Raw genomic sequence first — 576,716 nt, 5'->3', positions numbered from 1 at the left:
AAAGACAAAAATTATAAAATCATCTATAACCAAAATAAACAGTTAAGGGATAGGCATGAAGGTGTAAACTATAACATAAAGAACACAAAACATGGAGGAGAGGGGGTAAAAAAATGCAGAGTTTTAGAATGTGTTTGAACTTACACAACTATCAGTTTAACACAAGTAGATATAGTTACACATTGACATATATGAAATTTATAATAACCAAAAATCAAAAGCCTGAAATAGATACACAAAAATTAAAGAGAAAGGAACATAAACATAACATTAAAATCATCAAATCACAATAGAAGAGACTAAAAGAAGAAGAAAAGAACAGAGAAGAGCTACAAAATCCACCAGAAAACAAGTAACAAAATGGCAATAAGTACAAACCTATGAAAAATCACTTTAAATCTCAATAGACTAAATATTCCAATAAAAAAGACATAGGGTGGCTGATTGGATTAAACAAACAAACAACCAAAAAAAAAAAAAAACAAGGCCCATCTACATGCTGCCTACAAAAGATTCACCTCAGAACTAAAGACATACAGAGAATAAAAGTGAGGGAAAGAAAAAGATCTTTCATACGAATAAAAACAAAAAGAAAGTTGGGGTAGCAATACTCATATCAGACAAAGTGGACTTTAAAACCAAGTCTATAATAAAAGACAAAGATGGGTATGAAATAATGATATAATCCAAGAAGAGGATATAACATTCTTAAACATATATGCACATAATATGGGATCACCTAAATATATAAAGCAAATATTAACAGACATAAAGAGAGAAATTGACAGTAATACAATAATATTGGGTTGACCAAAAATTTCGTTTGGGTTTTTCCATAACATCCGAATGGACTTTTTGGCCAACCCAAGAGTACAGGACTTTAATATCCAACTAACATCAATGGACAGATAATCCAGACAAAATCAATATGGAAACAGTGGCCTTAAATGACACATTACACCAGATGGACTTAATAAATATCTACAGGAAATTCCTTCTAAAAGCAGCAGAATATGCTTTCTTCTCAAGTTCACATGGAACTTTCTCCAGGATACATCACATGCTAGGCTACAAAACAAATACCAATAAATTTTAAAAGATTGAAATTATATCAAGCTTCTTTTCTGACAGCACTATGAGGCTAGAAATTAACTACAAGGGGAGAAAAGACTGCAAAAATAAACATGCAGAAGCTAAACAATATGCTACCAAATAACCAATGAATCACTGAAGAAATCAAAGAAGAAATTAAAATATAATTAGGAACAAATGAAAACACAACAATCCAAAATCTATGGGATACAGCAAAAGCAGTTCTAAGAGGGAAGTATATAATGATAAAAGCCTATCTCATGGGAAAAGAAAATAGTAAATAAACACCCTAACCTTACATCTAAAGGAACTAGAAAAAGAAGAACAAACAAAACCCAAAGTTAGTAGAAGGAAAGAAATTATAAAGGTCAGAGCAGAAATAAATAAAATAGAAACTAAAAAACATCTGAAAGATCAATGAAACTAAGAGCTGCTTCTTTAAAAAGATAAATAAAGATTTTTTAAAACAAGAAAGAGGATCCAAATAAACAAAATCAGAAATGAAAGAGAAGTTGCAATGGATATAATAGAAATAAAATCATAAAAGAATACTACTAACAGATATACTCCAACAAATTAGACAACCTAGAAGAAATGGATAAATTCCTAGAAGCATACAGTTTTACATGGCTGAATCAGGAAGAAATAGATAATCTGAACATATTGATTACAAGTGCTGAAATTGAATCAGTATTCAAAAAACTGCCCTCCTAAAAAAGGTCCAAGACCAGACAACTTCACAGTGGAATTCCACCAAACATTTAAAGAAGAATTATTACCTATCCTTCTTAAACTATTCCAAAAAATTGAAGAGGAGAGAACACTCCCAAACTCAGTCTAAGAGTTACTACCATTACACTGATACTAAAACCAGACAAAGACAATACAAAAAAAGAAAATTACAGGCCAAAGTACCTGAAGAACATAGATGTAAAAATCCTCAGCAAAATATTAGCAAACATAACAATACATAAATAGTATTGTTGCATCCCAGGGATGCAAGAATGGTTCCATACCTGCAAATCAATCAGTGTGACACACCACATTAACTAAGCAAAGGATAAAAATCACATGATCATCTCAATAGATGCAAAAAATAATTTGACAAAATTGAACATCCATTCATGATAAAAACTCTCAACAAAGTATAGAAGGAATATATCTCAATATAATAAAGGTCATTTATGACAAACCCACAGCAAATATCATACTCAATGATGAAAAGCTCGTGTTCTTGGGTTGGAGGAATTAATAGTATTAAAAATTGTATATTATCCAAAGCAATCTATGGGCTTAATGCAATCCCTATCAAAATACTCATAACATTTTCCACAGAACTAGAACAAATAATCCTAAAATTTGTTTGGATAAAGACCCAGAATAACCAATGCAATCATGGAAACAAAAAGAACAAAGCTGGATGTATCACATCACTGACTTCAGGCTATACTACAAAGCTACAGTAATCAAAACAGCATGGTACTGGCACAATAAAACAGAAACATAGATCAATGGGACAAAAGAGATAGCCCAGAAATGAACCCACACACATGGTCAATTAATCTATGACAAAGGAGGCAAGAATATACAATGAGAAGACAGTCTCCTCAATAAGTGGTGTTGGCAAAACTGGTCAGCTACGTGAAAAAAAATGTAATTAGAACATTTTCTCACACCACATACAAAAATAAACTCAAAATAGATTAAAGACCTAAATGGAAGACCTGAAACCATAAAACTCCTAGAAAAAACATAGGCAGTACATGCTTTTCCATCAGTCTTAGCAATATTTTTTGGATATGTCTCCTCAGGCAAGGGAAACAAAAGCAGAAATAAAGAAGTGTGACCTAATCAAACTTAGAAGATTTTGCACAGTGAAAGAAATCATCAACCAAATGAAAAGGCAACCTACTGAATAGGAGAGGATATTTGCAAATGTTAAGGAGCTAATATCCAAAATATATAAAGATCTCCTTACAACTCAATATCCAAACAAACCAAGCAATCCACTTAATAAATGGGCAGAAAATTGAATAGGCAAAGAAGACATACAAATGGCCAACAGGCACATGAAAATATGCTCTACATCACTAATCACCAGGAAAATGCAAAACAAAACCACAACGAGATATCACTTCAAATCTGTCAGAATGGCTATCACCAAAAAGACAAGAAATAACAAGTGTTGGTAAGTATATAGTGAAAAAGGAACCCTAGGTCACTATTGGTGAATATGCAAATTGGTACAGCCACTATGGAAACTATTATGGAGTTTCCTCAAAAACTGAAAACTAGAACTACCATACAATCCAGCAGTTCAATTCCTGGTACATAACTGATGAAACCAGAAACATTAATTTTACTAGCATTTACAATAGCCAAGATATGGAAGCAATGTAAGTGTTCATCAACAGACGTATTGATAAAGAAGATGTGGTGTATATATACATATACAGTTGAATACTACTCAGCCATAAAAAAGAATGAAATTTTGCCATTTGCAACAACATGAATGGATCTGGAGGATGTTTGTATATTTTGGAAATTAATTCTTTGTTGGTTGCATCATTTGCAAATAGTTTCTCCCAATCTGTAGGTTGTTTTTTCATTTTGTTTATGGTCTCCTTTGCCTTGCAAAAGCTTTTAAGTTTAATTAGGTTCCATTTGTTTATTTTTGTTTTTATTTCCATTACTCTGGAAGATGGATCAAAAAAATTCTGCTCCGATTTATGTCAAAGAGTGTTTTGTCTATATTTTCCTTTAGGAGTATTATATTATCCGGTCTTACATTTAGGTGTTTAATCCATTTTGAGTTTATTTTATATATGGTGTTAGATAATGTTCTAATATCATTCTTTTACATGTAGCTGTCCAGTTTTTCCAGCACCACTTACTGAAGAGAATGTCTTTTCTCCGTTGTATATTCTTGCCTCCTTTGTCAAAGATTAATTTACCATAGGTGTGTGGGTTTATTTCTGGGCTCTTCTTCATGGTACTGGCAGCATGCTGTTTTGACTACTGTAACTGTGTAGTATTGTCTGAAGTCTGGGAGGGTTATGCCTCCAGCTTTGTTCTTTTTCCTCAGGATTGCTTTGGCAATTCTGCATCTTTTGTGGTTCTATATGAGTTTTAGAATTATTCTATTTCTGTGGAAAATGTCATGGGTAATTTGATAGGGATCACATTAAATCTATAGATTCCTTTGTGTAGTATGGCCATTTTAACTATATTAATTGTTTCAATCCAAGAGCATGGGATATCTTTCCATTTCTTTGAATCATCTTTAATTTCCTTTATCTGTGTTTTATAGTTCTCAGCATATAAGTCTTTTGTCTCCTGGGTCCAGCTTATTCCTAGGTATTTTTTTAATGAGATTTTAAAAGATATTTTTTTTTACTTTCTCTTTCTGATATTTCATTGTTAGTGTAAAAAAATACAACAGTTTTCTGTATGTAAATCTTGTATCCTGCTACGTTGCTGATGTAATTTTTTAAAATAAGTAAAAACTAAATTTTAAAAACACAATGTTTTGTCTTCTTCTGAGTTGCTTCCTTTCAGTTCTTTCCAAATGATAGAATCTGAAATAATAGCCTGTTTTCCCCCTACTTTGGATGGAACTCTTGGAAAGAAGTGAGAAGGAACTATATACTGTGTAGTAGGAGATGTAAACATGAAAAAATGTTACAAGCTTTTTTTAGTTTTTACATTTGTGTACCATATTAAACTAAAATAATTTTTTAAGAAAATGTTTGGAAATTGAGAAATAATTGAAATATATGGTTTGTAATAGCTGTTTTAAATAAGGTGTGTTTATATGTTTTCTGGTTAAGTATAACACATAAAGCTCTTATTTAAAAGTTACATGCTGTTGGCTTGACCCAGTGTAAGTCATCTAGCAACAAAGCAAGATCTGACTGCAAAGTGGCTGAAATCTTACCATTCCTCAGGGAGAAAAAATATACACACTTCTCTTGATTGGAGATTAACCAGTTTGACTCCCTCACTATTACATCAAACACATTTCAGTGGATCTTCTGCAGTGAGCTATAAGACATCAAATTGTTCACATAAAACTTTGAATAATAAACCCAGGGTGGGGCTAGAAGACCTAAAATTTCCAGCGGTGACATTTTGTGCTTTCTTGATTCCACAATTTTGTCTTTACTGTGATGTTTTCATGATGTAGATCATGATTCCCCATTGGTGATCCTGTATTTTTGGCATGCACAGCTCCCAGCTCCCAAGTTACCATGGCTACCAGTCCCCAGTCCATAGTATACCCTACTAATATCCTAAAACACTTAGATGTGTTATGTGCTTAAATAGAGGGATAAAGTTTGGAGATTATCCTATTGTAGGAGTATTCCAGACTTCTCTCCATGGAAATAATTTTCTTGATAACAGTAGTTATAAAACAAGCATGTTTCATGCAACAGTCAATTCAAATACCATCATAAATGAGCCAACTCAATGATATGCATAAGAACTTCACGAAATGTAAAATCCCCAAAACAGCTTTAAAAAGTAAAAACAGTAAAATAGAATTTTTCATTTATCTTTGGGAGGGTAGAAATGTATGGCAGAACAAATCTGAGAGGAGTATTTCTTTAGCACAAACTGGGGACATATGAGTTGAGTCTAATAAATGAGAGTTAATATAGCTATTTATAGCTACTGCCACTTGAAAAGGGGAGCTAATTTTTAAGTCTCCAGCTAGAATTTGGGAATATAAAATTTATTATTTCCCCAAGATATTTATAGCTAAACAAATAATTAAATGTGGCAAAGAGAATAGAGTCTAAGTTAATACAGTTGCTGAGTTGAATGTTCAGTTAGGTCGAAATACCAGAGAAGATACTCTTAAATTTTAGACACAGAATGATTTCCTTGGAAAATATTACAGCTATGTAAGTAAATCATAGGTAAAGCTTTGTGACTCTTTTTGTTTGTGAATTGTGGTGAGCCGACTCTAAAATGGCTCCCCATAATCCCTGCCTCTGGGATTCATGCCCTTGTGTAATCCTCTCCCCTTAACCGTGAATGGGGCCAGGGACTTGTTTCACAAACATCCCTTTGTTACATAAGATTCAAACTTCAGACTAGTTAAAGCAAACTAGAAGATGTGAAAATTTATATGCTTCACACACAGGAAATTATCAGCTCTGTGGTAAAATAATTGTCTTTGGAAATATTTAGGTTATTATTATAATTATTATTCTGCCTTGCAAAATAATTTTTCAATAACTTTAGAAAGTGAAAACAGGTTAACTGAGGTCAAAAATGTTATCAGGATAACACCATGACAACATCTATAAAAGAACATTATTAAAATGTATTTTGGTGTTAATGTAAAAAATTAAAATAGGAACAGACTGTTAAGCTCACAAACATGGTGAAGTATCCCCTGTTTTTAGGATTTTATATAAGGAAATATTAAAATTAGTTTTATGAGTCCAAAGAAACATCATTTTTTGTTAGAGTCTCATTTTTGTATAATTCCCTGAAAGAACACCATCTGCCAAGGTCTGTCCTCGAAGATAATATCATAGCCTCGGGAATAAACTAGCTTCATCTGGTATTTTTTTCCCAGTGGACTTTGGCACAAGTTGCAATAATTTTTTTCACCTATAAGCTATCTTTATTTTAAAGTTAGATGTCAGATCACTGAATTGTTAGATACTTATATTTACACAATAATGAAGCAACTGATACTTTTATTAGTGGAACTGGAAGTGACCTGGAGATTACATGGCGACCTGGCATCCTGGGAACTTATGAGCCTCCTTCGTGGAGGATATTTGAGTTTTCCCTGCTCAACCTACCATTGTTGTTCTATAATCGAGTATTAAACTGGGAGACGAACTTTGCACGTTTAAATCGCTGACTCTTAAAAGTTAAATGGGAATAAGAAGCTCTTAAATGTTGGAGTCAGAGAATAATGGAACTGAAGGGGACTTTGGAAATCAACCAGTTTGACTTCTTCACTTTACAAATGAATAAACTGAGAAATTTAATGATTTCAAGACATGTGATTCATTCTAAGTGAAAAATATGACCAGAGAAGTTATGTGCACTGTTCAAGGTTGCAAAGCTTGTCAACATAAATGTCCAACAACAGAGGAATGGATAGAGAAGATGTGGTACATATATGCAATGGAATAGTACTCAGCCATAAAAAGGAATGAAATTGTGCCATTTGCAGAGATGTGGATGGACCTAGAGACTGCCGTACAGAGTGAAGTAAGTCAGAAAGAGAAAAATATTATAAAATATTGCTTATATGTAGAATCTAGAAAAATGATACAGATGAACTTATTTGCAAAGCAGAAATAGAGACACAGATGTAGAGAACAAACAGGGGGGAAGGGGGATAAGATGAATTGGGGGATTGGGGTTGACATATATACACTACTATGTGTAAAATATATACTTAATGAGAACCTACTGTGCAGCACAGGGAACTCTACTCAATGCTCTGAGGTGACCTAAATAGGAAGGAAATCCAAATATGAGGAGATATATGTATACTATAGCTAATTCACTTTGCTGTACAGCAGAAACTAACACAACATTGTAAAGCAACTATACTCCAATAAAAATTAATTTTAAAAAAAAGATTTCAAAGCTTGTATGTCAGGAAGCTACAATTCCTACTCAAATCTAGCTGACTCTAAAACTAATAGTCTGCTCATGACGCTATTCTGCCTTTCATAACAAACATCAAAAGCAAGAATCTGACTCACAGGGATGCAAGAACAGAGAGCTCTTTAGAAGAGATAAAAGAAACCCTGAAATAATATAAGATGGGCCTTCACAGAGCAGATAGGGAAAGGCTTTGTCAAAGTGCAATTTTCAAAATGTTAAAAATACAATTTCATTCAAATATATGGTAACCACGTGTCGAAGATTTGTTTAACTCATTGATGATGGAACCAGCAGGATGGTAAAACTGGTTCAAAGAGCATTTGCAGAACAGGGGTTTATACAGTCAGTCAGGAAAGTAGTGATGAAACAAATTAGATAAAATTAGATTTTTAAATACTGGTTGATGTTTGTAACACAATAAAACTATAATCTCTAGGTTTAATTTTTTGTACTAAATAATACAATTAGTTTCTACTGGTAAAAATCATTTATAACTTATTAGTCATCTAACTATATAGAGTTCAGGCCCTAGTCAATACTAAATAGTAAATCAAAGTTGTTTTTTTGTTCTCTAAAGAATTAGGTAATCCTTTGGTAAACCTATTAGAGAACACTCCAAAATGACATTGAAATGACATGCTGTCATCCTTTTGCCTTATTTCCAAGTTTTGATACCTTTTCACAGCAGCCTTCTTTGCCCAGAGATGAGAGATTGCTGAAGAGAGGAATACAGAATATCTATGGACCAGAAAGAACAGTCTATTCCGCAAACCCAGAGAAAAGTGTAACTGCTTGGAGAAAGCGCAACGTCTCATCAGAGTTTCAAAGTATGCCAACTCAGTGTTCTTGGGTAAGAAATAGCTTGGTTCAGTTTCCCTTTCCGCACATGGCAAAAAAATTGAGACCAAAAGCCTGAACCAATCAAGCTAACCAGTTGCTAGCTTTTACTTAGAAACAGCTCATCTGATCCAATTACATCAACCTACACACTACCCAGCCAGCCCCCTCAGGAAGGCATAATTCAGTAAAAGCAGTTCTACAGAAAACCGACAATAGTTCTAGGAATCTTTTTTTTTTTTTTTTTTTGGCGGTACACGGATCTCTCACTGTTGTGGCCTCTCCCGTTGCGGAGCACAGGCTCCGGATGCACAGGCTCAGTGGCCATGGCTCACGGGCTTAGCAGCTCCGTGGCATGTGGGATCTTCCCGGACCGGGACACGAACCCGTGTCCCCTGCATCGGCAGGCGGACTCTCAACCACTGTGCCACCAGAGAAGCCCTGGGAATCTATTTTTTGATGGAAATATAATCCATGGGAAAATGTTAGGTTTCTACATATATGCATGTATATAGCATACCCTTCCAGTATTCCTCAGAGTATAGCTACCTGGCAACTATGGCCTTAAGGTTGTACTGCTTGATCAGCACTTGAGAGAGAGTTCCTTTTTGACACCATTTAGGTATATAGCAAAGTATACTAATAATGAACCATACGGGAATGGAGTTGACCTCCTCATAAAAGCTGGGAACTAAACAAGAATGTGGACATAAATTTAGAGAACACTATGCTACCTCTTCCCAGAGATGATCCCCAGAACCAACCTCATGCACATCCATAAACCTACTCTAAAAGTAATTTTGTGAACAGTGGAATAGTCATTGGACATTAGCACCTGGTAAAAAGGAGGTCTGGGCATCTTAATCCTGTTCTGAGGGCAAATGGCTCTTTTAGTTTCCATCTTGCTTCTTGCTTCAAAATCTGTTCTTATACTTAAGAGTCTCTGAGCTTTTGACTTTGACTCTGATTCCTAAATGGGACTTTTGAATTTGCTGGCAGATTTGACTTACAAGGTTTAAAACCATAAAGCTTGAAGGAATGAAAAGCAATATTTTTCCTTTACTTCAGCTGAGACAAGGTTGGAACTTTTCGAATGCAACATAAACTGTAAAGTAAAACCATACCAAAGAATATTTATAAGTGTAGTCAATTTCTGATGTAGCTTTAAATAAGCTACAAATAATATTGTACATAGGAGTTAAAATTCTTTGTCCTTTTTCTTATGTTTATCTGGGGAACCCTGTCTGGAAAAATAAAACAAATCACCTTTTCTCCATAGAGTATTTCTCCCTTCACCACTTCCTTTTCTACCTCCTATTCCTCCCTTAGCATGGGGTTTCAAAGAGGTCTCAGTGACCATTTACCTTTCTTCCCTCCATTTCAAAGTTAATGTGTTCAAAGGAAGTCATCAGATTTATTACTCTCATTATTGTCCACACTGCATCTTAGAGGAAAAACAAAAGTAAGTTCCAACTCCACAGACATGTAACTGTCTATTCAACTGCTATCCAAAACTAACATAACTCTCTATATTACCAGTGGAATTGAGCCCAATAATAGTAATTACTTCTGAAATGCAGACTGACAGAAATCTATTTTAGCTTCTCAATGACTTCTTATTTTCTATGAGTGTGCCATTCTCTCTGTCAACTAAGAAAGATTAATATCCATTTCTAAAAGTATACAAAATAATGGCTAAGGATTTTGAAGAACTGAGATCACTCACTGATCAAGATCCATTAGTGCCCTAGTAAACTCTGAACATTGATTGGCAGTAAATACAGTAGCAAGCTTGAAACTTGATAGAATAGGACACAGACCAACCACAGGTAGTCATACAAGACCTGAATTTGAGAGCAGCATAATGCAGAGTAATTTAAGGGACAAAGTTATGTTCCCAGCTCATACACTCAATTTTTTAAAAATCCACATGTAGTCTCTTTTCCTCCTGGAATTTTTTGTTTTTTCCCTTAGGAGAAGATGGACTTACCCTAGAGATTTAATGTATCCAATTTGTTCTGCATATATTAGTTTAATTCAAACTGGTCTCCTTATTTCTTTAACAAAATTGAGGAAAAAATTAACAGAGAAATATGATAAATTATTTAAGAAGAGCTGATATGTTTACATGATCTTTCTTCTGAATGGGACAATTGTAAACTAATTAAAAATTTTAATTAAAAATGTGCAATTTATCTTAAAGGAAACAGAGCCTGCCCTGTTCATGATTAATTTAGAATATTTGCAATATATAGAAACATTTAAAAATTTTTTTGAGGAAACAATGAATTCTTGCTCTTGTCTTCTTTCTTGTTATACTGGCCAATGCTCTGCTTCTTCCCTGGCATTTCATCCAGTCACTGTTGTCACACAATGGAGGATCTGCCACCTGGAGAATCCTCGGAGAACCTCTAAGCTAGGATTACTACTGTTTGGTTCCTCTCACACCAACATCCTTAGAGAGTCCTAGACCACATATTCCTCCCTAAAATCTTGCCTTTTTTATTTTATTTATTTTATTTTTTTTTTTGCGGTACATGGGCCTCTCACTGTTGTGGCCTCTCCCATTGCGGAGCACAGGCTCCGGACGCGCAGGCTCAGCAGCCATGGCTCATGGGCCCAGCCGCTCCGCGGCATGTGGGATCTTCCCAGACCGGGGCACGAACCCGTGTCCCCTGCATCGGCAGGCGGACTCTTAACCACTGCGCCACCAGGGAAGCCCAATCTTGCCTTTTTTATTGCTTGAGTTTTTAAAAGCTCTGGATATCATTTATTAAGTTTATGAAGTTTCAGACTCCTCAATTTCTAATATCTTTTCTTGCTACAGCAAGGTCTAATTCTGTTTTTAATAATGTCCCATTTCTCTGTAAGCTTCTCTCTCTTTTTCACGCAGTCTCAGATGAGGGCTTTTTCATGTTGTTTTATTTTTAACTTCAACTTGCCCCATACAGAGCAACACCTTTACTAGCTCTGAATATCTTCCTCCATTTTTCTTTATCTTTCCCATAATTCTTGTGTAATCACTTTTTGGTGATTCCTCAGCTCAAGTAGAAGGAATATTGTATTGAAAGGACCCTGGAGTATCTCACAGAATTGAAGGAAGAATTTAACACTCAAGACTCAGTGAGTTGGGCTTCCCTGGTGGCGCAGTGGTTGAGAGTCCGCCTGCCGATGCAGGGGACACGGGTTCGTGCCCCGGTCTGGGAAGATCCCACATGCCGCGGAGCGGCTGGGCCCGTGAGCCATGGCCGCTGAGCCTGCACGTCCAGAGCCTGTGCTCTGCAATGGGAGAGGCCACAGCAGTGAGAGGCCCGCGTACCACAAAAAAAAAAAAAAAAAAAAAAGACTCAGTGAGTTAAGGAACCAGTGCAGCTGAAGGTATCACAGCACCTGGAGTTCATGAACTTTCTTTCAATTATCATGTTTCAGGTCAAATAGAAAAATGAGTCACTGTGTAACTGAAAAGTATATTGGGAGAAAACAGGCTAAAACATGGAATTTACAACATGATCCCAGTTTTGAAAAAGAAATAAGGTATAGTGTTATCATAAGTGGACGGCATATAGAATAATGATTTCCTTCATTACATTTATCTTTTCTTTTCTTTTTATTTATTTTTGCTGTGTTGGGTCTTCGTTTCTGTGTGAGGGCTTTCTCTAGTTGTGGCGAGCGGGGGCCACTCTTCATCACGTTGCGCAGGCCTCTCACTAGCACGGTCTCTCTTGTTGCGGAGCACAGGCTCCAGACGCGCAGGCTCAGTAGTTGTGGCTCACGGGCTTTGTTGCTCCGCGGCATGTGGGATCTCCCCAGACCAGGTCTCGAACCCGTGTCCCCTGCATTAGCAGGCAGATTCTCAATGACTGCGCCACCAGGGAAGCCCCCATTTATCTATTCTTAAATGAATATGTATTACTTTTATAATTTTAGAAGTTTCAAAGAAAAACATCTCTCTGTCATAAGATTATGAAAAAAATGACCTCTTTGAACTCCTTGTTCATCATAACCATCCATTGTGTTTCTTAACAGTGGCTGGTGATGACCCAATGTTCTCCTTGGACAGAGAGGAAAGCTTCTTCCACTCGCACCTCTGCAGGGTGTTGACTCAGCAGCTTTTGCATTGCCTGAAATTGGAATAAACTTCACCGCCCAGGAAAGGCCCAGTCTCTTTTATCTGCTCTGTTCTCCTGCTGCAGAAAGAAGTGACTCCTTTAATGTTCTGTTTCCACCTATTATTCTGCTACCCTTTCCATGTAGTTCCCACAGGAACTCAGTTCTAGAAGACGTCATTATTTCTCTAACAGTGTTTTGTTGGATCATGAGGACAGGGGGTGTTATTCCCTTTTATTGGACAGGAAAGGGAATTATGACTGTCTCAACAGGAAAATAAAATTTTAAGGTAGGTAATATTGGTTAGAGAACAGCATAAAGAAGAAACAGCACACGGTTTTGAATGTAATTCAAATACAATGCTAGGGATAAGACATTCTCAGTCTGTACTAAGAGAAAAAGCAGGATGTAGACAGTATATACAAGATGATTCCATTTGTGAAAATATATTTATATTACTATTTTTGATTTGGGTAACTATAAATTCTTTTTTTTTGAAGTTCAGTGTTTCCTGGTTTGTTGGGTTTTGGATGTTTTTTATTTTCTTTTTTTTCCTTAAATAAACTTATGGTATTTGAAACATTAGAAATGTAAAAAGATAACTGCAGGTGGGTTACATATTGACTATTGACAGGAAGAGACCATGTACACACAAATACCCTGCTGTATTTTCCCAATTTAGCAGCCAAGATTTCAGAAATCATGGAAGTGAAGTAACTTCATAGAGCAAGAACAAATGCAACTGACCTTGGCCTGGCTTTTCCCTCACCCCTGAGTTCCCTACAGGGTATGCAGCTGGCCTGAGGCATTTTTTGGCCAGATAGAATCCTGACAGAGCTGGGGAAAAAAATAAAAAGAGTTAAATTTTTGCTGGGTCACCGCCACACTTGTTGTGACTCTGATCATTACTTTGATCCTAAGACATGGTTCAGAAATCCATTTTCCCCAGTAACACTGAAACTGAGTCCAGCAGCTCCCTTAAGTTCATTGTGGCCATTTATAAATATATATAATATATTTAAACCTGCCATTATCCCAGTCAATCTAAGTGTTCCATTAACCTCAGAGTAAGTGCACAGTACAGTCCTAGATAAAAGAGGGTGGGGGCCAGTGACTTTGCCATATACCCCTCCATAAAACCTGCCCTTGCCTCAGCTTTTAGGGGTTTTAAACTCTGGGTAATCTTCACTACCCACAGTAAAAGCCCAGGATTCCCTTTACCTAGCATGTTTCCTGATCTAACTATTTTTTCCAGCGTTTCATTCCCTCTGTGTTCTTCTAAACTTTCAAGAGGCTTCAGCTGGATTTTTAAAACTTTGGCATGTCCCTGGAAGATAGAGCAGTCATTGCCTTACTGTACAGTCAGCTGACAATGAGGATAAGTGGATGGTAGTGATTGGTTAGGGACAGGAGATGAAAATATGGCTGCCTGTCCAATACAGAATAAAAGTCCTGAAATAATCCATAGTGGTTAAAGAAACACCATGAAAGTTGTTGTGGGCCGCAGAAATGATGCCACCTAAAGTGTGTTACAACTTCTTATTTTGGAAAATTTTTTGAAGTGAACAATATGATCCCCCTAATGTAAAATAGTGAATAATTATTACCATTTTGTCCATCTGTGCTTTCTATTTTTCCTTAAATAAACCCCTATTTCTTCCACCATTTTGAAAATCTAAAAGGTAAAATCATACCTTCAAAAATGAACTTGATATTAACCCCGTCATTAATTAACACTGGTTATTTCTAAATAATCTTATTAAATATATGGATATCTTCACAGTATTTGGAGGGTACACCCTCTATCAGCAAATGCACAACACCATCCATACTAGACTCTGTGGAGACTGTAGCAAAGAATGAAGCCATGACTCTGCTATGTGCTCATATAAAATATCTTGCTTTTCCTCATTTTAAAAAATTCCCATGGCTTCAGTAAACTTTACTACTAAACAGAAAGCCCCTCCTCCTTTTTTATTTCTCTTTCCTAAAGCAGCAAGATCTACACCCTACCCCCTTTTCAAGTATTCAATTCTTTCTGATATTCTTCAGTAGTTCCCTGCAGTTACAGCTGTTTTTCTGTTTTTTTTTTTTTATTATTTTTGGCTTTTCTTTCTTATAATTTTTTAACATCATTATTGGAGTATAATTGTTTTACACTGTTGTGTTAGTTTTTGCTGTATAACAAAGTGAATCAGCTATACGTATACATATATCCCCATAACCCTCCCTCTTGCATCTCCCTCCCACTCTCCCTATCCCACCACTCTAGGTGGTCACAAAGCACCGAGCTGATCTCCCTGTGTTATGCAGCTGCTTCCCACTAGCTATCTACTTTACATTTGGTAGTGTATATTTGTCCATGCCACTCTCACTTCATCCCAGCTCACACTTCACCCTTCCCATGTCCTCAAGTCCATTCTCTACATCTTCATGTTTATTCCTGACCTGCCCCCTGGATCTTCAGAACCTTTTTTTTTTTTTTAGATTCCATATATATGCGTTAGCGTATGGTATTTCTTTTGCTCTTCCTGACTTACTTCACTCTGTATGACAGACTCTAGGTCCATCAACCTCACTACAAATAACACAATTTCCTTTCTTTTCATGGCTGAGTAATATTCCATTGCATATATGTGCCACATCTTCTTTATCCATTCATCTGTTGATGGACACTTAGATAGCTTCCATGTCCAGGCTATTGTAAATAGTGCTTCAATGAACACTGTGATACATGACTCTTTATGAATTATGGTTTTCTCAGGGTATATGTCCAGCAGTAAGATTGCTGGGTCCTATGGTAGTTCTATTTTTAGTTTTTTTAAGGAACCTCCATACTATTCTCCATAGTGGCTGTATCAATTTACATTCCCACCAAGAGTACAAGAGGGTTCCCTTTTCTCCACACCCTCTCCAGCATTTATTGTTTGCAGATTTTTTGATGATGGCCATTCTGACCGGTGTGAGGTGATACCTCATTGTAGTTTTGATTTGTATTTCTATAATGATTAGTGATGTTGAGCATCCTTTCATATGTTTGTTGGTAATCTATATATCTTCTCTGGAGAAATGTCTATTTAGGTCTTCTGCCCATTTTTGGATTTGGTTGTTTGTTTTTTCGATATTAAGCTGCATGAGCTGCTTGTATATTTTGAACATTAACCCTTTGTCAATTGCTCCATTTGCAAATATTTTCTCCTATTCCAAGGGTTGTCTTTTTGCCTTGTGTATGGTTTCCTTTGCTGTGCAAAAGCTTTTAAGTTTCTTTAGGTCTCATTTGTTTATTTTTGTTTTTATTTCCATTTCTCTGAGATGTGGGTCAAAAAGGTTCTTGCTGTGATTTATGTCATGGAGTGTTCTGCCTATGTTTTCCTCCAAGAGTTTTATAGTGTGTGGCCTTACATTTAGGTCTTTAATCCATTTTGAGTTTATTTTTGTGTATGGTGTTAAGGAGTGTTCTAATATCATTCTTTTACATGTAGCTGTCCAGTTTTCCCAACACCACTTATTGAAGAGGCTGTCTTTTCTCCATTGTATATCCTTGCCTCCTTTATCAAAAATAAAGTGACCATAAGTGCATGGGTTTATCTCTGGGCTTTCTATCCTGTTCCATTGATCTATATTTCTGTTTTTGTGCCAGTACCATACTCTCTTGATTACTGTAGCTTTGTAGTATAGTCTGCAGTCAGGGAGCCTGATTCCTCCCACTCCATTTTTCTTTCTCAAGATTGTTTTGGCTATTCTGGGTCTTTTGTGTTTCCATACAAATGTATGGAATTGTAAAAATATTGTTCTACTTCTGTGAAAAATGTCATTTGTAGTTTGATAGGGATTGCATTGATTCTGTAGATTGCTTTGGGTAGTATAGTCATTTTCACAATGTTGATTCTTCCAATCCAAGATCATAGTATATCTCCCCATCTGTTTGTATCATCTTTAATTTTCTTTATCACTGTCTTATAGTTTTCTGCATACAGATCTTTTTTCCCCTTAGGTAGGTTTATCCCTAGGTATTTTATTCTTTTTGTTACAATGGTAAATTGAAGTGTTTCCTTAATTTCTCTTTCAGGTTTTTCATCATTACTGTATAGGAATACAAGAGACATCTGTGTATTAATTTTGTATCCTGCTACATTACCAAATTCATTGATTAGCTCTAGTAGTTTTCTGGTAGCACCTTTAGGATTCTCTATGTATGGTATCATGTCATCTGCAAACAGTGACAGTTTTACTTCTTCTTTTCCAATTTGAATTCTTTTTATTTCTTTTTCTTCTCTGATTGCTGTGGTTAAAACATCCCAAACTATGTTCAATAATAGTTGTGAGAGTGGGCAACCTTGTCTTGTTCCTGATCTTAGTGGAAATGGTTTCAGATTTTCACCTTTGAGGACAATGTTGTCTGTCGGTTTGTCATATATGGCCTTTACTATGTTGAGGTAACTTCCCTCTATGCCTACTTTCTGGAGAGTTTTTATCATAAATGGGTATTGATATTTGTTGAAAACTTCATCTTCATCTATTGAGATGATCATATGATTTTTATCCTTCAGTTTGAAATATGGTGTATCACATTGATTGATTTGCATATATTGAAAAATTATTGCATTCCTGGGATAAACCCCACTTGATCATGGTGTATGATCCTTTTAATGTACTGTTGGATTCCATTTGCTAGTATTTTGTTGAGGATTTTTGTATCTATGTTCATCAGTGATACTTGCCTGTAGCTTTCTCTTTTTTTTTGACATCTTTTTCTGGTTTTGGTATCAGGGTGATGGTGGCCTCATAGAATGAGTTTGGGAGTATTCCTCCTTCTGCTATATTTTGAGAAAGTTTGAGAGGGATAGGTGTTAGCTCTTCTCCAAATGTTTGATAGAATTCACCTGTGAAGCCATCCGGTCCTGGACTTTTGTTTGTTGGAAGATTTTTAATCACAGTTTCAATTTCAGTGCTTGTGATTCATCTGTTCATATTTTCTATTTCTTCCTGAGTCAGTATTGGAAGTTTGTACTTTTCTAAGAATTTGTCCATTTCTTCCAGGTTGTCCATTTTATTGGCATATAGTTGCTTGTAGTAATCTCTCATGATCCTTTGTATTTCTGCAGTGTCTGTTGTTACTTCTCCTTTTTCATTTCTAATTCTATTGATTTGAGTCTTCTCCCTTTTTTTCTTGATGAGTCTGGCTAATGGATTATCAATTTTGTTTGTCTTCTCAAAGAACCAGCTTTTAGTTTTATTGATCTTTGCTATCCTTTCCTTCACTTATTTTTCACTTATTTCTGCTCTGACATTTATGATTTCTTTCCTTCTGCTAATTGGTGTTTTTTTGTTCTACTTTCCCTAATTGCTTTAGGTGTAAGGTTAGGTTGTTTATTTGAGATTTTTCCTGGTTCTTGAGGTAGGATTGTAATGCTCTAAATTTACCTTTTAGAACTGCTTTTGCTGAATCCCATAGGTTTTGTGCAGTTGTGTTTTCATTGTCATTTTTTTCTAGTTTTTTTTTTAATTTCCTCTTTGATTTCTTCAGTGATCTCCTTGTTATTTAGTAATGCTATGTTTAGCCTCCATGTGTTTGTGTATTTTGCAGTTTTTTTCCTGTAATTGATATCTAGTCTCATAGCATTGTGGTCAGAAAAGTTAATTGTTACAATTTCAATTTTCTTAAATTTATCAAGGCTTGATTTGTGACCCAAGATATTATCTATCTTGGAGAATGTTCCATGAGCACTTGAGAAGAAAGTGTATTCTGTTGTTTTTCGATGGAATGTCCTATAAATATCAATTATAAGTCCATTTTGTTTAATGTGTCATTTAAAGCTTGTGTTTCCTTATTTATTTTCATTTTGGTTTGTCTCTCCATTGGTGAAAGTGGGGTGTTAAAGTCCCCTACTGTGATTGTGTTACTATCGATTTCCCCTTTTATGGCTGTTAGCATTTGTCTTATGTATGGAGGTGCTCCTATGTTGGGTGCATAAATATTTACAATTGTTATCTCTTCTTCTTGGGTTGATCCCTTGATCATTATGTAGTGTTCTTCTCTGTCTCTTGTAAGAGTCTTTATTTTAAAGTCTATCTTTTCTGATATGAGAAATGCTACTCTAGCTTTCTTTTGATTTCCATTTGCATGGAATATCATTTTCCATCCCCTCACTTTCAATCTGTATGTGTCCCTAGGTCTCAAGTGGGTCTCTTGTAGACAGCATATATAGAGTTATCTTTTTTTTTTTTTTTCCATTCAGCCAGTCTATGTCTTCTGGTTGGAGCACATAATCCATTAACATTTAAGGTAATTATCAATATGTATGTTCCTGTTACCATTTTCTTCATCGTTTTGGGTTTGTTATTGTAGGTCTTTTCTTTCTCTTGTATTTCCTGCCTAGAGAATTTCCTTTAGCAATTGTTGTAAAGCTGGTTTGGTGGTGCTGAATTCTCTTGACTTTTGCTCGTCTGTAAAGGTTTTAAGTTCTCCATCAAATCTGAATGAGATCCATGCTAGGTAGATTAATCTTGGTTCTAGGTTCTTCCCTTTCATCACTTTAAATATGTCCTGCCACTCCCTTCTGGATTGCAGAGTTTCAGCTGAAAGGTCAGCTGTTAACCTTATGGAGATTCCCTTGTATGTCATTTGTTGCTTTTTTCTTGCTGTTTTTAATATTTTTTCTTTGGATTTAATTTTTGATGGTTTGATTAATATGTGTCTTGGCATGTTTCTCCTTGGATTTATCCTGTATTGGACTCTCTGCACTTCCTGGACTTGACTGACTATTTCCTCTCCCATATTAGGGAATTTTTCAGCTATGATTTCTTCAAATATTTTCTCATTTCCTTTGTTTTTCTCTTCTTCTTCTGGAATGCTTATAATTCGAATTTGTTGTGTTTAATGTCCCAGAGGTCTCTGAGACTGTCTTCAATTCTTTTCGTTCTTTTTTCTTTATTCTGCTCTGTGGTAGTTATTTCCACTATTTTATTTGCCAGGTCACTTATCTGTTCTTCTGCCTCGGTTATTCTTCTATTGATTCCTTCTAGAGAATTTTTAATTTCATTTATTGTGTTGTTCTTCATTGTTTGTTTGCTCTTTAGTTCTTCTAGGTCCTTGTTAGACATTTCTTGTATTTTCTCCATTCTATTTCCAAGGTTTTGGATCATCTTTACTATCATTACTCTGAATTATTTTTCAGGTAGACTGCCTATTTCCTCTTCATTTGTTTGGTTCTGGGGGGGGTTACCTTGCTCCTTCATATACTGTACATTTCTCTGTCTTCTCAGTTTGTTCAACTTACTGTGTTTTGGGGTCTCCTTTTCACAGGCTGCAGGTTTGCAGTTCCTGTTGTTTTTGGTGTCTGCCCTCAGTGGTTAAGTTTAGTTCAATGTGTTGTGTAGGCTTCCTGGTGGAGGAGACTGGTGCCTGCGTTCTGATGGATGAGGCTGGATCTTGTCTTTCCATTGGGCAGGACCATGTCCAGTGGTATGTTTTGTGGTGTCTGTGACAACTTGGTGTGTCAGCCTCTCTACCAGTGGGTGGGGTTGTGTTCCTGTCTTGCTAGTTGTTTGGCCTGCGGTGTCCAGCACTGGAGCTTGCTGGTCATTGAGTGGAGCTGGGTCTTAGCGTTGAGACAGAGATCTCTTGGAGAGCTCTCGCTGATTAATATTATGCAGAGCCAGGAGGTCTCTGGTTGTCCAATGTCCTGAACTTGGCTTTTCCATGGCAGAGGCTCAGGCCTGACACCCGGCTGAAGCACCAAGACCCTATCAGCCACACAGCTTGGGCTTCTCTGTCTGAGTTTTTAAATCCACTCTTTCTCTAATTTGCTGCCTTCTCACGGTCCCATTTCAGGGTTCTATTATCATCCAAGGTGTGTAGGGTGATCTTTAGGACACAAACACCAGCTCTGACACATTCAAACTGGGTGACCTTGGAAGAGTATTTCTAAGTCTCAGTTATCTTATCTGTAAATGGAGAATCATAGCTTCCTTATAGATTTGCTGCTAGTGTTAGAGGGTCTCCTGCAGAGGCAGCGGGTGGCTATGGTTCACCACAGGGACAAGGACACTAGCAGTAGAAATTCTCTGTTTGTCTTTCTTTCTTCCTTTCTTTCTTTCTTTCCTTCTTCCTTTCTTTCCTTCCTTCTTTCTTTCTTTCTTTCTTTCTTTCTTTCTTTCTTTCTTTCTTTCTTTCTTTCTTTCTTTCTTTCTTTCTTTCTTTTTCTAGCTTCCACATGCCCCTTTACATGGTCCCATTCTTTCTCTATGTGGAACCAATGTTCCTTATTGGATTCTGAAGACACATCGGATGGCAGTGACTGACCAGAAGTGTGAAGGGGAAGCATGCCTGCTTCCTCTATACAGAAAATGTCTTACTTTCATTATCTGATGTTAGAATGGAAGGTAAGGAGAGAAATCACCAAATCAACAATACATTTCCCAAAAGCTATGCTACTGAAAATATTTTTATAGATGATTCATATGGGAAAAGCCAGAACACCAATAGTAAGAATGTATCATGCCAAACGTATGGACACCAAGGGGTGAAAACGGGGATGGGTTATGGTGCTAGGGTGAATTGGGACATTGGGATTGATGCATATACACTAATATGTATGAAATAGATAACTAATAAAAACCTGCTGTATTAAAAAGATAAAGATGTTGTTCCAAAAAAAATGTAACATACCATTTAGAAAAAGAGATACTTTCATACCTCCTTAAGTGAAGACACATAATGAATAAATTTATTTCATTTTTATTATCTATATTTTCTAGTTATCCTCAAATAAACGTATATTACAGATGATTTTAACACTTTAATGGTGAAACATTACCTCTGAAACAGAACACATCACATCTGCTTATGATAGCAATCACAAATAAATTGTCTGTTGAATAGATCATCATCGGCAAGCATTTGTTAACCTCAGATTGCTGGCACGACCTGGGTGTCTGGCAGTAGGGTCTGGGAATTCCATGTCCTAAGCTCTTCTAGACATCCCTTTCCTTGGCTTTCAAAATTTCCAGGTCAAGTAACCCCTGCCACCACAGTGAAACTCCAGACTTCCTTTTTCTATATCTTCTCATCCTATAACATAACCAAACTCTCTCTTCCTGGTTTCCCATTTTCTCCTGGGTTTCTTCTACCATTTCCAGACAGATCCACTATAATTTTTAAATGTCTGTGTGTCCCTTTAGCTGAGACTCAGTGCTGTCTGCCTCATGTAAGGTCAGCACTGTTTGATCCTAGGATAAAATAAATGGAAGTGCCTACTTTGGAATAGAAACAGAATTGCTCACCCTATGTTTTCTTCAAGGAAAAAAGTCTTAATATGATTAAATTTGTTTATAGCAGAACATAAAGGAAAAGAGTACCACATTAGTAGATAATGCTAAACAGATGTCTTGAAATTCATTCATAGTTCACTGATTAGAGGAAAAAGCAGAACACAAACTATAGTCATCAAAAAAGTGATTTCATGTTTTGTAAAAGGAAATATTAACAATACTATCTAATTTATGTGGAAGTGAATTAAGTTATTCTTTATGCTCATCTCTGTTTCCTAACTTCTTCAAACCAAATTGAATTATTTTACAATTTTTAATATATTAAAGGAAATAATATTGCCTGTGGCATTCCAGATTACCATATGGGGAGGAGACCACATATTCTCCTATTCTTACTGTGTGCTCCATTTTATTTAGGCAACAAATGAATTTAACTGAAAACAGGCAGCTGCACAGAGCTGGCAAAAATGCAGTAATTCCTGCCCTGGCTTTTTCCTCAGGCCTGGCTTCTCTGTGGGACTTCTGGTCACTCTGATCAGCATTAAGAAATAGCCAAGTTTTATTATCAAGAAGAGAAGAGATAACAAATGTTGGCGAGAATGTGAAGAAAAGGAAACCCTTGTACACTGTTGATAGGAGTTTAAATTGATGTAGGTACTATGGAAAACCATATGGATGGTCCTCAAAAGACTAAAAATAGAACTACCATATGGTCCAGAAATCTCACTTCTGGGTACATATTCAAAGAAAACAAAAGCGCTCCCATATTCATTGCAGTATTATTCACAATAGCCAAGATATGAAAAAAAAAACCTAAGTGTCTGTTGATGCATGAATGGTTAAAGACATAAACAGATAAAGATTTCAGCCATTAAAAAAGAAAGAAATTCTGCCATTTGTGACAACAAATTTTGGATAAAATTGAAGAGCATTATGTTAAGCAAAATAAGTCAAGTGTAAAAACATATACTGTATAGTACCATTTATAAGAGGAATCTGGAAGAAAAAAAAATTGTAGAACCCATGAAAACAGAGAGTAGAATGGTGATTGCCAAGGTCTGGAGAGGTGGATGGATTGGGGAGATGTTGATTGAAGGGTATAAACTTTCAGTTATATGATGAATAAATTTTGAGGATTTAACGTACCACATGTGGTTATAATACTGTATACTTGAAATTTGCTAGGAGACCAGATTGTAAGCATTCTCACCAGAAAAAAAAAAAAAAAGTGGGGAGAGGGGGTAACTATGTGAGGCAATGGATGTCTTAATTACCTTGATTGACATGATCATTCACAATGCATACATATATCAGATCATCACTTTGCACACTTTAAATATACAATTGTTCCTCAGTATCCCCAGGGGAACTGGTTTCAAGACCTGCCAGTGATACCAAATCCTGGGTATGCTCGAGTCCCACAGTGGGCCTCCATATTCAATGATGCAGAACTGTGTGCCAAACTATGTATTTATTGAAAAAACTCCACGTATAAATAGACCTGTGTCCAGTTCAAACCCTTGTTGTTCAAGAGTCAACCATATACACGTTTATTTCTCAACCATACCTCAATAAAGCTGGGGACAGGGGGGAGAAAACAGCCAAATTCTTGGTGTGCCACTGTCTTTCACATACAGGCATAAATCACCATTCACACTAAAAAATAATGACCCATGCATTTTTTAAATTAATTAGCAGACTTCGTTTATAAAACAGCCTTAGGTTTACAGAAAAATTGAAAACAAATTGTTCCCCAGTCCTTGAATTTTTGTTTAAAGAAATATTCAAGCACATCGGCTTCTGCAAGATAATTGAAACTATATGTTCACATAAAAAGGTGCATAACAGCATGATTCATTAAAGCCAAAAAGTGGAAACAACACAAACATCTGTCGATTGATGAATGGAAGAACAAAAGATGGTATATCCATAAAATGGAACATTATTCAGCCATAAAAGGATAAAGTTTTGATACATGCTATCACATGTATAAGTGTTGGAAACATCATGCTAAGTGAAAGAAACCAGACAAAGAAGACCACATTTTATATGATTCCATTTATATAAAAGGTCCAGGAGAGGCAAATCCATAGAGATGGAAAGGAGATTAGGTTGCCAGGTTTGGGGGAGAAGGGAATGGACTGTGACAGCTATTAGGTACAGGGCTCCTTTCTGGAGTGATGAAAATGTTCTGAAATTAGATCGTGGAGGTGGTTGCACAACTTTGTGAACACATTAAACCCCACTGAAATGTACACATTAAAAAAATTAGGTTTTCTGTCCGCCTGCCGATGCAGAGGACACGGGTTCGTGCCCCGGTCCGGGAAGATCCCACATGCTGCAGAGCGGCTAGGCCCGTGAGCCATGGCCGCTGAGCCTGCGCATCCGGAGCCTGTGCTCCGCAACAGGAGAGGCCACAACAGTGAGAGGCCTGCCTACGGCAAAAAAAAAAAAAAAAAAAAATAGATTCTCTGTTTATTGAATTAGAGCCCAACCAGTGATGTCACATCCTTACTGGGGTTGAAGGGAGAAAGCAAAGTCCATGGCTTGGAGTCTCTGAGGAGTGTCCCCATCTCCAGCTCTATAGCACCAGACAGGGTCCAGCTCTCTCCCAGGCACGCTGCTCTGATCTTGTAGACTTTACACCAGGGTGGTTCTGAATTTCAGTTTAAGATTAAGACCGCTGTCACAAATTTATTGAAAACCAAATAATCTGTATGAATGAGTGTCTCTGTTCCAAGGAGCTGCTTCTTCCCCACTCCTGGTATCTCCCTGCACCTGAACCAGTGCTTGGAAGGGAGGAGAGGTTTGGGGCTGTGCCATGTCCTCCACGATGCCTCACTCTCTTGCCGCTGAAGCTCAGCTTTTCCTTGAGTTTTTGCCACACTTTTGTGTACTGTTAGCTGGATTTTTAAACTTAACTTCCCTCTTTAGATGAGCCCATTTCTTTTCTGTATCACATGCAGAACTGACACAGTTTGCTGGATCTTCTAATGAATGGTAGCGATTCATTAGAAGCAGGGAGGAAACTACCAAGTTTAGTTTAAAAAATCTGTAGCTGATTAATCTTGGTTAAAGTAGAGCATAAGAGATAAGCATTACATTAATAGAGCACTTCTAAAATCACACCACAAAAAAATATCTTTATCGTTTGTCATATAGGGAAAAAAACAAGACACAAACAATATGTACAGTGTGATCCCATTTTTGTACAGAGTTATCTATCTTACTATTGCTGATTAGTGCCATAGTGAATTATTTTCTTCTTTTTAACATCTATTTTCCACTCTTTATAAATTTCACATATATGTCTCATATAATTCTTAATATTCAAAAGTAAAATGGTACCAGCCATATTTCTCAGACATTTATAATGACTCTAATCTGATCGTCCCAGACAGTCATTTACTAGGCTGAGAGAAGATATACAATCCTTCCTCGGTACTTTCAGGTAGGAGGGAGGCAGGGAGAGGCTAAAAGCCACACAGGTGGGCTCTGCCCTCCAAGAGCTCATGTTCTGAGAAATTGACGCTCTACCTCAGAGTTGGGGCTGACATCTTAGCAGGCTCTCTGCTGCCTGTCCTTTGATTCAGTCCTTCTTTTATTAAGCAACATTTATTGAATGGCCACTCGTGAGGACATTGTCCCCATCTTCAAGAAGTCCACGTAAACATTTACTTTTTTGCCCACTTTTCATGCTAGAACAAGACATGGCTTGTTCTTCTGGGGCTCCCTGTGCCAGACTCATCTTGCTATTCATTTATGTGCTGCCATTAGATCCTGACCAAGCTGCCAAATCTGGACCTGTTTTTTTTTTTTTTTTTTTTTTGCAGTACACGGGCCTCTCACCGTTGTGGCCTCTCCCGTTGTGGAGCACAGGATCCGGACTCGCAGGCTCAGCGGCCATGGCTCACGGGCCCAGCTGCTCCACGGCATGTGGGATCTTCCCAGACCGGGGTATGAACCCGTGCCCCCTGCATCAGAAGGTGGACTCTCAACCACTGTGCCACCAGGGAAGCCCGATAAGCAAATATTTTTGACTCACATCCCCTACCTGTCCACACAGGATTCCTAACGTCCCCCCAGCTACTTCCACAGCCCTCAAAAGCAGGGCTGACCTCAGGTGTATTCAGGAATATGTCTGCATCCATTCTCCCTGTCTAGTGTCTTCCACTGTCCATCAGATGCTGGGGGAACCTCTATACTGTGTGTACCCTTAGTGTCCTCTGAGGAGACTCCAGGCTACTAAAAATATGTTGTTTAGACCAACTGGTATAAATTTAAGTTTTAAAACTACACTGAAGAAGATTTAATATTAGAAAAAATTTATAGTGACACTTTTGTAAACTGAAAAGTTGTTTAGTATTAAAAAAATAATATTCCAACCACAGTTTTAAAACTTGCTCAAGCTGAATTGTATAGGAGGTTTGCTCAAAGCGAGGTTCACTCAGGGTTAAAACAGCAAAAGAGCAACTACAGAGAGCTGTGTACCTGATAATACTGTAGACCTGCCCTGAGACATGCTTAGGGGCTGCAGAATAAATAAGAGACTTGAGTGATGTTCTTTAAATGTGTCCCTTTAGAATATAATCCACATCTGCCAAGGAACAGTTTTATGCGTGCATTTAGTATTTATGCATTTTCTCTACTTGCAGGAGAAACCAGTGGAAACTAAAATGACAAGGGTCAATTATTCATCTCTCTCCTTCCCACAACATAAAAATATAATCCCAAAATGACATTTTCCCACGCAGATTTGTTTCATAGACATCCAGCAACTTACACATACATACACAATCCCAAACCTAAATTGTTTCTTCACTTGTGACATTTCATTTCCTTATTCCTCTAGAAAATAGTATTGAACTTTCCCAGGAAAATAAAATATACTTCCAACCTGAAAGTTTAAATCTTCAAGACTATGCAATCCCTTTGACATAAAAATGAAATTCAAGAAAATTCAAGACCCTTCTAGGCTGTGTTGTTCCTAGAATAACATATCACACAAGTTTCTCAGTATCTTCAATATTACAAAGCAACTCTAAAACTGATGTGAATTTGAACATGAACTAGTTACATATGTGTGTGCCTATCAATTATGAAAAATGACTAAAAGTTAACTATTTTAATCACACCATATATAAAAGTGTTGGTGCAAGACCACCAAACTATGAATTACAAAACAAGTGATCAGCTTTATAGCCCTTAGCTAACTACACACCTTCAGCCTATCAAGAGTTGAAGTAGGAGGTAAGAAAAGATTTTGTGAGAACTTTCCCTACCCATGGAAGGAATGGAGTTCTCCTTTCCCTGGAGCCCAGTGAAGAATGGCTTCTAGAATTAAATATGTCTGCTATGAGTTTGGTAAACATGGTATTGGTATCCTACTCATGACTGAGGAATCTGAAGAGTGAGATGCTAGTTGGGTTGACATATAGCAGTGCAGTCTCTGGAAACATTTTGAGAGTAAGTGAACTCCCATTTATGAAGCGTCAAAGTTGCAGATTTCCTATGGACTGTGTAAGAGAATGAGAGAGAACAGTGATAGCTCAAAAAAAAAATGGTTCTGAAGAACCTAGAGGCAGGACAGGAATAAAGACACAGATGTAGAGAATGGACTTGAGGACACGGGGAGGGGGAAGGGTAAGCTGGGATGAAGTGAGAGAGTGGCATGGACATACATACACTACCAAATGTAAAATAGATAGCTAGTGGGAAGCAGCTGCATAGCACAGGGAGATCAGCTCGGTGCTTTGTGACCACCTAGAGGGGTGGGATAGGGAGGGTGGGAGGGAGGGGACGCAAGAGGGAGGGGATATGGGGATACAAGTATACGTATAGCTGATTCAGTTTGTTATAGAGCAGAAACTAACACAACATTGTAAAGCAATTATACTGCGATAAAGATGTTTACAAAAAAAAGACTGCATCTTAGAAGTTCTGCTATTTCAGTATTCTAGTTAATAGATATACATAGACATATATGTGTGTGTGTGTGTATATATATATATATATATATATATATATATATATATATATATATATACCCCTCCAGTCCTCAGATCTTTTCTAAGACATCTTTCCTTTTGGAATCCATCACAAATAATTGAGGCTTCAAACTTCCTCTAACCCCTGGTTGACTGACTCTCTGAGGCTGAAATTAATATTGGATAGGATTGGATTGGATTGGATTGGATTGGATTGGATGGAATTGGGTTGGATTGAAAGACAGTAACTCCACCCCCCCACCACCCCAGACAGAATTAACTGGCTCTTGCTATCCTCACCTACCCCACCATAAGAATGGACATTCCCCAACAGTCCCAGAATCGTGTTTTTCTCTATGTATTTCCCAATCCTTTCTTGTCTCTTTACACTGCAGTGGTTGGCTGCCTCCTGCCCTAGAGTTTGCCTGGAGATAAACTACGGCACTAGGAGTTTGCTCTGGTTAATGAATCAGTCTCAAAAAATTTCTGACAAGAACTTTCTTCTGTTTGATACTTTCCTAGCCTGTTGCTTCAGAGATGGAAGGTAGACCATGCACTCCTCCCTGACAACCTGTGTTTCCTCAGCTCTTTGATTTCCCAAGACTTTCAAGAAACATTTTCAATGAAAGACTTCTATTTTTACAATCATTTTCCCTCCTGTAGCAAGAACTAACTCCTCTATGATGTTCATTTCCCATGGATGTTCCTTTGCCATTTCCTCAGTGTTAGTTGAGTTTGGGTTCCTTTTTGTCTGTTTTTCATTTCTACTTGCCTCATTAGGTAATCCCATTCCTTTACTATCAAATATGGGATTAACACTTTGACAGATGGAAGAATCATCTTCTCTCTCTTTCCCATTGTTTTATGTATTAGTTAAGCTTTATTTGCTGCAAGCTATAAATGTCTCTTTATATATTAAGAGAAAAGAGAGATTATATTAGTAGGCTACAGAGTAATCCCTAAAATTGAAAAGGAATTGAACTACAAGACTGAGGAAGGGAAAGAATATGGGCTGCTCTGGGCTCTCAGCAGCAGTCGTTGGGTGTATCTACCCAAGCTCCCCCAGTACTCATTGGGTGGTAGTAACTCTATGCACAGAGATTTTTATCATAAAGTTATCTTCAATAGAAGAGGGGGGAGAGGAAAGGATCAAATTGTGCAACGGTAACCCCTACTGTTTAAGTAAATTATTGTAAATACACAACAGCGAACTTCTGTGTGGCCATTTTCAATGACATTTATGAAAACTCTGTAAAAACATGGGAAATGCTGATTGTAAACTATGAAGTGAAATGCAATTTACAAAATGTAAAAACATATGCCTAAGGTGCAGAACTGTGTAATAAAGCTATCATTTGTGATAAAATGGAGAAAGTATACACATAATATTTTTGTGACTATATTTAAAAATATCTGTTGAAGGATACACAAAAAATTAATGAGTAGTTATCTATTGGGGTTAGAGGTGGAACTGAGCAAATATAGTAAAGGGTTGGCCAAAAGCTTCATTCAGTTTTCCCATAAGATGGCTCTAGTGGCATTTAGTTGTCATTAACTTCATTCGAAACAACTTTGTGACAGCTGTCATAACAGCGTGCATTTAAAAAAAAACTTATCAAAATTGCTGAATTTTTGTGTAGTCATTTTAATATTTAAGATGGAAGAAAAAGCAACATTTCCCATAGATTATGCTTTATTATTTCAAGAAAGGTAAAAACGCAACAGAAATGTAAAAAAAAAAAAAAAAAAAAAGATTTGTGCAGTATATAAAGAAGGTGCTGTGACTGATTGAACGTGTCAAAAGTGGTTTGCAAAGTTTCATGCTAGAGATTTCTCGCTGGACAATGCTCCACAGTCGGGTAGAGCAGCTGAAGTTGATAGCAGTGAAATCGAGACATTGAGAACAATCAGCATTATACCATGTGAGAGATAGCCATAGCTGACATACTCAAAATATCCAAGTCAAGCACTGAAAATCATTTGCACCAGCTTGGTTATGTTCATCACTTTGATGTTTGGGTTCCACATAAGTTAAGCGAAAAAATCCTCCTTGACCGTATATCCCCATGTGATTCTCTACTTAAATGTAACAAAAACATTCTGTTTATTTATTTATCTTTAATTTATTTATTTATTGCGGTACACGGGCCTCTCACTGTTGTGGCCTCTCCCATTGTGGGGCACAGGCTCCGGACGCGCAGGCTCAGCGGCCATGGCTCATGGGCCTAGCCGCTCCACGGCATGTGGGATCTTCCCGGACCGGGGCACGAACCCGTGTCCCCTGCATCGGCAGGCGGACCCTCAACCACTGTGCCACCAGGGAAGCCCAACATTCTGTTTTTTAAACAAACTGTGATGGGCAATGAAAAGTGGGTACCGTACCATAATGCGAAATGGAAGAGATCGTGGTGTAAGCAAAATGAACCACCACCAACCACACCAAAGGCCGGTCTTCATCCAGAGAAGGTGATGTTGTATATATGGTGGGATTGGAAGGGAGTCCTCTATTATGAGCTCCTTCCGGAAAACCAAACGATTAATTCCAATAAGTACTGCTCCCAATTAGACCAACTGAAAGCAGCACTCAATGAAAAGCATCCGGAATTAGTTAACAGAAAACGCATAATCTTCCATCAGGATAACACAAGACTGCATGTTTCTTTGATGACTAAGCAAAAAATTTTACAGCTTGGCTGGGAAGTTCTGATTCATCCGTCATATTCACCAGACATTGCACCTTCGGATTTCCATTTATTTACGTCTTTACAAAATTCTCTTAATGGAAAAAAATTTCAATTCCTTGGAAGATTGTAAAAGACACCTGGAACAGTTCTTTGCTCAAAATGATAAAAAGTTTTGGGAAGATGGAATTATGAAGTTGCCTGAAAAATGGCAGAAGGTAGTGGAACAAAACGATGGATATGTTTTTCAATAAAGTTCTTGGTGAAAATGAAAAATGTGTCTTTTATTTTTACTTTAAAACTGAAGGAACTTTTTGGCCAACCCAATACCTCAATGGGCAAAAGATTTTATTATATATCTTTTCATACTTTTTGAACCGTATGACTGCATTACTTATTCAAAATATTAAATATATATATGTGTGTATATATATATGGAAGGCAATATACAGAGATGGTTGAGTCGATGGTTTATTCTCTTCTTTCAAAATGTGTCATCCAAATTTCCTCTAAAGAAAAAAATGTCTCTTTTACAATTAAAAGAGGAAGCCAAACAATTTGTCCATTTTTTAAAAACTAACTTCTTGTCAGACAAACTAGAGTCAATAAAATTCTAAGAAAGGAAAAGGAAAGTATCATTTGTGGAATTTCAAAGAAGTATCAATAACTATGCCAAGGACTTAACCAGTTTTTCCCTTGGGCAACCAAGCCAGATCATCAGGAAGGACTCTAAAGAGAATAGTTTCCATGAGGAATACTGTTTCATATAGTGCTAAAGATCGTGCTCCTCAAACTTGGATATATACACCAGTCGTTTGGCAACCTGGTGAAAATGCAGATTTCAATTCAAAAGATCTGGGTGGGGCCTGGGATTCTGCATTTCCAACAAGCTTTCAGGTGATATGGGTGCGGCTGACCAGCAGACCATGCTTTTGAGTAGCAAAGGTCTACTGTCAATACTGTTATAACTGTTATAAATACTTCTAATGAAGCCCAGAGTCCCCACTTGGCAGGGTAAGACTGTACCTCAGAGTGGCTCACAGGCCAGTTAGCCTGGCAGAAATGATTAACAATATAGTATTATTTATTTTGCCTAGTTAAATTTTAAATTTTAGAGAAAAGTAAAGTTAGAAATAAATAAGAGATATCAAACAAAAAGATGTCTTTCTTATGGCCCTTGAAACACCTTCTCACCATTTGGTAAAAGTTGACTGCTTTGGAAAAGTAAGTACCCTGCTGTCCTCCACCATCCCAGCCTGGCCTAGGTCTTTAACAGCACTTAGTTGAAGAAGATAATCCTTGCTCTTCTGGGATTAGGAGTCCTCCTCAGCCAGAGATGGGGCCAATGAGACATTTGGTTTCTAGTCTTAGCTCATCCATTTAGGAGCAGTATTCCTTTGGGCAAGTCATTTCAGTCTCCAGCATCCAGACTCCTCATTTATAAAGTGTGGCTGATGAGCTCCTTCTGAGAATATCTAGCCTAGGACATCTGAGGCTGATTCAAACAACTGGGCAAGCTGCAGATGACTGCCATGTTTGTACTTTGTCCTCAGAGCCTTGGGGAGCTATGGAAGGTTTAAAAATAGGAGAATAATACAATGCTATGCAGGGGGACTAACACAAGAGGATAAGAAACCCCACAGTTTGCCTAACAATCGGCCAAATGATGTTTAACTATGTGCAGCTGCCAAAGTTAAGGCAAATTTCAATTACTGTCACCAGCAGAAGGGAGTCATTCCAAAAGGCAAGGCCAGACCTCTATTTACTCTTCAAACATATAGTTGGGTTTAGCAAACAAAACTGTTATTACAGGCTATTATGGAATGTCAGTTATTACAAGTGTTTAAATTTTTATAGATCTGCTTGAATTTTATTACATAAGCATTTCACATCTGTGACTAAAACTCAGGCTTTTCATATGCTACGGCCTGTGATCAAAGCATAAAATGTGATTCTGATTAACATTTCCCTCTTGAAATTAATAATCACTGCTATTATTTATTAAGTAATCCCTTCTGTGCTAGGTGTATTACATGCCTTGTCTCAATTTACTGTCATAGCAACTTTAATGAGATAAATATAACTATACCCATTTTATAAATAAGAAAGCAGACTCAGGAGGTGAATTAACTGGGCAGGGGATATACAGTTGACTGACCTAGATTTTGAACTCTGCTCTATCTGACTTCTTGGCTCTTAAACTCTAGCTCACGTAAAGCAGAAACAAAGGACAGGTGTAAATTTTCCAGTTGTCCATCTTCAGAAATCACTCAGTATTCTTTTTTTTTTAACATCTTTATTGGAGTATAATTGCTTTACAATGGTTTGTTAGTTTCTGCTTTATAACAAAGTGAATCAGCTATACATATACATATATCCCCAAATCTCCTCCCCCTTGCGTCTCCCTCCCACACTCCCTCATCTTTTAACCATCACACATGCACATGAAGATGTAAACTCAATCTGTAAGCAGCCATGAGTGTATCGCATACTTGGTGAGAAGAGTCATGTTATGAGTGACACGCTAGGTACTTTTAGAGTATTTGTAAAAGAATGAATAATCTTGAATACAGCCCTTGTTTTGTATTATCAGTTTTATACTACTCTTTGGATGCATATAGTTAATGTTTCAGTATGTATCCAAACAAATATGTTTGCTTTCACATACATATATATATATATATATATATATATATATATATATATACATATGTATACATGTATATGTGTATACATGTATACATGTATATGTGTGTGTATATATATATATAGTAGATATTGGATATCTATGAATTCACTTATTTCCTGTATGTGCTCAATTTGAGTATCAAATGCTTATGGACAGATCTTTTCTAACTGTTTGTTTTTTAAAAACAAAGTAACAGACAGATATATACATCTATGATTATATTTCTTGGTACCATAGTGACATCTTGTGGGAAAAGCATGCTGAGTTGCATCTGTATGTTTCTGAATGTTTCAAAACTACTTTTTCTCTTTATGAAGTAGACATTGTCATCAGACTCCATTTGAGATGTTGACCATTGAAATATACTTTGGTGCTATACAAATTTAAGATAACAGAGTTTTATATCCATTTCCAATATGTTGAAAAATAATAAATTATTTCTGAATCATAAGTAGTCTAAATTGATAGAGTCATGAGATGTGATCCTGATAGTAATACTGCATGAGTTTTATGCCAGTAGACATTTAGAACAGTTATCTTGTTTCTGTTTTTAGAATGTAAATGAAACAGTTTCTTCTGGGAATGATTTAAAATAATTTAAAAGCAGATAGATAGTATTAAATTTTCTCCATGATAAAATCCTTGTCCTCCCCCCCCCCCCGGATATCTTTTAAAAGATTCCAAAAATCAAGGCTTACTAGCAGAAGATGGTTTACTAAGTACAAAACAAATAAATAATTATTTCTTGAGTGCTAACTAGGTACAAGGCATTATGGATGCTTGCTTTCTTTTTCCTCCTAAAACCTACTGCTTTGATCAGCTGGCTACAGCATGTTTGTTAATGAGGCTGAGGGATGATATTATTCACACGGGGATGGGTTTTCTTGTTTTGCTTCTTGGGAAATACAGTCGAACCTTGGTGAGAAGGATTGATTCCAGGGCGCACACACACACACACACACACACCCTTCCTCCACGGATACCAAAATCAAGTCCCTTATATAATATGACATAGGACAGTTGACCCTCCATATCTGCAAGTTCAACCAACTGCAGCTCAAAATCCATAGATGGGGAACTTGCAGATACAGAGGGCTGAGTGTAGTATGACATCATGGAATGACAATGGCCTTTTAAATCAAACAAACACTGAGTGTTCTTCTTTTCTATTTCTTAAGCCAGGTCCTAGGTACACACACATTTGTTTCATTATTCTCTATACCTTATTTATTCATTGTGTGTGTATTATTTTACTAGTGTTTTTTAATACTATGAGATATTTTTTAAAGCTGTTACCTTAACCTGGTAAAACAAAGCAAATATTCTATCTTTTTTGTTATGTTTGATCTATATAATATGTCAAAACAGATGTGGTTACTGATTGTAAAGTAGTTATTACCAGATAAATTCATTTTATTTTCAACTACTTTATTATTTACTTACTATTTATCACCACTAGAGGGCATCTGAGAACCAAGCTAAGTACAACACAATGCTGTGAGTAAAACAAGCCTCTATTAAAATAAGACTACATCTTCCATCAAAAAAAGCTAAATGTTTTTTCTTGGCCTAGATATTCAAAAATTGCTTGATGATGGTTTTATAATAAAGTTATAAATATGCATACACTTCTTACTAAAATCTTAAATTAAAACACTTCCTTTTCTTTTCAATACAATGCAACAGTTAATTCTGTAATAAGAATTAAATTTGCAAATACCAAGTATAATAATGGCAATAATGCATCAAATTGTATTTTCAATTACACCTGCCTACATTTTAAAAGTTGGTACCCAGTTATAAACAAACTATTGAATATCTGGAAAAGAATGCAGAATTAGCTATGCAAGACTGGTCTCAATTATTATTATAAATCCCCAGCATGTAATCATTTTTAGCATATTTCACCCAATGTTTTAAGTACCTCCTGTGGGTCAGGCATTGTCAGTGTTCTGGATTCACTGTCAAGGAGCTTGTCTAGTAGAAGAGATAGACAAGTAGACAGATGAGGAGATGGACTATAATAATCAGTGTGCTGATAGGGCATGTACAGCACAAACAGACCAAGGAGGGACAGCTCCAGCCCTTCCAGGTAGTTTTCTTTTCCTGGTTGGTGCCTAGCTCACACTACAGAGATCTAGGCTAAAGGATAAGGGCTGACATGCAAGTGTGGTTTCAAATCCTGTTCCACACTCTTACTAACTCTATGACCCAAGCTCTCGAAGCTCTGATTTTTCCCTCAATAATGCAGTAATATTACTGACACAGCCTACCATAGAGGTCTGCTGGGAGGACCAAAGATAATGCCTATAATGTACTTGATACCACAGTTGGCACACAATTTTTCTGAACTATCATTAGAACAGACTCCATAGTCCCAAGTTGGGGGTGACCAATATGACACAGAGAGCACATGCTTTCACTGTGTCATGATAGATGAAATCTGGTGGAGGAGAATATTAGGATCCTCTGGATCAAGAGGAGGGTTGATGGTTACACACAAGAACTAGGCTCCAAGCTCTTGGCCACTCTAACCAATATATTTTTGTTCTTTGCCCCTCATGGCTGAGTTTCTTGCTTGTTTCCTTCCTTCCTCCTTTCCTTTCTTCCTCTCTTCCTTCCTTCTTTCCTTCCTTCTTCCCTCCCTCCCTCTCTCTCTCCCTTCCTTTCTTTCTTTCTTTCTTTCTTTCTTTCTTTCTTTCTTTCTTTCTTTCTTTTCTTTCTTTCTTTCCTTCTTTTTTTTCTGTTATTGTCATTGTTACAGAGTATCAGGGTGGAGTGGAATAATCACTTTTTTCTGTTGAACATGGCATTCAAGAATGAAATATGGGGCTTCTCTGGTGGCGCAGCGGTTGAGAATCTGCCTGCCAATGCAGGGAACACGGGTTCAAGCCCTGGTCTGGGAAGATCCCATATGCCGCGGAGCAACTAGGCCCATGAGCCACAACTACTGAGCCTGCTCGTCTGGAGCCTGTGCTCCACAACAAGAGAGGCCACGACAGTGAGAAGCCCACGCACCGTGATGAAGAGTGGCCCCCACTCGCCGCAACTAGAGAAAGCCCATGCACAGAAACGAAGACCCAACACAGCCAAAAATAAATAAATAATTTTTTTTTAAAAAAAAAAAAAGCAAGGATGTTTAAAAAAAAAAAGAATGAAATATGTTCATTTTGTCTGCATACTGGTTTGGGTATTTAATACATGAGTCTCAAGCACAATATCATACTCAGTTTTGATTTCCTAAAAAATCTATTTATTTAGAGGGTTGAACTGGATGAGATTCACAAATCATATTGTGTTTTTATTTTCTTAATCTTTTTTTATTACATTTACTCAGAACTGGAAAGGCAACAACAAAACCAAAACCAGATGGGAAAAACTAAGCCAAAGGAAAACCAAATCCTGATTACTGACAATGATTTAGATCATATTTTATCAATCTGTGATTTAACAATAATGAGTACGTATTTTGATAAGGGTATAATATCTCGGACCAAGCTTCTCTCTCTAACATCATCGATATTTGTATCATGACAGAGGATGAAATAATCCAGCAAACTGAGGTGGAGAGTTTATAGCTATTTTCCTCTCAGCTGTAAAATGGTCTGCTTTAGTAGATCAGTATCATGTGTACCCTGCCTACCAAGAGAGTCACAAAACAGATTCCTCCCTCAGAATCTCCTAGAGGGAAAGAACCTACAAGAAGGTCTCACCTTCTTTTGTCCTATATTTGGGAAGCAGTAAAAAAAAAAAAAAAAAAAAAAAAAATCTGGAGTGATTTTTGACCTCAACTGGTGTGTGGATGAGAAGCTGACCTTGTTTTAAGTGGAATCCAAGTGAAAAGTGATAGAAGACACCGAAATTATGATGTCTTTCCTCTGTCCCCATGGTAACTATCATCTCAGCGACTATTTTTTCAGATTAAAGACAAAGTGTTCTTGACACTCTTCTCCAGATCAAATAGATTTGTTTTCAGCTGATATATTCCAAGTTGACCAAACAGCTTCTTTGATAAAATAAACTACCCACAAAGAGATCCTGGTTGAGCACAAAAGAGAATGAAAGCTGGGCTGGGAAGAAAGAAGGAGAGAGTGTTATTTGATGATCTATTCTGTTGTTTATTTTTTTCCCTGTAAATATAATTGCAGCTAGAGCTATGTCTCTGTCTCAATGAATAAACTAGCTTTTCACAGGCAGTTTTATTTTAGTCCTCTACATCAGGAATTCGTTTCTGGCAAGAGTTGAGCACACCAGCTCCAGCTGAAACAGGCTGCAGAGAAAGCAGTCCAGAGCTCTCTCTGACTGTGACAGTGATTGAACCTCTCTGGGTGGAAATGCCACACAAATGCAGCATGATTTCTAGTCCTCCAGGAGATATAGGAGAGTACCGTGGAACAAGTGACCTCGTGCCACTGTCTAGGAGGGAAAAATACAGGCAGCGACTGTGTCCTAAACACACTGCTTTGGGAGCCTTGCTTTGCTCTATAAAAGCAAGGGGGCAAAGCTTCACCTAGAAAATGTTGACAGTAGTAGTCATCAAGCTGGCACCTCTGTGGTTTACTCTGTGTCTCAACACTCCTTTAAATATTTCTTTTACCCCCATCATTCTTTAGAAGTTAGTCTGGTTTCTGAGATTATCCAACTTTTCCCTATGATCAACACAGTGCAGCTTCAGAAATTTAGGATTCCTTTCTTTAACCAAAGAATGCTTCTTTACCAGTCTACTTAATTGGCTGGCTGAGATTTAAGAGAAAACAAGTGCTAAACTTCAATAAACAGTCATCCTACCTTTGTTCCGACAGCCCTCCCTGTACCCCAGTGCTCACCTAACAACCCAAGGCTCAATACTCCTGCCTTCTTCCCTACACACTCTTAGTTGAAATAGCATGACTTTCTTTTAGTGTGGCTCATCAAACATGATTGAATGCCTTCTCCATGCCAGGGAAGGCATTAGGCACCTCAGGGATACAGAGATAATAGAGGCAGCCCCTGGCATTGACTGGTGTTCTGTACTGAATGTCCCTTTATAGAGTAGGGGGACTTAATTTGGGAGCTTAAGGATGGGCTTTGAGGGGGTGGAGTGGATGCAGAATGCCTGCGTCTCCTGAAATTTGTGTGTGTGTGTGTACGCCCATGAGCGCCTATAAGCATTTTTCTGGGCAGAAGGCCTATATATTTCATAGTGTGTAGGAAAAGGTTACCACAAAATACCAGATATGTTCCTTGCCCTCTGGAGTAAAAGGAAGGGAACCAGAATAGTGATGAGCAGGAGACTGGGCAGGGTCAAGAGATGGAATGAAATGTACGGCAGCGTTATTATTTAAATACATAATATCAAACTACGAATAGTCAATCTACTTCTTTCCCCTTCCTCTCCCCATCATTTTCTCAGTGCTGTCAACTGTTTTAAACAAAATTAAGTAAAACATCTGATGAAAACAAAATTCCATTTTTATATAAAAAATATTTTAAAGGCCTATAATTAAAAACATGTGTTATACTTATGTCTCACAGCTTTTAAAAATAAGGTTCGTAATGCCATTATGGGTTATCCTATTTCTGAAAAAGATGTTCCAAATAGCATTTCCCCCAAAATGAGCACTTCCTCTTCATCAAATCAACTCACACAATTATGGCAAAATGAATGCTACATACAGCATCAAACCTGTAAATAATCAAAAATCATATAATTCCATTATTGGATCAGATTTAGGACAGAAATAATATAGTAATTAAAACCTTAACTCCTTCAGGAAAAAAAAGGGTGAATCAAGACTTACTTCTATTCTGAGGATGTTTTTCTAGTTTCATTTCAAGTGGCAAAGTTGGATGGTAACGTGCCTTTTTCTTTTGAGCCAAAGCAGTGTTTTAGTTGGACTGGCCTGCAGGCGAGAGGCTAGACTCTGGGAGTTTCACTGGGTTTGCACGTGGCAGTGTTCCCAGTGTCATGGGGTGCTCTAGCTGGACCTGCTGACTGTGACTCAAGATCCTTTTGTCCAGAACACTTCCTGGAAGGTGAAACTGAGACAACACAAAGGTAGAACTGCCTCCTCCTACTCCAGCGCATTGCTGCATCCTATTTCTTTGCCCAGTGTCCTTCCTGGCCACATGTTTGCTCACTACCTGAGGGGGAGAGAGAGCACCCTCGAGGAGTCAAGCTTTGAGATAAGGTTTAAAGGATGAGTGACCCCCTGAGCAGGTGGCCCCTCAGGCTGAATTCTCATCACTGTCGCCCTCTCCAGTTCCACTTCTTGAGGGACCAAATATTTCCTTACCATATTCTGTTTAGGACCCGAGGGAAGGCCACGGCAGCCTCCTGGGGCCCCTTGGTCTGCCGCTTATCCTTCTTTCCCTCCTGGACATCTAGACTGATCCCTCCCATGCCTACGATCCTAGATCTCCTACAACAACACCTCAAAAGCAAACCTCCGGCATCCTGTCTTCTTTCCTCTTACTGCCTGCCTTGTGCTTCCTCACTCTTGCTTTTCTTTCCATTGCTCTTTAGCCGTCCCCGAGGCTTTCCCCTGTGTCTGCAGAGTCTTCATTTCATTGGAAATAAAAGCCTCTAAGGCCCTCAAACAGTGCACAAGACGTCTTCTCCCCCTTCATTCTTTGAATACTGTGAAGCCTGGTTTATGCCTCGTCCCACTACTACCCTGGACATTTCAAGTTGCTTCACTTCCTCCCTTTGTTGCCCAAACGCTGTGGTTTGTCTTTTCAACCATCCTCCCAGCACATTCATCGTTCCAGCCACCTAGCTTATCCACTGTGGCCACTCTGCAAACCCTCAATCTTGGATCAGCCCTACCATCTGTCATCTCTTTTATTACATCTGCTGAATATGGCTGGAGAAAATCACCCAATTGTTCAGGTTAGCACCATTATGAAAACAAGTCTCCAGCCATAGTTTCTTCAAACTTAACCACTCTTCTCAAGTTTTCTTCTCCTAGGTTAAATTAACCTCCTAATACACTAAGAAAAATCAAAACTATGTGTTTTTTATGCCCTCAACTATTTGTAGCCACATCGTGAGAACATCTCATTAATCTCTCTACTCCTATAAGTTCTAAGAAAGGTGTGCCCCTTGTGCTGGAGGCTAACCCTCTTCCCTGTACTCTGATCTCTTACTCCTCAGAGACTGTTCCATTACTTATCCCCACCACCCACCCCCTTGCCTATAGCTATAACCACTCTCTTTCAATTGGCTTTTATGTCAACTCATGACTGTATTCTCTTTTCCAGTTCTGTGAGGGAAAACCTCACAATTCTTATTGGTTCTATGGTTCTTATGGTTCTCCCTCTAGCTGCCATCATTTCCATGTTTTCCAAGTAGAGCTTCCTGAAAGAGTGATGAATATTTTATCACCTCTACATCCTAACTTCCCTTCACTCCTTAACCTGTTACAAACCACATCGGGCCCGGGAACCACACTGACACTGTTCTCATTGAGATCATCAATTATCTCCTCATTGCTAAGTAGAGAGGGGTTTTCTCATCTCATCTAATTTCTCTATGCATTATGACACTGTGAACCACACTCACTTACTTCCTTGGCTTCCTTGATATCACTCTCTCTTTATTTGATACCCATTCTTTGGCCAGTCTTTCTCGACTTCCATCATGGACTATTTTTTTACTCATGCCTTAGATGTTGGTATTCCCAAGTCAGTACCTTCCAACCTTTGCTACCTCATAATGTACATGGATAATGAAACTATTTCTACAATATTCTGGGATAAATTGGATACTATATGGAAGTATCTAAATGGTATTGATGAAAAAAGTAATTGTCTTCTCTTTATATTGTATAATTTGTAATAAGAAAAAAGAATTAGAAAAGATATTAAATACTGAATTTTTTGAAGTTCCAATTTTTTTAAATTTTTTATTCTTGAAATGGCTACTCACAATTTCTTGTCAAGGCTTTATAGTGGTAATTTCTTCATACTTTTGATAAGTTACCATCAACAAGAAACTTTGTTCACTCATGTAGATGATAAAAATATTTTCTTAATTTTGATAACTATTCAAATGTTTACAGCAGTTGACATCATATTTCCAGAATCTAATAGTTCTTCCATTTCTTTCCTTGACAAATGTAATGTTAAAATTTCTTGTGAAAATATGAACGAATTTCTTATCTGATTGACTGAACTTTTTCATATCAAGGATTTCAAAATGGTGACAATCCTTATCTGAAGTACTTGCAGTATTACATATACTTTGGGTACCACCCTGGCCACAAACTAACAGACCTATCCATTGTATGTGAAGTCAGAGATTTGGGGCCACCACCTGGAGCTGCACCTACCACCCTGTCTAGCCTTCCTATGACCCTCCTACCTTCCATCTCGCTCAGTTGTCCACATTTAGGGCTTCTTGGGTACCTAGACCATCAATTCCTCCAGAAATGCCATAGTTGGCTACCTCCACTCTAAAATAGACATTGAGGTGGTAGATTATATCCTTGACAATATTCTGATTTTTTCAGCAATGAAAGTTACAGAAAACCCTCATCATGCTAGAAAACTTCAAGACTGAAACATAAGTTACAAGAATGCTATGTTCAAGCATCCCACTGAGGATCCCCCAAAATGGCTGCCACATCTAGAGGCAACCTGCCCAGGGACTCTGAATACTGTTAATCCCACTCAGCTTCCCTAATGTGAGGGGATCAGTATCTCATGGAAAATCAGTACCATATTACACCAGGCAGAAAACTCTGCCACTGGACTGTCTTTAGCTCTCTTTCCACTATATATATTCTTCCAGAAAGAGGACATTTTCTTCTCTGACTGCAAAAGCCACTCATATGGTAACAATTCCTGACCTGCATGTCTGTCTTCTGAACTGTACCTGTGCCAGGAATATCCTTCTATGTGTCCCCCTTCATTTTCTTACTGGGATTACTCCTAGCTGTCTTTCCAGACTCAAATCATCCGCCATCTCCTCTGGTAAACCTTTCCTCATCATTCTAATCACAGTTGCCTCTGCTAGAAGCACACATTATACTCTGTCCTGTCACATACTTATTATTATATCATTTGCTTTCTTGAATGTTCTAAAGAAAATTATAAAGATATACATACCTGGCACATACTTCTTAGCACCAAGAACTCATAGCATAGTGTTTGGCCAGACATCTGTGTACTACAGAGAATGATAGGACTCTCTTGACTACAAGCATGAGGACAGGTTTATTTGATAACTGCATGCTGTGTGCTCATCGCAAGACCCCTCACAGCCAGGAGATGAACCAGCCTCATGGCCTGGTGCTCTTAACCCAGGTAGTCCATTAATCCCCACCTTGTGCCATCCTCTAAATTAGGCCATTGTCCCCATCCAAGTCAATCCCTCTATAATTTTTTGTTCTCCTACACAGAAGTCACGTTCCAATAAGTAAGATAATAGTCATATAGCCCAAGGAATTTATGCTATTCGTGACGAGACAGACAGTTACTGTGGGTGTCATCAAGTCAGTGGACAAGAAGGGAGCTGGAGCAGGCAAGGCCACCAAGTCTGCCCAGAAAGCTCAGAAAGCTAAATGAATATTATCCCCAATACCTGCCACCCCAGTCTTGATCAGTGGTGGAAGAACCGTCTCAGTTTTTCTGAACTGGCCATTTAAGTTTAATAGTGAAAACTGGTTAGTGATAACAATGCATGTAAAACATTTAGAAGGAAAGGAGAATGCTTTGTGAACCATTTGTTTTGTGTGTGACAGTTTTAAGCTATTAGTTTATAAAATCAGTACTTTTTAATGACAACAACATGACCAAAAATCTGTCACAGAATTTGAGGCTCACTGAAAAAAATGTTAATAAAAAAACCTCTGAATGCCTCTGGGTCTGTTAAGGACATGCCGTTATCATAATCTCGATACTGATCTTATCAAATGGTTTAGAACTATGGCCGTCCCCTGCCTCTGCTTGGCCAGACATTACCAGAAAACACTTCTACCTCAGAGCTCTGACCAGTCTCACTTTGCCATTTAAACTCAGAACAGAACAGAACTTGGTATATGCATTCAATATCCATTTGACCTTTCTCTTTTTGGCTTCAGCCCTTTTCATTTGCTAACCAAAGTAGCACTTAATAAATGCTTGTTGATTGAGTTCCCTTGCTAGACGAGGTGAAGTGTAGGCTTTGCCTGAAGAAGGCTCAGAGGAGAGAGTCTGGAACCATTCTTTGAGCCAGAAAAGATAGGAATAAAAAGTAGGTTTGGATATAGAAATTAGATCAGTTCACAACATTTGGGATTTGCAGTGCCTGTAAAACAACCACACAAGCAAAGAGGCTGGTCTAAGCCTCGAGAAATGATGCCAAGGACAGCTGACATTTCCCAGGTCACCATGGCATAATCTCCGTGGATAATAACCACTTCACCTACTGTGAACTTTAATCATGAATTAAGAAAAAAAAAAAAAACCCTGCATTTAGAGTTATCCAATGCTAGAAGGGACCATTTCCTGCTGTGGGTTGCTACGGAGGTTGGGTGATTGTTGGCTCAGAAGGATGCAAAAAGTAATCTTACAGAGGTAAAGATTGACTTCAAAAATTGTATAATTCTGTAATCATATTATCCAGTAACAATAAGCTGTATTTTTGGCTTATCTTAGAACCACCTGTAAAAAATAAACAGAAGCCTCAATTAAAAACAGTTGGGAGACTAGAAGCGAGAGCTCTCCCAGAGCCCAACAGGAAGAAGAAAGATTCCTCTTTGCTGACAAGGACTCAACCAATGAAAAGCCATGGACTCTCTGCTAACTACAGCCCTCCCCAGCTTCCTTTTCCCCTCTATAAAAACATTCTACTTCCCTTGCCATATGGGGGCTTGCACATGGCTTGCCATGTTTGCAGACCCCAAATTGCAATTCTTTGCTGATCCCAAAGAAACCCATTTTTGGCTGGAGAAATAACAGGTAATCTTTTAATTTTAGGTCAACACACCTCATACTCTCAGGGTTCTAACTAGGAAACAAATGTAAAGTTTCCAAAATTGTGGCTTGATTTAATCCTGACATCACATGCACTGACATTCAGGGCAAAGTAATTGGAATGGAGTGCAGGGAGATTTACAACAATTTCATGAAATTGTTCAAAAGACTTTCTTGAGCATTAATCCATTGTTTCAAGACAATAATTTGATGACTTAAGAATAAGTAAACCAGAAGCATATGGATTAAATTTTCCTTGAAGTACACTTGAGTTCCAAAGTAAGGAAAAAGGCATTTGGCAAAATCCAATCTGCCTTTGCCAAACCTAAAGTGTTTGAAAAATAATTTCAGAGGTTTTGCCAAACCCCAAATGCCACTGTGTTCTTCCATCCCACCCAGATCTCCAAAAGTGCAAAGCTAATATATCTACTCAGCATTCTAAATGAGTGTGGGCATTTTGGTAAGAAACCAGACTGCTTCATTTAGAGCCTCCAATGAGATTCCTTAACATTTTTAGAAAGAAATCATTTGATTGAACGATCTTTTGCTTCCCATCCATGCTCTGACCTCTAAAATCTCCACCTAAGATTTTTTCAAAATTGTCCAATAAGTGTACTGTGAAATTATTTTTAGTCTTTAGCAAAGGGAATTTTTGAGCAGAAGAATTATTTTTAACTAAATTTTACCAGAAGCGTAGCAATATCTTCCTATTAAAATTGTGTGTGTGTGTGTGTGCTTCTCTTTCTATATGTTCATAGTGTTGACAAAGTGAACATTCAGTTTTTATTTAAATCATCTCTGAACTAAAATTAAATTTTGCAATTGAAGCTGCCAATGGGGAATTCCCAGGGGCCTGAATCAGGTCATGATTGAACCAGTAAACAAAACCTTTGAGAAATCACCAGCTTGTATTTGGAATGTGGGTGGTAAAGGCAAGTCTTTCACCCTGCAAATGACTCTGTTTTTGAACAGCAACCTTAGCTATGTTGAATTTCCACCCATAAGGGGTATTTTTTTCTGGAAGATTGCCAGTAAATGTCTATGTAATGCACTCTGCCTTTGCAAAATGACATTTGCTCACCTAACAATGAAGAATAAATTTGGCACAGCTCAGAGGGCTTTCAGTTCCCGGGGAAGCTATTCACAGGCTTTTTATTCTGGGGCTAAAACAGTTGATATTCTTTTTTGTTTTCTTGAATCTTATTTACTTTTAATTGTAATAATTCCTGAAATTGTTATAGGTACTTCATATTACCATGTCTCAAATATTTGTTGAAATTTAGATGAGAAAATCCAGAGACGTTTTGATTATTTGGAAATATCTTATATGGTTTTTAAATCATTTTTAGTTGAAATAATTCATTTTCACCAGAATTTGATTGCTTAGAACACATTTGACTCAAGAAAGGAGCATATTTCTAATGTCTTTAAACTCAGCTATGAAATGACTGTTCTTTACCTTGGACTTATACCCTGAAGCCCTTCAAGAATGGCTTGCTTGTTAGGTGTTAGCTTGCTATAAAAATAGTTATTTCTATAAGAATAGTTCCCTATATGTTGTCCAATCTTGTGTTATAAGAACTAGCCTTGGACTTCCGGGTAAGATGGCGGAAGAGTAAGACGCGGAGATCACCTTCCTCCCCACGGATACACCAGAAATACAGCTACACGTGGAACAACTCCTACAGAACACCTACTGAACGCTGGCAGAAGACCCCAGACCTCCCAAAAGGCAAGAAACTCCCCACATACCTGGGTAGGGCAAAGCGGAGAGATTCCCGCACAGAGGATCGGTGCCGAGCGGCACTCACCAGCCCGAGAGGCTTGTCTGCTCGCCCGCCGGGGCGGGCGGCGCTGGAAGCTGAGGCTCGGGCTTCGGTCAGAGCGCAGGGAGAGGACTGGGGCTGGCGGCGAGAACTCAGCCTGAAGGGGGCTAATGTGCCACAGCTAGCCGGAAGGGAGTCCGGGAAAACTCTGGAGCTGCCGAAGAGGCAAGAGACTTTTTCTTCCCTCTTGGTTTCCTGGTGCGCGAGGAGAGGGAATTAAGAGCGCTGCTTAAAGGGGTTCCACAGACGGGCGCGAGTCGCGGCTGAAAGCACGGAGCCCAGAGACGGGCGTGGGACGCTGGGGCTGCTGCTGCCGCCGCCAAGAAGCCTGTGTGCGAGCGCAGGTCACTGTCCACACCGCCCTTCCGGGAGCCTGTGCAGCCCGCCACTGCCGGGGTCCCGGGATCCAGGGGCGGCTTCCCTGGGAGAACGCACGGCGCGCCTCGGGCTGGTGCAACGTCACGCCAGCCTCTGCCGCTGCAGGCTCGCCCCGCACTCCGTGCCCCTCCCTCCCGCCCGGCCTGAGTGAGCCAGAGTCCCCGAAGAGGCTGCTCCTTTAACCCTGTCCTGTCTGAGCGAAGAACAGATGCCCTCCGGCGACCTACACGCAGAGGCGGGGCCAAATCCAAAGCTGAGACCCAGGAGCTGTGAGAACAAAGAAGAGAAAGGGAAACCTCTCCCAGCAGCCTCAGAAGCAGCGGATTAAAGCTCCACGATCAACTTGATTCATGGAATACATGAATAGACAACAAATCATCCCAAATTGAGGAGCCAGGAGTCAGTGCTGTGCCTCTGAGGTGGGAGAGCCAACCTCAGGACACTGGTCCACAAGAGACCTCCCAGCTCCACATAATATCAAACGGCGAAAATCTTCCAGAAATCTCCATCTCAACACCAGCAACCAGCTTCACTCAGCGACCAGCAAGCTACAGTGCTGGACACCCTATGCCAAACAACTAGCAAGACAGGAACACAACGCCACCCATTAGCAGAGAGGTGGCCTAAAATCATAAAAAGTCGGCAGACACCCCAAAACACACCACCAGACGTGGACCTGCCCACCAGAAAGACAATATCCAGCCTCATCCACCAGAACACAGGCACTAGTCCCCTCCACCAGGAAGCCTAAACAACCCACTAAACCAACCTTAGCCACTGGGGACAGACACCAAAAACAATGGGAACTACAAACCTGCAGCCTGTAAAAAGGAGACCCCAAACACAGTAACATAAGCAAAATGAGAAGACAGAAAAACACACAGCAGGAGAAGGAGCAAGATAAAAACCCACCAGACCTAACAAATGAAGAGGTAATAGGCAGTCTACCTGAAAAAGAATTCAGAATAATGATGGTAAAGATGATCCAAGATTCTATTTCCCAGATCCAAAATATTGGAAATACAATAGACAAAATGCAAGAAACAGTTAACAAGGACCTAGAAGAACTAAAGATGAATCAAGCATCGATTAAAAACACAATAAATGAAATAAAAAATACTCTAGATGGGATCAATAGCAGAATAACTGAGGCAGAAGAACGGATAAGTGAGGTGGAAGATAAAATAGTGGAAATAACGGCCGCAGAGCAAAATAAAGAAAAAAGAATGAAAAGAATAGAGGACAGTCTCAGAGACCTCTGGGACAACGTTAAACACACCAACATTCGAATTATAGGTGTTCCAGAAGAAGAAGAGAAAAAGAAAGGGACTGAGAAAATATTTGAAGAGATTATAGTTGAAAACTTCCCTAATATGGGAAAGGAAATAGTTAATCAAGTCCAGGAGGCACAGAGAGTCCCATACAGAATAAATCCAAGGAGAAATACGCCAAGACCCATATTAATCAAACTGCTCAAAAATTAAACACAAAGAAATCATATTAAAAGCAGCAAGGCAAAAAGAACAAGTTACACACAAGGGAATCCCCATCAGGATAACAGCTGATCTCTCAGCAGAAACTCTACAAGCCAGAAGGGAGTGGTACGACATAATTAAAGTGATGAAGGAGAAAAACCTGCAACCAAGACTACTCTACCCAGCAAGGAACTCATTCAGATTTGATGGAGAAATTAAAACGTTTACAGACAAGCAAAAGCTGAGAGAGTTCAGCACCACCAAACCAGCTTTACAACAAATGCTAAAGGAACTTCTCTAGGCAAGAAGCACAACAGAAGGGAAAGACCTACAATAACGAACCCAAAACAATTAAGGAAATGGGAATAGGAACATACATATCGATAATTACCTTAAATGTAAATGGACTAAATGCTCCCACCAAAAGACATAGATTGGCTGAATGGATACAAAAACAAGACCCATACATATGCTGTCTACAAGAGACCCACTTCAGACCTAGAGACACATACAGACTGAAAGTAAGGGAATGGAAAAAGATATTCCATGCAAATGGAAACCAAAAGAAAGCTGGAGTAGCAATTCTCATATCAGACAAAATAGACTTTAAAATAAAGACTACTAGAAGACACAAAGAAGGACACTATATAATGATCAAGGGATCGATCCAAGAAGAAGATATAACAATTGTAAATATTTATGTACCAAACATAGGAGCACCTCAATACATAAGGAAAATACTAACAGCCATAAAAGGAGAAATCGACAGTAACACAATCATAGTAGGGGACTTTAACACCCCACTTTCACCAATGGACAGATCATCCAAAATGAAAATAAACAAGTAAACACAAGCTTTAAATGATACATTAAACAAGATGGACTTAATTGATATTTATAGGACATTCCATCGAAAAACAACAGAATACACATTTTTCTCAAGTGCTCATGGAACATTCTCCAAGATAGATCATATCTTGGGGCACAAATCAAGCGTTTGTAAATTTAAGAAAATTGAAATTGTATGAAGTATCTTTTCCGACCACAATGCTATGAGACTGGATATCAATTACAGGAAAAGAGCTGTAAAAAATACAAACACATGGAGACTAAACAATACACTACTTAATAACGAAGTGATCACTGAAGAAATCAAAGAGGAAATTTAAAAATACCTAGAAACAAATGACAATGGAGACACGACGACCCAAAACCTATGGGATGCAGCAAAAACAGTTCTAAGAGGGAAGTTTATAGCAATACAATCCCACCTTAAGAAACAGGAAACATCTCGAATAAACAACCTAACCTTGCACCTAAAGCAATTAGAGAAAGAAGAACAAAAACATCCCAAAGTTAGCAGAAGGAAAGAAATCATAAAAATCAGATCAGAAATAAATGAAAAAGAAATGAAGGAAACGATAGCAAAGATCAATAAAACTAAAAGCTGGTTCTTTGAGAAGATAAACAAAATTGATAAACCATTAGCCAGACTCATCAAGAAAAAAAGGGAGAAGACTCAAATCAATAGAATTAGAAATGAAAAAGGAGAAGTAACAACTGACACTGCAGAAATACAAAAGATCATGAGAGATTACTATAAGCAACTCTATGCCAATAAAATGGACAACCTGGAAGAAATGGACAAATTCTTAGAAATGCACAACCTGCCAAGACTGAATCAGGAAGAAATAGAACATATGAACAGACCAATCACAAGCACTGAAATTGAAACTGTGATAAAAAAATCTTCCAACAAACAAAAGCCCAGGACCAGATGGCTTCACAGGCGAATTCTATCAAGCATTTAGAGAAGAGCTAACACCTATCATTCTCAAACTCTTCCAAAATATAGCAGAGGGAGGAACACTCCCAAACTCATTCTATGAGGCCACCATCACCTTGATACCAAAACCAGACAAGGATGTCACAAAGAAAGAAAACTACAGGCCAATATCACTGATGAACATAGATGCAAAAATCCTCAACAAAATACTAGCAAACAGAATCCAACAGCACATTAAAAGGATCATACACCATGATCAAGTGGGGTTTATTCCAGGAATGCAAGGATTCTTCAATATACGCAAATCAATCAACGTGATACACCATATTAACAAATTGAAGGAGAAAAACCATATGATCATCTCAATAGATGCAGAGAAAGCTTTCAACAAAATTCAACACCCATTTATGATAAAAACCCTGCAGAAAGTAGGCATAGAGGGAACGTTCCTCAACATAATAAAGGCCATATATGACAAACCCACAGCCAGCATTGTCCTCAATGGTGAAAAACTGAAACCATTTCCACTAAGATCAGGAACAAGACAAGGTTACCCACTCTCCCCACTCTTATTCAACATAGTTTTGGAAGTGTTAGCCACAGCAATCAGAGAAGAAAAGGAAATAAAAGGAATCCAAATCGGAAAAGAAGAAGTAAAGCTGTCACTGTTTGCAGATGACATGATACTATACATAGAGAATCCTAAAGATGCTACCAGAAAACTACTAGAGCTAATCAATGAATTTGGTAAAGTTGCAGGATACAAAATTAATGCACAGAAATCTCTGGAATTCCTATATACTAATGATGAAAAATCTGAAAGTGAAATCAAGGAAACACTCCCATTTACCATTGCAACAAAAAGAATAAAATATCTAGGAATAAACCTACCTAAGGAGACAAAAGACCTTTATGCAGAAAATTATAAGACACTGATGAAAGAAATTAAAGATGATACAAATAGATGGAGAGATGTACCATGTTCTTGGATTGGAAGAATCAACATTGTGAAAATGACTCTACTACCCAAAGCAATCTACAGATTCAATGCAATCCCTATGAAACTACCACTGGCATTTTTCACAGAACTAGAACAAAAAATTTCACAATTTGTATGGAAACACAAAAGACCCCGAATAGCCAAAGCAATCTTGAGAACGAAAAATGGAGCTGGAGGAATCAGGCTCCCTGACTTCAGACTATACTACAAAGCTACAGTAATCAAGACAGTATGGTACGGGCACAAAAACAGAAAGATAGATCAATGGAACAGGATAGAAAGCCCAGAGATAAACCCACGCACATATGGTCAACTTATCTTTGATAAAGGGGGCAGGAATGTACAGTGGAGAAAGGACAGTCTCTTCAATAAGTGGTGCTGGGAAAACTGGATAGGGACATGTAAAAGTATGAGATTAGATCATTCCCTAACACCATACACAAAAATAAGCTCAAAATGGATTAAAGACCTAAATGTAAGGCCAGACACTATCAAACTCTTAGAGGAAAACATAGGCAGAACACTCTATGGCATAAATCACAGCAAGATCCTTTTTGACCCACCTCCTAGAGAAATGGAAATAAAGACAAAAATAAACACATGGGACCTGATGAAACTTAAAAGCTTTTGCACAGCAAAGGAAACCATAAACAACACCAAAAGACAACCCTCAGAATGCGAGAAAATATTTTCAAATGAAGCAGCTGACAAAGGATTAATCTCCAAAATTTATAAGCAGCTCATGCAGCTCAATAACAAAAAAACAAACAACCCAATCCAAAAATGGGCAGAAGACCTAAATAGAAATTTCTCCACAGAAGATACACAGACCACCAACAAACACATGAAAGGATGCTCAACATCTTTACTCATTAGAGAAATGCAAATCAAAAGTACAATGAGATATCATCTCACACCAGTCAGAATGGCCATCATCAAAAAATCTAGAAACAATAAATGCTGGAGAGGGTGTGGAAAAAAGGGAACACTCTTGCACTGCTGGTGGGAATGTGAATTGGTACAGCCACTATGGAGAACGGTATGGAGGTTCCTTAAAAAACTACAAATAGAACTACCATATGACCCAGCAATCCCACTACTGGGCATATACCCTGAGAAAACCATAATTCAAAAAGAGACATGTACCAAAATGTTCATAGCAGCCCTATTTACAATAGCCCAGTGATGGAAACAACCTAAGTGTCCATCATCGGATGAATGGGTAAAGAAGATGTGGCACATATATACAATGGAATATTACTCAGCCATAAAAAGCAATGAAATTGAGCTATTTGTAATGAGGTGGATGGACCTAGAGTCTGTCATACAGAGTGAAGTAAGTCAGAAAGAGAAAGACAAATACTGTATGCTGACACATATATATGGAATTTAAGGGAAAAAAACGTCATGAAGAACATAGGGGTAAGACAGGAATAAAGACACAAACCTACTAGAGAATGGACTTGAGGATATGGGGAGGGGGAAAGGTAAGCTGTGACAAAGCGAAAGAGTGGCATGGACATATATACAGTACCAAACGTAAGGTAGATAGCTAGTGGGAAGCAGCTGCATAGCACAGGGAGATCAGCTCGGTGCTTTGTGACTGCTTGGAGGTGTGGGATAGGGAGGGTGGGAGGGAGATGTAAAAGGGAGGTGATATGGGAACATATGTATATGTATAACTGATTAAATTTGTTATAAAGCAAAATAAAAAAAAATGTTATAAGAACTAGCCTTGCAGAAAATATGACCCCAAGGGCAATTGCTTCTGTTCCCCAGATGCTGTTATAGAGTAAAAACAAGGGATTAGCAACAAGGCCCTGGAATGCTCTCTTACAGAGATCATTTGGTTGCAAGGAAGATGAAACTATTCAAACTAGCTCAAATATTTATAAATAGAGCAATTGAAAGGATAGAGTAGAATATCATAGACCTCAAATGCAGAAAATATACTGAGTCCTCCTGAAAACTCAGGTCCTCATGTAGATACTTCTCCCCTCTCTGAGGAGGCAAATAATCTCAGCTCCATTTATTCTTCTTGTCTCCACAGACCAGCTTTTTTATATTGGCTTGTCATAACTGAATATAGTCATAGGTCCTGAAACGACATGATGATTCCAGGGTTTACCACCTTCAGAATACCAGTCCTCAGAGACCAGACTCCTAGCAACCAGGGAGCAGGGCAGAAGAGGAAATGCTTAGAAAGGCCCTGGTAGCCTACACAGCCCACAAACTGGGGTGTATATTACCATTTCCCATTATGTTTAAAATCCCTATTGTACTGGGTCCACATGATATTCTACTCAGAGGGTAAGTAGAGTCATATTCCTTTATTGCCCCAAACTTTATTAAAACAAGCCTAAGTTTCAACCTCTAGATTGGCAGATACACTAGTTACCTATTGCCACATAACAAATTCCTCTAAAATTTAGTGATTTTTAAGAATTATGAACACGTATTTTTTCACAGCTTCTCTGGACCTGGAATCTGAGAGTTGCTTAGCTGCATGATTCTGCCTCAGGGCCTCTCATGAGGTTGCAGTCGAGATGCTGGTCAGAGCTGCAGTCATCTGACGGCTTGACTGGAGCTAGAGGATCTGCTTCAAGGTGGCTCATTCACATGGTTGTTAGCAGCATGCTCAGTCTAGTTCCTTGCTGATTGTTGGCAGGTAGGCTCAATTCCTCACCATATGGACTTCTCTGTAAGGTTGCTTGAGTGTCCTTATGACTCAAAAAACTAGTGATCCAAGAGAGAGCAAGGAGAAGGCCACAATGCCTATTACAATATAGTCTCAATAGTCGTGCATCTTCACTTCCACCAGTCTATTCATGAGAAGCAAATCCTCTTGGGATTGGGTTCCACCTATTGCATGGAGTGGACCTTTCTGGAGCAGAAATATTGGATGAGGGACAAAGAGGATGAGGAAGCTTATGAGAGGCCCATAAGCTTGGAGAATTTATAACATATTTTAAAACAACCATATCAGAAGATCCATATTTATCCTCTTGTGCTTGCCCTTGTCCTCTGTTCCACATAGTACCCCAAAAGAACACAATATAAACATGAGATTCAGGAAAGGTCTAGTGAAAACTGGGAAGAATTCTGGCATCTCCTTGGCTACTATGATGGTTATCTCTGCTCTCCAAGGCTTTGCAGAACCTCTGTTGAATGTTAGACTGGAACTACTCAGCCATGAACAGCATCATCTCATTGCCCCAGGTCTCCACACAGCCATCTTCAGAGAAAGTAATAGCTATATCCCCACTCTCTGTGTTAATTATGACCCGTTGGGCCTCTTTTAAGCTTCCTCATCCTCTTTGTCCCTCATCCAGTATTTCTCCTCCAGGAAGGCCCACTGTGTCCGTGCTCAGATTCCTCAGATTGTACAAGTGCCCTCTGCTCCCCCATGGAACCCTCAGCCACTATCTATTTGTGAAGTTCCTAGGATTTCTAGGGGAAAATAAGATTCCTTTTCAATATTAAAGTGTGTAAGGAGTCTCTCTCTCTCACACACACACACACATACACACACACATACAAAAGGGCAGTTTCACACAAAACTTCTGCTGGGCTAGGTAATAATTTGTTCTTTGGATAAAAATAATAAATCTTCTTTTGTTTAAGTGACAGGTGATTAGGACTGTTAATTTGTGTTTTTGGAAAATCCCACATAGACTACAGAGAAAAAAAGGGACCTAAATCTTTTTCAGTCAGGCAAGAGTTAGATTAAAAAATCCCATGGTTTCAGAGACTCTTCTGAGGGCCATGAATTGATACAAGACATTCCCCTTATTTCAGTGATGAAGCTTTAGTATTAAAATTTACTGACTACCCTCAGCTTACCAGTTTTTGGAATCAATTTTACAGCCACCACTCAAAAGCTTAAGTCACAGGATTAATTTTGGGCTGGGAAGGGATTTAGGATACATCTGCTTTACTTATTTCATTTTAAATATGATATTAACTACACTGGTCATTAAGCTATTGCTATCTGTCATGCACATTAACTCATGACTCTGTGTCATGATGAATTATTACAGTGTGAATGTACTTTATATTGTGGCTAACGTGTAAAATGATCAACTGTCTTGATTTGCCCAGAACTGAGAGATTTCCCAAGACGTGGGACCTTCATTGCTAAAGTCAGGAACATTAAAGGCAAAGCAGGAGATTTAGTCACCCTATTAACATGTTGTATTTGTTACCAACTGCTGCATAACAAATTACCCAAAACTTAGTGGCTTAAAACAATGGATATTTATTTATCTCTCAGTTTCTGAGGGTTAGGAATTTAGGAGCAGCTTACCTAGGTGGTTCTGGCTCTGAGTTTCTCATGATATTATTGTCAAATTGAGGACCAGCACTGCAGCCATCTGAAGGCTCAACTGGAGCAGTAGGATTTACTCTGAAGATGGCTCACTACTATGACTGTTGGCTGGAGACCACAGTTCCTCACTATATGGGCCTCTCCCCAGAGCAAATGATCCAAAAGAGAGAGGCAGAAGCCAAGAAATTGTTTTTTAATGATCTAGCCTTGGAGTTGACATACCATCACTTGTCACATATTCTATTCGTTATACTGACCCATCCTGCTACAACATGGGAGGAGATAGCAACAGTAATGACCCAAGGGACATCAGAGCTCAAGAAGGATAAAGAAGTTGTCTGTACGAGAGGAATGTGGCGTCAGAGATGGGAGGTTGGTTACATACAGGGGATAAGGATCAATTAAGTAAGCATATTTAGGATAATGGGAGCCAGGATTCTCAGTGTTGTAAAAGTGAGTTACAAATATGGAAAAGAAGAGAATGAGACAGAATGCTATGGTGTTAGATTGAAATTGGAGATATCACTGTGAACTCATTGTTTTCAATAATATAGATATGTAAATAAATGTAGATGTAATATAAATGGAATTTTTATAAATTCCTTAGATCTGTCCACTAAGAGAGTATAGGAGCAGCAGGACCCAATGGCAATGAGCACACCTAGCATAAATAATACCCCTAGAATAAAGGCTATCGTATCATAAACACCATAAACATTTAAAATGAAACAGGGCTCCATGGACAAATGACTGATTCCAGGACTGCAGCAAGGAAAGTATAAGATGATCCTGGATATCTTCCTATGCCAGAAAGTAAAGAAATGCTCCAAGAGTGATGTGGATATGTCAAAAGTACACAAAAGTCAGCTTTAAAGTGTTCCCATTGGCCAAATATGGTCTCTTTTTGCATCCAAATAAATGATAGCAATGAATTTTAGTCTACAAAAGAAGATAGAAAACTATACTGACAGACAGATAGGCAGACATGGAAAGTTTGTTGAGAAACAAGATATTTCCTTGTTTCAAAGTAACTCTCCAAGAAGTTCTTATTAATTTCAAGGAAGGGGGGGTGGTAGGGCATGCTGGGAGCGGGGGCAGGGGGGAGTAAATTTACAGTAGAGAAGCCTAGCAGACATCACCTTGCTCAAGTAATGAGCATCACCAATAATGGGACAAGTCAAAATCATGTGCCATCTGATAAAATGCAAAGATAATAATCCAACATCATTTCTGTGATATTCCTGCCAATCTAATCTTAACTTAATCATGAAAAATGTCTGCCATATCCAGAATGGAAGATATTATTTTTTAAATAAATTTAATTTGATTTTAAAAAGTGACCTGTAAATCTTTGGAAATGTCAAAGTCATGGAAGTCAAGAAAAGACTGAAGGGCTGCTCCAGACTGAAGGAGACTAAGGAGATGTAATGACTAAATGTGATTCTGGACTAGACTGGACTTTTGGATAATTTGTGACACTAGAAGGGGTCCTGAGGATTAGATGGTAATCCAACTTAGCTTTCTATTTTATCTTTTTATTGAAGTACAGTTGGTTTTCAGTATTATATTAGTTTCAGTTGTACAATATAGTGATTCAAAGTTTTTATAGATTATACCCCATTTAAAGTTATTATAAAATACTGGCTACATTCCCTGTGCTGGGCAATATATCCTGGTAGCTTATTTATCAAGTTAATTTTTTGATTCTCCGTATTGTGTTTTGAGTTGGAAAATGCCCCTTTTTTAAAAAAATACACAATACAATATTTGGAGATGAGGCATCCAATCAACAATTTACTCTCAAATGGGTCAGTACATAAAAGTTCTTTGTATTGTTCTTGAATTATTTCTGTAAATTAAGATTCTTTTAAAGTGAACTACTTTTTAAAAGTAAAACATTTCCTCCAAAATTTTTGTTTCACCTCCTTTATGGCTGATTTCTTTACCATTATGCCAACACATTATTTCAACTTTTGGTATTCTTAGGCTGTTTGGGGGTACAATTATTTATTTATTCATTCATTTGTTAAACAAACAATTACTGGTCACCCATCATGTCCCAAGTAACTTGCTAGGCGTTGAGAATTTAACTATGAACAAGATCCAGCATCTGCCTCTAAGGAGCTTTAGACTGATGGGGAGACAGACAAATAAGCAGATAACCATCATATGTAATGTGACTTGTACTATGTTTGGGGAAATACCAGGTGGCAGAGGAGAACAGAGGACAGGTACCTTAGGATGTATTCTGGGAAAACTTTCTAAAGGGAGGGATTTGACATCCCATGAGAGTGCATTTCTGAGACCTGAAGGAAAACTAAGAATGACCCAGGAGGAATATACAGCAGGTGTGTCCAGGCACAGGAAACAGCATACAGAGAGGAGCTGGAGGGGAAAGTAGGAGCATAGCCTACTGTAGGTACTGCAAGGAGCTGAGAATAACTGAAGCAGAGAATATGCAAAAGAGGGTCAGGACATGAGCCTGGGAAGGAGGGAGCCCAGAGGATGACCTTTTGGAAATGCCTAAAGCACCATCAGAACCTGCCACCCAGATTATTACTACTAGCTCCAGTAGTCTAGTCACAAAGCTTGCTGCACCCACAGCACTACCCACACACCTTCCCAGAATGTGACTCTGAGAAGAGCATGGTTTAGCCAGCTCAGGACTGTTTGATATTAGCAAAGAGAAGCACACCATTTGCAACAAATTCCTTGACATTGTTAAGTTTCTTAGCCAAGTTTAGAGAAGTGTTTGTTGAAAAGAGTTATTGGCATACTTGTTTGCATATAATCTTTCATCCCTGGATGGAAAGATATTTACAAAAGTTGTCTGGCAAAATAGAATTGGATACTTTTTACTCTTCCTAAGATACTTGCTCTATTCTAAATAGCCCCTCACAGTGCATTTCTCCTTGGCAACCTTGTGGTTCCCTGAATGCACGCATCCATTTACCCCAGCGGTTGCTCTTGCACTGTGGCCTGTTTTCACTTTGGTGGCAGACTTCAGTTCCCTGCTGCTCATCCAACAACACATGTACTAATTCCAGAACTCCTGAGCAAAGAATTCCTCAAGAGTAACCATGATATTTATTGTTAGTGTAAAAGATGTTTGCCGAATAGAAAGATTACTTCATCTTGTTATAGTTGTTAGAGATGAGAAAGAGACAATACTTGGTGAATTGATCCCTCCATCTGGTTAGGGTAGGATTATTCCCTGTGACAGATTGGCTGTGGTCAACTATACAAACTAAATGAAGTGAAGCCCAGACCATCTGTGCATGAAGCCATTTTTGAGTTGTTAGTATGGACCCCTGGATAAGCACTTGCACCGGGCAGTGAGGTTGGGAGCACCTGGTGTTCTTATAGTGCATCCATCCAGCAGCTGTGGTCAGTTGCTAACTAGATCCAAGACCAGAGTATAAACAGAATGTCCTGGGTTTCTTCCAGCTCAGTTTAAAACATGTCAGTAGTTTGTTTCTGGCTTCTTCTTGTTACTATTTAAGCTATAGAGTGTATATATGGGTCTTTGCAACTCTGTTACTTAAGTTTTAAGAATAAAAGAACAAAGCATAAAGCAAATAATAGCAATATTAGCTACCTCTTTACTGAGAATTTACTACCTATCAAGTTTTTGCCTGATGATTACATCATTTCTAATTTTCCTAACAAGTCGGTAAAAACAGTTATTATCCCCACTTTATAGTTAAATTCAGAGAGGTTAAGTAGCTAGTCTGAGATCACAGAGCTAGTCATCTGATTACAAACAGTGTTTAAATTTAAGGCTGCCTAGCTTTAAACTCATGGTCTTTTCACTATTCCATTACAACTCAAAGATATCATTTGGTAGTTCTCCTTTGTTTATTTTGTATTTTTTTAAATAAATATTATTGAGCAATTATTCTGTGATAGTCTCTGGTCTAAGATACAAAAAAATTTTAAACATGGCTGCTCTATCTAAGGATCACACAAACTGAATGATGGTGGTACACATGCAAACAATAAATGAAATGATATAAAACCTGATGAAGTCCATGAAAGTTGTGCATAGTACATTCAGAAATGAGAGATCTATTCTCAGTGAAGTGACCAGAGAATACTTCCAAAGGGAGCATTTGAGGTGGATCTTAACTATGTTCAGATGGTAAAAAGAAGGACATTCTGGGAGAGAGGCAGAGCAAAGGTGTACAGGCAGGAAAAAGCAAATGTTTTCCATCCAGGAAAGAGTAAGCCCATTGATGTGGCTGGGATGTAGAAGATTCCTTGTCCAGCACTATCTGGCTTACCTACCACCCTGTGCTTCTCCATGCCCATCACAAATGCATTCTACTGGTGAGCACTGTGACCAACTGTCGAGACAAATCTGCTGATAAACTTGGAAAACATGAATGAGTTGAGAAACACATTATGTAGAGTGGATGCAGGACATGAGAAATGAGAAGGAAGGAGGCTACTGTCAAATTGCTCTCTTGGTCTTCCCCTTGTATTTCTTTCCCTAACAGCCAGCTGAACCCTGAAAAAGGTTTTTGAAATCAAACTAAGAGGTTTTCTATGAATTCATATTAACTGATACCAAATGAGCGCTTGCTCATGCTTGCATTGCTGTCAGTCATCACTCACTGACTCCGAGTCTTATCCCCTCAACTGCTATACCAAACCATTTCCATGAGCATGAACTGCATCCCCAGGAGTTGGCCACTGTTCACATGAGCTGCTGGGACTTCTTGTCACTCCCCCTCTAAATTCTTCCGTACTTACACTCTCCTTTCCATATAAAACTCCTTTTATCTTTCTCACATCAACTTTTCCTTCTCTCTTGTCTTAGAGAAAAGGATTCATTCACAGTCATTGTTCCCAAAACCAAACCCACCATTTTTATTATTTTCTCCATTTTTTTTTCTAGCTCTTCTGGACCCTTCTTTCTTTAATTGTTCTAATTCTTCTTTGGTCTCCAATCTCTCCCTACTTCCTCTCATTCTAAAAACATGCTTAGATCTCATTTATAATTTTTTTAATTAATTACAAAACTTCCCTGCACCCTGTTATTCCTTCTATCAGCCGTCATGTTTCACTGTCCTCTCTCTGCCAAAAGTCTAAAAATAAAACTGGTCAAACCAGATTTTCCACTTCCTCGCTCTTTGAAGCTCTTATAATTTGGCTTACATTCCCCCCTCACTTCACTTAGGTCGTTCTCTTGAAATTCTCTAGTGGCCATCAAATCCAGGAGCCTTACCTCATCAATTTCCTTAACTGCCCCTCTGAAAATCTGGTCATGCTAAACTGGGAAGGGCCCTTCCATCAGCTATTTATACCCTAAGTTACAGCACTGTTTTCTCATTGCCTAAGACAGAAACCGAAATCTCTCATTTCCTGTGCTCCTTGAACCACCATCCTCTTGAATCCTCCATTCTCTCCATTTTCAATGACATTGCAGTTATTTAATACTCATTACTTCACTTGGATTATTGCAGCTGCCTCCTAATTGCACTCTTGCACTCTCTGTTTCTTGTCTTGGCCTCTAACAATCCATTATTTTAAAGTCTACTGAAAATATAGATATAGATAGATATGTATAAGATAGATATAGATATAATGATGTTGCATCCCTTCATTAAATCATTTACAGATTACCTATGGCCTTCATGAACTCTTAAACATGACATATCATGCTCTGGCCTGTGACACCCAGTTCAGTCCAGCCTCATTTATACTCCCCTCCCCCACTTTGTATACCATACCCCATATCATAATTTACAGTTCTCTGAAAGTGTCATGCTCACTCATATCTTCAAGCTTTTACAGGTTCTACACTCTCTGCCTAAATTGCTCTTTCTAATCTCTTTCAACTGAGTGAGATTCACACTTGTTTCGTAAGAGTCAATTCAGATGTTATCTCCTCTACAACATCTAACTTGATCCCCACTCTGCCCTGTCCCAGAGCCTCAAACAGAAGGTGCCAGTCCTATGTAATCCCATGAATCTCACCGGTTGTCTCTATCCTGGTAATCATCACCCTGAATTCTGATCACCTGTAAAGGCTGCAGTTAATGGCATAAGTATTGTAATTGGTAAGAATACTACAAATTCATTTGAAAAGAGATTTGGTGATAGTTTTGAAATAATGGTCCATAACAGATACTGGATAGAAAAATTAAGGCATTCCATGTACCCAATCTGAGCTTTCTTGGGGAAGAGGCATGGCTGGAGGAGTGATCATATTCGTATCCATACTCTCGACTGTCTTCTCAGGTGGAGCAAAGAAGGTCCCTAATCTAACATCTAGACTCTATGAAATGAGTACATACTTCATGTAATAATGGATGATCCTGTGTGGGTTATTTTGAGCTGTGACTTCTTGCTACACTTTTAGTTCATTTTCAAAGTGCTGAGATTCTTGCAACAAATTCCTCTGACAAATTAGGCATCTAATTCCTAAGCACCACTGAATAGAAATGGTGTTATATCTATACACATGGTGACTACTGGCTGGATGAGTTAAAACTGGTGCTTCTTATTCCAGCAGATAAAGAAATTGGTGAGACCACCTGGGTGTGACCTTCTGTTGCTTTTGTTGCAACAAATTTAATGTTTCTTTTGTGTCCCCCAACATAGCTAGCATGGTAATGAATATAAGGAGAGGCTTAATAAATGCTTGGTGTTTGATTGACTTAAAATACCACCTAAAGCAGAAAATACATTTTGGAAGCAGATTATACACTGTAGGGAAAGGGAAAACAAAAATGCCTCAGGTTTTAAATCTGGATCACCATGAAAAGAATGTTGAAGAGATAGAAATATCAGGTAGGGTAGTGGTTTTCAGGAACACAAATGATGAGCTTTGGCTATAGGAATATTATATTTGTGGTTCCAATAAGATCTCCAGGTAAAGGTAAAAAATATGTATATTTTTATTTTATATATGTATAATATATATATATAGAGGAACATATGTATACATACATTCTCCATGAAAATTTTTATTTTTTAAAGTTATTCAAACAAATGGATTTTTAGCAGTAATATGAGAACTGTACTCCCAAAAAAGTAAATATACAGCAGACATTTCCAAATAGAAAAGTTAGATTACTGAAAACCTCAAGGTTGAAGAAGACAAAAGATGATGGAAAAGAGGGTTAAAGAAACAAAGAAACAAAATCACAACTTTTTGTCAAAGTGATTTATAGACATACAAATATGAAAACATTTATTCAAATAAATTAATATAGACTGCACATTGAATAAAACAATCAATTACACTATTTTATATAACAAATTTTATATAACAATGGAAACATCAAAATTAATTATTATTTATCATTTCAGTTACAAGGAAATGTTTTTGAATTTTAAATTTAATTTTATTTATTTTTTTATACATCAGGTTCTTATTAGTCATCCATTTTATACACATCAGTGTATACATGTCAATCCCAATCGTCCAATTCATCACACCACTATCACCACCCCACCGCCGCTTTCCCCCCTTGGTGTCCATATGTTTGTTCTCTACATCTGTGTCTCAATTTCTGCCCTGCAAACTGGTTCATCTGTACCATTTTTCTAGGTTCCACATATATGCGTTAATATATGATATTTGATTTTTTCTTTCTGATATACTTCCCTCTGTATGACAGTCTCTAGATCCATCCACATGTCTACAAATGACCCAATTTTGTTCCTTTTTAGGGCTGAGCAATATTCCATTGTATATATGTACCACATATTCTTTATGCATTCATCTGTCAATCGGCATTTAGTTTGCTTCCATGACCTGGCTATTGTAAATAGTGCTGCAATGAACATTGGGGTGAATGTGTCATTTTGAATTATGGTTTTCTCTGGGTATATGCACAGTAGTCACATTGCTGAGTCATATGGTAATCCTATTTTTAGTTTTTAAAGGAACCTCTATACTGTTCTCCATAGTGGCTGTATCAATTTACATTCCCACCAACAGTGCAAGAGGGTTCCCTTTTCTCCACACCCTCTCTAGCATTTGTTGTTTGTAGATTTTCTGATGATTCCCATTCTAACTGGTGTGAAGTGATACCTCATTGTAGTTTGGATTTGCATTTCTCTAATAATTAGTGATGTTGAGCAGATTTTCAGGTGCTTCTTGGACATCTGTGTGTCTTCTTTGGAGATATGTCTATTTGGATGTTCTGCGCATTTTTTGATTGTGTTTTTTTTTTTTTTTTTTTTTTTTTTTTTACTATTAAGCTGCAGGAGCTGTTCATATAATTTGGAGATTAATCCTTTGTCTGTTGATACGTTTGAAAATATTTTCTCCCATTCTGAGGGCTGTCTTTTCATCTTGTTTATGTTTTCCTTTGCTGTGCAAAAGCTAAGTTTCATTAGGTCCCATTTGTTTATTTTTGTTTTTATTTCCATTACTCTAGGAGGTGGATCAAAAAAAGATCTTCCTGTGATTTATGTCAAAGAGTGTTCTTCCTATGTATTCCTTTAAGAGTTTTATGGTGTCCAGTCTTACATTTAGGTCTCTAAACCATTTTGAGTTTATTTTTGTGTATGGTGTTAGGGAGTGTTCTAATTTCATTCTTTTACACGTAGCTGTCCAGTTTTCCCAGCACAACTTATTGAAGAGACTGTCTTTTCTCCATTGTATATCCTTGCCTCCTTTGTCATAGATTAGTTGACCATAGGTGTGTGGGTTTATCTCTGGGCTTTCTATCTTGTTACATTGATCTATGTTTCTGGTTTTGTGCCAGTACCATATTGTCTTGATTACTGTAGCTTTGTAGAACAGTCTGAAGTCAGGGAGTCTGATTCCTCCAGCTCCATTTTTTTCCCTCAAGACTGCTTTGGCTATTCGGGGTCTTTTTTGTCTCCAAACAAATTTTAAGATTATTTGTTCTAGTTCTGTAAAAAATACCATTGGTAATTTGATAGGGATTGCATTGAATCTGTAGATTGCTTTGGGTAGTAGAGTCATTTTCACAATATTGATTCTTCCAATCCAAGAACATGGTATATCTCTCCATCTGTTGGTATCATCTTTAATTTCTTTCATCAGTGTCTTACAGTTTTCTGCATACAGGTCTTTTGTCTCCCTAGGTAGGTTTATTCCTAGGTATTCTATTCTTTTTGTTACAATGGTAAATGAGAGTGTTTCCTAAATTTCTCTTTCAGATTTTTCATCATTAGTGTATAGGAATGCAAGGGATTTCTGTGCACTAATTTTGTATCCTGAAACTTTACCAAATTCATTGATTAGCTCTAGTAGTTTTCTGGTGGCATCTTTAGGATTCTTTACATACAGTATCATGTCATCTGCAAACAGTGGCAGTTTTACTTCTTCTTCTCCAATTTGTATTCCTTTTATTTCTTTTTCTTCTCAGTTTGCCGTGGCTAGGACTTCCAAAACTATGTTGAGTAATAGTGGTGAGAGTGAACATCCTTGTCTTGTTCCTGATTTTAGAGGAAATGCTTTCAGTTTTTCACCATTGAGAATGATGTTTGCTGTGGGTTTGCCATATATGGCCTTTATTATGTTGAGGTAGTTTCCCTCTATGCCCACTTTCTGGAGAGTTTTTAGCATAAAGCGTGTTGAATTTTGTCAAAAGCTCTTTCTGCATCTATTGAGATGATCATATGGTTTTTATTCTTCAATTTGTTAATATGGTGTATCACAGTTATTGATTTGCACGTATTGAAGAATTCTTGAATCCTTGGGATAAATCCCACTTGATCATGGTGTATGATCCTTTTAATGTGTTGTTGGATTCTGTTTGCTAGTATTCTGGTGAGGATTTTTGCATCTATATTCATCAGTGATATTGGTCTGTAACTTTCCCTTTTTTGTAGTATCTTTGTCTGGTTTTGATATTAGGGTGATGGTGGCCTCATAGAATGAGGTTGGGAATGTTCCTTCCTCTGAAATTTTTTGGAAGAGTTTGAGAAGAATGGGTGTTAGCTCCTCTCTAAATGTTTGATAGAATTCACCTGTGAAGCCATCAGATACTGGACTTTTGTTTATTGGAAGATTCTTTATCATGTTTTCAATTTCATTACTTGTGATTGGTCTGTTCATACTTTCTATTTCTTCCTGGTTCAGTCTTGAAAGGTTATATCTTTCGAAGGATTTGTCCATTTCTTCCACGTTGTCCATTTTATTGGCATAGAGTTGCTTGTAGTAGTCTCTTAGGATGCTTTGTACTTCTCCGGTGTCTGTTGTAACTTCTCCTTTTTCATTTCTAATTTTATTGATTTGAGTCTTCTCCCTCATTTTTCTGTTGAGTCTGGCTAATGGTTTATCAATTTTGTTTATCTTCTCAAAGAACCAGCTTTTAGTTTTATTGATCTTTGCTATTGTTTTCTTGTTTCTATTTCATTTATTTCTGTTCTGATCTTTATGATTTCTTTCCTCCTGCTAACTTTGGGTTTTGTTTGTTCTTCTTTCTCTAGTTCTTTTAGGTGTAAGGTTAGATTGTTTATTTGAGATGTTTCTTGTTTCCTGTGATAGGCTTGTATAGCTATAAAATTCCTTCTTAGAACTGCTTTTGCTGAACCCCATATGTTTTGGATCATCATGTTTTCATTGTTATTTGTCTCTAGGTATTTTTTGATTTCCTCTTTGATTTCTTCAGTGATTTCTTGGTTATTTAGTAACATATTTCTTAGCCTCCATGTGTTTGTGTTTTTTACATTTTTTTCCCTGTAGTTGATTTCTAATCTCATAGCATTGTGGTCAGAAAAGATGCTTGATATGATTCAATTTTCTTAAATTTACTGAGGCTTGATTTGTGACCCAAGATATGATCTATCCTGGAGAATGTTCCATGGGCACTTGAGAAGAAAGTGTAATCTGCTGTTTTTGGATGGAATGTCTTATAAATATCAATTCAATCTGTCTGGTCTATTGTGTCATTTAAAGCTTGTGTTTCCTTATTAATTTTCTGTTTGGATGATCTGTCCATTGGTGTAAGTGCGGTGTTAAAGTTCCCCACTATTATTGTGTTACTGTCAATTTCCTCTTTTATAGCTGTTAGCAGTTGACTTATGTAGTGAGGTGCTCCTATGTTGGGTGCATATATATTTATAATTGTATATATAACATATATACAATATAATTGTATATATATTTATAATTGTATATATAATATATATACAACATAATTGTATATATATTTATAATTTATAATCTTCTTCCTGGATCAATCCCTTGATCATTATGTACTGTCTTTCCTTGTCTCTTGTAACATTCTTTATTTTAAAGTCTATTTTATCTGATATGAGTATTGCTACTCCAGCTTTCTTTTGATTTCCATTTGCATGGAATATTTTTTTCCATCCCCTCACTTTCAGTCTGTATGTGTCCCTAGGTCTGAAGTGGGTCTCTTGTAGACAGCATATATATGGGTCTTGTTTTTGTATCCTTTCAGCAAGCCTGTGTCTTTTGGTTGGAACTTTTAATCCATTCATGTTTAAGGTAATTATCGATGTGTATATTCCTATTACCATTTTCTTAATTGTTTTGGGTTTTTTTTGTAGGTCTTTTTCTTCTCTTGTGTTTCCCACTTAGAGAAGTTCCTTTAGCATTTGTTGTAGAGCTGGTTGGGTGGTGCTGAATTCTCTTAGCTTTTGCTTGTCTGTAAAGCTTTTGATTTTTCCATCGACTCTGAATGAGATCTTTTCTGGGTAGAGTAATCTTGGTTGTAGGTTTTTCCCTTTTATCACTTTAAATATGTCATGCCACTCCCTTCTGGCTTGTAGAGTTTCTGCTGAGAAATCAGCTGTTAACCTTATGGGAGTTCCCTTTTATGTTACTTGTCATTCTTCTCTTGCTGCTTTCAATAATTTTTCTTTGCCTTTAATTTTTGCCAATTTGATACTATGTGTCTCCGTGTGGTTCTTCTTGGGTTTATCCTGTATGGGACTCTCTGTGCTTCCTGGACTTGGGTGTCTATTTCCTTTCCCATGTTAGGGACGTTTTTGACTACAATCTCTTCAAATATTTTCTCGGGTCCTTTCTCTCTCTCTTCTCCTTATGGGACCCCTAAAATGTGAACGTTGTTGCATTTAATGTTGTGCCAGAGGTCTCTTAGGCTGTCTTCATTTCTTTTCATTCTTTTTTCTTTATTCTTTTACACAGCAGTGAATTCCACCATTCTGTCTTCCAGATCACTTATCCGTTCTTCTGCCTCAGTTCTTCTGCTATTGATTCCTTCTAGTGTAGTTTTCATTTCAGTTATTGTATTGTTCATCTCTCTTTGTTCTTTAATTCATCTAGATCTTTGTTAAACATTTCTTGCATCTTCTCCATCTTTGCCTCCTTTCTTTTTCCATCATCCTGGATCATCTTCACTATCATTATTCTAAATTCTTTTTCTGGAAGGTTGCCTATCTCCACTTCATTTAATTGTTTTTCTGTAGTTTTATCTTGTTCCTTCATCTGGTAAATAGCCCTCTGTCTTTTCACCTTGTCTATCTTTCTGTGTATGTCATTTTTGTTCCACAGGCTTCAGGATTGTAGTACTTCTTGTTTCTGCTGTCTGCCCTCTGGTGGATGAGGCTATCTAAGAGGCTTGTGAAAGTTCCCTGATGGGAGGACCTGGTGGTGGGTAGAGCTGGTTGTTGCTCTGGTGGGCAGAGCTCAGTAAAACTTTAATCCACTTATCTGCTGATGGCTGGGGATGGGTTCCATCCCTGTTTGTTTTTGGCCTGGGGCAACCGAACACTGGAGCCTACTGAGGTTCTTTGGTGGGGCTAATGGAGGACTCTGGGAGGGCTCACGTCAAGGTTTACTTCCCAGAATCTCTACCCCCAGTGTCCTTGTCCACACGGTGAGATGCAGCCATCCTCTGCCTCTGCAGAAAACCCTCCAACACTAGCAGGTAGGTCTGGTTCAGTCTTCTATGGGGTCACTGCTCCTTCCCCTGGGTCCCAATGCTCACACTACTTTGTGTGTGTCCTCCAAGAGTGGAATCTCTGTTTCCCCCAGTTCTGTCAGAGTCCTGCAATCAAATCCCACTTCCCACTAGCTAAGTCTGTTTCTCTAGGAATTCCTCCTCCCATTGCCAGACCCCCAGGTTGGGAAGCCTGACGTGTGGCTCAGAACCTTCACTCCAGTGGGTGGGCTTCTGTGGTATAAGTGTTCTGCAGCTTGTGAGTCACCCACCCAGCAGTTATGGGATTTGATTTTATTGTGATTGCACCCCTTCAACCATCTCATTGTGGCTTCTCCTTTGTCTTTGGATGTGGGGTATCTTTTTTTGGTGAGTTCCAGTGTCTTCCTGTCAATGATTGTTCAGCAGTTAGTTGTGATTCCAGTGTTCTCGCAAGAGGGAATGAGAGCATGTCCTTCTACTCTGCCATCTTGACCCTCATCCTCACCAGGAAATTTTATAAACTTCTCCTCTACAATGTCAATAAGATGCTTGTCATTTCTTTGCTTTTTGTAACGAATAATATGCCTAAAGGCATTTTTCCTATCTCTGGTTCTCTATGCAAAAGTTTATTGTCTATCTAATATCATGGCCACCTTGATTGCTGCTTCCTCAATTTCAGCTTTTCAATATAATCCCCTATAGAATTAAATCATACCTTGATTTAATGGCTGTGAAATTTCCAAGGCTGCTGAAAAGGTATACTGACTTAAAAGTAATATGCTGTAACTTCAACAAGGAAGACTTCTTAGAAAAGACTGTTGCCACCCTCAAAAGTCATTGATCAGCCATGGTTAATCACTAAGAATGGTGATATTTAACAGACTGAACTGAACTCTTCTGGGGAACTACAGAAATGTTCATGGGTCAGAACTCAATTCTGGTTTCAGATTTACATCAGTAGCACTCAATTTTGAGTTCTGTAAATTCATAAGAAAATATACTTTCAGAGAGCAAATTGGTTCAAACATATCTCAGGATTTTATCACATAGTCAGAAACTCCAGTGTAACCCAAGCATTCATAAACTTGGTCTGAAAAGTCTGAAAAGAGATCTCCTTAAACTCTTTCAGATTTTCTTGAAAGTAAGTTATACTGTTTGGTAATTCAGAAATATCCAGAGGATTGTAAAATAATGTAATAGTATGTTTTTCATTCTTCAAATTTGTAAGTAACTTCTGAACTTGTAACATTATATTTATCAAATAATTGTACATTAGTTCAAAATCCACGTTTCTTCAGGGGAGAAATGGAATTATCAAATGGAAATTTAGTCAACTGAGATTTTCACAAATCTGCATGACCAATGTGTGTTTGAGTACATGCACTTTCACAAATGAATTATCACTGCTCTTTTGTTCAAATGTAGCACATTAAGATATTTTATCAGTTAGTATTTTTTTGTTTGTAAATAAAAGAAAATGCAAATTACAATAATTTTTAAAATATAGAGAATTCATTATGTCACATAAATGGAGTATAACAAGGCTCCAGATTTGGTAAATTCTAGGCTTGATAACATTATCAAGGTCTTGAATTCTTCCCATTTGCCACTCTGCCATCCTCAGAGAACTGGCTTTGTCTTCAGTCAAGATCAGACAAAATAGTTGACACATTTCCAGGAATAGGAAAGCCTGTTTCTTCCTAAGGATTTCTTTTTATGTAAGGAAACCTTTTTCAAAAAAACGAACTACAACAACAAAAAACAACAACAAAATAAAACCAATAACACTCCCTTTTATATTTCACTTGTCAAAATTATATCACATTGCTAGGACAAACACGGGCAAGTGACTGGCTTGGGCTAATTAGGATTTATCGCTGAGTTGGGGCTAGGATCACCTTCCCTCAGCAAAAGTCTTAATTTCATTAATAAAAACAAAAAGTGAAAAAAATTGTATGTCAGCTACAAGTGTCTTGAGCCAATTAAGATCGAAGTTGATACTTTCAGAGCAGCTTGCTTAATTTCCTTGACATTATTTATTTAGTAATGCTTATTGATGGTTACCTTGTACCATACTCTCTACTAACCATTTGACTTACCAATATGACTGCATTAAAATAAACCAAGTCCTTATACTCTGATTCAGCTACCTCCAGTTATACCATTAACTCCTTATGGTAATTGCAGAAATAGGAGGGAAAGTTACAATCTTGATTCTTTCCTTTCTCCCATCGGGTGTGGGGGGGGTAAGTCTCACAGGCAGCAATCACAGTAAAACCTGTGAGAATGATGCCAAGAAACCTAAAAAGAGAACTCTTCTCTGAAGAAAAATTATCAAAACCTCTTTTAGTTTCCTTCTTTGTAGTTTCCCTATCTGTGGCAAGTGAAATGTTTTTTTTTATGTTTCAATCAGAAGCTTCTAATTTCTTACCAGGTGGTTAGGTTGGGCTAATTCATGTGAGCTGGCAAATCTTGTAAGACTGTTTTCGCCAAAGACCTCATACAAATCACAACATTGGTTTAGATGGACAGCACTTGACTGTAGGCTCCATGAGCCATGCCTTTGGAACAGGGAAGAGAGCCTAGGGGAAGCCTACATCTACTGGCATTCTTCTGAAAGTAGAAAGGAAACATCCAAATCTTGCATAGCACTTTCTTGCAATTAGAAACACTAAACGCTTCTGTAACTCCCATAATTAGACTTGGCGTTTTTCTTTTTCTCCTAAGATGTCAGAATCATGGAATCCCTGAGATCATCTGGAAAACACAGTATACAAATATATATATATATGACAAATGTTTTAATCTTCAAAATAAACATATTACATGTAAGCAATTCTAGAAGGAAAAACACACAAGCTGGCTCCAACTTTCCCAAACATCTGACAGTCTAACTAAGAATAAACACTGGTAGATAATGCATTATAAAAAGATATTAATACTTCTGAGGAAATTCACAATTTACCAACATAATTTAGAAAATACCATTAAAACACTGTCTTCTACTAATACAGTAGAAATCTCTGGAACTATAAAAAAGAACAAGAGGACTTCCCTGATGGCACAGTGGTTAAGAATCTGCTTCCTGGATGGGTTTGAGCAGCCCTGGTCCGGGAAGATCCCACAGGCTGTGGAGCAACTAAGCCTGTGCAGCACAACTACTGAGCCTGCACTCTAGAGCTCGCAAGCCACAAGAACTGAGCCCGCACATTGCAACTACTGAAGCCCAGGCACCTAGAGCTCGTGCTCCACAACAAGAGAAGCCACTGCAATGAGAAGCCTACGCACCACAGCGAAGAGTAGCCCCTGCTCGCCACAACTAGAGAAAGCCCACATGCAGCAATGAAGACCCCAACGCAGACAAAAATACATTAATTAATTATTTTTTTAAAAAAAGAACAAGAAAGCTCTTTATGTCCTTGATATAAAATGTTCTCTGAAATATATAGCTAAATGGAGAGGGGAGTAAAAGGATCAGCACATTGTATATATTAGACCACCTTTTATGTAAAAAATGTGGAATAAAAATAATCTGTATTTATCATTTCCTCATATAAGCATAAAGAACTCTGAATGTATAAAATGAAACTATGAGCAGAGGTAGAGTAGAAATATGGCAGAAGAACAAGAAAAAAGAGACATTTTATGATACAATTTGTTATACTTTGTTGGAGTTTGTGTCATGTTAATAAACTACCTATTCAGAAAAAGTGGATTAGAAAATTCTTAGACTTCACCTTCCACAAAAATGGAGCAAATGTACATTTTGCTATTCCTTTCATTAAGTACAGCTAAAAACTCTGGATATTATATGCAAAATACAGGAATACCTTGGAGATATTATGGGTTCAGTTTCCAGACCACAGCAACAAAGTAAATATTGCAATAAAGTGAGTCACACTAATTTTTTGCCCAGTGAATATAAAAGTTATATTTATACTATACTGTAGTCTATTAAGTGTGCAATAACATTGTCTAAACAGTGTACATACCTTAATTTAACAACGAACTTTATTGCAAAAAAATGCTATCAGCTGAGCCTTCAGCAAGTTGTAATATTTCTGCTGGTGGTGGGTCTTTCCTTGATGTTGAGGGCTGCTGACTAATCACGGTGGTGTTTGCTGAAGGCTAGAGTGGCTGTGGCAGTTTCTAAAACTAAGACAGCAATGAAGTTTGCTGCAATGATTGACTCTTCCTTTCATGATCAATGTCTCTGGAGCATACAGTGCTGCTTGATAGCATTTTTCCCACAGTAGAATTTCTTTCAAAAATGGAGTAAATTTTCACAACCACTGCTTTATCAACTTAAGTTTATGTTATATTGTACATGTTTTGTTATTATTTCAGCCATCTTCAGCATCTCACCAGGATTAGATTCTGTGTCAAGAAAACACTTTCTTTGTGCATCTATAACAAGCAACTCCACATTCATTAAAGTTGTAACATGAGAATGGAGGAATACAGTCACACTTTTAGAATCCAGTTCTAATTCTAGTTCTCTTCTTATTTCCACAACGTTTGCAGATACTTCCTTAACTGAATTCTTGAGCCGCTCAAAGTCATGCACGACTACTGATTTATTTCTGGGCCTTCTGTTGTTGCACTGATCTGTCTGTTTTTATGCCAGTACTATACAGTTTTGATAACTATAGCTTTGTAATATAGTATGAAATCAAGAAATGTGATGCTTCCAGCTTGTTCATCTTTCTCAAGATTGCTTTGGCTATTGGGTTGTCTTCTGATTATCTGTCTTTTCTAGAATTCCCTCTTCACTATCCAGTTGCTGCAGTTTCTTAAATTCTTTCTTCTAGAACTTCAGTCTACAAGGAGTATCTATGGGTTTTAATAAATACTTTTAGTAACACCATTAGGCACTGTCTGCACCCCTAGGTTAAAAGTTACAAAAACAGGAAACTCACCATGGTAGTTTCCTTTCCCTTTGTCCAAGTGCTGATTTCCCTCTTCCTTATGGTCACTCTCCAGTAATTTCAGGTACATTTTTGTCTGTTTATTTGTTTTATTTTGTTTTGTTTTTGCACTGAGTTTATAGTTGGTATCTTCAGGATACTCAATATGATAGAGGTGTATTTAGCTATCCTGGCAGTGGAGTTTTAAAGAATATTCTTTTAGGAATACAGTTTACTTAAAATTTTAGTATTTTTGATATCAAAGTGCTAAAATACATTTAAATGAGAGATAAGACTTAATGTGTATCTACTATTATCCAAAATCAAAGTCTTTTTTTTTCCCTTCAAGACTTTGCTTGGACTTTTAGAATGAAAGATTATAGGATAGTTTCATAGTTTATCCTTTTCTGTACCTTATTAAATGCGATTTTCATTACTTGGTTTTATTCAGTGACTATTTTGCATGGGCATAGTTTTTGGCCATGGATATACATTGAAGGCTAAATTAGAATATCTACCCTTAAGAAGCTCTATTTAATAAAGGAGACCAAATACATCAACAAGTATTATAACAGAGGTATTAACTGCTATATCATAGATAGTTCCAAAGTGCTTTGGGAACACATGGAAAGGTAAAATTAGCTTTGCTTGTAGAGTAGGTGTGGAGGGACCAAGGAAAACACCATAGGTAAGATAAGATTTATAAACTGAGCCGTGAAAGTTTATAAGAGCTCACAGGTAGTTCAGACAGCGAGATAGATATATATATATATATATGTATATATGCACATGCATACATACTGAGGGTCAAAAGCCATGAAGGCCAAAGGCCTTTTAATGATGCTGTGCACACTATGTAGCTATAAATTTAATTAATTTGATACCATAATTGACATTTCAGGAGAGAATGTGATTTCATTAGGGAAGGCAATGATTTCTTTAATTCATTTTGAAAAATGTTTAATTTTGAAATATTATAGATTTATAGGAAGCTGCAAAGATAGTACAAAGAGTTTCTGTGTATTCTTCACCCATCTTCTCCCAATGGTCACATCACACATAATTATAGTACAGTATAAAAACCAGGAATTTAATATTGGTATAATGTATGTGTATAGCTCAATGCCATTTTAACACAAATATAGATTTGTGTAGCCACCAGAGGATCAAGATAACAGAATCATTACTTCACCACGAAGACTTCCCTCATGCAACCCCTTTATTGTCACATGCACCCACCCCCTCCAACTGTCCCTAACCGTTGAAATCCACTAATCTCTTTTCCATCTTTATAATTTTTTCATCTTGAGAATGTTATAGAAGTAGAATCACCTTATGTGACCTTATGAGACTGGCTTTTTTCACTCAGCACAATGCCCTTGAGATCCAACCAAATTGTTGCAAGTACCTATATTTATTGCTGTATGTTTCTCTGTCAACATTACTGTAGCTGAATTCCTAAATGTTGATAAGTTGGGTTTTCATTTTCATTAAATTCAATATATATTTTTATGTCCCTTTAGACTTCTTTCTGAACCCACGGATTATCTTGATTCCAAGTGTTTGTAGGTTTTCCTGTAACCTTTCCGTTACTGATATTGATTTAATTCCATTGCATTCAGAGAACACACTCTGTACGATTCCAATTCTTTTAAAATTTGTTGAGGTATCTTTTATGACTCAGGATAGGGTCTGTTTTGGTAGATGGTCCATGGGTGCTTGAAAAGAATATTTGTTCTTCTGTTGTTGAGTACAGTGTTCAATAAACGTCTCTTAGCTCCTGTTAGCTGATATCTTTGTTGAGTTCTTATCTAGTCTTGTTGATTTCTGTCTAATTGTTCCATCAATTACTGAGGGAGAGGGATTAAATTCTCTAACTATAAGTGTGATTTGTCTATATCTCCTTTCATATCTATCAGTTGTTTTAAAAAATTGAAATATAGGTGATTTACAGTGTTGTGTTAATTTCAGGTGTACAGCAAAGTGATTCAGATATATCTATGTATATATGTGTATATATATTCTGTTTCAGATTCTTTTCCATTATAAGTGGGGAGGGGCATGCTGGGCAGGAACAGAATGGAGAGGAGGAGAGGACAGGAATAGATCTAGACATTTTCATACTAAGATGAAGGAAGTCAGACAGAGAAAAACAAACATCATATGACATTACTTATATGTGGAGTCTAAAAAAATTGATACAAATGAACTTCTTTACAAAACAGAAACAGACTCACAGACATAGAAAACAAACTTACGGTTACCAAAGGGAAAAGTGGGAGTGGGGGGGGAATAAGTTAGGTTTTTGGGGTTAACAGATACATACGACTATATATAAAATAGATAAATAACAAAGGCCTACTGCATAGCACAAGGAACTATAGTCAATATTTTGTAATAACCTGTAATGGAAAATAATCTAAAAATGAATAGCTATAGATATAGTTAGATCTACAGAGAGAACAGAATCACTTTTCTGCACACCTGAACTAACACAATACTGTAAATCAACTATACTTTAGTTTAAAAAATACATATTAAAGAGAGGGTGGGTGAGAGGGACAGACATGGTAGTGTTGGACTAACCTATTGACACTATGCCATTGTAATATCATTTTATATTTGAGGCAAATGGGAGAAGGATGGGATAGAGCCCTGCGTAGGAAAACACTTCAAAGCCTATAGGCCTTAAAATAGAACTTTATTTTCGTAGCATGTTGGGAATTTTAGTTAGCAGTATGTGGGATCTAGTTCCTTGATCAGGGATCCAACCAGACCCCCTACACTGGGAGCCTGAGCCTTAGCTGCTGGACCACCAAGGAAGACCCTCAGGACTAATTCCTAACAAGCACTTCCACCACCAAGGAGCGCCAAGGTCCTTTACTTCGCCAGGCGCTTAGCTGCACCGCAAAGCCTACGGGCCTCCATCTGGGGGGTCGTTCTTGCTGTCTCTTGCCATGTCGCCGTGTCCTTCAGGGACACATTCTTCATGTTAAAGCCCACGTTGTCACCGGGCAGGGCCTCAGGCAGGGCCTCCTGGTGCATCTCCACAGACCTGACCTCAGTGGTGACATTGCTGGAGGAAAGATGACCACCATGCGTGTTTCAGGAAGCTGCTCTCCACACGGCCCATGAGCACAGTGCCAATACCAGTGCAGTAAGAGAAGGGCAGGCAGTCACAACAATTCTAGACCCACCCAATGAGAACTGGCTTCCTGGGAGGTCCCTTGGTTCTTGGGATCAAAGACCAAAGTCACCTGCAGCACTGGTAGGAAGTGCTGAATCCGATGACTGGCTATTTATGCTGTGTATCAGATAAACTGGAAATGCTGGGGGCTTTGGTACTTTATCCCAGCTCACAAGTCAGGATCTGAACCCTGGCAAATCACACACGAGAGCTCATTCAACTCCATCATTCCTATAGAAGCCCTGTCACCTCACCTCCAATCTTGTACAAGTCTTGCAGAGGCAGCCTCAGGGGCTTGATGAACGGGAAAGTGGGAGGGAGGGTGGAGTCCAGAGCTTCCAGCAGAGTCACCCTGGTGGTGCTGCCCTCCTTTCGCTCAACCTTCCAGCCTTTGAACCAAGGCATCTGTGGGGATGGGGATGCAGAGCAAAGAGAGGTGAGCCTGGGGCGTGGCTACCTGGGTGCCCACCCCAGGACCAGGACCAGGACCCACACCAGCTGCCCACCCGCCCGGCTACCCACAGACCCAGCCCGCACTCACATTGGTGCTGGGCTCCAGCATGTGGCTGTGCCAGCCCTAGATGGTCACAAAGACCGCTGAGGCCTATCTTCTTGATGTAGGTGCTCACTTCCTTCGTGATCTCCTGGAAGCGCGCGGAGCTGTAGGTGGGCTCGGTGGAGTCCATCTTGTTGTCGGGCACAATCAGCCGCTTCATGCCCAAGGTGAAGGCCAGAAGCCCATGCTTGAGGGTCTGCCACTGCTTGGAGATGCCCGCCTAGAACTCGCCCAGCAGCCAGCCACAATGAACACTGCGCAGTCAGCCTGCAGGACACAGACATCACGGGGTCAAGGGTTTAGTTAGGGGAGGGAGCCCCGGACCGGCTGGGAAGATGCTAGAGCTTCGGGCAGGCCCAGGCCCCTTGGTAAAGCTCCGGGAACATAGGGAATGGCTTGGGACACTCTCCAGAAGGGGACAAATTCGTGGATCCCTTGGTTGCTGCTGTGCACAGAGGTCCCATCTTCCAGTTAAACTCTCACCCAGTCCCACACATGAGGTTTTAGTTCCTTCCTCCCGGACCCCAAGTGACCTACTTGTCTGGGTGTCAGAAAACCTGGTCCCTGCCCCAGCCTGAAAGGGGGATGGTGTCTGAGCCTCCTCATTAGGGTCTGTCCTCCTCCAGTTCTTTCAGAATTGATGATTGGTGTGGGGTGAGGAAAACCTTCTAAGGCTTATGATACTGATCTTCCCCAAGTCCCAGAAATAAAGCCTAAGTTTCCTCCCGTTCCGAACCTCTCCTCCCTCCCTCCACTGCCCCTTCCCCCATAGGGATGCCCCTGGGAACATGGGCTGCTTTACTTGGGTGGTGCCCATGATCATGTTCTTGATGAAGTCCCTGTGGTCCGGGGCATCAATGATGGTGATGTAGTACTTGCTGGTCTCAAAATTCCACAGGGAGATGTTGATGGCGTTGCCACTGCTCTCTCTCTCTCTGCCTTCTCTGCCTTCAGTTTGTCCCGCACCCAGGTGTACTTGAAGGAGCACTTACCCGTGTACAGAGGGATGGCAGTGAGTAGAGCAGCATCGATGGTGAGCAGAGGGGTCTAGCCTGGCGACTTCAACAGTTCCTTAGACCCGACAGCGCACCCTGCTGTCCATGCTCTGCCACCAGACCCACCCAGGAGCTGGACATCCTTCCTCCAGCTCCCCGCCAGTCCTAGACACAGGCACCGCGGGTGCCTTACCTCCACTGCCTCCTGCTCAAACTTCTCAATGGTCCTCTTGTCGATCCCTCCACACTTGTAGATGAGATGCCTGGTGGTGGTGGTGGAGTTGCCAGAGTCCACATGGCTGATGATAGTGATATGGCTCTTCTCTTTGCCCATGGTGGCGGGTTCCTTCCTTCAGTCACTGTTAAACTGGAGCACGGGGTGGGTGAGGCCAAAGCATTCCACGCAGACCCCCTGTCTCTTCTCCTCCCCTCCACCTTGCTCATGCCAAGCACCCAACTCCCCACTGTCCAGAGCCTAGGACAGGGTAGTGTCAACTGAAAAGCAAAACCAACTTGCCAGGCTCACACCCCGGTAAGGGTCAGGATCCCAGGGGCATAGCTGGTACTTCCAAGTACATAGTCCTGGCCCAACCATCTTTCTCCTGTGTGGGCTTTCCCCAGAACATGTGGGGGCTTAGCCATCCCCCATTCCTCCCATCCCCCCACCCCACCCACACTCCTGACCCACTTTTTGCACAAGAAGCCCTGACATTCCATACTTTCAGCTTTTCCCCTGCCCCCTGCAAGTCCCTACCTCTAGGGAAGAATGAATGAAGTCGACCCAGCAAGAACTGTGGCAGTTGAGATGATAGTTAACATCAAGATGTCTTGCTTCCTGCTTTTATAAACCTAACACTGGACCTTCCTTCTGATTCCACCCACATCTAACGCCCAGAGCCAAAACTGATTTAGGAAATACCATTCGCTACCCTCAAGCCCAATTTCACAGACTTCTTCCTTGATGGATTGGATATTTGGATGAAGAGAGGGTGGGTGACCAATGTTGACAGCAGCACTATTTACAGTAGACAAGGATATGGAAGCAACCTAAACAGATGAATGGATAAAGAAGATGTGAGATGCATATAGTGATGTATAGAGAGAGAGAGAGAGAGAGAGAGAGGGATTGAGATCTACACAATGGACTATTACTCAAACATAAAAAAGAATGATATAATCTCATTGGCAGCAACATGGATGGACCTAGAGATTATCATACTAATTGAAGTAAGGAAGACAGAGTAGGACAAAAATCATATGACATCACTTATATACGGAACCTAAAAAGGTGATACAAATGAGCATATTTACAAAACAGAAACAGACTCACAGACATAGAAGACAAACTTATGGCTTCCAAAAGGGAAAGGAGATGGGGAGGAAGGGATAAATTAGGAGTTTGGGATTAAGAGATACACCCTATTGTATATAAAATAGATAAACAATAAGGATTTACTGCTGAGCACAGAGAATTAAAGTAAATATCTTGTAATAACTTACAATGGAAAAGAATCCGAAAAAGAATCACTTTGCAGCACACCTGAAACTAACACAACACTGTAAATCACCTATACTTCAATTAAAAAAAAACTCATAGATGTGAAAGGAGATATAAAGTCATAGTTACAATTAGAGACTTTAAACTCCCTCCCTCAGTAATTGATGGAACAATTAGAAATCAACAAGACTAGAGAAGAACTCAACAAAGATATCAGCTAACAGGAGCTAAGAGACCTTTATTGAACACTGTACCCAACAACAGAAGAACAAATATTCTTTTCAAGCACCCATGGACCATCTACCAAAACAGACCCTATCCTGAGTCATAAAAGATACCTCAACAAATTTTAAAAGAATTGGAATCATACAGAGATTGTTTTCAGAATACAATGGAATTAAATCAATATCAGTAACGGAAAGGTTACAGGAAAACCTACAAACACTTGGAATCAAAATAACCCATGGATTCAGAAAGAAGTCTAAAGGGACATAAAAATATATATTGAATTTAATGAAAATGAGAGCCCAACTTATCCACATTTAGGAATGCAGCTAGAGTAATGTTGACAGAAAAACACAGCAATAAATATAGATACTTGCAACAACTTGGTTAGATCTCAAGGGCATTGTGCTGGGTGAAAAAAGCCAGTCTCATAAGGTCACATAAGGTGATTCTACTTCTATAACATTCTCAAGATGAAAAAATTATAAAGATGGAAAAGAGATTAGTGGATTTCAACGGTTAGGGACAGTTGGAGGGGGTGGGTGCATGTGATAATAAAGGGGTTGCATGAGGGAAGTCTTCGTGGTGAAGTAATGATTCTGTTATCTTGATCCTCTGGTGGCTACACAAATCTATACTTGTGTTAAAATGGCATTGAGCTATACACATACATTATACCAATATTAAATTCCTGGTTTTTATACTGTACTATAATTATGTGTGATGTGACCATTGGGAGAAGATGGGTGAAGAATACACAGAAACTCTTTGTACTATCTTTGCAGCTTCCTATAAATCTATAATATTTCAAAATTAAACATTTTTCAAAATGAATTAAAGAAATCATTGCCTTCCCTAATGAAATCACATTCTCTCCTGAAATGTCAATTATGGTATCAAATTAATTAAATTTATAGCTACATAGTGTGCACAGCATCATTAAAAGGCTTTTGACCTTCATTGCTTTGGACCCTCAGTATGTATGCATGTGCATATATACATATGTATATATATCTATCTCACTGTCTGAACTACCTGTGAGCTCTTATAAACTTTCACGTCTCAGTTTATAAATCTTATCTTACCTATGGTGTTTTCCTTGGTCCCTCCACACCTACTCTACAAGCAAAGCTAATTTTACCTTTCCATGTGTTCCCAAAGCACTTTGGAACTATCTATGATATAGCAGTTAATACCTCTGTTATAATACTTGTTGATGTATTTGGTCTCCTTTATTAAATAGAGCTTCTTAAGGGTAGATATTCTAATTTACTCTTCAATGTATATCCATAGCCAAAAACTATGCCCATGCAAAATAGTCACTGAATAAAACCAAGTAATGAAAATCGCATTTAATAAGGTACAGAAAAGGATAAACTATGAAACTATTCTCTAATCTTTCATTCTAAAAGTCCAAGCAAAGTCTTGAAGGGAAAAAAAAAAAAGACTTTGATTTTGGATAATAGTAGACACACATTAAGTCTTTTTTTTTTAATATAAAAACTTTTTTAAAATTTATTTTTATTTATTTATTTGTTTTGCTTTATAACGAATTTAATCAGTTATACATGTACATATGTTCCCATATCCCCTCCCTTTGGCGTCTCCCTCCCACCCTCCCTATCCCACCCCTCCAGGTGGTCACAAAGCACCGAGCTGATCTCCCTGTGCTATGCGGCTGCTTCCCACTAGCTATCTACCTTACGTTTGGTAGTGTATATATGTACAAGCCGCTCTTTCACTTTGTCACAGCTTACCCTTCCCCCTCCCCATATCCTCAACTCCATTCTCTAGTAGGGCTGTGTCTTTATTCCTGTCTTACCGCTATGTTCTTCATGACAATTTTTTTCTTAAATTCCATATATATGTGTCAGCATACAGTATTTGTCTTTCTCTTTCTGACTTACTTCACTCTGTATGACAGGCTCTAGGTCCATCCACCTCATTATAAATAGCTCAATTTCGTTTCTTTTTATGGCTGAGTAATATTCCATTGTATATATGTGCCACATCTTCTTTACCCATTCATCCGATGATGGACACTTAGGTTGTTTCCATCTCCGGGCTATTGTAAATAGGGCTGCTATGAACATTTTGGTACATGTCTCTTTTTGAATTATGGTTTTCTCAGGGTATATGCCCAGTAGTGGGATTGCTGGGTCATATGGTAGTTCTATTTGTAGTTTTTTAAGGAACCTCCATACCATTCTCCATAGTGGCTGTACCAATTCACATTCCCACCAGCAGTGCAAGAGTGTTCCCTTTTTTCAACACCCTCTCCAGCATTTATTGTTTCTAGATTTTTTGATGATGGCCATTCTGACTGGTGTGAGATGATATCTCATTGTAGTTTTGATTTGCATTTCTCTAATGAGTAAAGATGTTGAGCATCCTTTCATGTGTTTGTTGGCAGTCTGTATATCTTCTTTGGAGAAATGTCTATTTAGGTCTTCTGCCCATTTTTGGATTGGGTTGTTTGTTTTTTTGTTATTGAGCTGCATGAGCTGCTTATAAATTTTGGAGATTAATCCTTTGTCAGTTGCTTCATTTGCAAATATTTTCGCCCATTCTGAGGGTTGTCTTTCGGTCTTGTTTATGGTTTCCTTTGCTGTGCAAAAGCTTTTAAGTTTCATTAGGTCCCATGTGTTTATTTTTGTCTTTATTTCCATTTCTCTAGGAGGTGGGTCAAAAAGGATCTTGCTGTGATTTCTGTCATAGAGTGTTCTGCCTATGTTTTCCTCTAAGAGTTTGATAGTGTCTGGCCTTACATTTAGGTCTTTAATCCATTTTGAGCTTATTTTTGTGTATGGTGTTAGGGAATGATCTAATCTCATACTTTTACATGTCCCTATCCAGTTTTCCCAGCACCACTTATTGAAGAGACTGTCCTTTCTCCACTGTACATTCCTGCCTCCTTTATCAAAGATAAGTTGACCATATGTGCGTGGGTTTATCTCTGGGCTTTCTATCCTGTTCCATTGATCTATCTTTCTGTTTTTGTGCCAGTACCATACTGTCTTGATTACTGTAGCTTTGTAGTATAGTCTGAAGTCAGGGAGCCTGATTCCTCCAGCTCCGTTGTTCGTTCTCAAGATTGCTTTGGCTATTCGGGGTCTTTTGTGTTTCCATACAAATTGTGAATTTTTTTGTTCTAGTTCTGTGAAAAATGCCAGTGGTAGTTTGATAGGGATTGCATTGAATCTGTAGATTGCTTTGGGTAGTAGAGTCGTTTTCAAAATGTTGATTCTTCGAATCCAAGAACATGGTACATCTCTCCATCTATTTGTATCATCTTTAATTTCTTTCATCAGTGTCTTATAATTTTCTGCCTACAGGTCTTTTGTCTTCTTCGGTAGGTTTATTCCTAGATATTTTATTCTTTTTGTTGCAATGGTAAATGGGAGTGTTTCCTTGATTTCACTTTCAGATTTTTCATCATTAGTATATAGGAATGCCAGAGATTTCTGTGCATTAATTTTGTATCCTGCTACTTTACCAAATTCATTGATTCGCTCTAGTAGTTTTCTGGTAGCATCTTTAGGATTCTCTATGTATAGTATCATGTCATCTGCAAACAGTGACAGCTTTACTTCTTCTTTTCCGATTTGGATTCCTTTTATTTCCTTTTCTTCTCTGATTGCTGTGGCTAAAACTTCCAAAACTATGTTGAATAAGAGTGGTGAGAGTGGGCAGCCTTGTCTTGTTCCTGATCTTAGTGGAAATGGTTTCAGTTTTTCACCATTGAGGACAATGCTGGCTGTGGGTTTGTCATATATGGCCTTTATTATGTTGAGGAAAGTTCCCTCTATGCCTACTTTCTGCAGGGTTTTTATCATAAATGGGTGTTGAATTTTGTCGAAAGCTTTCTCTGCATCTATTGAGATGATCATATGGTTTTTCTCCTTCAATTTGTTAATATGGTGTATCACGTTGATTGCTTTGCGTATATTGAAGAATCCTTGCATTCCTGGAATAAACCCCACTTGATCATGGTGTATGATCCTTTTAATGTGCTGTTGGATTCTGTTTGCTAGTATTTTGTTGAGGATTTTTGCATCTATGTTCATCAGTGATATTGGCCTGTAGTTTTCTTTCTTTGTGACATCCTTGTCTGGTTTTGGTATCAAGGTGATGGTGGCCTCGTAGAATGAGTTTGGGAGTGTTCCGCCCTCTGCTATATTTTGGAAGAGTTTGAGAAGGATAGGTGTTAGCTCTTCTCTAAATGCTTGATAGAATTCTCCTGTGAAGCCATCTGGTCCTGGGCTTTTGTTTGTTGGAAGATTTTTAATCACAGTTTCAATTTCAGTGCTTGTGATTGGTCTGTTCATATTTTCTATTTCTTCCTGATTCAGTCTTGGAAGGTTGTGCATTTCTAAGAATTTGTCCATTTCTTCCAGGTTGTCCATTTTATTGGCATAGAGTTGCTTATAGTAATCTGTCATGATCTTTTGTATTTCTGCAGTGTCAGTTGTTACTTCTCCTTTTTCATTTCTAATTCTATTGATTTGAGTCTACTCCCTTTTTTTCTCGATGAGTCTGGCTAATGGTTTATCAATTTTGTTTATCTTCTCAAAGAACCAGCTTTTAGTTTTATTCATCTTTGCTATCGTTTCCTTCATTTCTTTTTCATTTATTTCTGATCTGATTTTTATGATTTCTTTCCTTCTGCTAACTTTGGGATGTTTTTGTTCTTCTTTCTCTAATTGCTTTAGGTGCAAGGTTAGGTTGTTTATTCGAGATGTTTCCTGTTTCTTAAGGTGGGATTGTATTGCTACAAACTTCCCTCTTAGAACTGCTTTTGCTGCATCCCATAGGTTTTGGGTCGTCGTGTCTCCATTGTCATTTGTTTCTAGGTATTTCTTAATTTCCTCTTTGATTTCTTCAGTGATCACTTCGTTATTAAGTAGTGTATTGTTTAGCCTCCATGTGTTTGTATTTTTTACAGCTCTTTTCCTGTAATTGATATCTAGTCTCATAGCATTGTGGTCGGAAAAGATACTTGATACAATTTCAATTTTCTTAAATTTACCAAGGCTTGATTTGTGACCCAAGATATGATCTATCCTGGAGAATGTTCCATGAGCACTTGAGAAGAATGTGTATTCTGTTGTTTTTGAATGGAATGTCCTATAAATATCAATTAAGTCCATCTTGTTTAATGTATCATTTAAAGCTTGTGTTTCCTTATTTATTTTCATTTTGGATGAACTGTCCATTGGCGAAAGTGGGGTGTTAAAGTCCCCTACTATGATTGTGTTACTGTCGATTTCTCCTTTTATGGCTGTTAGTATTTGCCGTATGTATTGAGGTGCTCCTCTGTTTGGTGCATAAATATTTACAATTGTTATATCTTCTTCTTGGATCGATCCCTTGATCATTATATAGTGTCCTTCTTTGTGTCTTCTAGTAGTCTTTATTTTAAAGTCTATTTTGTCTGATATGAGAATTGCTACTCCAGCTTTCTTTTGGTTTCCATTTGCATGGAATATCTTTTTCCATTCCCTTACTTTCAGTCTGTATATGTCTCTAGGTCTGAAGTGGGTCTCTTGTAGACAGCATATATATGGGTCTTGATTTGTATCCATTCAGCCAATCTATATCTTTTGGTGGGAGCATTTAGTCCATTTATATTTAAGGTAATTATCGATATGTATGTTCCTATTCCCATTTCCTTAATTGTTTTGGGTTCGTTATTGTAGGTCTTTCCCTTCTGTTGTGTTTCTTGCCTAGAGAAGTTCCTTTAGCATTTGTTGTAAAGCTGGTTTGGTGGTGCTGAACTCTCTCAGCTTTTGCTTGTCTGTAAACGTTTTAATTTCTCCGTCAAATCTGAATGAGATCCTTGCTGGGTAGAGTAATCTTGGTTGCAGGTTTTTCTCCTTCATCACTTTAATTATGTCGTACGACTCCCTTCTGGCTTGTAGAGTTTCTGCTGAGAAATCAGCTGTTATTCTGATGGGGATTCCCTTGTGTGTAACTTGTTCTTTTTGCCTTGCTGCTTTTAATATGATTTCTTTGTGTTTAATTTTTGAGCAGTTTGATTAATATGGGTCTTGGCGTATTTCTCCTTGGATTTATTCTGTATGGGACTCTCTGTGCCTCCTGGACTTGATTAACTATTTCCTTTCCTATATTAGGGAAGTTTTCAACTATAATCTCTTCAAATATTTTCTCAGTCCCTTTCTTTTTCTCTTCTTCTTCTGGAACCCCTATAATTCGAATGTTGGTGCGTTTAATGTTGTCCCAGAGGTCTCTGAGACTGTCCTCTGTTCTTTTCATTCTTTTTTCTTTATTTTGCTCTGCAGCCGTTATTTCCACTATTTTATCTTCCACCTCACTTATCCGTTCTTCTGCCTCAGTTATTCTGCTATTGATCCCATCTAGAGTATTTTTTATTTCATTTATTGTGTTTTTAATCAATGCTTGATTCATCTTTAGTTCTTCTAGGTCCTTGTTAACTTTTTCTTGCATGTTGTCTATTCTATTTCCAAGATTTTGGATCTGGGAAATAGAATCTTGGATCATCTTTACCATCATTATTCTGAATTCTTTTTCAGGTAGACTGCCTATTACTTCTTCATTTGTTAGGTCTGGTGGGTTTTTATCTTGCTCCTTCTCCTGCTGTGTGTTTTTCTGTCTTCTCATTTTGCTTATGTTACTGTGTTTGGGGTCTCCTTTTTGCAGGCTGCAGGTTCGTAGTTCCTGTTGTTTTTGGTGTCTGTCCCCAGTGGCTAAGGTTGGTTTAGTGGGTTGTGTAGGCTTCCTGGTGGAGGGGACTAGTGCCTGTGTTCTGGTGGATGTGGCTGGATCTTGTTTTTCTGGTGGGCAGGTCCACGTCTGGTGGTTTGTTTTGGGGTGTCTGCCGACTTTTTATGATTTTAGGCCACCTCTCTGCTAATGGGTGGTGTTGTGTTCCTGTCTTGCTAGTTGTTTGGCATAGGGTGTCCAGCACTGTAGCTTGCTGGTCGTTGAGTGAAGCTGGGTGCTGGTGTTGAGATGGAGATCTCTGGAAGATTTTCTCCGTTTGATATTATGTGGAGCTGGGAGGTCTCTTGTGGACCAGTGTCCTGAAGTTGGCTCTCCCACCTCAGATGCACAGCACTGACTCCTGGCTCCTCAATTTGGGATGATTTGTTGTCTATTCATGTATTCCACAGATGCAGGGTACATCAAGTTGATTGTGGAGCTTTAATCCGCTGCTTCTGAGGCTGCTGGGAGAGGTTTCCCTTTCTCTTCTTTGTTCTCACAGCTCCTGGGTCTCAGCTTTGGATTTGGCCCCGCCTCTGCGTGTAGGTCGCCGGAGGGCGTCTGTTCTTCGCTCAGACGGGACAGGGTTAAAGGAGCAGCCTCTTCGGGGACTCTGGCTCTCTCAGGCCGGGCGGGAGGGAGGGGCACGGAGTGCGGGGCGAGTCTGCAGCGGCAGAGGCCGGCGTGACGTTGCACCAGCCCGAGGCGCGCCGTGCGTTCTCCCAGGGAAGCCGCCCCTGGATCCCGGGACCCCGGCAGTGGCGGGCTGCACAGGCTCCCGGAAGGGCGGTGTGGACAGTGACCTGCGCTCGCACACAGGCTTCTTGGCGGCGGCAGCAGCAGCCCCAGCGTCCCACGCCCGTCACTGGGCTCCGCGCTTTCAGTCGCGACTCGCGCCCGTCTGTGGAGCCCCCTTAAGCAGCGCTCTTAATGCCCTCTCCTCGCGCACCAGGAAACCAAGAGGGAAGAAAAAGTCTCTTGCCTCTTCGGCAGCTCCAGAGTTTTCCCGGACTCCTTCCCGGCTAGCTGTGGCACATTAGCCCCCTTTAGGCTGAGTTCTCGCCGCCAGCCCCAGTCCTCTCCCTGCGCTCTGACCGAAGCCCGAGCCTCAGCTTCCAGCGCTGCTCGCCCCGGCGGGCGAGCAGACAAGCCTCTCGGGCTGGTGAGTGCCGCTCGGCACCGCTCCTCTGTGTGGGAATCTCTCCGCTTTGCCCTACCCAGGTATGTGGGGAGTTTCTTGCCTTTTGGGAGGTCTGGGGTCTTCTGCCAGCGTTCAGTAGGTGTTCTGTAGGAGCTGTTCCACGTGTAGCTGTATTTCTGGTGTATCCGTGAGGAGGAAGGTGATCTCCGCGTCTTACTCTTCCGCCATCTTACCCGGAAGTCTGCATTTCTCTAATGATTAGTGATGTTCAGCATTCTTTCATGTGTTTGTTGACAATCTGTATATCTTCTTTGGAGAAATGTCTATTTAGGTCTTCTGCCCATTTTTGGATTAGGTTGTTTGTATTTTTTTTTTTTTTTTTTTTGATATTAAGCTGCATGAGATGCTTGTATATTTTGGAGACTAATCCTTTGTCAGTTGCTTCATTTGCAAATATTTTCACCCATTCTGAAGGTGGTCTTTTCCTCTTGTTTATGGTTTCCTTTGCTGTGCAAAAGTTTTTAAGTTTCATTAGGTCCCATTTGTTTATTTTTGTTTTTATTTCCATTTCTCTAGTAGGTGGGTCAAAAAGGATCTTGCTGTGATTTATGTCATAGAGTGTTCTGCCTATGTTTTCCTCTAAGAGTCTGATAGTGTCTGGCCTTACCTTTACGTGTTTAATCCATTAAGAGTTTGTTTTTGTGTATGGTGTTAGGAAGTGTTCTAATTTCATTCTTTTACATGTAGCTGTCCAGTTTTCCCAGCAACACTTCTTGAAGAGGCTGTCTTTTATCCACTGTGTATTCCTGCCTCCTTTGTCAAAGATAAGATGACCATATGTGCATGGGTTTTTCTCTGGGTTTTCTATCCTGGTCCACCGATCTATATTTCTGTTTTTTGTTCCAGTACCATACTATCTTGATTACTGTATCTTTGTCATATAGTCTGAAGTCAGGGAGCCTGACTCCTCCAGCTCTGTTTTTCTTTCTCAAGATTGCTTTTGATATTTGGGGTCTTTTGTGTTTCCGTACAAATTGTGAAATTTTTTGTTCTAGCTCTGTGAAAAATGCCATTGGTAGTTTGATAAGGATTGCACTGAATCCATAAATTGCTTTGGGTAGTATCGTCATTTCACAATGTTGCGTCTTCCAATCCAAGAACATGGTATATCTCTCCATCTGTTTGTATCATCTTTAATTTCTTTCATCAGTGTCTTATAGTTTTCTGCATACAGGTCTTTTGTCTCCTTAGCTAGGTTTATTCCTAGGTATTTTATTCTTTTTGTTGCAATGGTAAATGGGAGTGTTCCCTTAATTTCTCTTTCAGGGATTTCATCATTAGTGTATAGGAATGCAAGAGATTTCTATGCATTACTTTTGTATCCTGCTACTTTACCAAATTCACTGATTATCTCTAGTAGTTTTCTGGTGGCATCTTTAGGATTCCTTGTGTATAGTATCATGTCATCAGCAAACAGTGACAATTTTACTTCTTGTTCTCTGATTAGGATTCCTTTTTTTTTTTTTTCTTTTCCGATTGCTGTGGCTAAAACTTCCAAAACTCTGTGGAATAATAGTTGTGAGGGTGGGCAATCTTGTCTTTCTCCTGATCTTAGAGAAATGGTTTCAGTTTTTCACCTTTGAGAATTATGTTAGCTGTGGGTTTGTCATATATAGCATTTATTATGTTGAGGTAGGTTCCCTCTATGCCTATTTTCTGGAGAGTTTTTATCATAAATGGGTGTTGAATTCTTTTGAAAGATTTTTCTGCTGCATTTGAGATTATCATACGGTTTTTTTCCTTCAGTTTGTTAATATCGTGTATCACATTGATTGATTTCCATATATTGAAGAACTCTTGCACTTCTGGGATAAACCCCACTTGATCATGGTGTATGATCCTTTTAATGTGCTGCTTGATTCCGTTTGCTAATATTTTGTTGAGGATTTTTGCATCTACGTTCATCAGTGATATTGGTCTGTAGTTATCTTTTTTGTGTGTAACATCTTTGTCTGGTTTTGGTACAAGGCTGATGGTGGCCTCATAGAATGTTTGGGAGTGTTCCTCCCTCTGCTGTATTTTGGAAGAGTTTGAGAAGGATAGGTGTTAGCTCTTCTCTAAATGTTTGAGAGAATTCATCTGTGAAGATATCTGGTCCTGGGCTTTTGTTTGTTGAAAGTTTTTTTTATACAGTAAGTTCTTATTAGTCATCCATTTTATACACATCACTATATACATGTGAATCCCAATCTGTTGGAAGATTTTTTTAATTTTTTTTTTTTTTTTTTTTTTTTTTGCGGTACATGGGCCTCTCACTGCTGTGGCCTCTCCCGTTGTGGAGCACAGGCTCTGGACGCGCAGACTCAGCAGCCATGGCTCACGGGCCTAGCTGCTCTGCAGCATGTGGGATCTTCCCGGACCGGGGCACAAACCCGTGTCCTCTGCATCGGCACGTGGACTCCCAGCCACTGCACCACCAGGGAAACCCTGTTGGAAGATTTTTAATTGCAGTTTCAATTTCAGTGCTTTTGATTCATCTGTTCATATTTTCTAGTTCTTCCTGGTGCAGTCTTGGAAGTTTGTACCTTTCTAAGAATTTATTCATTTCTTCCAGGTTGTCCATTTTATTGGCATATAGTTGCTTGTAGTAATCCCTTATGATCCTTTGTATTTCTCTTGTGTCAGTTCTTACTTCTCCTTTTTCATTTCTAATTCTATTGATTTGAGTCTTCTCCCTATTTTTCTTGATGAGTCTGGCTAATGGTTTATCAATTTTGTTTATCTTCTCAAAGAACCAGGTTTTAGTTTTATTGATCTTTGCTATCATTTCCTTCCTTCATTTCTTTTTCATTTATTTCTAATTTGTATTTTATGAATTCTTTCCTTCTGTTAGCTCTAGGGTTTTGCTTGTTCTTCTTACTCTAATTCCTTTAGGTGTAAGATTAGATTGTTTATTTGAGTTTTTTCTTGTTTCTTGAGGTAGGATTGTATTTCTATAAGCCTCCATCTTAGAACTGCTTTTGCTGCATTCCATCGGTTTTGGGTCATCCTGTTTTCATTGTCATTTATTTCTAGGTATATTTTGATTTTCTCTTTGATTTCTTCAGTGATCTCTTGGTTATTTAGTAATGTTATGTTTAGCCTCCATGTGTTTGTATTTTTTACATTTTTTTCCTGTAATTGTTGTCAAGTTTCATAGCACTGTGGTCAGAAAAGATGCTTGATATGATTTCAATTTCCTTAAATTTACCAAAGCTTGATTTGTGACACAAGATATGATCTATCCTGGAGAATGTTCCATGAACACTTGAGAAGAAAGTGTATTCTGTTGTTTTTGGTTGGATTGTCCTATAAATATTAATTAATTCTATCTGTTGTAATGTGTCTTTTCAAGCTAGTGTTTCCTTATTTATTTTCATTTGGGATGATCTGTCCTTTGGTGAATGTGGGGTGTTAAAATCCCCTACTATTATTGTGTTACTGTCAATTTCCCCTTTTATGGCTGTTAGCATTTTCCTTTTGTATAGAGGTGGTCCTATGTTGGGTGCATAAATATTTACAACTGTTATATATTCTTCTTGGATTGACCCCTTGATCATTATGTAGTGTGCTTCTTTGCCTCTTGTAATAGTCTATATTTTAAAGTTTATTTTGTCTGATATGAGAATTGCTACTCCAGCTTTCTTTTGTTTTCCATTTGTATGGAATATCTTTTTCCATCCCCTCACTTTCAGTCTGCATGTGTCCCTAGGTCTGAAGTGGGTCTCTTATAGACAGCATATATATGGGTCTTGTTTCTGTATCTATTCAGACATTCTGTGTCTTTTGTTGGAACATTTAATCCATTTACATTTAAGGTAATTATTGATATGTATGCTCCTATTACCATTTTCTTCATTTTGGGGGGTTTGTTATTGTAAGTCTTTACCTTCTCTTGTGTTTCCTGCCTAGAGAAGTTCCCCTAGCGTTTGTTGTAAAGCTGGTTTGATGGTGCTGAATTCTCTTGACTTTTGCTTATCTGTAAAGGTTTTAATTTCTCCTTCAAATCTGAATGAGATCCTTGCTGGTTAGAGTAGCCTTGGTTGTAGGTTTTCCCCTTTCATCACTTTAAATATGTCCTGCCAATCCCTTCTGGCTTGAAGACTTTCTGCTGAAAGATCAGCTGTTAACCTTATGGGGATTCCCTTGTATGTTATTTGTTGCTTTTCTCTTGCTGCTTTTAATATTTTTTCTTTGCATTTATAGTTTGATTAATATGTGTCTTGGAATATTTCTCCTTGGATTTATCCTGTATGGGACTTTCTGTGCTTCCTGTACTTGGTTGACTATTTCCTTTCCCATGTTAAGGATGTTTTCAACTATAATCTCTTCAAATATTTTCTCAGTCCCTTTCTTTTTCTCTTCTTTTTCTGGGACCCTTATAATTCAAATGTTGGCGTGTTTAATGTTTTCCCAGAGGTCTCTGAGTTTGTCATCAATTCTTTTTATTCTTTTTTCTTTATTCTGCTCTGTGGCAGTTTTTTCCACTATTTTATCTTCCAGGTCACTTATCCAGTCTTCTGCCTCAGTTATTCTGCTATTGGTTCCTTCTGTAGTATTTTTAATTTCATTTATTGTGTTGTTCATCATTGTTTGTTTGCTCTTTAGTTCATGTAGATCCTTGTTAAATGTTTCTTGTATTTTCTCCATTCTATTTCTGAGATTTTGGATCATCTTTACTATCATTACTCTGAACTCTTTTTCAGGTAGACTGCTTATTTCCTCTTCATTTGTTTGGTCTGATGCGTTTTTACCTTGTTCCTTCATCTGCTGCATATTTCTTGGTCTTCTCAGTTTATTTAACTTACTGTGTTTGGGGTCTCTTTTTCACAGGCTGCAGGTTCATAGTTCCCATTATTTATGGTGTCTGCCCCCAGTGGGTCAGGTTGGTTTAGTGGCTTGTATAGGCTTCCTGGTGAATGGGTCTGGTGCCTGTGTTCTTGTGGGTGGGGCTGTATCTTGTCCTTCTGGTGAGCAGGGCCATGTCTGGTGGTGTTTTTGGAATGTGTGTGAACTTCGTATAACTTTAGACAGCCTCTCTGCTAATGCATAGGGTTGTGTTCCTCTCATGCTAGTTGTTTGGCCTGTGACGTCCACACTGGAGCTTCCTGGCCATTGGGTGGAGGTGGGTCTTAGTGTTGAGACGAAGCTCTCCAGGAGATCTATCACCAACTGATATTACATGGGGCCAGGCGGTTTCTTGTAGTCCAATGTCCTGGACTCAGCCCTCCCACCTCAGAGGGTCAGGCCGAACACCTTGCCAGAGCACCAAGACCCTGCCAGCCATATGGTTCAGAAGAAAAGGAAGAGAGAAAAACAAAACAAAACAAACAAAAAAACAACGAACAGAGAGAACCCTAGGACAAGTGGTAAAAGCAAACCTATACAGACAAAATCACTCAAAGAAGCATACACATATACACTGATAAGAGGAAAAGATTATATATATATATATATATATATATATATATATATATATATATATATATATATATATATATAAAGAAGAGAGCAACCAAACCAATAAACAAATCCACCAATGATAATAAGCTCTAAATACTATACTAAGATAAACATAAAACCAGAAACAAATTAGACGAAGAAAGTAAACCTGAAGTCTACAGTTGCTCCCATAGTCCACCACCCCAATTTTGGGAATATTCATTGTCTATTCAGGTATTCTTCAGATGCAGGGTTTATCAAGTTGACTGTGGGGATTTAATACACTGCTCCTGAGGCTGCACAGAGAAATTTCCCTTTCTCTTCTTTGTTCACACAGCTCCTGGGGTTCAGCTTTGGTTTTGGCCCCACCTCTGCATGTAGGCTGCCCTCAGGCATCTGTTCCCTGCCCAGACAAGAAGGGGTTAAAGCAGCGGCTGATTAGGGCTCTCTTGCTCACTCAGGCCAGGGGGAGGGAGGGGTACAGTAGTCATAATTGTAACACAGGGTGAGCCTGAGGAAGCAGAGGCTGGCATGATGTTGCAACAGCCTGTGGTGCGCCTTGTGTTCTCCTGGGGTCGTTATGCTTGGATCATGGGACCCTGGCAGTGGAGTGCTACACAGCCTCCCCGGACAGTGTGGATAGTGACCTGTGCTTGCACATAAGATTCTTGGTGGCAGTGGCAGAAGCGTTCGTGGTTCATCCCTGTCTCTAGGGTCTGAGTTAATAGCCACATCTCGTGCCCATTTCTGGAGCTTACTTAGGTGGTGCTCTGCCTTCTGTGGGCACACTGGGAAGGAATTCCCTCTCCTCATGCACCCTGAAACAAAGGTCTCTTGCCTCTCCAGCAAGTCCAGACTTTTTCACAGACTCCATCCCGGCTAGCTGTGGCGCACCAGCCCCCTCAGGCTGTCTTCACGCAGCCAACCCCAGTCCTCTTCCTGCAATCTGACCTCTGAAACCCGAGCTTCAGCTCCCAGCCCCCACCCACCCCAGCGTGTGAGCAGACAAGACTCTCAGGCTGGTGAGTGCTGGTTGGCACTGATCCTTTGTGTGGAAATCTCTCCACTTTGCCCTCTGCACCCCTGTTGCTGTGCTCTCCTTTGTGACTCCAAATCTTCCCCTCCGTCCATCCCCTGTGCCCAACAGTGAAGGGGCTCCCTAATGTGTGGAAACTTTTCCTCCTTCACAGCTCCCTACAAGAGGTACGGGTCCCTTCCCTATTCTTTTTTCTCTGTTTTTTTCTTTTTTCTTTTGCCCTACCCAGCTACATGGGGATTTTCTTGCTTTTTGGGAAGTCTGAGGTCTTCTGCCAGCATTCAGTAGGTATTCTGTAGGATTCGTTCCACGTGTAGATGTATTGTTGATATATTTATGGGGAGGAAGGTGATCTCCACTTCTAACTCCTCTGCCATCTTGAAGGTCTTCAGAGTCACTGTTGACCTTGGCCAGTGGTGAAGTTGAAGACATACTGCTGAAGGCCAAAGATTAAGTGACCCAAAGCCTATTCCATATTTTCAACCCTGTGTCTCTTCTAGTCTTTTGAGAATTCTGGGAGTAGCTTCCTCTTTTCCTAGTAACCTTTAGCTCCAAGCACCTTCTTGAGTTGAATTCCGTCTTTTCACTGTCCTGTGCACACTTTCACACTGAACCAAACTTCAAGTTCTCCATAAATTCTGACCTTGCTTTACCTACTCCAAGGCAGTGCCAAAGCTCTGTCAAGGTGGGATGTTTCCTCTCTGTGGTAAGCAATAAACTCAGCTTTGTCTTGTCAACAGATCATGTTAGTGATATTTGGGGACCCAGAACTTGACCAGACTAACCCAGCCATAGAACTGAGACCCTTTCCTTCATTCACATGTACACATTACTAATTCACAGCATTTGTGTAAATAGCTGACATCACTAGGTTGTGTTTTAGATTGTAATGTTGCTCAGACCCCATAGACCTCAAAAGCCTCTTATATCCCGCTTATCCTGAACTTTTGCAGACAAGCTTCTCCCTTTGTACTCAATTTGACTACCAAAAACAAGGCAATGTAAGTCTCCGACCCCTCCCTACCAGCACAACCACTAACACCTGTCTCAGAATCTACCTTTGCAAACCCAGGGACCATTTTTAATTAAGAGCCTTGCCAAATAACAGTTCTCCATCCTTTGAGCAGCCCTGATAATCTCTCAGGGATCTTGAAATTTCTGTCCTGAGCTTCCTTACAAGAGAAAAGAATAGCATGGATATTTATTTTCCCATTCAGATCTACCAAATTCAGTGGAGGCCCTTAAGCAAAAGTGGCTACAAATCATTTTAGGTTTAAATTATGAGTTTGATATATTGTTTTCTGTTATACCACTCAGTATAATTGCTCTAATGGATGTGTGCACAAGCTCAAAAGAGAAGTTATCCAAGGCATCCTGTGAAAGTCTGGTAAAGCTTCTAGAGGAACTGAGATGTGAAAGCTGAATTGGGCATTTGTAGCAGAGGCAAGAACACTCAAAGGAATAGAGATTGAAATAATAATAATCACTAAAATTGCTGAGCACTTCAAGTGTCAGCCCTGTTCTAAGCATTTCATTTTCACTCTTTTAAACAAACCATTGAATTCTCTCAACCACCATGGGTGTCAGTATAATTTTATCATCCTCATTTTACAGATGGGAAAATTGAGGCACAAAGGCATTTTGTAAATAGTTCAAGGTCGCACACACATTTCTAGAGTCTAGGATTCAAACCCAGGAGATAAGAGCACACTGAATCACATTGCAAATTTTCCTCCAACTGAAAAAACAAGATGAGATTAAAAGAAATGAGAGATCTCGCTAAGGGGTTGGAGCATTAATAACAAGAGAAATAAAGAAGGGAGATGATGTTGTATAGCATTATCTTCAATCTTTGGGATTTTGTCATTTACAGACTTCTTCAATTTTTCCTTGTGACTCTTTTCAATTATTTTAGAAAAAGAAAAGTGCACAGTTAAGGATTGTTAATTCGTGCTTGCATGGGGAAAGGATTCCTGTCACAAGTTGAGACCAGGCAGAGACCCGCATAGTATAGGAAAATGATTGAGAGCTCAGTGTTGAGACAGAGCAGGCTCTGGGACTATTGGCAAACTGCAACTCTCTGGCCTGCAGTTTCTTCACAAAAAAGTAATGGATGGAACTCAACGGTCTCTAAAATCCTATCAAGTTCCATATCCCTATTGCCTCCCACCAACTTGCACTTGGACCCCTGTGCTTGCCTGCTGTCAGCTGAGTTTCCCATGTTTGTATGTTCTTATTCCTCCTCTCCTTCCTCTTTCTCCCATCTTCTATCTCTCACTGTTCTGGTACCATCTGTTGTTTTCATACATCCTGATAGCTCAAGAATGAGTTTTTACATGGGAAGTTTCTCCTATATGAGATTAGGCTCTTCACAGGAAAGATACACTTTAACAAAAAAATTATGAATGTAGTCTTCCATCATGGTCATGTTTTGTCCTTCAATCTCAATTTTTCTTCTTTGTAGTGGTTATGGTATTAGGAATAAATATACATATTTATTATGGCAAAGTTAGAAATTATACATAAGCAAAATATTTTTGCATATATCTTTCTAGACTCATATACATTATTTATCTTTTATTTTCAAATCCCAATTCCTGAGAAATTTGTTAAAACTCCTATGTTAATTGTAAGCAGAGTTTCTTCTGAGAAGTTACAAGAAGAGTTGAGAAAGCAAAGAAACTGGTAGAAGAAATACGTCAAATCTTGGATAAAATTGTTTCCAAAGAAAATGGATCAAATTCTGGTCTTAGAAACTCCTGCCTCACTTTATTCCATATTCATTATAGTCTTGTAAAAAACTAAAACTGTGCAGTACTTATGCATGAATACCCTGTACCACTTTTAAGAAATGCAAAGCACAGATACGATCTCATTGCCTTTCATCAAAACCTCACAGAGTGAAGTAAGTCAGAAAGAGAAAGACAAATACTGTATGCTAACACATATATATGGAATCTAAGAAAAAAAATGTTATGAAGAACCTAGGGGTAAGACAGTAATAAAGACACAGACCTACTTGAGAATGGACTTGAGGATATGGGGAGGGGGAAGGGTAAGCTGTGACAAAGCGAGAGAGAGACATGGATATATATATAGTACCAAACGTAAGGTAGATAGATAGTGGGAAGCAGCCGCATAGCACAAGGAGATCAGCTAGGTGCTTTGTGACCGCCTGGAGGGGTGGGATGGGGAGGGTGGGAGGGAGGGAGATGCATGAGGGAAGGGATGGGGAAACAGATGTATATGTATGACTGATTCACTTTGTTATAAAGCAGAAACTAACACACCATTGTAAAGCAATTATACTCCAATAAAGATGTTAAAAAAAAATTTAAAAACCTCACAGAATCCCTGTATGAAAGTGCTGTTCTCCCCACGTCAGAGGTGTGTTACAAAGCTAAAAGTTACCAAACCTGTTCATGGTCTGCCATTTTATGCAATTTGGGATTAGAAATAATCTAAAATTCTATTCTCTCTACTGTTATCTTGCTATTGTTAACATAACCCTAAGTCTATAGTATCTCTCTTTTGAAGGAAATGAATTCCAAGAAACTGCAGGACAAGAAACAGATCTCAATATCATTCTAATTTTATTCGTGTCTTGGGGAATACAAGTGAGCTATCAATGTAACTATCAGTAAAACATCCCTAGGTCCTTAGATGAGAGGTGTTAAATAAACACATTTTTAACTGAGTCTGAAAAATGTGTTTACTTATGAACTTCCTACACTATTCTGACTGCTTTCCCAGAAGCAGGCTCCCTTCATCACCACAGGGCTTCCTAGGGAGCCTGCGTACTCTTGTTCTTCAGCATTCTCAACACGTGACCCACTCTTTGAGAGGGCTGTTCGTTTGTGCTGTGATGCATCATCAATTTTCCCACTGCAAAGGCTGCCCCTGCTCTCATCTGACTCAGAGCCTGTCAAACAACCCCTGACCTAGAAGTCTTCATGTGGCCCTATATCCAACATCTTTCTTTTTTTCTTTTTTTTTACATCTTTTTTGGAGTATAATTGTGTTACAATGGTGTGTTAGTTTCTGCTTTATAACAAAGTGAATAAGTTATACATGTACATATGTTCCCATATCTCTTCCCTCTTGCGTCTCCCGCCCTCCCACCCTCTCTATCCCACCCCTCTAGGTGGTCACAAAGCACTGAGCTGATCTCCCTGTGCCATGTGGCTGCTTCCCACTAGCTATCTATTTTAAGTTTGGTAGTGTATATATGTCCATGCCACTCTCTCGCTTTGTCACAGCTTACCCTTCCCCCTCCCCATATCCTCAAGTCCATTCTCTAGTTGGTCTGTGTCTTTATTCCTGTCTTACCCCTAGGTTCTTCATGACTTTTTTTTTCCTTTAAATTCCATTTATATGTGTTAGCATACGGTATTTGTCTTTCTCTTTCTGACTTACTTCACTCTGTATGACAGACTCTAGGTCCATCCACCTAATTACAAATAGCTCAATTTCGTTTCTTTTTATGGCTGAGTAATATTCCATTGTATATATGTGCCACATCTTCTTTATCCATTCATCCGATGATGGACACTTAGGTTGTTTCCATCTCCTGGCTATTGTAAATAGAGCTGCAATGGAAATTTTCATACATGACTCTTTTTGAGTTATGGTTTTCTCAGGGTATATGCCTAGTAGTGGGATTGCTGGGTCATATGGTAGTTCTATTTGTAGTTTTTTAAGGAACCTCCATACTGTTCTCCATAGTGGCTGTACCAGTTCACATTCCCAGCAGCAGTGCAAGAGTGTTCCCTTTTCTCCCCACCCTCTCCAGCATTTATTGTTTGTAGGTTTTTTGATGATGGCCATTCTGACCGGTGTGAGATGATATCTCATTGTAGTTTCAATTTTCATTTCTCTAATGATTAATGATGTTGAGCATTCTTTCATATGTTTGTTGGCAGTCTGTATATCTTCTTTGGAGAAATGTCTATTTAGGTCTTCTGCCCATTTTTGGATTGGTTTGTTTGTTTTTTTGCTATTGAGCTGCATGGCTGCTTGTAAATTTTGGAGATTAATCCCTTGTCAGTTGCTTCATTTGAAAATATTTTCTCCCATTCTGAGGGTTGTCTTTCGGTCTTGTTTATGGTTTCCTTTGCTGTGCAAAAGCTTTGAAGTTTAATTAGGTCCCATTTGTTTATTTTTGTTTTTATTTCCATTTCTCTAGGAGGTGGGTCAAAAAGGATCTTGCTGTGATTTATGTCATAGAGTGTTCTGCCTTTGCTGTTATGATTTCTTTGACTTTCTGTCTTGCCTTCTCCCCCTGTGCTCTTTCTTTAGACCCAAACTTTATCACTTCTGTCTCTGTTTTATCCTACTGTAATCATATCAAGAAATTACCCTTCTTCTCACTTGTTAAAAGGAGCAAATTAAAGTCTCTTGTACTTGTTTTATATCCCCAACCTCTCCCAACCTCCCAAACAGAAAGAAAAAAAAAAAAGCAATTGTATAAAGCTCCCTGACCGCAGAAACAGTGAATAAGGTTTTATTCAGCTTTACATCCCCAGAAGCTCTTATTACAGTGACATGCAAGCAGTAATTTATGTTTAATTAGCTCTTGGATTGCATTTGAAGGCCTCGGTTTGGCCAGATAACAAAGTTCACAATAAACATCACAGTATAGATTATAATCTGGTCTCTATAATTCTACTCTTTTCTTATTTATAATCATCATTTACATGTAATGCACCATTTTCTGGACTCCATTGTTGAAAATGAACTTTTGACCCTAAGAGATAAAAGGATTTAATGTTCATTTAGGTAGCCAAAATCTCCTACCAGTTAGATGCTCACAACCTCTTTCACATCAAAAAGCTCAGAATCACCACATATCCACAATACTAAGTCATACTTTTCACAATTTAGCATTTCTAAAATTGTGATGAATTTTATAATTGATGCATACATTTACTGTGGTAGTGCTGATTTTTCCCTTCAACCATTAGTGATGTTTCTTACAAATACAAGGTAAAATTTGGATTTCAGTGCTTCAAAATAGCACTTTTGAAAGAATGCTACTTTTTTTCATTTTTTACTCTACCCAATGAATATTTTTCTCAGCAGGAAGTTCATGAATTTTTAGTTCTTGATTAATTTACCCTGAAGTATGCAAGTAAGTGTCACCTCATCATAAAGTAACCAATGACACATCTTCCATTTAGTGCCATCAACTGTTTTCTGCATTTTCTACTCTTCCAAAGTGTGTTATGAACTGATATATGTTGTTAGGACACTTGCCAGATTGTGCTCCTTCTATAGCTACATTTGACATTTAATTTAGGGGTTGAGCAAATGGCAGCTGCTACAGGCTGTGACTACCTGTAGCACTGAAACTAATTTAGATAGAATCAGTAGCTTTTGCTTTTTATTTCCCAAAGAATTATCAAAATTACAGGGATTATAGAATTAAATTAAGGTATTAAAACCCTGTTTCAGCCTCTCACTGATATGAAATAGGTGTCATGGTGCCCAGAATATTAAATTTAAAAATAGTATATTAAAGACTTTTTCTTTCATATTTAGATAGTTACATATTAAAAGACAGATATTATCCTCCTTCATAAGGAAATACACAAATCATTAAGAAAAGTTTGAATACTTTTTAAAAGAAAAGAATGAGAAACACAACAAATAACTCATCAAAGAAATATAAAGGACCAATACGTATGGAAAAAGAAAAGTACAATATCACTATTAATTGAAAGCCATTTACCATAGCTACCATTTTTTTTTTCACTGGTCAAGTTTTCTAATAACTTAAAAAAATAGCTTTATTGAGATAAATGTCACCATTTTAAAGTTCACAATACAGTGGTTTCAATATATTCACAGAATTGTGCAATTATCACCACTGTCTAATTTTAGTGCATGTTCATTTTTCCCGAAAGAAACCACAAGTCCATTAACAGTCAGTCTCCATTCCTTGTTCCCCCAAGCTCCTGGTAATCACTAATCTACTTTCTGTCTCTATGGATTTGCCTATTTTGGATATTTCACATAAATGGAATTACACAACATGAGGTCTTTTGTGAATGCTTTCACTAAGCATTGTGTTTTCAAGGTTCATACATATTCTAGCATGTAGCAATACTTCATTCTTTTTATCGTTCCAGTGATGTTTTGACAATGTTTTGGTGAAATTAAACTCTCCAACATTATTGTTGGGACAATATATTGATTTTTTTTAAAAAGTCCTTCCTGGGGAACAATTTGGCAATCTATATTTAAAAACCTTTTAAAAAATATAAAACTTTTCACCCTGGAATTCCACTTTCAAGAAATCACTCCAAAGAAACAATCATAGATGTGCACATAAATTGGCCACATTGATATTGTTTGCAGCTCTGTACTTGATTAGGAAATACTGGGAGCAACATGATGCTCAGCAGTATTGAATATGTTTGATAAATCATGATGTGGCAATATTGTGGGATATTCTGCAGCATTTGAAATGATGATGGGGACTGTGCTGTAGGAAATTGTCCTGGAGCTATGGGGTTGTCATCTTGTGGATTACAACCCCTTTTCTAATTAAATCAGATCAGTTATGTTTTTTTCAAAATGTAATGTAAACCTGACTATATAATAAAAGGGTTATGCTGCTTTAAAAATTAATTTTAAAACAAGCCTTATAGATGAATATTTTAAATTGCAGAGATTAGTGATATAAAGTTGAGTGGCAAAAGCAATTTAACACACACTATGTACAGTTGGATTCCATTTTTTGTAAAAAAATAAGTATATGTGCATGTGTGTATTAAAGATATATGATATATATGTATGTTTTTACTTTTTGCCTCTGTGTTTTCTGTAACATTTATGGCTACTTATATGATAAGAAAAAAAAAGTCAACTTTTTCTTTACTCTGTAATTCAGACACATAGCACACAATGCTTCTTCTTCATCGTCTGTTTTTCTTTTTCTTTTAATATTTCTTTTGTGTACCATAAAGAAGCTTCTTAGTTTATTTGCTCCCATCAATTGAGCTACAATATCACTTCTATTTTGAATCAACTGGCTGCACTTCAGTTTCTCCTTCTTGTTCTGGCTAATCATAAAATATTATTCAGTCAGGTTCATAGATAAAAGAATTTCCCCCTAATTCCATTAAATAGTTTGTACACACACCCTAAAGGGAACCTTGGTCCCCACAACCCAGGCTTGTGCCCTGATATTGCCAAGATTTTTTCAGTCTCTTTAAAAGTACAAAGAGGTTAAACCAGATTCTAAAACAAGGCAAATTCAGGCAGTTCTTAGTTTATGTAGATAACCAGACTACTCTCTGTATCTACAAGAACATGGAACATCTAATTTTTTCCAGTAATGAAAAATTCACTCAATGAGCTGATCTTAGCAAATACTTTGATGTTTGACTATTTGAACTCTAGACATACGTCTTTTTTTCTTTTATAAATTATAGGTATATGAGCAAACTTTCACTATTCATCCTTAGTACAACATGTGCTAAAAAAATTAACTCTTTACGGCTTCAAACCAAGCAACACACACCATTAATTAAATTGCAAGTTAATGACAATTACTGAAAACAAATTCTAAAGCAGCAAGACAACAACCTCCTCTTCCGGGGGCCCTGTAGATGCTCTTGTAGATCTCAAAATTGCATGCATACGATTTGTAATTAAAAGGCAAATAAAGTAAATCTAATCTGTTCATCCTTATGAAGGTTGTCCAAAGCAAATGTTCTCCAGTTGACCTTTAGTAGACAAAACCACAGGCACAACAGTTAAAACCAAAGAATGCCATTGGTGATGGGAGTCAAAGACTTCAAAGGAAGATTTGGCCAATAAACACTGGTAGGTATGACATTTAATCCATAGTGTGATTATTTGGGGAATGACTTCTTTCTTTTTCCAATTTCATTCATTTAAAAATATGGAGCCTGGTTTACTTTCCACTGTGAATTCATAATATCCTCACTGTACACTCTGCTGCTAATGGCACCAGATTATTGTTTAAAAAGAATCCTTCATACAGTTTGAGTTTTATAAGTTTACAAATGCAGAAAAAAATATGTGTTTCAATATAAAGATTATTTTAAAGAGGTCCTGGCTACTATTTATACAGTTTTCTCTGTGAAATTACAGTTTTTTGGTAGATCCCTTATTGCAGTTAATAATATGTTTTACCTATGTAATAAGTTACCAAAAGCAGATACACAATTATATAATTTATACAAGATTATGTAAATGGAAAATTCAATAACATTCAAAGAAGTTGTTTTCATGAACTATATTTTATTCACATTTGCTTTTATGAGATAATGTAGATGGTGAAAACTTAGTGGAGTTACTGGCAAATAGTAAATACCCAACATTGATGTTATCATTATTATGACTATTACTAGACTATTATTTATGAATGCTATGAGCCAAACATTTCATGCTGGCACAAAGGCAAGCAACAAATTCTGCTGACATTGAACTTACCAGTTATCAAGGAGATAGATGTTTATTTAGAATTACACAAACAAATCTAAATTTACTACGTTCCTGTGAAGTAGAGGCATACAGTGCTATGAGAATGTAAAATAAAAGGCCTGAGCTGTTCTGGAGGGTCAGGGGAGGCCTCCCAGAAGTAGTCGTGCTTAAGGTGACATCAGAACAAAGACCAAACAAACAAAGAGAACAAAGGAACAAGATGGTGAGAAAAGGGGCTCCCAGCAAAAAGAAAAGCATATTTGAGACAGTGAAGGTCAGTGCGATTGGATCAAAAACGCAGAAGAAAAATACATGGATTCAATACATATTTAGATAGTAAAATCCACATGAGGAAGTCATGCACTAGACATAGAGAAAGAAAGAAAACAACTTGTCAAGTGATGACTCCTATAACCTGGCAGACATCACCCTTGACCAAACGATTAAAATTATCATCAGAAATGAATGAATTGAATGAGAAGAGACCATTATCCCTTCTGTGAAATTCCTATGCAACAGTGTTGGGAAAAATGGATATTCACATACAAAAGAAAGAATTTGGATACTTAACCATGTATCATATACAAAAAAAGACTCAAAATGGATTGAAGACTTAAACATAAGACCCAAACTATAAAACTCCTAGGAGAAAACAGAGAAAAAGCTTCAAGACATTAGATTTGACATTAGATTTTGGATATGACACCAAAAGCACAAACAGCAAAAGAAAAAATCAACAAACGTGACTTCATCAAACTTAAAAACGTCTGTACAACAAAGGAAAGAATCAGTAGAGTGAAATGTCAACCTATAGAATGGGAGAAAATACTTGCAAATCATATACCTGATAAGCATTTTTATCCAGAATATATAAGGAACTCTTACAACTCAACAACATAAAACCAAATAATCCAAATGACTTGAATAATATAACTTCTCCAAAGAAGTCATACAAATGGCCAACAAGTATATCAAAAGATGCTCAACATCACTAATCATAAGAGAAATGCAAATCAATAACACATGAGATATAACCTCACATCTATTAGAATGGCCACTATCAAAAATATAAGAAATAAGTAGTATTGAAGAGGATGTGAGAAATTGGAACTTTTGGGCACTGTTTTGGGGAATGCAAAATGGTGCAGCCATTATAAAAAATAGTAAGAAGGTTCCCCTCAAAATTAAAAATAGAATAATGATATAATCCAGCAGTCCCACTTCTGGGAGTATACTGAAAATAATTCAAAGCAGGATCTTGAAGAGACATTTGCACACCCATGTTCATTGCAGGCTTATTCACAATAGCCAAGAGGTCGAAGCGACCAAATGTCTATCAATGGATAACTGGAATATTATGTAGTCTCAAAAAAGAAGGAAATTCTGTCACATGCCACAATATGAATGAACCTCAAGGACATTATGCTAAGTGAAATAAACCAGTCACAAAAGGACAAACATACGGAATGATTCCACTAATACGAAGTATCTAAAGTAGTCAAAATAATAGAAACAGAAAGTAGAAACGTGGTTGACAAGGGCTGCAGAGAGGAGGGGAAGGGGAATTAGTGTTTAACAAGTATAGTGTTTCAGTTTTACAAGATGAAAAAATTCTACAGGTCTGTTGCACAACCATATGAATATACTTAACCCTACTGAACCACTTAAAAATGATTAAGATGGTAAAATTTGCTATATTATTTTACCACAATAAAAAAATAACTAACGTCTTCAAAAAATCAATGTTATGAAATATGAAGAAAGACTCAAAAAATAGTTCAGATTAAAGGAGACTAAAGAGAAATGACAACTGAATACAATACTGATATATGATCTTGGATTATTTTTTATAAAGGACATTATTAAGGCCTTAGAGGAAATCTGAATAAAGTCTGTGGATTAGGTAATATTGTATCAATGGTAATTTCCTGATTTTGATAATACTCTGCTTTAATGTGGAAGAATTCCTGTGATTTTAGCAAATAATGACCTAGGTATTTAGGGGGGAATTGTATACAACTTACTCTTAAAGGGCACAGAAAAAAGAAGTGTCTTTGTGTATGTGTGTGTACAAAGAAAGAGAGCAAATGTAGTAACCTGCTAACGTTTGAAGAATGTGAGTGATAGTTATCCAAGAATGTTTTTGTAGTATTCCTAATTTTTTAGCTTGTCCAACCAGATTTCATTCACCAAAGTGGGGAATATTGTATAAAGGGTTTCCACTCTGCCCCTGCCCAGTACTGGTGCTGGGGCTTTCCATTCTTACTTTCACTGATGATTTGGTGTGTTTGAGGACCCTGGACTTTTGTAAAGGGGGAAGAAGAATCAAACAACCAATGCATTTCTTCTTGGCAATACACAGTGCTTGCTCAAGGAGAGACACTGTTCTGTAGGCTTTGTCTGGGTTCCATGCTTTGATTTGGCTTTCAGGCGCCTCACTGGTACTGTTCATCAGTGAGTTAGGCAACATCCTGATCATGAGTTCTCCATCTGATGCCCTACCATGCACCCAATTATAAGTGGATTAAATGAGATCTATCTGCCTGGACCACATCTGAGGTCATATCCTGTTCTCCTCCTCCATTCCACCTGCAAATTGGGTATCCTTTTCTACCTCTGCAGGTGCTGGATATATAATGATGTCCTTCTGCCTCTAATCTTGATCCAATTTTATTATATATACAATCTATATCCTGTTTCCTCCAATGAAAATCTTTATTCTTGATTTTTCTAAAAACATATATGGAGATCAGAGAATTTCTAGGCTACAGATAAAATTTTGAATGATGCCAGCTTTATAGTTGATAATTGAAGCTTTTGTTTTGGATGAGTCTTCCACGGAAAAGAGCAGAGTGAGAAGACTAGAAAACCTTGAGGATTTCCTAATGTTTAGCATATTAAATATTTAAGTGCTTATTAAATTATAGACATTATATATATTTTAATATTAAAATTGAAGTCTTCTTTAGGACATTTTACAGTCCTTTCCAACCTGGAGATGCTATGATTTCCTGAGTTACTTTCAGATTACCTGAAAATTACTTTCATCCTTGAGGAGAAAGAATTAATCAAAAAAATTAAGCATAGTGATTAGTTCAGCTGACTTAATGACTTATTTTGATTATTATACAGTTGACAGTTGCTATAAACCTCACTAAATCACAGCACAGTAAAACTCATGCTGTGATAGTGGCAAAATTAATGGCATTAATTGGGGAACAGGGGATAACCTCATTTTTCTCATCATTAAACAATTCTTATTGGAAAGGAAACCAGAAATGCAGAATATTATAAAGGAGAAAATAAAAATCATCCATAATTCCCCAGCCAGAAATAACCTATCAACATTATTAGCCATTGCTCTTAATGATTTATTCTAAAGAAATACTTATACTATCAAGTACAATAATGAAAAAAGATAAATATATGACACATATTGATATAACATCTATATGCTTATTATGGTATCATCATAATGAAAAATTGAAAACTACCCCATGTATAGGGGTAAATAAATCATGTACTACCTATGTAAATGACTATTATGTTAGAAAATGTGGGACACTTGCTTGAGTTAGGGCTTCATCACAATCAACTACAGGTAAAAACTTAATTGTGATGGCACTTGGCAATGCATGCCATGGATTACTAGCACAGTATATCCTTTCATATTGACAAGTAATTGAGCCCTGCATTCAAGACCAAGGACATGACTGAGCCAATCCCCAAATTCTATCTTTGTGAGATTATGAGGAACCACTTTTGAGTAGTACAGAATCAGCCTGAGTCAAAGCAAGAAAAAAACAACAGTAGGTATTTAAACAGATATTATATACATATATAAAAGTATAAATATATATATATATACTTTTTACTATTTACAATTTTTTATTACTTTCTGCTTTATAACAAAGTGAATCAGTCATACATATACATCTGTTCCCACATCCCTTCCCTCTTGCGTCTCCCTCCCTCCCACCCTCCCTATCCCACCCATCCAGGCGGTCACAAAGCACCTAGCTGATCTCCCTGTGCTATGCGGCTGCTTCCCACTATCTATCTACCTTACGTTTGGTAGTGTATATATGTCCATGCCTCTCTCTTGCTTTGTCACAGCTTACCCTTCCCCCTCCCCATATCCTCAAGTCCATTCTCAATTAGGTCTGTGTCTTTATTCCTGTTTTACCCCTAGGTTCTTCATGACATTTTTTTTTCTTAAATTCCATACATATGTGTTAGCATACAGTATTTGTCTTTCTCTTTCTGACTTACTTCACTCTGTATGACAGACTCTAGGTCTATCCACCTCATTACAAATAGCTCAGTTTTGTTTCTTTATATGGCTGAGTAATATCCCATTGTATATGTGTGCCACATCTTCTTTATCCATTCATCCGATGATGAACACTTAGGTTGTTTCCATCTCTGGGCTATTGTGAATAGAGCTGCAATGAACATTTTGGTACATGTCTCTTTTTGAATTATGGTTTTCTCAGGGTATATGCCTAGTAGTGGGATTGCTGGGTCATATGGTAGTTCTATTTGTAGTTTTTTAAGGAAGCTCCATACTGTTCTCCATAGTGGCTGTACCAATTCACATTCCCACCAGCAGTGCAAGAGTGTTCCTTTTCTCCACACCCTCTCCAGCATTTATTGTTTTTAGATTTCTTGATGATGGCCATTCTGACTGGTGTGAGATGATATCTCATTGTAGTTTTGATTTGCATTTCTCTAATGATTAGTGATGTTGAGCATTCTTTCATGTGTTTGTTGGCAGTCTGTATATCTTCTTTGGAGAAATGTCTATTTAAGTTTTCTGCCCATTTTTGGATTGGGTTGTTTGTTTTTTTGCTATTGAGCTGCATGAGCTGCTTATAAATTTTGGAGATTAATCCTTTGTCAGTTGCTTCATTTGCAAATATTTTCGCCCATTCTGAGGGTTGTCTTTTGGTCTTGTTTATGGTTTCCTTTGCTGTGCAAAAGCTTTGGAGTTTCATTAGGTCCCATTTGTTTATTTTTGTCTTTATTTCCATTTCTCTAGGAGGTGGGTCCAAAAGGATCTTGCTGTGATTTATGTCATAGCGTGTTCTGCCTATGTTTTCCTCTAAGAGTTTGATAGTTTCTGGCTTTACATTTAGGTCTTTAATCCATTTTGAGCTTATTTTTGTGTATGGTGTTAGGGAATGATCTAATCTCATACTTTTACATGTCCCTGTCCAGTTTTCCCAGCACCACTTACTGAAGAGGCTGTCCTTTCTCCACTGTACATTCCTGCCTCCTTTATCAAAGATAAGGTGACCATATGTCCGTGGGTTTATCTCTGGGCTTTCTATCCTGTTCCATTGATCTATCTTTCTGTTTTTGTGCCAGTACCATACTGTCTTGATTACTGTAGCTTTGTAGTATAGTCTGAAGTCAGGGAGCCTGATTCCTCCAGCTCCGTTGTTCGTTCTCAAGATTGCTTTGGCTATTCGGGGTCTTTTGTTTTTCCAAACAAATTTTGAAATTTTTTGTTCTAGTTCTGTGAAAAATGCCAGTGGTAGTTTGATAGGGATTGCATTGAATCTGTAGATTGCTTTGGGTAGTAGAGTCATTTTCACAATATTGATTCTTCCAATCCAGGAGCATGGTATATCTCTCCATCTATTTGTATCATCTTTAATTTCTTTCATCAGTGTCTTATAATTTTCTGCATACAGGTCTTTTGTCTCCTTAGGTAGGTTTATTCCTAGATATTTTATTCTTTTGTTGCAATGGTAAATGGGAGTGTTTTCTTGATTTCACTTTCAGGTTTTTCATCATTAGTGTACAGAAATGCCAGAGATTTCTGTGCATTAATTTTGTATCCTGCTACTTTGCCATATTCATTAATTAGCTCTAGTAGTTTTCGGGTAGCATCTTTAGGATTCTCTATGTATAGTATCATGTCATCTGCAAACAGTGGCGGCTTTACTTCTTCTTTTCCAATTTGGATTCCTTTTATTTCCATTTCTTCTCTGATTGCTGTGGCTATAACTTCCAAAACTATGTTGAATAAGAGTGGTGAGAGTGGGCAGCCTTCTCTTCTTCCTGATTGTAGTGGAAATGGTTTCAGTTTTTCACTATTGAGGACAATGCTGGCTGTGGGTTTGTCATATATGGCCTTTATTATGTTGAGGAAAGTTCCCTCTATGCCTACTTTCTGCAGGGTTTTTATCATAAATGGGTGTTGAATTTTGTCGAAAGCTTTCTCTGCATCTATTGAGATGATCATATGGTTTTTCTCCTTCAATTTGTTAATGTGCTATATCACATTAATTGATTTGCATATATTGAAGAATCCTTGCATTCCTGGAATAAACCCCACTTGATCATGGTGTATGATCCTTTTAATGTGCTGTTGGATTCTGTTTGCTAGTATTTTGTTGAGGATTTTTGCATCTATGTTCATCAGTGATATTGGCCTGTAGTTTTCTTTCTTTGTGACATCCTTGTCTGGTTTTGGTATCAAGGTGATGGTGGCCTCGTAGAATGAGTTTGGGAGTGCTCCTCCCTCTGCTATATTTTGGAAGAGTTTGAGAAGGGTAGGTGTTAGCTCTTCCCTAAATGTTTGATAGAATTCGCCTTTGAAGCCATCTGGTCCTGGGCTTTTGTTTGTTGGAAGATTTTTAATCACAGTTTCAATTTCAGTGCTTGTGATTGGTCTATTCATATTTTCTATTTCTTCCTGATTCTGTCTTGTCAGGTTGTGCATTTCTAAGAATTTGTCCATTTCTTCCAGGTTGTCCATTTTATTGGCATAGTGTTTCTTATAGTAATCTCTCATGATCTTTTGTATTTTTGCAGTGTCAGTTGTTACTCCTCCTTTTTCATTTCTCATGCTATAGATTTGAGTCTTCTCCCTTTTTTTTTTTTTTTTTTTTTTCAGTACGTGGGCCTCTCACTGTTGTGGCTTCTCCCGTTGCGGAGCACAGGCTCCAGACACGCAGGCTCAGCGGCCATGGCTCACGGGCCCAGCCGCTCCGTGGCATGTGGGATCTTCCCGGACTGGGGCACAAACCCGCATCCCCTGCATCGGCAGGTGGACTCTCAACCACTGCGCCACCAGGGAAGCCCCTTCCTTTTTTTCTTGATGAGTCTGGCTATCAATTTTGTTTATCTTCTCAAAGAACCAGCTTTTAGTTTTGTTGATCTTTGCTATCCTTTCCTTCATTTCTTTTTCATTTATTTCTGGTCTGATCTTTATGATTTCTTTCCTTCTGCTAACTTTGGGGTTTTTTTGTTCTTCTTTCTCTAATTGCTTTAGGTGCAGCGTCAGGTTGTTTACTCGAGACGTTTCCTGTTTCTTTTTTTTTTTTTTTTTTTTTTTTTTTTGTGGTACGCGGGCCTCTCACTGTTGTGGCCTCTCCCGTTGCGGAGCACAGGCTCCGGATGCACAGGCTCAGCAGCCATGGCTCACGGGCCCAGCCGCTCCGTGGCATATGGGATCCTCCCAGACCGGGGCACGAACCCGTATCCCCTGCATCGGCAGGCGGACTCTCAACCACTGTGCCACCAGGGAGGCCCCCTGTTTCTTAAAGTGGGATTGTATTGCTATAAACTTCCCCCTTAGAACTGCTTTTGCTGCATCCCATAGGTTTTGGGTCGTCGTGTCTCCATTGTCATTTGTTTCTAGGTATTTTTTTATTTCCTCTTTGATTTCTTCAGTGATCACTTCATTATTGAGTAGTGTATTGTTTAGCCTCCATGTTTTTTGTATTTTTTACAGATCTTTTCCTGTAATTGATGTCTAGTCTCATAGTATTGTGGTCGCAAAAGATACTTGATACAATTTCCATTTTCTTAAATTTACCAAGGCTTGATTTGTGACCCAAGATATGATCTATCCCGGAGAATGTTCCATGAGCACTTGAGAAAAATGTGTATTCTATTGTTTTTGGATGGAATATCCTATAAATATCAATTAAGTCCATCTTGTTTAATGTATCATTTAAAGCTTGTGTTTCCTTATTTATTTTCATTTTGGATGATCTGTCCATTGGTGAAATTGGGGTGTTGAAGTCCCCTTCTATGAGTGTTTTACTGTTGATTTCCCCTTTTATGGCTGTTAGTAGTTGCCTTATGTATAGAGGTGCTCCTATGTTGGGTGCATAAATATTTACAGTTGTTATATCTTCTTCTTGGATTGATCCCTTTATCATTATGTAGTGTCCTTCTTTGTCTCTTCTAATAGTCTTTATTTTTATTTTTATTTATTTATTTTTTTTGCAGTACACGGGCCTCTCACTGCTGTGGCCTATCCCGTTGCAGAGCACAGGCTCTGGATGCACAGGCTCAGCAGCCATGGCCCACGGTCCCAGCCGCTCCTCGGCATGTGGGATCTTCCCGGACCGGGGCACGAACCCATGTCCCCTGCATCGGCAGGCAGACTCGCAACCACTGCGCCACCAGGGAAGCCCTCTAATAGTCTTTATTTTAAAGTCTATTTTGTCTGATATAAGAATTGCTACTCCAGCTTTCTTTTGTTTTCCATTTGCATGGTATATCTTTTTCCATCCCCTTATTTTCAATCTGTATGTGTCTCTAGGTCTGAAGTGGGTCTCTTGTAGACAGCATATATATGGGTCTTGTTTTTGTATCCATTCAGCCAATCTATGTCTTTTGGTGGGAGCATTTAGTCCATTTACATTTAAGGTAATTATTGATATGTATGTTCCTATTCCCATTTCCTTAATTGTTTTGGGTTCGTTATTGTAGGTATTTTCCTTCTGTTGTGCTTCTTGCCTAGAGAAGTTCCTTTAGCATTTGTTGTAAAGCTGGTTTGGTGGTGCTGAACTCTCTCAGCTTTTGCTTGTCTGTAAAGGTTTAAATTTCTCCGTCAAATCTGAATGAGATCCTTGCTGGGTAGAGTAATCTTGGTTGCAGGTTTTTCTCCTTCATCACTTTAATTATGTCCTGCCACTCCCTTCTGGCTTGTAGAGTTTCTGCTGAGAGATCAGCTGTTAACCTTATGGGGATTCCCTTGTGTGTTATTTTTGCCTTGCTGCTTTTAATATGATTTCTTTGTGTTTAATTTTTGACAGTTTGATTAATATGTGTCTTTGTGTATTTCTCCTTGGATTTATTCTGTATGGGACTCTCTGTGCCTCCTGGACTTGAATAACTATTTCCTTTCCTATATTAGGGAAGTTTTCAACTATAATCTCTTCAAATATTTTCTCAGTCCCTTTCTTTTTCTCTTCTTCCTCTGGAGCCCCTATAATTCGAATGTTGGTGTGTTTAATGTTTTCCCAGAGGTCTCTGAGACTGTCCTCTGTTCTTTTCATTCTTTTTTCTTTATTGTGCTCTGCAGCAGTTATTTCCACTATTTTATCTTCCACCTCACTTATCCGTTCTTCTGCCTCAGTTATTCTGCTATTGTTCCCATCTAGAGTATTTTTCATTTCATTTATTGTGTTTTTAATCGATGCTTGATTCATCTTCAGTTCTTCTAGGTCCTTGTTAACTGTTTCTTGAATTTTGTCAATTCTATTTCCAAGATTTTGGATCTTGGAAATAGAATCTTGGATCATCTTTACTATCATTATTCTGAATTCTTTTTCAGGTAGACTGCCTATTTCCTCTTCATTTGTTAGGTCTCGTGGGTTTTTATCTTGCTCTTTCACCTGCTGTGTGTTTTTCTGTCTTCTCATTTTGCTTATGTTACTGTGTTTGGGGTCTCCTTTTTGCAGGCTGCAGATTCGTAGTTCCCGTTGTTTTTGGTGTCTCTCCCCAGTGGCTAAGGTTGTTTCAGTAGGTTGTGTAGGCTTCCTGGTGGGGGGGACTAGTGCCTGTGTTCTGGTGGTGAGGCTCGATCTTGTCTTTCTGGTGGACAGGTCCACGCCTGGTGGTGTGTTTTGGGGTGCCTGTGGCCTTATTATATTTTTAGGCAGCCTCTCTGCTAATGGGTGGTGTTGTGTTCCTGTCTTGTTAGTTGCTTGGCATAGGGTGACCAGCAGTGTAGCTTGCTGGTCATTGACTGAAGCTGGGTGCTGGTATTGAGATGGAGATCTCTGGGTGATTTTTCGCTGCTTGATATTATGTGGAGCTGGGAGGTCTCTTGTGGACCCGTGTCCTGAAGTTGTCTCTCCCACTTCAGAGGCACAGCACTGACTCCTGCCTGCAGCACCAAGAGCCTTTCATCTACCCGGCTCAGAATAAAAGGGAGAAAAAGTAGAAAGAAGGAATTAGTAGAAGAAAGAAAGAGAGAGATAGAGAAAGGAAGAAGGAAAGAAAGGAAGGAAGGAAGGAAGGAAGGAAGGAAGGAAGAAGGAAAGAAAGGAGGGAGGGAGGGAGGGAGGAAGGACCGAAAGAAAGAAAGATAGAAAGCAGGGAGGGAGGGAGGAACGAAAGAAAAAGAGTGAAAGGAAGAAGGGAGGGAGGGAGTGAGGAAGGAAAGATTGAAAGAAAGGATGAAAGAAAAAAGAAAGAAAGAAAGAAGGAAACAAAGACAGGAGGGAGGGAGGGAGGGAGGAAAGAAAGAGAGAAAAAAGAAAGGAGGGGCGGAGGGAGGGAGGGGGGAAGGGAAGGTAGGAAAAAAAGAAAGAGTGAAGATAAAGTAAAATAGAATAAAGTATAAAATATAGTAGCATTATTAAAATTAAAAAGTAATTATTGAAAAAAAAAAGGACAGATAGAACCCTGGGACATATGGTGGAAGCAAAGCTATACAGAGAAAATCTCACACAGAAGCATACACATACACATTCACAAAAAGAGAACAGGGGGAAAAAAATCTTAAATCTTGCTCTCAAAGTCCACCTCCTCTATTTGGGATAATTCGTTGTAAAAAGAGGAAAAGGGGAAAAAGCCTGAAATCTTGCTCTCAAAGTCCACCTCCTTAATTTGGGATAATTCGTTGTAAAAAGAGGAAAAGGGGAAAAAATCTTAAATCTTGTCCTCAAAGTCCACCTCCTCAATTTGGGATGATTCACTGTCCATTTATGCACTCCACAGACGCAGGGCACATCAAGCGGACCGTGGAGCTTTAATCCGCTGCCACCGAGGCTGCACAGAGAGATTTCCCTGTCTTTTCCCTGCTCTCACAGCTCCCGGGTCTCAGCCTTGGACCTGGCCCCGCCTCAGCGCGTAGGTCAACGGAGGGCGTCCGTTCTTCGCTCAGACATGACGGGTTTAAAGGAGCCGCTGATTCGGGGGCTCTGGTTCACTCAGGCCGAGGGGAGGGAGGGGCATGCAGTGCGGGGCGGGCCTGCGGCAGCAGAGGCCGGCATGATGTTGCGCCAGCCCGAGGTGCTCCGTGCGCTTTCCCGGGGAAGCTGTCCCTGGGTCCCGGGACCCCGGCAGTGGCGGGCTGCACAGGCTCCCCGGAAGCGGGGGTGGACAGTGACCTGCGCTCGCACACAGGCCTTGTGGCGGCGGCAGCAACAGCCCCAGCGTCCCACGCCCGTCTCCGGGGTCCGCGCCTTTACCGCGGCTCGCGCCCGTCTCTGGAGCTTCTTTAAGCAGCGCTCTTAATGCCCTCTCCTCGCGCTGCAGGAAACAAAAGGGAAGAAAGTGTCTCTTGCCTCTTCGGCAGCTCCAGACTTTTTCACGGACTCCCTCCGGGCTAGCCGTGGTGCACTAACCCCTTCAGGCTCTCTTCCTGCCGCCAGCCCCAGTCCTCTCCCTGCGCTCCGACTGAAACCTGATACCCGAGCCTCAGCTCCCAGCCCCGCCCGCCCTGGCGGCCGAGCAGACAAGTCTCTAGGGCTGGTGTGTGCCTGAGGGCACCGATCCTCTGTGCCGGAATCTCTCCGCTTTGCCCTCCGCACCCCTGTTGCTGCGCTGAAGCTTTCCCCCTCCGCCACCCGCAGTCTCCGCCCGCGAAGGGACTTCTACTGTGTGGAAACCTTTCCTCCTTCACGGCTCCCTCCCACTGGTGCAGGTCCCGTCCTTATCCTTTTGTCTCTGTTTATTCTTTTTTTCTTTTGCCCTACCCAGGTATGTGGGGAGTTTCTTGTCTTTTGGGGGGTCTGAGGTCTTCTCTCAGCGTTCAGTAGGTGTTCTGTAGGAGTTGTTCCACGTGTAGATGAATTTCTGATGTATCTGTGGGGAGGAAGGTGATCTCCGCGTCTTACTCTTCCGCCATCTTCCTCCGTCCCCAATGGGGGCATTATTTACTATTTACTATTAAAGTATATATATATATACCTTCTTACTATATATATATATATACTTATATATATATAAGTATAGCTGCTTTACAATATTGTGTTACCTGTTGTATTTCAGGTGTACAGCACAGCGATTCTGTTATATATATATATATATATATATATATATATATATACACACACACACACACATATATGTATATATATATATATTCTTTTTCAGATTATTTTCCTTTATATGTTATTACAAAATATTGAGTAGAGTTCCCTGTGCTATACAGTAGGTCCTTGTTGTTTATCTATTTTATATATATATTAGTGTGTATACATTAATCCCAAAGTCCTAATTTATCCCTCTCCCACCCCTTTCCCCTTTGGTAACCATAAGTTTGTTTTCTATGTCTGTGGGTCTATTTCTGTTTTGTAAATAAGTCCATTTGCATCTTCTTTTTTTAAGATTCCACATATAAGTGATATCATATGATATTTGTCTTTGTCTGGCTTACTTCACTTAGTATGATCCTCTGTAGGTCCATTCATGTTGCTGCAAATGGCATTACTTCATTCTTTTTTATGGCTGAGTAATATTCCATTGTATATATGTACCACATCTTCTTTATCCATTCATTCTTTGTCCATCCATTTTAACAGAGACATTTTATTCAAAGGAATTGATTAAATTGTTATTGGATAATTGAAAATGTGAAAGGAGGACACTAAGGTAACATATAGCTAGCAATTTCAGGAAGCTCTGTCACCTCAGTGGCAAGGGTTACAAACAGAAAAGGTTGATGTAATTGGCACCTGAGGCTTGGAGGAAATGCCCTGCAGAGCTGCCACTCAGGTCCCTTAGAAGATAATTCTACCCAGCTGTGATGGTAACTCTGCAGCTTGGAGGGGCCTGTAAAGTGGGAACATTATTTTTATTGTTTTATAAAGTTCTTGTGTGAATTAAATGAGGTTACACATGTGAAGCTCTTAGCTATTATTATTGGTGGAGGTAATGTAGGCCAATAGTTAAGCACAGGAACCTTAAGTCAGACCATCTGGGTTCAAATAGCATGTCTAAGAAATACTAGCTGTTTGCATAGAAAGTCTCTTTGCTTTCTTGTTATCATAATGACTGTAAAATGTGTTGGAATTTATTAAATATTACTAGAATATCAAACTGGGCAATTTTTGATAAGATGGGTTTAAATTTTCAAAACAATCCTATAATGTAAGTAGTATTCTTTTCTCGATTTCACAGATACAAAAACTGAGGTATAGTGAGGTCAACTAATTTTCCCAAGGCTACATAGCTCATCAGTGATAGAACTTGTATTGAACCAGGATTCTCCATAATATTTACCACCATATAATACATTATATATTTTTACTTATTTCCCCCTGCCCACTAGAATATATGTGTCATGAGAACAACAATTATTAGTTTATTTTTTAGTTTGTTTGTTCACTACTTTGTTCAGCCCTTTGAACATGGCATGGTACATAATAGGCACTGAATAAATATTTGTTGAGTGGATATAAACCCCGCAGGGAGTACAAAAAAGAACAACTATATATATACATATATATTATCTCACTTTGTAATGGCCACAATGTTGAGAAATAGTAGGATACGTATTATTTTGCCTGCATTTATCATAGAAAAAATATTTAAACAGGTGAAATTAATTCTTTAAGTTACATACTTAGAGGACCCTCGGACGTTGGATAAGCAGCTCATAGTTGTATTCTGTACTTTAAGTTTGAGACAGAGGTCAAAAGAGAGAAGCAGGGAAAGTGTTAAAAGGAGGAGACAGGCTCACGATAAAATCTTTGTGAGATCATGGTACTCTGTGGGCCAGAGTTTGAAGCCTCAAAGGCTGACTGCTGTGGAGCAGGAATAATGAGGTATGTCACTACTACAGTTGTAGCAGACTGAAGATGTCAACATAGCTTTCTCACTGATCTGAAAATTCTTAAAGATATAGTTTCAACTCTAAGTCAAAATTACTTAGTCAAATTTTCTCCGGCTCATTCCAGAAATCATGAATAAAAACTTAATTTGAAAACCATGGGAACAAAATAAAAATGAATCTACCTCAAGTTTCCCAGAGAGCAACATGAGTTATAATCACTAGTTAAACATTCAAAGACTTCAAAGCAGCATTTAGAGAAATAATTGGTTAAACCAAACCTGGCCATTGTACTTGGAACTTCACAGGGTTTTGTAAATCTCAATTAATTAGTGTTTATAAGCTACCATGAGATCATTGGATAAATAGTAGATAACAATAATTAAGCGTTATTATATGAAATGTGTTATTACGTTTAAGCTCTCATGAGAATTGTTAAAATGAAAAAGAATGCCAAATGGTAAAGCCCATAAAAATAATTTTTAAATGTGTATAGCTTCTTTAGTCTGAGCCCTGAAAGATGTTTGAAATTGGTTACCCTCCATGAAATGTTGAAATGTTTTTATGGATGGTGAAATAGAAGCACAGAGATACAGAGGACAGCTAGAAATAAAGCAGCATTTTCCATGATATCAGTCTTTACATGAATCTGGAGCAAAGACTACAGAATCATAATTAAGGCAAGACCTACTTACCAAACAAGACAATAAGGAAACAAGCTTGTAGCTGTTGTAGGATCTAGCAATAAGCATATGTTTTCTTTGCAAAAATTAGTAGGCTCTTGTTCTTAAAATAGCCGCTTCTACTGCTAAAGTCCGAGTCCCTGTGAGTTTTCACCTAAGTTGGAAACAAATGTCAGTGTCAGCATGTTTGTTTATGAGCTGAGGCTTGAAAGCTTTTCCAGTTTTGCAAAATTGAATGCAATCTTCTCAGCGTAGCTCTAAGATGGTTTATAGAGTGAATAGGGAGGGTACAGCTGCCACACTATTGTCCAGTTCCTCAAACAATCCTTGTTACACATAAGCTCTTCTCCCTGCATCACTTAGGAAATAGAGAAACTCCTCTATTTTCAAAAAGTTGAAATACCAAGAAGCATATGAGAGTTTAGCTTTTGTTAGTCCATGGTGATTTATACAAATGATGGACAACACTGTGTTCCAGGAGGGATCAGGAATCTTTTGCTCCTAGCTGAAAGTCGGTGAGTTGAAAGTTTATCAATAAAGGAAGCACTGAGCAACAGGTGAGCATATTTATCAGGATCCTCTGCCAATGCTTTTCCCTTGGGCCCTTCCAGGTGAGTCACTTGATGTGCTCATAGGTCAGCCGCTACCCAGGTGCCAGAATGAGCAGCGTTGCTTTAGGAACCAAAGAACTCTCTGGCTGTACCAGAATGAAAATAAGAATCCAAGGATGAGAGTGAGATGATCAACTTTTTAAAAAACTTCTGGCACTGTTGTTATTCCCTCCTGCTGGTCTGAAAACAAAAACTGATCTGATTTACACAAGAATTGGCATAGACTACCATTAGCTACTAAAATGTAAGATATTTCAGAAATATTTTGGAAAGACTGATAAATAAAAGATGAAATAACCAAGATTAGTATAAAATGTCCACTCCTTTTTTAAAGTTATATTCATAGATATTTTGAAAATATTTAAAAACATTGAAACCAACACATATGCTATTTATCATTAAATATAAATTTATAGACATTGTCCAATCTCTACAGACAACAGGGGGTCAGTGTATTTCTTCCCCAACTGATTTTGAAAATAGTGTTTATTTTAAACATGTGTAGCATTTTTTAATTCTCCAGTGCCCCTTTTTCTTAACACCAAAAACATTGTCCCATCTTCACAGTAAAAAGCCACAAGACTATTTTTAGTACTAGGTTATTTTTGAGAAGCCTCTTAATTATGTGGTTAAAAAACCTTTATGGCGTACGGAATATTTCTAAGTTATGGTCATTTTTTTTTCTTGGTCAGACCTCAAGATATATGATACAGGGATTTGCTTCCCTAAAACTGTATACCTACAATTTATCTTGGTTATCTTATTTAATAAGGTTCTCCATAAAATCTAACTCATTTTTCTTACAATCTAACATTGTAAGCCCTCTGCAAGGATTGGAGTTTGTTTTCTCTTCAGTCCAATCTAATACTGGTGTTCTTAATTATTTTCTTCACAAAACTTCTATCAATGATTTTTGCAGTTTTTATTTTTAACTTCCAAATTTTTTGAGGGGTTATCTTGATGCTTCTCATGCTTGTTAGAGAACTTTATAAAGCAAGAAAACTTAATGATGAAATTATACAATAATCAATCGCTAAATTTGAATAAATGTTTCTTCATAATTAGGCTTTGGAAATTCTAGGATTTGGGGAAGATCAATCCACTGGGTTCCTTCTTTGTCTCCAGGAGCAGACAAAATACAAGTCAGGTGTACACACTAAGCTTTTTGACCAGACTGTTTGACCTCTATTATTGCCTTTGTTCTCCTGATCCTGTGCTTCCTCTGTCACCAGACTTGCATGAAGCTACCCTTTAAAAAAAAGCTGCTTTCTTTGCCTGGTTCTGCCCTTTCCCCTGTGTCATTTTGACCCAACTCTCTGCCATCTCACCTAGATATCCCAGAAGAATATTTATGGGAAAGTGAGATCAATGCAATGGTATTTTTTTTAACAACCTTATTGGAGTATAATTGCTTTACAATGTTGTGTTAGTTTCTGCTGTACAACAAAGTGAATCAGCTATACGTATACATATATCCCCATATCCCCTCCTTCCTGCATCTCCCTCCCACCCTCCCTATCCCACCCCTCTAGGTGGTCACAAAGCCCCCAGCTGATCTCCCTGTGCTATGCGGCTGCTTCCCACTAACTATCTATTTTACATTTGGTAGTGTATATATGTCAGTGCTCCTCTCTCACTTCGTGCCAGCTTACCCTTCCCCCTCCCTGTGTCCTCAAGTCAATTCTCTACGTCTGCATCTTTATTCCTATCCTGCCCCGAGGTTCCTCAGACCGTTTTTTTTTTTGTTTTTTTTTTGTTTTTTTTTTAGGTTCCATATATCTGTATTAGCATAGGGTATTTGTTTTTCTCTTTCTGACTTACTTCACTCTGTATGACAGACTCTAGGTCCATCCACCTCACTACAAATAATTCAATTTCATTTATCTTTATGGCTGAGTAATATTCCATTGTATATGTGTGCCACATCTTCTTTATCCACTCATCTGTCGATGAACACTTAGGTTGCTTCCGTGTCCTGGCTATTGTAAATAGTGCTGCAATGAACATTGTGGTACATGACTCTTTTTGAATTATGGTTTTCTCAGGGTATATGCCCAGTAGTGGGATTGCTGGGTCATATGGTAGTTCTATTTTTAGTTTTTTAAGGAACCTCCATACTGTTCTCCATAGTGGCTGTATCAATTTACATTCCTACCAACAGTGCAAGAGGGTTCCCTTTTCTCCACACCCTCTCCAGAATTTATTGTTTGTAGATTTTTTGCAATAGTATTTTTCAAAGCACATTGTACTATTTTTTAAAAGGGGCTTTTTTTTTTTTTCTGGTGGTGTTTTTTTCAAGTTTATTTTGAAATGATACCAACAGTAAAACTTGAAATTATAATTTTTTTTACAGACTGTTATTTCCAATAAGTAAAAAAAGTTACAACAAAATTTTTGTACATTTTTGCATTTTGTTTTTACAATGCTGTACTATAGTTAAAATGCCCTCTTGTTGTTGTTTGAAACCACTTGCAAAATATTCCAGATTTCTTCATAGGTCATAAAGTGCAGCAAATTTCTTTTACTTTGAAATGGTAATTTTATGTGCCTATCTACGTCCCTTCCATAGAGAAGAATTTTTTAAGTGGTTAATGTGTTCTCTTATCTGAAGATCAGCAAAAGGGACAAAATAGATTAGAAGATTTAGTTTAGCTACTTATCAGCTCCATGAATTTTAGCAAATCAATCTCTCTGAGCCTCTAAAATAGGAAAAACAATATCTCTCATAGTACTCATGATAACGGAGTGGACATCTATCATCAAATTCCCAGCAACCCTTTTGCCCTCAGGGAACTGAACCTTTCTACCCCATGTAGTTCTGATAAATGGTTAATTCCCAGAGCCCCACCAATCTCCAGACCACAAGTTTATTAAGTGACAACAACCTGGCCAATCAGAATACCTCAACCTTCTCTCCACTGTGACTGATCCCAGAGAGGGGCACATGACCTACAAAGGGCCGACTGGAGTCCTTCTTTGAGCTTTGCTCTATGAAGACACAAAGGGAATCTCTCCTCTAGGATAACAAATGCAAAGAAACATGTGAAGCTAAAGTTAGGTGACTTTGAGTTAGCAGAGAGAAAAGCTGACCTGAGAGTTATACAGTTAGACCCTTTAGTCCTGCCATGTTTAAAGTCAGATCTACCCTTGAGGTTTTCAAGTAAGCCCTTACCCTCCAAAAGAGATCCCCTTTTAAATGCTTTACTAGTTCAAAATGCTTTTTATCACTTGCAACTGAAAAAGTTGAGACTAATATAAAGGATTAAGTGAGACAAAATATGCAAATATAAAGATGTGTACCAACGTTAAGGTATAACTACTGTTCAAGGATGACAGCCCCCCAAATTATCATGAGGAGAAATTCATGTCAGAGAAATATAGTCAGGACAGTACCATGTGGGGGTCACTTGGTAAATATGAACATCCTCATTACATGGTCTGCAATCATATCCCATAACCAAAAATAAGGGGGGAACTTCCCTCCTAGAGATCACTCTGAATTTCTGGCGATAGCATATGGATAAAGAAAATTCAAACTGAGCTCTGATGAACCATACCACTTGATGAAAATTTCAAAATCTGCCCAAACAAGCAATCACTTAGAAAAATCCAAAAAGACTGTCTACCATAGAATTTCTCCTATTCCCTTAAATAATGTTGTATAAATATTGTTTTAGTCTTCAATGTGAATATTCGAAGAACACAGATTGCTATGATATTTTGTAACTTTGTTTCTTCTATGACTATGATGGCTTTCTTCCTCCTCCCAAGTATTAAATTGGGTTGTTAACTTAAAAGGCAAAAATTAGTGACTATATTTGTCCCTGTTGTAATAGAGGATAAACAAACAGTTGTGGTTAGTGCGTAGGCATTTAAGATGTTCAGAATGCAGATTGTGGTTTAGAGATCTATCTCAAAAATGGGATTCCCAGAATAGGAGTCTATTTGGAAATGAACACAGTGCACAGGTAGAGCAAAGACATCAAGGAAAATAAAGTCTGGAAGGCTCACTCAATTCCATTACAAGTACAATGCTACACAGTAAAATACACAGTGATGTTAAATAACCCTTCTCCTCTGACATGTGGGTTGAACAATTTTCTGACACATCAGAAAATAAATAGGACAAATCTGTTTTCGTTCTGTGTGTTTTCCTCTTTACCTAATGGAAAAGGGTCTGCAATTTTGCACCAAGGTCCTATGTATGAAACACAGATGACAGTGTTGGTGAAATAACAAGAATGCCATGTCTAATTTAGCTCAAGTTAATGAATATTTGAACACACACCCACTATGTGACAGGAATGGGGTGAGAGAGTAGCCATACAAACTGATTAATATTCTACTCCCAAAGAGAAAATCAACTGTGGAAGCCCAATGTATAAGATGTACGAAAGAGAAATTTCTCTACTTGGCTATATGGAGGAAGAGGGTTTGATACCACTTCTTCTGACTCCTAATCAAGTGCTCTTTCCACTGTAGTATGGGTTTAATATTTCACATGTCTACATTTATCTATTCCTTCCCTGTTAAGATCAGGTCAACAAACAGAATGTTGTATATTAAGTACCCCCATGAAGCCCGTATAAGATGTAAAACTAGCCTAGAGGAGAAATTGAGTAATTCTCCCTGGGGATAGCTGGGAAGTTTTCTGAGGAAGTAATATCTGGGCAGGGTTTTGAAAAAATTATTTTTCCTTGGTTGGTGTATTAGGTTTCTCCAGGGAAAAAGAACCAGTAGGTCATACATGGAAACTTATCATAGGAATTGGCTCACTTGATTAGGAGACTGAGAAGTCCCACAATCTGCCATCTGCAAGCTGGAAAATCGGAGAGCCTGTGGTGTAATTCAGTCTGAGGTTAAAGACCTGAGAAGGGGAAGGAGGAGGGAAAGAGAGGGAGCAATGGTATAAGTTTCAACAGAGCCCAAAGATTCGAGAACCAGGAGCACAAAAGTCCAAGGGGTAGGAGAAGATGAACGCCCCAGCTCAAACGGAGAGAACAAGTTTACCCTTCCCCCAATGTTTTGTTCTATTAGGGCCCTCAGTGGATTGAATGATGTTCACCCACATTGGCAAGGGCCATCTGCTTTTCTTAGTTCACCAATTCAAATGTTCATCTCTTCTGGAAATACCCTCATAAACAAACCTATAAATAATGTCTTACCAGCTATCTGGGCATCCTTTAGCCAAGTCAAGTTGACATAAAATTAACCACCACAGATGGAGAGGGACGTTCCAGGAAGAGGAGTCCAGGAAGAGGTAAGAAAATCATGATGAGCTTAGTGTACACTTTGATAATACTAGAGAGTAAAATACTAATTCCAAAGGAGTTGGAAGAGAAATCCCCTTAGATTATTTATTCTAATTAGAGAAATGTCCAATCGGAGCCATAAATGAATTAATTATACTCCAAAACCACTGAGCTGTACAAGTTTCTATGGTTCTGGGATCAAAAGGATATTGTTCTGATAATGACACGGCAGCAGCTATACACATAAAATAAAAATCTAGTTCTGTGCTGTGCCAGCCCAACTTTGTTCCATCAGAGCCATTCTCTCCAACAGTATTTGCATAGTGCTATAGTCATATTTGTACATTAGGGATAGAAATGGGTGAAACCCATTTTGTGTGTTTTTTTAAAAAAATTAATTAGTTAACTAATTTATTGATTTATGGCTGTGTTGGGTCTTTGTTGCTGTGCGTGGGCTTTCTCTAGTTGTGGCGAGCAGGGGCTACTCTTTATTGCAGTGTGCAGGCTTCTCATTGTGGTGGCTTCTCTTGTTGCAGAGCAAGGGCTCTAGGCATGTGGGCTTCAGTAGTTGTGGCACGCAGGCTCAGTAGTTGTGGCACACGGGCTTAGTTGCTCTGAGGCATGTGGGATCTTCCCGGACCAGGGATTGAACCCGTGGCCTGGGCATTGGCAGGCAGATTCTTAACCACTGTGCCACCAGGGAAGTCCCCCATTTTGTGTTTTTTAGTTCCTCATCCCAACCTCAACCTCACACTATCATCCTGTTTAATTTAGAGAGGGTCTTGTTAGGAAGTAGGCCTCTTGCTATATATAGGTCAGAAAATCAATTTCGCTATCAAATAAAGGCAAATGTATGTCAGGCATTGTACTGTCCTTAAAGGCAAACTGAGCTTCACTCCCTCTTCCAGCTCCAGTGAAGGTGCTAACCAAAACTGAATGAGAAAATCAAAACACAAAGAAGTTGGGGCCAGGAGTCTCTATGGGCTGCAGAATTTATCCTTCATAACTGGAAGCTGAAAGTTAGCCAGAGTTCCAGCTCACCCATAATGTTTAGTCATACTTTGGCTAGAAGTTTGAGTAAAGATTTTTCAGTCCTTCCATTCTATTTTTAGATCTGGTGATGTGTCACCAAAATGTAATCACAATGTTCTTTTTGCATTATTTTAAATCTCTCTAGGCTTTAACCTCCACAAACAGATCTCTGAAAAATTAGTGAAAATACAGACTTTCAGCAGATACTCTAGGAAACAAGGCTTTTGAATTGCCATGTTGAAATCAAATTACATGTAGAAGAATATTGCAATTATTTTATACCTTTAATTTCTCACCCACAAATGTGAACACATGGTATGTTGACATGCTCTTGTATATTCTTTCTTTCTGTCTAGGAAGAAGCAAGACAAGTTTAGTATCCATTCATGCATTAAAAAAACATTTATTGAGCAAGTGTTATGTGCCAAGTATTGGACAAATACAAAGAAAACACAGACAAGATTTTTTTCTTGGGATAGAAGAGACAGTCAACAAAATAAGCAAACACTTCCAGCCAAGTGTGTAGCAATATGTTACAAACTTTGTGAAAGAGATTAGAATAAGGCACAGTTGTAATAAGACATTGACCATGGGTCTCTGAAAAGGAGTCATAAGGAAAAGTAGCTGTTTGCTAAGTGGCCATGGAAGGGTGGCAAGGTTGGCAAGGGATTAGGGAAGGGACTCCAGGCAGAGGTGACAGCAGGAGCAAAGGCAAAGAGGCATGACTTGGCTTAGTTCACTGTTTCTCAAACTTGCATAGTATTTAGAACTCATAAAATTTCTATTGTACCCTAAAGTCAAATTAAGTTGTTTTCTTAAGTGGAGACATAACACTAAGTATAAACCTTAATGTTTATAGATACTATATAATTATAAAACCAAAACAAATGGACAAATTAATTATAAAGAAAAATACAAAAGTAATACTGTTCCAAATAACAATATCAATTGAATGGTATAAGTGATATTTTTTACTGGGATAGTATTGTCTTGATTGCTGTGAATCTTTCGAGGCTGACATGACTATATACTACTTTGTGCAAAATGATGATTCAGTTCTTTTAACACTTTTTTTTTTACTAGAACCATTGCCAGATCTTTATTCATACAGCAAGCTGTGACATCACTTGTTCTTCAGTAGTAATGAATGTGTCACTAAAAATATTAAGTCTACCTCTCTTCTTTATTCATTAATTCATGACAATGAGACAATTTTGTGGTCGTATTCACTTAGAAAGTGATCACTCTAGACCCTTATTGCTCAAAATGTGGTCCAAAGTGTAACAACACTGGCATTGTCTAGGAGCTTGTTAGAACTGCCTTGGGCCACACAGGACTTACTGAATCAGAGACAGCCCCTTTACAGGATCTCCAGGTGATTCCTGGACACACTAAAGTTTGAAAAGCACTACTCTAGATGATTCAAAATATGCTTATATTGTTTTTGAAGATAATTGTCAGAATTAAAACACGAAAGAGAAAACTTCTCATAGAGACCTCTTGACCTCCTGATGGTCTCTCTCGCTAGCCCATTAGTGGAATTTAAAGAAATCCAGCTTGACTGAAGCATAATTCCAGGGGCAAAAGATATGGCAACCAATAAGGCTGGAGAGATAACAAAGACTGGTGTGGCAAACTAAGGAGTTTGGACTCTATCTGTTAATCAATGAGGAGCCACTGAAGGATTTTAAGCCCTGGAGAGAATAATGAGATTTGCACTTTTAGAAAGATTACTCTGGCTGAAATCATGGATTAGAGGACGGCTGACTGGAGCCATGGAGACAAGCTAAGGGCTTATTTTAATTGTCCAGGCAAGGAGGGCTGACCTAGGGTTGAAACTGGGGCTCCAGAGGAGGGGGTGGGTACCACAGATAGCAAGGAAGTAGCTTGGTGACTGATTGCATGTCAAGTTTCTTTCTCAGCCAACTAAGGCAGGAAAAGCAATTCCAAGGGCAGGTTTAGGAAAAAAGATTAAGCATAACAAAGTGTACATATTGGGCTTGTGGAAACTTTGGAATACCCGCTGTGGAGATGTCCAGTGGGCAGCTGTGACAAAGGTCTGCCTGGGCATGTAGATTTGGGAGGAGTGAAGGCAACTGCAAACAGAATCATCAGGGAATAACTTATGGAGAAGATGTGGAATTTTAAATTATTGCCTTGCTTCGCCATATAATCTATATATTAAAATAGATTCTTGGTGTTTATGAAATATCTACTTTAGTTTGATCCTCGACCAAAATTATGATTCTTTCTATATTGTCACAGTTAAGGGTCTTGCCTCATACATTAACAGGAATAGATGTCTTTTTAAAGAAATGATTCAGCTACTAATTGTTTTTCTCATTTTTGAAGGTGCCCTGAAACGGCTTAGAAGAGAACTGTAATTTTTGTTTCTTACTTGAGAAAAAAACTGTAATGTTAGGTAACACTTTTTCCTACTTTAGAGAAGGCTAATCAGTAGCTGTCTTCATTGTACAAAGTAGCAGTCTCCTTTGTGCAATACATAAATCAGCCACTACTTACTCTCTGGAAGGGCAGAAAGAAACTATTATCAGAAATAAAATCTCACCAACAGATGCACATGGTTTCTAAGAATGATGCACAACCGTCTTACACTTTTTCTGTTGTCACCCTCAGTCACCGAAGAGTCCCCCTGAGCCGCAAGGATATCCTGGAAATCCCTCCTCTCTGTTCTCCCATCCTTGTCAAATGCACTCTTTCAATATGTTTATTCCCTCTTCCACTGTCCTCATCCTCAGCATGAAAGGAAAAGTCAGATCATTCAGGTCCTGAGTCATCTGTCTACCTTCTGAGTGAAGCACCTACAAGGCAAGATACCAACATACCTGTTTCATGCTGATACTGACCTTAAACCTAATCCAGGGAGTCACTGTGGAAACAAAGGTCCTCCCTTCCCTGTCTTATCTAAGTTTTCTTCCCAAGAGAAGGGATGGGTCAGGAAAAGAAACTCATCCTGTCACCTAGCTACATCTGTCTTTCCTGCCTAGTCCCATTTTTTTCTGTGCGTTCTTGGCCTCTCCTCCAGAACAAGTGGAACCCAGCTGGATGGTATGGCAGATGTATCAGTGGTAAATGTTTATAAAGAGTCTTCTGCTTCCCCACAGAGTAAGCTGTGAGCACCTGGAGGGTGGCCCTGTTCGTGTTTAAGGAATAACTTAAGACACCTAAAGTGTTACCTTGGATAACTATGCTGCGTCTACTCCTCACCCAGAGCATTTTCTCATGTTGCCTCCATCTTTCTCCTAAGTTAGAGAACTGTTCTGTATTGAAGAAATTGGATGAACCACATGACTCCTGCCTGTTCCATTTCCCAAGATTTCACCCAAAACCTGTCAACCCCAGACTCATCTACACTGATGTTTTTGATGAGCTGATTTCCCTTCCAGGGTGGGTACTCACACTATACACATTCCCCCAAACTGACACTTCTCTATGGTTTTAAAAATAGGCACAATGCAGCATAAGAGTTTAGACACAGATGAACACTTGTAAAATAACCTCATGAATTATGATTGCAAGTCAGATTAGTTTACATGAAATACCCACAATTCAATCAGATATCTTTTTAAGAGTTGTAAGCCCCCAAAATATAAGAAAATGTATTCCATTAAGAATCCCATTAAGTTAATTTTTGCATTTACATGTTTTTAATAGACTCTCCCCCAGACTGCTCAGGCTGCCATAACAAAATACCATAGATTAGGTGACTTAAAAAAGAGAAGTTTACTTTCTCACAGCTCATGGAAGCTGGAAAGCCCAAGATCAAAGTTCCCGCAGGGTTTGGTTTCTTGTGAGACCTCTGTTTTTGGCTCAGATGGCTGCCTTCTTCCTGTGTCTTCATATGGTGAAAAGAAATGTGTCTTCCTCTTTTTTAAGGACACCAGTTCTATAGAGTTGACCTATTTAACCTTTTTAAAGACTATCTCTGATACACTCAGATTGGAAGCTAGGCTTCAACGTATGAATTTGGAGGTGACAGAATTCAGTCCATAACAGAGTCCTAAAATGCAAATTCAATTTAAGTGATCACTCTGGATAGGCAGTGAAGACGTTTTTGAATGGATACAAAAAATGAAGTAGTGTGGAACTTTTCGTAAATGGGAAATGTTTCTTACTAATGTATCATGGAATCTATTTTGTGGGTTGGAATGAGCAATTGTTTAAAAAAATAAAATATATACTTATATATGTAATATACCTGTATCATATGAAATATATTCATTTCTTTTTATATGAGTTGAGTCAAAAATATGGAAAACCCCTGATATAGTGTGAATAATTTCAATTCAGGTTCATGGCTCATGACCACCTACTTGAGTTATGGAAGAATGACACAGTAACTATGAAAAAGATTATCCAGAGTCCCATTCTAGTCCTGAACAAGAATCTAGTCAGCATCATAGCTGAACTATCTGATCTAAATAAGCTCAGTCAACTGAGATGATAACAGTGTTCCTAAGTGGTAAATGTATCTTTTAACCCCAAGGAAATTTTAAATTTAGTACATTGAGAAAGATTTAAAAGAATCAAAACTATAGTATTATATTTTCAGGTAAAAAGTAGTTTGATATTTTATATACTTGTAATATTTACGAAATTTGGTTTTTAAAAATAACTTCAACTTAGAAACTTCAATTGACTTGCAGAATTAATTTGAAATTTTACAAAAATTCATGAAAATACTAGAATACTTAAAGAGAACTTATGATTGGCCATTTTATAAGTTTAAGGTACTAAATTTATTCAACTGTTCAGATTCAGAAAGATTTTGTCTAGGTAGAAGATTGAAGATCTAAACAGGGAAATTGTTTAAAAGTTGGTCCATTAAATTGATGTTAATGATGACATTCTCCAACTTAAAGAAAATACTTAAAGAAAATACATGATAAAAAATATCATCAAATATCCCGTTGTTCCAAAAAGGTAAGCATCTGCTTGTCATTTCACTTACCTTTTCTCCCAAGGCAAAGCTATGTCCTCCACTCCATTTTCTGAGACTCCTCTTCCATCTTGACACCTACTAGGAATCATTCTAAATCAGCTGTTCTCAAATTTTAGCCAGCATCAATATTACCTGGAGAGTTTGTTAAAATACAGATGCCAGGTCCCACCTGGAGTTTTGGATTTCAGAGAAGGAGGGTGGAGTCCCCAAATTTGCACTTCTAACCAGTTCCCAGGTAATGTTGATGTTGTTTGTCTTAGGTCCCCAGTATTTCATTCATTAATTTAGTCAAAAAATATTTACTGATCACACACTCTGTCAGACAGTGCATTTTGTGTAGCATTCTCTTTCCCTGTGGCAGTCCTCTCCTAGAAGCCCCCAGTGACAAATTTAGGGGCTTAGGGATTTTGGAATGTTTCTCTTCAACAGTCTTATTCCACTAATTTGATTAGCAAACAGTTTCTTCTGTACAGTGTGAAGGGAAACCTCATATAATCTAGGCTCAGTTATTTCAAATTCTGAATTAGTGAAGTGATGATTGATGAGCTTGTTTTCTGCCCTCCAAAATGGTACTTTGTGGTTACATGGGCCACTTAAGACTGAGTTTGGAACGTTGGTTAGATCCTGTTTTGCTTTTTTCTTAAGCTACAGAGAGCATTTTTGGAACAATGGGATATTTGATGATATTTTTTATCATGTATTTTCTTTAAGTTTTAATTATGTTGGAGAATGTCATTTTTCTTTGGTGATATATGTGTCAAGATGTCTAATATTTACTTTAAACGTTTCAGAAAATATATATACATATATTACATATGTACATATTATATTGTTATATCTATATCTAAACATCTATTATATACTGTAGATAAAACATGTTTCATATTTAGATATTATAGATAGATAAATAGATTATATATATTATAACTTTGTGCATAATAGATACCTACATGCTCTCTACCTATATTCAAAAAATGTCCACATTTTGCCATATTTTTTTCTCTCTCCTAATTTTACATGTATACAGATGGTTTGAGCATCTCAACCAACTATGTATATATACACAGTGTTACTTTTTTCAACTTTTTGTATGTTTGAAAATTTTTATAATACAAAGTTTAGGTGGAAAAGCAAGTTTAGAAAAGTTACAATAATTCATCAGATATTTGTCTCTCATACCAACGAGATTTTCACTATATGGTAAATGTTGTTCTACTTGACACCATAATGTAACACAGTTCAGAGAGCTTCACAAATCTTTGAAGCATTCTTCAAAAGATCACAGAGGAAAGGATTAGAAAGGCTAAATGTGCTGCAGCATTATGTGAAATTGAGAACAGTTAGACTACTTTTATTTATCAAGTAAACTAAAGCTAATCTCTGTAAGTCATGTCTGTCTCAATAAAAGTTTAATAAACTGGCAGCAGGAGGGGAAAAAAAGAATTCTCTAATAAATGTAAAAATAAGAACTCACCCCTTCTGAAAAAATAACTTTTTGTCATTATTACATATAATTTTGTAAAATTTTCTAATTTCATTATCAGATACAATTCAGACTGACAGAATGTAAATGAATGTACATTTTCAGGGTTAATAGCTTGAATTTTATTTCTCATAAAGGAAGTTGCCACTGTGACCACGGGTTGCAGATTTGGTCTTTTTTCCATCTGAAATGCTCAAACTATGGAGACAGTGGGTCTGTTCTTTTTCAATTATCCTTCTTATCACACTCATTAGGGTGCTTCACTCTGATTGAGTTATGACTTTTCCTTGCTGCGTGTGGACTCATTTATTTGAGTTAGTTCCCTTAAGCTTCCTCTGGGCTTGTTATTTTCTTCTTCACTTTTTTCAGCACCTTAGCTAGGGCCTGTTACAGTGGGCTGGGGGGCAGCAGTGGGAGCACAGACACGCTGGTGGCCAGGAAGCACGGATAATGAGCTCCATGTTGCCTTTCATGCTGAGAGAGCCCTCCAAGCCAAATGGGAGGACCCTTCCTCTGTGTCCCTACAGATCTGTTCAGGCGCCTCTACCAGAAAAGGCAAGAAACTAATTTTAGAAGACGATCAGGGGTTCAAAACCTTTGTTAGGTGTCCTCTGTGGGCTGCTAGCATATGAAGTACAAGAGATACTAAGAATAAGACATGGTCTAAAAGTTTAGAGTCTAAAAACAGAGGATGTAAGTGTGGAGGAAGAGCTATACAAAAATGATCACAAATGCGTATGTGGTGTCTTAACAGAAATGTTCATCGTCTTGTGGTCTTGGAGTCAGAGACAGCTCTGTTTAGCCTGGAGGGTTGATTTGTTGTTTGTGGGTTTTCTGCCTCAGTGTCCTCATCTTCATTATAAAATTCTTACCTCTCAAGTTAGGGTGAGGAGTGATAGGCCAAGTGAGCTCAGGGGCACTGTAGCTGCTCAGTCAAAACTTCCTTCCTTCCGACGTGCCCGGTGGTCTCTGTGGAATCCACAGTGTGAGAGCTAAGGAGGTTCAAAACGTCCTCTTCTGAACAGCAGTAAGTTTTCAACTATACATGGGCAAAATGTCAAATACACTCTACCCATAGTTAATTCTTATTGAAAGTGTGGAGGAGATTCCCCATCCTAATTCTGAGGCACAGCAGTATCTCAGGTATAGAGCTAAAAGGAACCTAAGTGAAACAGCAAATGTAAAGAGGTTAGGACAGTGACTGGCACATTGCAAGTGCTTAATAAATAATAGCCATTATCATTATTAAAAATAATAATTATTATTTATTAATTATATTATATAGGACTTCCCTGGTGGCACAGTGGTTAAGAATCTGCCTGCCAATGCAGGGAACACGGGTTCAAGCCCTGGTCTGGGAGGATCCCACATGCCACAGAGCAACTGGTCTCGTGTGCCACAATTGCTGAGCCTGCGCTCTAGAGTCCACGAGCCACAACTACTGAGCCCATGTGCCACAGCTACTGAGGCTCACGCACCTGGAGCCTGTGCTCCACAACAAGAGAAGCCACTGCAATGAGAAGCCCACGCACCGCAACTAAGAGTAGCCCCCACTCACTGCAACTAGAGAAAGCCTGCACGCAGCAACGAAGACTCAACACAGCCAAAAATAAATAAATAAATATTTTAAAAATTATATAAATTTATATAAAAATATAAGATAATTTTATATTTTGGGAAGACAGAAAGCCTGAAAGGTGAAACTCCCTAAATCACATAGCTAATAAATGGCCTTTGTGCAACGATTTAATTAATGTCTTTACTATAGTTCACTAGACTGAAAGTTTATAGCAAGAATAAGGTGAGTTTTTGCTTACCCCTGTATTCTCAGCATCTGCAGAAGCACAGGCGTATAACTGATGCCTAAAACTCTTTGTTGAGTGCATTTGGTTCTTTTAAGCATGGCCTTTGGAACTAGATAGACTTGGGTTGAAATCCCAACTCCAGTACCTTCTATCTATTTAACCACTTTCAATCATAATTTCCTCACCTCTTAAAAATGAGGCTTGCAGTCCTTAAACAGACTTGTGGAGAAGCTTAGATGACGTGATAAACATAGCACTCTGCGATATATGAAAGCACTCTGTGCATCAAACCCAGCACATGGAGGTGCGCAGGACATTTTAGTCCCCTTAGGTTTTGCTTTCTTTACAGCTTTGTCAATTTTTGTCAGCAAACATCATGGTTTGCCACAAGGGGGCAATACTAAATGGAAATTGAAATCTATATCTAAAACAAAACAAACAAAACAAAATACCAAAAAACTTTCCTCAGTTAAATCAATTTCTCCCTCCCTCTCTCTCTCTCTCTGTTTCTTCTCCCTCGTAAAGGTAGTTAGTCCATGATGCTTTCATACTTAGAATTCTGTTCTGTTCCTTCAGCCTGTTCTTCAGAAATCTGTCATCATAATAAAATCTTAGCTCTAGAAGGTACTTTAGAAGTCATAGTGTCACATGGGACAAATTCTACCGTCTGCAGTTATTCCTGCTCCCTTAGTTGGTGGTCTTGACTTGCTGCTTCCACTAATTGATTCTTATGTCTTCTTTGCTTCTCTAATTAATAATGAAATTATTTAAGTGAAATAAGCCAGACACAAAAGGCAAATATTGTGTGATTTTGCTTGTATGAGGTACTTAGAGAAGTCAGATTCATAGAGACAGAAAATAAAATGGTGCTGACCAGGGGCTGGGGAAAGAGGGGTATGGGAAGTTGTTGTTGAAGGGGAATAGAGTTTCAGTTGGAGAAGTTAAAAAAGTTCTGGAGTTGGATGGTGGTGCTAGTTGCACAACAAAATATTTAATGACACTGAAATGTACACTTAAAAATGGTTAAAATGGTAAATTTTATGTTATATATTTTATCACAACAAAAAAATTGTTACAAAAATTGAATCATGTGTTTTGCTCATTTGGATTCAATGTTGTATTTCTAGATGTGACATAAAGTTGAAATAGAATGATACAAAACCCATGTTCAAGGAGTATCTTTGAGAAAAGAGAAAGATAACACCCAGGGTGAAATGCAAACAGGGACAGTGACACGGCCTTCTCACCATGGAAGGGTACTGAAGGGTAAGTTTAGTCTCCTTAGGTACATTCGCCTTCTGTTTTGTCATCTCTTACCAGGCCTGAATTTAGCCTCAGAATATCTGAGTCTAGGAGGCCTACGTCTACAAAACTAATTGAAAAATAATAATAATCCAACAGTGACACTTACTGAGTACAAATTAAGCGCCAGGCTTAAGTGCCAGACATGATATAGGTCAAGAAAAATGTTTTATTCAGGTTTACAAACATATATTAGTTTACTGACCTCACCTCACTATTTTGCTCTTTAAAATAAACAAAGCCCCGCACACCCCATTTCAGAATTAAACAAGCAAACAGACATTTCTCTGTGCCAGTAACCATGCCAAAGAGTGTGTCAGCCAATAGTATTTGTGAAGCTCACCATGCAGCTGACAGGGCCACATACTATGAAGCAGAAATTTTTGGAGAGGTTACATTTCAATCCATTAAAATTTCCTATGAAAAAGAACTTGCAAGTATGGACACTCTTTTTTTTTAGAAAGGCTATTCTTTTAGAAAGAATCTAGTTCCATTATTATGGTAGGGAAATAAAGCATGAAAACAACAGTTCAAAACTGACCATAAATCCACCTTAAAGCAAAACCATTTCTGGTGTCTCTTGAGTGTCTGGGTTAATGTGGCATAAGAGAAAGCCTGACTAGCAGGTATAATTAAAGTATGATTCACAGGAATAAGTCATGAGTAACTCTGAAAGGACCTACAAGAGAGAAAGTCCATTATAACATACTAAACTTTAGAGTCTAATGATGGAGGGTAGGAGGAAATATCCTAACCCCATGTAAATGCAGTGATAGGTCTGAGTGGAAACATACTGATAACGGCATCAGTGATTATTGGTCCAACGTCTGTGTAAGGCTCTGTAACATAGCATATTCTGCCTCATGTAATATACAGATACTCATTCTCTGTTTTTTTATTCCGAGAACTGCTTGAGGTCAGGCACAATGCTTTGATTTATCTTTCCATATAAATTGCTTCTCTGCCCAGATCCTAATAATGTATACAGTAGGCATAAAACATGCAATTACATACACGAATGGGTAAATGATAATTTATATCTTAGAATCTAGAATAAATCTGTCTTGACATATAAAACTTTTAAAGAAAAAATGAAAATTGAAATCCAACTTACTAAATGAAACTTATCAAAGGATGTTGCATTTTTAAATAATTAATCACAGGACTTCCATTTAATGAAAAACAGGAAGAGATTGTTATATTTTATCCTGTTTCATATCTCAGCAATTGGTATTGGATTTAGTTGCTTGTAACAGCAACGTGGCAAAAGTTGAAAGGGAACTACTTGTTTGGCCTGACTAATTTTTTGTCTTTCAGGCTGTGTGATGAATAGATGTAAAATCACCTTAGGTGAAAAACTGTACCACTGCAGCTTCTACCACTCCATCAACTAACGAATAAAATTATTGCCCTCCACCCCACCCCACCTTCCCAAATGAGGCGTATTTAACTGACAGACACAAGACAGACACTAAAAGTGAAGAGGACTCTAGTGGTAATCGGCCATTCTGCCAATATTTTGAGGTCTAATGATGTAAATATGGATGGAAGGTTAAAGTCCAACTTCCCTGGCTCAGAAGAAAATAAAATGAAAGCTATCAAATATACTGTTTACATCATCTTATCAGTCTTGGTTTAAGGTTTCCATGCTATTTTTAATGTTCATGTGTACTTAAAAAAAAAAACCTAAAAGTCTTGACAGATTCTGAAACTTAATTGGGAAAAATGTAAAGCACTTTAATGGAATTTTTCCCATGATCTGTAGAAGAGTTTTTTTAACAGATGGTTCAAAAGGACGAAGCAATGAAAACATAGAAATTAAAAGCAGATCCTTAAGAAAAATAACTGAGTTCTCAGAAATCCTATAGATGATGGCAGGACTAGATGTAAAGCAGCAGTTTCTTTTGCTGTCAAGGTTTTGAGAGAACAGAAATTTATTTGGTGATCCTCTACCAGAGGGATAACTGCCTCTTGGTATGAAGTAACTATTCATTTGGAACTTCAGCCAACTTCAACAGTTTGAAAACTCCATGCTTTTGGGGCAATTCCATCAAGGTGACGATCAAAAGTAGTATTGTGATACAAATAGTTATTCTTCTACAAGAGGAACACCTATGTCCGAGGTGCTTGTTTGGGGAATAAAAACGACCTAAAATCTTCCCACCTTCACAGCAACTAAGAAAAATAACAACAACAAACAGCCTTAGGCCTATGTAGCTTTTCGTTTTGAATATAAAAAACCTGACTTTCTAGGATCAATGCAGTGAACGGTGGGTAAAAGTAAAACTTTTCAACCTGGAATATATATGCATTCAGTGCAGACTCGCGAAGCAAAATCTAAACTAACGCTCGAAAGTAGCATCTTCCAACCAGGCTTCAAACTTTAGAGAAAGTTAACGTTGGCTTCTGTCCCAGAGAATTCCAGGGAGTGGGTGGTGAGGCAGGGGTAGGGAGGCATGTTGGGAGTTGGAGATCATTTTGTGGGGTGGCGGACCCCGAAGTGTCACCGCGGGCTAGGGGGAGCGGCCGCCCAGCAGGGGCAGAGTTAATCCCCGGGCGCAGGCAGGAGCGCTGTCGCGCGGCAACTGAGCGGCTCCCGGGAGCTAAGTGCGGACGGGCGGGGGCAGGAGGGTAAACGGGAGGAGGGGCGGGGCGGCGCGGGCTGGGAGCGCCGCGGCGGGAGGAGGGTCTCCGAGCCCGGCAGGGTCTGCGTGCGCTCTGAGCCTGCGTCCAGCGAGGGGGAGGGTTTCCCCGGCCCGGCCGGAGAGGCGGCTGGGCGCTTCTGACTCCCAGCGCAAACGACTGTCAAGGGAGCAGGAGAGCGGAGCTGCCGGAAGTGTCTGCGCGCCGCGAGAGAACTTTCCTGCTCCGGCCGCGGCCCTGAGCCTCCGCGGCCTCCGTGCTCCCGGCGACGATGCGTCCGGGTGACAACGACCTGAGCGGACCCGCGCCTCGGCCCGCCTCGCGTGTGTGCGCTCGCCTCGCCTCCGGGGAAGAAGCCTGAGCCCGGAGGCGTCCGCGCGCCGCGGAGCCCCGCACAGGCGGCGCGGCGCGCGGGACCCATTTCCCCGGCGCGTCCCCTTGCGTCCCGGCTAGTTCCCCGCGATCGCGCGTCCCCGGAGCCGGCCGCGGTCGCCGGCTGTCCCCGCCCTGACCGCCGGCCCGGACGTGTCCTCGGCGGCCGCTGGCAGTGCCTGTGCCATGGGGCTGCCGACTCTGGAGTTCAGCGACTCCTACTTGGACAGCCCGGATTTCAGGGAGCGCCTGCAGTGTCACGAGATTGAGCTGGAGCGAACCAACAAGTTCATCAAAGAGCTCATTAAGGACGGCTCTCTGCTCATCGGGGCGCTGAGGAGTAAGTTCCCCCGGCGGGGAATGGGTGGAGAGGGCGCGGGGATCTGGAGAGTCCCCCCGGGGTGTGGGTCTGAGGGGTGGGTTGGGGGAAGAGAAGCTTCTTTTGTTTGAATGGGTTTGTGGACAAAAGCTGAAAGAGCTCCCCTGCTGGTGACCAACAAAGTTTGTTCGTAGGTGTTCTTGACTTATTTACTCCCAAGTCTACAGAGAAGGGAAAGGTCTCTCTCTACTAGACCCCGGAGTATATCCTGAGGAACGTTGTTCAAAGTCATCTTTTTGTATAACGCTCCTGGAAAAATGTTGGGGACTATTGGTCTTTTTTGTAACTTTACTGTGCCTAGTTTGAACACTTTAAAAAAAAGTCCTTAAGGAGGGATTCGAGAGTTTATCGTAAGGATAAAAATGAAGCTAGTTTTAGTGATATTCAGAGAAAATGATTAATTTCTTACGTACCTCAGTGGCACTTCATTGGGCACAATCAGTCATTGAATTGGCCTTTTAAAAACATATATAGATTTGTAGCTTTGCGATTTAGTAAGATGAAGACAGAGCGGCACCAGTGGATCTTATCTCTTTACAAGATTTTTGTGCGTCTTAATTTTTGGTTTGCATTGTAACTGGTGTTGGTCCAGTCACTGGGGAGGAGAGTTCAGTGGCTAAAGACCAATCAGAACTTCTGACGATCTATAGAAAGTAAAGACTGCCTTTAGGAGATTCTCCCACCTCCTTTCCCACACACCTCCTGTTCAGATTTTCTGCGTCCCCTGGATCTTCATTTTCAATTACTAGGACCTATGAGAGTCTTAGTAAAAGAAACTCTAGAGTTTCTCTTACAGAGAATTGACTGACTAAATGATAAGGCTTAATTTGTTTAGTTACCTTCCCCAGGACCTGTTTGCACTTTAATAAAAGTTTCTGAAAGCCTCTGTAACGAACCCCTGGAAATTCTGGCCTCCCATAGGTGAGCAAGATATTTTTGTTAAGGTGGAGAGGCCTTTGGGTGATCCATCTAGCAATTCCCAGGACATAGGTAGGGGAAGCATCATTGATATGTCAAGTGCAAGGTCAGTAACAACATGATGGACATGTGCATGTGTCTGAAACTAAAACAACGTTAGCATCTGATCTCTATTTGGAAGTATGTATTAGTACTAAGGTTGAATCTTAGCAAAATGTCTTGAAATTAGTGTGCTCCCAAATGCTTTTTATTTTACCATCCCAAATGTGAAAACATCTACTTATCACTTGTGTTACTTAACAGGGTAAAGGAAATAATGTTCTATGTCTACATTCACTTAATTTCTGAATTTGAGGCTACTGATAATGATAGTATTTACTGATTTGTGAAAACTACTAGTTTATCTGCAGTTCTGTTTATTTCATGTATACACAAATGTGAACTCTCCTTCTTTCTGATTTGCAAATCCCACTTGAGGTCTCTGGACTAGCCTCTGCGTCTTAGGGAGCATGATGCCTTTTCAAAAAGAGTTTCCCCATCTCAGTGTTGAATGCCAGGCTGACTCTTGCTGGAGCTACCATATGGTCTACAAATGACATTTTCCTCTTGCTCTGCTGGAGATCAGTTCTGTTGCTTCAAAAGTTGAAAACACATAGCTGTGATAAAACCTCCGAAATGTGCATCGTTTTACTAGTAATGTTATGAACTCTACTACGATTGAATCTAACCTTGCAAAAATCAGGTGATTCCCATATTTATAGGTTTGTTCTTCCATTCATAAGTGAAGAAGTCTGGAGAGTGTAAGTTCCTTGAACATACAGACCCTGCCTCATGAACTTGAACTTGTACGCTTAAATATACAACCTGTCTTTCTAGGATTCTTAGGTTTGTGATGAGAGTACATTACGTTAACTAACATTTGATTATTACTTCTCTTGTAGTAGAAAGAAAACGTTTTATTCCTTGTTAAACGGATTCCCAACATTAGCTTCCAAATGGGAAAGATCTGGAGCTGAGAAACCCTTGAAGTCACGTGATGGTGCTGCTTTCTTCCCACCAAGTGACCTTCTGTCCCCGGGGGAGGATGCTCTGAGGCTAGGCTGCAGCTGCTAAATGCCTGCTCTCTGAAGCTGCTCCTGTAGGAGGATCGGAGTGTGTCTAAAGGACTTGAAGCCAGCTTAATTCTATCCCGAAGATCCACCAAGGAGCCCTCCTTCCTCCAGTCCTGCCCCTTCTGACTGTTTTTCCTTTCTGCCCTAGGAAGCCTTCACTTTCCCTAACCTTAAACTATGCCTTTCCTTTCTCCATACGTGCTGTTTCGATAAGTGTATCCATTATCCATTTCAGATTTATTTGTAGCACTTTGCTTTCATTTTCATTTATAGTTAATGGTTTCTTAATAAGACTTTCCTGAGCTGACAATCATCAGTGCATTTCTAAGCATCTTATATTATTTCCAACCTAGTTAATAACTTTTCTGGTGAAAGTCTTGGCATGCTCTCTTGGGTAATACATGCTTTACTGTTCCAGTAGGAGTCACATATGCTCCTTAATCTTTTGTTCAGGATGTGCATTTCTTTTGTAGAGTATTTTGAAGGATACTTATAAATGAGGACCTTTACTTTGAATTTTAAATTTTTAAATTTTAAATAACAATAACTTTGAATTTTAAATAATATATGTAAGATACCATATTTTTTTTTTTTTTTTTTTTTTTTTTTTTTTTTTTTTTTTTTTTTTTTTGCGGTGCGCGGGCCTCTCACTGCTGTGGCCTCTCCCGTTGTGGAGCACAGGCTCTGGATGCACAGGCTCAGTGGCCATGGCTCACGGGCCCAGCCGCTCCGCGGCATGTGGGATCTTCCCAGACCGGGGCACGAACCCGTATCCCCTGCATCGGCAGGCGGACTCTCAACCACTGCACCACCAGGGAAACCCAATACTTAACCATATTTTTAAGATGAATTATTGCATTTCACATTCATATCCACTCTGAGAAAACGGGTGACAGTTAACTAAGTGAGTTAACATAGTGACTTAACGTAGACCTGAGTTTAAGTTCTGGTGCTGTCAAATGCTCTGTGATAATTAGCAAATAACTTAAGCTCTGGGTCCTGCCTTTCCTGTAAAATGAGGGAGCATCTATAAAAATCTTACCACTAGGATTATTTGTTCATTTTGTTACATGCCATATAGACATTTGGTGAGTGGTATTTGAGAATATATGATACAGGTGAATTGGGTTCTAGTTCATGCTGTATGACTCACAATCTCCACCCTTTTTATCAAATGTTACTCTATGAACTTTGTTCCTTTAACAGGTGCCAGTCTTAAAATTTGGGTTGTGAAGTTATAGGCTAGTTTTGCTTATTAATTTTCTTTTTTATAGATTATATCCAAAGAAACATTTCAAAATGGCTTTCTCATATAATTCCCCCCTTTACTCTCTCTTTTTATACTTTTGAATTCAAAGAACCATCGTTGAGTAGAGCTTTGTCTTTACAAGAATAGACAGACCCTCCCTTCCAAGAAAAGAAGAGAAAAATAGGGGGAAAAAATGGCAGAAATGGAATTTTACTCATTGAGTCAAATTGATGGAATTGATTGGGTGGAGGGAGCCTAAGCAAGTCCACATTCTTTCCTCCCGCCTGCCCAGCAGCATCTTGGCCATCCCTCCTTTCTTATCACTGTCCACTTCCTCTCATTACCTCAAGGTGGAATTGGCCAGGTGTTTCCTCTACCTTTAGGAGAGTGTTTCTCAACCTTGTATGGCTGGTCTTCTTTCAAAGAAAAAAAAAGTTAGTGGACTCTAATATAATTTTATTAATTATGATAGTTAAAAATATACCTGCATGAAACTATAATTCTTATGCTTATTCATGCAATCTTAAAAGCAAATCAGTTTACACATTAAATATAAATAATACTGTGAAACCAATTCAAAACTTTTAAACTACATTTAACCAATGGATGATGTTATTTTGCTGAAATGACATTTTCTCTCATATAAAGACTGTTGATAATATCTTGTGTGTGTTGATGATTCATTTTCTCATTGTTTTCCTGATTGAAAGTACAGTTCTTCAGAATCAGCATGTCCTGATGATGGCCTTGTCTCTCATAAACTTTATTTCTTGGTTGTGTTGCCTCTGTTCTTAAAGCAGTTGTTCCTGACACTAGCGATCCATGACACAAATAAGAAGGGCACCTATTTGAGTGGTAGAAGTTGGTCACTCATAAATTGATGTAAAACATGCAGTTAATTAAGACATTAGCAAGAGGAAGCACACAGTTTATTTTATTCAAGTATAGTTGGTTTGCAATGTTCTGTTACTTTCTGCTGTACAGCAAAGTGATTCAGTCATATGTATACATTCTTTTTCATATTCTTTTCCATTATGTTTTATCACAGGATACTGAATATAGTTCCCTGTGCTATACAGTAGAACCTTGTTGTTTATTCATTCTCTATATAGTAGTTTGCATCTGCTAATCCCAAATTCCTAATCCACCCCCCCACCCCCCACCCCCAGCAACCACAAGTCTGTTCTCTGTGTCTGTGAGTCTGTTTCATAGATAAGTTCATTTGGGAAGCACATAGTTTCTTAAAGGTGTCTACCCTCTGTGGCCACAGACCTCAGTTGGAAGTATATTGTCATGGTGCACTTGTGATCTGGGGATAAAGTAGTTGTTTAGTATGAAAGATAACCCTAAATGCCAAGGCCACATTGAACTATCTTGGAAAGGGTGAGGTACTCCTGCCTTCCATTTGCTGTGTTTCACTTTAAGCCAGTCTCTATTTTGTGTGTGTTCAGGGTCCACTTTGCTACCCGTTTTTGATGGCACAGGGAAGGAGTTAAATAAAAGGGAGGCACAATGACAAGTTTAAGGAACTTGAAAGACTTTCTTATGTAGTTATTGCACTATTTACTTGGTCATCCTTCAGCTTTTAGTGAGAACTACTATTGTTTTAGGCTATTTTTGGTATTTTAATTTGCACCTAGGTTTTATTTGGTTTACTGGAACTCACTGTAGATTCTTGTTTACCCTGCAAGAGCTACTTCACCGTTGCTTATTCCACTAATGTTGTTTTGCTTCTTTAGCTGGGCAGCCTAGTCAAAGGTGTGGATGTGTAGTTACTTCCACTATTCATTTGGTTCTTATAGTTATTCATTAGAATTTGAGTTAAATGAGCAGAAATAATTGTATCTTTCAAATGAACTGTAATTAATTTAGGAACTGGTAGATGAGGAATGTGGTGCTTTAAGGTTCTTCTTCAGAGACATGTATGAGTAAGAGCAGTTAGACTTGTGTTAATTTAAATGGGAGCCTTGGCGCCCATCAAAGTGGAATTAAATTGGGCTGGCTGAGTACTACCGTCTACCTCTCTCTGATTGTCTACATGAGCTTAATTGGTGCCCTTTAACAGTATCTTTATTTCCATTAGATTTCCTTTTTCCACAGACAGTAATTGAGGGGTTGTCCTGTTAGAAAGGAGTGGGTTGCTGGGAGAACAGAACATGTTTTCTGTCTCTTGGAGGAGAATGGCTTAGCAATAACCACCTTTTACACTGCTTCCTATGACAGTTATGATCAAGATACTCTGAGCATGCAGAAAACTCAGGTAACCACGAAACTTTGAAGTCACTGAAAAGCTGCTTTAACAAACATGCTTTCAATTATTAACATTTCTTAGAGCACAATGTTAATCGTGTTCACGATGATGCTTAAGAAGCATTTCTCCAATTATATAAGAAAAAAATAATAAAGCTTACATTCAGTATTGCTTTGGTGCCAAGTGTAATTTTATTCAAGTAATGTATATGTAGAGTGGTAAATCTTTTCTCTGGATTTATAAAGAGAAATATTAAAGTTTTCAGCCTATTAAGCCGCATTCAGTAAATATTATGCACCAATGAAATGTTTATTATGGACAGATGAGAAAGGGTGAAGGAAAGTGGGTTAATTAGTCTTGAATCTATTTCCTGAATATTGTTTCTTGCCAGAGCTGTGGTTGCCACCTGTTCTGGCCCCAGCCATCCCCGCTGTCTTGTCTGGATGGTCATTTCTGCTCATTTCAGCATCTTGGCAGGTGCCAGCTTCACCATGGCTGCACCTGCTGCCCACCCGGTTCAGTTTGCAGCTCTGCCAGTCTTTCTTTTTCCTCCAGCCTGCTGAATCTCTGCCCAGCATCTAATCCTCTTCAGAGTGTATCTCAAGTGGATCTGGCCTTACCAACCAAGGACTTGCTACCTGCTTCTTGCTGACTTTCATCCTGAAAATGAAAACCAGTTGCCGAGCACCTGGCTCTCTAGTTCAAGGAGTCTGTGCTTCATCTTTTGCAGCTGCCATATTCTGAGTTTCATGGCTGGGTTTCGTATAAGTGTAGTGACTTCCATAATATTTGTTAATCTTAATGGCCCTTGGGGCAGGATGATAGCAAGACAGACAATGGAAATGTGGTTATTTTAATGGTTTTGTTTTTGGCCAGGTGGATTTAAACTTGGCCTGGATATTTCTGGTACTGTGGAGCCTTCTCTGTAGGATTACAGCTAACCGGAGTGTTTGGTTCATCAGAATATGCCATTGTTCATATCTGCAGTTTTCTGATTTTATAGTCAAGAATCCAGTTATAATGCTGAAGAAAGTGTTACAGCAAAACACGCATGTACAATACTCTGTGTAAGGAAAGTGATTTGTTTTAGAAAAAGTGAATTGTGGAATAGTAAGGTACCATACAGTAGCTGATAATCTGTCAGTTTTTCCAACCTTTTTCATTGCAGAGGAGTGTATGCATAAAAGAAGAAAAAATAAGCCCTACTTTTCTAGAATTTTGAACCTTTCATTTGAGAGTAATTTGTCTAATTGTAATTTTTACATGGAACATGATGGGAAAAGGCTAGGATAAGACTAATAGTTAACTCTTTGTTGATTATTTTATATTAAGTATTACAGATTTTTCACTTCCAATTTTTAGATTTTGTGGTAAAAGTCTCTATGCCTAATAGTATTTTTAAAATGCCAAAACATGATGTTTTTTATGTTGTTGGTTTATCTGATTTTGGTGATTATCAGGTATAATGGCGAGCATATTGTATTTTGTGAAGGATGAGGAACCATCCTGGGATGATTCTCAATGTTGGGCGGTATGAAAATATTGGGAAGAAATGCACAATTGACATAACCTTGCTACATTGATAGTACTTTCCCTGAAACTTGACTTTACTCAGGGAAAGTAAACTTGACTTTGCTTTGGGCAGACACAAAATGACCCCTTTCATTTGGAAGTCAGACACATTTCTCAGTAGTGGAATTGCTGTATTTCCTCATGCAAATCTAAAAAGCCATACTGCTTGCTAGTTTATGAAAGACATGCCAAAAGTATTCCCTCATGTGTACACATATACTGGAGTTTATCCAAATGAAAGACCCAGCTTCATTTCTCTCTTTAGTACACAGGAAGAGTGATGATTTAATTTAGAAAACTGATACGTGTTTGTGATACGTGAAATGAGTATTCTGTATAATGTATTTATCCCCTTTCAAATGGAAACTGTGTAAATTGATTTTACTTTGCTTTGAGAATTTTCTCTTTTTCATTTATTTAATTTTTTATTCCTTAAAATGTCTGAATGAAAGATACGGCCCCAAACAAAACAAAACAAAACAAATACAAAAGGAGTGGTGGGAGAGATTAGCAAGGAGACGCAGATCAAAGTGAGTTGTGAAAGCAATTAAAATATTGTGGTTTTGGAACTTGTTTCAGACTTTTTTGTGCCGTCTATGAAAAAATTATTATGTGACACTGAGAATCAAAGGAATAAGAGATTCCAGTTGTTTTAAAAGTTGGTTGCAGAAAATATGAGGGACAATTAAAAATTGTCAACATAAGAGATAATAGGTGTGAATTTTTAAGGGGTACACCATTTGGAGAAGATTTGAGAAAGTTGTGTACTCCTGAAAAAATGATGTCAACATAGATGATAGGAAGGGACTTTCGCAGGCTTGTACTGACTGCATAGCAATCCTGGTTTTCCTCACGTGACCCTTTTTTAACGTTATTACTTCCTCTGGATCCCAGCTGCATCATGGCCCCTCTTTCTCAGTATGCACTGTTGTTGAATCCCTCTTCCGTATTTCCTCCGTCCTTCTCTTAAATGTTGGTAGTGTGCAAGGATTCCTTCTGAGTCCTTTTACTGTTTGCTTTCCTTATGTGATAACATCTGCTGCCAGGGCATCAGCTCTGACCTCCTTTTCCTGAGCTCTGCGTCTGATTTTCACCAGCCTGCTACCTATCACCACCTGGATGTGCTGCGGGCCCCTCAGACTCAGTATGTCAAGACAAAGTTCTTCCTCCTGCAGCTTGTTCTCTTTGTGTTCTCATTTGTTCAGTTATATCCTCATCCACCTGGTCATCTTAGAGAGAAACAGCTGAGTCTTTCTAATGCTTCCAGTTTCCTTCTACTCCAGTTTTTAAACCCCATTTTTTTTTTTTTTTTTTTTTTTTTGCGGTACGTGGGCCTCTCATTGTTGTGGCCTCTCCCGTTGCGGAGCACAGGCCCCGGACGCGCAGGCTCAGCGGCCACGGCTCGTCACGGGCCCAGCCGCTCCGCGGCATGTGGGATCTTCCCGGACTGGGGCACGAACCCGTGTCCCCTGCATCGGCAGGCGGACTCTCAACCACTGCGCCACCAGGGAAGCCCTAAACCCCATTTTTAAGCTGGTGTTTTTTTCATTCCACCCAGATCCTAACATTTGGTTAGTCCTGCAATTCTGTGCTCACAGTATCTTAAATGTGATGTTCTCTGCTTGCCTTAATACTCCTTCAGTGTGTGTATCTCTGTGTGTATGTATATATGTATGTATGTATGTAGATAGGAAATAATTTTTTTTTGTAGCTTAAAATGACAGAAATTTATTCTCTCACAGTTCTGGAGGCCAAAATCCAAAGTCAAGGTGTCGGCAGGGCCATGCTCCCTCTGAAGGCCCTAAGGGAAGATCTTTTTTGCCTCTACTAGCTTGTGGTATTGTCAGCAGTCTAAGACAGTCCTTTGACTTGTAGCTGTTTTACTCCTGTCTATGCCTCTGCAGTCACAGAGAGTACTCACTGTGTGTCTCTGTTTATTAGATTTTACTTAGTCTTTTGAATATAAACTTCTAGGTTCCAAGGTTATCTGTATTCTAATCTGACTGCATTGTGGATACTCAGTAATTGTGAACATGAACCAGTTTACATTTTACTAAGAACATTATATGGAGGAGGATTTTCATTATCTGTGGAGTGAAGGAGCCAGGGAATGGGGACTGCAAGTTTGGTCTTTAATATTTCTCCCACCAGGCTTCAAATGTAACTGCTCTGGCCTGGTTGTACTGACTTAGGACTGGGTAATTCAGGGGACAGCAGAGAGCATCAGGAGGTAGAACTTCATTCTAGTCCTGCTGCTGCCACTAACTAGTGGCATGGGTACAAGCCATTTGTCCTAGACCCTATTTTCATAAACAGTGGGAGTAGCATTTGCTGTATATTCGTTGTAGGGTTTTCATGTGGGCCAATGGACAAAATGCATAATAAAATAATTTAAAAATGGAACATTATTTTCATTTGCTTTAGGCAGGATCTTTGTAATCCAGATAACTTCAGCTTTTTTTCAAGGCTTAACTTTAACAGGTTCTTGTCAGTGTTATTATCATACTCCACAGACAAGATGATTGAGGTGGAAATGCTTTAATAGAATGCTAAAGCATGGGTTTGTTTGTCCCCCAAATTAAGTCTGTTTGGTAGGAAGTGATTAGGAGATGTGGCATGGTTTTGATTTAGCTTTTTACTTTTAAACAGATAAATAATTATCTATTATGATCTGGGAACCAAGGGACAAGGAAGCGTTGGGCTGCCATTTAGGGATAATCCTGAACCGGCAGTGTAGATTTTGAGACTTTATTGATGTATCTGCCGGTACTTTGATTCTACTGGCTTAGGTCAGTGGTCTATAAAACTTGTTGAAAGTGACGGTCGTAACTTGGACTTGTCAGAAGTGAAATAAATACTTGGGTAATTTCACATAATATAACAGGCCAAAATGCAGATGGGAGATCTTTTTTCCACATTGATTTCTGCATTGAAGGCAGACAGTGGCTTAGAAGAGTGCTTTCTGAGGTGTTTCTTATGCTGCACAGATGTTTTGTAAATGTCATGTTTGTGGTGAGATCATCCTAGTGATTATTAGTGAGAAAAGAAAATGATAAGACTGGTAGGGTGTTGCTGGAGGATCTGGGAGCAGGGAGTTATGGGAAAAAAAGAACATTGAATTAGGTATTGAAGAGGAAATTCAGTTGGCTCAGTGAGAAAATTGAATTGAACCTGTAAGCTGGTTGATCCAGGAAAGGTGGTGTGATTGAATTGTTGTCAGAATTGCCAGGAGAGTATATCTAGGTGGTATCCTAAAGTTAAAATAGATTATTTAAAAAAAAATTTTTTTCTTAAGCGATCTGTGAGCTTAAGGGAAGCTCTACCCTGGGGCTGGGGCAAGTAGGGAATGATGAACAGGAAGTCTGGACTTTAGGGACAGTTTGGAAAGTAAAGCAAGGGCTGAAAAAGCTCAGTCTCAGGGGATAAAGAAAGAAAATAGATATCCTGAATAAGCCTGAACAAGGGATAGTAGTAGCAAGTGAGTAAGAACTTTCAGATTTGTCAGGTTTAAACTGTTGGATGAATGTTTTGTTTTTTTTTTTCTCCCATAATTGCCTTGGCGCCTCAGACTGCTCTAATGGAAACTAGAATTCAGTGAGTATTTGTGACTGGCTGAGCGTGATGTTTTGTCACACCTACTGATGAGGGGAGGAGAGAGGAGAAGCAAGATGTCAGTTGCAAGATACTCTTCCCACTTTAAGTCCTTAAGTTACAGCTTAGGCTGACTTGTTTCTTGTTTGAGATTGTGTTTTGCATTTCTGTCAGAACATATGTTACTTTAAGGTAATCCCAATTTATCCAAATAATCTGAACATTAAATCTGGTTTAAAGAAACAGAGGGGTCGATCTTCAGCTAAGTTTAGTGTTATTCACACATGCGCAGTGCTGATAATGTTTAATCTTTAATCATTAGAACATTTTAATGTTAAGTAGGTTCATTGAAGATTTAACCTTAACAGCTGTCAACCTGGTGTAGTAGAAAGAGCCTGGGCTTCAGAATCAGAGCAATGCTTTTCAATCCCAGTGCTGTCCCTTATTAGCTACATGGCTGTGAGCAAGTCACTTGGCTTCTTTTGTGCTTTTCCTTGTCTATAATATGGAAGTAATATTTATTTCATATGCATATTTGCAGCATTAAATAAGATAACACATGTAAAGTGTTTAGCACAATGTATGATACTTGATATTAAATATTAATTTTCTCATCTATCTAATTTCTAGCTAATGTTGAGACCAAATTATGAACAACAACTGCCACCATATTTTATTCAAAAAAGAATGTGAGGTGGCTTTTCTAAGCAAAATCTTTACCTTGCCAGGACAGATGTACAATATATGTTGAGAGAGCACTGGATTTAATGTTGATGTGAGAGAGCTGTGGACGTGGGCCATGTGTCATTACTTGGTACCATGCACGTAACTTGCAGCAGGAGTAAGCCATTGCTTCCATGGAATGGTATAGCTAGCTTTTTAAGGACTTTTCCACATCAGAGATTTTGTGATTTTGTAAAAAACATGGTGCTCATCATGCTGATTTGATTATTTGCCTGTTTTTCTCTCTAGAAAGTCAGCTCTGAAAGAGTTAGTACCAGGTCTTTGGGATTTGGAGCTGGACATATGATACATTTTTTGTCAATGCCCATTACATGACTGAACTTATAGGTAGGAAGTTGTGTCAAACTAATGTTTAGAGATGCAGAAATCCCCAGGTTGTCACTCCATTTAATATTGAAACCAATTCCAAAACTTTCTATATGAAGGTAAATATCTTAGTGAAAAAACCGGTAGCACAGGATGTAGATTTACCAGAATGAGATTGATTAGAGCAGGCTTATTCAAGGAATTAATATGTGTATTAAAAAATGAATTTTCTCTTCAGCAGTGATGGTAATATGTTAGGCTAAAGTACAAGAGATGTTTCTAAGAAAGTGTAATTGCACAGACAATTTATGTTGTTTCCTATTTGTAACAAAGCATTGCATGTGTTATTTTCCAGATGCCATTTCAAAGTGTTGATTTTAATTGTATGGAAATGCCTTCTTTTAAAAATGTCATTCACTTTTTAAATAGCATTATTGAGGTATAGTTCACTGCCATAAAATTCATCCTTTTAAAAATGTACAATCCATTGGTTTTTCTTATGTTTACAGAGTTGTGCAACTATCACCATTGTCTAATTTTATTAAATTTTTTTTCAGCTTTATTGAGGTATAATTGACAAGATGTACATACTAGTGATTTGATATATGTGTACATTGTGAAAGAATTCCAAAGGATTCCTGTCAGCTAGTTAACTTATCCATCATCTTGCATATTTATTTATTTTTTATTTTTTGGTGAGACCATTTAAGTTCAACTCTCTTAGCAAATTTCAGTTGTATAATACAGTGTTACCAACTATAGTCACTATGTTTTATGTTATATTTTCCTACTTTATTCATCTAATAGCTAAAAGTTTGTATCCTTTCTCCAACCTCTCCGTATTTCTCCTACCCTCTAGCCCCTGGCAACCACCAATTTACTTTCTGCTTCTATGAGTTTGATTTTTTTTTGTTTTCTTAACGTATAAGTGATACCATGCAGTATTTGCCTTTCTCTGTTTGGCTTATTCCACTTAACATAATGCTCTCTCCGTTCATCCATGTTGTCGCAAATGGCAAGATTTCCTTCTTTCCCATGGCTGATAATATTCCATTGTGTGTATGTATATTCTTTGTCCATTCATCCATTGATGGACAACTAGGCTTTTTCTTATCTTGGTGACTGTAAATAATGCTGCAGTGGAAATGGGAGTGCAGATATCTCTTTGATATCTTGTTTTCGTTTCCTTTGTATATATACCCGGAAGTGGGATTGCTAGATCATATGGTAGTTCTATTTTTAATTTTTTGAGGAACCTCCATAGTGGCTTAACCAATTTACATTCCCACCAAGAGTGCCCAAGGGTTCCCTTTTCTCCACATTCTCACCAATACTTGTTATCTCTCCTCTTTTTTTTTCCCAGTACGCGGGCCTCTCACTCTTGTGGCCTCTCCCGTTGCGGAGCACAGGCTCCAGATGCTCAGGCTCAGGCGGCCATGGCTCACGGGCCCAGCCGCTCCACGGCATGTGGAATCTTCCCGGACCGGGGCACGAACCCATGTTCCCTGCATCGGCAGGCGGACTCTCAACCACTGCGCCACCGGGGAAGCCCCCTATCTCTCCTCTTTTTGATGATAGCCATTCTAACAGGTGTGAGGTGGTTTTGATTTGCATTTCCCCAGTGATCAGTGATGTTGAGCACCTTTTCATGTACCTCTTGGCCACTTGTACATCTTCTTTGGAAAAATGTCTATTCAGCTTCTCTGCTCATTTTTAAGTCAGATTTTTATTTTTATCTTTTTGTGCTATTGAGTTGCATGAGTTTGTTTTTTATATATATTTTGGAACTACTATGTAATTTTAGGATAGTTTCATTGCCCTAAAAGAAACCCCACACCCATTAGCTGTCACTCCTTATTCTCTCTCTTCCCTAGCCCCTGGCAACTGTTACTACTATACTATCTGTTTCTGTGATTTGTCTGCTCTGGACTTTTTGTGTAAATGGAATTATACAATCTGTGGCCTTTTGTGACTGACTTCTTTCACTTAGTATGTTTTCAAGGTTCACCTGTATTTTAGCATGTATTGGTACTTTATTCCTTTTCATTGCCAAGTATTCAGTTGTGTGAATATACCACCACATTTTGTTTATTCATTGAGTTGGATAAACAAATGAGTTTAACTCCAATGACTTGATGGACATTTTGGTTGTTTCCTTTTTTTTTTTTTTTTTTTTTTTTTTTGCTATTATGAGTAATGCTATAAACATTCATGTACCTGTTTTTGTGTGGACATATGTTTTTATCCCCTTGGATATATCCCTTGGTGTGGAATTTTTGGGTCATATGGTAACTCTGTGTTGGAACTTCCCATTATGAATAGAAATTTAATAGGTTTATAAGCATATATGTTACATTCTTATGATGGAAAGCACTTTGAGAGCTAAATGTATATTTAAAACAAAGTTATAACTTCCCATAACAAATTCAGATATGGCCCTTATGTTTTATTAGAGAAAACAGAACGATTTGGTGGATATTTAAGGAGGAAACATTCCATGTTCTTTTAATTTTCATTATAGATGGATAAGTATTTAAAAATCTCATAATGTAAATACAGGATAATAACAATTTTTACATATGTGCAAAGGGTGGCAAGAAGAGTAGAGAGGAGAAAGCAAGGAGAAAATATAAAGAACATAATGTCATGGCCAGAAGAGGTGTGGAGAAGAAAGAGGAAATGGAACGTTTACTCACATATTCATTCAGCATATTTGTTTAGCACTTGCTGTATGTCTGATACTGCTCTAGGCCCTGGAAATATGGAACAGACAGAGTCCCAGCTTTTCTGGGCTCACATTTATCGAGGGCATGCTGCTGATATCGTGTGGTGTGTGGGTTATTACTGCTTGGTGTTAGGACTTAGTGGGTACCATGTGTACCCTTTGTTTCCTCTAGACACCCTTTCTCTGTTTCACAGAGTGACTTGCACATGCCTCCATTATAGCAGTCAACACAGCATAAGGATCTCATCTAAGAATCTGGATGTCCATTCTTCATCCAGTCAGAACTATTCAGGAAACACTTAGTGGTCACCTACCACACTTCAGGCACTCGATACTGTATTAGATATTGAGTGAGTGTGTGTGTGTGTGTGTGCACGTGCGTGTGTGTGTGTGTGTGCTTGTATGCTGAGTGGCCCTAGTAAGTCACTCTCCTTCTTAAGCCATGGTTTCCTCATTTTTATAATGGGGATAATAATAATAATCCTTACTTTTTTTCATGAGGATTAAGTATCTTGTGAGATATACCTAGCATAGTGCCTGGCACACAGAAATCAGCAAATGGTTGATATTATCATCACATTATAACATTTAGCAGAAAAAATGAAGTAATCTCAATATAAAAAATGTTTAAAATGGGAAACATTTTCAGTGCCTTTCTATGATGATAAACTGTTTTTCATTTAGCCTTCCATGTCCACATGAACACACTTAAAAATATACAGTAATAACATATATACCATTTATATATAAATTAATACCATTATATCAGATATTTTCCTTGCTTCTGCATATTTTTATTCTTAGCATATTTATGGCTAAAAGTCCTCAGGTGAAGGTGATACTTATGCGTAAGTAATTTAAAGCAGTCTACATATGAAATGTAAGTGAAACCAGAGTGGGTTCCATTTTGAGTAAAGAAACATCTGCAGTTTGCCGCAGTTCACCCAAAGGAAATTGGATCATGTATCAGCTATGTGATTGAATAAGACTTTCATCTTTTAAAGAATTTTTCCTGCCTCAAATCTGCATTCATCTGTTGTTCTGAAATGAAGCCTGTGATATATACATTGTGACACGAGTTTGGGGAGCCCCAACGTATTCTGTCATTGGAGCACAGCTGTGGCATCCGCTGAACTTAACCAGAAATCAGAAATAACTATTTTTAAAGCTTCTTCAGGCTCGGACATTTAGATTGCTTCTTTTTCTTAACGTGGACAACTTAGTTCTTGTATGTTTCTTTTCGGGTCCTAAATTATTAGTTTATTTGAATTATACATTACTTCATCTTTTATTTTTTATTTATTTTTTATTTTTATTTTTTGCGGTACGCGGGCCTCTCACTGTTGTGGCCTCTGCCATTGCGGAGCACAGGCTCCGGACGCGCAGGCTCAGTGGCCATGGCTCACGGGCCCAGCCACTCCGTGGCATGTGGGATCTTCCCGGACCGGGGCACGAACCCATGTCCCCTGCATCGGCAGGCGGACTCCCAACCACTGCGCCACCAGGGAAGCCCCTACTTCATCTTTTATATGTTATAAACGCTGTACATTTTAAAGGAGTTACTTATTAAATTAGTTAGAGGGAGAAACTCATTCCTTAGGGCATCTTTTGGCTTTAGATGGTCTTTCTGACCGCTTGTTAAATTTACCCCTCCTGCTCCAGCCCCTCTCAAGTTGTACATGTGCACACATTCCAATCCAGTTTCCTCTAAACTGTGGTCTCTGTCTCTTTCTTTATGTCTAGTACTCTCCCTGGTACATATTGGTGGCCAGGTGACTATTGAATGAATACCTGGTTATGTTGAACTTGTGGAAATTTAACACTGATATATTCTGAAGCTTAGAACTCTAGTGACCACTTGTCAAATCCAAAGGACACTGTGGTTGTCATTTTTACTGGACTGTGGTATATTTGACCCTGCCAGCCACTCCTTGCTTCCTGAAGCTGCTTCTCCCTTGGCTTCTGTGGAGCCATATTCTCTTACAAACCTTCATCAGCTTGCTAACTTTTTCTGCTTAGTCTTTCAGAGTTCCCTTAACTCTTCCTTCCTCTTGAATGTAGATGTTCATATTATACAACAAGAACTTCTTCTCAATAGACGTAAATTGGTGATGGATATATAACCGAAACCAAATGGTTTGTATCTATAAGATAAAAGGGGGAAGAAGGTGAGGAGGCCTGTAGATAAGTGAGCACTAGACACAGGACAGTTGATTAGCTGAAGGATAAATACAGCTGTTAACCTCTACCAGGGGTCAGAGAAATGCAAATGAATATGAGTAAGGTATCCATTTTCTATCAAATTAGCCAAAATATTTTTTAAAATGCCTTATGCTAATTAGGGTGTACTAAGACTCTTTCATTATGCTGTTGATAGCAGTGTAAATTAGTAATGTGTTTCAAGAACCTTAAAGGATTTGTACCCACAGCTACAGTGATCCCAATTATGGTACTTTTCCTGTAGTGGGTAATATTGATTTCCCATACAGTGTCTGGGCCCTTTCTTTCTATAAGAACCTTGAGTTTGTTCTGGAACACAATCCTCGCTCCAGATCAGGGATAAATCCTGATTTGTTGAGTCACTCATGGTAACCCATTTCCCCTTGCCCATGACCCACTTCTAACCAATTTGATGTAAGGTACATCAGCTGTGTTTCTCTCAAGTTTCAGTGACTCACAGCGCCCCCATGAGTTTGTTGTGGTACTGCATGCAGTTGGGGAAACATGGTCCCAACCTATGACAATAATGAAAATTTACTTACAATAGAAAATAATTAGCAGTAACAACTAATTCCGTATACTTTGACAGTAATGACTTAATGGCCAATTAAACAGAACCCTTAGGATATAAATCTAAGAGAAAAACAAGGTACAGAAATGTGTACTCCTTTTGTCATTGTATGAGGGAAAAATAGGCTTGCTATAAAACTTAGTACAAAAAAGAAATGCCTGTATGTAAACATACTAGGGTGGTGATATGAGAGAGGTTCCCCAGCCCTTTCTTCCCTGCCTCCCGTAGTGGGGAAAAGGAAGTTAGTGAGAACCTAGTGGGAGGTGTTGGAGAGTCGCCACCCCCTTCCTTAGGGCTTTGCAGCTGTGATTCCAGGTGTGCGCACTGTTTTCCAGTGGGGTGGGAGGGGACGTAGAGTGGGAGGCCACGAGCTCTCAAGCTCCAGCCAATTTCTGAGAGTTGATGAGGTAGAAGCTGAGATAAATACTGTCTTTCTATTCTTTACTCTTTAACTACATTTCTTTCCAACCCATTAACAATTCCCTGTAAATAATTTGCCAGCAATTTCTTTAATTTATAGGCCTAACATCCTTTCCCTACCTGCTTTCCCACCCTCCCATTGCTGGCTATTTAAGTTGCTTTCTCTTCGTTTATCCAGTTGTCTTTGAGCAGTTTCTCTTTTTATTCCTTTAAAAATAGCATACTGAGGCTATCATAAAATACACATACCCAGGCCTGGGTTGTTTTGTTTGGTAGAGGTAAGCACACTGTTTTCATGGACAAATAATTGTACCTGGAGTTCTGTTAAAATATAACTAGCATTAATAACAATAAGGGTTCTCCTGGAAAACAGATTTAGCTTTTTTGTTTTTGTTTTTGCGGTACGCGGGCCTCTCACTGTTGTGGCCTTTCCCATTGCGGAACACAGCTCCGGACGCGCAGGCTCAGCGGCCATGGCTCACGGGCCCAGTGGCTCCGCGGCATGCGGGATCTTCCCGGACCGGAGCACGAACCCGTGTCCCCTGCATCAGCAGGCAGACTCTCAACCACTGCACCACCAGGGAAGCCCAGATTTAGCTTTTAAAGATGTTGAGAATATATTTCTGGTAATGGTTTAAGCAACAGAACCCATGGTGAGTTTCATTTCTTTTGTAATGTTTTATAAACTATAAGAAGCAAATCCAGTCCTGTGAAAATCCCTTGGAGGAAAATGTGACCTTATCATTTCTGAGGTAACAAATATTGGGGCATATGGGTCAAGGTTAAAAAGAGAAAGCTTGATAATTAAATCCATTCATTTATCAGGTAACTATTAATTACCTACTGTGAACAAGCATTGTTCTAGGAACATAGTATTTTAAAGTAAATCCAAATTATCATTTATAGGATAACAATAAAATGATAATTTGGTTCTCTTTAGTATCTGCTAAAAATTCTTGGAAATTTTAAAGCATTTAGTTGAGAAGAATTTGGAATAATAAAACATAAACTATTTATTGGCTATACTTTTGGGATTTCTTTAGGGAATCTGCAAAAATTTGTTCCTTTGGAAGTATTACCGTAAGTGGTCTGCTGTATTCATTGCCTTTCTGCGCCAAGCTTAAATTTGAGCAAATTTGTTGCATTCTATTAACTTTAGTAATCCATGTGTTTGTATTTTTAATGTGATTTGAATTTTGTTGTATTTATTAGTCATCCTTTCTAATAAAGTTATGCCACAGTTGTCTTATCTATTCTTTTTTTTTTTAATGAAAAAGAAAAAAATAATCTAAGGCAGGAATTTTGGCTAATCGGCTCTGTCTGGCCGCTCTGAACAGGTATGGTTTTGTAATATGGTATCAGTATCCTGTGCATTCTGTTATTTAAATCATGAGTAACCATAGTGTGCAGAATGATGCAAAGATTTCTGAAATCCTGTTTTTGTGGAAATAGACGCAATCTTTTTAGCAGAGGTTTTAAATGACCTGGAGAGACTATGAAATGACTTGCTTAAAGAGGATTAAAATGTATTTACCTGTGACGTCAGTTCTTAAATGCTGCAACGTGAAAAGGTTTTTGTTAATGGCATTTTATTTTCCCAAATCTGCTAAAGTTTATAAAAACACTTCAAAGGATGAACAGAGAATTGAATTTTATGTCCACTTATATGAAAACTTACAAATTATTTGTATGTGTTTTCATGTGTGTGATATTTGAGATAATTTTACTGCCATCTGAAGCTGCCATTCCCACTTACCCCTACTTCCAAAGTTGCTGAGGTCCTTTATCTTTCTTCTACCAGTGGGAATGGGAATTCAAAATTCCAACATGAAAGGAATTTTCTGGAGCAGATGTGACAGCCAGCCCTCTAACATCTTGAGATGGTTCTTGGGCCCGATAAAGAGATAGTCATCAGTCAGAGAAGAGAGGAGACACCTTCTAGCCTTCTCAGATTCTTTTTTCTTGGTTAGATTGAACTACATGAGACAGACCTACACAATTCTTATTTAATTTTGACTTTGGATCCCAAGTTAATTATGTCCTTGTGCAGTCTTGTTAAACTCTTATCTCCAGTTGGAGAATAGGGAAAACTAACTTTCCTCTTTTTGTCCTTAAATGTGTAGGGCTGGGACAAGACTTCAAACATGGTGGAAGTGGTAAAATCTGCTTTTGAGGAGACTCCCCCTCCCCATTCCACTTCCTGCTCTACTTAACTTGCTGCTTGGGAACATGTTTATCTAAAGGCGGTAACGAGAATAAACAGTGCAGTTCCTTATGGCTCTAGATTTATTAGATAATCATCTCTTTTTCACTACTACAGGCCGTATTAAAAAGTTTTCTTATTTTTAAAAAATTAAAACCATAATTGAAAAGGATAATAAAATACCAACACAAGGAAAGCTAAATGTCAATAGGATTCACCTGCTATCTACCAGGGACAATGCAACTATACCAGCCATTAGGGGTCTTATAAGAATTAGGAAGCAGTGATTTCTGTTCCTGAAAAGCTTACAACCTAAACAGAACACAGATATGTGAAAAGAACCAAAGTGGATGGGTTTTGGTGGATGAGAGGTCACTAGAGGAATTGCAGTCAGCATGTCTTGGAGAGGGTGATGTGCACAGGTTGGACTAGTATGGAGAGAGAGTCTAGCCACGTAGGGCAGCACAGTGATGGCACTGAAGTAGAGAGGCAGGGCTGACAAATTGATTTCTTGTATTAACTAAAGCAGTTAATAAATAAGAAATGGAAAGAGAACTGGGAAACGCATACTGTGAATGTCTTTGAAAGGTAGCCAAGCTAAGAGAGTCCACTAGATGTAAGCTCCATGGGGACCTTGCCTACCCGGTATTTTTTTTTAATTTTATTTTATGTTATTTATTTATTTATTTGTTTATTTATTTTTATGTCTTTATTGGAGTATAATTGCTTTACAATGGTATGTTAGTGTCTGCTGTGCAACAAAGTGAATCAGCTATAAGTATACATATATCCCCATATCCTCTCCCTTTTGAGTCTCCCTCCCACCCTCCCTATCCCACCCTGTATTTTGATTCACTGCAATTTCTGTTTCGTGAACTGAGCTGGGTTCTTGGGTGGTGTGGAATTAGATGTTGAACACAGGCCCTGACCAGCAAAGCAGAATTTTAGTTAAAACTTGTTTGTGGTGCATTGCAAAGGATGTTTTAAAGCTTAGATAATTAAGAAACCAGAATTTAATTATATATAAGTAAGTGAAAAAAGTTGATGGATCCTGGGTCAAAGAAATGCTATAGGTAATTAATGAAGATGATGAAATTGAGTACTTAATAAATAAACTGGTAGACGTTTTCTAGTTAGTGAATTTACTAACTGTTGTTTTTTTTTTTTTTTTTTGGAGGAAGTGATCATAATTTATTTATTTATTTATTTTTTATACAGCAGGTTCTTATTAGTTATCTATTTTATACATATTAGTGTATATCTGTCAATCTCAATCTCCCAATTCATCCCACCACCATCACCGTCCCCCCCCACCACTTTCCCCCCTTGGTGTCCATACGTTTGTTCTCTACATCTGTGTCTATTTCTGCCTTGCAAACCGGTTCATCTGTACCATTTTTCTAGATTCCACATATATGTGTTAATATACGGTATTTGTTTTTCTCTTTCTGACTTCACTCTGTATGACGGTCTCTAGGTCCATCCACGTCTCTACAAATGACCCAATTTCATTCCTTTTTCTGGCCGATTAATATTCCATTGTATATATGTACCACATCTTCTTTATCCATTCATCTGTCGATGGACACTTAGGTTGCTTCCATGACTTGGCTATTGTAAATAGTGCTGCAATGAACATTGGGGTGCATGTGTCTTTTTGAATTATGGTTTTCTCTGGGTATATGCCCAGAAGTGGGATTGCTAGGTCGTATGGTAATTCTATTTTTAGCTTTTTAAGGGACCTCCATACTGTTCTCCATAGTGACTGTATCAATTTACATTCCCACGAACAGTGCAAGAGGGTTCCCTTTTCTCCACACCCTCTCCAGCATTTGTTGTTTGTAGATTTTCTGATAATGCCCATTCTAACTGGTGCTAACTGTTGATTTCTGAAGCATCAGTTCTTTCTCATGACTTACTCCTATGACATGAAATAGAACCATATTTTTATGGTTTTATGTCCTTTGGGGTTAAAGTGTGTTTCACTGGGGGAAGATAACTGTCTCAAGGTTATTTTGAGAATGAATGTGTTGAATGGAGAGCAACAAGAAATATTAAATAAGCAAAGAGAGAGGGACAATGGGTATCAGTGCAGAGCCCCTGAACTGAAGGAGGGCTAGGGAGGAAAATTCCAGGATGAGCTCTCGAGGTACTTCAAGTTCAGGATTAAGTATTCATGGGGGATTTCAGCAGCTTAGACATCTGTTGAATAACAAATATCACTAAACATTTATCATCTCAGTATGATTCTAGGTTATGTAGAGGACAAGTTCAAAAAAGGAAATCATGGAGAAGCAGTCCTGGTTTTGTTTCTCGCAAGCAGGGAAGGAAACATAATTCATGCTTGATGTGGATTTAGTATTTACTCTTCACAGAGCTGCCTTGAGTGCTACCCTGGCACTCAACTTCACTCACGTAGGATATTATATATTCAAATGTTCCATTAGCTTTCAGACTGTGGATTGTGATCCTAGAGGGTTCTTGAAATGGATTTGGTGAGTTGAAATAGTATTAGGAGAAAAAATAGAATAAATAAGATATCACAGTGTATTGAATGTATTAAGGGAAAATATTGTTTAATGAAACTTGTTTCTGTTTTATAAATATGTGTGAATGAGTAGACAATGTTGGATTGTAAAACAGTTCTTACTCTGAGTCAGGGTCAAAAATGTAAAAAAAAGAAATCAGTGTTTTTTCAAGAACTGTAAAACAAAATGAGTATGTCATTTGATGAATTAGGTTGTGTCTGTCTAAGATGTATGTGGTGAAGCCTGATTAAGTTTTCTTTGGGCAAGTGAGTGGGCAGGTGCATGGAGAAGAGAAATTCTCTGGTGCCACGGAGATGTTTTGAGGTCACGGGGTTATTTGGCAAGTGGCACATCGCATGGGTCCTGTGAGGCAACTGACATGAAGTTCAAGAAAGAGAATTTATCTACTTCTTGAAAGCAGATATTTTCTACGTGAACTCCTATACTTCCGAAAGAAACAATGTCTTTTTATTTTGTTCTATTGAGAATATTTCAGAGTTTTGGAGGAGCATAACTTGGTTGTTAGAAAAAGGAGGATTTAACTAAGTGAGCGAGTTTGAAACAGAGCATAGGGCATCTTATAAGATTAGCTGAGGATAATAAATAAATTAGACAAAGTTTCAATATATCAAGAGTAAAAAAATTAAAGTTACATATAGGTAGGACATTTAATAATGGATTTCAAAAAGGAAAATACAAATGAGTCTCTGAAGAATAAGAATTTGATGAAACTGGAATCATCTACTATGTGGTGCATAGTAATTTCTCTCTTAGGGATATGTTTATATATTGAGTGCACAAATTATCAAAAAAATGTGAATTAAATTGAATCCTATGTTGAGTAAACTGTCATGTAAATTAATTTCTTGTGCAAGTAATGGTTCAGTATTTTATTTGAAATAACTTATTTAAATATGCATTGCAATTGATAGATCCTATGTTACTTGATTGAAGCTTTAAATTATTTAATGAATGGTGTTTGTGAATGAGGAAGTTAGGGGAAGTTGTGATGCTTCACTGCACATTTTTTACTTATGTGACTTACTGAATACTGTGATTCCTTAATAGATTGAAAGGAAAGAAAGAAAACCAATATTACTGAAAAAGTATTGGAAAAATCCTCAAAATTAAATGAAAAACTAAGAATAAGTACATGGTGCTGGGTAAACTTAAAAAATGTCAGGGCACAGCTAAATGAACTCAGATTTCTTGCTTCCATTGGATATTGTCCCTTTGTTTTTGCTGAAATACCAGCCATGTTAAATATTGTCAGAAAACAATTGAATAGGACTTCCCTGGTGGCACAGTGGTTAAGAATCAGCCTGCCAATGCAGGGGACATGGGTTTGATCCCTGGTCCGGGAAGATCCCACATGCCACGGAGCAATAAAGCCCGTGCGCTACAACTACTGAGCCTGTTCTCTAGAGCCCGTCAGCCACAACTGCTGAGCCCACATGCCACAACTACTGAAGCCTGCACACCTAGAGTCCGTGCTCCGCAACAAGAGAAGCCACCGCAATGAGAAGCCCCCACACCGCAACGAAGAGTAGCCCCTGCTCACTGCAACTAGAGAAAGCCTGCGTGCAGCAACGAAGACCCAGTGCAGCCAATAAATAATAAATAAATAAATGTTCCTTTAAAAAAAAAGAAAACAATTGAATATTCAATGATAGTTTCAAGTTAGGTAGATTTTATTGCAGATTAAGGCCATGACTGCAGAATATGGCCACTTAGATGTCAGTTGGGAGTTTTGGCCGTGATAATTAATTAACATCGGTCTGCCTGGCAACAGAGGAAAAGTCTAGGCAGACAAACAGATTGATTCAGAGTAACTTAAGTGGTCAAGTCCAGTAGAAGCCGTAGCTGGCCGCCTCTGGGCATCATATTAACATTTTCCTTAGCTTCTGTGTCTGCCTGCACTCTGCAGCAGGCTGGAGGTCAGGTCTGTGCTGCAAACATAGCCATTTGCTCCAGCTTCTGGTATTTGCTCACAGGGAGCCTCACCCATATCTCTGCCTCCCTCTCTCCTCTCCTCCTTTCTCTTCTTTCTCTGTGTGTGTGTGTGTCACGCACATGTGCACATGTGTGGGCAGGCTCAGACTAACAGACGATGAAACTGGCAGCGAAGGGACACTCTTGGCTCTACCAGCTCTGCCTGTCATTCAGATATTGCACATCCTAAATCTGTTATTTTACAAAGAAGAAAAATGAAGCCATCTCTTACACTCAGTAGAGACAGGTGCTTGAGAAAAGAAAAAGAAGCAGAGAAAGCCGGTCAGCAAAGTTTTTTATTACTTCTGCATCCCAGACACTATTTTAGGCCATAGTTTCACCCCAACCCTTGCCTCCTATGATGCATTGGCTGGTGCAATGTCTGCTGTCAGATGAGTCATCACGCCCCAGTTGGCTTGGTGCTGTAGTCAGCATTTATAGCCTTGGAATCGTTGCTTTGGAGCAAGATAATTGTTCCTCATCTGTCTCTCTGTGGGGAAGTGGTCTCCATGCTCCGGTTGTGATGGACCCTATAGCATAGTTTTCCTAAACTGGAATCTGCAGGTGCTGGGGACCTACCCCAGGGGTCACACCATGGTTGCTGACCATAAAGTAAGATGATCTGGTATATGTGAGTCTGGGAAATCTAAACAAATCACCCCTTAATTCAGTTCACCAGCCTGTTACTGAGTGCACAGCAAGTAGATGATCTGATAAAATTAAATGGATTATTTTGCTTAAAAGGTAAAGTGAGTGGAAAGTTTAGTTTGGCCTTAAGGGATTCCATATTTAAATTGTTAATGTGTAACAGTTGTTAATAATGTTGGGAAAAAATTTGGAAGATAATTCATATAAATAATTGTTCTGATGTTGGGAATATAGTTATTTTGGGGTATTTTCCCATTTTTCTTTAATGTTTCAGTATTGCTTATGTAACAATAGTAATAGTTTTTAATAATAATATAACTGGTTTTGTTCTTGTGAGGAAAAGAAACCCAAGTTGAAAATTACACATTTATAAATGTAAAAACATGCCTAGATTCTTGATCTTGAAGAATTTTTGAAAAAACAAACAAAAAATCCAAAAAACTTAAAATGTGGACTTTTTATGTCAATTTTATCTGACCATTGTTTGGGGTAACATTGTTTATTTTTTGAATATCTAATATTCATTGAGCACATATTACTTTTAACAATTTAAAATATAAATATGGACGGTCTTCTAACAAGGATTTTGTTAGTTTTTTTTTTTAGTGATTTTTACTATAGACATTTCAAACACACTCAAAATTAGAGAGACTATTATAATCAACAACCATATACTTATCATTCAGTTTCTATACACATTTTTAAAAAGCTATTTACAAAAAACTGAACACATAATAATAGAGTTCCCATATTACTCACCCTTTCCCAACATCTACGCACATATGCAGTTGCCCCTATTATTAACATCTTGCATTAGTGTGGTACTTTTATTAGAATGAATGGACAAGTATTGATATTATTATTACCTAAGGACCATAGTTTACATTAGCATTCACTCTTTATGTTGTATGGGTCTAAGGATTTTGACAAATGCATAATGTCATTTATTCACCATTATAGTATCAGGCAGAGTAGTTTCACAGGTCTAAAATATACCCTGTGCATCTCTTAATAAAACCCTCTCTTCTTTTCTCCCAAACCCCTGGCAACCACTGATCTTTTTACTGCCTCTGTAGTTTTGCCTCGTCTAGAATGTTATATATAGCCTTTTCAGATTGGCTTCTTTCACTTAGCAATATGCCTTAAGGTCCTTCCATGTTTTCCTGTGGCTTGATAGCTCCTTTCTTTTTATTGCTAAATAATTAGACCATTGTATGAATTTGCTACAGTTTGTTTATCCATTTACCTACCTAAGGACATCTTGGTTGCTCCTAAGTTTTGACAGTTATAATAAAACTGCTGTAAACACATGTGTGCAGGTTTTTGTGTGGACATAAGTTTTCATCTCCTTTGGGTAAATATCAAGGAGTGTAATTGCTGGATTGTATGTTAAGAGTACATTTAGTTACGTAAGAAACTGCCAAACTATCAGTATCTTCCAAAGTTGCTGAACCACTTTGCATTCTCACCAGTAATGAATAAGTGAGTGTTCCTATTGCTTCACATTCTTTCCAGCACCTCCTGTTGTCAATGTTTTGGATTTTGGTCATTCTGATAGTTATGTAGTGGCATCTTGTTGTAAGTTACAGTTTCCTGTGACATATAATGTGGAGGTTTTTTTTTTTTTTTCCTCATGTGTTTGTTGGCCACCTGTGTATCTTCTTTGGTGAGGTGTCGGGATCTTTGGCCCATTTTTTTAAGTGGGTTGTTTGTTTTCTTGTGTTGAGATTTAAGAGTTCTTTGTATATTTTAGATACAAGTTCTTTATCACATATGTGTTTTGCGAATATTTTCTCCTAGTCTGTGGCTTATCTTTTTATTCTCCTAACAGTGTCTTTCACAGAGCAGAGTTTTTAATTTTAATGAAGTTCAACTTATCAATTTTTTTCATGGATTGTGCTTTTGGTGTTGGATCTAAAACATCATTGCCAAAGCCAAAGTCATCCACATTTTCTCCTGTGTTATCTTCTAGGAGTTTTGTAGTTTTACATCTAGATCTAGGATGCATTTTGAGTTAATTTTTGCAAAGTGTGTAAGATCTATGTCTAGATTCCTTTTTTTTTTTTTTTTTTTTGGTGTATGGATGTCCAGTTGTTTGAGCCTCATTTGTTGAAAAGACTGTTCTTTTTCCATTGAATTTCCTTTGCTACTTTGTCAAATATCATTTGAGTTTACTTTTGTGGATCTATTCTGGGCTCTCTGTACTGTTCCATTGATCTGTCTTTTGCTAAGGCCACAGTCTCGATTAATGTAGCTTTATACTAAGTCTTGAAGTTGGCTTGTTTCAGTCCTCTGGCTTTGTTTTTCTCTTGTGAAACTTTGTTGGTTATTCTGGGTCTGTTGCCTTTCCATATAAACTTTAGAATCCGTTAGACAAAGTTACTTGCTGAGATTTTTGTTTAGGATTGTATTGATTCTATAGACCAAGTTGGGAAGAATTGACATCTTGATGATATTGAGCCTTCCTATCCATGAACATGGAATATGTCTCCATTTATTAAGATCTTCTTTGATGTCTTTCATCAGAGTATTGTGGTTTTCTTCATTTAGATCTTGTACATATTTTGTTAGATTTAAAGCTCAATATTTCACTTTTTGGGGCTAATGTAAATATTATTATTTTTTTATTTTTATTTTTTTAAATATTTATTTATTTATTTATTTATATTTACTTTTGGCTGTGTTGGGTCTTCGTTTCTATGTGAGGGCTTTCTGTAGTTGCGGCAAGCGGGGGCCACTCTTCATCGCCGTGCGAGGGCCTCTCACTATTGCGGCCTCTCTTGCTGCGGAGCACAGGCTCCAGACGCACAGGCTCAGTAGTTGTGGCTCATGGGCCCAGTTGCTCTGCGGCATGTGGGATCTTCCCAGACCAGGGCTCGAACCCGTGTCCCCTGCATTGGCAGGCAGATTCTCAAGCACTGCGCCACCAGGGAAGCCCTAAATATTATTTTTAATTTTAAATTCTAATTGTTCTTTGCCGGTATATGGGAAAACCACTGATTTTTATATATTAACCTTGTATCCTGCAATTTTGCTATAATTTCTTATTAGTTGTAAGAGTCTTTTTGTTGATTATTTGGGATATTCTACATAGATAATCATGTCACCCAGTTTTATTTCTTTTCTATCTGTATACTTTTCATTTCCTTTCCTTGTATTATTGCATTAGCTAGGATTCCTAACATGATATTCAAGAATGGTGAGAGGGAACATCCTTGCCTTCTTTCCAATCTTGGGGGAAAGCCTTTAAGTTTCTCACCTAAGTATGATTTTAGCAGTAGGTTTCTTTTAGATTTTTTTTTTTTAAATCAAGTTGAGGGAGTTCCCCTCTATTCCTAATTTACTGAGAGTTTTTATTATGAACGTGTGTTGGACTTCATCACATGCTTTTTCCACATCTATTGATATGATCATATGATTTTTTTTTCTTTCAGAGTGTTGATGTAATGGATTACATTAATTGACTTTCAAATATTGAACCAGTCTTATATACCTAGGATAAATCCCAAGTGGTTGTTTTATAATTGTTGGATTCAATTTTCTAATATTTTGTTGAGGATTTTTGCATCTATATCCACGAGATAAGTAGTTTTCCTTTCTTGTTATATCTTTGTCTAGTTTTGGTTTTATGGTAGTGTTGGACTCATGGAATGACTCGGGAAGTATTCTTTCAGCTTCTGTTTTCTGGAAGAACTTGTAGAGAATTGTTATTATTTCTTTCTTAAATGTTTAGTAGAATATACCAGTGAAACCACCTAGGCATGGTGCTTTTTTTTTGGTATATTTTAAATTATTGATTCACTTTCTTTTGTATCTATAGGTCTATTCAGATAATCTGTTTCTCCTTGTGTGAGTTTTTGTAATTTGTGTCTTTCAAGCAATTGGTGAACCTCATCTAAATTATCAAATTTGTAGGTATAGAGTTGTTCATACAATATTATTCTTTAATTATCCTTTTAATGTCCATGTTATTAATAGTGATGACCCTGATTTTATTTCTAATATAGTAATTTGTGTCATCTCTCTCTCTCTCTTCCTCTCTCTCTCTCTCTCTCTCAGTTAGCCTGGCTCGAGGTTTAGTAGTTTTATTGGTCCTTTAAGAAAAGAAACAGCTTTTCCTTTTATTGATTTTTGTTTTCTCTCTATTGCTATACTGTTTCTAATTTTATTGGGTTCTGTTATAATATTTATTATTTTGTGTTTTCTGCTTGCTTTAGGCTTCTATTGCTCTTCATATCTCTAGTTTCCTAAGGTGTAAGCTTATATTATTGATTTCAGATCTTCTTTTTCTCTAATTGTGTTCAATGCTATAAATTTCCCTCAAAGCATTGCTTTCCACAGTTTTTAATAAGTTATTTCATTTTCATTTAGTTGAAAATATTAAAAAAATTCCTCTTGTGACTTCTGAGACTCATGTGTTATTTAGAAATGTGTTGTTTAATCTCCAAATATTTGGGGATTTTATATGATTCCATTTGCTCTCCTCTCTTACATACCATTATATTTCTTTTTATTATTTTTAAAGTGTTTGCTCTGGAATCTGCAATATATTTACATTTACAACTAATGCAGGTCCACTTTCAAATAATACTATACCACATCACTCACAGTGCAGTCACCTGTATTCTGGGTATTCCCAATTCCTTCCTCCTCTCCTTTATAACATTGCTGTCATTCATTTTACTTCTCTGTATGCTGTAATTAATGAATACATTATCACCTAATGGATAAAAAATCGTTATCTATTAGGTGAATTAAGAACAAAAAGGAAAAAATAAATTACATTTATTTCTTCTGTTTCTTTTATGTAGGACTAAAGGACTAACACTTTTTGCAAGGCAGGTCAACTGATGACACAATTCCTCACTTTTTGTTTGAGAAAGTCTTTATTTCTGTTTCACTTTTGAAAGATAATTTCACTGGATACAGAATTTTAGGTTAGTGATCTTTTTCTACTAATATTAAATGTTAAAGGTAAAATTAATTATTAACATTAAATATTAAAAGTAACATTAAATTACCTTTTTCATTCAGTTCATTTTGCAGTAAACAAACACTATGAGTATGCAGACAGTAGACTAGCTGGATTTTAAATAAATAATAGTTAACTGGGTAGGGAGCACTATATTTTTATCAGCATGACATACATAAGTGCTTAATTGTCAATTTCCTTTTATTTTCATTTGTAAATGAAATCTTGTCTGTGTATTGTTTATACTGCCATTCTTCCACATAACAGTATAGTATCCAAAAATAGAAATTGTGGAAATATAGTAAAGGTGGGACTGCTTCTTGTCCATTCGTTCACTTACCCTGAGAGGGACCACATGATGAAATTGTAGCCTTCCAATATGCCCACGTGTTTGCTACTTTAAAATTTTTTTGCCAGTGTTTCACTTCTGAGTGTGTCCTATATGTAAATGTGTATCTATTGCTTGTTTAGTATATATCCTAGTGGATGTTACAGATTTAAGTAATTCTCTTTAAACTATTATATGCATGTTTCATTTTCAGAAGAAGGTAAAAGTGTACCATTGAGTCTTCCATTATAAAGTGTAAGCAGAAGCATAATATATAAATGAGTAGGAGGCATCAAATATTTGAGAGCCAGCTGCTTGTTATGAGATTGAAGTAAAAATGAAATGTTAAGGCACAACAGACAAGTTAGGTAAGCATAAATAGAAAATTAAGGGATGTCATTATCCAGGGTTAATTGCTGGGTTATAGAAGTAGTGGGAGCTATGAGTTGAGGAGGTGGATACATCACTTTGGCAGCAGAGCTGGTCCCTATAGACAAATTTAGAGGCCCTAAATCAGGGAAACTCACCACAGTATCAAAGTGCTAAAATTAGAATCCAAAGTGCTAAGAACTAAGTTCCCTTTCCCAAGTTTCTTTCTCCAAGTTTTCTAAACAGTTTGTCCAGATTGTTGACCAAATGATTGATTAATTATTTACAATTTAATAGAACAGAGAATTAACTGCAGGCTGAATTAAGGGGTAGAAAATAAAAGATTTCTTACATTACAGGTTAAAGTGATGTACTCTGTAGATCATAGAGTAGTGAGCAAGCTTTCTGGTTCTGCCCACTTGAGAAATTATCTCCCAAGCCTGATGGTTAAGGCAAGGGAATTGAAATACAACCCCTTAAAGTTCCTGGCTCTGTTCTCTATTAAATGTGGAGATACTGATGATGCTGATGGGTTAAGTTGATTAAATGACATGGTGGAGGTAAAGTAATTAAGTCAGTGTCACACAGCAAGTACTCATTAAATGTTCACTACTATTCAACAGTAGTAATAAAACCCAAACTCAGGTGTGTGCCACATAATTGTTTTGGGTAAAAGATATCTTTTTTGTGTGTGCATTTTTAGTGAACGTAAGCTAGTAAGTGCAATGTCAGCTACTGTTTTGTTTAGAACTACTGTGTCATGCAGATGAAAAAAGGCCCAAAACTTTTTTTACTCTTAAGGAAAATGGAATTTATTTGTGAAAGAAAGCATTATTATTTGGAGAGCTCTATTTCTATGTCTGTAATTTACATGGACCTCTACCAAAAAGTCATTGTAGAACCTCACCAGGGAAGCCCTGCGAATTTCAGCTCCTTCAGTGGATGATTGAGCTGCTGCCATCTCCATTGTTGTGGAGATGATTGGAATTACTTTCTCTTAAGTGGCTGAGCTCAGCTGGGTGAACTTCTCCGTGGTGCTTTTGTTTAGGATTATATCTATGCCAGCTGGGCTTCATTTGGCATTCATCTGACCTTGCTCAATTTGAAATCATCATTCCATCGGGGAGGTGAGGTGGTCCTAGAGGGGCTGAAAGTTGAGGAATGCTGCAGAATTGTTTTGTCAGTTTAGGGGCATGATTTAAGTGCACGTTGGTTATAATTCCTCTGTTCTTCACAGGGATCAGTGAGAATGAGTTCCTGCCTGCTGTCATGTGTTTGAAGAGCCATAGATGAAAGAAAGGAAGGCTAAGAGAAATTTATTATTGTTTTATTCTGAAAAGTTTCTCTTTCTGTTTTTGAAATAAATAGCTTGATTTGAAACAGTTTTGTGCAGCAAACCTTGAAAACCATTAACATTTATTGTACTGGTTGATATATGCTAGTAATTGCTAAAATATACCTGGGCTTAGTTGATAAATTTTGTTCCCTTCTGGGAAAACCACATGCATTGATACCTCTGTCAACAAGCCTGCTATAAAGGCTGCACCTGGGTTTCCATCTGCATTAGAGGTAGGGGTGGAGCAACCCATATTGGGTGGTGATTGGACAGAGACATGGAAGACCATGGGTAAGAGTGCAGAGCTTTCTGATTTAGTCACGGATTCAGTGGCTAGAAGCACTTTTGTTGAGAGGGATAAGGATGACTTAGGAGAGAAACAGTGACATTGAAGAACACAGGGTTGCCCTCTTTTCCCTCTCCCCTCTGTGGGAGTAGTTGTCAGTTGTAGCACTTACAACATGCATTGCAATTGTTTACTTTTGTTTTCCTCATCTAAGCTCTATAGAAGTAGAAAACTGTCTTTAACAGTGTGTTTGGCACATAGTAAGTCTAAATACATTTTGGATAAGTGAAATTATATGAGCAACTTTCTTTATATTTTTCCTACCTCCAGTAATAGAGTCAGAAAATAAAGTGTTGGGGGTTTCTCTTAGTTAGCCAAACCATTTAATTGTATGCTAACTGTAACAAAAAATAGACCTGTATTTACGTCATTAATATAGTGCCCAAAGGGTGTTTGGTAACTTTTAGATGACATGACAAACTTACTGAGTAAGGGTAAACCCTGAATCTTGGCATTCAACAGATATTAGTAAATATATATCCACATTTCAAGAGGCAAAAGGAAACCTGTGCATCAAGAAGTTGAAAATTAAAGCACAAGAAAATCATGGCTACCACCAGTTTGGAGATTGTGCCCCTGTTGTGAATTTGGTCTGGTTTTGGAGAATATGCCCGATGCTCATGTAGTCAAGGGAAGGATTAGACTGAAGTTACATTTCTAGCCCTATGAAGAGAGTCTGCTATGCCTTGTCGTCATCCTCTAGACATGCTTCATGTCAGTTTACTCATCACTGAGGGAAAATGAAGTGTCTATGCACCTCAGTTTTATACATAAATGAAGCTAACTTTCAAAAAGTAGTAATTTAAATGACATTTCGAAAATAGTTTACTTGCGTTCCTATTTAGCACGGGGTCTACTAGGTGAATCTCTTGATGCCGGGTGTGAGCGCACGAACATCGTATGACACTGGTTTCTGCTGATGTACAGCAGAGGTTGCCGGGGAGGTTACTGGGACTCTTGGCCCCCAGCTTCCGAGCCCACGATAGTTCCTCTATTCAGTTGTTTACACCTTCCTTTTCTTTTTGTCTGGAGTCATCTCTCTTGCCAGGTGTGCCTTGGCCTGGACCCGCTCACACTGCAGAAAAAAAGTTCAGTTTTCACTTTTTAATGACATACTACACATGTAAAAAGGTACTTTAGAGAGTAAGGGCCTGGAGTTTTTTCAAGTGCATTTCATTGAGGTTTACTTTCCCCTTCCTCTCATTATACAATGAATGGAGGTAGCTTTTACCTTTATGAGAATTGTATTTATTAAATATTATTAACAGTTAAATATCAAGGCAGGGTTTATAAAGTCTGTATAGTCCCTGATTAGTAAGTTTGTCATCTAAATTTCAAATAAGATTAATGTGACCGAATACATGGGGTGGTAATTTTCTACTTCAGGAAGGTCTGATATACTGTGGATTGTGTAGCTGCATTTTCCACCTGGGTGTCATGATTTCCTTTATCAAGTGCACAGCAGGGAGAGAAGCTCGAAACTGAGTCATGGGTTTGCTCTCTGCAGTACATCTTTCTGCTCGCTGCTGAGCATTTGCAGCTGAATTCTCTTTAGGAGAAGATCAGCTGTCTTGCATTTGACCTCAGAGGTACTTGTGGCTGTTAAACCTTGTGTATTAATGCTGCTGAATGTGTGAGTGAGTGCAGAGATATCCTCTGACCAAGAATGGCCTCTTTAGGCTGGAATTTAATTACAGCTGGAAAGCCAGTGCTGCTTTCTCACAAGGAGATTTTTAAGAAACACTGAAGATGCACGTCAAAGCTTGAATTCCTTTCCTCTCAAGGACTATCAGAATGGCGTATGTCTTTGATTAAACCTCATGCAAATGCTGACATAGGCAATGTCAAATAAATTGGAAATTTTGAATTGCAATTTTTTCCTTGAAGTGGGTTGCTTAAATAATAGTTTATTTTTACTTTCTTTTTCTGTATAATTTTGTGCAGTCTTTCAATATTTTTTCATCTTTCAGTATAATGGCTTTTTTAATACTCTTTAAAATAATGAGTGATGCTTTGACTTACAATATAACCTAGATTTACATCTTTGTGTACTTTTAAAGGTTTGAAGTCAAGACTAAAGAATTTTATTCTAGTGATTCTAAATAACTGGGAAGATCTCTTCATTTTTCTGGATGTCCAACTCTGGTCAATGGAAGGTGCTGTTTCTGAGAAATGGGTTCTTGAACTTGGTGAGACTGGCTTTTGTGGGCCACTTTGAGGGCACTGGGAGCAGGTATGGGTGGGAGTTGTCTGTTTGGGCCACTGGGTCCATAGAGCTGGCTTTTGCTGAGTCTCTAAATAAATCGCTGGCGAGAAGAGAATCTTCATGTAGCCAGCTGCCCAGTTCAGTTAGTAGTTATGTGAATGCCCGGTTCTACTTGGTGAATATTGTATTTCATCAGATCTTTGTTCAGAAGTTGCTTACTCAGAGAGACTCTTCCCTTACCATCTTAAAGTTGAATAACTTCCTTGTCTCACCCAGCCCCCCCCCACCTTTCTCTGACCTCCCATGTAGCAGTTATCACCAGCTAACACACTGTGCATTTTATTTCATGTTATCTTTCCATCAGAAGGTAAGTTCCATGAGGGCAGGGCGTTTTATCTCTTGTTTACTGCTGAATCCCAGTAGCTGAGACAGTGCTCAATAAATGTTGAATGGATGATGATTGAATAGCTTTCATTGGTTAGAAGCAGGTAGAGTCTATAATCTTTTTACCAGGAGGTATATTGCCTCAGACCAAATTTAGCCAAAACTGTGGGCCTTTAATCACAAGTAAGAGCAAACAGCCACATTTGGCTGGGGAAATTCCTCATATAGGTCCCTCAGTTACAATGGTCGACTTCTTGGGTGAGACTTTTTCTCTAAATCAGATGCTAGGACATTCTTGGGACAAGATCGGTAGGTCCTGTGATCAGCTTAAGTGGCCAGAATCTCTGATGTGGAGACAAGCCAAGAGGCTCTAGATGTGGAGAGCTGGGCCTGTGGCATAGTGAGTGTTTTATTTCTTATTCATAAGATGAGGAGCTTTTACTCCTCTGCAAATCAGACACTTACCTGAAGCAGCAATGTTACCAATGGAAAAATAATCTCTAATCTTTTTTATGGTGGCCCTAAAATCTTGAGAGATACTTTATATATGAATTATCTAACATCAAAATGTTGATTCACTTAGGACACTTATTATGTTAATTAGCTGACCCCCAAATGTTGTCAGATTAACTTATTCACAAACTTCATTTTACTGATAATGAAATATTTAATTTCACCACAAATCCAATGTAACACATACACACGTAAGCTTGGGATTTAGCATGCACTCAGTTTATACAAATCAAGTGTAAAAATAGCAGTTAAGAGCTCTGATTCTGTAGTCTGACTGCTGGATTCAGATTTAGGTTCACACTCTTACTATCCAGGTGACTTATGGCAAGTTACTTAATATATCCAAGCCTCAGTTTCCTTATCTATGACATGGAGTGAAAGCACTTAACTCATAAGGTTGTCATGAGGAGTATGTAAGATTTCTTATAAAGTCCTTGGCAAAGTGCTTAGCACATAGCAAGTCCTCAGTAAATGTTAGCTTAAATTTATTCACTTATTAAAGGTGTTTTGTGTCTACAGCACTATAGAGTAAATCCAAATTCTAAGTACATACTTTGGCTATGAATGGATTGGTGAGTGGGATCCCATAGACTGAGATTAAGAAAAAAAATCCCTAAGAGATCAAGCTCTCCTTATATGTTTAAAATGAACTTTATTTACAAAAATTAGATGCACACACAGTGGTTTCCAGAAAACCCCTTAAGTAGTAAAGAAACTATTGCAGCAAAAGCAAAGGTTTTTGTATTGTTCTTTTTTTTAAAATGATCTTTGTCATTAAACCAAAGGATTTAATGCAATCTGGAATGCTTTATTTAGCTATCGGGTTTTTAACTGCTGCTGAGACTAAGAGGAAGGTGAAAAGGGAAAATGGGGCTGAATTTCCGGTTTTAAAGGAGCAGGCCTGAATACATTTGAAGGTCATAAAATATGTGGATATAATTTCCATCTCCTCTGGCTCTGCCCTCCTCTCTCTCCATGGTCCCTTCCCCCACCCTCTCTCTTCCCTAGGTCTCACACACACACTTGATCACAAAAGCATTTACTTTAGAACATATCAAATTCCATGAATTTTTTTGTACTATCATATAAGTGTAACAGCTATTATGTAAATATTAGCTGGATTATGCAGTAAAGTTTTTGTTTAATAAGGTAATGCTTGAGGGCAGAGAAATTGTAAGATGACACCTTAATTCTCAATATTTAAAAGCATCACTGAGGCCAATTTCATGAACATGAAACTCGTGGAGTGTAGTGAGGCCTGTGGATTTATCTTGAGTCTGGCATTTGTCCTCAAGTAAGTTCTAATTTTAAAAACACAATAGTAAATATTATATCCTATTCAATTTTGACTATGATGGAAGTATCCTACAGAACTTTTTTATTGTGCTCTAAACAAAAAAGCTTAAATTTCAAAAAGGTATTTATTAAATAGTATATAACTTGTTCATAGAAGATAAAAAATTTCCTAATAGTGTAGACATAGAATTGTCTGCTGAAATGAGTTTTATTGATTCAACAATTTTTTTTTATATGCTGCCAAAAGGGGATCTGTGGAGAAAATGTACTTTTGCTTTAATTATCTCTCCCTCTATCTCTGTCTTTCCTGGTAATGTGTGTTGGAAGAAATGTTCAGAAAGTGCTTGGCCCTAAATTCAAAAAAAAAAAAACAAAACAGTAAATAATGCAGTATGATGTCAACTTAATGCCAGGGAACAGTAGTGTTTCCTAGAGTTTTGCTGCTCAAAGTGTGGTCCATGGACCAGCAGCATCCCGACAGCTTCTATTTAATGTACTGAGCTCATCAGGACCTTCGGTAAGCCTACGAAATCAAGATCTGTGTTTGACAAGGTGATCCAAATGCACATGAAAGTTTGAGAAGCACTTAGACCAGGGGTCCCCAACATCTGGGCTGTGGACCACTACCAGGCTGTGGCCTGTTAAGAACCAGGCTGCACAGCAGGAGGTGAGCGGCCAGTGATCGAGTGAAGCTTCATCTGCCGCTCCCCATTGCTCCCCATCGCTCACATTACCTCCTGAACTATCCCCCCCCCACCCCCATCTGTGGAATAATTGTCATCCACGAAACTGGTCCCTGGTGCCAAAAAGGTTGGGGACCGCTGACTTAGACTATATAAGAGAGTATAGTCAGGACAGTAAATAGTTCTCAAGCAGATGTTCAGTACAAAAGGGTAGTTTGATTTTGCATACCTTTTTTTTTTTAATTAAGTTTTGGCTGTATTGGGTCTTTTTTTTTTTTTTTTTTTTTTTTCGGTACGCGGGCCTCTCACTGTTGTGGCCTCTGCCGTTGCGGAGCACAGGCTTTGGACGCGCAGGCTCAGCGACCATGGCTCACGGGCCCAGCCGCTCCGCGGCATGTGGGATCTTCCCAGACCGGGGCACGAACCCGCGTCCCCTGCATCGGCAGGCAGACTCTCAACCACTGCGCCACCAGGGAAGCCCTGCATTGGGTCTTTGTTGCTGCGTGTGGGCTTCTCACTGCGGTGGGCTCTCTTGCTGCGGAGCACGGGCTCTAGGCGTGCGGGCTCAGCAGTTGTGGCTCGCGGGCTCTAGAGCACAGGCTCACCGGCTGTGGTGCACAGGCCCAGTTGCTCCGCGGCATGTGGGATCCTCCCAGACCAGGGCCCAAACCCGCATCCCCTGCACTGACAGGCGGACCCTCAACCACTGCACCACCAGGGAAGTCTCTGATTTTGCATCCTTTTGATGGATCTGTGAAACCTGAATATATTATGAGTTTGCTTTTTCTCACACAGAAGAGTTTCTGCAATAATGAGACATATGTATTTCTGAAAAATCTTACCATCTTCGGATATTGCACACACACACACATACACACCCCTGCAAATATCAGGACTTACTGGGAATAAATAGAGTTAAGGGCACATAATTAAAAACCTCTGCCACTTTAACTAGAGCATCAAAAAAACCAAAGTGTTCTGACAAAAATACCAGCAGAATTACACTGACATTTGTACCCAGCACCAGTAGATCCCATGCAGCCTTAAACTCTGAGGCTCCTGCTTCCTTCAGAAAAATCTGCTCCAGGGCTTCCCTGGTGGCGCAGTGGTTGAGAGTCTGCCTGCCGATGCAGGAGACACGGGTTCGTGCCTCGGTCCGGGAAGATCCCACATGCCGCGGAGAGGCTGGGCCCATGAGCCTGCGCGTCCGGAGCCTGTGCTCCGCAACGGGAGCGGCCACAACAGTGAGAGGCCCGCATACCTAAAAAAAAAAATGTGCTCCATAACGTTGACTTCCTTAATTTTTGTTTTTAATATAAGCACTCAGAATCTGCATGTGCAGCTTCACCAAACAGCTTAATTCTGTGAGAAGTACAGTGGATATTGAATCAACCAAATCCACCTGTTTTTGAGCCGAAGGAAAGCTCTTCTGCAGGATTTTTAGCTTTTCTCTTAAAGTCCTTCTATATAGGTAAAACACTTTTTAATTGTGAAAAGGCCTGTCCCTGATGTCTTCAAAATGTCATTATGTTGGAAAAAAAAATCACACTCAAACCAGTGTGACTTTTATGTCATGCCTTATCTATTAATCATGAATAACTTAATTTACATTACAGAAAGACATTATAGCAGAATCGACTGAAGTTTTCCATTTTCTAATTTTTGCAGGTTCCAGTGTGATATGAAACCACATAGAAACTTTTCATTTAATGTATTGAGTTCATCAGTATAAAGAGGTAGTTGGCTCACAGAAGTGGGATAGAAATACACATTAATGACAGTGTGAAATAATTTAAAAAAAAACAAAACAAAACACTGGATGTGAAACTTTCCTCTTGACCATTCGGGCTCCATATCCTCACTGTGAGGTGAAGAGTTAGGCCTGACAAAACAATCACTAGCTTCCCATCTTGCTCTGATTTTCTCTTGTAAATACTTTCTTAAAAATAATTCCTTTCAATTGTGTGTTTGGGGTTTAATGCTAAGCCGTTGCCAGATCAATGAGCTCCTGCCCCTTCTCCTACTTTCGTCTCTCTTAGTGAGTGGAATCCCCCTTTTTGTCTCTGGCCTTTTCAGAGGCTTGCTAAACTCTGGAAGACGAAATGCCAAAAATGACTCTAATGCAAAGTTATGTTACTGTCATTTTTTCTTTCATTCCTTATTCAGGGAGAAATCTGCAGGGAATCCAGTCTTTTAGGGGCTTTTAAGGGTTGGAAATAAGAAAGAACTGGGTAAAGAGGAAATGGGTAAAGAAAACTCAGTGATAGGACAGTATCTTACACCATTTAAGTGTTGTTTCATATATTATTGAGTCTTTCTTTACATAGGTAATGTGGAAAGGCCATACATACAGTGTTCAGAAATCAAAAAAGTAAAGGAAAACGGTAGAAAGAGAAGGTTAGTTCTCAGAGTTGGGACATATTTTTCTAAAAAGTCATGGCCTACCATTTCTCCTGGAAACCGTGTAGAGTAGGACAATGGGAGAGGACATATTGCAGTTAACCCAAGGTTTGATTTTGTTTTTGAAACCCGTGGCCTCAGTGGATTTGAGCAAGGAATAGGGATAGAGAACTCTCATTTTGTGGAGCTTTGTGAGCTTTCTTCGTTCTTCTACTTCTCCATTTTCCACAGTCACCTCATAATTTCCTTCTTGTGGATCCATGCCGAGGGCTTCCCGATTATCACTTGAAGATGGCTCTGGTGAGAGGGAAAACTGGGTGGAAATCCCCTGAGCTGCCTTCCTGGAATAAACCTGGGTTGAGAAATCATGGGGCCCTGGGCACACAGATGATGGCTGGTAGATAAACTGTGGAGTTGCTACTACCATTTTATCAAATGTGATAGACTGAGATTGGGTTGTACAGAAAGAGTCACAGCCTGGGAAGGGATCTTTGAGTGTGTGTGTTTTTCTAGCAATTCTTTTCTTCTTGCTCTCTCAGTTAATATTAAAACAAAAACAAGAACAAACAAACAAAACAAACAGCAAAAATTTGTGTAGTACCTTTTGTAGGAAATAGGGTGATTTTAAATACTTAGATCTGGAGAGAACATAATTTCTCTAAAAGGATCTGGATTTTTATTGCTATATCTAAACAGTTTGTCTCTTTTCTATAAAAATGTTATGTCGGTTTGGCATACATAAACATTTTTCTTTTCTGTTAAAAAAGGAAAAAGGGGAAGGAGAAGCACACTTGTTCTGGTGTTCCTTCTACCTTTGATTAAGCCTTTACACATAACTTCCTGACTCCACAAAACACCAGGGATAGAGTAGCAAACTCAACAACACTTAGAGGAAGCACTCAGCTGAATCCAGAAACTGGGACATCCTACAATTTAGTCAAGAGTCAGTGTCTTGGGAAAAGAAGGAAAAAATGAACAGGGAACTATTCTATATAAAAAGGGATTTAAGAAATTTAAGTGAATGCAATGAGTAGATTTTGCTAGGATCCTTATTTGTAAGCAAGTAGGAAACAAATCTTAAAGTAATTGGAGAAATTTGAATGTGGACTAGCTTTCTATGATATTAAAGAATCATTATTAATTTTGTTATAAATGAGAATAACCTTATGGTTATGCAAGAGCCCCCCGCCTCCCCTGTACCCAGATGCTCACAAACGAGGCAAGTCCTTTAACCTCCCCAGGGTCGGTTTCTACATCTGTGAAATGGAGGTGATTATTGTGGAGGCTTTTGTAGGGTTGATGTGAAGATAGAATGAGATGGTATTAGCACCATCTGGCCAGGGATTCTTATGCTTGGTTGCTGTTATTGCTGTCATTATTACTATTACTATATGTTTCATCTATCATTTTAATTCTAACCTGAGCTTGTTCTTTAAAACTTTTGTGTGCTTCCCTATTAGTGAACGTATTGGTGTCCTATCATTCAGTACCTTGACAGTTGTCCTAAGTGGCCTGTTCCACTAGGCTTAGACATCTTGGCCTATCATGGTTTTGTTCACTATTTACTGTTAGCACCTAGTTCTATACCAGGCCCAGTGACTGGCCCTGAGTAGATGTTTAATTATTTGTTGAATGAATAAGCTCTACTTTCTGTAAAACTTATAGCAGAAAAATTAATCTTTATTGAAACACTTATTATTAGTACTAAATGGTAATGGACTTATACTGACCAACCTGCTGGGTGAGGATTTAAAAGGGGCCCATACTCTAGCACTGTAGTGGACACTGGTGTCTGGATCCTCACGTTAGTGTTTCAGTCATTCACTTTTTACCCATTCAGGTCCCTTTTCCTTCTTCTTCCTCAGAAAGTACTCCTGTGACCATTTCTTTCTAATTAGATTATAAACTCTTTAAAGGTGACAGAGAAATCATATTAGACTCGCTTCTAGTGTCTTGCACCTAGTAGGCAGATGCTAGATGTCAAAAGAGGACTCTGTTTCTGTACTGGAATTGTTCTTGGATATCTTGATGGGGAGTTAGGAGAATATTTGCTGTAAAAAATGATTTTACGTGCTTAGAGAAATTGTTCAGTTGTAGAGATATTGGGGTAGCCTGTAATTTATAGCTGTCAAATATTGATTTGATTATAATTACAGTGCTTCAGAGGCAATTGTTTACCTATGTTTTCTCTCTTCATCTTGAATATTAATAATTGGAGGTGAGTGGGAAAGAGGCGTTTCTTTAATGTAGACTGGCATAAAGTGTAGAAAGAGCTGAAAGCCATTGAAATAACAAGAAGAGGCTAGATGCTGATACTTCAGAGATGCAGTCTGTTCAGGACCTCACAGTACTGTGACTAGTGAGGGAAATGTTTAAGTCTGAATATAACAGGTAAGTGTCAACTTTGTTCTAGGTTGTTTTTTTTTTTTTTTTTTTTTTTTTTTTTTTTTTTTTTTTTGCGGTACGTGGATCTCTCACTGCTGTGGCCTCTCCCGTTGTGGAGCACAGGCTCCGGACGCGCAGGCTCAGCGGCCATGGCTCACGGGCCCAGCCGCTCTGCGGCATGTGGGATCTTCCTGGACCGGGGCACGAACCCGTGTCCCCTGCATCGGCAGGCGGACTCTCAACCACTGCGCCACCAGGGAAGCCCCTGTTCTAGGTTTAAAAGAGTATCCATGTAAAGGATCTGACATTAGCTTAAAGATATAAAACTAGTGTAACTCAGTAATTCTAATGGATTTTTTTTTCTTTTCATTTTGTGGTTCAATCAGAACATTGCTTATGGGCATTTTATCTTTCTTTTGTATAAGGAGAGGTTTTAATTTTTATCCATGAGAGTAATATGTGTGAAGCTGGTAAACAATATGTTCCCCTACATAAAGTGATAAAGTATGTTACAAAATTACTGCTGCTACTACTAACTACCAAAGATAAATACAGAGTGGAAATATTATGTTACAAGTAAAGTGAACATGCAGAAATCTGTATTATTACGTTTCAAGTTTGGATATTTTGTTTTCTTTTTAAGAAGAAGCAGAGGAGAAAAAAAAAAAAAAACAAACTCTGCCTGTTGCATTTCATGCCAAGGTCAGTTCCTCATATTTTGTCTGACTGTTTAGTTTAATAACACTCAAGCATAGAGGCAATCAGGAAGATACTTTCCTTGGTAAATCTATAGTTATAAAGAAAGCATGTACTTCAGAATTTAAGAAAAAAGTTGCTTGTAATACCCAGACCTAGTTTGAGATATTTTTGAAAAGTGCTGATACTTTTCCAGAATTCCAGGATTAAGACAAGGAAACACAAAATAGAAATATATAGATTTGGCAGTGGCTTATTCCTCCCTTAGGTTGAATTGTCTTAGACTCCTCTTTTAAAAAAGAGGTAGATTGTATTAGTTGTATAATTTGAGATTTGTTAACTGGTTATCCTTTGTCTGTGAGTTTTAGCAAAGTGATTAAAAAGTGGGGAACTGTTGACCTACGGTAAATAAAATGCTCTTGAATTTTACATCTATTTCAGGATACATTCACCTTCTTAAACAATCTTGGTTTAACATGAAGAACTCTAGGTTTGAAAGTTTGAAATCCTGAGAAATATTTTTTCTATGATTCTGAAAAATAATTCAAATTGCATTTTTTGCTGAGAAGGATAAAATAGATATATCATGATTGTTTTCTTCCTAATTGAGTTTCATTTGTGTGATTGATGCTAATAAAAATATTCTAACTTAATTCAGTTTATTAAAGCACTAAGGATATTTTGCACAGTGAAGTATGGTATGTAAGTCTTTTAACCTCTTTCTGGAATTTTAAAATAAAAATTCAAAAAGCATACATAATTTACAATCTGCGTGTATGTATGCGTTGACTCCCCTGGCCCCCTTCATCTAATATGCCCCTCTTTTCTTGTTCCATCTTGTAAACATGAGTTGCTTGTGGCTTGTGTATGGAAAATGCTGCCAGGAAGTAGGGTGAGCAAAACTTCTTTTCCCATGACCTTTACTCTAATGTTGTTCCAAGGGTTCCCTACTTAGAAATGCCTTGATAACCACACTCATTCCTGACACACCCCACCCCCGACACACACAAAACTGCTGAGTGCCATCTGACCCATAGTCCAGCTGCAGATTTTTACAACACGAGTAGGGAAGGCTTTTACCTAGAGCAGTAAATATCTGTGAAAACATTTTGTGTGTTATATATTGCATGTGTATAGAAAATTAAAAAAAGAATAAGTTACTTGGTATAATCCTGGAAGCTACAGGTTGACTAGTGTCTGTCTGTTTTTTCCCTCTAATTTTGGACTCACTAAAGCTAGTTTGTATGTGTGTGCCTGTACATCCTTTAGTATTATTTCTGGAAGTTTTGCTGCTGACAATGAAATCTAGTTGCTAACACATACTTTAGATTACCTTGTTCCGTGACATTTATCATGAATATATAAGTTTTTAAAAGACCAGGTTATGCTGGTCACAGTCCATTCCACCCTGCACCTCGTGATGAAGTGTGATATATGATGCATTTCTTCCTTTGGAATAGAGGGGAGAGAAACATATTTGTTTGAAAAACACCAGTTTTCTAAACTTCCCGCTAACACAGTGAAATAAGCAATAGCATTCTTTTATTATATATAGAAAATTGAGACCGCATAGAAAAGGTTAAGTAATTTGCTCAAGATAACAAAAAGCTAGTCAGTCATGGAACTAGGATTTAAAACTGTTTGATGCTAAAGTACTATTCTTTGCCATTTGATGATAATACTGTTCAAGCTGCAAACATTATCCAGGAGCTTTATGGTCTACAGGCAAGTGAATGGAGGGTGGGCAGGAAAAAAACCTAGAAGACAGAATTTATATATGGAATGGTCCGGAAAGTGAAAGTGTCTGAGACCAGAAAGTGCAAGAGAAAGAGCTGGGTAATATCTGCTCCTGGTAGCTGCCCATCTGCTTCTTCCAGTGTCAGACTTTGCTGCTCCAGGAAAGATTCCTGCAACCCTAACACTGACCCTGACCCTGACCCTGAGCCTAACCCTAGCCCTGACCCTAACCCTGAGCCTGAGCCTGACCCAGATTTGGGAACTTACTGTATTATTTAAAAACAATATATATGTAGAGTAAATGGAATACTTGTGGTGATACGTTATTTCCACTGTCCTATGGAGACAGAAGCTGTCAGGGTTCTGTATACAGTGTAGTTTTTCCTGGAACGATGACATGAGGTCTCATTCAACCTCCCTGGGCTTAGGTGGAAAGCAGGCGGGTTTATTTGATGGACTACGGGCCACTTTGTGGAGTACACGTTATAAGACAGGGAAGAAGGAGCCTTGTTTTTATAGATAGTGAGATGTGATGCCTTCTCAAAAGCTGCAGGGCGTGAGGGTTAAATGTGTGTGAGAGGAGTGTGGGATACGGGAAACTCCACAGTGGACCGTTTCCTGTTCCGGCATATCCGCTGTGTCACTGACCTTTACACATCCCTTGGCTGCTCTTTGCAGGCCCTAGCCTGAACTGAAGAACACTGAAGGTTTAGCTTCCTTGTCCTGTCTCAGTTACTAGGAATCTGAATTATGGCCACACCAGTTAACAGCTCTGAGCCTGAATGAAAGTGTTAGAGGACCCGTGTCCCTGAAATGCTGCCTGGAAAGCAGGTTTCTCTTGTGGAAGACTTTTTTCCCTGCGGTGTTCCATTGTGAAAGTAGAGATTAATTTTGATAAAACAACTTAGTATGGGAAGTCCTTCTTTTAAGCTGAAAATGTCATTTTTTCCTTAACCAAGTTTAGAGGATGAATTACTTTGCATTTGTACTAGTGACTGCAGGGTGCAGTTCTGGGATGCCCAGGCTTAGAAGGAAATCCACCAGGTGGTCTGCTTTAATCTGAGACTTACAATCTTTTTATTTTTTTGAGGATTAAAAAAAAAAAACTTTAGAGGAAATCTTCGTGATCTTCTCAGGAAACAAAACGTGAAGGGCACTTGTCCTGAAATCATAGTTGGTCTTCTTCCCTTTTGTTTCCCTAAGCAGGCTCAAACTCATGCTTCAAACCATCTCCTTCTGCTTCTTTCTCACTGTGAGTCAAATACTTTCATCACACCAATCCTATTTATGAAAATAATCTGCTTATTCTCTACCAGGCTATTAACTCCTGGATGAGAGAGAAGGTCTTATTTTTTGTCTAACTTAATAGGTAGGCCTTTGTGTTTATAATGTTAACTGATTATCATCGTTGGACTAGAATCAGTGTCTTCCTTCATTTCTTTGGAAAGTTTGACAGGAAGCTGGCTTTGGGACTGAAATGGCCATAACGTCTCATTCAGTAACTACAGTTTGCCATTGACTGTCCTGCAGGAACACAGTGCAGGAGCAGTGGAGTGTGAGATTCCGAGGGCTCTACTTTTCAGTGCTGTGTATAGCTGAGGTTTCAGGCATGTAAACTGTGGTTGGTGATGGTAATATATTTGAAGGGCTTTGAGGTTCCTTTGGAAGGAACATGTTCTATAATTTGAAACCACAGATCCTATTAATTAGAAAGTCTTCTTGGTTGAATTACTGAGCACTTGTTACATGCCACACTGAGGTTCCCCCTCCTTAGGCCCAGAGAAGTAATTGCCTAGTAGTCACTCAGGGTCATGTAGTAGTTAATGCCGGTAGAACTGGGACTACAACCCTTGACTTCTGACACTCTGTCCAGTTATGTGTGAGTAATAATCCAAAGTCTACATATTTTTAAGTCTCATGAGGCATAAATGTTTGTTGTGTTGGATGAGCATTTTAATTCTAAATCTTTAACCTTGAGTTAATTCCCTTTAGAACTACTTATAACCACATGATAAAATAAGTATAAATGAAATTTAAGTTGGCTGATTTGGTGGACTTTCAAAAAAATCATTCTCATCAAATTGGTAAGGTTCTTGGAGCACTTAGCCATAGTTTATTTGGATAAATATAGTCATTGTAAACAAGGACACTAGTAGATTGTGGAGGAGCATTAAAGAATTATTCCTCAATTTGGTATTAAAACTGAGCACTGACCTAGAAAACAAAGATGTGTAAAATCTTTAGTGGGGGAAGAAAGACTAAATAAAAGATCTTTCATGTAACAAGTGGTACCCGTATGATGTAAAAAAAGTGTAGTCAAATGAGGATGGCCTATTTCATCTCAGAAACCAACTGGTACCTTAAGAAAATTTGAGTTCAGCCCATGTCCCTCTTTTTGTCAATTCCTCACTATCCTTTTTCCCTGGCTAAGTTCTATTCCATACATGTAGGAAATAAACTGAAAATTTTAGTCTTTGATTACTTGATTCAAATTAGCTTTAAAGAAGATTCCTTAATAGCAGGATACATAACTGGGAAACATTTATTTCTTTTCAGGTGTATTAACAAAATGTAATTGTTTCTGTTGGTCAAGTTTTAGTTTCAGAGTATTACTTTCCATACATTCTCACAATATTACCCCATTCTAAACACCTACTACTGTTTCCCTACATGACTAAATAGCTCCATTCTTCCTATCACAAGCCAAACTTGATTTTTATTTTATTTTATTTTTTTTTGCGGTACGTGGGGCTCTCACTGTTGTGGCCTCTCCCGTTGAGGAGCACAGGCTCCGGACGCGCAGGCTCAGTGGCCATGGCTCACGGGCCTAGCCACTCTGCGGCATGTGGGATCTTCCCAGACCGGGACACAAACCCAAGTCCCCTGCATCGGCAGGCGGACTCTCAACCACTGTGCCACCAGGGAAGCCCCAAACTTGCTTTTGAGTGTACTTTTTTTTTAAAACTCTATTCCACACTATGCATTTGTTTTCATTAAAAAACAAACAAACAAACAAAAAACCCCGAAGTGTTATGCTTATCCTGTGTATACAGTATATACATACCCAGTTTTAAAAAGGGCACTATTAGGGCTGCCCTGGTGGTGCAGTGGTTGAGAGTCTGCCTGCCGATGCAAGGGACATGGGTTCGTGCCCCGGTCTGGGAAGATCCCACATGCCGCGGAGCGGCTGGGCCCGTGAGCCATGGCCACTGAGCCTGCACATCCAGAGCCTGTGCTGAGCAACGGGAGAGGCCACAACAGTGAGAGGCCTGTGTAACGCAAAAAAAAAAAGAAAAAACAAAAGGGCACTATTAGAGGGTCTTACTATATGCTTTTATTGTTTCAACTGTTTATGCAAAACTAAATATCTTTTATGTACCAGGCCCAGATGTATTTGTTGAACAGTGAACAAAAAAGGCAAAGTTTTGTGCTTTCATAGAAATTAATTTTAACTGGGGGAGACAAATCAATGAATAAAATGTTATTGGTCAGGTCAGCACCATGGCAGTATGAGATGCTTTCTTTGTCTCTTCCCTTCGATCTACAACCAGTAAAACATCCATAACTCAACAAAGGGTCCTCTGCCCAATACACCAGGGCACCAGGTAGTTCCACACATCTGTACATCTAAAGGTGGGTGGACTGGAACACATAGAGGAGGTGGAACTGGGGGAAGAGTGGAGGTGGTGCCTGTGATCCTGGCCATGCTGGCTGGGTCCAGAGCCCCAGAGAACTCCACTGGTAGCAGCTGGGGAGGCAGTGTGGACAACACCAGCTTGCTGGCTGCAGTGGCACCCATGGCCACAGGGAATGAGGGGGCAGCAGAGCCTGCAACCCTGTCCCTCCAGCCACAGAGGTGCCTGTGACTCCAGCCCCTCTGCCTGCAGCACCAGTGCCTGCGAACCCTAAAACCCTGTGTGCAGCAGAGGTGCCCATGACACTGGCTGCCCCTGCCCATGGTAGCAGAGCCTGTGACCCAGACCACCCTGGACATGGTGGAGGTGCCTGCCATTTTGGTGCCCAGGCAGCAATGCCAGCAAAAATGGCAACACTGGCAGCAACAAAGGCACTAGTGACCCTGGAGGTGCAAGCAGTGACAACGAGGGCACCAGATGACAAGAGGCAGTGGAGGGTGGAAAGTTCACATTCTCAAATATAACCAGAAGCAGTCAGGTAAGAGAAACCAAAAACCTGTGCCATAGTGCCACCTACTGAAAAACAAAAGAGAGGCTTCTAATTACTAACCTGTTGAGTTGTTAGAAACAAGTAAAAAAAGCTTTACCTGAAGAAGAAAGGTGTATGCTACTTCAAATGCACTGGCCAGAGGAACAACTCATCAAGCACGGCGAAAAACCATGGTGCCTTGGTATCACAGAAAAAAAAATGATAATTTCCTAGAAACCACACTTAAAGTCATACTATTGTGACATAGAAAATTCAAGATAGCTGTCATGAAGAAACTCAGTGAGCTAGAAAAAAACTCAGAAAAGTAGGTCAGTGACTTCAGAAGTAAAACTAATAAACAGAAGGAATACTTTACCAAAGACATTAAAAGTTTTAAAAAAGAGACAGAATTCTGGAGCTGAAAAACTCAATAAATGAGATGAACGTAGTATTGGAAACAGAGAAGACCATATGGAAGAGAGAATCAGTGAACTCAAAGACAGAAATCTAGAAATGATACAGGTAGAAGAGTAGACAGGGCTAAGAGCTAAAAAAAATGGAGAAATTCTATGAGAACTATTCATCTTCATTAGGAGGGGCACCATAAGGGTAGTGGGTATCCCAGAAGGAGAAAAGAGGCAGGAAGCAGAGAGTTTGTTTAATAGATGAGAACTTCCCAAATCTGGGGAAGGAACTGGTTATTCAAGTCCATGATGTTAATAAGAGACCACCTAATTACCTCAATGCAAAAAGACCTTCTCCAAAACACATTATATTAAAACTTTCACAAGTCAATGGCAGAGAAAAAATTTTAAAGGCAGCTAGGAAAAAAAAGAGACAGTAACCTACAAAGGAACCCCCATTAGGCTATCAGCAGATTTTTCAGCAGAAGCTCTACAGGTCAGGAGTGAGTAGAATGATATTTTCAAAAGTATTGAAAGATAAAAACTGTCAGCTAATAATACTCCATCCAGCAAAGTTATCATTCAGATATGAAGGAAAAATAAAGGCTTTTCCAGACAAACAAAATCTGAGGGAGTTCATCACCACTAGACCTGCCTTGAAAGAAATGTTGAAAGGCGCTCTTCTACCTAAAATGAAAAGGCAAAAGTACACAAAACTTTGAATAAGGTGGTAAATAGACAAAGTCAGAAAATTGCAACTCTATCGGATTAGGTTGTTAAACGCTTAATTATAACATAAAGTTTAAATGTAAAACAGTAAAAATAACCATAGATACTTCAATTTGGTAACAAACTCACAACATAAAAAAGGATAATTTGAGACAACATAAAAGGGGAAGAGGGAAAAGATGGAACCCATATAGACAAATGAAGATAAGATGCTGTGTGCAGAAAAAGTATCATATCTATAAGACATTTTATACAAACCTCATGGCAAACAAAAAACATAAATCTAGAGAAGAGACATTAAACATCAAGAAGAGGGGAAACTGGAAAAATATCACAGAATACCATCAAACTAAAATGGCAGACAGAAACACAAGGAAAGAAACAATGGAGACGTAGAGCAACCAGAAAACAAAAAATATAAAATGGTAATACTAAGACCTTATCTATCAGTAATCACCTGAAATGTAAATGGATTGAATTCACCAATCAAAAGACACAGAGTAGCTGGATGGATTGAAAAACAAGACCCAACTATATGCTGGGTCCAGGAGACTCAGAGAAGCTCTAAGTGAAGAGACGGAAGATGGTACTCCATACAAATGGCAGTCAAAAGAAAGCAGGTGTAGCCATAGACATAGACAAAATAGACTTCAAGGTAACTTCAAGGCAAAAAAGGTAACAGGAGACAAAGATGGATATATAATGATAAAAGGAACAATTCATCAAGAAGATATAACTTATTAATATATATGCACTTAACATAAGAGCACCAAAATATATAAGGAATTATTAACAGACCAAAAGGGAGAAATTTACAGTAACACATTAATAATAGGGGACTTCAACACCCTACTTACATCAATGCATAGATTATCCAGATAGAAAGTCAATGAGGAAATAGTGACCTTAGATGAAACCACATGGGCTTAATAGATTTATACAGACATTTCATCCAAATGCAGCAGAATACACATCTTTCTCAAGTGCACATGGGACATTGTCAAGGATAGACCATATGTTGGATATAAAACAAGTCTCAATAAATTTAAGAAAGTTGAAATCATATCAAGCATCTTTTCTGAACACACTAGTTTCTATGAAACTAGAAATCAACTATAACAAGAAAGGTGGAAAAATCACAAATATTTGGAAACTAAACAACATGCTACCTAACAACTATTGGGTCAATAAAGACATCAGAAAATTTCTGAAGATAAACGAAAATGAAAATATGACACACCAAAATCTGTGGGATGCAGCAAAAGTGGTACTAAGAGGGAAATTTATAGCAATACAGGCCTATCTCAAGAAATGAGAAAAATCTTAAATAAACAATCTAACCTTACACCATAAGGAACTAGAAAAAGAAGGACAAGCAAAGCCCAAAGTCAGCAGAAGAAAGGAACTAATAAAGATAAGAGTGGAAATAAATGAAATAAGAGACTAATAAGACAATACAAAAGATCAGTGAAACTAAGACCTAGTTCTTTGAAAAGGTAAACAAAATTGACAAACCTTTAGCTGGACTCACTAAGAAAAAAGAGAGAAGGATCAGAGAAGTAAAATCAGAAACAAAAGAGGAGAAATTTCAATGGATACCACAGAAATACAGAGGATTATAAGAGAATATTATGAATAGCTGTATACCAACATATTGGACAACCTCAATGAAATGGACACATTCTTAGCATCATACAGTCTTCTAAGATTGAATCATGAATAGAAAATCTGAATAGACCATTCACTAGTATGGAGATTGAAAACAGTAACTGAAAATCTCCCCCCCCCCAAATTCCAGGACCAATGGCTTCACAGGCAAATTCTGCCAAACATTCAAAGAAGATTTAATACCTGTCCTTCTCAAACTCTTTCAAAAAAATTGGAACATTTCCTAACTCATTTAATGAGGACATTACCCTGATATCAAAACCAGTCAAGAACAACACAAAAAAGAAAATTCTAGGCCAAAATCTCTGGTGAACAGAGATGCAGAAATCCTCAAAAAAATATAAGCAAACCAAATATTTGACAAGATTCAACACCTATTTATGATAACAAAATAAAATGGATATAGAAGGAACATACCTCAACATCATAAAGGCAATATATGATAAACCCACTGCTAACATTATACTCAGTAGTGGAAAACTGAAAGCTATTCCTCTGATATCAGAAACAATACAAGGATGCCCATTCTCGCCATTCTAATTCAACATAGTATTAGAAGTCCTAGCAGGAGCAGTTAGGCAAGAAAAAGAAACAAAGGCATCTAAATTGGAAAGGAGGTAAAACTTTCACTGTTTGCAGGTGATATTTTATTCATATAAAACCCTAAAGACTCCACCAAAAGCCTATTAGAAATAATAAATGAATACAGTAAAGTTGCAGGGTACAAAATCAGTGTACAAAAATCTGTTGCATTTCTATACACCAACATTGAACTATCAGAAAAATTAAGAATATAATCTTACTTATAGTTGGAACAAAAAGAATAAAATAACTAGGAATAAATTTAACCAAGGAGGTGAGAAACTTGTACACTGAAAACTATAAGACATTATTGAACAGAATATAAGACACAAAGAAATGGAAAGATATTTTGTGCTCATGGATTGGAAGAATTAGCATTGTTAAAATGTCCCTAGTATCCAAAGCAATCTGCAGGTTCAGTGCCGTCCCTATCAAAATCCCAATGTCATTTTTCAGAGAACTAGTATTTTAAAAAGTCCTAAAATTTATACAGAACTATTAAAGATCTTAAATAGCCAAAATAATCCTGAGAAAAATGTTCAAAGCCAGAGGTACCATACTCCCTGATTTCAAATTATACTAGAAAACTGTAGTAATAAAAACAGCATGGTATTGGGACTTACTTGGTAGTCCAGTGGTTAAGAATCTGCCTTCCAATTCAGCGGATGTCGGTTCGATCCCTGGTCAGGGAACTAAGATCCCACATGCTGCAGGGCAACTAAGCCTGTGCACCACAGCTACTGAGCCCACGTGCTCTGTGCCATAACTAGAGAGAAGCCCACATGCAACAAGGAGGAGCCTGTGCACCACAACGAAGGACCCCACATGCCACAATGAAGATCCCACATGCTGCAACTAAGACCCAACACAGCCAAATAAATAAATAAATAACAAGAATTAAAAAAAAATATATACTAATCTTTAAAACAAACAAACAAAACCAAAAATCAGCATGGTATTGACATAAACACAGACACACAAATCAATTCAACAGAATTAAGAGGCGAGAAATAAAGCCACACAATTAATTTATGACAAAGGAGCAAAGAATATACAATAGAGAAAGGATAGTTTCTTCAATAAATGGTATATGCATAACTAGACAGACTCATGCAAAAGAATGAAGTTAGACCATTCTCTTACACCATACACAAAAATTAACTCAAAATGGATTTAAAGACTTCAATATCTGAAACTATAAAACTCTTAGAAGAAAACATAGGCAGTATGTTCTTTGGTGTAGGTATAAGCAGTATATTTTTAGATATGTCTCCTCAAGCAAGGTAAACAAAAGCAACAATAAACAAATGGGACTCCATCAAACTAAAAACTTCTACACAGCAAAGAAAACCATCAGTAAAATGAAACAAAGGAATGGATAAAGAAGATGTGGTACATATATCCAATGGAATATTACTCAGTCATTAAAAAGAATGAAAAATTGCCATTTGCAGCAACATGGATGGACCTAGAGATTGTCTACTGAGTGAAGTAAGTCAGACAGAGAAAGAGAAAAATCATATGATAGTGCTGATATGCAGAATCTAAAATAAATGATACAAATGAACTTATTTACAAAACAGAAACAGACTCACAGACTTAGAGAAGGAACTTATGGTTACTGGGGGGAAGGCTGGGGGGAAGGGATAGTTAGGGAGTTTGGGGCTGATATGTACACACTGCTATATTTAAAATGGATAACCAACAGGACCTACTGTATAGCACAGGGAACTATACTCAATATCTTGTAATAACCTATAGTGAAAAAGAATCTAAAAAAGAATAGATATATGTATATGTATAACTGAATCACTTTGCTGTACACCTGAAACTAACACAACATTGTTAATCAACTATGCTCCAATATAAAATAAAAAATTAAAAAAATGTTGAGCACAAGAACCCAGACACCCACCCCACAAATAAATAAAAATTGTATTTTCAACTTGTAAAAATAAATGAAAGGAAAACCTACTGAATGGGAGAAGATATTTGCAAATTGTTTATCTGATAAGGGGTTAATATCCAAAAATATACAAATAATTCATACAACTCAACAACAAAAAAACCAACAACGTGATTCAAAAATGGGAAGAGGATCTGAAGAGACATTTTTTCCAAAGAAGATGCAAAGCACATGAAAAGATGTTCAAGGTCACAAATTATTAGGAAAATGCAAATCAAAACCACAACAAGATATTATCTCATGCTTATAGGCTATTATCAAAAAGGCAAGAAATAGCAAGTATTGGGGAGGATGTGGACATATATTCTTGGTGGGAATGTAAATTGGTGCAGCCACTATGGAAAACAGTAATAGAGATTCTTCAAAAATTATGAAGAATAGAACTGCCATGTGATCCAGCTATTCCACTTCTGAGTATTTATCCAAAGAATACAAAAACACTAATTTGAAAAGATACATATATCTCAGTGTTCATCACAGCATTAATCACAGTAGGTAAGGTATGGAAACAAGCTAAGTGCCCATGACAGATGAATGGATAAAGAAGATATGGTATGTGTGTGTGTGTGTGTGTGTGTGTGTGTGTGTGTATATATATATACACACACACACACACACACACACACACATGCACACACACACAATGGAATACTACTCAGTCATAAAAAGAAAAATATGAAATCTTGCCACTTGAAAAAATATAGATGGACCTTGAAAGTAATATACTAAATGAAATAAGTCAGAGAAAGACAAATAATGATTTCACTCGTGGAATATAAAAAAAAATAAACAAAATAAATGAACAAGCAAAATGAAAACAAACACATAGTTACAGACAGTAGAGTAGTGGTTACCAGAAGGGATAGTAGGTCGGGGGAGGGTGAAATGCATAAAAGAGGTCAATTGTATGGTGATAGATAGAAACTAAATTTTGAGTGGTGAGTACACTGTAGTGTATACAGAAGTCAAAATATAATGTATAAAAGAAACCAGTGTTATAAACCAGTGTTACCTCAGTTAAAAAAATTATAAATCCGAAGACATATGTCATAGGTCAGATGGTGAAAATGCTACTGAAAAAGTAATTTGGGGAGGTTATTATAAGTTTGTGTGTGTGCTCGAGTTCATGTTCTGTAGGGGTGGCTATAGGTTTGGATAGTTACAGGAGAAGGCCTTACTGAGAAGGTGACATTTGAAGACCCGAAGGGAGTGAGGGAGGGAGGGAGGCTATATTTAGATAATTCAAGAACCAATTTATTTTCTTTTTTTAAATTTTTATTGGAGTATGGTCGCTTTACAGTGTTATGTTAGCCTCCACTGCACGGCAAAATGAATCAGCCATACACATACAGATATCCCCTCTCTTTTGGACTTCCCTCACATTTAGTTACCACAGTGCATTAGGTAGAGTTCCCTGTGCTATACAGTATGTTCCCATCAGTTGTCTACTTTATACATAGTATCAGTAATATATATGTGTCAATCCCAGTCTCCCAGTTCCTCCTACCCCACCCCTTTCCCCCTTGGTACCTATACATTTGTTCTCTACATCTGTGTCTCTATTTCTGCTTTGCAAATAAGATCATCCATACCATCTAGATTCCACATATATGTGTTATTATACGATATTTGTTTTTCTCTTTCTGACTTACTTCACTCTGTATGGCACTCTTTAGGTCCATCCACATCTCTACAAATGACCCAATTTCATTCCTTTTTATGGCTGAATAATATCCCATTGTATATATGTACCACATCTTTATCCATACCTCTGTTGATGGACATTTAGGTTGCTTCCTTGTCCTGGCTATTGTAAATAGTGCTGCTGTGAACATTAAGAACCAATTTCTTCTTAACCTGAGGGAAAAACATTTAAGTAAATTCTCATTTATTTTAGTGATTTTTAACTAGCTGGTATACTATTATCACTCATCTTGTACCGCCTTTAGAATCTGGAGGTGATTCTCAATTAAGTGATTTGCAAGTTGATAAACTCTTCTCAGAGCTACTTGACTGGGGTTAGAGAAAGTAGTTTCTTCAGTGTCTATAATTCTGCAGTTTGTTCACTAATCTTTAGTAGTCATGGATCAGTTTGACATTCCAAATCACTCCAGTTTTTACTTACCAAAGTGTCTGGGTGAAAGGAAGTGGGATCTTGTAGAACAAGTAATGTAGAAGTTTCATAGATAAGGAAGTTAATACATACCTTTTGATTGACTAAATGAGCCTCTGTGGGAAATTTTGATAAAATGAACCACTTTGTTATTTTTTTCATCTATTGCATAATAACATTTTCAATAAGAAACTCATTCACTTGTACTTAACTGAGGATTCATTGCAGTTGCAACTCATGCAGGGTTAAAATTTACCTTTACTTAAGCAGACAGTTTCTCCAAGGTGCAAGTTCAAAGCACAAAGATTTGTTTGCATTTATACGTAATTGATATGCTGATTATTTATCAGGTTTACAATTCAGTAAAGCTAAAACCTTAAGGACTTCTACTCGGCCAATACTTCTTTACTCTTTTGCTTTGAGGGGTTGTGATTGAAGAAATACACCATTTAATTTAATTGAAATGATCTAATAAGTTAGATGTTGTTAGTTTGATATTCAGTGTAACTTTGCAATGTTGCTATAGTAGCAGATTTTAGTCACTCATAGGCATGATTTCTAGGGATTCTCAGAGAGAAGTCCAGGTTATATCCTTCACTATTCTGATGTAGCTGAAGTTACTAAATTAATCAGCTGAAGACAGTACTTACCTGTGCCCAGCCTTCTGTAACTAATGCACAAACGTTACTTCATTTACCATCAAGGTCGCTGACCCTGAATCACAATGGGCTGCCTCCCTAAACTGCATGGCATTGGAACTGAATGTGAGTCTTAGATTATAGAGAATTTTTTATACTTAAAAAGTTAAGGTCAGGGTGCATGTGGAGCAAACAGAAACTGTATACACAATTTCATTTCTCGGTTGTGTATCTCTTTCATGAATTTTCGTTCTGAAAATGCAGAGAGTCTATAGTGCCTGACTGTCTTGTTCACTATCTGGAGAGCCCTTGTTGAAATACTGCCCACAATCCCACGGTTACAGCATTTCTGGTGGTCTCAGATGGCTTTCATGAGCACACAGCTGATAGAAGCCCCCTTCAGCCCTTATTTTAGGCTTGGAGCCCAGAAACAAGCCCAAGGGACTGGGTGGCTTCAAGGCTTCAGGCCCTTTATATGTCAAAAGAATGAGAAGCTGGGCTTCCCTGGTGGCGCAGTGGTTGAGAGTCCGCCTGCCGATGCAGGGAACACGGGTTCGTGCCCCGGTCCGGGAAGATCCCACATGCCGCGGAGTGGCTGGGCCCGTGAGCCATGGTCACTGAGCCTGTGCATCCGGAGCCTGTGCTCCACAACAGGAGAGGCCACAACAGTGAGAGGTCCGCATACCGCAAAAAAAAAAAAAAAAAAAGAATGAGAAGCTAAGCTAGAGAGAGCTGATTTCTTATTTCCCACTCTCATAATGGTTAGGGACAACAGAGATCAAATATTTCTGAAACAGGCTTTTCCTGGTGTTAGGTTTTTGTGGCATTCAAAGATAGGAAAAGGCAATCGAGGCAATGCACTGTGTGCTTTTTGTGTTGTTGGGTTATTAATTCCTTGAGGTTAGGGCTAATGCTTTTCTTTACTTGACAATTCAGATGCTGCAAAAGATGCCACTGTTCAGTATGACTGGACGAAACAGAAAATATAAAGATATACTGGGACTCAGGGAGCCAACATTGTAGTTTTTATATTAATATCTCTAATATTGGGTAGGGGGCTTACAATTTAGCAGCTTAGAATGTATGAACTATGGTAAATCATCTTAAAATTTTAGTAGCTGAGGAACTAATAAGTTCTGAAGTAAATAAAAAATACCAGGTAAGAAGAGTTGCAAGCCACATATATATTTAAGTTTTAAACTGAAGGATGGCCTAATCATGGGTTGACTGCATGCTGTCTGATAAAAGCCTGACATAAATTATGTGTATAATTTCTATGAAAAGTCCCTTTTTTGCAGCAATAAAATAATTAGAGACAATCTGTCTCCCAGAGTGTGGGAAGCTCTAAAGCCAGACATAGTTGCACAAGTTGACACAGTTGGAATTCCTCAGTTCTGATTGTTAAATAAAAGTCTCAGCTATTCAGAATCACAGCAGGCAGTTGCTGACTCTGTACAGATGGTTTTGCATGCATGTTGGCAACTCAAACAGCATGGTATTTAGGTGAATGAGTTTTAGTTTTTGGAATAAAAGGTTGAGATTTATCTTCATGTTTTTCGATGAGTATAATCAATCACCCCTAAATAAAAATAAAATGTATCATAGGGGGCTCCCCTGGTGGTGCGGTGGTTGAGAGTCCGCCTGCTGATGAAGGGGACACGGGTTCGTGCCCTGGTCCGGGAAGATCCCACATGCCGCGGAGCGGCTGGGCTCGTGAGCTATGGCCGCTGAGCCTGCACGTCCGCAGCCTGTGGTCCGCAACGGGGAGGCCACAACAGTGAGAGGCCCGCGTACCACGAAAAAAAAAGAAAAATTGTATCATAGGTTTAAAGTATCTTCTTCAAAGCCACTTAAAACATTTTTACCAACAGTTAAACTAGTTACATAATGGAGATACAGTAAGATCCATAAGAATGAGGATTTTTTTTAAGTGAGGAAATGATAAGAAGAAAACTGCAAATGGCCTGGTAAAAAAAATTTTTTTTTTAAATTTTACTACTGAGCTAACCCCAGTATGGTAGAATTGTAGGTGTAAGAGGATTATTTATTTAAGACGTTATGGAAAGAGGAGGGTTGGCCTAGACATGGGAGATTAAGAGTCCAGCTATGATTCTATTGCTTGCACCTTAGTTTTCTCATCTGTAGAATGTAGGTAATTATCTACTCAGTCTGTTTGCCCAGTAGGTTTCTAGTGAGATAAGGAGTACAAATATGACTTGAAAAATCTCATCATTTGTATTTAAGACAGTGAGATGGCTATAGTAAGTCATTTTATTAAAAGCAGAACACTTGGAACTTAAAAAGTAATAAAATAATGTATCCCAACAAAATTATCTCTATTGTGGTACCTTAAACATGGGATGGGGTGTTGGCTCAAAGGTACAAAATGGAAACTACACTGTTAAAATGCAAGTTTTCCTGAAGTATTCTGAAACATTGCTTTAATATTTCAACATGGGGTAGGACAGCAGAAAAATGAAGTCTGTAGACATGTGGGATAGCAAGTTTATTGAAAACAACTTACAAAAAACATTGTATAAATGGAGAATAATGATCTTTGTGCCCTTACTTCCCTGGCAGCCCAGGCTCAACCTTGTTTTGCAGTGTTGTTTTTTTCTGTTCTCTTTGGAAGAACAAGGCATGATGCCAGCATACTTCCACATCTTGTCCAAGACAGAGGCTTATGTATTCGGCTTTCAATTACTATTCATTATAAAATATTTCCAATCTTTAAGAGGATGTTAGTCATGCTGCTATGTGAAAAAATTATTTTGCGACCATTACTGTTCATGGATAGCCATATTACATTATATATATATATATATATATATATATATATATATATATACACACATACATACATACATACTTTAGTTTGGCCAAAGAAAATAAATAAATAAAAATGCAATAGTGGAAACCCAAATATGTGGTCACAATAAACATAGCCAGGGCTTCCCTGGTGGCGCAGTGGTTAAGAATCCGCCTGCCAATGCAGGGGACACGGGTTCAAGCCCTGGACCGGGAAGATCCCACATGCCTCGGAGCAACTAAGCCCGTGCACCACAACTACTGAGACTGTGCTCTAGAGCCCGTGAGCCACAACTACTGAGCCTGCATGCCACAACTACTGAAGCCCGCACGCCTAGAGCCTGTGCTCTGCACGCAACAAGAGAAGCCACTGCAATGAGAAGCCCGCGCAATGCAACAAAGAGTAGCCCCCACTCACTGCAACTAGAGAAAGCCCCACGCACAGCAACGAAGACCCAATGCAGCAAAAAACCAACAACAACAAAAACATAGCCAGCCACTTATGCTATACCCACATTCTAAGCTCATCACTTCATTTAAATTGAACTTAGAATATTTTTGGAGGTTCATGTATGTTAGATTGTTTTTTTGCTTGGTTAAGCAGATTTCATTACTGAGTCTAGCAGTGTTTTCTTAGGGAATGCTGGAATGCAGATATCTGTTAACCACTGGAATGATACTTTGAAGTTTCATCAGAGGCAATATGAGTGTGGTATAAATTTTTTTAATGGTGCATGATGCTAAACTGCTGATGGGAAAATGCACTTAAGTAAATGATAAATTACCTTTTGGAATAGAGACAATTGACTGTAATAATGTTTGGTATCACTTGAGTGTTTCCTTGGTTGGCAGGCACTTTGGCTGCATTAAATTTGGTGCCATCATATAATGGTAGGTATCTTTTTAGGTCCTGAGAGGTAAGCTTAACATAGGAGTAGTAACCAAGAGAAAAGAATAGCGTGTCTTTCTAGCCAATGAGTTCCTCCTTAAAAATAATAGCAGTTATAATTATGATAATTTGCCAGGCTCTTACTATGTACTTTACATGCATGATTTCATTTGGTCACTACAACAGTCTTATGAAGTAGGTATATTACTATTATCCTCATTTTACAAACAGGTAAATTGAAACTTGAAGAGCTTAAGTAACTTGCCCACATAGAAAAACTGGTAGTCTGTTTGACACCAAAATCCTTGCTTTATTATTTTTTTAAATGAGACTTCTTTATATTAGAAGATGATGCAAGGAAATAAAAACCTGGACTAGCTTTCTCTGTAGTGACTTAAGTTTGTGGAACTTTTAGATTTTTTTGTTTGTTTGTTTGTTTTTAAACTGGATGCTCTCTCCATTGAGCTTGATTAGATTACCAGAATAATTTTTAGAGGTGGGTTTATTCTAAAGCAATACTGAGATTTTAGGTTAGCACCTAGAATACCTAGGCTGCTTCTGTCAGCTTCCACTGCTTTGCTTTTTGCAAAGCTAACCAACAGATCCTAAATGAAAGAATCTTTTAGCCATTCCCTCTGGCCCTCTGATCTCATCTACTTGACTTGATGTCCAGATCCTCAAGTGTGTTTGTTTGCTGGGGCTCCTCTCTTCCCATAGCCCCTTTTATAGCTAGATCCAGGTCTGAGTCTAACCACCTGGCTTTTTATCTCTAATTGCTCTTTGCCAGTCCTAGAAAGGCCTTACTTTACCCCTTCTAGATACTCTGAATTTTTGCATTCTATTCTATTTGACAGCCCCTTATTTTCAAGGCCCTATGCTGGAGGCAATAAAGACTAGAGAGGTCCTCTGCCCATCACGGGCTTAATGTTTGATGAGGGTAATGGGACTTACACACAAATAAATATATAATATAATAAAATTATAATGTAGGGTATGTCAGTAGACGTTCAAAAAGGAGCTAGATTACAGTAGGATAGTACTTCTCAGAATTTTCTATCAGATGAGGGGGAAAATGTACTCTCAGTAGTCTGGAAACATGACCCAAACAGGCTGCCTCAATGGAAGTAACAAGATACAAGTTAATTCATATAAATTCTGCTATACTAGCATTTTAAAAAAATGTAAAACAGTATAAAACTACTTCACTTCCTCCTCTTTAATTTTCTAATAAATGTTGTGGCACCGGAAGATACACTGAAAGTATTCATGGCTTTCTGAACTCCTGGCACACTGCTGTGTACCATAAGGCATGTCAGTATTTGGTATCTGTAAATCAGCAAATGTGTTGCCCTGGTTGGATTATTTAGGGTGGGGCTTTCAGATTAATCTAGAAAGAAGCAGGTCTTAAATCTGCTTTAAAAGAACTAAAGGAAGCTCCAGGTACCATCCTCAAGTATAGCCAGCTGCTCTTGTAAAGTATAATCCAGCTTCACAGTGGAACTGTGAGTACTGATTCATTTGAAGGCAATTGAAGGTCACAGCAGAGACAAAGGGCTGTTTCCAACATGAAGAATGACTCTGTGGATGCTGGGAGAACAGAAGTTTAGATTGTTTTGTTTGGCTGGAACATTGAAGGTATAAAGACCAGTTTGAGAAAAAAGATGGCCTAAAAAACATAGAGGAAAGATGATATGCTTGACTTGCCTAGTAGGTAATAATTTAGTGTGATGCTTTAAAAAGGAGATTAAACTAGTCAAATCATGATTTTATCAGAAATGTGTTTGTCATATGATACCAAGAAGGAGCTGATGGAAAAGGGAAGTAAGTTTTAAGGGTTGGAAATAGGCTGATAGGTGACATGAAAGATAAGGTAACACAAAATGCTCTTCCAGAGTCATTATCTTGGGCAGAGAGATAGTTCAGGTAGTCAAGAGAAAAGAGGGCTAGACGTGAAGCTAGAACACTAAACACTTTCCATTACCAAATCTGTTAATAAGGGCATAAGTTGTAAATGCCCAGAAAACAATGATTGGACTAAGGAAGAGGTCATGAGTGGGAAGGTAGACCAGGAAGTCCAGGAAAGCATGCCAGGCCATAACCAGTGTTGCTGAGAAGCCTAGGAAACCTGCAAGGTCCTCCATGCTGGATAACTCAGTATTTTTTAGTTAAATCAAAAAAGTCAAGTGGAATATTTTATAAAATTTTGTTTGGAATTCCAGCATCCAAACTTAAATCTCCACTTAGGAGTTGCCTACATAAGTAGTACTTTTTAAAAGAAAACACGTATTGCGCTAAAACAAGGTGGCTAAAGATAGGTTTATCATTCCTGAAGGAAAGAGAATGAGGAAGAGAAATCTCAAAGGATTGCTTATTGAGGCAGGAAGAAAATCCAGAGAAACTGCAGTGTGCCACTGTTTCCTTCACCTCCCCTGCCCCCCACCCCCGCAAGTTTTTGCCCCAGGGTAGGAAGATGGGTGATTTATTTCATCCTTTCAACTTTCTATTTTTAACTTGGGCTGTAGCAATAGTGAAGTCTTTGTGGTTTTTCGTTTTTAATTTTTATGGAATTTGTAGCTTTATAGAAACTATGGATAAAATCTGGCCAAGTGTTGGTTCCTGTTTGTTGTTTTTAGGCTGGAATCTTCTGGAACTGCTTGCCAGACACATACCATTTATGGGATTACAAACTGCTTGGTCTTCATTAGAGGCCAGTACCACTATTTATTTTCACTGAACCTCTCCTGAAGATAGTAATTTAATACACAGATTAAATATGTTATGCTTACAATGAAAATATTTCATATTCTGCATTTGCCATCATAATAACTAGTGGTTTAATAGTTAACATTTGTTGAGAACCAGAATTTCAAGTTTCTGTTCTGTACCAGGCACTGTGCTAAGTCCATTTCATGTAATATTCATGACAGTTTTATAAGGGATTAGTATCTTCCTTTTGTACATGAGGAACCTGAGATTTAAAGAAGCTAAGTGCTTGCTCTAAGCCATATTTCAGTAAGTGGTGGATTGGTGTCCATGACTGTCTGAGTCCATGACATGAAAGCATGATTGATTCTAAGGAAGGATGTTTTTCCCCTATCTGAACACATCCCTCACATAACCCTGAATGCATATCTGGTGTGGAAATGAATGAGGCTGTCTAAAGCAAGGCTAATTTGTTTTACCATGCCAAAACAATCATGTTGTTCCATCCTAGAATACAACAAGTTAATTTAGTGACCTAGTGTAGTCTGTGCCTTTTGCATTTCCAGGGGGATGAAGAATATCATCAGTGCCTCATTGCACTCTGGTGATTCTGTCTCCATTCACCTCCCATGGACACGGCAGTGTTTCTCTAGGGCTTCAAGGAAAGAGAATTCCTTGATTCCATTATTACAAGTCACTCAGTTAATTTCACTTCACCTCAACGTATATTTATTGAGTGATTACTAGTACCAAGCTTTGTCTTGGACCTTCTTTAGGAAGAGTTTCTTTAATAATATTGGATAACCATGATTTTCTAGCCATTTATGTAAAATAGAAAATAGCAAAGTAGGCATTTTCAAACTTTGTTCAAATAAGAGCCATAGGAATGATTCTGACTGACAAGAAGTTCTCATTGTGTTTCTTTCTTACACTTTGCCACAAATCCAGTGTTCTTTTCCTCTGACTTTTCTCCATCTACCAATCTGACATTTGTAGCTCTCTGAGAGAACATTAAAAGCATAACTGCAGGTATTAAAATCCAAGGCTTATTTGGTAATTCCTTGATGTATTCTCCTATATAATATATGGTTTGGGCTTCCCTCGTGGTGCAGTGGTTGAGAGTCTGCCTGCTGATTCAGGGGACACGGGTTCGTGCCCTGGTCCAGGAAGATCCCACATGCTGCGGAGCGGCTGGGCCCATGAGCCATGGCCGCTGAGCCTGCACGTCCAGAAAAAAAAAACAAAACAAAAAACAAAACAGTAAAAGCATAACTGCAGGTATTAAAAGCCAAGGCTTATTTGGTAATTCCTTGATGTATTCTCCTATGTAATGTATGGTTTGTTTATTATTAAGGCTTGCAGTGATATTCATGTTCTCAGTACCATAAGCTTTTCAGTAATTTATCTATGGTGGATTCTTATGTTATGAATGCATTGGTAGTTGGTGTACACTTTTCTCTTCCTGGTCCCTTTGTTCTCTTTTCTGTCTGCTTTCTTTTGGGCACTAATGGTGAAGAGAGATGAAGAATATATACCTACCTCTAAGAAGCTTAACACCTAGAACATTATTCAGTTATCTTGTGGCACTAGAAAGTACAAGAAAGAATGTGCATTTCCTTTGACTTTTAGACCATCTAATATATGTTTGCTGGTAGCTTATTCCAGGCTAATAAGCATACTAGCTCACTCTCATATAGCTCAGTACAGAGAGTCTTACTATCTTAGATTTTATACAGCAGGTAAGGGATTAATTAGATGTTGTCTAAAGGTCACATGCTCCCTGGTTTTAATGCTTATTACTCTTTGGGAAGTAGCTATGGTATGTAGTAGAAAGAACATCCAATTTGGGAAGCAGTCCAGGTTGGAGTCGAGCTCTTAGACTCTGGGCAAATTAAGTTATTACCTAACTTTTCAGAGCTTCAGCCCTCATAGCTTTGTGTGAGAATTAAGAAAAATACATAAGAACTTTGAAAGAGTAAAACATCTTACCGACACCATTGCTATCGTTATTGTGGATGTATATGAAAGCTTCTTGTATTAGAAAGTGGATAACTCATGTTTTACATCTGGAAGACTTAAGTATTTATCCACCTTGCAGAAATTAATGGTTTCAACAGTTGAGCTCTAATTGTATACAAGATATGGTAGTGGATACTTGGGTAGTATTCATTGATGATAAAGTTTTCTACCTTTAAAACACTATTTAAAATAAGGTGGATAACCTAGGTTTATGAATAACTTGATAAAAGGTAAAATAGAGAAAGCACAGCAAGAGCATCACAACATGTAGTAGGAGGTATACAGGAGGTGATAATGCCACATTGAAAGGGATCGGGAAGACCTTTTTGGAGGAAATGGGGACATGAGAGAGAGAGATCTTGAAAGAGAACTTGGGAGAAGAGTCTATCCTAAGGAGGTGGAATAACAATATAAAATAGGTACAAGAGACTGGATGGTCTGTTGCTGGTGGTACTCAGCTTGATATAAGTCATGATAGAGGTGTTTGGATATGTAGGTAGAAGCTGCCTTTTGAAAGCTTTTGGACATTTTGTTAATGTGGCCTCGCCTGGTGTGTTGTCACGTCTTTCAAGTTCTTGTCTTCATTGAATCCTCTGAGGAGCCTTCCCCCATGCACTCCAGCTGGACTGATTGTGCCTTCTTATCTGTTACCTCTGTGCACGGAGCCATCTGGCAGTGTGGTTAAGTGGGGACTCTGGAGCCAGGCACCCTGGGTCGAAATTCTTGCTGTTATTTACTAGCTTGAGCAACCTTGGGGATGTCATTTAACCTCTCTGTGCCTCAGTTCCTTCATCTGTAAAATGGGAGTGATGATATCTACTTCATGAGGCTGTTGTGAGGATTAATGGTTTTAGTTTACATTAAGTTCTTGGATAAGTATCAGGCACATAGTAAGTACTATCTGCGGTGATGTTATTATTAGCCTGTGTCAGATACTTTATCCATTGTCCTCTGATATGATTTATTTACATACCTCATGTCCCTATAGGACTGTGCCCTTTTGAGGGAAGGATATATTCTGTTCTTACCTTTGTATTCCCATGGCTTCATCCTGTGTTCCTTCTGCTCTGTAAAATCTCATCCCAGATCAACTAGATTTCAAGAAAAACTGCCTTAGACCAATAGACTGGCTGGTTGTACTTGTTCTGAGATAAATATAGCTAACATTGTAAAAGTAATTCCATTGAAACTTCTAAAGTAACAGGTAACTCTAGCTCTTAAGTCTGTGTGTAAGAAGAGTTGTAATTAAATATTTACTAAGTGTTTTTTATTTCTCTAATGAGGTTGAAGTGTTTCTAATGAAATGAAGTTTTAGTGCTTCATTAGCACCATCTAATTGTGGGTGCTACGGGTTAACTCTTTGATATAAAAACATTGCTGACTAATTAAAGCCTACTGTAATTCTTCCAAGTTATAATGTGAATACCTGTGAAGACACCCTATGCTTAACTCATTAGGTAAATAGAAAGGAGATGATATGAGTGATACTTGCAGCATCTTTACTATGTACAACTTTGACCCCTAGTAAATGTTACTCCACCTTCACCTTGAATATAGCCAGGGTGGCTCCGACTGGGATTTTTTTCCTTGTTTGTCTTCATGTTCTAATAGTTGAGTAGAAATAGGGAGAAAGAGACAGTCTTGCCTATGCTAGATTCCCTGCTTGTCATGCTTTATACATTTGATCTTTCTTTTTGTATTTAAGAGAAATGTAGATTCTATCATTACACAATTTGATACTTTAAAATTCAAGAGGAAACTTTAAGAACTAAATTAGGTTTTAAATTCAAGGTTTATATAACTGGATGTGAATCAATTTTATTTACAAGGATTTAGTACCAGTATTTCTCTTTTGTGCATCTAACCATTGTTTAGAAATCTTAGACAATTAGGGAAGAGTGTGTTCCATGGAGTTATTAAGTCAGTGAAAGGTGTTGCTCTTTCTAGTTCAGAATTGCACTCAGTGGGAGATGGAGCCAAAATTAAAAGTGTGAACTGGATTCCTCATTTTTCAGATTGATTCATATGACTGCCAGAAAATATCATAAGTTCTTTACTTTGGTCACATTTTTGACCTCATCATTACTTTGGTTTTTGGAAAATGAGAACAAACAAAAGGAAAATCAAGAACTCAGACACTTGAAGTTGAAAATAAGTCGTTTTTCAAACTTCCCCTTTATTTTGGGGATTATCTGAACTAGTTGAGAACCATATTTTCTTTCTTTTTCTTTTTTTTTTTTTTTTTTTTTTTGTGGTATGAGGGCCTCTCACAGGCTCTGGACGCGCAGGCTCAGCGGCCATGGCTCATGGGCCCAGCCGCTCCGTGGCATGTGGGATCTTCCCGGACCAGGGCATGAACCCATGTCCCCTGCATCGTCAGGCGGACTCTCAACCACTGCACCACCAGGGAAGCCCCAACAGACTGTTTTATTGAGCACTTTCCAAGGTTGTCTAAGGCCTAACAGCTGCCACCTTCATTCCTGAAATTTTCCCTTTTCCTTTCTTTTCTGAGACTTTCAACAGGGAAACAACCAACACGTTTTAAGTGCTTAGCTGTCTGTCAGACACTGTTCTAAATGCTTCATCTATATTAACTCATTTACTCCTCCCAATAACCCTGAGAGATGGGTTCTGTTCCACTTAACAGATGAGGTACAGAGAGGTTATGAAGGCTGCCCATGATCATGCCACTGATTGGTAGAAGTGGGAAGCTAACCTATTTCATCTGCCGCTAGAGCTCATACTCAATTCCTTGGCTATATGGACAGTGGGCTCCTGTGTTCTTGTTCAGGGATGGGAATTTTTACAGTGTACTCACTGAGATCTCTGTGAAAGGACGAAGCAGCTTACCTTTCTCAGTCAAGGAGCAAGGCCATGCATGGGAAGCAAAGAATGGTCTAGGAAGAAATGTTTGGTTGTGGGGTTTTATGTCAGGAGTTCCCTAGGACAGCGGTCCCCAACCTTTCTGGCACCAGGGACCGGTTTCAGGGAAGACAATTTTTTCCACAGACCGGGGTAGGGGGGATGGTTTCAGGATGATTCAAGCACATTACACTTATTGTGCACTTTATTTCTATTATTATTACATCGTAATATATAATGAAATAATTATACAACTCACCATAATGCAGAGTCAGTGGGAGCCCTGAGCTTGTTTTCACTTGCCACTCACTGATAGGGCTTTGATATGAGTCTGCAAGCAACTGATTTATTATGATCTCTGTGCAGTCAAACCTCTCTGCTAATGATAATCTGTATCTGCAGCCACTGCCCAGCCAGATCATCAGGCATTAGATTTTCATAAGGAGTGCGCAGCCTAGATCCCTCGCGTGCACAGTTCACAGTAGGGTTCGAGCTCCTATAAGAATCGAATGCCGCCACTGATCTGACAGGAGGCGGAGCTCAGGGGGTAATGCGAGCAATGGGGAGCGGCTGTAAATACAGATGAAGCTTCGCTTGCTTGCCCGCCCCTCACCTCCTGCTGTGCAGCCTGGTTCCTAACATGCCACGGACCACCTCCAGTCCTGGCCTGGGGGTTGGGGACCCCTGCCCTAGGACAAAGCTTCCAGGTATCTCCTTGAGTTTGAAGGGAAACTCAGAGGAACTTGTGGTGATGAGAGGAGAGAAGGAAGGCTATCTGTTACAGGATTCCTAAGCATCCCGATCCACCCATATTGCCTACGACCCCCACTCTGCTTCAGGAATTCCATCTGTGACTTCAAATCCAGTTTAGCATAAGGCCTGTATATTGTACGTGGAAAAATAAACGTTAAATGGAATGTTTTTCCCTTTTCTCACGGAGAGTACCTGCACACAGTTTGGCTTAAAAATTATCCTAATAGTCTGATTTTTTTTTTTATCTTCTCATAACATTTGATATAGGTGTTATGATTTCTTTACCCTTAGCCAGAGCTATGCAATGTCATATAAATGCATACTTTTGCATGCATGGGTCCCTTCTGTCTGGAAGGCCAGTCAACTTTCCCACCTTTTGAGCTGGGCTTGAATGATAACAACTGATGCCATTTATTAAGTTGCCTAGGCTGTACCAGGCACAGACTTCATTTAGTTTTTATAACAACCTGTGAGATGAGTATTCCTTCTCTGTTCCATAGGTAAGAAAAACAGGTCTTGTGAAGGATGAATGATTTGTCTAGGGCCTCACAGCCAACTGGTGAAGTCTAGTTCTGATGAAGCCTTTGTTTTTCTCATTGACTAACAATCCACTAAGGAGGCTCTTTTCATCTTTCTTCCTGAGAGCCCCAAGCAGAACCATTCTTAAGCTGATAGACCTTTCTATTCTCCTAAATCCAAAGTACCTCTTAAGTAGAATGTGCAGTTGCCACCAAAGTTCCACCCTTCTTTTGGGAAGAGGTGTTAGTCTGTGAGTAGTAATACCCTCTTTCCAGAGCACAATTTATTTTTTCAAACAAGATTTTTAAAAATCTCAGTCTTTGTGTGTGTGTGTGTGTTAAAAGCCTCTTTGAGGCTCAAGACCTGTGGTCTTCAGAATTCCTGTTGGTGAGGGTGTTGGTGAGTTCTTGATGCACATGGTGCAGTAAGTGACCTTGTTTGGAGACCTATTCACTCATGGGTGCTTACTGTGATTGGTACCTGGGCTTGCAGTTTCATGAGTGGTGGGTTACCACATTAAGTCCTGGTGTCACGTCTAGGCATCGGGCCATAATTGTTCTCTTAAAGTAAAATGATTCTGATGTTAGTTAAAATCGTAAGGAGGACTTTATTCAGGTCAGATGCGGTAGGTGTCGAGAGTGTCACAATAGGGGCGAGAGTTCAGGCTCCACCCTGAATGCAACAAGAAAAAATGCGGATTTATAGCCGAGGAGCATGTTGGGTGGCGGGGCTGGGGGGGCTGTCAGTGGATGGAAAGTTACTAAGAGGAGAAGATGTAAAGGTTTAGAGGATTCTTGGTGAAGGCAGGTCAAGGGCTTAAGCATCAAAGGTGGGGGATGGGGAATTTGATGAGGTATCAGTTTAGATATTCTCTAAACTGACTTGGCAGGATTTTTGCTAAAACTGGTCTATGTAGGCCTGGTGAGGACAGAGAGCCAAAGTAGAGGCATAGTCAAGAAGAGGGCTCAGAGGAGCCTGACTGAAGATTGGTCAAGGAGAGAGTCTTTGTCAAGTCCTATTGCTTGAATTAAATGTTAAGCATTCAAGGTATCAGAATTGAATGATGGGAGATAACATTAAATAAAGTGTAGACAGACTTCCATAAAAATGTGTTTCCTATGGGCATAGACTTCTGTGAAGGGTTAGCATGGTAGATCACAGTAGCTCTGAGAGGTGGGACCTCTAAAGCTTCCCTGATGCTGCACTGTCAGATTGATTTAATTTTATTTAACAAACATAAATAGTGCTTATTAAGTGCCAGGTTCTGTTCTAAATGCTTTGCAAATGTTACCTTACTTAGTCCTCAAAACAGCTCTATAAAGTGGTTATACTACTGTTATTCACTCTTTACAGATGAGGAAATAGAGGCCCAGAGGAGTTAAAAAAATTTGCCTAAGGTCACATAATGAGTAAATGGTGGGACTTGGATTTCAACCCAGGCCATCTTGGCTCCAGAGTCTGCATTCTTAGTCACTGTTAGGTTGCATCCTAGGCTTTTGCCTACCAGGAATTTACTTCTCATTATTCTGGGCTTTTCTTTATTCTCTCCATGATTAAGTAAGAATTCTTCTTCTGGATTTAGTCACTCTCTGGAATTTGTTCAGACTGAAGTCAGGACTGAGGAGTATGTTTAGCTTGAGGTCTCCTATAAATCACAAGGTTATTTGTAAACAACTTTTCTCGTGGCCTTTCACCTTAGAATGAGAATGTGTTTATTGTTAAAAACACATTCTCTATCTGTTCCACATTCCCTGTCTGTATAGAATAACATCAGTGACCCTTTCTAATCAAAGGTTCGCTACTTTTCTTTTTTTTTCCCACCAGTAACCTTGGTAGCATTCCTTCTTCTTCTTCTTCTTTTTTTTTTTTTTTAATAAATGCTCCATTTATAGGGAATGAATGGTAATTCTTTGATAAAGGCTTTGGGAAATTGGCTTCCAGATAATACACAATTGGCACCAAAACTTTCTTAAAGGGGCAAATCTGCTTTGGAAGCAGAGCAGATCTAATCCCTAAAATATTTCTTTAGTAGTCTCTTTAAATTCTGCTCAAATTTGTCAAGCTGGTATTTTAAAAGGTTCTGGTTAATATAGCATTAGCAGCAAAGTTATGTAAATACATGTGGAAACTCTTGAGTATTCCATGGTATTGTACCTTCAATTTATGATTTTTTTTAAACTTTTAATTACAGATCTGTCTATGGCAGTACAGAAATTTTCCCAGTCACTGCAAGATTTCCAGTTTGAATGTATTGGTGATGCTGAAACAGATGATGAAATTAGTATTGGTGAGTTGTGATATTTTTCAATATTCTAAGTAATAATTTTAAAAGTCTTACTTCAGATAATGACTTGATTGAAATCAAACAGATTCACACACCCAAATACCAAATATGTCAAATATTCTGACTTTGATAAAAGCATAAGGGCGATTTTTTTGGTTTCTGTGGAGGAGAGTATTATGAATTGTTTTAAAATTGAGCTCTGTGGTTTTCTCCATAAGGAAATTACTTTACCCTTCTATAATTCAGCTTAGCCCTTTGAGAAGATGTGGCTACTGTTTTCCTTTGCCTCAAAGTGAATCATTCATTCAGACAAATACATATTGGTCATCTGCCATTAAATGTACAAGGTACTGGTTTAAGAATTAGCTTACTTTTTTTTTTAAACTTAATACTAATTTCTCTTTTAACTTCAGTATTTGTTTATAAAGAAAAAAAAATCAGTCAGGATGTATTAACCAGTATTAGTGTAGGACACAGAACATTCCTGGGGATCAGGAGACTTGAGCCCTCATCTGATTTTGCCACAGATATTTAGCAATCTGACCCTGGTGAAGGTATACCCCTTCCTGAATCAGATGGTTTCACTTCCCATAAGTGAAGAGGTTGGGTTATGTGGTCTCAAGTTTCATCTGTGTCTGAGTTTTTACTGTTTGAAGATCAGATTCATGTAGCATTCTTTTCCCCACATTTTAACAATCCCTACTTGCCAGTTTGTAGACATGGGGTCCATTTGTAGGCTAGATTAGAGTCACGCAATCAGAAGACTGTATAAAATATGTGTGTACATTTTAGAGAATAATATACCAAGTGTACTTACCTTCCAGGTAAAAATAGAATACTACAAGCATTTAGAATAGTGACTCCCAAACTTAAATGTGTATATGATACACCTGGAGGTCTCATTAAGTACAGACTATGAGTGGAGTGTGTGATTCTGTGTTTCTAACACACTTGAAGGTGATGTCAGTGTCAGTAGTCCACAGACCTCTCTTTGAGTAACAGGGCTTTGGAATCCCTGACATGCTTCTCCACAATCATATTCCTCTCCTTCCTCTGCCTGTTCTTTTTCTTATATAGTTTTGTCAGTTATATATGTATTTCTAAAAAATACATTTTTATTGTTTTCGAAAACCTGAAGTATCAGGTCCAAACCTAGCTGTGAAAGGAAAGAGCTCTCAGGAGAAGATAAGCCAAATGAGTTTCCGATTCATTGTGCGGCTTTAGCTTGTTACATTCACAAAAGTTCCGTCTGGAGAAATCACATGCACAGTCCTCACACAAGCTGTTTCTGGTGTGGGGCTCGTGTGGTGCAGTCGTCACATGGCCCAGCTTGCCTCTTTCAGAGGAGCTGTGCCACTGTGCCAGGTGGTTGCTTGATTTGTCAGCTACTTTAGGAGTGTTAGGTATGCTGAGGGAGTGTGGAGGTGGATGGTCTTGGGATCGTGAGGGGCTCTATACGCCCTCAGGTCTGTGGGGAGAGCCGGCTGAGCCTGTCTTGGCTGAGGTGTAGGTAGGGAGCCCCTAGGAAGGAGGGAGAGGGCTGCCACATGGGCCTCAGGCAGTGTGACTTCCTCCTCTTTACAGGACACGTGCAGAAGGCCAGCATCAGTGATCACGTGACACTGACAGCTGGAACAATTGTCATCCTGTGTGCCATCTCATGACGTTTGTGTCATAAATGTCTAGCCCCCAACATTGGCTTTGGAATACACCTCACCAGACAAAAGCCTTGGTTATATTACTAAGATACTAATATAGTAACATTATTATTTAGAAGAAAGAAAGAACAACCACATACTCACATAACAGCAGTTATTTTCACTTAGTAATGAGACTGTAAAATCCAAGAAGGCAGAGGCCAGATCTTTTTCTCTTTTTTTCTTTCAATCATTTCATTTTAGCACCTGACCCAGGGTCTGACTCATGGTAAACCTTCAGTTAAATTGTTGTATAAATGATATAATTTTCCTTATAAACTTAACTTTTTCACTTATGTGTATCTTTTTCTAATATAATTAATATAGTTTTACTACATATAACTACATATTGTATATAATTTGTTACTTCTCCTTTATAAAGAGGATTCTAGCAAATACTTCTGGGTTTTTGTAGATATTGTAATTTTTAATAATTTTATGATTTTAAAATATTCCATAGGTTCATGTACATGAATTTATGAAATAATCTCTTTGGTACACTCAGACTGCTTCTTGTTGGTCTTTTACTTTTTAACAGTGAAATAAATGTATTTGTGCATATTTCAAAATTTCCTTTAAGCTTCTTACTTAAAATTCGTTCTTGAAGCCACATGGTGTAATGGCAGAGGTTATCGTTTTTAATTATTATGCTCTTTGACCTTGCAGGTAGATGGATGGTAGGCGATTTCCCCCTGTTGTGGTGAACTTGATATCTCAACTTTGCTCTGTTTCTCTCTTTCCACTTTGTCTAGATGGATGTTATTGTTGTGGCTCTTGCAGATTAGATTGGAAATGTGTGAATTGATCAGTATGTGAAAGTTTATGATAGGAACTGAATATTAAGTTCTAATGCTTTCAGGGCTTTGAGGAATTAAATCCAGGGTTGGGGAGTGGAAGGTGAATACTATATAAGGATAGATGTCATGGCTCGCTACTTTTAAATCAGGAGACTTATTTAACTCCTATTGGGAATTTGATTTAAACACCAATGCTTTGTTAGGAAAACCTAACTTAGAGGACAGAGATTTATAAACAAAAATTATTTCTGTAACAACTAATGTAAAAATATAGATATATTCCCATATCCTCACCATCCAGCACTTTTTATCCTTTTACTGAGCCCCCAAATGCACTGTAAATAGTTAAAAATAACTATGTATATAATAAAGAAATAGTAGAAGACTTTGAATAATCATTCCAAACATGGAGGAATTGTGAGGTTAAAACAAGCTGTTGTACCAAGGACAGTGATCTAAGAATGTATCCCTGAGAATAATGGGTAAGGCTGGTGTGGATGGAGTGCAAGAACTATCCTTACGTACCTTCATTAGCTTCAGTTCCACAGGGGAAGATACAAAGTTTCAGCTGTCTTTAAACCAATAAAGACCTACTGTATAGCACAGGGAACTCTGCTCAATGTTACATGGCAGCCTAGATTGGAGTTTGAGAGAGAATGGATACATGTATATGTTCCCCTGAGTTGCTTTGCTGAGCCCCTGAAACTATCACAGCATTGTTAATTGGCTATACTCCAATATAAAATGAAAAGTTAAAAAAAAATAGCTTGTTGAAGCCCCAGTTTCAGCTTCTTCTTTATTCCTCTGATTTACTAAGAGGAATGAAGTAGGGACAGCTGTGACTCTTAGCACTGAATAATAACCATAATACTCTCAGACAGAGTAGCCTTGAGACTTACCATTGAGGTAACCACTGAAGATGATGACTTACAAAACAAGCTCATCTTTTATAAGGGAGCAGTGTCAGTGCAAAATAACTTGTAAAGTCAAGGCATTAGCAAACTTTCTGCATATAAGTTATGGTGGTGGGAGGGGGGTGGAAGATGAGTAAGATGTCTGTTTTCAGTGTGCTTACGGTGGAATAGGGCAAAAAACAGATTTTGAGCAAAGTAAGGAAAAGAGGGTTCTGTTACTATATCAGTGTGATGACTCAACTTGTGGAAGCTGTTCCGGGAGTTTGTTAGGAATGTAAGCCTGTGTCTGTCCTGTAAATCGGACCCACTCTTCAGCTGTCCCCATCTGCTCCCACCCTTCTGGCCTTGTGCTTGCTGGGTTGTTCGTTTGTTTTTTGGTGCCAGTGAGACAGTGCTGGCTTGGAAGGAAGCAAAATGGGATTAGTTATCTGGGACCCAGTGGGGAATGCCTGTGGCTCAGGGAGCAGGTCAGTTGTTTCCAGAACTGAAGTCCCAAGCAGGGCAGCATCCTGTACTCTCCTTTGAGCACCTCCTTTCCATCTTACAGCAGCAAGAGGCTGTTGCTCCTCCCTCCTCTAAGGATGATTGAGCTGCCTGTGAACTTTTGATTGCTTCCTTTTATCTGCCTGCCACAGCGCTGGCCCAGTGGGAGGCCATCCAACTTAACTTCCCACAGCTGTTCGAACTGCCCACTTTTTATACTACTTCATTTTTCTGGACTGAGTAAAGACATTGGGTTAGGAGTAAGTTAGGAATTGAGGGGCTGGATGCTTGGGGGTTAGAAATTGGTGATGGAGGGGAAAAGAATGCTTACAAACTGGTATAAGATTCAGGCCTCCTCAAATAATAAATTTATATGTGTAGACTGGAAACAAAATGTACCGTTGTTTAACCATAATTATACAAAAGACAATACCTATTGCATTAATCCTGGTATGTGTATGGGAATTGCTAATGTCATGTGACCAGCCCTAAAACCTTACTAGTAGGAAATAAAAAACTATCTCTACAGAAAATAAAACACTATTCTTTTGAAAACTCTTTACAGTGGTTCATTCGAACAAGTAGAAGCTCAAAGATATTACTGTGAATCTGTCTGAGGCTCTGGTTTTTGTTATGTATATTTAGTGCCTATAATTTGAAATCACTTTTAACCAAGTCTTAAAAAAGTCTACACTGAAAACAAAATCAGATATTGTTAGTCACGCTGAACCGGTGCCAATAAAAATATTAGTCATTAATATGAGGCTAAGCTCATTCATTCTATGTAATCTTGGAAACCATTGGAAAGTCCAGTTGTGGCTTTCCATAAATAGCTTGGCTAGTGATGTTGTGTGATGGCCTATTGTAGTGCTCAGGAAAGTCTTGGACAATGTGAACTTTGCACTCAAGAGATTAAACATTTACCAAGAAGGAGAGTCAGTTTGCTAGTAAATATTCTAGGTGGGGACTTATTCCTTTAGACATACCTAAACAGAAAATTCCTGTGGTAGAGACAGGCTACATACAAGCACTTGTCAACTAAGGTTATGGCTCCCAACTCTGAGTGGAGAAATGGGTCCATGAAGTAGGTCATTCAGATCAAAATATATTTCATAATATTGATAATTGTACAGATAGTTCTGACCTAACTCATGTATTTGTGTTCAGGTATTTACTCTGTTTTGAATACAGATATGCACACATAGCAATAACAATGGTTAGTGCTTAATAGTTCTCAGAATGAAGAGCATGTTATATCTTTTTTTAAAAAACCCTTACAAATCTTATGTGTACAGATTGACGGACGGTAACTCAAACCGAACCAAGTTTTGTATACTGCATTGGCTGGAATGTGCCTTATGTTTTGAATTATTTTCTGTTCTTTTGGAAAATATGTTGAAAGGTGAGACTATAGGAAATTAATTTAAAATAGTGACATTTTAACTCACAGGGACTTTATTGAATCTTCCTGAGCAAGCAGTGCTTTGCCCATGTGCAAATATTTGTTGTTGGATTACCTCTCTGAAGCTGGGTGTGCATCAGTGTAATACAGTGGTTAAGTGAAATCGCCTAGACAGAAGCCTGAGAGTGATCACTGATGCTTGCTCAGAGGGTGTGAAGTAGAAGACATTTTTCAAGGGAGTGGTTGAAAATGTTTTTTCATTTTCTTTGTTAGAGGAATTACTGGGGGAAAGTGCATAAATCTTTTACCAAATAAATTCATTCACTTCAAGGATGCATCTGTTAGGTCTAATGGAAAGATAGTATTTGATCCAATTTTTCAAGTGATAAATAAGAATATGGTCTAGTGTGGGAGGTATGGCAAACAGTTTGCTTTGTGTGTTTTGAAGGGATTCCTTTATAGAATAGAAACACTTTGAGAGATAGTAACCTGTATTTCAGGTTAAAAAGAACTAGTATATTTATACACCCCAGGAAATGCACTTAAACAATCATAAATGATTTTAGCTAAGAAAAAAACACACCTATTTTCTTCAAGTTAAACTAATAAAATTCAGCTATTAAGCTATTAAATTGAAAATGCTTCTGTAAAGATTTTATTCAGAATTCAGTTATGAGCTAGAGGTACTCATCCAGACAGATCACTACTACCATTTGTCTGATGATATTAGGATGCATAAGGTAGAGTGTGGCCATGAGACTCTTCTTGGGCATCTCTTGGGAAAAAGTTAGCAAACCAGACACAATGCCATTACCAACCAGAACTGAACTCTTAAAAAAAAAGACCTGTGATTTTATTAAATTCTAGGAAACAAATTACCTTCTCATTTGCTGAATCAAAAGAAAATCCATCCGTTATTACGAACCCTCATTACAACCCACTTAAATGTGGTTATATAAATCAGGAAGTCCTCTATTAAAGTGGAACATTTCCAAATGCCTAAATTGTTTATATAAATAACATTTTCTTTTGAACTCTGTAGAGGAAGCATATTTGACTTTTTATGGCTCTCAGTTGGACAGTTGAATTATTGTTTTCCATTTTCTTTTACCACCCTTATTTTTGCACCCACACAGAAACCACCCACAATTAAGGATTGAAACAGCTGGGAAAGTTGCACATTTCAGGTGGAGTTCCTCTCTTTAAAAAAAACACACCACTTTAGAGAGATGTTTTCATCATATTATCTCTGTATTTTAAAGAACTTTATTTGATTTAATTTGAAGTTCAAAGGCTTAGATTGTTTTTCCAGAATCTGAAGTTAAAAAAAAAAATTCAGAAACTTATCATGTTAAAAGTCACATCTCAAAGAAAAAAAATTGCCTTTTAATTTATCGATATACGTTAGTCCCCTGAAACCCCTTTCTGTCTTTTGTGATTTGTTTTGCTGAACAAAAAGTGGCTGTCTTTTTTCACAGAGAAATCAGTCTCTTATCTCCTCCAGTAAATTATATGCTGTCTGAGGTCAGAAAGTTTTCTCACATTTCAATTCCTGCAAAATTCTTTAGCACCTTATTTGTAGCAGAAGCTTAGTAAATATTTGTTGCATAAATAGTCCCCCTGGAAAGCCTAGTAAATGTTTCTAGAAACAAATCACTTTAAGGTGCATAAATAAAATTTTAGAGTCATATATTAAAAAATAAAATGTAAATATTTGGGTATATCTAGAATGATTCTTTTCAGTATGGTAATAAACTAAATTTTGAGAGGGAAACTAGTTCATATATAGTAATCCCTCGATATCCACAGCAGATTGGTTTCAGGAGCTTTCATGGATACCGAAATCCTTAGATGCTCAAGTCCCTTATGTAAAGTGGTGTGGTATTTGCATATAACCAACACAGTCCTCTTGTATATACTTTAAATCATCTCTAGCTTACTTATAATACCTAATACAATATAAATGCTATGTAAATAGTTATAAATATGATATAAGTGCTATATAAATAGTTGCCAGCATGTGGAAAATTCAAGCTTTGCTTTTTGAAACTTTCTGGAATTTTTTTTCCCAAGTATTTTTAATTCACAGTTGGTTGAATCTGAGGATGCAGAACTGGATACAGAGAGTGAACTGTATTTATATATAAATACACAAACACAGACACACACATATATGTAACCTTTGCATATAATTGAGAATGATTTAGAACAAATATCTTAATATTTGTAAATGTTTCAAACCAGAGCTAAATACTGTAATATTCTTTAGTTTATTATTCAATGTTTATTGACTACTTGTTAGGTGACAAGCTCTGTGCCAGTCCCCAGCGACCTGGTGGTGAAAAGAGTAGTCAAAGCTTTTGCCCTCATGGAGTGTACAGACTAAAGAATAAGATGGTAGCAATATCCTTCCTTTAGGGATAACATGCCTTAAAAAAGGCTTATTTCAGGGTGAGTGGATAGAGAGTGAAAAGAGAACTTTTATCTATGGTTAGTGACTTATAAGAGCTCAAAAAAATTCAACAAAATGATTAGACAATGAAATAAATGCTCTGGCCCAATATAACTTGGGATGCAGGAATATACAGTTGATTCTCATTATCCACAGATTCTGTATTTGCAAATTTGCTTCCTCTGCAATTTATTGGTATCCCCCAAATCAATACTCCTGGCACTTTTGTGATCATTCGTGGTCATCTGTAGAGAGGTGAAAAAGTTGAGTCGTCTGACTCATGGAGAATCTACTGTATAAAATATGGTGCATTTTATAGGTTCATGAGGCAGCCTTGACTCATTGAAGGCGAATACGATAGATTTTTTGCTCTTCTATAAGAGCAATAGGCTAAAGTGTATTAAAGAGGAAAATTCAGTTGGGGCTTTGTTATTATGCAAAAAATTATGACAAAAATGTCATCAAGAGTATGCCATGCTTCAGGCTTAAAATTATAAACTAACCATATGATTCCAATTTTACCAACGCCATTCTATTCATACCTAAAATAAAAGAGATGTACTCCAACTGTGGTTCTGTGGGTCAATGCAAGTGCATTAAAACAAACAAATAAACAAACCAGGTATCCATAGGTTACATTATAAAGTCAAGCTACCCATGCCACATTTTCTCCTGGGCACAAACCCAGAGAAATGGCCAAGTTCCACCTTGTAAGAAAATCTCATCTGGGGCAGACTTCTTCCAAAGGCAGTCAGAGTAATCTTTTTAAAATGCAAAGATGATGTCATTTCTCTGATTAATGCCCTGAAATGGCTTCTCATTGTCTTCAGGTTGAAATTCCACATCCCTAATATGGCCTATTAGGTCTTATCTACCTGCCCATAACCTTCACACATGCCATTTTTTGTTGTTGTTGTTAGATGGAGGTGAAAGTGTGGAAAATTTTATTATCATTCAGTTTTAAAAGCTTTATACCTGTGGTACACCAAGGGGAAGGGGTTCTTAAAGAAATGACTCTTTGGGTCTGGTCCCTGGTTTAGGAGTTGTGGAGCTTTGGTATGTGTTTGTTAAGTGCTTTAAGAATTCACGATCTTGGTCCCGGGCTGGTAAGGTTGTGCCACTTTCTTCTTCCTGGAGGATAAAAAGAGGACGTTGAGGTTGATGATAACAATTTTGGTGTCTGGGATGGTAAGAAGATTTATTAGAGGCTCCAAGACTCCAGCCTGGACAAGCTGGATCAACTGGTCCACGGTGCCCCCAGTTATGAAGTTAGGCACTGTCCAGATAGCCTCTTACTGGGCTTTAAATTCTCCGTTTTCTGGAACAGCCACCAAGGGAGGCAGCGCACTGCAAGCGATCAGCTGCTGGATGTGCTGGCGGGGCCACGCGGCCACATCGCTTAGGGCCCAGGCTGCCTCCTTCTGGATGGAGGAACGGGGGTGTGTGAGGAGCTGGGGCCGCACATCCACGATGGCCGTGTCCAGGGCCAGCTGGGTCTGGTGGTCCGTCCCCGTGACACAATGTTCCCCACAGTGCAGAGAGAGGGGGTCAAGACATGGTGTTCTGAGCTTCTCCTGAGTCGACCAGCCTGGGTAGGACCCCTGTGTCCACCACTTGGCTGATATGTGCATTGCAGCCATCGGTGAGGTAGGACAGGGCCCAGCAGCTGTCCGAGAGGACCTCTCCATCTGGGTGCCATAGGGGGTGGAAGAGGTTGGGCAACATCTGCTTCACTGTGTGATCAGAAGGGTACAGGTTCTTGTTCCAGCACAGGTTGGACAAGGTCCACGCGATGTTGCACAGGAATGTGACTGGTATACTTGATGAAACCAGGGTCAGCAGATGTGGAATGGCATCAATTGAGATAATGTTGTCTCTGAATTCTGGTCCATCATCTGTTATATTACCAAGGGCCCACACTGCCTGTTCACACACAGTCATATGAGTGGAAGACAGGAACTCAACCAAGGGCTGGATGGCCGCTCCATCCACAATGGCGCCAGTCAGCTCTGAAGTCCCCGAGGCAATGTTGCTCAGAGCCCAGGCTGCCTCGAGCTGCAAAAGGGGATGAAGGGATGACTTCAGGAACAGAAACATGTTTTATTGCATATTGGTAAATATTAGGTATCAGAAAGGTAAGCCGTGGCCCATGTGTGTGGTAGGTGCATAGTTTCTACCTTTGTTGTTTAATTTCCTGTTTTGTTTAATAGAGTTCATCCACCCATGTTGAATATCATGTAAATTCTGCATCCACTTTGAAAAGAGCTTTTGCAGGTAGTACTGTGTCACAGTTGTCTTGGTGTGGAGTAGTTTCTATCTTTGTATTGGGGAGCTGCATTTCTTTAGTTCTAGGATAATTCATGTACCTTCTTTATGTACATGTGGAGGTGGGAAGATGAGAAGTTGCACAAGCTGTTGTTTTTTTTGTTTGTCTGTTTTATTTTTTTTGAATTATCAGAAAGAGCTACTTCTGACAGAAATGTTGGCCTGGTTTCTTAGAATTGCAAGTTTAGTATCGTAGGGTAGAAAGAGACCTTGGAGAACATGGGAGCTAAATCTGTCATTTTGATTTAGATGCAGGTGAAATGATTTTCTAAAGTCACACAAGTATTAGAACCTTGATCACCTGGCTCCTGGGTCAGAACTTTGAGTTTACTTGTTCATTCATTCAATAAAGCACTTGTGATTTGTTAGACACCGTTGGGTGCTGAAGACACATCATGTGCAAAACAGAAAAAAAAAAATCCCCACCCTAATGGGTTTGCCATTAGTCAGAGGAGTTGGATGATAAAATACATAACTTCATTTTATATTATTAGACCATAAGTGCTATAGGGATACAAAAAGAAGGGAGATTAGTTAAAATTTTTCTTTAGTATTTTTAATATACAGATATCTAATTTCAAAATAGTGATATTACTGTAAACTGCTTATAAAATGAACCTCATTTTACCCTCCATTCCCTGTGTGATCAATCAAATTTATATGACTATGTAAACATTGACCTATTTCTGGATTTGAAACCATTTGGTGCAAAAGGTGTAAAGGTATCTTCTTAGCTGGAGTACAAGGATTGGGAGCCACAGAATATCGCAGAGGGCTTGCCACTTAGTCTCAAGTTTACTTTACATGTCCTCAGGAGACACTTGAGGCTTGTGATTGAAGTAGCCCTTTAGGAGGTTTATTCTGGATACAATATATGTGATGAATTATAGCATGGAAGTCTTTGCCAGTTCAGAGTTGAGTCAAGCATTGCCTTCATCAGCATTTTTTTCTATCTTTATTGGAGTATAATTGCTTTACAATGGTGTGTTAGTTTGTGCTTTATAACAAAGTGAATCAGTTATACATATACATATGTTCCCATATCTCTTCCCTCTTGCGTCTCCCTCCCTCCCACCCTCCCTATCCCATCCCTCTAGGTGGTCACAAAGCACCGAGCTGATGTCCCTGTGCTATGCGGCTGCTTCCCACTAGCTATCTATTTTATGTTTGGTAGTGTATATATGCCCATGCCACTCTCTCACTTTGTCACAGCTTACCCTTCCCCCTCCCCATATCCTCAAGTCCATTCTCTAGTAGGTTTGTGTCTTTATTCCCGTCTTACCCCTAGGTTCTTCATGACATTTTTTTTTTCTTAGATTCCATATATATGTGTTAGCATACGGTATTTGTCTTTCTCTTTCTGACTTACTTCACTCTGTATGCCAGACTCTGGGTCCATCAGCATTTTTTTTTAATGGACCAAGAGAGAACATTTCTAAATATGAATGAAATAATAAAAGTACAGTTTCAATTTTGATATTAAAAGGTTTGGACCAGAAAGGCAATAGTCCTGGAGACTGTATCTGGAATAAGTGAGTTAGGAGGCAGGACGTGGGCACCCAGAGACTAATGAAAACTCACTGGCAAAAGGCAAGGACAGCATATGAGCAATGGAGACAGCCTTGCGGTGGGGGAGGAGGAAAGCAAGAAAATAGTTGAATAACAGGCCTACAAAAGAAAGAAAAGCTTGCCTTGGATAGTTATCAAGGAATATGTGGCTGGGAAAAAACAGCTTAATTCAGAGTAATTTCTCAGTCATTGAGAGAATTCAGGATAGTTGCTGAGTCATGATTCGGAGGGCTGTAGAGAGAAGAGCTTTCGGGTCCTGCTTGATTCTTAGGACTCATAGTGTTCTGTTTCTTCCATTACCAAGAGGGCCACAAATAACTACTTCTGCCATTGAAAGTACAGATGTGCTTCAGGCAAGGAGCATTCTTACAAATCTTATTTTAAACAATTACACACACACTCACGCGTATCTACTGTTTTCTATTTAAATATATTTTAAACTCTTAATTCCTCATGCAAAGAGCATGCATTCCTCCCCCACCCCCCCGCCACAAAGTCAGCCGTTGCCAAGCTGCCTAGCATCAGAATCAAGTATGGGGAGCCTTAAAATTTTGATTCTTGGGCTTCACCCCCAGACCTGAACTAAGGTAGAATCCTCTGGGTTGAGACGTTAGGAGCCTTTCATTTTATGGAGATTCGTGTTGTCTGATGCAGCCTGGGAAAAAATGCTACTCTAAACAATATACTTGTGCTTTATACCGAGGGAGGGAGGCACAACTGGGGAAGGTACTAAAACTGGGAGAAGGTCTGTTCCAGAGGAGTGCTTTGTGGGTCACCAGATCCCTGATGCCTAGCATTTTGCCAGTGGAGCCACTGAGGCTATAGAAGCCATGTGTTTGTGAGGAAACCTGGTCATTGTTGCCCCATTTTTCCTTCACAGCCTGAAAAAAGGTTTTGGTTTATGCAGAACAAATTAGTTGGTCTGTCTGTCTGTCTATCTATCTATCTATCTTAGAATGAGAGATAGTGTTTATGGGCCAGTGTAGATGCTGTGCAGACTACTCAGGGATGAAGGAAAAAATCAACTTTTCAAATTAAAATCCCATATAAGATGTCATTTAGTTCATGTTGACTTTGGATTCTCTGGAATTCTCTACTAATAATATCTTCTGAGTGCAAATAACCTTATGGGTAATTTGGTACATGAAACATGAATAAGATCTTCTTGTACCCTTATTAATAGAAGGGGGCCCAAAAATAGCTTTATGATATCATCACTATATTACTCAGGAGAATGTGCTGAGTACTTTAGGTAGAGTAGTAAGAACAGAAATGCTGTGAGAGCACCAAAGCTGGAGAAGGGACATCAGAAGATGCTTAAAAAGAGGATGTTATTTGAGCTGAGTCCCAATGTCTAGGTAAGATACAGCTTAGGTAATGTATTGGGTTGGCCAAAAAGTACCTTCGGTTTTTAAGTAAAAATAAAAGACACATTTTTCATTTTCACCAAGAACTTTATTGAACAATGTATTCACACTTTTGTTCCACTACCTTCTGCCATTTTTCAGGCAACTTCATAATTCCATCTTCCCAAAACTTTTTATCTTTTTGAGCAAAGAACTGTTCCAGGTGCCTTTTACAGTCTTCCAGGGGATTGAAATTTTTTCCACTAAGAGAATTTTGTAAAGACCTAAATAAATGGAAATCCAAAGTTTCAATGTCTGGTGAATACGGCGGATGAATCAGAACTTCCCAGCCAAGCTGTAACAGTTTTTGCCTGGTCATCAAAGAATCATACAGTCTTGTGTTATGCTGATGGAAGATTATGCATTTTCTGTTGACTAATTCTGGATGCTTTTCGTTGAGTGCTGCTTTCAGTTGGTCTAATTGGGAGCAGTACTTGTTGGAATTAATCGTTTGGTTTTCCGGAAGAAGCTCATAATAGAGGACTCCCAACCCCACCATATACACAACATCAACTTCTTTGGGTGAATACTGGCCTTTGGTGTGGTTTGTGGTGGTTCACTTTGCTTGCCCCACAATCTCTTCTGTTCCACATTATTGTACAGTATCCACTTTTCATCGCCCATCACAATTTGTTTTAAAAATGGAACGTTTTCATTATGTTTCAGTAGAGAATCACATGCGGAAATACAGTTAAGAAGGTTTTTCTCGCTTAACTTATGTGGAACCCAAACATCAAAGCGATGAACATAACCAAGCTGGTGCAAATGATTTTCAGTGCTTGATTTGGATATTTTGAGTATGTTGGCTATCTCCTGCATGGTATAATGTTGATTGTTCTCAACTAATGTCTTGATTTGATCTCTATCAACTTCAACTGGTCTACCTGACCACGGAGCATCATCCAGTGAGAAATCTCCAGCATGAAACTTTGCAAACCACTTTTGACACGTTCGTTCAGTCACAGCACCCTCTCCATACAGTGCACAAATCTTTTTTGCATTTCAGTTGTGTTTTCACCTTTCTTGAAATAATAAAGCATAGTATGCCGAAAATGTTGCTTTTTTTCTTCCATCTTCAGTATTAAAATGGCTACACAAAAGTTCACCAGTTTTGATGTCTTTTTTAAAATGCTCGTTGATATGACAGCTGTCACATACAATCTAACAAAATTGTTTCAAATGAAGTTAAAGACAACTAAGTGCTACTAGAGCCATCTTATGGAAAAACAATGAAAGAACCTTTTGGCCAACCCAGTAGTTAAAAGAAAGACATGGAAATGGGATACTATAGGAATGTTAGTAGTTTCAGAGTACTAAGAGATCAGAAGTAGTAGCATCTCAAGCTAACACACTTGGAAAGGTACTTTGGGGCCACATAATGGAGGCCCCAAATCATTTGCAATATGGACTTCTGACTTTATTTACTCATTCAGTTTTTTGGTTGGATAATGACACAATCACAGGTGCCCTTTAGGAATTTTATTCTGACCATTACTACATAGGGTGAGCTGGAGCCATAGGAACTGGGAAACCAATAACTAGGCTGTTGTAATAGTACACCAAAGATGAAGTGATATCCTTACATGGGTATGGAAGAAGGGTAGAGGAGAGAGATCAACAGCATTTGGCAATTGAATCTGTGGAAGGAAGGACTGGGATAATCCATCACTCGAGTTACTAGGAGAATGGTGTTAGGGGCCCATTTATATGTTTATATGTGGCTAGGTTACCTGGGGGTGGAGCAGAATTATGAGTTAAGTTTTGGTACATGTTAAGTTTTGAGATTCAGACAAAATTCCTAGTAGAAATTCCCAGGATATATAATCAGATTTGTTAAATTTAGAATAGTGAGGTGGGGTTGTGGGACTGTGCCTAGAATAGAGGGAAAGTGTATATAAATTTCAGGTGAGCTAATTTGAGTTCAGAGGTTAGCTCTGCCAGTCATTACCTCTATGGGCTTGCATATTATTTAACCTCTACATGTCAGTTTCATTATTTGAAAAGTAGGAGAATGGTGATAGAAGATTTGAGTGTTTTACTTGTGAGCGCCTCGTAGGGTGTTATGAAGATTAAAGAGCTGTGCACCATGCTGGTGCGGGTACCAAAGCTCCTTCTTCGTCACTCCCAGGTCTTCCTGTCTTCCTCCTTCATGAGGATGGGAGTACACTGGAGTAAGTTTGTAGACGAGGAGAAGGAGAAATGGCTTGTGAGGAGAGAAGAGTGCCGGTGGAAATAAGAGCGGGAGAGAAAAAAATGGAGATGGAGATGGAAAAGGGTGAGATTAGAAGCTTCTTGGGGAGTTGTTAGCTTTTGAGAGGAAGAGGGCCCCTCCGCTGAGACAGGCAAGTTGAAAATAATGGAGACCATGATGATCAGAAAAGCAGGAGGCCAGGCCATCTGGTGTGAGTGAGGGAAGTTTGGGACTGGGTTCTTGAGAAAGGAGAAAATTCTTTTTAGATGGCCACTGTGGGAAATAAGATTAGGAGTAAACTAAAGTTGAATAAAAGGGTTGCCAAGAAGCAGAAGCAGAGGGGTTAGAGCGCTTGAACTCTTCGTGTCCTTGTGGGTGTGTGAATTACAGAAGAGGGAAGGTCATTAGAGGTTAAGAGGTTGTGGAAGAGAGAGGCTGCATATTGGACAAGGAAGCGGATGTTGAAGCTTCAGTAGGGTGGTGGCAGGAGCATTGGGTGCAGAGGAGGAGTATGAATGGGGTGCTTCAGCCTTTGTGGAATGTGAAGAAGTGTTAGGAGGTCAGTTCCTAATGGCAGTAAGGATGGGGGTGGGGGTGTACTTGGTGTAAATGCTTGTTTGTTAGCAGCAAATTACTGATTGTTCCCTTTAAGGCAGGATACTTGGCGCCTGATTATCCTCTGAGCACAAATAGTTCTGGCTCTGTTTGCCTTTAAAGATGATAAGCCTCTTCTTTTCTGTAATGGAGCTGGGTAGTAGGCTGGCACTACCTTTTATCCACACCCCTCCTTTCACAATAATGGTTTGCTGGGAGAGAATAGACTTTGGAATCAAACATTCAAAACTGAATACTTGCTTCTCCACTTACTAGCTGTGAGATCATGGGGCAAGCTACCCCAGCTGATTGACCTTTTTCTCATCTGCCAAATGAAGGTAACACTTCAGTACCTCATATCATTGGGTGGGCATTAGATGAAACAGTTTATGTAACATCTCTACCTCTTGGCAGAGGCGCTCCAAAGTGGGAGTGGTTTACATCTTGGGAAAATGGTTTCTGAATTGGGAGTTGTTTTGGCTTTGGGAAACAGGTCAAACACCACAAAACAAAACAAAAACTAAAAAAAGGCAACATCAGAATAGCACAACAGTTCTTCATTTTCTAATTAATATGTGTGCTTGGAAAGAAAATTAAATATATGTGGCTTGTAGACGATGTTTTTCACAACAGTACTTATTGCATCAACATAAAATTTCATAGTAAAAAAAATTTAACTAGAATTCAGATGAAATTCATTTCAAGTAATGAGTAGTGGGATGAAGTCTTGGGAGAAACCAGCTGGAATCAAATTTTGGAATTGTGTAAAATTGAAAGGCCGCCTTTCTGTATTTGCATGTACTCATTTGTCAAAACTTGGCCTTATGTGAATTGTTATATACTTTATATATATATATCTATATAAAATAACAAGCCCAGTCTATACATCTATATCTATATCTAAATCTACCTATCTGTCTATATATAGAGATAATACAAGAATTCTCAAACTACCCGGTAGTTTGGCAGTTTCAAAGCAGATATTACTGAAATGTCCTATCCCTGTTCAGAGAGAGTATATGAAGGAAAATCATTAGACATATAGTCTAGAATTATTTCTATGCATCCACTGTGACTTTCTTCTTGGAATCATAATTCTCCTCGCTTTTAGTAGTTATCAATCTGTAACAGTAGTAGTAGTGGTAGCTTTCTTTTATAGGTGAAGCCCCTGGCTTACAAATGGTATCTTTCTTCTTTTGAGTCCAGTTATTACGCCAGTGAGGATAAGATAAACCAGACTGAGTATCTAGTTAGACCAGAAGAATGAAAGATTGACATTTTGGCCACAAGTTCTGAATCTCAGCCCAAATGTACAGTGGCAGTCAATGTTGGGACCCACGTTGATAGATCAGATTAAAGTCTAGCACAGGTTAGTGCTTAGGGACCCAAGGAATGTGAGAACCCAGGTATGGAGGGAGGCACTAGGAATAGGAGTTGGGAATTTAAAAGGAGACATATTACTGGTTAGAACCCCTTGCAAAGAATCTGGCTAATATGGTTAGAGGATGAACAGGAACAAGAGAAAGCAGAAAGAGATCACTTGATATTAAGCCAGTGGATTCCAAAGTGAGGATTCTGTTCCCGTGTCCTGTTCAGAGTCTACACTGGCATCCAAGTACTGGACAGACAGATTGTAGCATAGCTGATGGCAGTATGGAACAACTGACGAAGCAGAAACAAGGCAGTTCCTAACTCTGTGGAGTACCTGGTCAACTGGATAAAAGTTTAATTTTACGACTGTTTTCATTTGCAAATTGTGCATTTCTTATTGTTCTTTAATGCTTAATTAGAAAACTATGCTATAATATTAACCTTTTATTACCAAAATAATATCTAATATGCTCTTCCAACTTGATACATCTCATATTTACTGAAACCTAATTCACCTGAATACAATGCTACACAATGATGCATTGGTAAGATATAAAAAAAAATTAAATGCAAGTTTTCAGGGGCTTGTTTTCAAGATTAATCTTGCTTTTTGATTTGTTTGGCAATGAAAAAATAAAAAAGACTGACCACCTGGAGGACATTGTGGAGAACCCAGTTTAGTTACCTCAAAGAGAACTAAATTTGCCTGTGTTTTCGTGAGACCTTGGATTCCACCGGGCTGGACTTTGAAGCTCTAGAAGAAAGATCAGTTCCTCTGAGTACTAGGGTGTATTACAGTGACCAGCCGGCATTCCACAGTGGGCCTGTGACTTTTTTTTTTTTCTGTTGGTTTAGGAAGCAATTTATTGGCTTTGCAACTAGGCATCCATGGAGCTTGAAGCCACAAATAGAGTGGAAAAATCTTATCTGATGTTGTGGCTTTTGGAAACTAATAACTAGAGTTTGTGGTTGCATATAATGCCATTATTGCAGACAGAGTGGACAGCCCCTCAGTAGGGATATTAATTGTTACCAAAGACTTGCAATATCTGGTGGGAGAGTTGGTGTCAATTTTTATATCACTCTGTTTTGTAGAAATAGTATTTATTATTCAGGCATGCCACAAGCTGACTGTGCTGCCTGCTTTGTTTATGGGTTAAATTGTTCCTGAACCAAAACTTTCCACTGGATACTTCAGCCAGTATGCTACCTTTGATCTTTTTAGTGTTCAGAGAATTAAAACTCTCAGTGGAAGTTCCAGGCCTGAGCTGCTGTTGTGATACCCTGTTAGATCATTGCATGCTTTTGTAGTGTAATGCTGGGTGTCCCTTGGCTATGTAGGTTGATTCTATTCTAATAATTCTCCATGTGGCCTAGAAGGATATGATGGATTCACCTGCTCTGGCTCAGATCCTCAGTTCAGTACTGATGTTTTACTGCCTTGCTCCTATTCTTCATGAAAAGTCAGTGCCAGAGAAAAAGCTTGACAGAGCCTACTCACACCCAAATAGAAAAGTCAAGCGACTGTTGGGACATCATCTGGACTTATAAAATATGATTGCATTGGTTCAATCTGGCTTTTATAGACTTTTACAGGTTTTCGTGTTTTCCTTGAGATTTAATCAAGTCTAAATCCTACTGCTAACCCAGTTCCCCTCTATTCATCAGCATATCTGAACTTCGTAAGTGATTTGCTCACTCTAATAAAGTGAAAAAAAAAAACGTGTTGTGGACATAATTGTGTATGTCACTGGATTTGTGATCTGTACTTTTTTTTTTTTTTTTTGAGTATGTGTTTATGCTGTTTAGGTTTGAGGAAAGACTCCTAGGAGAAATATGTAGCACATCATTGTCTGACTATGATATAAATGTTGGTTAGATGCAAGAGAGACATGCTTTTTCAGTTCTTATAGTTGTGAAATCTGTAAAGCCCAAGCTGTTCAATTGCTGAAACATTTAATAGTATATAATGCTTAGTACTTAAGGTTGTGGAATTATATCAACAATGAACAGGGAATAATTTTCTTTATTCTCGCTCATTCTTACTTCCAGACACTAAACAGATTTTCCACAGTTAGAAATAGTAGGATGAATTTAAGCCTGCTGAAAAAATTGTTAGGAAATAGATATTTTATACAGTTCAGGAATGTTTCAGAATTTACGATATTGGTAAATACAGAAGCCATTATTGTACTTCTTCACTATCTAGGTATAATTCAACTGTTGTCTTTGTGAATGTTTATGCTCTTGGGACTCCTCATAAATGCATCTGAATAATAGATTCCTTTTGTTCCAAAAGTATTTTTCCAATATCACATTGTGGAGGTAAAAAGGAAACCTATAGCAGTGTTCTTGACCACAATAATTTTTTGGAAAGTTAAAATTTATATATAAAGCTACATTTTGATTGCTCTCCAGTAATCTCATGGTCCAGATGGTCAGGAAGGGGAAAGATTATTACTGGCAAATACAGCCAGGAAAGTTTCATGCAGGTGGCAAGAATGTGGATAGCTAACATAATTTTCCAAAGTATCTGGCCTATCCTTTTCATAATATTTTATGAAGTCCAGAATAAGAGTTGGTGTGTTTCTCCTTATAGAGCAAATAGATGGTGGGAATGTATTGTTAAATTCATCTATTGAAAGCCCACTGTGTATTAAGTATTGTTTTTGGAATATTACTCTCACTAAATCAAACTCCTGTCATACCACCTAGGTCTCATCAAAACCTATCATTGCAGGACCAGCTGTTATATTCAGTGTTAGTCTGGACCCCCCAAATCGGATAATGCAGTAGTTTTTATTATGTGAATATTAATAAATAAAATATGGAACATCACAAATAATTGATTATAAGAGAAAATATTCGGGTATCAGAAATTTGCATGTAATAAAAAATGTTTTCAGATTTTGCTTAAGCAAAGTCTTAGAAAAAATGTCTCAAGCAGTCACAAAATCCATAGCCATTTTGTATAAGGCCCTGTGATGAGTGCTGAGGGAGTCATTTTGTATATGTTTTGTGCCCAAGGTCTGGTGGAGAATAGACTCTCTCTAGTTTTCATGGCCTCTTAAGGCATTTGTGTGTCTCATGCACCAGAGATTCTAATACTGGCTTCTAATCTCTAGAGTACTGCTGGGGAACACTAACTAGGCAGCTTGGATCTGCCTGATTTGTGTCGGAGGTACCTGTTAGACTTTGAGGGTGGGGCAGGCAGGGAAGTGACTGGCTATCCATCTGCTCTTTCTCCTAAAACCCAATTTATGTGATAATACCTTGAATTATTTTATACTTGCGTTATAGGATTGTTAATTTCTGTTTTCTTTCCTTATGTTGTGCTTAGTAAACTATTAATGTGATACTTTGACATCATTATAAAGAAAAATATTTAGGGAAAAACATTAGATATGGGTTTAAAAAGTTAGTAGGCCACTGTCCCTAATTCATGAAATAAATTATTTAGTGTTCCTGACTGTTTCTTTTCTTATAGAACAAATGATGAATCTGAAAGCTTCATTTGGACCAAGAAACATAGTATGCTTTTATAGAACTAGGACTATAATATTTAAAGAGAACAGTCTTAGTTTTTTTGAAGTCATTTCCCTGAAAAATCAACCAAAGAAAAAGAGGGAACAAAAGTTACTGTCAAATTGGGGCTGACCCAGAAAACTGCTGGAAGGAGAGTCGTTTTCGTTGTGAGGAACCAGACATGCAGTTCCTTTTGCAAATGTTAAAATTTCTCCCCAGACTTCCTCATTATAATCTACTATTGTCATACTGAGTCTATAAATAGTATTTATAAGGGAAACAGACCAGAAAACCATTCAAGTAAAGCAGAAAATGGCCATTAAGTTTTGGACAAAGAGGTACAACAGCAAAATGAGAACTTTGAGTTTCCTTCCTTGTAACCAAAATCTGATTTAAGGCAACACCACAATTTTGGAGTAGCAGTTACCTTGGGGAAACCTTTGGACTTCTGAAGTCATCATCGTAAAATACTCCCTGAGACCACTAGGGCGCTGCTACGTAGGCCAGTGAACATTTTCTGGGTTGATCAACTGGAAGGTTCTAGTATGCCCATGTCAGTCTAAAATCAAGTTATAATCTCATTTATTTCAAAAATACCTGCTGACAGGCTTCTCTGTGCTAGATATTTATTTACCCTTTGAGAAAATTAATAATATGTGGTCTGTGTCCTCCTAGGGTGTAGGCTAATAGGAAAATAAAGTGTTTTTCATTATTTGTTTAAAAAGTTATAGATTCATTTTTAGGCTTTACAAAAACTAGCAAGCTCCTTTTCTACCAGTCCCTGTCACTTAATTCCTCAGAAAGACTGTTGCAGGATAATGGGGTATCAGAGGATGGTCATGTCCCAGGTCTTGGGCAAGTCCCTGGGATGCACCGCCAAGTGAGGGTCCTTGGCTTTGAGCAGAAAAGAATTCAAGAGTGAGCCATAGTAAAGTGAAAGCAAGTTTATTTAGAGAGATAGACATTCCATAGGCAGAATGTGGTCTGTCTAAGAAAGCGAGAACAGCCCCGAAATATGGGGAGGTTAGTTTTTATGGGCTGGGTAATTTCATAGGCTAAGGAAGGGGAGGATTATTCTAACTATTTTGGAGAGGGGGCGGAGATTTCCAGGAATTATGCCACTACCCATTTTTTTGGTCTTTTATGGTTATGATACCCGTGGGTGTGTCATTTAGCATATGCTAAGTATTACAGTGAGTGTATAATGAGGCTCAAGGTCTACTGGAAGTCCAGTCTTCTGCCATCTTGGGCCTAATGGGTTCTAACCAGTTTTTGTCCTATCCTGTTCTTCCTAATGGCTGTGTCATTCTTTTAAAGGTTGTGCCCTGCTCCCTTCTTTCCTGTCTCAAGACCACTTTGAACTTTTAGCCATTCCTCAGTTTCTTTCAAGACCATGATTACCTTGCTACTTCTTGAGTTTTTCTTGTTGTTGTTGTTTTGTTTTGTTGTTTTTTAGTTTTAGGTACCATCCTTTCACTTCATAGTGTTTTCACATTATGTCTTGAGTTATTAGTATCTAACATGCTCCTTTCCCTTTCTCTCAATAGAGTTAAAACTTCATTTTGGCAAAATGAATTCAATTTTTAATGTTTATATCAGTGATTTTATACATATTACTCACAACTCAGTTATTTCAATTATTTTGATTGTGTTATTTGTATAACTTTGTTTTCCAAGGAGTTAATTCACTTGTCCCTTGGTATTTGCAGGGGATTGGTTCCCGTACCCCCTGGCTTTCAGAATCCACAAATGCTCAAGTCCTTAATATAAAATCCTGTAGTATTTGCATATAACCTATATAACCTATGCATATCCTCCCATATTACTTTCAGTCATCTCTACATTACTTACAATACCTAATACAATGTAAATACAATGTAAATATTTGTGGCACGCAGCAAATTCAAATTTTGCTTTTTTGGAACTTCTGGAATTTTTTCCCCCTGAATATTTTTGCTCACTAGCTATAATTGCCTTTGAGTTTTCTTAAAAAAAAAAAAAAAGCAGTATAAATTTCTTCTCATTACATTTAGACACATCAGGATATTGATCAGTTCTATTTTTCTTCCTCTGCAGACATTTCCTGGAGCTTCTAACCTATTGCTCCAGTGTAGACAAGAGCCTCTCTGGACCTTTGTCACAACTGTTGTCCTAGAATAGCTCTGTGTTGTCCTGAGAATTCCATTTGCTTCTTTGCTTTTCTAGATTTCATGTTTTGTTCCCAAGTTTTGTGAGAGTGTGTTAACCAATAGCTTCTGATAAAAGGAAGCATGAGAGTAAGGTTTTTTGTTTTTGTTTTGATATTTATTAAAAAGGTTGGGCGGTGTTAAGTTAAAAATCTGGGGTTAAAGTGCTTCTTATATAGACTTTCAACTAGTGTTCTCTTTCTATTTACATCTCCTCTTATTTTCTCACCTCAGGAGTACCTGTTGCCTCTCCTTCTGTAGCCCAGAATGACATATTTGTCTTCTGTCTCTGCAGCCATGTTAACATTACCTTCCATCATTCAAAGCTTTGTTGACTTTTTTCAGGCTCATCAACAGATCTTCAGTGGCAGTAGATAGCTGCCAGAATGATGACTGGATATTTCTTTACCGAAAGTACAAACATATAATATGCTATAGCACACTCCAGTTAAAATCTTCTATCTATTTGTAAAATGTTTTTCTCTTCAACTTATTGTTGTCAAAACTGGGTTGTAATGTAGCAATGATAGTTATTTCTGCAGAAATTAAAATCACATTTTTAAGCACTTTAGAAAAGTTCCACTTACTTTAAGGCCATTACTGTGTTTATGAGATTAATGTGAGTCTCCCAGGTAATCCTTTGATTTCTGTTTTGGTAACTGAATAAAATACAGTGTGAAGTAATCATAGGAATAGAATTTCAAACCAGCTTAGTTAGTGTAAGCCTAGTGGTTTTGGAAAGAGAGAAGAAAAATCCAAGATTGTAATTATAAATTCTTAAATGGAAAATATTCTTTCTCTTTCTTAATAAGTTTTGTTGGTAAGACTCTTGATGTGTTGTTCTCACTCACCTCCCTTTATTGTAGACTTTATGCCAGACTTACTAGACTTCTGGTCTCACAGGATGTTTTCAATCTTAGTATGGATGAAGGAAGAGGTGGGAGACTAAAGAATAAGGACATAGAAGGGAAGGTTCAAGGCTTAAATCAAAATAAAATTTGCATTCACCTTATTTCTTTTGTTAGTTTTGTAATCCAAACATTCCAACTCTAGTTAATATTTCACATTAAGTATAAGTTACAGAAATCGATGTGGATGAATTAATCTTTCACAGTTTACTGTGTGGCATTGTGCATTTTTAAAGAATATGCTATTGTAACTCCCTATTTACTTATTTTTTCATTTGTCCTCCCAAAGTTCCTGAACACTTCCCAAGCCTCAACAATAGAGGTTCAGATAGTTTTCTAAGGCAGTGCTTCTCAACTTTAATGTGCAAAGGGATCAACTGGGGATACTGTTAAAATGCAGATTCTGGGCTGGGGCCTGAGCATCTGTATTTCTAACAAGCTCCCAAAATGCTGATGCTGGTGGTCCTCTGACCATTCTGACTAGCAAAGGTCTAAAGTACCTTGGATATGAGAGTGATACAGTAATACAGAATACAGAATCTGTTTTTAAGTATATATGTGTTGAGCTTCAAGAAAGAAGTCAGTGGGAGACTTTGCATTACTGGCTGCTACTAAGTACATCTTAGTACTGGATTTATTGCTTCTTATAGATTTAATGAATTTGTTATTTGTAGGATTCTGTTTAGAAGTGAGTCCAGTACTACACTTTTGTTTACTAATGTGTAAATTTTATTTATTAAATATATAAACTATATTCCCGTAGTGCCTTTGAAGAAAAAATATTATACTTGATATGTGCTAAACTTCAATTTGTAGCACACGAACATCTCTTATATATAGCTGTTAGTCATTGAAATCCTATTGTATATACTGTTTCCTGCTTATAAAAACATAAAACCACAGAATATATACAAATTCATAAGTATCTTTATTGTAATGTTTATTCTTGTGCAATTGGATATCAGCAATGTAAAGAGGTTAATGCTTTTTTTTTTTTAAACTTATCTTCTAAATAGCTCAGTCACTAAAAGAATTTGCAAGACTACTCATCGCAGTAGAAGAAGAAAGGAGAAGACTGGTAAGTCTCTTCTCCATTTCTTAAGAATAATGCTTTGTTTGGACATGTTAAAAGAAAAAATAGACCTTCTGAATTAGATTTAGCCATACCAGATTTTATAACTTGATACATGTACTGAATGTTACAGAAAAGATTTGTGAGTATGATGATCAAATATTGCTAATAAGATATACCATTTCTTTTTGTTTCATTTGGTCAGCAGATATAAATTACATTCATTTTACTTTCCATTTAGTTGTTCTGAGAATTAAAAGTATTAAACAAACTGCCATGAAGAAACCCATTCTAATTGAGCAGTCTTCTAAATAACCTTAGTGTTATAATGAAGACACATTACAAGTATTAAAGACAGTTTTTTTTGGAAGGAGCAACTAACTTTGCCAGGGTGTTAGCAGGGGACTTTCTTGAAAAGGTGACATTTGAATTGGGTCTTGAAGACTCAGAGGATTTTGCTGGGCTGGGAAGAATGGGAAAGCATTCTACGTTGACACATTAACTTATGTGACAGTATCAGAGCATGGTTATTAGTAATACATTTATCCACTCACAGATATAATTTTGTACCCATTGTGTTCAAAGTTCTGTGTAGGCCCCTGTCTATGACCCAGGCTGCCCATTCACATATGGAAAAAATAGTAGTATATATCGCACAAGATCGTTGTAAAGCATTTGTAGCAGCACCTGGCACATTATAAATAAATGCTGATGGTGGTAAAGATGTTGCTTGTCAGTTACAGTGAGGGTTACAGACATTTAAAACATCATCTTTGATATCACTGGCTTCACCATCCTGTTGGGGAGTTATATATACACAAAAATAAAGTGCTCGGCTTGTGGACTGAATGGTCTAGGAACACAGCAGTTTGGTGTCATTTTGCTCAATAGATGAGGAAGAGCAATTTGAGGAGGGTGCCCTTAAGGAGGCCCTGACTCCTGGGGAACATTGCCTGAGCTGAGGGAGAATCACACAACTAAGACATGGCAGTTATATAAGTGAGCTTGAGTGGAGGCCACAGGTGGGAGAAAGTACTGTGTATATTTGTAGAATAAGGCAGAGGGTTCTTAGAAGTTATCAGTAGAAGATTGGTTGGTAGTTTTGGGTGTATGTGGCATTTAAGAGCCAGGCTAAGAAGTTTTGGTCTTTGTTATAAGCTGTGAGAAAATTGCTAGAAGTTTTTGATAGAAGAATGAGAGGATCAATATGGGATTTAGGAGAGATTAATTTGGTGGCCATGTGGGAGACATATTAGGTAAGGAAGAAATGTTGTGGAGAGGGGTGACCATGTTTTCTTAGGAAACATCAGCCTACCATAGGTCTGGTCCCAGTATCAGAGAGATAGCTATGCAATGTGATCTGTTCTAGATACAGATGAGCCACTGTGGGAAACTGACCCTCTCTGGGGTGGCTTTCTGTGGGGGTGACTTGACACTTTTAAGTGCTTTATACATAAGCCTTCATAAAGTTCTATACAATAGAAGTTCAGGTTCCATGGGGAGATGTGGGTGTTATGTGCACTTATGGCTCAGAAGATGAGCTGATGATGGAAGTGGGAAAGAGTGGTTAGAGAGAAGTGAAAATAAAGAGTTGGAAATGGCATGGGAACCAGGAGAATACAGTTGACCCTTGGACAACATGGTATGGAACTGCATGGGTCTACCGTATACGCAGATTTTTTTCGGTAGTAAATACTACAGTGCTACAGAATTTACTGTTGGCTGAATCCGTGGATATGGAGGGCTGACTATCAGTTACATGTCGATTTTCCACTGTGCCTCTAACTCCCGTGTTAGTTAGGGTTCTGGGTTGAGTGGTTCACGTCCTGTGCAAATAGTTCAGGAGAGCAATGAGTCAACTAGCATGGGCTATAATTATAGAAAATGTATAAGAGTATGGGAAAGTGTGTTGTAGCTTGCAGGAGGAAAAGAGCCAAGAGAATGTTCTTCTAGAACTGAGGAGAGGCCTGGAGGCACCAAGGGAAAAGCTCTTCTTCTGTGCTGGGACAAAAGAGAGGATTGGTTAAAACATAGAACTTTGGACAGTAAATTGGTTGGTTGAACAGATGGATAACAGTGTGAGGAAGGAGTGGTCATCTTCTGTGAGAGGAGATTGTAGAAACAGTTGAGAACAGCCAGGAGCAGGTTCTACAAGGGAAAAGGGACTCCTGGTCAGGGATAAAGAGCCATTGAAGTTAAATATCATGAATATGTCCAGGAAAGATTGATAACCATGTTTTCATGGATTTTTTAACAATACCCAGAGCCCTGGATTGTGAGTGGTAAGAACAGTTGGGAGGTCAGATTCAGGTAGGTGGTTGGCAGAGAAGACCTGGTGTTGGATTACAGGGATGTGGATTTGTATGATATGAAAATGGCTCCTGATTGAGTACAGCAATGACTGAGGCAGGAGGATGCTGATAGCCTTAGGAAGTAGAGAGGACAAGCATGACTGCTTACCTATAATGAAGGTTATCTAGGAACACAGAATATTCTAAGGACAAGGACATTGTGATTAGGAGTGGCAGTTGAAACACAGTGAACTTGGCAATGGAGCTCGTTTAGATAGTGATAAAGTTAAGGTGTGGCTGAGCAGGGAGAAAGACCCTAGAAATTGGGAAAGCTGAGCTCTGAAATTTGGATGTTTTATGAGCAGGATGTTGAGATCATCCAATATGATAACAGGATAAAGGCCAAAAACCAAGAAGTGGCTAAGGAATGTGGTAGAGTGTTTCATAAGCAATGGAGATGGAGATTGGCCCACCAGCTCATAGTTTTTCAAGGATCTTCATTTCTGACCTTAGCCATATTTCTCATGTTGGAGCAAGGAGGGAATTCTACATTCATGAGTGAAGTCATACTGTGGGTTTTGATTGCCTTACCTGTTGTTTCAGAGAAGGTCTGAGATAAAAAATGCAAAATAATGAAGAAAAATCTCTATAGATGAAAGACTAATGGATTGCATTTCCACAAAGATTATATAAAAGTAATCATTTAAACACACAAATCTAAATATTGGAGTATTTAATCAACACTTCCAGTCATTTGCTGTTACTATAACTGAAGATACAGCTGGTAATGGATTTTGTGCAAAAAAATTGTATTTTAAAAGTAGTGCTTCATTTAGGAAGTAGAATATTTTAAGTGTACTAGGAAAGTGTAAAAGAGTTCTATAACTGATTATAAAGTCAATTAATCATTCTGTTTTTAGTGATAAATCATGACCTTGTATATTAACTGAATTCAACCAAAACCTAAGCATGTCAGAACAATGACTAAACAAAAATAAAATCTAAGGAAGATGAAAAAGGACACAACAGTTTAAACAAATTCTCTTGCTTCCAATGATTTACCATACTGAGTATATCATCTGGGTAACCTAAAGTCTATTTGCAGAGAAAGAGCCTAAAGAAACATTGATTTTTAGAAATGGAACTTCCTCTTTGCTCTTCACTAACTTTAAGTATTGAGTTTTTGAAAACAAACTCTGCTAAAGCCAACTGAAAATGCATAGTTTTTTTTTTGTTTGTTTGTTTTTTGGTACGCGGGCCTCTCACTGTTGTGGAGCACAGGCTCCGGATGCGCAGGCTCAGCGGCCATGGCTCATGGGCCCAGCCGCTCCGTGGCATGTGGGATCTTCCCACACCAGGGCACAAACCTGTGTCCCCTACATCGGCAGGCGGACTCTCAACCACTGCGCCACCAGGGAAGCCCGAAAATGCATAGTTTTAATGCAACAAAAAAGTGACCCAGAGTAAGTTTGAAAATATCTATTTCAGACATTTATGAGGGTATAGTTTATCCTCTCATACTTCTCACTCAAAAACCCATCTTCCACGATTTGACATTTTCCAAGATGTCAATTGACACTTGCCATCAAGGGTCTAATAGAGAACAGCCTTTAAACAAGACAAATAGAAGAAATAATTTAATAGCCCTTTGTAATGGCCTTAGTAAAATGCTTATTACTTGCAGTCGGGATATGGTATTGATTAGTTATAGAGGCTTTTTTTAAAAAAGTGCATCTTTATTGGAAATGTTAGGGTTTTTCCCCATGTAATGCAGCATGTCCATGCTTTTGATTAGAGATGTCATAAATTGGGTGTCAAGGTGGAAAGATTCTGAGACGGTCCCCAATGTAGACAGGGGCTTCTAAGCCATGTAAACTTGGTGGTAAGGTCTCTTCAGTTTCCGTTTCTCCACAGGAACTGCTCTATTGTACTTCAGATCATAGCTGACTGGGTTGTGCAAATGCTACCATTTAGCCCATGCTGTTCAAAATTAATTTGAACAAATATTAACATATCAAGAGAACCCTCTGGAGAAGCATGAAATGGTCAGTTGAGGCCTTCTGGAAGAGAGCTTGGTAGCGTCTCCTTTGTTATTTCTATTGAAATACTGAATTTGCCTCCCTTTTGCCTCCAGGCCTTTGGACCTGACATCCCCCTCTCCCTGAGGCCCTGGAACCGTACTTCACCCCTCATTCCTCCCTTCTCGATACTCTGCCTCTAGTTCCCTAGTCTCCATCTCCCTGGGCTTTCTTTCTGCTCTCAGTGTGTCTCTACAAGCTTCTTTTGGATTTAGACCTTTGCATTTGTCATTTCTTCTGCCTTGAAAATCCTGATCTATATCCTCTCATGATTAGTTCAATTTTGTCCTTCAGACTTCACCTTCTATATCTCCTGGGGGCTTGCACTTGCCATACAGTTTAAATGAGTCTCCTTTGGTATTTCTTTGACAGAAATACCTGCTCTCATGCAGCTTGCATTCTACTGGGGAGAAACAGACATTTAAACAAATTATGTCTGAGGGAGGTAAGTGCTAAAAAGAAAACTAATGCACCTGGTAGAATATATTGCCATTTATTGGGATGAAGAAGGAGATGAGGGAGAAATAGTTAAAAGTTGAATCTATTTAGGTGTTTACTGGATATTCAAGTAGACTTATTGAGGGAGCATCTGGGTATATGTATGAGTCTGGAGTTCAGGGGAGAAGATGGAACTAGAGATATAAATTTAGACATTGTCAACATGTTGAGAGTATTTAAAGCTGCGGGAGTGTATGAGATCACCCAGTCTGTGAGTATGCAGACAGAAAAGGTGGGAGGGTCAAGCCCTGAGGTGCGGAGTCCAGAGTTTGGTCAGATGAGGTAGAATCAACAAAGGTGGTTTGGATCAGTAAGAGAACCAGGGGAGAGCTGTTTGGACAGCTTGCTGGAAGTCCCATTTATTCACTTGGCTATCGTGGAGATGTAGGGCAATAATAAATAGAAATTTACAGGATGTGGACCAGAGGCTGTAGCCTTCTTTAGGATAGAGGCTCCAAATTATCTGTTTACCCTATGCTGCTCATCCACCCCAGCCCCTGTGTCCTCACTTTCTGGGTACTCAGAGTCCCTGACCTTGACAAAAAAAACTTTTGGTGTGCATGTGTGTTGTTTGTTTGTTTGTTTTGGGTGTGGGTATGTGTGCATAGCAAAGTAGAATTTTTTTAATCTTTGTCTCTAATTAAGGAAGCCAGAACTTCAGAATATTTTAGCTTGTGTTTATCGTGAAGAATTTATGTACATGAACTTGTTTCTTATAGTTTTCATTTTGATTAATACTAGAAACCTGTTATTTTTACTGTTATTACCCATGACATTTAACATTCACATTTGACTTGTGTAAAGTTACAAATTTCATTTCAGGTTTCCCAGGGTTTATATTCTTTCTATTCAGTGCCCATGTTTGTCTTTTTTATCCTTGGACAATGAAAGTACTTTCCTGAAATAGGCTAGGTGTCTGGGCATTACTTTGGAATAACAACAACAACAACAACAAAAAGATGAGGTACTAGGAGGCGAAATGTGTAACCTTAATAATTACGTCCTTTGTAAGAGTTTTGAAACCTCTGCTTTCCTTCGTTATACTTTTTTGTTGTTGTTATTATACTTTTTTAAAAAGCATAATCAGTACTATATAAGGGTTAATGAGGGATAAAACCAAAATAGTTTTAGATCTGTATTAAAAAAAGAAAAAATGTGTCAAACATAAATTACTTGATTATTGATATAAGATTTCAGTCTCTTATATGAGTCTTAAGAGATTTAAAAAAACGTATCTGTGATGTCTGTTACATTAGACACTAGTCATCTGTGGCTATTTAGCACCTGAGATGTGTTAGTTATTACGTGGTTTGCATTATATTTCTATTGTGAAGCACTGCTATACAAAATAACAACTGACCCTGAGCATTTTCAAGGTACCAGGCACAGCTACAATTGTTTATATTTTTACCTAATTTAATCTGCACAGCAACCCTCTCAGGTGTATGCTATTAATAGATCCATTTTAAAGAGGAGCAAACTCAAAGGCACATAGTAATAAGTGGTACTCGAGGGTTTAATCCCAGGGTGTTGGGCTCCAGAGCCTCCACATAATTCATACTGTTACAAACTATGACTTTTAAAACAAAAAATTGCATAACAATAGCAAACATATTATTAATATAGTATGTGAAATGCTCTATTAAGTGCTGTAGGTGTATTATTTCAGTATCTTAGAAAAATTAGGGAAGATCACAGGCATTACAAGTTTTGAAATTAGATTTTTAAATTTCTTCATATTTAAACAGGCATACATTTCAGCAAAAACTTAATTCATTAATCCATTGACAATTCTCTCATCAAATTTTGGCATGTGAGAACCTAAAGTCTCTCCCCACTCCTTTGAACCAAGAATTCATGAAATTGAAGAATATTTTAAATGTTGAGAAAATTACATGTCCTTATTTCTCTCAATGAAAGATTTTCCTTTGTTTAATGGAAAATTTGCCATAGATTTTTGCATTGCACATATGCTGTCAGATGATATTGATTAATCTCTGTTTCTGGCATTGATACTGTTATATGCTTAAGTCCAATTATCTGTGAAGTAATCCAGTTTCTTTTATTATCTCAGATAAATAATGCACAGTATGCCAACATTCCACATGTATGAGTATAGATTATGTTTCTGGTATGTCTTAGGTTAACATTTATTAGAAGCAAACTTTAGGTATGCTGGCCTACATACCAACATTTTTCTTTTTTTAATTAATTTTTTTTTTTTTTTTTTGGCCACGCTGTGCAGCATGTGGGATCTTAGTTCCCTGACCAGGGATCAAAGCCGTGCCCCCTGCAGTGGAAGTGTGGGGTCTTAACCGCTGGACCACCAGGGAAGTCCCCATACCAACATTTTTATACAATGATTTCACCTGAAATTTAAAAAAAAAAAAAAAAAAAACTCAATGTTCTACATGTACAAAGTTCTGATTTTTCACATTTATTGAATTGCAGAGGCTTCCCATGATTTCTTGGTGAAATATGAAAAGGTAGGATTCAGAGGTGGCAGGTCACATACAATTCATCATGACTGCAATGATAGTATCTTTTATTGGTAATAGTCCTAGTATTGATTTGTAGATTTTAGAGTTTGCAAAGTGCTTTTAATATATATATATATATTTTTTTTTTTTTCTTTTTCTTTTTCTTTTTTTTTTTTTTTTTGCGGTACGCGGGCCTCTCACTGTTGTGGCCTCTCCTGTTGTGGAGCACAGGCTCCGGATGCGCAGGCTCAGTGGCCATGACTCACGGGCCCAGCCGCTCCGCGGCATATGGGATCTTTCCAGACCGGGGCACGAATAAGTGTCCCCTGCGTCGGCAGGCGGACTCTCAACCACTGCGCCACCAGGGAAGCCCTATATATTTTTATTTTATCCTCCAACAATCTGAAACTGAGCTCAGAATCTAGATGAGTTACTCAAGGTGATACATACCACTAAGTGACAGAGTCAAATTGAGTAGGACTTAGTTTTAGGTCTTTGGGCTTCAGCCCATTGTTCTGTTACATCCTGTGTCTTCTCATTTTTTTATTTAAATTTTAAACTCCTTGAGGACAGAGGCCTGATCTGTTTTTTTGTGGGTTTTTTTTTCCCTGGTGTATATTAGCTGCTCTGAAAACCGTCTTGGTTGTCCAAAATTTAGAATAATGCATACTCCTTTACAGAAAAAGAAAAAGTGGTTTTGAAAGTTATCACAGCTTCCTATTTGTCATTTCTCAGATTGTTTACTTAATTCATTATGGTTAAGTCTAAAAGAGAAATAACTTTCTTTGAGTAAAATTTGCTAATTTTGTGTGAAGACCTTTAATAGGGTAATTGCTAGGGTTTCAGAAAATACCTCAAAGTGTCGTTCATATTTGTGAATTATGTCTTTTGATTCTGTAACTGAAAAAGTCTTAGGACACAATGATGACTAGAAATGTCTGTCAAAATTCTGAAATGATCTTTGAATAGATCTAGTGTATTGGTCAGACAGTGAAGCTGTCCTGACAGGCTGCCTTTGAGCCATTTCCCTGCTCATTCACACTTCTACCCTAGAGTATAGGAAAGGGGATAAAAGAGAAAACTTGAGACTTGATTGTTATGTTCCGTACCAACTCTCGCAGAAGAAGGAAAGCAGCTTGTACCTTCTGTAGTTAAATTAAGGTTTGTATGCTATTCTAAGTTATATTCCCAGTGAATTTGAGGTTCTTGCTTCATTGTGAAGGAATTCAGAGATGAAGTAATAGGTAAGAGGTGGATTTATTTAGAGAAACACACTCCACAGACAGAGTGTGGACCATCTCAGAAGGTGAGAGGCCTTGGGAGAAACACACTCCACAGGCAGAGTGTGGTCCATCTCAGAAGGTGAGAGAGCTCCGAAATATGGTGTGGTTAGTTTTCATGGGCCAGGTAATTTCATAGGCTAATAATTGGGAGGATTATGCCAGTTATTTTGGGGAATGGGTGGAGATTTCCAGGAATCTGGCCACCATCCATTTTTGGCCTTTCATGGTTAGCCTCAGAACTGTCATGGTGCTGGTGGGTGTGTCATTTAGCATTTGCTAATGTATTACATTGAGTGTATAATGAGGCTCAAGGTCCACTGGAAGTTGAATATTCCGCCATCTTGGACCTAGTTGGTTCTAAACAGTTTTTGTCATGTCCTACGGCTGTGTCATTCTTTTAAAGGTTGTGCCCTGCCCCCTTCCCTCCCATTTCAGTTCTGCTGTCTTGGCTAGCAGTCAGCAGAGGGAACTGAGATGACACTCATTTTGAAATAATTTGTATTTAGGTATACCAGCTTCATTAACATTTGGGCATAATTTTTTTTTTCTTTTGGCTGATGCCATTCTCACAGCTGGTATTTCATGGGTGTATATCAAGTTGCTAGATTTAAAGATTTGTAAATGGAAATGTGGCATTAATCATCCAGTCTTTATATTTTCCTATTTCCAAAGACCCCTTTATATTTTTAAGATTAACCTTGACTGTATGGAAGGATTTAGGGGAACTTTTCCACCAGATAGTGCTATTTTAAAAGCAGTCAATTTAAAATAGGATACGTGAATAAAGAACTTTCACTTTTTTTTTTCTTGTCAAGACATAAACTGTATTGAAAATTTCCTTTTCAGTTTTGCTACTTTGGCATGAATCTTTAGGTGTTAGGTTTTGTGTTTTTTTTGCGGTACGCGGGCCTCTCACCGCTGTGGCCTCTCCCGTTGTGGAGCACAGGCTCCGGACGCGCAGGCTCAGCGGCCATGGCTCACGGGCCCAGCTGCTCCGCGGCATGTGGGATCTTCCCAGACCGGGGCACGAACCAGTGTCCCCTGCATCAGCAGACGGACTCTCAACCACTGCGCCACCAGGGAAGCCCCGGGTGTTAGGTTTTTGTTGCTTGTGGCTGCAAGAGTGTGCTACTGGACACAGCATCTGTGCTTCCCATCTCTAGTTCTTCCATCTTCCTGCCTTTGCTATTGATCCCAGCTGTATAGGCTTTACTTTGGAGTCTTATAATTGCATATCATATTTTCAAAAATACATTTATTCTGTGATGTTGGTCATCATATTTCATTGATACTGTTGGGTATGTGTTAGTCTTTACTACATTTATAAACCATGTTTTGATTTGTTTTTATTTTTAAGATTTATTATTTATTGACTTATTTTATTTATTTTTGGCTGCATTGGGTCTTAGTTGCAGCACGCAGGATCTTTGTTGAGGCACACGGGATCTTTCACTGGTGTGCAGGCTCTTCGTTGTGGTGCGAAGTCTTCTCTCTAGTTGTGGCAGGCGGGTTTTCTCTTCTCTAGTTGTGGCACGCAGGTTTTCTATTCTCTAGTTTTGGCCCGCAGGCTCCAGGGGGCGTGGGCTCTGTAGTTTGCGACACGCGGGCTCTAGTTGAGGTGCGCGAGCTCAGTAGTTGTGGTGCATGGGCTTAGTTGCCCCTCTGTATGTGGGATCTTAGTTCCCTGACCAGGGATCGAACCTGCGTCCCCTGCATTGCAAGTCAGAATGTTTACCACTGGACCACCTGGGAAGTCCCTTGATTTGTTTTTTGATAGTTAGGAAACACAAAGATACTTTGATACCATAAATAGTAAATATATAAAGTCATTTTGTCACCATATCCTGAAGTTTTAATATCTGGATGGGGCATTTAATTTTAAAGGGCGAAGAAAATAAACCTATGTAGACGTAAGTTAGACTTGAAAAACAGCGGTAAAAGATAAGCATGAGGGGAAATTTTAAATGATGTGACAAAGCTATCTGTGGTTCAGAGATATCAGCTGACAGACCAACCAGGAATTCAGAAATAAGAAGTTGGGGTGTTCTTCAGTGAGCAAAATGTTTTTGTCTTTACGATTAAACCGCAGTCATATTGTTCATGCTCTACAGGAGAAATTGCACATTTAATTACCATCAAGATAAAAGAGACTGAAAGCTTTTTTAAGCTTTTCTTTATTTTGACGTAATTATAAATTCACATACATACAGAGGAATCCTGTGTATTCTTTAGCCAGTTTCTCCCAATGGTAACATTTTGTAAAATCATAGTAAAATAGCTTATTACATTTTACTTTGTTATAATACTGATTTAAAATAACTGAAAATTCAAAAACTTGCCATTTGTCCTAGAATCAGGACTCATCATTTGAAGACAAAAGTCGGACTCTTAGTGGATTCTTATCAAGATGCTTTGTGTCACTTCAGGATGAGATCTGTTATTTGTGTGTCACCAGGACACTTGTTTGCAAGGCAAACAGCACATTGACTGGGAAGACACTGGGATGTCTCATTAATCTGTGGGAAGGGCTGTGTTGCATGCAGGATTCGGGAACAGCTAGAATCATCAACTCTTTCAAAAGAGAGGGCTTTTTTGTCTCTGACTTTCATTTGCTTGTCAACTTCATTCTCTCAGTTGGCTTCTTCCACACGGAGAGTCATAAACACTGCCTCCATACCTCACAGACATTGTTTCTAGAGGAGGCCTGTCTAGTTTCCATTGGTAAACTTAAAAAAAAATTAAAAAGGCTCTGATTGGCCCAATCAATATCATTTAAAGACACTTGACCAATCATCAAGGCCAAGGGGACTGAGTATGTTGTATGTGTTCTTCTAAATATGAGTACTATTTTCAGAAATGAGGAAATTACTGTGCTTTAGATAATTACCCACCTCATCTATTATAGCATGGTAATGGCCTTAAGACATTTCCAGTTAACATTGTCATTTGAGCAGAATACTATGAGAGTGAATTGTGTCTGAAATTTTTTGTGTGTGTGTATGTGTCTGAAATTTTATAGGACTTACAAGATATAATATTCACCATCCAAACGTTAGAAACATTCACTTTAAAAATCAGGAGTCAGGCAGGGATATACACTACTACTACTTAAATTCAATATTGTTTTGGAGGGCACCTAGTCTATGGAGTAAAATAAAATCAGAGTTATAGAAGTTATAAGACTTAATTTTCTTTCCTTCATTCTATAATCTATTGATGTGCTTTTCCCACGTAGAACATCTTAAATAATCTACAGAGAATTTATTTAGAAATAAGAGGCTAGCCAGGTTGATAGATATATGTGAATTATATTTTTGTACACCATCTCAAAATTGCAACTAAAGAATAAGATACTTAAGAATAACTCTACAAAGTACGTACAGGACTTTTATGTGTGAAATTATGATGCTTTATAGAAAAAACAATACAGTGAGTCAGTTAAGAAGAATGATTTTAACCAACATTACTTTTTCTCCCAACTATACTAGACAAGAGAGCTTTACTGTAACCATCTAACTTAAGCAATTTGATTAACTTTTTACTTAGTGTAGTGGTGAACCACAGGCTAGTCCTGAAGATAGTGTATTTCCTTTTTTCATTTGGAAAATGTGGTCACTCTATGAAGACCTTACTTTAATCATATTTCCAAACTTCTGTGAAACCTTTGGATCTGAGATATTTTCAACAACAGAAACACTGCTTTTTGCGAAACTGCTGTACTCTTCATTTGTATAACCATTCCTAACCAAGTTGATGGCAGAAGAGTGCTGTACACAGTAATGATTGTGTTTCTGTTTAAGTGTCTCATGGCAAAATAAAATATCCCCACAGATCTGACACTTTTAATTCTGTTCACTTTATGTTTCATCCACAGTATAATTTCTACTTACTACACATAACAGAATACTATTTAGGCGATGCAAATAAAATGTACATTCCCTACTGAGTGAAAACAACACGAAGTTGGGAAAGTCTCGATTCCAATTAATTGTGGACATCAAGTAAAACACTAAACTTCTCAGGATTGTGTTTTCCTTTTTATAAATGAAGAATATTCTGTTTCCCAGAGTGTAAAATGGAAACTACCAACAATGTGTTAGATATTAAGCATTATATGAATGAACAACTTACATTTTAGTAGTTTTATTTTAATGTGTATTGAATAAAGGACAACTCTGAATTTAACAGAAATTATTGCTCTTCAGGAAGCTTAGTAAAAGAAGTGGGGTCAGTTTATAAGGAAAAATGGAGGACATTGATCTGGCCAAAATTGTGGAAGTAGTATATGAGTGACTGAAATTTGGGAATCCACGGCATAGGTGATATATATGCTTTAAATGTTTTTGATTTTGATTGTCTTCTCTGACTGTATGCTCTGCTAGACATAGACAATGACTAATCTCCAAGTTCACTACCTCATTTATGGAGCTTATATTGAAAAAAAAAAAAGAATTACACCTGAAGCGATCTGATATCTCATCAATTTTATATGAAAGAACAAGCCATCATATAGCGAACACATTTGTGGTAGGTTAAGCCAGATTTACTTAATATCTTATGCTAAAAAATTGAAGCTGTCAGTAGTAGAATTTGGGTACCTCTATAGGAAAAGCAGGTGGTAGGCCAGTCTGCGTAGCATGGTTTCTTTTTTTTTATTTACAAAGCAAAACTTCTGTAATTTTTTACATTGAAATAGTTGGGAAAGATAGCAGTCATTTATTCAACAAATATTGATTTTCTTCTCCTGGAGCTGAGAATATAGGTATGGGCAAAAAGAGTTTCTGTCTTGCAGTTGACATTATCAGATGGTAATAGGTGCTCTGGACAAAGGAGTGTACAGGAGGATGTAGGGGGGGCTGTAGGTGTGTTTTAATGTAGGGTATCAGAGAAAGCCTCAGTGAGTAGGTGTCATTTAATCAGAGACCAGACAAAAGAAAGAGCGGTTAGTCCTGCAGATCTCTGGTGGAAGTGCTCTTAAGGTAGCTCAAACAACTCAACAGCAAGTGCAAAGACCCTGAGGCTGGAGAGTGTTTGGGGTGTTTGAGGAACGAGGCCAATGTGGTTAAAGCATAGGAACAAATGGGAAAGTGGGAAGAGGGGCAGTGGGATGGGGTGGCGTGGGGGAATGTGAAGCGTAGGTAGGGCCTTGGGAGAGATTGGACTGTTGCTCTGTGGAAGGGTCTTTCAGTAGAGGAGTGACTTGAACTGATTTAGAATTTTAAGGGATTGCCTGACTTTTTATAGAGTGTAGAGGACATGTCTGGATGGTTGTCTCCTAACTGGGGAGCTACCAGTCAGGAGGCTATTTTAGTGATTTCATTACATTGGAGACCATGGTGATGTGCACCAGGATGAAAGCAGTGGAAGTAATCAGATTCTGGGCTTATTTTGTAGGCGATATAACAGGATTCGCTGCTTGATCACATACTACTTGACAGAGAGGAGGCAACTATGCTTCAGAGGCAGGGCTTCTCCACCCTAGCGCTATTGACATTTTGGGCCAGATACATTTTTGTTGTGGAAGTCTGTCCTGTGCATTGTAGGGTGTTTAGTGAGATCCTTGGCCTCTATAGCTCTCGATGTACCCCCTCCCCTTCCTTCCAAGTTATGATAGTGAAAAATGCCTTCAGACATTTTATATCCTGAGGGTCAGAGTTGACCTATTGAAAACCACTTACCTAAGGTTTTTGGCCTGATGGGATTGAGAAAGGGAATATTGCCACCTATTATCAGTAAACAAAGGATGTCACAATCTCACAGTTGGTGATTGCAACCACCAGCTGGGGGTGAGCCAGTGAGCCCTGAGGGAACTCAGGACAGAAAAGAATACCCGCCATCTAGCAGCTATCAGACTGCAACCACTCCCTATGTTGAGCCCTGAGGAAACTCAGGATATGAAAACACAGTATACTGGCCCCAGGTAGCTGAGGTACATATCTAAGGAATGATTTCAGTGAGCCTAGACTGTCACATCTTCCCATACATAGAAAAGTGCTGAATTCCTTGACTTGAGATGTCTGGTTTTCTTTAGTTAACAATAATCTTTTGACATTCAGACTACCTGCCCTTTGTTGCAAAACTCCTATGTATCCTGGTTCTCCCTTACCTCCTCAGAGCAGTTCTTTCAGGGTTACTTGAGATGCTGCCTCCCAGTCTTGAAGTCCTAAAAATTCCCACTGAATAAAACATAACTCACCTTTTAGGTTGTGAATAATTTTTTAGGTGACAGGCTCCTGGGATGTAGTGATCATGGGGGGAACAGGTGTGGTGAGTGTTCTCAAGAATTTTATTTCAGACATGTTAACTATTAGTCAGCTAGAGCTGTTGAGTTAGGAGTCAGGGGAGAGGTCAGGGCCAGATTTTGAAATCGTCAGTGCATAGATGGTATTTAAATCCACTGTTTTGCAGTTGAGATTATGCAGGGAGTTAATCAAGAGATGAGGTATAATTGACAAAACTGTAAATATGGAGAGGATTTTGAGTTAATGATTCCTAGAAGCGATACATTAAATATTAAAAACTTTGTGATGTTTTAATTGTGGTAAAAGACACATAATTGCTTTTTTCACTTAGCATAACGTCCTCAACATTTGTCCATGTTGTAGCATGTGTCAGAATTTTTCCTTTTTTAAGGCTGAATAATATTCCACTCTATGTATATGCCACATTTTGTTTTTCCATCTATCTGTTGATGGATACTTGGGTTGCTTCTACCTTTTGACTATTGTAAATAATGCTGCAATGAATATAGTGTGTAAATTTCTCTTTAAGACCCTACCTTCAATCCTTTTTAATTTTTTGAGGAACCACCATATTGTTTCCCATAGTGGCTACACCATTTTACATTCCCACCAACAGTGCACAAGGGTTCCAGTTTCTCTGCATCCTGCCTAACATCTACCCTAACACTTGCTGCTTTCTGTTTTTTTTGATAGTAGCCATCCTAATGGGTGGAACAACTTTAGGGTTTAAGTTTGCTTTTAGATGTGGTTGTGGTGGGTGAGGATATATGCTTTATATCCGTGAATTTACAAGGTTAACAGATAGTGAATGTTTTAAAGCAGCAGGAAATGTTGACTCTTTCAGAAGACACTGATGCAGAGCATGCTTTGTGATAGGGCAGACAGTGTCAAAACATCAAAAAAAATTTTTTTAGTCTGTTATAAGTTGTCAAATCATCAAGAACAATGATCATTGTGGAAACAAGAGTCTAATCTAAAGTATGTTTATTCAATGGATAATTCAGTTATTTGAAGCTTCATTATTTTAATTGGCAACAGTTAGGTAACAGTAATTTACTTTACCTTTTATTCTTTTCAGGCAAAGGTTTAAAAGGTTTTACTGCCAGCTCCAAAAAGCAGGCTATAAAAATTAAAATAATTTGATATTTTCATGCAGACCTCCTTGTTGTTATAACTGGAGCTTGAATGGGGCTGAGATGCCACAGTGGGGGATGATAAAACTGGGAGTTTAGGCAGCTTCATAGATCTGATCATGGCCTGGTTGGGCATGGGATGACATGTGGAAGGGTAGACCTAGAACAAAGGGACCATAACGCTGCAAGAGAAACAACCATTACACAATACTGGCAGAGTGCCACATTCCCAAAGCCTCAGGAAACCCGTCTCTTCAGAATTGAATCAGGCGGTGGGTAGAGATACGGGACCTGGAACTCCAGAGCAGAGTCATTTACAGTTGGAGGAGAGTAGGGATTCTTGAGCTGACAGTGTTGACATATTGGGCAGAATGATTCCTTGTGTTGAGGATGGACTTGAGCTTTGTAGGATGTACAGCAGCATCTCTGTCCTCTACTAAATGCCAGTAGCAGACGTCTGCCCCAACGCCTCCAGTTGAACAAGCCAAGATGTCTCCAGACATTGCCAGATGTCCCCAGTTGAGAACCAGTGGACTAGTTATTTACTGGGGAGCCATTTCTAGTGTATCTAGTAGGTATTCCTTACATGATCTGAGTTATTATAGTTAATTGGGAGTGCTTATTGGTCTTGTCTCCTAGACTTATACATTCTCAGCTTCTTATCTTTACTCTCTTTAGTACCTAGTGTTGTATCTTGTATAACAAGTTGCAGTTCAGGAAATGGTTGCCAAATTGAATTCAGGTGAAGTGTTTTGGCAACTATTATCTTCTCCAACTTGATTGTAAATTTCTTAAAGTCAAATAAAAGTTTTTACATATTTATATAGTAACTAATGTTGCTTAAGCCCTTCTTATATGCCAGACACTGTTAAGCACTTTGCTTACATACACTTATTTAATCCTCACATTCACTGTATGAGCTAAGTTCTAGTATTATCCTGACTTTATACATGGAAAAATTGAGGCCTACCTACTGTTGATGTTTATAAGTAGCAGAACTGAAAATTTAACCTGTATCCAGAAATGCAGCTCTAAACCACATGGAAGACTGCTTCTCCAGCCATTCAATTCTCAGGGACTTGCGTGAGGTCTTCAGTGAATGGCTACATACAGCCAAACCAAGATTGTAGCCATCTGTCTGTAGGGCTGTCATCAGAGTTCCAGCTTGGCATGTCAGGAACTTTGATTTCTTCCTAGTTACTGCTTTTCTGAAACAATAATTTCATAAGTTGCAAAATTTCCTGTTGGCTCCAGTAGAGTCTGGCCTGGTCCTACCATCCTGCCTCCTCTGGAGTTATCTGGTTCACTTTCTTTAATTATGTTAGCTTCTTGACCAGGACCAACACGTGTAATGCAATCACCCATTACCTGTTATCCACCCATTATCATTATCACAGCACAGGGGTCATCAGTTGATAAGCAGGTAGGAAATGAGCAAGGTGAGTGTCTGCTCTTGAGAGGTGCTAAGTTACTGGTGAAGATGTACATAAATAGTGTCAATGATGTACCAGATGGTGAATGCTAGAAGAGATGCACAGGTAAAATGTTATGGGAACTCAGAGGAGGGAGAGGTTACTTCTAGCTGGAGGGATTTGGAAAGGCTTTGTGGAGGAGACAGCATTTGCACCAGGTCTTAAGTGAAATACACCAGCAACAGCAGATGGAGGAGAAGGGTAGAGGAGGGAAGGGAATGCCAAGAAGGATGAAGTATAGGGAGAAAGGACTGTTCAGCTGAGCTAGCTCTTCTTTTTTTTTTTTTTTTTTTTTTTTGCGGTACGCGGGGCCTCTCACTGTTGTGGCCTCTCCTGTTGCGGAGCACAGGCTCCGGACTTGCAGGCTCAGCGGCCATGGCTCACGGGCCCAGCCGCTCCGCGGCATGTGGGATCCTCCCAGACCGGGGCATGAACTTGTGTCCCCTGCATTGGCAGGTGGACTCTCAACCACTGCGCCACCAGGGAAGCCCATGAGCTAGCTCTTCTTGCAGTGAGTATCAGAGAAGGTATTCATCCCAAAGGATAAACTTAAATGTTCTTTGTAAATCAGAGTTTGTTTGCAAACAGGAGAATGCAAGGCACAAGGATATGTCCTATGTGTTTCAAGGTGCTAAGGTTCTTTGGTCCCTGGGGAGCCATTGTCTGGTTGGGAATATCTGAGAAAGCTGAGGTGTGGTATTTGGGTAGGATTTCAGCTAGATTAGATGGAAATGGCAGAGATGGCATTGTGATAAGAAAGAGAACACGAGCAAATGCAGGAGGATGTCAAAATATGGGTGGCATTTTTTTTTTTTTTGTGGTACCATGCAGCATGCAGAACTTCACTGACCAGGGGTTGAACCTGCATCCCCTGCAGTGGAAGTGAAGTCTTAACCACTGGACCACTAGGGAAGTCCAAAATATAGGTGGCTTTAATAGGAAAAACTTGGTTTGTGTGAAAGGGTAGAAAAAAAATTCATATTACGGAAAACCTGGAAGACAGATAAGGAGTTTGGACATAGTTCAGCAGACAGTAGAGCTTCAGTGAGTATTTTCAGGTTGCACGATCAGAGGTGGAAGACCTGTATTGTCACTCCCTCTGTAACAGGGCTTTGATTCATTTTTGTATTCACAACACTTAGCAAGGGACCTGGATTGAAAAGTGCATACTGAATAAGTCAATTTTATTGGTAGTATTTAGAACAGATCATAGAAGACCAGAAGCAGGCCAAATTAGTTATTAGGCTATTGTATTAATGCTAAGAAGAAGTGAGGTCCTAAATGATAATTCTACGAGTAGAGATGGAGAGTAAGGGATGGAAGCAAGTGGTGAGTGGAAATAGAATTTAAGGGACAGCTCCTGATTGTGAAGGGGGGGTGGTGTGGTGGGTAAAGGGCAGTGGAGATGGAAGAGATGGACATGGTAGTAGGTTACTTAGAGGATGAGGTTGTCATTGCATGTGTAGGGAATGCTGGATTGGGGAGGGTGGAGAATGTGTTGAGTTTAGCTTGGGATATTTTAGGAAAAGCAACATAATGTAATGGTTAAGAGCACAGAGTTTGAAATGAGTGGACCCTGGATCTGCTCTGTTATCATTAGCTGTGTGTGACCTCAGGCACATATATTTCTATGATTCAGTTTCCCCATTAAGAATAGGATAAGAATCCTACCAGTGTAGGAATAACCGAATTAATATTTGCAAAGTTTCTTAGAACAGTGCCTGCTACATTAAGGCTATATCGTTATTTGTCAAATAAAATCCAATTACTAGGGAGTTTTTCAAATCTGTATCCAAATATAGAATAATGAAGGGGATTAAGGACAGAATATGAATGACTTGATTTTTAAGCTGGTGAGCTGCTTTTTTTTTCTGATATTCAGGAGTTTTTGACTAAAGAATATTCCTTTTGAGTTTAGCAGCACAGAAGTGATTTTCTGTCCTTGGTATTGCCCATTTCCTTTTGAATATTAATATTTGTGTATTTTTATATGATTTCTCAGTTTTTCATTGATAATTTTTGGTGCAGGATCCTAATCTGCTAGTAGTGCTGCTGTAATTCTTGTTGGCAGTAGATGTGATAAAGTACTAAAGCCACAATGCAGTCTTGAGTTTCATATTCACAATCATGGTCCCTAGACAACACCTGTTAATTACCAAAGGAGTGTGTATATAACTTCTTTGGCCTAATTTTGCAGATATCTCTTAATTTGTAAAGACACCACTTTCACTCTGACTTCTGGGCTGCCTGTGAGGTTATTGGATAATTTGAAGTGGGGAGAGTTATGATAGGGTAAGCCAGAAACAGATGAAGACCAAAGTCATAGTATGATGTCCTTAGGGTGTTTCAAGTCTGCCATAAAGGTTTAGTTTATGATTTCCTGTACTAGGCTGTAACCAGTGTATGGGCTGTCTATGTTTTGGAAGAGAACTCTTTTTGATTAATTGCCAGTTATCAGATTTTTAAAATTTTTATTTTAATTAAAAAAAAATTAAGCGCTTCCCTTTCCAGCCCTCAGGGGAGATATAAGAAAGGGATTTGATTTAACCTTGTGGTATGGCTTACTGTCCAGTTACCAAGAAAAGTGTAACCGTGCAACATTTAGAAAACACTTGTTGAACTGTGTAAGTACAAATGGGATCTTGGAGGTGGAGAGAGATGGAATGGAATGAAGTAACCAGACCTTGTGGTGACCAGGACTGGGTAGGATTTTGGTTTGAAAAGAGCAGGTAGATTCTAGGCTCTTTCAGGTGGGAGGAACCAAGGCCCTGAGTAAGCAGGAACTTAAGAACGTATGGTGACATCTCTTTCATTGCCTTTTTAAAACTCAACTTAGTTATCCTTTTCACTATCTTATTTTTCTATTAATACTTCCTTCCTATATATTTACATTTCTTTTCCCTCCAACACAGTTTGAAAAAATACTTTTATTATGACAACTGAAGTAGTTTGAGCAATGTGTTTGTGTATTCATTCTTATTTTACTTTAATGTAAACCATATGCTCCAGTGGCAACTGATGGGATTATTCCTGATGACTCTAGATTTAAATAATTTCCAGAGCAGGAATTGTATTTTTCTGTTTTCTTCATCTAGATAGATACGCTCTTGATGGTGAATATCCAGTGAGTGTCCTTGGAAGTGCAGAGAAATGCATGAGTAAAACATTCAATTAGGCGAGATTTTTTCAACCATTTGCCTAGAAGATAATCCTTCCACAGGATTTAGGCAGGGTCACAACCTCTATCTAGAGGGTGGTATTTGATACTCTCTGAGTTGAGGCTACACAATTTACTACTTGTTCAGAACAAAAATATTTTCAGTAATTTGGCCCTGGAATAAAATTGAAGTTTCCTCAAAGCATAACCTTAAATCATTTATAAATTTTAGGGTGTCTCTTTAGAAAAACTTAAGAATTTCTGATTGTTGAGTATTTTTCAATGTTGTTTGTCATCTATTTTTCTATCATTATTGCCCAGATAAATTTCTGTTGAATCACTGGTGGATTATAGGGGTCAGTGGTGAGTAGGTACATCAAGTTTTATAATAGTAATAAAACTGATTCCTATTTATTTCAGTGTCATTTTCCATAATTCCATTGCTTTTCTTTTTTTTTTTTAATACTTACTTGGATCTTACTTCCAAATTTCTTTCTAAAAACTCTTTATCCCTCAATTTCCTCAGTCATGGTGGCAGTGATTGGATTATTTCTACACTGTTTGTAGACTGTAGTGATTGAATCTGAAGGACTTGCAGGTGCTTTGAGGAGAGCAATCATCCATCATTATAAAATGCTTATTAGCTCTGTGTCCATGTGGTCTATGTGGTCTCACTCTACAGTGTGCACAGTTTTTCCCCCCAACAGATCTGTAAGTTTTGCATTTGACAGAGGTAATTACTTGTGACCAAAGGGTGAGAAAATCTTTAGATAATTTAGTAGGAACAGAAACTACCCTCCAAGAATGAATTAACACATTCAGCTGTGCATAACAGTCTGTGATACAAAAACTGTGATTTGCTTTGTTAGCCAAAAGTGAATGAGGGTTAAAGATGCTTTTTGAAGTGGAGTGCCCACTGGTAGTCCATTTGATAGTGAAGGAGCCTGGTACCCAAACAGGTGACAGTCACACAGCAGATGGGGGTTATAGAATACTCAAGACCAAATAGATGTAAATTTGGACAATTTGTGGGCTTCACTGATGTCTGTACATAAGAATTTAATAATGGGATGGGGGTTAGTGCAATGACTAGAGTCGTCAGTTTTCCAACTCTTTCAGTCTGGTTACCTTCCCTCTGTACCATACTGTCTCAAAGCTCTATTTTTCTGTCCAGAAACTATAATATGGCAAAATAAATATAGATATTAAGCTTGGAAGCCCAGACAGTGGGTAGGTCCACACTAAAATCTTTTGGATGAAGAAAGAATTAGAAACCAACTTATCCATTTTAGGTCAAGGAATGCAGTTTGTTTCATTTAACTTGGTTTGTTTTATTAGAAAACATACTAGAGATCTTGCCCTGAAGGACAGCTTGCAGGGTTATCTCTTTTGTTCTACCTTTTCCCCAGGCTTCTCTGAATTGATAGTGGACCACTTCTTCCTCCAGAGGCTCCTGGGGAAAAGGATATTTCAGAGCCATCTTCATAACTAGAGTTAGTGTAGACAGTGTGTTAGTAGATTTTCTTCTTTAGTTGGCATCCCTCCACCAAATTTATGTGATTGAGAAACTAACACTACCTATGTTTCAGCTTTATATTACAAAGGCTGTGTCTGATTGAGGCCTGCAATTCCCTAGTGTCTTCATTGGCCAAAATACCCAAATCACCATTTTAATCCAAGTATTACTAGAGGGAATATTTTCTTTGGAGTGTTCTGCAAGCCCTTGAACTAAGCAACAACCAGTGAAGTCTGAGATATTTTTCTAACTGGAAAAAGCCTCTTTTATTAACTCTTCACTCATGAATCTTGCAGATGGTCAAGTTAAAATATTGTGATTATTAGGTTATAGGATATCTACTATTATTTATTTGTCTTCCTAAGAACTATCCTCCTTTGAGAAGCTCTACATTTGGTCCTATGATGAGGTCATTGGTCAAAACAAGGAATTGCCTCTAATAACAGTTTTTTTTTTCCCCAAAACCACACCCACATTTAAAGTTTATAAATGTCATTTTTGAGGGTATTTGAAAAGAATGTGCTATCCTGATGGCAATTTCAGAAGCAAAATTCTAAAGCAAAGATTTTTCAATAAATAAAGCATTGCTGAAAAAGTAAGGGCATCATTTGGCCAAGGATTTAACCACTAGTTTATTAGTTTGTTGTAATTAAGACAATTTGTTTGTGCTTTTACACAGTAAGCATATCTGAAGACAGGCAGGGTGAGGGGAGCATTGTAGGCTTTGGAAGTAAAGCTTGCGGAATGTCTGTCTGTGAGAAATCTCCCAGGATAACATACAGTTGTTATTCATCTGGTAGGTGGCCATATCTCTAAACGTACATGCTTACATAGATTGTGTGGTCTGCCCTTGGCCCTTTTTTTTTTCCAAGTTTAAGTTTAATGGTGCTTACTTTAGGTTTGCCCTCATTGTTTTTCATTTGGAGGCTACTGACAACTCAAGTCCTTTCCACTGAAAGGGGATGACAAGAAAGGTTAAGAGACACAGTTTAGAAATGAGAATGAAAGGACAGAGAGTCGTTAAAATTTAAGAGGATCAGAACAGAGACTATTGCACTAGCTGCTATACTTTCCAGTATGAATGCAGATCTAGGAAGCACATGAATTCAATAACTAGTTGTGGGTCCGATGGTGACTTTTTGTCAGATCTTCAGGAACTGTGAGATGCAGCTTGGTATAGAGAAAAGAACATATAATGTAAGTCTCGGCTTCCATTAATTTAGCTGAGACTCTGCCACTAATCAGCTATATAATTGCAGATGAAAGATCGAATTTTGGAGTCCGTGATCTTTAATATTGAGATTTTAAATACTTTCCCTCCCTACTTCATGAGTTATATAGAAACTTAACGTCTATGAAAGCAGTTTGAAATGTGAGACGTTTTGAATAACGTGTACCTCTGTTGTAGGTTTTGCTTTGTTTTGCAGTCATTGCTTATTTATTTGTTTCCCATTCTAAGCTATAGGCTCCTTGAAGCTATATTATGTGTTTCAGGATCCTTAGCACATAGCACAGCTGGGCTCAATCATTTAGATCAGTGAATATTTGTGTGAATGAACTAATCGAGAAACAAAGGAAAACAGTTAATAGGATTGGGGGTATTGCACATTAATCACAAGAAATTATGTAACTCTGAAAATAATAGTAATGGAAGTGCCTTGTTTTCATACAATTAAGAATTTTGGAGAATTCTCCTGGAAAATTGAAATACTCTGTAATAAATCAACTAATGTGGGCTAACTACTCTCATTTAATAATCGTTAAATAGTGTAAGCTCAGATTTTAAATGATATTTTGTGTTCATATTATGTTCTGTGTTTGTTTCTCATATGACACCTTATTTCTTATCCAGTTGGAAGTTAATTCTGATAAGTTTATGAAAAGAGGGCATACTCATTTAATCATATAAAGGGTTAACACAACTGTAATTTAACTTCATAGGGCAATTGAAATTTTCCCATTTAGTATTTGGAAAATGTTAACTCTAAAACCATTAAATGTAATGGCATTAAAATGTTTCTTTTATATCGGCTATCCAAATAAAAACACTTTTACTATTCCTTTAATTCCTAATTTGTAAAAAATGGTTGGATCATGGCATCTTGCTGTGTGATTCTGGGGTAGAGAGATGGTGCTTCCTCTTCTCTCTTCTCTCATGCGGTGTTGGCTGTGTGTGCTGTCCTTTTCTGCATGGATGAAGTAAGGGTGCCATGTATCTGTTACACAGCATGCTCCTTAAATCTCTTTGCAAGTGCCACTCCCAGATTTCTTCTGTTTTTCATTCTTTCATTGCACTCTTTACACGTCCAGCTTGTGTGGGCATGTACCCACATTCAGTGTGCATGCGTCTTGTGCCTTCAATTTAGGCAGCTATTTTTGAAAAGAGTCTTTTGTATTTATTTATTTGTTTTGAATTGCTCAAGATTGCTAGAGAGCTCAGCATATATTAGGATGAGGAAAACCATGCAGTGACTGAGATCCTGTTATTGTCAGATGTTTCACTTCACTAGAGTCTTTGATCTCTACATTAGAAGCTTACATCCAGGATTAATGAGTCTAAGTGATGGATGAGTTATGTTTATTCTAGCTGCTGAAAGGTTGTTTCTTTCAAACTCCTCTCTCTTCTCTCTCTCTCTTTTCTCTCTCTCTCTCTCATTCAATGTATTTTTGAGAGCATGGCATTGAAGGAATCCACCTAACATTTATGCCAGGGTTTTAATTATTCCGTGCAAAGAATGTTAAGAAAATATTTTTGTGGCTTGGTGTAGAATACATCCTATAATTTCCTGTTGGGGAAACACATGAATCAGATGGTTATTGAATATGTATGTTACTCATTTTGTGGCCTTTCTGTAGTTTGATTTTGAAATTCTAAACTGACCAACCCTGTTAACTCAGAGTGCTTCTGAATATATTTCCCCCCTTTCTGCTCATTGCCCCTCAGCTTTGAGGCATATACTCTGGACACCCAAATTAACCTTAGTGTTATCCTAGGCACAATATCATTAGAAAGTAATTGATAATTACACTGAATCATGTAATACTCAAGACCAAATAGATGTAAATTTGGACACTTTGTGGCCTTCACTGATGTCTATAATTAAGAATATATCATCTTGTATTCCAATAAACTGAATTTGTATAGTTCTTACCAGCTTTTGAGTATTAATAAAAGTATATTAACAGTAATAGCTCGTGTTTTACTGGCTTACTGCCCCAATCCTCAGATTACATGATTTCCAGACCCTCAAGTTCCTTTTCTCACCTAGTACTTATCAGGAATCCTCAAGACTGTCTCATACATTTGCAGAGAAATGGCTTCTGCTGATGTCACCACTGCCTCTCTGGGGCGTGCAATTCTTTCTGTTGCTAAGCTGGGAAAAATATTTTGCTATTGATGCCCTATCCAGAGGTGAGATAAAAGACCAAGCTACAGATTTTCAAAGGAAGCTTGCAAAAACTAATTACACAATTCTTATATTCCACATGGATAAACGAGTTTGGCTATGGAGAGAGGATTTTGTGAGAAGGATTCTTTGGGCGAGCTTTGCTGTGAGTCTTACATAGAGTGATAGGGGACTGTCATGGGAAGAAATGAATCTTGGTATGATTTTCCTGTAGTTATGGGGGCGCATAGTGGTCTGATGCCTAACTCATCCTTTAGGAAGTTGATGTAGCCTGTCACACATGGAACAGACAGCTGATCCTCTAAGGGAGTGACCGTATTTCTAATTGGTGGCATGTCAAAAATGTGTGAGTGCCAAGGACCTGTTGGGGAACCCAGGGTAGAAATGTTTACCTGTGATCATTTAAAAAAAGGATCATGCTAACAGGGTAGGGGACCCATTAGTAAGAGACTGTGGGGTATATTCCTGGGTTTGGCAGCTGATAAGGGTCAGGAGTGGCTAGCCAAAGGAGAGACACTGCTGCATTAGGGAAGCCATAGTTAGAGGGGCTTAGGGGAGTGAGTTTCTAAAGAACCTATATAAATACCCACAAGAGTGAGTTGGTGTTAGCCGCTTCCCTCGCCAGAGAACAAGAATCTTTTGTTGTTAAGCATCAAGTGAGAATTTTCCTTCCCAGTAACCCACAGTAATCCTGGAAAGACAGGAAGGAGTAAATGGGAAATGAGGTATGTGGAAAAAAAAAGAAGCCAGCTAGGATTTACCCTTCACAGAACATAGTTCTCCCCTGCACCAGTGTGGAGTGGGTGGGTAGGAGATTTAGAGACTTTCATTTCCTGAATGTCCAGAAAAGACCTGGGGACTGCCCAAAGTCTCATCGTGAGAGCAAGTGCAGGACTGTTCCCACTGAGCAGATCTACAGGGACAATGGGAGGTAAAAGTCAGCTGGCTCTTAACATGACATTCCATGTTTAGGGTACCAGTTGTTGTATTTGACATGATCAATCCAGACTTCTCACTTGATCAGAGCTGATTTGTAATCATTGACAAAGCATGCAGGTGAGACTTTTCTCCCTTTGTGTTAGACCCTCTAAAAGGATTCCAAAGAAGTTTTGTTTTGTTTCCTCAGTGCTTTGCAAAGTTCAGTGGAAGAGCTTTCATGGGTTTTACTTAGAGCTCTTTTTATTTCAGGCCCTCCAAGCTGAGTCAGGGACACATTTGAGAAATTACTATCATACAGTCTGTACTCAGAAATCTAGTACAAGCTTTTATTTTTGTACTAGAGTACCTCACAGTTTTAAATATGCATGTACACTGTGTCTCATCAAGAAGAGCGTGTAGTATCTAACATTACCCAAGCTTGACCAGCATTATACTGAGTGCTCTTTGGAAAGTGCTGACTGTGAGGCAGCAACAAATTCAGGAAGATGCTAAGTAAAAGTTCAAATTTGATAATAGCAGTTTAGAAAAGGATACCATGCCATTTAAGATTAATATTGGCAAGCTATGACTGCAGTTTGAAGAGCCCATGCTTTTCTTTTTCTGCAGTGAACTGAATGATTGCTACTGAAAGCGTGGACTATGGTGCAGCAGCATCAGAGTCAATTGAGGACATGTTAGAAATGCAGAATCTCAGGCATGGCCTGGACCTACTGAATAAGAACCAGCATTTTAACAAGATTCCCAGGTGTTACTTGTGCATCTTAAAGTCTGAGAACACCTGATCTAGAGAATAACATCTCAAATCATCTTTGATACCAGCATTCTTGTCAAATTGTTGCTTGGGTAGACTTTCAGCTTTTAGTGAACAGAGAACGAACCAGTTACCTATGTGGCTTAGTGCCAACTATAACAATAATGTCATACAGTGAACTGTCATCGTGGCATTGCTGGGAAATGGTGTCCAGGTGCACAATTTGTCAGCTCTGGCAAGGTCAACATCCTGCTTAAAGCAACGTCAGTGGGCACCACAGGTTACTATTTCAGAACCAAAGGGAAAAAGTGGAGGGATACATCCTTGGAACATAATTTTTTTTTTCCCCTTCTCAAAATATCATGAGTAATGTATGGGGCAAGGGAAATATGGGAAACAGGTCATACTTTAAACATTTTTTTAAAAGATAATTTGACCTGATTTAATAAAGTGCTTGCAAATGTATTAGTTAGAATTTTGTGTTTGCATTTTGGAATCATATCTGCTACGGTGGAATCCTTTTTCCTCTGTGTTCTAATCATGTGAATTTGGGCACATTACCAAAGTGCCCCAAGCCTAAGTTTCCATGTGTGCGAGCAAGGATCAGTACCACCTACCTTGCAAGGCTCTTTTGAGGATTAAATGGGGAAGTGTACCCCCTAAGGGATAGCTCTGCTTACTGTTGTCTGTGTTCTCATGAAAATCATCATCAGATCATTAAACAAGGTTTTAAACACATGATGTTTTAAACACATGAGTTCTTGAAAGGAACACACATAAAAAATATTAAAAACACAGAACTGACTTAATTTAAAAGGAATCATCCACATTATTATGGCATTATAGCATTGTACTAGAAAAACTAATTATTAGGTTTCTTTTTTTGTTTTTAAATTCAAGATAAAACATTTTTATGTCAGTGACTGACAAGTATTCTGCAAGCACAGATGGCCTTCAGGAAGCTCACCCTCCTGCCATCTGAGCTGCTGCTACTGTGGAATATGGGTTCCTTCTGGAGATCTTTGTGCTCTTACTGATGGTTGCTTGTGGAGAGTTCCTTGTTTCTACCCCTCTGGTGCCAGGGCATGATAACCTATAGGTGGTGAGTCTCTTTTTTTCTGATCCACTGGGAAAAGAGGGAAGGAGGTATTCCCAGCTTAAATACGTCAACTATAAATGGTTTTAGTGTACCAAGAACTAATTTGAGCACATGGGAAATATATGACTTCAGTGGGAAAATGCATTCTATGTCCCATATGCCCTAATTATACTTTAAGATCAAAACTGATATGAGGTGAACTTTTAGAACAAAATCTGCTTGGAAACTGAAGAATCTCTTTTTTCTAATTGATAAAATAGACCATTTAACAGATGATATGAATTTTAGTGGACTTGGAAGTTGGTCTCTTGCTTCCATTAGGTCCATTTCACCTTGTGCAGCTCCAGCTCTAAGCCCATCATGGTAATCTGGCCCTCTTGCCCCAGATGGCTTTGTGAGCTCATGGCCAGGCCATTCAGCATATGACATCCCCCCATTAGCCACACAGCCTCAGCTGGCATAGTTGGGCAAATGACAGGATTTGGGTTTAATTTTGTGGGCAGAGGCATTCTCTTTACTCTGCTAGACCCAAACAAGGAAGGTCTTAGTCTCCTGATGGCTCTCCTACAGGGAGCTGTGGATGAAGCTGACATTCTGGGCAATGAAATGGAGAGACTGGAAAAACCTGAATCTTTGATGATGTCTTAGTCTTTCTGGATTAGCTAAACCTGAAGCTTCTCCTATCCCTGTGTCTCCTGTTTTATGGACAGATATCTTTCTGTGTCATTTAAACCACTTTGAATTGGGTTTTCTGTCTCTTGCCTTTAAAACCTCATAACTTATACAATTATTAGAATAAAATCCTTCTAACACAGTAGGTGGACAAAATCTTTTAGGATCTTGTAGTACATAAGAGTCATGAATTCTCTTATGATTGGAAAGTTTAGGTAAGAGTTTTGTTTACTAGAATGTCTGACAAACTTTTATGCACTGTTGCAGTGAACTCTTCAGTTTGATTTCTCACAGGTTATTGATTATATTCTCTGATTGGTGCGGTTTCCTCTCTCTCCTCTTCCCTGCTCTTTTGAAAAAGTTAGCTCGACCAGATGTGGTGCCCTCCTGGTCACTGCAGGGGCACAGGATGTGGATGAGAAGGAAGTAAACCTGTTGGTAATAAATTCCTTTCACTAAAAAAAAGACTGGACCCGAATCCATGCAATTGATTGTGACATATGATGTGGAAGGCTTCTGAATGGTATGCTGAGCAGCGAGCTGGGTTCCTTTTCAGTTTACCAGGAGGGAAATGTGGTGCTTGATTGGCATCACAGCTGACTAGAATGTGGGTTTTATATCCTTTACAGGATACAGGCTGCTGACAAAAATCTAACTCTCTTTTTCCATACTTCTACATCTTAAGTTGTCTGAATATCTACTCTTTTTTGCCAAAGGTCTTTTAACTCTTAATGCTTTATTTTAACTCTTAATGCTTTATCTCTGCTGTAAAATTCAACATTGAAAATAAAGTTATTATCCAGAATGGAAATTGAGATTTGTATATTTTTATTGGAACAGACAGGACCAACCTGTTGCTGAAAGTTCTCAGCTTTAGGGAGTTTGAATACTTTCTTAGAGAATGTTACTTTATTTACGCTAAGTGTCTTATAGGTGCTGGCCAATATTTTAAGATATGGATAAGATAATGTTCTGATTTTTCAATGTTGTGTAACAAACCAACTCAAATATTAGTGGCCAGAAACTGGGCCATTTATTTTACTCATGAATCTGCAATTTGGGTAGGGTTCAGTGGGGACAGCTCATCAACTGTTCTATTCCGTGTCTGCTGGGGTGACTTGAAGGCTGGGAGCTGCAGTCATCTGAAGGCTCATTCACATGTCTTCTGGTTGATGCTGGAATGACTCAATAGGAGGTTGGCATTGGGTTCCTTGGGCATTGCTTTCTCTATGTTGTCTCTTCAGCATGGTCCTTTAGGGTAGTCAGACTTCTTACATGTAGAATCAGGACTTCCAAAGTTCATGTCCCATGTGAAAAAAAGAGCCAGGAAGAAGCTGTATTGCCTTGTTTGACCTAGACCCAGAAGTCAGAATGCACTATTACTGCTTTATTTATAGCAGAAGTGAGTCACTTAGACCAGGCATATTCAAGAGGTAGGGAATTGGGTTTCATCTTTCTTTCTTTCTTTTTAAAGCTTATTTGTTTTTTTTATTTTAAATGTTAACATTCTATTATATTTAAAGTTTGTTGAGTATAGGGACTATGTCACTGCACTTAACCAGGCTTTGAATGCAGTAGGAATGGAGTAAACCTTGTTTTTAGACAGTATATACATGTCACAGTTTTTTCCTTACAACTTTATTGGGGTGTAATTTACATACCATAAAATTAACTCATTTTAACTAAATAATTCAATGTTTTTTTTCAGTGAATTTATGCAGTGTGCAGGTATTAACACAATCCAGTTTTGGAACATTTCATGACCATAGTAGAATTCCACATGCCCGTTCACAGTTAACTCACATTCCCAGGCAATCACTTAATCTACTTTCTGTCTTTCTACATTTGCTTTTTTGGGGTATTTCATATAAATGGAATCATATATTACATGTCATTTGTTTTTGGCTTTTTTTCACTTAGCACAATGTTTTTGAGGTTCATCCATTTTGTAACATGAATCAGTATTTCATTTCTTTTTATTGCTGAATAGTATTCCATTGTATGGACATAGCATATATATTATTTAACCATTCACCAGCTGATGGACATTTGTTGTTTTCTGCTCTTTGGCTATTCTGAATAATGCTGCTATGAACATTTGTGTACAGGTTTATGTGGACATATGTTTTCATTTCTCTTGAGTATACATATAGGTGTGAGGTTGCTGGGGTATATGATAAATGTATGTTTAATTTTTTAACAAAATGCTTGTTTTTCAAAGTGGCTATACCATCTGCATTTCTGCCAGCAACTTACGAAGGTTCTTGTTGGAATAAATCTTTTTAAAGTGCTTTGAAGGTAATTCTCTGGGTTGAATGAGAGCAGGTTTGTGAATGAATTTAGTTTGTGGGCAAATAAATCTCCTGTCATTTTCAGGCAATAGATGGGGGACTGTGGCTGCTTTCATAAGAAAGATGAAACAGGAAAATTAGAGAAAATAAAGTGGAGGGAAAGAGGGACAACCCTATCCTTAATCCTTTGAACAACTATGGTATAATTTTTGTTGTTATTGTTGACGTTGTTTGTTTTTTGTTATTCTTTAATTGAGATAATTGACAGCGTTATATTAGCTTGAGTGTACCACATAGTGGTTCAATATTTGTGTATATTGTGAAATGATCACCACAATAAATCTAGTTAACAACCATCACCATACATAGTTACAAATATTTTTTTCTTCTTTTTTCTTTTTTTTAATTATTAGTTTCTGCTTTATAACAAAGTGAATCAGTCATACATATACATCTGTTCCCACATCCCTTCGCTCTTGCGTCTCCCTCCCTTCCACCCTCCCTATCTCACCCCTCCAGGCAGTCATAAAGCACCGAGCTGATCTCCCACTATGCGGCTGCTTCCCACTATCTATCTACCTTACGTTTGGTAGTGTATATATGTCCATACCTCTCTCTCGCTTTGTCACAGCTTACCCTTCCCCCTCCCCATATCCTCAAGTCCATTCTCAAGTAGGTCTGTATCTTTATTCCCGTTTTACCCCTAGGTTCTTCATGACTTTATTTTTTTCTTAAATTCCATATATATGTGTTAGCATACGGTATCTGTCTTTCTCTTTCTGACTTACTTCACTCTGTATGACAGACTCTAGGTCCAACCACCTCATTACAAATAGTTCAGTTTTGTTTCTTTTTATGGCTGAGTAATATTCCATTGTATATATGTGCCACATCTTCTTTATCCATTCATCCGATGATGGACACTTAGGTTGTTTCCATCTCCAGGCTATTGTGAATAGAGCTGCAATGAACATTTTGGTACATGTCTCTTTTTGAATTATGGTTTTCTCAGGGTATATGCCTAGTAGTGGGATTGCTGGGTCATATGGTAGTTCTATTTTTAGTATTTTAAGGAACCTCCATACTGTTCGTCATAGTGGCTGTACCAATTCACATTCCCACCAGCAGTGCAAGAGTGTTCCCTTTTCTCCACACCCTCTCCAGCATTTATTGTTTCTAGATTTCTTGATGATGGCCATTCTGACTGGTGTGAGATGATATCTCATTGTAGTTTTGATTTGCATTTCTCTAATGATTAGTGATGTTGAGCATTCTTTCATGTGTTTGTTGGCAGTCTGTATATATTCTTTGGAGAAATGTCTATTTAAGTCTTCTGCCCATTTTTAGATTGGGTTGTTTGTTTTTTTGCTATTGAGCTGCATGAGCTGCTTATAAATTTTGGAGATTAATCCTTTGTCAGTTGCTTCATTTGGAAATATTTTCTCCCATTACGAGGGTTGTCTTTGGGTCTTGTTTATGGTTTCCTTTGTTGTGCTAAAGCTTTGAAGTTTCATTAGGTCCCATTTGTTTATCTTTGTTTTTATTTCCATTTCTATAGGAGGTGGGTCCAAAAGAATCTTGCTGTGATTTATGTCATAGAGTGTTCTGCCTATGTTTTCCTCTAAGAGTTTGATAGTTTCTGGCCTTACATTTACATCTCTAATCCATTTTGAGCTTTTTTGTGTGTGTGTATGGTGTTAGGGAATGATCTAATCTCATACTTTTACATATCCCTGTCCAGTTTTCCCAGCACCACTTATTGAAGAGGCTGTCGTTTCTCCACTGTACATTCTTGCCTCCTTTATCAAAGATAAGGTGACCATATGTCCGTGGGTTTATCTCTGGGCTTTCTATCCTGTTCCATTGATCTATCTTTCTGTTTTTGTGCCAGTACCACACTGTCTTGATTACTGTAGCTTTGTAGTATACTCTGAAGTCAGGGAGCCTGATTCCTCCAGCTCCGTTTTTCATTCTCAAGATTGCTTTGGCTATTCGGGGTCTTTTGTTTTTCCAAACAAATTTTGAAATTTTTTGTTCTACTTCTGTGAAAAATGCCAGTGGTAGTTTGATAGGGATTGCATTGAATCTGTAGATTGCTTTGGGTAGTAGAGTCATTTTCACAATATTGATTCTTCCAATCCAGGAACATGGTATATCTCTCCATCTATTTGTATCATCTTTAATTTCTTTCATCAGTGTCTTATAATTTTCTGCATACAGGTCTTTTGTCTCCTTAGGTAGGTTTACTCCTAGATATTTTATTCTTTTTGTTGCAGTGGTAAATGGGAGTGTTTTCTTGATTTCACTTTCAGATTTTTCATCATTAGTGTACAGGAATGCCAGAGATATCTGTGCATTAATTTTGTATCCTGCTACTTTACGAAACTCATTGATTAGCTCTAGTAGTTTTCTGGTAGCATCTTTAGGATTCTCTATGTATAGTATCATGTCATCTGCAAACAGTGACGGCTTTACTTCTTCTTTTCCAATTTGGATTCCTTTTATTTCCTTTTCTTCTCTGATTGCTGTGGCTAAAACTTCCAAAACTAAGTTCAATAAGAGTGGTGAGAGTGGGCAGCCTTGTCTTGTTCCTGATCTTAGTGGAAATGGTTTCAGTTTTTCACCATTGAGGACGATGTTGGCTGTGTGTTTGTCATATATGGCCTTTATTATGTTGAGGAAAGTTCCCTCTATGCCTACTTTCTGCAGGGTTTTTATCATAAATGGGTGTTGAATTTTGTCGAAAGCTTTCTCTGCATCTATTGAGATGATCATATGGTTTTTCTCCTTCAATTTGTTAATGTGCTGTATCACATTGATTGATTTGCATATATTGAAGAATCCTTGCATTCCTGGAATAAACCCCACTTGATCATGGTGTATGATCCTTTTAATGTGCTGTTGGATTCTGTTTGCTAGTATTTTGTTGAGGATTTTTGCATCTATGTTCATCAGTGATATTGGCCTGTAGTTTTCTTTCTTTGTGACATCCTTGTCTGGTTTTGGTATCAGGGTGATGGTGGCCTCGTAGAATGAGTTTGGGAGTGTTCCTCCCTCTGCTATATTTTGGAAGAGTTTGAGAAGGATAGGTGTTAGCTATTCTCTAAATGTTTGACAGAATTCTCCTGTGAAGCCATCTGGTCCTGGGCTTTTGTTTGCTGGAAGATTTTTAATCACAGTTTCAATTTCAGTGCTTGTGATTGGTCTGTTCATATTTTCTATTTCTTCCTGATTCAGTCTTAGCAGGTTGTGCATTTCTAAGAATTTGTCCATTTCTTCCAGGTTGTCCATTTTATTGGCATAGAGTTGCTTGTAGTAAAATCTCTCATGATCTTTTGTATTTCTGCAGTGTCTGTTGTTACTTCTCTTTCTGATTTCTAATTCTATTGATTTGTCTTCTCCCTTTTTTTCTTGATGAGTCTGGCTAATGGTTTATCAATTTTGTTTATCTTCTCAAAGAACCAACTTTTAGTTTTACTGATCTTTGCTATCGTTTCCTTCATTTCTTTTTCATTTATTTCTGATCTGATCTTTATGCTTTCTTTCCTTCTGCTAACTTTGGGGTTTTTTTTTTGTTGTTGTTGTTGTTCTTTCTCTAATTGCTTTAGGTGCAGTGTCAGGTTGTTTACTCAAGATGTTTCCTATTTCTTAAGGTGGGATTGTATTGCTATAAACTTCCTGCTTAGAACTGCTTTTGCTGTGTCCCATAGGTTTTGGGTCATCGTGTCTCCATTGTCATTTGTTTCTAGGTATTTTTTAATTTCCTCTTTGATTTCTTCAGTGGTCACTTCGTTGTTATGTAGTGTATTGTTTAGCTTCCATGTGTTTGTATTTTTTACAGATCTTTTCCTGTAATTGATATCTATTCTCATAGCATTGTGGTTCGAAAAGATACTTGATATGATTTCAATTTTCTTATATTTACCAAGGCTTGATTTGTGACCCAAGATATGATCTATGCTGGAGAATGTTCCATGAGCACTTGAGAAAAATGTGTATTCTGTTGTTTTTGGATGGAATGTCCTATAAATATCAATTAAGTCCATCTTGTTTAATGTATCATTTAAGGCTTGTGTTTCCTTATTTATTTTCATTTTGGATGATCTGTCCATTGGTGAAAGTGGGGTGTTGAAGTCCCCTACTATGAGTGTGTTACTGTCAATTTCCCCTTTTTTGGCTTTTAGTATTTGCCTTATGTATTGAGGTGCTCCTATGTTTGGTGCATAAATATTTACAATTGTTATATCTTCTTCTTGGATCGTTCCCTTGATCATTATGTAGTGTCCTTCTTTGTCTCTTCTAATAGTCTTTATTTTAAAGTCTGTTTTGTGTGATATAAGAATTGCTACTCCAGCTTTCTTTTGATTTCCATTTGCATGGAATATCTTTTTCCATCCCCTTACTTTCAGTCTGTATGTGTCTCTAGGTCTGAAGTGGGTCTCTTGTAGACAGCATATATATGGGTCTTGTTTTTGTATCCATTCAGCCAATGTGTGACTTTTGTTGGGAGAATTTAGTCCATTTACATTTAAGGTAATTATTGATATGTATGTTCCTATTCCCATTTCCTTAATTGTTTTGGGTTCGTTATTGTAGGTCTTTCCCTTCTGTTGTGTTTCTTGCCTAGAGAAGTTCCTTTAGCATTTGTTGTAAAGCTGGTTTGGTGGTGCTGAACTCTCTCAGCTTTTGCTTGTCTGTAAACGTTTTAATTTCTCCATCAAATCTGAATGAGATCCTTGCTGGGTAGAGTAATCTTGGTTGCAGGTTTTTCTCCTTCATCAGTTTAATTATGTCGTGCCTCTCCCTTCTGGCTTGTAGAGTTTCTGCTGAGAGATCAGCTCTTAACCTGATGGGTATTCCCTTGTGTGTTATTTGTTGTTTTTCCCTTGCTGCTTTTAATATGATTTCTTTGTGTTTAATTTTTACAGTTTGATTAATATGTGTCTTGGCATATTTCTCCTTGGATTTATTCTATATGGGACTCTCTGTGCCTCCTGGACTTGATTAACTATTTCCTTTCCCATATTAGGGAAGTTTTCAACTATAATCTCTTCAAATATTTTCTCAGTCCCTTTCTTTTTCTCTTCTTCTTCTGGAACCCCTATAATTTGAATGTTGGTGCGTTTAATGTTGTCCCAGAGGTCTCTGAGACTGACCTCTGTTCTTTTCATTCTTTTTTCTTTATTTTGGTTTGCAGCAGTTATTTCCTCTATTTTATCTTCCACCTCACTTATCCGTTCTTCTGCCTCAGTTATTCTGCTTTTGATCCCATCTAGAGTATTTTTCATTTCATTTATTGTGTTTTTAATTGATGCTTGATTCATCTTTAGTTCTTCTAGGTCCTTGTTAACTGTTTCTTACATTTTGTCTATTCTATTTCCAAGATTTTGGATCATCTTTACTATCATTATTCTGAATTCTTTTTCAGGTAGACTGCCTATTTCCTCTTCATTTGTTACATCTGGTGGGTTTTTATCTTGCTCCTTCACCTGCTGTGTGTTTTTCTGTCTTCTCATTTTGCTTATCTTACTGTGTTTGTGGTCTCCTTTTTGCAGGCCGCAGATTCGTAGTTCCCGTTGTTTTTGGTGTCTGTCCCCAGTGTCTAATGTTGTTTCAGTGGGTTGTGTAGGCTTCCTGGTGGGGTGGACTAGTGCCTGTGTTCTGGTGGATGAGGCTCGATCTTGTCTTTCTGGTGGACAGGTCCACGTTTGGTGGTGTGTTTTTGGGTACCTGTGGCCTTATTATGTTTTTAGGCAGTGTCTCTTCTAATGGGTTGGGTTGTGTTCTTGTCTTGCTAGTTGCTTGGCATAGGGTGACCAGCACTGTAGCTTGCTGGTTGTTGAGTGAAGCTGGGTGCTGATGTTGAGATGGAGATCTCTGGGAGATTTTCGCCGCTTGATATTATGTGGAGCTGGGAGGTCTCTTGTGGACCCGTGTCGTGAAGTTGTCTCTCCCACTTCAGAGGCACAGCACTGACTCCTGGCTGCAGCACCAAGAGCCTTTCGTCTACCCGGCTCAGAATAAAAGGGAGAAAAAGTAGAAAGAAAGAATTAGTAGAAGAAAGAAAGAAGGAAAGAAAGGAAGGAAGGAAGGAAGGAAGGAAGGAAGGAAGGAAGGAAGGAAGGAAGGAAAAAAGAAAGTAAGAAAGGAGGGAGGGAGGAAGGGAAGGTAGGAAAAAGAGAAAGAGAGAAGATAAAGTAAAATAGAATAAGTATGATAAAATATAGTAGCGTTATTAAAATAAAAAAGTAATTATTAAAAAAAAAAAAAACGGACGGATAGAACCCTGGAACAAATGGTCGAAGCAAAGCTATAGAGAGAAAATCTCACACAGAAGCATACACATACACATTCACAAAAAGAGAACAAGGGGAAAAAATTTGTAAATCTTGCTCTCAAAGTCCACCTCCTCAATTTGGGATAATTCGTTGTAAAAAGAGGAAAAGGGGAAAAAGTCTTAAATCTTGTTCTCTAAGTCCACCTCCTCAATTTGGGATGATTCGTTGTCTATTCATGTATTCCACAGACGCAGCGTACATCACTTGATTGTGGAGCTTTAATCCGCTGCTTCTGAGGCTGCACAGAGAGATTTCCCTTTGTCTTCTTTGTTCTCAGCTCCCGGGTCTGAGCTTTGGATTTGGCCCCGCCTCTCCGTGTAGGTCGCCGGAGGGCGTCTGTTCTTCGCTCAGACAGGATGGGTTTAAAGGAGCCGCTGATTCGGGGGCTCTGGCTCACTCAGGCCGAGGGGAGGGAGGGGCACGGAGTGTTGGGCGGGCCTGCGGCGGCAGAGGCCGGCGTGACGTTGCACCAGCCCGAGGCGCTCCGTGCGCTTTCCCGGGGAAGGCGTCCCTTGGTCCCGGGACCCCGGCAGTGACGCGTTGCACAGGCTCCCCGGAAAGGGTGCGTGGACAGTGACCTGCGCTCTCACACAGGCTTCTTGGCGGCGGCAGCAGCAGCCCCAGCGTCCCACGCCCGTCTCCGGGGTCCGCGCCCGTCTCTGGAGCTCCTTTAAGCAGCGCTCTTAACCCCTTCTCCTTGCGCACCAGGAAACAAAGAGGGAAGAAAAAGTATCTTGCCTCTTCCGCAGGTCCGGACTTTTTCCCGGACTCCCTCCCGGCTAGCCGTGGTGCACTAACCCCTTCAGGCTCTCTTCCTGCCGCCAGCCCCAGACCTCTCCCTGTGCTCCGACTGAAAGCCGATACCCGAGCCTCAGCTCCCAGCCCCGCCCACCCCGGCGGCCGAGCAGACAAGCCTCTTGGGCTGGTGTGTGCCTGAGGGCACCGATCCTCTGTGCCGGAATCTCTCCGCTTTGCCCTCCGCACCCCTGTTGCTGTGCTCTCCTCCGCTACTCCGAATCTTTCCCCCTCCGCCACCCGCAGTCTCCGCCCACGAAGGGGCTTGTAGTGTGTGGAAACCTTTCCTCCTTCACGGCTCCCTCCCATTGGTGCAGGTCCCGTCCCTATCCTTTTGTCTCTGTTTATTCTTTTTTTCTTTTGCCCTACCCAGGTATGTGGGGAGTTTCTTGCCTTTTGGGGGGTCTGAGGTCTTCTGTCAGCGTTCAGTAGGTGTTCTGTAGGAGTTGTTCCACGTGTAGATGAATTTCTGATGTATCTGTGGGGAGGAAGTTGATCTCCGCGTCTTACTTTTCCGCCATCTTCCCCCGGGATCCAAAAATATTTTTTTTTTCTTATGATGAGAACTTTTAAGATCTACGCCTTTAGCAACTTTCAAATATATAATACAGTATTACTAACTATAGTCACCATGCTGTACATTACATCCCTAGGACTTATTTATTTTATAACTGGAAGTTTGTACCTTTTGACTCCCTTGACCTGTTTTGCCCACCTCTCACCCACTGCCTCTGGCAATCACCAATCTGTTCTCTATATCCACCATTTTTTTTTTTTTTTTTTTTAAGATTCCACATGTAAGTGAGATCACATGGTATTTGTCTTTCTCTGTCTGATTTATTTCACTAATGCCCTCAGGGATGTCCATGCCTTCAGGATTTCCTTCTTTTTCATGGCTGAATGATATTCCTCTGTGTGTGTGTGTGTGTGTGTGTGTGTATGTGTGTGTGTGTATCACATTTTAAAAAAATCCATTCATCCATCAGTGGACACTTATGTTTTTTCCATATATTGGCTATTGTAAACAATGCTGCAGTGAACATGGGGGTTAGATACATTTAAAGTTCCTGTTTTCATTTCCTTTGGATAAATACCCAGAAGTGGGATTGCTGGATCTAATGATAGTTCTATTTTAAAATTTTGGGGAACCTCCATACTGTTTTCCATAATGGCTGTACCAATTTACATTCCCAGCAACAGTGCACAAGGGTTCCCCTTTCTCCATATCCTTGCCAACACTTGTTATTTCATGTTTTCTGATAGTAACCATTCTAACAGATGGAAAGTAATAAACTCATTGTGGTTTAGATTTGCATTTCCATGATAATTAGTGATGTTGAACACCTTTTCATGCACCTATTGACCATCCATAAGTTTTCTTTGGAACAACATCTATTCAGATCTTGTGCCCTTTGTTAATCGGATTTCTTTTTTTTTTTTTTTTTTTTGCTGTTGCATTAAGTCCTTTATATATTTTGGATATTAACTCCTTATCAGATATATATGATTTACATATATTTGCTCCCATTTGGTAGGTTTCCTTTACATTTTGTTAATGGTCTCCTTTGCTGTGCAGAAGCTTTTTAGTTTGATGCAGTTCCATGTGTCTATTTTTGCTTTTGTTGCCTTTGCTTTTAGTGTCAAATACAAAAAATCATTGCCAAGACTGATGTTAAGGAGCTTACCCCTATCTTTTCTTCTGGGAGTTTTATGGTTTCACTTCTTACATTTAAGTCTGTTACTTATTTTGATTGATTTTTGTGTTTGGTGTAATAGTTTCATTCTTTTGCATGTAGCTGTGGGTTTCACCTTTTGATGGGAGGATTGTTAATTTGAAGACATGGTTTAAAATGAGAGAGGTAGATATTTAAAGAACCGATGTTAAGTATCATTAGGAAGTTGTGATAATTTCTTACGTATGATGTTGTTTCAAGGGCTCGTAATAAAAGCTTAGGTTTGGAAAAATAAAGTGATATATCCAATTTCTAATGGTGGACCAGGTCGGTGCTTTCTATATGGTAAGCATTATCTTTGCCCTTTACATTTAATCTCATTTAAAACTCTCAAGTCATCATTTACAGCGACATAATGTTTTATTAAGGTGATTATTTATCCCATTCTACAGTGGAAAAAATTTAGGCTTAGGGAGGTTAAGGTAGCTATAGACAGCAGAGGAATTGGGTTTGAACCCAGGTCTGTCTATTCCAGAATCAGCTCTCATAGTTCTTTGCTGTATACTCTCTAGACCCAGAGAATTCCTTTTGGGGCAGGTTCTCTATGAACAGTAGAAAATTTCCTTTATATGGAGCAAAACTTAGTCTGCCTATGTTCTTTTGTTCCCTACAGTATATACTGGGCTATTTGTGGCCAAATCCAGGGCAAGTGTCTGGGTTGAGATATGGCTTCAGTCTGTAGATTGAGACAACTACAGAAATCAAACCTGGGAGTTGTCATTAGGTACTCAAGCAAAGCCAAGGAATATGAAGAGCAGGTTAAAAAGACACAGGAGGATTCAAATAGTGAAAGCTAAGGCAATACTGAGGATCAAAAGTTCAAGCTCACACCATGAAGAGACATCCATTAGTACTGGAGGCATCATTAGTAGCAAAAAGGAAACGGGCAGAGATCTAGACAAACTGGAGCAAATGAACTAAAATAGAGGATGAGAAATGCTATGACCAAGATGTAAACAAAGTGATGGGGGAGGAAGGCTAGGAGCAGGAGGCAGTAAATGTGCACTTGGCCACCCCTCCACTTCGGACAGGGAGCTTTTGAGGACTTTATTTGGGTCCTGGATCCAGTATACCGAAGTGATTATTCTCAACTCTTGAGTGGGTCTTCCTGTCTAGAAACCTTGGTTTTAAACTTTCTAAAGACTCATAAACTAATTTTTGGATGACTTCATTCACCCAGTTTCATAAACAAAGTACCTTATCTGAGTGAAATAATATTTAACATTAGATTGTACACTTTCATGAAAAATCCGAAATGTGTCAACTAGTATAGAGTTTCATCTTTACATCTATGTATTTTATACTGTTTAAGTGGGAAGCCCCTGTCCCCAAGGTGTTTGGATAAAAAAGTGAGGAAATCAACCTTGAAATCCCTCTTCTTCCATGGTTTGCTGTTCCCTCTTAATATCCTCCAAGAGACCTCCAGCTTTGCATTTATTATTGAGTTTCAAAGGAATTTAAATGAATTTCTACCATTTTATAGTTGGTGTGTACATTCCCTTTATTCACAGGTATACATGGACACTGTAATCTTCTAATCTAATCCTAAAGATTCTTGATTATATCACCTTACTGAGACCCAAGGTGATCTTGAATCGGTGCCTCATCATATTCTTACATGAGTTTTGTGATGGTGGTGCTTTTTATACTTAAATACTGCTTTGCATTGTAACTTTCCTTAAAATAAGTTTTTTCTTTTGACCAGACTCATTTCATGGAAGATTTGAGCTGATTAACATAGATTCTCAAGTACAACAAAGACGTTGATTGGGAAACTCATGGTAATAGTACCTATCATAACCATAGTATGTGTTATATTATATATATCTGAGAATATCCCAGAAGGAGTGTGATTTAGATCATCTTAATTATATGCTTATATCTATACTTTATTTTTATCTCAATTAAATTCTTAGTTTTCATTGGATTATAACTATTATGGTACATATTTGTATATATATTCTGTATTTATATATATTCTGTCAGATTTCTAATTGATAGAAGAGCTAATTGCTCTTTCCTTCCTCCTTGGTTTAAGCCAGTATTTGGTAGGAATAGATATGACTTTGAATTTCACCAGTGTGTTTGAATGTTTCTCATTGTATGGTTAATCATGGAGTTCCAAGCTCACCCTACACCTGTAATTATCTAGTTAGTGTGGTTTTAAAGGCTGCCAAATGAAGAATTCTTTCTGTAAGATTTTGGGTCATTCATCAAAACCAAGACAAAAATAGCAGATAAGAGCATATTTAAGAAAGAGTGACAAATCACTAGAGCTTTGAAAATGACTGATGAGAAATTAGTTAGTTTTAAATCTCATTCTTTAATAGATGAAGAAACTAGCCTCAGAAAGTTCTAGTGATTTTCCCAGATCATTCTGCCAGTTATTAGAGTTTAATCTTCTAATTTCATAGTCCATATCTTTTTCCTAAATTGTTCACAGGTCACATTTTAGTTTCCTATACTAATGGAATTTTATAGGCAGTATAAAACAGTGGATTGGTTAGTGGTTTCTGAGGGAAGGTTAGAATTTTACATTATGCAGACCCTTTAAAGATAGAACACAAACTTTCCATCATGGACAATCAGCCCTTTTGCTAAGTTAAATGTCAATGTTTAGGTCTGAAATTTACTGTGCAATATTTATGCTGTTAGGAGAACTCTGAGTTAAAGAAATGTGAAGTATAGTTGGAAAATGTCAAGTTTAAATGAGTAGGAATTTATGTTTCAATGTTCTCTCTGCCTTTCCTAATAAGTCAAAATTATAGATAAATTTTGCCATGAATGGTGACTTTGTAAAACTTTTTGTGTATTTAGGCTCTTTTTGTTTGTTGTAGAGTGATTAGTATTCTCTTTTAAATATAAACCTGATTTGAGACATATAAGGTTTTTTTTTTTTTTTTTTTAGTTAAACCAAATGAAAGACCTCAAAATAGCCATATATTAAAAAAATCTCACTAAATATATATCTTCTGTAACTTAAAACACCTCACTATTATTTTCAATCTGTCCCTTTTGTATGATTTGAATGTTACCGATTACTTTCTATTTTTTATTCTGTGGAGGTAGATATATCACGACTAAATGATTGGTTGTAGGAAAATATTTTTGGTTTGTGGAAATATAGAAATATATTATGAGGAAGAGAAGAGTGTTCAAAATTTTCAGTTTCTCATATTTGCATTCTCAACTATTAAAAATCTTTAACTTTTTATTTTGAAATAATTTAAATTTTATAGATGATTTTCAAGAATAGCACAAAAATCTCCATGTACCTGTCACCAAGATTCACCAGTTACTAGCATTTTGCCAAATTTGCTTTAGTACTCTTTCTCTTGAGAGTGAGTTGCCACCACCAGGCTTTTTTTTTTTTTTTAACCCGTAAATACTTAAGTGTTTATTTCCTAAGACAGAGACATTCACTTATGTCACTACAGTATAACTATTCAAATCAGGAAATTTAACACTGATAGAACACTGTTACCGTAGACTTTTTTGAAATGTTGCTAACTCACAATAATGCCCTTTATAGAAATTTTTTCTTGACCTTGAACATGACCATCTGGAATGGTTCCTCTGCCTTTTTTATTTTTCATGACATTGACATTTTTGAAAAGTTTAGGCTAGCTACTTTGTAGAATGTTCCTCAATTTGGGTTTGTCTGGTGTTTCCTTATGAATAAATTCAAGTTGTGAATTTTTGGCAGGAATTAGGTACTTTGTCTCTTTACTGTTGTTGTAAACTTTGATCTCTTGATTAACATGGCATCTGCTCAGCTTCTCACTGTATTCCCTCCTTGGAATTAGTAACTTCTTTGTGAGGGAAGACTGTGTGTGTAGACGTCCAGTTTCTCATCAAATTTTCATCCACTGAGTTGAATGTCTCTTAATGATTCTAACAAGGAATATTTTTCATGCCTCTCAATCAGTTTACAAAAAGAAACACTAAAGAAGTAGTGCTCAACAGAAAGAACATTTAATAATTTTCATGTTATCATTTGGGTAAGGCAAAGGTGGTAAGCATTAAACATTAGCTCATGGCACATAAAAATCAAAGGATGGAGCTTTGGTACTCTTCTACTTATGTACTGCTGTAACGTTTAAGCCTTCTTGAGTTCTCTTACAGGACCCCGGGCACACATTCTGTTCACCTGTTTCATATCACCATTTCTCCTTCCCATCCTTGTTCTCCTTTTGCTTTATCTTTAACCCTGTTTTAAAATTCTTTTCTCTTGCTGTATTTTAGCATCTTTGTAAGATGTTTGATGATTCTGTTTTGGAACGTGATAGTATAAGGAAAAAAAAAAAGAGATGCATTTAAACTGTTTATAGGATACACAACTCTTCAGTCTTCATTGAGGATCAACTGTTGAGTCATCAGTCGTTGACAGGAGCAGAAATATAGGGTTTTCATTAATGGCCCAGCTCCATTCCTTGGAAGCCATCCTGATCTCCATCTCTTTTTTATTATTTAGTCTTGCACCAACATTCACTGTTTTGAAGCACTCTCTCATGGTTTTCCTAGTGTCTCAGTGAAATTATAACCTTGTCTAGGACATGTATTATATACTACTTACATGTATTATATGTTCTAGCATGCATCCTGCATATCATCTCCAGAACACAACTATAGCATAGTAACCTCACATCTCTTAGTGTCTAGTAAGGTGTGGTAAACAGGTAGTATGTGCTAACTCAGTTCTTATGGAATGAAATGGAGAGTGACTGACAACTCTAGGCTAGCCATTATTATTACTTACGACACTTGTGTTCCTGAGATGTAGCAGTATCTGCAAATCCTAAATCTACTTCATTGATATTTTATGGTCATTCAGATAAATTGTTAAGGGAAGACAAGGATCCTTTATCTTAAATCAAAGTAACCTGAACTTTCTCTGTAGTCAATAAAGATGAATATGAGTGACTGAACACAGCAGTTTTGGAGTTGTCGTTCCCTGGTTAATTGGAGTAAACATACTATTCCACTCCTTGGCTAGCCAGAAACACTCTTGACAGGATCTACTATAAAGAAAATAGAAAGGAGTAACTCGAGGATATTTGGAATACAGTCCTGAGATGGCACAGAGCAGAAGTACCATTGCCCAAGGATGGAGTTGACACCATGTGAACCACTACCATAAAGACTAACTGATAATTAGGAGATGTGTTCAGTTTTATGTCAAACAATTGGTGATTCTTAAGGAGCAAACTAAGGGGCTAGAATGATTTTCCAGACCTCACCTATAAAGACAATACAATGCCAGAGCATCCTTTTAGATGTGCTATGTGGCCCAGAGGCCTTAGTTTCTACTTTGTAGACTATAAGTTAAATCAGAAGTAAAAAATATGAACTAATTTTAAATTTATAAATTTAAATTTTACATTGTTAAGTTATGAAGTAACAGTGTTAGAAAGTAGGAAAGAACTTCTGAAAGCGTATATTGAATGCATGGATTAAACATGCCCTCCACAATCTCTTAAAATAGTTAAATGTTTCTTACATTTCCTGGGAAACAGACATGCAACCCTTGCAAAGAACTGTCACAAAGCTGTTGTCCCTTTGTTCTTTGTCTCAGCTCATTGGAGGCCGCTGTCACACTTCTGTCAATGACAGTGTATTTCTAGTGCAGGGATTTTCAAAGAGGAGACCGGGTTTGAAAATGTTCGTCTATCTCTTGAGCATTTCCTCCCATGGGTGGCTCAAGAGACCGCTCAAGACTTCCCACTTTTTTCACAAATAATAGAGGGCCTTTGATATTCAATAAATAAAGTATATACATTGGAATTATCTATCTTTATAATGCTCATAATAATACTAAACATTTAATATTTAATGCAAATTTCTGAAAACTTCTTTGACGAAGTAAGTTGATTTTAGGACATGTCAAGAAGAGAAAATATGACCTGGATCACCTTTCTCTCTCTCTCTCTCTCTCCCTCTTTCTTTTTTTTTTTCTCTCTCTCTCATATGCTGCCAGTTGGAATGGTTTAATAAAAAATTTTTTTTTTAAAAAGAAGGGGGATTATTTTAAAGCAGGGTAGCTGAAGCATTTGTCTTTTAGGATTCTAATATTTTTGTGTAAAGCTGTCTATCTCTGATGAGGTACCTAATTGCTTCTTTTTTTTTTTTTTTTTTTTTTTTTTGCGGTATGTGGGCCTCTCACTGTCGTGGCCTCTCCCGTTGCGGAGCACAGGCTCCGGACACGCAGGCTCAACGGCCATGGCTCACGGGCCAAGCCGCTCCGCGGCATGTGGGATCCTCCCAGACCGGGGCACGAACCCGTGTCCCCTGCATCGGCAGGCGGACTCTCAACCACTGCGCCACCAAGGAAGCCCCTAATTGCTTCTTGATAATGTAGAATAGTGTTTAAAATTATCCCCAGATTTGTATTTAAAATGTTAATAAGTGATCACTGGGTGAGTACAGACATGAGTTCATTTGAGTTCAATGGGAAAAAGGCACTGTGTTAGTCTTGGATCTATTCAATACTATTAAATATTTGTTCAGTTTTAACCTCTTAGGGCTTAAATCTCCTTCTAAAAGGGACAATAGTAGGTATGATTATCTCAGTGCTGCCCCTTAGCTCTAGATTATTTTCAATCTACTTTAACCTTGACATGTGAAAAACAGATTCAACTTGTAGATATGCCATGAAATATAGTCTCTTGACAAATCAAGGCATATACACTTTTGTGTATACAGACATGTACTTTATAATTAAATAACATTGAATGTGATAAATGGAGGTCACCACTCAGGTTAATTCAGATACAAAAATCCCCTTTCTTTCACGCTAGGAAGCAGTTGCTTTAACCTTGTCTGTGTAGTCATAGATAAAAGCTATGAGTATTTGGGTTTATTTGATGGGAAGTTCTTGGCAGTTAATACCAAAGGGTTTTTCCATAGGTTTTTTTTTGTTGTTGTTGTTGCATTTTGGTTTGTGCAGGAGTTAAGTTCAATTTAGGGGCAGAACTTCCCTTCAACTCTCAGTGGATTTCAGTCTTCTTTGCAGTGACAGTAGTTTTACAAACCCCAAGAGGTACAATACTTTCATCGATAGTAATGGCATGTAATAGTACAAACGGGAATTCTATTTAGAATATAATTTGCATCCCTTGTCATTTTATCACATTCTATATTTCTGTGATAGCTAATATAGAATAAAATTAAAAGTTCATACTGTGGTATGAAAACCACATGCTTTAGTCATGCTGGTCTTCTCCTTCCATCAACATATGAAGCATACTTCTGTTTTAGGATGTTTGCGCTTGCTGTTCTCCCTGCCTGGAACTCTTTTTCTAGATCTTTGAGTGGAAGTTAGGGGGTGAGTAGTTACTGTAATTCATGCCTTAGTCCCAATGTGCCTCTTCATTGAGTCTTTTGCTTACCACTCAGTTTAAATTCATATCTCCAGTGCCATAATTTTCTGTCACATCAACTTTTTAAGTTTTCCTCCTGGCTCCTATCATTATCTGATTTTATCTTATTTATTTTTTGTTTATTTGCCTGTCATTCTGAATTATAATATAATAGTATCACAAGAGCAGGGCCTTTGTATTTCATAGTAAATATTTGCTTGAAAACTATTTGAGTTCAGATATTAAGTCATGAATTACAGCCTAATGATTGAAGTATTTTAAACTAAATCATCAGAAACTTCTAGGTTTGGTTTACAAGCAATTCATTTGTGATTAATTTTAAATTCTCACCTGAAAAGTTATGAAGAATAGTTTATACGTTGCTTCTGGTTGGACAATAAGCTTCATTGGGTATGTACCTGTTAATCTTATATTCACTATCATCTATATATGTAAACCAAGAAGGGAAGCATTATTACCAGGTTGTCTGGAAATTAGCCTAGAGTGCAATAAAGTTGTCATTATTTTGGACACAACCTATTCACATTTTGCCACACGTGTAGATATAGAAGGCAACTATTTTTTCATTGGCCCAATTCTCAATGGACCATCCATGGCATTGAAATCCCCACCATTGGATTGTCATGCTGTCTTACATTTCCCAAGGGCAGATAGCTTTCAGAGTACAAGAAGAAGATTAGCACTTTTCAGTGAGTAAGATTTACTTGTTGTTAGGAAGCATGGAGAAAGGTCTTAATGAAAGAAGCCATAGAAGTAATGAGACTTTGTTGATGGGCCAACGAGTGTGGTAATGGTTGTAAATATTTATCAGGTTCCCTGGGAGTATAGTCTTCGGTGAGGGGCTCAAGTGGGAGAGAAAGGGGGTGGTGGTGTGTGACCTGAATAAACACACTGGATTAAAGGCCAAATAAAGCCTCTGTAGTGGCAACTGAAGAGGTAGAAGTTTCTGAAAACAAATTTTATCCACTTCACAATTTGACTTAGCTTGCCCTTATTTTTGCCTTTTGGCCTAAGTGCTCTAACTGTAACACAGTAATGTAATTTAGTACCTTATTGATATAGTGTGCTCCCTGGCTGGTAAGCTCAAAGGCTGCAAGAAGCTCTGTTTTTCATTCCTCATTCTTTCAAGGGTGTTGATAAGCCTAATTGAAGTTTTGGCACAGGGTAGCAAGGCATCTTCCAGTGATAAGACAGCAGGCATTGCTTATTCATCCCTAAGAAACATCTAGGGATAGCTTAGTTTGCCAAATAGCATTCAGCTGGCCTGTTCTCCCTCCCCTATCCCCAGCACTTATTCAAGATTTATTTCTAAAATGGTAACTAGAGTAAATAAAGAATCAGAATAAATTACAGAAGTTAATCTTATCCATTCACCTTTTAAAAGTAGAAATGAAAATTTACTGATGTGATTAGACTTTGATTGCATATGTAGTGAAAATATCTATAATCTGGCATGCCCAAGTAGAAGGTAGGCTACCTTCATTATCTGTTAAAATCCTCATTTGTCCCCAAAGAGACAAAGGTGGAGGGTCCTTAATATTGATATCCATATACTTCCATTTTCCCCTTCTTCAGTGGTTTCAGAACACTTCACACTCAACTAGTGTATGAATGAATGGACTATAATTTAAGACCGAAACTAGTATATGAATAGGAAAATGACATTTAGTTTGCATGAATGCAAAGTCCAGCATTGTTCATCTTACTTCAGTTTGATCTTGGCGTTTTCTATTCTCTAATTTCTAGCTCCTTTCCCCACCTGCTCCCCAACCCCAGTGGGCTTGTACCAAGAAGTGCTTTTTGGCCTGTAACAGTATGCTTCAGATACTACTCTAGGATCTCAAGGATACACAAGTGAAAGCGGGAGGCATAGGAATTTCCTCAGAAATACTCATAATTTGGTTGGGAAGACAGACTGGCACAGGGTGGCCTGCAGAGTTCTGTGATCTGCTGAGATAGTGGTATGATCCCAGTCCTGTGGGAGTTTGCAGAAGGCCCTTAAAATATACAATGGAATATTACTCAGCTGTAAAAAAGAATGAAAGAATGCCATTTGCAGCAACATGGTTGGACCTAGAGATGATCATACTAAGTTAAGTAAGCCAGGCAGAGAAAGACAAATATCATATGATATCACTTGTATGTGGGATCTGAAAAAATGATACAAATGAACTTATTTACAAAACAGAAATAGACCCACAGACATAGAAAACAAATTTATGGTTACCAAAGGGGAAGGTAGGGGATAAATTAGGAGCTTGGGATTAACATATACGCACTCCTATATATAAAATAGATAACCAACAAAGACCTACTATATAGCACTGGGAACTATACTCAGTATTTTGTAATAACTTGGAAAAGAATCTGAAAAAGAATATATATGTGTGTGTGTGTATAATTGAATCACTGTGCTATATACCTGAAACTTACACAACATTGTAAATTAACTGTACTTCAATAAAAAACAAAACAAAACACCTTACACTTGGAATATTAGTGAAAGCTTACCAAGGATGTGACACTTGGGCTGAGGTTTAAAGTATACCTAAGAGACATTTAGATAGTGAATGGAACAAGTGAACTAGGGAAAGATAACTTTCGAAAAGGTCCCAGTGTGATCTAGGGCTTGTAAGTCATGCTGTGTGGTAAAGTGAAGGCTTTCCTTGGGGGAGTGGCCACAGAAAAGGTTATCAGGAGCTTGGGAGGGGCCCCTTCATTAAGGATCTTGGGATAGTGGGCTAAAGGAAGGTCTTTTATATTGAAGATTGTGGAGAGATGATAAAAGCTGGAGATTGACATAGTCTTTTTTAGTTTATAGAAACTATTCTGGCAGCTGTGTGAAAATTAAAAATGAGTAGATTTTGATACTGGGTGCTGAGAGATGTGTAAGGTGGATATTGCTGTAATCTTGGGGAGAGGTGGTGGGATGCGTGCTGAGGCCATGGGGAGACCATGGATTGGATGTGGAAGGTGAAGAGGCTGCAGGCTAGGATGGTGGGGCAGCTGGCTGAATTTGGTGCCATTCACTGAGAGGAGACAAATCGAGAGAGTAGAGAAGGTTGGGCCCTGTCTTGGGGGGGTGTTTTTGAGGTGCCTGTGGGAATGGGACAGACACTTCGTTTACAGATAGGGAGCTTAGCAGAAATGTCTGGGCTGGAGACAAGATTTATAAGCCATCTCTTCTTGTAATATTTGAGGCATGAAGCTACATTAGATCACCCATGGATAAGATGTAGAGTTATCTCTTATCTTGAAATGTAAGATAAAGGTAAGTTAGTTGAGTCTGTCTTTGCTTCTTTTACTCTGTAAGGGAATTCTTGAAAGCTGATGAGGTCAAAAGGCCATTGAAGATCACCTAAAGATACACCTAGATGATCTCATGAGGATATGCTTAGTAGGGATGGGGTGGAAGCTTTCAGGTACTGATTTCATTAGCTTTGTGTCTTTACGTTGGTATATGCAAAGCTATTTTTCTTTTGATAGTTGTAATATACAGTCCAGCTTTATTAGAATTCCTGAATTATTTGACAGTGCATTTTCTCATGAAACATTTTCAGATTCATTAATTTTTAGATTAATTAAAATATGCCTTAACTCTGGTCATATACTAGAATATGTTAGGAATTACTAGAAGCAGAAATTTACAAACAGTATGTTATTGTCGGCAAAGTGACGGGGATTGTCCTGTCCGGCTTCTGTTTGGGAATCTGGGTAATGTTGAGATAAGAAGTAGGGTTTTACCAGCAGCATCAGTCTTCTTGTTTGTGTAAACTGGGTATCTGAAGTGCAAACTTTTGTTCTCCACTAAGTATAGTATCTCTTAATTTTTTTAAGAGGAAGCAGAAAGAGAAGAAAGAGATTTTTTCCCATACCTTTTCAGGTGTCTCATTAACATAGCATTACTGCTTTGCGTTGTATTAGGCTCTGCATGTCATCTTAAATGCTCTAGAGCCTGAAGGTCTCAGGCTGTCTGCTGCTATCAGGAAGGAAAGTAGTTTCAAGCTTTATTTTCTGGAAAAGAATCTTAAACATCCTTTTACCCAGTTCTATGAACCGAATGTAATTCAAGCCATAGCCTGAGGGTAAGCCCCGGAGAGGTCAGATGTTAATGATTTATTAAATGATGGTGTTTTCTATTGGGACATACTTTTCACAGATAAGGAAAAGTATATATTTTTTTATATTTGCCGTGTGTTGTAAAGGGAATTTCTCTAGTATTGACATAGCCCTCGTATTTCACATGATATAAGACCTCACAGAAAGGGCTGAATGAGGTTCTTTACTTCATTGGGTAAGAAAAGTTTTTGACAGCTGTACAGTGTGGTAAACTAGCTCATAGTTTATGACCAGATCTGGCTTTGGAAAAGACCAGGAAGGAGAGTTATAACATATGGAACTTATTTGGGAAGTAATTCTTAGCTATGACTAAGAGCCTGTGCTCAAATGCCTGGGAAAGTTTAAAAGAAAATGTTTGCAAAATAAATCATATCTCTTGTTTGCTAAATTGTAGGACTTAGATAACTTTTGGGTACTCATGGACTTCTGTAGTTCTGTATTAAAGCTCTGAAGTTTTCTCTTTTAATCATTTTTTTCTGGTTTTATTTTTAACAGCACTGTGATTAAATTTGTTGTTTTATTCAATTAAGGAATTATTTATTTCAGAAGATTATTTTCTCTTCCCCCAGCCCCCAGAGATCCTTAAAATAGTCACATTCAAGCAGTTGCTACAGGGGTAGTTTATAGGAAAGATATACTGTGTGTGTATTAGTTTCTGGTGCTGTTTTTTCTTAACTGTTCAAGTCCCAATTACAGTATTTCCTGTGTTTATTTATATCAAGATAGTATGTGACATCCCAAGTAAGTGTTGTACCAGGGAAAGTGAACTAGGAAAAGGCAGTACTATTATGATTATGTTTCTGAAAGAATACCCCTTTTTTCTCATTTCCCAAACTTTAGTTGGATAGAATTCTGTGGGGGAAATGCTCCTATTTTAAGTTAATAATTGCAGAAATCTCTTCCTAATCTTCCCTCTGTCTGTGCTGATTCTTACCTCAGTGTTACATTATTACAACTTAGCATTTCATGAGCCAGGAAAATCATTATTATTCAACTTAGCTTGACCTTTTATCACACACATAAATATGACATCAGCACAATAGTGAAACTGTTTGGGGATGCAATAAAAAGTGTTTATCGTTTTCCAAAAAAGATTTGTAATAGTGAAAATAATATATCTACATTTCAGAGTTTAGAGATTAGAAGATAGGAAAATAATTATCTCATTGTTCTAACACTATAGCTCTTTTTTGTTTGTTTGTTTTTTTCCTTTCTTTAATGACAGCCTTACTCATATTTCATGTAACTTTATTTGGGGGCAAGACTTAATTTTGGTCCTGCAGTGTATTCTTATTGTCTGAGAATGTATAATGTGGTATATATAGTAGAGTGGTTAGAAATACCAACTCTAGAGTCAGACTGCTTGGGTTCATGGTGTGGCCTTGCCACCTACCAGCCATTTGTGACCTTGGGTGAGTTACTTATCCTCTTTGGGTCTCAGTTTCCTTAACTATGAAGTGGGAATAATAAAAATAGTATTTACTTTTTTATGGAGCTGTTGGGAGGACTGAAGGAGAACTCCCTTGGCCCGTGGTAAGTGTTCACGAATTACTGTTATGTGTGTGCTCTAGAATCCATTTCCCCATTTACCTGGTGGGAGTGACCGGTTTGCTTTTCTCCCCTATGCTTTCAGCCTGTGTTCTGTAACATACTCCCCTGCTCAAACCCCTGTCCTGTTTTCCAACTAAAATTTAACAGAGCCATATGGTTTTCTTTCTCAAGTTTTCAGTTCATCACAAAAGTGTAACCAACCTTAAGGAAGGAGGAGTAGGAAGAATTTGGAAGGTGATTTGCATCTCTTTTTATTTTTATTTTTTCGCGGTACGCGGGCCTCTCACTGTTGTGGCCTCTCCCGTTGTGGAGCACAGGCTCCGGACGCGCAGGCTCAGCGGCCATGGCTCACGGGCCCAGCCGCTCCGCGGCATGTGGGATCCTCCCGGATCGGGGCACGAACCCGTGTCCCCTGCATCGGCAGGCGGACTCTCAACAGCTGCACCACCAGGGAAGCCCTGTATCTCTTATTTTTGAGGAGTTACTGCTCTTTCCGTTTTAGCCCACTATGGCAGTTTGTATGATACTAATCTGCCCTCTGTGGTGTTTCGACTTGAAGTACAGTGTTGCATTTTTTTTCTTTGCAAAACTAATTTATAAGTAAAGAACCTTGTGTGAATATAAGAAGTCATTGTAAGTTAAGAGTTATTTGTTTTTCCGTGACTGAATTTTTTTCTAAAGATAATAGTGATGAGCTTAGCTTCAAATTGCTACCCATATAGTTATAGATTACTACCTATATTACACAGCATATATCAGAGTACATTTTACAGAAATACTTTTCTTATTTTCAAAAATATTTAGTTTCCTATAGGTAGGTTGTCATCCTTAGTAATAGTATGAGGAACAGTATTTGTTACAGCAACTCATTGCAGGTACCAATTACGTTACCAGAAATAACTTTATTCATCAATTTAGCAGTAGTATGTTGAGTTTCCACTATGTCAAAGCACTTTGCTGGGCCATGACTATTAAAAAATCAATAAGACATTATCTCTACCTTTACAGGGCTGGACAGATAGATATATAAACAACCTGCAGCATGAGTACTGCCACTCTTGTTAGCAGGAGATGTTTATAGCCAGCATTTTGTGATCACCCTTCACTGCCCAGGTTCAGCTTCAGAATCTTCTCAAGCCAGCACTACAGAAACCTACTGACACTCAGAGAAACTTGGGAAGTGTAAACTATTTGTCATCATTGTTATAGTAGAAGTTTGTTCAAGGTGTTGCTGTGGAAGCCAGGAAATGCAAAAGCCTTGCTTTGTGTAAAAGTAAGTTTAAGTGTAAAGAAGTACAAATGAGTTCAATCTTTTAGGTATTGAGAAAGACATACTAATTTGGAAATCTTATAAGCCCACATTTACATGTTTTAAAGAGATGCTTTAATAAGTAGATAAAAGGAATCTTATATAGTTAGCACTCTTTGTCATTGTTTATGGTTCAGTATTGGTGCCTTCACACTACATGTTTAGCTCTAAGCTGTGATGTGCTGGTAAAGAGTTAACTGCCAGCACTCAGGTAGGGGTGTGTGTACATGTGTATAAAAAACCCTGATTTGTAATGCTTGCTGATTTCCATGGTGTAGAAATCTTCACCTCAGATGATTTTGGCCCAAGTTGCTGAATGCAGGTTGGGAAGAGATGCCACGTAATGGATCCCAGGAGCCACTGTGAGCCTGCCCCATGCGCTCGCTCCAGCACAGCACTGGCCCACAGCCCAAGGTCCTAATCTTTCTCAATCACTCCTTGTTTCGGTTAGGTCAGTCTTGGCTTTGTTTATATGCATCTTTATCCTGCTTCAAACTCCTTCCTCCCTTCTCTCCTCACTCCCCTCCTCCTTTGTCTTCCAGCCCTCCTGTTATTGCAAAGCTGCAATAAGAAATTTAAGAAATTGTATATACACTGGGATATCTTAAATCGTCCTTAAGGCTTTAGCAATATGCTATTACGTAAATACTGAGCGATTATGATTAAAATACATTAACCTCTAGCTACTAAAGCATAATTGCTGTAAATTAACTGTGACGGTGAATTTATTTAATGAATTTCCATCTTTTATAAACTTGTAAAGACTCTTAGAAGTTTGCTTAAATTCACAAATGAAGAATTTTCAAAAGATGCATGATTCTAATTTCTCTCTCCAAGGATATTTTTAGTAGTGAATACTGAGAAGGGTAGAGGAAAATTAGCAAGAAGAAGCAGTATTAAAAGAGGAGGAGGTGATAAACACTGAATTACATGAATTATCAATTTGTTGAGGCTCCCTCCCCCTGCCCTCACACATAAAGCCACTTTGACCCTTCTAAGCTCGGGGATAAACCTGGAAGAAAAAAATCTTCATTGTGGCTATAGTTGTCTCAGCTCAGGATATACAGGGTTTCTGATTTTTAAAGTGGGGGAGAGGGGAGGGACTATATTCCCATCAGCACAAGGACACTGATATACATGGGACAGCTGTGTTACAGGAACATCTTTGGCCAGCTCCTATAGGGTTAACAACCATAAGGGCATCACTGGAATCTAATAGCAGTGCCACCAGAGGTGTGCAAGTTCAGGAGATCCTGAGGTTTCCTGAGAACGTCCAAAGGTAGAGGACTGGTAGAAGTAACTTCACCAGTTTCTTTGCGTGATGTTTTTTCAGAAGGAGGAGCAATTATTTAACACGTTGAAACAACTGAGGTTGCAGAATTTCTTTCTTTTTCTTTCTTTTTTTTTTTTTTTTTTAGCGGTACGCGGGCCTCTCACTGCTGTGGCCTCTCCCGTTGCGGAGCACAGGCTCCGGACGCGCAGGCTCAGCGGCCATGGCTCACGGGCCCAGCCGCTCTGCGGCACGTGGGATCCTCCCGGACCGGGGCACGAACCCGTGTTCCCTGCATCGGCAGGCGGACTCTCAACCACTGCGCCACCAGGGAAGCCCAAGATGTCCGCTTTAATTTGACCCTTCACATATCTTGTTATTTACAGCTGAAATATAGTTTGACCTTCTTTTTTGCCTTTTTTTTTTTAAGCCTCCATTATTATAGTTACAAATGTAGTAATCAGGATGGCAATAAGTAGACACAAGTTCGTGAGGAAGCAGTATGTTATGGTTAGATCTGCTGTTTACACGTTTTCCACAATGCTTGAATGCTGTAAAATTATTCTTAGTTTAACCTCCCACTAGTGATTGTTGGGTAAGAAGAGATAAAGCAAAAGTAGTTTAAGAGTGACAAAAAAATCTAAGAAAAATAACTTACCTTTCTAGTCCAAACAACTCAGTATTCAGAGAAGTCCATTTGGTACAACCTAGAGTTAATGACATTATTAGATCACAGTGGGTTGTATGAAATTTTGCAATTTACCCCTCTCCTCTCCTTTCTCAGCTAGATTCTATGAAAATGGTCAGTTTCTTCTTGGATAAATGCTCTTCTGCTCCCTCATCTTATGAGTATAGATGGTTTTATTAAAAAAGAGTTAGGGCTTCCCTACTGGCGCAGTGGTTGAGAGTCCGCTTGCCGATGCAGGGGACACGGGTTCATCCCCCGGTCTGGGAGGATCCCACATGCAGCAGAGCGGCAAGGCCCGTGAGCCATGGACGCTGAGCCTGCGCGTCCGGAGCCAGTACTCCGCAACGGCAGAGGTGTTAACTTTACTTTGAGTTATATTCGGGACAGTCGTAAGTTCTAGAAGCAGGGAGGACTGCTTGCTATTTGGCCTAGGAAACGGTGTGTTCCATTTAAGAAGCCTTGACATCCAGTATGTGCTGGTGCGATTTCACTCTTTTATATAAAACTCCAGTAGCAACATCCTAAGTCATTTAAAAAAGTGATATTGCATTACAATTGACCTACTCAAAAAGAATGAATTTAGTAGGAAGCAAGTACAACTTTGTATTAATAAGCTCTTACGATCATTATACATAGAATGTAAAAATCTTTGTAAACAGGCTATGAGATAAAGGCATGTTATCATCTTTATTCTGTAGAAAGGGAAACAGACACGGAGAGTTTGAATAGCTTGACTGAGATTGCACAGTTTTCATGGGAATATTCGAGAATTAAATACAAATGCGTGCACTCTCCTGGAGAGTGTACTTCTACTTATTTTCTGAAATAAAAGATGGGATTCATATAGCACCATTCTCCAAAAAGTTAAATTTCTTTTCCTAAGTATATTCCTATAAGAAAAGTGTTATTACTGGTAAAAGTAAAGGTGAAACTAATATTAAATATAAGTGAGTTGGATCTAAATAGATGAGGTCCATTGAAGGAGGATTCATAATGGAACACCGACTTAATAGAGAGAATCAAAACATCCAATATTGAAGTAATAAGTGACGTTCAAGTAGGAATTAAATGGATTACTGTGGTACCCAGATAACCTTACATTTTTTTTTAAAGATGAAGACATGGTTTTTCAGAGTACTTTGCTGCTCACATTAAAGGATATAAAGTAAAATGCATTTAGTTTTAATGTCATAGTACTTATTATGTGAAAGTCTTGTTCACATGTCTATCCTTCACACTTTCTGTGAGATTTGGGTTTTGAATTCTAGTTTAGAAGAGCTGTGGGTTTGCTGACTTAGAGGACTGACTCTTGTGAGGTAGTGGAGAGTTAACTTGACCAGTCTCAGCGTGAGCCTTGGGCTATCCCTAGACCACTTGCCAGCACTTCATCTAAAAGGAGGGGGCAATAGGATGGGGAATGGAACAGGCAGAGGAGAGATACTTGCCTGTAATCCCAAATTAGGACTCTGATCTGATTTTCCAGTTGCAAATACCAATGGAAAAATGATCCAGTCTTACCTCAGAGACTATTTATAGGTGTCTTCCATATTGATTGTGTTCACTCTACTCATTATTACATTCCTTTGTGATCTTTCCCCTTTGCGTGGATTGGCTATAATAGGCATCTCAACAGGAAATTGTTTTTGCAGTGAGCTACATCATCCATGTTTTATTTCTGTAAATAACTTGTTCTGTTGTAGCCTTCTCAAACAGTTGCTTTTGATAGCACTGCAGAAAATCATTAAATATTCTCTTCAAAACCTGGAAATGTTCTCTCTTGGTCCATTAAAAAAAATGCTGATGGACCTAGAGTCTGTCATACAGAGTGAAGTAAGTCAGAAAGAGAAAGACAAATACTGTATGCTGACACATATATATGGAATTTAAGGGGAAAAAAATGTCATGAAGAACATAGGGGTAAGACAGGAATAAAGACACAGACCTACTAGAGAATGGACTTGAGGATATGGGGAGGGGGAAGGGGAAGCTGTGACAAAGCGAAAGAGAGACATGGACATATATACACTACCAAACGTAAGGTAGATAGCTAGTGGGAAGCAGCCGCCTAGCACAGGGAGATCAGCTCGGTGCTTTGTGACCGCCTGGAGGGGTGGGATAGGAAGGGTGGGAGGGAGACGCAAAAGGGAGGGGATATGGGAACATATGTATATGTATGACTGATTCACTTTGTTATAAAGCAGAAAAAAAATAAAATTAAACTTAACTGGAAAAAAAAAAACCTGGAGTCTTTCAGAGCTTTGATAATTTGGGGTACAGAATTGTAATCTTACATCCTGGTGGGACACTATAATCATTGATTTGTGATGATCTGTGACTGGTACCAACAACACTCAAGTTTAACCAAAACGTGTGGGGGGGGGGAGAGAAAGTAAAAGTGTAAGAAGAATTACTTTTCAGATTTGTTTTATTCCATCACTACTCACTTCCTTGGACAAACAAGTTATGGTAAGGTTCTCAGCAGTGAAAAGCAAGCATTGGAAATTCCTATAGGACAGCACTTGAAAATTCATGGTCTGTAGAAAATAATAATTCATGTATACTTGGAGAAAAAAAAACAAACATGTTTGGATAATCATTCTTCTAACCACATAAAAACATTTCTAGCCATTACTTGTGAGCGATTTATGAGCACTCCCTTGTGGCTGTTTATTAGAACCGCTTGAAATAGCAAAAGAAAAGAAGCAGCAAGCTTAAATGCCTGGTTTAATGTAATACACCCACAGTTAAAGTGTGTCTACCCAGTAAATGCAGTATTGTAAAGTCTTACCCAGTATCAGATTTGCTTCTCTGCTGTGAAAAATAAGTGAAATAGCAGGTAATTATTTTTGAATTTAAAAATGGACCAATATCTATAAAAATAAGTTGTCTAAACCCAAGGTTTAGGTAATGATTAAGAATTATAAAATAGATAATAGTTAATTGTGCCTTAATTACTGAAATATGACCTTTTTCAAGAATTTATATTATCAATATCTAGTGAGAATATTAAAATTGCTTTTGTATTTTTCCTAAAGCGTCTTAGTGAGGTCATGCAAAGTAACACATTCCACAAATATTATGGAAGCCTGAATCTCCTGAACTCTGTGACTTGATTCCCATCCCTCTCACCCCCCAGAATTACCTTCTGGAAGGAGTTTTATCAAGCCTCTTGCGTAAATCTGGGGAGAAAGAGTTCCATGTGAGCCAGAATTGCATTTCTCTGGATTCTTTTTTAAACCTTGTGAAAGTTAACTCACCAGAGTTGTACCCCAGATTCACATTTTTAATTATGGTTTTCTAGCATTCTGTATGTTATTTTCCTTTATTATGCAGTAGTAACAGTAACTAACAAAAATTTAGATACCTTCTTTACTTCACACTTGGATTACTTCAGATTTGAAGCATTTCATTCCTGTGATTGACCAGTGTGTAGGGATGAAAGGCATGTGTTCCCTGGGGGGTGACAAAGATGAGGGTCAGAAGCAGCCAGATTGGGTTGTAAATCCACTTTGTACCCTTTGAGTGTTGGCATTTCCATTTTGATCTGTTGAATTTAGATTCACATGATGTGAACAACAGCCCATCGACTGCATACAAAAGAAGCATCATATTTCAGATGTAAAACCACACATATGTTATTATGGTTTATGGAAAAATTTAGGTTCCTGTGTTATCTACCACTGTAGATGGATACTCTGAATGGGTCTCTGTTCTGTTAAATTAATTTGGATTTCAATTTCTACCTTTTGAATAACTACATTTTAAATCATCTTGGGACATTCTCAGACTGCTTAGGAAGGTTCTGAACACATAATTGACGTTGTGAATTCTGTGAAGAAACAAACATTTATCGAAAGCCTGCCATATGCCAAATCTGTGCTTTTTATTTTAAAAATACATATATTTTCCCTTGGATTTTTATAAAAACCTTAAAAGGTATAGGGATGAAGACATCAAGTCTTAGCAGTTTAGGTGCCGAGATTCAAAATGGATCTGGGTCTAACTTTAACACTCGTATTCTTAATATATTCCAGATGATTTTTACGTTTTGAACTTCATTACTCACATAAAATTAGCTTTAATCTCAATATTGTGAAGGGCTTAGTATAGTACTTGGCACACATTAAACACTCAACAAATCTTCTCTCTTGTTATCTCTATCACTCCGTTGGATGTTTTTCTCCCCCTTCTTTTTTTTCTGTTTAGTACCTCTGGAATTTATGTTTTATTCCTTCAATTTCACATTAATAGAATGAGAGTAGAGAGAAGAAAGAGAAAAAAATTGAGCAAGTCCAAAAACAAGAGAAAAAAATGAAGAAATATGGAAGAAATAGAGATGGGAAGTAATACTTGCCCCATTGCATGGTTGTTAATGATCACATTTGGTTCAAGTTTATATCCTCAACTTTTGTTTTATTCCCAGGTCATACTTACATAACAGCCACATAAGAGTTGTGGCAGAGATTTAAACTATTGGATATGAATGTGAATGCCGTCTTAGTATACAGATCTGCATCCATTCTCTCTCTCTCTCTCTCTCTTTTTTTTTTTTGGTTGTGTTGGGTCTTCATTGCTGTGCATGGGTTTTCTCTAGTTGCGGTGAGTGAGGGCTACTCTTCATTTTGGTTCATGGGCTTCTCATTGTGATGGCTTCTCTTGTGGAGCACAGGCTCTAGGCATGTGGACTTCAGTAGTTGCAGCACACGGGCTCAGTAGTTGTGACTCGCAGGCTCTAGAGCACAGGCTCAGTAGTTGTGGCGCATGGACTTAGTTGTTCCGCAGCATGTGGGATCTTCCCAGACCAGGGCTTGAACCCATGTCCCCTGTATTGGCAGGTGGATCTTAACAACTGCACCACCAGGGAAATCCCCGCATCCACTCTCTTTTCTAATTTTTCCCTTCCCAATAAAAAAACATTTTATTCATATTGATTAGTTCTGCTATTTTGAGGTGGAATACTCTGCTGCAATATTTCTTTTGAGTCTTCCCATGGCATCAGACGTAATAGGTCCAAAGTGAAATCCATTGTCTTTATTCTTTCTCTACCAAACACACTCCCTACCTCATTTATCCTAGTTCTTAATGTGGTGCCATAGTTCCAGTGCCTGAGGCAGAAAACTTAGTGTCACCTTTGGTTCCTCTCCTTCTGGGTCCTTTTAATTTTTTTTTTTAAACACCTTCCTCTGCAGTTCCCTTCTACCCATCTGTCAACACTGCAGCCACCTGATCTAGTTATCACTTCAAACTTGTGTTCTTCTCCCAGCCATTCAGCTCGCATATCTTGTCTTTATATCTTCATTCTTAAAGTATCCCACATATTACTTCTTAGAACAAGTTTTTACATTAATCTTCTTTTTAGAAATCAGGAGTGATTCCATGTTCAGGTTACTTTGCCTAGATTATGGGTATCCTTTCCATACTTATTCCAGTTAAGTTTCCTACTAATAATGTACATGCTTTTCCCCAGTTAGATAGTGTTATTAGTTAATAACATATGGAACCTGCTATGTGCCAAAACTGTTCAACATACTTTATATTCATTGTGCCATTCCCATTTTTAAAAAGTTAACTGAAGGCCTGTAACTTGGTCAGTTCACTCACAATTGGGATGGACTCTTAATGAGCGTGTAATAAATAGTTTCTTTTCCTGCACTGCATTCCCCCTTCTCACATTCCATGCTTAGTTTTACCACCCCCCCTTGCCTTTTTCCTGGTGTTTCCTGTTCCTAGGATATTTTTTCTCTTTGGTGTATCCAATTCATATCCGCTTCTAATTCACATCCACTATGCAAATACTACCTTGACTTATTTAGTTCTCATGGATCTTTCCTGTTGTCAAAATTCTGACATATTTATGAGAAATTCTGCATAGTTTATCATGTAACTATCCTCAATGTAATCAGTTTTGTCTCAGTTTTTCTGAAAATTTTAGCAGGGCTTTATGAGCATTAAATACTTGTTGGATGAATAATTTTTTCCCTCTTCACAAGTAGACATCAACTTTCTAGAAGGTTTAACCCATGTCTTATTTTTTCCCTTCCCCGCACAGCTCAGCAGTGTGCTTGGCACATATATAAATACTTAGTGATTGAATGTAGGAGAGTCTAGGCCATCTGCCTTTTGTGACCTTCATGGGAAAATACCTTCTCATTTTGTACACATAGATGCACTTCTACCAAAAGGGTAGCACAGAAGATTAAGATAAAGAAGTGTATCAGGTATATAATTACAGAATGAGATACATTATCTATGTTATTTGGACATATTAAAAGCCTTAAACTTTTAATACTTAACTAGATGTAAGGCACTGAGCTAAGTGTTTTACATTTATTATCTTCATCCTTAGAACCAAGCTGTTGGATAGGTGATGTAGCTGATGCTCAGAATGGTTAAATACCAGCTCATAAGCAATAGAACTGGGTTTAAACTCAGGCATTCTTGATTTTAAATACTTAAGTGCTGTGCTGCATATCTTGTTATTCACCCTCATTGTTGGAGTTTTCACCACTTGAGGCATACCTCCCTGTTTAAGTTCATTAACTTTAAATACATTAGATCATGCTGGTTTCCAGCATAAAGTAAGCATTCAGTGACCGTTAGCCTTTATTGTTGCTATTTTTCCAAAGTACACTAAAGTGTCTATGACATTGTCTTTCCCCTTATGCAAACTTCAAAGGCAGAATCAGCTATTTATTACCTCTGTAAAATCTGGAGAAATATATATGTGTGTGTTTAAATGTATTTGGAGTTTCATGAGGGCAAAGGGGATTTAGAGAGTGAGAATTTAAAGTGAGCTACTTTGCTACTGTTTCCAATCATCTCTCTGTAGTAAGATGCAATGCCTGCACAGTGTATCTGGAGGGATGCCTGTCTTGAGCTCACAAATGGGAAGTAGGTAATGGATGTCAGAGGTATCTACAGTTGCCCTCAGTGTCTTGGGAAGAAATTTGACTATTGATCTACTTTATATGTTTTCACAATGGAGGATTTTAGGTCCTCTTTTCAAGAGGTCATCTCATTTTTCTGCAAATTGGAGAATGACAGAATTATGGAAGGCATTACTACTTTAGTTTTTATTTTTGTGTATACTATCTTTGTGTGTTTAGATTATGGAATTTAAGAAATAAATTCCATAATTTGACTAGAGAATAACCAGTTTAGTGAAAATAAGTGAAAGTAAAACCTTTTTATTGAAATTTTAAAATTTTGATATAATTTCAAACTTACAGAAAAATTATAAGAAGAATACAAGGAACTCCTATATACTCTTTAACCTATTTTTAAATAGTGACCTATTTGAAAAATAGATTTTTCTTTCATCTTAACATTTGCTAATTATGTAATAAGTCATGTTATTATCACAGTGGTAGAATGAATGATAATCTTGTTAACTGGGCCTACCTTTTCCCCCTCAGCTTTATTGAGATATAATTGACACATAAATATTGTGTAAGTTTAAAGTGTACAACATGTTGATTTGATACATTTATGTATTGTAAAATGATTACCACTGGTGGCATTAGCTAATATCTCAATCTTGTCACATTGTTACCATTTCTTTTTGGGGTGAGAACATTTAAGATCCTATGTTTAATTTTAATGCTTTCTAAAGGGATTTTTTAAAAATCATGATTTCCTTCCCGCATACTGCTATCCTTAGAAATGTCTGTCTCCTCGTATCCAGTCACTGCCCCCGCCCCATCTCGAACCCCCTCACCATATTCTTGCAGATCAATTTAAAGATTTATCTGTTTTAAACTTTAAATAAAACCGAATTTGGAGTTTTGGGCTAAAATACTGTTCATTGAAATGAAATGTGAACAGTGTGAAATGAGAACATTCAGGCAAATCCCAAGTGTAAGGAATCTAATTAAACAGGGGAAAAATAAGCCTTATTTTATTTTGCAGCTGTAGAATTATAACATTCTAGTGGCAAGATGGAAGAGCTTTTATATGGCTCAGTTTTAAAATGATGATTGAACTGACTACATTAAACCAGTATAATTAAAGGTATTTTAAAATTTAGTAGCTGATGTGCTATTTTATAGTTAAATTTTAGAATATGAAATTTAAATATTTAAGATCTCACCATGAGTACGTGCTTTCACATTATTCACATTATTGTTAGGATGAAGTGAAATAATTTGTGAAAACAACTTAATTATAAACTAGAAAAAGACTATATAACATGTGAGGTATTTTTATTTCATTTATAGAAGCAAAGGAGAAGAAAAGCTGTTTATTTAAATAAGTGGAATAAAGGAGCCATCTTTATTTCAATATTGTTTGCATGAATTATACAGAATTTAATGTATTTGCATTTTTGATTTCAGATTCAAAACGCTAATGATGTATTAATTGCGCCACTTGAGAAATTTCGCAAAGAACAAATAGGTGCAGCAAAGGTAAGTGTTGCATTTTATTATTCTTTGGATATTGTCCTAATAATTATAGATGACAGACGTAATTTCAGATGTTAACAGTTTTGAAAGTAGAATGACCTTTTAAAACTTCCGTATGTCATTTAAAATTTTTGCACAGAGCCTATTACAAAGACTGGAATTCTTTTAAACACAGAAAAGATATTATTCTTCTACTGAATAGAGAAAAAGTCAGCATAAATGGGTTCCTCCCATCCCAACAATGGTAGGAAATTAACTGTTTTAAAGGCGGTGAAATTATGGTAAAAATATGAGGAGTTTTCCTAACATCTGTATAAAATAAAATTAGGCACGAGGTATGTATATTGAAAATTAAGGTAGTAATTATAAAAGACCTTTTATTATTTTTTGTATTTTTAATTCTTAAAAATATTAAGAATACAAATATAAATATTAAGAATATAATATAAAGTGTTTGTGGAAAACTTTAGATATCTTTGTCAGGCCTTTGCATTAATGTTTAATTGGTTATGGATCAATTAAAATTTCCCTGGGCCTAATAATTTCTAAAAATTTACTTGCATCCTCTTTCTTAGATCCATGTTTAACTACCTTCTCAGCATCATGTAAGGACATAAAATTTGGGTTTCCAAAATAGAACCCGTCATCTGTTATACTTCCCCTATCCTTTCTCTGATTTGGTTTTCTAATTAGTCAATGACATACCTTTTCCCTCTTTGAGCAGTGCTTTCATTCTCCTGCAGGAATATTTCTCTTCTATTCTCCTCCCTTCTGTCTGAAATATTGAAATAGCCTACTAGTTGGTCTCTATATTCCCACCCTAATCTGTTAACAAATTTTTGCCATGTTTAACAGTTGTTCTTCAATGATGAAACCGTCAATGGTTGTCTGTGAGAGAGAGAGTTTAATCTCGATAATGAAATTTTTTCACAGTGTGGCCACATTCTACGTTTCAGTATACCTCCCTCATCTGGTACAACTGTCTGTTCACTAGTCTCTGTATATACCCTGGCTCTACTAATGGCTTTGCCCGAACTTTTCCCCTCCTTGAAATATTTCTTACCCTTAACTTGTTGAAGTCTTGCTAGCTCTCCATGGTCCCTTATATTCCAGCACCAGAAAGAAGCCTTCCTTTATGTGGGTCTTTCCTCATATATCTGTTCCCCTTCCAGAATTGATTATTTTTCCTTACAGAATCAAGTAGTCCTTATGCTTATTTCCTGTAAAAAGCTATCACAGTCTGCCTTGAATCAGAGTTTTATGTGCGTTTCTCCAACAATTATGAGCCATTATCAAATCAAGAACTAAACCAGAACCATTTCTGTGTTAATTCAGCAAACATTTATCAATATCTTGGTTGGCCCACTTGTGGCAAGTATGGTGTTTGATAAGATTAAGGGATACAATTGTAAACAAGACAGACAAGCTCCCTACTCTTGTGTCATTTATTATCTTTTGTGTATTTACAAATGCACTGAGGATTGTGATACAGAAGTGCAGGGTGCTTTGTGAGAGTATAATTAATGGAACTGACCTTGTTCAGAGAACCAAGCAATGCATTCTGGTGGAAGTAATGGTTAAGCAGATAACTAAATGATGAGAAAGAAATAGCTAGAAATGGGGATACAGGGGCAGCAAGGGAGGAACCTTCTTTACACTCCAGGAGAGGGAACAGAGTAGGTATGAATAAAGGCCTTGAAGAAGGAAAGAGCCTGGCTTTTCAGTGGAAAAAGTTTTTTTTTTTTTTTTTTTTGCTTTATAACAAATTTAATCAGTTATACATATACATATGTTCCCATATCCTCTCCCTTTTGCGTCTCCCTCCCACCCTCCCTCCCTATCCCACCCCTCCAGGCGGTCACAAAGCACCGAGCTGATATCCCTGTGCTATGCGGCTGCTTCCCACTAGCTATCTACCTTACGTTTGGTAGTGTATATATGTCCATGCCGCTCTTTCACTTTGTCACAGCTTCCCCTTCCCCCTCCCCATATCCTCAAGTCCATTCTCTGGTAGGGCTGTGTCTTTATTCCTGTCTTACTCCTATGTTCTTCATGACATTTTTTTTTCTTAAATTCCATATATATGTGTCAGCATACAGTATTTGTCTTTCTCTTTCTGACTTACTTCACTCTGTATGACAGACCCTAGGTCCATCCACCTCATTACAAATAGCTCAATTTCATTTCTTTTTATGGCTGAGTAATATTCCATTGTATATATGTGCCACATCTTCTTTACCCATTCATCTGATGATGGACACTTAGGCTGTTTCCATCTCCGGGCTATTGTAAATAGGGCTGCTATGAACATTTTGGTACATGTCTCTTTTTGAATTATGGTTTTCTCAGGGTATATGCCCAGTAGTGGGATTGCTGGGTCATACGGTAGTTCTATTTGTAGTTTTTTAAGGAACCTCCATACCGTTCTCCATACTGGCTGTACCAATTCACATTCCCACCAGCAGTGCAAGAGTGTTCCCTTTTTTCCACACCCTCTCCAGCATTTATTGTTTCTAGATTTTTTGAGGATGGCCATTCTGACTGGTGTGAGATGATATCTCATTGTAGTTTTGATTTGCATTTCTCTAATGAGTAGTGATGTTGAGCATCCTTTCATGTGTTTGTTGGCAGTCTGTATATCTTCTGTGGAGAAATGTCTATTTAGGTCTTCTGCCCATTTTTGGATTGGGTTGTTTGTTTTTTTGTTATTGAGCTGCATGAGCTGCTTATAAATTTTGGAGATTAATCCTTTGTCAGTTGCTTCATTTGCAAATACTTTCTCCCATTCTGAGGGTTGTCTTTTGGTCTTGTTTATGGTTTCCTTTGCTGTGCAAAAGCTTTTAAGTTTCATTAGGTCCCATGTGTTTATTTTTGTCTTTATTTCCATTTCCCTAGGAGGTGGGTCAAAAAGGATCTTGCTGTGATTTATGTCATAGAGTGCTCTGCCTATGTTTTCCTCTAAGAGTTTGATAGTGTCTGGCCTTACATTTAGGTCTTTAATCCATTTTGAGCTTATTTTTGTGTATGGTGTTAGGGAGTGATCTAATCTCATACTTTTACATGTCCCTGTCCAGTTTTCCCAGCACCACTTATTGAAGAGACTGTCCTTTCTCCACTGTACATTCCTGCCTCCTTTATCAAAGATAAGGTGACCATATGTCCGTGGGTTTATCTCTGGGCTTTCTATCCTGTTCCATTGATCTATCTTTCTGTTTTCGTGCCAGTACCACACTGTCTTGATTACTGTAGCTTTGTAGTATAGTCTGAAGTCAGGGAGCCTGATTCCTCCAGCTCCATTTTTCGTTCTCAAGATTGCTTTGGTTATTCGGGGTCTTTTGTGTTTCCATATAAATTGTGAAATTTTTTGTTCTAGTTCTGTGAAAAATGCCAATGGTAGTTTGGTAGGGATTGCATTGAATCTGTAGATTGCTTTGGGTAGTAGAGTCATTTTCACAATGTTGATTCTTCCAATCCAAGAACATGGTACATCTCTCCATCTATTTGTATCATCTTTAATTTCTTTCATCAGTGTCTTATAGTTTTCTGCATACAGGTCTTTTGTCTCCTTAGGTAGGTTTATTCCTAGATATTTTATTCTTTTTGTTGCAATGGTAAATGGGAGTGTTTCCTTGATTTCACTTTCAGATTTTTCATCATTAGTATATAGGAATGCCAGAGATTTCTGTGCATTAATTTTGTATCCTGCTACTTTACCAAATGCATTGATTAGCTCTAGTAGTTTTCTGGTAGCATCTTTAGGATTCTCTATGTATAGTATCATGTCATCTGCAAACAGTGTCAGTTTACTACTTCTTTTCCGATTTGGATTCCTTTTATTTCCTTTTCTTCTCTGATTGCTGTGGCTAAAACTTCCAAAACTATGTTGAAAAAGAGTGGTGAGAGTGGGCAACCTTGTCTTGTTCCTGATCTTAGTGGAAATGGTTTCAGTTTTTCACCATTGAGGACAATGCTGGCTGTGGGTTTGTCATATATGGCCTTTATTATGTTGAGGAAAGTTCCCTCTATGCCTACTTTCTGCAGGGTTTTTATCATAAATGGGTGTTGAATTTTGTCGAAAGCTTTCTCTGCATCTATTGAGATGATCATATGGTTTTTCTCCTTCAATTTGTTAATATGGTGTATCACGTTGATTGATTTGCGTATATTGAAGAATCCTTGCATTCCTGGAATAAACCCCACTTGATCATGGTGTATGATCCTTTTAATGTGCTGTTGGATTGTTTGCTAGTATTTTGTTGAGGATTTTTGCATCTATGTTCATCAGTGATATTGGCCTGTAGTTTTCTTTCTTTGTGACATCCTTGTCTGGTTTTGGTATCAAAGTGATGGTGGCCTCGTAGAATGAGTTTGGGAGTGTTCCTCCCTCTGCTATATTTTGGAAGAGTTTGAGAAGGATAGGTGTTAGCTCTTCTCTAAATGCTTCATAGAATTCCCCTGTGAAGCCATCTGGTCCTGGGCTTTTGTTTGTTGGAAGATTTTTTATCACAGTTTCAATTGCAGTGCTTGTGATTGGTCTGTTCATATGTTCTATTTCTTCCTGATTCAGTCTTGGCAGGTTGTGCATTTCTAAGAATTTGTCCATTTCTTCCAGGTTGTCCATTTTATTGGCATAGAGTTGCTTATAGTAATCTCTCATGATCTTTTGTATTTCTGCAGTGTCAGTTGTTACTTAACCTTTTTCATTTCTAATTCTATTGATTTGAGTCTTCTCCCTTTTTTTCTTGATGAGTCTGGCTAATGGTTTATCAATATTGTTTATCTTCTCAAAGAACCAGCTTTTAATTTTATTGATCTTTGTTATCGTTTCCTTCATTTCTTTTTCATTTATTTCTGATCTGATTTTTATGATTTCTTTCCTTCTGCTAACTTTGGGATGCTTTTGTTCTCCTTTCTCTAATTGCTTTAGGTGCAAGGTTACGTTGTTTATTCGAGATGTTTCCTGTTTTTTAAGGTGGGATTTTATTGTTATAAACTTCCCTCTTAGAACTGCTTTTGCTGCATCCCATAGGTTTTGGGTCATCGTGTCTCCATTGTCATTTGTTTCTAGGTATTTTTTAATTTCCTCTTTGGTTTCTTCAGTCATCACTTCGTTATTAAGTAGTGTATTGTTTAGCCTCCATGTGTTTGTATTTTTTATAGCTCTTTTCCTGTAATTGATATCTAGTCTCATAGCATTGTGGTCGGAAAAGATACTTGATACAATTTCAATTTTCTTAAATTTACCAAGGCTTGATTTGTGACGCAAGATATGATCTATCCTGGAGAATGTTCCATGAGCACTTGAGAAAAATGTGTATTCTGTTGTTTTTGGATGGAATGTCCTATAAATATCAATTAAGTCCATCTTGTTTAATGTATCATTTAAAGCTTGTGTTTCCTTATTTATTTTCATTTTGGATGATCTGTCCATTGGTGAAAGTGGGGTGTTAAAGTCCCCTACTATGATTGTGTTACTGTTGATTTCCCCTTTTATGGCTGTTAGTATTTGCCTTATGTATTGAGGTGCTCCTATGTTTGGTCATAAATATTTACAATGGTTATATCTTCTTCTTGGATCGTTCCCTTGATCATTATGTAGTGTCCTTCTTTGTCTGTTCTAGTAGTCTTTATTTTAAAGTCTATTTTGTCTGATATGAGAATTGCTACTCCAGCTTTCTTTTGGTTTCCATTTGCATGGAATATCTTTTTCCATCCCCTCAGTCTGTATGTGTCTCTAGGTCTGAAGTGGGTCTCTTGTAGACAGCATATATATGGGTCTTGTTTTTGTATCCATTCAGCCAATGTGTGACTTTTGTTGGGAGCATTTAGTCCATTTACATTTAAGGTAATTATCGATATGTATTTCCTATTCCCATTTTCTTATTTTTTTGGGTTCGTTATTGTAGGTATAGTCCTTCTGTTGTGTTTCTTGCCTAGAGAAGTTCCTTTAGCATTTGTTGTAAAGCTGGTTTGGTGGTGCTGAACTCTCTCAGCTTTTGCTTGTCTGTAAAGGTTTTAATTTCTCCATCAAATCTGAATGAGATCCTTGCTGGGTAGAGTAATCTTGGTTGCAGGTTTTTCTCCTTCATCAGTTTAATTATGTCCTGCCACTCCCTTCTGACTTGTAGAGTTTCTGCTGAGAGATCAGCTGTTATCCTGATGGGGATTCCCTTGTGTGTTATTTGTTGTTTTTTCCTTGCCGCTTTTAATGTGATTTCTTTGTGTTTAATTTTTGACAGTTTGATTAATATGTGTCTTGGCATATTTCTCCTTGGATTTATTCTGTATGGGAGTCTCTGTGCCTCCTGGACTTGATTAGCTATATCCTTTCCCATATTAGGGAAGTTTTCAACTATAATCTCTTCAAATATTTTCTCAGTCCCTTTCTTTTTCTCTTCTTCTTCTGGAACCCCTATAATTCGAATGTTGGTGCATTTAATGTTGTCCCAGAGGTCTCTGAGACTGTCCTCTGTTCTTTTCATTCTTTTTTCTTTATTTTGCTCTGCAGCAGTTATTTCCACTATTTTATCTTCCACCTCACTTATCCGTTCTTCTGCCTCAGTTATTCTGCTATTGGTCCCATCTAGAGTATTTTTTATTTCATTTATTGTGTTTTTAATCGATGCTTGATTCATCTTTAGTTCTTCTACGTCCTTGTTAACTGTTTCTTGCATTTTGTCTATTCTATTTCCAAGATTTTGGATCTGGGAAATAGAATCTTGGATCATCTTTACCATCATTATTCTGAATTCTTTTTCACGTAGACTGCCTATTACCTCTTCATTTGTTAGGTCTGGTGGGTTTTTATCTTGCTCCTTCTCCTGCTGTGTGTTTTTCTGTCTTCTCATTTTGCTTATGTTACTGTGTTTGGGGTCTTTTTGCAGGCTGCAGGTTCGTAGTTCCCGTTGTTTTTGGTGTCTGTCCCCAGTGGCTAAGGTTGGTTTAGTGGGTTGTGTAGGCTTCCTGGTGGAGGGGACTAGTGCCTGTGTTCTGGTGGATGAGGCTGGATCTTGTCTTTCTGGTGGGCAGGTCCACGTCTGGTGGTGTGTTTTGGGGTGTCTGCCGACTTTTTATGATTTTAGGCCACCTTTTTGCTAATGGGTGGCATTGTGTTCCTGTCTTGCTAGTTGTTTGGCATAGGGTGTCCAGCACTGTAGCTTGCTGGTCGTTGAGTGAAGCTGGGTGCTGGTGTTGAGATGGAGATCTCTGGAAGATTTTCGCTGTTTGATATTATGTAGAGCTGGGAGGTCTCTTGTGGACCAGTGTCCTGAAGTTGGCTCTCCCACCTCAGAGGCACAGCACTGACTCCTGGCTCCTCAATTTGGGATGATTTGTTGTCTATTCATGTATTCCACAGATGCCGGGTACATCAAGTTGATTGTGGAGCTTTAATCCGCTGCTTCTGAAGCTGCTGGGAGAGGTTTCCCTTTCTCTTCTTTGTTCTCACAGCTCCTGGGTCTCAGCTTTGGATTTGGCCCCGCCTCTGCGTGTAGGTCGCCGGAGGGCGTCTGTTCTTCGCTCAGACAGGACAGGGTTAAAGGAGCAGCCTCTTGGGGGCCTCTGGCTCACTCAGGCCGGGCGGGAGGGAGGGGCACGGAGTGCGGGGCGAGCCTGCAGCGGCAGAGGCTGGCGTGACGTTGCACCAGCCCGAGGCGCGCCGTGCGTTCTCCCAGGGAAGCCGCCCCTGGATCCCGGGACCCCGGCAGTGGCGGGCTGCACAGGCTCCCGGAAGGGCGGTGTGGACAGTGACCTGCGCTCGCACACAGGCTTCTTGGCGGCGGCAGCAGCAGCCCCAGCGTCCCACGCCCGTCTCTGGGCTCCGCGCTTTCAGTCGCGACTCGCGCCCGTCTGTGGAGCCCCTTTAAGCAGCGCTCTTAATCCCCTCTCCTCGCGCACCAGGAAACCAAGAGGGAAGAAAAAGTCTCTTGCCTCTTCGGCAGCTCCAGAGTTTTCCCGGACTCCCTTCCGGCTAGCTGTGGCACATTAGCCCCCTTCAGGCTGAGTTCTCGCCGCCAGCCCCAGCCCTCTCCCTGCGCTCTGACCGAAGCCCGAGCCTCAGCTTCCAGCGCCGCCCGCCCCGGCGGGCGAGCAGACAAGCCTCTCGGGCTGGTGAGTGCCGCTCGGCACCGCTCCTCTGTGCGGAAATCTCTCCGCTTTGCCCTACCCAGGTACGTGGGGAGTTTCTTGCCTTTTGGGAGGTCTGGGGTCTTCTGCCAGCGTTCAGTAGGTGTTCTGTAGGAGCTGTTCCACGTGTAGCTGTATTTCTGGTGTATCCGTGGGGAGGAAGGTGATCTCCGCGTCTTACTCTTCCGCCATCTTACCCGGAAGTCGGAAAAAGTTTTAATGTGTTCAGAATATAGAGGACCTTGTGGATGGAGGACACGTGCACGCCTTTGTATTTACTCGTTATTCTACTCTTATTCACTGATAAGATAAAGAAAAGTTGTAGGTAGAGGAGTGATTATATTTGCTTAAAATATTATAAAATATTTTGATATTTTAAAATATCACTCTAGTTGCATGCCATGCATGGATTATAGGAAGCAGGACTGCTTGAGGGAAACCATGCTTGGCAGTTAAAGGACAGTTATTTTGGATTCAGAAGGGAACACTGGCTGTGGAGACAACGGGATGTATTTCAGAGGTAAAATGGAAAGGGTAGGGAAATGGGTTACATACTGGGAAGTGAGCAACAGGACATTTCAGTGATGACTCCCGGGGTTCTGTGTTGTAAAATTGGGTGTTTTTTGGAGCCACTTACTGGGATAGGGAACATTTATGTTAGGATGGCAAAGATGGTTTGCCATGAATGAATTCAAGGTTTCTCTGAGTCATCCAAATGGAGATGGTGAGTTAGCAGGTGTATGTTCAGATCTGAATTAGAAATATGTTTGGGAATTGTCCTGTAGGTGATAATTAAAATCATGGAGATAGATTAGATCCCCCTGGGAAAGAGTAGATTGAGAAGAGGACCTAAATTCTATATAATCTGAGAACTCTCAACATTTGATGTTTGGAAAGAAAGAAAGAAAGACAGATAAGGAGGCTGAGAAGGACGAAGCAGAAGAAGGAAGAAAATACAAGAATGTGGTTCTCAGAGCAAGAAGAAGTCTTTTCAAGAATAATAATAGCGAGTCCACCTGCCGATGCAGGGGACACGGGTTCGTGCCCCGGTCCGGGAGGATCCCACATGCCGTGGAGTGGCTGGGCCCATGAGCCATGGCCACTGAGTCTGCACGTCCGGAGCCTGTGTTCTGCAACAGGAGAGGCCACACAGTTAGAGGCCCGCGAACCGCAAAAAAAAATAAATAAATAAATAATAATAATAATAATAGCTGATCTTTCTTGAGATCTATACTGTCGGATAGATTTCACTGAGCTATTATGTCTATGACCTGATTAAGTCCTCACAAGCAACCTTAGTGGTGAGTACAGGTGTTACATCAGCTTTACAGTGAGGAAAATGATGAGGTCACCTGCATGCACCATTTCACAGAGCTGGGAAATCAGACTATGGATCTGAAATCAAGCCATTTTCCTTCAAAGCCTCAATTTACCATATTTCACTTCATCAGTGATATTTTTGTGAAGTTAAAAACCTTTGTGAAGAATTTGTTCCCTAGCACAGAATATTCCAACTTTTTGGCCCATTTAAAATAGTAAATTTCATATGTGTATAGATTCTTATTTGCAGGTTTAGGTTAGCTATAGTTGCAGTAGCATGAACAATTACACCCATTTTATTTTGTTTTTTAAGTATCTCAATTGCTGGACAGATCAGCTGGGGACACACAACAGCGTTCTATGACTTTGCCTACTTGTTGAGAGGTTGAACTTGTAGTTGAATTAATTCAGATGAAATCTTGAGCATAAATATGGTTGTACTGGGCCTCTTGGTGGCGGTGATTCTGTGTATTTTATTTGCCTGATGGCTCTTAGTACTATATTGTTTCTCAGTTGCTAAGTGATCCTTGTTTAGTAAAGTGACCAGAAAGCAGGCATTCTCTTCTGCAATATTTGTATAGGTCAGTTTTCTTTTTTTCTGTTATTGCAGAAACATCTTGGTAGGAATAAAAATCTTGAAAATGTTGATTTTTTTTTTTCTATCGCTTTACTTCCTGTTTTACTTAGATATTTTCTTACTTGGTAGATAAAGTTAATTCTACATATGACACTCTTACACTTTTCACAGTCTTGACAGTGGAGGTTTCTCACAAGTGTGTTCAGGCTGACGAGTCAGCTAGAAGGCAGGAGTGTCAGTTAAGGTCCACTGCAGTCAGGACCTCCTCAGCTTGGACCTAGTGGAAAACAATTGAGTCAGAGTGGCCCTCTCCTCACATGCAGTTGATCCTATTTAACCGAAGTGGACAAAGTCCATGGATCGCAAACATTTCCTTTGTTAAAGTGTGTTTTTTGAGACACACTTGAGCTTTGAGACACCTGATACTTTGCCGTGGAAAGCAAGGCCCTGAGCGAGTTACAGTTGTGGGAAAAAAAACACTGCATCTGTGAGAGGCATTAGAAAAGATTAATGATGGGGTTGTTGAACTGAAGGACAGAAGAGATGGGTCCTGCTTTGTGAATAGCTAAAGATTAGAAGAATTATCCATAAACACTTGTCAAGAATGTATTTATTTAAAGGTTCTTAGTCTGAGGCTGTATGCAGAATGAAATTGTATTGCAGGCCTGACCTATTACATGTGTCAGACATAGAAGTGAATGTTTGGTTTCTTTAATTCATCTCTTCATACACTGCTGACTTAAATTCTAGAAATGAGTGGAACATAGGTATTCCGAATGAATAATGCCAGCTAGAATTTCCACAATATGAATATGCCCAGAGCAGCATTATTATAGAGCAAGATGAGTTATAACTTGTTTTCACACGTTTTTGTGTGTATTAACAGCTATATTTCATTGTATTGGAAGCGTTCTCCTTGCCCCCAGAGAGAATGAACTGTACATCATATCTGCAGTTTCCACACGCGTTCCTGCATAAACTGGCTGACGCGAAAATATTGGTAGAACTTCATACCTGAGTTCCTAGTCAAAAACAAATACATTAGGGAGAAGTCTGGGTGCCCAGAGGCTCATTTTCCACGTATAAACGGACTGAGCAGCTGGCTGGAAGCAGAGTAAGGACCAGAGCTCAGTTCCTCAGACCAACCGTCTTTTCACTACTCCACGCTGCTCTTTACAATACTCTTTTGTGAAATATTTTTTTCTCTACTTTTAGCAACCAAATGTTTTAGTGTGAAATATCTTAATGATAAAAATGTTGTAAATAAGCCCAAACTTGCCCACTTTGAATCCAACCTATTTAATGTATCTGTCTTGATTTAAAACTTCCCCAGCACAGGCCTGGGCAGTATGCCTCCTTGTAATGGAAAATGTCCTGTGGTGATAGGCCCAATGGAGCAATCACCCTTCCAGGGAAGGGGGACTGAATCACACCTTTAGTCTACCCCTGGGCTCAGGGTACCCCACAGACCCCTCTCAACAACCCTCCCTCCCAGCGTTTAAACTTTGTGCCTTTGACCATCTGCTAGGTCTGAAGATATTTTATGCAAAGGATTCTTGGGCCCCTGAAGTCAAGGATGGGGGTGCTTAGCAGCTGTCCCCTCTCCCCGGGGATATGCAACCCTTAGAGATTGCCTCAGAGCCCCCTCCCAGCCAGCGGGGAGATGGACCCCTCCCTTGCTCAGTGCCTCCTGGCTGGGCCTTCACCCCAGGGGGTCCATATATATATATTTGGTAAGCCCACCCCTCCCATGTTGCATGCATGTTATACTCCAGAGCCAAAGTATAGCCCTTCCCCCTGTAGCCTCTGCCCTGCCTCCCCTTGCTGGGGTGGTGGGGGTATGACTGAAGTGTCATCCTAGGTGGATTTTGTGGAGATGGGAATTGAGACTCTAAAGCAGTAGACAATCCCTGGATACCATCGGTAGATCTGGAACTGCATTTGTTGTTTATTTTATATGCATATATTTTAGGGCTGTAGATTTACTTTCCTAATGCCTTTTCCATAGCTTATTACTGAGCACAAAATGCTACTAATCGATTACATTTATTTTTCCTCACCCTGGCCTTTGAGGCATTTGGGACCAGTAGCATCATCTTTTCTACTAGAGAGACCAGAGGCCGAGAGAATTCGAGTGTGAGCTAGGACTAGAGAAACTTGGACCTTCCACCAAGAGGCTGGGAGGCAGAAGTTTGGCTGAATGAGTGTTAGTTTCACACGGGGCAGGGGGGTGGGGGGATGGGGACACTTAAAACCTGCAGTTAACTGAATCCCTTCTCCAGGGCGGTCCTGCCGCAAGGACAGAGGAACCGGCTCTGCTCTGTCATTAGGCCTTGTGGATATGGAAGCGTGGACTGTCTAAATCCTCACCTCCCTTTTTTTTTTCTTTTCTTTTTGTTTGGATGTTTTCACAGGTCTCACTTATACCAAAGGGAAGGAATCTTCATTAAAGTCCATATTTCTTCTAAAAAAAAAAAAATCCCTCAGCACACAGTGTGCAGTTAACATGGGCTGGTTTTATTAGATAAGAGACTTGAGAAATACTACCTGTTAAAGTTAAAAGGTACATTTTCATTTCCATGGGAAATGTTTTTAAGACTGGTTTTCATTTTCACTTAGACCTTACTGGAAATCATGTGAACATTCTTCCACGGTTTTAAAACAAAAATAAATGATACAGTATTAGTCATGTAAAAATAGAACTTGATTTTCTTTATGTTGAGTTCTATTGAAAACTACAGTAGAACTGGATAATTCTTGTCCCTTTGTTCTGTCTATAATAGAGTTTGGTTCTGCCTCTGGACATTTGTTAATTACACGGCAAGGCACGTTAAAAAATAATAATTTTAGCGTATAGTACCTAAAGAAATCTGTGGCTAAGTATCACAATTAATTCCTTTTACAACCTTAAAATTTCCTTCATGTGAAAAATGGCTGCATTCTAATTTGTTGTCTTAAATATACAAATGGTTTAGGGAATCTAGAAGAATTACAGATACTTATTTCAAATTTAAAAGAGTTTACCACTAAAGCGAGTTATTCATCTAATTTAATGCATAATAAATTCTTTGGACTCATGATGAGAACAATCCAAATGGGAGTTATCTGGCAGTCCAGTCATTAGGACTCCAGGCTTCTACTGCAGGGGGCACTGGACCGCCAGGGAATTCCCTTTTGGATTGTTCTCATCATGAGTCCAAAGTATTTATTATCCATTAAATTAGGTGAATAACTCAGTTCAGTGGCCAACATATGGTTACCATAGGAGAAGGGGGGGAGGGGTAAATTGGGAGATTGGCATTGACATATACACACGACTATATATAAAATAGATAACTAATAAGAACCTACTGTATAGCACAGGGAACTCTATTCAATACTCTGTAATGACCTATATGGGAAAATAATCTAAAAAAAAGTGGATATATGTATATGTATAACTGATTCACTTTGCTGTACAGCAGAAACCAACACAACATTGTAAATCAACTATACTCCAATAAAAATTAATTAAAAAAACAAAAGAAAGTGGTTTATAGGATCAGAGTATGGATTTAAATGACCTTACTTTCCTCCTGTTTTCAACAGGTCCTACAGAGAATGGTCAGGATTGGTTTTTCATATGTTGCTGATGGCCACTGAGCTGAGTCTCTCTCTTAGACAGATATTCTCTGGCAATGACTGTAGTTGGTACTGAATTCTCTGGGTGAACTAGAAACCATTTGATAGTTGTTTTGAGACTACTTATGAATCCTTTTATTGTGCCTTCTATCAGTAGACCCTATTATGTTATATAGAGTTGTAGAATTACTGATTTTGTTATTTGATCACATTTTAAATGATAATAGTTACTCTTTATAATAGTTAACCAGATACTGCCCTAAGCACGTTACATGTAAACTCATTTAATCCTCACAACCAACGTATTAGATAAGAAAACTGCTAAAACTCATTTTATAGATAAATAAAATGAGATGCAGAGAAGTTAAATAAATGGGCCGAGGTCACATGACTAGTAAGGAGTAGAGTTAGATTTTAAACAGAAATGAGATCAAGCCTATAGCATACTTTCGTAGCACCACCACATGTTTGATGCTCAAGAAATGCTAATTCCTTTTCTCTGTTCTCAGAGAAAATTGTCTGGTTAGCTCATTTAGAGAGCAAAATAATGTCTTTTAATTGTTTAGCAGCCAGTTCTGTGGAGTCATACAAACTTGAAATCAAAACCTGGCACTTAGTACTTATAGGAAATGTGAACTTGGATAATTAAATACTTTTTAAAGTTTCGCTATCAGAAAAATGGAGACAATAATAGATCCATCATCATAGAATTAATATGATAGCATAATTTGACCTTTCATATAAATTGCTCAGCATAATTTGTTCCACATAAGTACTAGGATGTTAATTGCTCTTATTTTATAGTTAATAATAATTACTGCTATTATATCCTTTCTGTCAGCATTAATCAACGTACTGCAGTAAAAGTAAGGTCATTGTTCATATAGGTTAGTTTGCCTTATTTTTTTTCATGGACAGAGACAAATGCAAGTTGATTGCTAAATATTTAGATAGAGTGGTTCACGGGGCTACCAAGCAAGAGAGCCTTAGATATACATTACCTATAATTTAATAACACTATACAGTCTATGGGGCACTATTACTTATAACAGTCTAACAAAATTGGAAGTATTGTCATTCTTCAGATGACTCCCTGAGACCCAGAAAGGTCAAGTGGCATTGCCAACAACCGAGATGTGCACATGTGTTCTATCTGGGACTTGAATCCAGGCCTTCTGATACCTAATTCAGTTGTTTGGCACCTGACTCCATCATGAGAATGTAAACCTTTTTTTATTTTTATAGTTTATTGTGTATTTTCACCATCCTTTACAGCACTCTATGAGGCAAATATCAGCCCTAATTGACCCCATTGCCACCACTAGAAAAACAAACCAGATCACATTCCTTGGAGACAGTGAGTCAGTAGTAATCTGTATGCTTGACAGGTGGTACCATTCAATGTCTCCACATGCTCTGAAAATTAGGAGGGTATCATGTTCTTATGTATATTTCAGAACCTGACAGTCATTGGAAAAGCTGAGCCTCACATAGAGTTGGACTTCTGGATAAGGATGTAACCCAAAAACCACTTTGCTGAACAATTTAATTTATATATATATATATATATTACATCAGTATGTATTAAATGTGTATTGTGTTTACATACATATGTAGATTATTATAACTTTATTAAGTGACTAATTGCTCAGATAAGAACATATGCTCTTATAATTTGATTACAATAAATTATAAATAAGGTTATCACTATTTTCCTTCCTAATTATTCTTATGTTATTTATGTTGATTATTATATACCTGAAGACTGATACTTAAGAAACATTTTAAGCTTCCCCACAAATTGTATTTTTAGAGAAGATCCTTATGCTAAATTTTGAGGTCAAATATATAATTTTTAAAAATTTTCACACAGTTTACAAGTGCCATACATAAATAGGAATTGAAAAAATACAGTGGAGTCTCACTAAGGAGCATCATTGTTGAAATCAATGCCTAGAGATCTGGAGAGTGAAATCTGCTGTGCAGTTAAGATTCTTTTCATTCTTCAGTGGTCAGCCTTCTTCAGTGAGAATAGAACCTGTTTCCTTGTCATGAAGGTTTCTCTGTAGCAAATCCAGTTACTTAGGGTTAACCTGGTAGAGAGAGAAACTAACTAATGAAAATTTTCTAGGTCTCTTGCTTCTAACAGAGACAACAGTGAGGAGTTCAAGAGTTCCACCTGCACAGAGCACATTTCCCTAGTGAACTTTGTATCTCCTCCAGATAACAAGGTGGTTTCCTTGGTTCTGAGACTTGGTGTTTTTATTTGTAGATACATTCTTTCCTCTACCTCATCTGCTGGCTGCTCTGCTGCAGAAGAGCTTCCTACTTGAGTTTATGCCTCAAATCCATTTCACCATATATATGTTAGTTCTGAGCATGCTGTACATGTTGCTATTTTTACTTGTACCTTCTTTGTTCAGGATTACTGCCTTCCCAGTGGTCCTTGAGATGGTTGGGAGGTTATCAGTGACTTACTTTTTTTTTTTTCATATTTAAGTGGTTGGAAATATTCTGAAACATTTAGGAAACTTCATATTTTGACTTCTGTGGAAAACTCAAATGAGAACTCAATAAAACTGGAAACATTTTATTTTATGTTTACATTTTAGAATTCAGACCAAGTTGCAAATACAGACAGAAGTCCGTTTCAAGCGTCAGGAATATGTCAGTCTATAGTAAGCACCATTTGATGTTAACTACGGAGCTCTGATAAAATGACTACCATCAGTGACCTAAGCTATCCTGTATTTGATTTTATAATGTAATAGTTGCTTGTTTGTTGTGAGAAAAAGAAAAACAGAAAAATATCAGAGTTTGTTATCAGGGTGAGCTAAGAAAGAAAATGAAAGATGAAAGATTTTCCAAATCATTTTTATAGAATACTAATTTTTACACCTTGTAATCTATTCTCTGGGTGTTTTGCAAATGAGTTATGCCAGCACTTGACTTTTAATGGTGATTTATTGGTCTGTTCCTATTGCCATCACCTATATTTTATGTATATCAAATTGGAATTAAAACTTTGTAGTATACCTTGAAGTAATTAGAAACCCTCTAAAGACTATGAATCAGTGTATTAAATATTTAGGAAATGTATACAGGTTTAAAAATTATGAAGAATCTCAGACTACTTCCCCTAAAAAATTAATTAAAACCTTTTGTTACATTGGAAATACAGAACATTTTCATGTCTAGTTCAGCAAAAAAAAAAAAAAAAAATTTACTGAGTGCCAAATGTCAAAGTTACCAGGGACAGTATTTGTCAGAAAGCATCTGAATTTGTTCAACGTCCCTGTTAAGTTTAGGGTTTTTTTTTTTTTAATATGATACTTCTAACTTACAAAACTCTTGTTTTCTATAAACAGCTTCAATTTTTCAGTATTCTTGTTAAAAATTTGTCAGTGGAAACTGAACATGAAGCCCCAAAGAGTGTCTGGTTACTACATTTTAAAAAAGTATCGATATTGACCGATGAAATTATTTACCTTTTCACTGTTCATGGCACATTGTTTATTCAGGTCAAAGTAAAATCTCAGCATCTCTTAAGCTAGAGCTTTTTGATTCCATGCTTGCCTGGTAGACTTTTTGGATTTGACAGTGAGACATAATATGTTGCAGTTACTTCATTCCGAAGTCATGAGGTCTTTTGGCATGTAGATTTTATCATCTAATATATTGACAAGTTCTCTACTACCTCATCCTCCTTTCCAAGCTCTGAGTCATTAGAAATCTGATGAGCATGCAATCAGTCATCTTGCCTTAAGTCACTGATATGAAAACATTCAACTGCATGGTGTTGATCTGCTTTATACTAGGCACGGTGTTCAGTCTTGCGGACGCAAAAATAAAATATGATGCCTTCATGGAGTTCACAGAATAGCAGAGGAAGCCACAGGGAAACAGATAATTAAGATGGAATGGGTTTAGTGGTATATCTGAAATATGCCTGTAGTCTTATATAAGCATAGTGGAAGAGACAATTTATTCTGCTTAACTGGGGAAGCTGGCAAAGACTTTTATGAAGTTTCAACATTCAGCACGTGCAATTTAAAGGCTGGCAGAAATTTTCCAGTCAGTGTAAGGGAAAATAGCATCCCAGACAAAAGAAAAGTCATAGTGACATAAAAAAATTTGTGATGTGGCTTAGAAGCTTGATATATAGTGTGATTAGATAGTGTGATTAGAGCTGTTGCATTTAGCCTTTTTTAACAGTGACAGCAAAAACATGAACCGCATTAAGAAATGCACTTTATATCACAATTCACTGAGTATATGTGCTAATATACTTCTATTACTACGTGTGATGTAATCTGGTATTTTCTATTGTATTCTATTATAATCTATTTCATTAAAACAAATGCTGGTTATAACCCATGAAATTGATTGTATAATTAACCAGTATGTCAGAACCCATAGTGTGAATAAATATTGGACTAGAGCTTAGTGTGTGTATGCAAATGGAAGACGTGGGCAAATTAGTGAAAAATGGGGCAGTGAAATTAGTGAAAAAGACTAGTGAAAATTAGTGAAAATTTCACTAATTAGCAAATTAGTGAAAAATACCAGCTGGGGCAGAATAATGGGGAGTTTTGTGCTGCACCAAGGAGTTTTTTTGGTTAATGATAATCACGATGATTATCAGGATATAATAGATATTGATCATATATGTCAGACAGTTTTCTAGGCAGCTCACATCCATACTTTTTGTTTAGTCTTTACAAAAACCCTATGAGTTAGGGGCTATTATTTTCACACTCTTCTTACCAATGAGTAAACTGAGCCACAGAGAGGGTAATCTAATTTGCCTAGGATTAGGCAGCTAGTATGTAACAAAGCAGAGATTGAACCCAGGCAGTTGGGCTCTAAAACACATGTTCCTAATCATGATACTATTCTCATGTGGCCAGTTGAGTCTTGAATCTGTATTTCAAGAAGTTAGTTTACGGGCATTGTGAATGGCTGGAATCAGAGAGACCAGCTACCAGTCTATAATTCATCAATATGTGCAGTAGAATGTTCAGGATAAATTTTTGTTTCACCATCAGAGGATCCAATCATTTCTGTGTACCTGCCAGCCATACAAAACTTGGTAAATGGAAAATCAGCCCAGCAGGAGGACACGAGAGTAGACAACCTCAGGCCTGTGTAAGATCACAAAGGTCTTTGACTCTAAACTCCCACTGATTACCCTCCAGCACATTATAAACCTCTGGAGTCCTGGTCTTTTCCATGGAGTTCACAGAGGAGCCTCTTTGTTAACCCTCCAGTTTCTTTCCAGCACTGTCTTTCTCATTTTCTGCTTTTGATTCCGCAGCTTCTGCTATTGTAATGCTTTTCTTTTAAGTCAGTATAGTTCTCCAGTCTACCACATCCTTACGTTTTATTTTTTTTTTTTTTTTTTTTTTTTTATTATTTTTGGCTGTGTTGGGTCTTTGTTTCTGTGCGAGGGCTTTCTCTAGTTGTGGCAAGCGGGGGCCACTCTTCATCGCGGTGCGCGGGCCTCTCACTATCGCGGCCTCTCTTGTTGCGGAGCACAGGCTCCAGACGCGCATGCTCAGTAGTTGTGGCTCACGGGCCTAGTTGCTCCGCGGCATGTGGGATCTTCCCAGACCAGGGCTCGAACCCGTGTCCCCTACATTGGCAGGCAGATTCTCAACCACTGTGCCACCAGGGAAGCCCCATCCTTACGTTTTAAATTTACTTCCGTCCTTCCCTTTGGGTATGAGAGGCTTATCTCCCTATCTGTGAATTCTGCTGTTACCAAGTTCCTCAAGGAAGGGAGGCATAGGAGGGAATGAGCCCATTCTCCTGTGGGGTGTGCTTGCCAGTTCTTATGCACCAGCACCAGTTCAGAGCAAGTATCACAGTGAAGACCCAGGTGCTGAAGACCCAGGTGCCTCCATTCTCTTCTACCTCACGATCTTTTCCACTCTGAAAAATGGAAAGTGTCCTTTGTTTCCTTTCCTGAGCTGAGAATATTAATTTTTATGCTTTATGTTTAAGAATTAGCAAACTAGGCCAAATCTGGCCCACTGTCTGCTTTTGTATGGCCCACAAACTACAAGTGGTTTTACATTTTTAAATGGCTTTTGAAAAATTAAAAGAAGGGTAATATTTTTTGATAAGTGAATATTATGTGAAATTCAGATTTTAGTGCCCATAAATAAAGTTTTATTAGAACACAGCATTGCCCATTTGTGTTTTCTCTGGCACTCTCACTTTAAAACAGCAGAGTTGGATAGTTGTGTCAGAGACCATGTGGCCCACAAAGAATAAAATATTTATTATCTGGTCCCTTGCAGAAAGCAGTTTGTAATTCTTGGTCTAAGGCCTGAAACATATTTCCACTTTTTACCTCTGCAGTCTCTTAGGTCTTCATTCAACCAGGACCTTCTGGAGAAAACCATAATTTGAAAAGCTACATACACCCCAATGTTCATTGCAGCACTGTTTACAATAGCCAAGACATGGAAGCAACCTAAATGTCCATCAACAGATGAATGTATAAAGAAGATGTGGTACATATATACAATAGAATATTATTCAGCCATAAAAAGAATGAGATAATGCCATTTGTAGCAACATGGATGGGCCTAGAGATTATCACACTAAGTGAAGTAAATCAGATGGAGAAAGACAAATACCATATGAGATCACTTATATATGGAATCTATAAAAAGTAATACAAATGAACTCATTTACAAAACAGAAATAGACCCACAGACCTAGAAAACAAACTTATGGTAACCAAAGGGGAAAGAGTGGGGAGGGGTAACTTAGGAGTTTGGGATTAACATTTATACACTACTATGTATAAAATAGATAACCAACAAGGACCTACTGTATAGTACAGGGAACTATACTCAATATTTTGTAATAACCTATATGAGAAAATAATCTGAAAAAGAATATATATATATATATATATATATATATATATATATATATATATATATATATATATATAAACTGAAACACTGTGCTGTACATCTGAAACTAACACAGCATTGTAAATCAAATATACTTCAATAAAAAAACAGAAAAACAGGACCTTCTCTGATATCACAGAGTTAACATGAGTTTGATGATTTGGCTTCCTATGTTGGAAAACCACAGAATTTATAAAAAGATAAGCTTGGGTGTGACCTTTAGCAGATTAGTGACTAAAAGTCATATTTGTAACACAAACACCAGAATTTTTATTTGAAGTATATTTATCTTTATGGAAGTCTTTTACCTTTGAAGCCAAATATATATTCTCATTTTATGGCTAGTGTTTGGCACACAAGCCATTTACAAGAAGAAGATGAAGAGTCCTTTTTACCTCTGAAGGAGAATGTATTTAAATACCTAAGGGAAGGCCAAGTCAAAACCACTTACAATTACATGCTTTTGTTTAGGTTTCAAGTCACAACTTGAACTGTTAAATAGGGTGGACAACCTTCCTCCCAACAGTGTTTTTTAAGTAAAAATGTGGTAAACTTCATCATAGATTTAACCTTCTTTTGTCCATGTGCACAGTTCCTACACTATACAAAAGCAGTCAATTAAAAATGGAAAAAAAAAATGTGGGGAGGATTTTGCAGCTGACTCATTTTACCAAAATTTTTAAAATTTGTGGATATGTTTGTATAGACTCAGCACTAGATAACAAGAAGCATGTTTTGCAACTGGACAAATATATTAAAGTAAGGTCTGCCATTTTTATTCACAGTGGTAATCAACTCCCTCTGACTTTATGAATAGATTTTGCTTAATACAGCTTCCTACTGTTCTGCCTTTAGAGTAGATTTTGCATCTTTTTCTTCTGTAGACAGTCGGTAATAAAATGAAGCCAAACCGAATGCTCTCCAGAGACCATGCAGCCCATGTTTGCATTGAGAGCCTGGTGATTTACTGGCTCTGAGTTGGAGAGATGACCTCTACAATTACTGTAGAAACCCAGTGAGAAGTGAAGTGAGCTCACTGTAGAAAGATTTTAAGCATTGAAAAAACTTGCCTTATTTGGTAAATGTTTTTAACTGGTCCCAGCTGGTAATGCTGGTGAACTCATTGTGAGATGTACTGTCTCTTTAAGCCAGATTCTTGTATTTTTTATCACTAGAATTAGAGTGTTAAATGGTATTTGTTTAGTTTTTCTTGATGTGCTGTGGACTAAATCAAATCTGAAAGAACAGTATTCTACTTTGAAAATTAAAACTCAAATACATTGACACTTTATAAATTTTCTATATGCATTTTCTGGTCTACTATGTTGTTTACCTTGCTTAGGCTTTGGGGAATTTTGGTTTTAATGTTTACCTTGAAGAACAAGACTCCTTTGGGAAGCAAATTTGTGTTTACTTTTTGGCTTTACTATGCTTTACTGTGTACACTTGTGTAAGTTTACACTGCACATTAGAATTTTAGGATGGAATCTGTTAATTGCATTTCCTTTAGTTACTCCATGGGACTTCATGTTTAGAAAACAAAGCCTACAGCTTTGTGTGGCTTCCCCTTAAAATTCCTGCCTCGGGATTGGTTGTATCCTGAATTTGGCTTTTCAGAGTCAGTTGTTTTAGAGGAAAAAGCACAGGCTTTTGAGTCAGATAAACCTTGGTTTGACTCCTGGCTCTGCCAAGAGTATGTGAACTTGATGACTTTAGGACAGTTCCTAAACATTCGTGATAATAAAAAGCGATTCCTATTCTTCCCAGGATTTGTGAGCATTAATGTGTGTGAAGGTGCCTAGTACAAAATTGATGCTTAATAAATGTCAATTTCCATTTATTCCGTTCCAAGCAATGGACTAATTCCAGCTTTTCCTTGGCCTCATTTTAAACTGTCTCCTTTTAGATTGTATGTATATAATCTGGCTTATCCTCTCTGCCCCATCGTCAATTTTCTATTTTGTAGCAGGAGAGAAAGGGTTCTCCATATTCTTGTCATTCAAACTGCTGCCCAGCAGCATAAACTAGGACATTAGTAGAAATCCACAATCTTTGGTCCCAATCCAGACTTGTTGAATTAATAGCTTCATTGTAACAAGATCTCTTGTTGAGAGGACTTCCCTGGTGGCGCAGTGGTTAAGAATCCTCATGCCAATGCAGGGGACATGGGTTCAAGCCCTGGCTTGGGAGGATCCCACATGCTGCAGATCAACTAAGCCCATGTGCCACAGCTACTAAGCCTGCGTGCCACAACTACTGAAGCCCGCACGCCTAGAGCCCGTGCTCTGCAACAAGAGAAGCTACCGCAGTGAGAAGCCCACGCACTGGCACTGCAACGAAGAGTAGCCCCTGCTCACCGCAGCTAGAGAAAGCCCGCGCGCAGCAACGAAGACCCAACACAGCCAATAAATGAATGAATGAATAAATAAATAAAACAGCTCTGAAGAGGTCCTCTCTGTGTTGGGGATTATCCCTGGGTTTTGCAGTACTTAATTGGCTTCGGAGAGATGACCCAAGAGAGAACTATGAAAGAATTATTTCTCCCTGCTTCTGTGCTTAACTGTCAGTCAGTTCTGCACATATGTGAACTTCTTTGCTTATACCACTATCATCTTTGGCTGGATTGTAATTGTAAACTCCTTCAGAGAAGAGTTGTTTGTTTTTTGTTTGTTTGCTTTTTTTGTTTTTTTGTTTGGTTTTTTTTTTTTGTTTGTTTTTTTTGAAGATAGTAAGTGCTCACCAGTGTCTCTGTGGGTTTTTTCTTCCTGGGTCAGAAGATTGCAAACTTTGGTATCATCATTCCTTTTGGTCTGATTCTCATCTTCTACCCTCAGACCCCCAATTATCAATACATCCTCTACTTTGTCAGATTCCTGTCAGATTGAGCTGATGACATTTGGTTGGTTTTGATTTCTCTCCTCCTTCCCTGGCTGTACCCTGGAGATTTTCTTTCCCTGCTTTTCTTTACTGTTAATAATCACCTCTTCCTCCTCTCTTCTAGCTTACTTCGGGTCTCCTTCCACTTTTACCATTTCCTCTCTGTCCTCATTATGGCTTACAAGTGAGAAAATCATCTGGCAAAAAAGGGTTAAAATCTAAAACAAAAATCTTTTAGGTTTAAATTACAAGATCACCTCTTAGCCTGGGGTCTGTGGGCTTTAGTAGTCATTGAACCCTTGTCCTGCTCAGCACACAGCCTCGGAGCAGGGCTGTAATTTATCCTCCTACATGCCCACCTTCATCTCTCAAGTGAGAGCCTGGAAGACAGATTATTTATTCAGTTTGATATCTCCTGAGCCTGGCACAGAGCAACACAGTATAAACGTTGGTATTGATATATTATGTCTGTTGGCTCATTAATGGCAAAATTCTGAAGACTAGTGGGCTGGATGTTGAATTTGGGAAACCATGTAAAGAAGATTGTTAATAAAAATGCTTAGTAAGACCAGAGCAAGGGACAGGCTTAGTCACTGGGGTCTACAGGAAGGAAGGTAGGACTCCCTGTGGGTCTTTGTGGGGTGCCTGAATAGCCCTAGAGGTGAGTGTGGTTCTCCAATTGCAGTATATTTTTAGAACATAATATCCAGGGTAGTTTATCATGTCTGTACAATACTGAACATTTTGATGCTAGTAATTTAACATTTATGACAATAATTTGTGCATGGTTTTCATCCTTAAAATTTATTGTATGAGTTATACTACTTTAGGCATAATTAGAATGAGAACTTAGTGGCTATTTCCACTCCTGCACTCTCCCTTTCCTTTTATTCTCTTTGTACTATTTAGTCACACCATTATGTGTGGTCTTTCCACTATATCCTCATTATAGGATATAATGTGTAGTTAGTTGTTTAGTCCCTTGATGATCACGTAAAACCTACCAACCTGGGATTGGTATCAGTTGGTTTTCTCTAGTTACTATAAATTGCTCAAGTTATTGTTTCAGCAAAATTTATAACACCCATAGTAATTAAAACTTAAAACTTGTTTTAAAAGCAGTAAGGTTTTTGTTGGTGATAGTAGTGGTTTAAAATATGCCACATACGTCCTTTTACTCTAAATATCCCCAAATCCAATCCAAGGCTTTGGTGTGGGCTTCTTTCTCTCACTCTGTTGTATTTATTTTGAGGGGCTAACATTTCAAAGCTAGAAATTCATCTTCATAAAAAATCCTATAAACCTAATGAACTCAAAAGACATTGAAAGTAATCATTTAGTATTAGCTAGCTAAGTGGTACAAAAATGTTAAATAGATGCCAAAATGGAATCACTTGATGATGAAGTCACAAAAATGAAAATGAAAGTTATTGGTGAAACAAAACAGATTTAAAGCATTTTGCTTGCTATTTAATTTAGATTCTGTCCCCCTGTCCTACCTCTCTCAATTTTGTTTTTTCCATTGACTTCAGTGAATTTTATTTTTCATATTTCAGAGTATCTCCAAATCCTTTTGGGCACTTACCTCTAGAGAACTAATAATCAGATAAAGCAATTTCTGGATTCAGGAGAAATGTGGAGTTTTCTTATGGTACAAAGGGAGCTGAATTCTGCTGCAAGGCCCCATCCCAGAAAGAATGCTAAAAGCAGTGAATTTTAAAAATGCCAGAGTAGACTGAGAGACTGGGTGGTCATATGACAGTGAAAAATAGGAAATTTTTGGATTGTGTGTCATTTGGGTGTCATCACAGATTCAAACGCAGCCAGTTCTCCCTGCCTGCTTCTCCCTGGCCACAAGCCTGAGTGTCAGTGTTACTTTACCTCAGAGTACTTTTCTTTTCTCACTGAGTATGTGGCAGATACAACAGTTGCCAGATTAGATCTGGCAGCACCCAAAGATGGCCTGGTTTGGTCATAGAAATATGAGGCAGAATTTATTAGGTAGTGGAGTTGGGATGTGGATTCTGATCGACTCAAACACTCGGGTTCTTTGGCTGTGCCCTGTCATATAAGCTTAAGAAAAGTAAACAGCAGCTATTTTCCTTATGCCTGACAGGGCTTCGAGGCAAATTAAGTTAAACAATTCAGAGATTGGGCCTCACTGTCTCTTTTGGTGCCAGAAAGTTTAGGGAGCTAAGTATATTGGTTATGTTATCCCAAGTTGATTCCCTATAGAATCTTACAGAATCTTTCATGTCAACAGTTCCCTTAGGTTATTTATATATCACTTGCCCTGTTGCCTTAAAACTTGTGCAAAGCAAGAGTAAAATTCCATTTCTCATCCAATCGGTTTAAATCAATCCCATTATTTTCACTGGAATATCAAATGCTTTTGTCCTACCTTCCACTTAAAAAAACAAACCCTTTGTTTTTGAGCCTGAGTATATTTAAATTCAAAATTGGCTCTGTAAACTCCAATTCATAAAGATTTTTTTTCCCAAAACTACATTTCTATTAACTTCTTTAACACATTTTGTTGTTGACTTATCATATATAAGTACTTGGGTCAATTTTAATAAATAGAGTTAAAAGTTCATTGTCTAAAACTGTAATTGTCAACTTCAGATTGGATTTTTATAATTTTGTTGCCCATGAATAACTGCAACTGCAAGAATTGATAACATATTTTTAAATCGGATAAGATGGCTGGAACCAAAATGAAATTATAAATGTATATAGACATAGTTCAAATTACCAAATGTAAATCCTTTTCGAATTTCTACAAAAAGAACAAATTAAGTATTTTGGGAAAATAAGTGCATTGTTCTTCTCCAGTAGCATTGTGATTTAAACAATTCTCAGTGGAGTAAGTTTAAAGCCAAGAGGACAAGTTGAGCTTTTACTTACCTCTTTCAATGGGTGGCATCTCCTGCATGTTCCCAGATCATTAGCTGACGTCTGCGTTTTTTATTCTAAGACTTTAAAGTTGGGTAACTCTGGGAAATTTAGTATCAAAGAATACATTTCATAACCATCTCTTTGTACTTCGAAAGAATCAAATGAATTTTCTAATGTGAAATGTTTTGGGAAATCTGAAGTATTATTCAACTGTTAGTTATTATTCTTTTCTATTATAATGACCCTATTTCCAGCTTGTCCTTTTTCAAAACAAGCATTTTTCTTGTGATTTATTTTAATCCAAAAAGCATAGCTATCCTACAGGGAACAGACTTTCTTGAAAAATAGTGAGGGAAAAGGTTCCTGCAGGGGCTGACTAATCATCTGTAGGGAATATGGAATAATACATTTCTTTATACAGTTGAACTAAATGACCTCTTAGTTTTCTTCAAACTCTAGAGTTCTCTGATTGCTTAATTTTGTAAATTTTTAGAAAGATGCTTCCTTTTGCTATTCCTTGGTTTAGAAATTATCGCAAGACTTCTGGAAGTAACTCTTTATTCTTTCTAATTTTTTAATAATGATCACAAAGAATTTGCTTTTGTATCTGACCTAATTTTTCACAGCACAGTGAAGCCCACGTCACTGTTTGGGAGTTACATATTGCTGCAATAATTGATACATTATATTGAAAATTAATCCTAGGAAATGGCTATTCATGAGTGTATCTTTTTTTACTAGCTGACCCACCTAAAGCCAAATTAACAATAAGATTGTAATTATTTGTGAGATTGCAATAACAGTTTAACTTCTTTGAGAAGAAATAAATTACAGTGGGCAGAACACCCAGTTAGGGTTTAGACTTTATGTAGGCTATCCTTGATTTAAAATGAAGGTGATTTCTTTCTGTACTTTGTTAAATTGGGTAGTTTAAAAGAAAAGCACTAATTAGAAATTAGGAGACTTGGATTTTGAGTCATAGCAGCTCCCAAGTGGGGGTCTTAACATGTCGTCCAACTACCTGTCTGCCACAGCCCTTTACAACCCCTCCACTTAGTAGTTACCCTGTCTTATACTCAGGCCAGTGAGGGAGAAACTCCTCTGAGGCCATCCATTTCAGCTGTTCACAGCTTTGTGCGGAAGTTCTTCCTCATTGACCATTTCATATCTGTTATGGACCCAGTCTTGTTCTGACTACTGGACACACAATGATGAGTAAGAGATTGTCCTTGCCCTTCAGCTGTGCAGTCCAGGCTCTTATGAAGTTCCTCTGGATCTCCACAACTTCCCTTCTTCAGGCTCACATAAAACTGATGGAGTCTAATTCTGTTCTCCATGATGTTCCATCAGATATTTATCCCATCAGAGATCAGATCTGTCTCCTAACCTTCATCCAAACCCCTTGAACCCTTTTCTCTTTGTTTCCTACCTTTTGAAATGAAGAGTTTAGATAATTTCTCTGGGCCTTTCTAGCTCAAAAATTCCTGCCGTTCTTATATGGAAGTTTTAACTCTTTCATTTGAAGCATTTGTCTGACTAACCTGTGAGCTGTGTTGCAGTATAATTGTGTGAAGTTAAGTGATGGACACAGAGATCCACCACCCAGATCCCCCTTTAGGCGAGAACTCACTGACCCTGCTGTTGGAGTGCTGTAGTGAGCAGACAGCCCGCAGCTGTCAGCTCCTTCCTAGCTGGCTCATCTCTCCTGAATCAGGCCACATTCAGGCAGCCCACATCCAGTGGTTGTTAGGGGCAGGCATGAAAAGGTGCAGAAAGCTCACTTCAGGACACTTGGAACAGATGATTCTAGCTCCAGAGTGCCACACCTTGTGAGCCTCGGCCCGTGTCACCGCATCACAGTTCACATCTCTCTCTATCCAGGCATGGTTCTGGAAAAACCCATCTGACAGCAATGTGGTTTACAAAAATGCTCTTTGTTATCCCCTCAAGCCCTGTATTTTATTTTAAAGTGCTTTTTCATTTCTTTTTCTTTTTTTGTTTTTTCTTTTTTAAAGCTGTTTTCAGAGCAATAGAACCTTCCTCAGGGTGAAAAGGGTAAAGACAGAGAGACATAGAAGCATTTTAGATAAGAAGGTACATTTCACCATGGGGTTTAATGGCACACCCATCATTTAGAACTTCACTGTCTTTGACTGCCATGAAAAACAGCCTTTCCTTTTTTAATGCTTTTCCATAATTTAGCTTGACATGTATCCACAGCCTGCAACAAACTATTTGTCCATAAATGATTATTTCAATCTTTGTAAAGTGCCCTCAAAATGACAATTTAGACTTATATGTTAGAGAAAAGTGGGATTTTATGAAGTGTTCCATGGAGAAGAGTAGAATAGTTGACCTAAATCAAAGTGGGGAATGTTGTGAATATGTGTGGGGGGCGTGTGCACGTTTTTGTGTAAATGTACATATTATTTTTCCTTCCAGCTCCAACATTTTTTGGTCAGTTATTAAGATATATTTTAAGTGCCTGTGGAAAAAAGTAAATTACCATTAGTTTCATGGCACTTAAAATGATTCTGTTGACCAAAAGGAACCAATTTTTTGTTTTATCATAAAAAGGCTTAAAACAATATTCCAGGTAACTTACCTTTTAGAATCATAAAAATAATTGATTCTAATATTCTTTATAGAGGAAGAAGGATTTAGTAGGGTTCTTGAAGAACATGTAACATTGTAGAATAAGCAAGAGCATGTTCTCCCTGATATGAGGAAGGGTGCTGGTAAAATAACAGTGGTGATGGTCACAGTGGTGTTGGTGGTGTAGTTCAAATGTCACCTTATTTTTATAATGTATTAAAATCTGTTGGGTGTGATGTTTTCACATGTATTTTCTCACCTTTTTTTCCCAATAAGGCTTCTAGCATCACCACAGCAGAAGCCAGTCTTTCATCCTCTGGGTTCCAAAGCACTTTATTAAAATTTCTCTTATGGTATTTACTATAGTAATTTCTGCTTTGCATTGTGGAAATATATGTACTGAATTCTCTCCTCGATTTGAAGGTAGATCTTCGAAATAAAACCATGTCTTAAATAGCACAATGAGAGGACATAGTAAGTGTTCAATGAATACTTAATGAACCACTGAGGTCATTGAATGTGTTGGAAAAAATGAGGAAAGTGAAGATCAAAGAGGTTAAGTGACTTTTCCTATCTTAGCACATTTAATAAGTGGTCTGGTCTACACTCTGGCTTTCTGATTTAATCCACTGCTGTTTTACTATTAACCTATAGATGTTTAAAGATGGGAAACTTTTTTTTTTTCTTTTTTCTGGAAGACGAAAGTCAGACTAGTCCTGACAAAGTTTCTACGTTCTCTTCAGTCCTCTCTCACTTCTAGCAGTACACCTTGTTAGTTCATCTACGCATGCTGCTTTCCTTATTTCCTTGACTTAATTCTTATCCTTCCTTGTCTATTTTTCCACGTCCTAACCATTCTTTAGAGTTCAATTTCTTGGATGTGGGTCTAGCAGCAGACAGCCAAGGCCAGCTTTTAGGACTTTACCATAGTTGGCAGGCTAAAAGCTTGGTGTTTTCTGACTGTCTTCTTTATCCATTCATGTATTAATGGACACTTACGGTGCTTCCATATCTTGGCTATTGTAGGTAATGCTGCAGTGAACATTTGTGTGAATATATTTTTCTGAATTAGAGTTTTTGTTTTTTTCAGGTAAATACTCAGAGGTGAAATTGCTCGATCATATGGTAGTTCTATTTTTAATTTTTGAGGAACATCCATACTGTTTTCCATAGGGGCTAAACCAATTTACATTACCAACAACAATTCCATAGGCTCCCTTTTCTCCGCATCCTCACCAACACTTGTTATTTGTTGTCTTTTTGATGATAGCCATCATAACAGGTGTGAGATGATATCTCATTGAGGTTTTGATTTGCGTTTCCCTGATGATTAGTGATGTTGAGCATCTTTTCATGTGTCTGTTGGCCATCTATATGTCTTCTTTGGAAAAATGTCTATTTAGATTTGCCCATTTTAAAGTCAGATTATTATTATTTTTTTTATACTGAGCTGTATGAGTTCTTTTTATATTTTGGATATTGCCCCTAATCCAATAACATCATTTGCAGATATCTTCTCCCACTCATTTGGCTGCCTTTTCATTTTGCTGATGGTTTCCTTCACTGTGAAAAGCTACTTAGTTTGATTTAGTCCCATTTCTTTATTTTGCTCTGCCTGAAGAGACAGATTCAAAAAAATATATATATTGGTAAGACCAATGTCAAAGAGTGTACTGCCTATGTTTTCTTCTAGAAGTTTTATGATTTCAGGCCTTATATTTAAGCCTTTAATCCATTTTGAATTTATTTATTATATGGTGTGAGAAATTGGTTCACTTTCATTCTTTTAGCACCATTTATTGAAGAGGCTATTTCCTGTTGTATATTCTTGCCTCTGATCCTGTGAAAAATGCCATTGGTATTTTGATAGAGTTTGCATTGTATCTGTTGCTTGCCTTGGGTAATATGGATATTTTAACAATTTTTTTTCCAATCCATGCAAACAGAATAGATTTCCATCAATTTATATTGTCTTCAGTTTTGTTCAGCAATTTTTATTGTACAGGTCATTTACTTCCTTGGTTTATTACTAGGTATTTTATTCCTTCGATGTAATTGTAAATGGGATTGTTTTCATAATTTCTCTTTCTGATAATTCATTATTTATGTATAGAAACACAGAAGATTTATGTATGTTAATTTTGTATCCTGCAAATTTACTAAATTTATTCATTAGTTCTAAGAGTTTTTTGGTGTTGTCTTTAGGGTTATCTATACCTAGTATCACGTTATCTGCAAATAAGGACAGTTGTTACTTCTTCCTTCTTTGAATTTCTTTTCTTTCTTTTTCTTCTCTGATTGCTGTGGTTAGGAATTTCATACAATGCTGAATAAAAGTGGTCAGACTGGACACTCTTATCTGTTTCCAATCTTAGAGGAAATACTTTGAGCTTTTTATGGCTGAGTATTATGTTCATTGTGGGCTTGTCATATTCTGTCTTATTTGTTCTTTTCTTAGTTCCTTTAGGTGTAAGCTTAGTTTGTTTATTTTAGATTGTTTTGTTTATTTGTTTCCTGATGTAGGACTGTATCACTCTAAATGTCCTTAGAACTGCATTTGCTGGACCCCATAGATTTTGGAACACTGTGTTTCTATTTTATTTTCATTTGTCTCAAGGTATTTTTTTTCTTTTTCTTTTTTTCTTTCAAGGTATTTAAAATTTTCTCTTGATTTCTTCAGTGACCCATTGGTTGTTTAGTAGCATATCCTTTAGACTCCAGGTGCTTGCACTTTTTCCAGTTTTTTTTTTTTTTCCTATAGTCATTTTCCTGTCTCATACCACTGTGGTAAAAAAGAGGCATGTTATGATTTCAATCTTCTTAAATTTATTGAGACTTGTTTTGTGGCCTAGCATGTGATCTATGCTGGAGAATGTTCCATGTGTACTTGAAAAGAATGTGATTCTGCATGAAATGTTTTTGGATGGCATGTTCTACAGAAAATATCTATTAAGTTGATCAGGTCTAAGGTGTCATTTAAGGTCAGTGTTTTCTTATTGATTTTCTGTCTGAATAATCTGTCCATTGATGTAAGTGCAGTGTTAAAGTCCCCCAGTCTTATTGTGTTATTGTCAGTTTCTTCCTTTATCTGTTAATATTTGCTTTATGTATTTAGGTGATCTTATGATGGGTGCATAAATGTCTTGTATTGTCTTGGATTAACCCCTTTATCATTATGTAATGCCTTCTTTGTCTCTTTGTTTTGAAGTCTCTTTCATCTGAGGTAAGTATTGCTGCCCCAGCTTTCTTCCCATTTCCATTTTCATGGAATGACTTTTTTAATTCCTCACTTTCAGTTTGTATATATCTGTAGATCTGTAGTGAGTCTCTTATAGGTGGCATATATACATATATATTTTTTTAATCCATCAGCTTGTATGTCTTTTGATAGTATCATTTAGTGCACTTATATTTAAAGTAAGTGATAGGCTCTGGGTGAGAATGTAAATTGGTACAACCACTATGGAGAACAGTAGGGTTCCTTAAAAAACTAAAAATAGAACTACCATATGACTCAGCAATCCCACTCCTGGGCATATACCCAGAGAAAACTATAAGTCAAAAAGATAAATGCATCCCAGTGTTCATTGCAGCACTATTTACAGTAGCCAAGACATGGAAGCAAACTAAATGTCCATGGACAGATGAATGGATAAAGAAGATGTGGTACATATATACAGTGGAATATTACTCAGCCATAAAAAAGAATGAAATAATGCCATTTGCAGCATTATGGATGGACCTAGAGATTATCCTACTAAGTGAAGTAAGCCAGACAAAGACAAATATCATATGATATTGCTTATATGTAGAATCTAACAAAAAAAGTGATACAAATGAACTTATATACAAATCAGAAATAGACCCACAGACATAGAAAACAAACTTATGGTTACCAAGGGGAAAGAAGAGGCAGGGATAAATTAGAAGTTTGGTATTAACATATGCACACTAAGGTAAGGGATAGGTATGGACTATTGCCATTTTGTTAATTGTTTTCTGGTTGTTTTGTAGTTCTTCTCTGTTCCTGAATTCTTTTGCTCTTCTCCCTTGTGATTTGATAACTGTATTTAGTGTTATGCTTGCATTCCTTTTTCTTTCTTTTTTGTGTATCTATTATGGGTTTATGGTTACCATGAGGCTCACATATAACTCTATATGTGTGTGTGTGTCTATTTTAAGTTTAGATCTTTGGGGTTTGAATGCATTTTAACAGCCCTACCTTTTTACCTCCTCTCCACATATGTTTATGTTTTTGGCATCACATTTTACATCTTTATTTCCTGTATCTTTTATCTATCCATTGTGTTTATACATAATGTTACTACTTTTTTTCTTTTAACGTTCCTACTTGCTTTATAAGTGGTTGACTCGCTACATTTACTGTATGTGTGCCTTTACCAGTGATATTTTTCTTTTTATAATTTTCTCATTTCTGCTTGTGGCCTTTTTTTTTTTTTCCTGCTTAGAGAAATCCCTTTAACATTTTTTGTAAGGCTGGTTTGGTGGTGATGAACTCTTTTTAGTGTTTGCTTGTCTATAAACTATCTCTCCTTCTATTCTGAATGATAACCTTCCTGGGTAAAGTAATCTTGGTTGTAGGTTTTTTTCTCTTCATCACTTTAATATATCTTGTCAGTCTGTTCTGATCTCCACAGTTTCTGCTGAAAAGTCAGTCTATAGTCTTATGGGAGTTCCCTTGCACATAACTTGTTGCTTTTCCCTTGCTGCTTTTAATATTCTCTCTTTGTCTTTAATTTTTGTCATTTTATTTACAGTGTGTCTTGGTGTGGACCTCTCTGGATTGATCTTTTTTGGGACTTTCTATACTTAATGGGCCTAGCTGTCAGTTTCCTTTCCCAGGTTAGGGAAGTTTCAACTATTATCTTTTCAAATAAGTCCTCTGCCCATTTCTCTCTTCTCTTTCTGAGACTGCTATAATGCATATGTTACTTCACTTGATGTTGTCCAAGAAGTCTTTTAAACTAGCCTCATTTTTTTTTTTTCTGTTCAGCTTGGGTGATTTTCACTATTCTGTTTTCCAGTTGGCTGATCCATTCTTCTGCCTTATCTAATCTAATGTTGTTGATTCCTTTTAGTGCCCTTTTTATTTCACTATTGTATCCTTTAGCTCTAATTGGTTCTTTTTTATGTTTTCTAAATCTTTGTTGAAATTTTCATTGTGTTCATCCATTCTTCTCCCCAGTTTGGTCAGCATCTTTGTAATCATTACCTTAAGCTCTTCATTGAGTAGGTTGCTTATCTCCACTTCGTTTAATTCATTTTCTGAGGTTTTTCTCTTTTTCTTTCTTTGGGAACATATTTTTCCATCTCCTCAATTTGTTTAACTCTCCATGTTTATTTCTATGTATTAGATAGGTGTGTTATATCTCCAGATCTTGGATCATTGGCGTTATGTGGGATATGTTCTATGGGGCCCAGCAGAACATTCCTCTCTGGCCACCGGAGCTCCAGGTTTGTCCTCTATGTGGGCTGTGTGCATCCTTCTGCTGTGCTGGGGATGACTGCTGTGGGTGTGCTGGTTGGCAGGGGCTCCCCCCACCCCCCTAGCTGCAAGGCTCTGCCTCATGTGGTTGCTGAGGGTGCACTGGTGGGTGGGGCTGAACCCCACACTAATAGGCTTGAAGGAGGATTCTAAAATGGTACTTGCCTCTGCTGGGTTACCACAGTAGAACATGATCCCCAAAATGCCTGCCACCAGCTTCTCTGTCCCAGAGGGAGTTCCAGCTGCCTCCTGCCTCTCCAGGAGGCAAGATTAGCAAGTGGGTCTGACCTAGGTGCCTTTCAACTACTGCTTCTGCATTAGGACTTGGAGTGTGTGAGATTTTGTGTGTGCCATTTAAGAGTGGGGACTCTGTTTCCTATAGCCTTCTGACTCTCCTGAACATAACCCCTGATAGTTTTCAAAAGGAGGCATTCTGGGTCTGTCTTCCTTGTGCAGGAGCCCTCAGCTGCAGAGCATAATGTTGGGCTCGGACCCCTTGCTCCTTGGGGAGGACCTCTGCTGTTGTGTTATCTCACCCATTTGTGGGTCACTGACCTGGGACTGTAGGTGCTGACTAGACCATGTCTCTGTCCCTCCTGCCTATCTCATTGTGACTTCATCTGTGCATCTTTTGTTGTGTAACAACTTTTCTGCTAGTCTTCAGGTGATTCTCATAGATAGTGGTAGGAGGTAAGTTAAGGCTCTTCCTACTCTGCCATCTTGATCCCACCCCTTCAGCCATTTCTTATGAAGGTCCATGTTTTTGCCTCCACTGATGTCCCTTCATGGTCTAAAACAGCTCTGTGCAGTCAGCACCTGACTCTTGGTGTTTTACTTCCCCAAACTTTCAGGCCCATGATCTTTTGAAAGTTCTTCTATATTTGTGTCCTTTCATGGTTTCAAGGTTTAATTGCTTTTTGATAACCTTGTATATTATCCTATAAGTTCCATGAGGACTGAGTATTAATTATGTGCTGTGAACGGTAGTTTTGTAAGTAATTTACAAGAGATTACCTCAGTTAGTTCTTTTAAGGACTTCAATAGGTAGCACTATTGTTATTTCAATTATACAGATAAGGAAAACTGAAAAGTAATATAACCTGTTAAGGCTTCCATAGATATTAAGTGGTGGAATCAGGATTTGGAAGCAGACTGTATCACTATCACTAAAGGCTGTGCTCATAATCTGTTACATTATGTGGTATAGATATAATGTACTGTTTTTATGTAATATTTTTTAAATTAATAAGGTAGATTTTAATTAATGTTTTTGAAATAAAAAATTTGTTTAAATGCTACCTGAACTATGCTTGTGCTCTGTGCCTATGACAAAGACTAGTATTTTATTAATTTTAGGTAGATTTTAGTCTCTCATAAACTTTATTGCTGAGGAATGGGATACCCCATTATCAAGGATACTAGCTAAAATAATCTAGTATCTAGAAGTCTTCTGGGGTTGGGTGGAAGACGGTGTATTTTTCAAGGAAGAGCTCCCAGTGTTTGACAGCTGCACCTGTTTCACAGCCATGTCAAGACATCACTGAGGTTCTCTCCAAGGGGGATGTTGTGGTTGATAATGAGAGGGCTCTCTTAGCATCTCAAGGCAGACAAGGTAGATGAGTGCTGGTGTCTCTCCCTTATCCACAACTACTTCCTGGCTTTTGGGTTATTTTCTGGATGAATCCAGTAGCTGATTCTTCTGAGGCATATGAGACAGATACGAAGAGATAGCACTCTTCTGATTTGTTTATTTTTCCTATACCACCAAGCAATTAATTCTTACACTACCTGCAGAATAGTGTTAGATCCCACAGGTTAAGGGTCCAGTCCTGCAAATTTGCATTGCCCACCCTGACCCCAATCTCCAGACGCCAATGGCAAGTTCAGGTTGTCACCTATGCTTCTGACTGACTAACAATAGATGGGAAGTTCCCACAACTCCCTCCTTGGGTTTGATTAATTGGCTAGAGCAGCTTACAGAACTCAAAGAAACATTGTACTTACTAGATTACTAGTTTATTATAAAAAGATACAACTCAGGAACAGCCAGGTGGAAGAGATGGGTAGGGCAAGGCATGTGGGAATGGGTACAGAGTTTCCGTGTTCTCCCAGAACCTCCACATGTTCACCAGTCCTGAAGCTATCAAACCCTGTAGTTGTGAGGTTTATGGAGACTTCATTACATCCTTGGCCATTGGTGATTGAACTGATGAAGCTCCAGTCCCTGTCCCCGACCCAAAGGTGGGAGTAGGGAGAAGGGGGTGGGACTGAAAGTTCCAACCCTCTAATCACATGGCTGACTCCATTGGCAACCAGCCCCATTCTTTGGGGCTTTTCAGATGTCACCTTATTAACTTAAACTCAGGTGTGGACAAAAGGGATATGTTATGAATATCAAGACATATTTATCATTCTTAGTGCTTGGGCAATTCCAAAGGTTATTTAGAAGCCCTGTGCCAGAAATGGGAATGAAGACCAACTATATATTTCTTATTATATATCATGGTATCACAACTCTCAACCCCCAAAAGGAAAGCATTATGAAAAATATGACTTTATTTTAGTTCCAAGCAAGTGTTTCTTAGGGCTTTTATTCACAGAAGAATCAGGAACAAAAGTGTGTGTAGCCTATAGCAAGTTCCTCATATTTTCTTGTCCTTGTCTTTCCCCACCCCCCCCATCCCCCAGCTGACCCTATTTATATATAGTCTTCAGATCCTTAGGTCTAAAAACATTTACTAACCTTTTTTATAGCAGGTAGACATTTTTCTTAGATTTGAAGGAGCAAAGATACATTAAGTTGTAGGAAATAACTCAAAGTCAGCAACTACTGATGGATGAGATAGAGACAGTTTATGTATATGTCATGATAAATGCTGAGTTAGAGGTATATGTAGGTACGGAGTGCTTTGGGGACACAAAAAGCACTTGATCTAATGTGGAAGTCTGATCTCTGGAAAGGTGATGCCTGGGGTGAGTCTTGAGAGATGAGTGAGAGTTAACCAAGGAAGAAGGGCCTTTCGGACAGAACAGAGAGCATAGGCAAAGCAAGCAAGAGGTCGTAATGGTTTATGGGAAGAACTTCAGGAATGCTGGTATTACTAGAACATAAAACATGGAGTTGGAAGTGTTGGAGATGAGATCAAAGAGATATGTTAGTGCTGCATTACCAAAGGTCTTGTTTGCTTTGCTGAGAGTGGACTTTTTTTCTGTAGTTTTTGGAAAATGTACCTAGGGAAACCTGATAGTAAGAACTGTGTTTTAGATTAAATATTCTAACTCAAATATAGATAAGCAGTAGGGACAAGGAACAGCATCTGCAGGAAGACCAGGTAGGTGTTAATTAACATAGTTTAGCTGGGAGACCTCAGGGCCCTAAGTTATTGCAGTGAATTTGAAATCTAGAAATGGAAGTTTTGAAATACATTTTGGAGGCAGAAATCATAGGCAGGATATCTAGATGTGGATGTGTAGGGAAAGGGAGCAGTCTGAAAGAATGGCAGGTTTCCCTGTCTTAGTTCTTAGAATAACCATAGGCACATTCCTGTTTTTTCTAGCTTTGTCGTCCTTCACACCTGCTGTCACCCCTCATGTCCATACAGTCACCAAGTCATGAAGGATTTCCTGAATTGATACCTTTGTACTTATTCCTATATATTCTTTTTAAATTCAGTCCTCAATTATTTCTTGGCTATACTTCCCCTCTCAAATGCTTCCTTCATTCTGCTACCAGAGGAATCTCACTTGAAATAAATCTGATCTTTCTCTGCCCCTCAACCTCCACCCAAATAAAACTTTATGAATGATATAAAGCATGGGATCTAGGGTCTAAAACTTATCAGGATGTGTAGAAATTTTATTATTTGACAACCATAATTTACCTCCCAAATGGCCTTTTTGAACTTGGAAGTAGTTTAATAATTTTTGGTCCTGACCCATGTCATGCACTGGTCCCCTTTGTCTGACTAATGCATTTTATTGTCTTTGCTTTGCTTTGTCTCTCTCCCCCACTAGACTATGAGGGCCTTGAGCATAGACAGTATGTCTTGCTCATGTTTGTCCTTAAAGTGTTCAGTATTAATTGAATGAATAAATCAGGGTGTTTGTAGGAGAAGGGTAGCCTTTCTTAGATCATTCCCAGAGAAAAGCACTAAAGAAAAAATATATATAATAAAATACCCTGAAAGAAAGCCCTGTGTAATGTGGGCAGACGCTGAACAAGTTGCAACAAAGTCCCTGAAAGATATGCCTTTCACTGTATGTATTTTTGAACTTGCACAGTTGGGGCAAGTGAGCTGTGTCCTGGGAGTAATCTGTTGCTCCGAAAACAGGTACTCAGTGGCTCCTGATCTGCGTCAGATTATAACCAATAGCAGTCTGTTGCTTGAAGATTCTCTTTACTAGTTGGTAAGTTGTGTTATACTGATGGATTCAGGCTCTAACAAAGTAGTGCTGTAGGCTTATCCCTAATTCACACTGTAAAATCTGGTGTCTTAGTTCTGTGTTTAGAAAGTATGATAAAAAGAAGTCACTTTTATAAAGTGACTGATTATATATGACATCTGTCTAAAACCAAATGAAGAAGAAAATATTCACAAAGAAGACCTTATAGCTCTTTCTAGAAAAGTCTTAAAATGGCAGGTTTCTAGTCAGTCACAATAGTTCCCATGTACTGTCAAGTTAGCTGTTGATTTCTGTCTGCCCGTAAAACAGAAGCACTTTTTATTTTTGGCTTTCCATGTAAATCCAGTGACGGAGCTCTCAGGAAGATGTCTGGCCCACTTGGTCATATTTGTTAGTTGTTATGACCTCTTGTCTACCAGCATCATCAGATATACTAAGTAGTTTAAAAATTCTTCCCTATGACTAACCTAAATATCTCAAATTTAGTCCATTTCCTTCTGCTGTTTCCTCAACTGGTGGAACACCGTGTGAAATACTCAGAGAACAGGTGGTCTCCATGTGAAATACTCAGATTTTACAAGCAACTAAAAGAACTTGTAAATTATTTCCTTCACCTTAGATTTCCCTCCTCGTGTTCATCATGTGTTCATCAGAATGCCAGGAGCATTCGAATAATGTGCTTCCGTGGAGGGTTGAAGGATCATTTTATGAGGAATGACAGAATCCTTATTCAACCAGCACTGCTCTTTAGAGAAACATTTAGGGGCATGTGTGTGCATGTTTCTTTATGGGATTAAATTAGGGCTTTTTGAGTCTTAGGGTCTTAAATTTTTTATGCTATTCTAAATTAATTTTACTCAGCTTAAATAAATTTATTGAACTTGTGGTTCAAGTTGGACTTGTGATAAGGAGAGAGAATATTTGGACTCTAGGAAAGAACAAATAGATAACCCCTATTCTTAGCCTTTGCATTGAAATGAACTTTCTAATTAACTCTAAGAGTATTGTTAATAATATACAAAATAGATTAGGTTGGGCTAAAACTTTCCTTTTCACTTATTTGAAATGACCACAGTGAATGACCCAAAGGACATAAATAAAGAATTAATAAAGAATTAAGGTGAAGGAAAACTTAGAATCACAAATAATTGACAAACAGCACAGATGGCTACTCTTTTAATTTAATTAACTGAAAGAAAATTATATCCTTTGGCATAAATTTTAACTTCCTTTGAGAAAGTGTCTTTGGAAATTTATTTAAATCTATGAAAATCGGAATACCTAAATATTTATATTGCTTGGCATGTTAATAGTTGGAAGAAAGAATAATACAAATTATTTATGTTAATTAATTCTGAGGTTTTTATAGCCACAGTACTAAACTTTTAAGAATTATTTTTGCTAATTGTATTTGGTAAATTCCCTATTAAAGAATAATCCTATTTCTTAAGTCAAGCTCTATATACACTTGGGGGAAAATTTTATTTTAGCTTCTCTCCATTGTTCATTTTCACAACTTGGTTGTTTTAAGTCTCAAAGCTGGACTAAGATCATCATTTAAAACATTTATTAACTATTTCTTGAGAAATAGTGAATCACTCCATGCCTAGGAGTTAAGCCCACCTTTTACTAACCAAAATCTTCTTTGTTTTTCTCTGTTATTCTTTGATAAATAAGAAAGAATTAAGCATTGTTCATGAGTGACTATTTTGAATTTTAGCATGATTGCATTCCAGTGAAAAGAAAAGGTTTTTCAGTTATCCACACTTCTAGTCTTACAATCTGAAGAAGTGTCTAAATGTATTCTGACAAATATTCCTTCACGGAATTTAACAGGATTAGGTTTAACCAGCCCTCCCTCAGTTGGCATCGTTATAAACAGTCTAGACTTCAGGGACCTGTAGGAGTGATAACTTTGGTAACGTCACTAGAGGCAAGACAGTGACTCTAGACTACACAGACTATATCTCACAAGTGTTCTCATCATGTTTATATGATGAAACGGAGAGACTTCTTGTTTATAAAGCAAAAGTGATATGTAGCTGTTTAAACTTCAGGCACAAACAGCACTGAATGCTGAACTAGCACAGTAGAGTAAAAAAAAAAAAAAATTAAGTGTATTTTTGTGAATGAAAATTGAGATTTGTTCTTAAGTTTGTGGCTTAAGTTGTGTGGCTTGAAAGTAGCCAACTGGTAGCAATACCATCCAGCCTCCACATTTAACTACCAAGTTGACTGTTTTCAGTGCTGGCAACCTTTGGTGCTTTGTCTGCTTCCTTTAAGCTTTTCATTGTTCTTAGCAGTTAGTGTGACATTCTGAGGACTGGAGTCTAAAACCCCAAACTAAATAAGACCAAGGAGTAGCTAAGATTGTATCAATACTTGCTGAAAGTGAAAGAGTAGTTATTTCTTACTAATCCCTACCTTACTGACTGTTGATATTTATCTTTTTGTATCAGGGGTTGTTTGCCAACTGGCAGAGCCACACCACCAATGGCCATCCCTCTGAGGTATTTCTTATGGTGGGTGTACCTAGGAAAAGCTTACGTAGAGCAATGACAGAGAAATAACCATGTTTGTGCTTTAAGTAGTTAACTACTTTATACTCTACCTGCTTCCATAATGTTTAAGCTGAAGTCATAGAATCCAACTATTTGGTGACAGATAAGATGACCAAGGCCCTAGAATTGTTAACATGTCCAAGGTAATATGTTTGGTGATAAAATCCAGAGAATAGCTATGACTGTGTGACAGTGTTTACAGAATTAGCTGATTATAATTCATTCGTTCAGCAGTTACACATTGAACCTTTTTTCATGTGGGAAATACCATGTTAGCTTACAGTCTAGTCCAAGATTTCTCAGCCTCCACACTATTAACATGTTGGGCTGAATAAATCAATCAAAATCAATTTCTCTCTCTCTCTCACACACACACACTCTCTCTCTCTCTCTCTCTCTCTCTCTCTCTCTCTCTCTCTCTCTCTCTCTCTCTCTCTTTCTCTTTCCTGTCATCTTTATCCTGGGAAGCCCTTCGGTCTGTAGAAATTAGACTTTAGACAGGAATACCTGCAATGATAACCTGTTCTCATAAAGAGAGGTTAACCTCTGAGGTTAACCTAATGTTGAAAGTCAAGGAAGGCAGGGCAGAGGAATTGAGCAGAAAGGGCATATTCTGCAGTACAAGATCAGAGCATGTTCTTGTGGGAGAAAAGGTTGAAGGAGGAGCACCAGGCATTTTTGGAAGGCTTCTGGAAGCTGGTCCCCCAATGCCTCTGCTCATATTCTGTGAACAAAACTTATTCACATGGACACATCTCCTTGCTTGGAGATTGGGAAATGTATTCTTTATTCTTGGTGGCTGTGTGCCCTGCTACAATTTAGGGGTTCTATTACTGTGGAAAAGGATGGCACTCTGCCAAAAAAGGCTTTTGATAAAAGCAGTAGAAATAAAGAATTCCATGAGCTTATACACAGGAGGGGGCTGTTCCAAGCTTTGGCTCATGTGAGTAATTTTTTGATATTGACCAAGGCACTTCAACCCTTTGGAGGATGGGAGTCATTTTCCTTTAAAATGTTAAAACTAAGCAGTTGTGCTATTTATGCTGATTTGAGAAAGGTCTTGTGTTTTAGTCTGGACTCCACCCTTTTGCTGGTTGAGTGGCCTATAGTTAATTTCCATGAACCTCATTTTTTCTCTGTATAACCTCTGTAGAACCTCTGTAGAACCTCTGTATAACCATGGGAATCATGATAACACATTATTTATTTCCTATTTATAAATGTGATCTTCTTGAAAGCCCTATGATATTGAATGTACAAAATCGGCTCAAGAGAACAAGGTTGTGAATGAATCTGCAAATCCCTTGAAAATGTTATACTTTTATTATCAAAAATCATAAAGATAGCAAACTCAGCAAGATAAAATCTTAAATCCATATCTCAGGAATGTGTGTATTGGTATTAGGCCCAGTTTATGCCCTTCCCAGGCCCTTAGCGTTCGCTCAGAAGATAACTGTGGCCTAGGATTGTCACTTCTTATTCCTCACACATGATCAGGGCTTGGCTCCAGCCAGACCCCCATCACCCTACTTCAGTGGGAGTTGCAGCAGCTGTGGTGCACAGGCTCAGTGGCTCATTGGCTGTTCCTCATCACATATGGACTCTTGATAGAGTACGAGGGTGGACCCTGGGCTCTGGCCTCTCCCACAACTGCTGGAGTGCCAGATGACAATCTGAAAGAACTCAGGAGAGTTCCTGTCCCATGGAGCAAATGTTGACCACTTATGGGAGAAACTGGCAGATAAATCCTTGCTTACCCAATGGAAATGTCTTGAGGTGTGTTGGTTTTGTAAAACCTGAATGGAGATGTACCTTATTGTCTGAGCAACTGGCTGTTTTTCCTCCTGTTTCTGCAGTTCATTCAGTAATAAACACTTGTATTTTCTTTCCTCCTTTCCTGTCTGTTCCCTTTTTCTCTACTGTTGCTCCACAAGTTTGTATGCTAGTTGTAGCAGGCAAACTTTGCCTCAGGCTCTGTTTCCTAGGAACTTTGGATTAAAAAAAGTATAATATTAATATAATATGAAAAATTAATTTCCACTTGCTGTGGCTTTCACTTTGGGAGTTAAGGAAAAACACCTCTCTTTGTCTCAGTCAGATGCAGTACTTATCATGAGCATTCTCTGTCATGGTGTCAGTCTTTTGTCCCCATGTTTGTTCTCCTTCCATGTTATCAATAGCTTTTGAATTTTGTGACTGAGATTTTTATTTCATTCTCCAAGTCCTCTGTCATCCAAGAAGAAGAGAAATTTGAATGTCGGGCATGAAGAAAAGCTTTGGATTACTTTTAATTAGGAAATCCCTAAACTCACTCAGGGTAATTTTCCAAACATCCTGCCTGGAGTGTGCAGAGTTGTGTAACTTTAGGTTTATCCATGATGTCATGCCAGAGCCCATAAGATTATAGCCACTCCAGACACTATCCACCCTCTTTATTGCAATCTTCTGTCTTTACACAGTCCACAAGAGGATTGATGAACAATCAAAAATCATCAAAAATATTCAGTAGCATTCTCTATCTCTCCTAAAGTCTAAAGTAGCATTATAGGTACCTCCTCTGCTTCCTGCTCCTTTTGTCTGTTGTCTTCTTTCTTCCCATTTTCCCCATTTCATCCATTTATTACCTTTAATGTTTTTCAGTGCTATAATTTTCCCTATAAGCATTGATTCTGCTGCATCCAGAAATATTAATGTTTAATTTTCATTTAGTTTAAAATTTTTTTAATCTCTCTTCAGATTTCCTCTTTAACCTATGTGTCATTTAGAAGTGTGTTGTTTAATGTCTAAGTATTTTGTGATTTTCCAGCTATCTTTATGTTGTTGATTTCCAACTTAATTCCACTGTGCTCTGAGAATGATTTCTATTCTTTTAAATTTGCTAAGGTGTGTTTTATGGCCCAGAATGTAATCTGTGTTGGTGAACATTCCATGCGAGCTTGAGAAGAATGTATAATAATAGTACAGTACAATAGTACAGTAAAACTTTTGAGACCTTGTGTGTTTGTAAATAGTTTTATTCTACCCTCAATCTAGATTGACAATTTGGATATAGAAATCTAGGTCGGAATTCATTATTCCTGAGAATTTTGAAGGCACTGCACCTTTGTTTTACAATTTCCTGTGATGTTGCTTTGGATTCATTATTGATTTCTGATGATTTTTATTTGACCTCTGTTTTTAGGCTTTGACTTTTATTCATGGTTTTGTAATATTTTCTCATTTATTGTGCCTTGTATATATTGTGTCATTTCAATATAGATACTTTTTTTATCAGTTCTGGAAATTTTCATGAATTACTTTTTTGGTTATTCCCTCCCTACATTTTTTTCTTTCAGTAGTTCTGTTAGTCAGATGTTGGGTTTCATGATTAAGCTTCTAATTTTTCTTATCTTTTCTCATCTATTTTCTTTTTTAGTTCACAGCTCTCTTGTTTTATTCATTTGCTTATACCTCATTCACATTTTCATATTTATATAGCAACAATTCTCATAAGTTCAATGTGTATTTTTTGTCTTATGTTCTTAACAAAATTGGTATTATTTTTCTATGCATGGCTCTTTAATTTACATAAATGATTTTGTGATATTTATCTATTTTGTGCTTTGTGGTTTTCAATCAGAATTGTGTTTTAAGATCCATCCACATGTAATATTTACTTCATGCCTACCACATGGTATGCTTCTAATTCATTTATGTCCACCAATAAATACCCTGGCTATCTTCCTGTTTTCACAGATCTTCATTTGTGTTTCCTTATGGACTTTTCTGTGAGGATCTTTTCGGGATGTACACCAGAAGCTGGTTTTTAGGGCACACATATATGCCACTTAGAAATGTTGAATTTCTCTTTGGAAAGGCTGTACTTCTTTACAATCCCACCATATAGAAGGGTTCCTGTGTCTCCACATTCACTCAACGTGTAGTGTTATTCAGCTTTCTAACTCTTGCCAATCAATAGCTGATAGATATAATGTGATATCTTAATATTTTAATTTGCTTTTCTCTTAAGAACTAATGAGTTTGAAAAGTTCTTTATATGTTTGTTACTCTTTTGGCTTTCTTCCTCTGTGTTATTCCTTCATATCCTTCACATATATACATATATATATATATATATATTTTTATTTTTTTTTATTATTATTTATTTATTTTACATCTTTATTGGAGTAAAATTGCCTTACAATGGTGTGTTAGTTTCTGCTTTATAACAAAGTGAATCAGTTATACATGTACATATGTTCCCATATCTCTTCCCTCTTGCTTCTCCCTCCCTCCCACCCTCCCTATCCCACCCCTCTAGGTGGTCACAAAGCACCGAGCTGATCTCCCTGTGCTATGTGGCTGCTTCCCACAATCTATCTACCTTACGTTTGGTACTGTATATATGTCCATGCCACTCTTTCACTTTGTCACAGCTTACCCTTCCCCCTCCCCATATCCTCAAGTCCATTCTCTAGTAGGTCTGTGTCTTTATTCCTGTCTGACCCCTAGGTACTTCCTGACATTTTTTTCCCTTAAATTCCATATATCTGTTTGTTTTTCTATCTTTTTGATTTGTAAGAGTTCATTATAAAGGCAAATATGAAACCTTTGGCTACTATGAATCTGATCACCTGCACGTGCTAGTGGTGAGATAATTGGAATGGGGCAGATATAATGGATTGTGCTGGTGCAACTACCCAGGAAGGAGCCCTTTTGGAATGTCTGTATTTCAGCAGATTGAGGAGGAGGGACTTGGTGGGGAATGGCTTGAGAGACTAGGAATGGTTGAGTGCAGTTACCCAGAGGCGGGACATTGCTGTGAAAGCTATACTAGGATTCTCAACAACCTGGGTTTCTGGATACCAGGCATCTCTTGGACCTCAGGAAACTCCTGTGTGGGTAACAAGTGGGTGGAATATCCAAGCATCTGGCCCTTGTTAGACTTAGAAATGGTAGTGTCACCCTAGGCTGCTGTTCTGAGCAGTGAGGAAGTCCCACTATCAGAGGAGAAAGAAGTCTAGCCGGGATTGGTAGTTAGGGTTATATCTTTTCCTCTCAATGCCTAGCATGGTGCCAGTTTATAAAAATTACACATTTTTCTGGAATAGAAATTTATCTATCAGTATTTATTATTACTCTTCGTATTACTATTTCTACTACTATGCATTCACTTGAAGGATTTTCAAAATATATGTATAATGCTTATTTAGCTGATGGTTATGCTAACATGTTGACAAATAGTTGCGTGGGAAATTTTGCAGTATCCTGAGTGGCAATTATAACCTTGAAGTTGTCTTAAAATTCAGATGCATAAATCCTAAATATGTGCTCCATTAAAAAAAAAAAGGAATATAGAAGATACTTTATCATTTCCTCTATTTAAAAAAATTTTGATCATGGTAACATTAAAATAAAGGTTGCTAAGACAACTGTTTAAACAAAGCTTTGCGTTAGTCTTTTATAGAAAAAAATGCAATTAGGTAAAGCTTTGAGAATTTCTCTTTGTGATTTTCTAAATGTTGTGGTAGAGTCTATTTTTCACCTTTGGTACCCTCTTGTGGTCAATGCAAGACATTGATTAGGCCTTGATTTTAACAGTTGTGTATAATTTAACACTATTTATGTGAGAGACCTATAGTTTATATGAATATTTGACTTTTTTGTCATATACAACAACTTTAAGAGTAAGACTGACACTTGGAGTTTTCTTCCTGTTCCTTACTTCAGGGTATGCAGTGAAGGTGTGGCATGACCACAGTTGCTAATCTTAGAAGCTAAGTGATAATGTGATCATGTGCTCAGAGTAAATACAGTGTAGCTTGGAACACAAATTGATTGAAGACCTTGAACTTCTCTTACACTTTTACAACTGTAATTGGGTTTGGGGATTAATTTGCCATTTTTGATGCTATATTTTAAGATTTTATAGCACACACACACATACAAACATATTTTACACATATATATGATTTCATTTTACATGATTACCTAGTTCAAATGCACTTACTGTGGGTTTATAGAAAATGTCATACCATTGTGACATAGTCTCTCTTTTTCTGAGTCATGCTATGACAATAAGAAGACATCGATCACATACAGTGTTTAGTAAAGATTTGTGTATTATTTTCCCTTCCTTCTGCAGCACTGGTTTCAGAGAAAATTCTTCACTTGATATCCACAACAAGTAACACAAAAGACAGGAGGTAGCTGTGTAGTATTAAGTTACTAAGGCCAAATAAGACTTGACTTACACGAGCAGTAAATCACAGCTTTTGGGGGGAGATGTGAGTTGCAAGAAGTGCTCTTGGCTTTCAAGAACATGCTTCCTTAGATTATAGTTGTCCTTCATGTAGCCTACTCTTTCAACTCAGCTCTTTAATTTTATGCTAGAACTGAGTGTGTTTTTGTTGTCTACATCATGGGACCCTTTGAGTAAATCCTTTTCCCGGGCCTGGTGGTGTGAAGGGCCAGGGTTTGAATAAGAGTTCAGGAAGTGCTTCTGGGAACGATTTTTGTATTGCCAGGAATGCTGATGTGTTGGCACGGAATTAACATTTCCCAAAACACCATCAAACACTGACTGAAAAACAAAGATGCAAGTGTAGTCACCACAGCTGTGTTCTCTTTTCCCCAAAATAGTTTCTTCTATGCACAGTGAGAAATTTTAAGCCCCCTATTGTAAGATGAAAGTGAGTCAGTTTTGTGTACTACACTGTAAGGCAGCTGGGTGCCCCCCAGTATTCATGTATCACTGGGACTGAGTTAAGGCCATTTGTGCAGAATTGTCCCTTATATCATGGATATTGGGTTTTTGATCAAATGGAATGTTTGTGAGGGACTGTGGTGCCGTGTTATAAGAGGAATAATTTCACTTGTTCATTAGATATTTATTGAGCATTCTCTCAAATTTTCAGTTTTAAGGATGAGAATATACATGCATAAATTTCCCTCTTACAATGTAGGACATGAACACCATAAGAAACTCATATATAAAGCTATATGAGCATCTAAAAGGGAGAGAGAGTTGATGGAGGGGACATGTGAATGAGGTCTATTTAAGCTGGATGCTAGGAGTCGATCTAACTTGAATATGTGGATGCTGGAAGAAGTAAGCATTTGTATCAGAGAGGAGATGGTCTGCAGAGAAAAAAGAATAGGAGCTCAAAAGTGCTAATGAGAGAGACTTTTGGAGAAATTGCTTGGGCAGGTCAGTTGTGGGCATGAAATGCCAGATTAAAGAGTAACGTCCACTGCTCAAACAATGGAATGTTCACCCAGGTATCTGTTTCAACCGTGGACAGGACAAGCTCCTCCCATCCTAAACCTTGGACTTCTCTGCTTTCTTTTGGGTTCTCTCCTGTACATTTTGTTGTGTGAGTTACTCAAAAGACCTTTTTTGGATGGGAATGCCACTTTTTATTTTTCAATTTTGTTTCTTCTAGTAGAGCCACATTTTCTCCTTAAATAATAAAAATGCTTTGAAGATGTTGATTCCCCCCCTCGTCATTTACAGGTATAATACTGTAATGCACAGACATACCAGTACTTCTTCCAAGGTCCCAAAGTGACTAGAACCTTTACAGCAGAAGCCTACTTGGTCTTTCCATTTAATGCCATTTTACCAGTTAAGTTTCTAAAGTTCCATCTATGCAACTAGGTTATGATGGGTTCCTGGAAATATAATTGAGGAGATAAAAAGTTTAGAGTGCCAGTGGATCAAAATGGAATTCTGTGGATGTATTAACCTGGAACTGACACCCTCAGGGTCCTCAGAAGGACAAGTCAGAGGCCTGTGCCTCTTCTCCTTTCTTCTTCCCTTACTCCCAAACTCCCTTCCTCTCCTCTCCTCTCCTCTCCTCATCCATCCATCCATCATTTTTAATTAATCTCCTCCAAATACATATGCAAATAATGAAGCAAAGCATTATGCATAATAATCACAGAGCTTGTTAAAAATAACAATGTCTGAATCTCTATATGAGGGAAATAAGAATCTACATTTTTAATAAGCTTTAAAATACTTGACGCTGATTAAGGTGGTCTAGCTATTGCACTTCAAGAGACACTGAAATAAAAGCAAATAATAGTACTTCTTTAGCAATAAAATTTATGAGTGTGATATCACCTAGTATTTATTTAATATGGACCCACGAATGGAAAAGACATACCTAGTGGAAAACATATTTATAGTTGAAGAAGATTATATGCCCAGGCATGTACTGTTTTCTTTAAGATTTTATTCCATTTGCATCTCTATAAAAGTATGCCAGAGGATGAAAGGTAAAGTATCCTCCTCCTCCATAAAAGACTAGCCTGGTTACAGCTCCCCTACAGAACAGTGTCATTTTAGGGATATGCAAAGGTCAACTATTAGAGTTCTGTTGAGTATATGACACAGACGTTGCTAATCATTTTGACTTGACTGAACTGTTCTAATTATTTCACGTTACCAGATTTTGAAGGTCTATTTTCCTTCTTGTCAAAAATGAGTTGTATGAAATACCAGGCATCTTTTTTTTAATATATATTATTTAATTTATTTTTTTATACAGCAGGTTCTTATTAGTCATCAATTTTATACACATTAGTGTATCCATGTCAGTCCCAATCACCCAATTCAGAACACCACCATACCCAAGCCCCTGCGGTTTTCCCCCCTTGGTATCCATACGTTTGTTCTCTACATTTGTGTCTCAACTTCTGCCCTGCAAACCAGTTCATCTATACCATTTTTCTAGGTTCTGTATACATGCGTTAATATACGATATTTGTTTTTCTCTTTCTGACTTACTTCACTGCGTATGACAATCTCTAGATCCATCACGTCTCAAAAAATGACTCAATTTCCTTCTTTCTTATGGTTGAGTAATATTGCATTGTATATATGTACCGCAACTTCTTTATCCATTCATCTGTCGATGGGCATTTAGGTTGCTTCCATGACCTGGTTATTGTAAATAGTGCTGCAATGAACATTGGGGTGCATGTGTCTATTTAAATTATGGTTTTCTCTGGGTATATGCCCAGTAGTGGGATTGCTGGATCATATGGTAATTCTATTTTTAGTTTTTTAAGGAACCTCCATACTGTTCTCCATAGTGGCTGTATCCATTTACATCCCCACCAACAGTGCAAGAGGGTTCCCTTTTTCCACACCCTCTCCAGCATTTGTTGTTTGTAGATTTTCTGATGATGCCCATTCTAACTAGTGCGAGGTGATACCTCATTGCAGTTTTGATTTGCATTTCTCTAATAATTAGTGATGTTGAGCAGCTTTTCATGTGCTTCTGGGCCATCTGTATGTCTTCTTTGGAGAAATGTCTATTTAGGTCTTTTGCCCATTTTTGGATTGCATTGTTTGTTTCTTTAATATTGAGCTGCATGAGCTGTTTATATATTTTGGAGATTAATCCTTTGTTCATTGATTCATTTGCAAATATTTTCTCCTGTTCTGAGGGTTGTCTTTTCGTCGTGTTTATGGTTTCCTTTGTTGTGCAAAAGCTTTTAAGTTTCATTAGGTCCCATTTGTTTATTTTTGTTTTTATTTCCATTACTCTAGGAGGTGGGTCAAAAAAAATCTTGCTGTGATTTATGTCAAAGAGTGTTCTTCCTATGTTTTCCTCTAAGAGTTTTATAGTGTCCAGTCTTACATTTAGGTCTTTAATCCATTTTGAGTTTATTTTTGTGTATGGTGTTAGGGAGTGTTCTAATTTCATTCTTTTACATGAAGCTGTCCAGTTTTCCCAGCAACACTTATTGAAGACACTGTCTTTTCTCCATTATATATCCTTGCCTCCTTTGTCATAGATTAGTTTACCATAGGTGCGTGGGTTTATCTCTGGGCTTTCTATCTTGTTCCATTGATCTATGTTTCTGTTTTTGTGCCAGTACCATATTGTCTTGATTACTGTAGCATTGTACTATAGTCCAAAGTCAGGGAGTCTGATTCCTCCAGCTCTGTGTTTTTCCCTCAAGACTGCTTTGGCTATTCGGGGTCTTTTGTGTCTCCATACAAATTTTAAGATTTTTTGTTCTAGCTCTGTAAAAAATGCCATTGGTAATTTGATACGGATTGCATTGAATCTGTAGATTGCTTTGGGTGGTATAGTCATTTTCACAATGTTGATTCTACCAATCCAAGAACATAGTATATCTCTCCATCTGTTGGTATCATCTTTAATTTCTTTCATCAGTGTCTTATAGTTTTCTGCATACAGGTCTTTTGTCTCCCTAGGTAAGTTTATTCCTAGGTATTTTATTCTTTTTGTTGCAATGGTAAATGGGAGTGTTTCCTTAATTTCTCTTTCAGATTTTTCATCATTATTGTACAGGAATGCAAGAGATTTCTGTGCATTAATTTTGTATCCTGCTACTTTGCCAAATTCATTGATTAGCTCTAGTAATTTTCTGGTGGCATTTTTAGGATTCTCTATGCATAGTATCATGTCATCTGCAAACAGTGATGGTTTTACTTCTTCTTTTCCAATTTGTATTCCTTTTATTTCTTTTTCTTCTCTGATTGCCGTGCTAGGAATTCCAAAACTATGTTGAATAATAGTGGTGAGAGTGGACATCCTTGTCTTGTTCCTGATTTTAGAGGAAATGCTCTCAGTATTTCACCATTGAGAATGATGTTTGCTGTGGGTTTGTCATATATGGCCTTTTTTATGTTGAGGTAGGTTCCCTCTATGCCCACTTTCTGGAGAGTTTTTATCATAAATGGGTTTTGTATTTTGTCAAAAGCTTTTTCTGCATCTATTGAGATGATCATATGGTTTTTCTTCTTCAATTTGTTAATATGGGGTATCACATTGATTGATTTGCATATATTGAAGAATCCTTGCATCCCTAGAATAAATCCCACTTGATAATGGTGTATGATCCTTTTAATGTGTTGTTGGATTCTGTTTGCTAGTATTTTGTTGAGGATTTTTGCATCTATATTCATTAGTGATATTGGTCTGTAATTTTCTTTTTTTGTAGTATCTTTGTGTGGTTTTGGTATCAGGTGATGGTGGCCTCATAGAATGAGTTTGGGAGTGTTCCTTCCTCTGCAATTTTTTGGAAGAGTTTGAGAAGGATAGGTGTTAGCTCTTCTCTAAATGTTTGATAGAATTCACCTGTGAAGCCATCTAGTCCTGGACTTTTGTTTGTTGGAAGATTTTTAATCACAGTTTCAATTTCATTACTTGTGATTGGTCTGTTCATATTTTCTATTTCTTACGAGTTCAGTCTTGGAAGGTTACACCTTTCTAAGAATTTGTCCATTTCTTCTAGGTTGTCCATTTTATTGGCATACTGTTGCTTGTAGTAGTCTCTTAGGATGCTTTGTATTTCTGCAGTGTCTGTTGTGACTTCTCCTTTTTCATTTCTGATTTTATTAATTTGAGTCCTCTCCCTCTTTTTCTTCATGAGTCTGGCTATTGTTTTATCAATTTTGTTTATCTTCTCAAAGAACCAGCTTTTAGGTTTATTGATCTTTGCTATTGTTTTCTTTGTTTCTATTTCATTTATTTGTGCTCTGATCTTTATGGTTTCTTTCCTTCTGCTAACTTTAGGTTTTGTTTGTTCTTCTTTCTCTAGTTCCTTTAGGTGTAAGGTTAGATTGTTTATTTAAGATGTTTCTTGTTTCTTGATGTAGGCTTTTATAGCTATAAACTTCCCTCTTAGACCTGCTTTTGCTGAATCCCATAGGTTTTGGATCATCGTGTTTTCATTGTCATTTGTCTCTAGGTATTTTTTGGTTTCCTCTTTGATTTCTTCAGTGACCTCTTGGTTATTTAGTAATGTATTCTTTAACCTCCATGTGTTTGTGCTCTTTACTTTTTTTTCCCTGTAATTTATTTCTAATCTCATAGCATTGTGGTCAGAAAAGATGCTTGATATGATTTCAAGTTTCTTAAATTTACTGAGGCTTGATTTGTGACCAAAGATGTGATCTATCCTGGAGAACATTCCGTGTGCACTTGAGAAGAAAGTGTAATCTGTTGTTTTGTGCTGGAATGTCCTATAAATACCAATTAAATCTATCTGGTCTATTGTGTCATTTAAAGCTTGTCTTTCCTTATTAATTTTCTGTTTGGATGATCTGTCCAATGGTGTAAGTGGGGTGTTAAAGTCCCCCACTATTATTTTTTTTTTATTTATTTATTTTTTTTTTTAGCAGTTTGCGGGCCTCTCACTGTTGTGGCCTCTCCCGTTGCGGAGCGCAGGCTCCGGACGCACAGGCTCAGCAGCCATGGCTCACGGGCCCAGCCACTCTGCGGCATGTGGGATCCTCCCAGACCGGGGCACGAACCCTTGTCCCCTGCATCGGCAGGCGGACTCCCAAACACTGCGCCACCAGGGAAGCCCCCCCCCCACTATTATTGTGTTACTGTCGATTTCCTCTTTTATAGCTGTTAGTAGTTGCCTTATGTACTGAGGTGCTCCTATTCTGGGTGCATATATATTTATAATTGTTATATCTTCTTCTTGGATTGGTCCCTTGATCATTATGTAGTGTACTTGCTTGTCTCTTGTAATATTGTTTATTTTAAAGTCTATTTTATCTGATATGAGTATAGGTACTCCAGCTTTCTTTTGATTTCCATTTGCATGGAATATCTTTTTCCATTCCCTCACTTTTAGTCTGTATGTGTCCCTAGGTCTGAAGTGGGTCTCTTGTAGACAGCATATATATGGGTCTTGTTTTTGTATCCATTCAGCAAGCCTGTGTCTTTTGGTTGGAACTTTTAATCCATTCATGTTTAAGGTAATTATTTATATGTATGTTCCTATGACCATTTTCTTAATTATTTTCAGTTTGTTTTTGTAGGTCCTTTTCTTCTCTTGTGTTTCCCACTTAAAGAAGTTTCTTTAGCATTTGTTATAGAGCTGGTTTGGTGGTGCTGAATTCTCTTAGCTTTTGCTTGTCTGAAAAGCTTTTGATTTCGCCTTCGAATCTGAATGAGATCCTTGCCAGGTAGAGTACTCTTGGTTGTACGTTCTTCCCTTTCATCACTTTAAGTATATCATGCCACTCCCTTCTGGCTTGTAGAGTTTCTGCTGGGAAATCACCTGTTAACCTTATGGGAGTTCCCTTGTATATTATTTGTCATTTTTCCCTTGCTGCTTTCAATAATTTTTCTTTAATTTTTGCCAATTTGATTACTATGTGTCTCGGCATGTTTCTTCTTGAGTTTATCCTGTATGGGACTTGCTGTGCTTCCTGGACTTGGGTGCCTATTTCCTTTCCCACGTTAGGGAAGTTTTCGACTATAATCTCTTCAAATATTTTCTCTGGTCCTTTCTCTCTCTGTTCTCCTTCTGGGACCGCTATAATGTGAATGTTGTTGCGTTTAATGTTGTCCCAGAGGTCTCTTAGGCTGTCTTCATTTCTTTTCATTCTTTTTTTCTTTATTCTGTTCCACAGCAGTTAATTCCACCATTCTGTCTTCCAGGTCACTTATCTGTTCTTCTGCCTCAGTTCTTCTGCTATTGATTCCTTCTTGTGTAGTTATCATTTCAGTTATTGTATTGTTCATCTCTGTCTGTTCTTTATTTTATTTATATCTTTGTTAAACATTTCTTGCATCTTCTCGATCTTTGCCTCCATTCTTTCTCTGAGGTCCTGGATCATCTTCACTGTCATTATTCTGAATTCTTTTTCTGGAAGGTTGCCTATCTCCACTTCATTTAGTTTTTTTTTCTGGGTTTTATCTTGTTCTTTCATCTGATACATAGCCCTCTGCCTTTTCATCTTGTCTATCTTTCTATGAATGTGGTTTTTGTTCCACAGGCTGTAGGATTGTAATTCTTCTTGCTTCTGCTGTCTGTCCTCTGGGGGATGAGGCTATCTAAGATGCTTGTGTAAGTTTCCTGATGAGAGGGACTTGTGGTGGGTAGAGCTGACTGTTGCTCTGGTGGGCAGAGCTCAGTAAGAGGCATCTTTTTTGTGTCTGGGAAATATGATTCCTTGAGAAGAGTGTGCAAGTGGTTATCTAAACTGGTTGTATATTAACTCATCTGAATCACCAAAGAGCCTAAAAGGGATGTTTTCTCTTGGTCCTATCACAGGTCAGAATTTCTTGTTGAGAATCAGTTATAATGTGTTCAAAGGGATTCTACTGTAGGCAGCCTGCCCCCTCCATACTATAGTTTCATGAACTTCTTTGAGAGCAGAATACATACTCAAATTATTTTGTTTCACATCCTTCTTCCTACTCTACTTCATCAAGCTTTGCACATAGTTGAAGCTCACTAAATCTTTATTAAATATTTTCAGTGGATTTTTGATAGGGATGGTGGAAATCAAGGTTTTCTTGATTCTCTAATTTGAATGTTTTGTTGTGTTTGTGATCTCCTAGGATGGAAAGAAGAAATTTGACAAGGAGAGTGAAAAATACTATTCTATTCTTGACAAGCATTTAAATTTGTCTGCAAAGAAAAAGGAGTCTCATTTGCAGGAGGTAAGTTTTTCCAAATAAAATGTGGAAAGGGCATTAGCATTGTCATGTGAAGTCCAAAGTTCGAAAAGTAGACATTATCTTAGAATCTGCTCCTCTTTAATAAAATAATGATAATAAGAATATTTAAGTTAATTGAGCACTTGCTACAGTCAGGCACTGTGCTGAGCATTTTACATGGCTTGTGACATTTAATGTTAAGAGTTCTAAGAGAAAGATTAGTATTTCCTTCAATAATGAGAAAGAGTGAAACAAGGGTATTTCTTTTTCTTCTTGTTGGGCATATTTTAAATAGCAGAACCTACCAAATTCACGTTATAGTATTTATATTAAGTTAAAAATACCTGTTTTTAAGGTGTTGCATCAGCATTAAGGGGAAAAAAGATACATATACAACTACATGTTTTAAAATCTCCATTATTTTATGTCAATTTTCTGAAAGAACAAGTCAACAGTCAACATTCTTTATATGCATATAGTGACATGTACAGTGTATGCATATAAGGAATCCATTTCTTGCTTTTTTCTGAAAATTTCTTCTCATTGGTAGTGTTTCAACTATAATTAGTCGAATCGAATAGTCCTTTTACTGAGGAATAGTGATGGGATATGTTTTTCTAAAAAAAGGCTCTCATGTCTTTAATCTTGGCAGCAACCAAATCTTGACACACCATCCATCATTCCCCCAGTGTACAGTGGTGTGTCTCAGAGCTGAGCTGGGAGTTGTTGAGCTAGTTCCCCTACAGCTCATCACTGCTCTCCAGCCCTTCATAGGGAATCGTGTACTGTGCTGAGCCTCCTTTCATCTCTTCTTCCTCTCCTCTCTGTACTTCTAGGGACTGTGGTGGGGAACCTCTTTCAAATGCCTCCTCCTGATCCTCTAGCAAAGCCACCTCCCTTCCTGAACTGTTTTTCAAGTTCAGTCTGGTCCTCTGCCCTCCTTATTCCTATTCTTCTTTCCCTGACCTCCATATTCAGCCATAAAGCATGCTTGATGAGTTAGAGTTCAAATGCAGTGGAACAGTAGTCCAAAAGGCATGGGAGGGTTGCTTCTGATTCCTTTTTTCTATACTCTTATGTTCCCCTAGAGTGAATTGAATTTCTTCACTTAAAAATGTTTAACATTGGGAAGTTTTATTATTTAAATATGTGTTCATTATAATGAATATCTTGTTATTAACACCTGCTGTTAAAATAGGACAATTTAATATATAGCTGTGGGCCTATGGAAAGGTTTTGGGGTTAAAGTGAAATGGAGAAAAATCAGTTATTAAGGAAGATTATATTTTTAATTTTCATGGACATATTTAATCTTATGAAGTACTATGTTGTTATTTAATATTATGTCCACATATTCCAAACTTCTTAAATGCTCACATATCTCTTTAAACATTGCGTTAGAATAAACCTAAGAGAGAATGTGGTATGTAGATGAAGTAGAAAGGGCTCCCCTAATTGTCACCATCATGTACCAAAGGCTATGACCAAGTACCATTTTAAAAATCGACTGCCTCAGAACACTCTTTGACATAAATCACAGCAAGATCTTTTTTGACCAACCTCCTAGAGTAATGAAAATAAAAACAAAAATAAACAAATGGACCTAATGAAACTTAAAAGCTTTTGCACAGCAAAGGAAACCATAAACAAGACGAAGAGACAACCCTCAGAATGGGAGAAAATATTTGCAAATGAAACAACTCACAGAGGATTAATTTCCAAAATGTACAAGCAGCTCATGCAACTAAATATCGAAAAAACAAACAACCCAATCCAAAAATGGGTAGAAGACCTAAATAGACACTTCTCTAAAGAAGATACACAGATTGCCAACAAACACATGAAAGAATGCTCAACATCACTAATCATTAGAGAAATGAAAATCAAAACTACAATGAGGTATCACCTCACACCAGTCAGAATGGCCATATCAAAACATCTATAAACAATAAATGCTTGAGAGAGTGTCGAGAAAAGGGAACCCTCTTGCATTGTTGGTAGGAATGTAAATTGATACAGCCACTATGGAGAACAGTATGGAGGTTCCTTAAAAGACTAAAAACAGAACTACCATATGACCCAGCAATCCCACTACTGGGCATATACCTTGAGAAAACCATAATTCAAAAAGAGTCATGTACCACAATGTTCATTGCAGCTCTGTTTACAATAGCCAGGACATGGAAGCAACCTAAGTGTCCATTGACAGATGAATGGATAAAGAAGATGTGGCATGTATATACAATGGAATATTACTCATCCAGAGAAAGAAATGAAATGGAGTATTTTGTAGTGAGGTGGATGGACCTAGAGTATGTCATGCAGAGTGAAGTAAGCCAGAAAGAGAAAAACAAATACTGTATGCTAACACATATATATGGAATCTTAAAAAAATCAAAAATGGTTCTGAAGAACCTAGGGGCAGGGCAGGAATAAAGATGCAGATGTAGAGCATGGACTTGAGGAGAGGCGGATGGGGAAGGGTAAGCTGGGACGAAGTGAGAGAGTAGCATTGACATATATACACTACCAAATGTAAAATAGATAGCTAGCGGGGATCAGCCACATAGCACAGGGAGCTCAGCTTTGTGCTTTGTGACCACCTAGAGGGGAGGGATGGGGTGGTGGGAGGGAGGCGCAAGAGGGAGGAGGTATGGGGATATATGTATACATATAGCTGATTCACTTTGTTATAAAGCAGAAACTAACACACCATTGTAAAGCAATTATACTCCAATGAAGATGTTAAAAAAAAAAAGAATTAATCTCCAAAATATACAAACAGCTCATGCAGCTCAATATCAAAAAAGCAAAAAACCCAATCAGAAAATGGGTGGAAGACCTAAATAGACATTCCTCCAAAGAAGAAAACAGATGGCCAAGAGGCACATGAAAAGATACTTGACATCACTAATGATTAATGAAATGCAAATCAAAACTACAAGGTGGTATCACCTCATACTGGTAAGAATGGCCATTATCAAAAAATCTACAAACAGTAAATGCTGGAGAGGGTGTGGAGAAAAGGGAACCCTTTTGCACTCTTGTTGTGAATGTAAATTGATACAGCCACTATGGAAAACAGTATGGACATTCCTTAAAAAACTAAAAATAGAACTACCTTACCACCCAGCAATCCCACTACTGGGCATATACCCAGAGAAAACCATAATTCAAAAAGACACATGCAGCCCAGCGTTCATAGCATCACTATTTACAATAACCAGGACATGGAAGCCATCTAAATGTCCATCAACAGAGGAATGGATAAAGAAGTTGTGGTACATATATACAATGGAATATTACTCAGCCATAAAAAAGGAACAAAATTGGGTCGTTTGTAGAGATGTGGATGGACCTAGAGAGTGTCATTCAGAGTGAAGTTAAGTCAGAAAGAGAAAAACAAATATCATATATTAACGCATATCTGTGGGATCTAGAAAAATAGTATAGGTGACCTTATTTGCGAAGCAGAAATGGAGACACAGACGTAGAGAACAAATGTATGGATTCCAAGGGAGAAAAGGGTGGGGTGGGAGGAATTGGGAGGCTGGGATTGACACATATGCACTATTGATACTATATATAAAATAGACAACTGAGGGGAACATACTGTATGGCACAGGGAACTCTACCTAGTGCACTGTGGTGACCTAAATGGGAGGAAAATCCAAAAGAGAGGGGATATATGTGTATGTATGGCTGATTCACTTGGCTGTGCAGTAGAAGCTAACACCAAATTGTAAAGCAACTATACTCCAATAAAAATTAATTTTAAAAAAATCAACTGCCTCAAAATCAAGGGTAGTTTTTAGAGTCTCCAAAGGGTTATCAGGTTCCTGGTTAGTATGAGAGGCCACCCTTAGATAAGACATTGCTTAAACCATCAAGAAAATGTTAACTTTATCATAATTTTCAAGTCCTCTAGAGTTTATGCTTTAATTTTCCCTGACAACCTACCTCAATATTTAATACTTGTTAGTTGCCCTCAATCCCTTGAGCTATGATAGAATATTCATTCTGGTTTTGTATTTAGAAAAACATAGAAAAACATAACACGGTTAGTAACATCCTCCACTTGCCCCCCACGACACATACACTTTTTTTCCAGGAGGCACAGCCCGCAATGGAATACAACACAGATATTGTGCAGAGAAACTCCTCAGAGCATATAATGTAGACAAGGAAAAATGTAGCTTGCCTTTTATTTATTCCTCTGCCCTTCCAGGAGTCAAACCAGTTATAGGGTGATGTTGCCACACACGTATTGAATTCTGTAACGTGGCATTAAAAGTCATTTGTTCCCTTCCAGAGCAGCTCCGGTCCTTCTGTCAGCACCAAGCCTATTAAGTTCTCAGAAAGACCCCTCTGTGCCTTCTCACTGGCACAGCTGACTCTTTGTTCATTTTGCTCATGGAAAATAAGTGACTGCACATTACCAGGACTGAATTAGGGGTCAGCTTGTGTTGGTAAAGCTCCAAGGCCATCAACTAGATGGACCACTGGAGTAAACAGAATTGGAAACAGACTCGTCAAAATTATGGGCTTTAGGGGCTTCCCTGGTGGCGCAGTGGTTGAGAGTCCGCCTGCTGATGCAAGGGACACGGGTTCGTGCCCCGGTCCGGGAAGATCCCACATGCCGTGGAGCGGCTGGGCCTGTGAGCCATGACCACTGAGCCTGCGCATCCGGAGCCTGTGCTCCACAACGGGAGAGGCCACAGCAGTGAGAGGCCTGTGTACCACCAAAAAAAAAAATAATAATAATTATGGGCTTTACAGTAGGTGAAAAGAAGTAATATTTGATATGTGAATGGATAATTTCTTTCTAAGCATAAAATAAGAGGAAGAGATCATAAAGGAAATGTAGAAAGACCAGAATGCATGAAAGTAATCTATTTCAAAAAAAATTCAATCAAATTAAAGGCAAAGTGTTAGGAAATTTATACAATATATGACACAGGATAACCATCTCTTATATATAAGATGTGTTTGCAAATCAATGTGAAAAAGATAAAGACTTTAGTGGGAAAAATGGGGTAAGAATATGAAAGGGCACTGCATCAAAGAAGAAATATAAACCATAATGAATATTGTAAGTTTCAATGTCACATTTATTTAAAAGTGCAATTTAATAATAGTAGCAGCATGTTATTTTATTTTCTTAAAATTTAATGTCCATTGTTAGTGAAGGTATGGGAAACTGAGCACACGTTTGCTTTTCTGGTGGTAATATGAAATCAGTCAATAACTTTTGAGGTAAATTTAATATCATATTTCAATCAATGTTACATGTACAAGATAGTTGAAGTGATTTTATTGATAGAAACTTGCCCTAAAGAAATGATCAGAAATAAGCATAAAAATAAATTGTATAAATATGTTGATCCAAGAGTTACTCACAATGCAAATTTAAAAAACATCTGAAATGGTACAAAAGAGTGATTGGGATAAATATACAAATATAGCTTGGCCAAAAATGGAATTGATATGGCTGTGAAAAGTTTTATTTGGAAAATCATTTAAAGACATTTGGAAATATTTTTTGGCCTAAGAGGAAAAAAAACAAACAGGATTTAAATCAGGATGTACACTATTATTTAGGTTTTTTAAAGTAAGTTTGTGTTTGTGTGCATGTTACACATCAAAATATTGATAGTGGGGCTGCAATTTTTATTTTCTTTACATTTTCCTGTTATAATAATGAACAATGAATAAACATATAGTAAGGAATATGTATTACTTTTATAGTTATGAAAAAAGTAAAGGGATTCCTTTTAGGAACCCAGAGTTTGGGTTTCCATCTGTCACTAAATACACTTCCAAATGTTCCTCTTCTTCCCACTTCCTGAGTGAAGGGAATCCCTCCGGTTCTACCTTATAGCTCTATTCTTATCCTTCAGTTTGTGTCCCTACTAGTTCTGCTCCTTCCCTATTGTCTGTAACATCTCGGCGAGTATCTCCCACCATCATACCTGATCACCTTTGCACTTCCACTGACTGGTTACCAGGACTTCAGACTACAACACCTTAGTGACACATGTGAAATCTCACACATTTTCTCAAATTTGCTTCTCACTTCTTTAATTCTGTTAATGCTGGTATTATTTCTTGCGTCAAAATTATCTTTGACTTTTCTTTTCCCCCTTGCTTCTCACACCCACATCCTTCAACTTCTCTTTCTAGGATATACCAAACACCTTTACTCTTATCAAATAAGAGCTCTCCTTATACTCACATGCACCCAGCTTTACCATTGAATCAACACGTTCTACCCTGTCCTCACTTTAATCTTCTTGAAGTTCACCTCTGATCTTGTCCACACCCTCCTCAAGCTTTTGCATGGTTTATAGGATGACATTTGCACTCATTCTCCCTATTTTGCCTCAATTCTCATTTCTGACTGTTTCAAACCAACCCTTTCAATCTACCTACCGAAACATAACTTCTCCTGACTTTATTCCCTCACCGAAACTCTTCTTTTATCTCCATGTAGTCTAACCTCTCCATTCTTCAGCATCCAGCCTAAAACCTTTCTCCTCTGGGAACGATTCAACAAGTATCACCTGAGCCTTTTTCCTCTATTTTTGAATTGAGACAGCTTATTGTGGTTGGGGAAGAAGTTAGGTACCTGCAGAACTATGTGGTTTTCTTATGTAATTAACTTGGTTTCTTACTAGAATGCCTTTGCCACATAAATAACAGCTTATACCTGTTGTTCTGGAATAATTACTACTCCCTTTCAGTTTTAAAAGTTTAGACAATAAATTACATAGTTATTCTACTTCTCCAGTACAAAATACATGACAGCTGCTAGTGGGTATGTAAGTAAGTATCTGCTACGCACTATGAGCTTGAGTACTAAAGGAATTCATCTGAGGTAAAAGAATGTCTTTCTAAATCTTGTACGGAAGAAAAGAATTAAGCTATTGTATTCTTTTAGCACTGTGCATTCTAGCTGACCTTGCAAAGCAGATTCGGTATATTGAATTTAGTTGTTGAAGTCTAGGGGAAACCAGGCACAAAATTCCAAGAATCCTCTCCCAGTGGAGACACATAAGACTTAATTCCCCCAGCAATGAGTTGTGACAACATGTGTGAAATGTAGTCTACTAGAAACTCATAGACTGAGTGCCCATGGTCTTTATTGAGGGCTGGTCATATAGGCACCCTCTGCTCGTCATGTACCCAAATTCCAGACTCCCAGAAAGAAAGCAGGTGTTCCAAATAAACCATACTGTTTGCACAGTTTCAGCATAGTGAACTACTCTTATCAGTTAGGCTGGTGGGAACCCTCCCAAAATCCACATTCCCATATGCCAGGCAAGAGCCAACCTTGTAAGGAGGCCTTTCAGTGGATAGTATTCATGCCTGCTCTGCTAACTTTTTCTGCACAGCTTTCTTGACCAGAAATAATCATTTTAGGCTCCAAGATGTCTCAACATTCTAGTTTGTTCCTGTGTGCTAGTTGACACAAAGACTATCTTTTAAAGTAAATGAAAGCTTCAGAAATAACTTGTAGAATAGACTATTATCTCTGAGACTGAAATTATTCTTGCATCCTTTACACCCAATGGTGTACTGAAGCTTTCTCTTGGAGAGCTGACTTTTTCATCTCTTTCTCGTCACTCGTTCAGTGATGTTGTGTTTGTGATTTGGAACTGGCTCTTTTGGGAATATTTTACCACAGAAAACAGCAAATACTGCAAATCAGACATCCTCCCCCACCTACAAGAGAGCCAATTTTTAAACATTTATTAGCATACCACCACCTGTACCCCCTTACCATTTGTTCTATACATAGTGTTTTCCTCTAAGCAATGGTAAAAAGAAAATATATATGATTTGTGTGGAATAATGACTTTGGGTGCTGAGAAGCTTCTGGTCCAAATTTCTTACCTGATTTATGTGTTCTTCTCATATATTAGTTTATAAACTTGAAATTCTCAAGTTTAAAAATCCCTACTGAGTTGCTTATAATATTGGGCCATTTTAAATTATATAAATAATTGCATAGCAAGTAGTAAGTATATATAATTATTTTTAAAGGTCTTTCTTTCAAATGAAGTTTTAAGATGCTATGCTAAGCCAGAAATCCTAATTTTATCTTTCTTTAAGCTTTTGTTTGTTAAATTATCATTGTAAGATGGCTACAAAACAATGTCCTATTTCCAAGTTGTTGTTGGCAGATACTTGGTATTCCAGAAAGGCCATTCTTTTCATCTGCTTTTAGTAATCTCAGCTGGCAATGAGGAGTGTGTAGCTGGGCAACGAAAGTAAAATCATGCCTCCCTACTAAACCAAAGTCAGTTTTAAAGACAACATACAAGGACGATGGTGGGCATAGAAGTGGGAAGAGAATGTGCATGGTATTGATGGAGCATGATTCATTGCTTAGAACCTTTGCATTTGGGGGCTCTGTTACCACTATTATCTCTGTAAGAGTTTACCTAATATGTGGCTCTGCTGTTTAATATTCTCAGATGATTTTTTTAACATCTTTATTGGAGTATAATTGCTTTACAATGGTATGTTAGTTTCTGCTTTATAACAAAGTGAATCAGCTATAAGTATACATATATCCCCATATCTCCTCCCTCTTGCATCTCCCTCCCATCCTCCCTGTCCCACCCATCTAGCTGGTCACAAAGCACCAAGCTGATCTCCCTGTGCTATGTGGCTGCTTCCCAATAGCTATCTATTTTACATTTGGTGGTGTATACTACTCAAAGCTATATACAGATTCAATGCAATCCCTATCAAACTACCAATGGCATTTTTCACAGAACTAGAACAGAAAATTTCACAATTTGTATGGAAACACAAAAGACCCCAAATAGCCAAAGCAATCTTGAGAAAGAAAAATGAAGCTGGAGGAATCAGGCTCCCAAACTTCAGACTATACTACAAAGCTACAGTCATCAAGACAGTGTGGGACTGGCACAAAAACAGAAATATAGATCAATGGAACAGGATAGAAAGCCCAGAGATAAACCCATGCACATATGGTCACCTTATTTTTCATAAAAGAGGCAAGAATATACAGTGGAGAAAAGACAGCCTCTTCAATAAGTGGTGCTGGGAAAACTGGACAGTTACATGTAAAAGAATGAAATTAGAACACTCCCTAACACCATATACAAAAATAATCTCAGATGATTCTTCCTCAATTAAATCCAAACATTATGCAGTTTTCATGATCTTTTATAGTGTGATTGCAGCCTTGCTTCTCCCTCCTTCCTTCCATTTACTTACTCTGAAGGCAAACTCTGTCAGACTCTTTCATGACTTTTTACTTTTTCATGGGAGTGACCTTGTTTTTATCTTTGACTCTTCACGGCCAGTTATTTATCTTAAGATTCAACTCAGAACACCATCATTTTCTCCCAGAATTTGTCTCTTTCTTGTGATTCGCATAGATTTTCATATATTTTTACACGCCCCTTTTATAATAAATTTTTAATGAATGTTGTGTGCTTGCTCTGTGTGTGTGTGTATGTGCATTTTTCTTCCCATTCGAAACACTATAAGCTCTTGAGGGCAATGACTGTGTTTTCCTAGCCTCTGTATTCCCAAGACATAATAATTGCTATATTCAAACTTTTTGAAGGACTTAATTTTTTAAAAATTATTTTAGAGTAAAACAGGATTTGAGTTCCTCTCTAACAGAGAACCTTCAGTAATCGCTCCCTGTGTCATGATTTGCCTTTTTTATGCTTTTTAGGCAGATACACAGATTGACCGAGAGCATCAAAACTTCTATGAGGCATCACTAGAATATGTCTTTAAAATTCAAGAGGTTCAAGAAAAAAAGAAGTTTGAATTTGTCGAACCGGTAAGATTTATTTTCCCTATAAAATAGTAGGTAGAGTACATCTCTGAAACAAAATTTGCATTTTTTTCTGTTGAAAATTATGTTTTTTAAAAATAAAAGGAGAGAGAGGAGTGGGGGAGGGTGAGTAGGTGGAACACAGAGCACTTTAGGGCAATGAAACTAATCTATAGGACACTGTAATGGTGGATACATGTTATTCATTATACATTTGTCAAAACTCATAACATGTACAATACCAAGAGTGAACTGTAATGTAAACTATGAACTTTAATAATAATATGTCAATATTGGGTTATCACTTGTAACCAATGTACCACACTGATGCAAGATGTTAACAATGGGAACTCTGTGTGGGTAGGGGCCAAGGGAGGCTCTTATTAGTTATCTATTTTATACATATTATGAATTCTATAATTTCTGCTCAATTTTTCTATAAACCTAAAACTGCTCTAAGAATAGCCTATTGATTTAAAAAACCTAAAATTAAAAATTAAGACGTGTATATTACATATACCTAAGGGAATATACCTCACCACCAAAGTGACCCATTTACCAAACCTTTAGTTGAAGGGAGAAGAGGTAAGCCTGTATTTCTTCCTTTGTTCCACCCTGCTTCCCTGCAAGGCTGGGACCTGCCTGACTTTCCAGTGAAGTCATTTATTTTCCTAAGTCAGTGTAAAAAGTAATGGATTCCCTAATGTAAACTGCATTATAGAAAAAGAACAGGTGGCTGGTCTTTATAAGCTTGCTTCATTTTCTTAGCATTTTTTTCCCAAGTAATACCCTAATATGTTACCATATTGCCTGAGTAGGCATCTTCATGAGGTATCATCTATGATGAATAAGGGTGAGTTCTATAGCCAAGATAGTGCTCAGTTCCCATGTGATGATGGAGTAGCAATCATAAAATATGTAAGAAATCAAATATATAATTTAAGCCATACTTTTCTTCGTAGGTCAGTTTATAAAAAAATCTATTTATAATGGGAAATAAAATACCCTATTCCTATTTTAGTGGAGGTGACATGGAGAAGGGAAGATCCATTTCAAAATATATTTGAAAATTTTATTTCCTGATGAAAACCCATCAGTGATTCCCTAAAGATGAGAAACTGAGACAGAGCAGAGTCTGGGAAGAGTCATCAGCCCCTGCCTGGCTCCCAGCACCTCTGCTTCACTCCTCTCCCTTCAGCTGTAGCCACCTGACTTTCTACTGAACACTTGGCAAGTTTCTAAGGCGAGCCCTTCAGCTAGAAGGATTTAAGGAACCAGAGGCCACACCACAGGCTCAGGGATTTAACTTTAACCCTTTATTTGGGATGACAGCCTTGACTCCAAGTTCTGTTTGCCAAAGAGCTAAGTCCTTAAACCCCTTAGGGTGAATTGATAACCTCTTATTTAGCATATGCTTTGAGGATCTGATTAAAATTTTTTGGGGGGCTGTCCGAAACTCATCTGGGGTTCATGGACAACTGGTCAGCCTAATAAGCCCTAGTCAACGAAGATGACTAATGCTTAAAATTCCTACTCCCCTTCTCATGGAGTAATAAGTTCTGTCTCTGAAGTCTATCATGGTTTTTGAAGCCTCTCTGCTTGCTGGCAAACTTCCTCCTTATGGCCTGCCTCTTGGAATTTCTGACTTTTAGCTCTTTGTTAGAATGCCCCCATTAATTCTGATGGTTTTCCTTCATACTCCTTCATTACCTGTTCCCATTCCCTTCAGATACTGTGGTCATCTTCTCTGTGGTTCTTCCTTGCACCTAGAATAATCCTTTTATATCTGTAGTACCTGTCTGTCTCTGGAGAGGTATGCAGGTAGCCTATTTCCCCATCTGAGCCTCTTTTATAGCCCATCCTGTCTGGGAACAGTGAACTAGACCATTCTGTAAGGTGACATCAGGTATATAAAGAAAAGGTTGTAAAATTGTTTGCTCATAGGTCACAGAAGTAATGATAAGAATTTATGAATTCCTGTGATAATATAGGAAGAGAAATGGAAATTATCCTTCAATTGAAATGTGTTTTCTTCTCTCCCTCTACTGTATCCCGAACTGGGATGGTCTGATAAGTCTTCTGTAATGCATGCCTTTCTGTTGACACCACAATCAAGGTCAATGTTAAATTTGTCCTTCTTCCAAAATATTTTCCTGGCTGCTGGATTTTTCCTATTAGAATGTCTGGCCAAACCAAATAGTACTGTCAGTTTAGTCTCCTTCTCATTTCCAGCCGCAAAGTCTCATCCACGGGGTTTTACTTAATTTCCACCCCAATGTTGAGAAGAATAGAAACGGGAGCAATAGAACATGGTCATGGTGCTCTTTAGGTTATGCATTTACAAATCAATTTGCAGGAAAAAGGCTTTCAAAATTTCAAAAACAAAGCCTGGAGGAGCTATAAACATAAAAGAACATGAGGATACTTTAATATCTTTGCAGGGTTTTTTCTGCAGAAATCCAATTCCTATTGCATAAAATTTTATACTGCAGAAATGAAGCAGTCTATGCTAGTTTAGCTGAGATTTATGCATTAGAGTAAAGCAAAATACTTTAGGGATGCAACTAATCTCATACAGATTGTATGATATCAAGTAGAAAATATAAATAGTCCTGGTGATTCCCATTAAATAATATTCTTACTTTGTGATGATCATTTGAGATGATTTTACATTGTTTCAATTAATATCAAGATCCTACAACAGTTGATCTTTGAACAACATGAGTTTAACTTTGTGGATCCCACTTATATTTGGATGTTTTTCAGTAAATACCGCAGTACTACACAATCTGCTGGTTGGTTGAGTCTGAAGATGCAGAACGTACCAAGGCAGGACTGTAAAGTTATATACAGAGTTGCAAAGGTTGTGTGTGTGTGTGTGTGTGTGTGTGTGTAGGCATCCTTAATTCCCAAATTGTTTAAGGGTCAATTTGTACTTATGATAAAACTTCTACAGAATATTCAGATAATATTAGGAATAGATGTTTCTACAGTGTCATTACTCTAAGGAGAATCTAGGTCTAATACAAGGAAAAAAGAGGGGTCATTTATATATTTTTTATAAATTATTTTTGAAGTATACAGAAAGCCAGCTATTTAAACTCAGTTCTCCATTAGCTCTATGATTTTAATGGCCTTTTCCCCCCTCTGTTTATCTATCATATTTTATTTAGAAAATGATGGTAGCTAACTCATGATTTCAGACCCATACTACCCAGTATGGTAGCAACTATTTGTGTGTGTTTATCAAACCCTTGAAATGAGACTAGTGTAGATTAAGATGTGCTCCACGTGTGAAATAGATACTAGATTGAAAAGGCTTTAGTACAAAAAATTTTAGAAAAGCATTTGAAATATCATTAAAACCTCTTCTATATTGATTACATGTTGAAATGATAATCTTTTGAATACATTGTATCAAAATATTAAAGTTCACTTGGTTTAAATTTCTTGTGACTACCAGAAAGTTAAAAATTTCACATTGGTTTGCATTTGTGGTTCACATTATATTTCTGTCCAGCAGTCCTAGCTGTAACCTTTCAGATTTGCCAAAAAGATATTTGAGTTCAGGTCTGTAATGGGGGAAATGAGATCAGCAAGAGAGAAACATCATCTCCTGACTCTTGACCGTAAGATCCTCCTACTTCTCAGAGTTGCCCGGAGTTTCTGAGAATTTTGAGGGATTAGGAGAAAAAGCTTGAGAAGTAGCTGAACATGACCAACCTACCTAAGAGAGTTTAACCCCAGTGTCTCAGAAGTCTGTTATGGGACATGAAAGTTTGTGGTTCAGAAAACCAAAAGAATCTTTTTATGACAACTTCTTTATGGTTCATTCAGCTGCAGTTGGTGTATGTTTTGATTATAGCCTTTGAGCGTACTTAGTTGGGACTAATGTTTTGTGAGCAACTACTATGTGTCCCATGTTTTCTGTGTTCTCCCACATGAACCCCACCATGGCTTTATTATTAGTAGTTGTTATCCTTCCAGATGAGGAAGTTAAGTCACAGAAAGATTATTAGTTGCCTGAGGTCACAAACCTAAAGAGGGGGAGAACCAGGAATCCAGAATGCAAGTTATAGTTTTGTACCACCTATACTGCCTTAATGGCTACTTGATTACAAAAATTAGTTCTTCTTAATACTTGCTCTGACCAAATAAAATGGATGACCCTAGAAAATTGGATTATAAAGCTATTTTGATTCCTTAAAATTAGAAAAAGAAAGTAAGAGATTGATCTTTACTTTGGTAAAGGTACTTGAGTCAGGGCACTTACCTGTCCATTCATTCACCAGTTCTTCCATCCTTCTTTCATCATCCTGTTTTAAGTTGTCTCCCCAGGCCACAGGTGACTGGCCACTTTCCATGTAGAGACAGAAAAGTATAATGGCTGAGTGGCAATAAGATGGAATTTGGCTTCAGTCTTAACTGTGTGAATTTGGCACACTTTTCAAATTCTGTGTGCCTCAGGTTTTTATCTGTCAATCGAATAAAATTTGTATGTAGTTCCCAGGATTGTGATGAGTCTCAACCGACGAAGGTAATGCATAGAGTAATTGCCTGGTTCATTATTAACATCATCAAGGTATCAGCTAGTGTGAGCTCTGACATGGACTGTTATTACTAGATATGAAAACAGTATTGATGAATCATTTATTAGTGTGGCTTCAAAGCCAGATAAAGCTTTTTCAAAAATACATTTTTAATCTTAATATGCTTCAAAGTATACATCTAAATTCCATAATAACATTTTCATTTTAGAGTATTTTTTAGACTTCATTGTAGTCTTTTTGAATTATGTTTAAAATTCATATGATAAATGAAAATAAACTATTAAATATAAACTAAAGCACACTGCTTTTGATCCTCTTCCCTTATTCTGCTGAATTTAATTTTAAATCATTTTCTGAAGAAAATTTCAGGTAATTTAGTTAACATGCTTTAGTTTTTTAACTTACTATGTCATGAAGTATACTATAAAATGCTTTGTGGCTTCTCTAAAAAAGTTTGAATAATTTTGAGACTGAACACCAGCTACTTGCTAAGTTAAAAAAGACTATCAGATAGTATATAGACTTTCAGGTCTTGAAAGTCAAACCTTTTGTGTTCTTTTTCAATATGATTGGTTAGCCTTAATGTAGAAAATTTAATTTAGGGTAAATTAAAGTGAGACTATAAGATAATGTCATTTAAAAAAAGAAAAACACTGTAGGACTAAAGGTTACATTTGTATCCTGCTGAAAAACCTAAGTGCAATTATTCTATAAAAATGAAACAATAAAGCTCTCCTCAGCTCGTATATTTTTAAATAAAAACTGTGTTGGTTTTTGGATTTAGTTCTAGATACTGTCATTGAACATCTGAAATTTATAATAGCAGTTAGATAGTGAATAGAATTTTGGAAAAGTAAGAAAAAAGCATTCTATGTGTTTGGCTAACTCATCCCCTTGTACTTCATATATGGGAAAAGAATCTAAAAAAGTGGATATATGTATATGTAAAACTGATTCACTTTGCTGTATACCTGAAACTAGCACAACATTGTAAATCAACTATACTCCAATAAATTTTTTTAAATAAATTAAAAATTAAAAAATTAAAAAAAAAGAAACTAACCAAAAAAAAAAAATCCATCATGAAAAAGCCTGTTCTAAACGTAGCTTCTGCTGGGCTTAATCACATCAATGGCCACATTACCTTCTTCATTCCCATTTAGTTAAAAAGATAAGCTGACTGTTCTTCCTTGTTTTTGTTCCTTTACCACAGAATTTTACCTCTCCCTACTGCTACTTCATCTGAATTCCATCCCCTTGAGATCTTAGAAATTCTTACCTTCAGGAACTCCAGTGAGACTTTACTGCTGAGGCAGTATATAGCCATGACTTCAAAAAATTTTGGCTTTTTAAATTAATTGAACCTTTGTACATATCTATTCATTCATTCATTTGTTCTCCCATCCTTCTTTCATCACGCTCTTTTAAAAGTTGTCTCCCTAAGCCACAGTTGACTGACCACTTTCCATCCTTGACTCTCTTTTTTTTCTCATTTATTGGGTTAGATTTTGATACTTTTTCATTTCCATTCAATAAACTCCTCTGAGCGCCCATGCATTAGACTTAAAACACTCTGTAGTCATTCTGAAGCTGTCCTCTAACATGTTTTTGTTTCCTCCAAGTAAAGAATAGCAAAGACTACAGCAGTAACTTGCAGGCCAGACAGCTGTACAGGACGAAAATTGATGCCTTGCCTTTGTCCTACTTTTCCAATCTTCTTAGAGATTTCAGTGGCCAAATGTAAACATCTGTATAAGATTTTGATCTCTTTTAGTGCGTTGTGGTGCTCTGTGTATAAGTGTTTGTTTTGTTTTGTTTTTTAAAAACAGCCTTATTGAGTTGTATAATAATACACATACCATTTGGTTCACCCAGTTTTTTTTTTAATTATTTTTTTTTATTTAACAAATTTAATCAGTTATACATATACATATGTTCCCATATCCCCTCCCTTTTGCGTTTTAATTCGTTTTTGTCTGTGGTGTGACATAGGTGTCCAACTCTATTCTTTTGCATGTGGCTATCCAGTGGTCCAAGAATTCTTTGTTGAAAAGACTATTCTTTATCCACTGTATGGTCTTGGCACCCTTGTGGAAAATAAGTTGACCGTAGATGTATGGGTTTACTTCTAGACTCTCAGTTCTCGTCCACTGAGTTATATGTCTGTCCTTGTTCCAATATCACACTGTGTTGATTATCCCAGTGCTGCTCAGTTTGGACAGCAGTCATCTGGAATTACTGGAATTACTGCAGATTGCTTCGGAGGTCTGACCCTCACTCGCATGCTAAACCCTGACACCTTTTTTCACTGTGCTATTCACAGTATCACTGGTAACTGTGAGCCCTTAAGGCTTGAAACCTGGTGATTAATGGGCTGGGAAATTATGAATAGCTGTTCCCTTACTGACTTGTAATGGGTTTTGCTAAATGATTATCTATAAAGGCAGTATCAGTTTTTACATTTGGTCAGGTTTTTGGAGTGGAGGAGTCATTTGATTCTAAAGCCCTTGGGAATAATGAAATGCTATATGAGTTTGTCCTGATGATAAAAGTGCCTTTCTTAATAGTAAAACCTAATCTGTCTATCTAGTAGTTTGTAGTGATTATTGTTGTTTAAAAGTTAGGTTTACTTTAAGGTAAGCTGAGACAGTAGTCTTTTTCCCACCACTCCACCGACTCAGGCACACTGAACAGAGAAAATGACACGTGGGAGATGCAATTCTTAAAGATTGTCAGGCTGTCCTATTAAGTTTCCTTAATTTAACATCATGGAATTTACTGAGGATGAAATGAATGAGTATATATTGAAACCTAAGAAACATTTAACTTTGCTACCATCTAGAGGCAGTTACTTCATACATGCTGTCTTTATTAAACTTTCCCAGATGCTACTTCCAAAGTAGATGTGGAACAAAAGTAAAAGATAGGTGGTTCTTTGTATGTAATTTTTCTGTACCTCCCAAAGAATTGTACTGTTCCTAGTGGGTGCTCGGCATGCATTGTGAGATTAAAACATATTTGTTTGCTACTAAGTGAATCTGAATTTTACCAGAAGTTGCCAATAGGAGATGGATCTCAGGGAATTGGGTGTTTCATAGGAATATTTATTGCAGATATTCTTAAAGTATCTTCTTTATAAGTTAGATTCTTTGTACTTAGCATGATATTAGAATAATATCTTTCTTTTATGGCATCCAGTTCCTAATAAGACAGTTTACTTGTGGGCTAATTATAGACATTAAAAAATTAAACAATACTCCTTCCAACAACTTCATAAACTATTATTCAGATATTTAGAAGGCCTAAATACTTCAAAAGTATTTTCTTATTTTGTCTCTGAAAATCTCTAAATCTACATATCCAAGCCTGTTAATTAAAGGTAACTTTAATCCTATTTTAAGATACAGTTCTTTTTAATTGGGCCACAGTATGTGCAAACTATATATCTTAAATTATTGGGTAATTTAACAAATATAGCGTCCTTTTAGTAAAGGATAAGCTATTGAACTTTAGTTTTGATAATAATTATTGATGTAAAATTGACAGTGTAAAATAGTCCTAAAATTTGCAAACAATACATTTTGACACATTATCAGGGACTGTTGAACAAGTGAAGGAAATTCTTTAAAATATAACAACTTAAGGGCTTCCCTGGTGGCGCAGTGGTTGAGAGTCCGCCTGCCGATGCAGGGGACGCAGGTTCCTGCCCCGGTCCAGGAGGATCCCACATGCCGCGGAGCGGCTGGGCCCGTGAGCCATGGCCGCTGAGCCTGCGCGTCCGGATCCTGTGCTCCGCAACGGGAGAGGCCACAACAGTGAGAGGACCGAATACCGAAAAAAAACAATATATATATATATGTAACAATTTAAAACCAATTTGAAAGTATATGCTTTCCAAAACGAACATAATTTTGTAAGAAATTGACTTGTTATAGGAAGAAGAGCATTAGGTCATTGTAGGATCAGTATTTAACTGTTGGAAATCATAACACACATCCATACCAGTTGATGCTTAGCTGAATCCTCCTTCTTCCCCAGACAGAGGAAATGACGGGACGTTATTCACATATGAAAATGGTTTCAAATTGTGTTTCTTCCTTAATTTAAAATAATAGTTTACAGACATATTATGCTATTTGAATTAGAAAAACATTAGCCACTTCTCAAAAATATTTTCTAACTTTATTGTAGGAAGAAGTTGTGGATGAGATTGAAGTGGTGGACATGTCTGTGGAATAAAATCCCAGTGAATTAAATGAAAAAAATTTAAGTAAATTATTTTTCAGTTATAACATTTCATGTAAACAACTGTGTCCTGTAACTCTATGGAGAGCTGCTCTTGCTTTACAAATAAGAACATCATAAATAAGCGCACATGAATTTGGGATTAGAAGGCTAGGATCATAGAAATTGTGCTTTTCTAAAGAAGATTTTACTCTAGCTCTTACGTGAAAGATCTGTATCTAGCTCCATGTTTTTGCTCAACTCTTCCCTCTGTTTTGAGTTCTTCCTGCTGCTTGCTTAAGTGTTGTCTGTTTAATACCCAAACCAGTACTGCCACCTTGTGATATTTTTCTTAATTTCATCTGGCCATTCTATTCCTTTCATTGGGTACTTTCATCTCTAATTTACTGGTTTAGTCTTCCTCACATCTGCACATATTTGACCTCCCTATTTTGGTTAGAATCTCTTCTATGTTCCTTTGGTCTTTATCCCCATTAATGTTCTCTCCTGGATATTTCGTCAGTGCATTGGAAGATTAGAGTACTTAACTTGACTTGACACCTGTCCATGACAAGACTTAAATATTAAATCACATCTACCAAAAAGAAAATTTAACTTCCATGTCTTCTGTTTCACATCCATAATTCTAGTGCCTACTTAGCTAAGGAGATTCAAAATTTTTTAGCTTGAGAGACTAGAATGAAATATAATTTCTCTAATTTATTATATTTGATCATCATTTTTTAAAAAAACACGTTTTCATGGTTTCTTTTGTATCTCTTTATTTTTGCAGCTTTTGTCATTCCTTCAGGGTTTATTTACTTTTTACCACGAGGGATATGAACTCGCCCAGGAATTTGCACCATATAAACAGCAGCTGCAGTTCAACTTGCAGAACGTAAGACTATACCTGTTCTCACTGCCTCTCCTTAGTGAATAAGATGATCCCAGGGCAACTGAGTTATGACCAAATTGAACCTTGGAATCTTTTAAAAACTTATCTAAGTACAAAAAAGCTCACTCGTTTAGAAAAACCACTTAATAGATTTATTATTTTTTTTTATAATTGCTGGTTGAAAGTATGCCAGGAAAGAGTAAATCTTATTAACTCTTTAGAGTTACAAAAATATGTACTGGAAAATTTCATAAAAATAAAAATATCTGAGGTGCAGAAATATTGGAAGCTTTTGCCTTTATCTAGTGTTTTCATTATTTTACTGGGTGACCTTAGGCAAGTTGTATTTCCTGAGAGGGCAGAATTTCTATATTTGTGAAATGAACAGGTGGACTTTCACACTCTGTCCCTTTCCTCCCTGAAGTTGTACTATTATATAGCTGATATTTAGTGTTTTGTAAAAATAAACTTAAATGTGGTTTTGAAGCATTCATAATAGCTGCTTTAAATCTACAGGGAGAATTATTTACAAACATCCTATCTATTTCTGTCAGGGTTTATTTTGTAAAGTTCTCCAATCAATCCTTTTAATATCTGATTGCATAGTTAGACAAATTCTGACTTACATATGCTGAACACCAGTTACACTTTAAAAAAAAGTTAGCCGATCCATTTCTGCGTTATCAAATATGACAACAAAATCTTAATTGTTGAGGATTTTGTATAAATGAAAAGTTATTTCTGAAACCCTGTCTAGTACTCTATAGCTAAAATAATTTGTGAAGGTTTCACTTAATTTTCTACAAAAAGCCTGCCTTTCACTCCTTACCTGATTCTTGCCATTATGAAGATGTTCAGCAAATAGAAATATGGAATTGGAGTGTCCCATGAGAAATATGTGATTGGATTTATTCCACCTGTGTTTCGAGTTTAGCTTTTTATTTAACCTAGATTTTCTAGCAGAATCGATTTCACGTTCAGTTCATTCCATTGTTTTTCAATATGGAATGCATTTGGGCTTTTTCAGTAAATATTAAAAGGGAAAATTATAAAATCCAAAGTATTTCATTATTTATTTCCATATTAAATGCAATTACAGTAAGATTCCTGGGATTTGAGAACAGGAGACAGGTAAAGTATTAGAAAAAATTCTGATCCTTATGTTTAAAAGGGAAAAGTGGCAAAAGTGGCAATTAAGAAAACTTTCTTAACTTACTTTGAGGTTCAGGTCTTTTAGTAGGGGCCATAACAAAATCTTAGAGTTGGGTGGTGATGATTTGTATGTTTCCAAATGAATATTGTTGAGATAATGTGGCCTGAATACAAAATTGATTTTCATAGAGAAAAGCCTTATGCTTTCTATGTCTTCCCTTAAGTAAACTTGCTATGATGTAAATAAGCTATTTCTTACAATAGAAGAAGTTAGAACTTGGAAACCTATTCATTTTTATGAGTTAATTTATGCACTGACTTCTTGATAACTATATTAGGATTTCTGAAAAACAAACTAAGTGATATGTCTTCAAAAAAGTGTTTGGAATAAAAGTGATGAACTTCTTTCTTTCTTAAGTGTCACATATATCAAAAGTATGTGTATTTATTTTAATCCCCAAAAGAAATTAAGTCCCTGTGTATCTTCCTTTTTACCTTAGGTATTATGGCATATAGAACTCTATTTAGTTAGTATTGTGTATTTGTAAAACTATAAGTTGTCCCCTAGGTAATGTTAAGTGGGAAATTGGACGAAACACACACACACACACACACACACACACACACACACACGGAGATTCAAAGAGAAACATACAGAAGGTCATTCAGCAAAATTTAACTAAAGTAATTCAAAATTAGAGCATAGGATTCAACGGAGAGGGTTGTGAATATGGTGAACAGTCCTGAAAGAATCGAGGTTATCCTTTACACCATTTGCAGTTTTGAAACTTTAGGCTGGAGGTTCCTCAAAACTGGTAGAAAACAATGAAGGAAATTGTTGTTTCTGTTTACTTAAGACAAGGAATAATTTTGAAAGTACGCGACAAGAGGTAGAGCGGTTGATGCAAAGGATGAAATCTGCCAGTCAAGATTACAGACCACCCAGCCAGTGGACGATGGAAGGCTACCTTTATGTCCAGGAGAAACGTGAGTTGCAAAGACAGAAGTTAATGTCTCTTATGATTAACATTCTGTTTCTGTGAGATGTGAGTTGGTTAGTTTCTTTTCCTTCAAGTAGGAAGACTGAAATTCCTGAAAGCTTTATCCTGCTTAGTCTGCTCTGCCAACCACTGCCACGTAGGTGTGGAAGTTCTTCCCCTTTGCACCATCAGATTCTCTAAGTTGGTATGTTATTGAACTTGGAACTTACACTTTTCATGATGATATAGTAACACGAGTTCAGGTTTAGAATTTAATTATGATATCTCATCTCAATTTAAAGTTTCATGGAGAATTAAAAATCAAAGCCTTTATCAGATGAATCATCTTGGTGACTTTGGTAATAGTTTTCCCCTTCAGCAGCATTATTTCATTTAATTCTGTGCTCTGACAGTTTTCAGGAGTAAAATTGGCAATTATGTAATGTCAAACTGGCACTCTTTGCTTCCTGAAGTTAGGAAATAAGCATCAGACCCAATAGAACACTACTATAATTGCCTCACACTAAGAAAGTTTTTCTCACAAAAATTAATAAAAAAGCCCTTCAAACTTGTATAACTAGGGTCCTTTCTTGTCATAAAGTGGAACGAGTGTGACTAAATTAACTCTCTATTTCAAACCAGAATGCCCTAAAGCACTCTTACTGTTTGTGCTAAAGGAACAGTTGTTTGTTATTTCCAGTGCATCATGGACCAGTGTCCTTGTAAAACACAAAATCACGTGCTTGGATTTTTTTTTTTTTTTTTTGCCTTTTAAAAGGTGATCTTTTTTTTTTTTATTATTAGTTTCTGCTTTATAACAAAGTGAATCAGTCATACATATACATCTGTTCCCACATCCCTTCCCTCATGCATCTCCCTCCCTCCCACCCTCCCCATCCCACCCCTCCAGGCGGTCACAAAGCACCGAGCTGATCTCCCTGTGCTCTGCGGCTGCTTCCCACTATCTATCTACCTTACGTTTGGTAGTGTATATATACACTACGTGCTTGGATTTTGCAGTAACCTCAAATTGCTCTGAAAGTTTTGAAATGCTTATTCTCACTTTCTGTACTTTTTCTCACATATGGGACTCAAAGACCACATGCAGTAGCACTGCTCCAAGTCTCCTTATCCGTAGACAATAGATCAATGTAGCTGTTTTGTTTAGAAGACATTATAGTTAAAGGGTTTGAGATGCAGAAGCTGTAGATGTTGGATTGACTGTGAAAATTTTTTGGACATGATGCAAAATAATCACTAAAATGCCAATGTATTTTATATTTTACATGCCTAGGCGATGCTCATTTGTTCCTTAGCAATATGCAACCAAATAACAGTTTGATCCAGTTATCTTGGCAAACATTTATTACTACATAGGTGGTAGAGGGCTGCTGGCTCAGGAGGTCCTGTTCCAGGACCTTCTCTCTCTCTCGTAACTATCTACCTTTGACCAGTCTGCTGCTTTCAGTTGTTAAAATGGTAAATCTGATTACCTGCCTATCTATTCTCTAATTAGAATATCATAAATAGGTTTTACCAAAATTTCTTGAAAAAGACCGATTCTTTTGTCATATATACAGTATATGGATTTGACTCAGGACTCTAAGGAGATGTTTGAATACTGAATAATTATTCCATATTTGAGAGCCTCACTGTGAGGGTACCTGGAGGGGAGCTCACACTTTGCTGAGTGGAAGAATTTGTGGATAGTGAGGCCTGTTCAAACATCTGGTAGAGGAGGTGCCATCCTCTTGCCTGAAGAGTTTTTATTCATTTTAACTCAATAATACTTTATTTCTTGAGGTCTCCCCCCCACCACATTGTTAACATAGTTGCTGAAAGCTTTGTGAGTATACAATATCTTGTTCTAAACAAAAAAGCTTTGGATTACCTAGCAATATTCTTGTGTACATAACCTTCAAACATGCCCTGCTCAGTTGCTACTTGGTAGTTTATCCATTGGATGGTGCCATGGTTTGCTTACCCACTCCACAGCTGTTGGACATTTGGATCAAACGAAAAGCATAGTTCCTACCATATGACCCAGCAATCCCACTACTGGGCATATACCCTGAGAAAACCATAATTCAAAAAGAGTCATGTACCAAAATGTTCATTGCGGCTCTATTTACAATAGCCAGGGCATGGAAGCAACCTAAGTGTCCATCAACAGATGAATGGATAAAGAAGATATCACACATATATGCAATGGAATATTACTCAGCCATAAAAATAAACAAAATTGAGTTACTTGTAGTGAGGTGGATGGACCTAGAGTCTGTCATACAGAGTGAAGTAAGTCAGAAAGAGAAAAACAAATACCATATGCTAACACATGTTCATGGAATCTAAAAAAAAAAAGGTCATGGAGAGCCTAGGGGCAAGACAGGAATAAAGTCACAGACCTACTAGAGAATGGACTTGAGGACACAGGGAGGGGGAAGGGTAAGCTGGGACAAAGTGAGAGAGTGGCATGGACGTATATACACTACCAAATGTAAAATAGATAACTAGTGGGAAGCAGCCGCATAGCACGGGGAGATCAGCTCAGTGCTTTGTGACCACCTAGAGGGGTGAGATAGGGAGGGTGGGAGGGAGGGAGATGCAAGAGGGAAGACATATGGGGACATATGTATATGTATAACTGATTCACTTTGTTATAAAGCAGGAAGTAACACACAATTGTAAAGCAATTATACTCCAATAAAGATTAAAAAAAATTAAAAGCATGGTTCCTTTAATAATTTCAGGGCTGGATGGGTGGACAAAATGCAGTGTTTTATGCACCTGTCTGATGTTGGTATCTTTTGTTCTAAGATACCTGACTTCTCCTCTGGGTCAGGCTGAACTGATCATAAAGCCCTTTGTGGCACTGACCTTTTTTTCTGAGAGTTCCTGTCCCTCTAAATGATAACATCTACTCTTAGACCACAAAACTCAGGTAAATCTTCAACTCTGGTGTCTCTCTGTAGCCTGAGACCAAGTCTGTCCATTTATATGGTCGATTAACTTTGAACCCACACTTTCTCTCCATGTCCACAGTCTTGCAGTGACCTCCTAACTGTTCTCTTTTCACCTCCAGGCTTGTCCATCTCAGTCCATTCTCAGAGAGCTTCCAGCAGCTCCCTGCAGTGCTTGCTTGGTTGTGCCTCTCCTGTGATGGCTCTGGCCATGCATGGCATTTGAGACTCTCACAGTTGGGCTCCTCTATTTTTAGCATCCTCTCTTATGATGTTGTCTTCCTGCTCCCACGACAGCTTCCATCTCCATTTTTCTCTATATCTGCCTGTGTTATTTTTATAGCTTTAGTGAGGTACACTTGGCATGCATCAAATTGCACATATTTAAAAAGTACAGTTTGATCAGTTTTGCCATATGTATGCACCTGTGAGGCCATCACCACAATCAACATAATGAATATATTCATCACCTTCAAAAGTGTTCTTATGCCCCAATATAATCCCTCCCTCCTTTAATTCCCACTTACCATCCACCCCTCTTCCCCCTGCCTAGGGATTTAAAAAGAAAAAAATGAATGGATTTATATGCTGTTGGAATTATTTTTCTATAAGGGACAAGTATTCAAAGCCCCTTTCTACTTGGAATCTTTGAAAGCATTTATATTAAGGAAATCTGACCAATTCACTAAGACATATTGATTGTACTCTTGCTATCACTGAATAAGTCCTGTGGGGAACAGAAAATGAGATGAAGAATATGGCTTCAGGGTGTTTATTCTGTAATGGAAGGCACAAGATTAACTCAGACAACTAGCAACCAGTGATCAGTAGTAAATATCAGAGCTGTAAATTGAGTGATAAATGGAGATGGATGTAATGGGGTGGTAGCAGATTATTGCTGTTTAGACATAGCATTCCACTTTATCTGGATATGTGGTTTGTATGTTACCCACCTCTAGGCAAACATTAAATTACGTTCTAGTAGACTCCAGTTTAACCAGGAAGAGCATGGGGTCCAGAGTCAGACAGAACTATGTTGGAATTTTATGCTACCTCTTAACTGGGTGATTCTGGGTAGGCAACTTTCTGAGCTCAGTCTCCCCATTTATAAAAGAGGGATATTTATATCTGTCTCATAATAATATTGCAGGAATTAGAGATAGTGTATGTAAAATGTCTCTGTTATCAGTAGTGGTGCATAATAATACCACTGTGCTTCTAGGAGCCCTTACTATTCTGTGTAATTTATATTTGTCTCATTTAATTCTTAAGACAACTCCTGAAAAATATCATTCCTCTGAAAAGAACAACTCCAATCACATGTCCTATTGATGAAGAAAGTAGCACCATCTGCAGCTCTTAAGCTTTATTTTCTTTTATGTAAAATGTACTTTATAATGTCTGACTTTAAAAGTTCCTAGATAAAATTTTGGCACTTAGTAGGTATTCAGTGAATGTTAATTCCTCCCATTCCACAGACATCATCTCAGCAACCTCAGATGATCACTGGGTAAGATAATTAAACATGTTTTGTTTTGCAACTTTAGAGCTATAATAAATTCTATTTACCAGTCCTTTTTTTAGGGACTTCAGAATTGCTTGCCTAAGAACGTCTGCCCTGGCCTGGTGCCAGGCAACTTTAAAGAAAGCAGCATGTGTGTGCAGCACACTTGAAGATTAAATGCATGAGGTTCTGAACTTAAGATGGAGGCAGGAAAAAACACCTTGGGTCTAAAATGTCATCAGAGTGTTGCAGCAGCTTTATTTAAAAATTACAGTTAATACTGCTGCATAAATCGCTTCCTAAGTAGTAAAGTCACTATAAGGATTTCTATCCAGCCACTTTCTACTAATCAGCTCTAAGCCTGTAAGTGTTTTACACCACATGTAGCAGAGTTATCAACAAGTATTGTTAAGTATTATAGTGTGAAATGGTCCCAAAACAGAATTGAAGTTAATTTCAGTAATCCTTTCTGATTATCAAGTATATAGCTGCACCCCATAATTTTAAAATCTGGAATGGTTTAAGTATTAAAGCTAAACATGACACCAAGGGCACTATTATTATAGAAAAAAAAATCAAATGGCTCATGAAACACTTTTCTCAAGTGGTGCATTTTTACAATTCAATTTCTTGCTTTTGGATATATGGTTGTAAAACCAAGCCAGCAATAACATTGTACATAATTGTTGCTAGAGAGATCCAGGTGTTAAGCCAAATGGGACCCTACATGAAGAAGCTATAGGAAACAGACTCCATTTTCAACCCACTCAGCCCTCTATGGCATTTGGGTGCAGGATAATTGGCTTTCCTGGGGAAAAGCTGAAGGTTTTCTACCTGGGTCATGAAACAATTGAACTTATGGTGCATCCCTGTGCCCTGGTGAAGCAGCATTAAACAGTTTTTAAGACTACTGGATGATTAAGTGGCACACTGTGGGAAAGGGTTGCACACAACAGCAAGATTGTGTTTATGGGGAAAAAGAAAGTGAGCAGTTTACATATACAGCTTTTAATATAAATGGTAGAAATTATTTTCATTTTAAAGAGTAATTTGAATTCACTTTTTTCAGATTAGTGTTAAGAGGAAATAACTCTATGGTCAGTAATGTCTTAGAGAAAGATGAATGATTCATTCCTTCATTCACTTAACAAATCTTTATTGAGGAGCAACTGTATGTCTGGCCCTGTTCTAAGGATTAAGAATATACTAGTCAGCAGAACATTACTTGTTCCTGTTCTCATAGAGCCTTAGTGATGGAGACAGACAATAAATTGGGTGAATTAGTAAAATGTTAGTCATATCAGTGGTAAGTGAAGAAATAAAGTTAAAACAAGAAAGAGAGATAAGAAATATCAAGGTGAGGGTGTTGTGATGTTAGCTATCTCTACAGAAAAGGCCATTTTATAAAAGTGACATTTAGGACCTGAAAGAAGTGACATTGTCATGCAGCTATCTGAAGGAAAAGTAGTCCAGTTAAGTGCAAATGCCCTGGGGCAGAAATGCATTCACTGAGTACTGAGATCAGCAAGGGGGCCAGTGTAGCTGGAGTAGAGTATATGAAGCAAAAGGCAGTGAGATCAATCCTGAGGAGCCAGATCATGTGGGGCCTTTGGTTTTTGTCTGGGGTAATGTGGGAAATGACTGGAGGGTTTTGAACAAAGGGGTGAAATGACCTGGCTAAATTTTTAGCAGGGTATTTCTGGCAGTTTCAAAAATAGAGGACAAAGATAGAAGTAAGGAGACCTGTTACAGTACCTCAGACTGTCATTTCTCATTCTTCCTACCTCTATGGGATGCAAGTATACCGCTTTTACAGATGAGACAACTGAAGTTCAGATCTAAAGTAACTCTTGAGTTTACAGAGTGAGTGTCGGTACTGTAAATAAAGCCAAGTTGTTTGGCTGCAAGATACTACCCTACACCACTCTTGCTCCAGACTAGCTTTTCTCACTCACAGTAAACATTCCCAACTTGCATGGTCTATGGAAATACTCCGTTGTGTTTCATAGCATCGAAACTCTAGAAACTTAGATACAGATCATTTATTAACAATCTGTAATATTTGTTTCCTTACACTAGGACCACTTGGTTTTACATGGATTAAACATTATTGTACATATGATAAGGGAAGTAAAACATTTACAATGAGTGTTTCAGAAATGAAATCCAGTGGGAAAATGGTGAGTTGTTGTTTTTGTTTTTTAATTGAACTTGTTATTTAAGTAATGGAAGCAAAACAAACAAAAATCATGTGTGCTTATTTTTCTAATAAACGTGTTCACAATTTTTAAAAATTGAAAAGTCAAAAATTTTTATCTCGCTTTAGTGACCTTGAAGACTTAAAAAGAGTGCCCAGGACTTTTCTTTTGGCCATGGAATGTTTATAAGCAGTTATATTAAATGTAGGGACACCTTGGTAGGTGTCATCTCCTATCCCTGGCAGCAGAGTCGTTTGTGTTGTTGGTTGGCCAGCAGCCCATAGAGACTGTCAGTGGCTGGTCCAGGCTCACGGCGTCTGCATCTTTCTTCCAGGTGGTCTCTTGTCGGAGCCCGAGTTTACCCCTGCATGCCACTTCCTTTTCTGCACTGTGTACTACTTACTGAAATGCTGGCCAACAAAGTTTCTCAGAAGAAATCAATCAGTGCTTATTTACCCCTAAAGTAAATCAGTCACTGAATGTCTCGCATGGGTAGTGAACAGTACAGAACAAAGTGTACCTTATATGCAGAAGTGCTACAGAATACAACGCCTTTATTGCATGTAGGATACACTCTTTTTGTGAGTTAAGATATGAATATGGCAAACAATTGGACCTGTGAATTAAGTAATTGAACCGTCATCTAAGAATCCTAGAGCTGGGAGTTATCCTAAAGATTATTTAGGCTAGCCTCATTTTACCTGATTAAAAAATAAAGACAATAGAAAGTAAGTGACTTACTCAGCTAATTTGTGGTGTAGATCATGGCAGAGGTAAATGTTGATCTAACTTAGACACATACTCAAATACATCAACTGAAACTTATTGTGCTTGGGCATTCATTAGAGTCTAATAATTCAAAGTAAGAGACATAAAATAAAGGAGAACATACCAGAGAAAAAGAAACCTTAGATTGCTACCCTCACAAGTTATTAAATGCTATAATCATGCCTAGTTTCTACTCTAAAAGTTTCATAAGAAAAGATATTGCCCAAAAGTCAGTTTATGTGACAGTCAGTGAGCTAATAATAAATAGATCAAGCCAGAGTTCTATTAGTAAGAGAGATTTGCAACCAGAGACAATAGAATTAACCAGGCATTAGGTAAATATTCCCCTTAAAATTGACTGGCATTTCAGGTATAGAAGAGAATTGTGAATTGAGCCTATGTTGGATCCTGTCAAAAGAGGTTTGGTTTAGTTTTAGCAGCAGACTACTAGTTGGTTACCAGCAGGGAAATCACGTGGTATGCATGATAGTAATAGCATTATAGCAAGTATCTACTAGAACTTTATTATTTTGGTAGCTCTCTTGAGGTTTTGAGCCAGCTATCATTTAATACTCTACGGCTCCAATACAAACACACACACACACACACACACACACACACACACACACACACATATTATAGTATAATTTAACATTATAAGTAACTATGTTGAAGGGTACTAGACAGGCATGTCACAGAATTCTTTGAATAAAATATGTATATGTGATTAATTTATTAATAAGTGGTTTGGTGTATTACAGTTGGGCAGTTAACATTAGGCAGAAGTCTTTGTATTTATAGAAACAGGGTGTGATTATGATCTTTATACATAAACTGTACTCTAAGTTGTCATTTTAATATGGAAACTTTAGGTGGTATATTTAATATATTTCAGTTCACCTTGTCATCATGTCAGTAATGTGCTCCACTTCTTGTTTCAGAATGGCCTTGTTACTAGCTCACCAGAAATGTTTAAATTAAAATCCTGTATCCGACGAAAGACAGATTCAATTGATAAACGATTCTGCTTTGACATAGAAGTGGTCGAAAGGTTTGAACTTTTCACTTTACATTTTTTAATAATCTATTTGTTTCTTTCTATGTATAGATGTAAATATGAAACAGCATAAAGTGCTTGTTTTTCAGTCTCTTTTTTAAAGACAATATATATGTTTATTTCATTCTTTCACTTGTTTATTCAACAAATAAGTATTGCATGATGCTTTCAAAAAAATAAATCAGACACAGAGTGCTTCCAAAGGGTAACATCACTCAGAGAAGAATCTGGAAAATCAATAAAGATGACTGCCTTAGGGGAAAGTGCATATTGTGGACTGAGGTCCCCATCAAAATGAAGAAACCTGACAGCATTGTTCATGGCTCCTGGGTCAGCCTTTTTGTATGATTTTGAAATCTAGTGGCCTTGTTCGCAAGGAATAATAAGACACAACTGCAAATTCCATAAGCTTCCTTTAGCCAGTGAAAATCAGTGCCTACCATGTACACAACACTGTTCTGGGCATTCTTCGCCACAGAATATTGGGAGAGACATAAAGGTTGTGCATTCAGGCTTATCATCTAGTGGAATTATTTAGCTCTGTTCCTTTATTGTTTCAATACCAGTAGAATAGAAACAAAATAAAGAGGAGTATGTTTCTTGATCTCTGTTGCATTCCATAATCTATTTTTCTTCCCCTGCATTACCACCATGCTTTTCTGAATATCTCTAGCTTTGTGTGTGTGTGTGTGTGTGTGTGTACACTGTATATATACTCTGACATACTATATACACTGTTATATACTATAGCTTACGTACGATAGCTTGTTAACTATTTAGTAGGGCATGGCCTTGTTCTTATGCTTCTTTAAAATAGTATTAGCTATTTTGGCACTGTGTTCTTATGCTTTATAGATCTGCTTATTAAGTTTCCCTTTCTCTCCAAAACATCCTTTGGGATTTTTGACTGGAGTTCCATTAAAGTTATTAAATTTCAATAAATTAATCAATGGTGAGTTGAACTCTCCCAAGGATTTTACATACGTTTTACATATATATTTTTTTTCAGATTTGTTTTTGGGTATATTCTTTTTATTTAAATTTTGAATAAAATTCTTTAGTAGAAACTTTTTTTGTTTTATGGTTAAGATTGCCATAGAGAAAGGCTATTAATTTTTTTTATATACCAATCTATATCCAGTACAGTTGTTGAACTCTTGGTTTTAATAGTTTTGTGGTAGGAACTTCTGGTTTTTCTATGTAGATAAATACCAACATGTTAGTGATTTCTCTTTTCTTTTTTTTGACACTTTCTAGATATATCCTTGGAGCACACTGTTAAACTCTGTGCTTTAGTTGTTTCATCTGTAAAACAAGGATAATCAGTACCCACATCAAAGGGTTGTTGTGAGGAATAAATGAGATAATAAAGGAGACATACTTATAACACAGTGCTTGGCACATAATAAACAGCCAACAAGTTATTATTTGTGTTTTACACTGCCTTAAATTCTCCAAGATAAAATTACCTTGATCTTTATAATACATTTTCCCTTTTCCTATCAGTCTAATGAGCTGTTTTCCTGTTTACATAGAGATATATGCCTTTATCACAGTTTTAACTCACTCCAGGCTTTTAACAATGCAATATTTAAATGAAATTTCCTTCTTCCTTCACAGAACCCTCTAGTTTTCTGTTTATCTTATGGACAGCCTGCACAATTAATTAGATTAATTTCACTTTTTTCTGAATTTTCTATTTTTCTCTCTCTTATATTGGTTTCCTTCCTCCCTTTGCTTGCTTTTTTCTTGAAGCACATCCTCAAGTAGCTATCTCAGAATGGGTGCATGGGAGAGAGTTGTTTTTATACATATTAATTGTAATATTGTGATCATTGTATATGTAAACACTTTGGTTTTAGTGTCTTCTTAATAATTGACTAGTTATAGTATAAGGCTTTCCATATTGCTATATACTCATTGTAATTATTTTTAGTGACTAGTTGTACCACGTTGGGTCATAATCTTAATCATTCTCATACTGTGGAATGTTTCGGTGCTTTTGAACTTCTGTGAATGTAGCTTTTCATCCTTTTTGGTCATTTCAGGGGAAATAGTATGAGCCTAAGCTTCAGATAGTCTTATACCTAAAACACTTATTGATTTCATTTTTAAAATTCCTTCTTTTTTTTCTCTTTCCTATCTTCTCTTTTCATTTCTTTTTTCTCTTTCCTGCTTTTTCTTCAAATTTTACTTTTAAAGTTAGCTAAGAATTTTAAAAAAATAATAAATGTGTAAAGGCATAAAAGTAGTAAATTGAATATATAAAATATTTTTTAATAGGCACGGAATCATCACACTGCAAGCCTTTTCAGAAGCTAATCGGAAACTCTGGCTTGAAGCCATGGATGGGAAGGAACCGGTAGGAATATGACATATTCTGTAATTTAGATTTTATTGTTCTAATAATTGGAAAGTACATCTGAAAAAAATTTTATATGTCTATAGTGTATTTGAAAATATTAAAATAGCAAATCAGAGGAGTAGAGACTCTTACTGTTTTCCTAGTGTTTCGTCACTGGCACATAACACCAACTTCTGAATTCATTTCCCCAGGGGACTTTCAGGACTAATTTAAAACCCTAAAATTACTTTAAAAAAATTACTTATAATCATTAATTTGGCTACATTGATTAGATTATTTTATTTAGTTAATAATTCTTGAGTGCCCACCCTGCAAGTCCTGTGCTAGGCTTTATGATCAGCATGATGAACAAGTTTCAGGGAAAGAACTAATCCTGGTCCTAGACCATTGTTTATAAGTCTCCTTTGCTAAAACTGTTTGTGGCTTGACATTTTCCCTCTATCCAGATCCCCACTTTTATAATAGTTATTTTGATGTTGACATAATTTACTTAAAATTATCAGGGAGACTTATATAAAAAAGGGAATAAATAATTGATGACTTTTGTGAAGAACACTACAATAAATGATTAGAGGGATGAGCACACAGAGCAAATAGGATGCACCAGCCTGTCCCTTGAAAACTGTCTTTTAAATGGCAGAGAACCTGTGACCATTCCTCTGAAAAGTACCTATGCAACAACAGAGTTACACAAAGTGTGGTCCCCAGACTGAGTCCATCCTACAAACTGTTACCAGGCTACAATACTATGAGTGCAGAGATTATGATTAAGCATCTGGAAAATTTTATAGCAATGAGAAGTCATTTTACATCTGTTGAATTTAATAATAAAAAACTTGGACTCTGCATCTATTCTTTATTATGTGTATTGCCTTTAAATTTTATTGTAATTTATAAAAATGTCAGTCAACGACAGATTAAAAATTTAAAACAAAGGAACTTGGTTCTTTACCACTAACAGTTGAGGGGCAAGCCCTGACCTAGAAGAAATTTAGAAGACAGTGTGATAGCTCAACAAGTACAAGTTAAGATTGTACACACTGAGAAAAAAACACTAAGCAGATAATTTAAGGAAGGAACAATCAGGTGAAATCCATCATGAAATACTTCCTGAAGAAGGGAAATTATGCATCATGTTGGAGAATAGAATGAGATGCTTAGATCAGAGGGAAAGAGGTAAAACTTTGCCCAGGGCAGGACAGCCAGGGATGGAAAGGAGTGGGAGGCAAGATTGGAAGTCGGGCTGGGGAGATGCCATTTTGGACACAGTAGTTGTAAGACCTTGAAATCAAGACACTCCCTTTGTGTATCATTGTACCAATATCACCCTGGTAATCTTCTGTGCTGGGTCATTAATTGCAAGTAACTGGCTGACTTCCGTTGTTTTTTAGATTTATACTCTGCCTGCGATTATTAGCAAGAAAGAAGAAAGTAAGTCATTCTAATAATTATTTCAAATGTTATCACATAATTTTTTTTTTAGTTGAAGTACCATAAAATATTAGTTTCAGGTGTACAACATAGTAATTTAATCTTTGTATACACTGTGAAGTGATTACTGCAATAAATCTAGTACCATCTGTCACCATACAATTGTCCCCCTTCACCCATTTCACCCACCCTCCAAACCCCTTCCCTCTGATAACCATGAATCTGTTCTCTATATCTGAGTTTGGTTTCATGTTCTTTGTTTGTTTGTTTTGTTTTGTATATTCCACATATAAGTAAAGTCATATGGTATTTGTCTTTCTCTGACTTATTTCACTTAGCATAATGCCTTTGAGGTCCCTCCATGTTCTTGCAAATGCCAAAGTTTCCTTTTTTGTGGCTGAGTAGTAGTCCACTGTTTATATATAGCATGTCTTCTTTATCCAGTCCTCCACCAATGGAAATTTAGGTTATATCCGTATCTTGGCTATTGTAAATAATGCTGCAATGAACATAGCAGTGGATATATCTTTTAGAATTAGTGTTTTCATTTTCTTTGGATAACTACCCAGAAGTAGAATAGCTGGATCATATGGTAGTTCTGTTCTTAAACTTCGAAGTACCTTTGTACTATTTTCCATAGTGGCTGCACCAATATACTTTCCCACCAATAGTGTACAGAGTTTCTCTTCTCTCCACATCCTCTACAAAACTTGTTATTTCTCGTCTTTTTGATGATAGCCATTATAGCAGGTGGGAGGTGATATTTCATTGCAGTTTTGATTTGCATTTCTCTGATGATTAGTGGTGTTGAACATCTTTTCATGTGCCTGTGGGCCATCTGTATGTGTTTTGGAAAAAATATCTACATAGATCCTCTGCCCATTATTTAATCAAAATTTTTTTCACTATTGAGTTTTTGAATTCTTTATATATTTTGGATATTAACTCCTTATCATATATGATTTGCAAATATTTTCTCCCATTCAGTAGGTCACCACTACATTTTGCTGATGGTTTCCTTTGCTGTGCAGAAGCTTTTCTGTTTGATGTAGTTCCACTTGTTTATTTTTGCTTTTGTTGCCTTTGCTTTTGGGGTCAGATTCAAAATTTCCATGCCAACACTGATATCAAGGAGCTTATTGCCTATGTTTTCTTCTAAAAGTTTTATTGATTCAGGACTATTTTAAGTTTTAATCCATTTTGAGTTATTTTTGTGTGTGGAATAAGATAGTGGTCTAGATTCATTTCTTTGCATGTGTCTGTCCAATTTTCCTTGAAGAGACTGTCTTTTTCCCACTGTATATTCTTGACTCCTTTGTCATAAATTATTTATTCATATATATGTGGGTTTATTTCTGGGCCCTCTACTCTGTTCCATTGATTTATGCATCTGTTTTTATGCCAATACCATACTGTATTGATTACTATAACTTTATAGTTTAGTTTGAAATCAGGGAGTTTGATACCTTCACCTTTTTTTTTTTTGACTTTTTTTTTTGGTTTGTTTTTCTCATGATTCTTTTGTCTATTCAGGGTCTTTCATGGTTCCATACAATTTTAGAATTATTAGTGCTACTTCTGTGATAAATGATAGGGATGGCATTGAATCCACAGACTGCCTTGGGTAGTACATTTTAATGATACTCATTTTTCCAATTCATAAGCATGGTATACCTTTCCATTTGTTTGTGTCATCTTAAATTTCTTTCATCAGTGTCTTAGAGTTTTCAATGTACATCTTTCACCTCCTTGGTTAAATTTATTACTGGGTATTTTACTCTTTTTGATGTAGTTGTAAATGGGATTGTTTTCCTAGTTACCTTTTCTGATATTTTGTAATTAGTGTATAAAAATGCAACAGATTTCTGTATATTGATTTTGTATCCTGCAACTTTACTGAATTCATTTATTAGTTCTAAGAGGTTTTTTTGGTGGAGTCTATAGTTTGTTTTCTCTATACAGTATCATGTCATGTGCAAATAGTGACATTTTTTCTTCTTCCTTTTCAATTGGGATTCCTTTTATTTCTTATTTTAAGCCTAATTTCTGTGTCTCGGACTTCCAATATTATGTTGAATAAAAGTAGTGAGAGTTGACATCCTTCTATAGTTCCTAATCTTAAAGGAAAAGCTTTCAGCTTTTCACCATTGAATATGATATTGCCTGTGGACTTGTCATATATGGCCTTTATTATGTCAATGTATGTTCCCTGTATACCCACTGTGTTGAGAGTTTTTATCATAATTAGAAGTTGAATTTTGTCAAATGCTTTCTCTACATCTATGGAAATGATCATATCGTTTTTTATTCTGCATTTTGTAAATGTATGTATCATGTTTATTGATTTGTGGATGTTGAACTAGCCTTGCATCCTTGGAATAAGTCTCACTTGATCATGTTGTGTGATTCTTTTTATATATTGTTGAATTCAGTTTGCTAATATTTTGTTGAAGATTTTTACATCTATTTTCATCAGGGGTATTAGCCTATAATTTTCTTTTTTGTGGTGCCCTTGTCTGATTTTGGTATCAGGATAATGCTGACCACATAAAATGAGTTTGCAAATGTTCCCTCTTCTTCAATTTTTGGATGAGTTTGAGAAGGATAGGTATTTAATCTTTGGATGTTTGATAGAATCCATGGGTGACACTCTCTGATTCTGTACTTTTGTTTGTTGGGATTTTTTGCAATCTCTTTACTAATAATTAGTCTATTCAGATATTTTATTTCTTTATAATTAAGTCTTGGAAGATGGTGTGTTTCTATATTCTAGGTTATCCAATTTGTTGGCATATAATTGTGCTTAGTAGTCTCTCATGATCCTTTGTATTTCTCTGGTATCGGTTGTAGTTTCTCCTCTTTCATTTTTGACTTTACTTATTTGAGCCCTCTCTCTTTTATTCTTGGTTAGTCTAGCTAAAGATTTGTCCATTTTGTTTATCTTTTCAAAGAACTAGCTCTTGGTTTCATTGATTTTTAAAAATTTTTTTTAGTCTCTGTTTTATTTATTTTCACACTGATCTTTATTATTTTCTTCCTTCTACTACCTTTGGACTTCATTCTTTTTCTACTTACTTTAGGTTTAAAGTTAGATTGTTTGAGATTTGTTTTTTTTCTTTAGGTAGGCCTGTATTGCTATAAACTTCCCTCTTACAATGGCTTTTGCTTTGTCCCATAGATTTTGGAATGTTGTATTTCCATTTTCATTGTTCATATTATTTATTGATTTCCCCTCGGATTTCTTCATTGACCCATTGGTTGTTCAGTAGCATGTTATTTAATCTCCACGTATTTGTGGTTTTTCCAGTTTTCTTCTTGTAGGTCTAGTTTCCTACCATTGTGGTTGTAAAAGATGTTTTATATGATTTCAGTCTTCGTAAATTTATTGAGATTTGCTTTGTGGCATAAAATGTAATCTATCCTGGAGAATGTCCCATGTGCACTTGAGAAGAATGTGTATTCTGCTGCTTTTGGATGGTATGTTCTATATGTGTCTATTAAGTATATCTTGTCTAATATGCTGTTTAAGGCCAGTGTTTCCTTATTTTCTGTCCACTGATGGAAGTAGGGTGTTAAAGTCCCCTACTATTTTTGTATTGCTGTCAGGTTCTCCCCTTAGGTCTGGTAATATCTGCTTTCTATATTAAGGTGCTCCTATGTTGTTTCATATATATTTAAAAATGTTATAACCTCTTGTTGGATTGACTCCTTTATCATTCTGTAATGCCCTTCTTTGTCTTTTATTACAGTCTTTGTTTTAAAGTCTGTTTTGTCTGATATAAGTATAGCTACACCAGTTTTCCTCTTGTTTTTGTTTTGTTTCCTTTTCTTTTTTCATCCCTTCACTTTCACCCTGCTTGTGTCCTTACATCTGAACTGAATCTCCTGTAGGCAACATATAATTGTGTCTTGTTTTTTAATCCATTCAGCCACTCTATGGCTTTTGATTGGAAAATCTTGTCTATTTAAATTTAAAGTAGTTATTAACAAGTATGTACTTATTGCCATTTTGCAACTTGTTTTCTGGCTGTTTTTATAGTTCCTCTCTGTTCCTTTCTTTCTTTTCTTGCTCTCTTCCTTTGTGGTTTGATGACTTTCTTTCATGTTATGTATAGATTTCTTTCTCATTATCTTTAGTGTATCTACTATAAGTTTTTGGTTTGTGGTTTCCATGAGGTTCATATATAGAAAAACTACATGTGTGTGTGTGTGTGTGTGTGTGTGTGTGTGTGTGTGTGTGTGTGTGTGTAGTACTCTGTTATAAGCTGATAGCAACTTAAGTTTGGACACATTCTAAAAACTGTACATTTTTACTTCTCCCACCCTCATTTTATGTTTTTGATGTTATATTTACATCTTGTTTTTGTATCCCTGAATTATTATAGTTACAGTTAACTTTACTACTTTTGTCTTTTAACCTTTATACTAACTTTATAAATGGTTAATCCACTAACTTTACTATATATTTGCCTTTACCCATGAGATTTTGACTTTTTTATGTTTTCTTGTTACTATTTAATCCCTTTTATTTTCGTCTTGAAGAAGTCCCTTTAACATTTCTTGTAAGGCAGATTTAGTGTTGATGATCTCCTTTAGCTTTTGCTTCTGTAGAAAACTCTTTATCTCTCCTTCGGTTCTGAATGATAACCTTGCCTGTAGAATATTTTTGGTTGAAAGTTTTTTTCTTTTTAACACTTTGAATATATTGTGCCATTCCCTTCTGGACTTTAAATTTTTTGCTGAATGATCAGCTGTTAATCTATGGGACTTCCTTTATATGTAACAAGTTGTTTTTCTCTTGCTTCTTTTATGATTCTCTCCTTGTCTTTAACTTTTGACATTTTAATTATAATGTGCTTGTTTTGGATCTCTTTGGGTTCGTCTTATTTGGAATTCTCTATGCTTTCTAGACTTCAATGTCTGTTTCTTTCCCCCAGTTAGGGATGTTTTTAGCCATTATTTCTTCAAATAAATTTTCTTCCCCTTTTTCTCTCTATTCTCCTTCTGGGGCCCCTACAATGAGAATGTTACTCCTCTTGATGTTTCACCATAGGTCTCTTAAGTAATCTTTTTTTTTTCCTTCTGATCTGTTAGGATGAATTCCACTGTCCTGTCTTCCAGGTTGCTGATCCCTTCTGCTTCATCTAGTCTGCTATTGAAACCCTCTAGTGTATTTTTCTTTTCAGTTACAGTATTCTTCAGCTCTGTGATTTATTTTTGGTACTTACTTTTATTTTCTATCTCTTTGTGGAAGTTCTCATTGTGTTCATCTTTTCTTCCAAGATGTCAGTAAGCATCTCTATGTCCATTACTTTAAACTCTTTAGCAGGTAAATTACCTCCATTTCAGCAAGGTTTTTTTCCTGGATTTTTATATTTTCTTTTGTTTGGGACATATTCCTCTGTTTTCTCATTTTGCTTATCTCTCTGTGTTTGTTTCTACATATTAGGCAATACAGTTACCTCTCCCAGTCTTGAAGGAGTGGCCCTGTGTAGGAGATGAACCTGATTTTTCAACCGTGCCCTAAGTGTCTGTTGTCTCTGGAACATTTGTAATTATCTAAGCAGTTTAACTTTTTTCTTGATAAGTCCCAGAGGTCGTGCCAAGACCTATCAGTGTTCCAAAGGGAGGGATCTAATTCCACACCTAGTTTCAGGCTGTTTGGAATGAAGACCCTCAGGTAGCAGCTTTTAAAGAACGCATATATATATATAGTATTGTGTGACCATGGTTGTAACTCCCTACTGGCCTCAAGACCAGGTGATTTGGAGGTGTCCCCTTGGTGACAGTTGCAAAAGACAGGGCTCCAAATGAGTGCATAAACTCCTCTCTGGGAGGTACAGGTGATCTGTCATGAGGCCAAGGGATAGTGCAAAGGTGGCATCCCCCAGTCTATATTACCCCAGAGCTCCTCCATAGCTTCTAGATGTGTGGTAAACTTGAAGCCTTCCCCTCAGGCTTAAGCTCTGGGACAAGTAAATAGGGCTTTTTCACAGGAAGTCTGGGGGTGTGTTTCAGTATGCTGTCAGTGTCTTAGAGGTGGTTCCATACCATGAACTGTCTCCTCAATTATTTCAGAGCCATAAGGCCCAGAAATGCAAGCCTCCTTGGACACCATAGCCAGGTGCTCAAAGGCTGTCTCATGCGTGGAATGCATGTGCCTGCTGGCTTCAGTGGGTCACAGGAGAGCCTGGGGTGGGACTGCTGGCTGCCGTCGTGCTGCAGAAGCACATAATGGTCACAGTGAGGCTGATCTTGGGTGACCTCAGCCTGCAGTGGCTTGAAGCAGAATTTCAGTTGCCCAACCAGAGATTGAAGTCAGGCCATGGCAGTGAGAGTGCTGAATCCTAGCGACTGGACCATGAGGGACAGTGGCCAGTGACAAAGCCCCTGGTCTTGAATTCCCACAAAGAAACAGAAAGTAGTGAAACAAGTAAAATGTTTATTAGGAGGCAGAAAGGTACATGTGAATAGACTCAGGCAGACTCAGAGAGAGTCGCACCCTCTTGGTAGTTTGAATCACTTATATGGTGCATTTCTTCTGGCCAATCATCTTGTTTTGCCTGGCTCTGAATCCGTATTTGGTTTATCTCAAGGTCCTCCCATGTGTGCGCGCGCATCTCTTAGCCAAGATGGATTCTAGCAAAGAGGGCTATGGGTAGGTTGACATCACTTACTATGGAGTGACACCCCCTCCCTTTTGACCTCCAAGGAGCCTTTCTGTGCATGTATAGTCAGGAAGGTCTCCTTGACTTCAAGAATGAAGAATATGTGGTCTCTTTATTTCTTATTAGGGCAGGGCTCAGCTTCTCCTCCCTCCTGTTACTGTCTTCATCTTGGAGTATCTGTCCATAGAGGACAAACTCCAGCTGCTCAGGCTGGGGCCCATCTATCTCCTGCCTCAAGGCCACAGGAACACATGGGGGCAGTGTGAGATAACGGGCTGCAGCATAACTACAGGGACACGTGAGGGTGGGGTAAGACCCCCTGGCTTCAGGGGAACCAGAGGAGAGTGTGGAGGCAAGTCAAGTCCTTTAACTCTATTAGTGTGGAGTGAGAGCACAAAAATGGTGCTCACCAGCACCTCTGTCCCAGGAGAAAGTCCCAAAGACCTCTGTAGACCCTTTAATCTTAGCTAATGAATCTCCTTCATGTATGATCTAGGAGCTTTTCAAACTTGGTTTTGAACTGGGTCCTGAGGTGAATGAGTCTGCACGTGAGCCCTTTAAGAGCATACTTTTCTGTCCCCACATCCTTTTGTTGGTTTTCAAAGCCAAAAGTGTTGGGCACTCATCTCTCCAGTGCAGGTTGTAAGGGTTGTGTGGGGTACCTGATGTGGGGCACGAACCCCTAGTTCCTCAGGGAGAAGTTCCATATTTGTGAGATCCCCTGTGCTTGTGAGTTGCTGTGCCAGAGGTGAGGTTTTTGGTGAGACTGCGCTTCTGACTCTCCTACCCATCTTGATTTGTTCCTTTTATCCTTTGTTGTGGAGGTACTGTTTAGCTAGTTTTCAGGTCTTTTTCAGATCCATATGTAGTTGTAGATTTGGTGTGTCCATGGGAGAAGGTGAATTCAGGATCTTCCTATGCTGGCATTGTAAACCAACTCCCATCATGTAGTTATTTTTATCACAGAGGTATTAATGTGATATTAAAAGTTAACTCTGGAAAAATCATAGTAGTACACCTTTGATCTGATGGTACTAAGCAAATTTGAAATTTTCATTCAAAGTTTCTCATGTTAAAACCACTAACTACTGGGCTTTATAGTAACCAAAATTATTTTATTTATTTGGTGTTTATTACTAATAAGTATGTACCCTGCTTTATCCCAGAAAGGGATTTGAGGCAATTGATATTTTGTTTGATTTTTTTTTTTAATGGCAATAGAGGGTTTCTTTATCTTATTTTCTCTGCTCTACTTTACAAAACTGAAGATATGAACACTGCTAATTTTAGGGGATTGTGCCCAAGACTGTGAAGTATAAGGACATTGTCATAACACATGGGATATGTAGGAACACATGTTGTGGCTGTATTATTACTGAATTTGTGTCAAACCATTCTGAATGAACACATTTTATGTATTTTCCATCATATTCTGAATCCTTTTTAGTCATCTGCCACTTTTAATCCTTGGTTAGTTTAGGGTATCTTCATATGTAATTTACATATACAAATTATTTGACATTTAAAATCAAATTTTATATGTTTCTAAGGTTATGTGTATATCCTTTAAAGCATTTTCAAATTTTATTTAACTCAGTTGACTTCCATGATGTCTAAATTTATTTTTAAAACAGCCTTAATAAGCCTGACTTTTGGATTGTTATTAAAATACAAGTTAGAATGGAGTAACAATAAAAACTGGGAAAGCACTCATTTGAAAGTAATAAATATTGAGTGCATTCAAAAGCCTATCATTTTACCTGGATGAAATGCTTCCTAGTGATTAATTTCAGAAATTATCAAAAGAAAATGCATAATTTAAAATACCTTTAACGTTAAAGAGTTAAAATAATATTTCCAGTTTTTATTCTTGTGTTCCTTTCTTTTTTGCCAATCAGAGTGATTAGTATAAAATCTTTAATTGCCCACTTTTATCTAATCAAGGAAACATTAACCAAGCGATAAGAGGTTTGTAAGTACTGAATGTTCATTCTAAACAATTACCTAAAAAGTAATCTGTTGTGTAATTTGCATTTGAGTAGAGTTTGAAATGTGTTTTCTAACATTGGTTTCATTGTTCATATCCAGTATAAAGATAGTCCTTTCAAATTCAAATGAACCTACTCAAAGACAAATCCTTCCTGAAAAACAAATGAATATATACATAAGATATTGAATAGAGGCTTTGAATGGGGACGTGGTCAAGTCAATCAGAATATATTTGATACTTAATGCACCTTGGAACTAGGGTTTTTATCATAACTAGGTAATTTGAGTGAGAAAGTTATCAAATGTACTTATGCTGTGATGGAGGGAGTTTGGGCATCTTGTAGTAAAGACTCACTCTTCTGGAAATCAGCTTTCCTGTAGTCTTAGGCACCTGAAACATTCACTATGCCACCATGTGTAATTATAAATTGATACGTGTTTCAGAGAAATAAGTGTCTGAGAGTCCATGTGTTTGTATGATTTATCACATTCTGGCTCTTGATATGATGTATCAGTTTTCCACCCAGTTCCCTGAACTCCTGGTGACAGATTCCATCTCTCCTCCATAGTTCTCCATGCAGGCCTTCCCTGAGATGTGTGCTCAGCACATATTTGCTCTTATTCTTACTCAGTGCCATTAGGCTTTTATTGCCTAGGGGGAGATTTTGATCATGAAAAGAATCTTTAAATTACCTTTGCTCTATTAATAGGTAGTACTTGAAGTTATAAATCTTAAACCTATTTTTGAGTTTTATTTTTATTATTTTGTCTTAAGCCATAATTTTTCTTTAATCCTATTTTTAATCAACATACAGCTCTTTTTTATAAATGTACTAATTTTAAAAGTAAGTCACTTTCACTTCTTTATTTTTCCATAAATTTGATAAAATTCTCCCACTTATACATTTAATCAATCAAGCTTCTACAGACATGTCAAATTATAAATATAAAACTAGTAAACTTCATTCTCTCAAACTCAACACCCTAATGAGACAAATTTGTGATTCTGGCAAAATATAATCTTCCTAAACACCAGGCATCTTTTGTAGTCTAGTAAATTTGCTTATAAATGCAGAAAATAACATCTTTTTAAGTATTCTAAATGTTCTAAAAAGTTACATGTGAAATTGCGTGGTCATTTCAAAAGGTCTTGCTACGTTGGTATAAAGCCAAGTTATCCAGAATTACACTTGTTTTGTGTTGTTTTTACACATTCTTGGAGATTCATATTTGCTTACCTGAACAGAATCAGTACTCTGTTTTAAAAGTCAAGACTATGGCAAATGCCACCAATAAAAGAAACTCTGACTAGTAGAGGCACAGGATTGATTGTACCTTCTACAACTAAGCTCCCCCTTGCTGTGGGGTGGACTTTTTGGTATTGCCAATTTGTGTGAGGAAGGCTTTCTAAACATTTTCAATCCAACATGCAATGAAGTGCCTTTCCAAGTCCTCAGAATTTAATCTTTTTGCATATAATTTTGAACAATCTACTATATCAAGGCCTAAAATTTATTAATGTACTTTTGAATCTCTTCCTCAGGCTGTAATTTTACCCCTTTCTCTTTTATTATGTGTCTTATCAGCCACTATTTTTCCAGTGATTTAATGACTCCTAAGACATATCTTTATGCTAAACAGTATTCCAGATTCAAGTACTTGATCATATTAAGAGTAGCATCATGTTTTCTTCCTAGTAATAGGTCCAGAATTTTATTTGTTTCAGTTCAAAATTATATGCCAGTGATTGTGAAGTTCTCAAACCTCTCTCTCTGATCTTGAATAAATCATGCGAGTTCATTATGTTATGAGTTCAGCAGCTTGTATCTTCCTTATGTTTGCCCCTTCCATCATTTTTCTACACATCATTTTGTTTTCTGAGATCTATGTCCCTTTTTGACACTTGACTCTCCCCCAAGGTGGCGTTATGTCAATTTTAGTCTGTAACTTCTCTCACAGTTGGTATTTGAAACCAGTACCAGCCTTGATTCATTTGCCATCTTGAGAAGTGCTTCTTTATAGCCTTGGTAATTCAGATGGATTCCACTTATCTTAAATTATTCCTGTTATCCTTTGGAAACTCAGTTTTGCTGGGCATGTGTGTTTTTGAACTGTGGAAGATAACAATCAAGCTTAGGATGGTAAAATATAAAACTCAGATAAAAAAACTGTTTTGAATGTCAGCAATTGGGAGTAGTCTGTGCTTTCACTTAAAACCCTAAAAGCAACAGACAGATGAAGAACTATCTAGTGTCCTAAAATAAGGCTATACTGTGAATATACAGAGAACATATGCTGTTCAATGGAGAGTGAAACTGTGCTGTGACTGTAATGAGACTCTTTACAAGCCTAACCTGAAAAAGTCTCCCTACTTTGTGGTTACTCTTAATTTACTATTTTTAGAATCTAGATGCTGTAAATGAGACTAGCATAATTTAGTAGAGAAGGAAGATTTGACTCGTCTTTATGAAAAAAGCATCAAGTTAAAAAGCTAGAGCATTGGTCAGTTACAGTATATTAAATCCACAGATACTTTTCCGATTGTAAAATATACCACAGTATCCTTTTCTTGAAATTATAAGACTTTGGGAATGGATTTATTTTGAGAGTGCTTACTACACAGATTATCACTCAATTAAGATTAGAACTAAAAAAAAAAAAAAAAAAAAAAAAAAAAGATTAGAACTAAACTGTTCCTCAAACCGTGCCATTGAAAATATAATTCCGTCATTTGAGCTCATTTTTCAAAGAAGCAAGTTATCTGTCTTGAGACACCTTTTCTGTCGCGAGACTTTCATCATGGGACTAGTTGTTAACAGGGACAGAGGCAGTTGCCTTTTTTTCCTAGGCTTGTTTCTCTGGCAGTGTCTCTTGGTGCCCTGAGCCTTGTCCCCACTCATACATACATTTGATTTGGTGGCTTTTCAGCTGGTCCCTCTACCCTAGGTCTGGAGAAATTGGGAATTGCGAAAGGAAAGGTTTCTAGTTCTCATTCTCTCATGCAATTCAGTTCAACGATACTCCATTTTGGAACTACTTTATTCCAATCATTGTGAATAAGAAAAAGGAAGTTCTTTCAAATGATGTTGCTTCTATTAAAAGTCACCACTCAGCTGTGTAGTGGTAAAGTCTCCTAACATTCAGTTCTCATGTACAAAATCAAAGGGATTGGACTAGAAGATAATTTTATAATTGCCCAACAACTCCAAATTTCTACCACTCTGTGTTTCAGTGGCTTTTCCCATGTGTGCCCAAGGAATGTCTTCTCCCCAGCAACAAACAGAAAAAGTGAACTCATTCTTATCCTTGGCAAGTGCCATCTGTCACAAATGTTTTGGCACTTCCTACTGCTTAGATAGCTCAGTTCTTCTCCCCAAGGCCACTGAGCAAATATAGTTCTGTTTCCATCACTGAGACCCAGGAAGAGGGTCAGAGCTCAAGTCTTCTTCATGGGCAGAGCAGGAAGAGAAAATAGTTTGGGCTGGGGCTGTGGAGAGTTAGCTGCTACCTTTAGGGAAAAGAGAAAATGTCCTGTGGGAACCACAAACGCCATTAAATTCACTCATCTTCTTTTCCTGTTTCTTTCAAGTCACGTATAGTATGATATTAGTTGTCTGTGATAGGGGCCTTTTAATCTGAAATGGCAGACTAGAAATGTGAATTGGAAATTACAGACAAGTGCTGCTTTGTTTTGTCAACCCTGAGAATGTATTGTAAGGCCAAGTAGATTACATCTGTAAGGACATGCTGGGTTTTTAATTACTAGGAAATTGAAGGTACAAGGACTTTTGCTTTGTTAGCTGCATGGAAAACAATTCTTTCTTTTTTTTCCTCCTCATGGCTTTTTGAATTGTGTTGAGATTAATAGCTTTTGTGCTGCTAAACTGCCTTATGGAAACTTTACTTGAGTTTCAATAAAAACTTTAGCCCTGAATAGTTGCTGGAGGGAAATAGGAATGTTTCTATTTAACTTTTGATTGAATAAATTAAGTTCTTTACCTTAGCCAATCTTCTTCTTTACCCCCAAAGGCCAGGTATCATTAATATTGTAAGATTTCAATTCCTGGGAATTTGTGGTAGTTTTTATTCTGCATAACCCTCTGGTCCTCTCTACAGAGAGATACTGGGCTGGGGTAAGAGCCCTGGAGACGAGTTGACAAAAGCAACTCCTGTTAGCTGATAAGCTCTAACCCTTGTAGAAGCCAGAGAGGGCACTTGAGCAAGCCAGCTACAAACCAATAACTAGCCAGCTATGGATCAGTAAGCACGTGTTGTCTGCCTGCTCTGGGCCCTGATTCAGTAGTTCCTACTTCAGACAGATGGATATGCTCCCCTCTCTACCGCTGCAGCAGGAGTACTTGCCCTCCACTAAAGAAAGAATCAGGATAAATTATCAGCTTTTAATGGTGTGATTTTATTTAGTAAGAACCCCTTCCACTGACTTCTCATTTGAACATTAAGGAGTTCCCAGGTTTTCTTTTTTAGGCTATAGAGACCTATTTTTGTTGAATTTTCATTAGCACTAGCATACTAACTGTAGTAACCCCTTCTTGTCTTTGGAAGGTGGAAAGGTTTCCTGTACCGAATGTGTTTGTCTCTGACTTCCCTCAGAAGCACCACCCCTTGTGACTTCCTCCTCCATCACTCACTGGGAGACAGAGGGTGCTAAAACCTGTTTAAGCCATATCGCCTTCTTCTCCTCAGACCTCAGCAGAAAGTGCTGAGTGCTTGCATGAAGGCACTGTTGGTCAGTAGTCTGTAAGGCAGCCATGAAGGGGTGCTGCCTTTTTATATGAATTGACAAATCAGTAGCCAGAAACTCGGATAAATACCAGTTAAGCAAGGAAAAGCGAAGTGTGTGGGATTGGCTTTATTCCATTTAGTCCTTTTTGCCATAACAATCTGTTTAAGTTATACATGATTAAATCAGAACTGGCCAGGTTATGCTGTGGTCTCAGAGACTTAACCACAATAAAGGTTCATCTCTTGAATATGCGATATGTCCATTCAGGTCAACTGTGATTCTCTTATATATAATTTTTACTCTAAAACCCAAGCTCATGTAGTACCTTCTCTCTGTAACATTGATGATCTTGTACCAGAGGGGGGGAAAAATGGCAGGCTTCCGCAATACATACCAGCTCTCCCTAGCTGATGGATAATGACATTTGTGACTTCCATTCATATTTTGTTGGCTAGTACATATCATATGACCAAGTCTGTCTTAGAAGGAGCTGAGAAACATAATCTTCCTGCAGGAAGGAGCAGCAAATATGAGTGAACAGTAATCCCAGGCTACTACAGTTCCATTCCAATGAGAGGATGTGTTTGTTCATTGTGATTATTGAAGTTTAATGAGAGTATAAGGACACATATGTGAATATCCAACTTGTTGTCTCTTCAGTGGTCAGCTAGATTCACAGGGCCTGAGTAGTTTATGCCTGATCTCCATTTTTTTAAAGAAATAGATCATTGTGGGCTTCGCTGGTGGTGCAGGGGTTAAGAATCCCCCTGCCAATGCAGGGGACATGGGTTCGATCCCTGGTCTGGGAAGATCCCACATGCCACGGAGCAACTAAGCCCATGTGCCACAACTACTGAGTCTGCGCTCTAGAGCCTGTGAGCCACAACTGCTGAGGCCCACATGCCACAACAACTGAAGCCTGTGTGCCTAGAGCCTGTGCTCCACAACAAGAGAAGACACCACAGTGAGAAGTCCACGCACCACAACGAAGAGTACACCCTGCTCACCACAACTAGAGAAAGCCCATGTGCAGCAACGAAGACCCAACACAGCCAAAAATAAACAAATAAATAAATAATTTTATATTTAAAAAAATAGATCATTGCCCTGGCCCCAAATATTTTAAAAATAAATAATATAGTATGCCTCTGAAAAATAACACTTCTGGCAGATAGTACCTCAAGCCCCTGTGACTTCAGCCAGGCCTGAAGAATACATGTGATTGACATATGTAGATTTTATATTCTCCTCTAGCCAATAATGATGAAGATGATGATAACAGCCAACACTTCTGCAGCACTTACTATATTCCAAGTACTATTCTAGGAGCTTTGCAAATGTTAACGTATTTCATCTGTGAATAGCCCTGTGAACACAATGCTACTATTATCCTTACTATACATTAGAGGAATCTGAGGATGAGAGAGGCTAAAACTGTGTCCAGTAATACAGCTGCTAAATGGGAGAGTAACTACTGTCTCTTTCATCTGGTTAGTACTAGTGGCTGACCCTTTTTTTTTTTTTTTTTTTTTTTTTACCGTTTCTTCTTCTGTTTCTCAGTGATGTGTGGATAGGAGCACATGGGGAAGGAAACTAGCGTCTGATTAGGTTTTTTCCATTGTTTTCCACTCTTCAGTGCTTCATGTGGATTTTGTCTTCATCTTACTACAACCCTTTAACATAGGTATTGTTATTTCCCTCATTTTATAGATGAAAGAACTGGAGTTCATAAAAGTGAATAGGCACACTTCCATCCACACAGCAGTAAATAGTAGAGCTGAGATCCATCCCAGGTTTGCCTGGCTCTAAGCAAACCTGGGTGCTACCTCTGCACCACGGAACCTCTCTGTACTCTTTCAGGCAATAGAAAAGGATGTTCAAAGTAAACAAAACAAAAATGCATGCTTATTTTTGCCAACACAGTGTATTTTTTCACATTTCTGAATTGATTGATAATGTTTTATTTACTCACGTGAAGAGAGCTAAAACACAAGGTCCATGGGACACATCAGGACAGTGGCACCCATGGAATGACCTGGCAGTCAGGCTGAATGTTTGTAAGATTTTCTTCTTCATAATTAGCCTGTGATACTGGTTTACTAGGATAGAATAGGTTATTGCCACCAAATATCCCAGTATACCTTCAAGATATAGCCTGGTTATTACTTATTTTTCTCAAAATGGATATTTAAAGAAAATCTGTTTTTATATATCACAGTTATTTTCCTTCATTTAGCCAAGGGCAGGTTTTACTGAAATCTTTAAAAAGTGGATTTCTCTTTCTTTTAATATTTTTTATTGAAAAGTTGAAAAATGTGACCTCAAGAACCAAATGTTATAAATGTCAGGAACTTGCAGTTTTAAATGACACAAAATGCTAGTGTATCATTTTTACCAGGGTTACATTTTTTGGCTCAGTTTCTGTTATTAAAAATGAAAATTAATAATTGATTCCTTACTTCTCCATTCTACCTGTTTTTTTCCTATGTTCAATAAATATTTTAAATTATCTGAATGTATTCATACTATAATGCTGTGCTTGGCATTTTGGTTTATTGGAAGTAAGCAATCCCTTCTTGGTGCCCAAAGAAGCTCCCCTCTCATGTAGGTAGTCAGCTCTAGAAAGATGCTTGATTAATGGCCATTCATTCTTGTATGTTGAGTTCACCCAAAGCATTCACTGAGTTCTGTTCCCTTGACATCTAGGGCACTGGGGACACACAAATAAATAAGCCAGTTTGTATTGGTAGCAATATATATTTTAGTTTTGGCATTTTTACATGTTTAAATCTATTTTTTATTTCTAAAAACTAATTTAAAAGATATATAAAATAGTTACAAAATCCAATGAATAAAAATGACAATTTCTACCTCTGTCCTTTTCTTTCTTACTTGCAATTTGCATGATCTTTCTAGAGCTTTTTCCTAGGAAAATAGAAACATTCATACCCTCAAATTTTATGTTTTAAGAAATTGGGTTGTATTGTCCTATAGATGACATTTTTTGGCCTAACAACATATAGTAAATATTCTACCAAGTCAGTACCTCTAGATTTTTTTAATTTAAAAAAAAAATTATACAATTTTTAAAGGTTACTTTCCATTTACAAAATTATTACAAAATGTTGGCTATATTCCCCATTTTGTACAATACACCCTTGAGCCTATCTTACATCCAATAGTTTGTACCTCCCACTCCTCCCCCACTGGTAGCAACTAGTTTGTTCTCTATATCTGTGAGTCTGCTTCTTTTTTGTTATATTCACTAGTTTGTTGTATTTTTTAGATTCCACATATAAGTGATATCATACAGTATTTGTCTTTCTGTGTCTGACTTGCTTCACTTAGCATAATACCCAATTGCTGCTATTCTTTTTTATGTCTGAGTAGTATTCCATTGTGTGTATATATACCACATCTTCTTTATCCATTCATCTGCTGATGGACACTTAGGTTGTTTCCATATCTTGGCAATTGTAAATAATGCTGCAGTGAACATTGGAATACATGTATCTTTTTGAATTAATATTTTGGGTTTTTTTGGATATATACCCAGGAGTGGAATTGCTGAGTCATATGCTAGCTCTATTTTTAGTTTTTTGAGAAACCTCCATACTGTTCTCCACAGTGGCTTCACTAGTTTACATTCCTACCAACAGTATACAAGGATTTTCTTTTCTTTACATCCTTGGCAACAGTTGTTACTTGTGTTTTTGTTCTTTTGTTTTTTTGATGACAGCCATTCTGACAGGTATGGGGTGATATTGCATTGTAGTACTTCTAGTTTTTTGATTTCTCATTTCTAATCTCAGATTTCTCAAACTTTTCAGTCAATTCAGTTTCAGTGATTTTCGTTGTCTAGGATTTCTTCCAAGTTTTTTGTCTTTCCTGGCACCTATTTTTTTAGCATAATTTTTTGATATATATTTTTTTGTCTGTGAATCTGTGTAGTTACATGGATGTATTTAATCTACCATCTTTAAATGGAAACCAGTTTTAATTTTTTATTGGTTTGAATTGTCTTCATATATTATGATTTTGGAATATTAAGAAATATAATATATACACCACATCTGATGAAAAATTTTATTATAGTATCAAAAAAGTTTTAAATTTTTCCTCTGAGTGTTATTTGGTATTTTTAAATCCTTTCTCTCTAAACAAGTAATCTAACTTGATCTGGCCCCCAAACCTTAAGAAAATTTGAAAAATCTAAAGAAAATCTGTCAAAAAGCAATGAAAATAAATTGCTATTTCATAATGGAGGATCTTTCGGGGATTTTTAGCGGACTTACTAAGCATATTTTGAATTATTTTGAATATGATTCAAAATGCAATAGACTAGAACATTGAGCTTGAATTCAGGAGACCTGAGTTAAAATGTGGCTCTAGATCTTAGAACAAAGAAAAGCAGTTTTCAGCAACTTGGTGAACCATCTTAAGATTGCAAAGCTTTCTCTCTACCTCATAATGTTGTTTTGAGAATCTCATGGGAAAAAATATGTGAATAGCTATGTAATATAATTATTAATTATATCTAATAATATAATTATTATTAGATCTATGTTTCTAATGAAGCAAGTTGATATAAAAAACGTTGGTGAATGTGAACCTCCCTCCTTCACTTCTACCCCCAAATAAAAATTAATATGCTAACCAAAATATTTGATAAATTCAGTAACAACCCCTGTGCCATCAAGCCATGAAACTACAGAGCCAACTGAAGCAGGAATGCAAGTTCAACATAAACACTTAATATGATTTTCTTTTACTTTCAGTGTACTTAAATGAAGCAGGGTTCAACTTTGTGAGAAAATGCATTCAAGCTGTGGAAACGAGAGGTCAGTGTTGCCTGATGGGTACACTGTTACTGTTGTGTGGTCCCTTCTTACATAGAAACTGCTCAGAATAAGGATGTACTTAGTTATTAACAGGAGATTTATTTTAAGTAATATATGAATTATAAGTTATACAACCACATAAGTAACTGTACTTTGAACTTCAGTTTACCAAAATCATACTACAGACATACTTGTTTTTTAATGAATTTCCATAATATAGCCTCACTTTACTTCTTATTGATGGACTCTGTTTTTTTTTTTTTTTTTCAAGCTTTAGGAAGGTAAGATTCCTAAGGAGCTTGAATTCAGCTCTTCTCTTTCCCTACATTATATCTCAGAGTGATTTTAGTCATTGTCACAATTTCAGCAGCTTTCCGCATTCTAGTTATGACCTCGGTCCTGAAGTCCTCTCCAGTTGCCTTTTACTTCCTGGAAAACTTGTCTACAGCAAAACCTCCTATTGGGCTTTGGAGTTCTTTAAACTTAGATTCAAATTTTGGTACTGCCACTTAGAAGTTTTGAGAAGTTAAGTAGGTTCCCTAAAATCTCTGAATCTGTTTCCTCACCTTTAAAGTGAAGCTATCAATTCTATCAAACTGTTCAACATGCAGGACTCTGTGACTGAGGAAACAGAGTATGAGAAATACTGATCATCCCTTTCCATCTTGGATGCTTTTTTATATTCAAGTAGTGGTGAATAAGCAGGTGTACTTTGCTATTTTTAAGCTCTTCATAGACTTTCAAATCACTGTTCAATGTCTGCCCTAAGAAATATATGTCTGATGGGTGTTTCCAGGGTAGGTTTGATGAAGTTAGACTGTAAAATTGGATGCATAGCTTTCAAATTTGTGTAGGCATATATCTGAGTTTTTAACATTCTATACTTCAGAAGCTGTATCTTAAGCCATTTTCTTGTGATTTTCCCTTCTCATTAGGCATCACCATTTTAGGTCTTTACCGAATAGGAGGAGTGAACTCCAAAGTTCAGAAACTCATGAATACCACATTTTGTAAGTTTTGGATGAAGCCAGTTACTTACTTAATTTTTGCATTCTTAAAGAAAATTCAAACCATAGGTTTCTTTGAGATCTAGATTATTGCTTATCTTTGAGTATTTTCAAGTCATATTTAAAATTAATATTTGTATTCAGCTTTTAATGTCCATTGTAATAGATGAACAATCAGAATTTGAGAAGGGGCCCTTTTTATAATATTGGACTTTTCCTCAAGTATCCTTTGATTAGCTAGAGGTACCATAAGATTTATGGATGCTGGGATTCAGATTGCCTGACTTGGAATCTTAACTGGGCCAGTTAAAAGCTTTGTGACCTTGGGTAATTTGCTTAACCTCTCTGTGCCTTCACCTCCTTATTTGTAAGCCTAATACATAGTAAGTGTGCTGTGATGTTAGCAATTAGCAAACATCTGATTTGAAAAACTATATTCCATAAGAAATCTTTGAGGTTCAGTGTCAGAGTGAGCTTTGCACCAACTCATGCAAACAACAATCCTAAAGTTAACTCCATTGGCATTCTAAGAAATACATGCCTCTCTCTGTGACCTACTTATGTTAGTATCCATTTTCTTAACGGTGTGAGTGATGTTTTGAATTGCATGGTTTAAACATCTTATTTTAATTCTTTTCAGCTCCCAAATCCCCTCCTGATATGGACATTGATATTGAACTGTGGGATAATAAGACAATAACAAGTGGGCTGAAAAACTACCTCAGGTGAGGGGGCTTAACTCTTGCCGCTGTGCTGTGGTTTCTCAGTCACCCTCTTGGGCAGTCACCACAGATCCCAGGGAGCCCCTGTTTCTTAGCTTCACTCCTTAGCACAGTTCCTTCACTTAAGGTGGAATAGCACAGGGTGGTAATGGTTATGTTTAGTGTTCTGGAACTTATATGTGCTTGTTCAAACAATACACTTAAAAGGCTGCAATAATTTATGAATACTAAATAATAATTTCTGTTTCATGTTAGATTTGAATTCGGGTTTTCATGTATTTTTTTAAGACACCACAAGTTGAATTTGAAAAAAAAAAGTTTTAAACTATTGCCCCCATATCTGAGACGGATTTTGCTCCTATGGTCCAATAGTTCTCACAAAGTTAAAAAAAAAAAATTGTCTCCCAGCCTCCCATTTTAATACAGTGGTGGCAAGAAGTGCTCAGGGGCGTCGGTATCTTTGAGGTCTGCATTTTAGAACTACCTGTAGACTCCCTGCTAGGACTTCATCATACGCCTAATTACCCAATTCTTAAAGAAACACTGAAAGGTCAGAAGAAATCAGAAGATACTGCCATTCTAAAATTTGCTTCATTCTCTGTTGTAGGTGTCTCGCAGAACCACTGATGACTTACAAATTACACAAAGATTTTATTGTTGCTGTTAGTAAGTACATTACCACTGGATGCATTATAAATGATGTGGTTTTATGATGTATTAGAGGTGTAAGTTTAAACCTGCTAGTTAACATTTTCCTGTCTATTGCTTAAGAAACTGTCATTCTCATAGTTAATAATTTACAATATGGTTATAAGAAATCACAGAGTGAACTAAAATACTTTGTTACTTAATAAGACCTTATTGGGGTGGTGAGTATGATGTGATTAGAAAGAGCTGTGAGGAATTATTCGAATTACATTTTACTTGATTGGTGAATGTCAGTTTCTTACAAGAGAAATTTCATGGTTAAATAAACAAGACCACAAATCTGTACAGTCAGTTGTGCCAGTGCTTCCACTATACACATACTCACATGCTGTGTTCCTAAATCTGGAGAAAGAGTCAGATATTTTTGGCAGGCAGCAAGCACCTTTTCTCTCTTTTTATATTTCTTGATGATGATCAGATATTTATGTTGTTTCTTTAGATCTGTGACTGCTATAATGTAATGTGATATGAATAGATAGGCTTAATTCAAAATTGGGGGGGGAGGGGAAGGGGCCAGTGACAATCATGTAACCTGAGAAGTTAGAAGTGTGTACTTGTAAAACATTGGGCTCAAAGTGCCAGGTCACCATCTGAGCCCATCACAAGTTGTAACAGTTAGGAGTTGGCATTTCATTGTTAGGATGTATGAGGTATGACTGTAACAAGAGTATTTTTCACAGTCTAAGAAAGAAATCAGCTGCATTAGTTTACCATACATTGTAATGTCACAGGAAATATTGTCTACTGACAAAAGTGTCAGGTAAAGCTGAATGATCTTGGTTTTCAGTCCAGTGTACATGACTGACCACGTGATCTCATAAACATCTGTACTACTTAACTTTCTCCTGAAAAAACAAAAAAGCTCTACACTCTACATCCTCTTATAGAAATCTGTCTTTGTAAGAAGAACAAGGCCTTAGAAAACATATAATCCAACCTCATTTTATTAACTAGGAAATCAGGACCCAGAGGGGGCAGGTGACTTTGTCCAAGGACACTGGTAAATTCATAGCAATATCAGGACTACAAGCCAGCTTTTTTGACCCTTAACCTAGAACACTTTCTTACAAAAATTTTGTTTTATAGAAAATAGTGTTTGATCCACTTAGCTAGAATGGCTCAATGAGCTGGTTGTTCTGATGCAAACATTTGGTCACAAGATTTTTTTTGTTCACTTCTGTGACAAATAATGATCATATTATTCACTACCATGATAATTAAAATGTGTCTTATGTATAAGAATTTATCTTTTGTCTGGGTCAAGGATCATAAAATTAGGTATTATTTGGGTTCAAGCAAGAGAAATCCAGCTCAGGAAAAAGGGAGAGTTATTCAGAGACTAAGGGGAGTCCCTCAGAACTCCTTGGCAGAGGATGGGTCCTGCCTTCCATGGCCTGCAACCAGGAAGCTCAGAGTAGGAAATAGTTGTTTCTCTGCCCATCCTCCCAACTCTTTTTGGAGGGTCTCTCATTTTTATTCTTTGCTGCATATCTGCCTCATTCTTATCTTCACTTCCAGACAGATTTTTCTTGGCTTTCTGCCTGGTTTTACATGATGTGCCTTTTCATGTATCCAGCAGGCAGATCAGTTTTGGTGTCTCCATTCCAACGCCTGGGAGAAACTTCATGTTTGGCCCAACCAAAGCCAGGCTCTTTCCTTACCTCATGTACAAATAGCTGTGCCCAGAAGAGATGAAGGTCCCCAAATATAAACCCTATGTGTTGGGCATTTTCTGAAGAAAGAGCTTGGCAGGGTGAGCAGTCAACCCAGAATCTGTTTATTATAGTAAGAGACTATTAAATAGATTCCTTGTTCTGAAGCATTAGAAGTTTCTCTAGAAGACTTGTCAGCATCTTGGCTTTTGCCTTGTAGGCTAGACTTGCTTTAGATGATTTTTTGCTTTTCAGATTTACCATTGTCAGCGTGGGCTTAAAAATCTACCAGGCCTTTGTTTGTGCAATAATCCTGACACCTCACAAAAATAACTCCCTGCCATCTTTGGATCTATAAAATTTGGAAAGGAATACCTGCTTCCTCTGGTTTGATGGAGTCACTTGGAGGTTTCAGTGTGATAGAGTGTATTGTAGTGCCTGGCACATTAGGCCATTTGCAACAACTGCTGTGATCACTCACGTTGCTAAAGGTTTCTTGTTTTTTTTGTTTTTTTGTTTTTTTTTGTGGTACGCGGGCCTCTCACTGTTGTGGCCTCTCCCATTGCGGAGCACAGGCTCCAGACGCGCAGGCCCAGCAGCAGTGGCTCACGGGCCCAGCCGCTCCGCCGCATGGGGTATCTTCCCAGACCGGGGCATGAACCTGTGTCCCCTTCATTGGCAGGCGGACTCTCAACCACTGCACCACCAGGGAAGCCCCCAGCTAAAGGTTTTATTCTATCCTTGTGTAGCAAAACCCAAGGAGGAGATGAATTATGGTTGTATGGAAGTATACAGCTCAGGGGCTAAGAGCACACGTCTGGATTAGATAGAACTGGGCTTGACTTCTCTACTTACTGATTGCAGACCATGGACAAATTACTCAACGTCTCTAAGCCTTAGGAAATGATAGTGGTAATACTTACCATGTGAAGCAGTGCTTATAAGGCACAATGGGTGGAAGTGGTTATGATACTTTGATTACTAATGTTTATGTATGCATCTTAATACAATTAAAATTTGAACATTTGCAACCTTTTTTATGTTACAGAGTCTGATGACCAAAACTACCGGGTGGAGGCTGTACATGCATTGGTGCACAAATTGCCAGAGAAAAACAGAGAGATGCTGGACATCTTAATAAAGCACCTGGTCAAGTAATTCTCTGACTTATATTGTTCACTTAATTACTTGTTCAGCTATTAAACTTAAGCATGTTCATGTCTTTTTAAAGGGTGTGATGGAGCTATAACCTTGCTATTATAACAGAGTCCATTGAGTGTGCTTAAAAAATGATGTGGCAGTTTGTTTTTAAGACATGTCTATATGTGTGTGTGTGTACCTGTGTATGTTTACGACATGCAAATAATTATATCCTTGCAACCATTATACTAATGATGGAAATTTTCATGTCAACTTAAAAATATATGAAGGGGTATATAGCTCTTTCCCAGTTCTTTTAGATGCATTGTAAGCCCAAAGTTTGAAGACCAGTTCTCTATTCTACTAGGGTCACCAGGTTGTACCAGGTCAAACTGCCACTTGAATGTTAGCTTCCTTCTCCAGATTTATAGTATCTGTCGGTCTCTGAAGATCTTTCTAACTCTGCTGTTAGTTCATCTATGTATTTAAAAATCTTGATAGATAGATATTGTATTAGTCAAGTTTCTCCAGAGAAACAGAACCAATAGGATATTGTTTGTGTGTATGTATATATATACACACATATATGCATATATGTATATATATACACATACACACACACATATGTATAAGAGAGAGCTCGATTGATTGAAAGGAATTGGCTAAACAATTGCAGAGGCTGATTTCAAGGCAGGCTGGAGATTCAGAGAAGAGTTGATGTTGAAGCTTGAATCCAAGGCAGTCTGAGGCACAATTCCTTCTTCCTCAGGGACCTCAGTCTTTTTCTCTTAAGACCTTGAACTGATGTTGGATGAGGCCCACCCATGTTATGGACCGTTGTCTGCTTTACTCAAAGCCTACTGATTTTCAGGTTAATGTCATCTAAAAGTACTTTCACAGAAATATCTAGAATTATGTTTCACCAAATATCAGGGTACTACAGCCTAGAAAATTTGACACGTAACTTTAGCCATCACAGATCTATCTTGATTCACACACACACACACACACACACACACACACACACACACATACACACACATTTAATCAAGAAGTTTGTTAACCATGCTGCTGGAAACAAAAGTCGAAATTCAGGTTTTAAACTTACTTAAAAATTCCCTTATAGCCTCATTTACAAATAGGAACCTTTTTTGTCTTAATGAGTACCACGATTCACAATCAAATGATTAATCCTTCCTTGTTTGCTACAAGTAGTAACCCAATGTATCCTAATTTGAGCCATGCACATTTGAAACAGGGATGTACATTAATCAGTCTCATCTTAACTTGCAGACTTTGAGATAATATGAATTTACCCTCCTTGAAATAAGAAGAAAATCCACTAGGAATGACTTCATTTCAAGTTCATTTTTAACTATTGCCCATATCAACACCTCTTTAGGCTAATGAATAGGGACTCACTATCCTTGGTCAGAATTACATAGTCTTGAATTATGTTTTTGAGTTCTGTGACCTCTTCATGAAAGTTATCCATACTGTATTTAATGGGCATTCTCTTGCTGTATTCAAGCTAATTTTTTAGCAAAGCCTTTTAAAATGTACCTTTAAAGTTTCATGAGTTTTACATAAAATGTTTTTGCTTAATTATTCAGAATGTTAGATGAACACAAGTTTCACCTTTAATTATGAATGTGATACAGGAAATAGCAGAGAGAGAGTGTCTAGGCACTGAAGAGTACTTAAAATTCTTCAGCCCAACCTTCACCACCATTCCTGGCTCTTTCTTGAATCTGTAAAAAGTCAGTCTCCACTGTCTGAGCAGCAGCAGTAGAATGTGTGCCCACATCACCAATGACTTACTTAAGTAAACAAATAACACTCTTGGTCCCTGGCCAACTTATTGACTTAAGAAAAGAGAATTTAAGATCAGTGACCTGGATTGGTCACTGGCCTAAAGGACCAATGACTGATTCCAAATCTCCATTAATTAGCTCTGAGACATGGTATAAATAATTAATGTATTTCTGAGAATACTTTATCTTTAAAACAAGGACATCTGTGGAATCTGCTTTGTACAAAAGTTGAGGGAATGAGTTCCAGAACTGGCTGAAATGTGGAATGATAAGGGTCTGTACTGACTGACTAGCTCAGCAGAAGGGAAATTCAATGAAGAGAAAATAGGTGATCAAAGTATTTTATCTTCTGAACACCATAGTCATTAACTCTCCTTTTCAAAACAGACCAGTTTTTTTTATGATTTCTAAATTTATTCCCAGTGAGCTTAACTCAGTCATATTCTAGGGTACTTATGTTACCAGGAACTCTTACATTTTAGAGTACATCAAGAGTACCTAGAGTCAATTTAATTACAGGGAAGAATGTTATTTTAAGACCATATTTTATTCAATTTAACTCATTTTATTTAATTCTCTCAACACTGCTCTAAGGATTGTCATTCTTATACTTTATAGATGAGGGAACTGAAGCCTAGAGAGAGAGATTAAATAATGTGACTGATTGAACCCAGCTTCCAAGTTGGAAGGACCCAAGCTTTAAATACAGACAGGCTCACTGCCTTTACAGATGACTTAGTAGACTCTCTAATACATATTAAGCAATTAATATGATATTTGGTTGTATAAAAAGGAAACTTGGAATGAAATTCTTATACTAACCAAGAACCTTCTTAGCTAGTGCTGTCTTGGGCACAAGGGGAAAATTCAGGCAGTGGGACAGTCAGCTCTTCCTGTCCTTTGCCAAAATTTGCATGGATAATCCAGAATCCTAGATTCCTCATAAAATTTTACTTTTGTTTCTAGAATGAAGTTAGTGTGCATACTCAATCAGATATAAACATTATCTTGTGTTCCTTCCTAGAACTTTATATTCTAACAACCTGGCTGGGAGTGAGATAGAAAAGACAGTGGTTAACCTAGGAGACTGGTTAAATAAATGAGATTTCCTATTAATGCATCCAATTTCCAAATTAAATCAGTTAACTAGTCAAAGTCATTTTTGAGAGTTTACTGGGATTACTTTTCTAAGGTCAGTAGTATCAGAGCCCTTTCATTTTATTTTCATTTTCAGGCCAGCACTGATGCTACCATATCTCCTTGTCTTATTGTTTGCCTAGCCCAGTGCTCAGTGCTAGGGAGGCACTTAGGGAAGTTTTGGATGGATGGTGGATGGTGGATGGATAGAAGGGAAGTAGGATGGAAACATGCCCTAACCAGTCATCTTATGTGGGGAGCTCAGGGGTACTCTTGACTTGAAGTCAGGAGACCCGATTTGAAACAAAATCTCTGTTCCTAACTTTCTGTGACCTCAAGTACATCGTTTTTACTTAAGGAGCTTCTTTTTGAACAATCTGTACAATAGAAAATAACTGACTTCCTGGGAGGATTAAGTACAATATTATCTATGAAAATGCCTGGCAGTAGGTTCTCAATATATGTTTAGTGAATCCGAATATAATTACAACCAGTCTACTCCTTTTCTCTACTTTAAAAAAAAGAAATTTTTATTGAAGTAATATAGTTGATTTACAATGTTGTGTTAATTACTGCTATACAACACAGTTATTCAGTTATATATATATACACACACACACACACACACACACACACACACACACATTCTTTTTATATATATATTATTTTCCATTATGGTTTATCACAGGATATTGACTATAGTTCTCTGTGCTATACAGTAAGACCTTGTTGTTTATACATTCTCTATATAAAAGCTTACATCTGCTAACCCCAACCTTCCACTCCATCCCTCCTCCAACCCCCTCACCCTTGGCAACCACCAGTCTGTTCTCTATGTCCATGATTCTGTTTCTGTTTCATAGATAGGTTCATTTGTGTCATATTTTAGATTCCACATATAAGTGATATCATATGGTATTTTTCTTTCTCTTTCTGACTTACTTCACTTAGTATTGTAATTTCTAGTTGCATCCATGTTGCTTCAAATGGCATTGTTTCATTCATCTTTATGGCTGAGTAGTATTCCATTGTATGTATGTACCACATCTTTATCCATTCATCCATCAGTGGACATTTAGGTTGTTTCCATGTCTTGGCTATTGTGAATAATGCTGCTATGAACATAGGGGTGCATGTATCTTTTTGAATTATAGTTTTGTCTGGTTACATGCCCAGGAATGGGATTGCTGGATCATATGGTAATTCTACTTTTAGTTTTCTAAGGAAACACCATACTGTTTTCCACAGTGGCTATACCAACTTACACTCCCACCCACAGTGTAGGAGGGTTCCCTTTTCTCCACACCCTCTCCAGCATTTGTTATCTGCAGGCTTTTTAATGATGGCCATTATGACTGACAACCAGTCTACTCTTAACCATCTGTTCTAAAAGAAGTATAGTACTGTAGGAAATACCAAAGAGCTGATAATCTCTCTAGGGTGATTGAACCCAATTTAGGAAATCAAGATTTTTTCCTTCAATAGATTAACCTTTGTAATTATGTTTTACTTTGGCCAGTGTTAACTTTTTACATCTTTTTAGACTATACCCACTAATGCCAGTTGGGAGTAGCTGAACCTGACTATTTGGGAAAGTTAGCCTGTAATGGCATGTTTATACTTTATGCCATAAGTTTAGTGGATGAGAACATTTAATAATTATTAAACATATAACTTAAAATATTTTGTTCCTCTTATTTGCAGAGTGTCACTACATAGCCAGCAAAATCTCATGACTGTCTCAAACCTTGGTGTCATATTTGGTCCGACTCTAATGAGAGCACAGGAAGAAACTGTGGCTGCCATGATGAATATTAAATTTCAGAATATTGTGGTTGAAATTCTGATAGAGCACTATGAAAAGGTAGACTGAATTTTCATGTGAAAGTATAAAATTTTATCTGGCTTCTAAGAAGAAATTTTGCATTTGTATCACCTATGACCCTCACATTGTGATCTCAGATTCCTATTTGGTGTCAGTCTTGTAAATTTTGTATAAATTACTTCTTCATGAGGACTTTGATTTTCTTTTTTCCTTGTTCAGTTTTTAAGTGCTTCTCAAAATCCTCTAAGTAAATGATTTCCTTTCTTTTGACATTATTTACTTGTCAAGATTTTCTTCTTTAGTATTTATATAATTAGTTTTTTACTCATACTCAGAAAATAGAATCATTTTGCGGTTAAGTCTATTTTAACTTTTTAAAGCTTTTTGGAGTTAGACTCTCCTTATACAGCAGATCTAATATTTTAGATAAAACAAAAGAAAATAATCAGGAAACAGTCTTGAAACTCTCTCTATATCCAATCCCTAAGGAGGCTTTCTTTAAAAGAGTGAGATCTTAGAATAACTATAAAAGTGAGAAATTGGGAGAGCCAAGTTGATTGGATTATTAAGCAAACTCAGCCATTGAAGGTCTAAACATTGTGATTCATTTATGTCTGATCTTGTCCTTGTGAGAGGATGGCAGCGCCTCTCTCCTTCCCCAGTTCCTTTCTAGTGCCTGTAGAAGGATATCCTTGATACCTAGCTAAGACTGTAAGTGCTCTTAAAACCCAAGAGTGCATGGCTGCATCCTATAGCTGTGCTCAGACCTCTGCCTGCAGTTTGTCATATTCTTGACAGTTCAGGGCCAACAGCATGCCAGCACCTTCTCCTGAGAAGCAAGGGGCTGCTCAGCTGGGGAATGGTACAAAACGAGCCTCTTCCCCTCAGGTTATGTTCAGCATGAAGGTGAAAGAAAATATCATAGTAAAAAGAATCAGTGTGTCTTGACATAGACTTTTGTTAATATTTGACACATTTCTTAAAATTATTGGAAAATCTGAATTTCACTGTTGGGGAATGGGGAAGAATAAAAAAGAAAACCCAGAGGAAGCATTACTCAGTGTAAATGGAAAAGTTATAAACGCCTAGGATATTTATTTTTTGTATCAAGCATCTCTTGCCATGCAATTGATGAAGTAACGTATAGTTCTAAGATTATTTAATAGCTCTCAAAGCCAATTTTATGATGAAAATGTCAATTTCACCTTTGTATTGACCTCGGTCCATTTTTCTTCTACTTAGATTTTTCATACTGCCCCAGACCCAAGCATCCCTCTTCCTCAGCCTCAGTCTCGATCTGGATCCCGAAGGACACGTGCAATCTGCCTCTCCACAGGCTCCCGGAAGCCCAGAGGGAGGTATACCCCGTGCTTGGCAGAACCCGATAGTAAGTGTACTGGCCTCAGGGAGATGCCTTCTTCATTAATTCGGCTTTATCACAGCTTATTAGTACTTAGGTAGAAATAGAAGATATTCTTACTGGTACTGCTGTCCCAACACCTGCCCTCCCACCCACCACATTACATAGTCTCTGTCAGTATAGTTGGAAGGTACCTTGGACAAGCAAATTCATTCCTGATACAAAGGGAAAAAATAGTTTGCGCAATGCCCTTTTTCTCTGTAACAGTGATTAAGTACATCGGGTGCTACTTCGTAGGAGGTTTTGTCCTATTGTCAAAGTCATAGAGAAGAAAGCAAGAGAAAGGCTGGCTGAGGCAGTCATTTTCTTTCTTCCTTTCACATTATGTTCTTAAATCATCATCTCTTGGGTATCAAAGGGTCTGAAACAGAGAGAAAAGAAATAAAAAGAGAATCTACACCACACATTATCGCTAACTTACTATTCTGAGCCAAGCCCCACCATAAGGTGTGTGGCAGCTTGAGCCCAAAGCATGTGTTAAACTGTGGCCATTTTCATTTTATTTTCAACTCCCAACCCTCTCCCCACACTCCCAATTTTCCCCACAATCAGTGTTTAATTTTTAATTTAGATCTACTATTTGAATACTTTATTACAGTTTCTCTGATTTTTTTCTTATACCATACTTGTAGAAACATTAAAAAATACAGCCAGTTAAAATAGCCAGTTTTCTTATGTTGCTACATTCTTAGCAGAAAGAGGAGAAAAATCCTTTCTTTAAAAATTTTGAGGAGCTTATAACTTGCAGCTGACTGTTAATGGTGCCTTTGCATGGAGGAGGACTCAGATACCATTGTAACTCAGAATCACCTAAGATCAGAAAAGTAAAGGAAGGCAGACATATGTCTCAGCATTTCCCCCTTCCATTGATTTCTTTAATATCATCAAGAAATTTTATTTTTCATACTTGTGAGTCCTGTTTCAGAAGCAAATTTTGTCTGAATTCAGGTCAGCCCACTAATGCTTCAAGAAATAACATTATTTCATATGGGCAGGGCACATATAAAAGCTCCCTTGAATAGTATTGAAAAAAGTGTTCACCAAGTTCAAATGCATATTTTAAAGCCTTTCTCCAGAACTGAGGAACAGTCCTCCATAGCACGTAAAGGCCTATCACTTCAGTGGGGTCAGGTGGCCACGGAGCACATGAGAGCTGGAGAACAGAAGGGTTTGGGGGTGCCGGTTTCAACAGAGAGCCACTGTTCTTTTCTCTCCCACCCCTGCCCCTGCTCAGGCGACTCCTATAGCAGCAGCCCGGACAGCACACCCATGGGGAGCATTGAGTCACTTTCCTCTCACTCCTCTGAACAAAACAGCACGACAAAGTCCGCTTCCTGCCCTCCCAGGGAGAAATCTGGAGGGATTCCTTGGATTGCATCCCCATCACCTTCCAATGGACAGAAAAGTCTTGGTCTCTGGACAACTAGTCCTGAGTCAAGTTCTAGAGAAGATGCAACCAAAACAGATGCAGAATCAGATTGCCAGAGTGTCACTTCGGTCGCTAGCCCAGGGGATGTGTCCCCACCCATAGACCTGACCAAGAAAGGGCCTTATGGGCTTTCAGGACTGAAAAGAGCCTCAGCTTCCTCTCTCAGATCCATCTCTGCAGCGGAAGGTAAGCCAGCATAGAGCCTGTGCAGGATGTCATTGTCCCTGTGTCACCTGCTGGATTGTTCAGCATGGTTAAGGAGGGAAAAATTAATAGTAAAGGGACAGACAATGCTTAACTGCTTTGTTCCTGAGCTCGGATTTTTAAAACTCCTGTATGCTCTGATATTTTCCCTGGATCTTTCCACCTCTGTGAGGTGATGTCTTTGTAATTACGGTAGACTGTGATCTCCCAGAGTGATGGGCTGCTGTGCTCAGAGAACATTCCGTCCCTTCTCATTTGGGCTCAGAGAAAAATGCCTCCTTTTGTTATGCGCATGGACTGTGTTATGGCTCTTATTTTGTCTAATAGCACCTTGCCTGTTTTCTTGGGCTTTCTCTTTAGGAAACAAGAGCTACAGTGGATCCATTCAAAGCTTAACTTCCATAGGTTCCAAAGAGACGCCCAAAGCCCCGCCAAACCCAGACCTTCCTCCCAAAATGTGCAGGAAGTTAAGGCTAGACGCTGCCTCCAGCAATGGTTACCAGCGACCCGGCTCCGTGTAAGTGAGAGAGCCTTTGTTTGCTATTTGCTGTGCCTCCCAGGGGTATACAGGGGCTGAGTGTGTGCAAAAGAACCCTTAGGGTTCCCACAGCCAAATGCTCATCTGTGGAGTGGGTGCCATCAACTTCTGCAGGACCCTGTCCTCTTTTACAAGTGATGTGAAAGTTAGTACGCTTAGGATAGACATATAAAATCTCATGGGGAGACTCTTCAGCCACTTTCCTTAGAAGCAGAGCTATGGCTTAATATAAAGACATGGAAACAGATGTATAATATAGTGGTTTGGGGTTTTGAAACTAGACGCCTTCCTATAAAAGCTAAACATCCACCACTCAGCTGTGGGGACTGCCCGTATCCTTGATCCTCCCTCTCTTTGTTAGAAATATAGCTGCTTTCTGTCTGGTGAGGGTTGGGTTTCTCTCCTCTCCATCGTATGTCTCCCCTACCTGCGTACTCACTGATTTAAACAACTCCGAGAGAACAGGGAACATGAAAGGTAAGAGGGAGTGCTTCTAATTGAAAGAAATGACCCAGAGGTGTAAAGGCCGAGAGGGTAGGGTGTATAGATGAGAACAGAAAGGGGGCAAAGAGGAGAAAATGAGAAACTGGAAAAGCAAGTAAGAGAATCCAAAGAGGAAAGTTTTTCTCCCTTTCATTTGATTTTCCTGACTTGCTGAGCTTTTCCAAATGCTGTATGAGCTATTACTGAGCATCCTTGCATATTGTCATTTCTTTTCAGGTCCACAGTGTCCTTCTGCAGTAGGTAGTATAAATCTTGTTTTAGAGATAATTAGAACTAATACTGGAAAGTTAAGGTCCACACACACTCAGCTAGTAAGTGGCAGAGCTGGGATTGTAACCCAGGGTTCTCCAACTTGAGTTTGTGCTATTTCTCTTATGCCATGCCCATTTTTAACATGGTGGTATTCCTGACATTTTAATTATTCATTGTAAGTCCAGTAAGGCATTCTACTAAGCCTTTTTCCATAGGAACAGCATCTTAAATGTATTAGTACATCCCTTTCTTTGACAAGAACCTTTGGTTTCAGAGTGCGTTTCACATATGTTATCTCTCATGTTCAGAAATCCAGCTACCACAGTATAGGAAGATATATTTGTAACTCTGTCTGCTCTAGTTCTGGTGTGTATAGTTCTAGCCCTTAATGGAAATTAAATTTTAAGCCAAATATGTCAAGGAAGATGGGGAGAATATAAACTCTATCCTTTGTGGGGGAAAGAGAAGAGCTTCTATTTTGTGATTTTTACTGATAAAGTAGAAATTAAGATGTAGAGACTGTATGTTCTGTATTAGGTGTAAAATGATCCTTCAGATTATCAAATGGCTCAGCTCTAGGAAAAAAGTTTGTCATTTAAAGAAATAAAATAGTTTTTAAATATCTAGTTTAAAAAATCATTCAAAGAATTTTATATTCTCTTCTAGTAAATATAGGAGTTTTTCTAATTATCTAGGGTACCTTAGTTTTAGTTCTTTTCACTCTTTACCCAATAGTCTCACTTTTCAAATAGATGCCTTTCCCTCATCATGATTTGAAACAAATTTATTTATTGGTCATATTTTCAGAGTTCTCTCTTTTCACTTTATAGGAACTGTGTTCAAATATTTTAAAAATACATGAAACAATTTTAGAATTAGTTTTGTCTTAGCTATCAGAACACAAAACAGTTTTTCTTTTGTCTTGTTCGTGTGACTCTTCCCTTGTGGCTCCACGGGAGTCAATAAAAAAGTGTTCCTTTTTTTCTGCTCCCAGGGTTTTCTCAGGTACAAAAAATACAGGCAGTAAGATCCCCAGAGGAAGTAGCTATAGGTTTATTACTGTCTGGTACTCGGTGAGCTAGAGACTAGATCTAAAAATTTCTTCCACATTAAAGCTTAAAACAATTAAAATTCATGTCAAGTTTTGGGGACAAATGTTAGCTAATTTTTCTGTTTGGGTTAACTAATAACCCTGAATTTCACTTTGAGCTGCATGATTTTCTAATGGATTTTAATGAAACTTGTACTTTAAAATTATTTTTCAGTGTGGCAGCAAAGGCCCAACTGTTTGAAAACGTTGGTTCACTTAAGTCAGTTTCTTCTGGGCGGTAAGTTCTCAAAACTCTTCAAGTAAAAAACATAAAATAGTGGTGACATTGTTGCCTTGTGTTGACGTGGCAGGTCATCTTTGACAGCTCTGCCCGTCAGGTCTGCAGATGGTCAAATCCACCTCCGCCGTCTTCACGGGGAAGTGGTCATGACCATATACAGCATTTAGCATGTCAAAATGTTACAGCGGTGCCTTGTTCCTAAAACCTTCACAAAGGAAGCTTCTAAACAAAGAGGTTTTCTGAAAGACACAAGTTGCCGTAACCCTTTGCACACCAAAGACTTGTTTGATAACAGTTAGTTTGTGGAAATTTTTCAAATGTCTATTTTTGACTTGTAAAAGTTAATAGAACTTTTTTTCTGGAAGAAGCTTCATGAACATGCATTAAAGACTGTGCTTATTCTTAATGGCCACTATGGTGCTGTAGAGCTGATTGCCCCAGGAGGCTCTGGTGTTTGAGTGCAGTACTTCATTCAGGGTTTCCAGATTTTACCTTCCGCTCCATTGTTAAAAGGAAAAGAATTGTTATATCTTGCTGCTCTTCATGTGCTTGCTTCTAAGGTACTTGCTTCCTCTTCTCTCGGTCCAAATTGATTCTTCTCATCTGCCGTGGACTTTGGGTTTTAATTTTGAATATGTCTAAACTAATGGAATTTCTTAGTATTTTGCTATTTGTCATTTTTTTCTTTTTCTTTTTCTTTTTTTACCATCAGCAACTAGTACATGTTGGAAGAATTCAGTGAATGCTTGTTGAAAGATAATATAAGTGAGAACACTTGAAGGACAAACCTTGATTTTTTTTTTTTTTTGGATGTACTGAGGAAATTTTGAGCTTCCCATATCCAGCTAATTGAGGCTGTGAAAGAAAGGAATCACATATAATTGAAGTATTACTGTGTAGTTCTTTTAGAAGTTATTCAACCATAGAATTTTTATTGACCATATAAAAAAAAGTATGTGAACTTTCTCAGCAAACATTTTTTAAGCACCTACACAATATTGGGCTCTGTCCTACTTACTAGGGATAACAATAACCTTCAAACTCTGTTTTATTCCAAAGTTTAGCAAGGGTGCTTCTATGTTAGTGTTTTTAACTCCACAGAGTAGAGCCGCTTTGGTATCTTACTAAGACTATGGTCAATGCCTTGCATTTATACAGCAAATCCCAGTGTACTTGCACGTACCTTACCTCTGTCTGTAGCATCTTCACCTTCTTCCTTTTTATCAAGGCATGGTGAAAACTAAGCACTGTGTATGTCAGAGCAAACATCATCTCTCTGAGACTGTCACTGCTGTTAGGCCTTGGTGTAAGGGATTTAACCTTGCTACTTCTGTCTGTCTTGCTAAATGATTGAATTGCTCCACTAGATGGAGCCCTTTTATTAGGAAGCTCTAAACAATCTTAAGGACTCAAGTACTGGAATCAGAGATAATGTTGTAAGAGCTTTAAAGACACAGACCTACTTGAGAATGGACTTGAGGATATGGGGAGGGGGAAGGGTAAGCTGTGACAAAACGAAAGAGAGGCATGGTCATATATACACTACCAAACGTAAGGTAGATAGATAGTGGGAAGCAGCCGCAGAGCACATGGAGATCAGCTCTCGGTGCTTTGTGACCGCCTGGAGGGGTGGGATGGGGAGGGTGGGAGGGAGGGAGATGCATGAGGTAAGGGATGTGGGAACAGATGTATATGTATGACTGATTCACTTTGTTATAAAGCAGAAACTAATAAAAAAAATTAAAAAATAAATAAATAAATAAATAAATTGCAATGTAAAAAATAAAATAAAATTGAAGTATAGTTGAAAAAAAAAAGCTTTAAGACAGCAAGATGTTAATAAAGTAAATCAGTATGTGACAGTAAATTAATTACTCTGTTATACAGTAAGCTTACTCAGATGTTCAACAATCTACGTATGCATTTGCAATGTGCTTTTACATTCCAAATACTCTAAATCCACTTCTAATAGTTGTCGGCATAAACTTAGAGTTCACTCAATGATACATTGAAGGTTAAGTCTTCTCTGTCAGTCAGTGCGCAGCACTTGTGGACAGTGTCATAACTTTTCACCTGCCCTTTTATTTTGCTTAACTTTGTCTGCCTTTATCAGTTTAGGTAAAACAGTTACCTGTTGTGGTCTCCAAGGGGTGATCTTATGTGGGAGTATCCCCATACAGACTGTGTTTGCCCAATGCCTTTGGTGAAAGAGCTGGATTTGATGTAGATGCAAGTCACATATTTTCTCAGGGTGTGCAGACAGCTGTCACCTTGGTAGGGGGTGTGGCTTGTGCTGGAGGGACTAGAGCCTGCACAGGACGTGAGGCATGTCTTTGCCTCTGCTTAGCGACTGTCACTGTCCTACCGGGGACAGCGTCTGATCCCACGTTGCTGGAGCAGAAGCCCCGGAGGTATGGCCTGAACTGGCTCTGTTCCCTTTAAGTGTGTGTTTTTCCCTATCCCTGCACCAGGACCCTTGCCCCAGAGGGGGAAGTGCTAAAGCAGGTGGGGCCCATGCAGGTTGTCAGCTCATGTCAGCTGCAGACAGAGGTCCGATGCACTGCCTGTGCAGGTGCCCATGGCTCTGCTCAGACACAGCCTCTGGTGCAAGTCACCTTCATGCCTCACAGCCAATCACTGTCCCGACCTCTGCTGCCCCTACCATGTCATAGAACTGTTCTGCAAGGCAGGCAGGATGCACACGGACTCTCTGTGTGTATGGGGGGACACCACACACAGAGAGTGTGGAGTGGCCACCGTCAGAGATCTGGGTGCTTCTGATGCACTGCTTGAGTAAGTGCCACCAATGGCTGCCGCTGCCCCACCCAGGCTCTGCCCTGGCACCGGGTCACCTCTGCGTCCCACAGTCAAGTCTTCTCCCTAGTCCTTGTTGTCCCAGGTCCAGTGCTGCACTGTGATGTGGAGTCTGTGGGGATGGAGCATTGGCTGGGATTGAGCTGGGGTGCATGTGGTGAGGCAGATGCCAGAAACCCAGCAGCCGCTAGGATCGACCTCTCTCCGCCCTGCCAGGGGAAAAGCCAGTGTGCATGTGCTCTTCCCAAGAGGAATCCAGGCTTCCCACAGCCCTCCTGTTGGTACCACTGGTCCTCCAACCAGCCAAGGGCACTTTTCTCCCCCACATAGGCCCTCAGGACTGGGGCACCCAACCTGGGTCTTGTATCGCTCACTTCCCAGGATAGGTCTCTGCCTGTCTAATCTCTCTTTTCCTCTGAGTTCCCTCCGAGGGGTACAGATCCTGACCCAAATGCTTCTCTTCCCTCCCTACTCAATTCCATGTGTATCTTTCTTGGTTGTACAGGAGTCCTCCTGCCAGTTTCCAATTCGTTTTCAGTGAGAATTGTTCCACATGTAGATGTATTTTGGATGTGTTCATGGGTGGAGGTGAGGTCCATGTTCTCTTACTCTGCCATCTTGGCCGGAATTCTGGGAAATCCATTTTCTTTATCTATAAAATGAAGGTCACAATTCTGTTTCTGACAAATTGTTGTCAGTGTACAAAGTGATGTATTTGAAGTACATGGTAAATTCTCCATAGATGGTCTCTACAATAATAACTAATATTGTTATAATTATTATCATTGAAACTGCTTAAGATCATCAAGCCTCTAATTAATAAGTGTTTGGTATTTGAACATTAACTCTTAACAGTCATTTGAAATCCTCTTGTACCATTAAATACAACTAAACAATAGAAGTTGAGGGTATTTCCCTTACGAACCTCCTACAATGCCTATTTTGTTTTCCTTCTAGGGAACTTAGGATACTCTTGAATTGGACCTCGAAGAATGATAGAACTGGTAGTGGGTGGTAGAGAGACTAGCCACATTTGGGAAAGAGACCAGTTGGGAGATTTTAGTGGATAGTCTTGAGCAACAGAAAAATAGCACCTCTGGATTCACTGCAGGCTCTGAGAGTCATTGAGCAAAGAGGTGATCTAATCAGTGATGCACTTGATCAGATCATTCAAGTGGCTTTTCAAGGACGTTGTTGAAGGGAAGAGAACCATTTAAGGTGGAACTGGTGATATTTTAAAGACCTTAATTAGGACATTAACAAAAGCATGAAAAACTGTAAGGAGAATTTTATGGCTAGAACTAGGATTGAGCAACTGCTTTGATACTGGGAATGAGAGACAGGTAAAGAATGTTCCATGTCTTCAATACTGACTGTCAGAAAGAGTGATTGATAATTTAGCTCCTGAGCTTAGTTTATGAGAGTATGTAGAGGGGCAAGGAACATTTTGGCCCCAGTGTTTGAGGAGCCTGAGGACCACTGAGAGGTAGTTAGAAATGTGCAGCTAGAACCAGGAGAGAGCATGAAGTTTGATGCTAGAAACTTCTGCACAGCAGTTATACTGTATAGATGAAGGCGCACTTACCCAGCGATGGGGCTTACTGAGGGAAAAGGTAAAGTGGCTGGGCATTGGTCTTTGAGGAATGGTTTCATTTAAGGGTCAGGCAAAGAAGAAGGTGGAGGAATCATCAGGAGGAGAAAGCAAGGTCAGTGTGGTAGAAGCTACCAAAAAGTCAAGGAGCTCATGAGAGGAGGGCACTGGTTTTAACCTCTAAGACATCACTGGAAATCTTTAAGAAATCAGGTTCAGTGAACTGGGAGGGGCCCCTCTGCAAGGGAACTTAACCTGCCAGACTTGTTGAAATGAATATTCCTGAATTTACCACAGACTCAGTAAACCATAGTATCTGAGACTGAGGCCCGGAGAATATGTATTTTTGACAACTTCCCCAAGTGATTCTTAGGTACAAAAAAAAAGTTTGAGAACCACTGGAATAGAGAAGAATGTCATGGTACTTAGCGTGACCCTAAGCAGACATTGGTTATTTTATACTTGTTTCTCTTAACCTGTAAAATGCTTTCAAGAGCCAAATGTCACTAGGCTCTGTCTCACGATTCCAAAGGCCTGTGGAAAACAGTACCCTTAAAGCTTTCAGCTCTGTATCAATGAGTTATACTTGGGCAGTGGGGAAATCCACTTTAAAGTAATATAATTTAGGCAAGCTGTGCCAATATTTTCTGAAGGTTGAATTGAGAATTAGAATTAATTAAGAATTGAGTACCTGGCCCTTTACAAACAATCACATTTTCTATTATTATAATTTAAAACCGATATTTTGTTTATAATTACAAAGCACCAAAACAAAGCTCAGCAAAGTCTTCTCATTTAGTGAATTTGAGTTTTTATTTTATTTAATTTTATTTATTTATTTATTTTTTTGCTCTCACCACTGTGACCTCTCCCGTTGCGGAGCACAGGCTCCGGACGGCAGGCTCAGCGGCCATGGCTTACGGGCCCAGCCGCTTCGCGGCACATGGGATCCTCCCGGACCGGGTCACGAACCCGTGTCCCCTGTATCGGCAGGCGGACTCCCAACCACTGCGCCACCAGGGAAGCCCAAATTTGAGTTTTTAAAAGGCTGTAAGTCATTGGTTCAGAGCACACTGACACATGTAAGACATACATAAGATAAAGCACTGTGACACACATAAGAAAGACAAAGGAAGCCATGGTTATTAAAAATAACATTTTTTTTCTTTTTTTAGGGAATATAAAAAATACTGATAAACTAAAAAAGTGAATAAAAGCCACCTCTCATTTTGCCACCTAAAGATAACCACATTTTGTTGCACAACCATCTAATCTTACCTGTTGACAGTGGTTCTCAAACAACTTATACAACTAAAAACATTGTTGAGGACCTCCAAAGAGCTTTGGTTTATGTGGGTTATATCTATTAATATTTATTGTATTAGAAATTTAAACAGAAAATTTTTAAATGTTTATGAATTTATTTAACAAAAATAAGCTCATAACTAATGGGTGACAATAGCAAGATGCAGGTGTGATTATTCACTCTTATTAGCAGTCAACAATATTAATAGTAGAAGTGATTTTTCAGTGACATTATCTTGAGACTTTACAAATGATATTTAAGTGGATTCACCAGATATGCACTAGATCATCAATCAGGAGATGTAGATTTTACCCTGACTCTGCCATAATGTTCATTTCTCTTGGCCTTCATTTCTACATAAAGAAGATGGGCCAAGGAAATATGTAGGTTTCCTTTCAAAATCCAAACTCATTATATGACTCAAGTCCCCTGGATGATCACAAGTCCCCCAGCATATGCAGGGGTCACCCTTTTCTGTAAAACCAAGTCAGACAGTTTATGTGCATACCCCCAAGTCATAACAGGGTCTCACCTTCCCATCTCTTGCCTCTTCCAAAGGCCATATTTCTAATGTGTTTAAGACAACAGGAGTTGTTTCTTACCTTTCCCTAAGCTGGGCCACACAGAAGCCCCCTCCTCTGCTGTTGCCATACACCTGCCATGCTGCAGTCAGCTTCTACCCCTTAATGATGGTCACTGCCAGGACCTCAGGAACTGGCATGATTTTACATTTCTGCAGATCTCCTTAATATCTGGCATAATAGGAAATAAATGGATTCTCATACACATTCCATTAGCTGTCAGAGTAGTGCCTCTCAGGGTCCCACCTACCCCTCCTTCCAGGTTTCCCTTGACCGCACTTTGAGAACCGCTCCTCTGTGATAAACACAGAAAAGGACCCATGAAGGTGGTGTTCATGGTATTGTTCCCACCATGGTGTTCAAGAAAGTCCATGCTCAACAGAATTGTTGGGCAAATAGATAAAATACACATTTTAACCTAAAAAGACTTTTTTATTCAGTTTTTCACTCCATTTTTAATGGAGTTGCAATATTCTTGTCTTTGACACAAGCAACTTTGACTCTACAAGCTCCTGTAAGAGATTTTTAGCATTGAGAAATCCAATACTCAGACATCCAAGCCGGAAACAGCTCATATTTGTTGGCAAAAACCTAAGAAAACGGTAATATAACTAATTTTAAGAAATCTCCATCCAGTGACTAAGAAGCAAATGTGCATTTATTGCATTACTTATAAGTGTTTATTGCAGATTGTCATAGGCAGTTTGGAGGTCTTGCCAATGACTAATTTTTCTGTAAAATTTTTGCCTTGCATGCTGACACTTTCATGCCATGTTTTCTTCTATAGCATTATTCATAGTAGCTACCTAATAATTCATTGGATTTGGTGTATTTTGTTTATTAAATCCTCTACTGATGAATAATTAGACTGTGGTGATTTGTTTGTTTTTAGTTTTTCTGCATGTTACTGCTTTGGCACCTTTTAGACTATATCTTCCTACTCCCCTTAGAAGTGAAATTCTCAGCATACAAAAAATGTGTGTGAGAGAGAGTGAGTGTGTATGTGTGTTTAACATTGTTAAGTGGCCCTTCAGAAAACATTATATCAATTTTGATTTGGTGAATTTTTTATTTTGCTTATCATTAAGATGAATATTGAGAATTTTGCACACTGACCCTGTCAAACCTTTAGGTCTACTCATCAGCATTAGACAGTGTTTAGAATTAGGAATAGGGCTTGTGAACAGATCATCTTGAAAATGATAAGAGAAGAAATGGCTTTCAGGACAGTGAGCATCATTACCTTGCTTTCCAATGCGATAGGAAGCAGGATTCTCAAAATCCTTTTCAAAGGATATTAGAATCTTGTGAACAGAGACTCAATAGGTGACAGTGTTATTTTCACATCTTCTTCAATACACCAAGGCAGTAAAAGAAGAAGCATTAGCACCTGGAAAGAAAACTTCACTGACACAGAATTCTACATTAAATCATCAAAGCTCTCTGCTGAGTTAACACCTGTAGTTACAGAGCTCAGCAGAAGAAAATTATACCTGTCTAGTCACATGCACAGGTAACTGAAAAGTCATGACAGGTACTATTTTGTGCTGTATATTTTGACATATTTAACAGTATCCATTTATTTAGCGATATAATTATTCTGCGTGCGTTCCCTCACCATCCAATCCCATAAAAAACTATAAGGAGAACACTCATGTCTGAAATATTAATATAAATAATTTGGTTGCATTTTAAAGTATATGAAAAATTATGTCATTGCAAGGATTATTATATCTTAATCATTTCTATAACTCTGGAATTTGTTTCCTTATGCATGCCTTAATTTATCTTAATGATTCAAAGTAATAAGACAGTGATTATTGGTGGAAATCACTGCTGCTAGAAAATTTGACTTTTTAAAAAATCTTTACATATTTTTAGAGAAGAGGCTCTGCAACCCTCAATTATATCAGATATCAGATCACATTATATCAGATCAAATTAGATCAAGTTACACCAAATTATATCAGATCAAATGTCTATACTTGACTAGAAGATTTATAGGAAAAACTAGTATCATTTCTATATAAGATCACCATAGTCTGATTCTCAGAAGTCTTCATAACTTGGTAGCATCCCCTCCCCACACCCCCAACCCATGTCAACCAACACACCCATGTGCACACGTTCACATGCACATGTGAGCACATGGCTGTTCTTTAGTGTAAAATCTTGTCCTTCTCTGGGTGCCTCCACTTCATCAATATTTCCTTAGACCATGTTTCATTGGGAAGTGGTGTTGTGTGCCTACCGCAGACTCTCCTAGCAAAGTTTCTGAAAGTACAGCCTGAGACTCACCTCATATGAAATAGACTCTGGGGGCAGGGCCATAGTTTTCCTCTGTAAGCTTTCCCATCTTCAGGTAGCCACTTGGGAACCCTAGTTTAAGTGACCTAGCCTCATTCTGGAAGTTTAGAGATAAGACCCAGGGTCTAGCTCCAATAGAGAAATGTAATCATAATGTAACACTGTTACTTTGAGGGCCTCAGATGGCAAATACTACTGATGCTTCTTTGCAGATAAAGTATTGATTGGGACCTCAGGGAGGAAAGACAAGATGCCTTGAATCTTTAAGAGGACTTATCCTGTAGAAAAAGAGTCCAGAGCATCTTCCCTTTTTTTTTTTAACTCATTAATTCAGCAAATATTTACTGAGTTACTATTAAGCATCAGGCATTGTTCACAGAGGTTACATTCTAACTGGGGGAGAAGACAACAAATATCAACAATGGCACCAGAATACAATGCAGACTTTAAACTGGAAAATATGAGAGTTGCCTGGGCAGCTGTTTTACAGTGTGTGGTCAAGGAAGACCTGGCCTTCAGTGAAACTCAAGAAATTTATTATTATTATTTTTTATTAGTTTCTGCTTTATAACAAAGTGAATCAGTCATACATATACATCTGTTCCCACTAGAGGGCCATAGCCGGGTGAAAATCAAGAAAATATCTCAGAGCGAGGCCCAGCCAGCCCTGAGGTGGCGATGGGTTTGGCCTGTTTTGGGAGGAGAAAGAGGGCCGGTGTGACTGACGTATAGTAGGTGAGTAGAGGCAGGTACAAAAGATGTAGGGAATTCTGGCAGGTGCCAGATTGTATATGGTATGGAGGCCAGAGTTGGGAACCAGTTCAGGGTTGTTTTCAGTGAAATCATGTGATCATCATGTGATCATCAAAACCTTTCAAACTACCCTCTGGCTGCTCTGTATAGAATGGATTGCAAGGGGACAGAAGAGGAAGCCCAGAGGATTTAGGAAGTTAGGAAGCCGTTCAGTGAGCTATGCCAGAAATGATCTTGGCTTGGGCTCTGGTTGTGGTAGAGATGGTGAGAAGTAGGTGGAGTCAGGTCATTGGATGTTGCAGAGTAAAGGCGACTTCACTGGTGACTTGATTAGCCTCCTCAGATGATGGCTTTTTTAGTGTTGGCTAAGATGGTTTGAAACAGCTCTCATATAAAACTCTGAAATTCTGGCTTCCCTTAAAAAAACAGAGTATCTGGCTACTTGGAGCCTGAACTCCCATATGAGAACAGATGTCAGAGCTGAGTGCTGGCTTCCCTTTTTAAGAGATGGGTATACTCTGATTTACAAAGACATGTCCCCATGTCTCCCTGACAGTGAGGCTGTTGTTGGTTGCCATTTATCATCAACTTATCCTATTGTTTTTCTTATTTTGTGCCCACTTAGTTTATTTACCATACCCTATAGACCTTTTAATTTGTGGATCTCACCTCTGATAGTCTGAAATTAAAGTGGCAAATAAATAAATAGGGCTTTAAGGTACCTAAGAACCTCTATAGAGCTGAAAAATAGCCTATTTAGCAGAATACTAACAAACAATAGCGTTCTTTAAAACCAGCTTATTTTGTTTGTTATAAGTCAGGTGATTACCCTTGGGGGCATTGCCTGGAAGCACAAGAAAGGCTTTGGGTTGTGCTGTCAGTGTTCTCTGGTTGCACAAATGTGTTCACTTTGTGAAATGCACTTATGCACACTTACATGTGCACATTATGTATATCATGCTTCACTTATAACTAAAGCCAGTATCTTTTTTTAAGAATAGTTTTAAGTATAAATATACTTGAGCGTTGTAGTTTTCACAAATTGTCTTTTGCTCTTTCAGCCAAGCCAAAGCCATGTACTCCTGTAAAGCAGAGCACAGCCATGAGCTTTCCTTCCCACAGGGAGCGATATTTTCTAATGGTAAGTACACCCATTCCCTTTGCTTAAGTTTATCATCATGGGGAGGAGGAAGAGGGAGTCGTGTAGCGAAAAGAGTCTAAAGTAGAAGCCAGGAAACTCAGAATCAAGTCCAGCCTCTCATACCTGTACAAGTGAACACATCAAATCCCTCTAGACCCCAGTTTCCTCCCTGTGTCAGAGAGAGAGTGATTGATTACATAAATGCAACAGGCATTTCCAGCTTTACAGGTGCTGTGACACTGTTTTGACAGCTTGAGTATATATGCATACAATCTGATGTGGATTTTTACCCATTTGTGTATAGAATTATTTGAAGCTAATGTTGACTGAGTGATATTTCTTTATGTATTTTAATTTTTGCCAGTGTACCCATCAGTGGAACCAGGATGGTTGAAGGCAACTTATGAAGGCAAAACAGGACTCGTCCCAGAAAATTATGTTGTCTTCCTCTAATACTTTTTAGTGGATGGCAGTATCTTCATGGTATCCATGGTAACAAATAATAAGTGCTATGATTTTATCTGACACAGATATGGGGATCAGCCTGTTAAAATGAAAACAGTCAATTTCTACCAAGTTTTACACCAGCAGACTATGTAGCTCCCTATTAATGGAAAGGGAAAAAATGTTTAAATTGTTTGCCATTCTTTTTAATTTTGGCTAGTTTCATATGTTAAAATAGCTTATCCTCCCCTCCCCACCCCCCCCCTTTTTTTTTTTTTTTTTTGGAAAAGTAACTCTCCACAATGTCTCTTTCATAATAATTATATAATCTCAAATACTGTGTTAAGTACTATATCCCAGAAATTTGGAAACCAGAAATCTGCTATAAGGCTTTTGAAATCTGCCCTTTACTGTCTGGTGTTCTCTGAGAAGCCTTGATATCATTACTAAAAAATGTAATTTAAATTGTTCATTTATTATTTTTTCTTAAAAATATACTGCTTTTACATATGATTGTTTTGCTGGTCCTAAACATTTCAAGGAAATAAGGAGTTTTTTTAACATAGGTTTATTTTTATTTGTTTACCAAGTAGATGATAATATTCAAAAGCAGTAATGAGTAATGTATATGCTGTCTGTAAATGAAACCAAATTAGGTCATACACTGATTCCACTGTAAACATTCTATCCAGCATTCCAAATGCCTTCTCTGGGCTTAGAGCAGGATTCAGCAAACTATTTCTGTAAGGGCCTGATAATAAATATTTTGGGCTTAACAGGTCATGTGGTCTCCATCACACTACTCCACTGTGCCATTGCAGCAGAAAGCAGCCATAGACAACATGTAAATGGCAGTGGCTGTGTACCAATACCGCCTTCTTTCAGGACACGGAAAATCATGATTATCACGTGTCATGAAGTATTAAGCTTCTTTGACTTTTAAAATTCCATTTAAAAATCGAAATGTTTTTAGCTAATGGGCCACACACAAACAGGTGACAGACCAGATTTGACTCATGGGTCATGGTTTGCTGACCCCTGGTTTAGAGGATGTGTAAAACTATCTTTATAACTTTGAGATTTTATGAAATTTTATTCCATTAACATATAAATACTGATAAATCATATGCACATATCCTCTGCTAGTAGCATTATAGGGGTATCACAAATGTATAATTACAGTAATAGGAAAACAATGTAAAAGTGCAGTACACAGGCATACAACTTAAATCCTACTTGTAACTCTGTGAAGTGTCAAAGTATTTTATTGATATCTAATTTTGGCTTTTGAGGAATTGTCCTACAAATGATGAAGATGCTGTTTTAAGACAGTGGTAAGGACACTATGCCTTCTAAAGTCTACGCTTAGTTGAAACATAATCTAAACATAAAGGTACAAGATTCTTAAATTATTTTGAACCAGAGATTGAAATTGTTTCATCATCTTTAGCAGGAATAAAGTCATACATAATTTTCTGTTATGCCTTTCAATTTACAGCCTTTATTAGGAATTTCAGTGAATTTATAGGGCATAGAAATAAGTGTTTACTATCCATTTATATTTACCATCAACATCTGATCATTCATCAATCATTATTTCTATTATTTCTTTTTTAATAATCCTCATATTATTTCTATACATATCTGCATATGGCAAAGAGCCTTTCTTCTCAAGATTACAAAAAGCTGGTTCCCTGCCATCAACTGCCACAGCACTGGCCCCCTTGGCCACAGTATTTTACTTCTTTCTTCAGAGTTCTGCACTGTACAGACACTCAGGTATTGACTGTAGACAGTTCTTTTTACGTGATATTATGATCTATAATCTCAATCTCTTCTACTTTAAATTAATGTTTCTAGAGTCAATAGGTTAAATTATACACACACACATATACAACTATGCCTTGGAGCATTTATGCTTTTAAAATTAAAAATGGAATAATGGATTAGGATTTAAAGGTAAAGAGAATAATGTAGGCAGAATCACAACCAGAAAGAAATACCAGTGCATTGAAATAAAGGAAAAAAAAATATTTAATGTTGTAAAAATTAGTAATATAATGAAAAAATCTGATACATTTGTCTCATTGTTTTTTACCTGCTAGTGTTGATTTTTTACACTATAATTTTGTGTTGCTAGAGCTTCTTGGACTCTGGATCCTTGGTGGCCCTTAGTAATAGTAATTGCATTGCTGACACCCTGACTACCCTCTGCTGGAACAGAGGTAATCTCTCTAGTGGACCAGTCCCTTAGTCTACAACACCCTCAGTTAAAGCACCCTTGCAAGCATCTGGCATCCTACTAAATTAGAGCCTCTTAAGGCAAATTGATTTTCTTTCAAAGACCAACTTGACTCCAAAAAGTGATTCAGAGTCCTACTTCACTTGCTGCTGTATAGAGAAATCTCAGTCTTCATTTTATTTTAACACAGGCCAGAGTGTTCCTGCCTCTGAGTTGTCTGTGAGTTAATTCCACAGATGCTCAGTGAGGAATTAAAGCATTTGCTGTTAAAGACATGGGCGTGAGGCCCCTCTCCTTTCTCATCATGAGGCATATATTGTGGCAGTACGGTCCCTTTTTTGAAACAAGGTACAAAAATGCTTGTTCAAATTGTGCTTTTGTTTGAAGTTTTAATCTTAGAGATTTGTGAGGATAGTCTTTTTTCTTCATATTGATTGTGTGTGGAAGCAAGTCACGGCCATATGCTAGGGATAGACTGAAGCCGCTTTTCCCTAGAAATGTTTCCAATAGAAAAAGTATTAATGAGCATTGAGAAAATCAGGATATGTGCTTTAAATCACATGGAATATTAATTACACAAGAAGGTAATGCCAGCCACTAGAAGAGGATCACATTTGAAATTATAACAACGTTTCAGTAATGAAACCTTAGCTTTCAGAGACATAGTAAAGATATGTTAGAACTGCCACATGCACACCTTTGAAACACACAACGCGGGCGCCCTAATCAGTGCTGACAGTATAATCAGTATGAGAGTGAGATTGATGAGTCCAAGTCAATCATCTCATCTGTTATGTGAAAAAATCCTCAAGTACAAAACTTTTATGTATATTACAGGTGACTTTTGTTGTGCTGTAATGCCGCCAGCTTATAGGAACTAGTCAGCTAACTGAAGGCTTTTTCTGTTGTGTGTAAATGTCTGAGCAGTGAAATAATCTTTGTATTCCTCTAAAGACTGTGAAGTATGAGAAAGTGCCGTCTCTCCTTGTTAGACGAGAGTGGTTTTACCAGTTGTGTTGGCTCTCTGTGCCTTGCACTGTGAATGGCCATAATCAGGCTTCCCAACAGTGGCTCATTTGATGTCTCTTTCAAGAAGGGTGGAGATTTTTTTTTAAATGCACCTTACAATCCCAAACTATCCAGGTTCTCAAATAGCAAAAGTAGGAAAAGAGACATAATGATTTGGAGTTTATTCCTATTCTGTGATAATTGATTTTACACATTGTGCCATGCCTCCTAAAAATCCACCATGATGTAAGGAAACTAAATCTGGCCCTGCAGTCCTGTGGAGACAGCACCTGCTGACCTCTTCACTCCCAGCCTCATCTTCAGGTCTGTCTGTGTCTGATGTGCAGAGGATATAATTCATATGGATGCTGCTTTAGAAGAGTCCCCTCAGAGCCTTTCTTCAAACAACTTCAATTTTTAGTATGCCTCCCAATTATGTATTTGGGATGCCTTAATTATTTAGAACCCCATCTTGATTTGTACTCTATTGACTGAAGTTAGAGGAGGGAGACCAATTTAGGAAGATATTTTATTCTTTGGTTTTACAATACATTTGTAATTTGCAGCTGTTACTATGTCCTAACATCAGGGAATTGGACCCCAAAGTCATATCTCCTGGTAAAGAAAAAAGGCAGAGACATGATTATTGTCTAGAAGTTATTTTTCTCTTTAGTAAAAGTTTCCCACTTAGGGTAGAAATTGCTATTTACTTTTCCCTCCTACCTTCCAAAATCAAAACACTTTTTCCAGGTGAATAGTCTATTGAATAAACTTCTGAATAGTCTGTATCCTGCCTGTCTCCCGTTGATCCACAGACTTAATTCAGGTATTTCTCAACGAGTCTCACATCTCCTAACCATATTCACTGTATCCGTTTGTTGTCACCAGTATCTCTGTGCCTCAAATCTATGTGGTAGTGACCTCAGACAAATTCACACTTAGGAATAACATGGACTTTTAGAGGTTCAGATCAACAAATTGGATTTTTCACTTTTTTTCAGGCAGTTGCATTCACTGTTTTAAATAACAGATGTCAAATAAGTTGATAGCACTCACAGCAAGCCACAGACAGAAAACTGATGCACATATTCTAGACCAAAGTTTAGAAGCTGTTTCATGACTTAGGGAACCCAAGAGGTTGTACTCTTTCCTTGGCACTCATGGGAAAGATGCCAAGTTCAGAGGTTGAACATTCCTTTCTTGGTGCCATAGGGAGAAAATGGAGTCTGTGTGCTTGCTGAGGAGTCTCAAAAGGCAGGGCCATTTACGGTTATCACAAGCATAAGTATCCTCCATCATCCAACGTGGTCATGTTCAGGGCCACGTGAGGACCTTCAGTGTTGGGGAGAGTGCCTACACCACCTTAATTAGATGATCACTTTCTCACCTTTTACCATCTCTTGGCAATGTTTCCCATGATCTTTACACTTCCAGAGCCCAACCTGGACTTGAATCCACTGCCTCTTAGATTAAAACTGTGCATTGTTTTCTATGTGGCAGTTAGAGATTTTATATCTGCCTTTGTATCTTCAGTCATGATGTATGCTTAAAAGCTGAGATATCACATATTGAGGGCTGTAATTTCAAGAGTCTTTTTGAACTCTGAGCTGAAGCCCTTACAAGTAAATAAGGAGTGTGTCAGGGAAGATGACTGTTCTTTTTTGTTCTGTTTTGTTTTGTTTTTTAATTCGAATCCTATTTATATACTGTTAAATTTGAGGTACTATAGTTTATATAAAAGCTAAATATTTAGATGACATATTTCAGTATTAGGAATTTGTCTGCAGCCATTAACATAACAAATTAAGTAATAAATATAATGAAAATGATTGTCAGTAAATTATCATATTGAATTTTTTGTTTATTTTGTAGTGTCTTGTATTTATCTGCACTTCATGTATATATATGCACGCATACATATACAAACATGTAAATAACTTCATGTTATTCCATATCTAAATTGCCACAATATCTTTAATGTATGTTTACACTGTATTTTAAATTACATTAAAAATAAACTATGTAAGCACATTTTAATTTAGTCCTTGTACTTGAAGACCCAGTGTGTTGGAGGGCAGCTATCTTGGATTCATATAGAAAAAAACCAAAGTTTCAGGTACTGTGAATGGTCATTTTGGGTGTGGCTGAATGGAAAAAAATCATAGCAGAAATGATAACTTTTCGATCCTGATAATTGGACCTTTTCCCGAGAAATTGGCATTATGAAAGATCAAGAAAATGTTAATAATGCAGGTGTCTACAGGAAAGAGAAGCAAACAGACCATAAACAAATTATCAAAAAAAACAGGTATGCAGGCTTACCTGAAAATAAGTCTGTGAAAGTTTACAAATGTCCCATGGAAGAAGCATCAACATACAAATAATCCCCTTAGATTTTTCTTAGTTTTATGACCCTTTTGGTCACTTTTTGACTTCTAGCTAAAATTTTTCTTTTCTTCATTAAAAAAAAGGGAATCGTGTACTTATTTTGCGCTGCTAAATGGATTATTAGAGTGTAACAAATCCTTGCAAAAACTAAGCCTGACAGCTTAGTAACAGGACCATTGGGCATATAACCTGATTTGTTCAAATGGATTGTAACTTTCTTCAATATCAAGAGGAGAAGCAATAAATTCATGACAAAGACCTGTTGAGCTAAAAAGGTATTAATGTGAATAAATTCCAGTATGATTAAGCAGGAAAGAACTGTTAGGATAGGTAATAGAGATCATTGTGGATCAGCTACTGTTTGAGAGTATTGGGTTAGAAGGAACTGACTTAGACGGAATCTCTTATAAATGATATTTTAGAAATAATGAAAACAAGCCACCTCCTAACAGGCAAAGCTGCAATGATTGGAGCAACAAAATAAGTCATGTAGTATTGGATAATCGGATTATAATCCAAAGTATAAAATATCCATGAATCCACACTGATATAAGGAAATGCCAATAAATTTCATTTATATAAATAAATGTAAAATAGGAGAGAAGAGGCAAATATTCTTTAGAGAAGAATTTCAAATAACCATTAGAATTTTATTACCCTTCCCTCTAGGGATTAGAGTTTAACCCTTCCCCACTTGAGGATGCGCTAGACTTAATGACTAGCTTCTAAAAAGAAAAGTTCAGAAAAACTATTGTACCTTTACAGAAGAGAAGCCTGGCAGACAGGATCTTAACCAACTGATAAAAGTTAACATTATCAGTGATATCATGTGGTTGTCTTGTACCCCGTAATATGATGTGATGAGAAGAGCATATCACCTCTTTTTTTTTTTTCCCAAAATCCATAACTCCAGTCTAATCATTAGAGAAAAAAAAAAAATCTGACACATCCAGGTAGGGGCATTCTACAGGATAGATACTAGGCCAGTACTTCTCAAGATTGTCAAGGTCATGAAAAACAAGAAAATACTGAGAAACTCACAGATCAGAGGAGACTTGGGAGACTGGACCCCTGGATTACATCCAGGAAAGGCAAAAAGACATAAATGGAAAAACTGGTGATGTCCAAATAAAATCTAAAGTTTAGTTAATAATGTAAAAAATTAAAACAGTAACAAAAAGTAGCCACAAGATAGTGACATATACTGGGGACACCTTATTTCCTTTTTGGAATTTAAGTTACTTTTATTCAAGATTTAAATACTTTTACTTGTTTCCCCCTAAATTGTGTTCTGTATGTGGGACATGTTGCCTGTTCATCTCTGAGTCCAGGCAGTAGATCACAGCTTGTTCTACAGTAGGATCAGCCCCTTTCTTTAAATGAATGAATTTGTTAACAAAGAAACAATCATATAAACATTTCTAGAATTTAGAGAATGCAGTTGTAGGCTTGTGTTGTTTTTGTATCTGTGTCTCCTTTCCCAGGAGTAGTGGAATTCATTCTTTAACACCCTCTGAATACATGGTTCTACCTTGGAGTTATAATGGAGAAAACATACCCTTCTCCCATGAACACTGTATGTTCTTAAGGATAGAGATTACGCAAGATTTGATCTTCTCACTGCTAGAACTGTCAATACTAGATTAAGCTGGATGATTTGGGAGTGATGTTGAAGAACTCAATTTTTAAACCATTAAATACAAAATAACCCCAAATTTTGAAAATTAAGCTACACTAAACTTACAGTTGAATTTCTTGGGCCAGAGAAGTTGAGTTCTTAAAATTGAAATTTTGCACAGCCAAAAATCGAGAAGAAAAATATTTTCTAAGTTTCTTACACAGCAATTCTTCCTATTAAAAAAAAAAAAGTGTAGATGAGAACATTTGAAACCTCTTCATATGGGATACCCTTGGGAACACAAATCCCCAAAATACTGATTGAATACTTACAAATGCTACTGCTGTGTGTTTAGGGTCAATGAGCCAAGCATGGCATTCAGCAGAACTCTGCCTTTTAATAGAAATAAGTTATCTGAAACATTCTACCTTTCCAAATTACCAGCAGCCAATCTACTAAAAAAGAGTCCCTGGGTCAGCCTGGGCTAGAGAAAGGAAAATAATAACACATATCTCCCAATACTCATCATGAATTTTGATATTCACTAAGTTACATATCTATGGACAAGCAGATTTTTCACAGAATGAATGAGTCACAAGTTGCCGTAGCAACTACAGTTCAAATGGCTCTCAAACATTTTTGGAGCAACTAAAGCAGAATTATTTCTTCAAATAAATTATGCTTGGAACCGAGTATGTTAAACAGATATGAGCCAAGCTGCTAGTGTGTGCATCTACATGTGTTAGGGAATGTTTTCCCTTCCCCCATCCAGGCCCACAGCTTTTGGCATCTCCTAGAATCCTTACGGCTTTTGAGAGCAAGATTTGGAAATGACTTAGTCTAAATCTCTCATATTGCTAATTAGAAAACTCAGGGCCATATCAACATGTTTTCAGCAGAATCCTGGAATTCTCTCTCTGCTGTGACCTGACCACTAATTTTTTGGTGTGTGGGGAGGTCAACTTGGCACATGCTTTGACCCTTAAAAAGTCTAACTTTATCTGAAAAGGATATCCTCTGATGAAGGATGTCTTCCCTGATGGGTACACATGGAACAGAAGCCAAAAAGTAATATTCAGCCAGCCTTGGCTATTAAAAAAAGGAAGAAAAAAATTTATTTTTCTTTTTGGTGTGTGAAAATTTCTGAAAAGTAGGTATAAAAGATCTAGCCCAGTGCCTTGTACCTAATAGATATTACTGGATAATAATTATTATTAAATACTTTAGGTGTTTGATAGTTGATTTTGCAACTCTCGATGTAAATAGCAAAAGAACCAGTGAAACCTTAAACTGAAATAATAGAAGTTAAATAATGCCTCCAAAAACATGGTACACAGCCACAAATCTGATGATCTCCCTTGCACTGTTACATGATCCTCTGATCCTTCCAACTACTGGACGTAGCTATTGGATGTCAATTTTTTTTTAAGAAAAGAAAACAGACTGAAAAGTTATTTTCTCCAACTTACCAAAGGTCAAATAGTTGGTAGTGGCAGAGCTTGGACTCAAGCCCATGTGTCCTTATTTAAAATCCGGTACTCTTTACAATGAACCACTTTTTTACTATGCCAAGTGGAGTGTGGTAAAACTTCAAATGCCACCATATTTGAAAGAGGTGTTTGGCAAACTCAACCTTACCCAGAAGAAAGATGAAGACGGTGAGGTGAGGGGATTCATGCCCTATTCTGTGAAAATAGTTTAAGACCAGAGTGTTGCTGCATCACTTGTAACCTTCAGACCATCCAAGAGCTATTTAGAAATGCAGAATCTCAGACCTTCTGAAGCAGAATCTGCATTTTAATGAGATCGAAAGATCATTTGTATCAACACTGCAGTATGAAAAGTACTGGTATAGTGGAACTTTCAGTGAGGGCTTTGGGGAGAGATAAGGGCAAGAAGAGATAGGACTTATGTCTTATTATTCCAAAAGTCAAAGACAGGACTCCTTAGAAGAAGTCAGAAAAAATGATAGAAATGTTAAAAAAAAAAGTTTTATCAGTAGCTCTTCAAAACATAGAACTCAAAAAACAGCTTTCCTTCATAGTGTTTAAGTGCATTGGGAGGACTCACCATTTGTCAAGATTTCACAGAGGAAATAGGACAATTAAATGGGAGTTTAGACAAGTATCTAAAGACAGTCACTGAACTCCAGGACCTATGAAAATCATTGGAGCTCCTAAGTAAATTAGACATTATTCTTCCTTGCAAGAGGACCATGGTTCAGTGGGATAACAGATAAAAGTCAATGAAATGTAATATAATGAAATGCTAAAAAGAGTAAGTATTGAGTGTTATAGGGGTAGAGAGATAGGGCACTATTCTGAATCCAGGAGATTGAAGAGGCAATGAAAAAGTATATAGATTGGATGCAGAGAAAGAAGTGTGGATGATTGTACCTGGATGCACAATGCCATCATCCAGCTAAGTATGGATGAACTGAGAAGCTGAAGGGAGCAGGGCTCTGCAGTCAGGTGGGATTGCACCTTGTACAGAGGAAGGGGCTCATAGAGGGGACGGGCTGAGGGGAGGAATAGAGTGGAGGATGGGAGAGGGCTGGGATGAGCTGCACTTATTCTTTTTTCATGTCTTCATCCTTTCAACTAACATAGTGCCAAGCACTGTTCTAGCTGCTCACCATTTTAAAAAACTAGGTATGATCTTTGTTCTTAGGGAGTTCATAGCTCAATAAGGGAGAGAGACATGAATTAAAAACAACAGTACAAATGAGGTAAGTGTGATAAGGGCACAAATTGTGAAAGGTTTTACATATGAAGGGAAACGTCCTAAGTAGACCTTAAAGGATGGAACATCAACAGGGAATGAAGGGAGCAAAGACCCAGAGACTTAAAGTTGATTGGGGTTTCCCGTGGATTAAAGTTAGTTCTAAGTAGCTGGAAAGTCGAGTGCTTGCACTGATATATTGGCATGAGATTGTGGGAGGATAGGATGAGGTACAAATGAGCAGGGTTGATTGCATGAGGGCCAATCTGAGGCGGTACAGAGGGATTAGGGAGAACTATGTGAACAGATTTACCTTTAGGAAGACCAGAACGGTTGAGTGTTGTGTTGCGTGTGTGTTGGCCCCTGCAAGCTGAGGAGACAATGTTACATCAACCCTAGAAAAGACAAACAGGGCCAGACCAATGGAATGATTCATTCCAGAGGTCGAAGTGACATGACATGGCCACTGTTTTCAATGAGTAATTTAGGGGATTCACATGTGGCGCAGATGTCTGTAGGGTGCTGGGGAAGGATCAGCAATACTACCAATGGGCAAAGTTACCAAGGCTGAAAGAAGTAGCCAAAAGTCCCGGGCACATTTAGTGGTTGGAACTGGTTGGTAGGCATGGTGATGTAGACACACCTGGCCTGAGCCATTCCTCTTTTGGGGAGCCCTGCAGGCACTGACTAGCAGCAATGCTTAGAGACTGATTACTTCATGCTGCCCATAAAATCAGGGGCTTTAACCTGGGTTTCAAGGATGGAATTCAGGGGATGAGGAGGCTGTAAACTCCTTAGTTTGTCTGTGCATATGCATGTTCTTCCCCTCAGGAAGAGGGTCCATAGATACGATCAAACTCTCAAATTTCAGCCCCACTGTTGACCCATCTCCTCCCAATACCAAGAATACCAAGTGCTGCAAATGCTGCTGTGTACATAGTAGCTAAAAGTTGTGGCAATAGTGTCTGTCAGAACCAAGGGTCGACTCTGAAGGTGGGAGTGGAATTTGACTTGGGGACAGCTTGACCTAAGGAATGAGGCTCAGCTGACTAAGCTTAAAAGCTCAGGCCAGCCTACTGCTGTGCCTACTTGATGAGGAAATGCTCAAAGAGGCTGTGGACGTACCTAGGGGAAAGTCATAATGAGGGGCCAGTGGGAGTTGCAGAGCATTTAGACCCCAGTGTCAGTCTGTTGCCTGGGGCCAAGTTATGACCTAGAAGCTGAGGCTTTGTGAACTCACAAGATCCTTGCGCCAGAAAAAATTTTCTGGCCATTGCAGAACTGAAGGGGCCTGTCATTCTCTCTTCCATGGTGGGCCTCTCCAGGACTCCAGGGGCAGGTCAGTCTTCCCTCTACTCAGGGAGTGTTTAGCAGTGTGAAGCACAAAGCTCAGGGGTTGTAGAGTGAGTGAAACTCCAAAGGTGGCAGAGCTGGGCTTTGCCACTAGATTTACTACTAGATTTTACTTTTAGTTTTGTCGTGGCAATATTTATGAAGTATGGTTTTGATGTGTTAGCCACTTTTTCTTAATATATGTTAAAAATAAATACATAGCTATAAGGTCTGTTTAGGTGAGAAACATTGCTTTAAATAAACCTAATGCCCCTTAAAGCTTTCAAGGAGTTGCTTTTCTTATTGATAATGAAACTTAATGAAAACAGTGGGGAATTGCTTAAGGACCAGCTAGCCTCTACCTTCTGCCTTTTACAGTTGTAGGGGGTGAGGGAAAGGAAGGGCAGAAAGAATCAAAATTCCAAATTATGTTTGGTGAGTGTGGTACGGAGTCTTCCAGAAGTGGCAGACAGTCTTCACCACCCATTCCTTCCCTCCCTGTAAGTATATGCCTCTCCCCCCATCAAGAACTGGAGCAAGTCATCCTCCTCCTAAATCTGGACTTACCTTGACGAATAGAACATGGTAGAAAGTGCTTTGCCAGCTCTGGGCCAGCTTGGGGAAGCCAGGCACTCACTGAGCTGTGAAGAAGCTGGGACTAATGTAATCAATTGTTTGAAGAGGGAAAGGGAGAAGTCATGTGGAGTAGCACCATCACATTCTCCAGCCAGCTCTGTGTGACCCCAAAAAACAACTGTGAACACAAAAACGCACTTGCCCAAGTCCTGACACATAAAATCATGAAAAACAATGAATCCTTTTAAGCCACTGAATTTTGGAACAGTCTAACTATAGATAATTGAAACAATAATTATGGGACCATAGCAATGAGAATCCCTGAGTTCCTCTGCTTTGTACCTGAGTATGGTGAACCCTGTCAGTTGTTTCCCAGGGCTCTCAATGTTCTCCTTTCTCTCACAGTAATAGGAACCCCAGTTTTTTAGCTAGCGACATAGCAGCTCAAAAGAAAGATTACATTTTTCTTTGGTGTTATGTGTGGCCATGTGACTAAGTTCCAACAAATGGGTTAAGAGAATAAATAATTACTGCTTAGTTTTGGTTCTTAAAGCTAGGAGGCAAGCTCTTCTTCACCTTGTTCCTTCATCCTGCTGCTTGGAAGATGAGTGATTTTGTACCACACAGAAAGTGTGGATGGAGCAACAAGATAAAAGTCTGGGTCCCGCATGACTGCATAGAACAGAACTGTCATCCTCCTAGACCATCTGCTTGTTTCATGAAAGAGAAATTGTACTTTGTTTAAATCCTCTGTCCTCTGTTGCATGTGTCCGCATTTGTATGCTAACTAATACATTCGGTTTCTGCTGGCCTACAGATCTTGGAAGCAGTGATGCCAGGAGGAGAAACACAGGGCCATCAGCCCAGGGGCTTCCCTAGTAGCTTCCATGTGGTCAAAGTGCTACCAAGGAAGGGAATAATTGGAAGTAGGTGTGATTGGCTACTCAGCTTGGGGAGTTTGTCACTAGCAAGTGTAATCCTCGCAGATAAAGAAGAGCTGTGTCCGCCAGCTGCGTCCATATGCCTTCCATGTGGGTTAAATTCAGGAAATGGACTCTGGATCTTCTCCATTCAGGAGTGTGTATTGCGACCTGAATTATGATTTCATCACAGCGTATAATACCTGGGCTGCATCTGCCCATTACCTGTTTGTGTTCCACTAGACTGAGCTCCAGGAAACCATATTCTGTGGACCCAGGGAAGGAGTTCTGTATAAGTTGCCTACCCCAAATCTGGTCTCCCTCCTTCCTTAATGAAACTTAGACTTCATTTAAAGTGACAATATGCCCAGTTGAAGAACTGTATTTCGTGAACTCCTGTGCAATATGAAGGTTATCTGATACAGTTTCTGCCACTGAGATGTAAGTAAGGTTATAAATGGGAAATTTCTGTGAAAGTTTTGGGGGTTTTTTTTGGAATAAGTGCTACCCCGTTCTTCCTCATGATTTCACTTCTTATTCCTCCTGCCTGGGAAATGGATGGGAGCCTGGAGGTGAAGCAACGATTTTGCGTCCATAAAAGTGAAAGCAAGGGGCTTCCCTGGCGGTGCAGTGGTTAAGAATCCACCTGCCAATGTAAGGATCATGGTTTTGAGCCCTGGTCTGGGAAGATCCCACATGCCTCGGAGCAACTAAGCCTGTGGGCCACAACTACTGAAGCCCACACGCCTAGAGGCCCTGCTCGGCAACAAGAGAAGCCACCGCAATGAGAAGCCCGCGCACCACAACAAAGAGGAGCCCCCACTCGAGGCAACTAGAGGAAGACCACGCACAGCAATGAAGACCCAATGCAGCCATAAATAAATAAATAAATATATAAATACATATATATATATATATATATATATATATATATATATATATATATATATATATATATATATTAAAAAAAAGGTGAAAGCAAGAAAGAGCCTGGGACATTTATATCATCGTGGAACCTAATTCCAAATTGTGCTGTTTTTTGAGGAAAAAACCTGTATTTGTATTTGGTTAGACACTGTAGTAGAGTTTCAGTTACAGTCAGCCAAATGAAATACCTTCCTCCTCATCATTTTACTAACCCAAATCATTTGCAGAACTGAAGAATATCAATCACGGAGAAATGCTGTACTTAACATACATGGTGGCTGAGTACTGTTAATTTCACCCGTGTCTTGGAAGGAACCAGAAACCCTGATATAGAAGGCTCTGTGTTTGTGAGATATGACTTACCATATATATGTATGATTTATAAATGTACTCATTTCAGACCTTCACTGGGTTATCTTCTCCCCATTTATATGTTCAATGGCTGAAATCACCAATCTGACTATATAATACAGCCTTGTAAACCTTAAAAATGAATGTTTTGTGAATAATAAGGAGTTTTGTTCATGATTCCATAAGAATATGATGAATCTGCTTTAAAAGTTATGCATTGCAGCAAATGGCCCATAGCAACACCCTTCATCTAGATACAGTGCGCTCTCTATAATAAGTGCTTTCTCTCTATCCTTCTCTAAACACTCACTTTCCAGCGGGCTGCTCTACTTCAGATGGACAAAATGGAGTGATGACAGAAAAACCAGGGAAATGTGGGAGTCAGAAAATGTAGACTTGCGGGACAATGGGGATGAGGGAGAAGGAAGAGAACAGTTGGGGGAGCAGAGTGACAGCGGTGACAGGCTCTGAACAAGGGATGCTGCCACTGATGTCCAGACTCTGTGATAAAATGTTGAGCACACATGAGGCACAGAATGAACAGGCGACCTTTTCACATGACCCTGTGAGTGAATGTCATAGAGGGGTCTGCACCCCTGTCTCCCCCAGCTCCCAGTCCAGTGTTTCTCTATGCAGTTGTGCAAAGCCTCAGTTCACTCCTCGTCAAGGAAGACCTAATTCCTCCTTCGCTTTACAGAACATTTCAGCTCCCTAATTTCTTTCACACGCAGGCTCAGCAGCCATGGCTCACGGGCCCAGCCGCTCCGCAGCATGTGGGATCTTCCTGGAGCGGGGCACGAACCCGCGTCCCCTGCATCGGCAGGTGGACTCTCAACCACTGTGCCACCAGGGAAGCCCTGCTAATTTCTAAATATAAATTGTATGTCAGGATACATGTTGATTCTTGTGGACATTTGGTTCTTATAGCTTTGCTGGTCAATAGGAATTATAGTTTACTGGAGATGAGGCTGGGCTTGGGATCAGAAAACCTGGTTGGAATCCTCGTTAAGCCACGGACTTAGTTGTATAATTTTGTGCAACTCTTATCTGTAAGTATCAGTTTCCCCATCAGAAAACATAGAGGTAATAGCTATCTATCATATAGTTTGTTATGAGACTTTTATAAAACAGTGTACTTCTCCTCCCACAGTACTCCCCAGCAAAATTTAAGAGATGAAAGACAGAATCATCCGACAGTGATATGGTCAAGAAAACATGGGTTAACAGGGGTCTTACAGTCGAACTTACAATTCAGGCAAGTAATATAAAAGTGCAAAGTAAGCCAAGTAAGGCTGTGATGATTTAGAGTGCTGTCGTTAAAAGGCACAGACCTATTAAGCTCCAACTGATTGTTGCTATTCACAAATGTAGGCTTAGCTTTTCTGATTTTTTGAGAGATGCCGAAATCTGGGTGTTTGTGTGTAATCCCTTGCTTTCAAAATGTTGGCAAGTATTTCAGAAGGTTAAAAGACTTATTGGACCAAACAACACAATCATGGATGTAGCTAGTGGGATACCAGTTTGCGATCTTTGGGTTCAGTAAATTTAGGGGAAGGCTTTAATTTTTCTGTTCTTTTCTTCTGGCTGAAGAATAGATCCTCTTGGTTGAAGAAACTCTTAACCAATGTCTGAGGCTCTTGTAGGCAACACAGCTTCCTCATTTGCCTTACAAGTAAACAGACAGGATCCATTAAAAAAAAAAAAAGTCTTCTTGGCAGAGTTGAATGCAGACAGCTGCAAAAAAACAGCAGAACTCAGCAGAATCTAAAGGTGTTGAGGAAACGTTGCAGAATCTAAAGGTGTTGAGGAAACGTTTCATTATCTCATTGGAACAATGAGTGGGCCAAGGAAATATTGGCTTTATGTGTGAAGTAAGGATGATTGGAGGTGGCCAGGAAGTGGCAAAGAACATGAACATTTTAAAAGGTCATCTAAAGTAGGCTTATTGGGGCCTCAGAAAAAAACTTGAATTTTTTACCCAATGTCCAGCATCTTTTAGTCTGAGATCCTCAGGTTTAGGACCAATCATAATCAATACCATCAGATCTTTGTGAATATGAAACATACTTCATTGAAATCTTATTGCCTGAACATCTTAATCCTTATCTCTATTTTTTGTTTTATTATTAGGAGCATCATCTCGGGGGCAGTGGGGGACTGGGAAGAATTTTCTCTGCTGCTTCTTTGTTCTGGTGAGGGAGGCCACATACTTATGCTAAGGTGGGATTTGGCAAATGCTTCTTAAAACATAGATTAAATCTATTAGAATCAACTCTTCAAAACTAAAAATTCCTCATGGTGTGGAATTGCTTGTTTCTGAGTAGGACTGGAGCAGTTATGGGGTGGAGAGTAGCCACTGCAAAGAAAAAAAGGACCAGACCTATTAGGTGCTGACTCTGTTCTAGGCCCTATGCTAGTCTATATTTTTTAGTAATTCCATTTCAAATGTGTAGATTCTGGGACCCTTCTGACTCATGAGAAGAAACTATGTAAGCTGCTTATTTCTTTCTTCATACAAGGATAGGTGAAGGGATCAATAATAAAAAAGAAAAAAAATAGGAACTTTCTGTTCTCTGGATAAGGACTTCTATATCTGTACATTTTCATAGAATTCTGCTTGAATTTTTTTTCCCCTTGTTAGTGTCACCTGTATTGATGGTTTTACTCTACGTCAGTATAGTTGCCTTACAGGAGGCAGAGAGACTTGTGGTTAAACTTGAAGTTGCACTTTCTGGATGAATCCTGATTTGCTAAACCTTAATATTCTAACTTGTAACATGGGAACACTAATAAGATACCTCATAGATTATTAATATTACATGAAGTGGTCCTTAATAAATAGTAGCTATTTTTTTTTTTCTTGTATCAATCCCAGAAAGAAAAGTATTATCTAAGTTTGACAGATGTGGAACAAATTTAAGAAACTACAATAACAAAAAGTACAATAAGCTTAAAAGCCTTTATTTTTCTTCATAACTGGTGCCTCTCTTGGGAAGTTATAGATTCTTATTGCTTCTTTTAGCCCTAGGTAAGGAATAGTTTCCAAGACTGATGATACTTTTCCTCTTCATCGTGATGCCAGAACTGGGCTAATGTGTACTGGGTTTCTTGGTTGTATCCAGTGATTTGGCTTAAAAATGCATTACAAGATACAAATTTAATAGGTATGCATTCTCAGGTGCAGGATCAAAAATACTAAATAAAAACCTTCTGGGACTTCCCTGGTTGTCCAGAGGTTAAGACTTTGTGCTTCCACTGAAGGAGCACGGTTAGATCCCTGGTTTGGGAATCAAGATCCTGTGGTCAAAAAAAAAAAAAAGAAAAAAAAAGAAAAAAGAAAAACCCTTCCATGTTGCTAGAACTGCTGGGTGGGATACCAAGGATTAATGAACATAGTTTTAAATACCAGACTTTCAAAACTTTTATTTAATGGGGTAAGAAAACAACACTACTAGGTATACTTGTTCAAAGCTTTTAACACTGTTTTTTAAAAATTCTAGAAAACAATTTAAATTTAAAAATTAAATCTCTGTAGTAGACAGCCTGACTGGCAGCCAGCATCTCTACACATGTTAAGAATAGAGAATTCTGATTGTTCTCCAAACTGACCCACTGTAACAAAGAGGAGGCTAGCCTAACCTTAAGCAAACATGGAGCTAAAAAAGGGGAGGGAAATGGACCAAGAGAGTGGCTGAGACCACATTTCCTTCTGAAGCTCAGCTAGTTACCATTGGATGAAGCATAATATCTCTCTGAGCTTTATTTTCTGTGCTTCAAAAATGTAGTAGTAATAAATGCCTGCTTTCTATCAGGGACGTTTTTCCAGATGAGATAATGCATATGAGACAGTGATTGTGGAAGCCTTTTAAATGGTAGAGTTCAATTCAAATATGAAGAATTATTAATATTTTAGTTGCAGTTTGAAACAAGTGAAGAAGGTATGCTAAATTAAAGTTTTATTCTAATGGTATAAGAATCCATAGGTATTATTTAGGGGAATAAGTTGAATTACTACTTCTATTTCATTATAAGATTTTTTCTTTTTTTTCAATTTTATACTTGATTTACAATGTAGTGTTAATTTCTGTTGCATGGCAAAGTGATTCAGTTATACATATATATTCTTTTTCATATTGCATTATAAGATTTAATGCATATTTCATTTTTAGTTCTGATGCTTTAAACCTCCAAGGTATCTGAGCCTTGTTAAGGATGAAAGAGTAATCCTATGGGAAATATAATGCTTATAGATAGCTAGAAGAAATAGTATGAGGTAGGAAGGAACATCTTCAAATATTTGGATTTTAAATTTCTTTAAATTTATAAAATTCTTACCCAAGCTAAGAATCTTGTTTCCTAAGGCCTTTCCACAGAGCTTAATAGATATTTCATGTGATATTTTAGCAGAGTCAGTGATGGTTAGAAGCAAAACTAAGGAGCGTTTGCCCTCTGGCTCTCCACAAAGCCTCTCTAGTGTTCTTTAGTCTTCTGTGTCAACTTTCTTTGGCTGCCATATTAAAAAAGGTCTTCCGGGCTTCCCTGATGGCGCAGTGGTTGAGAGTCCGCCTGCCGATACAGGGGACGCGGGTTTGTGCCCCGGTCAGGGAAGATCCCACATGCCGCGGAGCGACTAAGCCCGTGAGCCATGGTCGCTGAGCCTGTGCGTCCGGAGCCTGTGTTCCGCAATAGGAGAGGCCACAACAGTGAGAGGCCCGCGTAACACACACACACACACACACACACACACACAAAAGTCTTTCCTAGGAAGGTGAGATTGTTTCTTCCTAAAAGGATTAGGGAAATCATCATAGGAAAGGAGATTTCCATTTTATCCTTAAAAGATAAAAAAGATTTAAAAGACAAATAGCAAAGCAGAGGAAGACACAGTAATTGTCAATGGCAAAGAGTAGATAACATAAGTATTCTGACACTCACAGGAGATTGTTACCATTGATTTCATCTTTCTTATTTCTCTTTACCTTTTTCAAACTTAAGAATTATACCTAATTTAGTATGTCTTAGTTGTACAATTTGCCTAGTCACATGGGCAATTGATATATGCTAAAACTTTCTTTTATGTAGCAGAATGCAAGTATTCCTTGAATTAACTTAAAAAACATATTTCTAATTGAGGCACCTCTTTTTGACCTTCTAAGAAGAATGAAAAAAAATCAGAGCACACCAAAACCTACAGGGATAGACAGAGCAGATGTTAGATGCTGGCCAGGTCCATGGAACTCTGAGCTGAGTACTGATTCACTCTGAACTATACTTGGTCCCTTCAAAACCCAACTCATAATACCCACAAATCTGTCAAGGGTGAAGAAACAAGGTTTGACTTTAAACTTTAACTTCTTAAAGTTTTAAGTTCTTTACTCAAAGGGCAAAGAGGAATGGTGCCAGTCCTTTTCTGCCCTAAAGCCTGTTATTTGTAAAATGTTTGGACACTTCCAACAATAAACATGAATTGTGGACTCTAACACATTTACTGCCTTATTTATCTCTCCAGATCTCAAACAGACCCCTAAGAAATAAATACACAGTTATGTAGAAGTGTTATCAGGACCCACTTGTGCAACAGTTTACGTCTCATTGGAAAATATTTGCATCCTCTCTCATAGCTGTAATTGGAGAGACATTAGACCTTAATTACTCTCGAACTATTTCTAGCCATAGTCACCCTCATCTACAAAAAATTTAATACTTTCAAAAATACCTTTTTATTAACCTAAATTCCAAGACCTCACCACCCAAAAAACCTCTCCCCAAGAGGCCTGTGCCTGATAACAGAAATCACACCACTTCCGATGAATAAGACGTTTTCCTTTATGAAGTAGATGTCACAGGAATGTGTATTCTTTTATTTATTTGCTTCTTAGATTATTGATTGATCAGCTGCTTCTTAATGAGGCAGTTCTCTGAAAGTGGGTTTGCAGGGAGTGAGTGTGGACAGGTACAGTTCTGCAGAAAATAGTTGGCCTGGGGGAGGCTAGTGTAGCCTGGGGCTGACTGAATTCACAAGGACCCTGCAGACATGTGGAAGGTGCCCTAAGGGAGATGGGAGAAAACTAAGAGCAGTTATGGGTGCAAAAGAGAAATCTCTACTTTCACAACTCTCTCCGGGATCACTTCTGAGTCTTTGGATGCCATTTACAAATGTGTTCTTTAATTCTTTAGCAATAGTGTAAAATTAGCTAGCTTTCAATTGTATTTACAGTAACTACCTAAAAAGCCCAACTAACCCAGAGCCACCTCTTTTGCCAAAGTTCACATTGTACTTTTGATATAAACACACAAAGATTCATGGGAATGCTCATTGACCTTCAGAGCTAGAACACAGAGGAGCCTTAAAAGTACTGTACATAGGAAGCTGAAACCTTTGTTAATGTAATTGAGAAGCTGATTTGTTACATTTTCTTTCAATTGCTGTTCCTGGCAGTGAATCAAATATGACCATATAAGGGACCACAATCTGCTATGGGACTAACCCACCCTCCCCTCCCCCCACCCACCAGCATGTGTTCACTCTCTTTTTCTGTCTCTCTTTGGGTAGGCTGCTCTCATAAAGTGAGTTGCTGCTCTGTTGATATATTTTAGTTTGAGTTACTCAGATGTTGAAATTTTTATTTGGAAAAAAAATATAAAAATAAGTCATAATAGCAGCAACAGAGTTTTGAGAAAGAGTTAGTTATTAAATAATTCCTAAATGAAAGTCCCTTGCAGATGACTGTGGGGACAAGATTTATTTATTTTTTATTGTGGCATTTTTCATGTGATATTACAGTTTAAGTTTTTTCAAGTTCTAAGTTTTCTCTTTCAATAATCTTTCCTATTGTTCTTATGTATTTAACATCTTTTTAATGACACTGTCAAACCATGGTAATTTTCCTACTTAAGATACATGCCTTAAGCCCACTCTTCCTTGCTAAATTCACTAAATTGTTGTTTTTATAATATAAAGTTCTCAAATTGACACTCAAGCACTTTTTCTGTTTTTATTGGCTTTTTCATCTCACTTGGTTTCCAAAGACTTTGTCTGAAGAAAGTTTGCAACTATGAAGAGTTTCGTGCTATAACTTTAACTTGTTATTTCCTTTTTTGTCAACCTATCCAACCCCAATAGACCCAGCTCCAGATTAGGTTCCTTTGGGCTACACTAGCCTCTCTCTCTTCTCTGAACTATAACACTAGAATTGAAACCTGTGATTTAAGATTTACTTATAATATGGCTTAAACTTCCTTGCATTTTTATCATGTGTGCAATATTCTTCAGCTCTAATAAGATCATGATTTAATTGTGGGTGGACATTGCCTTCTACTTTGATAACCCTCTAAGTTCTTGAATGGCACATGATACAACCCTGATGTATGTTGGTTAATGCCTTGGGAACAGTGAGGGACATTCCTTCTTGTCATTTTTCAGGTCCTTAGTTGGTCTGAAGAAATGTTTTCTATTTCATTCCCCTTAACCATTTTAAGCCCATTTAGGTCTTCATTCATTAAAATCGGATTCTATTTTAAAGATCACTGGAGCAAACATTTAGATGATAACCTACATCTTCAATTCTATGCAAACAAAATTAAGGGGAACCCACAACTTACTAGCCTCTATGTGAGCTGAAAACCCACTTCTGTTGAGAGTTCTACCTGATCAATAACATTCTGTGGTCAACCTACAAATCAGCACATGGCTCCAACTCTTACGTTCACAACCTCTGTGACCTTGGATGAGTTGCATGCTCTCTGGAGTCTCAGATTCTTTATTTGTAAAATGAGGTGGAGGAATTGATTTGTTTCTTAACCAGTTTTTTTTGTTGTTGTGGTTGAGCCCTCTAAAAAGTTAATGAAAGCAATGGAAAACATATGTACACGCAGACACTAATATTATACACAGACTGTATTGGGATTTAAGCTGCCTCAAAGCCAGTCCTTGAACCACAATTACAGAACCCATGGACCAGAGGAGTTTTAAAGTCTGGTGTAACTCTAACATCCTATGACTCTTTGAACATATTTTTACTTTAAATCAGCTTAAATAGTATAATGAGAGAAAAAAAACAAAGGAAGAAACATATTTATAAGCAAAAAGATAATTCAAGTGCAACATATATCTGGGTAAGAGGATCAATTTAGATACTAGATTGTGATGTTTGGAATGTGGTGAAAATAATGAATTTGATATGCAGAAGTGAATAAAATATATCAGCACTAACAATGAATTTTAACAGTAATGTTTTAAATGATAAATTGCTGTTTATTATAAGATGAATTAACTTGTACATCTTCTAGAGGTACATGTTCTTTTCATGTCATTCAAAAATCCCATATAGAAAAATATACTGATTCAGAGAACAATTAAAACATAATGACTTTCAAATTAATACAGAAGATACTATTAATTTGAAATACATATTTTGAAGATGATTTTTAAATAACTAATTTTTACATTTATCATGCACACTGTTAATCTTCAGTCGAAATTATTTCACAATTAATTTTGACTTAATAAAACAACTTCCATATTTCAATTTAAACCATTTATCCTTGGGGTATGCTTTGAAGCTATTTGCTTATTATTTTGAGCCATTATAACAACAGGATTATATGAATATAACTGGGAAGAATTAAAATGCAAATTAACACTTTAAATTATAATGTTAAATTCAACTTCAAGAAAGTTTAATGGAAAAAATAATTTTTTTCAGAATGGAGGTGTTATTAAAGGGAATGTGTAGAGAGGAGATGGAAAGAAAGACAAAAGGAACATTGTTTTTGCATATAAAACAAAAATTGCTGTTTCAAAGATAATTAAAATTTACTGAAAATAGAGTACAGAAAAATAAGTTTTAATGCAGTAAAATAACATCAGGTTTGAAAGTATCACAAATCAACATTTTAAGATTCATTAGTGTTATATACTATAGTTATCCAATTTCATAACTGAGAGGGTAAAATAACTCTGGAGAATATTTGTAAGTACCATAATTTTCAGATTATTGATAAATATGTAGGAAATAAAAAGAGAGTAAATGGCCCTTTCATTTTTCAGAAATTAAATGGAAACACTCAAGTTCAAATTGCATGAGGTTAAACAAAGACAACCACTAAGACTTTATAGACTAAATTAAATAAAAATCTGTTAAAAGTTAGATTGAACTACTGTTGTCCAGATTTCAATATAAAGACAAGGCAAAGTTAAAGAGTCTAAAATGAAATGAATAGTACTATAAGTTCCAAACTTTTTGAGATACCTATATATCATGTGCCCTCATTTTTCAGAAAGGAAAAATAAGATTCACATAGGTTAGGTAACTCACACTGGCTCAATAAAGAAGTGTTAGAGTACAGTTTGGAACGCACGTTTTTTCATTCAAACTTCCAAACTCTTTCCCCTTTATTTTAGCCTACACTGATAACCTTTGTTCTCTTGTAAAAGGGACTTAACTACATCTTTCTCTAGATTGCTGTGTACATGAGCTTGCATGCATGAGTTAAGAAGAGACATTTCATATCCCAGAATAATTTCAGTGTAAGCCCTACTTAAGTATAGATAACTTGAGATTGCAGTAAGTTAAAGAACTATAGCTCCATATGATATATGTAACTTAATTCTATGCAAGAAAGTTTTTAAAAATATGAAAATGATGTAAAGTATGAATAGCCTCTGAATGTAAGTTCAGCATTTTCTTAGTTTTAGGAAGAAATATATTTTGTAGCTCCATAGCAAAAGTAAAATAAACCACCAGACACGAATCCCAGATAGCTAAATCAGATAATTTAGAAACAAACAATAACCTCTTCCTGTCCCCAGATCACCTCTACTTGGGCCAGTTTCCTCACTACAAAAACATATTTGTTATTCAGAAAACACTCTATTAACTGAGCTACTTGTAGAGAAAATTTTTTTAAGTATACATGAACTTTAAACATGGAATAATTTTATTTTCATAAAATATGCTTTAAAATGAAGGTCTTTTAAATAGTAGTCATGAACATGATTCTCTATTTGGAAGGAGGAAAAATTCACGGGGATGTGCAAACGACCACTTTTGACATATTTTTTTCAAGAAGCAGCCCCTCAACGATTGTCCGTCACAGGGAGTGGTCTACATGGACAGCAAGCTCTCCTGCTGCAGACAGGGAGCAGGCTGAAGGCCCAGAGAGGACTCGGGGAGCCCAGCCTCCAGATGGGCTTCCACACAAACTGCCTTCTCTCATGTGCTTCTTTGCCACAACAGCATTCTAATTTGCAGGTGGAGGGTTTTCATTTTTTTATGGCTTTTCAACAAATAAGGAGCTATATCAGTGAGTTTACTATCTTTTGGTTATTAAAAATCATACTTGGTCACCAAGATTAATTTATTAATGTTAACTACCTACATTGTAGAATATATGATGTAACTATTAAGGATTTTTAGCATGTACTTACCTATTTCTTAGGAAAAATATGTCTGTATAGCGTTTTATAGTGTGCAGAGGAATTTTATAGGCATGATCTCCTTTAAAAGCAAAGCTCTTTGTTGAAATATTCTCTGCTAGATGATTGAAGAAATTGAGATTCAGAGAATTGAAGACAGATTATTAAGATCACAAAGAATTACATTTCAGGGAAGTGTCAAACCTGTCTTAAAACTAAGTACAGTATTGCTGTTTGTTTTGCTACATGTAGTTGGGTGATATTAACAACTATTTGAAATTGGTGCTTAGGCAATCTCTGTCTATGAGATGCACAGGTATGCATGTTCTGGTTCACTCTACCTCCATGCTTACCTTTTATCAATCAGGTCATTATTGTTGTTTTTTTTTTTAATTTTTAGAAATTCTTAGTGGTAATTATCCTTTAACAAATAAACAAATATACTTCCACCAGAATTCAGAAATTTGACCAAGCTAGATGCAAATACTCTGGCTCAATTAATGTGAATATCACATAGTAATACTCCCCTCAGCTTAAATTTTGTTGCATAATTTATAGATTTTCCCCTTTTCTATATTTTCTCACATTTTGTGGGAATTTAGATAATATGTTTCACTTACTATGCATAATTTCAGTAATTTAAATGCCATTTAGGAACTTGAATAACTGTAATAATGGTTTGCTGGTAAATTATAAAAAATTTCACAAAAATCTAACAGGTTTTTGACATTGATCCAAATTCTTAAATTTATTCTTTCCTTTGATAAATTATTCATAACTCTGTAATGTTTCAGCAAGAACAGTGCATCTTTAAATCATTGTTGTTATTAGGAAATGTGTAAGATTTGTGAAGATCAAAATAAATCTGACAAGTAAAAACATTTCCTCTATTCTATATCATCCAGGTTGGTCTGATTTAAATCTTATTTAAAGGAAACAATTCCATTGTGTAGTTCTGCTAAAACTGTCTTAATAAATTAAGGAAGAATTCATTTCAGAATTTAAATATGAATTCTATGAATAATTTTGTATTTACCACATTTTTTTCTCTTTGCCTAGCACATGGTCCAACTTTAAGTATTTTTCAACAGAAATATTTTGTGTCTATATCTATCTTACTTTTAAATAAGGATTAGATGATTATTTACCTTAACTTTCTGGTACATAAGGATTAAAACATAAAGATATTTGAAATAGAATAGGCACTAAGGCATTGATTTTATCAGAACCATTTAGTAAATATAATAATGGAAATATTGAGAATGTGAATTTATCCTCAAAATTCAAACCATTAAAAAACACTCCTTGCCAAGGCACTTGGAGCCACCCTGAGACTACAAATCAGAGAAACTTTGACTTTCAAGAATGTATACTTTATATAATACTCCTTAATTTCACTTTGAGTAAGATTTTAAGGTGTATTTTCTTTAATATATATATATATATATATATATATATATATATATATATAATCAAAAGGCACTGTATTCTGGTAATTTTTATAGACCTAGAAGCTATCAGTTAACTGTTTAATCCAAAATAATTTTCTGTCAATAAAAAGACCCGTTTTTAGAACTGGACAGACCATGTCAGTGAATTGCTTGAACAAAAATCTCTCTCTCTCTGTATATATATATATATATATATATATATATATATATATATATATATATATATATACACACACACACACACACATACATACATACAGTTTTTTCAGTAATTAAATCCGATTCAAATCTTTAGTCATAAATTTAGTAGGGGAGGAGTGGAGTTTCTTATGATATTTAATGAATTCCTTAGCAGGGGCTATAATGTTGGGAAATTAGTGCTATTTTTATTTTGGTTTCCTCAGAAAAATTGATGTTTTTCCCCCAGAAGCTTTTTATAGTTCTGTTAAAAATGCCAAAGCCAATTCACATTCATGAGGCTTAAACAGACAGCAGCACATCTATTAATAAGGATTTTTAAAGTTTCTTCATTTCTCAAATAAAAACTCAAATTTCTCAAATTAAATCAAAAGATTTAATATGTATGCCAGGAAAATTGAATTAATTTGGAAAAATGTGACAGAATCTCCTTTTCTTTTTGGAAGAGCAATAGTGCAAGAAATTGGTTTTCAAATTTACTGAACTACTCTGAACCTCTATTTTCTCTTCTGTAAAATGGAACTCATAATATTTAACTTGCAAAGATTACAGTAAGAGCTAGAGATAATATATGTAAAGCTCATCCCTAGTGCAAGACCTGGTGCATGGTAGCTACTCAGATAAGTAGAAGCTAAAAAAACTGCTTTTATTGAATGCATATTGATTACTGGTCTAAATAAATAGGAACTGATATCAACACAGATTAAAAGAAGTAGAAGCAGTGGGATTCTATGAATGAAGAATTGAATATATACTCATACCGTATTTCATTGATGCTAGGGATGTTTTCTGACTTTTTTTTTTTTTTTTTTTTTTTGTGGTACGCGGGCCTCTCACTGCTGTGGCCTCTCCCGTTGCGGAGCACAGGCTCCGGACGCGCAGGCCCAGCAGCCATGGCTCACGGGCCCAGCCGCTCCGCGGCATATGGGATCCTCCCAGACCGGGGCACGAACCCGTATCCCCTGCATCGGCAGGCGGACTCTCAACCACTGCGCCACCAGGGAGGCCCTGTTTTCTGACTTTATGAGGAGGTGTCAAAGGAAGATTTTCACACAATTGTGTATGACTTCAACTTGGCCAATGGCATTGCAAGATAGCATGAATTATAAGATGCATCCTGGTTTTATGATCTTAAAATGTGAATAATCAACGAAAATAAGTGATAGCTAGCTTCTGCCATAGGAAAAAAAAATAAAATACACTAGGCAGGTCACGAAATTCACTACCTACCTTACTACATACCATGGTAAAAAATGGTTAATGTTGGATTTTATTTTATTCCCCTTTTAAACATCTTTCATTCACAAATCTGACTCAAGTGTTATTTGGAAAAAAATAGAATATTTAAAATTTTCAGGATGTTCTTCATGTGACAGAACAAGGACTACACAAAATAAGGACCTTACTTTTTTGTTCCATAGTAATTTTTGAGATGTAAGCAATGTTGAAGTCCTTTAATGCCGAAAGAATAAAATTTTAGATTTTAAGTTAAAGCTAAACTTAGCTATTTTATGAATAGATTTTCCAATATTATTGTTTTAGTAAGCATATGTAAGAAATTCAGAAGTTTTTCCTTTTCCTACATATTGGGGAAAATTACTTATTGGGGAGAGGAAAAGAAGCTGTTAGTCTGGTTCTACAAAAATAATATAGATTTGATTAGTCCAATCTGCCTCATATGGGAAACTGTCTCAGGTATGAGAATTGAAGAATTGTGGCTACTTAGACTGATAATTTTATTGATTTATATCTGATCACATTTCACTTGTAAAAGTCCATCCTTAATCTCATTTGCTGAAAAAATTTACTTTGATGAGTACCACACTACTGAATTTCACATGACCTAAAAAATTAAAAATTACTATTGTTGAGGAGTTTACGTAAGATAAAAATCTAAATGTCCTCTGTACCCTTAATCATCTGTCTATTAAAGAAAAAGCCACTTAAGTTGGGCAAAACACCTAGATAGTGCATACCATGCCAGGCACTACTCCAAGTACTTTATTTATACTAACTCATTCAATCTTCATAACATACTATGAGAGAGATACAATACTCTGTCCGTTTTACAATAAGGAAACTGAAGCAGAGACATGAAGTAGTTGGCAAATTCTGCAGCCTGGAATCAGACTGAGAGTGTCTGGCTCTGGAACATGTGCTCTTCAATGCTATGGTAAACTGCTTCTCATATCACAGCATAATTATGGGCAGTTGATTTAATTCAGAATCAAAAGTTTGCTTTTCATAGTTGTTTAAACTTATGAATTCTAAACTGCTCACAAATAACTGATGACAGATCTCTGCATTTTATAAAGTTAAAGTATTCTATTTGCTTGAAATAGATTATTTATAAGATGAAATTTGACCTCATCTGATCAGGTAATATAATATTCTACCACTTACATAAAATGTTGCTTTTAAAAAGTAGGTTGAGGGCTTCCCTGGTGGCGCAGTGGTTGAGAGTCCGCCTGCAGATGCAGGGGACACGGGTTCGTGCCCCGGTCCAGGAAGATCCCACATGCCACGGAGCGGCTGGGCCCGTGAGCCATGGCCGCTGGGCCTGTGCGTCCGGAGCCTGTGCTCCACAACGGGAGAGGCCACAACAGTAAGAGGCCCGCGTACGGCAAAAAAAAAAAAAAAAGAGAATAAATGATATCTTTCTTTATGTTATAGGAACATGTTCATGGACAAATAATTCAATAAAACTATTTTGTTTCTCCAAGTCTACTCCAAATGTAGGTGACTGAATAAGAAAGAAGTATGTCGACTTTTCAAACAACATCTGGCATCTTAACTTCTGGAACTTAAAAGCAAGAAATCTGTTCTACTCTTTGTGTTGCAAAAGGCTTAGTACAGTTCCTTATATACTCTAGGCACTTATTTACCAAAGGAGAACATTTGCATATTTCCAGTGCTATATTAAATGATATTCATAGTAATGAAGCCAAATGCACAGTAATTGTCTGAAATACTTTGTTAACAATAAGATTACATTCCTTTTCACTTTAATGTTAAGTGCATTAAATTTTGTATGAAGATAGATAATATTTGTATAATAAATATCAAAACTTTTACTTTACCATTGTGAGTAACCAAAACACTGCATTATTGAATCTTATTAGAAAACACTTGAGTGTATTTTGTCCTCATGAACAATTAGTTGGATTGAATTTAATTGTCTGAGAATCAGTCCTTGCTTCATTAAAATGTACACACAGTCACGGACACTATCTATATGATCTCACCATATGCCACATACATTACTGAACAATCTGAAATGTTGATTATAAATTTAAAGTGACTGGTAAAGAAGAATGTACTGATGATTCTTATGCACCTTGTATATGATTGTATTGAGGTTTTGGGTGCTCTAATTCATTAATAAAGACATATATAGAAATGTTTATTTTTTGTTATCACACAGAGTAGTAATAAGAATAATAAGACTTAGTGGTAAATTGTTTTTAAGAGAACATATTATTTGAAGATGATTCACTTCAAACTACCAGCCAATTTAATGTCAGACAGCTGTCAAATGGAGCAGATTGACTCAGTTTTTTCATGTGAATCATGAAATATTTTCTCTGAAGTCCACTTTCAGTTTTAAAAACAAAGATGGAATTTTGAACATTAGATTGAAAATAAGTATGTAATGATATTGTTAGGTGCCCACTTCACCTAATTTTTATGGCTTTGCATTTGTCACCTAACCACCACCAGGGAACCAGTGCCAGGCGTACAAAGAAGAGTCTCACCCTTTCTGCAAAAACCTCAGGTAAATTTCAAACATTGTCTTCTCCACTTAAAAATGAGGAGCTAGGTGTGTGAAAATGGACTCAAGATGTATACCGGGGCTAAATATCTTTAAAGGTGTAAGTCTAGTGTATTAACTTAGGACCCTGCTATGTACTGAAAATAGGATAGAAGCAATGGGAACCAAAAGAGGGTGGGTCTTGAGAGAGGAAAATGATGATTCTCTGCATCTCTTGCCAAATATTACACTAGTTTTACTGTCAAGGAGTAAAGAGGATGACTGAATATTTCATCAATTTCAATATAACAAAATGTAAAAATCTACTATGTGCAAATAAGTCTACTAAATATTTCAGGTGAAGTACAAAGCATTAGATTGAAAATAAGTATGTGGTGATGTTGTTACCAGTCCATTATCCCATAAATTTTATAGCTATGTCTTTGTCACCAGCCAGTGCCAGAGCTGTTAGGCATACACATGGGGAGTCTCATCCTCTTGACAGAAAACTTCGTGCGAATTCCCAAAGCTCATCCAAAGAATATAGTTATTGAAAAATATTCATCTTTGTGTTTTGTTTTTTGACACCTGACCCTTTTCCTAGTCAGTTAGAAGCATCCATGTTGCTCCAAGAAGAATTCGAATTGTTACAGCAGAAATGCTTAAAGGAAGTTGACGTTTAGCTTGTGTTTCCACAATTGGTCTTTGAAATCTAGAGCAACACAAGTCTGAAGAATGGGACTTTCTCAAGAGGAAAAAAAATGGTCTTCTAAATCTCAAAGATCTCCTTAAGAGGTGGACTCAAACAGAAAGAGTTCCTAGGAACAGATGAAGGAAACTCAAAGACCCAGGGGAAGACTCCAACAGACAGGAAGAGGAAGTGAGAGGCTTCTGTGATTCAGAAGAAGGAAGAGGAAGGGTGGGAAAATCAGATGACAGTGTCCCAAGTTTTGAAGGAAGTGGGATAGGCAGCAGAACATCCAAACAAGTAAGGGGAGGTCTAAAAACACTGTGGCTTTTATGATGCCGTAATGTCTACAGGCATCTCAGAGAAGCTTGGATTCAGCATGGTGCCAGCTGGACGGTGGCTTAGAAGGCAGGTAGTGAGCCCTGGCTCTCCTGAAGGGGCAAGGTGACCACACACAGAAGCCAGATGGGGAAAGCAGCTGGGCCTAAGAAGGATAGGCTGAGCCACCAAGGAATGGAAGGTACAAAGTCAGACAAGTCCCAGCACCCTGTAATACTGGAGAAGAGAGAACAGATACGTTTATGAGCCAGTGACTTAAACATGAGGTGATAGCAGTGGGTTCTTATCATGAGGCATGGCAAGGGACTGGCAAGGCCAGTGAGGACCAGGAGAAAGAAGACCCCTTCCCACTGCCACTGCCTGCACATTAGCATCTTTCTCTTCCTATCTGTCATTGATTAGTGGAAGTGAAAAGGAAGAACAGCCCTTGATGGAACCTGAATGAGGTAATTCAAAATAAGGCTCTTTGAAACTGAAAGCTGTAGATATATTATTTCCATGTGCCAAGTTTGCTCCCCATTCTATCACTCACCAGCCTTCCTTCCTCAACTCCCCCACACTTTGTGAAGTCATGAAAAAGTCTTTGTGCAGAAGATATCATCAGGAAGTCAAGACTCCTTACAGAGAACTAAGCATTTTTTGTATTATTTTGTAACTATACTGGATAACGGCATCTGAGGAAGGATCTATACAAAGAATGTATTTATTTTTTCTTAGTTTAGTACAGCACAGTTTCCCTTTCTTTCCCATTTGCTGATTCTTAAGCTGTTCTAGTCTTACCTTTGTGCAAAAACCAGGATATTGAGATTTAATAGACATGCAAAGGTGGGAATATTGGTGGAGGGGTAGAAATTGTTTGAGTAGATAGGATTCTAGAACTTGGTAAACTAAATTTCTTAGTTTTTATTGTCTTTATTGATGAAAATTTTGAAATTTCAACACAGCAGCAGAATAAATAGGCATCTGACCTCATGTTTGACAATTTATATGGCACATTTCACCTATTTCCATAAATTCTGTCAATACTTCTAAGTTATGTTTTTTTTTAAACCTCTGGAAAACTAGGGAGGAGGTGATGATTCTCCTCCAACTCTTCATGTTTATGACCATCATTTTCTGCCAGAATACTGCAACTTCCTAAAAAATGTTCTCTCTGCCTCCAGTATTATCCATCTCCAGCTCTTTTCTCCATATTGCAGTGAGGGTGAGTTTTCTTATACACCAATCTGAATTATGCTGCTCTCCTGCTTAAACAGGAATCAAGACTACACAGTTTAACATGGTGTACAAGACCATTAATGACCTGGACCTTGTTTGCTTCAGCCTCATCATCAGCCCCCATGCCATACTCTCTCTCACCATCAAGTCTGTGCATATGCTGTTACCTACTGTTTGGAATACTCTTCTCTTCCTGCCTTTGGCATTTTCTGATTCCGCATGCTTAGCTAATTATTAAACCACTTTTAGATCATAGCTTAGACCTTTTTCCAAGATGCCTTTGTCCACTCTTAAATTCAAGCTAGGTGCCCCTCTTAGGTGCTCCAGTGGCTCCCTGTACTTCCTCTACCATGACATTCGACATACAATATTGTAACTCTCTATCTACCTGTATCTAGTTCCCATCCAACTGTAAACTCAGAGAATGTAAGATTGCTGTCTAATGTATTCATTGCTTATCTTCACAATCTCGTTAAATGACTGGCATACCACACAATAATGCTTTGTAACTAGTTGCTGAAAAATAAAATGACTCATGAAAAAGATAAATAAATGTAAAAAAAATGACTCCTAAAGTAAGACTTTTCAACTTTGCAAAAAACCCACAATTTTTTGTTGTTGTTTTCAGGGCTTTTTTTCTTTCTGTTAACATAGATAACTGAGAGTCAGCTACTTTATGTTGATATAAACTATTAATAAAAAGGTTGTAGTTTCAGAGTTGAAATGGATAATTTGGTCCTAACCTTTTTCCTCCCTCCCTTCTCCCTTTCTTCCTTCCTTCCCTCTTTAATTCTTCCCTCCCTTCCCTCTTTTTCTCTCTCCTTCTCTTTTTGTCTCTCTCTCCCTCTCATTCTCCCCTCTCCTCTTTCTCTCCCTGCTTTTTAAGTGTTAAGACACCTAATTGATTGACAGCTAAACAGAAACTTAGAGATCAGTGATTTTTTTCTAAACTATGTAGCCTCAAATTAGAAAATGGACATCTTTCTTAAAAAGCAAAAAACAAGCCTGTGAGCATAATTTATGTTTTATATGCTTGGATAGTGCGTGATTATTTCTCTAACATTTAACATTGTTATCACTGTAGATAATCACCGTGTTTTGTATCATTAGCATTATCGTTTGCTCACTAATCAAGGGAAAAATATTTAAGCTACTGTTTAGAGAAGTTCTCCATTTCACTTTTGTAAGTTATATTTACTCCTTGGAAAATATGAAGAACTTTTATATTTTTTTCTGTTTTTTTTTCCAAATTCCAGTGAAAAGCTTTTTTTAAAACTCTTTGCCCTGACTTTTCTTGTGGTTATGCATGTATCAGAAAAAGTTAAAATGCATATAATACTCAGGTCATAAGAAGATACTTTATTGGTTAAAGTGATGAGTTCTAAAGACTGCTATGTGAAAACCTCTTTCTACCCCCAATTATATTAAATATAGGACTTAACCATTTTAAGTAAATTTTGGATACTATGTTTACCCTACGAGAACAAACAGAGCCGCTTATCTCTGTTTTGACGAGAATATGGTATGATTATATTAACTCTACATAAAACTTTTGGTGTTTCTCATGAATTTTAAAGCCCTTAGTATGATAGGTGTCCATTGATTATTTTGCTACTATATATTTTTAAAACGAATTTTTAATTTACCAAGTTAAACCTGCACAAAAACCATCAAATCAGTGTGGACATAACTGATATGCTACTCAGCAACCCTGATATGTCTTTGAATAGTAAACCATGAAGAAAACAAAGCAACTATTTCTTAATAGGAATACAGTTTAGTGGGGAGATACTTTAAAATATAAGCTTTTCTGAGGGAGGGGGTTAGTAAAAGACTAATGGCAAAAAGTTTTAAAACACTCCTTTCGATAAATAATTCATAACAACACCAAAAACCTCTCACAGTTAAGTAAATTTCATAGAAAAATAGATGTTAAGCTTTATATATAATTGACAAGAGGAAAACATTTAAGTAGGTTTCATTTATAATAAGTTATGTTTGCTAAATTGGATATATTAGGATTTGATGTATTAAGAGCAATTTCAAAAAATTATAAAAATAAGCTACAGTGTATGCCTGCCTTAACAACTATTTACAGTACCATTTAAATATTTTGCCCAAATATATCTAAATGTTGACCGTGATACTGATGTCACACTGCAGTTAACAATTTCATTTTCTTTAAAGCAAGGGACAGGGTAAGCTTTCTTAGCTGCTTAATTCACATTTCTCTGAAAGTCTTTTGTCAGTTAAAGCTTTCAACCAGCTAAAAGTAATGCTTTCCCCTTCTCTCCGTGAGTGGAAAGAAAGCAAACAAACACGTGTTTAACAGTAAGGTCAGCATGACATAAAGCAACAAGAGCCAGTAAACTGAAAATGAGGTTGACATTTTGGGACTAATCCAGCAGTCCTGTAATACTCTTCCAAACTCCACAGCTGCACAGGGCTGTGGACAAGCCTAGGCGCAGCCTCCAGGCAAGTGCCCGGAGCAATGCCTTGGAATGTGATCAACTCCAAGAAGAGGAGCAGATCCCTTTGTATTTGTCTCTGCTTTGGCTATAGGATACTTAGGTAATGTACATGTTAAGTCACTGCTACTATGAACTGCTGCTATTTAACTTATCATCAATGCCCTCCAAATTCTCAAATCTTCTCTAATGACAGGGAGGAACTATTAAAGAAAATTAATAATTATTAAAGGAATTAATTAAAGAAAATAATTATTAAAATAATTAAAGAACAATACTCTTGGCTTTTTTTTTTTTTCTTCAAATTTTTAAGCCACCCTGTTTCATGCCTAACTCTGGAGGTACAGGTTTTATTGGCCCCAAGTAACTGATGGTCTGTAGGGACTTTTCCTGAACCTATATGTGGATGTGATCCAACCTGAATGCAATTATCTTGGCCCAGTTCACATTCCTGATTCATACTATGGATGTAGACCAAGCCAGGCTGGATTGGATTCCATAATATGAAGTAAGTAGTCATTTATTTTACTGCTTTTTATTCAATTTTTGGATTTGATAAGGACCAGGGAGTATGGAATAATGGTACATTAAATAGATAATAGATGCTAGATGGAGACAGAGACTGTCTTTTCACTAAACATTGAGTAAGGAAAATACAGTGAAACCACAGAAATCAAGCAATTTTCTCTTCATTAAAATCATTACATGATTTAGTCTAGTGTGGATAAGCAATTTAGGACTTGGCAAACTTGTGAGGTTTTCTGGCTATGTATTTCCTATAAAATTTGAGATGTGAAAATTCCCCCTAACCAATGGATATTTAAAAGGCATACTTTGAGGAAAAGATAGTTATGCCCATTTTTGTGTTGTCTGCTTGTCCATTTAACTTTATCAGTAGAGACATGGTTGTTGAATTCTTGAGTATAAAAATGAGGTATCTTTAAATTTAAAAACAATTTTTTTTAAATTTTGAGTGCTTATACATAATGCTCTGGAGATTGTAAAGATACGTAAAAGGATTCATATTCTATCCTGAAATCTGGTGTGTAAAGGGTAAATGTACATGAGAGAAATTGCTCAGGTATTCACAGAAAAAACTCTAGAAATTTAATAGCTATCTCACCAAAGGAATGCAAGATCAAGGCAGATCTCTCCTGGGAATTTTATACCATAGTCTTAAGGATAGAAAGTTATTTTGGGAGTTGATGACTTTATCATGATTTCTAGGCCCATTGTTCCTTTTTGAAGAATTAGTACCATAGTAAAAATAATCTAAGCATGTAGTATATAGCATAGATTTTTGGAAGGGCTGTGTTTTAGTCAAGCTCTCTATATTTTAAAGAAATACTTTTTTAAAAAGGTCAAAATCAGTACTATTACTCTTAATATTATAATCAAAGGGCGATAGGCTCTTTAGATTTTTGATAAAGCAGGCCTCAAACTCAAAAGACTATACTTTTTCAGAGGAAGAAATTAAATGAAGACTTTTGAGCTCTAATTTCAAATCAAATATATTAAATATTCATATGTACATCAGATAGCAATAAAGTAACTTCATTTTCTAGATTCCTTGGTTTCACTATAGAATATACCAGATTAATTTGCTAAAATCATAACCAGAACTATGGCTTAATGAAAACATAATAATAGCAGTTACTATTTCTGAACACCTGTACACTTTTTCATTTTCATTTCCTTTAATCACAAAACAATTAGCAAGGCAGGTTTAATCAGAGAGGTTAATGACTTGCTCAAGCTCATCCAGGTACTAAACGGCAGAGAAATGGAGTGCAGGCCTGGTTCAGCTCTCTACACGGTACTCATTGTCAAATATATCACTGTAGCTGTGGATAATTTAGAAGTTACAGTTTGACCTGGTATGGCTATTTGCAAGGCATTGTTTTTGTAGAAAACATATTGACCACCATATTTGCATGTTATCTGTGTTGCAACAAATTATTTTAATGTTAAATGTGAAAAGTAATGGTACTGACCAATATAAAAGTGCCATGTTTTTAAATAAAAACACAATTGTTATGTAACAACTGACACTGGAGGTATAATTGCTTCAGACTCAAATGGCTTCTCAAACCTTTTTAAGGGAAATATTTTTATTAACTCAATAATCTATTTTAGTACCCTTCAAGTATTTTCTGATATATAACCTGTCTTCTTATGATTTAATCTTACTTTAGAGTCACCAGAAAGAACATGACCTATAAAATTAAGATAAAGGTTATGGCTACTACATAGCAATGGAGACATTAGTTGGCAGGAATTTGTAGAGAAAAAGATTTAGAGGCTAGATATCTTCCATTTGGTGATGTCATGTTCTTTTCCAAAAGCTTTCTTTCATTTTTTAAACCTTAACCTGAAATATTAAATCCTAGTATTTAGACATCTAGGTTTTCTTGCGCTAACAGCAGGCACTCAATAAATATTTATTGAATGAAATCAGAGATGAGAAAATTTGTATACTGAGGTTTATAATACAAAAAAAATTTAGGGCTACTTAAATATAAGAAACAATTGTGTTTGTGGAATTTTTCTTAGGGAGGGAACTAATACGCCATTCCGTTTTAAAATTTAGAACAGGGAGCATAAAGTGTGTTCTTAATAAATAAATAATGTACTTATGTTCTCCTATGTTATAATCAGTACAAGGAGAGAGCTCACAAAGTAGGAAGGAAAGTTGGAAAATTTAACGAGATGAAGTTAGGGAGCATGGGAAGAGAACGTGATAAAGCCATGCGTACAGAAATATGCCCGGATGTAACAAAAGAACGAGAGATCCATGGCGATACCAAACCCAGAGAACATGTCATTCAACTCCCAGCCGAGGAACGCTATTGTCCTATCTCAAAGTGGCTCTCAGACTAGTGGTAGAGTAACAATACAGAATAACCCACTATTGTGATCCAGATGTGCACAAAATACACGCAGATCCTTAGGAGGAAACAAGTCACTATCTGGAAGATGCAGGGAACACACGAGAGAAGTAATGTTTGGCTGAGTCTTGAAGGTTGAGATAGGACTGGTATCAAAGGGAGGAAATTAAGGCAGAAGATTGGTGGTAAAAAGATTTGTGTGGCTGGAACATAAGATGAATGTATGACAGAGGAAAATAAAGAGAGCAAAGTTACAGAAATTGATGCTTCAACACCATTTCAGAGTGACTATCATGTGCCTGCATTAATAAAAAGAGTGGACCAATTAAAATATAATCTCTGAGGATGGATCCCAGGAAAGGGTGTTGTTAAAAAGCTCCCCTGGAGACCGTAATGTGCAGTTATAGTTGAGAAGCACTGCAGTAGGTGACTGGAAGTCAGTGAACATTTTCATGTGAGGTAATAGCAAAATTAGATCTTTTTAGGAAAATAACTTTGGCCTGGAAAATGGAGACAGAATGAGTCTGTGTGTTTAAGACTTTAAAGGACTAAAGAGCAGTCCACAGTCTATTATAATACATATGTAGTCACAGAAAAAGACATGTAGATAGACATACTAAGGAACAGATCATTTTTATACTAATGTTAAGACTATTGGGAATTCTTGGGTTAAACTCTTATTGAAAGTTATAACCAAGCATTATAAAATTTGTATATTATCTATTTGCCACATGGACCTAAAGTACCCAAGCCAAGGGCCCTGGCTGGAACCTGTTTTAATCCCTATTTCACATCCCTTATGAGGATTCACTGTTTACACATGCTCTATAGTTAATTCATTTTGAAAATTGAAGAAGTTATTGGCAAGAAACGCTTATGGTAACATTATCATGCCAATTTTTTTGATCAGATGAAATCACTTTATCTTGTTTTAGAGGTCATATTACTATTCATTAAGATTATTCTATATTACTTTCCCTTGGTAAACTGCAAGTATTTATCAGTTGAAGGGAATGGGTAATTTAAAAATGCATTAAGAAATCAGACTCTTCAGTAAATGTTTTCTATATTGTTTTCAGAGTTTCTTTGATTTTCTCATTAACAACTATTAATCTGCATAAGGTAGGATGTTTTATTTGTAAGGTAACGTCCAATTTTAAAGAAATTTCAAAAAAGAATTGTGTACTAGTTTCTCCAAGCTGTTAAAAATTACATATATGCTTAAAATTGGTATAAATTATTTTATCTAGGAAAAAAAGTTATAGGTTTTGATTTTTACCAGTGGTTCTTCCTGTTTTATGTATGTGTGTGTGTATTTTTTTTTAATGGATCTCCAGTGACACCTCAGAAAAGAACTCTTGTTTGTCTCCTAAAGGGATATTTTCAGCTCATATAACAATGTGAATTGTGGGTTTTCTAGTTATTGTAATTGGTTGTATTATTTTCAGCCAGTTTCTAGTGTTTCCTGAAATATCTCTTAGATTGGATCAGAGACACTCAAAAATTTTTAACTGTGATTTGTCCAATATGTCCTACTGAGTGGAGAAAGAGAGTAATATCTCTCTTTTTTTTCTCTTCCCTCCTTTTTTTTTCTTCCCACCTTTCCTCCCTCCCTGCTTGCCTTCCTTCCTTTCTTCTTTGATTTGAGAAGTGAATAAGAAGCTCTCACCAAAAGGAACATTCTACTGGAAAGTTATTATTACACCAATATTAAAGGTGAGACTCAGTAAGGTTAAGTGACTTTCCACACGCCCTAGATGTAAGGAGTGGAGTTAGGCCACAGACTCTCTGACTTCCTACTTCCTATTTTGATACAGAATACATTATTACAGGACAATTCCCAAAAAAAGATTAGTGAAATACTACAAAACCCATAATGCTCTTGTCATAATGCTATGGCTCTCCTTAATAACTTTCTTAGAGATTTGTGTTTCCAATTTGGGAAACAGTCTTAACATATAAGCTGGTTATCCTAGTTTGAGGAGCATCAATCTATTTCAAGAATTTTAAACTCTTTTTCTGTATAATTTTGCATTAAAAACACTTTGGAGAATCTGATTAAGGTTATAAATTTCCTTCTCATGAAAATGTATATACACTCATATAGACAGAATTTTGCATACCATTTTAAGGTTTCATTTTTGTAACTATAATTAGGGAACCCAAGGGAGCTATATAGAAAGAACATATAATAACTTTTTATTTTTATGTATAAGATTTTTTTTCTCTAAGATAGAAGATTTGTTATATGTGAAAGTTAAAAATCTCACCTAAATGGTATGAAATGATATGAATAAGATTAACTTTAACAATCAACCTAATACTTTTTCAATCTTGTAAACTCTAAAATATGGGTACACAAAAACACTAAAAATTCAAATTATGCTTTATAAAGGAAATCAATTAAACCTCACAACTTTTATCTGAAATTTACACAGTATGATATGTTATAAATGTAAGGCTTTGAGAAGAACGTTGTAAAAACTCGAGACCTCATAATCCTGACCAAAACAAAAACAGACAAAATTTAATTTTTTAAAGATAAAAACGGCATTCACTTTTTATGAAAGAGAAGAGGTTTCACCATCCCTGCCAAGATCTTGGGTAATTGTGCAGCAATAACCTCAGACATCATTTCTGGAAATTCAACACTCAGTGCCCGGGACTGGATAAATGTATTCAAGCAGTACAGATGAAGTTGTTTGACAAGCTGTTGATTTAAAAAATGGATAAGAAACATATAAGAAAAATAATATATTCATATACTATACAAACATGGCAGCTTATTTTTCTAATAATAGAAATACTTAAGATTTCTTTTTCTTACCAAACTGAAAACATCTCCCTCCACTTTCTAGCATAATATGTAAAATATTACATATTCATGACAAAATATCCTAATATATAGAAAGATTTAAAGAAATGAAAGTATTCTGTAATCCCACAGGATAACCAGTGTGAACATTTTTATATATTTCAAGGTTTTTTTTAAATACATACTCAGGTATACACACAATATACACACATGCGTATATATTTCCATAAATGAAATTATTTTATAGTCTATTTCTTAATCCAGCTTTTTCATATAACAACATATAGACAATATATAGACTCTTCTATTTCAGTACAAACAACCCAGCATAATCCATTTTAATCTAATTTTAATTTTGTCAAAGTAATTCATGTACATAATTTTGAAAGTCAGCTAGTACTGGAAGACCTATAACAACAAAAACAACAGCAGCAACAACACAGATGTAACCACTTTAAACTTCTTTAGCCTGTGTCATTTGATATTTATCTGTGTATTTCTAATAAATTTTATTTTCCAAAGTTTACATTATTGATTAAGTTTCTATTAAATGAGGATTTAGCTGTCTTGTACTATACACCCCCCTCCTCAACTACACACACTTTCTCTTCTCTCCATTCTCTATATAGTTATATCTCAATTTTGGCTAAATCGATATCCAACATTTATATTATAAAGATTTTTTTTTTCCTACTGGATTACATTTTCTTTCTTATATGACTTACTTTAATTTTGCTAGGGCTAATCACCTTATGTTTCTGTTCCTTTTTATTTCTATATCACAAAGCCATAGTCAAAATTTCTGACAGGATTGTAAAGACTCACTTCAATATGTTCATGCAATTGGTAATAGCTCATTTCCATTTTTTTCTTGGTATTAGTGTCCTGAAATCCTCTGCATTAGTTAGTGTGTTGGGACACCCCTTTGCATCTCTCTTGGGTTGAATCTTCTATTTTGGCTTACTCCAGTGTTTTGTTGTAAAAAATCCTGCAGGTGCCCTTGAGAAAGTTTGTATTTGAGGTAATCTCTATGAGATCTTGCAAGTCTGAAAATACTTTTATGATGCCATCATATTTGTTTGATGGTTTGGCTGGTGAAAAACTTGTTGAAGATTTTTCTTTCCTTGAAAATTCTGAAGGTATTGCTCCATTGTTTTCTGGGTTCCAGTACTGCTATTGAGAACTCTAACATCATTCTGAATCCTGATGATTTGATGTGACTTATTTCTTTTTACATTGGTATATTTTATGATACCCTCTTTATTCCAGGTATGCTGAAATTTTACAATGTGCCTTGGTTCAGTTGTGCTGTGCCTGTATACTGGGCCCTTACACTCAGAAAACTCATATCCTTCAGTTCTAGCAACTTTTCTTTTATGATTTCTTACATAATTTCCTCGCCTTGATTTTCTCTCTTCTATCTTCTGGAAATTACTACTAACTGGAGAATGGAACCCCATGGATTAATCCCCTAAATTTGCTATCTCTCTACTTTTTCATATCTTTATCTTTTTTGTTATTTTTTTCTGGGTTTTCCTGAGATTTATATTTCCTGAGTTTTATATTTATATTGAATTTTTAATTTCTGCTCTTCTTTAATTATCCAAAAGTGTTTTCTTGCTAAATGTTCCTGTTTAAATGTTTTCTATTCTTGTTTCATGGATGCAACATCATTCTTATTTCTCAGAATATCTTAATTTTTTGAAGCTTTCTTCTATTTTCTGCACTCTTGCTGTTTCCTTTAAGTTACATTTTTTCTGTTTATTTTTCTCTCTGCCTTACATTTTAGAGGCTTTATCTAAATGGCTAATAATCTTGGCTGTCAGTTCATAGTCACCGTGAGGCCTCAAATTTGACCTGGTGAGTAGAGAGTTTTTTATGCTTTGCTGTTATTTTAGTGTGGTTTCTGAACACAGTAGTGATAAAAACTTGTATGCAATATGTCTCGACTAACCCCATATATCTTATTTTATTTACCCAGTTTTGGTGTCAGGTATTTCTAGGGTTTTTTTCCTCTTGTATAGGCAACTATGCATACATATCTTAAATACTTGTCTAATTATTTATTTAAGATAAGTCCTAAAAAGTGGGAATTTGAAAATCACACAAACTTTAACTACTGCTACATGCTGTCAGATTGTCCATTAGCATTGTTACTGACTTATAACTTCATCTAAAATGGTATGAGAGTCTTATTCTCCACATCCATATATTTGCTTTTCCTGTATACATAAAATCTTTTCTAGCTTAAGACAAAAACATTTGAGAGCATATTCAGAAAAATGTATCACAATTCCTATCAACCATTAAATTACTCTCAAATTATACAAATACTAGTAAAAGGATATTTGGGTGATCTACATTGGAAATGAAAAAAGCATAATATAAATTCTGAGCAGTATGATGCAGGTTTTTAAAATGTAAGTACAAATATAAATTTGAAGAAAACACATGAAGTAAAATTTATATTTCACATTTAAGAAGTTATAGATATAATTCAGAAAATAATCATTAATATTCTAGAAGACAAAATACTTACATCATGCAAGTTATCAAGGAGTTTCGTAAGTTGGTAGAAACGCTGTGAGCTAGGGACAACCCCTTTTTGCCTCAAACCAATTGCCTTGATGAGCTCTCTAATGTAGCTTGATCTCATCTCTTCAAACTGGCTTTGACTTCTTAGTCCTTCCAAAGGAACTGTAAGAAGATAATTACAAGTGGCAGTTATGTTTAAAAGAGATGACACTAGCAGTTTATAATATAAATTTCTGAGCTCTATAATGATTTATTTTGATTTGCAACTCTAGATAAAAACATCTTAAATAGGAAAAGTTTTAGACCATGTAAACTCATAGTTCTTTTGAAGAATATGATAAGAACAACTAGGTAAGTTAAAGAACATTTCAGCTTACGTATTTTAGAGCTATTAGCATTTGCTCAAAAGGGCACCTGACATTATTCTACATTCCTGTCTAAAATACTTAGTTTGATTTAGTTTACAACTACACGTATGCTGGATCTTTTTTGTCTTTGTCCCCTTCCTGCTGATATGAGAGAAAGCCATTGATATTTGAATTTTCTCTTATATTCAGCCACTTGGTTTTACTCTATTTTACTTATTCATTTATTTATATTTTTAAATCTAACAGCTTTTGTTTGATTTTTTTTTTTGGTATAAGACAATACTATATTCAAATAATAGCTTCATTTTCTCCTTTCCAACAGTTGTAGCTCTCATTTCTGCTTCATGGTTCAATGCATTGTTTAAGGCTTCCAGAACAATATTTAAAAATAATAGTAATGGTAAATACCCCTATTTTGTTGTTGATTTTACTGAGAATGCCTCTCATTCCTATTATGATGTTAACTGGTAATTTATATATCTACCTCTGAAATCTTTAATTCATACATCCAAATGTAGGGCACAACTTCCTACTCTTATGACGAGTTCTCTTGTTTCCACTACATAGTCAAATTACCTATTGCTTTTCTCCTAAATCTTTTTGGTCCTTCTGTTGTCGCTTGTCTGAGATGTCCTGGTTGATTTCTTTAGCAACTCTATTACCAGAACTCCCAATTTCCTTGTTTCCTTTTACTATGGTCTCACTTGTCCTACAAACAAATCTTCAAACTGAAGTGAAGTTTCTGACTTTTTCTGCAACTACATCCAGATTGCTGAAAGAAAAATCACATAATCTCTGGATTTATGATCTTGACCCTTAGCAGTATTTCTATAGAGAAGTGTACTTCATTTGAGCAAAGTCAACCTTATGTGTCCAGCAAAGGGAAATAAATAATCCTTTTTCAAAAACTCCTACTTTATTCCCTCTACCTGAATCAGACCTTGGCTTCCACTTCCCTTGGAAAAAAGATGGCCGCAGATAACAAACCTATAGAAACCAAAAGTTAATTCTTTGGTTTTGAGTTTTCAAGAGCTCACATCCTGAGTATAAAAGGGATTTAGAAAAGTAATCTTGGCAATATGAGAATTTTGCTCCAATTGAAAACTTAACTATTGTACATACATTTGTATGTATATGCTATGTGTATCTATGATCTTGTCCCTTTACTTCATATGGCAGCTATTTTTTTTTAATTTACCATTTTAACCTTTTATTACTTAAAAAAAAATTTTTTTTTTGGCTGCACCACATGGCATGTGGGATCGTAGTTCCATGCCCCCTGCATTGGAAGCTCAGAGTCTTAACCACTGGACCATCAGGGAAATCCCTATAGCAGCTATTTTAAACATCCATAACTCTTTTTACACTTCCCAACCAATCCTCAAATCTCCCTCACTCTTAAACATGACTATAAAATTATTTTTTCTTCTGATTACTGAAGTACTGTCTTTTCAGTGGGCTTTAAAGAGTTGGAAAACTAGTAACCCAAAGCCCTCACTCTATCCATCTAAGTGTTTAGGACCAGACTTGAACCAATTATCCTCTTTACAAGAGAAGCGGGCCTAATTCCACACTGCCTCATTCTTTTAGTATCAACACTAACAACATGCTCCTAGGATATGATAATCTAATCACTAGGCTCTCATCTTATGCTCCTGGGATATCTCTGAAAATTATCCTCCTCTCCTACTCTCTTCCCTAGATTTCAGATCTATGATGAACCAGCTCTCCAAAAAATGTCTATTTCCTTTGAGCTCTTTACATTAATTGTTTTCTTAATTATTACACCCAGCATTACATGATTGGAGAATTTTCTCTCAGATTCTTATTGATTCCACTTGTGGGTTTTTAGGAGTTCTTGTAAATATATTAGTGGCAAGTGGGAGAGAGTAAGGGAAGGGCAGTTAGCCAGATGCTATTTTAGATAAGAATACTTTAAAAAAAGAATACTTATTTTTGGTTTAGCTAATTTAAAAATAATGTGTATTCATTGGAAAAATTTTAGAAAATACAGAAAATACATGGAAAATTACAAGTCACTTGAGATTCTACAATCCAGTATTTCAGGACATTTCCTAATATTATATTGAGAACATTTACTTATATCATTAAAAATTCTTTAAAAATGACTGTTTTAATTCTCACATAAAATTTTATATCACAAAAATGTGTAGGACATACAATTTATTTAATTGTTTTATCATTTGACATTTGGAATATTTTACTAATCTAAACAATACTTATGATGAATGTCTTATTTTTTATGGATATATTCTTAGAAGTAGAATTACTAGAGTAAAATGTATTACCTGTCTTAACACTGATAATATACATTTCTAAACTACTTCTTACCAGTTAACTGTTTTGTGCTTTGTACTGAGTATTTTCATTTTAGGTAATCTTTGCTTTGCATAGAGAAAAATAAAATACCATCTCATTTTCACTTCTCTAATTATTAGTGAGGTTGAACAATTTTCTTAAGCTTTTTAGTGATTTTTTTTCTGTTTTGTATTCATTTATAATGATCTAAGCTGTATTTTAAATATTCTTCTCAGTCTGTGGTTTAAAGCCTAGTTTTAAAATATTTAATCAGTTTTGTAACTTTATTAGGTCAAAGAGTACTGCCCAGGCAATCCAAATTTTGCCATGCTCCAGAGGCAAACACTTTCAATTATTGCAACTATTTCTTTTGATCTTTCCTTCCATAGCTTTAAATAACATCCATATAGAGCTGCTCCTTGAGTTTTTATTTTTAACTTTTGACTTTCCAGTATGGAAAATGGGGCTGTAGCTCTATTTCCATATTCCAGATCTACTATTACCCCCACACCACAAACACACTCACACACGTAGAACTTCCTATTCCTCCTCTTCCTAATATCATTTTCATAATATTGGTTAGATCAATATTCAGTGTTTACTATTTTAGCTATGCAAAATGCTACTATAGTCAAGTCATATAACATTTACTATGATTTATTTTCTTTTCTAGTATAATTTTTGTTTTACTGAGAGTAAGTAACCATATTGATGGGTGTGAAGTGGTATCTAATTGTGTTTTTTATTTGTGTTTCTCTAGTGACTAGTGATGCTGAGCATTTTAATGGCTGTTTGTAAACCTTCTTTTGAGAAATGTCTATCAAGACCTTTATTTATTTTTGAATTGGTTTAATTTTTTATTGTTGAATTGTAGAGGTTCTTTATGTCATCTGGATATTAATACTTTTACCTTAGCAGACATAGGATTTTCAATATTTTCACCAATTCAATGGATTGCCTTTTCTTTGTGTTGTGTCCTTTGATACACAGAGGTTTTAAATTTTGATAAAGTCTATTTATCTTTTTCTTTTGTTGCCTGTGTTTTGGGTGTTATATCCAAGAAATCACTGCAAAATCCAATGTCACAAAACTTTCCCTCTATGTTTTCTTCTAAGGGTTTCATAGTTTTAGCTCTTAGATTTAGTTCTTTGATTTATTTCAAGTTAATTAAAATATTTGTTGAAATATAGTTGATGTACAATATATTAATTTCAGGTGTACTACATAATGATTTGACATTTGCATACATTGTGAAATGATCACCACAATCAGTATAGAAAACATCTGTCCTGATACAAAGTTATTACTTACAAAGTTATTATATTACTGGCAATATTCCTTATGCCATATATTACATGCCTTGGCTTATTTATTTTGTAATTGGAGGTTTTTACCTCTTAATCCCCTTCACCTATTTTGCCCCCTATCCCCTCCCCTCTGGCAACCACATATTTGTTCTCAGTATCTATGAGTCTATTTTCATTTTGTTTTGTTTGTTTTGTTTCTTAGATTCCACATGTAAGTGAGATCACATAGTATTTGTCTTTCTCTGAATTATTTCACTTAGCACAATATCCTCTAGATCCATTCATGTTGTTGCAAATGGCAAGATTTCTTTTTTTATGGCTGAGTAATATTCCATTATATATTGCCATATATATATATATATATATATATATATATATATATATATATATATATATATATATATATATATATATATATATATACCACATCTTCTTTATCCATTTATTTATCAGTGGACACTTAGATTGCTTCCATATCTTAGCTATTATAAATAGTGCTGCAGTGAACAGTGGTATGCATATATCTTTCCAAATTAGTGTTTTTGTTTTCTTCAGGTAAATACCCAGAAGTGAAATTGCTGGACCATATGGCAATTCTATTTTTAATTTTTTGAAGAACTTACATACTATTCATCATAGTGGCTGTACCAACTTACAATGCTACCAATGGTGCACAAGGGTTCCCTGTTCTCCACATTCTTGCCAACATTTGTTATTTGTTGCTTTTTTAATGATAAGCCATTCTGACAGGTGTGAAGTAGTATCTCATTGTGGTTTTGATTTGTATTTCCTTGATGATTAGGGACATTGAGCATCTTTTCATGTATCCGTTGGCCATCTGAGTATCTACTTTGGAAAAATGTCTCTTCAGGTCTTCTGCCCATTTTTTAATCAGGTTCTTGGTTTTTTGATATTGAGTTGTATGAGTTCTTTGTACATTTTGGATACTAACTCCTTATCAAATATAGAATTTGCAAATATCTTCTCCCATTCAGTAAGATGCTTTTACATTTTGCTGATAGTTTCCTTCACCTTGCAAAGCTCTTTAGTTTGATGTAGTCCCATTTGTTTATTTTTGCTTTCGTTGGCCTTGCCTGAGGAGATAGATCCAAAGAATATTGCTAAGACCAATGTCAAAGAGCATACTGCCAAACATAGGCAATAAAACACACTGTAGGAATTTTATGGTGTCATGTCTTACATTTAAGTCTTTAACCCATTTGAAATTTACTTTTGTACATGGTGTGAGAAAGTAGTCCAGTTTAATTCTTTTGCATGTAGCTGTCCATTTTTCTCAACACCATTTATTGAAGAGACTGTATCTTCATTGTATATTCTTGCCTCCTTTGTCTTAGATTAGTTGATCTTACAAGTATGGGTTTATTTCTAAGCTCTCAATTCTGTTTCATTGATCTATGTGTCTGTTTTTGTGCCAGTACCATAATGCTTTGATTACTGTAGCTTTGTAGTATAGTTTGAAATCAGGGCTCTTGATAGCTCTAGCTTCGTTCTTCTTTTTCAAGATTGCTTTGACTATTCAGGGTCTTATGTGTTTCCATACAAATTTTACAATTATTTTTTCTAGTTCTCTGGAAAATGCCTGTAGTATTTTGATAGGATTTGCACTGAATCTATAGATAGCCTTGGGCAGTATGATCATTTTAACATTAATTCTTCCAATCCATGAGCATTGTCTATCTTTCCATTTGTTTGTGTCATCTTCAATTTCTTTCACCAATGTCTTGAAGTTTTTAGATTACTTGTCTTTTATCTCTTTGGTTAGATTTATTCCTAGGTATTTTATTAATTTTGATGCAATTATAAATGGAATTGTTTATTAATTTCTCCTTCTGATAGTTTATTATAAGTGTATGGAAGTGCAATATATTTCTGTATATTAATTTTCTCTCCTACAACTTTATTGAAATCATTTATTAGTTTAAATAGTTTTTGGTAGCATCTTTAGGATTTTCTACATATAGTATCATGTCATCTGCAAACAGCAGCAGTTTTACTTCTTCTTTTCCAATATGGATGATATTTATTGCTTTTTCTTGTCTGACACTGTGGCTAGAACTTCCAATACTATGTTGAATAAACTGATGAAAGTGAGCATCTTTCTCTTGTTCCTGATCTCAGAGAAAATGCTTTCAGAGTTCATCACTGAGTATGACAGTGGCTGAGGGTTTGTCATATATGGCCTTTATTATGTTGAGATCTGTTCCTACCACATCCATTTTGTTAAGAGTTTTTATCATAAATGGATGTTGAATTTTGTCAGAGCTTTATCTGCATCTATTGAGATGATCATATGGATTTTATTCTTCAATTTGTTAATTTGGTGCATTATATTGATTGATTTGCACATACTGAAGCTTCCTTGCATCCCTGGGGTAAATCCCACCTCATCATGGTGCATTATCCTTTTAACGTATGATTAAATTCAGTTTGCTAATACTTTGCTGAGCGTTTTTGCATCTACGTTCATCATTGGCCTGTAATTTTCTTTTTTTGTGGTATCTTTGTCTGGTTTTGGTATCAGGGTGATGCTGGCCTCATAGAATGCTGGCCTATTTAATTTTTTTAAATACTTGAGAATAATACGGGTAAAATTTGCCTGTGAAGCCATCTGGTCCTCGACTTTTGTTTGTTGGGAGTTTTTGGATTATTGATTCAATTTCATTAACGGTAATCATTCTGTCCATATTTCCTATTTCTTCTTAGTTTACTCTTAGAGATTGTACATTTATTTTTTGTTTTTGTTTTTAGGTTTTTAAAAAATTTATCTTTGTTTTTTTTTTATTGGAGTATAGTTGCTTTACAATATTGTGTTAGTTTATACTGTACAGCAAAGTGAATCAGCTGCAGGTATACATATATCCCCACTTTTTTGGATTTCCTTCTCATTTAGGTCACCACAGAGCACTGAGTAGAGTTGCCTGTGCTATACAGTAGGTTCTCATTAGTTATCTATTTTACACATAGTATCAATAGTGTACATATTTCAATCCCAGAGATTGCACATTTCTAACAATGTATCCATTTCTTCTAGGTTGTCCATTTTATTGGCATATTTGTACTAATTGGTACATATTGCACTAACCTCTTACAATCTTTGTATTTCTGTGGTGACAATTGTAATTTCTTTTTCAATTCTGGTTTTATTTTTATGGGCCCTCTTCCATTTTTTCTTGGTGATTCTGCCTAAAGTTTTATTAATTTTGTTTATCTTTTTAAAGAAACAGCTTTTAGCTTAATTGATATTTTCTACTGTTTTTTCATCTCTGTTTCATTTATTTCTGTTCTGATCTTTCTTTCTTTTCTTCTACTAAGTTTGGGTTTTGTTTGCTCTTCTTTTTCTAATTCCTTTAGGTGTAGATTAGATTGTTCATTTGTTTGTTTTTTGTTGTTGTTGTTGTTGTTGTTGTTGTTGTTTCTTGAGGTAGGCCTGTATTGTTATAAATTTCCCTCTTGGAACTGCTTTGGCTGTGTCCCATAGATTCCAGAACAATTTGTTTTCCATTTTCATTTGTCTCAAGGTATGTTTTTATTTTCTCTCAATTTCTTCAGTGACCATTGGTTGTTTAGAAGCATATTGTTTAGACTCCCTGTAATTTTTTCCAGTTCTTTTCCTTGTAGTTGATTTCTAGTCTCATACCATTGTGTTCAGAATAGACACTTAATATGATTTCATTTTTCTTAAATTTATTGAGACTTGTTTTGTGGCCTAGCGTGTGATCTATCTTGGACATTGTTCCATGTGGACTTGAAAAGTATGTGTATACTCTTGCTTTTTTAATGGAATGCTCTGTAGATATCTATTAAGTCCATCTAGTCTAATGTTTCATTTAAGGCCCATGTTTTGTATTGACTTTCTGTCTGGATTTTCTGTACATTGATGTAAGTGAGGTGTTAAAGTCCCCTAGTATTATTGTATTACTGTCAATTTCTCCCTTTTTGTGTGTTATTATTTGCTTCATGTATTTAGGTGGTATTTTATACCTTTTTAGTGTGTGTATCCCTTAACTACTTATTGTATATAGATGATTTTACTACTTTTGTCTTTTAACCATTTACTAGCTTTACAAGTGGTGATCTACTACCTTTACTGTATGTCTGTCTTTACTGGTAAGAATTTTCCTTTCATAGTTTCGTATTTCTAGTTGTTGCCTTTCCTTTCTGCTTAGCAGAGTCTCTTTAACATTTTTTGTCAAGCTGGTTTAGTGGTACTGAACTCTTCTAGCTTTTGCTCGTCTGTGAAATTCTTTTTCTTTCCTTTAAATCTGAATGATATCCTTGCTAAGTAGAGTATTCTTGGTTGTAGGTTTTTTCCTTTCATCACTTTGAATGTATCATGCCACTCTCTTCTTGCTTGCAAAGTTTCTGCTGAAAAGTTAGCAGATGGTCTTAAGGAAGTTCCCTTGTACATAACTAGCTGGTTCTTTTTCTTGCTACTTTTAAGATTCTGTATTTATCTTTAATTTTTGTCATTTTAAGTATCATGTGGCTTGGTGTGGACCTCTTTGGGTCCATCTTATCTATAGTTTTTTGTGCTTCCTGGATCTGGATGTCTGTTTCCTTCCTCAGGTTAATGAATTTTTCCAGCTATTATTTCTTAAGGTCTTGACCCCTTTCTCTCTCTTCTCTCTTTCTCGGACTGTGTAATACAAATGTTAGTATGCTTGATATTGCCCCAGAGGTCTCTTAACCTATCCTCATTTTTTAAAGTTCATTTTTATTTTTTCTGTTCAGCTTGGGGGATATAGACTACTTCATCTTCCAGATCACTGATCCATTCCTCTGTATCATCTAATCTATTTTTTCTTTCTAGTGTATTTTTTATTTCAGTTATAGTATTCTTCAGCTCTGATTGGTTCTTTGTATTTTTTAACTCTTTGTTGGAATTCTCACTGTGTTCATGAACATCTTTACAATCATTACCTTGAACTCTTTTTTGGGGGGTGGAGCGTGGGTAGACTGCTTATCTCCAATTCATTTGGTTCTTTTTCAGAGATTTTGTTTTGTTTTTCTGTTTGGAACATATTCCTCTTTATTCTCATTTTGCCCAACTCTCTGTGTTTGTTTCTATGTGTTATGTAGGTTGGTTACATTTCCCAAACTTGGAGAACTGGCCTTATGAATGAGACGTTCTAGGGACCCAGCAGTATGTTCCCCTCTGGCCACCAGAGCTATATTCTCTAGTATGTGGACTGTGTGTGCCCTTCTGTTGTGGTGGGGCAGACAAGTGTGGGTGCACTGGTAGGGAGGGCTGGTTCCCTGTGAGTCCCTGCCTCATGTGGTGGCTACAGGCTCACTGGCAGGCAGGGCTGGGTCCCTGTGTAGCTGGGCAGCCCAGGGTGGCTTGGGGTTGGTACCTGCTTTCTGGAGGACAGGTAAGCCCCTGTGCTAATCCAGAGAGAAGATTCCAAAATGATGTTTGCCAGCGCCTGTGTTATCATGGTAGAATGAGCTCCCCAAAATGGCTGCCACCAGCATCTTTGTTCCTAGGGGTAGTCCCAGTTGCCTCCTGCCTTCCTGGGGGGCTCTCCAAGATCAGCAAGTGGGTCCAACCCAGGCTCCTTTCAGACTACTGACATTATGCTAGGACTTGGGAGTATGCGAGATTTTGCATATGCTTTTTAAAAGCAGCACCTCTGTTTCTTATAGCTTTCCAGCTCTCTCAAATGTAAGCCCCACTGGTTTTCAAAGCTAGATATTCTGGGGGCTCATCTTCTTGGTGCAGGACCCAGGGCTGGGGAGCCTGATATAGGACTCATACCCCTTGCTTCTTGGAATGGACCTCTACAATTGTGATATTTCTTCTATTTGTGGGTTGCTGACCCAGGGATGTGGGTCCTGACTATACTATGTTTCCACTTCTCCTACCTGAGTCATTGTGCTTCCTTATTTATCTCTTTTGTTATGGAAAATCTTTTCTGATAATCCTCAGGTTGTTCTCATAGATATCTGTTCTGAAAATAGCTGTAATGTTGGTGTGTCTGTGGGAGGAGGTGAGTTCATATTCTTCCTACTCCATTATCTTGAACACCTCTCTCCAAAATGACAAGTTAATTTTTGTATATAGTGTAAGGTAAGGGTACAACTTAATTTTTTTGAATGAAATTTTACATATACCATTTGCTGAAAAGACTGACTATTCCCTTAATGTTTATATCTTTATTTCTTTTTCTAATGTTTTGTTATTCTCTTTCTAGATTTGGGTGTTGGGCTTCCTTCTGAACTGTGATTTTTCTTTATTTTTTTGTCTTTTTTTGGTTTTTTGCTCTACTTTTGAGAGGTTTTTCAACTCTGTCATCCAATGGCAGTACTCACTTTTAAATTTTATATATATATATATATATATATATATATATATATAAATTTCCAAGAGCTCTTTTCTTTGTGTTATTCATTTTTTAGGTATCCAGTCATTGTTTTATGGTTAGAATATGCTCTTTTATCTTTCTAAAGAAGGATGGCTTTTAAATTATTTTGAAGTTTTCATCTCCCTACATGGTTTCTGTTTCCTCCAAGTTTTTTTTTTTTTTTTTTTTTGTCTTTGTCTTTGATATCAAACGCCTTCCCCAGATGCCTTGGTTGTTTATTTATATTCAAGAGTGGAAAATTAAAAAGCTGATTGATAGTTCTGTTTGAATGGATAGTGCTTATTGACTGTGAGCTTTAGTACAGGGGAATCTGGCTAAGCTATTTTAAAGAGAGACTCTTGTTATTAGCATATTTAGTTCTTTTTCTTTCCAGCTAAACACATTCTTTAGAGAAGAATCTTTCATTTTCCTATCTGGAGAATAGAAACTTGGATGACGGTGTTCCAGAAGACAGGTGGGTTTCGAGGATGGTGTCTCAACATTTAGTATATACTTAATTTGTTTCCACTATCGAACCCCTCACCCTCATCAGTGCCTGCAGTTCACCAATCCAGCTGCCTTCTGTTATATCTTCTTCAAGGAATAAACCTACAATCTCTGCCTTAGTTGCAGAACTATTGCATGGTTGGATGATATTTGGAAACAGACTTTCAACAGAACTTGGTGTTTTAAATTCCACTTTCATTCTCATTTCAAAAAACAAAATCATGTTGTCACTAATTGCAAAACATGTTAGAGGTTCAGTGATGCAAATCAAGGTGCTTTTTGACTTTTCTTACTTCAGGCTTAGAATCCATCTTCTCAGGTATGCTAAATTAGTTCTACTTGCTGGCTTGCAGAATTTTATTGCTATTGATTTTTCTTTCATTTTCTTTCCCTTTTATTTTATTCCTTAAAAAAATCCCTTGACTAATTTTTTATGTAGTTTTATTAGGAACAATGGTAAAAGTGTGTGTTCAAACAGCCATATTTTCCTGGATATCTGTATTTTAATTTTTAATGGCAAATGGGAGGTTTAAATTCTTATCAAATCATTGAACTTTTTCTTTGCCAACTTTCCTATTGCATTTATTTTTTAAAAGGTATTCCTTATTTGAGATTTCTAAATCATTTATATTCCTTTTAGCTACTTTTTAACAATTAAGGTCCTTATAATTATGTGCCATTTATTTTAGGATACAATTTGAGTTAAATATCCAAACTAAGTTTCCCCCAAATATAAAGCTACTTTTCTCAACAATATTTATTTGTTCCATGCTCAAAGATCTGTCATGTTTCCATGCAGCATATTAAGTTCTAGTATATACTAGTCTGACTTAACTAATTCAGTGTATGTATTTCTCTTCCATACTCTATTATTGTAGCTTTCTAATTATCTCTCTGCCCCCAGATTTTTGTAATACTTATCTATTTTTTAAGACTTAAGGATGAATTTTCAATAACTTTGCCAAGTCTCTCCTGAAAAATCCCATTAAAATTTGTGCAAATTTTATTACACAATTATATATAATAACATATATATATATATAGATAGATAGATAGATAGATATATAATGTATAGTACTATTCCTAAATATATGATTTTCCCTTTTCTTGAAGTTGCAAGTGGCCAAATACCTTGCCTTCTATGGTATGTGAGGGGAAGTCATATGTATCTCCCTTCCTTCCCTTACCACTCCCTTTCCTTACCACTGCTCTAGTGATTATGGAAGCATGCATCAAGATGTAGCCTCCATTTGCCTGGAACACCTGAGTGATGACAATGTGCCTCCCTGTTGATCTGCATTGGAAATATAGTAAGAAGAATAAATACTTAAAAAAATTTTTTTTGATAAGCTACTGAGATTTAGGGTTGTTTGGCCCCCAGCATAAGGTAGCCTAGCCATAATTACAGAATTATGTTAATGATTTCAACTAATTTGGGAGATTTAGGACTATCTGTGATATATCTGTTATTGGATTCATTACTGTCAAGAAAAGAATGACAGGCATTAACTGCTGTATTATTACATTTATTCCAGTTGACTCTCTTGGCCAGTCCCATATCAATTCCATTAACCCCTTTTATGCTTTTTCATCAAATTAGGCTTGCAGGACTATGCTCCAGATAGGGTTTCCAAGGGTGGGGGATAAGGCTATGGATCCTTAGATCCTGTATTAATCTGTATCTGGACATAGATTTCATGAGGTAAACTTTCTTCTTAAGAGTTCAGCTTTTCTGCCTTTCCTCTTGATATACTCCCCAGCCCCACCATTCAAGATTTATGCCATTAGAAGGAAGTCTCTGCACAATCATTGATGAGAAACTATTGGCTCACTTTCTACCTAAGACCTTAGCTTTCTGTGGTTTCCTTTCAAATTACTATGAGTGAAGGAAGGGCCAGATTAGACGTTCAAAGCCTGAGTCTACCTGTGCATGGAAATGTCACAGAAAAGGGTAAAAGTTAGAAGAAATTTAAAAAAATTTCCCTCCCAGACCCTTGGAGATCCACTGAAACAGAGGTGCATGTGTTCTTTGTGTATTAAAGAATGAATGGATATCTACCCATCCTTCTGGTTACCAATGCTGTTCTATAGTACAACATTTCCTTTTTCTTCAGGGTATGCAACTAGGGTGCATTTTCCAGCCTCTCCTGCAGTTAAGGTGAGACATAGAATGTGGGTGGCAGACAGTTCAAGGTCTCATCTCTAAACCTTTTCTTACGCAGTGCTCATCTTCTAGTCAGATCCAATGGAGTACTCCAAGGTGATGAAAAGTGTAGAGCCCCTGGATGTAAAGAGCCTGGGTTTTCTTGCCAACCCACTGGACTGACTGTGAGTAATAAATAAACTGCTATTGTACTATACTACTGATCTTTACAGTTACGTGTTATAACCGTTAGCCTATCCTGACATAAAGAGAATAGTTACAAATAAAATTGTGCATTTTACAGAGTAAATCCTCAGTGAGGTGGGGATGTAGGGAAGCATAGTTTGTATTTATGCAATATTAATTAGTTTATAATATCTAATTGGATGAATATGAAAAAGTCATTTAATTATGTTTTACCTAAAAAGGATAGAAACTGGCTTAATTGATGGGCTATTTTAATATTAGGTGATTGATAGGTAAAACCTGAGAAATATGAAGTAATATTATTATAGTCTATGGATGTTTCTCTTTTGCAGTTATTATCTAAGATTCATAGCTCCTGTGTAATTATATGATCATATTGTTGTTTGAAACTTTCCTAATGAATTAAAAATTAAGAAATATCTTGTATTAAGTTACTTATGCTCACTCACTTGTATTAAGAAGTAGCAATACTTTCATACAGAGGAACTCTTCTTGGCTAACTTGAAGCTTCACAAACTCCTGTGGGATCTGCCACATGGTAAGGCATAATGAATAGAATGATGATTCCTTCATCCGCTGTCTTGCACCACACACAACACACAAAAGAAAAAGCAACAGGAAAAAAAAAAACACATAGAGTAGCTTAGCCAGTTTATGTAATGTATCAGAGATTATGAGATTTAGTAATTACCTGACTTATTGAAAATGACTTTTTATAAACCAACTCAATATTTGGAATTTTAAATGTCTTCTAAATTTAGTCACAATACTGGATTTTTGAAGTTAGAAAATTATATTAAATACACATTAACTAAGATTAATGCTGTTTCTCACTTTTATCATCACATTTAAAAAACCTAAACCAAGAAAGGAGAGCAAAGTTGTGGGAGTTGAAAATGTGGTACTGAGGAACACTCAGGAAATACTTTATTTACTGATTTTTTCCTGTGAAAAACACAAATAAAATTTTGTGTGCAATCTAATGGGAGAGTGAATTCAATTCACAAAAATTGAATAGTATAGAATAGTTCAGTGCACTCAGTTTAGAGTATCCAGTATAAAATAGTTACACTGTGAACTATTCTAGAGGAAATGTATGGTGATATAGAAAAGACAACATTAACAAGCATTAAATAATTGACAAGACAAACAAATTCTGAATGTTGAGAAAATTTACTTAAGGCATTTTTTCAACTCTGTACTGTTTTGTAATATTTGTATTAGTCAAAGAAGTGAACAGGAATAGTGGGAAAAAAACTAGATTTTGACTCAGAAGAGCTAAGATTCTTTGGCAAATTATGCAATCTCTTCTGCCTCAGTTTCCTGGACTGCGAAATAAAGGGTGCTGATTCCTTACCAACTTCAAGGGATTGTAGGGAAAAATGGAATAAAATATATGAAAGTTACCTGTAATCTGTAAAGACTTATCCAAATATAAATTATCATGTTATATAATTCTGAATCAGCATGCAACATTAGGACAGTATAAATATTTCCATGAAAATATTCTTACTCAGTTTAAGGTTACATGTAGAAAGTTAATTACAGTAATTCCAATATAATGAAGCAAATTGAATTCAATTTCAGTATTTATCTTTCAATATTTTAAATAAATTACCAGTCTAATTTTTCCTCTAGGAAAAGAGATAATATTTTTACTTTTTGAAGGTAAGTCAATACTTTCATGCAAAAATATTCCTCATTTAATTCATTATCTTCACTACTACCAATGTAAAAATTTTAATTAGATAAAGTAAATATTTACTTTTGTCTTTAAGTATATTTCTTGATACATTTTTGAAGTTTAAAAAATTTTGATTTGTGACAACTATTGAAGTAAAAGAAAAAAGCTCCAAATGTCAAATCACTGATAAAATAATAAAAATTTATTAATGTTGTCATTTAAAGCTATATCCCGAGGTAGTTCTAAGAAACCTTTCAGGAAAATTCTATTATTTAGGACACTAGATGTATGATCATCTATTGAAATGTAATTTTCAAGATTATCCTACGTATATACTTTTGATAACAATAACAACAAATATCAAGTTACTACTTACTCATTTAGTATTAGATCAGGTGCAAAATACAGCATCTGTCCACTGACATGCTTATAAGATCTCCATCCTAGTCCAAATACCATTAAGCTCATCCAAGAATACTGGATGAGAGTTATCTGGTCATCAATATGTAAGTTTCGAAAACCTACAAAATAAATTTACATATAAAATGATCACAAAAATCATTTTGTCAAAAACCTTAAAAATAAATAAAAATTTGAAAATAGATATAAGTAGGGTAATGTAATATAATGTTTTCAATCTCAATATATTTACAAAAAAAAGCAGGGAATAATAATAGAGTCCAAAACACTAAAAAGAAGAAGACTCTGGAATTTATTAAAATTAGTCACTGAGATTTAGCATTTCTGGGAATTCACTAATTAAATCAAACATCTATCATTCATTCATGCAACACTCATTTATTGAGAGCCAATTGTGTGCCAGGCACTGTGGTAAAATCTTGGGGTTATGAAGATGAGTAAGACACAACCGTTGCCCTTAAAAGAAGCTTGCAACTCAACAGGAGAGATAAGCACATAAGTACTGTGATAGAGAAGGTAAGAGGGAATACACCAGGCAATAGGGAGATCAGGAAAATTGCCCCCAAACAGAAATAATGCCTGAACAGAATAGAGTCAGTTGGTTGAGGAATCTTAATTCTTTGGGATTTAAACATAAATTGGTTTTATTTTGTAAAACCACTGCTTTCAATTATGCTACATCTAGTTTTTCTTTAACAATCCTTAATTAAATTTTGGGTAGATTCCATAGTTTTCTGGTCACTTTTGCTTGCTGAAGCTTAATCCAGTCTCACTTTAAACTGCCATATGGCTTAAGAGGATTAGAGTCTGTGGGTATGGGTGTGTTTGTGTGTGTGTGTGTGTGTGTGTGTGTGTGTGTGTGTGTGTGGTGTGAATACTCTGGTCTTTCACACCTTCACAACCTCCCTCTTTTAGACCTTTCTCTGGTGTTGGTGGCAGAGGAAGGATGGCAGGGAAAAGGCAAGTGTATCTTCACTTACATAGTCAAAGTTTTCTCTCCATCTCTTTCTAATTCTCTTTTTGCCCACTTGGGGGAAGATGACCAGCTCAGCACTGATGGGCTTAAAGGAGGGAGGGGTAAAGAGATGCTTGGAGGCATGGGCTGGGGTCAGATCGTGGATGGTCTTGTATTCCTATTAAGGAGCAATGAGAGTGATATAGCCTGATTTATATTATGCACAGCTCATTGATAGCCATGTGGAGGATGGATTCAAGGGAAAAGGTCCGAGGTTAGGGAGAGAAACTGGGAGTTATGGCCAAAGTCCAGGTGAGAGATGATAAAAGCCTGAAATAAGTCAACAGGTAGGAGTAGAGAAGATAGAGTGCATCAGAGAAGTGTTTAAAAAGTAAAATCAAAGAAATCTGGCAAGTGATAGTACATAGGTAGGAGAAAGAGGGAGTCAAATAGATCTTTCAGTTTTTTTACTTGAATGGTGGGTGATGATAACAGCATTACTGAGACAAAATAAAGGAGGAGAAACAGGCTAGAGAAAACATAGTAAGTTTTGGACCTGTTTGAGGGACTGATGGAATATCCATATACATACGAATTAGAGGTATGGAGTTATCAGAGCAAAAGATATAAAATTTAATTTATGTGTACCTGAAACAATAAAAGTGAATGAAATATTTCATTAAAGGTATAAAGAAAAACAAGTGTTTTGGTAGGAACCTCAAGCACTTTCTGTACAGCTTTTTAAATAGTGTCTATTCCTTCAAAAACTCTCACTGAAGTCCACTTACAAATGGCCTATTTCAAAAGAAAAACCAAAGCAAAACTTAATTCCTTAGATCTCAAGGGCAAAAGAAGTTTATTTCCTGATTCAGTTAACTATCTCAAGGTAGGTAGCAGAAAAGGCTATCTATCTTCTCTCCATACATTCCAGATAGTCCCGACTTCATGTGAATAGTGGGAAGACTGCTATTCCCTTCCTAGAAATTCTTAGTCTCAGACGAACCAAAAACAACCCTAGCATATATTCATAAATAGTGGTACCATAGCAGATATTTGCCCCTTTTTTGGGGGGAGGGTGACTTTTCAGTGTCTCACTTTCTCCCCTGCCTCCTTCTATCCCTCCCTTTTTTCCTCTATGCAAATAGAGTTTTCCATTGATTGTAGTTTTGTGAGAGCAAGTACCCCACTTTCCCATCAAGGAAGTTGGCTAAGGCCTCTTCCCCTGGGCTTGTGATCTAGGTTTGATCTGTGGAACACTTACTACCTGGACTTTGAAGCAAAAAATAGTAAACAAAGATTAACATATGGTTAGGCTTTACTTGTGATGGTGGTAGTGCCTAATGACAGTGGGATCCAGTGGGGACATTTGTGATTTGTTTATTGGCCCTCCAGAGATGCCTTGGTTTCTGCCTACTTTCCAGACTTGTCCTCTAGCTTCTATTCAGTGAATCCCTGGTGTCTTTTCAGAAAATTATTTTTTTCTTTTTGTTTTTTGTGAAGCTCAACTGTTTTTTTGTGGGGGGGGGGGGGCTGTAGTTGTTTTACAATGTTGTGTTAGTTTCTACTGTACAACGAAGTGGAGTTCCCTGTGTGCTATACAGCAGGTTCTTATTAGTTATCTATTTTATACATATTAGTATATATATGTCAATCCCAATCTCCCAATTCATCCTTGTTTTGTTTTTGATAGCCAGAGGTATTTTGTTTTTGTTTTTTTAAAGTTAATAGTTGGTGTTTATTGCTTACATCCTGATTTATTCATGTGTAGAAAGACTCCCTAAATAACTAGCCAAGAAAAATTTGGCATGTAATTTTCATAATTCCCTTTTTATTTTTATATGCCATATATGCATCTTGAAGTTCATGTTTATATATTTTACCTCTTTGTTTTTTTAAAAAAAATTATGAGTCAGTCAATACAATAGATCTAATACAGAAATGCCACTTGTAAACTGAATATTTTATAGTAATAGTAATTAGTTCTTCCACCAAGTTTAGGATCATTTGATAAGAAATAAATAAACTTTCCTAATTTTTGCAAAGCAAGACACCCTCAAGGGAGGCACATATAGACTTGGTCTATTTTTAGTATATTATAATATAAAAGCAAATCTTGCTGAAATAACTTAAAACTTATGAAGTTACCAATATTTATAGCAGAAAGTATATTCTTTCTATTTAACAGAATGGAAAACAACTCAGAAAATAGCTTTATTTACTCCCCCTTTTAGAGGGCTTATCTGAGATAAATGTACAATGTTAAATTGACTTGAACATACTTGGTACAGAAGTGCAATTTTTTTTTTACCATTAACTGTAATATCATTCATTACTTTATACTGAAACAAAGATGGGAACACTGAGATCAAATTCCCATTGATGATAATGATCAGGTAAACTCAGTACATTTGAGATGAGGATCAAAATGAAAACCTTCACACGGAGAAGTGATGGATGACCCGTAATTGTGTTCAACAAGTAGTAAAGAAAAACGCCCTTTCCTTTAAAGTGACTTGACTTGATAATTTCTCTCACAAGCTGTCCAATCCTTAATGCCTAAGAAAAAACTGAAAAGAAAGTGTACAGTAACACATGGCCTATATGACCTTCTAGGTTCTCCTGGCTTAATTCCAGAGTTTCAATAAAATATACAGGCTGTGCTCCTCTAGAAACTGTCTCATACTGAAATAGTTAATCTACAACAAGGGCAGAGCATTAACTACCTCAGCACCTTATGACACAAAGCATGAACTTTAAGGAACACAAAATAGCTTCAGCATAATAAATGTAATCACCAACATATGTTTGAAGACATTATGAATAAGGACTTGATGGGTAATGATTTAAGGTAGCATAGTTCTTTCATACCAATTCCAAAATTTAAATTTCTATAAATATTCTTTAAGCACCTGTTTGGGATGAAGCATTATGTTTGCAACTCAGCATAAAGACTAGAAAGATGCTGTTTCTGCCTTTAACACTTGTAGTCTGTGAGACAGACAGATAAGTAGAACATAATTACCACTCAAGCGTGACAGTGTTGTGGTTGACAAAGGCAAGGGTGAAGCACTCGGAGAGAAAAGGGGCCTTTGGATTCAGTCTGGGAAGGCACAGGAAAATCTTTCTAGGGGAAGGTTGATTAGCATCCTGAAGGCTAGTTAGGGACTAGCCGGGGAAGATGTAGGAGAAAAGAAGGGCCTCCAGGTAGGGAAAACAATATGGATGAAGAAAGGCAGGAAATCGAGCAAAGAGCTTTGTGGGAGCTGAAGCTTAGAGGTGCTTGAAGTGGGAGAGTGAGAGAAAATGTGCAAACTCAGGAGGCAGATAACAGAAGGGCCTGGGGTACTAAGGCTAAGAAGTCTGGCTTTGTTCTGGAAAGGGAAGGGAATAACATAATTGATTATAATTGCTTTTGAAAGATGATTCTGGTGGCAGAATTGAGGATGGTTTGGGGGTAGTGTGAAACTGTGGTAGTAGTGTCAGTCAGGGGTCTACGACCGAAATCTAGGAAAAAATGACGAGGACCTAAACTAGCTCAAGCCAGTAGCAGTGTAAATATCGTGGATAATGAATCATATCTATAATAAGCAGAGTTGACAGAATTTGATAACTAATTAGACAGGAGGTGAAGGAGAAAAGTAAGTCAAGGATTATAATCAAGATTCTGTCTGAGGTGCCATTTCAAGATACAGAAAAAGGTCTTAGGCTCACGGAGCAGAAGGTCATATTGGCTTGGAAGTTCATTCAAGTGGAAATGTGTAATAAGCAGTAGAAATATATTGTCCAGTAGTTCCGTAGAGGGTCCGGGTTGGTACTATGTAATTAGGAGTCATCGGAATATAGTGGTAGTTGAAAACAAGGCCATGAGTGAGCACATCCTGCCTTGCAGACTGAGAAATTACTGGAATATAAGATGGAACCGGGAAATGCTAAATTCATGGTGTGAGCGGCAGAACAAATCCACAAAGGAAACAGGAGATACGTAAATTGAGAGAAACATATCTGCCGGGAAGGCAAGTGATGAACGCCAAAGGAAGAGTTTTGGTAAGACATGTTTACTTTGTCAATGGCCCCAGAGGCATGTGAAACATGTTAAGGGCTGAAAGTATTCATTTTATTTGATAAGTAAAACATTTTGGTGACATTGGCAATAGTAATGTCAGTGGAATAGGATATTAGAAAAATCATTTTTTAAAGTCTTCATAAAAGTATTATCAAAGCCTGACTTAACTCTTAGAAGGCTAATCTCATTTCTTTTCTAACACTTTGTTGGGGAAAGTAATTTAATTTATTCATTTGATTTGGGGCGAGAGAAAAAAAATCTTTTGTCACACATGCAATGGCTATCACTGACTCAAAAGATATTTTGGGATGCTTCAAAGGCAGAAAACCAGACAAAGGACTGTTCGAGTCCTCTGATATTGATGATTGCAAGTAGTCTGGCTAGCTGAGACCAAGAAGTAAGGTATGCTTAAAAATGTCAAAGCATTGACCTGAATAGATTTTTTTCACCAACTAAATAGAAGAATCAAGACAAGATTTATAAAAAGGAAATATTTCTCCCAAACATCTCTGTCACATCAATTCTGCTACAATGTATTAATACACAGGATGAAAAATGTTTAAAGATGAAATTGGACTGGGAATGAGTACTTAATGATTTAACTTCCAAAGCCTACCCTGACTCAGCCCATAATGTATGCCTCTAAATTTACTTTCTGCCACTCTCCCAAATATAACTTTATTGTCAATGGTTTCTTAATACTTGGATGATTAAACCCCCAAGAGGCCAGTAGTGTTTGAGAAACCATATGCACAAATGTATTTTTTCTCAATCAACAGCTATTAAAAGTTTTAATTACTATGCCGTGGGGTAAGGTATGATGACATTTTTTATGTTACTAAGGGCCCTTCACACCTGAAAAGATTGAGAACCATTCTTATGCTGGTCTAATTCATTGTTCACCAAGCATACCTCATGACTTCCTTATTTTACACCACCAGCCACACTATTCCTTCTATCCAGAATGCTTTCTCGTCTTAATCACGATTTATCAGAGTCTCATTTCTCCTTCACGGTGTACTTTAACTGATATCTTGTCTCTGAATCCTTCTCTTGTCCCTGAAGCCAAAAATGTTCTTCTGTCCCCATTTTAAAACATCTGTTATCTTATGCCACTTTCACATACTTCTATAGTTGACCTTTGAACAACATGGGTTTGAACTGGGTCCACTCAGCCAGGTTTTTTTTCAATACTATAGTACTACATGATCCGCAGTTGGCTGAATCTGTGGATGCAGAACTGGGCTCACTGTAAAGTTACATGTGGACTTTTGACTGCTTGGAGGATCAGTGTCCCTAGCTCCCACATTGTACTAGGGTCAACTGTATAGTTGTTTGGGTGTCTTATATTCCATTGGACTGAATGTTCCTTAACAGAGGGAATATGTCTTGTTCATTTTTTAAATTTTGTAAATATTGTGTTGCTTCAAGTTTCAAATAAGAAAACATTACCCACTGAAATTATAGCTAAATGTCAATGTGAAATCATTCATGTATAGGTACAATATGTCAAAGGCAATGTATCCTAAGAGATCACTTGTAAATGTACTGTCATGAGGCTAAAGTATCTTGCAAGTCTCTATTAAATAGAAACAAAGATATCTCTGAAATACTATGGGAACAATGTTAAATACAATGCAATTATTGTAACAGGTCCAAGATAAAAGAAGAGCATAGACAAAGATGAAATGAGAATCCCTGACCAGGCAACATAAATCCTCTCAGGGACCTGCAGATACATGCCTTGAGGCCCTCATGCAGGCTGTCACCTTGGTAATGATTATCATTCTGTATCTGATCTTTTTATTCTCCTGAGAAATTTTTAATATTATCTTATTTCTTGGCAAAGTTAAAGGGCATTGGTTTATTTGGATAAACACATATAATCTACAAGTTTTAGTTCTTGAGCAAACATTTATTATATACAGTATTTTAACTTCAAATTCCTACAGGTCTGCTATTCAAATGAGCTTAACCAGAGAACATATGATCCTGTGAAGAAGTGTTGTCCCTGTTTAGTTTAGGACCATGATTCCTTTCACCCAGATCTTCAAGGCAGATTTTTCTCCTTTTATGCTTCAGAGGGCCTGAAATCTGATCATAAGCTGACTTCCCAACTACACTTTCCTATTGTGAAAGAATTACCTGATCTACCTACATGTTTTCCTAGCAGCATCTTTTTTTTTCACTGTAAATAAGTAAACTGACTACTAATAAGCTTCATTTAACCAAGGCCATCTTTCACAGACCAGTAACATGTGAGTGAATGGATAAAATAAGTTTCTCTTATGTACAAAACTGATGACCAGATGTTAGGATGTGCTGTACCAAAATGCATTCACACCATGCGCTCAGCCTTCTGGCTTCTCTTTCTAACACCACTGTTTAATTGTTAAGTCTTGCACACAGGAAATATGCAAGAGACATTTACTGAGTGAATCAAGTAAATAAAAACTGTACTCTGATTTAAAGTCAACTGAAAGTTTTTGAGTAGCTAATGATATACCAGATTACTATATATATATATATATATATATATATATATATATATATATATATATATATATATATATATGCCCTTCAGAGTCCTTTCACAGAGGTTGATATAGTCACTCTAGTTGACTGATTATTTTCAGCATTCATTCGAGTTATTCCCAGAATTCAGACCATGAAGATATGGTTTGAAAGACCATGGACCACACAATAATTTAATAATCCTAATGTTGCCCTTATTATACAGTTAGTGAAACCAGTACATGTAACACTGGGGATGCCATCGCTCTTGTTCACTTACACACAAATTACATTTTGTAACATTAAAAGTGTTGCCACCAACTACAATGTAAAAATTTTCTCTCACTCTTTTTGAGGGTGTGTGGGGATCAAAAATCTAGAGAGATAATAGTGTTTCAATTTAAGAAGCTCACTTAGCTTTTTCTCAAAATGAATAAATTATAGTTGGAATTATGACTGGTTATTTTCTAACTTTGCCAATGACAGTAGAATCTTTTTAAACAATAGAGAACATATAAAATGCAAACAAAAGAAATATAAACTATATCAACAAACATCAAAGAAATAACCTTTTCTAAATCATAGAAAAACAGAAAAGTTTAAACACATAAACACTCATATTTTTAAACAGAAAATGTTCGACAATGTTATTGTAATATTTTAATTTAATAAAGATCTATCAAATTTGATAACCACAGTAACTTAAAAAAAAATTCAGAACTTTCCTAGTGGAAAAAAATATTACCTGTCTAAGACTTTTCAACAAGAATGAAGCTAATAAGAACCTGGGCACTGTGATTTTTTATTTTACTTTATCTTCACTAGAATAGTGAATCTAATTGACTTTTCTCAACATGTATTTTTTAAAAGATTCAACAAACAGGAATCTATTTTTCTTTCTTTCTCATGTAACCTTGAATTTTCAATAACAATTCATCTATAGTATTTTAAACCTTTCAGGTAGAATAATAACTGAGAAATAATATTAAGGCAAATTGGGAAATGAATTCTTTTTTAAAAAGACTATTAAATTTACTTGGAGACTAAAATGGCATACTATGTTTAATTCTTGATCAGATGTTGGAAAAATAAACTGGTCTAAAGGAGTATAAGGATATTATTGGTGTGAAGAGAAAGTAACTTTGGAAAAGGACACAAAGATAAAAAATGTTCTATTTTTAATTATGGGATTAATGCTTCCACAAGTAATTACTTCCACAAGTATTCTCTTGGCTTTGCACTCTAAGGTTTAGCCAGGTGAGAACTGCACCCCTGTAAACTCTTTCAACTGCTTGGCTCCTATGGAGCTGTGCTGAGAGAGCAAAAGTAGCTTATAAATAAAGTGACTGAAATCCTATCATGATGATATAATCCAAATTCTCACTGTCTAGGTATAAATTCGAGAGAATAGTGACTGGAGGTTTCTCTATGTCCAAATTATTTGTTTATGTTTAGGAATTTTATTTCTTAATTGACTTTAGATACTCTGCTATACTCAATACTATTTTGATTTGTTATATGAATAGGTACATTCAGTTTTATTTTCAACCATGTGAGGTTGGTTAGATTAGGATTTGGAATGAAATAGACATTTCTAAGAATATGGTCAGTTTGTCTTTTTTCTGAACTATTATATTAGCTTTGGTTTAACATATTGATTTTGTCACAGCTTACGAAAGAGAGGCATGGACATATATACACTACCAAACGTAAGGTAGATAGATAGTGGAAAGCAGCCGCAGAGCACAGGGAGATCAGCTCGGTGCTTTGTGACCGCCTGGAGGGGTGGGATGGGGAGGGTGGGAGGGAGGGAGATGCATGAGGGAAGGGATGTGGGAACAGATATATATGTATGACTGATTCACTTTGTTATAAAGCAGAAACTAATAAAAAATAAAATTAAATTAAAAAAACATAGTGATTTATGCTAATCCTTAACTATTTCATTATGTAAGTCTTGATTCACCAACAAGACTCAAAATGTTATCTATGTCTTTCGTATTTCCACAGCACACAGTAGGGTCCTAGACAAGTAACACATAATATAGGGTCCTAGATAAATATTTTGAACTGCTGAAACACATACTAAAACACCCTGTTTACACTATATTTAATTTATTGCACAGACTTTTATTTAACCACCCACTAGTAAAAAGCCATAGTAAAGTTTTTATTACATGCTATTATATACAAATAATTATTACCTGGCAGTAACTTAGACCACTTGACTACTGAAAGAAGTTGTCTCTCGCCTAGCTGATTCAGACTTGTCAGCAAAGAACTGGAGGTATCAGGTTTGGTGTTGTCGTGTCCTGCATAGACCACATCTGGTTCAATGCTCATGAGCAAGTTGATCAGTGGGGGGACCAACTGTAAGTCTTGATTTGGTGAAAAAGTGATTCTCTGGCTTAGGGCTTGGCTTTCATTTGGAATGCCCACCGGCTGTGAGAGAGCAACGGCATCTAGTGCTCTCATAACTCTAACTTTATTGAACTTTTTAAACTTTCGACCTACAGAGAAGAAAGAAAAAAAAAGAAAAGAAAGGAAGGTAATATAAATACATAGAAACTAAATATTCCAGCAGAGAATGATTTTTCTTAATTCTTAAAATTATAGCATTATAGGCTTTGGCATCTATCTCATAAAGTGAGATACAATAAGTAAAAAGGTTAGGTCTCAGACGTGGATTAAAGAATTAATTACACCAGCATTCACTGGGCTGATGGGTGTGGGTAATTACACCAGTATCCCATGCAAGGTTATGGAGCTTCACAGTAACATGTAGAAAAGACAAATGGCTTTTAGCAGAAACCAAGCTCAGTGTTGGTCAATATTCTGACAGGACTGCCTTCCCAAAGTTAATGCTACAGACTACATAATTAAAACATAGTGTTTAGTAGATGTTGAATCTCCTTTTGAGTTTTATTCTTTTAAGAATCTGTTAAAAGATATGCATATACATATGCAAACCCCACAAAATCTTGTGCACAATTTCAGCGGGCTCATGATCATTTGAAATTCCTTGAAATCAATACATGGACTATTATGAGATATAAGGACCCAAAGTTAAGAATCTAATTTCTAAATTAAGGGAGGAGAGAGTCTACATCTTGTGCTGGTCAGGCCACATTTGTATTTCTGGACAATTTCTAGAATTTCTATTTTGCTGAATTGTCGTGTGTTAGGAAGAAAAACAGTCTGACAGGGAGATGAGTAGAAATCTGCCTCATGAGGAGTGGTTGAAGGAGACCAAGATGTACAACTGGGCCACTGCTGGTTCCCAGGTGCCTTGGGGTGATCAGAGGGCAGGCTGGACTCCAGCTCCCACCTGCTCTATGACAGGCATGGGCTACTTAACAGTATCAAGTGTCTGTGCTGTTTAAGCCAGGAAAAAAAGGCTAAGGAAGGCTTGATAATGGTTTGCAATCATCTGAGCAGAGGCTGCAGTTTGCTGGATCTAATCCCTGTTCTGGCTCATAGACATGTTTTGTTTGGCTCACACAATTCTTTTCAGAGTTATGAAAGCATCTCTGAATTAGCTGGGTGGTGACAATCTATTAAAGCCAAGCTACAGCTCCTGCTTTTGAATGGGGCACAGACACTCCAACACGTCTCGGTTCCCACCACAAACTGGTAGTAGGCCATTGGTCAATTTTCTTAAATCAGGTCACTCTGCCCAATTAAGATACCTGCCTGGTCTCTGCAAGCATTTGCCTTTGTGATTTCTGAGCTCAAGTACTGTCATAAAGAAAAAGGATTACACTTGTTCTATAAACCACCCCCCTCTAAAGTTGTGTTAGAATGGATAGGTGACAGAGAAAAAAATGCCAGGGGTCAATATATAGAAATGATCCAGAAATGTTTAAGGAGATGGTTCAAACAAGTTTCCTGGGGAGGGAATGAGTTACCAGAGGGAAGGGAGGTAATACTTGTGGAGTATCTACTATATGCCAGGAATTTTATATATGTATCATTTATGCCTCACAACAAGTAGGTATTATTAATTCCATTTGTAAATTGGGAAAATGAAGAGTCAAGAAGATGGCATGCCCAATGTTACAGTGATAGAGCTTGGATTATGTAGACTCTGAAGTCCAAACTTTTTCTCACACACTCTCTCTGGCGTTTCAGGCAGGGACTTCATGGTCATTTGGTGGGATTCTGGAAAAGAGGTCTAGGCAAGAGATTGTGGGGAAGAGCACAAAGGTTTATTCCTTCCAATCCTAAAATACTGTGGTTAACAGAAAATAAGACATACATCCTATCAGCCCCTTCCCTCCCCAGTAATAATTCCAAAATGGTTTTCTTTTTCATTTACTTTAACCCCTTTTCTCTTTTTTATGCCCTTTCAGTTCTGGTTTTATCAGGATTTGATTACACTATAAAACCATGGAATCTTACTGAAAACTAAAGCAAATGTTCTACATTTTGTTCAGTGTAAAAAGTTTTACACCCCAAATAAATTCCAATTTCCTAACATGCTGATTATATATAATGCAGTTTGAATTAATATAGAAATGTTCACATTTCTACTTGTGATCCAGTCTTTTCATGAGTCCCAGTGAAAAAACGGGGGGACATGTGATAAAAGCAAAGTTGAAGGATGAATTACAATTGAACTAGATAATTTACATATCTATCTTATGTAATTTAACTTGCAGCTCAAGGGTTTGAAATAAACACTAGCATTTCCATTTTAAAGATGAGTAATAGGTTTATAGAAGCTAAGTAATTGGCCAAGTTTATAGAGGTAATAAATGACAAAGCAGAGATATTAATCAAGGGTTAATTTATTTTATTCTTTCTTTTACTTACTCATAAAACACTGATTGAGTGGTTTCATGTACCAGGCACCGTTTAAGGTTCTGAAACTACAGCTCTGAATAATCAAACAAGGTATCTGCTTTCATGGGGCTTATATTCTGGTGGGAAGACAGAGAGGGCCCACAAACAAATAAAGAGTAAGATAATACCACACAATAGTATGCACTATGAGTGAAACGTGTAATGTAACAGAGAGTGACTTGAGGGAACAGGACAGTAAATAGAACGGTCAGGGAAAGACTATGGTCTTTCCACTAGACCACACTGCTGCCCCTTCACATAGCCTTTATTTCTCTAAATCTGCAGGCTAATGACTCTTCTGGAGCTAATCAAGCAGTATATGTCAAAGGAGAACTTTGCACACCAGGAGAATTAACTTAAAGAACTGAATAAATGTAAAGTATTATTAAGAGATGTTTTCCTATAGTGCTAAATTGTTACAATCTTGCCACCTCTACCCTCCATCTCCTACAATGAATATGTTTGGTCTTCCCAAAATAAATCTTAAGAGATGTAATAATTCTTCCATTTATCTACAGCTTGTGAACATGTGACATGGGGGAAAAATGAACTTTGGGTTGGCCATATCTGGGTATGAATCCTATCATTTAGAAGCATTATATCTGGGGTGGATTATTTTATTTATCCAAGTATCAGTTTACTCACCTATTAAACACGGCATTTACCTCACAATATCACCATTAGCCTAGGTAAAATAATGTGTAAAAGTATGTGGTGCTTGGCATATAGCAGACACTCACTAATGTTAGCTGTGACTTTTGGAAGTTGATTAGAAAGACTTGAGAGAGGAAGGGAAACTATAACTTCATTTAGTTCGCATTTTCTGATATTAAAAAGTGTTCCTAATCACTTATTTTCTCCTCCCTCCAAAACCCAAGTAAACAAACAAACGACAAAGGCTTCTATGGTCACATATGTTTAAGCAATGTTGTATTAGAAAAGTTAAAGTGATATCCTTACCTTACTTAGTACTGTATCTCAGAACCTTCAATACGTTGTATGGATTATGGATCTCTAAGAGAATAATATTAATATATAGTGTTTTCCAAGTATATCTGTGTTTTTCACTTGATGAAAAACCTGCTAGTATCTCATGAGATTAACAGTTTGGAAAACACTACTTTAGAATATTTTTCTCTATGAGGTTTGCATTTGAGATCAAGCCTATGATTTGGACCTCATTAGTTCCATTGTCAAGCATTCAGTCACTGATTTTTCTCTTAGCAAGTTAAATAAAATAACTAGCTGTTATTAAAAATACAGTTAACCTTAACTCCTCTTGACATTATATAAAATAGGAACTGTAAAGACACATGTACATCTGCACCAATCTTAATTTTAAATTGCCTTTGTTTCATCATAGAGTAAAATATAAAAAGTATTGTTTTCCTTTATTTCTACCACAACTGGCAACTTTAAGTTAAGGTCCAGAGCCCCAAAGAGGATGAAATACATTAAAATTTAGATATATAATTTTTGTAATCACATACACATTTGTAGATACAAATCAGAGTCCCCAAGGGAAGATAATGTTAAGAGAAGAAGAGGGTTAATGAAAAAGTTCCCCTGTTCTCAACAGTGATCTTCAGAGAAGATACCACCTCTTTGTCAGCTTTGTATATTCTCTCCAGTGTCCGGCAGTGCCTCAATAAATCTCTGCTGAATGAATGAAAGAATACATTATTATGTCTTTCTGTAGTTATTCTCTATTGCTGCATTTGTTTCCTTCAGAGCACACAGCCTCCTCCTCTGCTAGGCTAATTGTCCCATGAGGATAGGGGCCAGGTCTCTTTTATTTACCAATGTAGATCTGAAGCTTTCCAAACCATCTATCATACAGTGGACTACTAATAAATATTTGTTGAGCTATTGAAGTTATTATTTTGACTTAACATAGATCTTGAAAAAGGAATATCACAGGAAGAGTACTAAAAAGATAATGTGAACAGCAATGTGATTTCTTTTTTTTTTGGTTTGCTGGATTTTATATAAGGTAGTCTTTCAAAGAAATGATTCCTAGTCTTCATGTATAAAAATCACTATTAAATAACATAACAAACAAATCTATAGAATCTTATATAATTGTTGATTGATTAACTAGATAATGGCAAAAGTACTCAGAATTCGGTAAAAATTTAGAATGACTCTGTATTGCAATGTTACTCATGTACTTCTGAAAAATAACAGCACCTGGTGGTTTGGTAACCTAAGTAGAGACTAGGTGTGTGGGCCCAGTAACCACCTCCCACCACTATTCTACCACCCCGCTGCATGTATCTTCAGAAGCTTTCATTGCTTTGTGGGAAGGAGGGAAGAGAGTTTCAGATGCAAGGGGTGGGCATGGGGGTATAAGAAAGAAGATGGGGAGAAGAACTTAATAATTGTCTTTCATTCAACCTGATGGACGTCATTTTGAGGATGGTATCAGATGCAGAGGAACTAATTTTTTGAGGCTTAGGGAAAGAGAAGATCCATCTGGAGAGCATTTTCTTTGTAATCAATGTATAATATTGGTACCCCTATACTCTGCTTCCCTCCTGTTACAATGCATGAACTGCCTATGCTCTTACCATTTCAGCACTAAATCTTATTCCTTCTGATCTACTCAATGACTTTTCTCTGAAATCGTCTGCCCTCTTGTCTGCATCCTCTGATAGTCCCTCTTATGCACAATCTATCCCATGAAGAGAAATTACTCTCTCTACTTCCTCTCCTCCCATTCTCCCTTGAACCCATTCCAGTCAGGTTTTTCTCCCTACTCCAATAAAATTGTTCTTGGCAAGGGCACCAATGATTTCCACTGGTCAAAATACAATGGTCAATACTCAATACTTATCTTAATCAAACCATCAGTTGTACTTGACCCAGTTCATCATTTCCTTCATCTATTCTCTTGGCTTCCACATAACTCAATCTTGTGGCCACTCCTTTAGTCTCTCAGGCTTGCTCTTTACATCTTCTTGACTTCTAAATCTTGGAGTTCCAGAGCTCAGTCCTCAGACTTCTCTTAGATAGCTACACTCTCTTTATAGGTGTTAGCATCTACTCTTATATCTTTAATGTCACATAGATATGGAATGATTACAAATTTATAACTCCTGCCTCAACTTTTTCTGGGAATTCTAGACTTAACTATCTAATTGTCTATTCAGCATCTCTACTTGTATGTCTAATGATAACCCCCAAAACTTAATATGTTTAAAACAAAACTTTGATACACTTGCCCCAAAACTTCAGTTTCCAATTTTTAACTCCATTTACACACTTGCTCTGGACAAAAACTCTGGTGTCATCCTTGATAATTCACTTATTCTGTCACTTTATATCCAATTCATCAGCAAATCCTGGTGGATGCCATGAAATTATAACCCAAATCCAATAATTTCTCCTCATTTCTACTGCTTCCACCATAATTTAAGCCACCATGATCAGAGCTGTATTATTGCTACATGTGCTGGCTGATTTCCCAGCTTTCATCCTTGTACTTCCACAGTCTATTCACTACCCAGCTGAGTGAGCCTTTAAAAACTACAGATTATTTTACTCCTGGCTCAAGACTCTCAGTGACTAGTCAGCCTACTTAGAATGAAGTCCAAATTCTTTACCAAGCTCTGCAAGGCCTAACATAATCTTGCAAAGACAGTCTCCCTAGCTCCATCCATACTGATGCCCATGTTCTTGGAACTTGTTGAATATGTTACTACCTCAGGCCTTTACCCTGTTTCCCTTGCCTGAAATGATCTTTCCCTAAATATTTGCAAGATTTGTTCTTCATTTCATTTCAATTTATGCCCAAATACCACTTTATCACATACGCTGTTCTTTCTCATCTTATAATTAGATATTTGTAACATATATACCCAGAATATACAAAGAATTCCTATAAATCAGAAAAAAAGACATGAAAAGACATTTTATAGAGGAAGAAAAATAGAAATAGGCAAGAAAAATACAATTGATCTCATTAGTAACCAGAGAAATGCAAATTAAGACCACCATGAAATACAACCTATCCAGAATGACAAAGACACACAAAAAGGAACTTTCATACAGAGCTGATATGGGGTGTGAACTGGTAAAACTACTTTGAAAACAATTTGGCATTATCTAGTAAAGCCAAGATGAACATATATTATAATCAGGGCATACCTTGACTACAGAAACTCTTGCACATGAACACCAGGAGACATGTGCAAGAATGTTTATAGCTAAACTGTATGTAGTAGCCTTCAAAGTCAAAACAAACAAGAATATTGTTAAGAGACACATAGAAAATCAGAAAACCTACAGAATTATACAAGGGAATGAAGGACCCTAAATTCAAGCTAGAAGTTTCCTGGAAAAACTGAAAGATTATGACATTCAAACAACATGCAAAGAAAGGATAAAGTATTGCATAATTATTCTTACAGTATATATGACTGAATCTGAATGGATGATGTTCCTATGAGTAGGAATTTATCAGACAAGTGCTAAGAAAGGTTCTTGAGAGAGAAGAGACATATTAGAAATGACAGCTTAAATATAGCCTAATAGTAAAAATTCTGAACTATTTTAGCAAAAAACTGGAGAGGAGAGGGAAGACAGTTTCTGAACTTCTTTAATATGTGTCAATAAAATTGGTGAAATGATCAGTCATAGTTACTGTTTAATTCTGATATAATAAAAGAGAAATATAGATTTAATTATGACATCAGGATGGGAATGTAAGCACTAGCAAAATGGAAAAGCAGAGTAAAACTTCCAATTTAACAAGGAGGACTGAATGGGGAAAATTAAATGAAAAGAAATATGACCAAGCCAGCAAAGTAAGAAAAGGGAAAAGAGGTAATAATGAGGAAGTATCACACACACTGAACAGAAAATGTGTTGGAAGAAATAAAAATTTTATATACTGATTATATCAACAAATATTAATGGACTAAATTTCCCTGTTGACATCAAAGAAGGTCAGCTTGGGTTACAAAATTCTGTTTGTAGTTTTTTTAAGAAACACAATAAAAACATAGGAAAATAAGCTGAAAATTAAAAGATGAGAAAGGTGAACCAGGAAAATACAAAACATGGCAAGCAGAGTAACAATATAATAACAGATAAAACAGAATTCAAGTCCAAAGATATTAAAATGAGACAAAGTAGGGATATTAAGAAAGGATAAAAGGTACTCTGCCCTCAAAGATGATATAAGTATATGCCTTTAATAGCAAACAACATAATAGTCAAATAATTAAAACAGAAAAATCCTCAAAAAAGAAAAACTTGATAAAAACACAAAGTGGGAATACCTATATATTTCTTTCAAATTTTGTATGTAAATAGGATAATTAATAGGCAGAGATATAGAGAATTTAAAAAATAAAATATATACAAGGAATCCTTAATAAATTGTTAAAAAAATGAAAGCTTACTATATTCTTAAATATCATTAAAAATTAAATATTATCATTAAAAATATCAAAATTAAAAATCAAAATTAACTAATTAACTTGGCACTTCACACTTTTCTAATTAAGTCCTTGATCAAAGAGGAAATTAATGTAAAAGTTATTAATTGTCTAGACATTAACAAAAAGAAGACAACACTTCAAATCAAAACCCATGGGGACTTCCCTGGTGGTCCAGTGGTTGAGAATCTGTCTTGCAATGCAGGGGACACTGGTTTGATCCCTTGTTGGGAAACTAATGCCACATGCCGCAGGGCAACTAAGCCCGCATGCCACAACTAGAGAGCCTTCATGCCACAACTAGACAGCCCGCATGCTACAACTACAGAGCCCAAGCACTCTGGAGCCCACATGCCACAACTGGAGAGAAGCCCGTGCACCACAAAGAAGCAAAGAGCCTGCGTGCCACAATGAAAAATCCTGCATGCCATAACTAAGACATGACACAGCCAATAAATAAATAAATAATTTAAAAAAAACATGGAATGCAGTCAAATCTAAAAAATATACACATAGGAGTATATAATTTGGTTGTGGAAAAAGACAGAAAGCCAATGAGCTAAATAAGCATTCAGTTAAGACATTAATAATAAAGAAAAGGTCAAATAAACCATAAATAAAAGGAGAAAAATATATCATATGATGTATCATAAAGGAGATATAATTACATATACTAAAATAATTAGAAGAATAAGAAAAAAATATTCAGTGCAACTCTCCTGAAATAAATTTGATAATTCAGGTAATGGAGAGTTTTATACTAGAATATAAATTACCAAAATTGGCTCTGATACCAGTTTCACAGCCTAAGTCTTATCTTCTGTATCAACAAAAAATTTCTGATACCATCTTTAAGTAGAGGAAAAACTCAAAACCTTCCCTGTAGATTTTATGAAGCAACCTTAACCTTAAAGACATCATATTAGAAATAAAGATTAAACTGAATTATGATTATATAGCTAAAAATTCTAAATAAGCCATCAGCAAGTTGAATTCTTCAGAATTAAAAACAGAACCCTATACTATGTCTCAGTAGAGCTTGTTCTAAGAAAAGGATGGTTAAACATTGAATATATACCACCATAATTCATCATATCAGATCAAAGGGGAAAAAATCACATGATTTTTATCACGAGATGGTAAAAAGGCTGTGAAAGGCAGAACAATTGCTCCTCAAAGATGTCCAGGTTATAATCTCAGGAACCTGTAAATATGTTACATTGGATATCAAAGGAAAATTAAAGTTGCAGATGGAATTAAAGTTGCTAATCAGCTGACATTACACATAAGAGTATCCTGTATTACCGTGGTGGACCTAATGGAATCACAAGGGTACTTGTGGAAAGAGGGAAGCAGAAGATTCAGATTAAGAGAAATGGCATATTGACAAAGACTTGACTGTTGTTCACTTTGAACATCAATGGAAACTATGAACCAAAGAATTTGGGCAGCCTCTAAAGCTGGAAAATGCCAGGATATGGATTTTTCCCTGGAGCCTCCAAAAGGATGCAGTCCTGCTGATACCTTGATTTTAGTCCTTTGGGACCTTGACTTCTAGAATTGTAAGATAATAAATTTGTGTTGTTTTAAGACACTAAATTTGTGTAATTTATTACAGCAGCAATAGGAAACTAATGTAAAGACTTTTCGTTAATTCCTCAGTCAGGAATTTCCTGGTGGTCCAGTGGTCAGGACTACCCGCTTCCACTGCAGGGGGCACGGGTTTGATCCCTGGTCAGGGAACTAAGATCCTGCAAGCCACATTAGGAGTCATCAATACTTTAGCAAACCTCAAAGCAAAATAAAGAGATAAAGATATAAAGACTTTATCAAAACCCAATAGCAAACATTATATTAATAATGAAATACTTTATTTTCAGATAAAATGACTATATATCTAGAAAACTCAAAGGATTACTAATAACCTATCCATGTATTGGGATAATTTAGTTACATGGCTAGAAAGAACATAAGTTTATAAAAATCACTAGGCTTACCACTTCTAATAATTACCACTTGAAAAATAGAAGATATTCTACCACAACATATATGAAATTTATAAAATACTCAAGAATATATTGAAGAAAAGCATGGGACCTGTATTAAAACTGTAAAATGCTGTCACAGGACACAAAACAAAAATTTGAATTAAGGAAAAGACATATGTTCCTGAATTGGAAACCTTAAAGTGTCAATCCTGCTCAAATTAATACACAACTGTTATACTGTTTCAATCAGAATCCAATGTTTTTTAGAATTAGAATTGATAGTTTTACTGTTCGTTGAGAAGAATAAATGTGTGTTAGAGTAGCCAAGAGAATTTTGTTAAAAGAGCAACTGTGATTTTAATATATGCCATGCTATGTATTAAAATTTATAATAATACTACCATAACCCAAACATGATATTAAACCAAACTATTGAATTATTAATAGTTTCTTGGAATGAATATATGGATCAACAGAATAGAATGCAGAACCCAGGAACATTTACAAAATCCATGTAGTACACCTTAATGTATGTTAAAAGTGGTGAGTGAGAGGCACTTCACTTGGCACATGTGAAGGCTACAGGGAAAGCAAAGAACATAAGTCCTTAAGTCCATTTTCATAATAGAAAGGTAAAAGGATGGCATGGAATAAGGACCACATGGTCCTTATTCCAACTGAATAAGGACCATGTGGTCACACCAACTACTTTTACCCCATGACCTGGTCTTCTAAATTTGAAGACCAGACAAGAGGTAGAGGAGAGAGAAGTAATGGAAAACTGGGAATTATTTTGGAGTCACTGATCATATTTGACTGAGCAGAGACAAATGTACACTTACCATAACATCTTCAAACCTGCTTCCCTGTTTTATTTTTCTTCTTTACATTTATCATCTTCTATCAGGCTACAGTATTTTATGTTATATAATTATTTTGGTAATTACCTCTGTCCTCAATAAAAACACAAGCTCCTTGATGATAGCACAGTCCCTTGTATATAGTAATACTCAATCATTCTGTTGAATAATAATTTCACAGCAACAAAAAACTTTTTTGCCACAAAGGCTTGAACAATAATCTGGCTTCCTGCAATATTGCTTCCACTTCTTGAATAATAGGAATAAATCTAAGTGGAATTTCCCTTCAGTAAAAGACATAATCTAGTGCAGAAGGTCTAGTATATTACATAGTAGAATGTCTGGGTTCACAAATGCCTGCAAACTAGCTGTGGACACCTTTCAAAGTTACATTTATGCCCCCAACCACTGTTTCCCTCTTTCCATACCAAATCAAATAGCTGAGATTTCATGTCTTCTAGCTCAAATTATAAAGGGATAATCAAACAAGGAAGGAAGATGAGGGGAACCAGCTAACAATTACTAAGTCCAATAGCAGGCCAAGATAGAATTATATAGACTTAAATGTGTAGTAAGTAGTAGGCATATTGTACAGAATTTAAGCAAAAACATTTTTAGAAATGATAAAAAGAGAATGTAAAATAAAAAATCAGATGAATACAAATTAGAGTAAGAATTGTTGTAGGAAATGGCCTGAAGCAATCCTTTCAACTGTATTTCAAAGATAAAGTGGCATCTAAGTTTCAAGAAATCAAAGAAGAGAAACACAACATTAAATAAAAGATGAAATAAATTACAAAAAAGAATAAGATAAAATGGGAGGTGGCAGAGAAAAAAAATTTTAAATAAAGAAAATTAATATACAAAAATCTGTTGCATTTCTACACACTAACAAGAAACTATCAGTAACAGAAATTAAGGAAACAATCTGATTTACCATAGCATCAAAAAGAATGAAATACCTAGGAATAAACCTACCTAAGGAAGTAAAAGACCTGTACTCAGAAAACTATAAAACACTGATGAAAGAAATTGATGATGACACAAACAGATGGAAAGATATACCATGTTCTTGGGTTAGAAGCATTAATATTGTTAAAAGGACCATACTATCCAAGGTAATCTACAGATTCAATGCAATCCCTATCAAAATGTCAATGGCAGCTTTCACAGAACTAGAAGATATTTTAAAAATGTGTATGGAAACACAAAAGACCCCAAATAGCCAAAACAATCTTGAGAAAGAACAGAGCTGGAAGAATCATGCTCCCTGAGTTTCGACTACACTACAAATATACAATAATCAAAACAGCATGGTACTGGCACAAAAAAAAAAAAAAAACACAGAGATCAATGGAATAGAATAGAGAGCCCAGAAATAAACCCACGCAATATGGTCAATTAATCTATGACAAAGGAGGCAAGAATATACAATGGAGAAAATACACTCACTTCAATAAGTGGTGCTGGGAAAACTGGACACCTACATCTAAAAGAATTAAATTAGAACATTCTCTAACACCATATACAAAAATAAACTCAAAATGGATTAAAGACCTAAATGTTAGACCAGAAACCCTAAAACTCATGAGAAAACATAGGCAGAACACTCTTGGGCAAAAATCATAGCAATATTTTTTGGATCTGTCTCCTAAAGCAAAGGAAATAAAAGCAAAAATAAACAAATGGGACCTAATTAAACTTAAAAGCTTTTGCACGGCAAAGGAAGCCATAAACCAAATGAAAAGACAACCAACTGAATAGGAGAAAATATGTGCAAATGATTTGACTGATAAGGGGTTAATATCCAACATATATAAACAGCTCATACAACTCATCATCAAAAACTAACAACCCCATTAAAAAATGGGCAGAATAACTGAATAGACATTTTTCCAAAGAGGAAACACAGATGTACAATAGGCACATAAAAAGATGCTCAACATCGCTAATCATTGTAGTAATGCAAATCAAAACCACAATGAGGTATCATCTCAGATCTGTCAGAATGGCAATCAACAAACAGAACACAAGTAACAAATTCTGGCAAGGATGTGGAGAAAAGGGAATCCTTGTACACTGTTGGTGGGGATGTAAATTGGTGCAGCCACTGTGGAAAACAGTATGAACTTCTCTCAAAAAACTAAAAATAGAACTACCATATGACCCAGCAATTCCACTCCTGAGTATATATCTGAAAAAAATCCCAACAAAACACTAATTTGAAAGGATACATGCACCCCAATGTTCATAGCAGCATTACTTATAATTGGCAAGATATGAAAGCAACTTAAGTGCCCATCAACAAATGAACGGATAAAAAAGATGTGGTATATATATACAATGGAATATTACTCAGTCATAAAAAATGAAATATTGTCATTTGCAGCAACATGGATGGACTTGGAGGGTATCATACTAAGTGAAATAAGTCATAGAAAGACAAATACTATATGATATCACTTATATGTGGAATCTAAAAAATATAACAAACTAGTGAATATGGCAAAAAAGAAGCTGACACACAGGTATGGAGAACAAATTGGTGGTTACCAGTAGGGAGAGGAAAGGGTGGAGGAGCAACATAGGGATAGGAGATTAAGAGGTACACACTAGTATATATAAAATAAACTATAAGAGATTCAAGATGGTGAAAGAGAGGAGGACATGGAGTTCATCTCTCTCCACAGATGCATCAAGAATACACCTATAGATGTAACATTTCTCACAGAACACTGGCTGAACACTAGCAGAAGACCTTGGACACCGGAAAGGACTACAAAGATCCCTGCATAACTGGGTAGGATGGAAAAAAGAAGGGAGAAGGAGGGGGAGAGGAAGAGGGATGAGATCTGCACCCAGGGCCAGGGGAACTGAAGCAGAGAAGAGATTCCCAAATTCTGGGAAGCCCCCTCTCTGAAAGGGAAATCGATTGGGACAGAAGGGAAGAATTTGAGGCTTTTGGAAGAGGGTGAAGCAGCCAATCTGTGGCAGACAGGACAGAGTGAGAAATATACAGAAGGCCTGTACCATGGCCCTACGTGCCCCAGACTGGGATGTGAGTTCACAGGTGTGCAAGGGGTTTGGGAGCTGGAGCATGGGGATTAGATAACAAGCCTGGAGCAAGAACTGCTGTTGGCTGTGGGGAGATGGACTGAGGGAATGGGAGGGAGGAAATCCGCAGCAGGGAATGTCTATGGAGGAAGACCAGATTGCCATGGAAGTGGGGCACTACTGCTGAGTCACAGGCAAGGGGAGGAACGACTAGTGTAACCTATCTCCCCCCACACACTGGCGCCAGCTGCCGAGCAATAAAAAAAGCCCCCTCAGAGCTGGCCATCATGCGCCAGCCGCAAGGCAATAAAAAAAAAAAAAAAGCATGGTCAGGGCTGGCCCTCACATGCTTTATGCCGGGCACCAGAAAAGGCCCTCACTTGGGTAATACCTCTTGCACTTGTGGCCACAAGCTTCCCTGCGCATTTGGTGCCACAGGGGCTCCCGTTATCCAAGCATCATACCACCTCTGCTCCCTGTCCTCACTGAGACAGACCCAAGAACTCTAAGGCAGCCTCAGGACCAGACTCCTGTGGGTGGACCACACGCAGAGGTGAGAATAAAACCAAAGCTGAACTCCAGGGATGGGGCGACTAAGGAAGAAGATTGAAAATCTTTCCATCAGTTGTACAAGTTGCAGATTAAATCTTTGTGATCAGACACATAGACCCTGTGTCTATGGAATATCTGAGCAGACAATGAGTGTTCCCACAAATGAAAATGGTCCAGCTCTGGCAGCTGTGGACTTTGGGGGCAAGCACACACAGGAATTGGGTCAGATCAGAGTCTAAGTGATGCCCACAGGGCCCAGAGCAGGTCCAGAGACCAGCCCAGAGGCAGAGGAGGGCCTTTTGGGGAGACAGAGGTGGGCTGTGGCTCACAGTGTGTGCAAGGACACTTACAGTGGAGACCCCAGGGAAACATAATTATTACTATTAATTTTATTATGTTTTGATTCATTCTGTTGTTGTTTCTGGATTTTTTTCTTTCTTTGTTTTTTTCTTTTTTTAATTTGTTTGTTTGTTGTTTTCATATTTTTTTAATTTAGTCTTTTATGACCTCCGTGTTTTCTAACATATTTTTAATTTTTTTGATATATTTCTATATTTACTTTGCTTTTTTGTTGTTCTGTGTTCTTTTCCCTTATTTTTTTCTTCTTCTTTTTCTTTAATATATTTTTTATTTTTCTTATGTTTCCATTCTACTTTGATTTTCTGTTGTCCTGTGTTTTTTCCCTTTTTAATTTATTTTATTATTTTTTTTCTTTAATCATGTTTATTGGCTTGTTCTATTTCCTTGCTTTATTCTTCAGTTGGCACTTTGCTTTGGTTTGTTTTTAGGTTATGTGCTTTTGTTAGTTTTAATCTAATTGTTTGATTTGGTTTTTGAGTTCTTCTACTTCTCTGGTTGTTCTCTTGCTTTCTGTTTTATTTGGTCTGTTTTTGTTTCTCTTACGTGTGGGTTTCCTTGTTTTTGTTTGATTTTGTTTTTACCATTTCTTTGGGTTTTTGTATATATTTTTTTCTTTTCTTTAATATATTTTCTATTGTATTACTTTAATTTCTATTTCTACGTTGTTTTTCTGTTGTTCTGTCTTCCTTCCCCTTACTCTTTTCTGTTTTTCTTTATTTTTTTAAATCATTTTTGTCTGTTTTCTTTCTTTGCTTCATTCTCCTCTTGGCACTCTGCTTTGGTTTTGTTTTTTTCGTTTTGTGTTTTTGTCAGTTTTCTTTTTAATTGTTTGATTTCATTCTTGGGTTCTTTTGTTTGTCTGGTTGTTCTCTTGCCTTTCTACTTATTTGGTTCTGTTTTTATTTCTTTTGTGTGCATGTGTATTTCCTTGCTCTTGTTTTTGTTTGCTTGATTTTACTTTTTACCATTTGTCTGGGGTTTTGTTAGTCTTTTCTTTCCTTTTAACCCCCTTTATTGCTGGGATGAGAGACTTCTGGGGTCTTGGTTCCTCGACCAGAAGTCGGGCCTGAGGTTCTGGGGTGGGAGCACAAAGTCCAGGACTCTGGGCCACTAGAGAATTCCTAGCCCCAGTGAAGATTAATAACCAAAAGCTCTCACAGAGACCTCTATCTGAATCCAAGACTGAGCTCCACTCAACTGCCCGCTGCTCCCAGCACTGGATGCCTTACACGAAACAACAAACAGGACAGGAACACAAACCTATCCAACAGCATACAGACTACCTAAAGTCATACTAAGCTCACAGACACCACAAAACATACCACCTGACACAGTCCTGCTTATCAGAGGGCACAAACTCAGCTCCAGCCACCAGAATGCAGGCACCAGTCTCTTCCATCAGAAAGCCTATGCAAGCGACTGAACCAACCTCACCATCAGGGGCAGAGAACAGAAGCAAGAGGAACTACAACCCTGCAGCCTAAAGAAAGGAGACCTGAAATGCTGTAAATTAGTCAAAATGAGAAGACAGAGAAATATCTTGCAGGCAAAGGAGCAAGGTAAAAACCCACAAGACCAAATAAATGAAGAGTAAATAGGCCAACTACCTGAAAAAGAATTCAGAGTAGTGATAGTAAACATGATCCAAAATCTCAATAATAGAATAGAGGAAATACTAGAAACATTTAACAAGGACCGAGAAGAACTAAAGAGCGAACAAACAGTAATGAACAACACAAAACTGAAATTAAAAATATTCTAGAAGGAATCAATAGCAGAATAACTGAGGCAGAAGAACGGATAAGTGAGCTGGAAGATAGAATGGTGGAAATAACTGCTGCAGAGCAGAATAAAGAAAAAAGAATGAAAAGAATGGAGGACAGTTTCAGAGACTTCTGGGACAACATTAAGTGCACCAATGTTCAACTTACAGGGGTGTCAGAAAAAGAAGAAAAAAAGAAAGGGTCTGAGAAAATATTTGAAGAGTTTATAGTTGAAAACTTCCCCCAAATGGGAAAGGAAATAATCAAGTCCAGTAAGAGCAGAGAGCCCCATACAGGATAAACCCAAGGAGAAACATGCCGAGACAGATATTAATCAAACTAACAAAAATTAAACAGAAAGAAAAAAATATTAAAAGCAGCAAGGGAAAAGAAACAAATAACATACAAGGGAATCCCCATAACATTAACAGCTGATCTTTAAGCAGAAACTCTATAGGCAAGAAGGGAGTGGTAAGATATATTTAAAGTGATGAAAGGGATAAAACTACAACCAAGATTACTCTACACATCAAGGATCTCATTCAGATTTGACAGAGAAATCAAAAGCTTTAGAGAGAAGCAAAAGTTAAGAGAATTCAGCACCACCAAACCAGCTTTACAACAAATGCTAAAGGAACTTCTCTAGGGAGGAAACACAAGAGAAGGAAAAGCCCTACAAAAATAAACCTAAAACAATTAAGAAAATGGTAATAGGAACATACATATCAATAATAACCATAAATGTAGACAGATTAAATGTCCCAACCAAAAGACATAGACAGGCTGAATGCACACAAAAATAAGACCTGTGTATATGCTGTCTACAAGAGACCCACTTCAGACCTAGGAACACATACAGACTGAAAGTGAGGGGATGGAAAAAGATATTCCCTGAAAATGGAAATCAAAAGAAAGCTGGAGGAGTAATACTCATATCAGACAAAATAGACTTTAAAATAAAGACTACTACAAGAGACAAGGAAGGACACTATATAATGATCAAGGGATCAATCCAAGAAGAAGGTATAACAATTGTAAATATCTGTGCACACAACATAGGAGAACCTCAATACATAAGGCAAATACTAACAGACATAAAATGAGAAATTGACAATAACACAAAAATAGTAGGAGATTTTAACACCCCACTTACACCAATGGACAGATCACCCAAACAGAAAATAAATAAGGAAAAACTAATTTTAAATGACACATTTGACCAGATGGACCTAACTGATATTTATAGGATATCCCATCCAAAACAACAGAATACACTTTCTTATCAAAGGCACATGGAACATTCTCCAGGATAGATCATATCTTGGGTCACAAATCAAGCCTCAGTAAATTTAAGAAAATTGAAATCATATCAAGCATCTTTTGTGACTACAATGCTATGAGACTAGATATCAGTTACAGGAAAAAAGAATGTAAAGAAAATATACACATGGAGGCTAAAATATACACTACTAAACAACCAAGAGATCACTGAAGAAATCAAAGAGGAAATTAAAAAATACCTAGAAAAAAATGACAATGAATATACAATGACCCAAAACCTACAGGATGCAGCAAAAGCAGTTCTAAGAGGGAAGCTTATAGCAATACAGTCCTACCTCAAGAAAGAAGAAAAATCTCAAATAAGCAACCTAACCTTACACCTAAAACAATTAGAGAAAGAAGAAGAAGAACAACAAAAAACCCCAAAGTTAACAGAAGGAAAGAAATCATAAAGATCAGATCAGAAATAAATGAAAAAAAATGAAGGAAATGATAGCAAAGATCAATAAAACTAAAAGATGGTTCTTTGAGAAGATAAACTAAATTGATAAACTGTTAGCCAGACTCATCGGGAGAAAAAGGGAGAAGACTCAAATCAACAGAATTAGAAATGAAAAAGGAGAAGTAACAACTGACATGGCAGAAATACAAAGGATCAGACAGACTACTACAAGCAACTCTATGCCAATAAAATGGAAAACCTGGAAGAAATGGACAAATTCTTAGAAAAGTACAATCTTCCAAGACTGAACCAGGAAGAAATAGATAATATGAATAGACCAATCACAGGCACTGAAATTGAAACTGATAAAAAATCTTCCAACAAACAAAAGCCCAGGGCCAGATGGCTTCACAGGCAAATTCTATCGAACATTTACAGAAGAGTTAACACCTACCTTCTCAAATGCTTCCAAAATATAGCAGAGGGAAGAATACACCAAATGCATTCCACCAGGCCACCATCACCCTGATACCAAAACCAGACAAAGTTGTCACAAACAAAGAAAACTGCTGGCCAATATCACTGATGAACACAGATGCAAAAATCCTCAACAAAATACTAGCAAACAGAACCCAGCAGCACATTAAAAGGATCACACACCATGATCAAGTGGGGTTTATCTCAGGAATGCAAGGATTCTTCAATATACAAAAATCAATCAGTGTGATACACCATATTAACAAACTGAAGGATAAAAACCATATGATAATCTCAAGAGATGCAGAAAAATTTTTTGGCAAAACCCAACACCCATTTATGATAAAAATTCTACAGAAAGTGGGCATAGAGGGAACCTATAACATAATAAAATCCATATATAACAAACCCACAGCCAACATCATTCTCAATGGTGAAAAACTGAAACAATTTCCTCTAAGATCAGGAAGAAGACAAGGGCTCCCACTCTCACCACTATCATTCAACATAGTTTTGGAAGTTTTAGCTATGGCAATCAGAGCAGAAAAAGAAATAAAAGGAATCCAAATTGGAAAAGAAGAAATAAAACTGTCACTGTTTGCAGGTGACATGATACGATACAGAGAAAATCCTAAGGATGCCACCAGAAAACTACTAGAGCTAATCAACGAATTTTGTAAAGTAGCAGGATACAAAATTAATGCACAGAAATCTCTTGCATTCCTACACACTAACAATGAACAATCTGAAAGATAAATTAAGGAGACACTCCCATTTACCACTGCAACAAAAAGAATAAAATACCTAGGAATAAACCTACATAAGGAGGAAAAGACTTGTATGCAGAAAACTGTAAGACACTGATGAAAGAAATCAAAGATGATAAAAACAGATGGAGAGATATGCCATATTCTTGGATTGGAAGAATTATCATTGTGAAAATGACTATACTACCAAAAGCAATCTACAGATTCAATGTAATCCCTATCAAATTACCCATGGCATTTTTCATAGAACTAGAACAAAAAATTTCACAACTTGTATGGAAACACAGAAAATCCTGAATAGCCAAAGCAATCTTGAGAAAGAAAAATGAGCTGGAGGAATCAGGTTCCCTGACTTCTTACTATACTACAAAGCTACAGTAATCAAGACAGTATGGTACTGGCACAAAAACAGAAATATAGATCAATGGAACAGGATAGAAAGCACAGAGATAAACCCACGCACATATGGTGACCTTATCTTTGATAAAGGAGGCAAGAGTATACAATGGAGAAAATAAAAGATAAAGGAGGCAAGAATAGACAATGGAGAAAAGAAAATGGAAATAAAAACAAAAATAAACAAATGGGACCTAATGAAACTCAAAAGCTTTTGCACAGCAAAGGAAACCGTAAACAAGACAAAAAAACCCTCAGAATGGTAGAAAACATTTGTAAATGAAGCAACTGACAAAGGATTCATCACCAAAGTATACAAGCAACTCATGCAGCTCAATATATAAAAAGAAAACCAACCCAATCCAAAAATGGGTGGAAGACATAAACAGACATTTCTTCAAAGAAGACATACCGATTGTCAACAAACACATGAAAAGATGCTCAACATCACTAATGGTTAGAGAAATGCAAATCAAAACCACAATGAGGTATCTCCTCACACTGGTCAGAATGGCCATCATCAAAAAATCTAGAAACAATAAATGCTGGAGAGGGTGTGGAGAAAAGGGAACCCTCTTGCACTGTTGGTGGGAATGTAAATTGATACAGCCACTATGGAGAACAGTATGGAGGTTCCTTAAAAATTAAAAATAGAACTACCGTATGACCCAGCAATCCCACTACTGGGCATACACCCTGAGAAAACCACAATTCAAAAAGAGACATGTACCGCAATGTTCATTGCAGCACTATTTACAATAGCCAGAACATGGATGCAACCCAAATGTCCATCGACAGAGGAATGGATAAAGAAGTTGTGGCATATATATACAATGGAATATTACTCAGCCATAAAAAGAAACAAAACTGAGTTATTTGTAATGAGGTGGATGGACATAGACTATGTCATACAGAGTGAAGTAAGTCAGAAAGAGATAAACAAATACTGTATGCTAACACATATATATGCAATTTATAAAAAAACAGTACTGATGAACCTAGTGGCAGGGCAGGAATAAAGACGCAGACGTCAAGAATGGATTTGAGGACACTGGAGGAAGGGGAAGCTGGCACGAAGTGAGAGAGTAGCATTGACATATGTATACTATCAAATGGAAAATGGATGGCTAGTGGGAAGCTGCTGCATAGCACAGGGAGATCAGCTCAGTGTTTTATGATAACCTAGAGGGGTGGGATATGGTGGGTGGGAAGGAGGCTCAAGAGGGAGGGTATATGGGGATATATGTATACATAGATGATTCACTTTGTTGTACAGTAGAAAATAACACAACATTGTAAAACTATTATACTCCAATAAAGATATTAAAAAAAACTATAAGGATATATTGCACAACATGGGTAATATTGTCAATTTTTATATTAACTGTAAATGGAGTATAAGCTTTAAATATTGTGAATAACTACACTGTACACCTGTAACTTACATAGTATTGTACATCAACTATGCTTAAATTTAAAAAATTAAAAAAATAAAGTCATTGTATATTTTAAATCCTTATTAGAAGAATAAGAAAGGAGAACTGCTAGTGTAAATACTAAACCATGGACATGAAGTTTGGACTGGCATTTTGAGAAAAATTGTCAAATGAAGTTTAAAAGGATTAAAATGTGAGTAAAGAAAAGAAGATTGGTGTGGACAACAGAAAAAAACAGACAGCCAACATACAGATTATTATTAGGGACCATGAAAAAGAGAAAGAAGACATGAAACAGAAAAAATTATTTGGAAGTAATATTAAGAGAATACTTTGCTAACATATAAGACTTGAATTTTCAGATCAAAAGGGGCTTACTTTGTTTCAAGAAAATTAATAGACTAAGCGAGAGCTAAATCTTGATGAAGTTACTGAAAATCAAGGATTAAGAAACACATTCAGGCAAAAGAAGCAGGTCTCAACAAAGGACAATAAATTGGAATGTCAGATTTATTTTCAGTTAAATTAGAAGCCTACAGACAATGGCATTATATGCCCAGGAATGGGATTGATGGATCACCTAGTGGCTTTAAGTTTTATAAAAAACCTCCATACTGTTTTCCATAGTGACTGTACCAATTTACATTCCAACCAACAGAGTAAGAGGGTTCCCTTTCCTCCACACCCTCTCCAGCATTTATTATTTGTAGACTTTTTGATGATAGCCTTCTGACCAGTATGAGGTGATATCTCTTTGTGGCTCTGACGTGCATTTCTCTAATAATTAGCAATGTTGAGCATCTTTTTATGTGCTTGTTGGCCATCGTGGAGAAATGCCTATTTAGGTCTTCTGCCCTTTTTTGATTGGATTTTTTTTTGATATTGAGTTATATGAGCTGCTTGTATATTTTGGATATTAAGCTCTTGTCAGAAGATAAAAACACTAATTTGAAAAAAATCCATACACCCCAATGTTCAGAGCAGCACTATTTACAACAGCCAAAACATGGAAGCAGACTAAATGTCATTCAACAGATGAATAGATAAAGAAGATGTGGTACACAATGGAATACTACTCAGCCCTAAAAAGAATGAAATATTGCCATTTGCAGCAATGTGGATGGACCTAGAGAATATCATACTAATTGAAGTAAGTCAGAGACAGACAAATATTATATGATATCACTTAAATGTGGAATCTAAAAAATAATACAAATGAATCTAAATACAAAACAGAAGCAGACTTACAGGCACAGAAAACAAACTTATGGTTATCAAAGGGGAAAGGGAGGGAGAGAGGAATAAATTAGGAGTATGAGATTAACAGACACAAGCTACTGTACATAAAATAAATAAGCAACAAGGATTTACTGTGTAGCACAGGGAACTATATTCATCATCTTGTAATAACCTATAATGGAAGATAATCTGAAAAAATACATATAACTGAATCACTTTGCTATATCACCTGAAAATAACACGATATTGTAAATCAACTACACTTCAATAAAAAAAAAAGACAACGACATTATACACAGATTTGAGGGAGAAGGGCCATATACACATCTCCCATGCTGTAATAGGATTTTCATGAATATTTGGGAGGCCAAGGGAAGTAGTACAAACAGTAAGCATCTCACTTTCACCTCCCTTTTTCACCTCACTTCTCCTACCTCCTTCTCTTAATCTTAAGCCACACAAATTCTCCTCTTTGTCTTTGATGGATAAAATCAGCAAATATCTTTTGTAACCCAGCATGCTCCTGGGGTCACAGCTCTATCCCAAGCAGCTTATCAAAGCACTTCTAAAAATCAAAATAAATAGAACATTCTCCTCTAAAGGAAAACAACCAAAACAAAAAATCTTCAATTAATGAATATTTTCAATCATTCATAAATTTTTTCTCCCATGTGAAAACATATACCATTTCTTTCAGATTATGTTCCCATGGGAAACATGGTTTGCGATAATAAGTATATACAATAGCTATTTAATAACTATTATGTTAACTAAATACCTCTAGTAGCTATGACTGTGTAAATTAATTTCAATTCCAAGATACCTGCACTGATTTTTCAATGCTTCTTGCAAAGAAATAATGAAACACTTTTAGAAGATACAAGAATCTGTTTTTCATTAGTTAAACCTTTAGTCTGCCAATGATAGAGTCTGTATTAAATGATGTTATGAATAAAGGATATTTTAAGGTACCACTAAGAAATTTTTATATGCCAGCCACTGTGCTGTATGCTTTAGATGTATCATTTTATGTACCCTCATAATAACTCTCATTATGTGGTCATAATAGAAAAGAAAACAAAGAGGTATAAAAGATGTCTGTGCCTGAGGTCCAGCAGCTATTAGTGGGGTAGTTAAAATAAAACCCCACTTGTTCTGACTCTATACTCTTACTCTTCGTTACAATGCTATATTATCTCTTAGAGGTGTTTTGAAAATCCTTTTCTAACTGTTGATCAAATTAAAAATTTTAAGGTGGAGTTAATGTATTTGATTAGAATTGGCATAAAGTTTTATATAAACTTCTCTTATTGGAAATGTAGAAAATTAAATAACATAAATATTCTCCAGAACACCTAAAAATGATGGACAAAACATAACCAAGATTATTTTAAATGTATATCTAAGCTCCTCAAAAAGTCAGCAAAACATCAAGGAGTCCAAAATGAAGAACATCTTTATCCCCTGACAAAGGGACATGAAAAGGAAGCATGTCTGTTTCATCCTTGGCTCAGTATGTGAAAAAATTCTTCTTTGATCATTTTTAATCATAGGCCTTCCTCACCTAGATATGCAGCTTGAAATTATTCTACCTGTAAGGTATGGGAAACCCAGAGGCAAAAAGTGAATATGAAAAATGGTCCTTTGCTGATGAAATCCCTCTGGTAACTGGAAGAATAAAATGAAAATTCTCTCTGGAGAGAAACTCCCTCAATTAAGGCCACACAGGTTTTTACAAAAAAATTAAACTCTGCCAAACATGAGTTTATAACCACATTAAAATCACAGAGGACACAATGAGTGAGAAGTAGCAGAAAGAATGAATAATGTTCTGGATTTGACTCATACTGGCTTGTGAAAACTTATTGTTAAGTGTTCAGGAATTTTGAGAGTCAGTTGTTTAAACCATTGGCAGCCTGAAATTTACTGTAGGCGAGTATTTATACCAGAATCATTGGGAAACCCTATAAATGATCAGGGATATTTTTAAACCACCACACCAGAATGGCATAACCAAATCATGAGTTATGAGACCTTGAAATTATTGAATACAAATATTTGCAATAGGTATTTTATAATTATTAAAGATATATGATAAGGGATGAAAACACAAGAAATGGAGAAGCTAGTAAAAAGAAATAGACAAATTTATAAAAGAACCAAGTAGAATGTTTAAAAAAACTACCATCACTAAAATGAAAGAATGGTGAACTGGAAGACAGAACTGATGAAATTACACAGAACATAGCACAGAAAGGTAATGATACAGGAAATGTTAGACAGGATAAAGAAATATGGAAGATAAATGCGCTAGTCTAATATACGTCTAACAGGTGGTCTGGAGGGAGGAAGAGGCAATGAGGAGGGAAGCAATATTTGAAGAATACTGGGATGGTTTTAATGCTCCCGGAATTTATAAAAGACATTAATTCTCAGATTTAGAAATCACAATGATTTCCAAGCAGAACAAATAAAACTAAATTTATAACTAGTTATGTTACAGAGAAATTGAAGAACGAGTATAAAAAACATTTTCTACAAATATAGAGAAAATATTACCTCAAAGAAACAAATATTAGATATACAGGAGAATTCTCGGAAAAATGATACAAGCTGGAAGACAGTAGACTGACATTGTTAAGCTGTAGAGGGAAAAAAAAGTCAACCCCAAATTTTATAACCAGCAAAATTATTATTCAAAAATAAAACTGAAATAAAGATATTTTCTGTGGAAAAAATGACTTTAACAAATTCCCACAGAAGAAATAAAAAGTTTATTTCAAAAATAAAGAAACTGAATGAAGCACTGAGTTAGGAAAAAAAATCGAGCAAATAGTTAAACATGTATGTAAATATATTAGACTGAATAAAATAATAATGAGTATTATTTCTAGATCATGTTCTGAAATGAGTGCTGTTTACTTTGCCATGGCCTCTCTTTCTGCTATTTTTTTTATTTCTGGCAAAAATATTTTATATTGAATGGAGACATAAAGTGCTCATGAGATAATACTGGACCTGTTGCAGAGAAGCAAAAGAAGAATGTTATGTTGGATACTGAAATGTAAGTTTTATGGAAGCCAGAAAGCTTTCTGAGAATCAAATGGGGAAATAAAGGGTAAAGCTCAGCAGACAATTAAGTAATAGTGCAAATCCTTTGACATTATGAGAATCATAATAAGCATCACTGTAATTAGGGTGAACTTACAGGCAACTATTCCAACATTAGGTTATGTCTAGATACATGTTGTTACTTTGGATTAGCAAAAGGATGATGTTGCTGGGATCAGTTCACACAACTGATGGGACTATGCTCCCACAACCCCTTACAGCACTGACTTAGCTTGCTTTCCCTTTTTCAGAATCTAATTCTAGTTCCCATATCAAAATACTTCAAAAAAATACTAGAGAATAGGAGCTATAAAATTAAAATAGGTACTTGCCAAGAAGTATATTAGAGTTGTTTTTATTTTATTTTATTTTATTTATTATTATTATTATTATTTTTTGCCGTATGTGGGCCTCTCACTGCTGTGGCCTCTCCTGTTGCAGAGCACAGGCTCCAGACGCGCAGGCTCAGCAGACAGGGCTCACGGGTCTAGCCGCTCCGCGGCATGTGGGATCTTCCCGGACCGGGGCACGAACCCATGTCCCCTGCATTGTCAGGCAGACTCAACCACTGCGCCACCAGGGAAGCCCTAGAGTTGTTTTTAAAAGAGTAAACACCTCCATCTTTCAAACAAATCAGACTGCAAACGGAAGGGAATCTTTGTACCCTTCAATCCTGACTTTTTCTGTGTCTAGAGAGTAGTAGATACTGATAGATACAATTGAACAGTTCAGGATGGCAGCCATAAAAGCAGTCCCTGAAAACTCCCATAAAACTTTAAGCAAAGAAGTGAGAATAAATACTCTAAGGAATATCCTTATCGAGTGCGTATGGGATGGCGTTTAGGGTGAACAATCAGACAGTGTCCAGAATACATTATTTAGCTGCAGGTTTCAATGCAGTAAAGTGGGGGAGCAGTGTGAGAGATACTGTATCTGGGGGGTGCTGATGCAAGCGCGAGGGGTTGGGTGGAAAAGGAGGTGCTCATAAGAGGAAGACCAGGAGAGTTCTAAAGAGATAGGTGGCAGGCATCACCCACAGCAATTCCTTCATTCGAGAGGGCAGATTTCATTTTTTATAGTAATTAAAGGCAGAGAGTAGGCATCTGTACTTCCAGAAAAGGTGGTGTTAAGTGTCCCAAATTCAAGAATTTTGGAATTCTTCAGAAAAGAAATTGAGGCTTTGTTGTCTTCAAGTGTAGGAGGAGGAAAAAGAAAAAGAAAAAGAAACAAAAAAACCAACTTTACCATACAACCTGTACTCTGCAGCCCAGAAAGTTATTATCTTTGCCCAGAGAATGAGGCCAATCCAGGTGTAGGAGGAGGTAAGAGAGAAACTGCTTTCTAACATAACCTTTTAAAATTTGAGGATAAGGCTCTCTACCAACAAAACAAAAACAAACCTATAAAAATAGTCTCCAGCTTTAAAAAAAAAAATCAGCAAATATAACTATGCATTTAATCACTCCTTTATGTAGAAAGCTACTTATTTTTGAAAGTATTTTATAATAGTTTAGCATTTTTACCACAAATACAAAATACAGAGCTGTATTCATTTCAGAAAAACGTTTTTCTGAGTCATTACACAAAATGTTTTCTAAAGGAAATAAGTTAGAAGCAGAACACCTAAATTAGAAGATATATTACCATCCTTTAGAGTGAACTATCTTTCCTACTCAGTACTGTACAGCAATGAACAAAATGCAAAAGTTCACTGTGACCTGGTGAAGGTAAGGGAAGTGAGTCATTAAAAACAAGAATCATACGCAACTAAGAGACCAAATAACTCAAACATAATTCTCATAATCAGAAAATAGCTGCTGAAGCAAATAAGAACTATCTGCAAATCCATGTCATGCCATGTCAAAAACATTAATATTTCTGATCTCTGATATTCTACCATAAGATTATTAACTCTTTTAAAAGTTTTTCAATGTTCTCTCTCTTTTTTTAATGAGATAAAATAGACATATAACATCACATTAGTTTTAGACGTACCACATGATGATTCATTATTTGTGGAACTATTTTTTTTTGTGATGAGAACTTTTAAGATCTACTCTCTTAGAATCTTTCAAATATACAATACAGTATTATGAGCTATAGTCACCAAGCTGTACATTACACATCCATAACTTATTTATTTCATAACTGGAAGTTTGTACCTTTTGGCCATTTTCATTCATTTCACCCTCTCCCATCCCCTGCCTCTGTCATCAAACAATTTGTCCTCTGTATCTTTGAGCTCATTTTTTTTAGGGTCTACATATAAGTGAGATTATACAGTATTTGTCTTTCGCTGTCTGACTTATTTCACTTAGAATAATACCCTTAAGTCCCATGCCATCCATGTTGCCAAAAATGGTAAGATTTCACCTTTTTATTGTTGAATAATGTTCCATTGTATATATATAATATACACCACATATTCTTTATCCATTCACCCACCAGTGGACACTTTAGGTTGTTTCCATGTTGTAGCTATTGTAAATAATGTTGCAGTGAAAAGGCAACTACCTGAATGGGAGAAAATATTTGCAAATCATGTATCCAATTAAAAAATAGGTAGAGGATCTGAATAGGCATTTTTCCAAAGAAGACATACAGATGGCCACGAAAAGGTGCTCAACATCACTAATATCAGGGGAATGAAAATCAAAACCGCAGTGAGATATCTCCTTGCACCTGTCAGGATGGCTATCATCAAAAAGACAAGAAATAACAAGTGTTGGTAAGGATATGGAGAAAAGGGAACCTTCATGCACTGTTGGTGGGAATGTAAATTGGTACAGCCACTGTGGAAAACAGTATGAAGGTGTTCAAATAAACTAAAATAGAACTACCATATTATCCAGTAATGCCACTTCTGGGTATTTACCTGAAGAAAATAAAAATACTTACTTGAAAAGATATATGCACTCCTATGCTCATTGCAGCATTATTTACAATAGTCAACGTTCTCTTCTGTTTCATCTTTTGTTATTCAAATGGACTCTGTTAGAAATGAGAAACCTAAGAAAAGTGACAAACATGAAGAAGGAAAGAAAAAAGGAAGGAAAGGTGGAAGGAAACAAGGGAGAAAGAGAACATGGGCTCTACTTTCAGTAGTGTATAGGCAATTATTACTTCGGTGAAACTCTTCTAATTATTGAAGAATTGAACCTTAAGCAACTCTTATCGATCGCCTTTTAAAATAAGTTGTAATTCTCAGTAGACCACAAGTACACTCCCCCTTACTCCAGAAATTTATTACAGGACTAGCAATTAGTATCTAATCCAATAAATTGACTACCTTCTTCCTGGTTTCCACGAGTTAGGTTACTGACTTGCAGACTCTTATCACTGACTCTCCCAGGAAGAAGAACATCAGGACTGCAACATATGAGGGTGTGCTGCCAGTTTCTTTCTAATAAACCTCTGTGCAAACCTACTTATGAAATAATTAAATGCACCACTATGCTATTTCTCAGTGTGTGATGCTGACCACAGGATTGTAAAGGTTATCTGATGAAAAAAAAAGAGGCAAAGAATTTTGTTATATAGCTAATTCCCAGGGGTAAGAACTCATGGTTTTAAGTGTTAGATACCATTATGAATAAACCTTTTAAGCATCATTTTAAAAGAACAATTTAGAGGGACAACAAAAGCCAACAATTTGGAAGAAGTGTAACTTAAGGAGACTTATTCTACCAGGTATCAATATGCAGCTTGATACCTGTAATATTTCAGAGTGTGTGGTAGTGGTGCAGGTATATACAATGGAACAGAACAGAGAAGCCAGGAAGAAAAGCAAACACATAAGGAAATTAGATATATAACAGAAATGGATTACAAATTCCAGTGGAATTTGTAATTGGAGTACTGTCAGAAAAATATTACAATTACTTTTTATATTTTTAGTAAGGAAATAAAAAGAAATTAAGCATCACTAATATATAATATAATTTGATAGTAGCACATATGTATAATTTGCTTATAAATAGACCTGAGTTGGGGGTGAAGGCTGAGAACATTTTTACTTCTACAGGAGTGAACTATCGAAAACATATTGAAGACCATGTGTCAATAAATGTGCTCTGGCAACTGGTTATCCATATAGAAAATAAGGTTTTATTCTTGCCTCCCTACCTAAGAAGATACTTGTAGGTAGGTTAAGGACATGAGTGTGAAAAACAGACTTATAAGACTTTAGATGATTTTTAGTAGATTATCTGTATGATTTCAGGGTTAAGAGATATAAAGGGAGAATACTGACACATGTGATTATATAAAAATTAGAAAAAAAATCATAAATAAGGCAAAAATTTAAGACTTAGATTGCAAAGGACTAGTGTAGAGAGTATAGAGGTAAGTTGTATGGATCAATAAGAAAAAAGACAAACAATCCAGTTGAAAAATGGCCAATAAATATGAACAGCTAATTCATGGAACGGGAAATATAAATGGCCAATAAAGATAGTGATATTTGCCTTCACCACTAATCCAGGACACAAAAATTAAACTGAAATTGGATACAAATTTTATGACCATCGAATTAGAAAAATTTTTAAGTCTGAAAATACCAAGTACAGATAGATGCATAATAACAAGAACTCTCAAACAGTGGTGGAAGCAAAGACTCTAGAGGGTAATTTGGTGATTAGGTAACATTTAGTAAGTTTGAAGGTACATAATATCTTAGTGAACCAGACTTAATTCCTTTCTAGATATACAGCCTAGAGAACTTCTCAAATATATGCATAAAGATACAGGTACAAGAATGTTTATTGCTGCATATTTTATAATTATGAAAAATTAGAAATAAATATCCATTAATAGAAGAAAGTGAAAAGCACCATGGAATGTTTGTAAAATGAAGTATCATAGAGAAGTTAAAATGTAACCCTAGCTACATGTACAAATATGAACAAATCTCAAAAACACAACATGGAGTGAAAAAGCAAATTGAAGAAGTACATATACAGTGTAATGCCATGTATATAAAGTTTAGAAATATTCAATACTGTACTGCATTACTCAAGAATTCATATACAAGAATTACAAGTATGAATATGTTGAGCAATAATTCAGCATATTGGTTATCTGTGAATAAGAAATGAACTTAATGGGTTTAGGGAAGGACAAATCAGAAGTTTCAAAATGCCTGTAATGTCTTATTCCTTATAACATACAACAAAAATGAAGAAAATATGAAAAATGATCTGATATTAAAAATTGAGTGATGGACACATAGGTGTTTATTCATTTAATATTTTGGTAGGCTTGATATATTCCACAATTAAATAATACAGCAAGTGTTTATTTTATGGGGAAATCACCAAAAAAAAACTCTTAGAGGACAATCATTAAAACTGTTATATTATATGAATAGGTATTTTTGTCTTAGGATAGATTTCCAATTATATTATTATTACTGTATATGAATTCAAGAAGTGCTACATATCAAACATTTTAGATAAAATGCTGATGAACTCTGGGAAATGATTAGCTGACTTAAAAAATGGCTCTACTGGAGCAAAGGTCCTGCTGCCAAAGGTTTGTGAAATTAGTTGGTATAAAACTGTTTATAAAATGTGAGAGTAGAAAATCAATAGATTTTTGTATGTAATTAAAATATTTGTGTTTAACTAAAATAATAAATGAAATATTATATAAGTAAACACTCGATTATTTCAGCTACATTCCCAGAAGTTTACGTATTCATTTTAGTCAGGACACATCTCCATCTTCTAATTGGAAAAATGGGGGACTTGCCCTGTGTTCCAGATAGCCTGGGACAGTTTCAGTTTACATCTGTTATACTAGTTTAATTATTCCTATGCTCCATTTTATTCTCAGCTGTATCCTGATTTCAATGGTAAATTTTATGGTCACCAGCAATAAAAGGTAGTTTACTGATTGAAACAAATTATGCAAGGGGAGAAAAATCCATAAGATTTCAGGAGAACTGAGACACAGGATGGTAACAGAGAACCTTGCAAAGGTGATGGGAACACAAGAAAATTAAGGACAATATGCTCATATTTCTGCCTATTTCTCTTTCTAATCTCTGAGGCTGGGGCTGAAGTCAATTACAACAGCTCTGTGGTCTTGCTGCTGACCCTGCTCTGATGCTACTTTAGACTATGTCCCTGGAATGGACATCCTCCCCTTTCATCCCAGTTCTGAGTCTTCTCTGAAGTTCTCTTCTCCTTGTTACTCTATTTCTTACTGAGCATCTGTCTTGCTGATGGCTGGAACACAAATTTCTCTTCTGAACAAACCCAAGTTTCTAAGTGGCTGGGTGTCTCATCATTTTTACTTTGGTCCATCTTAAATCACGTTTCCATTATAATAGTAAGACCATTAAAATAAATGCAATCATGGAATGGAAGACTGCTTCAAGGGCTTGCGCCCTTCCTCAAAGTGAAAAACACTACATTAAGCCATATCCCCTTTGCCTCCTCCAAACACTCTTTCTTGTGTCCTGGAAATGACTACAGTTGGACTTCATGTTCAAGAATGTATAGAGACCTGTACTTCAAATGACTTCAAAATAATAGTCACAAATCTTTAGTGAGCACTTCTTAAACAAGTACTTTGGTGGTAAAACACCAAAATGAAATTCCTGCTTGCAAACAACTCAATCTTGGATTAGGAGAAAATCCTTGAATGGGATACCAGTAAACAGTTATAAAGCAATGAGGTGAGTACTATAACGAGAGTATACAAGAAGCTATGGGAAGAGAGTGAATTCTTGGTGCCTCATGTGGGCTGGGGTAGGGTGGCTGGGTCTCATGACTTCCACTTTGGTCAACCTTGCATTGCAAGGGTAGGAATGCTGAAGTAAGTACAATGAGGGCAAAGTTCAATCCAGGCTGGCTCAAGGGCTTTCAACCTCTCCAGATATGAAAAGCACTACTTTGAACTGTGTCCCCACAAAACCCCTGCCCCTGCACTGACTGGGGTGATGTGATGGGAAGATTTCACAAAAATCGTGACACTTGAGCTTAATATGAAGGATATGTTACAGTTCACAAGGAGTGAAAGGAGAACGGTGCAGGAAAAAGTCAAATGTGTGCAAAGACCGGTGAAAGTTGGTGACTGGAGTGTTGGGTTCCCCAAGGATTGGTGGGGCTTAGAAAATGTAGGGCTTAGAAAAAGAGAGAGCAGTTGCTAGGTGATGAAAGGGCCCATGTGCTGCATTTAGAAATCTGGGCTTTATCCCATGGATGGTCCACAGATGGTTTATTAGAAAGATCACTCTTTCCACTGCATACAGAATAGAGTTCAAACTCCAGATCCCAGCTGGCCCAAGATAGCTTTCAAGCTTCATTTCTTGCTGTTCCCAGTAAACAGTTGACTTTCCAGAAAAATCATCATTGAATGTATTGTTTTTCATTGTAAATACCTTTCTCCTTTTCCACTTATAAAGTTTCTATTTACTCTTTGAAAGCCTCCTCTCTGAAGATTTTGCCTACTCCCTCAGATAGAATTAATTCATTCTTTTGCCCTACTTGCATAGTAATGTTTGGAACTTCTCTTAAATCACCTACTGTTCTGTTTGATAATTGTTTTATTACTGATTAGACTGTATCATGTTCACAGGCAGCAAAGACAGAACTAAGCAGGGTGCTTAACACAGTGGGCTTTCAAAACATATTGGTCTCATACACTCCTTCTCAGAAGGTAACACATACCATTTACGGTACATGATCTGTGTTAGGTGGTATACTGAATATATATTTAAATAGTTATGAATTTTTAAAATCTGTGTTCGGAAAATTATAACTACAACATCCAACTCGGGATTTCAGAGACATTATTGTTTTAGGAAATGACTAAATTAAATGAAAATATTAATCAGAGTAAAGGGTTCAGGAGTGATTCTCCTCCAATACTCCCCATTAACTGACCCTGCTTAATACATTCCACAGCACTTATCATCATTTGACATATATATTTATTGCTCCTCCCCCCAGAGTGTAAGCTCCATGAAGACAGGGATTTGGTGTATTTTGTTTGCTGCTAACACTGCCAGAACTTAAAATAGTACCCGGTAAGTGTGAGTGTGCAATGTCTAGTTACATAAAGAGAATGGGGGAGGGAAATAGAAAGGGAGGGGTTGATAGAGAGAGGAAGGGATGGAGATGAATGTACTTAACCAATTCATGGAGTCAGTTTTTGAACTGGAAGGGACTTCATTATTCTCATTTTATAGACAAAGAGACTGATGCTCAGAAAGTGTTGGTGACTTACTCAAGACTGCATAGGCAGTGAGTAGCAGAGCCTAAACTCTAACCATGTCACTTAATGAGAGGTTGGTGAACATCCCATAACATCTTCTTATAGGCATTATAGACAAATGGAGGTTTACTACTTCTCTATAACAAACTTCAACATGCTGGAAATCCACAGCATTAATGAGATGGTATTGATTGCTTCATCCAGACACCAATAATCAAGACAGAAATAAGAAAACTAGGATTTTCTGACCCACCGTCGTATAATGTAAATACCAGACAGTATGTTACTGATGAAAACATCATCATTACCTCCAAGAACCATGCCAGCCTGACAGCACTTTCTAAGGCGACATGCTGGGCAGTTTTTTCTGCGGATTTTATCAACAATGCAGTCGTTTCTTCCAGCACATAAGTAGTTATGCTGCCCTAAAAAACAAAAAAGTAAAAATTATTTTTATAATATCTAAAGACCGCTGGAAAGTTTATGCAGTGACAACTGAAAAAGAGGAGAGGTGCACATTAGCAAGTGAATGACTGTCTCAGCCAGCCTCTTGCTTGAATAGCTGAATGCTGGTAATGCTCCAAACTTGCTTAATACTTTACCCATGCCTTCAGGAGCCTAAATGAGGGGAAATACAGCTTAGAAACCAATTATAGGACTCCTTTAAAAATATTTTGTAAAAAATTTCTGTGCAACTTACTAATGGCGTCAGCATCAGAATGCTCTTAGATCATTGTTATTTAAAGATTAGCTATATGTGGCTGATAAGCATTAGTGTGTTAAGATAGGCAAGTTCTAGTAAAACCTTTTCTTTTTGACATATAAACCTTCAAGAAAACAGATACAGACAATTAAAGAAGTCTCTGTAATAGGCTTTTTATAAAACCTGTGTGTTTAATTCTTAAAATCCTGGAGCTAGCTCACTCTTAAAGGATCTCATGAATTTGAAGAGCATGTAAAAAAAATGTCATTAACTGTACTGACTTTATTGTCTGTTTTATTTTGGCTACAAATTAGAAAACAGGATAATAGAAATAATGACAAAGGGAGAAATATTTAAAACAATGAGAAGAATTCAATTAAGAAGAGGACAGAAGAATTATTAAAAAATAAGGGTAAAACGTGATCCTGGGGTCATTTTGTGTAGGGGAAACCACTTATACCCTTCAAAAAGTCTGGAATAAGAATTTAATATTCAACGATGATGATTATTTAAACCAAAAATATGTTATATTTAATAAGGCATGGAGCAATCTTACTTAAACAAAAATGAAAAAAAAATTTCAGCTTAAACATGTAAATATTTACTAACTAGAAAATTTACTGCTTTGGCACTTCTTATTTTCCAAAAAATTCCTATGAAACAGACTGTGAGACTTTTAACATTATCAGCATACTTAAACATAAAAAATAATTTTAAAAATTATGGAATTTTCCTATAGTATTTTATATTAGTCTACATTAAAATCAGATCCACTCTTTTGGCCAAAGTTTGTAATACAGGAACACAGAGGTACCTTAAATGTGTGCTTAACTGAGCAGGGAAAAGGTTATGCTCCAATGGCGAATGGCAAAAAGGCCATGTCTATGGGATAGCTAATAACAAAATGGTTCTTGACCTGGGGCATTTTTGGATAAGAACAGATAGTCTTTTCTTAAAAATGTATTCCTCCACAAACTTATATTCATGTACTCTCACATACTAGTGTTCATTCTCTTGTTTAGGAGTCCTGGGCATTGAGCTTTCCTCCTAATAAAGGGCAGTTATGAAGCTTCACATCCATGCCCACTAGATGAGCAGAATGTACTGCATGCTACTTTCCGATCTAACTATGGTTTACTTTTTTCGACAAGTTATATTTGCAGCCTGCAGGAGTGAGTGTGGAAGTAAAAGTGTGTGTAAGTTTATCTATCTATTGATCTATTGATCTATCATCATTTATCTAGACTCTACACTGATTTCTCACAAGAAGAGAGAACAGACAATAGAAAGCAAGATTTTCCGTGCTATCCAGAGAACAAACTTAAACAAACAGTGTCAGAGATGTAATTGTTGTTTGAAGGGAGGCTGTTCTACTCTCTACTCCTCTGTCATGAATATCCAGAAAAAAGTCCTGAACCATCAGCAGCTGCAATGCTGCTGAGTTTTCTCATTTCTGTTTCTTAAATGATTTACAACAACACTCCTTTCAGTGTTTCAAAGAGTCCCCATTAGAGGGCACTCAGTCTGTTCCTGAAACCATTCCTTCCTACCTGCTTTCAAATCGTCACCATCCATTTCCCCCTTTCTCTCCTAAAATCTTTATTTTCTGCCCCTCCAATGATGCCCTCCTTTCTCCTCAAGTTTTTCCATTTCAAAAATTCCAGCATCAAGGAAAAAAAAAAAAACTGTCTCACTCTAAAGTCTCCTTGACTTCATCCCTTTCTTTGTCATCTAAGTTGTTGAAAAAGTCATCTATATTTGCAGTCTTTATTCAATTTCCTTTACTCCTAAACATACTGTAATTTGGCTTATACATTCACTGTTCTTATAAAGTGGAGTAACGTCGTCAAAGATTTCTTCATTCCTAAATACAGTGAATTCTTCCTTGACTTTCTGTACAATTTGCCGGGGGTGATTTCTCTCCACAACTGTCCCCCATTTTATTTGAAGCATGTCTCTTCTGACTTTTCATCTTCTTTACAACAGTTCAGTTTAAGTTCTCACTGCTGATCCCTCTTCCTTTGCCTATTCCTTATACGTTGTATTCCACTGTACACACTAGGTGGGTAGTCTTATCATCTCTGCATAGCTCCAAAATCTCATCCTGAGCTCTGACATTCCAACTACCTCTCTGTAGGTACCTCAAACTTAAAATATATGAAAAAGAATTTAGTGATTATCTGGTCAAATTGTTCATTTCATAAATTATATCATCAGAGAAATTTTGTAACAAATTAAGGAAATTCAAAACAGAAAATCATCTACAATCTCATTATCATGCAACTATTTTCATTTTTTTGTTTTCTTCCAATCTGTCTATACAGACCTAGAAGGTATTTAACATCTATTTGTTAACATTTGTTAAGTAAATATATATACACTTTTACAAAATCCTCATTAATTCAACAAATATTTATTGTTTATTGAGTATGTCCCAACACTGGTTTTTGAATAGTCCCTTTTCCCCACTTAATTGAAATGCCATCTTAACTGCTGATACTGCAGTGCTGAAGAGCAGTTACTGAAGTCAGATTGCTTGTTCAAAGCTCATTTCTGAAACCTACAATCTGTAAGATAATAATAATAACAACAGACAATTACTAAGCACTTACTATGTGCTAGGCGCCGTTACAAGCTATTTGCATATATTAACTCATTTAATCATCACAGCAATCTTGGGAGGTATTATTACTCCCACTTTATAAAATTAACTGAGGCACAGATAAGTTAAGTAACATGCTTAAGGTCACACAACTAGACATTTTAGCTTAATTAACCCAAGAAATTGTATAGGAAGTTAAGGGTATGAACTTTGGAGCAATACTGCTTAAGTTTAAAATTCAACCTCACTACTTATTAGCTGGGTGACCTATGGCAAGTAAAAGGAAGATAATGTTAGTACCTTGGGCCACATTTAAGGACTAAATGAGCTCATGTAGGAGCTTAGAATAGTCTGGTATATAGCAAGTACTTAATGACTGTCTACTACAATTATGATTATTATCACATCCTTAAATGCCAAACACAGGTAGATCTGTTCTAGATATGACCCAAGAATTTTGTACCTAGCCAAGTTATTCGCTTTTAAAGGCAATTGAAGGACATTCTCAAATATGTGTAAAATCAGGAAATAAGGCCCTGATATACCACTCTTCCTAAAGGTATTCCTAAAGATGTAACCTAGCCAACAATAGATGAGTTACAATAGAGAATGCATGAGAGAAGAAGTCTGGTGTGAAAGGATTGATAACAAGTTCTAAATAAATTGAAATATATATTTAAGTATAAATAAAGAAATTATAGTTACCAATGAGAATGCAATCCTTATAACTCTTGGGGGCAAAAATGATAAGCATTTCAAGATTTGATGTTTGATGGGAAGAAATATCTCTGGTAATTAAAGCTACCGGCATGAAGTCACTACCTTGAGGAATTGGCATGACTCATACCAACATAGATTCATATAAAGAATGGAATGACAATGAAATCTGGAAGCTCAGTCCACTCTAAGCTGTGGTTATGTTTAACACTAATTTTGGGCTGTCAAAACTGCAAAGCAGCTACAGCATCCTGCAAGCGAATGTAGGGGGTATAGTTAGAGGTTAATCTTCTCTAAGAGATCTTTTGGCTTAAGAAATGTTGCAGCCAGCCAATCCCAACTAAACATGACTAAAATAAGCTGGCAAGGGGCCCAGGCCTGCCTCCTACCACAACACTTGGCCTGGACTCAGAGCCACCAAGAAGGCAAGGGATGTAGAAAGGACCACTCCATCACATGTGTCAATCCACCAAGTACCTGGCTGTATATGCAGATGAAGGAAGTTCACACCTAAAAGCATTGGCTCTGTTACAAAATTATCTGGGAAGTCTGCAAAATACTAAACTCTGGTGGGTGCAAATCCAACATAATGTCTGTTGCTACCACTTTTATTCAGACAGTAGTCCCAAATTTATATCCTGGCTTTGAAAAACACATCCACGAACAGATCCACTTGCTGATTTCTCGTAAGTCACAGATTGATGGTTCAATTGCATATTGCTGCTGCTCCAGAGTCCAACATAACATTGTCTCTATACAATGAGTCTATAAAAAGTCACTGTATTAAACTACTCTATGCATTCTACTTCCTAACGTCCTTGCTGTCTACCCACATCATCACCCTCAGGAGTTACAAGACATTGAGGAGTATTTATAAGCTATGGGTCACCACAAAGAGAAAGAGGGGCATAATGATCAACAATAGAAGAGTTTACCCAACTAAGAGATACTATCTACATCTCCCTCTTAATATATACAGCATTTGCCCCTGTTGAAAACCAGAGAACTACTACCTGAAGTCTGTAATAGAGCACCATTTTTTTCTTTCTCCTTGGAAAACCTCTTACCTCCTTTAAGGTGGGAAAAGTGAAAGGTGGGTACTAACTACTATGTCTTTTCTTTTTAATTACTTACTTTCTTATTTTCTTTATGCTCCAGTTGTACTACATTGTACAACATCATTGTATTTCCCCAAACTCTCTAATGTCTCTATGACTCTCCTCCCTTTTCCAAATTTATCTGCTTGGCAAACTCTTACTCATCTTTCAATTCTGGTCTTAACTGACTGATCCTAGAAAGGTGTGGATTTTCTTCTGTTGTGCAACTGCACATTCCATATCTTCCTCTTATAAATGCTGTGGGCCTGTTTCCCCTACACTCTGTGAGAGTAGAAACTAGGTCTTTAGATCCTTGTGTCTAATAAGAGTTTGGTAAATGTTTGTTGAATGCATGTAAACCTAATTATATGCATTATTTCACCAACAGTCATAAATATATTTATAATCAACAATATAAGATCTATAATAATATTTCACTTATTGTCATAAAAATCACTTGCTCCAGATTTTTATTTACCACCTTTCAACATTTATTTTTATTACAGAATGCCTTTTATTTCAGTAAATTCCTTGCCTTTTTATACCAGTAAATGATAAGTTACATGTAGAGCCTTTAACAAGCTTATTTTTAATATCTAACTTTGCAAAAACATAAATATTTTAAACTGTCTCTGAAAAACATGTTTAACAATGTAAAATAGGGATTATTGAATGTTCATATTTATATACTGTTTCTAATTGGTCTCTATATTTAACATTTTAATATAACTCCAAGTGTTACTATTATTTAAAAAATCATATTCTGTGAAAATAAAAGCACTATTAAAATGTGATTAGCACTATTAAAATATAATCATTTTATTTGTCTAGTGATGTACAAAAATTTTAGATACAGGACAAATAAAATTCCACTTTAATTGAAATGAATCTCTTTATTATAAACTAGAAAGAAATTTACCTTTAAAATAAGAAATCTATAGTATTTGTGTTGCCTCTCCGAGCACAAGTGAACACATTTCAATTTAGTTTGAGAGAAGTCACAATTTTTCATGGCTTTTTATGAAAAGGAGAGGGAAATACGTAGCGAAATGAGTATATGTTCAACAGATAAAGGAGCAAAGAAGAAAAAGTATGATATAACCCACCAAAATTTGGGCTTGAGGTAATAATATAAGCTAGTGCAAACGAGAACACTCTTTCCACCACAAATAAACAAATAGTGGATAAACTATGGTAGAAACATGTTGTCAAATTACAGTCAAGGAAGAGCAAAGGAAGGAAGGGAGGGAGGGAGGGAGGAAGGAAGGAAGGAAGGAAGGACGGATGGAAGGGGATTTCATAAGTCAGGATAAAGAAAGATATGAAAGCCAGAGGGGTAAACTTGAGTGAACTTTGCAGTAATGCAAAAACATTTCAGATGCAGATATAGGATCTAGGAGCCAAGAGCTGGGGTTTGAAGCCCACGAGGGTTTGGGATATGTGACATCAGGCTTAATGGGAGAAAGGGGCAGGAACTGAAGTTTGCACAAAATGGAGACTCTCTAAAGGCTCTCTTATTCATGAAAATAGTGCTCAAAAACACTACCAAGAATATTTTAAAAATATTTTTTAAAGAATATTTCATGGAAGCCAGGAATCTGTCCAAAACTTTGAGTTGGGAGAGGAGTTATTATCCATGACTAAAAACAACAAACAAACAAACAAATATCTTGGTCTTTACAGGAGATGATTTTCACTACAACACGGTGTATAAACCTGCACCACGGAACAAATACTGGTCCAGGACCAGTGAAATTCCCAGGATCCTCAGAGAGGCACATATAAAACTTACCTTGTAAGGATAGGTATGCACATATGAAAAAAAAAAATTGTACAAGAATATTTATAGAAACAGTGTTCATAAATAGTCCCAAATTAAAAACCCAAATGATCATCTACAGCATAAAGTATAAACAAACTCTATTTTGCTCATTCAGTGCATCATACAGTAATGAGAATCAATGTCTAGCCCATGCAAAAATGTGAATGGACTCCATGAGTATAATGTTTCATGAAAGAACTAGATGCAGGAAAATGTACGACTCCATTAATATAGAGTTCCAAAACAGTTAAAACTATCTATGATGTTAGAAGCCAGGATGGTAGTTACTTTTAGGGAGTGATTAGAAGGGGTGCAAGGGGACTTTAGGAAAGCTAATGATTTAAAAAATTTTTTGACCTGGGTGATGGTAACAAGGTTTCCATGGTTTGCTTAGTGATAATTCATTAAGATCTACACCTTTAATTTGAGCACTCTTCTGAAGCTATTTATGTCAATAAAAAATTTCCTTCTTTCTTTTTTAAAATGGTTCCACCTATGAGGACAGCTTAGAAGGCATTGTGGTCCAACAGAGGGAGTCTGTATAGGGCTGACCACTGGAAGTCCAGAGGCTAAGGAGTCAAGAAAAGAAGAGAGGCATCACCTGCATTGCAGGATTACAGTTGGGGCTTCCCAGTGAAATATCCCCAAGAATCCTACCAAAGTATCTTGCCAGAGAAAGAGTCAACTACAAACATCCACCAAACACAGAGAACTCCAGTGACAGCCATGTATGTACCTGCCGTGTACAACTGTGCCTTTCCCTTCAACCTCTCTTCCCATGCCTTAGCCCTGAAAAGGTCAAAATCAGCTGCTAATCGGTCTTCATGCATGTGAACAGGGTGAGAAGGAGGTGATCTTGTTCTTTCTTCCCTGCAGGCCTCAGGTCCCAGGCCCCAAGCAGTGCTGAGCTGGGGCAAAGGAGAAATCTTAAATTAGATGAGAGTTTGTAATTTTTACTGTATTGCTGGCCTGCACATTTTGATCCTGAGATAAGATTGTTCTTCTGATTAAAAACTATATGATTGGACTAAGATTTCATGCAGAGGATGGAAGAATAAAGGTCATGCTAATGTTGGTATTTTGAAAAAAAAATGTATGTGTTTGTGTGTGTATAAAACAATCAGGGAACTATTTTAATGTTACTAGAAATGTAAGTGTAAACCAGTGGTTCTCAACCAGAGGCAATTTTGTCTCCATTCCCCACCTCCACTCTGGGACATTTCACAATACCTGGGGACACTTTTGTTTTACACAACTGAGGGGTTAGGTGCTACTGAGGAGAGGCCAGGGATGTTGCTAAACATCCTACAATGCACAGGATAATCCCCACCATAAAGAATTAACTGGCCCAAAATAGTAACAGTGCCAAGCCTGAGTTTTTGTGTTAACTTTGTGTTAACTTTGTGTTAACTCATGATTGCCCCACTTTTTCAAAAAGACGTATTTTCTAGGTCTGTCCACTGAAAATGCCCAGAAGCAAAAACAACCATAGCAGCAATAAACACTAGGATCCAGACTGATCGTCAAGTCTAATATCATTTTCATCTGAAAGCAACCAGGGCTCCTTGGAGAAGTGGCTGATGCAGGACTGGGATACTTTATTGTGACAGAGTTTCATGTTATTGAGAGTTAATGAAATGTGTCAAAGCCACACTGACCAAAGATAAGACAATTTCTACATCAAAAATAATTTAGTTTAAGTGATTAAAACACATTGACTATATATAGTTTAAGTGATTAAAGCACATTGACTATATAAAAAGACATGAGTAAAAAATGAACTCACTGGAAACTACTGGAGGTTCCTAGGGCATAAACTCATTACTTTGAAAATTGATAATTAAAAAGAAATAATTAAGCAACTAATAGGTCTTCCAGTATAAATTTTAAGATTACTAAATTGCCTTTTGGAAGAGAGAAAGAATAAAAAGATTTTATAGCTCATAAAATTAGAAGGAATAATAGAAGTAGAATATAACCCTTTTGCAATCTCTAAGGAAATGACCACCACCTGTGAAGTATGAAAATACAGTTAAAAAACTCCTCCATTTTCCCATTACATATCTGTGTGATGCCATGTCTTCTTTATACGCTTCAACCAAAACAACATATTGCAACAGATTAAATGTAGACGAAGGTATGAGACACAGCTGCATTCTATTAAGACAGACATTAAAATGACTTAAAAATGTAAAACAATGTCACTGTTGTCATTAAATTTTTTTTGGTTTGGAAAATTAACATCTCATGGGTTTGCTATTTTTTAAGTGAGTTAATAAAAAATGTTTTTAAAATTATTAGTTTTAACTCTAATATGACAAATATTGATAGATATAATCCACATAACAAAAACTCTTTGGGTTCTCCATAATTTTTAAGCATGTAAAAAGATTATGAGACCAGAGTGCTTGAGAACCACTGGCCTATGTATGATTCTTCTCAAAGTATTTAATCAGAATTTAATCATGTGGAAAAAAAATCAGACAAATCCAGACTGTGAGAATTTCTACAACAGCTGGCCTGGACTCCTTAAAAATGTTAAAGTCCTGAAAGAGAAAGAAAAAAGGTGGAAAATCTTTTTAGATTAAAGACTTAATGAAATACATAGTTCTTGATTGGATCCTGCATGAAGAAAACAATCTATATGGGACATTTTGGGAACAATTGGGAAAATTTGAATACTAGCTATATATTAGATAAAATTATTATACCAATGTTAAACTTTGTGGTGTGACAATAATATTGTGGTTATATTGTTATTGTCCTTAGGAACACATTTTTGGAATCTTGAGAGGTGAAATACTATGTCTGCAACTTACTTGCAAATAGTTGCATACAGATATTCATTTACCAGTATTCTTTGGAATTTTCTAGAAGCAAAGTATTCTGAAGACACCTACAGAATGAGATAAATGTTTGGACCAGTTTTTCCTATTAGCCAAACAGGGGCTGGTCATATAAAACCAGAGTGAAGAGAGGGGGGAAGAATGACTCTCTGGCAGAGTGTGAAAAAAGCTGGACGATCAGGAACCAGTAACTTTTAAAGTATCTTAATGTAAGATTCAAGGGTTCTTGAGTAAAGTGAAGAAAAAAGGTGTGAGGGGAGGGGGAGAAGGAAGGAGACCAATTTTTTTTTTTTTTCTCGGTACGCGGGCCTCTCACTGTTGTGGCCTCTCCCATTGTGGAGCACAGGCTCCGGACGCGCAGGCTCAGCGGTCATGGCTCACGGGTCCAGCCACTCCGCGGCATGTGGGACCTTCCCAGACCGTGGCACGAACCCATGTCCCCCACATTGGCAGGCAGACTCTCAACCACTGCGCCTCCAGGCAAGCCCGAGACAAAATTTTATCAACCCACACTATGGGTAAGTATACTAGGAACTTAACTGGTTTATTTCATGTAATCCTTATAAATAAAATAGACATGACACAGGTATTTAAATTTCCCAAGGGGAAATGGTTAGTAAGATACATGGTAATACCTAAAGATAGAGTAGATATACGAGGCTCAGGCTGGGAAAAAAGAGGGCACATAATATGTTCTTTGAGAACAGAGACACCTGTACTGGGCACCAGACATGAGTGTGGCACTTGCAAGGGCTGCTCTGGAGAGTTACATCACCCTGGCATGTAGCAAGGGCCAGAGAAAGGCACCTCCCATCTCTTAAACAAGAGTGTTGCTAAGCTTCTTCCTGAACCAGAGGGCACCTCAGGAATCCAATTTCACATATGTGAGAATGTATGTTGCCTTCACCCAAGAATAGCAACTCAGCTTGATGGCAATATCCCAGAATTTAGTGCTTCAAACAGAAAGTCTAACGTCAGCCCAATTTTTATTTCCTGGTAGTTAAACAGTTATTCTTTTCTTCTTTAAACTCATGGAGCCTGTATTTTTTCTATGTAAAATGAAAAACTTGTTCAATATACACAAAGGTAGAGCTTTTTACATTATATCTGTTTGGGGCAGAGTGAGCTATTTTGATGTACAGAATAAAATTTTTATTTAACTATTTAATCTACTTCTGTCATCCAAGTTCTATCACCTATTAACTATAAATCCTTGAATAAATCATTTAACTTCTTGGTGCTTCATTTTCCACATCTATAATATAATAGTTAAAAAGCTATTTGAGAGTTGAATAAAATAACGTGTTAACACGTACCACTATGACAAACATAGAATAAATGCTTAATAGGTAGTAATTATGATAGTTCAGTAAACAAATACTTATTGAATATCTTCCATGTCTTGGCATCATTCTAGGTGATGATGATAAGATCCCAGGAGTCTACTTTTCATAATCAGTTAATAATATTGTTTAACTTGTTTTTTAGTTTATTTTTCAGAAACACTGATTATTTATAGGTTGGATATCTGCTCTCTATTCATCATATCTGTTATTCAACAACACAGTGATAAGACCATATGCCTTATAGTCAAATAGACTTCCACTCAAATTTTAGTTCCATCACTAGCTACACCTTAAGAAAATTATCTTAGTTTTCCCACCTATAAAATGGAAATAAACACTATAAAAGGCTGTTATATGGATCGAATGAGCTAAATTAGATAAAATAGCACACAGAGTACTACATAGTCAAAACAATAAATCACAGGTTGAAATTTTCACCAATTTCCCATTTTTCCTTCATTGTGAAATAACTCTTTAAATATGAACTCTACATAACTGATTTTATTTTCTGCTCTTTATGGATTCCAATACAGAGTTTAAATCTGCTATTACATTTTTGGATCTTACTGTGGCATTTTCTTGTCTCATCCAGATACATTTTCATCTCATCTAGTTCTTTCTTATGAAATTCATTCTTGTTTTGCAGACATTGTCATCTTTTGTCTTAATAAATGAAAGCAGATTATTACCCATATTTTTCTTCTGTTTCTTTTAGCAGATCAATTTTAAATAAGCTTTTTTCCTAAAATTAAATCTATGTATTACTGATAGAGGTGTTAAACAACTTGAAACACTCTAGTGGAGGAATGTGACTGTTAAATGAGAGACTGGAAGTCACCAAAGTTTGTTCCAGGACGTTCACTGAAGCTGGAAGTTAGAATGAGTTGGATGAGTGCAGAGTGTCAAGAAATGAAATTAGAATGGAAAGAGCCAATTGCCAACATCCTGAGAGTTGGCTTGGATTGTCTGAGGAAACTGGTAAGGTTAGAGCTGCCTCAGTCAGCAAGAATCATAGAGGAGAGGAAGGTCAGAGTGCAACGGGGCTCAGATCCTGTAGAGCCTTGGAGACCACTGTAAGAACTTTGGTTTTTCTCTGAAAGAAATACAGTGCCATTGCAGAGTTTTGAGTAGAGGACTTACATGATCTGACTTAAATTTTAACAGTATCACTTTGGCTTCTAGGTTGAATATAGACTCTATAAGGACAAGAGTAGAAATGAGACCAGTTAAGAGGCTGTTGAAATAAATCCAAAGGAGAATAATTGTGGCCTGAAACCAAGTGGTCAGTGGAAATGGTGATAAGAGATCAGATTCTGGATATAATCCGAAAAAGGAACTAAATAGTTTATAGAATCTTACCAAGTGACATTCCAATATTTAATTTTTTAAAGGCCTCAATGTTACTATTCAAAATTGTTTCCTCTTCTTTCTTCTCTTCATCACTTTTAAATTTAAATTCTTTCTATGTATCAGCTTCTCATACATTCTTCCTGAGGCTAGTTCTACTGCTCTCTTTATAAACAAAATGATGCCTCCAGATCTGTTCTGAACTCTCTCCTAATTATCCACTTATTTTTAAAGTTGTAAAACACTAAATTGTATGCAGCATCCAATTAGTTACACCTGGTACTTTTAATTATCTATTTAGAAAACCTGTAGGCATTTAGGGGAGGTAAGGGATTACATACAAAATTTTTAAAAGTCACACAATTATTTGACCTTAAGAAAATTTCACATACTACTGAGAAAGGAGGTCTTTAAGACATCTATATATCGATAAAAAATATGAAAAAAATCACAAAACTCTATGTCAACAAGGTTGTTTAAATCACTGTACCACTCTGATGCCAGATTATGACTCTTTACACACATGTAAATGCTTCTTTCCCTCATATTTTTATAGTTTATTTTTTCTCTTGAGTATAGTAATCCTGAATTTATCATTGTTCAACTTCATTATTTTGTTCAAATTTCTATTTAGGCATATCAAGTGACTTAAGATTCTGTTATAATTCTCTGGAGTCACAGCAGTCTCACCTGAAATTGGCTTTGTAAAAAACTAGAATTATATGGACAATTAATTAGCATTTTCCTACTTGTTTTTTGGGTCTAGGCCCCCAAATATATGACTGCACTACTACCAGATTGTTAAGAGTTTTATGATCAATCTCTTAATCGTGTCTTACTTCAAATAGTACTGAATGGTGTGGTTAGTTTTTGGAGTCTGGCAGAACCAGCTCTACTACTAACTGGCTGGGTGACCTTAACAAGTTACCTTCCCTCCCTTTCTCAATTCTCATATTGGCAGAGTGGGGATGGTAATAGTAACTCCTCAAACAACTCCTAACTGAGAATTAAAGGAGATAATGAAAACAGTACCATGTTTCTACTATTGTTTCTGGTATAGAATAAAGACACAAAAAGAGTCTCCACCCTTCTATAACAGGGAAGAACAAAATCTGACTCCATGTTGGATCTGTTTCTTTTACTTTGACCTTTGTTTTCCATTGCTTTTGTTCTGTCTATAGCTATAGGCATACATAATGTCCTGCCTCGGGGAACCCTGACCCTCTGCCTGAATGTTAACTAAAGTGCCTTTGTTCAGCTCACAGGGAAACACCCTGACCCTGCCCACCTGTGATGGCTGCAGAATGGCTGCAGAAAATAAGAAATTAACACATGCCCTCCCCAAGGCTGGCCAAAACCAGAAGATATTTTGCAAGACCTGGGGCCTTTTTAACTTTACTTCCTCACCTCTTCCCCTCTCTGTTCTATAAAAGAAACTAGCATGGTGACCCCGATAAGATGGTACTCTAGGACGCTAGTCCAACATCTTCTCAGACACCTGGCTTTCCAAATAAAGTCACTATTCCTTGCCTCAATACCTCATCTCCCAATTTATTGGCCTGTTGTGCGGTGAGCAGATCGAGCCTGGACTTGGTAACACTTCCTCCTTTTCCTCTCACATTTTTTAGAATTCTTCCTGGAGAAGGGAGTATTTTTGGTAGGGGCAACTGCCCATCTGCCTTCTACACTTTGACTTCACTGCTTCAGGGAATGAAAAGTAGCTTCTCAGCAAAGGTAAAGGCCCCTGATTTAGATCAAATAGTATTTTAAATCCTCTTAGAACTGCCCTCCTGACATAACTTTTTGCCCATCTTCACCATTGCTTCTATAGTTACCTTCTCAAAAATGAAGCTGATCTTGCTACCTCCCAGATTAAAGACTCTGGCTGCCCCTCTGAGTAAAGCAGTACTTCACTATGCATAAGAAGAAGCTGAGCAGTTCACTGAAATGCAGATTTCTGAGTTCTTTTCCTAGACATTTTGATTCAGCATATCTGGGTTGAGGCTCAGAAATCTGCATTTTAAACCAGTACTCCAGGTACTGATTTCCAGGCAGAAAGGTTTGAAGACCAAAATGGGAGGAACACTGGCTTACCAAACAAATCCAAAGTAAATTAGGAGATAACTTTTGGACAGAATAGTTCAAGAAGTTCAGTAGTCATCTGTGAAGATATCAAGTTGACAGCCAGATATATGAGTCTAGAGTTCAGCAGAAAAGTCTGGACTAGAGATAAAACTTTGGGTGTGATTAGGATATGGATGATTTATCTAAAGTCATGAGACTAGATTAGCTCTCTGAGGAAGTAAGTATAAAAACAGAAAGGAAGGGGTCCAAATACTGAGCACTGGGCCCTCCAATGTTAAATGCTAAAGGAGAAGAGGAGATTGAACAGGAACAAGTGAGGAAAATCAAGACCGTCCTGTCCTGAAAGCCAAGTGAAGAAAGCATTTCCAGGAAGGTGGAGCGATCAACTGTCAAATGCCACCAATAGATCAAGTAGGATGGGACTAAGCATTGCCCACCAGATTTTGCAATGTGGTAATCTTGACAAGTGAAGTCTTGGTGAAGTAAGTGTAAGAGACGAAAGACTAATTGAATTAGGATTAAAAGAGAACAGGACAAAAAAATTTTTGGAGGAGTTTGGCTGCAAAAGGAGTAGAGAAATGGTTGGTAGCTGAAGGATGAGAAAATCAACAGAAGTATTTTGGTTTTATTTTATTTTAAGATGGGAGAAATAATAGCATGTTTACATGCTGATGAGAATGATCAATGAGAGAGGAGAAAAAATGATTCAGGGAGGAGAAAAATTGCTAGAGCCTGCCCTTGAGTCAACAGGAGAAGACTGGACCTAATGCACAAGGGCAGAAGGCTGGCCTTGGGGAAGAGTGCAGATCCCTAGTAATGAGGAAAAGTCAATTATTGGTTAGATGCCACCAGGAGTACATGGGATGGTAGCAGTTTCTGGAAGTTTTCTTAGAAAGTTAGGAAGCCAGGTCATCAGCTGAAAGTGAGGATGGGAGAGTGTTGGAAGGCTGAGAAGGAGAAGGTGGAAGACAGTCATCCAGAAACCATGAATGGACTGTTTGCAGGACAGGTTATTTAGTCAAATATTCATTTTTTCAATCCTACCTACCAATTATGCAAAGTTTCTTTTCCCCTGAAATTCAGCTAGCAAATTTTTACCCTCCCTAATGTAAATTAGTTTTTGTTACAAATAATTAGGATGAAGAGTCACTAAATAATGGATAAGAAGAAACATAATGGATAAGAGAGAAGGTTCTCTCGGTTCCAATCTCAGCTTTGCCATTTATTCACTATTTGCCTGTCCAAGTGAGTGAACGACCTTGTGCTTCATGTAATACATTTAGCCAAGTTCCTGGTATGTAATAAGTGTTATATAAATGTCACTATTACTACTAAATATAATAACCATTGACACCCTGAAAGATATTTTTTTAAGAAGTTAGAAAATTCTATTTCCAAGTGTATGTACTTATGAAACTTTTTATCTATAATGTACTCATGATGCCTTCACAACAAAATCAAATAACAGAATCATCTACAGACACCTGATTTTCAAAATGCTCTCTACATCACAAAGCAGTCTTGCAAAAGGGAGTCACTTCTGTTTTTCTATCCAAAACATTGTCTTTAACTTGAAGGGGCAGATGAAGTGTCCCTTCTGCTAAGTAGCAAACTATTGGAACACTTGTTATCATAGGAAACGTCAGCAATGTGGAACACATATACTTTTACAAAGGAAAATATGTAGCTTATCTTTAAACCTGACAACTCCTTTAAAGTACTGTGCAATGAGAAAACCATTGTGTGGCAAAAGATTTTCATTGTCACGCTTCACTATGTTGCAAAGTATTGTTATGATTCTACTGTATCTTAAGGGCCTTGTGTTAAAAATCTGCCACAGTAATGACATCTTTCAGAGCTTTGTTCACTTAAAATTCCCACTTATTTGCTGCAACATATATATTACCTATGAAGGAAGCAGTAAATGAATTTCATAAATGACGCTACCTGTAACCTTAACTTGAACCTTTTTTTTTAATGTCACAGCAAAAATCCTATCAGTGGTTTATGCAGACTTTCCATAAAACATTCATTTAGTAAAGAAGGCAGTTACTATTGAGACTACATCTTTGCTTTACAGACTCATCAAAAACACTTTTTCTGTATACTTCATTCTTGAAATAAAACCTAGCAACCAGTAAAATCCCATCATAAGGCAGCTAGTGATAATGAGATAATGTTAACTCAGATTAACTCTCAAACAGCTCCTGTCCTCTGGCCATCTCCTATTCTTAAAAATCAAGAGGAGAGTGAGCCTGGGCAGAGAAAAGGCAGGCAACCGCATCAACCTTGATATGTACTAGTCACCCTAGGTAGACCAACAAAATGGGTACTAACCAACCAGATTTCCTGGACTCTCTGCCCATGAGATCCAGAATCTTTTCCATTGGTGTAAAGGCACTAGTTTTAAACCATTGGTTTAAGCATGGTGTAAAAATAACAATTGAGAGTAGATGCATTTGGACTGCACAGTGGACTGCTTGAGATCCAATCATTTCATTAGCCTCGAGTAACACAACCAAAAAGTTTACTGAATTGAATTTTTTGGTGATTACCTTTTGGCAGTAACTCATTGTAATACCAGCCAAGACCTGTGAAACTCTGTGTTCTTTCTTTTGTCTAATAAACCTCCCACACCATAATTTTTCTAATATATATTTTTTAAATCTTGAGCAATGTTTTCTATATATTTTCCAAAAGTATTTGCTGAATGCATTTTAGCTGGCCACCCACCTATTTTACATGTATTTTTTGTTTTGTTTTAGATGTACTATTTCAGTCATTTATTCTATAGTAGGAAGAACAGCAAAAACCTGTGTATGTGAGTTTTTCCTTAGAAACTCTCAAAGGAGGCTTCTAAACATTTTTCATTAGGTTAGATGCAATTTGTGAATGACTAAATTGAGTATTGCATGACCTTAAACATTGCTAAAAATTTGTACAGGTTGTCCTCAGGTTCTGAATACTAAATTTTTAATGCCTAGTTTACAATAATGGCTTCATACAGTTATTAGCCAAGATCTCTAGCAAAACATATTCTTAGAGCAAGGCTCATTTTTTATGATAATGTATATAAATCCATATTTCAAACTGTTGTCTTGATAAATTCTAATTTTTTTCTATTTTGTGACAGGCCTGACTATATTGTCTAGAGCTCTACATCTGAGGAACTATTACTTGAGTTAAGGAGATTCCAGCCCTGCCATTTTTCTTGTTCACCAGCCTTAATTAATTGGCATTATCTTTATCTGTGGTTTATTTGCAGATCCAGGTAAGCTGCAGTACTTTGCCATACCCGAAGCATGAATTAAGGTGGGAATTTGCATTCGTCAACACCTCTGCACCATGGAACTTGGGCACCTCCATTAGGAGGCCTTGCACTCCAAAAGCCTCTGATGTATGCTTTGAAAGAGCATGCCAGGACAGATACCATTGATATCAATGATTCATTTCTTATTTTTGAATAATAATAAATAACATTTCCTTCACACATCTCAATGCACAGTCCCTGGGGTGGGCGCATGATATTAGAAAACTGGCGGTCTAGTATATTTGGGGAAAAATGGCTCACTCCAGCCCTAATAAATGCTTGTGGCTCTTTCTGCAGTACTTTCTTTCTGGGCTCCTTGCCACACATACTGGATACCACCACCTTCCTTCATTTCCCCAAAGCAACAGGAAGACACAGTGATTAAGTAAAGTGAAAGTTCACTTAAGGTTTCAGGGTAGCTGGAGGTAATGAAAACACAAGTCAGTAAATAATGCCAAATTTGCCGCCAGACATTACCATTCCTAGGGATTTATCAAACATCCCCTATAACAGGGAATTTCTCACAGGCATTTATTTCTCTTTGTACCCTAGCCCTTTACTCTGTCGTTAGGCCCTCTCTCTATTTCCTACCTCTTGCACCAGCTGCCAGCTGACAACCCTCTTAATATTATACTTGTACATAGAGAGGTTCAGTTCTTCACATGTTCATCTCCCCCAACCCCAAGTTTGCTCTGGACTGACCTTTGCATAAAGAAACATTCGCTAAAGTGCTCTGCTTAATGAAAGATCAACTATCGTCGTCTCTACTGTTAACAACTCAAAAGCTGCCACAAGCTTTGAAATTATAAAGATTTAAAAAATTGAATATGTTCAGCCAATGCTTACACAAGATTCATACTGCTCCCCTCTGTCCCCAGTCACTAGACACCAGAGTTAGCTGCCCACTGTCCTATGCTTCTACAATTCGTAGTTCATACCTCCCCTAAATATTACTAGACTGTATTTAATAATGTATTTCTATTTCTTTCTCCCTAGGTTACAAACTTGACTTATTCATTTCTGAGTTTCAATATATACTACAAATCCTGGCGCAAAGAAGTCACTGAATACACGTTTTTGTTTATAAATGGATAAATGAAAAAATAAGTGAATTTATAGACCAGAATGTCTCAATTCTCAGAAGTTATGCTGTGCACAAAATATTATATTATTTCAAGATCCTGGCAAGTACATTATGTAGCATATAATATATACAATTTGAAATTAAACTACATCTCATAATCTATTTATCAGCTCCACAGATGTTCCCTCTGACTCAAAGGCATATAAACTCTGTTCAAATCCATTTTGAATGGTGCTCTGAGGATAATCCTCTCTAAACACAACTTTCAACATCACTCCTTTACTTCATAAAATAATCATGTACTTCCTCTTTATTTAGGTCTGAGTTCCTCTATCTACCTTTTTTTCCCCAAAAATTCTTCTGTGAAGCTTTGGCTGATCTTGGCTCCCATCTACCCACTGAAGCCATTTTTCTGGGCCACCATCCTGGCTCAGTTCCTTAATGCATCATCTCCAGACTGTTCTCATGGGTTTATAGCTTCCCCACCTCAATCCTTCCTATACACTGTTGACATATTAAATTTCCTAAGCTACATATTGGAATATATCACTATAGTGCTCAAAAATTTTTAGGGGTGTCTCATTCTCTACTCAGTTAACTGCCGAACAACACATTTTGTCATTCCACATTTTTTCAACCTTCTGTTTAATAATAATTCTCACCATTCCTCTATCGCAGTGGTACCTAACTTTTTTGGAGAGTGTCACTGATCCCTCTGAAAATCTCCCTTTGAAAATCTCATGAAAGCAATCATCCCAGGGATAAAACCATCAAAATGTTATATATAATGACAAAAGATTCTTGTATTCCTGACCATGCTCCATGCTTTAGCCAAATTGTGCTTCTGTTCATACTTTTTGTTTGTAACAGCCATTATTACAACTCTTGCTATCAAAATCATGCATTCTCAGCAGTCCATCTAATGTGCTATCTTCCCCACAAAACACATTTTGGTCTCCCTAATTAATTATGATTTTTTTCCCCTCGAAATCCAAACCACATTCAGTTTATGTTACCTATGTTACACTTATGAGGTTGTCTTATCTCCCTGATGGAATTAAAAATTCTGTGAGGTTAGGTATTGTAGTTTATTTATCTGTTGCAACCTTCTGCAGGACCTAGCATGGTAGTAAAAGTATAGGAAGAATAAATATCAATAATTGTTTAGTAAATATTTATTGTAATTTTCAGGGCTGCTACATTGCAAAACTCCAGCAGACACTGTGTTCAAAACATCTATGAATTTATTTCTTAGTACATGTCCAAATCTCCTCGCTAAAACCTTTTGAGGATATGTTTCAGAATTCAAAATTGTTTAGATTTTAGATAGTTGAGCAAAACTTCATAATGAAACACATTAATACTTATGCATAAAAATGTATGAATATTCACACAGCCCATAAAATATGAATGTGGGTCAGGTTCTGCTGCCGAGTGCATTCAGGTCAGGTCAGATCAGGTAATTACTGACAAGGGACTAAAACAAAACTCTTGTTTGCAGGTCTTTTTGGATACTGAGATCATGATGAGGAATTGTGGGCCTCTGTCAGTTCTTGGCTCCATATAGTCAGGCTGAATTCCTTAATTCATGATGCAGGGAGACCTCAGGCTTTCCTCCTGAATATTTCTGCCTTAAGTGTCACCTTTTGTTGGTCTCTTTCAACTTCCTTGGGTGCCTGAAGGTGAAAAGTGGTGCATTACTGCCACTAGATAGCACTAGGGGAGCAGAGCCCAGCTCATGCTAGGTAGAGCTAGTGCGGAGAGAAGTCAGGCACTAGGTAGATGTGCAAGAGTGGCCTCTTCAGGAAATTCTTGCTTAAAGAACAAAACATATCACCATATCATATCCCAACAGTAAGTGTATTTTTTATATAGTTTTCTATATATAGTAATATCAAAAGGGTGAAATAAATTATTTTTACCCCAAATGATATTGTTACTTGCTTTTTCACAAAATCATATATTTAAGATGCCTTTTCAATCTGAAATATAGACAGCTAGCTCATTCTTTTTAATGTCACAGTGTATTTTATTGCAAGGGTATATCATAATTTCTTAATTTATTAGCAGACATTTGAACTGTTTTCATTTTCTCAGTATTGCAAATAATGTGGTACTCAAAATCTACCTAGAGGTATTTCTACACATTTCTAGAGTTCTTTTAAGGACCAGTTTCTAGAAGTAGAATTGTTGGGCCAAAGTGATGAATACTTTTAATAGATAATATCAAATTGCCCTCCAACTTTCAAATGGCCATTATTCATTGTTTTATCAATCTGATTGTTGGCATTCCCACTATTATTTTAATCAGTAATAATTATTAGCACATTGAACATTTTTCATCCCTCTATAGACTATGTTTTGTGAATTGTCTTCATATCTTTTGTTCATTTTTCTTTTTGGTTGTTCATCTTTTTTTCTTTGTAAGAGCAAAGGTTTGTAAGGACATTCTGCTTTTTAGAAATAACATTCTTTTGATTTATACATGTGTTACAATTAGTTTTACAATTTGTACCTTGACTTTGCTTTTTGCCTTATAGAAAAAGTTTGAAATTTATTTACGTAGCATAATGGACCAAATTTGATTTTGAATTCTGGACTTCATGTCAATATTAGAAAGTTTTGCCATTCCAATATTATAAATACATACCTCCATCTTTTCTTTCCATGCTTTTGAATCTTTTTCCTTAAAAAAAAATAACACTTAAATTGTTGACCCACCTGAATTTTTTCTTTTGTATAATAAGCCAGTAGTTCCAAGACCATTTATTGAATAACCCATCTGAAAATGAAAGCTTCTTAACTCCTAACCTTCATCTATTTTTTAAAGGTTGTGAATATCAATATCCTAGAATTTCCAATAAATCACCTTTTCTAACGATTACAGGACAAAATAAATAAGCTCTTCCAGCATTACCTACTAGTTTTGGTAAGTTACTTAACTCGTGAGTCTCTGCTCAGATACCTAAAAAGTGGGGATAAGAAGAGAGATAATGAATATACAGCATTTAGCATGATTTCTATTACACAGGCCGTCAGTAATGACAGATATTGGTACCTTCTTCCCCGATGCACTTCAGCATTCCAAGTCTGCATCAAAGAATTTAATCAGACACTAAACTGTAGGCTGCCCACAAGCTCCTTGAAATCAAGGACTGTACCTTCTACTGTACAGGCCACAAGGACTCAGGAAAGAGTAAGAGCATGAGCTCCAGGAATTGAGTTCTGCCCTACTTTTCACTAACACAATTAACCTTATCTGTAAAATGAGGAAAATAGAACCTGCCTGAGAGGATTGTTCTGAGGGTTAAATAAGTTAGTACATGTAAAAAAACTAGGAGAGTGCCTAAATTTAGTAAACATTTAATAAATAATGACCATTATTTTCACACTTTAATTTTTATGTCTCCTACAAATATTATACCACAATATTGAGCTCATTGTCCATACTCACTACTTTTTAATTCAATTTCATATATAACTCACTGCATCATACAAGAGAAAAATAACATAGGAAGTATTTTTTCCCTTAAGAAATAATGATTGAGTACTGTGTTTCAAAAAAGATTATACGATTTCTTAAAATGTTGTATAAAGTACATAGCACCAAACGCTGTAGTAGCAGCTGTGAATGAAACCAGAAACCTAAGTTAATTACATTTTTAAAAAATTGAGCATGAAAATTTACTTCTTTGCTTTGTAGAAGTCAAAGTAAAAAGGAAAACACAATAGGCTGATAAATTTGGTGAAGTATGCATTATGTAGTTTATTACATGAAGGTCATCTAGCAACAAGAAGGAGTTTGTGTTCATCTACCCTTCCACAAATTAGGTAGGTATGGAAGATGACAGAATATGTGATTTTCTAATGTTGTAAATGAGGATAAAACTTAAAAATCCAGGCAAGTAAAAAATGTGTGTGCCTGTTTTGGAGTCTCTGTCTTAAGTATCAATTATTTCAACCAGTCCTTTAAAGAAGTTATTGCTGAAAAATTTCCTGCAGTTACTTTGTTTTGCTGACAAAAGATAGAGCTCTATAACTCAGATGTGATTTTCATGTGACAATGTTGATATTCTGTTAGAATACTGAAGAGTTAGATTTGAAATCTTGACCAAATGTTCATCCTCTCTTTGCACAGATGTCAAAAAGTTTTCAGCAAATAGAGTCAAGAAACTGTGTAGGATTGGTTCAAGTACCAGAATAAACACTTGACTGCAGCCTGAGGGTTTCCTGTCACAATGCAGTGTTATTTAATGAAAATGTTGTCAGAGAATTCTTTGTTCAAATAAAATCTTAAGTGGAAGAGTCATCCAAGTAAACAGAAAAAAGCAGAGCTCTTCTGGGCTAAGAATGAATGGGACTGAGCTAAGGAGCAAAACTTGAAAACCAGTCCCCCATAAAATATCATGTTTTTGTTTGAAAAATTATAAAGTAATTAATATTTGTTCAAGTACAAAACAATCTGGAGAGACACTGTAGAAGCGCACAAAACACAGAAGTTGGAGTCAGATGCCCTGTGTTTGAATCTTGGTCCCTACACTGTGTAGGGACCTTTCTGTATACTCACTGGTGAAGTACAAATAATGAGAGTACCTCCACCTTATGGGACTTTTGGAGGAATTAAATGACTTAATATAGTAAAGCACTCAGAACAGTGCCTGGTCATAATCAAGTGTAAGTACAGTGTTTGTTAATGAATAAGCTTCTCACACAACATTAGGATATAATAGTGGAAAAAACTCCAATCCTTCTAGATTTCTCTAACTGAACCCTAGGGTGGATCATGCATGGCTTTGGCATAACCCATATCAATGTATTCTCATGTTCACTAACTGATTGACAGGATTTTTGTTTTTGTTTTCTTCTTGGTTTTGTACATGTCAAAGACATGGACTGCATACACATTCATCTTTGTATTCCCAGAACAAGTAACTTTTAAATGCAGTAAGTATCAATACATGTATGTAGAGTGAATAAATTAATGAATTAAATCATTTTAGCAGCATGAAGCAAGCTAATAATTTAATTCATTTAGATTTATTTTAGAGTATCAAAATACTTAATTATATTCTAGAAAGAGGAGTAAGGCATGTACCCAAGCAGACAAGAACAAAAAGTGCTTACTCAAGTAATGGCAATGCTAAGAGGATTTTCATCTTATAAAGTATTATGTAATAGTTAAAAGAACAAGCTAGGAATATATATCAACATACAGGGCTTCAAGTCATTGTTTCATGAAAAAAATGAGGAGTGATACACAAGTTGTGATATATGATACCATTTATGTATCAACATATCTAAAACAACATATTACACACCTATACACAAAATTGTAAAAAACTGAGATAGAGGTATAGAAGAATGGTAGGGAAGGGAACAGATTAGAGGTATTGATAAAGAGAATTTAAGCCTCATTGGTGATGTTTCATTTTTTTTTTAAGGAGAATGTATTGTTGCATTACTTGAGTACTTAAAGTACAACAACTTAAAGGCTGGAAAAGGGCACTATCTGTTAGCATTGGCATGGATGTCTTCATACCAATACTTCCCCTTCATGTTCTTGCAGTAGAATTAAGAACCTTACATAACCAAAAATTGAGCTGATGATACCAAAAGCCATCTTTCTCACCATTTCTTTTTCAATAAAGCGGAGGCTTATATCAATGGATCATAATGCAAAATTGTACTTAAAACCGGCTTACTACTCAGGCTAAATATTAAACTGAGAGACCTGCAGCTTGAGAATAAATTATCCAATTTATTATCTGTTAATAATAGTATTTATTATTATTTACAGAGTTTAGAAGTGAAGTCCAGTGAATTACTACATGCTTATTTTTCGAGTAACAGGAAAACTGCCATAGGGTTGACTCTATGGAGAGAAAATTAATTAAGTAAGATTATTGGCAAATTGTCTTCTCAAGAGCCCAGATATAAATCAAAGAAATTATGGTGGAAGGGATTGTTGGATAATGTTGTGGACTAAAAAAGATTGAGAAAGCACTATAGAGCTCTAAAGACAGCAAAAATAATTCATGAGTTTGTCCAAAAAAAAAATTTAACAAACAAAGGAGACTTCAAAGCAAGGGAAGTTATTAGGAATAAAGAGGGGCATTACATAATGATAAAGGGGCCAGTTTTCCAAGATGACATAACACTTCTTAATGTGCATGCACCTAACAACATATCATCAAAATTTTGTGAGGTAAAAATGATAGAACTGCAAGGAGAAATAGATGAGTCCACTATTATTGTTAGCCACTTCAACACCTCTCTATCGGAAATAGATTCAGCAAGCACAAAATCAACTATATAACTATGTCCAACTATGTAAGGACATAGTTGAACTCAACAACAACAACTAGACATAATTGACATCTATAGACTACTTCATCCAACACAGCAGAATACACCTTCTTCTCAAGTTCATGTGAAATATTCATCAAGATAAGGCACATAAAAACACACCATAACACTAGGCCATAAAACATACCTTAACTTTAGAGAACAGAAATCATTCAATGTCTGTTCTTATACCACAAAGAAACTAAACTAGAAATCAATAACAGAAAGACAACTGGAAAATTTCAAAGTACATGGGGATTTAACAACACACTTTAAATAACACACGATTCAAAGAAGAAATCTCAAGAGAAATTTAAAAGTATTTTGAACTAAACGAAAATGAAAACACAAATCTCAAAATCTGTGGTATACATCAAAAGCAGTGCTTAGAGGGAAATTTTTAGCATTAAATATATTAGAAAAGAAAATATTTTGCATTAAATATTATATTAGGAAAGAAAAAAGATCTAAGGTCTATCCTCTAAACTTTCACCTTAGGAAGTAGGAAAAAAGAGTAAATTAGCCAAATGAGTAGAAGAAAAGAAATAATAAATTAGATCAGAAATCAATGAAATTGAAAAGAGGAAATGAATAAAGAAAATAAACAAAACCAAAAGCTGGTTCTCTGAAAAGATCAATAAAATCAATAAGCCTCTAGAGAGGACAACTAATAAAAAAGAGAGAGGACACAAATTACTAATATCAGAAATGAAAGAGGAGACATCACTATAGATTCTATGGACATTAAATGAACAATAAATAATACCATGAACAACTCTATGCTTACAAACTTGATAACCTAGATGAAATGGACCAATGCTTTGAGAGTCACAATCTGCCAAAACTCACATGAGAAAAAACAGACAATCTGAATAGGCCTTTAGCTATATAAAGCTATATAAATAATTAATAACTTTCCAAAACAGAAAGCCCCATGCCCAGATGGGTTCAATGATGAATTCTACCAAACATTTAAGGAAGAAATGTTACCAATTCTCTACATTCTCTTTCAGAGATGAAAACAGAGAGAATGTTTCCTAACTCATTCTATAAGGCCACCATTATACTAATACAAAATTAGACAAAGACATTATAAGAAAAGAAAACTATAGACTAATATCTGTCATGAATATAGATGCAAAAAACCTCAACAAAATCTTAGCAAATCAAATACAAAAAAGTATAAAAATGAATTGTACATCATGACCAAATGGGATTCAACCCAAGTATGCAAGACTAGTTCAACATTTGAAAATTAATGTGTTCCATCCTATTAACAAGCTAAAAAAGAAAAATCACTTGATCATATCAACAGATGCAGAAAAGGCATTTGACAAAAGCCAACAATCACTCATGAAAACTCTATTAGTGAACTAAAAATAGAGAGGAACTTTCTCAACTTGATAAAAATATCTACAAAAAATCTACAGTTAATGTCACACTTAATGGTGAGAAGCTAGAAGACTTTCCATTAGATTAGGAACAAGCCAAAGATATCTCCTCTCATCACTCATTTTCAACACTGTAGTGGGAGTCCTACAAATGCAATAGGACAAAAAAAGAATATAAGAGATATACTCATTGGGAAGAAAGAGATAAAACTGTCTTTGTTTGCAGATGATATGTTCTTCTATGTAGAAAATCCAAAAAGAATTGACAAAACAACTCCTGGAAGAAATAAGCAATTATAGCAAGGTCACAGGATACAAGATTAATATACAAAAGTCAGTTGCTTTCCTATGTACCAGAAATGAATAAGTGAAATTTTAAATTAAAAACACAATACATTTACATTAGTACCCCCAAAAATGAAGTACTTAGGTATAAATGTAACAAAATATGTATAAGGTTTATATGGAGAAAATCATAAAACTCTAATAAATGGGCTAAAAGAACTAAATAAATGGGGAGATATTCCATGTTCATGGATAGGAAGATTCAATATTGTCAAGATGTCAGTTCTTCCCAAAACGATCTACAGATATAAGCCCAATCAAAATCCCAGAAGGCAATTTTATGGATATTAACAAAAGATTCTAAAGTTTATATGGAGAGGCAAAAGACCCAAGATAGGAAACACAATACTGAAGTTGGAGGACTGACACTACCTGACTTTAAGATTTATGATAAAGCTACAAAAATCAAGACATTGTGGTATTGGTGAAAGAACAGACTAATAGATGGATAGAACAGAATAGAAAGCGTAAAAATAGAACCACATAGATATAGTCAACTTATCTTTAACAAAGGAGTAAAGGCAATACAATGGAGAAAGGACAGTTTCTTCAACAAGTAGTGTTAGAATAACTGGACACTTATATGCAAAAAAGTGAATCTAGACACAGACATTACACCCTTTACAAATATGCACTCAAAATGTATCACAGAACTAAATATAAAATGCAAAACAATAAAACTCCTAAAAGAAAGATAACATAGGAGCAAATCCAGATGACCTTGAGTTTGGTGATACATTTTTAGATCTAATACCAAAGTCATAATCCAGGAAAGAAAGAACTGAGAAACCAGATTTCACTAAAAGTAAAATTTTCTGCTATGTGAAAGACACTGCCAAGAGAATAAAGAGACAGAGTGGGACAAAATATTTGCAAGATACATATCTGATAAAGCCTGTTATCAAAATATATTAAAAAAAAACAAAAAAAAACCCTCTTAAAACTCAACAGAAAGAAAACAAAAAATAGGCCAAAGACCTTAACAAACACTTCATCAAAGAAGATATACAGATGTCAAATAAGCATATGAAAACATACTTCACATAATATGTCATCAGGGAAATTTAAGTCAAAACAATAATGAGCTACCACTACACACCTATTAGAATGGCCAAAATCTAAAGCACTGAGAAACACAAATGCTGACAAGGACATGAAACAAGAGGAACTCTCATTTATTGAGAGTGGGACTGTAAAATGGTACAGCCACTTTGGAAGACAATTTGGTGGTTCCTTACAAAACTAAACATACTCTTACCAAGCAATTGCACTCCTTGCTATTTGCCCTAAGCAGTTGAAAATTGATGTGCACACAAATACCTGCAGACAGATATTCATAGCAGCTTTATTCGTAATTGCCAAAACCTGGAAGCAACCAAGATGTCCTTTAGTAGGTGAATGGATAAATAAACTGTGGAATATCCAGACAATAGAATGTTATACAGCACTAAAAATAAATGAACTTTTCACATGGAAGAAGGTTAAATGCATATTGCTAAGGGAAAAACCTGATTTGAAAAGGCTTCCTACTGTATGATTCCAACTATATGACATTCTGGAAAAGGCAAAATACTATGGTGACAATATAAATATTAGTGGTTGACAGGAGTTGGGGAGGAGGAAGGGACAAATAGGCAGAGCACAGAGGATTTGGAAGGGCAGCAAAAATACTCTGGATGGTGCTCGAACCATGGATGCATGTCATTATACATTCGTCCAAACCCAATGAATGTTACAAAACCAAGAATGAACCCTAATGTAAACTATGGACTTTTGGTGATTATGACGTGTCAATGTAGGTTCATCAGTTATACCACTCTGGTGGAGGACTGTGATAATAGGGGAAGCTATGTATGTGTCATGGCAGGAGGTACATAGGAAATCTCTGTACCTTCCTCTCAATTTTGCTGTAAACCTAAAATTGCTCTAAAAAATAATAAAACCTTTTAAAAATTTGAATGTTCATCATTTCTGTTTTGGAAGTCATATCAGGGAGAATGATGCTATCAAGTCAGTTTTCATTTTTAGACTATGACACCAACTCTACTCAACTTCAGAAAGAAATATGTTTTTCTTAAAAATACTTCATTTCTGTTCAGTTTCTTCTGTGGTCTGCTTATGATGGTGTCTTTCTAATTCCAAAAGACTTTTCCCACCATCCCCAGCTTCTGTCAGAAGGGTCAATTCTCTAGCTGTCCAGGCATAACCCATTCATTTAGCACATCTATAACTTGATACCTGCATGCTAATTGATAGAATGTCCCTTCCCTCCACTACACTAAAAACTCCACTAGTGCTGCAGCCAGTTAGGTCTGTCCTGTTTTACTGCTTTTCAACTAGCACCTAGCATAGTGCCTGGCATACAGCAGGTGCTCAATAAATATTTGGTTAATTAATACATGAACAAAAAATTAGATGAACATAGAGTAAATTATGCTAAGTGAAATAAGACAGACAGAGAAAGACAAATACCACATGGTATCAGTTACATGTGGAATCAAAAAAATAAGTTGAATTCATAGAAACAGAGAGCAGAGGAGTGGTTACCAGAGGCTGGAGGATGGGGAAATAGGGAGAGGTTGGTAAAAGGATACAAACTTTCAGGTATAAGGTAAATAAATAAGGTCTAGGGTCTAATGTATAATATCGTGACTGTAATAGATAACATTGTACAGTACTGTATAATTGAAATTTGCTAGGAGAGTAGAACTTAAACCTTCCTGCCAAAAAGAAAGGCAAATAAGTGAGGTGATAGATATGTTAATCAACTTGATGGGGGGGGGAATTCTTTTACCATGCACATATACACCAAATCATCACATTGTACACTTTAAATAATCTTACAATTTTATTTGTCAGTTGTACCTCAATAAAGATAGAAAAAATGAGGCTAACAATGTAATATAATTAAAAATCCATCAATACCTACTTAGCCTAGTATCTTCTAAATAGTATGTTTCAACTGTATTACAATGTTTCCCAACCATATTCCATCAAATGTATTCACTATAAATGCTGTCACAGTGTAAAACATGCAAAGAATAATAGCTTGGCATCATCTGTTATGACTGATTCATTTAGCAAACAGTTATATTCTGAATGTTTAGTATATTCCTAGCACTGAGCTAGTCACGGTGCATACAGAGGTAAGCCAGTGAGAAATGATCTTTTCCTTCTTAATACAAGGCCAGTAGCCTGCATTTATAGGACTGGCAGGTCATTATGACTTCTCCTTGAAAGGTATTAAGGCAATTTCTGACCACTTCCTGGTTCAGTCCTAGTATTAGTAAAGGAATGCAATGGGCTATTCAACCAATTACTCTTTGGCTAATTCATTTTTTTTTCCCTCAGCTTAAGAGAGGTCATTTCTCCCCACCCCATACCCCTACTTCCTCAGTGGTATCTTTTTTCTCTGCCTCTTCTCTTTTCTGTCTCATACCGAGGGAAATCCAGTTTTCCTGGGTGACTTCTTCATAGGCATTATTGTCTCCCACTTCTGACTTGGAGGAGAGGTGGGGAAACTGCCTCTTGGCCCCTAACTGTGTCTTCTCATTGCTGCCTTTAATGTGGAGTTAGTATCACCCATCCATTTACGTCACACACTTCTAATCACCCTTGATCTTGAATTCTCCATTAGGATTCATTTTTACCTTCCTAGATGTTTTATCACTTGACTCACATTTTTTCTTCCAACACTCTATTGTTTCTTTTTGGAATTTAAACTGAATTTCCTATTATGAGAACGGAAGTACATTATAAGGCTTAAATGAGTTAAGACCCATAAAACACTTAGTCACTGGCACATGGAAAGCACTCCCGTATGCCAGTATTATCATTACCCTTGGTAACATTCATATCCATATTTTTGACTATTGACTTTCAATTTCTGGACATATTGGCATCCACACATAGTTCTACCTTGAAGCAGCTTATCACACAGCCTTACTTTAAGATTTCAAACCTGATATTTTTCTCCAATTACAAAAATTCTCCTCCTCATCTTTCTCACTCTTGAAAACTTCCAGAACATTCTCTTTTCTTGGCTTAAATCACTGATTTAAGCAAGCACTGGCAATCAAACTTCCTAATCTTTAACTCTAATAATTTTCTAATATGAATCTTCGAGTCTTAGTCAGTCTAATCTTAATCTCTTCACTGTTCCTTGAACATACACACTTACAAGCTCTCCTCAGTGTCCAGAGATCAATAATCTTACTTGTCCTTTAATAGCCAAATGAATGATTTACCAACATCTATCTTGAGCTCCTCTTTGTAAATATTGCTGAATAAAGGTACTTCATTTCTATCACTCAAAACTAAAACAGAACCACGCCAACAGTAGTGGTCCAACAAATGCTTTCTAAGAGTAAATTTGGGAAGACTTCCTTTATGTTTAGGATGCTATTCTGATAATAATGATGTGAAAGCATTCATATTTTAATTATTCTTGGTGCTATATGCGCTTTTGAAGTAACTTTCAAGAATGAAGTAGCATTTGTCATATATCTACTTTTGCATACCATCTCTGATTTATAAGCATTGCAATTAAAGAAAATCTAGCCTGTGTTGAGTAACAGTCAGCTACCGACTAGCTGTATGCTCTTTAGAAACTCATTATGTCTTTGGGACTTGTGTATCTGTAAAATGAGGGAGGTGGGCTAGCATAAACTGGCTTTTAGAGGACTCCAAGGGGGTCATTCACTTAAGAATTAGACTAAGGAGACTGTAAGCATAAAGAAAGTCATCTTAATGCAGGGGTGAATGCTCAAGAAACCAGAACCAAAGTCAGATGGGAATAGTAATTCCAATTACACACCGGAGAATTGACTCTTCCACTCAAAGGACTTCAAACTGTAACTATGACTAAATGATGTCAGTTGGAAAGTTAAGGCTACTGTCAGTTGTCCCGTTTTCTCACATAACCTCTTGTCACAGTACCTCAACTAATTTAAAATGCATTTAAAACCCCCTGAAGCTGAATACATATGTTCAACATCAGTTAAATACATTCATCCTTTGGGGAAAACAATCATGTTCTAGAAATACACAAAGCGATTATTTTTTATGAAGAATTAATTTCAGTAGGAGGGGTACACATACCATTAATAAATAGTTGGGAATCATTTTCATCAAAAGGGCATAGCAGTTGTAAAGAATTATATGTTAGCTATCTACAGGGCTAGTGAATTTTTTTGTTAAATGTCTTTTGGGTTAATATTCTTTTGGTTAAAATGTGTATTAAATATGCATGTCAACTCCTTTGAACTCTCCCTTAAGGTAAAAATTCCCCACTCCCTCCTTTCCTGCTCATAAGTAGAGGGCTCTTGAAATTAGAGAACTCACAAACAGGAAGCAAAAAAGCAGACATTCAGATCTTTGGTTCCTTGTGTAGGTGTGATATCAGAACTCCAGAGAGAACCCTAAACTCACGTCAGTTTGTTATAAAATACACTTACTGCTAGAATTCAAATGTGAAATGATGTTTAAATGTATTTCTGTCTTCAGATATAAATGTGTTTGGCTGCTTAGAGTTTAGTGTAGATAGAAAGAAATTAAAACATATATTCTATGAAAGGTCAAGTCTGAAATACACTATGCAAGTCAATCCAAAATCATTAGGTAAATATGTAATTTAGATGATTTTAAAAACATGAAAGCCTTACTTAAAGGAAAATACTTCTTCAGAAATTATATAACTGTGATGTCTAAATTTTTCTTTTGCTTTAAGCTGTTTACACCTATTTCCTATACACTTACAAAAGTATACTAAACAAAAAGGGAACTTTTAAACTTTGTTTAGAATTACCATTATATAATTATTAAATAAACATGCATGTAGGGAAAAGACAAAATCATGTAGGAAAATTTGTAACTGCATAATATATATGTACATATAGAATTTTGACAACTTTTACCGTTTTTCTTTTGAAAGAAAAATTTAATTTGGTATATATTATATATAATATATGTGATAGAAATGTAAAAATACAATCAGAACAAATCTGTTTCTTTAAAGTTAAATAGTTAATGAACAATGTTCACATTGTTCCCAAGATTAGTATGACTTGTGTCTAATATTAAAAGCATTAGTCAAATAGTATGCAATTATAATATCCAACCCTATTCAATATGGAGTATTATAAATAAAAATATATTGTTAAAACATCATCATATAAGTTATACGAAAATATCACCATTTCTTAGAGGAAGCGAGGGCTGATTAAAATCTATAAAATATTAGATGGTCTCCATTTACAATTAAATCAACAAGAAAGGATCGGGGAAAGGAGCCTACCTTCCATTGCCCTTTTAAAGAAGACCTTACAGCTCCCACAGGTAAGGACACCATAATGACAGCCTGATGCTTCATCCCCACAGATTAAACAAATCTTCTGAGGTAATGACTCGAAGCTGTACTGTGGGCTCTGGCTGGCTTCTGAATCCGGCCTTGAAATGCAAAACAAAGTACTCCATTTATTTTTAGGTGCACCACTATCTAATACTAAAGTTTTCTTAACCCAGAATTGACAGAGTGAAAGGGTTTTTAGAAAATAGAACCGAATACACTTGAAAGACATGCAAACTAAACTTGATGTACTACCTGTTACTGGATTCATCAGACTGGCAAAGTTATTAGCCCTTCATCAGGAGCACCAACACGAAAGAATAATAAATAATTAATATATAATTTTATATCCAGAAAAAAATCTTTCTACAAAACTCCTTATAGAGAATCAATTCAGTCTCTGACAAATCAAATGCTATGACCTTGTACGCTGGGTAACGATTAACGTGGTTTTGCTTTAAGAGTACAATCATACTTAGTGATGCCACTGAGTTTTTAAAACTCAACTCTGTAATGAAACAAGAATATGTGTTTGTCATTTTAAAGTATTGTTCAGTATACTGCCACTGTTTTGACTATTCACAACACAAGATTCCAAACCGAGAGCATTTTTTCTTTTTTCTTTAAAATTCCATTACTCCCGTAGGTAAATTAAAATGTTTTTTAAAACCTGTGTGAAAAAAAGTTGCAGCGAACTCGACACAATATTAGAATACAAGGTACTGCAGCGATTGATGTTTCAATCCGTAATGTAAACATATTACACATAAATTAATTTTAATCTTGAGATTCGTATGAAAATGAAGCGGTCGAGTGTCCAGACCCCTGAGACTGTTCTGCTTTGGGCTCTGGCCCGCTACCCAACATCCAGTGCCACCCCTCCCGGGAGAACGGGGCGTTAATGTCTCCTCTCCAAGACAGACATTCCCAGTAATTGTCCTTCTACGAAGAAAAGCATTTTATAAGGCCCCCGACTCGCCGCACCCCTTCCGCTCCGCGGGGCTACAGCGGACCTAGAGTGACGCTGCACTTTTAGAAATCACGGCTGGTCTCGTCTTGGGATCGCGCAGATCTGAAAAGTGTAGAAACATATTTTCGGGGAGGTACGCTCCAGAAACAGCATATTCTGCGCCCCCTTGGTGTCCCCCCAAAAAATGAGGAGAAGAGGTAAGGAAAAGGAAGCCAACCTGTGCTGTGCCCCGCCCCGGCCACCCACCCCTCGCGGCCACTCGAGGGAGCCGGAGCCGGAGCCGGAGCCGGAGCCGGGCGCTGAGGGCCGGGAGCTGGCGGCGGCCAGCGGCCGCACCGCTACTCTCGCGACGCGCCGGGCGCGCCCCGCCCCGGGCCCTCACCTCAGGTAGTTGAGATAGGGCTGGTAGACCTGCGGCAGGCCCTCCTTGAGCACCGCGGCCTGGTAGCCGAGCTGCGGGAGCCCGTTGAGGCCGAGCGGCGGGTAGAGCGCTGTGGCCGCCCCGGCGGCGGCGGCGGCGGCCGAGGCCGAGGTGGACGGCAGGCCGTCCCGCGGCAGCAGGCAGGCGCCCGCGCCCGGCCCCTTGCAGGGTGGCGGGGCGAACGGGCTCTGCTGGGGCGGCGCGCCCTCCGCCTTGTACAGGATGCACTCCAGGGTCGAGCCCGACGAGGACGCGGACGAGACAGACGCACCGACAGGTGCGGCGGCGGCCGCCCCTTCCCCGGGTCTGGACGACGGCGCTCGCGTAGGCAGCGCCGGCGGCGCCAGCGGGAAATCCGGGAAGACGGCGGGGTTGGCACCCGCCACCAGGTACGGCCGCGGGGAGCGCGCGGCGGCCTCGGCGCCTTCCTCCTCCTCCTTGATCTTCAGGGCGGGCGGCTGGAAGTCTCCATAGATCGGGAATGCGTCGTCCTTGGGCTCGGCGTCGGGCTGGTACGCGCAGTCGGGGAAGTCGCCGGACGCGACCTGGGCGGACGAGGCCGAGGGCGGGCCCCGCGGCGGGGCAAAGGCGCTGACTGCCGCGGCCCCGCCGTCATAGTTATCCCCCTCTAGCAGCTGCCGGGTGCGGGCGGCCAGGAAGGCCGAGTTGAGCGGCAGGATGGGCACGTGGATAAAATCCATCACCGTAGTGGCCAGCGGGGAGCGCCCGGGCGCCGCTGGCGCGTCGTGCTCCGCCAGGGCGGCCCTGGGCGCCGTGAAGCGGGAATCTTCCTTGGGGACCAGGGCGATGCCTCCTGCGGCCGACCCTGGAGCAGCGGTCGCGGCTCCTCCTCCGGCCGCCGGGCCTCCCGCCGGCCGGGCTTTGCCCTTCAGAGGCGGACCCAAGGAGCCCTCGGACTCGGAGCCATCCTCCTCCTCCACCTCCACCACAGCGGGCTGCGGAGAGGGCTTCACTGCGGCCCCGGGCCAGTGATGGCTCCCGGCCGTCGGGGGCAGCAGCTGCCGGGACGGTGCCAGGCCCCTGGGCAGCACTTTCTGGGCAGCTGCCGTCCCGGAGCTGTCACCAGCCTTGCCTTCTGGTCGGCTCATGAGCGGGGTCAATACCCCCTGGGTGGCAGGGGCAGTCCGGGCGTCTTGGGGGAGCTCGGGGCTAAAGAGGCACCAAGGGCTGGTGGCCTCGCAGACGGGCGGGCTGGCGTGGCTCTGCCCAGGAACCGAAGGCGCCAGTAGCGTGTCCAAGACACTGTCCAGCAGTCCGCTGTCCTTTTCTGGGGGTCTAGAGGTGCCACCTCCAGCACCCTCTGTGGCTTCAATTCTGGAATACGCCCCCTCCACGTCTGACAGCGACTGCTGGTCCTGAGTCTTCCCGTCTGGGTCCTGACCCTGGCAGGGCCGAGGGAAGAGCAGCCCGTCCAGGGAGAGGGGTATGACCGAGGCTGCAGGCGACGCGTCCGAGGTCTCGCTCGCCCGAAAGGGGCCTGTGTCCCGGCGTCCCAGCAGAGGGGATCCGACCTGGGTCGGGGAGGGCGCTCTGCCCGCCACGTGGGGAGCCCGGGGATCCTTTGCCTTCCGCTCAGTCATGACGACCCGGACTCCCCTTTTCTCCTCCCCTGTCTCTGGGGAGGAGGGATAGGGGAAGGACGAGGGGGGGTCAGGAATACAAGAGCAGCGGGGGGAGGAAATAGGTGTTGAATTTGGCTGGACCGGACGGTGGAGAGGGGGCGTGAAATCTCCACCTCCTGGGTCGGAAGGGGGCGGCACCGATCAGCTGCCCTTGCCCTCGGTCCGGTAGGCACGGGAGGGGTGGCAGTTGCTCCGTCCTTGAGGCAGGTGGGGAGAGCAGGCGAAGGCCGTTGTAGGGATCTCGCTTCCTAACTGGGAGAGTTCTCCAAGAGAGTTCCCGACTTCAGTCTGCGGACAGGAGACGCAGAGTACTCACAAGTCGGCACTCGAGTGGCGGCGGCTTCGAAAGCGAGGCAAAGCGGATCTCTCTCTCGACTCTTTCTCCCGCTTCAGTGCCGCGTTGCTCCCAATCCCCGACTGCATTCCACTTCCCTTCTCACTAAAACCCTGGGGCTACTTTGGCCTCTCGGCAGAGCCCATCCTCAGGAACAGCCTTGTTTCTGCCGGCTCCCTATAGTTGGCGACAACCATCTCTGCAGCTCTCACATTTCTCGGCAGTCCGGGGGGACGAAACGCCTATAGTTGCAGATTCCACTCAAATGCCAAGGGAAACTAGTTCTCACTGAGAATGCTGCTCACACACCAGACCCTCGCTTACTCAGATATTACTAGGCTTAACTGGAGTAGTGACAGCCAGTAGACTAGCCCCACCGCTTTCTAACAACGCCTCCTCCCTATCTGGAGGCCCCGCCCAAAGTCCCTCCCTGCCCCAATTATGGACCAGATCTGAAATTGTGGAGCTGGTATTTCCAACCGCTAGTCTGAATAACAGGTACTGTGGGATGGAACTTCATAAGCATATTAGATTGTGTACGACCAATTAAGAATTATGCCCAATCTAACTGGAAAAGCGAATGGATTTTATCAGAAGCTGAATTCTCAGGATTTCAGTTTTGTAAAGATTTTACATAGAGGAAAATATATGGCTATGTGTATTATTTTTTAGAATAAAAGTATCAAGGATGACCCTAAATAACATGAAAGAGATTTTCTCTCTTATGACTTCCATAAAAGTGAGTATTTTCAAATTTCTCTTGCTACAACCAACATGTCTTGCTCCTCGTGAACAGTTCTCAATGTGGCAGAGAAATTTGGGAGTGGGAGATAGTTGATAACACTTACCTACGTGTACAGGAAGTTTGGATGTTGTGTGTCACACTTTGATTTGTCCTAAGGAATGCATTCCAACTTTTAACAAATAGCACTTTAAGGAAAGTTTTGTTTAGCTGCAGCTTATATCCTGTGCTACATCGTAAATTCCTCAATAGAGATGTTAAATTGTATTTTTCTCCCCTCAGCATTCTTATTCTTTAAAATAATCTTTGAGTTTTTTAAGCAGATCACCTCTTGCCTCCTGAAGATATGGTAGAGAGAGGGGGGAGTAGTGCAATATATTTGAGATGCAGAGTTATAAGCTAATGATCTCTGTGCTGAACCCAAGACCGTTGGGTATCCTGACATCGTCTTAAATATACCATGTTCAAAAGTGAATTAATCATTTGGAAAATTCCTCGAAGTTCTATCTGTGCTGATGCCCCACAGATTCTCTCAGCTAGGTTTAGAGAATACGCTGGAAGACTCCAAGACTCCAGGATGGGCAGAGATACTAGAGGTAAGGATCCTGGATCCCTGAATCACCTGGGGAGGGTCTACATGAGTGAGAAATAAATTTTATCATTTTAGGCCATTGGATTTTGGAATCCATTTTTCCAGCCATTAGCTTACTCTGACCGACTAATTTTAAATATAAAGGAGTTAGGCAGGTAGAGGAGGGGTGAAGAGAACTCCAGGAAGCAGATATAGTATGTTCATAGGACATCAAATAGGAAGACATAATATGGGGACTGCAAGGAGGCCATTATGGATAGAGCATAGAGTAAATGTGGGCATGGAAGAGGATAAGGCTAGAGAGATGAACTAATTTATTATTAATAATACTGTTATTTTTGCTTTGGAGCTTTCCCTTTTCCAATCTATTTTAAACCACTTAACATGCTTTACTGGATATAACTCATATACCATAGAGTTCACCTGTTTTAAAGTTACAATTCAATGGTTTTTAGCATATGCACAGTTGTATAACTATCACCACTATTAATTTTAGAACATTTACATCACCCCAAAAAGAAACCTCACACCCATTAATAGTCACTCCTCATTTTCCCTTAAAACCTTTCAACAGCCTCTGAGTGTACTTTCCTTCTCTCTGCATTTGCCTATTCTGGACATTTCATATAAATAGAATCATACCATATGTGTTCTTTTTTGCTGGCTTCTTTCACCTAGCATAATGTTTTCAAGGTGCAGCCACATGGTAGCATGTATCAGTACTTCACTCCTTTTTATTGCTAAATAATATTTTATTGTATGGATATACTATGTTTGATTATCCATTTAGCAGTTGTTGGACATTTGGGCTGTTTCTACTTGTAGGCTATTATGAATAATGTTGTTATTAACATTCATGTACCAGTTTTCGTGTGAACATATATTTTCATTTCTCTGGCGTATATACCTAGGATTAGAACTGCTGGGTCATATGGTAACTCTAGGTTTAACCTTTTGAGGAACTGCAGACTGTTTTCTAAAGTGACTGGACATATTACATTTACACCTGCAGTGTAGGAAGGTTCCAATTTCTCCACATCCTCAGAAACACCTGTTATTGTCTTTTTATTATAGCCCTCATAGTGTGTGTCAGTGAAGTAGTATTTCACTTTGGTTTTGATGTACACTTCCCTGATGATTAGTGCCATAGAATCTGTAGATTTTGTAGAATCTGGATAGCACTGCCAGGTAGTCTTCTACGACTTTTACATGTGTTAACTTATTTAATCCTTCAACAGTCCCATGAAGTAAGTACTGTTATCTGCATTTCATAGTTGAGAATACTGAAGCTCAGTGTTTCCCATTATTATTAAGTTAATAAGTAGCATAGCCATATTTGATCCCAGGCAATCAAATGCCTCAAATACCAGACTTCTTAGGAGTGTGATTTTTAAATAGCAAATGGCTCAGGATGTGGGTTCCAGGTTGCTGCAGCCATAAAATTGGCACTAAGTCTCATTTTAAATGACACACTATATTTGGCTTAATTTTGATTGACTATAAAAATTCCCTCAAACCAGACAAGTCTGACTAGGATATTTCCATAAGATTGAAAGTCTTGAAGTAAGGAAACAATAATAAAGATGCTCAGCATATCCTAAATCACCATTATGCCATGAAATTTGATTCTGGGTGATTAGCATTGTTGGCACAAGAATTCCTAAAAATATGAATCTTTGAGTGAAACAAAGTCACTAGTTAAATATACTGGTTAAAAATAGAATTACCATATGATCCAGTAATTCCACTCTTGGATATTTATCCAAAGAAAACACAGACACTAATTAGAAAAGATATATGTACCTCTATGTTCATTGCAACATTACTTACAATAGCTAAGATATGGAAGCAACCTAAGTGCCCATTAATAGCTGAATGGATAAAGATGAAGGTGTGATATATATATATATGTATATAAATAATAGGATACTACTCAGCCATAGAAAAGAATCTTACCATTTGCAACAACATGGATGAACTGTGAGGGCATTATGTTAAGTGAAATAAGTCAGACAGAGAAAGACAAATACTGTATGATTTCACTTATATGTAGAATCTAAAAGAAGAAAACAAATGAACAAACATAATAAAACAGAAACAGAGTTATAGACACAGAGAAAAAACAGGTGGTTGCCAGAGGGAAGGGGATGATGGTGATGGGGTATGAAAGAAATAGGTGAGGGAGATTAAGTGGTACAAACTTCCAGTTGCAAAATAAATGAGTCAGGGATATGATATGCACAGTGTGGGGAATATAGTAACTATGTAATATTTTTGTATAGTGACGTATTGTAACTAGACTTATCGTGGTGATCATTTTGAAATGTATAGAAACATTGAATCACTATATTGTGTAATAGGAACTAACATAGTGTTGTAGGTCAATTACACTTCAAAAACAAACCAACAAACAAACAAACTCATATAAAAAGAGATCAGATTTGTGGGTACTAGAGGCAGGGGATGTGGAATTGGATGAAAGCAGTCAAAAGGTACAAACTCCCAGTTATAAGATAAATAAGTGCTAAAAATGTACAACATGATAAATATAATTAACACTGCTTATGTATGAAAGTTGTTAAGCGAATAAATCCTGAGTTCTCATCACAAGGAAAAATTTTTTTTTCTATTTCTTTAATGTTTTATCTATATAAGATGTGGGTGTTCATTAAACTTATTGTGATAATCATTTCATGAAGTATGTAAATCAAAGCCTTATGCTGTACACCTTAAACTTAATACAGTGCTGTATATCAATTATATCTCAATAAAACTGGAAGAAAAAAACTCACTGGTTAAATTCAGGTGTTATAGG

The 576,716-nt window shown here is 37.4% G+C and overlaps 2 protein-coding genes and 2 pseudogenes across 7 annotated transcripts; 1 reads left to right on the top strand and 3 right to left on the bottom strand.

Moving 5' to 3' along the window:
- Positions 1 to 75,707: 75,707 nt before the first annotated feature.
- LOC307055687 (elongation factor 1-alpha, oocyte form-like) lies at positions 75,708 to 77,865 on the bottom strand (annotated as a pseudogene). The gene is made up of 5 exons: positions 77,725 to 77,865; positions 77,339 to 77,532; positions 76,522 to 76,803; positions 76,230 to 76,385; positions 75,708 to 75,938 (listed from the first exon to the last, which is right to left on the bottom strand). The product of its transcript is annotated as an elongation factor 1-alpha, oocyte form-like (transcript).
- Positions 77,866 to 137,476: 59,611 nt separating this feature from the next.
- On the top strand, positions 137,477 to 433,881 carry ARHGAP42 (Rho GTPase activating protein 42; the record flags this gene model as incomplete). 3 transcript variants are annotated; one of them, XM_079708718.1, is made up of 24 exons in its annotated part: positions 137,477 to 137,630; positions 209,379 to 209,474; positions 234,308 to 234,369; positions 299,188 to 299,259; positions 355,002 to 355,103; positions 364,822 to 364,932; positions 374,494 to 374,598; positions 376,605 to 376,734; positions 383,271 to 383,371; positions 385,099 to 385,208; positions 387,498 to 387,576; positions 388,971 to 389,010; positions 407,190 to 407,252; positions 408,188 to 408,262; positions 408,900 to 408,984; positions 409,589 to 409,647; positions 412,390 to 412,495; positions 417,137 to 417,296; positions 418,500 to 418,644; positions 419,912 to 420,292; positions 420,671 to 420,827; positions 422,870 to 422,932; positions 433,349 to 433,428; positions 433,793 to 433,881. In XM_079708718.1, 24 exons carry the CDS (start codon positions 137,477 to 137,479, stop codon positions 433,879 to 433,881), a joined length of 2,625 nt encoding a protein of 874 aa, XP_079564844.1. The 3 variants fall into 3 exon arrangements, with proteins under 3 accessions (XP_079564844.1, XP_079564846.1, XP_079564845.1); XM_079708720.1 differs by lacking the exon at positions 355,002 to 355,103; XM_079708719.1 differs by lacking the exon at positions 422,870 to 422,932.
- LOC307056624 (importin subunit alpha-8-like) lies at positions 218,219 to 219,313 on the bottom strand (annotated as a pseudogene). The gene has a single exon. The product of its transcript is annotated as an importin subunit alpha-8-like (transcript).
- A 40,046-nt stretch (positions 433,882 to 473,927) lies between the features above and the next one.
- Positions 473,928 to 572,191, bottom strand: PGR (progesterone receptor; the record flags this gene model as incomplete). Of its 2 annotated transcripts, XM_079707642.1 has the most annotated exons (8): positions 473,928 to 474,083; positions 476,728 to 476,885; positions 490,389 to 490,519; positions 492,000 to 492,144; positions 501,780 to 502,085; positions 536,122 to 536,238; positions 569,149 to 569,300; positions 570,552 to 572,191. In XM_079707642.1, the coding sequence occupies 8 exons, from the start codon at positions 572,189 to 572,191 to the stop codon at positions 473,928 to 473,930; spliced, it is 2,805 nt and encodes a 934-aa protein (XP_079563768.1). The 2 variants fall into 2 exon arrangements, with proteins under 2 accessions (XP_079563768.1, XP_079563769.1); XM_079707643.1 differs by lacking the exon at positions 501,780 to 502,085 and having other exon boundaries at positions 570,552 to 571,699.
- Positions 572,192 to 576,716: the final 4,525 nt, after the last annotated feature.

Source organism: Hyperoodon ampullatus (assembly GCF_949752795.1).
Source record: "Hyperoodon ampullatus genome assembly, chromosome: 7".
Lineage (NCBI taxonomy): Eukaryota > Metazoa > Chordata > Mammalia > Artiodactyla > Ziphiidae > Hyperoodon > Hyperoodon ampullatus.
Note: the sequence above shows the minus strand (reverse complement) of the source record. Positions and strands in the feature narration are given on the sequence as shown.